Source organism: Sus scrofa, chromosome 15 (assembly GCF_000003025.6).
Source record: "Sus scrofa isolate TJ Tabasco breed Duroc chromosome 15, Sscrofa11.1, whole genome shotgun sequence".
NCBI classification, from domain to species: Eukaryota; Metazoa; Chordata; class Mammalia; order Artiodactyla; family Suidae; genus Sus; species Sus scrofa.
The window spans coordinates 130,391,074-130,967,789 of NC_010457.5; the positions used below are offsets into that span (position 1 = coordinate 130,391,074).

General features: G+C 43.1%; 3 protein-coding genes and 1 pseudogene across 44 annotated transcripts in view; 2 read left to right on the plus strand and 2 right to left on the minus strand.

Moving 5' to 3' along the window:
• Nucleotides 23,086-362,970, minus strand: DNER (delta/notch like EGF repeat containing). The gene is made up of 13 exons (XM_021076495.1): nt 361,975-362,970; nt 232,822-233,133; nt 229,737-229,831; nt 226,816-226,982; nt 194,390-194,535; nt 157,238-157,391; nt 133,118-133,231; nt 105,364-105,588; nt 73,082-73,204; nt 58,249-58,362; nt 42,280-42,411; nt 29,890-30,136; nt 23,086-24,099 (listed from the first exon to the last, which is right to left on the minus strand). Exons 1-13 carry the CDS (start codon nt 362,248-362,250, stop codon nt 23,988-23,990), a joined length of 2,217 nt encoding a protein of 738 aa, XP_020932154.1. The 5' UTR covers nt 362,251-362,970; the 3' UTR covers nt 23,086-23,987.
• On the minus strand, nt 393,494-549,424 carry TRIP12 (thyroid hormone receptor interactor 12). 42 transcript variants are annotated; one of them, XM_021075073.1, is made up of 43 exons: nt 548,387-548,697; nt 503,650-503,796; nt 485,779-485,904; nt 484,291-484,949; nt 484,144-484,203; nt 465,667-465,772; nt 462,794-462,930; nt 458,238-458,321; nt 456,961-457,056; nt 445,613-445,761; nt 441,895-441,930; nt 441,717-441,812; nt 440,769-440,861; nt 440,411-440,572; nt 438,593-438,661; nt 438,336-438,501; nt 434,630-434,756; nt 434,352-434,511; nt 432,444-432,597; nt 430,166-430,394; nt 429,720-429,838; nt 426,992-427,199; nt 424,468-424,568; nt 424,071-424,245; nt 422,338-422,479; nt 421,156-421,347; nt 419,725-419,876; nt 417,889-418,061; nt 417,392-417,465; nt 417,110-417,309; nt 416,378-416,505; nt 414,863-415,014; nt 414,041-414,183; nt 412,535-412,691; nt 411,240-411,338; nt 404,986-405,100; nt 404,552-404,706; nt 403,150-403,314; nt 402,259-402,423; nt 400,257-400,370; nt 398,684-398,778; nt 398,079-398,182; nt 393,494-397,338 (listed from the first exon to the last, which is right to left on the minus strand). In XM_021075073.1, the coding sequence occupies exons 2-43, from the start codon at nt 503,745-503,747 to the stop codon at nt 397,142-397,144; spliced, it is 6,132 nt and encodes a 2,043-aa protein (XP_020930732.1). In that variant the 5' UTR covers nt 503,748-503,796; nt 548,387-548,697; the 3' UTR covers nt 393,494-397,141. The 42 variants fall into 42 exon arrangements, with proteins under 42 accessions (XP_020930732.1, XP_020930735.1, XP_020930736.1 ...); XM_021075076.1 differs by having other exon boundaries at nt 434,630-434,747; nt 548,387-548,694; XM_021075077.1 differs by having other exon boundaries at nt 434,355-434,511; nt 434,630-434,747; nt 548,387-548,600.
• Nucleotides 446,512-448,339, plus strand: LOC102166112 (annotated as a pseudogene).
• FBXO36 (F-box protein 36) overlaps nt 548,792-576,716 on the plus strand; it is an 89,224-nt gene continuing 61,299 nt past the window's right edge. The window contains exon 1 of the mRNA XM_021075100.1: nt 548,792-549,125. Coding sequence (XP_020930759.1) covers nt 549,030-549,125 — 96 coding nt within the window. The 5' untranslated portion in view covers nt 548,792-549,029. The remainder of the gene's footprint in view (nt 549,126-576,716) is intronic.

Here is a 576,716-nt window from a genome sequence, read left to right on the forward strand (position 1 = left end):
TATGGGTTGGGGGGAACGGGGGTGCTCAGAGGATACAGTCCTGGGCTCCACTATGACTGTCCATTATCCTCTTCGGAGATCCTTCTACTTTCAAAAAATGAGGCTCCTGCCAGAGACTCAAGCTTGCTGATTTCCTGGTCCCACGTTGCACCACTATCTCTACCATTCTCTGCCTCTCCCAAAGGGTGGCTTCTAGGATACTGAAATATCCAGGGTAAGAGTCCAGGGGGGCTGCCAGTCTGCAAGTCAGAGGAACTGTTTATCCTATGAGCAAAACCAACAGAGCTTTGCTTCGTCCTCCACTGAAAACTTCCCCCCAAGGCCGTGACAGACTGTTTTGGAAACTGCTAGAAGAAAGGATCTGTTCAACATTATTTACAGTTCAATAAACCATAGCATTCCCCTGGTCTAGCCAGTTTCCTAACTGACCAGACAAAACTCTGTAAAGCTTTTCTACCACTCAGCAAATACGGGCAGCTCACGGAAGGGTTGACCGTCCTCCAGCCCAGCCTCTGAGCCGCAGCACACAGGCACCGTCACCCTGAGTGACATGGGTACATCTGCAGCCACACTCAGTTCGGACTTTGTTGGGACAGGCTGGGAGGGACGTGCAGACCTGGGATGATGTGGAACTGAGACCCACATGGGTCAAAGAAACCAATGGACCCAAAGTGTGTCCAGATGACTTTCTACCCTACAGAGAAAGGATGCGAGTAATAGAAGCCTTCTTGGATTAAAACTGCACAGCACAGGGAGATATGTCCAATCTCTTGGGATAGAACATGATGGAAGATAGTTTGAGAAAAAGAATTTGTATGTATGTATGTATGACTGGGTCACTATGCTGTACAGCAGAAATTGACACAACGCTATAAAAACTTTAATAAAAAATTTAAATTAGAAAAAATAAGGGTTATAACAAACCTTATATAGATCAGTAATCTTACAGACAACTTTTCAAAAAAGGAATTTCATTCATGTGCTATGAGAGCAATACATAGCAGTTGTAACACTTGGATCAACTCAACGTGGTTGGTTCAAAGCCAAGCTTCTCAAAATTGAATGTGTATTCTAATCATCTGAGGATCTTGTTAAACAGTGCATTCCAACTGCAAGGTCTGGGGTGAGGCCTGAGATTCTGCATTTCAACGAGCTCCCAGGTGATGCAGATGGAGTTACAATGGGTCTAGTATGTAGGAGTCTCCCTCTATCCCCAACCCACGCAAGCCCATCTCCACAATATTTTTTTCAGGATATATTGTTCTATAACCTGCTTTCTTCACTAACTGTAGAAAATGAGTATCCCTCCAGGTTAACACCAAGAAAAAAAAAATTAACTCTTTCTTTTTACTACTTATGCAGAATTCCGTAGATGAAATACCGTAATGTATTCCCCTCACCTCTTACAGATGCAAAGTCAGGATGTTTCTAAGTTTGGAGCAATTTTAAGTCTCTCCCTATTCATCATCTCTGTTACTGAGCCAGAAGGAGACTTGGGTGATTAGCAAGCTCGCCTGGGCCCAACAACAAGTTCTGCTGTATTTCCCCAAGTAAGGAGATGTAGTGAACTCTGTCTCAGAATGAAATCATTGAGCTAAACTCCACAGCACACGGGAGCATAGATCCAGGGTGTGCTTCCTGAAAGTGATCTTGCTGTGAACCAGGTGGCCCATGACGCTATGGGATAAACATGAGTTCCCCTTCCTTTATTGTCAATTTGATGTGAACATTGTTAGAGGAAAAATAAGTTCTTGTTTTTATATTAATATATACACATGTGCAATAAAAAAGGAAGAAGAGCACAAAAGTCACAGGAATTTTTAAGATTAAATCATGACAGCTAAAAATACTGTTTTCTTGCTTGTGGCCAGCTGCTTTAGATCCTTTGAGATACAGTTCATGCTTCTCTGCACTTAGGAGCAGTTTGATGGATAATGTTGATGATGAGGCATTAACCTGGTTTCATGCCCCCGCCTTAGCTGAGAAAACTGAGGCTCAAGGTGATTGACCAGCCCACAATACTGGATTAAAGTAAACAGATTATTAAAGGAGACTTGATGGCTATGATGAAAACTACATGAAGCTTTGCAAAACTAAAAGCAGTTTAGAAGTCACTGTTTTAGCCCAGTGGCTGTCAGCCCTTTCTGCATATTAAAATCTCCAATGTTTGGGCCCAATCAAAACAAATTAAATTAAAATTTCTTAAGGTGGGACCCAGGCATTAGTATTTGCAGAAATCCTCAGGTGATTCCAGTGTGGAACCTCCCAGATCTAGCAAATAAAAGTACAGGAAGCGACTCACAGATTTCAAAACCAATCTTATGATTACCATAGATGAAACCATTAAGGGGAGGGAAGAATTGGGAGGGTGGAAATAGGATATACACACTACTGTGTAGATAGATGGTTAATGAGAACTTACTGTATAGCGCAGGAAAACCTGCTCAATAGTTTGAAACAACCTATATGGGAAAAAAGAATGGATATAGGCATATGTAGAACTGATTCACTTTGCTGTACACCAGAAACTAATACAACATTGTAATTCATCTATGTAGAGTTAAAAATTTTTTTTAAAAAAGTATAGCTTCCTGCTGAATGGCATTGAGAACTATGTCTAGATACTCATGTTGCAACAGAAGAAAGGGTGGGGGAAAGACTGTAATTGTAATGTATACATGTAAGGATAACCTGACCCCCTTGCTGTACAGTGGGAAAAAAAAAAAGTATAGCCTAGTTAAATTTGAATTTCGGATAACTAATAAATTTGTTTAGCCTAAGCATGTTCCAAATATTGCCTGAGATATACTTTTACTAAAGAGTTATTTGTCATTTATTTAAATTCAGACTTGACTGGGCATCCTGAATTTCATCCAGCCACCCTAGTGCAGCCAAGTTTGAGAGCTAAGCTTTAGGGAAAGTCTCTAACTCTCTTCAAGGTCAAGGTGCCAAGCTCTGTGCCCTGATAGGAACCTCTCAATCCCAAATTTGTCCAGGTTCAGGTAGGTTCAGGAGATAGGCAGGTGGCATTTTTTGGATCATGAGTCCTCTGGGCCTGACACTTATGACTTCTGGTGGCAATTTGAAGAAAGAAGCAAGATGCTATTTATTAAGAGAAAGTGAAGCAAGAGAAGCAGGTGGTAGGTATGACTGGTTTCTAAAGCTCTGCTGTGTGTAACCCACAGTTTGCCAGAACACCCTTTGGCTCCCCACACATATTCACAAGGTAAATAGTTGAGCCCATGACCAGACCCCAGTCAAAGGCTTAAATGCTCCCAACAGTAGCAAGTCCCTTCCCATAAACATAATTTCCTTCACTCGGGGTCATGAGCAGCTTGGCATCTTCCAAAAGTGATAGATAGGTTCCTGCCGCAACTCCCACCTCAACCCACTAGTTTCTTATCTCCCAGAACAGGTGAGCAGGAACTTGAGAAATCCTATCCACTTTTGCAAAAGTCCCTCAAAATTTAAGATTCACACAAATCAGCAAGAAACAAAATTCTTGTGTCCCGTCCCAGTCAGAACAGCAAACACCAAAATGGTGAGAAAAGAAAGACCAGCCTTGGGGCCAGTTGCCTTCACCCTGGAACGAGGGCCCATATGCCAGTTAAAATGCTGACAAGAGGCCCTGGGAAGCTCCTTGGCCAGTAGCCCCCAGTTGGTGGCTTGATTTCAGCTCTGGATGTGCAGGAATGGTCTAAGACAGTCAGCCACTAAGTTGGACTTCTCAGAACTCAAGAACTTCTAGACCCATCTGCAATTTGTTAACTGGGAACTTATTACAGGAAAGATTCCTGCAAGCTGCCCAGTTTGCAAAAGTACCAATGTCCTGTCACCCAAACTCATGGTCCCACAAGCAGACAGTCCTTCCCAGCCCACATTTTCCTGTTTCGCGACCCATTCCCTTTGGTTTTTAACCTGTAAATGGTACCCATGGAAAATAAGGAACTTGGTTCTACATGTTCAAACCAAGACCAAGTCCCATTCAAACAAACCCCAAATCCAAGACAAGCAATGTGTGGGCGAGGGGAGGAAAAATGATGACAGGGATTTTCGGAAGAGCACATGTGAAGGAAGTGGGAAGGAATGCTGGCTTTCCTTCACCCAGGGAGCGAGCGGATGCCTCACCAGCCAGGATTTCCAGCCGGTGCTCAGAGATTTCAGCCTCCCACCCGAGACACACACAACCAATTAGCCCTTGTCTTGACTCCCTCCTGGCGCTCCAGATGGCCTCTGCCAGGACCTCTCCGTGGTCTTGCCCCAAACATGATTGATTACAGCCCAGAAAACTCTTAAAGAAGCTTGTCACTTCTGCAGTTAAGACTGTGAAACCTCATTTCTTCACTCAGATCCCTTCTGATCCTCGGAATCCGCAAAATACTTCCTGGGGCAAATCCCATCCCATTAGGATGCCTGAGTTCCCTGGCGGTTCTCAGTGGTCACAATGACTCATGTGGCAGCCGTCCACCCACAGGCCTCCATGGGTGAGGAGACCATCTGGCCACCAGGCACAGCGCATACAGCACCAGGACGCCCTGGCCCGGATGCTCCTGGAGGGTCTATGAGATAGGTACCAAGTCCCAGGGGCACAGGCTCCTCTGGCTCCATTGCCTGCTTAGCTGGTTCACTCCTCAAATGTGTCTTGAGCTCCTCATGTATTCTGATGAATTTTGGACCCTACACCCAGCAGTGGGGCCACCAAATGATAGATTTTCCGCCTCAAGAGATAAGGCCATTGTAAGAAATTTCATCTTCTTACCCAAGGCCACATCCAGTGATCTGACAAGAGGGAATCCTCAGAGAAACCAATGAAGATTTATGTACAGAGAAGATCACCAGAGTTTTACTGACAAGAGTGACAAGCTGGAAGTAACTGGAAGGTCCAATAATAAAATATGATTATGATTGCAGAGAATACGAAGAGATGTCTTTACTCCCATGTCCACGGCAGAATTATTCATGATGACCAGGATATGGAAATGATCTCATGTCCTTCAGTGGACAGCTGGATAAAGAAGATGAGGTATATATACACAAAGGAATATTACTCACCCATAAAAAGAAGGAACTCCTGTCACCTGGGTCAGTATGGACGGAACTTGATGGCCCTGTGCTAAGTGAAATAACCAGAGAGAGAGACAGAGGCTGCAGAGTATCACTGATGTGTGGAACTGGAACTGGGGGAGTAGATCCAGGCAGATGGGGATCAAAGAGTCCGAACTTTTTGTTATAAGATGAAGAAGATCTGAGGATCTTGTGTACAGCATGGTGATTATAGGTAATTAATGCAGTATTGTATACTTGAAATTTGCTGAGAGCAGATCTTAACTGTTTGCACTGCACACAAAAAAGAGTTACCTGTGTAAGGCGAGGGATGTGTTAATTATCTTGATACTGTAATCACTTTATATATGTGTGTGTGTATAGATACATGCATATACACACATATAGCATGTCGCATACTTTATGTATGATTATATTTGTCAATTATTCCTCAATAAACTTGGAAAAAGGGGTTTTTTTAGTTTTTAGAGAGTAACCATTTGATAGGCTATTATGTAGCATTCACTCATTCACTCATTCATTTATTCATTCAACAAACATTCATTGGGTACCCACCCTGCACCTTTCTGAACTGAAGGCCCTGAGGAGACAGGTCTGAGGGAAAGAGAGGAGGCCCCTGCTTTCCCACAACTTCTCCTTCAGGGTGATGTATGTGTGTATTTGTATATTTCATAGTAATTAGAGCTTGGAGAATAGCAAGTGGAAAAGTTATGGAGAGAGCGACAGGGGCGTCTCTTTAATACAAGTCATGGCTGGTCTTCCTGGGATAGAAATATTTGAAAGAACTTTTAAAATTTATGTTTAATGAAGGAAAAATGCTCCTGAAAAGTGTTAAATTATAAATAAACAGGTTTGGGAATTCCTAGTGTGGCTCTGCCGTTTAAGAACCCAACGTCGTATCCATGAGGATGTGGGTTCAACCCCTGGCCTCGCTCAGTGGGTTAAGGATCCAGTGTTGCTGTGTGCTGTGGTGTAGGCTGGGAGCTGCAGCTCTGATTCCACTCCTAGCCCCAGGAAATTCCATAAGCTAAAATTACGGCCCTAAAAAGAACCATTAAAAAATTTTTTTGAAAAGAGCTTTGGAGTTCTGCTGTGGTGCAAATGGGATCTGAGTCATCTCAGCAGCGCCAGGATGCAGGTGTGATTCCCGGCCAGGCACATCACATTAAAGAATCCGGTGTTGCCACAGCTGAGATGTAGGTAGCAATTGCAGCTCTGACCTGTTCCTTGGCCCGTGAACTCCATATGCTGTGGGACAGCCAAAAAAGAAAAGAAAAAATAAATAAAAACTGGGCATCTGTAAGATTCTAGTATCGTTCTTAAAATATCTATGCACTAGACACACATACACATGCATGCACCAAACCAAAGCCTAGGAAAGCAGTGAAATAACCCCAGCACGCCCGCCCTTCTGGTCCCCCTGACCCCGGAGGTCTCCCCTGCACCAAATACCTGCTCTCCGTGCCCTAGTCTCTGCAGGCAGCACACCCAGCTAGAGTGTGTCCTAGGAGGGCTTGCTTCTTTGGGGGGCCCAGCAGGAACCTAATGCCTCCCTCTCATCATGGTTCTTTAATTTGACTCACCGATGTTTCATCCTTAATCTTGGGCACAAGCCAACTAAACCAAACTCCACAGAAAGTTTCCTGAAGCTGGAGTTCCCACTGTGGTGCAGCGGAAATGAATCCAACTACTGTCCATGCGGATGTGGGTTTGAGCCCTGACCTTGCTCAGTGGGTTAAGGATCCTGGGGTTGTGACTGTGGTGTAGGCTGGCTGCTGTAGCTCCTATTCCACCCCTAGCTCCTGTTCGACCCCTAGTGTGGGAATGTGTGGCCGCAAGTGTGGCCCTAAAAGATAGTTTCTGGAAGCTGCATCCTGCCCCTCCCGGCCCATCTGTTGTACCATGAACCTTCCAAGTTAATCTCAGGGCTCTGCTGCCCCTCAAGCAGAAGAGAGGGTGGACCTCACAGGTCCTGTGATGTCACCATCGCACTTGATATGTTGCTGCTTTTACAAAAGAAAAATGGCCTTCGTTGTTTTTTTTCTTTCCTTCTTGTTCTTTTTTATTCTCTGTCTCATTGCCCTTAACCCATTTGGCCACAGCAGGAACGCCTAGCCTCCCTTGTTATTTTGCATTGACTTAGCTCTTCCCTGAGGAGTGAACTGGAATTTCTCTGTCTTTGACATTTGGATTTCTTCTGTAAATCATCCATGTCCTTTCCCCTACTGCTCTATTGAATTTTAGGACTTTTCCTATTGACTCTCCTAAGCTGTTTATATAAAAAGAACATTATTGGTGCTCCGAAGACCTTCTGCAGGGTAGGCCATAGAAGAAGACACAAAGGGAAAGATGAAGTTTTGGGGTAACATGTAAAGCATTCTGCATCTTACTGGAAACGCCCCAACAATGGAAATGCAAATAGGTTTGGAAAATACATTCATCGAAGGCAATTCTTTTAAAGGACTTGTGTCTCTCCTAGCGACACACGGGGAATTTCTGTACATTTGGGACAATAAACAGAAACCAGATCTTAGAACTCAAAGATCTGGAAGGACACGGAGAAGCAGGGAGGTGACGTGCCAGGCGCTGGCCCTCACGGCAGGGGAGCTACAGCACAACCACCACGAGGTCTCCTTGATGAACAAAACAACATTCCCGAAAGAAGGGGAAGTGGCCCAATAGTAGTGTCTGCATTCTTCGCTCTCTAGAAACCTCAAAACAGGATGCTCTGGCCACAGTGGCTTAACACGTCTGCGTTGCTGCCAGAGTAGAAATCACGTGGGGAAAGCCTCGCAACTTCAATAATGGACTTGTATTGACCAAGAGCTATTAGGCTCCCTACTGAAAACAGAAGGTCTGCCTGGGAGGATGTTGTATGGTCACAGAGGATTAGCCCAGGACAGAAGCCCTCATCAAGGACCCTCAGACAAGTTTCAAGCTCTCCCCTTGGTGAAGGGTCTGTAAATCTTGACTTAGGAATAGGAGGCCTTCTAAAAAGCACTATTTTTTATGGCTGCACTCACAGCATATGGAAGTCCCCAGACCAGGGATTGAATGTGAGCCATGGCTGCAACCTACACAGTTGCAGCAATGCCAGATCCTTTAATTTGCTGAGCCAGGCCAGGGATCAAACCCATGCCTCTGCAGTGACCTGAGCATCTGCAGTCTGATTCTTAAACCACTGGGCCACAGTGGGAACTCCTAAGAGGTCTTTTTAATTAGCAGAGCTTAAGAATAGGAATCTGAAGACAAAAGGTCAGTTCCCTGAATAACCTGGATTTTTGGACCAATTGGAGCTGGCTGGCTAACAAGGAAAATGACTCCCGGGAAGTCATCCCCATTTTGAGGCGTTCTCTGGAGGCACCACTGAATGCTGGGATCCTTCTGAGTATGCACACTACTCGAGTTTCCCATCGCTGTTCTGGGAAGTAAGAGCCAAGCACGGAGCAAAAGCAAGATGGTGGTCGATGTTCACAGCAGCTTTATCCATTCACGATAGCCAAACATGGAAGCAACCTAAGTGTTCACCAACAGATGTATGGAGGAGTTACTAATGTGGCTCAGCGGATTAAGAACCCAACATAGTCTCCATAAGGATTCGGGTTCAATCCCTGGCCTCACTAGTGGGTTAAGATCTGGCATTGCCACAATCTTTGGTGTAGGTCAGAGATGCAGCTCCAATCCAGCATGGCTATAGCTGTGGCATAGACGGAAGCTGCAGCTCTAATTTAGCCTGAGAATTTCCATATGCCACAGGTACAGCCCTAAAAAAGGAAAAAAAAAAAAAAAAAACACACAACTGATGCCTGGGTAAAGAAGATGTGGTCCATGTGTGCCGAGACCAGCTCAGCAGGATGGGGCTGAAGAACGGGTGCTGTGGAACTTAAGGAAAAAAAGTTAACGTAAAACAAGACACAGAGACATTTATCTTAAGTAAAGGTGGGAACCGGGGGACTCCAGGTCTGAGGGACCAAGAGCCCTGCCTCAAGAAACCACACTGCTTTTATTGCGCTCAAGGGAAAAGGGGGTTATAGGTGCAGGATATAGGTTTTTTAAATTATTTTATAAGTTCTTTTATTATTTTAAAAGTCACTTAGCTGGTAGATGGTTAAACTTTTACTCTAAACTTTAGGCATTTAAGAATCATTTTCATTTGAGTGAGCTGTCTCTGCACAGCATTTCAGAGAATCCTCACTGTGCTTCTGCAAAGGCATGCCTTTAGGTCTTTGTTCTTAAGTCATTTACAATCACCGTGACTGTTTCTCAAACAGGAAGACTGGACAAAGTAAGGAAGGGCAAGATGGAGTTTTCAGCAAAGAGGCTAAGAAATATTATAAAAACATGTCTCGCAACACATATGCACAAGGGATTACTCCTCAGCCATACAAATGATGACATTATGCCACTTGCAGCAACAAGGATGGACCTGGAGGGCATGATGCTAAGTGAGATAAATTAGACAGAGAAAGACAAAGACTCTATGATATCACTAGCATGTAGAATCAAAAAAAAATACCCCAGGCGAGTGACTATAAAACAAAAAAGAAGCAGACTCACAGACACAGAGAACAAATTACAGGTTACTAGTGGGGAGAGGGAAGCAGAGAAGGGCAGTGTAAGTGGAAGAAGAAAAAAGGGTTCTTATGGGATCATGCAAAATCGTGTTTGTGAAACTCTGAAAATTGAAAGGACGATAGAATTTGAAGAATCTTTTCTTCAATTTTTTAAAAAAGGGGGTAAGATGGGAGAGCAATGGCCCCCAGCAACTCATATTTAATGAGTAGCTTAAAAATGACCCAGTTCCAGGGCAAGGCTCAGAGAAGCCTGGTGGAGCAGAGTTCGCATGCACATCTGATTGCCAGATACCCCCTCTCCATCCTCCGGTCCATGGTTTGGTCAGCCCATTACCATCACTAAGAGGTGCCAAACCCAAGGCAAGCAGCCTTGCTTCTGCCAACTTCCCTAGGTCCATTTCAGGACCTGAGATTAGTTATTTCAGTTTGAGAGCATTTTGAACAGGAAGTTAGGTTTTTTTGGTTTTTGTTTGTTTGCTTGCTTTTTCTTTTTAGGTCTGCACCTGCGGCATAAGGAAGTTTCCAGGCTAGAGGCTGAATCGGAGCTGCAGCTGCAGCTGCAGGCCACAGCCACAGCCACAGTGATGCCAGATCTGAGCTGCTTCTGTCACCTACACCACAGCTCACAGCAACTCCAGATCCCTGACCCACTGAGTGAGGCCAGGGATCCATCCCACATCCTCATGGACATGAGCCGGATTGTTTCTCACTTCACCACAATGGGAACAGCCAAGATCTATTTTTTTAATGCAAACAAATGAGGTACAATGCAGAGAATAAAATTCTGAGGTCCTTGGAAACTGGAAGATCAGCATTTTTTTCTGCCACAACTAGATTTAAATGTGCAACTGTGCATGAAAAAAAAATTTCTCTCTTCTGTTGAAGCTAGCTCTGGCCACTTGCAAGTCCATGCAAGTATGAGATGACCTTTAAAACTGCAGAGGGAAGTGCCCTGGTGGCCTAATGGGTTAAGGATCAGGAATGTCACTTCCGTAGCTTGAGTCACTGCTGTGGCACTAGTTTGATCCCTGGTCCAGGAACTTCTGTATGCTGTGGGCTTGGCCAAAAACAAAACAAACAAACAAAAAATAAAGCAATCATATTTTTATTTTTATTTTTTTTAAAGAGGAGTTCCGTCATGGCTCAGTGGTTAACAAATCCGACTAGGAAACATGAGGTTTCGGGTCTGATCCCTGGCCTTTCTCAGTTGGTTAAGGATCCAGCGTTGCTGTGAGCTGTGGGGTAGGTCACAGATGCAGCTCCGATCCCGAGCTGCTGTGGCTCTGACGTAGGCCGGTGGCTACAGCTCCGATTAGACCCCTAGCCTGGGAACCTCCATATGCCGCGGGAGCAGCCTTAGAAAGGGCAAAAAGACAAAAAATACATAATAATAATAATAATGTTAAAAAAAGAAAAGAAATAGGGAGTTCCCACTGTGGCTCAGTGGTAAGGAAACCAGCTAGTACCCATGAGGACGAGGGTTCAATCCCTGGCCTCGCTCAGTGTAGGTCTCAGACACGGCTTGGATCCTGCGTGGCTGTGGCTGTGGTGTGGGCCGGTGGCTACAGCTCCCATTGGACCCCTAGACCAGGAACTTCCACATGCCACACAAGCGGCCTGAAACAAAGACAAGAAGACAAAAGAAAAAAATACATCAAAAAGAAGAGAAGAGCAACCAACTCACTTGTACAATAACCTTCAATTTAGCCTTACTTAGGAATACCGACTACCTCCAAATTAGATGATTCCACATCTGAAACTGTTTGGATCACAGTTCTTATTCTGTGACATGCATTTCTCACCACTAATGTCTAAGACTGTTCAAGAGTTAAGGTTCATCCATTTGCAGCACACCTAAAAATCCGCATCTGGCATAAAACATGGGAGTCAGGTCCCTGGTGGCCTGATTTGAGGATAGGAAGCCTTTCCGCATGAATATCCTCCTGTGCTGAAAGCTTTCTGCCCTTAATCCCCTGCGTTCACAGCTGAGACACCGGCGTGTTGCCTTAAGCTGAGCTGTACTAACGTGTCCATGTGGTGAACAAGCAAAGTTATGTAAAGCAACCCCTTCTGGAGCCAGTTCCTGCTCTCCTCACACACCCGCCCTGGTCTTCTGTGCACACGGCTGACCTTGGCATTGTCAGTGGAGACAAGTGCCTGTTGGGAAGAATAATGAGATCCTCTGCATGAAGTGTGTACGAAGTGCCAGGAAAAGCGATGCTCGTGCTTCCAGTTACATGAACTCACCTTCTGCTCCCTTTCTAAGAAACGATTTAAAGTTTTATTCAATTACGGTTTTTGTTTGTTGTCTTTTTAGGGCCACACCCACGGCATATGGAAGTTCCCAGGCTAGAGGTCAAATTGGAGCCACAGCTGCCGGCCTACACCACAGGATCAAAACCGCATCTGCAACCTACACCACAGTTTATGGCAACACCGGATCCTTAACCCACGGAGCAAGGCCAGGAATCGAACCCACATACTCATGAGTACTAATCAGGTTTGTTACCGCTAAGCCGCAATGGGAAGACCCTATTCGATGAGAGTTGATTTACAATGTCATGATAATTTCTGCTGTACAACAAAGTGATTCGGTTACACATGTACACACATCTATTCCACTTTCTGCTCCTTAATAGCCCTTGTTCCCCAAGATGATTTGGGAAAATCATCTTCCAGTCTTCTAGGGTCTCACTTGGCTCATCTGGACAGTGAAGGTTGAATGGAGTAATTTTTAAAATTTTTTTATTTTTAGGGCCGCACCTGTGGCATATGGAGGTTCCCAGCCTATGGGTCTAATTGGAGCTGCAGCCACCAGCCTATGCCACTGCCACAGCAATGCCAGATCCTTAACCTACTGAGCGAGGCCAGGGATCAAACCTGCAACCTCATGTTTCCTAGTCGGATTCGTTAACCACTGAGCCATGACGGGAACTCCATGGAATAATTTTTTTTTTTTTTCCGCTGTATAGCATGGGGACAAAGTTACACATACATGTATATATATTTTTCCTCCCATTGTTGTGTTGCGATGTATCTAGACTTAGTTTTCAATGCTACACAGCAGGATCTCATTGTAAATCCATTCCAAGAGCAATAATTTGCATCCGTTAACCCCAAGCTCCAGATCCCTCCCACTCCCTCCCTCTCCCCCCAGGCAGCCACAAGTCTATTCTCCAAGTCCATGATTTTCTTTTCTGTGGAAAGGTTCATTTGTGTTGTATATTAGATTCCAGTCATAAGTGATATCATATGTTATTTGCCTTTCTCTTTCTGATTTATTTCACTCAGTATGAGAGTCTCTAGTTCCATCCATGTGGTTGCCAATGGCATTATGTTGTTCTTTTTTATGGCTTAGTAGTATTCCATTGTGTATATATACCACATCTTCCGAATCCAATCGTCTGTTGATGGACATTTGGGTTGTTTCCATGTCTTGGCTATTGCGAATAGAGCTGCAATGAACATGCAGGTGCATGTGTATTTTTTAAGGAAAGTTTTGTCTGGATAGATGCCCAAGAGTGGGATTGTTGGGCCATATGGTAGTTCTATGTATAGATTTCTAAGGTACTTCCATACTGTTCTCCATAGTGGCTGTACCAGCTTACATTCCCACCAACAGTGCGGGAGGGTTCCCTTTTCTCCACAGAGTAATTTTCAAACACACTTCACCTCTCAACTACAGAGAGCCTGAGTCAGTATGTGAAGTTTGGCTGTGTCTCTGAAAGTGCCTCCTTATCTACTGCTGGCCTCACATGGCCCAGAGTCATTGGCCAGCAGCAGCTCAGGAGGGCGGTTGAGAAGACAACAGGCAGGGTGTTAAATCCATTAAATCCACCTGCCCCAGAGGAAGCCTCACTTCTAAGCACAAAGCTCAGAGCCAACTCCTTTCCTTCATCTTCTGAACTGAGACTCCAAGGGGAGCTTTTCTGCACCCATTACTGTTAAAAGATATGGACGGATCATCCCCGGAGAATCTCATGATATGCAGGATTTTGAGCAGTTCCTGGTTCTCCTCCCCTCGCAAACTTGAAAAGCTATTAGGGAAGGGCATACTGGCACATAGTAGGCATTTAATAAGTACTTGCTGAATTAACAGAGGTCTAATGAGTTAATGATGGGTAGGTGGGTGTGTGGGTGAATGGATGGAGGGAAGGAGGGAAAGAAGGATGGATAGATGGATGAGTGGATAGAGATTATGAACAAGAGCTCTGGTTCCATGTCTTGAAAACTGTGGGACTTGTGGAAAGCTATTTGAACTCTCTAGGACTTAGTTCCTATATCTTCAATGGTAGGAATAAAAGTTCCTACCACAATGGATGATTGTGACGATTAAAGGAGATAGTTTTGATAGACTAATCAGCACTTTAGCCAGCTACTTTTATTAGAATATTGAATGCAAGTCATCATATTGCAAAGCAAACGTTGAAACACTCTAAATCATGAAAAAAAAAAAAGACATTCAATACTTTATAATTAGTAGCTCTTTACTGGCTCCACACCCTAGACCAATCAGGAGATGCCGGCGGGTCAGGAGAGGTGTGTGAGAACACCACCTGTGCAGCCCAGGCTGGGTAGACTTGTAACACGAATGGATGGAATGAATTGAATGCGCAGGAGAATGAATGGACAGATGAGACAATGAAAAGGAATGACAGATTGTCTCATTCAGTGGTTCTCAACCAGGAACGATTTTGTCTCCCAGAGGATATTTGACAATATTAAGAAATATTTTTTGGTTGCCACACCTGGCAGGTGCTACTGGCATTTGGTAGGTGGAGGTGAGGGATGCTGCTAAACATCCTATAACACACAGGACAGCCCCACATCCAAGAAAATCCAGACCAAAATATGAATGGTGCTGAGTTTGAGAAGCCCTGACTACGTAATCGGTTTGAAAACTCTACTTCTCCATAGAATGTCAGTGTTTATGTCTTTGTGTGTGTGTGTGTGTGTGTGTGTGTGTGTGTGTGTGTGTGTGTGTGTGTGTTTGTGTGTTGGGTCCTCTGCCTAAAATCAGCCTGATCTAAGGACCACTTTGATGTTTATTAGATCCTTTATGTCCTTAAGGGAGGTACATCCACTTCACTAAAGAAAGATTGTGCCATGCTGGGTTAAATTGAAATTCCCCATGGACGTCGCATTTCCAAAAGATGGAAGGAGTCACTTGGCTGCAATGTAAGAAAACCACAATATCAGAATTTCAAGTAGTTAAGGGAACTTTTGACTTGGGAAAGGGGGAAATGGCCTTATTAAAAAATGATTTGACCTTGGAGTGTTTTCCACATGGATTAGTTTAATAATAAGAGGATTTCAATTCTGCAGACATCCTATGTGGCAATTTGGAGATTTTTCAAATAAGCCAAAAGAAAGACAACAATTGGTTGTCTATTGGTCTCTATCGCCACAGAGGAGCCTTGGAATTTGTCTGTGGGTTGAATTTTAAGCTGTGGATTAGAAAATTGTAATAACTAGCATGGAAATTTATCCAAGAAAACCTGATCCAATCCAGAAATGGGATTTATGACGTACTCAGTGAATTTCATTTCTGCCAGAACCCCAGCAGCACCATCAGCCTTCCTCACCAACATGTGGCCTTCACTTTCTTCATGTTCTGGCCCAAACAACCCTACCCCTCACCCCAGATCTCCCCACGCCTGGTCTCTACCCACCTCTCCATCTTCAATTCACCCGCTCTCCCTCTTGCACTTTTTTTATAGTGATGTTATTGTTTTAAAAACTTTTTTGACTTTTAAAACTTTATATATAATAAAATGCACAGATCTTAAGTGTGTAATCTGATGACTTTCGACAAAAGTCGAGTCTCTTGTTACTCTTACTCAAATCAAGACGCAGACTACTTCCGTATCCCCAAAGTGTCCTTCTGGCCCCTTTCCGGTCATGCCTGTTAGCCATCTGTATGTCTTCTCTGGAAAGGAGACCATAGCACCATAATTCTTCCCCCACAGACAGTCTTCCATCTCTTCCTTCTTTAATCCATCCTGCATTTGGCTATTCAATCAATGAAAACCCTAAATAAAGGTTTACTGAAGGTCGGGCATCCTTCCAGGCAGTGGGTTGATAAAGCTAAATAAGACAGAGTCATTGCCCTGCAAGAGTTCAGCGTCTCCAGTGAGAATGGAGATGCACACACATTTGCCACAGGTGCTCACACTTACCACGTGCCCACAATGTGCCGTCACTGTGCTGGTTCTTAAGTACGTCACTTCACTTACACTACAGAAAGCTGCCCTAAAGCTGAGGTCAGCAAACTTAATCTTCCAAAGGCAGATAGTAAGACTTTCAGGCTTTGTTGCTCAAGATGTAAAATCAAGCATAACATGTAGATACTTATATAACAGAGAGGAAGCAAAGCTCCACACATTTTTTTACTGATCAAAGTCAAAATGTAATAAAAATGGAATACTTTTTTTTTGTAATACAATCTTGTGAAAGAGAAGAATGAAATCTTTTTGGAGTAGGAAACCATTTGCTTAATTGGGGTTCAAAGTTAGTGTTTACGATTGTCAAATCAACTTCAAACGGTTGTCCATGAACACCACGCTCCAAGGAACAGACTCCTTGGAGAAGTAGCTGATTCCTGGGCTGAGGCAGGACATATATGAGATGAGCCTGAAGCACCGAGTCCCATCAGAAAAAAAGGAAAAACGAAAACACACACACACAAACACATGCACACACACTGATGAGGTGTGTCCAAGTGACACAGGAGCCAACTGGAAGAGCTTTCAATGGTCAAAGACAAAACAATTTGAGTAATAACATGAAGTAGTATTAGATCATACCCCAAAGTATATAATAAATATCCATGAGGCCATATTGGTGTGAATAACTTAAATAAATAAACGAAAAAGAATAGACACATCTACGCAGAAAAATTTCAAATGATTTCTGCAGCTACTCCACCCTTGAAGGATTGGACTATAAATCTACTCCTTAAGCGTGGCCGCACATGGTGACTTCTCAAAGAGGGAAGTGGGGAGAGAGGGAGAAAAGAATCACTTGGAAGAGTTCCCGTCGTGGCTCAGTGGAAATGAATCCAATTAGGAACCATGAGGTTGCGGATTCGATCCCTGGCCTTGGTCAGTGGGTTAAGGATCTGGCATTGCCATGAGCTGTGGTGTAAGTCGCAGACGTGGCTTGGATCTGGAGCTGCTGTGGCTGTGGCCAGCAACTGTAGCTCCCATTCAACTAACCTGGGAACCTCCATATGCCGAGGGTGCAGCCCTAAAAAGAAAAATAAAAAAGAAAAAAAAAAGAAAAAAAAAAAAGAAGAAGGTAACTTGGAGGAGTGGAGAAGTCTGACAAACACTACCTTAGCCAGGTGTCAAGGTCACATCAGCAGTGATGAGCCATGTTGATAGCTTGCAGGCTTGATGTAAGGAGCCTTGGGATCCATGGAGACTAAATGCAATGCAAGGATCCTGGGACAGGAAAATCAGCCTCAGTAAAAAATAAGGAAATCTGAATTAAGTGTGGACTTGAATAAAAATATATCAACAATGGTTTTTGAATTGTTACAAACATGATGTTGTTACAAACAAGATGTTGGTAATAAGGAAAACTGGGTTAGGGTACATGGAAACTCCCTGTAATATCTTCACAATTTTCCTATAAATCAAAACCTCTTCTAAAATTAAAATCTTGGGAGTTCCCATTGGGTTTAGCAGGTTAAGGACCCAACATTAACCCCGGCTTTGCTCAGTGGTTAAGGATCCAGTGTTGCTGCAAGCTGTGGCACAGCCCGCAGCTGCAACTCCAATTCCCTCCCTGGCCCTGGAACTTCCATATACCACAGGTGTGGCTGTTAAAAAAAAAAAGGAAAATAAAATAGAAATCTTATTAAAACACACTAACACAACCACTCTGAGCTGGAGCATGAGCTGTACAAAAACAAACTTGGGACATATTTGACCTGTGGGCATATTTGACATACCAACCCCTGCTCTAAATTAGCTGTTTTCATTCCTGTTTTGTAGCTAAAGACACTGAGGTTGAGAAGTAATACAAATCTTATCAGAGTGTGTTGAAGCCTGCTAGGAACTATTTCAAAGTCTGTGCCATTTCTATTGGAGCAAAATAAAGCTCGTCTTATCCCTGTTCAAAACCATTCATGACCCTCCAGGGACTGTAGGAAAAGTCTCAACTCCATGGTCATCCAGGCTGTCTACACCAGGACCCTCAATGGGCTTCCAAATCCCTCTCCTTTTCCTTCCCCCCAGCCAGCTGACTCTGATCTTGCAGAAGCATTACTTGTAATACTCATTGAGTTATCAACACACATATAACAATTTTAAAAGCGGTTATATTGCCTTTGGCTGCATGTACTAAAACACCTAATTGAAAATTGGCTTAAACAATAAACACATTTATGTAGAGCAACACTGTCCATCAGAACTTTCTTTGATGATGGAACGTTCACGGATTGGGCGGTCCTACATGGCAGCCACTCAGGACACATGACAACTGAACACCTGCAATGTGGCTGGTGCCACTGAGGAGCTGGATTTATTTTACTTAACTCTAATCCAAGTGTAAATGTAATTAACCAGCACTAACTTAAGTTTCAGGGAAAGGCAATGCACATCAAAACTACAGTGAGAAAGTTCCTTTGCGGCTTGACGGGTTAAGGATCCAGCATTGCCGTAGCTGTGGTACAGGCTGCAACTGTGGCACAGCTGTGATCCCTGGCCCAGGACCTGCCACATGCCACAGGTGCAGCAAAAACAAAACAAAACTACAGTAAGATAGCAGCTCACAAGTCTCAGGGTGTCTATTATCACAAAAGACAAGGATAGCAAATGCTGGCGAGGAAACCCTTGTGCACTGTTGGTGGGAATGGAAGCTGATGTAACCACTGTGGAGAACAGAATGGAGGTGCCTCAAGAAATTGAAAGTAGAACTGCCGTATGATTCAACGTCTGGGTACATATCCAAAGGACACCAAATCACTGTCTCGAAAAGACTATCTGTGTTCCCATGCTCATGGCAGCATAATTCACAATAGCCAAGTTATGGAAACAACCTGAGTGTCCACCAATGGATGAATGAATAAAGTGGATGTGGAATATTATTGTCTTAAAAAACTAGGAAATTCTGTCATTTTCAACAACAGGGATGAACCTGGAAGGCATGCCCTAAGTGAAAGAAGCCAGAGAAAGACAAATGTCTCATAGTGTCACTTACATGGACTCAAAAACACTCAAACTCAGAGAAAGAGAGTAGAAAATGGATTGCCGGAGGCCAGGGCTGTGGGGAAGGGAGACGGAGGGAGGCTGGTCAACGGGTACAAATGTTCAGCCATAAGACGAATGAGGTCGAAGGATCTCACCTATAACACGGTGACTATGATGGATAACACTGTCTTGGATAACTGAAATTTATTCTCACACACATACCCAAAAGGTCAATAAGATGTGTTAATTAAGTTGATGAGGTGAATCCTTTCACCATATACATGTATGTCAGAGTTCCCCGGTGGCCTAGTAGGTTAAGGACCTGGTATCACTCCTGTGGCATGGGTTCAGTCCTAGGCCCAGGGTGCTCCACATGCTGTGAGTGCAGCCAAAAACAAAAACAATAATGTATATGTATATCAAATTATCACATTGTACATGAAATATCTTGTAATTGCATTTGTTAATTACACCTCACTAAAGCTAGGGAAGAGATAAAATACTATGTTGAAAGCATTCCCCCCCCCAAAAAAAAAGCTCAATTTCATCTCTAAGCATCTGTTCTCTTTCTTTCTCCTCTGGCAGCCTCAGAATGGCACAGCGCCCCCTCATGGATGAGGAAAGTTTGCAGTCACTACAAGCTTCAGGTCCTTAGACAAAAGCACAAAAACAGAGAGTAATAGGCAACAAGAAGCCTGTGCTCCATCTTCTTTCTCTTATTAGGGAGGAAAGTCATTTTAGGAAGTCCGAGTTTCTCATTCACCAACACTGAGCTACACACGCCCCGTGAAAGCAAAGGAAGCTGGGGAAGTAGGCACTTGGTATGTCCACGCTACGGTGGGTTGCAGGAGGGCTAGAGATGGCTTTGTGGAGGCATCAACAGTGCCTGCCAAGATTGTTCCGTGTGGCTACTTACACCTTTATCGTTATTTAACGTGTATCTTTTTTGGGGGGCCACACCTGCGGCATATGGAGGTTCCCAGGCTAGGGGTTGAATGGGAGCTACCACTGCCGACCACAGCCACAGCAACGCCAGATCCAAGCCACATCTGGGACCTACACCACAGCTCACGGCAACGCTGGATCCTTAACCCACTGAGCAAGGCCAGGGATCGAACCGCATCCTCATGGATACTAGACGTATTCATTTCCGCTCCGCCACAACAGGAACTCTTAATGTATATCTTCCTTAACGGCATTCCTATTTGTCCCAAGAAGTAAACTGTAAAATCCTTTCACAGTAAAACTATGACTTAAACATCTCTGTACCTGAAAAGTTTTCCAAGCTTTTTTTTTTTTTTTTTTTTGTCTTTTTGCTATTTCTTGGGCCACTCCCGCGGCATATGGAGGTTCCCAGGCTAGGGGTCCAATTGGAGCTGTAGCCGCCGGCCTACGCCAGAGCCACAGCAACGCGGGATCCGAGCCGCGTCTGCAACTTACACCACAGCTCACGGCAATGCCGGATCCTTAACCCACTGAGCAAGGGCAGGGGCTGAACCCCCAACCTCATGGTTCCTAGTTGGGTTCGTTAACCACTGCGCCACGACAGGAACTCCCAAGCTTTTTTTTTTTTTAACTCAACCTACAACATTGTTTGGGAAAACAGTCGGTTCAGACTCTCAGTCACACTTGAGTTCTTAGAGAAAAATCACAGCCAGACCAAACTGTTTAAAAATGTATAGTCCCATGAAATGAAGAAGCAGAGACCATTAGGGTAGAGGCAGGATTGGTGATCTAAGGCCAGCGGCTACAAGCCTGACAGTACTAAGTGGAGACCTTGGTACATATGTCAGAGAAACCAGCTCTCGGGAATTAAATTTAAAACACTTGGCAATGATTTATCTGTGTGTGCCATTTCCTTGGAAGAACAAAGGGCTCTGGAAAAAACTTCAGAATGAGCTGGAGACACTGCTGGACCATTTCTAGGGCACTAGAAGCCCTGTTGCCACCTACAGTTGTCCTATGAGAACCCACGCATCGGGGCACATGCTGACTCACTCCACTAAGTTGTGACTATCGCCAGTTCAACAAGTCCTGGGCAGTAGTTTGCTCTTGCTTGTTAAGTGTTTTTTGGTTTTTGGGTTTTTTCCTCACAAATATGGCAAAGTAGCAACTTAAACAAGATGGCAGAGTGACACACTCAGAGGAATTGCTCCACGGTTTCTCATCCACCACCCAGGCAGGAACTGCAGACCCCAGACTTTAACCATCTAAGCAGGCTTATTAGCCTACTCATGATACCGTTGTATCTAAAATACGAACAAAAGCAGCCACAGTAATAGCTGATGTGCTGAATGGTTAATGTGTGCTGGGGGTGGACTAAGTGATTTACATCCATGCTGGTATTTAACTCTCACAATGACCAGGGGAGGTCCTATCATTATCCTGTTTTCCAAATTATGGAAAGTGATGGGTCCGAAGTTGTTCACGAGGAAATGGTTGAAGGTTCCAAGCCACTCTGCTACAAAGCAGCTGCCAAATTGCAGTGTTCACCTTTCCCACACCAGGCTCTTCAATGTGGGATTCTGTACTTGTTTAGATTGTCGTTAGATGATGATCTGATTCAAAACAGGCTATGAACTTGGAAGCGAGAAGTCTTTTACACAGGTTTTGCTGCTTATCATCTGCCCGACACAGAACAAGGGCTCAGTGAGAGGTATTATTATTGAACATCCAAATGAATAAGCCAAAGTCGTTAAATGTTGTCTCTCAGACTGTCAGATGGCAGAAAAGTCCGCCCACTCCCTAGATGAGTAGGTGCCATTAATTTGCTTTACAAAGATAAGTTATCACCCATAAAAGACCATTTAGTTTTGCAACCAAGGGGTATCATGTATAATGAACTTAAAATTGGGAAAACTGAAAATTATTGGAGAGGGTGTAATGGAGGCAGCTTCTAAATGAAGGCTGTAAGAGCACTGACACTGGCCTTGGGTGTTCAGGGGATGTGGGACTTCAAGGTCCCTTCAAGGAGCTAGAATTCAAAGCAGCCAGCCTAGAATTACCTGACCCTTCTCATCATTTCACCTGTCTCATTGTAATGCCCCCTCCTCCACCTTGAGCAACCTGGCCTACTCCTTCTTCCCCTCTAGGGAAGGTATTTGGCCCACTCCTCACCCCACACCTATAGGGTTAACTTAACAGTAAGTGTATCGTAAGACCCCTCTTTCCCCACCCAATCATCAGGCCAGCAGGTGTATCCTAAGACCTCTGCCCTCCTCCTGGACTATAAAAGCAGACACAACCAGGCATTCTCCCTGATTATCAGGAAGCTGTCCCACTGTGTTAGCAGCATCTCTTACCTCAATAAACTCTTCTTTCTCTTCACCTGGCTATGCTGGAAAATTCTCTTTCCAGCCTGTGTGCACGGACCACAACAGGGAGTCAACAAGAAGACACAGTTTCCAGGCTGCCTCCTGCAGATGGAAGTGTCTGTGAACCACACAATCCTTCCCCCCCAGAAGATGGAAGTAAGGAAGGCCTGCATGTGTCCCCATGGCTGCTCAACCAGCCCGGTTCATATGCTTATGAGCTGAAACAAACTAAAACGTATTAATCTACTGCACTGTATCATTTAATAACCAGAGTGTGGGTGTATTGCTATGTTGCTTGCAGGATTGGAGACAGCTGTTTTAAGGGAAGAGGAAGAAGGAAAACATCTTAAATACTTCTTTTTGCCTAAAACCCTCCCTGGCACCTGGTTTCAGGGCTTCTCTTTGTCTTACCAAATGTTCCCATGTGAAGATAAAGTCGGCTTTTTAAAAAAATACTCTGGGACTTCCATGCAGCATTTGGGTGCAAAATGGAATCTAACACAGGGTGGCTCTAAGCTGCTTTCCAGCTTCTAAGGACCCAGGTTCTGTCTGCTAAGGCATTTTCATTTGGCCCCCACGGGAGAGCAGCATACATTAGATTCCCTGCACATCCAGTCTCGGAAGCTTTCTTGATTTCAATGCACCTCAACAGTCCCATGTGCTGCATTTCACTGGCAAATTCTGATGCAAGAGTTAAGATGAGAATTGTTGTTACTTTTTTCCACCTTTCATCTTTACAAGAAGGGAAGGACGGTTCAGTGATGATTAGGAGGCCAAGAGGGCTCCCAGAAGGCACTGGGAATGGCTCCAGCCACCCAAAAGTGTACTCCTTGGAATATTTAAAACATAAAAACCCAGCAGGATTGTTTGTTCGACAATCTGTATCAAATCCAAACATTTTATATACTTAAAAACAAAAAACCTGAGAGACAAGTATATCCTTGACTTGGTAACATTTATTCAATATTCTTTGAAATTAGCAAGAATCAGAAAGAGCACATATCAATCAAACACAGCCACAAAAATGTCCTGGATATAAATAAAGATGCACTATGAGAAATACTTACTACTGAAGGAACTGGTACCTCTTACAGTTACTACCTCTTAGCAACGAACCACCCCGAAGTAAAATCTAATTTACTCACAATATAAAAACCTTGACTTGTAAAAGAAAACACAGGTTCAAGTCAATCCTAATTTGCCTCACTAGGCCCTGGTATCATGTATGTTTTCAAGGCCTAGCTTGATGACCGTTGACGAAAATGACAAACAACAAACTCAAAAGAATGTTTCCGGTTTCCACAAGGTTCAACAAAACAGTGAAGAAATAAGTTACTTACTCATGCACAGAATAAGGCAAAGGCTAATTTCATTCAGGTTAGGAATAATACATTTAACTAGTTTCTTTTTTTCACAGAACAAACATTTCAGACTTCTTTTTAAGTAACGGGTATACTGTATTATGGTTCATACTCTACATGTGTTTCCTAACTCTACTCAGAAAGCCAGCACTCACACGTCAGATACAAACTGGACCTTGATTAGACAATAAATCTGGGTTTTGTGATAATACCTACTGTGGAAAGCGTACCCACTGGTCAAAGCATACAGTTTAGAGAGCTGAAAGTACATTAAAACATAGGCTATGGGTGGATTTCACAAATCCCCTTTTTAAAATAGTTTTTCCAAACTAAAAGCTGCAGAAAATTAGTTCTTAAATATCCTACCGAAAACTCTTGAGCAGCTAACATTTTAAACTTCTTAAGCTTTTTAATTTCTTAAAAATATTTAAATGAATGTAGTAGCCCATCTTTTTGAAAAATAATCCCCAAAAAAGATTACAAATCTTTTGTTTTAATCAGGGTGACCAAGGGCTTGTCGTCGGGGCTGTAATCCTCGTAGGCGATGGGGGTCACGTCATACATGGCAGGTCGGGATTTCTTTCCAAACCTGAAATCACAGGGAGGGAGGACTCTGGTTAGAGAAAAATCGGCTCTCGGGTCCCATTAAAGTTGAGTGGAGAGAATAACTTATCTTTAAGAATCTAATGGAACTATAAAAATGCTCTGAAATAAACTCTCTAGCAAGTAGAATTTAAGACTTCCTGATATTAACATTGAATGAGCAGAAATATTAGTCTTTGGTGTGGGAGGCAAAAAAAAAAAAATGGATTTCACAAAATGGACAGTCCAAATATTAATATTGAAGCTTGCAGGTTAAATCTTGGAAAAGCAGTCAGGCGTGACAGCTCTCTAATAGGATTTAAGAAAACGTGTATTGATTTGTCTTTTTCATCCCAAAGACCCTGAACGATTTGGAGAGGCGAATTTATTTTACATCCAGTCTAGTGCCTGAAATGCACAATGGCGGGGTGGGTTCCTCTGGACTGTGCAGGTTCCTCTGCAAACTTGCAGGAGGGCTGTGGGGGCTCAGAGGCCACCTGAGGGCCCAAGACAAGGAGAAGGGCCAAGGGAGGAAATGACTTCCAATAAGGAGCTGCTAGTCCACGACACGCACGGTTATACCCTCGTCCCATCCCACCCCAATCACTCCCCAACCCCCATCTGCACACAGGCCCTTGTTTCTTCTCTGAGCACAAAGCCATTGTCCCAACAGACGTGTATATATCAAAAGCCCCTTGACAGCTGGACTTAAGCACAGAAGCCAGGAGTGTCAAAATCCAATCTCAGGACTTCCTGCCAAACCGGTGTTAAAATGGCAGTTATTAAAATAAAGCCAAATGAACTCCTGGGTGGTCTCTTCCCATTCAAGGCCTCACCTCCAAAGGCCCCCTTGAGGGCAACATGATGGAAGCGATATTTCCCTCTGGCCCCCACTCCGCCTCCCTTTTATAGACTATGTTTTACCTGTTTCCGAGTCCAACAGGGCCCTTGCAAAAAAGAAATTTTAAAAGCACCTCGTATTTTAAAAGGATTGCCAGGAAGGGCCCCCAAGGATTTTGAGGGGCTTATTTCCCATGGCTTTAATCCCATCTCCCCACCTTTCTGATCTCGTGCCTTTGAGTTCTTGGAAAGTCTGTCTTCTCGCAAACAGAGATGAGAAGCAAAAATTGAGTGGGAAGTCAGAAAAAGTTGCATTCTTCATATCATCTTTTATTTTTAAACATTCATTGACCTGTATTCCAATTCACTCAAAATTTACCAGCCTTTGGGAGTGCAAGAAACCACAGCTCTTGGGGCAATATTAAAAAGTCTTCGATAAAATCATGCCCGAACTGTAGCCTCACCGAAGGTCTGGAGTGTGTGGGCACAAATGCGGGCTGGACTCCAGCCTGCGGTCTGTTTATCTAAATTGACTGAGGTCTGCCTAATCTGAGAAGAGGAAAAGGACAACAATGCAAAAGCCAACTGGATCAAAACACTTTCTCCCAAGTCTGAAAATTTCAGAGGCTACTTTAAGGAGCAAGTATTTTGACAATCTGTTTCTCATAACATAGCTAGATATGCTGGTAACAGTATACCACTAATAATATTATTTTAATTAATTTTAAAAATCAGAAATCCCAGCATTAAGCTCTCTGTATCCAAATATGGTAGCCATGGGACAATGTCTTGCAGGAACTCAGATGAGAGAGTCAGCAAATCAAATGTAACCTATTATCAATTGGTTGGTGAAGAGGAATAATCCAAGCAATTTAATAGGTTGCACATATGTTTAAAATACCCATTTTATTTTTTTCTATGACTCCAGTTTGAAGAAGAATTTGTTTCCTCCAAATCTAGAAAGTTAAATGCCTCCCTGTTAGCTATGCATCAACAAGCTATAGTTCAAAGAGCTTTAATCTTAAATTGTTGTCATGGAGCTGAATACTGACCAGGCAAGTCTGAGGATGAGTGTCCCAGACCCTATGATCCTCAACAATTCAACGAGAGCTGAAACCACTCAAAAGCCGCCACGTGTCCACTGTACACAGGCAAAGTCAACTGAAGGACAAGGACCACTGAAGCCTTGCCTCATGTCTAGATGGGAAATTCAGCCATGTGCACAGTGTTAACGGACGCCAAACAGTATGGGTCACAAAGTATAATTCTGGTTACAAAGGGAACCTGGCCAAGGTAGGCTTAACGCCCTTAACGCCCCTAGCACCATCATGGAGCAGGATTCCTTGCACTATGGCACAGCCATATGACTTCTCTTATGCTAAGGAGCCTGTCCAAATTCCTTAGGTGAGATACAGAGGTCTCCAAACTGCAACAGCTACCACAGGGAAGCTAAGGCGGTTTTCAAAACACAATAAAATGAAATGAGACTCTCCTTGAGTCTCCCACACCAACCACAGCAGCGCGCTCACATTCAGTGCAAATTGAATGTGCATTCCCATCTAAATCTACAGCGCTAACAGCCTTTTCTATTTCCTTTGTGTCTCAGAATGGGGTGGATGTTAGGAAATAAGCTAACACCTATAGAATTCCATTTATTCTCAGGTACTAAGCCAATGTAAGAGCTTGCCTATGTTATGGCAAGAGTCTTCATGTAACTGTGCTTTTTTTAAAATAATGCAGTGTTTTTCCTCATCATAAAGGGATATTTGAATAGTTAAAAATGGAAGCTAGATAAGTCTATAATTTTATAAATTATAATTATATGCATTAATTTATTATACTGTAGACCAGGGATTAGCAAACTACAGCCTACATTCCAATGGCAGCCTGTTTCCCATGTTTTTAACAGAGTTTTATTGGAACACAGTTGCACTTCATTCATAATGTCTCTGGTGCTTTCACACAGCAAAGGCAGAGTTGAGTGGTCACAGAAATCCAGAGACTGTATGGCCCACAAAGTCTAAAATATTTTGCATTGATGAAGACTGTAAAGAATCACACATAGTTCCTCTCTCCAAAGGGTTTAGCATCATGTCCGGCTGCATTAACCATCACAGAAGCACTTGTAGAAGTTGTGGAAGCTGTGGTATCAATGTTACTAACAGCTCAGACATCATATTCGGTGACTAGTCTTGTGCACTTCATTTTACTAAAGAAGCAAAAGATACCAAAACCAGTTGTGAAGGAGGTCAAAGTGTGTACATTCTGTTATTTCACATCCCCCTGGAGGTCCACAGCTAAACACTACGATGGAGGAGATCAGGTGGACGTGACCTTTAAAAAGGCTCACACTGGGAGATGCTTTTTGAGAAAAAGTGACTTTGCCCTTTCACGGCTCTTTTTGTTTGTTTTCTCTGGTTGGGCACTTATAGCTAGTAGAGCAGTGAGCCATCAGCAACAAGATGTGACCTCAGATGCAGAACCTGGAAGGTCATGGTTTTACTGCTTCCTGTCAATGACAAAGTCTCTCCAGCCTGAGTGTAGACTAAGAGGCTGTAGAACAGATGACTCTTAGGACAAGAGAGACATGGGGCTCCTTCTCAATCCAGCATCAGTACCAACATCAGAATCACTAGATGCTTCCTGGGTCACTGGTGAACTTCACAGATGACCCACTACACAGCTTCTGAGCTGCAGTCATTCAGATCCAATGGCACCTCCGAGCTAATTTAATGTCACCTCCAAGCTAGTGGCCATGGGCCATGAAATGGGTGTTAGTCCTAGGCTGCTGCAGGAAACTAGGAAGAGGGGAATGACAAAAAGACTCACTTGTCAATACCTTTACAGAGTTTCCAGGAAAAGGGAACAAAGGGACCAACCAGCCAGAGATCCAACCAGGACCTCTGGAGAGCCATGCCATAGAAATCACAGGTCATCGGTGAATAAATTTTTAAACAGGAATGTTCCAAGATATTTGGGAAGATATTGCATTAACGTCAATTTTATCTGCAGTCACTGGTGCATGCAGGAGTTTGCTGGCTAGGAATTCTGCAGTAAATATTTTTGATAAAAATCAGTGCCAAATAAGAACCAGGTTTGTAAATGCTTTCAAGTTTATCTTTCCTTCCAAGAGTATTCAGTTAAATACCTTCTCAGTAGGCTACATAAGCAGGAAGCCCAGAAGAATCTATCTTAACCTAATCCAGGGCTGAGATAAAATACTCTTCCTCTTCAGTGCAAAAAGACCTTAGCCAGAGATCCCTTGGGGTAGGGGAGGAAGAAGGAAATCTGATTCACCGGGTCTCCCAATACGTCCCTGTATAGAGTCATAGATTCTGCTCTTCTCCGGTGAACGAAGCCCCTCTGGGAAAACTTTTGAGCAACAAAGGAACTTGTCTATTTTCCTCATCATTTTATCTTCTCTATGTCTCATCCAATGACTTCAGGATATTCCAAATACTCCTACAGGCTGGTACCAATTACTAAGCGGGTGCCCTGGGATGAGTCTACTTCTCAGGCTGGTCAGGACATTCTATGCCAACCCCTAACTGAGATTGTTCACTCACGTCAGACCTCGTATTTTAGGGAGGTCTACCAAGAGCCAGGACCCACTGAAGATACAGCGGTAAAACCCTCTGCCTTTTAAGAGGAAAGAGTCAAATGAACAATTAAGATGAGATTTGCAGGGATTGGTGTAGGGCTTCTTGGGAGCTGTGCTGCTGAGTTGACTCTTAAAAGAAGGTACCCATGACGCGGCTGATCTGCAGGGCTTGATCTGGAAGGGGGTTGAACTCTCTCTTCTCCCTCAAAGTTGTAGAAGTGAGGCTAGTGCAGCTTTCACAAAGAAGTTGCCCTTGGCTTTGGGGCAGATGCTCTTTGTTCTCCAACTTCTCTCTTCCACTGGCTCCTCTCCCTGGAAGCCATATTCTGGTTTTTGCTTCCATGGGACTCACCCTAAGATCTGAGTCTTGGGTTTGGCGGTTTCCTTTTGAAAAAAGCCAACTTTCTGAGCCTCTGAGCTTCTCTGCCCTTCAGCCAGAATTTGGATTTGCTTGTGTCTTGATCAGTGTCAATCAGGATGTCCCAATAAAGATTATACAGCTAATAGGCCCAATCCTGATACCAAGCTCAGCCCACTTTTTGCTGCATCACACTTTCTGAATTGTGTGCTTTAGATGGTTCTATCTACTAATGATGGGTTAACACACAATACCACTATTATTTTTATAGAGAATATTCATCACCAAAAAAATCGAACTTAGATTAGCTGATTTTTTCCGTGTTGTAATAGATTTGGAGAAGTAAATATGCTGTTATCTGTTTATACAGTCCTTTAATATCTGTAATTTAATTTGATCATCATAACTCTTTAAGGAGGTTGGTAGCCCTTCCTGCAGTTGAGGGAACTGTATTTGTAGAAGGTTAAATCATCTGCCTAAGACACAGTCAGGTCATGGAGCAGAGGGCTTAACGAGGTACCTCAGACATCTGAACTCATGCTCTTTCCCTATCACACTAACCGCTGTCTGCCCAGGAGTCTTTTCTCCAAGAGAGGACACTATTTCATACACTGAAGAACTCTAACAGCAAAATTATAGTCATTTGACTCTCTTTAAGTAATGCCTTAAATGAAATGGTATAATTTATAGCCACACTGTTTGAAGAACATAGCTGAAGACATTCCAAAAAGGAATAATCAAAAAATATTTTACCCAGTGAATGAGTCAGATAAACACAGATTACATGAATGAATGTATTCAGTGAAAAGCAGAAAACTAGCAGCAAATTAAAGAGGTGTCCTTATGTCAAGATCCATCCCCCGACACTACCCAGAGCCTACGTTTAATGATTTGACATCCTCCATGCAGATGTCAAGTCCTGCTTATGCCGCAACCCTGGTACCGACGATGCGCATTTGAAAGCAGCATCTCCCTCCCTCCCGACTCGGCCCACCCACCTGGCATGCCTGATGGAGGCGATGGCATTGCTGAACTCGCTGTCGATGCTGCGGCAGTTGTAGAACTCCTCGTAGGCCGGCCGGGAAGAGCCCTGGTACTCGATGCGGCTGATGCGGCAAATCCCCACGATCAGGATGATCAGCATCAGGATGAAGGCCACACAGAGGGCGCCGATGATGATGTAGAGCGAGTGCCGAGGCATGTTGGTGAGACTCTCCGCCATGTGCCCGGACTTCCACTGGAGGTCTGAAGGCGGAAATAAGCCAATGGCTGGGGGTGAGTTGTGGCCTTTTGAACAGGGAGGACTCTCCTGATCTTCCACTGGGAACTTAAAATATGAGGGCCATTCAAAGTGGGAAGAATGACTTTCCATGGATAAATGCAGACCAAGGGCTAATAATCTTTTTTTCTTCTTTTTCAGCCATACCCGTGGCATATGGAAGTTCTAGGGCTGTGGATCAAAACCAGGCCTCAGCTTCAACCTATGCCACAGCTAAGGCAATGCCAGATCCTTAACCAACTGGGCCAGAGTGGGAACTGTGGAGGGCTAATATTCTTAATCTATAAGGACTTTTATAAATCACTAGGAAAAATCAGGAACATACCATAGAAAAATTGACAAAGACTGTAAAAAGGAATTGGGGAGTTCCCGTCGTGGCTCAGTGGTTAATGAATCCGACTAGGAACCATAAGGTTGCAGGTTCGATCCCTGGCCTTGCTCAGTGGGTTAAGGATTCGGCATTGCTGTGAGCTGTGGTGTAGGTCACAGACGCAGCTCGGATCCTACGTTGCTGTGGCTGTGGTGTAGGCCAGCAGCTGCAGCTCCAATTAGACCCCTAGCCTGAGAACCTCCATATGCTGTGGGAGTGGCTCAAGAAATGGCAAAATGACAAAAAAAAAAAAAAAAAAAAAAAAAAAGGAATCAGCCAAGGAAATATAAGCAGAAAATTGTTTAGCTTCATAATTATATTTTAAATGCTTCTGTATCAATTCCCAAATATTATTTCTAGATTTTTATAACCACAGCTGACAAGGGTACAGAAATAGGGATTGTGTGAATTGATATATAACCCCTGTGTGAATTAAACTGGAGTATCCCTTGACCCCCAAATTCCAATTTTCAGAATTTATGCTTGGGGAACTGGTCCTTGAAATGCATAAAGCCCTGTGTACAAGGATGTTCATCCTAGCAGCACAAGTTTTAAATGTTAGATCATCAGCTATTAGGCATTTATTTTAAAAATTCAGAAAATAGGCACGGACACACAAATACCCCTCAAAAGTTAATAAATGTTTACATTTGACTTTCTTTGCTTTCTAAAGGTTTTTTGAAAAGAAATAAAATGATACAGATATAGCTAGAGTCCTTCAACCTCATATTCTCTATCCACACAATGCATAAAAATAGAAAAATGGGAAACAATCTAAATATTCAACTCTTTGAGAGATGGACAGCTATTCATCAAAAAGAATAAAACAACGTTACTAGCACCCAGCTGTATAGTACAATCACATGTGAGCTTAAAATGTCTATCTACACACTTGTCGTTTTCTTACTACCCTAAGCTTTTTGAAAACATCTCATTTAGTCGCCATAACCACCAGAAGAGCTATTATTCTTTCTCCCCACTTAATAGATGAAGCCTAAGAAATTGATGTCCCTTCCTGGGTGAGTATGTTGACTGCAAATCTAGGTCCAAGTTCTCTGTTTCTGCCTCACAGAGCAGTATGCTAGCAACAGGGATCTCTGAAAGGCAGAATTACAAGTGATTTTTATTTCTTTCTGTATACTTCTCAGCCTTTTCCAACTTAAAAAAAAATAGTCTCTTTATAATAATAAAAAACAAGCAGTAAGTCATCTGAAAACACCCATGGGATTATCTTCCAGCATAACTAGTAGAAGGAGTACGAGCCTTGGGATCACACCAACCTTGCTTTCCCAGCTGCAACATCTCATTTCCTTGACCTCCCTGAGCCTCCATTTCCTCATTATAAGGTGAAAATTGAAACATATACCCTATGGGCTTGTTGTGAGCGTAAGTTTAAAAATATACAAAGAGGAGTTCCCGCCATGGCTCAGTGGTTAATGAATCTGACTAGGAACCATAGGGTTGTGGATTCGATCCCTGGCCTTGCTCAGTGGGTTAGGGATCTGCCATTGCCGTGAACTATGGTGTAGGTCGCAGATGCAGCTTGGATCCTGCGTTGCTGTGGCTCTGGCATAAGCTGGCGTCTAGAGCTCCGATTCGACCCCTAGCCTAGGAACCTCCATATGCCGCGGAGCTGCCCAAGAAATGGCAAAAAGACAAAATAATAATAATTATACACACACACACACAAAGAAAAGTAAGCAAGTCCACTGCTGGGCACATGGTGAGTGGCCCCTAAGGAGGGGCAGCTGTGATGGTGGGAGAGGGAGATACAGAGGAGGAGGATGTTGTCTCCAAGGTATACACTCTGAGCTGAAGATTATCCAGCACTGCCCTGTCCTTGTTCAAAAAACACCAGCCTGCAGAGACAGGAAAAAAATGAAAGGATGGTACATAATCCCTGTGTCTGGCACAGGTCAAGAGTGTTAAATTATGTCCCATTTACAGACCTGCATATAAATGCAATGGTCCAGAAAACATGACCAGGATTTGAAAGGAAGCTGTGAAAATTAAAAAGGCTAGGCTAGGTAGGAGTTCCTGCTGTGGTGCAGTGGGTTAAGGATCCGAAGTTGTCTTTGTAGCAGCTTGGGTCATTGCTGAGGTATAAGTTCCATCCTTGACCCAGGAACTTCCACACGCCACAGGTGCAGCCATTACCAATAATAATAATAATAATAATAATAATAATAAGCGAGGTAAGACCAAAGCAAAGCTAAACTCATGTGGAATAGAGGATGCCTTCTCTACTAACACCCTCACCTCCTCCCCCACCCCCAGGCCAGCATTTCTACTTCAGGACTCCGGCTGCCTGGAAATGGGATTCAGGAGTGAGTGGGAAAATGGTCCTGAATTCCAGTGAAATCCTCGGGGCTCTTTACACTGTTCCATTTTAGGTGAGAGTATTTGAGACCTCTGGGTCCTCATACTCTCATCTCAGTGACATTTTCAGAGGCCCTGCAAACTAAGAATAAGCTCTTCCTTCCCTTGAAACGTCACCAGCTGCAGAAGCGCACAACTAAACACCCAAACAAGGATCCAAGTATACAGACACTTTCTTAGAAGCTTGATGGAAAACGGACCCATGCCCCAAACCTGGCCAGTTCCTGAGAGTTTCAGAAGACCAGGCGGGACAAATGAGGTGACTTCGGAGTTTGTGTCTAGACCTTCTGACTCCTGAGTTTTTCACCAAGGCCTTCAGAGTCTGGTTTTGCCATTGAAGCTTTCCTGCCTGAGCCCCCAAAGCTGGTGGAGCAGGGAGACTGACCATCAGTGTGTGCACTGTGCCGCGTGAGCCAAGTCATACACAAGCAGATGGAAGACCATAAATCATGGCAAATAAATGGCTGCCATGGAAGAGAGAAGGCGCTGTGTGAAATGAAAACCAAGGCTCCATCCCCATGTTGGCAGCCATTTCACTTGGCAATACCTGGTGCACACTGAGAGAGAGACAACTCATTTTTCTGGCTGGAAGAGAAGCATGACTCACTCGATTTCCAAGTATTTTGACATTCTCTGAAAAATTCAGTTGTAGGCTGGAGGCCAACGCTCACAGAGTTTGCTGTAACACCCACTGAGCAACAACGCAAGGGCAGCCAGTGCTGCTTTGACGCCAGCATGGTAGAGGGCTCGGATCTGATTGCCGTGGCAGGGAAGTTCTTGATGAGTTCCTAGGGAGGCACATCCTTGTGTAAATAGCCTACGCATTGCACGGTTGTGTATCCACAGCCAGTGCACAACCACATGGCCGCTACAGTGGAAAAACGACCGCTCTGGTTTACGTGCTTGGCACCCCGTCCCAGCCTGCTGAGCTGCCTGAACTGCTTGCATTTCTGACCATCTGCTCTATTTCCCCAAACTCTGAATTCCGAGCTGTTTGGATTTGGGGGGAAACTTTCTCCAAATGTCTCCTAAAACTTCAGTTTCTCCTCTCCCTCCTGGCCCCTGCCCTTTGCTTTTTCTACCTTACTGTCATCTAAAATGTGTCTGATAAGTGAACGTGGCTGCTTTACATGCTAATGGGGTTAGTGGCCAGGCTGGATCTGAATAAATTCAACACTGGGTCCGCAAAGCTGCAAAGGTATCTGCACGGGATGGACGCAGGTGCCCTCTCATCCGGAAGTTATTGCTCTGCCACATCCTGGGAGCCCCAGGGCGTGAATCATTTACTATGCTGGCTGCAGCACAGCTTGGGGAAGAATCAAGCACCAGAACACACTGGATGTGATGACTTCATCGGTCTCGGCAGGTGCATGACCAGGAAGACACACACACAAACTGTTCAGAGAAAATGTTGCACTTCTGGGTCCAAGGGAGCATTTTAAAATCACTTTTCAATTGAAGTACAGTTTGTGTTAGTTTCAGGCATACAGGAAAGTGATTCAATTTTATATCTCTATATATAAATATATAGATAGCCTTTTTTTACATTCTCTTTCATTATGAGTTATTACAAGATACTGAGTATAGTTCCCCGTGCTGTAGAGTATATCCTTGTTGTTTATCTATCTTACATATAGTAGTGTGTATATTTTAATCCTAAACTCCTAATTTATCCTTCTCCCCTCCTGTTTGGCAACCACAAATTTGTTTTCTATGCCTGTGAATCTATTTCTGTTTTGTAAATAAATCCGTTTATATCATTTTTTTAGATTCCACAAATAAAGGATATCTATGATATTTGCCTGACTTACTTCACTAAGTATGGTAATATCTAGGTCCATGTTACTGCAAAAGGTATTGTTTCATTCTTTTTTATGGCTGAGTAGTATTCCATTGTATATATGTACTACATCATCTTTATCCATTCCTCTGTCGATGGGTACTTGGGTTGTTTACCTTGTCTTGGTTATTGCAAATAGGGGTTGTTTACCTGGTCTTGGTTATTGTAAATATATGAACACAGATTTCAAATTATGGTTTTCTCTGGATATACGCCCAGGAGTGGGATTGCTGGATCACATGGTAGATCTATTTTTAGTTTTTGCATTTTTGCATCTTGATTTAAGCACATAGTTTGTTTGAGGTTTTGTATTTTCTTCTCTTTTTTTATTTAACAGCTTCATGCATGGCATATGGAAGTTCCCCAGCCAGGGGCTGAATTGGAGCCACAGCTGGAGCCAGTGCCACAGCCACGGCAACACCCAATCCTTAAAGCACCAAGCTACAAGGCAAACTTCAGGTTTTGTATTTTCTAAAGTGCTTTCACAGTTAACATTGAATAAGTGTCAATAAGCACACTGTCAGACATTGTGTTGGGTGCTTGGGATAAGGAGCAAAGGAAAACTGAGAGAGAAGTGGATCCTCTAGTCTAAGTGGGCTAAGCTGGCAGGGACCAGCTCGGCAGTGCCACAGAAGAGGACAAGAGACGCTCTGTCCAAATGGGGAATCAGGAAGGCTTTCGTGATGGGCTCCACAGAAAGTGGGGCTCTACGGTGAGTGGCACTAACCAGGGATGGAGAAGAGCCAAGGGAAGGCTGCCCCAGGCAAAGACCCAGGAGGAGGTGGAGAGCAGCGGGAGCGACTGGAAGGAAGACAGGTTGGCTGCTGGAGGGAGTGAGGCAGAGAGAGGCTGATTGAGGCGCCTCTGCATAGTGTAGGGGCCACCCTCCAGGTCCCAATGGCAGTAGTGTGGCCTCTGGACTTTCTTTAGTCATTAATGTATTTTAATAGCAGCTTGGCTTGGGCAGGGATAGGAGCAGCGGTGGGTGGGAGGGCCTGAGTGTTCAACATTGAAAAGATGCCCCAGACATTCATGGTCAGTGGAGAATGCACGTTGCTGCTCAAAGTATTTAATAATGTCATTATGGATTAAGTAAGATCTGTGAGTCAACCTCGGGCCCCAAACCATTGCTTCTGAGAGGATAAGTTTTATCGGCAAAAAGCCAATATGTAAATAAATGCTCATGAAAGATTCAAGGACCGCTTAATTTGGCCATTCCATTTTCAAGACTTTATCCTACTCAACCAATAAGGTTCTACTTATAGCACTGGGAACTATACTCAATTTTTTGCAATAACCTATAAGGGAAAAGAATCTGAAAAAAAATATGTATATATAATAACTGAATCACTTTGCTGTATAACTGAAACAGAATATTGCTAAACAACTATACATCAATTTAAAAAAAAGAATTTTTCCTACTAATATTCTCACACAAGTATATGCATATAGAAGAATATTCACTCTTCTGTTTTTAATACCAGAAATCTGAAAATGGGTTATCTCGCCTATCACTAGGGGTCTGGTTGAATAAATTATAGAGCATCTTAAAAAATGGGAAAACTGTGTAGTGTTAAAAAATGGAGGAATATCTGGAGTTCCCGTTGTGGCACAGTGGAAACAAATCCGACTAGGAACCATGAGGTTGTGGGTTTGATCCCTGGCCTTGTTCAGTGAGTTAAGGATCTGGCGTTGCTGTGAGCTGGTGTACGTCACAGATGTGGCTTGGTTCTGGCATTGCTGTGGCTCTGGTGTAGGCTGGCAGCTACAGCTCTGATTAGACCCCGAGCCTGGGCACCTCCATATGCCATGGGTGTGGCCCTCAAGACAAAAGACAAAAAAAAAAAATTGAGGAAGATCTGCTTCAGCCAACATGGATAAACATTCCAGATACATTATTAAGCATAAAGGCAAGATGCCGAATAGTACTTATAGATGAGTCCCATTTGGATGGGAGAAACCGGGACCTCTATGGAGATTGAAAGCATCTGGAAGAATCTGCAATAATTGGCTAAGAGTTGTCACATTTAGGGAGTGAAGTGGGAGTCTCGATGGGGAAGAAGATTAATTAATCCTATTTTTAAAAATCCTTAGTTTATACAAAAATGAAAACCAAAGGACCAAATCTATTTGTATGATAGACTTCTCATGTAACATAACGGATGGGCTTCTCCCACCAGTATTAACTTCCATGCATTTAGGGGAGAAGAAGCCCAAGACAAGACACCCATCTTTACTCCTTCTTTGGGTTCCTGGAGCTGCCTGCACAAAGTCTTACAGCTGCCCCACCACATGCGATGACCACACTTGGATTACAAGACGCTGAAGGCAAGAGCAGCTTCATTAATCTTTATATCCTGGGCACTGTGCTTAATGTGTGACAATAAGAACATTCGTCATGGAACGCATAAATCCAAGATAGCCTGTTCCCTCCCTCTCAGCTGCAGAAAGTCATTAATTCAACAGTGTAACCACAGATTCAACTGCTTGAGAAAAAGAACTGGCCAATGCTCGGTCAGCAGGACTCACACTAACTATACAGGCCCTACATCTCCAACCCAGATGATATAAAACACACCACTATGTAGAGCTTTATAAGAATTTTAAATTCGAGAACTTGATTTTAGGAAGTCAAAAAAATTTTATTAAAGTCCAAACATTTTTTTTTTTCTTTTTAGGGCTGCGCCTGCAGCAAATGGAAGTTCTCAGGCTAGGGGTCAAATTGGAGCCATAGCCACAGCCACAGCCACACTGAATCGGAGCCACATCTGCAACCTACTCCAAGCTAGTGGCAACACCAGATCTTTAACCCACTGAGTGAGGCCAGGGATTGAACCTGCATCTTCATGGATACTCTTCCAGTTCTTAACCTGCTGAGCCACAATCGGAACTCTCCTCAAGGGTTTTTTGGTTTTTGTGTTTTGTTTGATCAGTGGTAAGAACAAGTGTCAGAATTAAAACTTCACCAGGCTTGTTTTAATTAGTTTCTAGAACTTAAGGTTTTCATTTGCTTCAGAATATGTACAAAATATCACAGCTACTTGAATGATCCTTTTAGGATAGTTCTGGACCCACCTTTTTGGATGGTGTGGATAAATAGGTGTGGCCTGGTAGGTTTCTGTTTCCTAATACTGATGGGGAGCCAGATAATAGCTCTACAGGAGCAAATTTCTAGTAACTGTCCATTTTTAAGGTTAACCTTAGGCATGGGAGCCATGGAACCACTAAAAGGGTATTAGTTTGTTGTTTAAATCCCATTGAGGTTTCGGAATCGAGTGTTGGCTGATGAGAAAGTAGACTCTTTTCCACATGCAGAGCCCTTCACGGAGATCTGCGTGGACTCTAGGCGTGTGTTTGTGAGTCCTGCAGATGTATTTCATGCTGGATTTCTCTTTTCCATGGGCGATAGGAAACATTCTATGGTGCCTTGCAGGGAAAAAGCACTGGGAAATGCCCGCCTTGTATAATTTATGCTTCCTGATAGAGTATGACACTATTTTGGGGGTGAATCCTACAATGCTGAGGATGGAAAACAACTAACCATTTTGTTGTTTAATCCTTCATCTTTTGGAGGAAGCAACTGAGCTCCAGAGAGATCACAGGACCTTCCTACTGTCCTGTGGTTGGTTGGGGGGCAGGACCAAGCCAGGCCCCTGTCCTGAGAGCAGCCCTCGTTCTGTTCACCATACCCTGCACCTCTAATCAGTTTAAGTTAACAGTCATCACCATGCTCAGGATGATGCTGTGATGGGAAACAGTTAATTCTAAATCATCCCCCAATGCTATAATTTTTAATAAATGGGAGGAGAGTTCCCACTGCGTTTCAGTGGAAACGAATCTGACTAGTATCCATGAGGAGGCGGGTTCGATCCCTGGCCTTGCTCAGGGATCCAATGTTGCCATGAGCTGTGGGGTAGGTCACGATGTGGCTCAGATCTGGCATTGCTGCTGCTGTGGTGCAGCACCAGCTGCAGCTTTGATTGACCCTTAGCCTGGCAACTTCTACATGCTTTGGGTGTAGCTCTAAAAAGCAAAAAAAAAAAAAAAAAAAAGCAATAATAAAATAAACAAACAAAAAGGAATAAATGGGAGAAATGAGACTCTATTGATATGGTGCTATGGTAGGCCAAATAATAGTTTCCAAAGGTCCTATTCCCCAAAATCTGTGACTATGTTACCTTACACGGCAAAAGGAACTTTGCAGATGTGATTAGGCCGAGGGTCTCGAGAAAGAGAAGCGATCCTGAATCATCCACATGGGCCCAACATAATCACAAGAGTCTTTAAAAATGAAAGGGGGATGTAGGAGAGCTGGAGAAGGAAATGTGAGCGTAGGTGCAGGGATCTGAGACATGACTGCTAGTTCTGAAGACAGAGGAAGGGGCCGTGAGCCAAGGACGGGGGGCAGCCTCTAGACGCTGGAGAAAGCAAGGAAGAAGATTCTCTAGAAACTCCAGAAGGAAGAAAGTCCTGTTGCTCTTTTAAGCCATTAAATGTGTGGTAATTTGCTGCAGCCACATCAGGAAACCAATACAGATGGTCAGGGAAGGCATCTGAGCAGGTGCCATTCGACCTGAGACCTGAATGCTGAGAAAGCTGTGCTAAAATCTGAAGGAAGGGAGCTCCAGCCATAGGGAATAGCTCAGGCAAAGGCTCTGATGCCAGGAATGAACTTGACCTGCTCAAGGAAGGGAAGGCAGGACAAATGTAGCTAAAGTGTAGTGAACCAGAAAGGGGGCAGGCTGATGGGAGGCTTCTTTACTGCCTTTGACAGCTCGCAGGCCCTTCATGCTCTGCAGCCACAGGTGCCATGGTTCTCCCTCTTCTCTGCTACATCTGAGCTCTCCTGTTGAGATCTGCTGACCTGACCTTGTACCCTCCAGGCACCCTCCCCTTGTCTTCTAGCCAATTCAGAAGATCCTAGATGTTCAGGGTTAGAAAGAAACCTCAGAGGCCATGGCTCACATGGGACTGGAAGCCTCTCACATCTTCTCTGCCCACTGACAGTCCAAACTCTGCTTCCATTTCTGGTTCTTAGACCTATTCCATTGATTCAGATTCATCTCTCTTTCCCTGGCCAACAGTTTCACTTCTGTGTCATCGCAAACCTCATACGCTTATTCTCATTCTTACCCTCAGGTCAAGGGTGGAAGCATCCAACACTGGGACCCAGCAGAAACTAATCTGTGATAACATTTATTTCAATACCTTTGGATGAATGAAGGGGTACACATGAGATCCTCAAATGGAAAGTGCTATTGTGGGCAATCGGAGAACCCAGGTGTGTACTGAGATGTGTGATGGGTCCCGTCGCACCCAGTCATTCACAACGGTCTGTGCCCTGGACATAGATCATCTAAAGTGACAATTGCCAAAGGCTGGTCCTCTCCAGGAGTAGCTCATGGTATAAGAGCTATAGTTGTGTCAACCGAAAGAGAAAGGACAAATGGCATTTATTTAGTGCCTACTGCATAGCAGAGATCTGCACAAATTTGCCTCCTTAGTCCTCACAGTAACCTTCCTTATCACTATTTTACAAGTGAAAAAGATAAGGTTCCAAGAGATAAATTTCTTTGTCCAGGCCACACAGCTAGAACATGATGGAACTAGAATATGAAGCTGCCAGCCTACACCACAGCCACAGCCACAACCACTTGGGATCCAAGCCGTGTCTGTGACCTACACCACAGCTCACGGCAATGCTGGATCCTAACCCACTGAGCGAGGCCAGGGATGGAACCCGCATCCTCACTGATCCTGGTCGGGTTCATTAACTGCTGACCCATGATGGGAACTCCCTATGAGGGCAATTTTTATCTTTATTATTCCAAACTTATATATCTTTTGCCTATATTATCATCACCAGAGGGAGGTAAAATTTAGATTCTTTATAATTATCTAAAGCTTTATAATTACCTTTTTAAAATTATAACGTTTTTTATAATTATCTATAAACTTTTAGTTCAAAACTACTTAAGGGCATCCTTTCTGTTCCTGACTTTTTATCCACACTCCACCATATATTTATCTTCACAAATAGGATTTTAAAATTACAAATAGATACTTCTCTGCCCCCAAGGCATGGAACTTGTCATTTCTCAACTAAATTCAGCCACATGGTAAGCGCCATGCCCAGGGCAAGGACAGAGGTCCTGTTTGCCTACATCTGGGATCCTTTTCACCAACAGATCTCACCAGACTGGACTTAACACCCTATACCTACTTAAGTCTTAATATTCTATGTCAAATCACAGCCCTTCGCATTTGCACCGCTGGAATCCCTCTCCTTCCTTTTTTTTTCAACAAGAAGAGTATTTTTCGCCCCACTGTGAGCAAGGACAGTTGATCCTAAGACCATTCTGCAGGGAAGTATTTGGAAAGGTTGAGGGGAAGACCTAAAAGGAATTATCCTCTTCCCCGCTCAAGCTCTGGGCCAAGATGAAAGACAAAGTGTGAGCAGAGAAGAGCCCAAATAACACCTCCAGTACTGGTCAAGCTGCTGTTGAAGACTGTGGTCCATATTTGCAGATAAGAAGAGTTCCTGATACTGGCCACTCCCTGACCTCAGACACACACACACACACACACACACACACTAGGCATTAGACCAGCTCACTTTGCCATAGGCTGTGCTGGGCCACCAGTGAGGGGCCTGCTCTTGAAACACATAGAGCATGGAAGAGAAGAAGCAGCCGCAGGCCAGCCCAGGAAGGAGACAGACAGTGCTATGTAGACCTAGCTGCCTCCTTCCAAACTCACACAGCAGATGAGCTGGCTTTGCCCGTGAGGAGTAGGAGGCAAGAGGGCCCAGGAGGGAGCTGTTATGAAAGATTCAAACCCACCTGCTCTAATTAAAATGAGAGGAAAACACCTTTTACAGTTAAATTTTCAGCAGTTGACAAAACAACGAAAACTCAATTCCAGGGCAGTTCTCCTTTTCAACTCCCTCCCAATAGAGACATTATTTTAGTATAAAAAATCCCCATCCTGACACTGTCAAACCTCGTGGCTCCGTCTTTAGAGAACACTTCACTCCAAGCCCCTTAAAATGCTTTTTAGGTTTTCTTTTACACTCATCCTCACTGGACTTTTCTCCAGGCAACTGATGGAAATGAATACGTCTGAAGACACTTGAAGACATAACCGCAAAGTGAATTTACATTCTGCGTGTGTTTTGTTTTGTTTCGTTTTACTCTTTCAACACAAAGACGCTCTTTCTTGATACGATGCTAATGTTTCTCAGCTACGCACATTTTTGGCTCTCTTAGCAGCTGTGACCTCTGGATGACATCTGCATCTTCTCATCCCGGTGGAAAGACTGGATTCATAGAGCGAGTGGGAGCTGAATAAGGCAGTGAGCAAAAGTCTTCTGCTGGGACTCGGAGGTGCGGGTGACACGAGGTCCCCCCAGGGCCTCACCGCCTCGTCTACGAGGACTGGCTGGGTGCCACTGGCATCCTCTGCTTGTTGAATGAAAATGTAATGGCAAATAACAGTGACGGAGCTGCAGAAATACTTACGGATTTCACAGTTTGCTCCCACCCAGCCATGTGGGCAGTGGCAGGTATACCCATTGGGCTGGTCCAGGCAGGTCCCGGCGTGATGGCAGGGGTTACTGTCACATTCATTTATGTCGATGTCACAGTCTTCGCCTGAGGAGATTAAGAAAGGAGGCGGTGAGCCAGCTAGCTGCCCCAACGGCTCTGGCCCCCCCATCACTTCTCCGGCTAAGCCAAGCTCTGAGGCTGGGGTCCTGATCTCCAGCAATGCAGCCCAATTTGCTGTTTGCAATAAAGTGTCAAACCTCTCCCCAAATTCCAGACAAAGGATCCCCTATTGAAGTAAAACTAAAAAAGAAAAAACACGGCACCCGTCAAAAGACTCTCCTTTAATCCATTGAATTAGTTATCTGAAGCTGAGTCCTATGTCTGAATAAACCTTTCAAGGTTTACCGGAAAAACAAACTCGGGTTCCTGATTTTATTAAAGAAATCCATTTTGTTTTGGATTTAGTCAGTTGAATTGTCTGATTTTATTTTTCTGAGACTCCGGAAAGCCAAAAACTCACAGTTTATGATTTTTTGTTTGTTTGTTTTGGTAGCCAAGTGTCTGATTGTGTGAGTCTGGACATTTGGCTGTTTTCTGGATAGTTCTAGGGCCCAGCTGTGTGCCTAGCCTGAGTCAATGAGGAAAATATTCTCCTCTTGCCAAATTCCTGGATCTGCTTCTGGGAGGGACTGACATCCTCAGGGGGGACATTAAATCCACCTAAAGAAGGACAGTTGTGACTTCTGGGGTGAGCCCAGCTGCAGGGAGCTTGAGTCTGCTCCAGCCTGTCCGTCTCCCATAATGCAATCTGTGACTTGGGGCTCCTGATCATACGACACCCAGCATGCGGGGGGCACCCTTGTCCCCTCCCCACCAAGAAAGCCTGATTTAAACTAACAGATCAGAACACAGGCAGAAGTCACCATGGTCCAAAGACCAACAGCTTGTTATTAGAAATGAGACAAACAAAACCATCTTCATGTGATTTTTAAAGCCATGTGATGAGTCAATACAAAATGTGCACTCCTCTTAAAGACATCACAGCAAAGCTAAACAGAGGGTACGTCAAGCTGCGGCACTCTTTCTTAAAAGTTTGAAAACAAGAAAAACAAAATTGCAAATACACCTCCATTTGCTTAAATGTAAAAAGTGATTTTTAAAAAATCTCCTTGCTCTGCTATAGTCATAGTTAAAGCAAAAGAGCAAAATCAAATATCTTGTCCATTTTCAAAGGCAATGTTTTGGTGTCTCCTTCGGAAATTTCTTCTAGGTTCACTTACTTAGTTTTAAAGGGCTCTTAATCTGCCGTTGGTTTACCTTGTGTTTACAAAACCACCATACGTCACTCACAGACCATTTCAGAGGTGGCATCTCAAACTAAAATGTTTCGTGTCTATTTCATTTCACACTTTTTTTCATACCTGGCATCTGACTATTTTATTTTTAAAGTAAAATCTGTCAAATGAAACATTTACTACGTCCAGGGCCTACCCGGTTGGAAATAATTCAGTAGTGTCTAAGTGAATTTGTTTCCTGCAATAAATATAGTCATTTATGTCAATAGGGAAAAAAAAAACGTGAAATTGATTGCCTCTTGCTAACCAATTTCAAAGGTTGTCTTTCTATTAATGGGGCAATCACTCTGACTGGAAAAGGGCACAGACTAAACTATTACAAATGGCATTACATGGTAGACTAGTTTAAGAGACGTATAAAAAAGAACGTGCTGAGAAACGTCAAAAGGATGAAATCAAAGGCCTTGACAAATATACACATCAGTACCGCCTTCCATCCATTCAAAAAGACAGGCTTAATTGAGGTATTTACTAAACAGGGGCTTTCTTTCACTGCCAATCTGAATACTGCAAATTCTGAAATAAGATGCTCTGTTATCTTTGCAGCGACAGCTCCAGAAGTGGCCTGACTTCTTCCTACTTCTGTAGCCTAGTAAAACTCAAAAGCCCACCCTGTTCCAGAAATCTAATGTCAGTGTCAAACCCTTCTAACTCCCTAAGTTCTAGGCAGTCCAGTCCTGGAGCTGTCAGTCCAGGCCGCCCAGTCCTGCTCTGGCCCAGAGCTTCCCTAGGGAGGTAAATGCCAAATTCAGGGTCCAGAGTGGCTCTAATGCAGGTTTTGCTCTTAAACGTCTAAGTGGCTCTAAGAAAGGTGAGAGAGGTCCAAGATTCTTAGATTTATCTGTTCTTAAGAGAAACCACTTTGGAAGAGCTTGGTAGCAATAGAGAATGGAAGAAGAAATAGGATGAACTTTTTCTGCAGACATTTATCAAATACCTAAGACCAAGGAACCAGAGGCACTTGGGCCCAGAGAGAGTCCCAAACCTACCAGTCTGGCTTTCATCACCCCAGTGTTCTTAGAGCTCTACTTGGGGTTCAATGATATTAGTTTGTGAGAAAACTTCATGCCAGTCAGAAGTCCAAAGAGCTGGCAGCTATTTCCACAGCATATGTGCTCTGGCAGAGCCTGGGAGCAAAGCACAGTTGGCAAGTATCTTTAGATTCACTCCATTGGCCTATTTTACAGATTAACATGCCTACACTTCTAACTGAATCAGTTATCCCCCAACTGGCCTGCAGTTGAGGCCTTCACTGTGTCACATGCTGGTAGGAGGCATATGGGGTGATTCTAATGATGGGGCCACTCAAGGAAATTTTCAGCCAGAAGACTTTCAAAGACGACTGCTCTTCTCTGCTTCATCGTGATCGTGCACTTTGCAATCCGTCTTATGCAAGGTATTTGAAGATTTATTATGAATTATAGAGAGTAATTCTGGTACCATTTATTTTTCTCTGTATTAGGAGTATTCTGGTTTCATATGCATTTCAACACCTCACCATTCCATCTCCAAGCAATATGCAGTTTAGCTTATTTCTGTAAAAGAGTTCTTAGTACATTCTATCATCTTTCTTCACTCATAGTTTACTTAATAAATCTTTATGCTTTTGCTGGCTTGGGCCAGATGACTTTTTCGTTGACTTGCTTACTTTTTTTATTTGAGTGGGGAAAATCAATTACTTTTAAATCACTGTTAGACTTGAATAACATTTGTAAAAAGAATACAAAATAAATTTCTATTTGACTAAGGCTGGAAATCAGAGTCTGAACTTTAAATCTTTTTCAATTGCTTTTCAATTGACTACCTTCTAAGAGGCAATCTGTTTAGTAGGTATCACCTTTGGTAGTATTTATACAAAGTTGCAAGTGTACTGTATAATTCTGTATGCCTTCCTCGGATAAATTAAAATGATAAAGATAAGAAATCAAAAGTCATTGCCATTAGTAAATCCCTGGGTTTATAGAGCCCACACTGAATGATATCAATGAAAGTCATTATAATCATAACACCTAGGATTAAATCTAAGCCAATTATATGCCAGGCACTGGAATGGGTGGTTTAACTATAATTCCTTCATACTTTGCAAGTATTTTATTCCAGATGAAATGAGTCTAAAGAATTACTTGGAAATTCTACCATGATGGAAACGGTCTTGGCTTCTCACTGTAAAAAATTAAACAAGTGGACAAAATGTATATTTGAAAAAACATTTTAAGGCATTAGACAACAGGTGGTGCATGACTATAACTGCCGAGAGGAGAGAAACAAAACAGCTGAGTATCATGATCATCCTGGCTTTCTGCCTGAAACCAATTTAGAGCACAATGGTTTCACCAAACCGAGGGGAATAACTGGAATTTGTGGAGGCCAACATAGCTGTACTTTGTAAGACAGACCACCACAGAAGAGAGAGGCATTCAGAAAAGGAGTTTTAGCAATATGCTGCATCCCTTGAGCTTGCTGCTGAGTACTTGTGCATGAGTAAGTTGGAACTCCATAGTCCTGGCAAATAGGATGAAAGATGGACAGTTCCCAAAGCTCACAGAGGACTGGGAAGTATGCAAATGCTTGCAAATCGGAATGCAGACATTTCACTGGCCACCCAGTGCAATCAGGAATGAAAAGTCACACCTAGTAATAAATAGGACATAACTCTCTCTAGAGTAAAGGCTACTAGAGACCTCCAAAATATAAAAACTAACCTTGAAAGGATCAGTCAGGTCAGCAAGTAATCTATCTACATGCCATAAAAAAAGGCCAGTACTTTTCAAAGAAACCCAGTCACTCAACAACTTAACTCACAATGTCCAGCATTCAAACAAAAAATATCAGATGTGCAAAAAAAGCAGGAACATGGGACCCATAACCAGAAGGAAAAGACAGAGACCCAGAAATAGCAGATGATGGTGAGTAAACAAGAAATGTACTCAAAATGTGAAGGAAAAACATGGGGGAAATGAAGTTAGAAATAGAAGGTTAAAAAAAAAAAAACTGAATAGAACATCTAAATATGAAAAACTCATTTTACGAAATTAAAAACAAATAAAACAACACTGAGTGGTTGTAACAGTAGATTAGATGTTTCTGAATAAAAGATTAGTAAACTTGAAAACAGAGTAATAGAGGCTAGACAGCTCAAGGGGAAAATAATATTATTAACTGAACAGAGATTCAGTGACCTGTTGAACAATTCTGAGTCTAACATATGTGTAACTAGAGCCCTAGAAAGGGGGGCAATGCATAAAATATTTGGCTAAAAATTTTCCAAATTTGATGAAAATTATAAAACCACAGATTCAAGAAGTAAAACAAATCACAGCCAAAATAAAAAGCAACAAAAATCACCCTATAGCACATCACAATCAATTTGCTAAAAGGCAGGAATAAAGGAAAAATTCCAAAATCAACCAGAGAGTGACTTCTGTTTCCAAAAATATGGAACATATGTATTTTTCCTACTCCTTGCACTAAGAACAAGTATAAACTCTGGATATTATATATATATATGGAGAGACTGAAAGGAGACAGTCTGGCAAAGAACTTCAGGACCCAAGAGACAACATGATGGTGTTTTCTTTCAGCCTCACATGTTTCAGACTATGTGCTGGAGAAGCCAGCAACCCAGAAATGCCAGAAGGTGCATTAAAAAAGTACCTCACTATATAACACACCTATAAGTGGACCAAAAAGATAATCTAAACGAACCTAAAAAAACAAAACAAAACAAAAAAAAAAAACAAAAAAAAAAAACCAAAAAAAACCCTTCACATTGAATGAAAATACAACATAAAATTTATGGGACACTGCCGTAGGAGCGCTATGGAGAGGAGAATTTATAGTACTAAATGCATATATTAGAAATGAGGAAAAGCCTCAAATCAATCATATAAGGTCACAGCTAAAGAACCTAGAAGGAGGAGAGCAACGTAAACCCAAAACTAGTAGATGAAAATCAATAATAGAGGTAAAAGCAGAAGTCGATGAAATTGAAGAAAGAAAAACAATACAGAAAGTCAATGAAACAAAGAACTATTTCTCTGAAAAGTCACAGGATACAAAGTAAACATACAAAAAATCAATTGTATATCTACAAACTAGCAGTGAACATGTGCACGGCAAACTACAATTCTATTTATAATCACTCAGAAAAGAGAGATTTAGTTGTACATGGATAGGAGTTGCATGCTGAAAACTACAAAATGCTGATGAAAGAAATCAAAGAAAATCTAAATAAATGGAATGGCATACTATGTTCATGGATTGGAGGACTCCAAATAGCAAAGATAACAATTCTTTCCAAATTAAGACACAGGTTTAACACAAGTCCTATCAACACTGTATCAAAATCTTTTCCAGAGATAGATAAGATCATCCTAATATTTGTATTAAAAAGCAAATAGGGATTCCCATAGCGGCACAGCGGTTAATGAATCCAACTAGGAACCATGAGGTTGCGGGTTCGGTCCCTGCCCTTGCTCAGTGGGTTAACGATCTGGCGTTGCCGTGAACTGTGGTGTAGGTTGCAGACGTGGCTCAGATCCCGTGTTGCTGTGGCTCTGGCGTAGGCCCGTGGCTACAGCTCCGATTCAACCCCTAGCCTGGGAACCTCCATATGCCAAGGGAGCAGTTCAAGAAATAGCAAAAAAGACAAAAAAAAAAAAAAAAAAAAAGGCAAATAAATTAGTACAGGTCAAATGGTTTAGAACAAAAGAGAGTAATTGAGGGAAATCACTCTGCCTGATTTCAATAGTTTATTACATATCTATAGTAATCAAGACTGAGTTGTACTGGCAGAGGAACAGACACATAGAACAAAGAAAAAGAATGGAAAATCCAAACCAAACCTATACAAATACGATCAACTGAGTACTGATAAACATTCAAAAGCAATTCAGGTGGGAGGGGATTAAGATGGCAGAATAGAAGGACTTAAGCTCACTTTCTCTCACAAAAGCAATTCGATGAGGAAAACACAGGCTTTTTAATAATGAGTGGTGCTTGAGAAATTGTACTTCTATAGGAAATACAAAAACAAATTGTCTAGTTGAAAGAGCCCAGGAAAGAAGGCAAACTATGGAAAAAAAAATCTACTGTAATTATAAATCTATGAAACACCCTTACTGAGGGGTAAGGGGCAGTGCCAACCTAAGTATCTTTGGAAATGAGTAGAGCTGGTAGGACTAAATGCAGAAGGAGCTATACATAAGCACTGCGCTCTAGTTTACAAAGTTGTTTCCCACAAAGATACAAGTTAAGAATTCTGATACTGCTTTACATCACACAGGAATTAAACAAGTAAATGGAGCTTGGATGGTAGGATCCAGGAATCTTGCTGTTGGTGTGGGAATCTACAGATAAACAAAGGGAGAAGGTCAGAATGATGCAGGGAGTACTGGATTAGAATGGGAGAAATCGGTATAAATTCATGTTTAGTTTAATTTAGATAGAGATAATTACATATGGGCAATATTTATAGATATGGGTACATGCACAGGTTAGTTTACACACACATCCCATTGTGATGTCAGCTAAGGGGACCTAGAAGCAAAGACATCCCAGGAACAATGCGTATAGTGGGTACACAGGTCTTAGTTTCGAGTACCATTCTCCAAAAAAGGAATCTGGGCTCCTCAGAGAAATGTTTGATTCTAAGATTGTAGTAGGAAATATACAAGATCAGACTGCAGCATCTGAGAGTGCCAGAAAGCATACAAGTGTTCACACACCCACATATACACCCCACCAACAACAGCATGACACTGGGGTATGTCAAAGGGACATCGGAGCCAAATGAAAGAACACTCAATGTCCAAATTGGGACATTTTGAGCAACAAAATCAATTCAATGGTTTGGATGATATAACTCAAAATAAGTATCTGTGAGTCCACATGATTGAAATAAATGATCCAATAAAAAACTGTGGGGAAACAGACAAATCTTTCCTATAGCAAAATTTCACATAGTTTCTGTAGCTACTCTACCCTCAAATAACTCCCCATTCCTTAAGTGTGGTCCACACACAGTAACCTCCTTTCAAAAAGCAAAGTGTGCCAAGAGGGGGAAAGATCAGCATCACAGAGAAAAACCTGACAGACACGACCTCAGTTAGGTGACCAAGGTCACCGTCTAAGGTCCGAAATCACACTGATGGTACGGAGGCTTGATACGATGTGACCTGACCAGAAAATGGACAAAAGACATGAAGAAACATTTCGCCAAAGAGGATGTACAGATGTCAAATAATCACATGAAAAGAGGTGTAACATCATTTTTCATTAGGGAAACTCAAATTAAAACCACAAATTATCATGAAACACATATCAAAATGGCTAAAATTAAAAATGAAGATAATACTAAATGCTGCCAAGGATGGAGAGAAACTAGATCACTCTACATGTTGATGGGAAGGAAAAATGGTTAAGCCATTCTTAACCTTTTGGCATTTTTTTTGAAAATGAAACATGCAACTTCCATATGACCCAGCACTTGAACTTCTGGGCAACCATTCCAGAAGAAAATGAAAACTTATATTCACACAAAAACCTGTAAATGAGAGTTTACAGCAGCTTTATTCATAATAGCTCAAAATTGGAAACCACCCAGATTTCATTCAACAGCTGAATAGTTAAACAAACTGTGGTATATTCATACCATGGAATGCTGCTCAACAATAAAAAGGGAGAAACTTGATACAAGCAGTGATCTGGATGAATCTCCTGAGATTTATGCTGTGTGAAAAAGAAAAAAAAAATCCAAAAGGCTACATGCTACATGATTCCTTTTATAAAACATTCTTGAAATACCAAAACTATATAAATGCAGAACAGTGGTTTCCAGGGACTAAGGAAAGCGTTCTGTGGCAGAAGAGAAATGGGTGTGGTTATAAAAGGGCAGCATGAGAAATCCTCAGGAGGAAAATGTTCCATATCTTGACTGTATCGATGTCAATATCTTGGATGTGGCTGTACGCTAGAGTTGTACAATGTGTTATCATTGGAGGCAAATGGCTAAAGCGTTCACTAGATCCCTCTGTATCATTTCTTAAATGGCTTATGAAGTTTGAAGTTCCAATTTTCTCAAGATAAAAACTGTGCTTTAAAAAAAAAAAAACAACCAAAGGGAAAAAAGAGACATTATAGTCAATTATTCCTTTAAAAAGCTGTGTTAATGAATTCCATTAGCTAAGATGCTCGAATAACTGGATATTCACATGCAGAAAACATAAACTTCCATCCTTAGATCATACCATGCACAGAAAAATTAACCGAAAACCTAAACTTAAAAGCAAAACCTATTTTTGAAAATTCTAGAAGAAAACATTGGATAAAATGTCATCGGTGTAAGGTAGGCAAAGAGAGAACAAACCAAAAAAGAAAAAAAAACTGATAATTTAGAGATCGCCAACAATAAAAATGCTTGCTCCGCACAAAAATACCACTAAGAATGCATGGATATCCTTCTGGGGGAAATAAGAATGAATGATGAGCAAAATGTTTATGTGGCAAAGGAGGTATATCTAGAATGTGTAGATAACTCTTGCAACTCACTAATATGGCAAAATTCCAATTTGTTTAAAATGGGTAAAAGATTTCAAAAGACACTTCACAAGGTAAGACATATGAATGGTCAACAATTACATGACAGATGCTCAACATCAAAGAAATGCAAATTAAAATCTCAATGAGAATAAAACACTGATGGCATTTGCCCATGAAAATGACCTGGAAATCGTAGAATACTCTTGTGAACTGAAGGACAGATACTGAAAAGCAGTGGAGTTAGAAAACAGAGGGAAATATAATAACATTATTTGACTTGTAATAATGCACACAGATTTTCTGCTAGGGTGAGAAAGCAATGGGTCACCGGCGTCCCATTTGGATTACTGCCTTAGTGGCAATGGCAATGGACCTGAAAGAGCTTTGGGCTTCCCTACTGGAGGACAGTTATCTCCAGTCTAAGGTTTCAGATAGAAACAGCAGGTCCTAGAGAAATCGTGCTGCATGAGGGTGTTCCTTTCTTTCCATCTACTGGTCCTGAGCCAAATACTTCCAGCAGGGGAATTAGAAAACCTTAGAGACAAGACTGGACAGCAGATGAGTTAAAAACTGAAAAATGACAAACACCATATCATGTCACTTACATATGGGATCTAAAATATAACCAAAACGAACATATCTACAAAACAGAAACAGACTCAGACATAGAGAACAGTCTTGTGGTTGCCAGCAGGGAGGGCTGCTGGTGGAAGCAAGGATTGGGACATCGGGACTGGCGGATGCCGACTATTATACAGAGGATCGATAAACGACGAGGTCCTACTCTATAGCACAGGGAACTATAGTCAGTATCCTGAGATAAGCCATAACGGAAAAGAACATTAAAAAGAATACGTGTATGTATAACTGAATCATTTTGCTGTTCAATAGAAATTAACATGACATTTGTAAGTCAAATATATTTCAATAATTTTCTTCTAAAGCTCCCAGGTCCTAGGGAGAGAGCTGTGAAGGAGGCATGCAGAGGTGAGAGGACAGAAGCATACTTTAAGAAAAAGCTTAAGTTCATTAAGATAGGGCAGAATGCCCCACATACCATCTCCCAGAGTTAACTTTCTGGTCTGAGAGTTGAAGTGTTTGACCCAGCTACAAAGGCCATTATCATAAGGTAGGTGTGACATTAGACTGAGTGTCTAATTAGAAAACAATGAGTTGCCTAATTCACTCCACTCAGTCAGTTAGGGAGTTTTGAGCATTTAATAGCTGGCCAAGAATAAGTTTTGCTAAACCTCAGATTTAATTTAAAAAAGTGTTTAATTCCACAGTAGCAACTCAAAGGGTAGAGGCACCAGTATTCCCTGCATGGTGATAGCCCACATTTTAACAGCCCCTCCCACAGAAAGCTAGTTCTCAGAATAGGGTCTTTTTTAAGGAGGGAAAAAAAAGTTCTATGATTAATTAAATTTGGGAAATAAAGGCAAATAAGATTCTTTACTGTCAGAGCCTCTCATATGTGGGCATCCTTGATGAATCCCTCCGTGGTATGTACCGTGTCCCCAGTTTCTCTTGGCCACAAAGGATTTCTTCCACAGAGCATCTCATGGGACCCATGTTTTGTAAAACACATTAATAGAACAACTCTCCATAACAACTTTAGGGAATATTCCATGGTCCCAAGGTTGAAAAATTACCAGGGTTGAATAGACACAGGCATTGGTTGTTTTCAAAGGTCAGTTAGAGTGAGGTTGGAACCTACTTCATTGGAAGAGTCCCACTGCTTTCTGTGATTGTGGTGAGTACCATGAAGAAACACCCAGGGATGGACTTTCCAGCTAGAGTGTGGATCTGGAGGGCGCGGGAAGCAGAGAGGGTTGGGGAAGGAGGTGGGGGGAAGAACATTGCCAAGAAGAGCCTGACATGGGTGTTCAGGAATCAAGGAGGCGGGGGTGGGGGTGGGGGATGCTCAGGACAAGTCTGGAGAGACTGAACGGGGCCAGACCTCCCAGGTCTTGATCAAGCTAAGGGCTTGGATCTTCTTCTTCAAGTTATAATGGAACGCCAGTAGGTGATTTTAAGTAGGGAGAGACAAGATTTGATTTTCATTCGAAAGGTCTCCTCAGTGTGGAGAATGTTTGGGGTGAAGGGGGATGGGGTGGGGAGAGCCCAGCACTAGTGCAGGTGGAGGAGCAGGCAGCCTGGTGTCGGCTCTAGGAAGAAGGGAAGGGATCTAGCGGTTCTTGGACTTCATGGTGCTTGGATGCAGATAAGGGAGGAGGGAAGGAGGGCATCAAAATGATGCCTCAGTTTCCATTCAGAACAACTTCATGTCTTTGAGGGACATGCAAGGATGAACGCTGAGTATGCAGTGAAGATTTTATAAATATTCTAGAGAAAAGACTGCATTTCACCATATGATCTCACTTATATGCGGAATCTAAAATATGGCCCAACTGAACCTACCTACAAAACAGAAACAAGACTCACAGACATAGAGAACAGACCTGTGGTTGCCAAGGGGGAGGGGAGAGGGAGTGGGTTGGGCGGGGAATTTGGAGTTGGTAGATGCAAACTATGACATTCAGAATGGATAAGCAACGAGGTCCTACTGTAGAGCACAGGGAACTCTATCCAGTCTCTTGGGGTAGACTGTTAAGGAAGATAATATGAGAAAGGGAATGTATACACATGTATGACTCAGTCACTTTGCTATACAGCACAAATTGGCACAACTAAACTTTAAACTATAAATCAACGAAATCTTAATAAAAAATATTGATTAAGCAAAAAAAGATTGTATTTTATCTCCCAAAAGATACCAAGATAAATTTCAAAGGCATTAAAGAGTTTGTTTACACAACAACTCATATATAATTAGAATATGAGGATATTTATAAAATCTTCATACATACAGGCTCTTTCAAGCACACAACAAGAAATCAAAAGAAGATATTAAGATGGGAGTTCCTGTCGTGGCTCAGTGGTTAATGAACTCGACTAGTATCCATGAGGATGTGGGTTTGATCCCTGGCCCTGCTCAGTGGGTTAAGGATCTGGTGTTGCCATGAGATGTGGTGTAGGGCGAAGACACAGCTTGGATCCAGTGTGGCTGTGGCTGTGGTTGTGCCGTAAGCCAGCAGCTATGGCTCTGATTCGAGCCCTAGCCTGGGAACCTCCATATGCCATGGGTGCAGCCCTAAAAAAGACTAAAAGAAAAAAAAAAGAAAATATTAAGATGTAATGATAGGAGTTCTCATTGTGGCTCAGTGGAAATGAATCTGACAAGCATCCATGAGGATGCAGGTTTGATCCCTGGCCTTGCTCAGTGAGTTAAGGATCTGGCATTGCCATGAGCTGTTGTGTAGGTTGCAGACATGGCTCAGATCTGGTGTTGCTGTGGCTGTGGCATAGGCCAGCAGCTGCAGCTCCTATTCAACCCCTAGCCTGGGAACCTCCATATGCCAAGGGTGTGGACCTAAAAAATAGACCAAAAAAAAAAAAAGATGTAACCATATAAAATTAAAATGATATATAAGAAAAAATACTTTATATACATTTAAAAGGCTACCTATAATAGATCAAATGTAATATACTTAATACAAAGGACTATTTAAAATCAAGAATAAAGATTAATACATGAATGATCTAATAGAAAAGCAAGCCAAGGATAGGAATAGAGAGTTCAAGAAAAATATGCAAATGACTATAAATATATTTTAAAAGTATTCAATCTCACTGGTAATAAAAGATTTACAGATTAAAACAACATTTAAATAGCCTTTGGAGCAACCAGAATGACAATTCTCAGTATTTGTGTGAAGACAAGGAAATAAAAGCTCCTGTACACTCTGGCTGGAGTGAATACTGGTACAAGAATTCTTCCTGGAAAGCAGTATGGAAATAAATACGTATTCTCCTGGACCCTGGGATTCCATTCCTAGGAAATTAGCTCAAACAAATAATCATACAAGTTCATAAAGATCCACATGCAAAAATATTCAGTGCAAATGTTTATAATAGGAAAAGGTTCCCAACTTTCCAAAAGCTGACTTGAGGATGGGTTAAAAAGAAATCTTGGAGTTCCTGTCGTGGCACAGCAGAAACGAATCCGACTAGGAGCCATGAGGTTGCAGGTTGATCCCTGGCCTCGCTCAGTGGGTGAAGGATCCGGTGTTGAGGTGAGCTGTGGTGTAGGTTGCAGATGCAGCTCGGATCTGGCATTGCTGTGGCTCTGGCGTAGGCCAGCAGCTATACCTCCAATTAGACCCCTAGCCTGGGAACCTGCATATGCCACAGGTGCGGCCCTAAAAGGACAAAAAAAAAAAAAAATCACAATGTACCATACAAATGGATGAAAGGGCAGCCAATAAAAATGATAAAACAGAAGCACATTTCTTAATGTGAAAACACATTTATGAAATACATACATTTTTATTTTTTTGTCTTTTGTCTTTTGATGAAATACATACATTTTTATTTTTTTTGTCTTTTGATGAAATACATACATTTTTATTTTTTTGTCTTTTGATGTAATACATTTTTATTTTTTTTGTCTTTTGTGTCTATTGATGAGAATAAACGTCTGTGTGTTTATAAACCAGTCAGAGAAACAAAACCATCTGCAAATCAATTTCTGGAGTGAGCCCACTCCCCAGCCCCAGGAAAAGCCAAAAGGAAAACCCAGGATGTGACACAGATAAATAGAAAGAAGATCAGAAGCTGCTTCTCCCACATCTTCCCCAGAAGCACAAATGGGGCTCCTCAGGGATGGACCTGGGGCCCAGGCTCTGTGAAATTCTCTGGAGTGAAGGGATGGCCGCATTGGCTTAGCGGGGAGAGGTGAGCACGCCAGGTCTTCTCCAGCCAAGAGCACATGTCTTCCTGCAGTGCCCACCTTCTACTGCACCTTATATGCCAACCTTCCCCAATCTGTAAATCAGAGTGACTCGGATGCTTCTGTTAGTTGAGCAAGTGCTGAAAACAGAGATCTGACCTAAGCTCTACGTCTCCAGACTCCTGCATTTGGCTGGCAAAGCAAAGGATGGAACCTCTTATACCCAAATGGTTCATAACTTCTTTTGAGAATCTGATGAAGATTTGAGAGCCTTCTCTCAGCCTAAATACATACATACAACACTTCACCTCTGTTCTGGGAGATTCACAAACTCCTGAAACCTTGGGGTGACTTAGACGGAGCCCTTGTTAATCTGGACCCCCTAGTCTAGAAGGGACTCTTCCCACTCAGAGTCCAGGGGCCACTGAGGCTCCTCTTGTACCCAGCCCTGTCCTCCCCACCTGCTTTGCCATCAGGTAGCTCTCTCCCTTTCCCCTCTCCCCCTCCCCATCCTTACCTTCACTAATAATCCAGCCTTGAACCTAGAGTATCTCTCCTTGATTTCCCACCACCACCACCTTGCCATCATTCAAAATTCAGTCACGGAGTTCCCGTCGTGGCGCAGAGGTCAACGAATCCGACTAGGAACCATGAGGTTGCGGGTTCAGTCCCTGCCCTTGCTCAGTGGGTTAAGGATCTGGCATTGCCGTGAGCTGTGGTGTAGGTCACAGACGCAGCTCAGATCCTGCGTTGCTCTGGCTCTGGCGTAGGCTGGCAGCTACAGCTCCGATTCGACCCCTAGCCTGGGAACCTCCATATGCCGCGGGAGTGGTCCAAGAAATGGCAAAAGGACAAAAAAAAAAAAAAAAATCAGTCACTATTCCATCTTTCAGGAAAAATAAAGGTGGTCAGAAGGCCTAAATAGGCATTTCTCCAAAGAAGACACACAGATGGCCAGAAGGCACATGAAAAAAAATGCTTACCATCACTAAGTATTAGAGAAATGCAAATCAAAACTACAATAAGGTAACACCTCATACTGGTCAGAATGGCCATCATTAATAAGTCTACAAATAACAAATGCTGGAGAGGGTGTGGAGAAAAGGAAACCCTCCTCCACCGTTGGTGGGAATGTAAATCGGTGCAACCACTATGGAGAACAGTACGGAGGTTCCTCAGAAAACTAAATATAGAACTACCATATGACCCAGCAAGCCCACTCCTTGGAATAACTGGATAAAACTCTCATTGAAAAAGATACATGCACCCCTATGTTCAGTGTAGCACTATTCACAATAGCCAAGGCATGGAAACAACCCACATGTCCATCAACAGATGACTGGATTAAGAAGATGTGGTACATATACACAATGGAATACTACTCAGCCATAAAAAAGAATGAAATAATGCCATTTGCAGCAACATGGATGCAACTAGATATTCTCATACTAAGTGAAGTAAGTCAGAAAGAAAAAAGACCAGTACTGTAAGATATCATTTATTACGTAGAATCTAAAATATGGCCCAAATGAACCTACCTACAAAACAAAAATAGACTCACGGACATAGAGAACAGACTAGTGGTTGCCAAAGGGGAGGGGAGAGGAAGTAGGATGGATGGGGAATTTGGGGTTAGTAGATGCAAACTATGACATTTAGAATGGATAACCAAGGAGGTCCTGCTGTATAGCACAGGGAACTCTATCCAGTCTCCTGGGATAGAGCATGGTGGAAAATAATATGAGAAAAAAGGATGTGTGTATGTTCATACATGTACGTATGTATGTATGACTGGGTCACTATGCTGTACAGCAGAAATTGCCACTACATCGTAAATCAACTATACTCTAATAAAAAATACACTTAAAAAAATAAAGGTGGTCGCTGATTGCAATTTCTACAGCTGACACCTTTGATCCTTCCTTTCTCTTTCTTGCCTCCACTAGCCCTGAAACCTTCTCAGGTGTCAGTGTAATGGCTCATTTCTCATGTGTCAAAGCCAGAGGTCTGCCCACATACGGCAAACGGCAGTCCCGGACAGTCTCCACACCGAAGGCTGAACTCAGAAAAGCCTCATTTAATGACAACACAGTAGACTGTCCTCAAACAGATCGTCATCCAAGCGACGCCTACTACGTTTTGCGATGGCGTTCCAATTTTGCAATAATGTATGCATAGAGGTTTCTGGAGTTTTTAACAACTGCAATCTCAGGAATTTTGTGATAAACCAGACAACTCCGTTCCCAGGTCACTTGCCTGTAAACCCTGGGGCGCAGACACACGTGCCATTGAGGCCTTCACTGTCACAGGTACCTCCGTTCAGACAGCTGATGTTCGCACAGGGGTCCTTGTAGGATTCACAGTGGATTCCTGCACAGAAACAGATACAAAAGGGGTGACTCATTAAGGAATCTCCACCTCCCATGGCCTTTGAGAGGGAAGTGTCTGAACAGCCTTGAACAGGTGTGGAGACTGATGCCCAGAGAGGGGGTGTGGGTGTGGGTGTGTGTACACGTGCATGTGCACACATGTGTGTGGGTGTGTGTACACGTACTTGTGTACACATGTGTGTGTATTCGCATACCCACCCTTGACTTTAGATTGTTGTAAAAACATACCGTATGAGAAAATAACAAATTCAGTTCCCACTCATAGGTCCTACCATAAAGTCTTTTATGCACTTTTTCTGTCCACATGCCCCAAAGCGTGGGGAACAGAAAGTTAAAACTTTGAACGATAAAATTCACCCATGACAAATGCTTTCTAAGTCTCCAAAAGAAACAGAACATCGCCGGAGAGCCTACGTAAAATACCAATATCATTAATAAACAGTATCCCGAAGGGGAAGATTTGGAGTTGGATATTTAAACGAGCCCCAGATGTACTTTGGAAAACTGCAGGGGAGAGAAGGCACCTTTTGACCTTAGACTTCATTCCCAAAGAGCCAGCCAGCTCACCGTAGGTTCAAGGGAACGTGTTGGGCACCTACCATGTTCCAGACCTTTGTGTGTCTTGTGCTTTAACACGATCCTCACACGGACACTTTAAGACAAAGAACCAAACGCAAGGTCACCAGGCTGGCGGGGAAGGAGCTGGGATCTGACAACTTGCAGCTGATGCATGTGATGCTGGCAACTTGCATGGGAATCTGTGCCCTGGGTGTGGTTCACTGAGACAGAGCTCAGCCTGGCCACAGAAATAGACAACACTCTATGGAGCTCAGCACCCATTCAGCAAAAAAGAGGCACCAAGAAAAGTCTTTGTAACAAAAACAGTTCCCATTGGTAGAAAAAAAAAAAAAAAAAGTCTACATGTGCATGCATGTACGCAAATGCCTGAAGTGGGATGAGAGAAGAATGAATTACTTGGAATGTCACATTATGAATTTTTATATTGTTGGACATTTTTCACAATAAGTAGATATTATTTTATGATTTTATTAAAAAAAAAAACTTGAAAAATCCAATACTGTTTGAAAGGTAGGATCTCTGGTGTTGTTTCACTGCAGTGCCAAGATGGATGGATTGACTAATCTCTCTTTTTCATGCCTCCGCCCTTCGGACAGGAAGATAAATTCCATTCTGCATAAGAAGGAATATAATGATATGCTCACCCTTTTCTGGCAGGCTCCAGAAAAAATAAGCATAAAGCAAAGAAGAGCAGGGTGGTATTTACTTAATTTCCACTTCCTTACTTCACTCCTATTGTACCAAGGACCACCACATGCAGTGACTCATCATTTTGTTGCTGAAATTATCTTTGCTGGGTCTTTTTTTTTTCTCTCATCTCTTTTTCAATTTTCAATGCCTTAAGAAGCAAGGCTGACGAAGGAGCAGGGGGGTAGAATGCAAGAAAAAACAGAAGCAGAACTACCTATCTGTAGTCACACTGACGATTTTTTTGAGCCTGGTGGAACATTTTAGAAAGAACGGTTTTTCACTTCTTTTCATCCCTTGCCCCTCATATCCAACCCATGAACAATATTCTACCAGATATTTTTCTAAAGCGCCTTTCAGATCTTGGCCTGAGTTTTCTCCCTGCAACCACCATCCCAACCCCACCGCCTCACACCCGGTAGGAAATGCTCCCTGCCCCAAGCCAGGTCCTAGGCTCCCTTTCTGTCTCCAGGCACTTGATGGAACCTCCCTGAATCTCCCCATCCTTGGCAAGCCCAGGACTCAAGATCAAGCTAATTTAAATATTAAAGTGTGCATTAGCATAAAGCTGGTCATTGTTATGTAAAGCTGGTCCTATGGTCGAACCGGTCATCTCTCGTGGCCTCTGCATCCAGAAGTTGCTATTTCCATTTTCCCATGGATTCACAAGAGCACAGGCTGACTTGAAAGAATCAAATGAGGCGGGTGGGGGGATGTGCTCGGGCTGTGGGATGGAAATCCTGTGAAACTGGATTGTTATGATCATTATACAACTACAGACTGATAAATTCATTTGAGTAATAATAATAAAAAAAGGAATTACTAATTGTTCAGTAGCTGCTGCCTACATAAGCCTGCAGAATTTAAAATAGAAGACTTTGTTCATGATAAAGAAGCAATAGTTTTGTTTAGGCTCACAGATGAGAACTTTGAAAAAAGAGACTTTAGAAAAATCAATCTACCGGTGATAAATAATCCCCACAAGACTCTTCATTACTAAAAACAGGGTTCATCTACAAACTGTGTTACTTTACTAAATACCAACTCAGGTAAAACCGTTTCTGGTTTTTTTTTTTTTTTTCCTTTTTAAATAATCCGTTTGAACTTAAAATAATGCAAAAGATGTACTTCTATTAAAATTTGATGTGAATTTCCTTTCATAATAAATGGATATCCTTCACAATACAGTGAGTATCAATTGTTAAGAGAATAAAGTAGTTCTAATTAAATGGAAGTATTTTACATCTATAAGTATGTAAATGAATGATGCATTTTGCATTGGGTATGACTTAAGTGCACATTTACTAGGTTGAGTGTAAAATTATCATTTTTAAAACATTAATTTATTTTAATAAATTCTTAAAATTTTCACATTTGGATGTTAAAAAAAAAAGGAGAGAAAGAATCAAATGAAAAAGACTCCCCCCCCTCTTTTTTTTTGCATTTTAGGGCTACATCTGTGGCATATGAAAGTTCCCAGGCTAGGGGTCAAATCGGAGCTACAGCTGCCAGCCTATGCCACACCCACAGCAACATGGCATCTGAGCCTCATCTGTGACCCACATCACAGCTCAAGGTAATGCTGGATCCTTAACCCACTGAGCGAGACCAGGGATTAAACCCAAGTTCTCATGGATACTGGTCGGGTTTGTTACCACTGAGCCACAAAGGGAACTCCAAAAAAGATCTTTTTTTGCTTCACAGTCTTTTTCCAAAAACAAGGATTTACATATTTACAAATTCCCAGGAGGCTGACCATTTGGAACCAGGTGATAAAAAAGGGTCTCAGTTGTAGTGGGAAATACAGCCACAATCAAGGTTCAGAGATGTCTGTGAAATCCAAAAAATATCCCATTAGACCTAAAGTAAAAGCCATCAAGGATGATCTTTCCTGGGAAGTCTAGCAATGCATTTGCCAGTCTAACCTTATAATGTTAGTATAACTAATACATTCACACACAAATTACCACATCCCTCAAATATGGCCGAAAAGTACCTTCTAGGCTAAATATTGAAGCATCTTAACCTTAGAAACCTTCAATAAGATAGATTTGATGAAAACACCCAAGATAATAAGCAATTTCCATCTTTTGGAGGGCTTTTGGCAATAATGCTATCCTTTGCTATTTCTTTTTTTCAGAAGATAAGATATTCAGTCACTTGAGATTCCTTGAGAGTTTTCTGGCAGCAAGATCGGACAGAAACTAATCTTCACAGCCGCATGATGACTTTGGAGCAAGATGGTCTTAAAAGTCCCCTGTGAGCGGTTTGCTTACTCATGTTTCTCTAGGCTAAGCCTCGCTAATCCCTATGTCAGAAATATACGTCACGTGGTTAGCTTGTGGACGAGAATGGAACAACTCTAAGCTAGAACTCTTAGATGCAGAGAAGAGACGGTAATGAACGTGACTGAGGGGCCCAGGCTGCACCCCCCCACAGCCCTCCTCCTCAGGGCCCTCGGGCTCCACCTGCCTGCATCCCCAGGGGCTCCAGGCCCTGGCACAACACTGAGTGTGGGGCGTCCCATGTCCTTCGCCCTCTCCCCCAAGCTGGTCTTCCCTGGCACATCCTCAATGCCAAAGTCAACCCAACTGCTCTTTCTCTGGAAGGCTGGACCTGACTCTCCCAAGACAGAACTCCATTTCTCTACCTCTGGGTACTGAGGGCAGGATGAGATTCCCATCCTCACAGTGCTTGTGGTGGTAAAGCAACCCGTCTGTTCTTCCCTCTGACCTCTCACAAGTCTCTGAGGCCCTTCTGAGCAGAGGCCATACCTTCCCACACGGGAGAAATGATGGCTGTACCCCCAGAACCCTGTCCTTCCAGGAGGGGCAACCAACTGGGTGCTCTGACACAGACACACAGGTAGGACTGCCAGAGGGGTGAGAAGCCATTCCAAATCTGCCTCACAAACACCCTATTTTGTCAGGGAAAACCAGGTCCATGCCTCAAACTAAGTCTGGGGAATAACACAGACATCGCCCACTGGCAAAGGGCGCAGCACGCACTATTACGCAACTTATGTTTAGTCTCAAGCAAAAATAAACTGTCATGCAGTCAAAACTAATAAAAATTCATACTTTTCATATTAAGGGATCGAGAGTCAATGTTTCTGAAAAGAGCTTTAGTCCACCAAGGCTCTTGATTGCAGTGAATGTTAGAATTCCAGTGAGCAAAAATGCAGAGTCGGGCCCCAAATATAAATCTCTGTTGTCATCACAATTTGGCCCTGATTAATATTTTGAAAGCTGGAAAGTCATGATTTTTTCTTTCTTTCTCCAGGAAAACTAAGCCAGGTAAAGAAAATGCACTTGAGGTGTTCTTTGAACTTCATATTCACTTGAAGACACCATCTTATTTTAGTCAAACTGATTTCCTCCACGCAAACTTTTCCAGTATCTCAATCTCACAGAGCTCAACTTTTCCTATTTTAGAAATTACAAATGACACCACAACCTTCTCCTCACTATTCCTTGCGTGTGCCAGGGTCACTCTGCTCTTCTGGTTAAATAACAGCCTGAAGAGGGAAGAAATTCTGACATCCATTTTTCTATCAATTGCAGTACTTGAGAAGGGCCAGGTACACAGAATACCCAGAAATTCTTGTTTGCTGGTTACACAGACGAAAAAAATCTGGCCAACAAAGAAGAAGTCCTCATCTTTTCAATTATAAATTTCTGTAGACTTTAAAAATAAACAATTAGGTACAAGACGATCAAACGCATAACCCACTGATATTATTTCTGTGACTCTATCCCCCCAAAAAATCCAGAAAATATGAAAATTGCATGAATAAAGATGTTCATTCCAGAATGACCTCCGATACAACAAGGGAATGGATAAATATTACCCATGGGAACACTGCATAACCATTTAAAATAGATTGAGTAACCACAGCAATATCCTCTCAGATCTACCTCCTAGAGTAATGAAAATAAAAACAAAAATAAACAAATGGAGCTGAGTTAAACTTAAAAGTTTCTGTACAGCAAAGGAAACCCTAAACAAAACAAAAACACAACTCACAGAATGGGAGAAAATATTTGAAATGGAGCCACTGAGAAGGGATTAAATCTCCAAAATTTATAAACACCTCCTGCAGCTCAATACCAAAAAACCAAACAACTCCATCCAAAAATGGGCAGAAGATCTAAACAGTTTTCCAAAGAAGACATACAGATGGCCAAAAAACACATGAAAAGATGTTCAATATCACTCATTATTAGAGAAATGCAAATCAGAACTACTATAAGGAACCACATTATACCAGCCAGAATGGCCATCATCAAAAAGTCTACAAACAAAAAGTGCTGGAGAGGGTGTGGAGAAAAAGGAACCCTATTAGACTGGACTGTTGGTAGGAATGTAAATTGGTACAGCCACTAGGGAAAACAGTATGGAGGTTCCTCCAAAACTAAAAATATAACTACCATTTGACCCAGCATCCAACCAGAAAAAACAATGACTAGAAAAGATACATGCACTCCAATGTTCATTGCAATACTAGCCAAGACACAGAAGCAACCCTAAACGTCCAAGACAGAGGAGTGGATAAAGATGTGGTGCATATCACAATGGAATATTATTCAGCCATAAAAAGGAAAGAAATAATGGCATTTGCAGCAACATGGATGGACCTAGAAATGATCATGCTAAGTGAAGTTAGTCAAACAGTGAGATACCAGTGTTACAGGCCTATCACTGATATGTGGAATCTAAAAAAAGGACACAAATGAAATTCTTTGCAGAAGAGATACTGACTCATAGACTTTGAAAAACTAATGGTTTCCGAAGGAGACATATTGGGGATGGAAATGCTGTAAAATTGGGTTGTGATGATCCTTGTACAGCTATAAATATAATAAAATTGAGTTGGAAAAAATAGAATAAGTAAAACTTGCTAACAATTTCTAAATAAGATATAAATAATGTTAACTATGAGAAAGACAATACAAACTTGTATATATAATCAATAGTAACAGTAAAACAAATATTGAAAAAGGATGGAAATAATACAGATGATTATTGCTCTTATATTCTGCTGTAAAGCTATGAGCTATGGAATTTTCCCTTTTTCCTAAATTTTTATTATTGTTGCTACATCATTTTCATAATTAAAAACTGAAGTATTTGGGAGTTCCCACTGTAACTCAGCAGACTAAGAACACAACACAGTGTGCATGAGGATGCAAGTTCGATCCCTGGCCTCACTCAGTGGGTTAAGGATCTGGCATTGCTGTATCAGTGGTGTAGGCTGGCAGCTACAGCTCCTATTCGACCCCTAGCCTAGGGACTTCCATATGTCGCAGATGCAGCCATAAAAAAAAAAAAAAATTCTTTCTAACTTTTGTCACTAAAGATTCCAAATGGGTATAGTGTTGAACACTAAATTTGTTCTGTTAGAAATACAATTTAAGGAGTTCCCTTCGTGGCTCAGTGGTTAATGAATCCGACCAGGAACCACGAGGTTGCGGGTTCGATCCCTGGCCTTGCTCAGTGGGTTAAGGATCTGGCATTGCCGTGAGCTGTGGTATAGGTTGCAGACGCAGCTCTGATCCCATGTTGCTGTGGCTCTGGCTAGGCTGGCGGCTACAGCTCTGATTCGACCCCTAGTCTGGGAACCTCCATATGCCGCAGGTGTGGCCCTAGAAAAGGCAAAAAGACAAAAAAAAAAAAAAAGAAGAAATACAATTTAACACAACGTGGGGTGCAACTTGTATTTTTGGCAACATGAGGTGATGAACACTAACCGAAGTCTTAGGTCTCATTGTGAATTAACTCTGAACTAGTTTTAATGAAGTATCAGCACCTCAACATGTCTGAAGGGAGGTCACTCTGAGTTCCTCTCTGCATTTTGCTTCCAGTAATCTCATGATCCACAATGGCACTTTACTGGGAAAATATCCAAGTTGGTTTGCTTCATTTAATTAGTGTGTTAAAGCAGCCGTTTCAATATCATAAGTATAGAGAGCTACTGAGCATTTGCTCTGTGCAAACCACCACATCAAGAGCTGCTGAGAAATAAGAAATAAATAAAGAACCTACGTCATCATTGTCATTCAGATTTTTTTAAGTTCCCTTTTATTTTTTAATTAATTAATTTATTTTTAATTATTTCCCCAATATACTTTTTTTTCTACTGAACAGCGTGGTGACCCAGTTACACATACATGTACACATTCTATTTTCTCACATTATCAGGCTCCATCATAAGTAACTAGACATAGTTCCCAGTGCTACACAGCAAGATTGAATTGCTAATCCATTCCAGAGGCCATAGTTTGTATCTATTAACCCCAAGCTCCCAATCTACCCCACTCCCTCCCCCTCCCCCTTGGCAACTACAAGTATATTCTCCAAGTCCACAATTTCCTTTTCTATGGAAAGGTTCATTTGTGCTGTATATTAGATTCCAAATATAAGTGATATCATATGGTATTTGTCTTTCTCTTTCTGACTTCCTTCACTCCGTATGAGAGTCTCTAGTTCCATCCATGTGGCTGCAAATGGCCTTATTTTGTTCTTTTTTATGGCTGAGTAGTATTCCATTGCGTATATCTACCACATCTTCCGAATCCAATCATCTGCTAATGGACATTTGGGTTGTTTCCATGTCTTGGCTATTGCGAATAGAGCTGCAATGAACATGCGAGTGCATGTGTCTTTTTTAAGGAAAGTTTTGTCTGGATATATGCCCAAGAGTGGGATTGCTGGGCCATATGGTAGTTCTATGTATAGTTTTCTAAGGTACCTCCATACTGTTCTCCAGAGTGGTTGTACGAGCTTTAGTGGCAGGGAAAGGAAAATCTGGAGCCAGAAAGAGCTGACTACAAAGCGGTTCTGACTACAAGCCAGAAATAACTGACTACATAATTGTTATAGGAAATTTAAAGAAAATGCTTAAAGAGTTCGGGAAGGAGAAATCATATTTGTTTGGACATCAACATTTCTTTTTTTATTGAAGAATAGTTGATTTACAATGTTGTGTCAATTTCTTCTGTACAGCAAAGTGACCTGGGCATACACAAATATACATTCTTTTTCTCATATTATCTTTCATCGTGTTCTATCCCAAGGGACTGGATATAGTTCCTGGTGCTATGTAGTAGGGTCTCATTGCTTATCCATTTTAAATGCAACAGTTTGCTCATCCCAAACTCCTTTCTGACCATGGATGCAGCCATGGGATTGGATGAGGGCAAAGAGGAGGAGAGAGAAAGGGGCCAAGAAGAAAAGTCTGAGAACCATCTGAATTCACGGTGTCCAGAGGACAAGGATTCATTCCAGAAAGGCTAGGAGGGCTGAGGGTGGCGGGGGCTGTGGAAGCTAAAGCAGGATGAGTTTCGAGAGGGACCCAGTGGGGACTGTGGAGTTGGAAGCTAGCAGGAAGGCTTTGAAGGCTTTGGGGTTTCAGTCTTCAATTAGGTCCCTACTGGATCCATTCAGCAGAATGGTACTGATGAGATTCAAATGGAAGAGGGTTAAGAAAAGAGAGGTGTTGTCTATACCAACGCTAAGGAAACTTGACTGTAAAAGAAAGAGGAAGAAAGGGGCAAGGGAGAAGAGGAGGATGGAAAGTCAAATAAGAGCCAGTTGCTTTTTTTTTTTTTCCAAATCATATGGAATTTATTCAGAAGTGTAAAAATATTTCTTTATTCCTCTGTTTAGCAACTCAATTTTTCTAGCACCAATGATTAAAAAAGAATTCCCTTCCCATTCATAGCAATTCCTCATTAAGAGTCAGACATTACTATAGACAATGGTTTCTGGGCCATTATTCCGTTTTGGTTAACTGTCCATTCTTGCACCCTTAACAGGAGAATGTAGTAACAATTGTAGCCTTATCATGGGTTTCAACATGTGGCAGAAGTTCCCCCTTTTTCAAAAGGTCCTTTGCTATATTTGCCCGACTTCCTATTTTACTCATTCTTTTTAGGAAGCTATATTCATTTATTTAAATTTTTTTAAAAAATAGTAGAAATCACCACTTTAAAAGCACATATGGGAGTTCCCTGGTGGCTGGGCGGTTAAGGATCCAGCATTTCCACTGCAAGACTCTGGCTGGGTCAGTGCTGTGGGGTGTGGGTTCAATGCCTTGTCCAGGAATTTCTACATGCCATGGATGCAGCCCAAAAAAAGTGACATATGTAAAGTAAGAAGTTAAAGTCCCAACTCCCCCTCCCCCAAACACACCACCTCTCCAATTTTTAACTCCAGAGTTAAGTGCTAGTTAAGAACTGATGTCCGCCCATCTGATAGTTTCCTAAGCTTTGCCGACATCTTACATATAAATATATGTTGGGAAAAAATGCTTCCCCGAGGGAAAGCAGGTCCATCCCCCGAGGAGAGAAAGGCCCAGGATCTTGTGCCCTCTCTCCACCCCTCACTCACTCTTCCTCTGGATTGGTGGACACAAATTAACCCCTTCTGCTTCTCTATCCATCCCTTCTACCCCGCCCCCCTTCCACCTGCCCATCACTCTGAGTTTAGAAGTTCTATCATGTAGTTCTATTTTGCTAGTGTTTACATTTATGTCTTCAGTGGTCTTATTTAAACCCAAACTTAAATGTCTCTATAAATATATCAAAATGAAATAATCACTTTACCTGCCCATTGGGATGTGATCTTTAGCATGCTTGTATACCTTCCAATCCTAACCACATCCCATCAACTTGTTGATTTGGTTACAATAAGATAAAGCTTTAGTTTAGTCAATGAAGTTTTTCCTTAAGAACAGATGTGGCAACACACTCCAGGGGGAGCTCCCCCCCCCCCAAAAAAATGAGTCACATGCTTGTATTATTTCCTCTCCTTAAGAATGAGTATCTAACCCATAGCATTTGGCCAAAGTCAAGAAACTTTGAAGATGCCATTAAAGTCTTTAAAACAGTTAGCTCTGAGTTAAACTCAGGTGGGCCTGACCTAACCAGGTAAGACATTTCAGAGGGTTCAAGTCTCTCCTGAAGTAAGAGACTTGACACAGCAGAGGGTCTCTCTTATGATGGCTGGCTTTCAAAAAGCAGCTTGTCAAGAATTTTACAGCCACAAGGATACAAATTCTGCCAGCAACTTGCAAGGATCTGGAAGCTGATCCTTCCCCATTTAAGCCTCAGATGAGAGCTCAGCCCAGCCAACACGTTGATTCCAGCCTTGGCTTCCAGACCATGAATCCATGCCTGGACCTAGGAAACTACTAAAAAGGGTGTTGACTCAAGCTACTACATTTTAATAATTCATTATGCATCAATAAAATGAATACAGTAGGTAAGTCAGAGACTTTTCTCCACCATTAAATTAGTATTCACGATCACATTACTATCATCTGTTTAGGTTCACCCCTGCATTTACAGAAGACAGCTCAACCTTCTTCATCGTCTTTCCCATCCTCCCCTGTACGGCTTTCATTGTGATTTAGTTCCAATTTGATGAGAATACTTTGTAATATAATTTCCTTAGAGAAGGTACGTGGTGCTATGTTTTCTGTATCCTTAAACGTACAAAATGTCTTTCTTTACCTCTCAAATATAAATGAACCTTTAACTACCAGACTTTTTCAAGTCTAAAATACTCTTCACTGTTGTTTAGCTTCATGATAGAGAAGAGCAGTTCAATGCTGATTTGATTCTTTTGTGTGTAACCTGTAATCCCAGTGAAGAATCTTGTAAAAAATATTCTCTGTATTCTTTTTTTTTTTCATGGCTGCACCCGTGGCATATGGAAGTTCCAGGCTAGGCATCAAATTGGAGTTACAGCTGCCAGCCTATGCCACAGCCACAGCAATGACATATCTGAGCCATATCTGTGACCTACAGCACAGCTCATGGCAACATCGGATCCACAACCCACTGAGTGAGGCCAGGGATTGAACCCACCCTCATGGATACTAGTCAGGTTCATTACCACTGAGCCACGAGGAGAACTCCTCTCTGTATGCTTGCATTTGGAAATTCTACCAAGAAATGGCAAATTTTATATCATCTCCTTCATTATTCCTCTGGCATTCTGTAAGCCCGTTCTATTTGAAATTTTTTTTAACTTTTTTATTATCGTTGATTTACAATGTTCTGTCAATAATTTTTTTCTTCCTCTCGTAGCCATTTTCTTCTAGTAACTGATTGATTCTGGTCTTATTTCCATGTGTTCCTTCTTTTTCCCCAGCATCCATCATTCAGATGAAACAAATTTCTTGGACTTTTTTTCTCCACACTGCATGTATTTTCACTCATGGTTTCCACTTCCTTATTTCTTACTTCTATCATGGCATAGTTCCTTCTTTTGCTTTTCTAGATCTACATTCAACTTCGAGTAGCATCCATCACTTTTTTTCACTTCCCTTCTTAAGTGTTCATAGTTGCTGGGTTTTGTTGCAACTTTGCTTTGACTTCCTAGATTTTTTTTTTCCCTTGAGGCTTGACATTGGCAATGTCAGTGACAGATGATGCTGGAGATGCCAGTCAAATTAGTCTTGTTTCCAGGGAGGGTAGAGGCCTCCGAGTGTGGAGGTCTCAAGGTTTCCTGGTATGAGCAAGAGCCCATTTTCTCCCAGCCACACACACCTACATGCACCCCACCCCCACCTCTGCTGCCTCCCCCCTTCACACACACACTCTGGAACCGCTCAGCCCAACTGCAGGCCTCTGAGGGGGCAGCCAGTAGCCAGGAGATGAGGAGAGCCCTCTGCATACACATTCATAGCAGGTGTTTCTTATCCATAAGCTGAGGGGTTTTGAAGCTCAGCTGGTCATTGAATCCTTGGTTCTCCCTGGAACCCCACCCCCTAACCCTATGGTACACAAAGGGTCCCAGCATTGCACCCTTTTCTTAAAAACCCAAATCCAGAGTTCCCGTCATGGTGCAGCGGAAGTGAATCCGACTAGGAACCATGAGGTTGCGGGTTTGATCCCTGGCCTCGCTCAGTGGATTAAGGATCTGGCATTGCCGTGAGCTGTGGTGTAGGTCACAGATGTAGTTCAGATCTGGCATTGCTGTGGCTGTGGTGTAGGCTGGCAGCTGTAGCTCTGATTCGACCCCTGGCCTGGGAACCTCCATATGCCACAGGTGCGGCCCTAGAGAGACAAAAAAAACTAAAAAACAAAAAACGAAAAAAAAACACCCAAATCCTCAGATGTGTTTGAGATCCCCCTCCAGGTTTTTGAGTCATCTCAAGTTGACTCTACCTTCTTGCGCCACCCACAGCCTGGAGTCCCTGACTGATGGAGGACAGTCACGGCACTGGCACGGTTAGCACATACAGAAGGATGAGCCTTGAGCAGTGTGGGGAACACCCGATTGCCTAAGAGGGAAGACACTAAGATTTGAGTGGTTGTGATGGCACATCATCTAGAACTTACCAGAAATTCAAATTCTTTTTTTTCTTTTTTTTTGGGGGGGTGGTTTAGGGCCACATCTGCAGCATATGAAAGTTCCCAGGCTAGGGGGTCAAATCGGAGCTACAGCTGCTGGCCTACCCCACAGCCACAGTAACGCCGATTCCCCAACACACAGAGCGAGGCCAGGGATGGAACCCGCATCCTCATGGATAATAGTTGGATTGGTGTCCACTGCTCCACAACAGGAACTCCCAGAAATTCAAATTCTTGAGCTCTACCCCAGACATCTTGAATCAGAAATGCTATGAGTGGGAGTCCAGCAAACTATTTTCTAAGAAGCCCACCAGCAGATTCTGACACAAACTCAAGTTTGAGTACCACTGCTGTAGGATGCGGAAAACTAGATAAATTTGAAAATGTTTACGAATGGTCACCTCTCTTTCATTCCATGAAGATGGAGGTGAAGTCAGCTGTCTTCTATGAGTAACTGATTTAATAAGGGGTTTGAGGAAGCAGCGAAATTTGGGGATACCCACAGGAAAAAAAATGGAAGAAGGAGGTAAAAAAGGCTAAGATCTCAGTCCATGAATTTGTGGAGTAACTCATGGATCAACATATACAATTTCATTTTTTATTTCTTGGTCACAATGGCATGAGCAATGCTTCAAAGATGGGAACCTAAGAGGCATGTTCAGAGTACAGCCCATTATTTCCAATCTCGAGTGGACTCCCTACTTCCCAACACTCTGATCAATCTAGAACTGAAATCTATGTGGGTGAGGCTAGCCCATCTGTGCTCACAGGATTTGGTGAACTGTGGCTCGAAGTGGGCAGCAAATTCCATGAGAAGCTTCAGATCTGCCTAACATAAAGCAAAAACTTGAGCCAGCGTCATTCCTTCCATCTGGGGGCTAGATCAAGTTCATCCCTGCGCCCCACAGACCCTCAAGGCTCACCAGAAAGACCTCTAAATAAAAGTGGCTCCATCCAAAAAGAAGCAATGTCGGCTACAACTCAAGGTCCCCAGCAGATGGACGGTATTAAGTAAGTGGTGGAGGGAGTAAGAGATTAGGTGAAATGGCTCGAATACAGCCCAAAAGAACATTACAAATACAACCCTGAAGTCATGACTTAGAGAAACGTGTGCAGAACTGCTGGTGAACAGCCCCCTGACCCAATGCCAGCTGAGGGCGTCAGGGCTCCAATGAAGCTACACCACTGAGCCTGCTGGGGAGGCCGATGGAAGGGCTTTGGGGGCCATGCTGGCCTGGCTCCCGAGGGCCAACATTCCCACCTCCTGGGTTACTGTGAGGCTTTTTTTATGAGCTCATGCACGTAAGCCCTCAGAACAGGGTCTGAACGTCAACGTCGGCTGTTTATCCAGAGTGACTTTGACACACGTCCACGCAAATGAACTAACATTTCCCTCCCAAGTAATGACTCACTTAATGAGAATGAACTTTTTAGCTAATATGTGCATGCCTCCTCCACCAAAAATCTCAGCATCCCCTCCAGGCCCAGCGAGCACCGCAGAGCAGACCCTCCCCCCCCGCCCACCGTGGATTCCACAGCTGCATCCTCTGACCTGCGTCTGACAGCCCACTTCATATCATTTGCTATCGTCAGCTTTTTACACACTCAACGGCGAGGAGAGTGAGGATCCAGGAAGAAGGAAGGCACAGGAGAGAGATGTTTCAGCTTATCGAGAGGGTTGGTAGATGCAAACTGTTGCACTGAGAATGGCGCAGCAATGAGGTCCTCCTGTACAGCACAGGGAACTCGACCCAATCTCTTGGGATAGAATATGATAGAAGATAGTGCGAGAAAAAGAATGTGTATTTATGTATGACTGGGTCCCAATGCTGTATAGCACACATGGACACCGCACTGTAAATCAGCTATACTCTAATAAAAAAAAGAAGAAGAAGAAGAAACCTGAGACTTCCAACTGTTCTTCTTGGCCCCATGAATCATCCGACTGCCAGCATTCCATTCTTATTCTAAATGATTTCATGCTCTGGGTGGAGGATTATGCACATGCATTGAGAAATCCCTGATGATGTTTAGAGCCACGCTGGCACAAGGCAGCCACAAGGCGCTCACCTTTGTACTCCGCCAGGCACACACACTCGTAGCCGTTGACGAGGTCCCTGCAGGTGGCGGCGTTCAGGCATGGGCTAGAGAGGCACTCGTTGTACTCCTCCTCACAGTAGAGGCCGTGGTACCCTGTGGGACAGAGAGAAAGGTCTGCGGTCACGCTGGTGGGTACCATGTAAACCCACACTGGACCAGCCTGCAGGGAAGGCAGGTGGGGATTTATTGGAAAGTAGGGCACAGAGAGATGGCATTTAAGGAGCTGGGTCTCTTGGGGTGTGTACAGCTAAATGTGAGTTTCTGGGAAGGTCATGAAGAATCTGTGTCCATCACCCTTCGTCATGATCCCAAGTATAAAAGAAGGGATCCCATTGATCTACCAGTTGGTCCCATTATGATGTCACCTGCAGTGGTACTGGGGACCAGGAGATACGGGTTACTGAGCGCATCTGCTGTGGTCATAGGAGTCAGCAGTAGGGACAGAACTGACAGGATAGGAATACGAACTCCTTTCAAGGCTGTGGACCCCAGATGTCCTCCAACCAATTAGAAAAATATATCCCACTGGAGAGAATTTTACTAAAGCAGAAAAGGATCAATGGATTTCCTCTGCTTTTCAAGTCAGGAAAGAAACTCAGCTACAAGGGCTTAACTGAACTTCCTAACGAAATGTAGGGTGTTGTTTTGTTTATTAAAATGACAAGAATCTGAATGACAATACTTTAAATTGTGTTTAAATTTTATAACTTTTAAGAATAGAATAATAGCCATGGGAAAAAGAAACCCACAATCTCTCAAGAAAGATGGCTTTTCCTCTTCTTTGTCGCCCAGGTGATTATTCTAAAGGACAAGAAGACAGCATTCTTTGAGATTCACTCATGAAGGTTATGCTGTTTTTAACTTTTAAAAACATGTGTTACTGCCAATTTGCAGTAAAACCAGGCCATTTTTGTCTGGCCCTGTCCAAACAATGAGAAACATGTGAGCACTTTCAGCAATCACCCTGGCTGTGTTGGTTCTGAATTCAGATAAGTAGAAAAAATAAACGCTTGCTCTAGTGGGAACTAGAACCACGCACTCTTTTCCAATATTCTAGCTCAGAGCCAACCCTCAAGCTCAGAAAGTCTTGTTAGGACATGCTAATGTGTTGAACTGTTTTGTTTCTGGTGCCTACCATAGAAATAGGGTAAGCTCATAATTCACATTATTTACAGAGCCCTCTACAAGTATGCTGCCATTTCAGTTTTTGAACTGCTTTCCAAACGTAGGCAGTGAGAATGGGTCCTCTGAGGGGACCTTGACCTTCCCAAGACATACAAACTGGAGATACCAATTGTTCTATCTTCTCTTACTTTTTATACTTTTGTGGAAATATTTCCTATCATTTTTCATCAGATTATTTCAATCATCTAGATCAGAGTTTCTCAACTAACAGCAATTTCATCCCCCAGAAGCTATTTGGCAATGTCTGGAGACACTTTGGGTTGTTATAACCAGGGTGGAGGGGAGGGGTTGCGACAGGCATCTAGTCTAAGGATGCTGCAAAACATCCTACGCAGCTTAGAGTAGCCCCCCCCCCCAACAAAATCTACCTGGCTAAAATGTTAATAGAATCAGATAAAGAAGCCCTGTTTTGGATCCGGGCTCAGCAAACTGCGGTCCACGAGCCAAATCCATCCCGGTCTGTCTTTATGAATAAAGCTTTATTGGGACACAGCCACACCCATCCACGTATTGTCTATGGCTGCTTCTGTACTGCAGTGGTGGGCTGAGTAGCTGCAACAAAGACTATATGGCTTTAAAAGTCAAAGTCATTACGATCTGACCTCTTATAGAACCAGTTTGCTAATTCCTGGTCTAGATGCAACAGAAAATCTTTCTTTTAGCAAGAGGTTTGGAATATTTAACCCCCTACCAAACAAACATTTCCTCCTATTCTGAAGGCTGCCTTTTATTCTGCTGACTTCTTCCTTTGCTGTGCAGAAACTTTTTAGTTTGATATAGTCCCAATTTACTCTTGTTTTTTCTTGCCTGCGCTTTAGGTGTCACAGCCAAGAAATCATTGCCAAGACCCATTTTATGAAGGTTTTCCCCTATGTTTTCTTTCAGGAGTTTTACACTTTTAGGTCTTATGTTTAAGTTTTTATTTCACTTTGTGGGTTTTTTTGGTGTGTGTGTGAGAGTTGTGTAAGATCGTATAAATGGCCAGCAGGTATACAAAAGGTGCTCAACATTACAAAACAATCAGGAAAATGCTAATCAAAACCATGAGATTTCACCTCACACCTGTTAAGATGGCCATTTTTTTTTTTTTTTTTTTTTTTTTTAGGACTGCACCTGTGGCATATGGAGCTTCCCAGGCTAGGGGTCTCATTGGAGCTGTAGCTGCTGGCCTATGCCAGAGCCACAGCAATGTGGGATCTGAGCTGCATCTTCAACCTACACCACAGCACAGGGCAACACTGGATGCTTAACCCACTGAGCAAGGCCAGGGATCGAACCTGAAACCTCATGGTTCCCAGTTGGATTCGCTTCCGCTGCGCCACGATGGGAACTCTAAGACAGCCATTATTAAAAACAAAAACAAACAGAAAATAATACATGTTGTCCGAAAGTTGAAAAGTGGGAACCCTCGTACACTGTTAGTGGGAGTGTAAAAGGCTCCAGCTGCTACATAAAACATTTTTTTAAAGTATAGCAGAAGTTTGTCAGTTTAATTAGGTCCCATTGGTTTATTTTTGCTTTTCTTTCTGTTGCTTTGGGAGACTGACCTGAGAAAACATTTGTAAGGTTGATGTCAGAGAATGTTTTGTCTATGTTCTCTTCCAGGAGTTTGATGGTGTCATGTCTTATATTTAAGCCTTTAAGCCATTTTGAGTTTATTTTTGTGCATGATGTGAGGGTGTGTTCTAGTTTCATTGATTTGCATGCAGTTTTTACACAGCAAAGGAAACCAAAAAGAGAACAAAAGGACAACTTCCAGAATGGGAGAAAATAGTTTAAAATGATGCAATTGATAAGGGCTCAATCTCAAAAATATATAAACAACTTATACAACTCAACAGCAAAAAAGCCAACAACCCAATGGAAAAATGGGGAAAAGACCTGAATAGACATTTCTCCAAGGAAGATGTACAGATGGCCAACAAGCACATGAAAAAATGCTCAACATCCCTGATTGTTAGAGAAATGCAAATCAAAACTACCATGAGGTACCACCTCACACCAGTCAGAATGGCCATCATTAATAAGTCTACAAGTAACAAATGCTGGAGGGGCTGTGGAGAAAAGGGAACCCTCCTGCACTGGTGGTGGGAATGTAAGCTGGTACAACCACTATGGAGAACAGTTTGGAGGTACCTTAGAAATCTATACATAGAACTACCATGTGACCCAGCAATCCCACTCTTGGGCATATATCCAGACAAAACTTTCCTTAAAAAAGACACATGCACTCGCATGTTCATTGCAGCTCTATTCACAATAGCCAAGACATGGAAACAACCCAAATGTCCATTAGCAGACGATTGGATTAGGAAGATGTGGTGTATATACACAACTGAATACTACTCAGCCATAAAAAAGAACAAAATAAGGCCATTTGCAGCCACATGGATGGAACTAGAGACTCTCATACTGAGTGAAGGAAGTCAGAAAGAGAAAGACAAATACCATATGATATCACTTATATTTGGAATCTAATATACAGCACAAATGAACCTTTCCACAGAAAAGAAAATCATGGACTTGGAGAATAGACCTGTGGTTGCCTGGAGGGAGGGGGAGGGAGTGGGATGGATGGGGTCCTTGGGGTTGATAGATACAAACTATTGCCTTTGGAATGGATTAGCAATGCGATCCTGCTGTGTAGCACTGGGAACTATGTCTAGTCACTTACGATGGAGCCTGATAATGTGAGAAAAAAGACTGTATACATGTATGTGTAACTGGGTCACCGTTAACAGAACACTGTAAACCAGCCATAATGGAAAAAAATAAAAATCATTAGATATAAAAAAAAGCATAGCAATTCCTCAAAAATTAAAAATAGAATTACCACATGATCTATAATGCCAGTTCTGGGTATTTATCCAAAAGCCCTGAAAACAAGATCTCATAGAGACAGGTGCATTCTCGAGTTCACTGTGACATCACTCACAGTAGCCAAGAGATAGAAACCTCCCAAATGTTCATCCAGAGCTGAGCAGATAGAGAAGATGTGATATGATACATATGCACATAATGAAACATTACTCAGTCTTTAAAAAAGGGGGAATCCTGTCATGTCCTATAACCTGGGCAAACCTTGAAGCCACGTGCTAAATGAAATAAGCCCATCACAGAAGGGCAAATACTTCATGACTCCACTTACACGAAGCATGGAAAGCAGTGGAACTCACAGGAGCAGGACAGAATGCTGGTGACTGGAGCGGAGGAGAAGGGGGAGTGGGGAATTGCTGTTTCAATGGACACGGAGTTTCAGTCACACAAAATGAAAGTCATCCAGAAATCTGCTATATGACGATGTGCATAAAGTTGGCAATACTTTACTGTACACTTAAAAATTTGTTAACAGGATACGGTTCACGTCATTTGATTTTTATCCAATTTTTAGCGTACACACACACACACACACACACACACACAAGAAGAGTGGAGTCTTGGCTTTCTCTCAGTGTGGAGTAACAATCCCAGCAGCATCTTTTCTTTCCTTTTTTTTTTCCACTTTTTAGGGCCGTACCCACAGCATATGGAGGTTCCCAGGCTAGGGGCCTAATCAGAGGGTACTCCACAGCCACAGCAATGCCAGATCCGAGGCCTGTGCACGACTTACACCACAGCTCATGGCAATGCTGGATTCTTAGCCCACTGAGCGAGGCCAGGGATCAAACCTGCATCCTCATGGATACCAGTCAAGCTTGTAACCTGCTGAGCCACAGTGGAAATTCCACCAGCAGCATCTTTTCGATTTGATTTGCCCTCCCAGCCTATCTTTCAAAAATCGACTTGGAAGGAGAACACACAACCCCACCAGCGTCTTTGACCTCTGCATCATGGCATTATTTACACAGACAAAAATCAAAAGTAAATTTCCTGAAATCTTCCAGAATTGTTTTTGTCTTTTGAAAACTGTATCACTTTTCCCACTAGCAACAGGAAAAGACAATGAGGAAGTTCTTTTACAAAGATAATTAAGCTGGTGATGTTTTTCTTCCTTGGAGAAGAAAAAAAAAAAAATAAAGGTTTTCATGTTCTAAAACTGTTTCTTCAGAGAAGGTAGCATTTAAATGTCTTTATGGAAATGTTAAGACACCCCTTACACTGCCAGGAACCTAAATGGAACTGTCTGAAGAAAAAGGCATCTCCTCCAAAACAGAAGGCTTCTGTGAAAATGAGGCTGCCACCCCCTGCTGGTAATTAATTCGGGCCAGCAAATTAGCTAGGGCAGTATGCCCAGGGTCTAGAAAAATCAGGCTAGTCCAAAGAATTTTTTTAATAAAATGGAAAATCAGAAGGGTGGGAGCAGAGTGGCCCCTACCACGGCACGGATCTTCGCATGACCTCATCGTAAATATTCAGCACCCATCAACTCCTTAGATCTGAGAGAACAGAGAAACTCCTGGGATGTGGGGAGTGGGAAAGAAAGGTTAAGACGGCTGCCGTGTCCAGACTGTGGGAGTGGATGATGTGCCCTTCACACAACAGGTACAACCAAAGGAATAAATGCGTTTAGAGGAAGTTGACCTGTTGGATTTCGGACCTGTTTAACTTGGAGTCCACATAGCCAGGTCCAGGTGGCAGCTGGAAAAAAATGGGTTTGCAGAGCCCAGAAGGAGGACTTTGGGAGTTAGATGCCTGGAAGTGGTATTGAAGTTTTCATCAATGGCGAACATGGCGAGGAAAAAAGAAGCGATCGAGGTGAGATCGACATGGATGGGCAGGGGGAGAGTAAGAAGCCAGGTCAGGACACCGGGCAGGGATGGGAAGAAGGAGAGAGGAAAGCTCCAAGGAACACAGTCATGGAAGCCAAGAGAGGCCAGAAACTGAAGTGGGCTGGTTAACAGGGTCAAAGGCTCTAAGAGCAAGAATGGCAACTGGATAGGCGATCGGGTCACTGGAGACCCTCAAAACCACAGTTCTCGGTGGGGGCTGTACTGCCCTTTAGAGGGTGTTTTGAAAGTTGAGGAGCCAGAAGGATTGCTTATCACAATGATTGGGGGGTTCTCCTGGAATGTGCTGCATGAGGGCCAGGATATTAAACACCTTGCAGCGTCTGGGATGCCCCACACAACAAACGATGGCCTGACATCCTTCACAACTTTGGACTGTGCCACTGGACACTCGTGTCGGCAAAATCCCTATTTACAACTCTCTAGGCCTAGAACCTAACTGCTTTACATGTACAACAGTTATTAAGACTGACTGCGTTTTCCTGGAATGTATGTATTCTCCTATATAGATACTAAATATACTGGGTGAATCAAGAGAAGTTCATCATTTTGGAATATCACCTTTGTAAGAGCAATGGCTTTTGATCACGTCACTAATAAAGCACACCTGAATCAAAAAAAAAAACAAAACAAGGAGTTCCCACTGCGGTTCAGTGGGTTAAGGATCTAACTGCAGCGGCTCGGGTGGCTGCAGAGGCGTGGGTTCGATCTCTGGTCCAGGAACTTCCAGGTGCCTTGGGTACGGCCAAAAGCAAACCAAACCAAAATCACTTCTTTGGATAATTTTCCAAAAGCATTATCCAAAGTACCTTCCCCCACCTGTTACTTATGACAGCACTCAGCTGATTTCCATCACAACACTTACCATGGTCTGAAATCATATTAACTTTGTTCTTTGTTGATTATGTTTCTCTTCCTCCACTAGACTAAAAGTTGGAAGGCATCTTCTCAGATCCACCTCTTAGAGTAATGACAGTAAAAACAAAAATAAACAAATGGGACTTAATTAAACTTAAACGTTTCTGCAAGAAAAGGAAACCCTAAACAAAACAAAAAGACAGCCCATAAAATGGGAGAAAATCTTTGCAAATGAATCAACTGACAAGGGATTAATCTCTAAAATTTATAAACACCTCCTACCACTCAATGCCAAAAAAACAAACAACCCCATCAAAAAATGGGCAGAAGATCTAAACAGACAGTTCTCCAAAGAAGACATACGGATGGCCAAAAAACACATGAAAAGATGTTCAACATCACTCATTATGAGAGAAATGCAAATCAAAACTATGATGAGGTACCACCTTACACCAGTCAGAATGGTCACCATCCAAAAGTCTACTAACAGTAAGTTCTGGAGAGGGTGTGGAGAAAAAGGAACCCTCGTACACTGTTGGTGGGATTGTAAATTGGTGCAACCACTGTGGAAAACAGTATGGAGATTCCTCAGAAAACTAAAAATAGAACTACCATTTGATCCAGCAGTCCCGCTCCTGGGCATCTATTCAGAGAAAACCATGACTCGCAAAGACACATGTACTCCAGTGTTCATTGCAGCACTCTTTTCAATAGCCAAGACATGGAAACAACCTAAATGTCCATTGACAGAGGAGTGGATCAAGAAGATGTGGTACATATACACAATGGAATATTACTCAGCCATTAAAAGGAATGAAATACCAGCATTTTTAGCAACATGGATGGACCTAGAAATTATCAGGCTGAGTGAAGTCAGTCAGTCAATGAGGCACCAACATCAAATGCTTTCACTGACATGTGGAATCTGAAGAAAGGACAGAATGAACTTCTTTGCAGAATGGATACTGACTCCCAGACTTTGAAAAACTTATGGTCTCCAAAGGAGACAGTTTGAGGGGTGGGGGGATGTGCTGGGGTTGTGGGATGGAAATCCTATAAAATTGGATTGTGATGATCATTGTACAACTACAAATGTAATAAATTCATTGAGTAATAAAAAAAATAATAATCGTTTTTGAATCAGCACCCAAAATACCACTGACTAAATCAACTCAGAGTTAAGATGTGCCTATGATGTGCCAGGAGCTTCTGGGGACCGTGACTTAAACCTAAACGGCAAGGTCTCCACCCCCAAGGAGCTCATTGTCCATTAGCACCTGAGTGGTATCTGCTTCGTATCAAGCCCTTTACCTGTGTTAGCCTGTTTAACCCTCATGACAACCCCAAATGCTGAGTATAACTAGTCTCGACATAAAGATGAGGAATCAAGAGTCATAGAGGTAAAGAAACTCACTCCAAAGCCACCCAGTCAAGCCTATGGGTTCTTCCTACTTTCCCATATTTTCTCCCAAACACATTCCTTAGTGTGAGTCTGCTGGGTCTGTCATAACAGGGCGACTGAGTAGAAACGTGCTCCCTCATGGCTCTGGAGGCTGGGAGTCTAGATGAAGGTGTCAGCAAGGCAGGCGTCTCCTGAGGCCTCTCTCTCCTAGGCTTGCAGATGCCACCTTCCCGCTACGTCCTCACATGGCCTTTCTTCCAGGACCACACGTCTCCGATGTCTCCTTGTCATCTTATAGGTCACATGACACCAGTCATGTCGGATTAGAGCACCATCCTTATGACCTCATGGAACCTTAATTACTCCTTTCAGGGCTCATCTCCAAATACACTTATATGAGGGGTTAGGGCTTCAACATATGAATGGGAGGAGGGTGGGGACACAATTATTCCATAGCACCCAGATTTCGGATTTCTCAACCCAGACACTATCAGCATTTTGGACCAGGTCATTCTTTCTGGTTGGGAGCTGTCCTGTGCATTATGGGATGGTGGGCAGCATCCTTGGCTACTATACCCACTAGATTCCTGTAGCACCCCCCCTCCCTACTTGCGACACATGAAAACATCTCCAGAAATGGCCATATGTCCTCTGGAGGACAAAAACCCCTTTTTGAGAACCACTGCCCTAGATCCTTTTTGTAACATGATTGCAACTTGAGGAGATCTCAAGATGTGCAGGTTTGAAATGTTGTTATGAAGAGTGAGAACAAATTCATCAGAAGAAAGGATCTGGGGCAGAACCGAGGGTCAGTCTGCCATCGTGGGTTTGAGGTAAGACCAGCCAGTGGGTGACGCTCTCCAGCCGCACCATCTTGCAGAAGCCAGCAGGGGCTGGGAAGATACTAAGCACAATGGGATAAAGAGAGGAGAGAGGAGGGAGAACCCACCTGGTGATTTTCAAGCTACGGAGAACCTTGTGAAATGTTCTGCCATCGGGGTGGGACGCCTCTGTGTCCCCCCTAGAAGACCACGTCTACCACGGCTGATGGACTCAGCACACGCACAGAGCTCTGTCCCACGGGGTCGACTGTCCAGGACAGGGCTGCTGCTACAGGGTTTCAGAGGCGCCTGATTCCCACTCTCCCCAGTGAGAGGCCCCTGCTGCCGCTGCTTCTGTTTTTCTCTTAGCACAGGCTCAAGACAGCATCCTAAGGGCAGCATCATGGGAAGCTCTCGGTCCCACACTGTGCATCTCTAGAGCCCTCTGCCCCCCTTGGCCATCACATCCCACTGGGAACACCTCAACCTATTTGGGTCCAATCGTAACCAAATGGTTTCCACACTTTGTGTGACAGACTGCAGCCCCTCATCCGTTAGCATCACCTCTACCTGAGCCTCCTGCCATCTCGGGAAAAGAAGGTCAGCCAAACCGTCAAAGCACAGGGACAGGCAGTGTGCCCGGGACAGCCAGGGGTGGCACACGGCGACTCCCTCGTGCTGGCGGAACTCAAGGCAAGAGTGAATCTCGAGTGTTTGGGGGCGGGGGCGCTGTTAACTTTTCTGTTTTACTTACTGTTCAGAATGAAGTGAGGAGGGAGGTTGGGAGGGGTTCCCTGTTCCTTTAAGGGCGAGTTGTAATTCAAAGGATTGCCCCCCCACCCCACCCCCAGCATTTCAGGCTGATTGGATAAAATGCAAAAACCCAAGACACCCTGATTCACGTCTATGCCAGTTCCTAGGAGATCAAATCTTCCACACACACTCCACCCACAGCAGTTAAAGATGTGGGCAAAGACAGAGTAATTCTATTATATGAATACGACTGTCTGTGAGCTTTCAAACGCTGGCTAAACTTACTGACTGCCATAGAGCCAGCCCTTCTGTACTGCGGAGGGTCAGGCAATGCATTCATTTCACTGTGCAGAGAGCACTGTTTCCAGGAAGGCTGTGTGTGTGTGTGTGTGTGTGTGCACTCTCTTTGCCGGTACATTCACGGTAGGGATCTTTTCAAAACAGAAAAAAATATAGGCAAGAATCCCTGCTCTCATTAATCCTATCAAGAGCAGAAATGCTCTATTCTAAAGAGTCATGGTGATATTGATATTTTATAGATTCCCAGGGAATAGTTATGCTCCTGTTACACACACACACACACACACACACACACACACACACACTCAAAGAAAATATCATGCACATGAAGTTGAAAAAGTAAATACAACAGAGCACCAGTTGATGTGCAAAAGACTGTGGTTCTGATGTTGCTTCTTTATGTTACTAATTTCTTAACCCTTTCCTGGTTAGGGGCCCCCTGGGCAAGAGAGAAAATAGATGGGAAAAGACTCAGCTCAACGTTTCCTTTTTTTTTTTTACCTTTTAGGGCTTAACTTGTGGCATATAGAAGTTCCCAGGCCAGGGGTCCTACACCACAGCCACAGCAATGCCGCATCTGTGACCTACACCACAGCTCATGGAAACGCTGGATCCTTGAGCCATTGAGGGAGGCCAGGGAATGAACCCACATCCTCATGGATCCTAGTTGGGTTCGTTAACCACTGAGCCACAAAGAGAATTCCCAATGTTTCCATTTTTGTGGTTCTTATAAACATTCAGCTGTAAAGGACTATAGGTAGGGGATAAATTAAAGCGTTTGATTCTCCAGCCTCCTCAGTATTTACGTTATTGAGCCATCTACAGATTTCCATCTCCCTCCCTGGGCTTCTGAAAAAATGGATAATGGAGAGCCAGCTGTAAATCACATCCTGATTGCTTGTGCAATGAGCTTGTATTCTCCATCCCTGCAAAGACCTGCTGTCTTTAATAGGCAGCAGTGAAGGCTGCTGGTCCTCTGGGACTCCTGTTTGCCTCCTGAATCAATTCATGCTTCAATTCTGCAATAGTTCTTACATGCCTCCTGTGTGTCAGGCACTGTATTAATCCCCCAAGCACTCTGACTGTGAAAACAGACAATGCCTCTCCGCTAGGGGCGTTTAAAGGAGTAAGACACCAGACAATCACAATTGGGTGGGTGTGAGTAATGAGGGGCTTGGGGTGCCAGGAGGAAGGAGAAACAAGAGCTGACCTTGGCTGAGCTCCAGGGAGGCTGCCCCAAGGAAGGGACAGGGAGCTGAGAGGTGAGGGGTGTGTGTAGGTATCAGCAGGATGGGAAGAGCGATGCAAAATTCCAGGCAGGGAACCAGTGTGTGCAGAAGTCCCATGGCAGGGGGAGCATGGCTTGGGCTCATTCTGAAGATGAGCTGAGCCTTCTGGAGAGCAAAGGGTGGGGAAGAAACAGGAGGCAGGCAGATACGAGAGCAGGCAGAACCTTTGGTGTTGGTGTTGGGATGTGTGTGTGTGTGTGTGTGTGTGTGTGTGTGTGTGTGTTGGGGGAAGTGCTAAATGACAAAATCAGATTTGCATTTCAAATGACGATAATTCCAGTCACCTCGTGGAGAACAAGGGAAAGACCTGCCAGAATCTAAGTGGAGAAACCATTTCAGAGGCTACTGCCATAGACCCTGGAAAATCATGGCTGGCATGAGGGTAGTGGCGGTGCCAGCTAGAGAAGGAATACCAAGCGCCACTTAGGAAACCAGCAGTACTTGGTAATGAATAGGATCTGAAGGGTGAGAAAGATCGAGAGACGTTCCCGTCGTGGTGCAGTGGAAATGAATCAACTAGGAACCATGAGGTTGCAGGTTCAATCCCTGGCCTCGCTCAGTGGGTTAAGGATCCGGTGTTGCCATAGATGTAGGTCGCAGACATGACTCGGATCTGTCGTGGCTGTGGCTGTGGCTGTGCCATAGGCTGGCAGCTGCAGCTCCGATTTGACCCCTAAACTGGGAACCTCCATATGCGTGGGTGTGGCCCTAAAAAAGAAAGAAAGAAAGAAAGAAAAGAAGGAAGGCAGGAAGGCAGGAAGGCAGGAAGGAAGGAAGGCAGGCAGGCAGGCAGGCAGGAAGGAAGGAAGGAAGGAAGGAAGAGGTGACAGTGAGTCTAGGTTCCTGGCTTGTTTTACCCAGAGATGCTACAATTTCTCCCAGAAGGAACGGAGCAATTGACATATACTGCGACTCCTTCTATGGGCCAATTTCTGCCCTTGGTGCTTTCAAATGCAACCGAATGTCATCAACAAGAGGGGGTCAGCATGAAGGATGGGATGGGAAGGAGTGTGGAACCACTTTCTAGGACTAGGTTTTAATTGAAAAAAAAAAAAAAAAGAATTGACAGGTTTTCCCTAAGGAAAACAAGGAAGTAGAAAGAAAAATCAGTTTCTTTCCATGAAGTTTGCTGAATTCTGACCATGCTGCCAGACACTGAACAGAGTGCCGAGATCTCTCATGTTGTTAAGAAAGAGAGACTGGAGTTCCCGTTATGACTCAGTGGGTTAAGAACCCTTCTAGTATCCATGAGGATGCGAGGTGGACCCCTGGCCTTGCTCAGTGGGTTAAGGATGCAGCTGTGGTGAAGGTTGCAGACCCAGCTGGGATCCTGCATTGCTGTGGCTGTGGTGCAGGCCGGCAGCTGCAGCTCCCATTCGACCCCTAGTCTGGGAACTTCCATATGCTGTGCGTGCAGCTGTAAAAAGAAAAAAAAAAAGAAAGAAAGAGAGGTTAAGAAAGAAGATGAACGTAGAAGGGGGTGGGGGAGAGGAGGAGAGAGGGAGGCAGAGAGAAGAAAACAGGACGAGAGAGACAGAGCCCCTCAAGTATAGAGACTGAGACAGGAAAAACAGCAGAGAAAGAAATACCTAGAGAGGTAATCTAGAGAGAAATTGGTCCAGAATGGGGCAGAGAGAGGGTCCCTGCCGCAAGCACTGTGGTCTCCTGTGGAGTCATATGGCCACCTGATGTAATGACCTTGGGCACTGCTCTTGAAAGGTCACCAAAACGGTGGGGCAGGGGGAAGGGGCTGATGCGAGCATTTGAGAGGCAGTGATGGGACACTGCGGGATGCTTGCTTCTCAAGTTGTCCTTCATTCGAATAGAATGTATGTGACACCATTTCTTTCCCCTAAATTCTCTTGTAACCTCCAGTGTTGAGAGTGTTTACAGGTGGGGAGCTCTGGGCCATTCAAGTATCACTAGCTCAGTGTCCTCAGGGTAACTCAAGGGCACGTGTGGCCACAAAAGTTACTCATGAAAGGAGGGCTCTTGTTTCCCCCCAGTCCCATCCCAGGACAACATGCACTTGGCATTGCACAAGGAAAGCCAGCAACACAGGGCGGGGCCCATAGTAAGTGCTTAATAAATGTGGTGTCTGGTCACCTGGTCTGCTGAGCGCAAAGCAGACCTGACTTGAAAAGACCAGGCGAGTATTTTAATTTTGAAATGGGTGCCCTGCCTTGCGTATGCAGCAAGGGCTGAGCAACAACACCCCAAAGGGCAAGCTTATCCTGAGGCATGGCCTCATGTGGGCAGTGGTTCCTTCCTGGAAAAACCTAAGTAGCACCAGCCCCACCCTTCCATGAATTAGCCCAGGTTTCCCCAGTCAGAAGCTAACATATGTGAATTTTCCTATATCTGAAACAGAGGCTGTGGCTATTTGGCTTTTGCAAAACCTACGCTTCTCCCTTTCCTTGGGCTCATCCCCTCAGCCTGACCTCTGCGCTGGATCTGGTTTTCTGCTTGGCAGTAAAACTTTGGCTCATTGCTCAGTCTTTCATCCCAGACTGTGTCTTCTCTTTACCAACTCTCTGTTCTCCTCCTGTTTCCTTAGCGCACAGACTGGTGGATACAGAAGATGCCCCTTCACAGTGGGTGAGCTGTACTTGCTAGGAAAGTGGAATTACTGGGTGGCATAACCATTGCGTAAATACGGAAAGTTGTTCTTTACACATGTCTGAGTTGTCCAACTATAAATAAAAATGCCTGAGAAGATATATACCAAAACTGAGAGTGGTTTTTGTTGGGCGGTACAATTAAGGGATTTTTTTGTTTTGTTTTTTTCCTTTTCTAGGGCCGCTCCTGCGGCATATGGAGGTTCCCAGGCCAGGGGTCTAATCAGAGCTGTAGCCACCGGCCTACACCAGAGCCACAGCAATGCTGGATCTGAGCCACATCTGTGACCCACACCACAGCTCACGGCAACGCTGGATCCTTGACCCACCGAGCAAGGGCAGGGATGGAACCCGCAACCTCATGGTTCCTCGTCAGATTCGTTAACCACTGAGCCACCACGGGAACTCCTTGTTTTGTATTTTAAATACACGTATTCAAGTTTTCTGATTTTCCACGATGGAAATACATTCCTTGTACAACACAAAGGGATGATATTGCAGTTACTTTATAGGTATTTTATGTGTAGTGTCACAATTCTCAACCGCGTCGCTGATGACCAGCAAAAATGAGACTTGTGCTCCGAGTCTAACACTTGACCGGACAGCAGGAGACCTGGTCATGTTAGGTAAAGTCTGACTTTATTAAGGGTATATTTCTAGGTGGAGGGGAAGGAGAGGGGAGTGATTATCACATTGCGTAGAGGGAACTTATCCGGTCTTATTAGACGAGGAGACTTTTTGGGAGTTCCCATCGTGGTTCAGTGGTTACCGAATCCAGCTAGGAACCATGAGGTTTCGGGTTCAATCCCTGGCCTTGCTCAGTGGGTTAAGGATCCAGCGTTGCCGTGAGCTGTGGTGTAGGTTGCAGATGCGGCTCGGATCCCGAGTTGCTGTGGCTCTGGTGTAGGCCGGCGGCTACGGCTCCAATTGGACCCCTAGCCTGAGAACCTCCATATGCCTCAGGTACAGCCCAAGAAATGGCAAAAAGACAAAAAAAAAAAAAAAAAAAAAAAAAAAGGAGGAGACTTTTTAAGACACAAGGAATCATCATCATAATAAGAAATGCTTAAATGGTAAATATACAAACACATTAAATAGATGGTAGAAAGGCAAACAACCACTACTCTGACTTACAGCCTTACAAACAGCATTCTCCTTCAAAAACTATTTAAGAGCAAAGGAGAGAATATATTGCAGATGACACAGCTGAATTGGACCCTGCTTATGAAGGGCCTCAGGAGCCTAGAGAACTCAGAACTCAAGTGAACAGAAGCACTTACCTATCCAAAGGCATTTTAACCTTAAACTTGCCCATTAGCTTGGAAATTATTTTAACAATGTGGATCTAAACATTTTTAGACGTTTCCTCATGGATCTGCCTCCAGAACTAGGTCACAAACTAGTCACGTGAAAAAAATCAATCTCTTCATAATTTTTTAGCTTTGTCTTATAAATGTCTTTTTTTCATGATGCTTTTGGCCACTAGAGGGTGGATTTTACCTATGATCTGTATCAGCTAAAAGAAAACAAAAATGTTACTCAAGAACCTAACAAAAAGGAAGTGACCTGAAGTTGTGTTTTACAAAAGGGAAATATATATAGCACAAAAGGATGCAAATATTTAAAGAACAAATATTGTTTCCTTTAATAAGGAAGCTTAGCGTTCATATATTTCTTCATAGTTTACAAATTCCCTGATATGTCCTCTAGACATATAGGAGTTACAGTTAAAATTACCCATGATACAGTAGCCTATTCTCCTTCCTGACTCTATAAAAATTACTTTAAAAAGTACGAATGCTTGTAACACCATGAATAAAGGCCCAAGTTTCAAGATTAAGTATAATGAGAAGTTCCCGTTTTGGCTCAGCAGTAACGAACCCAGCTTGTAACCATGAGGATGCAGATTCAATCCCTGGCCTTGCTCAGTGGGTTAAGGATCCTGGTGTGGCTGTGGCTGTGGCTGCGGTGCAGGCCGGCAACTGTAGCTCCAATTCGACCCCTAGCCTGGAAACTGCCATATGCCTCAGGTCCGGCCCTTAAAAGAGAAAAAAAAAAGATTAGGTATAATGACAAAGTAGTAGTTTAACTTGATATTTAAAGACTCTTATGCGTTTCGTTACAAACAATAAGTAAGGTATTTTAGTGAAATAATCCTATAACTTCAGTGGATTGTCTAGGATAAGGCTTGTTTTGTAGTTGAGGTGAGGAGGAGGTCGAGGAGATTTGGAAAAGGGAGGCACGACACGCTCACATTCTAGAAGGTTTTCGGTAAGGAACAAACACACCACGATGGACAAGGGGCCCAGCACAGGCAACAGATGGGTGACAGGGCAAAAATCAAAGAGTAAGGTTCTTTTTTATTTATTTATTTTTTTAATCTTTTGTCCTTTTAGGGCCACTCCCGCGGCATATGGAGGATCCCAGGCTAGGGGTTGAATTGGAGCTGTAGCCACCGGCCTACACCACAGCCACGCAACACGGGACCCGAGTCGTGTCTGCAACCTACACCACAGCTCACGGCAACGCCGGATCCTTAACCCACTGAGCGAGGTCAGGGATCAAACCCAAAACCTCGTGGTTCCTAGTCAGATTTGTTTCCGCTGCACCACGACGGGAACTCTTCAAAGAGTAAGGTTCTCATAGGCACGTTCAAGAGAAAATAAAACCTAGATGTGACTATTCTCGTGCAAGTGTGCGTGTTAACAAAGAGGAATTTTTAAAGGTGAAAGCACAGGAAAGTTTTTTAAGTGTTTCATTCCTTTTAATTTATTTCAAGAACCATTAGTTACATTTGATGTTAATGTCCCACTCAGCCGGGGGGTCACAACATCTTCTTTGGCGCTGTTTGCCCTCTCAGGGGCTTGTGTCTGGGTTCATCACACTAGACGGGGTTCCCCTGTTATCGTCCCCACACCAGCAGCATCAGCAACATCTGGGAACTAATTGGAAATGCCAGTTCTCAGGTCCCACCCAAGACCTACTGAATCAGAAACTGTGGGTGAGGCCCAGAACTCTGAGATTGAATAAGCCCTCTACCTGATTAGATGCACCCTTTAGTCTGAGAATCAGCGAGTTATAGAAGAGCCATGTACACATCTCCCACCAACGTCCGATTCTCAAAAATTCTCAGCAGTAACAAACCTAAATAGTATCCATGAGGATGTGGGTTTGATCTCCGGCCTCGTTCAGTGGGTTAAGGATCCTGCATTGCCATGAGCTGTAGTGTAGGTGGTAGACGCAGCTCAGATCTGGGCACTGCTGTGGCTGTGGTGTAGGCTGGCGGCCATAGCTCCTATTTGACCCCCAGCCTGGGAACCTCCATATGCCAAGTGTGTGGCCCTAAAAAGACAAAAAAAAAAAAAATGCTGGGAACTGGGGAACTGGTAAGATTTATCTATGGCAAGGGTGAGATATGGCACAGTAATATTTTCTAATAGCCACCACGGCATCCCCTCAGCATATCAACAGACTAAGTATAAAACACATAGAACATGTGGGAGTTCCTGCCGTGGCACAGCGGAAACGAATACAACTAGGAATCATGAGGTTGTGGGTTCGATCTCTGGCCTCGCTCAGTGGGTTAAGGATCCGGTGTTGTTGTGAGCTGTGGTGCAGATAACAGACGCGGCTTAGATCTGGCATTGCTGTGGCTGTGGTGTAGGCCAGAGACTACAGCTCTGATTGGACCCCTAGCCCGGGAACCTCCATATGCCATGGGTGTGGCTCTAAAAAGACAAAAGACAGAAAAAAAAAAAAAAAGAACATGCACCAGTTGAAGGCATAGAAATAAGCCAACAGTGCAGCATGCATTTGATAACATGTCAACCACAGACACATAAACTAAATGAAATTACATTCCTCTTGGGATTGGCTTAAGGGAAGAAAACGATGCAAAGAAATCCCAAACCGACTGCAGATTTGAAATTTGAAAAGGACGGCCAACACGAGGGAAGGTAATAAGGGTACAGACGTGGCGACCATTCACAACGTCTCACTGTGTGACTGCGAGTCATATATGCCGATTCAGAATGAGGAGAAATAAATCTGAGCCCAGATCAGAGAGCACCCTTGCCCCCACATCGCCGAGGCAGCTTCCTGGATCAGGGCACCAAGCATGTAGCTGAAAGGAACAGTGTCAGAGAAAGGCAGACAGAACTCACAGAAACAGAGAGTAGATGGTGGCTGCCAGGCCTGAGTGTGGGGACATGGGCAGATTCTGGTCCCAGGGAGAAAGTTCCAGTCATAAGAGGAACATGTTCTGAGGACCGAATGTACAGTGTGGTGATTAGCGTTAATTACACCGTATCACAGAACTCAACGTAGATCCTGAAGGTTCTCACCGCAAAAAAAGAAACGGTAATGACAAAGCTATTAACGGACACTCGGTCATTGGTGACTCGGTCATTAGTGACGCAAGTCAATGTGCTGCACACTTTAAAGCTAATCAAGGGGCTTCCCGTCGTGGCTCTGCGGAAGCGAATCTGACAAGCATCCTTGAGGACGCAGGTTGGATCCCTGGCCTTGCTCAGTGGGTTAAGGATATGGCGTTGCTGTGAGCTGTGGTGTAGGTCGCAGATGTGGCTCAGATCTGGCGTGGCTGTGGCTGGGGTGTAGGGCAGCTGTTACAGCTCTGATTTGACCCCTAGCCTGGGAACGTCCACATGCCACGGGTGCAACCCTAAAAAGACCAAAAAAAAAAAAAAAAAAAAAAAAAAAGTTAATCAATACTATATAGTCAATTAGATCTCAATAAAGCAGAAAACAATGTTTGTTTTTTTCTTTTTAGGCCCACACCCCCAGCATGGGGAGGTTCCCAGGCTAGGGATCCAATCGGAGTTGTAGTTGCCAGCCTACACCACAGCCACAGCAATGTGGGATCCGAGCCACATCTGCCACATAGACCACAGCTGACGGCAATGCTGGATCCTTAACCCGCTGAACAAGGCCAGGGATCAAACCCTCATCCTCATGGATCATAGTCGGGTTCTTTAACCACTGAGCCATGAAGGGAACTCACCAAAAACAATTTTTTAATTAAAAAAAAAGTTTTAAGAAAATGGAAATCTACAATGATTTTTATGAGCCCAAAATTGGGAAATAGGGTCTAACAAAGTTGTGATATTTCTAGTGATAAAATGCAGCCTCATGGAGATATGTTTGGTACCAAGGTATTTGCATGATAGAAAACAAAATATTGTAATTGGGATTTTTCCAGAAAAATTCTGATGCCTAGACTCCGCAATTCAACACATAGATTCCACCCCCTCACTGGGTGTGTTGACTTTCATTCTCATGTCACAGTGGACATTAAAAAACACAGTGCAAAGGTGCATCCTCTAGCTTCTGTCCGTCATCGCTGTGCTCAAGCAAATATGCTGGATCCTAAAGATTGTTAAACGCTGTGGAAATGTGTCCTAGTCATTCAAGAATATTTTTAGAAGCGCACACTTCCCACCTGGCCAGCATCCACTAAGGGCTATTAAAAAAGGGGGTGGGGGCCGAAGCTGACTCTTGGAGTTAGGACTTCAGCTAAAGCACTTCATAAAGAAGATTAGCCACCAAAACATACCTCGAGGCGACTGGACTACAAAGGAAATTTCAAAATGCGAATGAATGGGAGACAGAACTCAATTATTTTTAGCAAATCCTAAATTCTATTCCGATTGCCTCTGCTGACTGCATATTAAGGATGCCTAAAAAAATGAGGCATTTCTTCAATGTAAGAGGTCACAAAAGCAGTGGAAAATCAAAAGAGTGGGTTTTATCTGGTGACTTCAGATACCAGTGGAATATGTACATTAATAATCTAAACTGGAAAATGCAACTTCCCGGACATAGAGCAGGGATAACGCTTAATCTACACAGAATCGTGAGAAAAAGTTGTCTCCGAGACATTCCTCATTACTTGAGTAGGCAAATTCAATGACTAAGCAATCAATGACTGCATACTGGCTTTGTTTTTCAACTTTCCTTCTCAAATCAGCAGAGACATATACGTGACTCAATCACGTTGTGCACACGTTTAGGTTAAGACTGTGGTAGATTGCAAAAAAATTTTAAAAAGCCACAAATTCTTTGTCATTCCTCCCGTCATGAAACAGAGTTTATGGGTTTGGTCCTATGACTTGCTTGTGCCCATGAGACATCAGCCAGCATAACAGAAGGAGAATCTTTAAAATGTGTTTGTGCACCAAGCTTTGTCCTCTCTTGCTGCTTTTGGAACCCAGCTGCCACGTGAGAAAGTCCAGACGGGTCTGCTGGGCAATGAGGGATGCGACCCAGTTGTCCCCAGCCACTCCAGCCAACTGCCAGACCCATGAGTGAGGTTATCTGGGACCAGCCAATCCCCAGCGGACTTGCTGGAGGACTAAAAAAGCACAGCGAGCATACCCAACACCACACAGAGCAGAGAAGAGCCAGCCCAGCTCAGCCTGCCCAAATGACCAACCACAGAATCGTAAGCAATAAATGGGTACATTAAACCACCCAGTTTTTGGAGTGGTTTGTTACTCGGTGACACTAAGGATTACTTGCCAGAAACAATGCCTAACTTAAAAGAAATAAAACCACAGACATCAACTTTTAGGTCTCAGAAAACACAGGAAAAGTGTTTGGGGCGGGGGGGACAAGTAGATAAAGGGGGAAGCAGACGCGAATCTCTACGTACTCCTTAGGTCGGGCTTCTCCAACCAAAAAGAAACTCTCGTACTAATGGATTAGACCTGGGAGATTCACTTTGATCTGTACCATCCGAAGCATGTGGGAGAGAAGGAAATGAAATGTGATCCTGGTATTCATCAGCTTCTCGTTAAAACTTAAGTCCAAACCGCTAAGGATCTCTCTAGACAAGCCCTGGGAAGCCAAATGGGATTTTAAATGGAGCAGCGTGGCACTGCAAAAGGAAGCACTCGGGTGGCAGGGGAGGGGATAGGATACGGTATTCTGAAAAATCAATAAGTGCTTTGAGCTGACAGGACGCTAGCATGAAAAAAGAAAAAGAAAAAGAGGTCATGTATCGCTCTGCTCCAGGCAAACTTAAGAGCTCCAAGTCGTCATTAAAACAGAAGCAATTGTGCAAAAGCATTCAGTACACGCAGCAACTTTCGCTGTCTTCTTTCAAACAGACAAATCCGTGCCTATGATAGAAAAACAATGGAAGAAATGTAGGGCATTGTCCCCAGGTTTTTATCCAAATCCAAATCAAGGAAGAATTTAAAAGCACATTGAAGGCTGGAAGGCCCAGACAAAAGGAGACCATGCAGACAGATCTCCTTACTGGGTGTCTAACTGGGACTCAGAAGGTTGGCCACCGTCAGGCAGAGTGTATCGCAGACATCACCTATCACAGCACATGGTCAGAGAACTTCCAGGTTTCCAACCCTGGGCTCTGAGGCCCAGAAGATGCTCCATCATGGACAATGATGGCGAATTCCTGCCCCTGAGGCAGGCTTGTGGATGCAAAGGAGTGATGCTGAAAGTTCTGGACATCCAAGCTGTCTCAGGCAGAGAACTAAAAAAAAAACAGAAGTCAGCTATGAAGAGGACAGAAGACCTCAGGGATATTACCAGAGCCAGGTGAACAGAAAGAGCATCAAAGGCCTCTGTGCTCTTACAATTATCAGCAAGGAGGCTTTCAGAGATTCAGTGGGGAAGGAAAAAGGTCAAAGAGCTACATGGCCTTGGGGACCTTGGAAGGGAGAGGCGCCCATCAAGAGAGACTATCTAAGCTGAAGGGTGGCACATCTGTCATGCAGCTATGCCTGCATTTCCCATTTCAGTCACAGGAAGAGCAGTTTCTTTAATGAGGTGCCTCCAGCAGACGTCAGGTCAAATGAAACCCTAACCCTTGGTCACAGGCAACCCTCGGCACTGATCCTGACGCTGCTGAATCTGCATGGACACAAGCAGAAGAAGCCCGGCTGCCTGTAGGATGGTCAATCAAAGTTGTGCTTCTCTGTGTTTAGAAGAAAGAAACTATCGGTCAGGAGTCACTCATTGGACCACAATCAAAGCCAGGCTTGTTTTGTTTTGCTTTTTCCTTTTTTGGCCGCCCTGCAGCATATGGAGCTCCTGGGCCAGGGATCAGATCCAAGCCATAGTTGTGACCTAAGCCACAGCTGCAGCAACACTGAATCCTTAGCCCACTGTGCCAGGCTGGGGATTGAACCTGTGTCCCAGGGCTCCCAAGATGCTGCTGATCCCGCTGAACCACAGCAGGAGCTCCCAAGCGTGTTTTGAGGTGTCCTCTTAGAGCCCCGCCTCAGGAGCTCTGCTGAGATGAGCGAGGTCCAGAAGCTTGTTCTTGCTGTTGGCTTCAGCGTAAGCGAGGGCCTCCTGCACACATAAGGCGGGGTGAGGACGGGGCAGCGAGGCTTCTGCCAAGTCTAGCCTCCTGGTCCAGAGCTTAGTGTTAGGCAAATCTAGGTTACATATGGGGCTCTTGCACTTCTAGCTCCTGTTTAGTTTCTTGATACCTCGGTTTCCTCATCCTCAAATAAAAGAACAGGAATAACTACAACCTGCGGTTAAGAGAAAATATTTAAGTGTTCAGCACAGAGTCTTAAGTAAGTTCCCACAGATGGAAGCTCCCCTGGGCAAAGCCAGTGTGGAGGTGGTGCATGGCCTGTGTCAACCAAGCGGAATCAGTGTCCCGACAAATACCAATTTAATGTGTTCACGCATGGTCCCTATTGAGACCGCTGCTACTTCAAAACAAACAAACAACAACAACAACAAAAACCTGGTGAACTGTTTCATTTTTTCAGCCAGTTATTTACCATCAGTGAGTCAGGGTCATAGCTTGACCTCCTTTCCTGTTTGCTCTGAGGTCTGAGGTAGCAGAGGCTGCCGAGGCCAATCCTAGCTTCACCCTTCACTAAGGCAGAGAGATGGCAACCACCATGGGTCCCACTTCATATGGACCGTGGGAATTCGAGCAGCCATTCGGGTCAAAGAGCTCTGCCAGCCCCTGGCCCTGAAATCTTTATCACCACAGTCACAAAGAGCCAAGGAAGCAACTCCCTTCATCCCTGACCAAGCTGGACCTTGCCCATCATTCAAGAATGCCCATTATCACACAAAAATTGATTCTACCCCTCGGCCAACTACAACACTGAACCTCATATGAAAAGAATCAGAGCATGATGGAGGATAATGTGAGAAAAAGAGTGTGTGTGTGTGTGTGTGTGTGTGTGTGTGTGTGTGTGTGTGTGGTTGGGTCACCTTTTACAGCTGAAATTAACGGAAGAGTATAAATCAAAACTATAATAAAAATTAAAAATTAAAAGGAATTAGAGAGAGTTCCCATTGTGGTGCAGCAGAAACAAATGCAACTAGGATCCATGAGGATGCAGGTTCGATCCCGGGCCTCGCTCAGTGGGTTCAAGATCAGGCGTTGCCATGAGCTGTGCTGTAGGTCGAAGACACAGCTCAGATCTGGGGATTGGTGTTGCTGCGGCTGTGGCGTAGGCTGGAAGCTGCAGCTCTGCTTGGACCCCTAGCCTGGGAACTTCCATATGCCGAAGGTGCAGCCCTAAAAAAGAAGAAAAAAAAATTAGAGGACAGATTTAACACTTTCCTCCACAGTCTTTCCCAGAACAAGGGAGAGCGGAGGTGGGCACTACTTACTGTCCCTCGTCTGCATCATCTCATTTGAGCTTCGTTAATGTTTATCCCCATTTTAAAGAATAGGAAACTAAGGCTAATAGAGGCCAACCCCAGAGATGTTTGGTGACAAAGCTGGTACTGAAGTTTGGTTCTACTCCATTCTAAGCTCAGAACCCTTTCCATCCCACCTGGTAAGAGAGACAAGGCATGCCAAATTTCAATTCTAAATTCCAGATTCCCAGACATCCTTTGCCAGCCAAAAAAATGTTAGCATAGCAACTTCATAATAACGTCCAACCACAAAACAAGAGTCAATGGCTCAGGTACAAAACAGCTTTAAATAAGCCCCCATCTGACCTCCACACCCATGAGCTTGATGAGAATTTCCTGAAATTATGAGTTGGCCGTGCTTCAAACAGAACCATCCTCAGAAATGCACTGGTGAGGGATGTAAAGCTGTTATCAGCTGCCACTTCTGACTTTCATTCCAGATGAGAAGATATAAAACGATTTCTGCTGTCCTCGTAATGATGCTACCTCTTACCGCCTGTAGGTAAACCTCATACCTTTTCAACGATAGTTCAGCCAAGAATGAATTCTGAAGGATTTGAATTTTAAGGGGAGCTGTAGGAGTGGAAATCCCTCATAATTAAAGGCCAGTTCATTAGCACTTTCATACATATGCATTAGCCGTTTAAGGCGAGGTTAAATAGACTATGAATAGATTTTTAATGTCAAGAATCTCATCAAAATTCCACACGCTGCACCAGCAAGTGCCCTTCACTCATTACCGCTGTCCTTCCTCTCCTTGTATTAATCTCTCAGGTCGCTAACCTAAAGAAGGCAAATATCACAGATTCTCCCAGAACACGCCCCCAAATTAGACTCAAACTCCATGGAGATGGAGAGGGACCGTGCGGCAGTTATGAAGGCCTTTGGGACAGGTCCTCAGCATCTGACTGTCCAGGCAAGTCTGACCCAGTTCCTCGCCCCCAGGTAGCATCCTCCCCCCTCCTCCCCCACCTCGAACTGCCATGGCTCTGCCCCCTCCCTGCCATCCTCCCACCTCATGCCACCCCCTCCACCCTCTGCTGCTGCTGCAAGAATTCCTAATACTGCCACCAACTCTTCCCCTTTCTGTTTACACTCTCGCCCCATCTACCTTTTTTATGACAGTGTAGCCGATTTACAGTGAATGCATCTATGTGCATGACTGGGTCACTATGCTGTACAGCAGAAATTGACACAATGCTGCTGCCCCATCTCTCTTAATCGTCCCCTTGACTTTCTCTAGAACCCACGCCCCAGGAACTCTGTCCTTATGTCCCCAGTGTCAGCCTCATACCCCAGTTCCAGTCTCAAGTATCAGCTATTTACTGGCACATCCACTGGTTGGCCTGCCGTTCCCAAGAGCCTTTGGCACATTTCCCCGTTTCTCTGAGTTTCCCAAGTTACAGTCTCAGCAATAACCTTTAGACTCAACTCTCACCTCTGTTCTCCACATTCAACTGGCAACCAAACCCAGATGATTCCCCTCCTCAGACAGATTCCAGGTCCATCCTTCCATTCCCACCACAAGTTCAAGACCTCACGTCCACTGACCTGAGCTTCCTGATCCATCTCCTATCTCATCACCTTTTCTTTTCTTTTTCCTAGAGCCACACATGGAGGTTCCCAGGCTAGGGGTCGAATTAGAGCTGTAGCCACCAGCCTACACACAGCCACAGCAACACCAGATGCCCAACCCACTGAGCGAGGCCAGGGATTGAACCCACAACCTCGTGGTCCCTAGTCGGATTCGTTAACCACTGAGCCACAAGGGGAACTCCTCATCATCTTTTCTTGATTGTTCTACCTAACTTTATTATAATAATCTTTCTGAAGGTCACCCAATCTTTCCAGAAATTACCCAAGTCTATCAGAATAATATCAGTTCACATACACCACTAATGCAAAATGGTGCATTTCTAAGTCTCCTTTTTTCAAATTCCTTGGCACTGAGATTCTCCTAAATCTGTCCTTTTCAGCCCTAACTTCCATTATTGCATCTGGCGACTGCATCTTACCCTGCAGTCAACTGGATCTACTGTTCTCTGAATTCCCCCCATCCTACCTCCACTTAAGAGTTTTGATCCACAGCACCCTTCCCCCATGCATAAATCCAAACGATATTTCAGTATCCAATTCATCTAAAATCCCAACTGAACTATTACTAATATGAAAATTCAATTAATTAGAACCCTGTATTATGGACATTTGTGTATGTGTGTATCTTTTTTAGGGCAGCACCCACGGCACATGAAGTTCCCAGGCTAAGGGTCAAATCAGAGCTGCAGCTGCCACCCTATACCACAGCCACAGCAATGCAGGATCCAAACCACGTCTGTGATCTACACCACAGTTCACAGATCTTAACCCACTGAGCAAGGCCAGGGATCAGACCCATGTCTTCATGGATACCAGTTGGGTTTGTTACTGCTGAGCCACCGCGGGAGCTCCTGGGCATTTTAATTAGTTAAGTCCTTCCAGTGTTCTCAAACCAAAGGCCACCAGGGACCTCTATAGTTGAGCCAGTAGGGTTTCTTACTCATGGCAGCGTGGAAGCACATACACCTTGGGGTATCATGGAGTGTCTCAGTCCGAGGTGTTAAGGGGGTGATTATAGGGTCTGAACTCTGGTTGGGTAGCTTGGAGAGGAGTCACTCTAGAGAGGATGCTGTCAGGAAGCAGGAGCAATTCCACCCTTGAGTATTTCAGTCATTCTTGCCTACAGGTGGGGGCAGGCTAGAGCAAGGCTAAAGCTGTAACGGGGGAGGGAGCAGTTGGCCCCCACTTCATTTGCAATACAAGGGGATGTTTGGTATTCCGTGGGTGGCATGATGACCTTGTTTTTACCTGTGCTTGCACAAAATTATGAAATGGTCTTGTTTGTTCTCACCTTACCGTGGTCTGCGAATGACCGTGTGTGATGTTGGTATCCTGTGTGTTTATGTCCTTATGTCCAACAGGAGAGACCACGGCCCAGCTGTGAGCATCAGGCTGGCTCCTAACAACTCCAAGGCCTGCTTGTAAGTGTCCAGCAAGCTCCCAGATGTCAGGGGCTACTCTTTCCTTTCTTAATTCTTAGTGTCGTCATGATGTCAATGTAGAAATTTCAACATTTTCTTAGGTAGGAATACGAGCTATGAAGAGCTGCTACAGCTGCAAGATTCTATCTGGGATCCCAATGGTGAGGGCAGATATCATATTTTGGAAGAGAGCAAAGGTAGGGCATGATAAACGGATTAGGATGTGGGGAAAGGAGATAATATATTCTATAAAAGCAACAATTCTCAAGAATAATGAGCTATACAGATCTGGACCCTCTCAGAGCACGTGAAATGGGAAAAGTATCTTCATCCCAATAAACCTGGGAAGGTTTTCTGGGTGAATAAAAGACGCAAGTTGTCCACTGTGCTCATCCAAGAATCTTAACGCAATTGGGCATTCATGAGCAAGCTGAGTGTTTCCGTATCATGGAAGGTGGACGTTTTTCTTTACTGCTCTTAAATTGCTATTAAAATCCCGACCATTAAGTCTTATCTTTGACCCTGTTCCCAGCAGACACTATCAGAGTGGGTACTGCCAAGTCTGATTTTAACAGCAGAAAGCAATGCCAACTATGTCTTTTAGGCCATCCAGGCCAGAAAAGCAGCCCACGTGGAAGGCGTGTGTCCAAAATAGAAAAAAAAAAAAAAAAAAAAAAAAAAAAAAAACAGTATCTGAAATTCTTATTATTTCCTTTTAAAAAATCCATTTGGAAAAAAGCTTAAACATCCTTTCTTTTATAGCCCGGATTGAGTTGCTAGGCTTATGACCGAGAAGAATGAGCAGAGATCCATGGGTGGCAATTTATCCCAGGTCTAGTCTGTGACAAGTGATGAACATGAAGGTTATTCATGTGTTTTTCCATGTAAAAATCCTCTCATGCTTTATCCTATAAATCCCTTAAATAGCCCTGGCAAGGTTAACTCAATTCAACACACAAGGTTAGAGTGAAAATTCAAGTGTATCAGGCAGGGGCCAAGACCAGTGAACTGAGGCAAACCACCTCCCTCCTCACCAGGGATTCCTTCCCAACCTGGTCATCATCCAAACGGCATCTGCAGGTGCCACCATTGCTTTGAGAACACACGAAACACCATGGCTTCTACCCACAAGGGCAGTGACATGCCCCAGGTGACTCCAGGCGCTGTGGCCCCACTTCCCACAGTGTTTGTTGGGCTCCCAGCTCTCACTGTCTGCAATCCTTGGGAGAATTCAATTGGCGATTGTTTCAGAGGATGTGTGGCCTATCACTTAACACTGTCTCTGAAAGATAACACTTCCGCGATTACTCACTGCTCACATTGTATTGTTTAATACTAGAACCCCATCAGAAATCCCTAGCCTGATAAGTGAAAAATGAGGTATGAAAATAATGCTCCTGGCAAATCTGATTTGCAGTCATCCGAATGGCATTTTGTCAGATGGGAGCTAATTATCAACCTGACACGATTTCAATCTGCTGCCATTTTATGAAATGGGGTCCGTTCACTCTCAATAAAGACGATCGGGCTTGCCGCTCTTCAGCTAGACACCCAATTTCACCTACTCTCATGAGATTCTTCTATTATGCAAACTAGCGGTAAAGCAATTACATGCTCTGAAAGATTAAGACTAGAAATATCGCATTCAGAGAATTGTCATTTTCACCTCTTAAAATGTAAATTCCTGCCAGATGTTACGATGCCTTTTTATTGCATACAATGTCACCTAATGATCAGAAGAAGCAACCCCCTCTAAAAGCAATTTAATCTCCCAAGTTCAATGAGAGGCACATTGAACAGAACTCCAAGGCTCTACCTTGGGGGACCGCCTAATACGTCCAGTCATCCAAGAGTGGAACACACATTTCTTCAGGCTTCTCAGGGCTACTTAGAGGTTGAGCATTGGCTTTACCAAGCTAAATGCTCCAAATGGACATGAAAGAAGGTTGAGCAGAGAATATCAGGGAGGAAAAAAAGAAACTTCAACAGGAGCAACTTCACCTCTCTGTGACTTGGGAAGAAATACTTGAATCTCCATAAAAGGAAAACAAAGAGGAGCTCTTACTACTCTGTGCCAGGAAATATGCTGCTTGCCTCTTATCTGGTGCTCTCACGCACAGCGGATCATGGTCAGCAAAGGACCTGGTCAGTAACTCACCCCAGGTCTAGTCTGCAACCCCCAACTGCAGCTGGTGACAAGCATCTAAGACATTATTTGTGGAAATAAACCCTGAGGCCCAGAAATGTTCTGTAAATTCCTATGGTCAACAAGCTGGGGGGGGTCTCAGTTTCCTTCTTCCACCCGCAGCTACTCCTCCCTGTGTGCACAGAGAAACACAAGGTGATGTAGTTTCTATCCAGGACTTTGTAAGCCTCCTTACACCTGCTGACAGACTCTCCCTGATATTACTAAAAAGCAACATGTATCTTTAAATAATGACATCCCACTTCAAGTTTTTTTTTCAAAAAAACAATGAAATAGCAGAGAAGGTTTAATACGTTTAAGAACAAAAGTAAGAGGAGAGGGAGAGGAGAAACAAAGCTGCCTCCTAGTCCTGTGACATGTGGGGCTTCTCTGTGAGGCCCTGAGGGAACCGGGACTCTCAGGGGACAGGTGTGCAGGATGCTCTGAGGTTTTGCTTCAGATCACGGCCTAATGATTATCTACCCATGTGCGGTGACATCCAGAGCTGGGTGTGAGACAAGCGTGCTCAAGAGTGTCCGTGTTCATTTGCACAAGGGCAGCTGGCTTCATTTGCAAACGCAAGGTGGTCTTAGTGCCCCACGGTCCTGACAAGACAAGGGCACTGCACTACCTGGCCTCCCCCTCAGCTCCCTGCTGCCATGGCACGTGTCTTCAAGGCACATGGAAGAACACCGGCCAAGAGGGAAGTGGCTCCCAGCTCTACATGGCTCTGACAGGGCAGGACTGGGGTACATGTGGAAAAGTGTCCTCGTTCTGTGCTTAGATTGAAGAAACCCCGTCATAAGATTCATGAGAACTAACATATGATCCAGCAATCCCATTCCTGGGCACATCCAGACAAAACTTTCATTGAAAAAGATACGTGCACCTGTATGTTCACTGCAGCACTACTCACAACAGCCAAGACACGGAAATAAGCTAAATGTCCATTGACAGATGAATGGATTAAGATGCGGCACATGTGCACAATGGAATACTACTTAGCCATTAAAAAGGACAAAATATTGCCATTTGCAGCAACATGGATACAACTAGAGATTCTCATATTAAATGAAGTCAGAAAGAGAAAGACAAATACCATATGCTATCACTTACATGTGGAATCTGAAATATGGCACAAATAACCCTATCTACAAAACAGAAACAGATGATAAACATGGACAGAAAACTTGTGGTTGCCGGGGGGAGAGGGGAGAAAATGGATGGATGGGGAGTTTGAGGTTGACAGATGCAAACTATTACATTTAGAATGGATAAGCAATGAGATCTTACTGTATAGCACACGGAACTATATCTGGTCTCTTGGGGTAGAACATGATGAAAGACAGTATGAGAAAAAAATTTGTGTACATATATATGTGTATGTGTGTGTGTATAAAATGTAGATATATATATATAATATGTATATATTACTGAGTCGCAATGCTGTACAGCAGAAATTGACACATCATTGTAAATCAACTATACCGTAATAAAAAAAGAAGAGAAATCGAAATATTACCAGGGTAGTTAATTACACATGTCAATTTGGCTAAGCCACAAGACCTGAATATTTGTTCAGACACTAATCTAGATGTTGCTGTGAAGGTATTTTTTAGAAGAGATTAGCATTTACAACAGTAGGCTTTGAGTAAAACCCTCCAGAATGGGGGGCAGGGGTGTCTCAACCAATCAGTTGAGAGTCTTAAGCGCAAAAGCTGTGGTTCCCCGAAGAAGGAGAATCTTCGGCTCAAAACTGTAATATAGAACCCTGCCTGAGCTGCCAGCCTACCAGTTTGCACCATAATTTGAACCTGCCAGTCCTCACAACAACTGCACATCAATTGCTTAAAATCAAGCAATTTCTCTCTCTCCCTTTCCCTCCCTCTCTCTCTCTCCTGGTTCTGTTTCTCTGGAGAATCCTCTTCATGCAGTTATCAGGCAGATGAAACAGCGCTGTTCCCTCTGTACTTCAGAACAGAGAGGAAAGGGGCACTTGGCAAAATATCAATCCCATGATTGCTTAGAAAACCGGACAATTTAAAAGTCTATACGAAAGAGGCTTTTCAATATCTTACAGATGCTTAGCTGCATTTCCCACTCACTCCTTCAGGTGACTCATGAACATGAGACGTGACCCTTAAAAGCTCCGGACCAGGCACAGGTACAGGACAATGGAGACGGGGCACCTGGGCTGGAATCTGGACTCAGCCCCTGAGTGGGGGGTATGGCCGCAGATACACAACTGAACTGGGAATGAGGCATTTCAATACCTTGGTGGAAAGGTGGGTTCCCAAATCCACCTGTCAGGGAGGGCACCTAAAAGAACCAAAGATGGGAAGTACCCATCTCAAAACCTAGCAAGATGAAGCTCAATACCTTATCGTTAAACAAAAGTTATTAAGAATACCTTATCGTTAAACAAAAGTTATTGGTAAAACACACTTCCTACTACCTCCTCAAGGGGAGGAGAGACACAGGCAAGGATGGTTAATATAATATTTTAAAGACCAAGAAAGTGATATTTCGGGGGAGTGTGGGAACTAAGAGGAAGGAAAGCTGATTTGGCCCCAGAGGGGAGATCTGCAGGTGAGATGGGGCGACAGGGGAGCGGGCAGCCAGGCAAGGGCACTATGGGGACAGAGCCAGTAGTCATGCAAGCTAGGGGACTGGCCAGCTGCCTTGCCAGACCAGGGACATATGGGGGGAACTGTTGTGCTGGGAAGCATTCTAAAGAGGCAATTCATGCAAAGATAGAGACATGGGCAGAGCAGAAACAAGGGGAAAGAAAGAGCCACCCAGGTACATTCTTTTCAGACCAGGAGGCTGTGCAGACACAAATTCTGACTAGTACCCACTCTGACTTTGGAGTCACAAAACTTTCACAATAAACAACCAGCAAGGCAAATGCAGAAGACATCTGAAAACTAAATGCTGAAACTTCTGGACATTTACAAGAGAAGTCACGGGTCCCATAACACATACTGTGCCCCGAGTAAGATTTTTCAAAGATGATAAAATCCCGAATGGACTGCATTCTGCTTTGTATGCACATTAAAATGCAAACTGTTCCGTTAACCTAGTAACCCTGTCAATAAGTAATACAGTAAAGGCTCCAAAGTGACCTAGTCAGTTGTTCAAAATCATCAAATTGTTCTAAGATTAAGCCTGTTTCTCATTTTGTTCATTTTTGCTTACTTGTGCTTTCTTATTTTCGATAATGACTGAATTGCTCATGAAAAGGGGGAAAGGGTATTTTCCAAACCCTGCCTAGGGTAAGGCTAAAGAGAAAGGGTGTCATAAATGAGTGGGGTTCACTTAGACGGGCAAATAAACCCATTCAGAGGGCAACCTGTGCTCAGATGCAAAAGAAAAGTCAAAAGGCTTTGGGAATGGAAAAAGGAGAGACTCTCGGTCCATGGAATGATCGTACCAACCTGGGTCACACAGACATTTGTAGCTGGTGCCCACACTGCGGCACGTGCCGTGGGCACAGGGGCTGAGTGCACAGAAGTCCACGAGCTGCGCGCACGCCGGGCCGGTGAAGCCTGCACTACAGCTGCAGCCAAAGTGCAGCCCATCAGCGTAGCAGGTCCCGTTGTTCTGGCAGGGGCTGGAGGCGCACGGGTCCACTTTCTCCTCGCAGGTGGCACCCAGGTAGCCTGCAGGAAGTGGCAGAAGAGGGTAAAAAAAATTGAACTGTGTTACACTTAATAACCAAGAAATTGGCACCGCTGTTCTTAACACTTTCCATTGTGATTTGACTGATGAATTCTTGAATTGTTTCCAGATAAGCACAACCCAACGAAGCAGGTTTTCTTAGCTTGGGTAACCAGGGGTTCAATGATGAAGCCCCGTGCGTCCATTTTTGTTGAAATATAAAATATGACTGCTCAGATGGACAGATGGAGAGGGACATAAAGACATTTATATGTAAACACGTGTCTCTATGTAGGTATAGACTAGAAAGATGCCAAAACTAAATGAATGGTGGGGTTTCGTTGTGGCTCAGTGGATTAAGAACCCAACACAGTGTCTATGAGGATGCAGGTTCCATCCCTGGCCTGACTCAGTGGGTTAAGGATCTGGCGTTGCCGCAAGCTGTGGCATAGCTCGTGGACGCGGCTCAGATCTAGCATTGCTGTGGCTGTAGCATAGGCTCTAGCTGCAGCTCTGATTCGACCCCCAGCCTGGGAACTTCCATATGCTGCAGGTGTGGGCCTAAAAAGAAAAAAATTTAAATTAAATTTAAAAATTAAAATAAATTAATTAATGGTGATTACTTTTAGGAAGGTAGGGCTAGGGTCAGTGGAGGAATTTCACCTCTTTAAAACTCATTGCCGGGGAAGATATTTCTTGCTTTGCTTTGCAATACTTTGCTCTATAATAAAGATATAATCCTGAATTTAAAACCTTAAACCCATGTAAAATAGTAAACGAAGAAAACATTTTTCTCCCACCCGATCCCTTTGTTCCTCAGTCCCTTCTCTAGAAGCACCCACTGTTAGGATTTTCTTGAATATATGATGTTTTAGAATTTGGCTGTTATAATGGAAAAACAAACTGTGATATATCCACACAATGGAATACTATTCAGCAACAGAAAGGAATTAAGTTCTGACACGTTGCCCTTCAACATGGATAAACCTAAAAAACACGAGCTAAGAGAAAGAAGCTAAATACAGAAGACCATGTATTGTATAATTCCATTTATAAGGAATATCCAGAAAAAAGCAAATCTATAGATAGAGAAAGGAGATGAGCAGTTTCTGGGGCCAGTTGCGGGCAGGGAACGTAACTGACCAAAAATGGGCACGAGCCATCTATTGAGGTTGATGGAAATGCTCTAAGATTGGATTGCAGATTGTGGAGATGGTTGTGCAGCTCAGTATAGTTTACTAAAAAGCACTGATTCGTACTCCTAAAATGAATGAAATTTATTTTTTTATTTTTATTTTTTTTATTTTTTGCTTTATAGGGCCACACCTGCAGTGGCTAGGGGTCTAATCGGAGCTACGGCTGCCAGTCTACACCACAGTCACAGCAATGCCAGATCCAAGCTGCATCTGTGACCTATACCACAGCTCACGGCAACACTGGATCCTTAACCCACTGAGCGAAGCCAGGGATTGAACCTGCAACCTGTGGTTCCTAGTCGGATTCATTTCCACTGTGCCATGATGGAAACCCCAAAATGAATGATTTATGATATGGAAATGATACCAAAATAAAGCTTTAATTTAAAAAAAATTTTAATGTATTTCTTGTGTAGGTGATTTTTATTTTATGTGTGCCTGTTTCAGTATTTCTCAACTTAAAAAATTATACATACATATTTATGTGAAACTGTAGGTCTGTGGGTCCTCGTAGGTATTTAACATGCTTTGGTAAAATCTATTCTTTTAATATTTTAAGAGCAGTTTAAAAATTAAATGAAATTTGTTCACATTTTAGAAACAAATTTCAATAATTTTATTCATATACAGTTGTCATTCCAAATTCGATTTCACTTTTCTTATCTAGATTAAAATTTATATTTGCCTATCTTCACACAGAACTCCTAGCAATATTCACAATTTTTATTAAGGATACAGTGAATGTAAAAAAAAAAAAAAAAAAAAAAAACCAAAAGAAAATAGCTCCCAGATTTTATCTAAAGTGTCACTCATAAATTGGCATAATCAACTTGCTAATTTTCTGTACAGAGACAAAAAATTAAAAAAAAATCCAATGCTATTCAACGTTTTATAAATTTCCTTGTAGTTTTTAAAATTTAAATATCATACTAAAAATGTACCACACAATCAGTTTTAATAACACTTGAATACTCCAAAGAGTTCCTTCACAGCCTAGAGTAGACTATAATTCCATTCTTGATGAGCTATTCCATTTTACTCTGGATGAAAAGAACATATTTAAGGGCGTTCCCACCCTGGTGCAGTGGGTTGAGAATCCCACTGCAGTGGCTCAAGTCACTGCGGAGGTGCAGGTTTGATCCCTGGCCTGGTTCAGTGGGTTAAAGGATCTGGTGTTCCCACAGCTACAGCACAGGTTGTAGCTGTGGCTAGATTTAATCCCTAGCCTGAGAACTTCCACATGCCCCAAGTGTGGCCATTAAAAAAAAAAAAAAAGGAACATACTTAAAAAACATATTACCATATAACAAACTGAAAAGCCAAGGCAAGTCCTGACCTCTCTAATCCTTAACTGCCTCACCCAGAAAACAGGGCTGAAATTATTTTCTCCATAAAGTTGATGCGGGTTGTAAAGTGATACATATCAAAATTCCTAGAATAGCTCCCAGTCCAATATTGAATGAAGGAATGAAAAATGGTAATAATAATAGCAACAGCTGATATCCACAGGAGGCTGAGATGCACCACACAGTTCTAAGCCTTCACACACATTATTCCATTGAACTCTGGGGTAACTGCATGCTATAGGAACTATGAGTAGCCCTATTTTACAGATAAGGAAATGGTGACACAGAGCTGGTGGGTGGCAGTGCCACAATACAAAACCCAAGCTCTTACTATTCTATCCTGCATGGAAGAGAAGTCAATGACAGCCCAACTGAGAAAAAGTTATGATGTGTAAACATAACCAGGATATATGTTTCTATTCTGCTTCTACCTTGGTAGAAAGAAGAAATAAGAGGTGTTCCCTAATAGACTAGCAGTTAAGGATCTGGCATTATCAATGCTGTGGCTCAGGTTTGATCTCTGGCCCAGGAACTTCCACATGCCACAGGCACAGCCAAAAAAGAAAAGAAAAAAATAAATTTACCAATCAAGTCAAAATAAAGGGGAAAAAAAGATTTTTAGAAAAGCAATCACTCTAGATTCATATTCATATACTCATGGAATGGAGACAGTAATGGCTACAACATAGGGTTTTTATGAAGCTGAAATGCAAAAATCTATGGCAAACATTTAGTACAGTGACTGGCAAATAGTTTATGTCCAACAAATAAGAAATAACAACAGTTACAGGTGATGCCCAGGTTTTTCAGATTAGGGAACAATATAGATGGTGGTGTTACCAACTGCAGTGGAAAATACAGGAGGAGAGCCTAGGGGAGGCCTATGATTCTCAGGGGAAGAGCAGACAAATGGACAGGTAGATGGATGGACAGATGGATGGATAAGCTTTAAGAAAGACAGGTGGGAAACCAAGAGAGGAAGATGTCACTGAAAACAATGGAAAAGAAAATGTCAGAAAAGAAAGTTGTCAAAAATGCCACTGAACTTTCCTAGAAGAGCTGGCTGAGGTGGCGCAGGCCAGTCTGCGGGAGGAGAAGATACCCCTTGAAGCAAAGCAAGCCAGCCCACTGATGCCATCCTAGACCAGTTAGCCACCAATCAATCTGGCTTGCAGCCCGCTGAAATCCAGCCCAAACTGTCAACCCACAAGAACCATAAGCTAAGTAAATAACTTCCTGTTACAACTCAGTTTTGAGGTGGTTTGTTATGCAGCCAAATCTAACGGATACAATGTAATAGGAAACACTGCATTGAATCTAAATAGCAATGTAGGCCAGAAGGAAACTTTTGTTTCACTTTGCTTTATGTAAAAGACTTAAAAGAGGAATTGATTATGTACCAGCAGAAAATTTAGCTAAAGAGAGGATCAATCAATGCTCGTTGAATTGAACATCTAAACAGTTCACTTCTGTTGAATCAAAAATCTTGCATTTTGTTATTAAAATTCACCTTGTCTTATCCATTCAAGAAAATATAAAAGCAAGATGAGAATACAAACCGTATTTTATATTTTCAGAGAATGCTAATATGCCTCAGTATGTTCTAAGACACAAGACATCTTTGGCCAATTATCTAGTCCAAAAAATATAATATAAAGTGCCATTCTGTTATAAAGGATGATAACAAAGCAAAAATGAGTTCAAGGGGTATCTCAACACACATTATGGAGACACATGTGATGTAAGGCAATTATGGGATAATTTTCCTGGCTCACAAGATTATTAATGAACATAAGAAAAGGGGTCCACAGATTAAATGCTGAGCCAATTGTCAAAGTGCTCTTTGTTATGAACCCAATGTTTGTGTCTTTTCCATACTGATATGTGGAAGCCCTAGCCCACGGTGTGATGGGATTAGGGCATGGGGCCTTGGGGAGGTCATTAGGATTGGATGAGGATGAAGCCCCATGATGAGATTAGTGTCTCAGAAGAAGACAACACACCAGAGTTTCTCCTCTCTGCCATATGAGGACAGGCAAGAAGGCAGCCATCTGCACGCCAGGAAGAGAGATCTCACTGACCATGCTGGCATCCTCACCTCAGACTTCCCAGCCTCCATAACCGAGGTAAATAAATGTTTGTTGTTCAAGCCACCCAGTCAGTAGTATTTCATTACAGAAGTCCAAGCTGACCAAGACACTGTTGCTTTGACCAGTAAATTCTCTATTTCTTTCTATCACCCAAGCAATTGTCATCCTCTCCTTCATATAACATTATTTTCTAAGTGACTCACATCTTCTTCAGACACCTCTTAAATCACCTTCCTAAGAGAAAAAGGAGCACACTTTTAGAAACCAAAGAACTCAAAGCCAGGAAACACAAGTTTAAATCTTCCTACTAGTGGGTGATCTCGAGAAAGGGTCTTAATCATTTTGTGCTTTCATTTCCCTAAAAGATGCGGATGATCCTGCTATATAGGATTAAATAAGATTATATGGGGAGCTCAATAAATGTTGGATTCTCCTGCCTTTGAGCAGTGGTTCTAGGGAAATTACAAGATGCCTGTATCCAGGGTTGGTGATTAGGGAAACTGGAAGGAAGCTGGCCTGTCAGTCAATCTGTGGAAGTTAGTAAAATTTCACATTTGCATAAATTCTCCATGATGGAGTTCGGATACATCTAAGAGTGAGTGTTCGGGAATCAGGAAGTTCTCACATACTGTTCTCTAAACACATGCACAGCCATCCAGTGTGGCTGATGAGTGGAGGTGGGGTCCTGGAGCCGACAGCTGAGGAAGAAAGGGATGGAAAATAATATCTATGACCGCCTATCTGCAGAGGCTTACAAAACTGTGTCCTCTAATGGTAACATCTGTACATACAAGGCGCCACGCCAAATATTTTAATTATGTTGACTCATTTAATCCTAGTATCAGCTCTATGAGCTACACAGTATTACTTCCTTTTCAGATGAGGAAATAGATGAATAGAAAGATCAAGTAACTTGCCCAAGATTACACTTCTAGTAAATGGCAGAGATGGAATTTAAACCCAAGCTGTCTAATTCCCAAATCTAAGCTCCTAGCCAGTACTCTTTGTTGTTAAACTCGATGCCTAGGCTGAAGCATAAGGACCAAGAATGTGAAGCCAGGTGATACAGAATCTGTCAGAACTGTGTCACTTCCTGGCTATGTGTGCAGAAATTGCTTGTTTTCTTTAAAGCCTGTCTCCTCTGCACTCACAGGGATAGAGTGATAGAACTTTTGGGCACACAACTGCACAGAATGATGACTACATTTGTCAGGCTCTTCTGCATCCAGATGTAGACCTGTGACTACACTCTGGCAAAGGGATATAAGTGGAAATTTCCTGAGGTTGCTTCGGAGAAACTTCCTTGAAAGAGAGGTGGATGCACCCTTTGCCTTTCTTCTATTTTATTCCTTCACCCATCCTACTGTCAGGGCCATAGATACGATGGCTGACATTTTTCCTAAATATGGTGGGACATAACATGGTAAAGCTCATTGAACCACAGGAAGGATAAATTCAAAGAAAACGAATAAGTACATCATAGTCAAAATACTGAAAACCAAAAATTAAGAGAAAATATTAAAAGCACCCAGAGAAGGACACAATATATATATATAGAGAGAGCAGTAAGAATGACAGATGACTTTTCATCAGGATCTAAGGACAGAAAAGACTGCCCTCTTTAAGGCACTGGAAAAACAAAAACAAAAATCTGCTAGAACTCTATTTCTGGGGGCGGGGGGGAATCTTCAAATAATGAGAGTAAATTAAGACATTTTCTGATAAAGAAAAGCAGAGATAATGTGTTCCCAGAAGACCTAACCATACTACAAAACTGTTAAGGAAAGTTATTACAGCTAAGAGGAAATGATAATACATGGAAACTCAAGTTTATAGAATAAAATGAAGAGTATTGGACATAGTACATTTGGGGATAAATATTAATTGTTTTCTTTATTTTAAAACAACTAGCTGTTTAAGGCAAATTATAATGTTATAACATGCATAGCAGGAAAATACATGGCAAAATTAGAACAAAAAATGAGAGGGGTGGTGACAGAATTGCACCATCTTTGGGTTCTATATTCTGATGAGGTGATTGACTGTTAATTCTAAGTAAACTGTGATAACCTAAGGGTGCATACTATAACCCCCAAATCAGCCATAAAATAAAAACAACAAAAAATAAGGACAAAAAAAGTCAAATAAATAAAGTAAAAAACAATGAAAAAAAACCTGCTCAAAAGCTAATTAAAGATTTTAAACATTCTACTTACTCAAAAGAAGGAAAGAATAAAACAAAGAACACATAAAATAGAAAACAAATAATAATAAATAAAAGAGACAATTTTACTAACAATTACATTAAAGTTAAAAGGCATAACAATGCATTTAAAGGCAGAGAGTGTCAGACTGAATAAAAAAGCAAGACCTAACCCTATGCTCTCTAAAAGAAACCCACTTTAAATAAGAAGAGGTACAGATTGAAGGTAAAAGGCTGGGGAAAGAGGTAACTTTATGAAGAGTAAGCATAGGAAAGTTGGTGTGGCTCTGTCACATGAGAAAAGGCAGACTTTAAGTCTAGGAGTACTGGAAATGAAGACCATTTAGCATGAAAAAGTAGGCAACTGATCAGCAAGATGCAACAATCTTAAATGTGTAGGAAGCAATAAGAGAACTTCAAAATACATTAAAGAAAAGCTGTCAGAGAAATAAACACCATCAGAGAAGGACCTCTTTCTTGGTTCCTAATAGGATAAAAGGACAAAATAAGCTGGTGTATACAATATTTTAAGAACACTGTGAATCATCTTGATCTGTTTAGTGTTTCTATAAAGTACACCTAAAGACCCAGCAGCTCAGAACATGCATTATTTTCACACGTACACGAAAGAAGTCAATCATTTCAACAGATGTGAAAAAATCATTCGAAAAAAATCAACATCCAGGAGTTCCTGTCACAGCACAGTGGTTAATGAACCTGACTAGCATCCATGAGGACGTGGATTTGATCCCTGGTGCGCTCAGTAGGTTAAGGATCTGGTGTTGCCGTGAGCTGTGGTATAGGTTGCAAATGCGGCTCGGATCCTGCATTGCTATGGCTGTGGTGTAGGCCGGCAGCTACAGCTCTGATTCAACTCCTTGCCTGAGAACCCCCATATGCTGCAGGTGTGGCCCCAAAAAGACAAAAAAGAAAAAAAAATCAATACCTGTTTATTATTTTTACAAAGGAAAAAACTATTAGCAAACTAACATAGAAGGTAACTTCTTCCATCTGATAGGTTATACAAAATAACTTGCAGGTAATATCACATTTAATGGCAAAATAATAAATAATTTCTCCTAAGATAGACAGCAAAACAAGGATGGCCACTCTTAGCACTTAGGTTCAATATTTTAGTGGAGGTTCTATAAATGCAATAAGGCAATTAAGAGAAATAAAAAGTATAAATTGTGGAAAGGAAAACATACGACTTGTTTTCTTTAATCCAAGATTTTGTACAAAGAAAATCCAAAGGAATCTACAATAGAAGCCATGGGGGAGCTCCTGCTGTGGCACAGTGGGTTTAGGATCTGGCATTGCTATATCTATAGCATAAGTCACAGCTCCAGCTCAGATTTGATCCCTGGCCCCAGAACTTCCCTGTGCCACAGGTGTGAAAAAAAGAAAAAGAAAAAAGAAAAACTGTGGAAAGCAATAATTTAGCAAAATATCAAGATACAAAGTCAAAATACAAAAATAAGAAAATAAGTTATATTTCTATACCTAATAATAAACAACCAGAAATTTTTAAATTGTAAATAGTATTTACCATACAATTAAAAAGCATAAAATGCTAAGATATAAATTTAACAATAGCTATATAAAACCTCTACACTGAAAACTACAAAACACTGTTTAGAGAAAGTAAAAACTCCCAATAAATGAAGAGCTATACCATGTTCATGAATTGGCAGGCTCAATATAATTAAGACGTAAATTGAATTACTGCAATAACTATCAAAATCTCAGCCGGCTTTTTTATACAAATTAACCAGATAATTCTATAATTTATATCAACATGCATGGGACCTAGAACACCAAAAAAAATATTGAAAAAAAGGACAAATTTTGAGAATTTACACTAGCTGACTTCAAAACTTCATACAAGGCTATGGTAATGAAATCATGATTATTGGGGTGTCTATTGTTTGAAACTAAATCAAATTATTATTGACAAACTATATCAACACAAACAATTAGCTCTTGTGTGTCTCAGCTTCTTCATTTCTTAAGAATGGAGATCAGAGAATAGTGTACATACCAAGTAGTTATAACTATACTAGCAGAAAGAAGAGAAAGAGAGGAATTACAGTGTTAATATATTAGCACATATTGAGTTCTTATTATACACCAGATACTTTGCTAAGCAATTGATATCTATTTTTAATAATCACAACACTGACTCAATTAGGCTCTATTACTATCCACTTTTCCAGAAAAAGGTTTAGACACTTGATATTAGAGAACCAATTAGTAAGCGGGAAAAGCAAGGTTCAAACTGAAGTCTAAGGAGTTCCTGCTGTGGTTCAGTGGTAAAGAACCTGACTAGTATCCATGGGGATTCGGGTTAGATCCCTGGCCTCTCTCAGTGGGTTAAGGATCAGCATTGCCAGGAGCTGTGGTGTAGGTTGCACGTGGCTCACATCCCGAATTGCTGTGGCTATGGTGTAGGCCAACAGCTGCAGCTCTGATTCAACTCCCAGCCTGGGATCTTCCATATGCCACAGGCGCAGCCCTAAAAAGTAAAAAAAAAAAAAATCTGAGGTTTATCTGACACCACATCTATGCTCCTGAGCCCTGTGCCAGGCTTCCTCGCATGAGTTTCCTTTTATGCACTTGAAAAGTTGAAGGTGCTATGCTATGATAGCATAAGAAATTAGGACCAGATTAGACTCCTCGGTATCCAGAATTCTTAAATTTAAGAGCGCTTTAAAAAACAGAAATTACTTAGCAATGATGAATTCTGAGCTCTGTGCATTTGAAATGTCCTAAGCCTTACTAGGGCTCAGTATTTCCGATATCACATGGAGGATAATTTGTAAATACAGGGATGAAACTTGAATCCTAAAGAGTAAACACATCACATACTCTCTTACTTACCAATGCCTTATGAAATCAGAGGTCATCTTTAAAACCATCCAAATATCAAATTTAGAGCCACGATGCTAACAAATGCAAGCATAGCCTTCCAGTGTGTAGATTAAGGCCAGAGGATGGCCAGTTTATGATTCTTGCTACAAGTATTAATGTGTAATTTTCTGAAATTTCATAGCAAAACTGGCTTGTACACATGATATGATCGCAGAAAGCTTGAGCACTGCCTAAACACAGTTTCAAAAGCTAAACTGCAGCTCAGATAAGAAGCAGTGTATATTTAATATCTAGATATAGAAATATAAGTATCTATGGAAGTGATCCCAAACTCAGATGCAGTGTTATATGAATCTGATTTCTCTGTATCAAACTATGGAAGTCAATGACGCAAAGCCATGGCAAAGACCGCACTGAATTTTTAGGACGCAGGGCAGTTCTAAGAGTGCTCGTGGAAAGATGTTTTACACCACACAGTAGAAGAGGCTTTGGATCATCTGCAGTGGAGACTCAGCCAGAACATATTTCATCTTTCCAAGAAACATTCTAAAAATGAACCAAGATTCTCATTCATTCTATTTTCTCCTCCGCCTCTCCCTCTATTCTATCTCTTAACACATACACACATTACATATAAAGAGTTTTAAGCTCCATCTCTAATTCTGGAACGGCTCTGCATTTTCTTGCTCCTGAATAGTGTTACAAGTCTAAAAGCAAATATTTTAGACAGGCTTTGATAAAGTTTCTCTTCCTATGAGCATAACACTTTAAGAACTTTGGTCAATTTATTCAATAATCTCTTAAGGTAAATGTTTCTGCAGTCAAATGCTCTATCACTGAGCTATACCTCCTAGGTAAATATTTTTGAAAATCCCTCTTGCAGAATATGCAAACCAAATTACAGAGGCAAAGGCAAAAGGAAAACAAAATTTAACACTCTTGTGTTCAACTATATTCCTGGACCCATTCAAACTCCAAAACATGAAGAACTCTACATAGGAGAACAAATGAAATACTGCTTTGTGGAAAATTATAATTACAAATAATAAAAATACTAATAGTAGGAGTTCCCATCATGGCTCAGCAGGTGATGAACCAGACTGGTATCCATGAGGATGCCAGTTCTTCACCAGCCTTGCTCAGTGGATGAAGGATATAGCTACAGTAATGAAATGTGGTGTGAGCTGTGGTGTAGGTTGCAGATAGGGCTCAGATCTGGTCTTGCTGTGGATGTGGTGTAGGTGGTAGCTGCAGCTCCGATCCAACCCCTAGTCTGGGAACTTCCGTGTGGCACAGATGCGACCCTAAAAAGAAAAAAAAAAAAAACCTAATAGTAATGTCTCTGAAATGACTAGAGGGTAATAAATTACTATAATAGAGGAATAATATGTAGTCCTAACTAGAAATTAATAGGCAAAATATATCTGGATTTACAATCCTATTTGAAAGGTAGAAAATTAAAAAAAAAATTTTTTTGATGATGTTAACATCAAAGATGGTGATATTTCTGGTTTGAAATAGTTTATATGAACCTCACATGATGGATGTTAGGAAATGCTGGAAAGAAAACACAAAGCTCCAGAGAAAACTTCTATTTCAAACACGTGGAAGCAACATCAGCAGCCAAGGGACTTAAAACAACTCATTGCAATATGAAGAAAGTTTTGGAAAGGATGAAAGATTTAAGCATTTAAATGGAAAAATAAAACATAACCACAAAAAAAAAAAAAGCTAAAGAATGAGGGGCTAATGCAAAAACCTCTGATTTGGCTAGTTGGCTGTTATTTCAGCTTTCGTATTTATATGCATATGCCTGCTGAACATTTATTATGTAAATGAAAAATCAACACCCTTGAGATATACACATTGTGGAAATCAGATGTTTAAGATCAAATGAAAACATTTCTGGAAGACTGCAAACTGCAAGACAATCAAGTCATGCCATCTCAAAAGCCATCGAGATGTCAGAAGCTTCTGCAATACTGATAAGAAAAATAGGGAATAAAGGGATGCTGGCATTTTTGCTGACAGTGTAAAGACAACTTACATAGAAGAAATGATGTGTGTAGCCATTTAAAGCGTAACCCATGATGTCACTGTCTTCACAAATGGTTCAAGTCAGAAACCTGGGAGTCATACCTGATTGCTTCCTCTACCTTCACCCCCATACTGATTCACTCCGTGGATATTAATTCCATCTCCAAAACACTTGGTGAACCTGAATGTTTTGTTTCATCTCCACTACCACCATGCTAGCCAAAGTCACAAATATTTTTTGCAATAGTTTCCTCTAAGATTCCCCATTCTATCTTACACCAAAGACCAATACTCCAAACAGCAATGAGCAAAGTTTTCTTAAAATGTAAATCTATCATATTTACCTAATAGCATGTAAATATTATCTTAGATTTTGGTTCTTGACCTCAATGTGAGACAGGCCTCTCTCAGTCATCCCATTTGAGGGACCTCTTCTTTATTCTGTATCACAGACCTGTATCACTACCTTCAGAGCACTATCTTGAATTTGCAATGACATGGTTGTGCATTACCTGTCTACCGTCTGTCTCCCAGCCCAACTTGACCACAGACTTCCTGGAGAAGGCACCATGCTGGTTCCTCCCATCCTTAAGCCTCAACACCCAGCATGGTGGCCACTCTGCGAATATTTGTGCTATAAATAGAGGAATGAATGGATGAGTGACAGAGGACATATGCTAACAGATTATTACACAGTAGTGTGTTTAGGTTTGGGGAGTTGCAATGAGGAAATATGAAAAAGATGATCAGTCACTAGCTATTTTAATGACCAAGGTATCAATGACTAAGCAGACTCAAGATGAAGTCAAGAAAAAGTACAGATGAGCAGCGAAGGGAAGCAAGAACTAAGAAGAGCTTTGAGTCTCAAAACACTTATTCTCTAACTGAAGAGACCAGAAGGCCGCAGCTAGGATGATAAGAGAACAACTTGAGGCCATTTCTTCCTTTCTGCAAACATTTCATGGAATGATTCCAGCGTGATGTGAGGTTTTGGGGGACCAGCCCATGCTGTCAACATGGACTCAGTGTGTGCGACACAGGCTGCAGAGAAGCACTGATGCCAAAGAAAGAAGGACTATTACATGGGTGGGGCAGGCCAGGGCAACCTAAAGGAAGAGTTGGATTTTGTGCTGGGCTTTAGCCAGGCAGAGAAGGAAGAGGAATGTCACTAGAATCATAGAAAAGGTTTGGGCCGATCTTTACGGCAAACTTAATTGGTACCACATTTGTTCTAGTTCTAAGAAAGCTGACAGTTCTGTAAGATAAAGAGAAGGGGAAATATCTAGGAAAAGCAATTACAAAACCATCAGATGTAAAAGGCCCAAGACAATTACACATAAAATGTGACTTTTAATTTTTTAGAACTTCCATTTGAGATAGTGAAAACCACCTTAAGGACTTTCTCTTTAGGAGAACAGAAAGACAAATTTGTATTTAAGACAGGAAAATGAAAAATAGCTAAGAAATAGAAGAATGTTAAATCAACTTTTTCCCCAGTTTAAGTCTACATCAAGAGAAGGCAGAAGAGATGAAACATATTTAAAGTAGATGAGTTATATGAGCAAAAATATTGGCTGTTAACAGTGGAAATTTAGAGGTTTCGTCGGAAAGTCCTGTGAGTTCCTCTGGGCATTCACTTATCTACTTTGTATTCATGCAAACCAATCATGTACCAGGCACTGCTCAGGACCTGATATTTCAGGGAGGAAAACAAATAGAAAGACAAGTAAACAGATTTCATCAGCTACTGCTGCTGAAGCAGGAAAGGGGTGGAGAATAACGGGGGCCGTCTCAAATAGTGCAGCCTTTCAAGCCTGGAGGAAGGGTTCCTAGCAGGTGCAAATGCCCAGAGAGCTTTGTCCTGAGGTGAGTGGTGCCCCCTGGAGGTCAAGTCTCAAGAAGCTATGTTTTAAGAACATGCTGCCAGCAAATAGGAAGAAAATAGGCTGAGGGGTAGCCAGGGAGGTGTTGGCCCTGAACAACACTGGTTTTTGGTTTTTTTTTGTTTTGTTTTGTTTTGTTTTTGTCTTTTTAGGGCCGTACCCATGGCACATGGAAGTGCCCAGGGTAGGGGTCGAATCAGAGCTACTGCTAGCGGCCTACACCGAAGTGCAGCTGCCCGCCTACACAACAGCCACCTCGATGATGGATCCAAGCCATGTCTGCAACCTACACCACAGCTCATGGCAACACCAGATCCTTAACGCACTGAGCGAGGGATGGGAACTCCTACCCTCAGTTTTTTCATTTGCTTTTTTAAAAAATGACATTCATTTTCATGAATTTTAAATAGGCTGATGTGTGGAAATACCTGGTATCAGAGCTCTTGTTGTGGGGCAGCAGAAACGAATCCAACTAGGAACCACGAGGATGCAGGTTCAATCCCTGGCCTCGCTCAGTGGGTTAAGGATCTAGCATTGCCATGTACTGTGGTGTAGGTTGCAAACTCGGCTCGGATCCTGGGTTTCTGTGGCTGTGGTGTAGGCCAGCAGCTGTAGCTCCAATTCGACCTGTAGCCTGAGAACCTCCATATGCCGCAGGTACAGCCCTAAAAAAAAAAAAAAGAAGAAAGACCTGGTGCCATGTGGCTTCTTCTTCCACACAAAGAACATCAGCGGGGTGCTAGGCCCTATTGCTGGGCTGGACAATATCAAGACCACCCCAGGCATAGAGCCATTATCCTCTTTCTTGTGGAGGTCAAGGCTTCTGTTGGCAAAGAAGGCCTTACAGAAACTTCCTTAGGCTGCTCTGTGTAATTAATCCCCGAGGGAAAGCTGTAACTTTGCTCGTCAAGCAAGTGACTCTCAACCCTGGCTACACAGGAACCACGGAGAGCTCTACGAAATTCCGTGCCCGGTGCCCCCACCTGGAGATACTAACTTAATTGGACTGAGCTGTGGCATGCCGTCAGGATTCTTTTTTAGAAGAATGCACCTTCCTTTACACAGCGTTTTTTTTTTTTTTTTTCTGCAGGTAACCACAGCATTTCTTTCTCTTTGGTACAGAGAAGGAAAACGCATAAACTACTACTTACTTTTATTATTGCCTTTTTCTCACAACCAAGACAGACTTCATCTTTGCCCACAGTATAAAAGCACACTCTACTGTTACAGTATTTATTTACTATTTTTAATGCCCCCCCACGCCATTGTTCTTTATTTTGACAACTGTGCACCAATTTTGCTCCTTTCATCAACTCACATGCCTCTTTCCTCAGACCTTATACTTTAGACAGAACTGACTCCAAACGCCAGTTCCAAGGGGGACTTGTGCCTAAGGCCTTGCCAGCCAAAGCATTCTGTACTAGGGCCACAATGAGTGGTTCAGGGATGGGCTAAGGTCTCCATTCAAAACTATCCAGGCCAGCCTCATGGCTTTTGATTTATTGGGAGAAGACAAACTCTGCCCCAGCCATTCCGAGAATGGACCCAACACAGGAAAGGAGAGATAAGACTGTTGGAGAGAAAAAAAGATTCAGGCTGGATGATATTATTTGAGCCCCTGGATCAAGCCATGCCTGAGTTCATCCTGAATATTTGTTACATGAGCCAATATACTCTCTCTTTTTTCTTCTCCCTAGACTCTTTGAGTTGAGTTGTTTGTTACTTAAAAATCAAGATTTTTAATAGATACAGAGATTCCCCTAAAATTACCTTATATGGAAGACAAAAGGCTACCACCTAGCCTAGCCAATCCTCCTGATAAAAAATACAGTAATACTTGAAAATCACAAATGGACAATAAGAGCAAGGGGAATGAAAGGCAAACATGGAAAAACAGCTGTGGTCTGAGGAAATGGCAAACGACCAAGAAGAGCCTTCACGAGTGTGTCTATGAGTCAGATATAATTTAGACCCTGCTAGAATTCTGAAAGACTTCAAACACAAGATAAGGACTGTTTTTTGTTTTTTTCTATTTGATTGGGATTTCTTTAGCTGGGTCTCACCTCTGCAACTGGACCACAAGTTCTCCTGGTTTGTAAGTGTCAATTACAACCCTGTCAGGGCTTCAAACAAGTAGATCCAGTTCCAGGAGTTTGTCCCAAGGAAACGGATAAACAAATGCATAAAAAAATATGTATGAAATGTTCTCTGTGGGATGATAAAAAAAATAGTAAAAAAAATTAAAATAAAAAGGGAATGGATGCCTCTCTTGCAGACTCTATTTCCTCAGTGATTCTTAAAAACTGGCATTCCTCATGCTGTCCTGGTGCCTCTTCTCTTCCCGCCGTGTTCTTCCCTGGATCTCACAGGTGCCTGTGGCTAAAATTAGGACCTCTGAGTAGAAACTTCCCAAACTGACCTTTCCAGCCCAGTTCTCCCTCCCATGCCCAGATTCACTTTTGTTTATTCCACGTTTCTTTCTAACTATTCCATGAGCTCCTTGGATTCATGTCCCATCTTCTGCTCTCAAAGCTGCTCACCACCCAAGAGGACCTCCATACAAGAGATGCCTAAACCCTGAAAGCTGGTGTGCTCTGCCAGCCCCCTCCCCCTCCTTGTACAGTCAGTCTGTGCACATATCTCTGTCTCCAAGGTACCACCCTCCTTCATCCACCACGATGGCTCACTTAACTTACAGCAACAGATTCCTAAGAGGTTTCTCCGATGCTCATCCCATTTCAGCCATGGGAATCCCTCCCACATGCTGCAATTCTGCCCTTCCCCTGCTAAAACTGTCCATGGTGTTACTCTTGAGTGATGTCCAATCATTTTATCATGGTGTTTAAAGGGCTGCCTGAGCTGGCTCCTACCATGTCTCTTGCCTTCATCTTCTCTCCATCACATTTGGCATCATAGCTCTGCAGAACTTCTTCTTTTGTTCCCTAAATATGCCACGCTCCCTCTCTCCTGCCTCCCTCTCCACTGCCTTGCACATGCTATTGCTTCTCTCTTCCCAGGAGGCTCTCTCCTCCACCCACAGCCCTCACTGAGTCTTCTTGCTGCGGCTTCTCCCGGGGTCTCAGTGGAAACATCAGCTCCCTTGGAACACGTCCTGACTTTCCTCGTAGCCCCTAATCCGGGTGAGGAGCCACCCTTCCCCACCACCCATTCACCGAAACCCAACCCCGCCACATCCTCACACCCATTATTCCACAAGCCCCATGAGCCAGAGCCCCATCTGTCCTGTTCACTCCTGGATCCCTTAGGGTTAGCAGCCACAGACAGGAAATCAATAAATGGCACGCAAATGATGAAGTCCTCTAAGGAGCACCTTGTGCCTCATGCATATGATGGAATAACATGCAGCCATTAATAACAACCCTTTAGAAAAATAATTAATGGCCCAGAAGAATGTTTGGACCACAACGTTCATGTAAAGAAACTCATCACAAAAGAGGATGCACAGCAAGATCCAGTTTCAGTTTTCTAAAATGTGGACTAAAAAGAAGCCTTTAGGAGTTCCCATCGTGGTGCAGCGGGAACGTGTCTGACTAGGAACCATGAGATTGCAGGTTTGATTCCTGGCACCGTGGGTTAAGGATCTGGCATTGCCGTGAGCTGTGGTGTAGGTCGCAGATGCAGTTCGGATCCCGCATTGATGTGGCTGTGGTGTAGGCCGGCAGCTATAGCTCTGATTGGACCCCTAGCCTGGGAACTTCCGTATGCCGCAAGTGTGGCCCTAAAAAGCAAAAAAAAAAAAAAAAGAAAGAAAGAAAGCAAAAAAAAAGAAAGAAAGAAAAGAAAGACTTCTAAGATGTTCACCTAAAATTTAAAGTGACCTCTCTTGAGGATGGAATTAGGGTTTGTTTTTTTTTTTCCTTTGAGCTTATCAGAGCATAGATTTCTTGGATAATCAGGAAAAAATGATAAAAATTACATAAAGTATTATATAAAGTCCTGGACTGTAACAGAAAAGAGGGTCAGAGTCGAACGTGGTGACAGTGGTCAGTGGTGAGCAGATCATCGCATGGGAAGGCCTGGCTCAGGTAACCGGAAGTACTGCCAAGTGCAGACTTATCAGGGGTTGAAAGTGAGGAAGGGACTCTAAAAATGACAAATTCTTCATCAAAATTATAATCAGATATACTTGGGGCAATTCAAAAGAAAAGCAGCGGGAAAAAAACCTCCAGGAAGGGGCTCTATTAAGTAAGGAGAAGTCTAAATATCTACTTCCAGTTGCCTTTTCTTTCATTTCATTTATTTATTTATTTATTTATTTATTTATTTATTTATGGCCACACCCTGGGCATATGGAAGTTCCCAGCCCAGAGCTTGAATCCAAGCTTCGGCTGCAACCTACACCACAGCTGCAGCAACACTAGATCCAGTGCTGGGCTGGGGATTGAACTCATAACTCTGCAGTGACCCAAGCTGATGCAATAGGATTCTTAACCCCCTGCACCACTGTGGAAACTCCACCTTTTCTTAATATATTAGGTCACATAAGATGAGAACTAGATTGGAAAAAATGAGTAGAAGAAAAGTTTATTGAACCAAAAACAGAATGTGATGAAGTAATGAATGAGCCTTCTTTTACTTTCCCAGTTTTCCCTGAGGCCTGGGTCTTTCTGAGAGTCCTACTTGAAGATGCTTGTAGGAGTCAGAGCCTAGATCGGAATTGTTTAGAATCAGACCCAGGACTGTTCCACAAGGTATTTTGGTCCAAGTTAGACAAAAATTTCACCCTAGCTGCCTCCAATTGTTGTGGCCTAGGGAGGGATATGTATAAGAAGATAAAATCTGCTGCAGGAAAAAATTAAAACTCTATTTATTTCTAGGATATTTGAATTTCTACTGGAAAGGATTTTTGTTGCTATTAAGAACAATTACATGGGCATTCTGCTTCTGAAGTGGAAAAGTAAGCTCTGAACAAACAGACTGTCCCACAGATAACTCTAAACTCCACACCAAAATACCCTACAACTACTTCATGGCTCTGAAAGTGAATATAAGCAGGCAGGTTTTAAAGAGGAGTCAGAATGTGGAAGCAGCAGCCAGCACGGGCTGAGTTTCATGTCTGGGGAGCCCCTGCAGCATCCTCAGCCATGACCATGGCACAGGGAGACCAAGACACTGGCATTAACCTTGCTCTTTCTGTCCAAGGGAACCCTGGGAAGGAGCCCAGGACAAGCATGAGGAAGGTCCTAGGAAAGAAGAGAGTCAGAGAAGGGGACCCAAAATTCTGAATCCTGCCCATATCTCTGGGTGACCCCTAAATCATAGATGAATGGGGCCCCAAAAAGTAAAAGGATGAGATCCAAGCCCCCCTCACTCTGCCCTTACTGAGCTGGCAATGCATCTAACCGATAAAAGTCAGCTGGTTACATTAGTGAACACTGGTTAATCCATCCTGGCTACAGTTTTCACCCTTATGAAATGATACTGCTGCTACTGCTTCCAGATACTCACTCAGTCACCCATTCAACATGGCTCAGAGGTACTTAAGGGCTAGGTGGTCTAGGGCTACAAAAATCGAGCATCACTGCCCTGAGCAAGTCTCGAGTCCCATGAGAAAGAGCAGACATGCACCCAAACAGCATGGCCGAACATGACCAGGGACAGAGCCGGGCGCAGCAGAGAGACCACAGACAAAGCTGGGCTTGTATCCTGGGTCCACCAGAACCAACAGCCTCGGAATCTGCTTTGTACAGCTGGTGTGGGTATTATATAATGACACTCACATTCATCACTTATTCTATGCTAGGCACTGTCTACACACTGCCTACTCATTTAATTCCTCTAACAACCTCATTGGGTAGATATTAACACCACCCTCACTCTACAGATGCAAGAAATAAAGCACAGGGGATTTCAGTTTACCTGCCTGAGGTCACCAAGTGGCAAGAGATCAAACTCAAGCAGCAAGTCTGCTTGGGCCCCAACTGTTAACTACTAAGTTTTGTTGAATCACAACTTCAAGTGTCAAACAGTGCTTAACGCATAGGAGGCACCCAATCAATAAGGGGCCAATATTATCACTGCTGTTATTGTTACTGCTGGTGCTCTTGTGATTACAATGAGCCCCAAGAGAGAACCAGTTGATAGTCAAGGCGTTTGCCTAAATTAATGCTAATTATTTTTCCTGTGCCTATCTAGACACACACCTTAAGAAATAAGAATTTGTGGTGACCTGTTTAGGTGTATCCAACCTCTTTTTAAAAAGAAAAGCACCAAGATATCATTATTTATTTCTTCACTCACTCATCACACTACAGCTTCCGTGTGCCAATTGCCAGCACTAAACTGAGCATCAGAACAGTCCAAAGGGAAAGCAGAGATAAAGATGAGGAGTAGGATCCCTCACTCACTATAGGAACTGCAGCTGGTCCCCACTGCTAAAGGGAGAGGTGGGCCAACAAAATGCCTCACAGTGTTTTTTAAACAGTATTAGGGAAACTGTGCTGTATGGGAAAAAAGAAAGTGAAAAGGACAAAAAAGAAACATGAGCCTACCTATAAATCAAAAATTAATCAGCATGCACCAAAGAAATAACATTTTACTCACACTTAATAAGTCTTAATACCCTGCTTTGTTTCCAAAAGGGGAAACTATATACCACTTGGGACTCCAAAGATCTCAGCTGCTACGATTTCTAAATGAAGTGGTGATTTAGGGATAATGCCAGATCTTAACAAGAATAGTATTTTATGAGGACATGTTGCACGTTTCCTAAATAAATACACGCAGTTTCATATGATCCTAAGAGAGTACCTTTACCAAATCATACATTTCAGGATATTGGGGAAAATGATCAGATCCCATAACTACATAAATCCTAAGTCCTTATTGGGTAACATGCCCACTTTCTGAACAATACACATTATCTCAGAGATAATTTTTATGACATGTGTGGCTATTGCCTATAAATCCCTTTAAGATGAAAGGCATCACCACTGACATTTGAGTTGGACAAAAGGATTTATACGGCTAGATTACTCAAGGCTATAAAATGTAGAAAAACAAAAATAGCTTGGATAAACCCTTGGAGCATGCTGCAATGGGATTCAACCTCCAGGGCCTTTGGGCCGACATTTAGTTTTAGACTCAGGCTTTCCTTAGAGTTGCTTAGAGATTCTGAAACTTTTCTCTATAAACATTACTTGAAACAACAAGATGGATTTATTGCCTCAACAGGGGGCTCTTAATCTGATATATTTGAATCAAAGACTTAGGATCAGGGACACTTAAAGGTAATAGTGAACTATTTTACAAGAAGGTAACAAGGCTGGAAGAGATAAAATTGACATGTTATCTCACCCAAGATAATATAGCTAAATTCATCATCACCATCATCACCACCATCATCACCATCACCATTACCATCATCACCATTACCACCACTACCATCACCACCACCACCACCATCACCATCACCATCACCACCACCACCACCACCACCACCATCACCACCACCACCATTACCATCATCACCATCACCATTACCATCATCACCATTACCACCACTACCATCACCACCACCACCACCACCACCATCACCATCACCATCACCACCACCACCACCACCACCACCACCACCATCACCATTACCACCATCACCATCACCATTACCACCATCACCACCACCACCACCACCACCATCACCACCACCACCATCACCACCACCACCATCACCATCACCATCATCACCATTACCACCACCACCACCACCACCACCATCACCATTACCACCATCACCATTACCACCATCACCATCACCACCATTACCACCACCACCACCACCACCACCACCACCACCATCACCACCACCACCACCACCACCACCATCACCATTACCATCATCACCATTACCACCACCACCACCACCACCACCATCACCATCACCACCATCACCATCACCACCACCACCATCACCACCATCACCACCACCACCACCACCACCATCACCACCATCACCATTACCACCATCACCATCACCACCATCACCATCACCACCACCACCATCACCACCACCACCACCATCATCACCATTACTACCATCACCACCACCACCATCACCACCACCACCACCATCACCACCACCACCATCACCACCACCACCACCACCATCACCATCACCACCACCACCACCACCACCACCATCACCACCACCACCATCACCATTACCATCATCACCATTACCACCACCACCACCACCACCACCACCATCACCATTACCACCATCACCATTACCACCATCATCACCACCATCATCACCACCATCATCACCATCACCATTACCATCACCACCATCACCACCATCACCACCACCATCATCATCATCACCACCATCGCCACCATCACCATCACCATCATCACCATAACTAATACTTGTGCAGCATTTACTATTTGCCAAGCACAGTGGTAAGGGCTTTCAGGGCTCTTTCTGTTCTTCTAATCATCTGCTGAAGGGTATACTAGTATCATTCCCCTTTTCTAAATGAGGAAAGTGAGCTTTAGAGAAGCAAAGAGCTATCAAAGAAGTGGGTCCTGACCTCAAACCCAAGCAGTATGACCCCCAAAACCCACATTCATAACCACTCCACCCTCCCACTCAACATCAGGCCTAGACTCAGGTATGATCTTCAGGCCACAGAAGCTCTCCACACTTTGCAATGTAGTTTTCAAGTTTCAAGAGCTATATGTCTCACAGTGGATCCAATGTTGCATTCTGAGAATTAGAGGACTGAAAAATGTGAGTTCCTCTGCCTGGTTGCAAAACTTGCGATCATAATTACAGTGAAAGAGCCATTACTATAAATTCTATTTATCTGTAATTCTACCCAAGGATGTCACATCAGAAAAAGTTGTCTTTACATTTATGTTTTTAAAATACATTGGCTAAAATAATATTTCCTTAAAACAGTCATGAAGCCCCATATTCTCACTTCATTTCTAATTACTACACACCTTCTCATAGGTAGATGCCAGGAAGGGGATGAGATTCTGAGTCATGCCATCAGATATAAATGGTCACACAAGCAGAACCAACAAATGTGCTTTACTGCTGAATGTTTTCATCATTACTGATTTCTTTCTATTCTTTATTCTACTTCAAATTCCCAAAGAAAAAAGATTAAACATGAGATAATGAAGCAAAGATAATGACTAGACAGTAATACTCATATGCATTTAAATATACTCATATAGTTAAATATACATATTTAAATATCAATAGGCAGTGATAGGAAGTATCTATGATTAGACCTCCTCAGATTTAAAATGCATTGAGTTTACATATTAAGGACCTCAAAGCTCTAAACCAAATATAAAGAAAATATCAATGAAAAGAGAGTATACAGAGGCATTAGAACCAGCTCCTAATGACTTCTCTCGGTTGTTATCATTCAATAAGTTCAACATAAGAAAACACCCATGGCAATTTCATCTGTGTTTCTTATCACCCCCACTCTAACCAGGATCTGAAACTGCACTTTTTAAATATGGACCCAGTGAAAATTAAGTGGAGTCAAAGAAAAGACAAGGCTTTTTGATGAAGGATAAAAATCGAAGTGTAGGAGAAGATCGGACATCTTCAGGAAGGAGAACTCATGTGAAAATTATTACACAGTCTGTCTCTCGCACCTGCATGACCTTGAACTTTTGGAGAGAGGCTAAAAGAAGGCACGAGTCAAAAAGACCAGTACCCAGGAAGGGATTCAACCTCCAAGGTGTCAGCTTGGATCAGGTAGAAAAGGATCCTTCAAGGAAATCAGAAGAAGATGAAAAGGACAGCAAAGAGCCAGGATGTGAACGAGCAGTGTTGAAAGCACTATCCAGAGGGAAAATCCAGTTTGAATAGTTTTCTGGACTGGGGGGATTGTCGTAAAAGGATTTCACTGTGCTTACAAAAATATATATATACATGAAAAAAACTTTTTTATAGCTTTTTTCAGACATGGACTGTCATGAAGTGTCATGAGGTCTGTTTTAGAACCCGGCAAACTTTGCACTTATTTTACTCATCACCATGGTTACAGAGATTGTTTAAAATAAACAAAATAAAATTTATTTTAAAGAATACATTAGAGATGCTATAGGCCAAGGGTTGAGAATGCTAGTTTCAAGTTGCCTGGGTTTACATTTCTAGCTCTGGGATCTCAGGCACGTAATTTACCCTCTCATACCCCAATTTCCCAATCTGTTCAATGGAAATGTTCATAGCATTTTCTTCATAAGATTGCTGTGGGGATCAAATGACATATTAAACATAGTGAGTGCTACCAAAGTGTTCACTTTTATAATAAATTTATTTAACAAGTATTTATTAACCTCCTATGAACACAAACAATGGAACTAAAAGCTCTGTGAGAAAGTATTGGAAGTTGGTGAGAGACAGATGAATAAAATGAATTTCTCACCCTCCAAGAATATCAAGGAGGCAGGGGCAGACAGAATCAACACAAACATGCAAAGGAACAAATGAAAATGAGGCTGATAGCACATAATATTAGAAAATAACTACTAATTTCCCTAGGTATGAAAATGGTATTGTACATATCAAGAATGTCCTTAATTCTCAGAAAACACAAATTGATTTATTTGGGGATAAAACGTCATGACGCCTGTAATTTACTTAATTTACTTTTAAATGGCTTTGCGCAAAAAAAAAAAACTATGTAAATACATACATACAAAGCAAACATTCAAAAACGTTACTCAGTGGGTTGGGGAGGGTTGGGGGTAGAAAGAAAGGGAGGCATACAAGGGTCAAGGGTCAAGGGTCAAGTGCTGGCTCAGAACGCCACAACATCGTGTGAACTTGAAACACTTTCACACTTATTTTCACAGCTGATTCAGAAGGCTCCTTGGAGACGCAGGCTTTTTTTCTTAAAAGCAAGGTGCTCTATAAATGTTAGTTTCTACAGCAACCTAAGTAAGAACAGGTCGGTGGGAGGGGCTGCTTTAAAAATGCCCCTGTGAAGAGCTTTCAAAACATCGCCACGCATTCTTCCTGAATTGTAACTGCAGCCCCTTTCCCCGGTCACCGTTCCATGAAGGTTCCCTTCTGGACGCAAGACTCGCTGGGAAATTCACCTCCATCATTTCAGTTCTAGATTGTCACATCTCTAGGCTTTACCAAGACAGCTTGGAGGAACTGAGAGGCGACTGGCTGGGGAGAAGGTCCCTAGACAACAGCGTAGGAACCCAGGTTTAATTACAATCCACGGACCAAGGTCTCTGTGCATAGACTTGGCTCAGACGTCCCCGCTCACTTCCAGACTCACAGCACCTGCCCGGCTGCCACCTCCACCAGAATGTCACACTCAACATGTCCAAAATGGAACACTTCTCCTCCCCGTTTCTTTTTCTCCACGAATGGCACAACCAGTTGTGAAGTACCAGGAGTCACAAACTTGCCACCTCACTCTCCCTCACCCTCTGATCCCATTCATCCCCAGGCCCCTCTGTTCTCCCTCCCAGTTTGGGGATTCTTCCAAATCCATCAGCCCCCTCTCCCTTCCACATTCTACCTTCTCTTTCCAGCAGTCAACATCCATTTCCCAGACCTCACCTGTCCCCCAAACTTTTCCTCATTCCCACTCTTGTCTTTCTCCAGTCTACATCCCACACTGCTCCAGAAGGTAAATTACATGTTCCTGTTTAAATTTTTCAGTGGTTTAATAGTCATCATTATTAGGAAAACAACCACGAAAAGGTGGCTAATGCTTACTGAGCACTTAGCCGGGCCGTGTGTAAAGCACTTTATCTAAGCATCTTCTCATTTAATCCTTGCGGACCCTAGGAAGTGGGCGTTATCATTGCCCCCTTTTTACAGATTAAAAAACGGAGATATAGAGAAGTGTGACCTCACTTGCCCGTGGGATGGAGTTGGCAAGCAAGAGGCAGAACGGGCTCCAACTCAAGCCTTAGATGTCCCCTCTCTGGGATGAAGATGGCCTGGCCCACCCCCACCCACAAAGCCCTGGGAAGCCCTGAGGGCTCAGCCCTCATCACCTACTTTCTTCCCCTTTCCCTGCGCTCCTTGCTGACACCCTCATCTCCAGCATCCTCCTCTTGCTCCTTACTCAGCGTCTCGCATGTGGGCTACTCTCCTGGGTCCCCCGGGCTATGCAGATCCTTGTGGTTGTGCATCTTCAAGGCACCCATTCCTGCTGGTAACTATGGACTTATCTATGTCTGCATCCAGGAGGGGCCATCTCAGCTCTGCCGACCCTGCAGCCGAGGGCCCAGCCCTGTGACTGGTACGTAGGATGTGCTTGGCACATCCTTATTAACTAGAAAAACGGAGCCTGCATGAACATAAAATTCCTGGGTTCTGTTCCCAGGGCCTTATCCTTTATGCCCAGAGTGACTCTGTGGGAGTCCTACCTCTCAGAACCTCCAGTGTAACATTTTAACTTTCTGGTTGCAATCAAAGCTATGGTAATAAAGCACTTCAGAGTTTTCCAAGCACTTTCCCGCAAATCCCATTCGATCCCAGAATGGCCCTGTGTGGGAAGCAGCATCCTCGTCACCCACATTCACTAGAAATGGAAAAGGAGGATCAGGCAGGGAAGGGGAATTAGTGATTTGCCAGCAGTCAATCAGCTGGCGACCCTGAAGTCTGCCCTTGACTCTAAGCACAGCCTACAACCAGAGTTAGGTGGCAATCGAGTAACCCAGCGTATGGCAAAGCTGCAAAAAATTGCCCAGTGCTCTGGATGAGGAGCTGATGGGTGTTGCTGGCTCAGTCATCCACCTGCCAATGTTTCCGGTTTCCCCATTTGTTTAAGACACTCAAGTGAAGATTGGAGATGGGCCAGTACATGTAACTCCATCGTCATGGTAACCACATCCATCACCAGCACACACAGCTGGAGGATAACCAGGCAGCCCGCAGTCACAGCCACCTGTTCCTGCCCCTGCCCAGAAGAGCGGAAGCCAGGGCACAAAAGTCACTTCCTTAGCTGACATTTAGGCTTCAAGATACAAAAGAGTGTGAGGCCCCTCCGATTGCAGGGTTGCTGCTTCTGGCAACACCCAGCCCCGGGCATACCTGGGAGGTCACTGGCCTTTTACCACTGCCCCCTCCAGCCTCTCAGCCAGGGGCAGGTTAGGTAATTTTGAGTACAGAGATATTTGCCTACACTTACAGACCCTACATTTAATCTCTGCAGAGGCTGTCAGCCTCCTCTATGCTTGTCAATGTCACTTCTGTGGATCAGGGGCTTATCTGCTGCTTTTAGCAGGGGAATAAACACCTCTAATATGATATTATTCGTACAATCTTAACAGTTTAAAGTAATCCTTTCCATAACATCCTTACAAGCAGAAATGGGAACAAAACTTCCCGGAAGCACAAAAATCATTCCTTGAACACCAGCTCCGTAGCTGGGATTATCTGCCTGTTTCTTTAAGTAAAACTAACTTTCAGATGAAACTGAAAACAGTAAATAAAAGTAGCTCTAAAGATGTGGCTTTCCAGGTGACTAGATGTCTCTAAGATGTTATGAAGTTGATTTAAAACAAAAGCAGATGAACTTTATGTTCAAAATTTTTATGTAAACTGGTATCAAAAACCACATGCATAATTTAAAAAATAGGAATCTTCAGTGAAATTGGCCATTCGAAACAATGGCCACTTTACTATAGTTATTCACTTTTAATGTATAAATGAAAATCGCAGGAATTTTGAGATTATGTCTAATATTCAGACATAATTCCCTAGCTATTCTAACACAGAGCTTTTTAAAAAAGACCATCTTAGACCTTCTTTGATAAATGGAACAAAACAGGAGGTACTCTTGAGTACAGCCTTTCAGAAAGTTGAAGTACGAAGGTCATTAAGTTAGTGTATGATCTAAAGTAGAAAATGAAAGTTATTCCTGGGATAATAACATTTACCTTCTGGACACTGGCAGGTGAATCCACTGAGATGAGAAATGCATGTTGCTCCATTTCTGCAAGGGTCTAGGACACAATAGTCAATCTTGGACTGGCAAAGCTCTCCAGTATAACCTGAACAAAACAAAAGAGAGATTCATAAAATATTTTATTCCAAAACGATGATGAGCCGTCTCATGAATCGATGAAGTCAACGGTTACCCATCCAACCAAGGCAGCAGCCTTAAGCTGGTCTCCCAGGCCTCCCCAGTCTAATTTGATTTTGCAATCAAAGACAATCAGAGCAGTTTGGAATAAAAGTTCAAAAGTCACTTGCTTTGCAAAAAAATTTTTTTTGCATATGGAGGTTCCCAGGCTAGGGGTCCAATCGGAACTGTAGCTGCCAGCCTACGCCAGAGCCACAGCAACGTGGGATCCGAGCCGCGTCTGCAACCCACACCACAGCTCACGGCAACGCCAGATCACCAACCCACTGAGCAAGGGCAGGGATTGAACCCGCAACCTCATGGTTCCTAGTCGGATTCACTAACCACTGCGCCACGACGGGAACTCCTGCAAAAATCTTTATTGCAAAGAGATACTTCTTTTTTCTAGCATTAGCTCTGCATTTTTATTTTGAAATACTAGTCAGAAGCTTTGGAAGCTGAAACTGAACACCACTGACCCTCTTATAGCTTCTTCCTGACATAGGGAAGAGAGGCTCTACAATTTCCTGAGTGACCCCTGAGATAATGGCCCAAGGTCATCCCAGTACGTATTAAAAAACCCACAAGGAGGGACTTCCCAATACAGCTCAGAGGGTTAGGGATATATGAGGATGTGGGTTCCCTCTCTGGCCTCACTCAGGGGATTAAGGATCCAGCATTGCCACAAGCTTTGGCACTGGTGGCAGATGCAGCTCAGATCTGGTGTTGCTGTGGCTGTGGTGTAGGCCTCAGCTGAAGCTCTGATTTGACCCCTAGCCTGGGAACCTCCATATGGACAGGTGCAGCCATTTAAAAAAAAAAAGGGAAAATTTCTAGGTAGGTATTAAATTTTTTAATGTATAATATAATAATATCAATATATGCCCTATTCATTTTAAAGATAAAGAGGTAGAGACACATATAATATTAAGCACATTAATATATTCATTGTAACTTTAATTTGAAGTACAAACCCATCCAGTACATTTTCTCTGTGAAGCAAGTCTCTAATGGTGATTTTGTTGGATAAGAACCACATACATGTGATGAGAAGATAAGAACCTGAATCCACTGGAATACCCTGGCAGCCAAGAAGTCTTAAATAAATTCCAAATATTTTAACTTTGAAAAAAAAGCCCTCCAGGATGGCAAGTTTAAAAAATAACATGCAATTATGTTTTTCAGTGTTAAGTGGAGAAGGATTAAGAAAGAAAATTTGGAAAATACAAGACTTAAAATAGAAAGAGAAAGAAAGTTGCCCTTGGTTATGTTATTTGAATGACAGAATTATTAATACTCTGGAGATAATGCCTAATAGAAATGTTTATGCACAGTTATTTCCTGCAAAACTACAATCATACTGTAACATTTTATATCTTTCCAGGATGTACTTGTAAAGTACATAAAAGCTTGTCTTTCTGAATTATTAGTTTTGAAAGCCTGTAATTAGCACTTGTATTTTAGATTTGCAAAAATAAGTCAATGATGTTAGGAGAAAGATGATTTGCCTGAGGTTCAATTACCCACCAAACTAGTCTACATGATAGACTGCCCGTGTGCAGGCACTTGTTTGCGATCCTACTCTTCCTTCTGTGCTTTAAAACATTCTAGGGGACGCTAGCAATTTGTGAGCATGAAAAGCACACAATCATCGTGTAAACTAGAAATCCAAACACCAGAACAAAAAGCTATTTCAAAATTCAGAACGGACTATCTTAATATGATAACTTTATGTTAATATATTTTCAAATAAAATTTCTAAATTCAGAATTATTAACATTTTGTCCATTTAATTTCATCCAGCCTCCTATTTTCATAGCATCCCTATGAAAGGTATCTTAAAGAAAATTTCATTTCACTGATAAAATCTTCATTACGCATCCTTCACTAAAGGCGATTTTGAAAAGATTACTTCTAATGGTCTCCTTGACTACGGCTTGGTCCCATTTATAAGTTTAATTAAACGCTCTAAACCCTATTTATTAGTATAACAATTTCTTTTAAGAACCAATACACAATTTCTTTTGCGTATTGTCTGAAAATACCCAAATCTTCCCATGCCTTTAATTGGTCTTATGGAATAGATCTATTACTGAATTAAACCTAGATGCAAGGTGAATCTTCGGTGCTGTTCAATGCTCTGGCATTGTACACAAGTTGAGTAAGATTTCAATCTAAGAGGATAATCCATGTTTAATGGGGGTGTTTGGGATTGTCATAATGATCTGGGGGTCACACTGGCATTCAGTGATGGAGATGCTGAAGCCCAGCATTGCCTGAGATGGTCCAGCATAACACAGTTTTCTCACTCAAACGCCAATACTCCTCCCCAGTGAGGAATGCAGGTCAAGGATGAGCCACTGTATCATTGCTTTTTCCTTCTGAGCTTTAAAAGTATTATCTTGAAGCTTTTTAAAATATGGGGAACATGAAACTATAAAGAAAAAGACCCTGTGTAATTAGCTAGACTGCAAAGTATACCTATATTGGCATGTCCATGAGTTCAGTGTAACTAGAGCTGAAAACCAACAGTGGAGGAGGGTGGGAGGGGCGAGAGAGAGGCAGGGCTGGGATTATAGGATCAAGGGATTACCCAGCATCCTTAGCTGCAGGCGGCCAGTTGGTCAGTTGTGGGCAATAACCAGCCTGTGGATCTACTGAGCTGAAGTTCAGGACCTGAAACTTGCCCAAGCAGGGCCAGGTATCAGTACTGGCCTCAAGTGAGTGGCGAGTTGGAAGTTCCAGGAGTACCACCCCTGCCTGCATGGCTCTCACTGGCCAACTGATGCCAGCTCTGGGAGAGAAGAGGCAGAGGGCAAGGGACCAGGAGCATCCTGGAGCTGACGTGAGGGGCTCTTAAACATCAGTGAGTCATCTCATAGACCCCAGAGAGCACAGACTTGACAGCAGTCGTCAGACAAATCATTGACACTGAGCTATACATAATACCCTGAGCCGGATACTTAAGGCTTATAAACTCCCTTCCTGCATCATCGTTTTTTAATTTGATGTCATAACTACAGTGTCATGACTAAATGAGTGATTGGTAGGAATTTAAATGAGAAAAGACCATTAAAGCTTTACCTGGGTTCTTCCTTCCATCTTGCTAAAATCTAGTCTCTTTCTGGGGACCGAAGTGCCTATACTAACCATGAATGACACTTCTTTATCCTACCAAAGCAGTGACAGCGTCACGTGGAGAGTCCAGACCAGCGTTTACTGTAGTTGGAGACAGTAAGGAAGCGGATGGCCCCTGTGTGTACTCATCTTTGGCACGAAGAGAATTGCCCTGTATGCCCAGGTCTTCTAAGCCGAAAATCTCTCTCCCAGAAACAACCCTGGTCCTCTGAGCACCAAATCTTTTTTTTTTTTTTTTTCCTCTAACTAGCTTTCTTTTTCTTCCGTTCCTTTTTTTGGGGGGAGGGGGGTGTCATATCCTGCTTTTATTTATTTATTTAAATTTTAAAAACATTTTAGCCAATTTTAAAAGATTACTTTCCATTTACAGTTATTACAAAATATTGGCTATATTTCCAGTATCGTACAAGACATCCTTAAACCTATCTTACATGCAATAGTTTGTACCTCCCAACTTCCCATCCCTATTTGGGTGCATGTATCTTTGTGGGGTTTTTCCTTTGTTCTTTGTTTTATTAAAATATAGTTGATTTACAGTGTCATGCCAACTTCTGCTGCACAGCAGAGTGACCCAGTCATACACATATATACACATTCTTTCACGCCCACTATGTCCCATCATGTTCTATCCCAAGAGATTGGATATGGTTCCCTATGTTGTAAAGCAGGACTTCATTGCTTATCCATTCTAAAGTGTTTGCATCTACCAACCCCAAACTCCTTCCTCCTTCCCCTTGGCAACCTCTAGTCTGTTCTCTGTGTCTTTGAGCCTGTTTCTGTTCTGTAGATGGCTTCATTTGTGCTATACTTTAGATTCCACATGTAAGTGATATATGTGGTATTTGTCTTTCTCTTTTTGACTTACATCATCACTTAGTATGAGAATCTCTAGTTGCATCCATGTTGCTGCAAATGGCATTATTGCATTCTTTTTTATGGCTGAGCAGTATTCCATCGTGTATATGTACCACATCTTCTTAATCCAGTCATCTGTCCATGGACACTTAGATTGTTTCCACGTCTTGACTACTGTGAATGTGTTACAACTAACATAGGGGTGCATGAATTACAGTTTTGTCTGGCTACATGCCCAAGTTAATAAAGCTCTTCCCTTAGTAGGATGAGTCTTTTAACCTAGAAATAACTCCATCTCAGACATCTGAGCCCTGTAACTGCCAGTTGGCATCTGGCTTAGGCTGATCTGAGCATGTTGGTGTGCAAAGAAGGGGGCACAGTGGGGGAAATGTGGTGCATGAGAGCATCTGCCAGACTTAGGATTCCAATTAAAACGTTTAGTGGAGTGATTGATTATTTTTGATGGACGTTAAGAGACAGGGATACAGCAGCACACTCTGAGATGTTTAACGGGTCTTGAGAATCACTATGATTTATAAGTTTAATTTGTGTAAGGAAAAAAAAACACAAAGATAATTCCAGATAGTCTTCCCTATGGCTAATAGCCACTCTAGGACATCAAAACCTCAGCCCTACTGTCCCATTGTCACTTTGCACCGGCTGTTCCCATTGACCCTGTGCCCTTCCGTGGCTGGTGCCTCCCATTAGTCAGGTTCCACTCAGAAATCACCTGCTCAGACCTTGTGCCCCTTGCCCTCCCCACGTCTTCATCATAGCCACTTATCTCTGCTCGACAACACACACTGATACAGGTTACTGCCCCCACCTGGAAGGTGACCCCATGGGAAAAAGGCTTTGTCCCTGGAGCCTCCAGTGGTCCCGCCAGGGTTCCTGCATGGTCGATTACAACATATTTATCGCTATCTGACTTTTTTTCCCCTTCCTTCTTCTTCTTCCTCTTCTTCTTCTTGGCTGCACCTGATGGACAGTTAGATTATTTCCATGTCTTCACTACTGCGAATAGCGCTGCGATGAACATAAGGGTTTGGAATGGATTAGCAATGAGATCCTACTGTGTAACACTGGGAACTATGTCTGGTCACTTATGATGGAGCATGATAATGTGAGAAGATAGAATGTGTACATGTGTGTGTAACTGGGTCACCATGCTGTACAGTAGGAAAAAAAATTGTATTGGGGAAGTAACAATTTAAAAATAAATAAATAAATAAGAAAGAGACAAAAAAAAATGAACATGGGGTGCATGTATCTTTTTGAATGAAAGTTTTGTCTGGACATATGCCGGGTGCATGTATCTTTTTGAATGAAAGTTTTGTCTGGACATATGCCCAAGTTATCTAGGGATAATAAAGCATATGGAAGTTCCTGGGCCAGGGATGGAATCTGAGCCACAGCTGCAGCAGTGCCAGATCGCCAACACACTGCCCTGGGCCAGGGATCAAACCCGTACCTCTGCACAGACCTGAACCCCTGCAGTCAGATCCTTAACCCGCTTCACCACAAGCAAGAAATCCTGGTTCCCTTTTGAGAACATAAACTCCTTGAGAATCAGGACTTTGTCTTGTTAATCACTGAATCCTTAGCACTTGAACATTTCCTGGCACCAATGAACCAACCCGCTTAAAGCTTTTGCCTTTACTTCGACTATATCTTTCAATTTAGATTTGGCTTCTCCCTAAGCAATAATGCCTAGAACAGCATGAGTGAAATGTGCTAGTTATTCTTTTTCCTAATGCACATTAAAATAAATGCATGACTATCAAAAAAAATGTATCTCAAAAATGTGTTATCTCACATCACTTTATGCTCTGCCACGGTCTGCACTTCCAGTCTGGGAAACTGCAATGGAGCAGCTGCCCCCCGAAAGGGCCCCTCTCCCCTGCAGCTAGACTGGGATGGGAACTTCGCTGACCCTCTTCTGAACTTCAGTCTTGCTTCTCCAACTAGCATTCAGCACCTTCCACAGGTCCCTGCAATAGGGCATCAACAGATCTGCAAATAGAACTCCTTTCTCCTGCCAAAGCCCTTATCCTAGTTTAATTCCTTTTTCTTTTTTTTTTCTTTCTTTTTTTTTTTTTGTCTTTTTCTTTTGGGCCACTGGGACATATGGAGGTTCCCAGTCTAGGGGTCGAATTGCAGCTTCAGCTGCCAGTCTACACCACAGCCACAGCAGCACAGGATCCGAGGTACATCTGCAACCTACACCACAGCTCATGGCAACACCAGATCCTTAATCCGCTGAGCAAGGCCAGGAATCGAACCTGCATCCTCAGGGATAGTAGCTGGGTTCATTAACTACTGAGCCACGACAGGAACTCCCAATTTAATTCCTTAGGGCAGTGACTGTCCACCAGGGGACTCTCCCCCAGGGGACATCTGACAACTCCAGAGACATTTACAGTCACGCCCCTGGGGATGCTTCTGGCCTCTAGTTGGACAGACGCCAGAGATGCTACTAAACATCCTACAATACACAAGACAGTCCTCTACAACAAGGAATGATTCAGCCCCAATGTTGCTAACGCCAGATCTGAAAAACCCCAGTGTAGGCCAATAAGACCTCGGTCCTTTGGACTAAAAACCCTTACTTTTATCCCACAGCCTCTAATCTGCCCTTAGACACTGATCCTTCACAAATCAGGGAAATAGCACCATCAGAACACTTTAAAAAATCAGAATCCTGTGGAAGGGTTCCTTTATGCCATATATTAGATTTCAGATATAAGTGATATCATATGGTATTTGTCTTTCTCTTTTTGACTTCCTTCACTCAGGATGAGCATCTCTATTTCCATCCATGTTGCTGCAAATGTTATTATTTTGCCCTTTTTAATGGCTGAGTAGTATTCCATTGTGTATATATACCACATCTTCCTAATCCAATCATCTATCATTGGACATTTGGGTTGATTCCAAAGAAAATCATGGACTTGGAGAATAGACTTGTGGTTGCCAAGGGGGAAGGGGAGGGAGTGGGAGGGACTGGGAGCCTGGGGTAAAGAGATGCTGAATGTTGCCTTCGGGATGGATGAGCAATGGGATCCTACTGCGTAGCACTGGGGACTCTGTCTAGTCACTTATGATGGAACACTTAATGTGAGAAAAAAGAGTGTATACATGTCTGTGTAACTGGGTCACCATGCTGTACAGCAGAAAAATATATATATAAACAAATGATAAAAAAAAATCAGAATCCTTAGGAATATTTTAGAACTGCTAGCAAGTTCAGGACCATTTTTAAATCAACTGTGTTAAAATAAACAGTCTTTATTTGACTCTAAAAACTTTAAGGTCCTCAGGAACTTATAATTCAATTCATAAGTAGAGTAATTGCTTCAAAGATAGATGCTATTGGAAATACTAAGCTCTTATAAGGAATCCCAGAGGTTTCACTGTCTCTTTGGAGACCATTCTTGTATAACAAAAAGGATGTAAGTAAAGTCGTGTCTTGGGATATATGTTTGTATGTATTTTAATGTATTTACATATCTATACAATAAGGATGCCTTTCAAGGACATATGGGATGATGGAGAAAGATCTAAACTGAGGCATAGTGGTAGTGCCGCGAAGGCAGTGTGACCGTGAGAAATGATGAAACAAAGAACAGGTGCTGAGGGAAGTTGGTCGGATGATGAAAGTGACCAGGCAGCTTTAAGGAAATGCACTGAACTGACTCATCCATGCAATGGGTGCATTACCAGATTACACTGGGTCTAACTTAGACTGGAAGTATTTAATTTTATACTATTCAACATTTAGTTATATTTAATTACAAAATACAATTAAAATGTACCAGTATATAAAGAGAGAAATAGCTGTTTCCCTGTGACTATGGGAATGGTTTGTTGAAAACTACATCCTAATGATATCTTTTGATTGTCAGCAATGTTACAAAATAACTGTGCCCCTCCGCACCCCAGTCACTAGGTACTGGATGTGCTGCTCAAATAAAAGGAAACCTTTGAGCTCAAGGGCAAATTATGCCAGGCGTTAAACAAAGTGGCAAAATGAGTCCGACAATTAAAAAACAAGGCAATGGATCAGTTGTTTTTCTAAACATTCTCCTTCTCTGCAACAATAGTTTTTGTGTATGATGTTTACTTTCTGATGTCTCTACTAAAATAAAAAGGCTCTTCTGCAGTCCCTTTGTGAGGTAGAATCTAATTGTTTCTTTGGAGAGCTGTCTTGAAAGCTTCCAAGGTGGGAACTGTGGTGAGAGCTATTTTTAATGTTCCTGGTCTTTTAATAGCCTGGCCTGTGCGGTGAGGCGAAGCTGCTGGATTTGTACTGAAAGCTAGATGCCGCTGACAAAGCCCACCAGCCTCAGCTCGGGCCCTCGGGGATCAAAACAGCCAGGCAGGGGCCTCAGCTGCCCGCTGCAGAGATGAAGTGCCTAATATTAGTATGCTGAAGCAAGCAGTAAATAGCAGGAATCTGTGCGCTATCAAGACAGTCAATCTCAGAGGCATCCTATTTCAAAGTCGGAAGGCAGAAATTATTTAATAGAAAAAACTAGAAAGATCTGCTGGCAGGGGAAAAACAAACACATCTGAACAAATGCAAGCATTACTTAAACACCAAAGGCAAAGAAAGGAAGATAGAGAAGGCCCATCTGTGAAAGGCAATTAATGAAATATAATTAAAATGGGAATATGCGATAGAAAGGAAAGCATGAAAAAAAAAAGCGGACATGCAGCAGAGTTAGAACCCTGAGGTTGTTGGGGGGGGGGGGGGAGGTAAGTAACCACGTCTCATAATAAGCACAGAGGCAAGAGACGCAGTAGAAAGGACAGTGGTTTGGAGAGTCAGGGCCGTCCGGGATGGTGACGGGATGATCAGCTGAGCAAGAGCATCAAAGGATTGACTTTGACCTTCATCCACTCATGGGTGAAATGGGGATAATGATCCCGCCTGACTCCCAAGACAGCTGAAATAAATGGGATCAACTCCAACCAGCAGAAGCCATTTCTATCAAGTGCACCCTGGAACCCACAATAGCCTGCATATCCACCATGCCTGGCGCATTGTAGCTGGCTTAAAATTTCTGAATAAATGAATAACTTAGAAATTTTCACACTGCCAGGCATTATGCCAATACTGTTTCATCTCTCAGTTTGCAATAGGCAGTTGAGAACAGTGGTTCTCCAAGGGTGGGCCCCAGACCAGCAGCTGCAGCATCACCTGGGAAGTTATTACCCCAAGTGCAAATCCACCAGCATCACCCCAGACAAAGAGATTCAGAGACTCTGGGGTGGGGCCCAGCAATCCGAGTTTTAAGAAGCCTTCCAGGGAGTTCACTTGTGGCGCAGCAGCATAAGGATCCAGCAGTGCCACTGCAGCGGTCTGGGTCACTGCTGCAGCATGAGTTCAACAATCCTGTCCCTAGGGACTTCCACATGACGTGGTGCAGCCAAAAAAAAAAAGAACAAGAAGCCTCCAGGTGATTCTGATACAAGGTCCGTGCTAAGTTTGAGAAGCACTGATCTGGAAAACTAGGAGCAAAACAGTTTTTTAAAAAAATATATCAAATATTAATATTATTCATTTAAGAGTTACACATTTGATGCAGATTACAAGGGAAAAAGATCAGAGTGAAAGTCAAATATGATATAAAATCAAAAAGCCTTCACTGACTGCACGGTGACACATGTTTTTTCATGAGTGGGAGGTCCCCTTGGCTCAATTATTGTACCTGCCACTGCACTGTTTCCAGATCCACTTACCTATTCTCTAACAGCATGCGTTACGATTTGTGTCCCCAGACACTTGCATAGAGCCAGGGATGCCATAGCTACTCATTATAAAGTGAGGAATGACTGCATAAGCACCATGCATTGCTATTTTTCAAATAATCCTTTTCATTTCATTTCCTTAGAACCCAGAGAAGAAATATTAATTGAGATGTTAATACAGACCAGACTACATATGACTCCTATGTCTTCTAGCCCAGTGATTACAAAGGGGGAGAGATTTCAAGAAAGATCCTTTTATTAGGTACGCCTTGATGCTTTCCCCTGAGGGATTGAAATCAAAAGGGAGAAACCATTAAATAAATGAAAAGCTTATACCACATGCAGACAAGGTAAGGGACTGACCTAAAAAATATTCATCGGTTGAAGTCTAAGTTTGTGCAATAACTCAGACTATAGAGGAGGTATTCATTCATTCTTTCAGAAGGAACTGGGGCGGGGGGCAGTGGAAATTCACAAATGGGAAATCTAAAGATGTTTAAGAACAGTTCCTGCCTGCAGGGCGCTTACACTCCAGAAGAGGAGAGAAGACACGTTCGGAGGAAACACACACACGGTGGGAGGAAGGCAGGGGAATGGTACTGAGTCAGAGACATTCGGGTGACAGTGGCGAGGCTGGACTGCTTGGCCACAACAGGCTCAGATCCACGTGCCCGGGATGGGGGTCACCAGCAGGGCGCAGATGTGCTGACCGACGGAGTGCTGTAGCTTGGTCCCTTCTTGTTCTCCCTGGCTTTAATGTGGGGGAAGAGCTTAAGACCTGTCTCCCTTCTCCCTAGGGTCAGGGGCTCTGACCCAGCAACGTGAAGGAACTGCTGAGGGACAAGCCAAACTGGGTGTGGAGGGATGGGCAGGGCCTCAAGGAAAGAAAGAGAAGGAAAGCTGGGATCCTTCTCCTCCGCCTTCCTCTTATACTGAGTAGAAGCAACAAACCAGTGCTCCTTATGGATCCCCTGTTCTGTGCCAGGTGTATGCATGTGTGTACGAAGATGTGCGCTTATGTGTGTGCATGTGTATGTGTACGTGTGTGTGTGTGTGTGTCTGTGTGTGTGTTCTCTTTAACCCTTACAAGGTCAATACCGTTACTCCCTTTCACAGACAAGAAATCCTGGGCGCAGAGGAGGAAGGCAGAGTTGGTGAAGACTCAGTCTGGAGTCAAACCCAGGACCACAGACCCCAAACCCCACCCTCATTTATACTCCATGTATCTTTTCTCACCTCTTTATGAGGCTTGCTGGGAAAGACCATGACAGCCAGGCCAGCCATGCGGTGGGGAACATGGCAGGGTGTGGCCTGCCCACATCTGCTCTCCTGGGTCTCAGCAGAGGAAGGAAGGAGACCCTGAGCATCCCAGGTGGTCCAAGCTGGCTCCCCAGAGAGGGGGACCACAGGAGCTGAGGCCAAATCTGCAGCCAGAGGAAGCAGGGGAAGGCCAGGTGCTGGGCATCTGACCACAGGCCCAACCGTAACAACAAGAGTGAGAGCGGCTGCCACTCACTGAGCACCTACGGAGCTCCAGGCAGCTTTCCAGGTGCACCGACCGCAAGCATCATTTCACTGAATCTTCACAACAACCGCTGGATTGGGGCGCCGTGGATTCGGTTACGCATCCTGATTTAAGGGGGAGGAGGCTGACACCCAGTGAGATTCACCTCCCCAAAGTCACAGAGAAGGAGCAGTGGAAGCAGGCTTTGCTCTCAGCACCGCTGGGCTCCAGTCCTAGGCATCTGAAACACTGTGTTGCAGTCGTGACCAAGGCCGCATGGATGGTGGGAAGGGTGACAAGCTTATCGCCATCATCCAGGCAGTAGATGACAATGCTTGGCCCTGGCGATGGAAGAGGAAGCACCATGCAGGGGCCGAAGGGGAATCACCATAAACAGAGCAAACCTGGGGACCTCCAAAAATAAATAAGATGGGGGGGTCAAAAGGATGGAGCTTCCAACCCAAGAGAAGAGGGCAGTGATGGCACCGCTGGTAGAAACTGGAGCCATGAAAAGAGCTATAGGCTTGAAAGGACTCGTGGGAGGCATTGAAAGAGCTGAAGCCAAAGTGACCAGCCAGGCTCTGGAAGCCATCCACTTAGAGGGGACAGCACAGAGTGAGTGGCTGCCGCCCCAGCAGGGGAAGACAGCCAAAGCGGGGTAAGGACGGAGCTCTGGAGATGGGAGTGGGAGGGGAGGTGAAGGGAGGCAGGAGTGGGAGGGGAGACGGGGAGGACGGCTGGCGAGGTCCCAGGAGAATGGACACAGCGCAGTGTTCCGTAGGCCATGCATAAAAGGCTTCTCGAGACGGGAAGACTAGGAAAGAGCCCTGGAAATCAGTAAGAAAGACACCACTGATGTCTTTCAGTGAGAAGATACCTAGAGAAGCAGCTTCATGCCATAAAGAGAAGGAGAGTGAGTGACTAGCAAGTTACAAACTGGACACAGAGTCCCATGGACAGTGACGAGCAGGAGGGAGGAAGAGAAGGAAGAAGTGAAGGCAGGGGCAGCACTGAGCCCTCACTAAACCCTTGCTCCACTGAGGGACTGGTTTTAAGCTGAGACCTCTAATCCTTGCAGATGAGAAGCCGGGAAGGACAGGAAGGAGGCAGGGAGGGGAGAGGGGAGAAGAGAAAGGAAGACAGAAAAGTTTGGAAGCATAAGATCCCAGAAGAGAAGGGAAGGGTGAGCATGATGACGGTGGGTTGATGACAGCACTACACACAACAGCCCAAAAGGGGAAACAACCCACATTCCATCTGTGGATGAAGAGATGAGCAAAATGTGCTGTCTCCATGTGGTGGACTATTATTCAGGCGTGAAAAAGAGTGAAGTACTGATGCGGATGCTGCAACGTGGATGAACCTTGAAGACATGACGCTGAGGGAAAGAAGACAGTCACAAAAGGCCACATATCATATTTTCCAACTTACATGAAATGTCCAGAATGGACAAATCTATGAAGACAGAAGGTGGTTACCTAGGCTGGGGTGTGTGTGTGCCAGGATCAGAGGGCAACAGCTAAATGGGAAGGGGCTGCTTTTAGGGTGATGAGCGTGTTCTAAAATGGACTGAGGTGATGGTTAACAGCTCTGTGAACATATTTTTAAAAACATGAACTTGTCCATTTCAGTGCTATGTGGATCCTATCTCAATAAAACTGACATTAAAAAAAAGCTTTGGGAGTTCCTGTTGTGGTGCAGTGGTTAACGAATCCAACTAGGAACCATGAGGTTGTGGGTTTGATCCCTGGCCTCGCTCAGTGGGTTAAGGATCTGGCATTGCTGTGAGCTGTGCTGTAGGTCACAGATGCAGCTCAGATCCCACATTGCTGTGGCTCTGGCGTGGGCCAGCAGCTACAGCTCCGATTAGACCCTTAGCCTGGGAACCTCCATATGCCTCTGGTGTGGCCCTAAAAAGACAATAAATAAATAAATAACTAGCTAGCTATATCAGGCATCATCCACAACTCCCCGCTTCCACTCCCACCCCACCTTCGATCCACCAGCAGCGTCATCAGCAATCCCTTCAAATACACCGCTAGTCCAAAACCCTGCACCACTGCCAGGACCATGGTGCTCAATCTGGCACTGTCTCTGGCCTGGATAATAAATGGCCTGCTGACTGCTTTCCCAATTTTCCTTCCCTATGTGTATTCTTTCTTTTTTAAATTTAAAAAAAAATTTTTAAATCTTTTTTGCTTTTTAGGGCCATGCCTGCAGCATATGTTAGTTCCCACGCTAGGGGTCGACTAGGAGCTACAGCTGCCACCTACACCACAGCCACAGCAACTCAGGATCTGAGCCACATCTGCAACCTACACCACAGCTCACAGCAATGCCAGATCCTTAACCCACTGAGTGAGGTCAGGGATTGAACCCACATCCTCATAGATACTAGTCGGATTTGCTTCCGCTGCACCACAACAGGAACTCCCTTCCTTCCCTATGTGTATTCTCCACCAGGCTCCAGCGTGAGCCCTTCAGGAGGGAAATCAGATGGCCCACCCCAGTTCACACCCTCCATTGGCTTCCAGTCACGTTCAGGATAAAATCCTCTCCTCACCCAGGGCCTGGTCTAACTCCTTACCCAGCACCAAGTCTCACCACAGCTTCTCTTCAACACTGCTCTTCAAACACTCCAGGCATATTCATGCCTCAGGACCTTTGCACGTGCTGTTCCCTCTGCCAGGCACATGTTCACAAGCTCATTTCATTCAGGTCTCTACACAAGTCTTTCGCCTTAGTACAGGGCTTACCTAGTCACCCTGTCTTTATTCGTACTCTATCTCTTCTCTATGTTTTATCTGTTTTCATAGCATCTATCACTATGACCCCTTCCCTTGACCACACACACACACGCACACACACACACACACACACACACCAGAGAACACACATGTGCGTATCGTTGACTCATCTCCACACCAACACTCAACTTCCATAAACACAGGGTCTTTGCTATTTTGCAGTCATGTTCTCAGCACCTAAAAAATGCCTGGCACATAGAAGACACTCAACAAATAAGTGTCGAATGAATGAGTGACCTTCACAAGCCCTTATTTAATTTTATTTTTCAATTTTTTGCTTTTTAGGGCCACCTTCGCAGCATATGGAAGTTCCCAAGCTAGGGGTCAAATTGAAGCTACAGCTGCCACCTACACCACAGCCACAGCAACTCAGGATCTGAGCCACGTCTGCAACCTACACCACAGCTCACAGCAATGCCAGCTCCTTAACCTATGAGCAGAGCCAGGGATTGAACCCACATCCTCATGGATCCTAGTCAGGTTTGTTACTGCTGCGCCATGATGGAAACTCCTATAAGCCCTTATTTTAAAGCTGAGGAAGTCCAAGAGCAGAGAGGTGAGGAGGCCTCCTGGGGTCCCAGAGCCAGATGGCGGAAGAGGCTGGATGGAAAGACAGTTTTGTTTTGTCCCTTGGCCCCAACGTGTGCTCTCCCTGGTCCTGAAAGTGGGTGAACAGCATTACGGGCAATGCATTCAGAGCCCGTCAGAGCTCTGCTCATAACTGGTGGAAAATTCACAGACCATGAAAACATTGCCTTAAACATACTCTGACCTGGAGGTGGACACAGAGCAAAGAAGCCCGACTTTCTGGAGTTCCCATCATGGCTCAGTGGTTAATGAATCTGACTAGGAACCATGAGGTTGTGGGTTCGATCCCTGGCCTTGCTCAGTGGGTTAAGGATCCGGCGTTGCAGTGAGCTGTGGTGTGGGTCGCAGACGCGGCTCAGATCCCGAGTTGCTGTGGCTCTGGTGTAGGCTGGCAGCTACGGCTTGGATTAGACCCCTAGCCTGGGAACCTCCATATGCCGAGGGAGCAGCCCAAGAAATGGCAAAAAGACAAAAAGAAAAAAAAAAGAAAAGAAAAAAAGAAAAAGAAGCCCGACTTTCTGCTTCTCCCTCGAGCTCACAGACCTTGGTCACCTCCCCCATGCTCATGGAGTCACCACTGTTCCCCAGGCTTCACATCCAGACGTGAGTTCCGAGGTTCCTTTCACTCGGAAACTGAACCGACCTGCTTCTTCAAAACTGCACTCTTCTACTAATGGACACACCCCTCGAGCTGAGTGCCACTGGCTGTGAGGACTCAGCAAACTCAACTCAAGATTTGCCTCCAGGAGCAGCTGACCCATTTCTAACTCACACTCGAAGGCACCTTGATGCTGATTGGAGCCGCACTTAGTGTTTCAAAGAGCTGGGATGGGAACACACGCCACATTCCCCTTGCCTCGGAAATGATGAGTTTTAAAAATAAGCTGAAATCACCAATTAGCTGGAACAATGAAGTACTCTGAAGTTGAGAGGGACTTTTGTACAATGCTTCTAATATTTTGGCAGTGGTGGCTCTGAACATGCATTACAGCTATTCTTTTCAGAAGAAGTAATCGCTCCTTTGAGGAAAAATTACACTCTCGAAATTAGAAGGCTTTTCATCAAATAGATCCTGATTAAAGAAGTTACATTCCGTGCCTACTATGAGTGTGGTACAGGGCGTGGCACTGACAGGAGATGGAGGAACAGAGTCATGTACTATATATAGCAGTCCTGCCCTCAGGCCAGTCCCAATCTGATGTGGGTGGGAAAAAACAAAACAAAACAAAACAAAAAAACAAAACACAGCATGTGCTACAGAGAGAGAGGACAAAGAGAGGAAGGGGAAGGAAATCAAGCCCTTGATATATATCTGGATGCCTCAGATAGAATTCCATCTCATTCTATTCATTCATTCATTCGACAAATCTTTATTGAGCACCTACTATGTGCCAGAGATGGAGATATGTGTGGCTAGAACAAGGGTTTGTGTTCTCAATTTAATACGCATAAGCAGCCATGACTAGGGCCGTTGTAATCTCCCTGCATAGTCAGCAGTTCTCCTTGTTGCTCATTGGTAACAAACCTGACTAGGATTCATGAGGATGTGGGTTCAATCCCAGGCTCTGCTCAGTGGGTTAAGGATCTGGCATTGCCGTGAGAGGTAGTATATAGGTTGCAGGTATGGCTCGGATCTGGCGCTGCTGTTCCTGTGGCATAGGCTGGCAGCTGCAGCTCAGATTCAACCCCTAGCCTGGGAACTTCCAAATGCCTCAGGTGTGGCCTTAAAAAAGAAAAAAATAAAATCTCCCTGCAGAGTCAAAGAAGCCAGCCCAGATCTGAAGCTAACCTCACAGAGGTTGAATAACTTGCCCAAGGAGCTCAGCAAGAAAATGGCAAGGATGCAACAGGATTGAGACTGTTGGCTCCAGAGGCTGTGGTCAAGTGGGATGGGTCATGGTCTAGATGGTACCACGTCTCTTGGCTTCCTGACTCTGGCCCTTAGGGCTCATGTAACGTCAGGTGACAGGCATAGTCTCCAGGAAGGTTCTCAGTCTGATAGGGCCCAAATTTAAGTTCTAATGGTGTGAGATTTATCATTGTAACAGGGCATTCTGACTCCAAAACCCTGTGCTCTTAATCTTTATGTTATAATTTTAAAAAAATAAGAAATCTTTCTAGTTCTATGTCAATTGGGAAAGCTTCTAGGCCACATGAAAACCCAGTGTCTACAGCTACCTCCACACATGGCATTGCCCTTCTGACTGTCTGGTACCTTCTAGCCACCCTTCCAGCCACCCTTCCTCACTCCTGTCCCCACATATAGTCTTTTAGAGAGACCTCAAAGCTTCGGGGGCGCCCTCATTACATCAGTGTAAACAGGAGGCCACCAATGCCTTGGGCAAAGCTATTGCCAAAGTCAATAACCTCCTCTTAGGTTCTCCTGCGGCATTTGGTGCTAGTGACAATTCCCTGCTTTTTGAAAGTATTGCCCAAAAGTTTCAAGAAAAGAATCCATCACCCTTGATAAAAATTTTCCCCAAAAAAGAAACTCAATTGACCCTAATCTATAATTCATTTTACATTGTACATACACTTATATGACACCTATCAATGTTTTACTATTTAAAAATCACCTCCTGCCTTCAAGAAATTGTAATAAGGAGTTCCCGTCATGGCTCAGTGGTGAATGAATCTGACTAGGAACCATGAGGTTGTGGGTTCGATCCCTGGCCTCACTCAGTGGGTTAGGGATCCAGCGTTGCTGTGAGCTATGGTGTAGGTCACAGACGCAGCTCGGATCCCACATTGCTGTGGCTCTGGCATAGGCTGGCGGCTACAGCTCCGATTAGACCTCTAGCCTGGGAACCTCCATATGCCATGGGTGTGGCCCTAGAAAAAGACCAAAAAAAATTATAATAAAAATTAAAATAAAAACTACAGCATAGAATTTATTACTTAATTGACTCAATATCTAACCCATCATATTCAAACATCTTGGGATTACTGATGAGTCAAAAATCCTCTTTGTCCTGACAGCTGATATAGAAACTAAAGGAAAAGATCAAAACATTAGCAAATTTGGAATGGAAGCTTCTTGGCTGAAAATAATATTTTTACTTACCATGAAACGTTCTCTTCTCAAGAGAAATGAGCATTGCTCAAGACCCCATCTCTTGGAAGAGACTTAGTGGGAAGTTTTTGTTCTCTGCTGACAAGAACCTGGCTCGAATTAATTCATTCATCAAACAAGATCATTTCTCATGAACAGACTTGCAAAAATGAAAAGCACAGCGGGATAAATTTTCAAAAGGAAACACACTTCCCACTGCTGGAGAGTTCTCACGCCTATACCTGGAGCTTCAGAGGTCAATCAACTGATGTTAATTAACCTGTAAATAATTTTTTCAAGAGGACACATAGTTTTCCTAGGGAAACACAAAGTTTTCCAAGAATATTCAAAATTAAGTAGAAAACCCCTCATTTCAAGGAACCAGTCCCTCTTTTTAGACAAATGGCTGAATAATTCTTCTCTTAAGAAGACTCCTATTCGACAGAAGAAAACTGAAAGCATGACAAGGTCCTGAGTCACATGTTTTTAGCAGGAAAGTCCCCAGCTCACAGTGTGGCTGCTCACACAAGAAAAAGGTATAAGATGATGGAGAACATGGGCTTGGGAGGCAGGCAGAGGACCTGGGTTCGAATCCCAGCCCCAAGTTCCTGTTGCGGCTCAGTGGGTTAAGAACCTGACTGGTATCTGTGAGGATGTGGGTTCAATCCCTGGCTTTGCTCAGTGGGTTAAGGATCTGGCTCTGCTGTGAGCTGTGGTGTAGGCCAAAGATGCAGCTTAGATCCTGCATCGCTGTGGCTGTAGTGGAGGCTGTCAAGTGCAGCTCCTATTCACCCCCTCGCCTGGGAACTTCCATATGCCACAGGTACAGCCCTAAAAAAGAAAGAAAGAAAAAAAATTCAGTGGAGATTATCTAAAGTTGTTTAAACTGTGTTATCTATCTCTAAAATAAGACTTCATGTTATTTCATGAAAATTGGGAAGTGTTAAATCTATGATATTTAGAAAATGGAAGAATAGAGAGTATTTATTAAAACAATAACATCTTACAAATCTGGTGTTATAAAAAATAGTTTTGTTGTTCTAATAGAAGAAATAGAAGATAATCATTTTGTAAGTTGAGGCCTATTTGCCATCCCTTGGCACCTAGCACAATTCTAATGAATTTACTGAAAATCACCAAAATGTCCCTGAGTTGAGTAATTGTCAAAATCTATATTCCTATAAGGCAATTCTCTGGCCCTGAAGCCAACTGAGAATCAAGGTACTATTTTTATTGTTGTTGATATTAGAAGAGCCACAGGGAATCCTGTGTGTCTATATATGTGTGTACATATAAACGTGATACCTAGAAACACCCAGCAAAAGCCATGGTGAGCTATCCTCATGGAAGACGTTAAATCATCTGAGATGACAGAAGTAAAAGTCTTCTCCCTACTAATAAGCAAAAAAATAATTAGCAGTGCTTCTGGAAATTTCAAATCAATAGTTAAACCCTGACAGTGCAGAAATGCCTAAAATCTGAATAAGCCAAATTTAAAATGTATTAAGTAGCCACATCATTACAAATTATATCAGCGGCTTTCTAGAGAAGGGGGCACAGTACAAAGTTTCACATACTATGTATTTATAGAAATGGAGTATTTTTGAAGAAAAAAAAAATAAAGTTATAGTCAAAGATAAAATAAGGTCTCTGTTTCAAAACACATATATGCATCAGATTCACATTAACTAAATACTTAGGTGAAAACCAAATTTTTAAATGCCTAATAGAAAATATAGGTGAATATCTTTTAGATCATTAGGCAGGAAAATATTTTCTTAAAGGAGACATAAAACGTAGTAACTAGAAAAGTAATGTTTGCAAAATATAATAAGAACGTCCATTCATCAAAAGATCCCACGAAGTGAAAAGAAAAATTGCAAACTTGGAGCAAATATTTGCAATTCATACAACTGATACATTTTTAGAACAAAAAAGAAAAAAGAACTCTTGCAAACCAACAAGAAGAGCACTCACGCATACAGACACACACATATGCATTTGGGCAGGAGAGAGGAAAATCAATAATAAGCATTATTGGCGACACACAAAATACAGATATCACAATGAGGTACTTTTTACACCCATTGAGTCAGCAGAGCTTAAAACTTCTGACACTAACAAAATATTGAAGAAGATCTGAATCCATAAGCTTGCTTGCACATTTCATGCGGCAAGTGTATATTAGTGCAATCACTTCAGAAAACAGTCTGGCATGACCTCCTATAACTGATCAATCATGTTATGTTATATTCCAGCAGTGTGACTCTTTGGTACAACCTACAACAGAGGATACACAAGAATGTGCTTATTGGTCCCTGCCCATTGAAGAACAGAGCAACGAAATCTCACACAGCAGTCCTAGAGAATGAACTCCAACCACGTGGATGCATCTTCACAATAAGGCATTAAGTAAAAAAGCTAAGCACCAGAGAATTACATGCACGATACCGTTAACATGATTCATGCATGAGACTGTTTTTATAAATTTGAGAACAGTTAAAACAAAAATAAAATCTTCTATTAAAACATGTAAATATTAAAATCATAAGAAAAGGAAAAAAAGGATGGATCAAGTTATCCTCAAGATTCAGGGTAACTGTTAACTCTGGATTGTAAGGTGAGATCGAGGGACCGGTTGATGAAGTGACTATATAGGGTTGGTTCTCAGGTCTAACTTTCAGTTTTGGTGGTGATTCCATCCGTGATTACTGCATATTAAAACAGCTACTAAGTAAATATATAAAAGCATGCTATGGAGTTCCCGTTGTGGCTCAGCTGAAACGAATCTGACTAATATCCATGAGGACACAAGTTCGATCCTTGGCTTTGCTCAGTGGGTTAAGGATCTAGCATTGCCGTGAGCTGTGGTGTCTGTGCACATGAGTTCCATTAAAAAATAGGGAGTTCAGTGGTTAATGAACCTGACTAGTAACCATGAGGTTGTGGGTTCGATCCCTGGCTTCGCTCAGTGGGTTAAGGATCTGGCATTGCCGTGAACTGTGGTATAGGTCAAAGACACGGCTCGGATAACGTGTTGCTGTGGCTGTGGCGTAGGCTGGCAGCTGCAGCTCTGATTGGACCCCTAGCCTGGGAACCTCCATACGCCGTGGGTGTGGCCCTAAAAAGACTAAAAAAAAAAATTGAGAAATCTCTGAGAACAGACTCAGACAAACTATCAAACTGAAATCATTTAAGTCCAAACAGTGCCAAGCTTCATCTACCAGCCCTGAGACTGTTTATAAAAGGATGTTTACACATCTTAGCATTATTTACAAAAGAGAAACTGAGACTATCTCAAAGACGCATCTGTGGGGGAATAGTTTAAAACATCAGGCCATATCCATACCCTTTCATTCGCTCGTCTTATCAACACATTGTCTGAGCATCCAGGACTCAGACCCTGGGGGACCCAAAGTTGAACAGAAGGGATTCAGGCCCCGCTCTCACGGGGTTGGCTCTGGTGGAGAAGACAGGCAGGAATCAGAGTCACATATGCAGACGTCTACTGAGAACCGATGCAGAATAATGCCATTTGCAGCAACATGGAGGCAACTAGATTCTTGTACTAAGTGAAGTAAGTCAGAAAGAGAAAGACAAATACCAATATGATGTCCCTTACATGTGGAATCTAAAGGATGGCACAAATGAACCCATCTGCAGAATGGAAACAGACTCACAGACCTAGAGAACAGACTTGTGGTTGCTAAGGGGGAGGGGGGAGGGAGTGGGATGGATGGGGAGTTTGGGGTTGGTAGATGCAAACTATGACATTGAGAATGGATAGGAAACGAGGTCCTGCAGAGGGACCAGTCTCTTTTGATAGACCATGATGGCAGATAATATAAGAAAGGGCATGTGTATATATATATATACGACTGGGTCCTTTGCTGTACAGCAGAAATCGATAAAACATTATAAATCAAGAACATGATGGAGGATAATGTGAGAAAAAGAATGTGTATATATATATGTATAATTGGGTCACTATGCTTTACCTCAGAAATTGACAGAACACTGTAAATCACCTATAATAAAAATGTTTTAAAAAGAAAACAGATGCAGGCTGTAAAAGAGGAGAAGGGAAGGAGACGTGGCTTGAACAAGGAAAGGGGGCATTTAACAAGTCTGAAATAGAAACCTGGGGGCAGTTAATCGGACAAAGGGAGGCAGCAGGGAGAGAGCTGCCGGGCACAGGGAAGAGAAGGCAGCCCCTGCAGCAGCGGGGAGTTCGAACAGGTAGGGAGATGAAAGGCCAGGGCAGCTGGTCCCAGAGCAAAGTGGGCAGTGGAGCGGGAGGGGGCTGGAAAAGTGAGTGAGTGATGGTCACAGAGGAGAACGAGGCTGAGGATTCAGGTCCTCACCCGAAGAGAAGAGCGCTGTGCAGAAGATGAAGTGGGAAAGCAACTGTGTTGCTCTGCACTGGAGAACCACCACCCACGCCGGGTGAGGCTGGAGAGTCTGGGGAGACTGATGTAACGAGAGCCAGGGCTCACTCTGCATGACCATCTGGCTGCAGGGTACAGCACGGTCGAGAGCGGATGGAGAGACAGTGGGAGGTTATCTCAGCAGCCCAGACAAGGGGCAGAGGCACCTAGCCCGGGTGGTAGGGGTGGGGGGGCTGCAGAGAAGGTGGTGGGTTGAGAGGTCTTCAGGTGCAAAGTGGAGAGCACCTGCAGGCAGAAAGGATGTAGATGGGGCAGGGAGGGAGCCTAGGGTGACTTGCAGATGTCTGGCTTGTAGAAATAGATGGAATACCGGAGGCTGGGCTGCATGGAGCCAGGGACATGATGAGCTCAGTCTGGGAATGACTGAGCCTAAGGTGGCCTGGAACACATCAACAGAGATGCCACGGAGGCAGTGGCCTGACCAGGAGACACGCATTTAGGATACACTTTATAAAACTGTTTAAAGGAATAAGGTAGCTCCATATGTATTGATATAGAAGGATACGTGTGATCTGTTCGTAAATAAACGCTGCAAAAAGTAAGTTGTAGCTCAGTATGCATACAATCATCACTTTTAAAAAATATCAAAAAATACTTAATCATCTGATCTGCAAGGGCATTATACTCACACACAGACACACACATACATAGAGACACACACACTCACAAACACTGATCTGGGAAAAAATACACCAAACTATCAACTTGCTCTTATGATTTTATCAAGTTTGGGTTTCAATAGAGGCGTGAAGGACTGTCACTTTTTTGTTTATGGATTTCTACATGGATGGGCCTTGTTTCTTACAATGAGCACTTCATCTAACTCCCACTTCACTCCATCCCTCTCTCCATCCCCAGGATGAGATGCAAAAGGAAAGATGATGTCACTTTTGCACATTATTGATAACAAAAAAAATGAGTAATGTCAGAAGTTTCCATGTGGTGCAGAGAGTTAAGGATTCCCCCATTGCCAGGGCTGTGGTTGCAAACGCAGGATGGATTATTCCTGGCCCCTGGCCTGGGAACTTCTACATGCCTAGAGTGCAGCAAAAAAAAAAAAAAAAAAAAGGAGTAATTTGGGGTTGCTTTTAAGCTGCATTGAAATAGCCAAATCAAATGTTCACCTACAAAATGCCGTCCCTGCTTCTTGAGGGTTTATAACCGAGTTGGCCGAGCAGTGAGTCAATAAGATGATAGCTGGGAAACAGAAATCTGTGGACACACTGTCCACTGCCCTCTAAGAGTCACCTCTGTGCTCTGAGGATCTGAAGGTCTCATGCACAATCTGAGAATCCCCCTACCAACCAAGGAAAACTGAAGACTTGCCCCCCCATGCAGGACAGTGTTCCAAAAATTTAGGCTAATGAACACAAGGAAATTAACACAAATGAGAGGACTGGATAGCTTTTCCTGATAACCTGCAAGGTTTACCTAACTTTTTCTTAAAGTTACTTAGCTTCAACACCCAGCACAGCACCAGCCCACCCTCGGTAAATATTTGCACAATTGTTTTTTGAAACACCATTTTTTTTTTTGAAATATCATTATCCCAGAACAAAAATGGTGGAATGCTAGAACAGAAGCATCCTGATGTCAGGAAACAGCCAGAGAGGATTTTATCCCCACGGGAATGTCCTTCCTCCACTGCCATGATCATGCGCTGATGGACCCAAACAAGACAAAGTCACATAGTCCAACAGCTGGACAAAATATTGCTAAACCATCCTTAATTAGTAAGTGACTATTCTACAGAGAGACACAGAGTAACTACTAACAACAGAAACCTTACCTGCAAGGCAGACACAGGTGAAGTTGCCCCCGTCTTGCTTTTCGTTGGCGTCAACACAGCTCGCATTGTTCAGGCAGGGTTTCCTCTGGCAGGCATCAAATTCTTCACAGAAAGTACCCGTGTATTGATCATCACAGTCACAGGAAAAAGTTGCCTAAGACACAAACATTCGGTGCATGTCACTTGAGTCCTCTGAAATGTGTGCATTGACTATGAAACTCGAAGTTCAAACATGTCACTTCTTTTTATAATTATACCGACACTGAGTAGTTTAACCATATCACATACCATGATCTGATTAAAATCACAGCTTTAAGAGAAATAGCCTATTTCTTTATAGGTTAATTTCTTTTTTTCTTAGTTTTCTTTTTATTGCCGCACCTGTGGCATATGGAGATTCCCAGGCTAGGAGTCGAATAGGAGCTGCAGCTGCCAGCAGACACCACAGCTACAGCAACACAGGATTCTGAGCCACGTCTATGACCTATGCTGCAGCTTGCAGCAGTGCTGGTTCTTTAACCCACTGATCGGAGGCCAGGGATTGAACCCGCATCCTTGTGGATACTAGTCCCGTTCTTAACCTGCTGAGCTACAACAGGAACGCCACAGGTTCATTTCAAACATACATTTATTTATTTACTTACTTATTTATTTTTTAGGGCTGCGCTCAAGGCATATGGAAGTTCCCAGGCTAAGGGGTCAAATTGGAGCTACAGCCACGGGTCTACACCATAGCCACTGCAACGCAGGATCCAGGCCACGTCTGGGACCTACACCACAGCTCATGGCAACACCAGATCCCTGACCCACTGAGTGAGGCCAGGGATCAAACCGCATCCTCATGGATACTAGTCAGATTTGTTTCCACTATGCCACAATGGGAACTCCACAAACTTTTTTTTTCTTTTTCAGCCACACCTTGGCATATGGAAGTTCCCAGGCCCGGGATCAAATCCAAGCTGCAGCTGTGACATTGGCAATGCCAGATCCCTAACCCCCTGCACCACGATGGGAACTACATCAAACATTTATTTTTATTGATATGTATCCACATGGTTTTCAATATTCCTAAACCAGAAATGGAAAGAATAATTATTTTAAGCAAAAAATAAAGCTTCGCTAACTTGACATGGAAATGACAGTTTTGCTAGAGCAGATATATCATGCTATGGCCACTAAATTAGATGTCCCTCCAGCTGAAACCCTTCAGCACAGATAGTGCTCACAACAAAAACATCATCAAATGTGTTACAGCCTCCCTCCCCCTCATCCCTTCCAGAGCACTGAGAGAATTCAATGAATCACCCTAAAAAAGAGCCCCAATGAAGCAGCCATGCAGATGACCTGAGTGTGAGGGAAAAATAAAAGGAACTGTTTTGCTTGGCTAGTTACTTTAGTAAAAGACCACAACTCAACCCAGAGAACTGATTTTGGTTGGAAGCTTCATTTCTGAGACAGTGACATAATCCAAATAAAACTGGGCCTTCCTGCTCTATTCCTAATGCTGGCCAGAGTGTGGTCAAAAAGAAACACATCTGGCTCTGAAGCCTGTGCAGATGTTACTGCAGATTCTCATGAAGAATGGAGAGGAGAAGACAAAGGAGAATGGCAGAAACAACACTTACTGCTTAAGAAATCAAAACAAAGAGTTCCCGTTGTGGCTCAGCGGAAACGAATCTGACTAGGACTCAGGTTCGATGCCTGGCCTTGCTCAGTGGGTTAAGGATCCAGTGTTGCCTGTGAACTGTGGTGTAGGTTAAAGAGGCGGCTTGGATGTGGTGTTGCTCTGGTGGTGGTGTAGGCCAGCAGCTATGGCTCCAACTGGACCGCTAGCCTGGGAAATTCCATATGCCATGGGTGTGACCCTAAAAAGACCAAAAAAATAATAATAATAATAATCAAAATAAAACAGACAAAGTCACCTTTCCCAGTTCTCTCCCAGGCCCAAACATCAGGCTGGTGTTCCAAAGCCCCGCCCACAGCCTCTCCCAGCCCCACCTCCCTCACCCTGGAGGGAGTAGGGGACCCAGCTCTTGCCCTTGATCTTACTGAGAGACTCAGGCTCCTCCAGGTGTTGCTAACCCAGGATCCCCCCCAGTACCCACCCCTCCACCAAGGACAAAGCACGACCTTCTTGTCTCCTAAAAAACAAAAGGGTTGTCTTGTCTTCTCTTCAACATTTTTTTGTCTCTTCATCGAGTTTCACATTTCTTGTCCCTTTCTTGACAAATTTACTGCCAAATATTTCGATTTCTTTGTAGCTCTCGCTAATAAGATGTGTTCCTCATCCCTTCTTTGTAATACCCATTATACTTGCTAGCAATTATCACTGGCATGTAAAATGCTAGGGTTCTGTTATCCATCATCACGCTGAGCTCTCCTTACCGTCAAAGGTTTAAGTTGATTCTCTGGAGTTTTCTAGACAAAACGACCCATCCCCCAAAACGAGCATTAATTGCAAAGCATGACAATGTTGCCTTCCCTTCTCCAGTCCTCACATTTATACTGGTGGTGCTTCCAGAATAATTTTGATTCCAAAGGGAGGTTTGTAGAATTTCCACTAAAGAATGCTTGGAATGGTGACCAAATTTTATTAAATGTCATTTAAGATTCTATCTTAAAAAAAAAAAAAAAAAAGGCTTTTTCATCTCTAACCTATCAATATGTGAACTGAATGTTTAAATTCCCTACGACCAACTCCTTGCATTCCTGGAAGGAAAACCCACAGGTTTTTCTAGGTAAAACTGTTCCGTGGCTGCATTCTATTTGTGGTTATATTTCTATGCCTTCCATCTAACTTGCCCTTCCCTCCACAGACTCCTTTTCCAAGAAAAGCTGTCCCTTGCATGAAGAGATCATAGCTTACACCTTAAGAGGATATCCCTTGCCACAAACCAGGAGAAGATAGACCTCTGACCTCAGCAGTCAACCAAGAAGCTAGCCAGTCAAACATGACATTTAGTTCAACCAAATCACCTAGATTTTACATAGGTGGCTTTCTTTTGTTAGTCAAATGTTTTGTTGTTGTTGTGGAGAATATATGACAACTCCTTATAAACTACATAATCAAGTCTTCTTTAGTTTAAGCACACATTCTTCAATTCTATCTTAGAAACCAGAACAATTGGAAAAACAGAACGGCTTTTTCTACTTAGGATAGAGCCAAATTTTCTGCCTTCTATTTCTATCATCTCACACCTTCTTGTGGAAAATGGCAATTCCCTCTGCCTTCTAGCAATTGTTGACTTCCTATCTGTTTTTCCATGATGTTTTGAAGGTTATTTTTTTCCTTTTGTGTGTGTGTTTTATAGACTCTGTAGTTGAAAGCTGGGAAAAGCTCATCAAGGACTTTTAGAAAGGCAGCCATGTAATTAGGAAACTCCTTTTCTAGATCTGCCTTCTACCTAAATGACATTTCTCCAGGAAGACATAGAGATGGCCGACAGGCACATGAAAAGATGCTCAACATCTCCTGCTAAAATCTAGAGCAAGACAAGGATGCCCATTCTCACCACTTTATTCAACATAGTATTGGAAGTCCTAGCCACAGTAGTTAGACAAACAAAAGAAATAAGTGTGTCCAAATTGGAAGAGAAGAGATAAAAGTGTCACTCTATGCAGATGACATGATACTATATACAGAAAACCCTAAGGACACTACACAAAAACTACTCGAACTAATCAATGAATTCAGCAAAGTAGCAGGATATAAGATTAATATTCTGAAATTGGTATGTATTTCTATACATTAACAATGAAATACTAGAAAAGGAATATAAAAATACAATACCTTTTAAAACCCCCCAAAAATTAAATACCTAGGAATAAACCTGACGAAGGAGTAAAAGCCTTATTTGTTGAGAACTATAAAACATTAATCAAGGAAATCAAAGAGGATTCAAAGAAATGGAAAGATATCCCATGCTCCTGGATTGGAAGAATTAATATCATTAAAATGGCCATACTACCCAAAGCAAGTTATAATCCTTATCAAATTACCCAGAATATTTTTCACGGAACTAGAACAAATAATCTGAAAATTTATACGGAACCACAAAAGACTCAAAATTGTTAAAGCAATCCTGAGGAAAAAAAAAAAAAAAACAAAAAGCAAGCAGGAGGCATTCCTCTCCCAGACTTCAGAAAATACTACAAAGCTACATTAATCAAGACAGTGTGGTACTGGTACAAAAATAGACATGGAACAGATCTTGTCCACTCCAGACCAATGGAGCAGAATAGAAAGCCCAGAAATAAACCCAAACTCTTATGGTCAACTAATCTTTGACAAAGGAAGCAAGAATATAAAATGGGAAAAATACAGTGTCTTCAGCAAGCAGTGCAGGGAAAACTGGACAGCTGCATGTAAATCAGTGAAACTAGAACACACCCTCACACCATGCACAAAAATAAACTTGAAATGGCTTAAAGACTAAAACGTAAGACCAGACACCATCAAACTTCTAGAAGAGAACATAGGCAAAACATTCTCTGACATCAACCAGAAAAATATTTTCTTAGGTCAGTCTCCCAAGGCAACAGAAATAAAAACAAAAATAAAACAATGGGGCCTAATCAAACTTACAAGCTTTTGCACAGCAAGGGAAACCATTAAAAAAAAAAAAAAAAAAGATGACCTACAGAATGGGAGAAAATAGTTTCAAATAATGCAACTGACAAGGCTTAATATCTAAAATATGCAAACAAATTATACAACTCAACGGCAAAAAAAAAAAAACCCCACAAACAACAACCCAGTTGAAAAATAGGCGGAAGAAGACCTGAATAGACATTTCTCCAAATAAGATACACAGATAGCCAACAAGCACATGAAAAAATGCTCAACATCACTAATTATTAAATAAATGCAAATCAAAACTAAAATAGGATACTACCTTACACCAGTCAAAATGGCCAACATTAATAAGACTACAAATAGCAAATGCTGGGAAGTGTGTGGAGAAAAGGGAACCCTCCTACACTGTTGATTGGTACAACTACTATGGAAAACAGTAAGGAGGGGCCTCAGAAAACTAAATACAGAACTATCATATGACCCAGCAATCCCACTTCTGGGCATATATCCAGACAAAACTTTCATTCAAAAAGATACATGCACCCTTATATTCACAATAGCCAAGACAAGGAAGCAGCCTAAATGTCCATCAACAAAGGAATGGGTTAAGAAGATGAAGTACATATATAAAATGGAATACCACTCAGCCATAAAAAAGAACAAGATAATGCCATTCACAGCAACAAGGATGAAACTAGAGAGTCTCATACTAAGTGAAGTAAGTCAGAAAGAGAAAGACAGATACCATATGATACTACTTATATGTGGAATCTAAAATACGGCACAGATGACCTAAGCACAGAAGTAGAAACAGACTCACAGACATGGACAGAAAACTTGTGGTTGCCAAGGGGGAGGGGGAGGGAGTGGGATGGACTGGGAGTTGGGGGTTAATAGATGCAAACTGTTACATTAGAATGTATAGACAATGAGGTCCTACTGCATAGCACAGGAAACTATGTCCAGTCACTTGTGATGGAAGATGATGAAAGATAATACGAGAAAAAGAGTGTATAGATGTATGACTGGGTCACTTTGCTGTACAGCAGAAATTGATAGAATGTAAATCAACTATAATACAAAAAATGCTCAGTATTTTTAACAGAGAAATGCAAATCAAAACTAAAATGAGGTATCACCTCACACCTGCCAAATGGCCATCATTAAAAAGTCTACAAACAACAAATACTGCAGAGGGTCTGGAGAAAAGGGAACCACCCCACACACACACACTGTTGGTGACAATGTAAATTGGGGCAGTCACTATGGAAAAGAGTAACAAGGTTCTTCAGAAAACTAAAGATAGGGTTGCCATATGATCCAGCAATCCCACTCCTGGGCGTATACCTGAAGAAAACTTTAATTCAAAAAGATACATGTACCCCCAATGTTCACTGCAGCTCTATTCACAAAAGCCAAGACACGGAAACAACCTAAATGTTCAGACAGATGAATGGATAAAGAAGATGTGGTATTCATACATACATGAAATGATGCCATTTGCAGCAACACCGATGGACCTAGGAGATTATCATGCTGAGAGAAGTAAGTCAGAAAGAAAAAGACAAATACTATATGCTATCACGTATATGTGGAATCTGAAATATGACACAAATGAACTTATTAACAAAAGAGAAACTGACTCACAGACAGAGGAAACAAATTTAGGGTGACCAAAGGGGAAAGGGGGTGGGAGAGGTACAAATTAGGAGTTTGGGATGAGCAGATACAAACTACAATATATAAAATGGATAAACAACAAGGTCGTACTGTACAGCACAAGGAACTAGAGTCAATATCCCGTGATAAGCCATAATGGTAAAGAATATGAAATATGCATGTGTGTATAAAATTGAATCACTTTGCCGTACACCAGAAATTAACACATTATAAATCAACTATCCTTCAATAAAAACATAAATAAATAAAATTTTAAAAATTAAAAAATCCTGTCCTTGCTCAAATGGGCAAGAACGCACAACTCTGATATTTGCAGGGGGCTGTCTTGAGCCCCTGGTGCATCTGCAGATTTGTAACCGCCTCTGAATGTAAGAGCTGAGCATGCCCAGAGCGTGCCTTTCCAGATTGGGCCTCAGCATCATCATACATTACTCCATGTCATTGCTTTTGGCAGCTACCCTCTAAAACTGACTTGGTTTGTATCCACTCATTCCATTTTGCAGATAAATTTCTTTGGTTATTTAGGGGACACATTTTGCATATAATTCATCTGGCGGGGACACATTTTGCATATAATTCATCTGGCAAATTCCATGGAAAATACGTTGCTTGTGAAAATAAATTACTAAAAGCCCCAAATCAAATACCTTGGAGTTAGCATTGACTGAATTTAAAGCAAAAGCAAAAATGGCACTTTCTGTTTTGCTTTGTTTTAAGCAGCAGGAAGCTTGAAAGAAACCTCAACAATTGTTTTTGACTGAGCAAAGCACTGAAGTGATTCTTAAATGTTGATTCATGGGTGAGGAAGAAGATTAACAAAGTTAATCAAATTTTAATTAAATCTTTGGGTATTCTATGTCAGGCTGTCCATAAAGTTAGATGTCTTCCAAAGTCTATTTTCTAAGAACAAAGAGCTTTCCTATAGTATTAAAAAGTTCCTGTTGACGTGTAAGGGGCCATAAATATTTATTAGGAAACAATGTTTTTAAAGAATTTGTTATTTTAAAAACTCTGTGATCACTTACATTTCTATGCTATTCTATTCACCTGGAGACGTTTAACCCACATGTATGATGATATCACTAATCTATGTCCAACTGATTTAACTGGCATAAGAGGCAAAACGGACGTAGTTAAAATTAGCAGCATAGCTAAATTACAGAAAGGGAATTCCTTGCAAAATTACTGTTATTTATATGTGAAATTATTTTTTCAAGTAAAATGAAAAATGACCCTCAGGGATTAATTTTTTTAAACCAATGCAGAATCTCAATTTTTCTCAACAGTGTTCAGTCAAATATTCCATTTGTACAGTAATCATACTTTCTCGGACAGTGGTAGGAAGCTAACTTTGAGACGTCCTGGCTTAAAAAAATTTCAGTCATACCTGCAGTCACTGACTCACCCACACCTACTGCGCACTTTTGAAGAGCCAGGCACTGTTCTGGGGACAGAGAAGTGAACAAGACTCTCATGGAGACTATAATCTAGTGGGAGTGGCCGACAAAGTGCGTGATAATTCATTAATTTGGTGATAAAGGCTCCTAGGAACATTAAGAAGGGAAGGGAAAGAGAAGGGCCCTGTAAGAAACATCCCTGTTAAACCTACTGTTGCATTTGCCATGAGGACTTTGGCAAGAACGCTACTGGGTGTTCATCATTTTTTGCCTCATTTATAAAGTCCCACCTAAGAAAATCCACTTTGTTAGTCCTGGGAACAGATGTTTTGTCCTCATGAACGATGGAGATCACGTGACTGCCCATTTTTCCCCTTTTTGACTTGGCCGCCGTAGCTCAGCGTCTACTAGAAAATCAGCTTCAACATAGGACTCTGGGACTCATAGAAGTACCTCCCCTTTCCCACTTGGCTATTGCTTTCTGATTTGTATTTTCTCTGACTCCTATTTTTTTGCACTTTTATACATCAATACTTTAAAAAACATGGAGCCAAATGTATGAATAAAGAAGTCTAAATTCCTCAGTGTGACGCACAAGTCATTGGCACTCTGGCCCCAGATTAATTTTTCTGTCTCAGTCTCTACAACTTCACCTCTCAGTAAAGCTCGCTTGTCATGAACAAATCATGCTGGGGAAAGTTTTCTGAGGAGCTTTATTTCTCTCTTTCAGAGTCAGAATGTGTCAATTCTTGTTCACTTTCTTCCTTAAACAAAGTATACAGATGGAGTTCCCATTGCGGCTCAGAGGCTTAAGAACCCAACGTTATCTCTGTGAGGATGAGAGTTCGATCCCTGGCCTCGCTCAGTGGGTTAAGGATCTGGCATTGTCACACGCTGTGGCATAGGTCACAGATCTGTCTCGGATCTTGTGTTGCCGTAGTTATGGCATAGGCTGGCAGCTGCAGCTCCAATTCTACCCCAGCCTGGGAACTTCCATATGCCGCAGGTGCAGCCATAAAAAGAAAAAAGAAAAAAAAGTGTTCAGAAAACACACACCTCTTTTTGGTGTTCCAGTGACATCAGTATAAACATAAAAAACCCAGCTGGCTAGACACTGAGTCTCATTTTTTATAGAGCCTGCTCCCACCGAATTATCTCTTTAATCTTCCCCACATCCATTAGGTAAGTATTCCTGGATCCATATTAGGAGTTGAGAACAGACTTGACAGAGAGGTCAGATAAATTGCTTAAGGTGTCCCAGCCAGCAAGTGTAAAGTCAAGACTCAAACCCAGATCATCAGATTCCAAATCCTTTTCCACTCACAGTTGCATATCATCCTGTCATCACCAGGATGGCCTGTGGGCACCATAGACCCACATGGGGGTGCCCTTCACACCCAATGGCAGTGGTACTTTACTTCCTCCTCCAGATTTCTGCAGTTTTTCTACTTCCTCTCTTGCTGCCTGGCTGTCCTCCTATCAGCATCATTAACTGTCCTTTTGGTTCACTGATTCCAGTTTTCTTTAGCCTTAAGAATAATACTAAATTTATTCAAATAAGGGATCAAAACGGGAATAACTACCTTCCCGAGGGCTGAAAGCACCTCGTGTACATAAAGCGCCTGATCACTCGTGGACAGACTGGGAAACTATGACTGGATGATTCGTCACCAGAATTGAGGCTCCATGACTTCTGGGGCTCTGGTTGTGCACACCCAATAGACATTTGAGTGTTCACCGAATCAAGTTGACTTCATAACAGGCTTCTAGACTCATAGGAAAGTTCTGTGTGGGATAAAGGTCCTCTTCTCCTACTTCCTTGTCTACCTCCAATGATCTCGCGTTTCACTAAAATAGAAGCAGAGCCACTTATACATTCTTCATCCACACCAAATCTTGGAGTGAGGATTGGGAGGGCAATCTCAAACCCAAAAAGGTTAAACCACTGCAAATGAAAAGGGGATGATTTAGCCACTCCTGGCTAATGGGCCCTCAAAGCCAATTTCACCTTCAGTCACGGACCAGCCTGATTCCAAACAACATCTGGGCGATTCACAGTTAAATATCTGAACATCTGCTAGGTCAAAACCCCAGCTAATGAGTTTGATAACTGCAGAAACTAAGTGATGCAGACACAGCAGTCTGCCAAGTTACTCTCTCTACTTTTATATATGTTGAAATTTTCCATAAAAACAAAATGTGTTGTTTTAATTTTGAGTCTGGCTAAATCCCAAGAAAGGAAAGAAAAAATCTCTGAAACAGTAGAAGGACTGCAGCGTCCTGCGTCCAGCTCCTCGCTGTGGGATGTGCTATAGCATGTAGCCTGGGGATGTAGTGGAAGCATTGTGTGCTCATCACCGGGTCCTCATGTATGAAGTCTGGCTCCAGAAATTCATCTCACATCCAAGTGCCAGGAAAAGCTCTGCTTGCCCTAAGGGACTGACATGTCTTCTCCTGTGGACAATAGGAATCACGGGACTGAACTTATTTCCCTCCGAACAACCCGGTCTTCTTGAAGAGAAACCGCAGCCATTCCTATGCCGAAGGAAGGCCTGGCCACTTCTCAGCTCCCCCAGCACGACAGAGTCCTAAGCAGGGCACACCCATCCTGGGCCACAGCTGGGAAAAAGCAATTCCTGCTTACAGAGCCTTTGGGGAAAAATTCAGAAGACCTCTCTAAACTGGTACTCCGTGCACAGCAGCATCAAGGAATACAGCCTGTTTCCTAACGCTGGAAAGCTCTGGAATCTGTTTCCTCCCAGTTGATGGAGGAGCTCTAGGTGCAACTGTCCACGAAGACAATTTCCCCAGTAAGGGCTTTCTGCAACCCCTTGACGCAGTGCTTATATTGCTCTAAGTGGACTGAGGGAAGGAAGGCAATGAATCCTGTTTAACCTGTGCAACCATCGGCCATTAGTCAGAGTCTAGCATTAGCACTCCCATCATCCCAAACGCACTGTCCCTGCATCTGAAGAGATGGAGGGCACAGACGCCTTGTCCTTGTCACTCTAAGCCAAGGGCCCATGATTCCCACTCTAGGAACCAGAGGAGGTGATCATTCAGGTCTCAAATCACACAGTCGACAAACACTAAAACTTTGATTAAAAGCAGTAACCATGGCACACATTTTCACTTCAGTAAACATAGATGAGCTATAACGAATGGGTCAGAAGATCCATCTAGCATGTTCTTTCAGACTTGTAGAATTTAGCCTTTTACGCAACCCAGATTTAGCATTTCAAGAGACAGAAAGGATTGTTTTGACATAACATTTAAGAGACTCTTTGGGAATTCTACTTAGGATGTAAAAGTCCCTAGAAATGCCTTTTCCTGAGCCCAGGCCACACACGAACACCTGGAACCCAGCCATAGAGACACACTGTTGCCTCTGTGGGGAACACAGTGAACCGTTTCAAAGGAAAACTCGCTCTGAATTACATTTTTTAATGTAATTCTTGTCTATCGGCTGGGTCTTTCTGTTCTATTATTTACATTTAATTCAAACAACTTTCTCCCATTGCTTAGAGTTCATAATCTTACTTTCCCTTAGATTTACTATTGCTCTTCTCTTTGGGTTCATTTGTTGCAAATGCAGTGTTGTTTTGTTTTTTTTTTTTTTTTAAGTAAGCTTAGAAACATGCAGATCATCTAAACATTGAATTCTTGAGACAACATTCATGAATTCCTAGAATTCGTTTCTTTGGTTTAAATTAAATTCTAAATAAAAGAAACAATAATGAATGATAAGTAAAAGAAACAATAATGAAAAGAAACCCTGCTCTTTCTTTCCAAAGACTTTTACGTTGATTTTACTCAAAGGAGGAGAAAAGTAAATGTGTTTCAGGAAATTGTGAGAAATACTTTCTTCCTAAAATTGGACTATGGGTCAGCAGACTGGAGATGTTCAAAGCAGTTTCCAACCATATCTGTGCAACTTGTGTTCTCAGCACACTTCCACGAAATCAGCCTTGATCTCCAGTTCACCACCATCTGGGTCTGTCTTTGCTGCAACATTCTAATCCATTAATGAAAGTAATGTTTGACTTTTTAAAATAATGCCATTAAAAACTCATCTTTTATTTGAATTTCCCTGGGGGGGGGGAATAAAAGAGCCTGATCCCACAAGTACATAGGCTATTATTCTACTTTCTTATTTTAAAATTCCATTTATCCTTCTAGTTATGTCCTTTGATGCAGCAAAGAACGTAAAGGGAAGGCTTTAGTAAAAGGGACATTTTGATGTACAAATTATTGATGAGAAGGACTCACTGAAGAACAGCGAGTCTTCCCAATATCTTCTTCCCAATTCCCTCGGAAGGAAAACTCACTACAAATTACAATTTGAAATGTAAAATCAAGATGACAAACCAGTGATAACTCTTTCCAAAGATGGAAAGCCAAGGTTAAGGGTAGGGTGCAAAGCCATCGTTTACTGAGGAAAGCCCCGATGCTAAGTACCATGGAAGGATTCACTTAATCCTCCAAACAGTCTCGCAAGATCTTTCTTTTTTTTTTTTTTTTTGCTTTTTAGGGCCACATCCATGGCATATGGAAGTTCCTAGGCTAATGGTCAATTGGAGCTACAGTTTCCAGCCTACACAACAGCCACAGCAACGCCAGATCCAAGCCACATCTTCGACCTACACCACAACTCATGACAACGCTGGACCCTTAATCCACTGAGCAAGGCCAGGGATCGAACTTGCAACCTCATGGTTCCTAATCATATTCGTTTTCACTATGCCATGACAGGAACTCCCATTATTATTTTTCTATTTCACCAATGAGGAAACAAATTGGAAAATTTAAGTCGTTTGTTCAAAGTCACACAGCTAATCAGAGGCAGAGGGAGGCAGATCCGGCCTCATTGTAAAGGCATGTTTACAACTTAATCTACTGAGAAATGCAAGAAATGAAGTTGCAAAGAAGGAGGGGCAGGGTTCCAACATTCTGAGAAAAGGGATGAGGGCAGCATTTATGCACTGAGTGGGAATTTAAAGGGATGACCTCCAATGGCCTCATCAGCTCTTAGATCTGCTGGACCCAGGCTTCAGTCCCAAATAAATCATAAATTCCCACTGTTACTACCCTCCTCCAGGTCTTTCATGCCACATTGGGACACCAACAACCACCTGGTGGGTTTCTTTCCCGGTTCTCACTATTAGTTTGCCAGGGATGCCATGACAAACTACCACAGGCTGGATAGCTTCAACAACAGGAATTTATTTTCTCACAATTCTGGAGGTTGGGAAATCCAAGATTAAGGTGTCGACAGGGTTGGTTTCTTTGCAGGCCTCTATCCTTGACTTATAGACGGCCGTCTGCTTCCCGCATCTCACATGATCTTCCCTCTGTTTATGTCTGTGTCCTGTAAGGACATCAGTCACTGTCCTAAGGGCTTTGCAAAATGCAGTTATCTTCATTGCTACTGTTATTCCAAGTTTATGTTTGAGGAAACAGGCACAGTGAGGGTGAGGACATTGACCAAGTTCTTCCAGCTAATAATTGAAGAGTTAAAATGCGAACCCCTCCTACTAAACAGCACAGGGAACTATATCCAGTCTCTTGAGATAGACCATGATGGAAGACAGTATGAGAAAAAAGAATGTATATATATGTACGACTGGGTCACAGCTGTACAGCAGAAATTGGCACAACACTGTAAGTCAACTATACTTTAATTTTTAAAAAAATGTGAACCCAGGAAATCTGATTCCAGGATGTCTCCTCTATATAAAAGAAACTAGAGAAAAAGTGAACCATAGACGACCATGTAGTGTAGTAAAACAGACAAACAAACAAACAAACAAACAAACAAAAACCCACCACACTACATTGCCTGCTGAGATCCCATTCCTTGGGCAAGAAATTTACATTATTTGTTACTTGGTTTCCTGTGGGACCTCAGGTCAACAACAGGAGAAAATGAAAGAAGATGTATTATAAGACAAAGATTCTATTATTTTGTGATGCAGCTTTAAAATTTTAACTGTTGTAAGATCTAAAATGTTACAGCATGTTTGAGAACACCCATCCAATAACAAAAGGGTTCAACACAGTCACTTACAAGTAAAATGACTGTATTGGTAACATAGAAGGAGGAAGTGGTTGACTGGTCCCTCTTCCCAGTTCCTGTTTGGAGTCAGGAACTGGGAACAAATCAAATCACAAGCTAGATTCAGGGACCAGAATGTATAGGCAGAAGACAGAAATTAGGCTTGCGCAAGATCATCAAAACCCTCAACCACTTTTTTTCCCATTAAGAGTTACACTGGCCCTTTTCAAATCTTGGAGACAGGGAAGGTCAAGTGTCCAAATGGATGTGGAGACCAGGCAGGAAGTGCACCTGCATCTGGTCCAGGTAAAAGGTACAGCACCTGATCCCTTTGGAGAATCCCCAGCCCCCTGCCCTGACCATTCAAATGCTCTGATTACTCTGGGTTTGTCCTTAGGTCACTCCTGAATGGTGGCTTTTGTCCTTTTGGGAATGAACCATTGAATTCTCAAGGCTTTTGTTGCCATCTGATACCCAAGACCCCGAGGTGGGGAGGTAGACCTGAAGAACTCCACCCGTGGGACACCTGCTTCAGTAATGTGGCTCCCCACTCAAGGAACATCACTCTCGAGTGTGGCCCTCTTTCTTCTCTCTTCTCTCCACCCTCCCTGTTTCCTGTTTATCCTCATTCCCTTTGGACTCCTTCACACATGTGGCCTATTTCGATCAAGGGCCACCGAGAACCCAACACACATCCCCAGTTCCCACCTTTGGCCAGTATGTGAACCTTCCTCTGTATGTCTATAACTTTAATCTATGTTTACTTTCCTACTGGACCTCGAATTCTCTTTTGCCTCAGCCTTTACATCTATTTTCCTCTTAATAGGTTATTTCATAGTTGATGTGCTTTGTGGATAGCCACAAATCCAACCCAAAGAGAGAGACTGTAAATAAACAAAAAAGGAAAACACAAGCTAGAGTTGATATAAAAGACCAATTCAGCCTTCCCTACGGAGGGTGAATGCAGGTCTTCAGCCCTTTGATCCCCTCCTGAAATAAGAACACATAAAGGAACCTAGATTATTGGTATCACAGACTAAATTCCAAGAGGTTTGTTTTGATTATATAATCCCTGACACCAAGGCATTTAACTAAAAACATTTCTTCAGTGTTGAAGGGGGGAGAAACTATCTTTTCATCTTATTATGAATGATTTTTATTTATATACAGTCCCTGATATAAACCATATTTTTCTTCCTTTATTGAATTTACATTCACACAAATTGAAATAACACCAGCAGAGGTGGGAAGTTCCTATTATTCACTTTAATTAAATCTTATCTCATTAAATGTTTGTTGCTTTCATCATTTTGTAGTGAACAAAACACTGATAGATGTGTTTCTCCAGGATAATTAGAAAAGAATCATTCTAATAATTTCCAAAAGAAACTCATCAAATCATCTAACTCAGGGGTGGCAAAATAATTAGGTAAGTTCACAGGCAAGGTGAATCTTGCTTGCTTTCAAACTTTTTATTAATCTACCATATTCACATGAGGAGATTTCTTTCAGGTAATAATTTAATCCGCCAACTCTGAATCGGAAAGAAAGTCTGCATACAAATTTTTTTGGGGGGGATCTTTTTTTTTAGGGTCACACCTGCACCATATGGAAGTTCCCAGGCTAAGAGTCAAATTGGAGCTGCGGCTGCTGGCCTACACCACAGCCACAGCAACACAGGATCTGAGCTGCATCTGCAAGCTACATCACAGCTCACGGTAATGCCAGATCTTTATTTAACCCATTGAGAGAGGCCAGGGATTGAACCTGCATCCTCATGGATACTAGTCAGATTCGTTTCACTGAGCCACGACGGGAACCCTTGCATACAAATTTTGAATGTAAGAATATTAACACTGCTGGGAGTTCCCACTGTGGCTCATCCAGTTAAGAACCTGACATAGTGTCCATAAGGATGTGGGTTCGATCCCTGGCCTAGCTCAGTGGGAAATGGATACAGCGTTGCCATGAGCTGTGGTGTAGGTTGCAGATGTGCCTGGAATCCAGTGTTGCCATGACTGTGGTGCAGGCCTGCAGATGCAGCTCCAATTCGACCCCTAGCCCAGAAACTTCCATGTGCCACAGGTGCAGCCCTAAAACAAACAAACAAACAAACAAAAAACAAAAACCCTAACACTGTGCATATGAAAAATTTCTTGTTTAATATATCATATTTTAACCATTTTGATGCTTGAAGTTTCTTTTCAGGTAGGACTCTAAGAATAGGATATTGGATTTAGATTCTTTGTTTGGAAAAAAAAAAAAAAGAAGAAGAACCACATGCTTAATTCCCTAGACCTTCAAGATCCCATCACCAGAGTGTAGTAATGAAACGCCCATGTCACAGGAACTCCTTTGGCAACACAGGTCCATATATGTGCTGGAAAAAACCTTAAGGTCACTTCCTGGTTCATGTGTACAGGCTCTGATTCAGGCTGACACACCCAGTAGAGTTGTCATCATACGTGACAGTCCCCAGTGAAAAGGCTGATCTCAAATAGATTTCTCCAATTATAATTTTTAGATGCTTGTGTTGGAAAGAAAAAATAATTGCACGAGCTAGCCCACAGTCCTGTCTTCTCTGCATGCTGCATAACTGGGCTTTTGTTATAGAAGCGGCTCAAGGTCATTTAGGTCAACAGATGAGCTTGCATCCTAGAGCATCTCAGGCTCCTCTAAAAGAAAACTAGTTTTGTTTATTTGGCATAACATCTGTCTCAGAAGAATGGCTTAAATGCCACGAGCCTCTCTTGTTTCTAAAAGTAAGAAGAAATAGAAACCAAACACAAGGCTGAGTGGCTGACCAATCTCACAAATCACCTCCCCAAACCCAGGTCCCTGTTCTCAGATGCATCATCTCCAGGCAGTAACCATATTCAAGACATGTTCAAGAATTAGCTACTATTCTCTCTTCTGCTAAAATAGGCCCCTGACTAAACTAAGTTATTCCAGCTTTAATGATAGAGTATAACTTAATGTGATACCATTTTAGGAACATTTGCATTTAAATAGAAAATCATGCCTTTATTACAGGGAATTAAACTCCAATACCAGGATTCCAGGCATTCAGCCAGGCTGGTATGTCAAGGAAATCTGGGATGAAGGGACCCCCTTAGATATCCTTGAACCTTATACTGAGTCTGTACACCCAGCCCACTGCCTTCTGTCCAACAGCATGGGCAACTAGACTGTATCAATGTCTAGCTACTTTTTTTAAGCATTTAAAAAATTTTCAGGTCAAAAGTAAAGAAAATTATCTCCTCCTACTACTGCTGGTTGGTGACTAGAAGACCCTTTTGTCATGGTTCTTCTTAAGGAATAATTATAAACTCATAAGAAATCTGTTGATATTGTCAACAATCTCATTTTTAACTGCAAAATTAAAAATATATTTTGCTATTCATAGCACTATTTCCAACAGCCAAGACATTAAAACAACCAAAATGTCCATCAACAGAGGAATGGATAAAGAAGATGCGGTACATATACACAGTAGAATTCTACTCAGCCATAAAAAAGAATGTAATAATGCCATTTGCAGCAACATGGACGGACCTAGAGATTATCATACTAAGTGAAATAAGTCTGAAAGAGAAAGACAAATACAATATGATATCACTTATCTGTGAAATCTAAACCATGACGCAAGTAAACTTATCTACAAAACAGAAACAGACTCACAGACATAGAGAACAGACTTGTGGTTGTCAAAGGGGCTGGGGGAGAGGGAGGGAAGGACTGGGAATTTGGGACTGGCAGATGCAAACTAATATATATAGGATGGCTAAATAACATTGTCCTACTATATGTCACAGGGAACTGCATTCAATATCTTGTAATGACCTATAATGGGGAGAATATGAAAAAGAATAGATATATGTATAATTGAATCTCTTTGATGTACAGCAGAAATTAACATTGTAAATCAACTATACTTCAATTCTCAAAATTTTAAAAATACATTTAGCTAAGCCATGCTTCAAAACAATGGGTAACAAGTAAAGCAAACAGCCGTTTGCCCATTTCTGTGGCCAACTGCACCAGCTCTTGTCACAGCACATATCTGAAACACAAGACGAAACAGAAAACACTCATACACAGAGCATATGCTAGTGTCTTGGATTTAGAAACTCAAGTACCAACTTCCTCCCAACAATTATCCTTTAAAACAAGGACTCTGAGAAGGAAATTAAACAGGAGTCTAGCCCCAAATCATTTCCACTCAAGTCAATTAAAATCTGTTGTGCAGGCCGGAAGCAGTCCCGGAGAGTTCAAAAGGGGATGGGAGGCAGCAGAGACTTCCAAAACTAAAAGGTTGGAATGTCAAGTGCAACAGGGGCCAGAGGAAGGTGGCTCTGGACGGAGGCAACAGATGCCACTTGCACGGCTTGCATATCGTATGTGTCATCTTTTGTGTCACTTGACACAATGCTTCCACATATATGACCTCATTTTAAATTCCATCAAGATTTTCTCCAGCACCTCCACAGACCTGTGCTTGCCCAAGGCCAAGGTCTCACATGTGTCAAGGCCCTGCAACAGGAACATGTTCATCTTTCCCAGTATCGGATGGGGATACTGCGGCACTCGGGAATGAGGTGATGCAATTTCCGTCAAGTGCCTGAGTCAGGTCCAGACCCTTGATTTCTTTTTTTTTTTTTTTCCCCACACTCAGAGCATGTAGAAGTTCCCAGGCCAGGGATCAAACTGGCGCCATAGCAGCAACCATAGCCACAACAGTGACAATGCCAGATCCTTAACCCATTGAGCCACCAGGGAACTTAATGGGATTTTTTTTTTTTATTAAATCGCAAAATGAATTGTCCTTATGTTAGAAATGGAAGTATACTATCATACTAATCTAAATATGGAAGTCTATATGTCTCACATTTTTATTTATTTTAGCTGCTTGAAACAACCACAGGGCAAAAGAGAAATTTGGGTGTTGCTTCTGATTTTAGATATCACAATGTGATATCTTTTTTTTTTTAACCCCCAAAATCTTCCACATGTGGAGAAATCCTTAAAATAAAAGAACAAACTTTGGTTTAAAAAATGAAAATGGGAGTTCCCATCATGGCTCAGCGGAAACAAATCTAATATCCGTGAGGATTCAGGTTCGATCCCTGGCCTCACTCAGGGGGTTAAGGATCTGGCATTCCTGTAAACTGTGGTGTAGGTCACAGACATGGCTCGGATTCTGCGTTGCTGTAGCCATGGTATAGACCCCTGGCTTGGGAACTTCCATATGCCCTGGGTGCGGCCCTAAAAAAAAAGACCAAAAAAAAAAAAATATATCAGTGAAAGTGGAGTTCCCCTTGTGGCTCAGGGGGTTACAAACCCCAGCAGGATCCATGAGGATGTAGGTTCAATCCCTGGCCTCACTCAGCTCAGCAGGTTAAGGATCCAGCATTGCTGCAAGCTGAGGTGTAGGTCACCGATGTGGCTCGGATCCCAAGTTGCAGTGGCTGAGGTGTAGGCTGGCAGCTACAGCTCCAATTCAACCCCTAGCTTGGGAATTTCCAGTTGCCATAGGTGTGGCCATAAAAATAAAAAAAAAATCAATGAAAATAATTAGCCTTAAGGAAGGGTGGCCAGATTCCAGTACATGTTTGCTGTCTGTGGCCTCATCCTATGGGGCAGCCCCTTCCTTACTCTAATCCAAGTTCAGACGAACCCCACCCATCTTCCATTCCAGACCCTACAAAACTTCTCAGCAGACTGTGCTTTCGTCACTTCAGCCAGGGCTTTCATGACCTATAACCCATTCCTTTAATATTTTAGTTTCCACTAACCGCTAATGCCTCTGGCACTGATGTTCAATTGGCTTGATTTATAGGACTTTGTTCAACTCTGCTGCTGATACTTTTCATGACGATTACCTATTGCATGATGTTTACTCACAGGTAGACACATACTATATCAAATGGAGGCCAGATGATAAAGAAAAGGATAAAGGTAAAATGTAATGAAGGAAGCATACAAAGAAATGAGAAAGGTTAACAAGAAAGAAAAACCAAAACACACCAGTGAGCTAGGAAAGCACTTACTGAATTGTCATGTGGAGATAAATGGAAGGGAGAAGAGTGAACTGCTTTTGTTAGGGCACCAGTGACCAAAATGGCCCACCTTGGCAGGCACAGTGACAGCCCTGTGCATGAGTTGTCTCCCAGCAGGAGGTCCTGATAAGGACCGTGGTGCTGCCCTGAAAACGAACCAGGAGGAGGTCAACCTCCCGGGATCCTTGGTGCTGGGATCTATCTTCGCCAAGAGGTGCATGTGCCAGCAAGAAGGACCCGGAGCCAGACCAAATATGGGCCAAGCAAGACGACTGATCAGAGACAACCGGGAAGCTAACCCATAAAACCAACCAGAGACTGCGACCACCTGCAGAGCTGTTCTCCTGGGCTCCCTCACCCTGCTGCTTCCCTCCCAGGCACCCTTTCCCAATAAAGTCTCCTGCTTTGTCAGCACGTGTGACTCCTCGGACCATTCATTTCCAAGCATTAGACAAGAGCCCATTCTCAGTCTCTGGAAAGGATTCCCCTTCCTGCAACATGTTGAGTTTTTTACAGATGTAGACCTAAACTCACATGCATGATTACTCTTGGAAAGTAGAAGTGATCTCTATAAGCTGCTAGGGGTATTTCTTCTGTTCATGTTCTCCTTTTCCTCCAGTTTCCTGCCAGAATGTTGTGACTGAGTAAGAACAACATGTGCGGTTCTGATGTCCTACATAAGAATGACCTTTGAACTCTGGACAGCTCTAAACTTTCCACGTTTGCCAGGGCCCCTGCTAACTTCTGGAAGATGGTCACACCATCATCCTCTGCCCCCTCCCGTCCACAGTAGAGCCCTAAGTGTCCCTGCACATAACACAGTCACCTCTGTCTGAGGCTAAGACACAGCTCGAATCTTCTGCTCAGAACTGTGTGGAAACCAACCACAGGTGGATAGAAGAGGGTCAAATACATTTGTGGCAATGGCCTCAAGAGGCCTGCTGTGACCTTGCTCTGCTGCTCTGTTATAGAGCAGCTGCTGTCTTCCAGGGAGAGCATCCTCATTCCCTCTCAGAGCCAATTGCTCCATCCTTTATAGACTTGGAAATATCCTGTTTACTGCAGAATTAACATTAAACTAGAAATTCTCCTCCAGTGTGAACTGGGAAGGGACACGTGCCTGTGGCTCAATTAAATGCTGATCTTAGCTTTCCAAAGCCCATTATGTGAAGGAAGTTGAGCACAGAAGGAGCTCCCTGTTGCTGATGAGTAACAAACATGCAGCTTTGGGTCAGGTTTCTTGGGACTCTTCTCGGAGTATGAGGAAAAGACATCTGAGGGAAGAAAGCCATTCAATGGCTCGTGACAGTAGGACAGGTGTTAGACGATGCTTGCTCTGCCCCTTCCCCACGGAGATGGTGGGTTCCTGGACAGTTTCCAGTTGAGGCAAGATTAAGGCACCATCTTCTCTGAACTTGCCTTATCTCACATGCCCTAGAAATGAACCAAGCTTCTAGATGGTTTTTATGCCAATGATAACCTAGAGTGAGTAGATATCCTAGGGCTGGCCTGGCCTAGACCAGTATTCAAGGTGGCCCAGGCAAAAGGAATCACCTGCCTCTATCCAGAGGCAAAGCAATCCGGCATCTCCAAGAGCTGCTACTCCTGAACTCAACTATGTGATGCCGGAAATTGTTTCTTTCCTTGTAATCAAGACTATGCCTCCTATAATCTCCTGCACAAAGGAACAGAACTTAAATTCACTTTTGTTTTTGTTTGTTTGTTTGGGGGGGGGGTTCTTATGGACATGCCCATGACATACAGAAGTTCTCGGCCAGAGATTGAACCTGCACCACAGTTGTAAGCAGAGCCACAGCAGTGTCAATGCCAGATCTTTAATCTGCTGAGCCACAAGAGAACTCCTGGAGTTCCATCTTAAAAGGAAAATTCAAAAATTTTTTTTCAAAGATGAAAGCATAGAATATGGTTAAAAAAAAAATCTCTGATGATCACCAGCATTAGTTATTAAGAAAATGTAAGTCAAAACCACAGTGAGATACCACCTTATACACACTAGGATTGCAAGAATTTAAAAAAAGGGGGGGTTGGTGAGTATATGGGAAAATTTGAACTCTTGCACATTGCTTGTAGGAATATAAAATGATTTGACCACTGTGGAAAATAGTTTGGTGGTTCCTCCAAAAGCTAAATATAGAATTACCATATGACCCAACAATGCCACTCCTTAGGTAAGAATTGAAAATAAGTACTCAAACAAATCCCTATACATGCATATTCACAGCAGTGCTAATCACAACAACCCAAAGCTGGAAACATTCCAAATGTCTATCAATGGTAAATGGATAAATAAATTGTGGTATATCTATACAGTGGAATACTATGCAGGCATAGTGAAGGAATGAAATACTGACACATGCTACAGCATGGATGAATGGAAAACATGATGCTAAGTGAAAGAAGCCACACACAAAAGGTCACATATTATATGATTCCGTGTATGTGAAATACCAAGAATAGGTAAATCCAAAGAGAGGAAACACAAATTGGTGGTTGCCAGGGGTGGGGGAAGGAATGGGGAGTGACTGTTCAATAGGAACAACATGACTTTTGACGTGATGAAAATGTTCTGGAACTAGCTAAAAGTGCTGGTTGCACAACACTGTGAATGTACTAAATGCCACTGAATTATTCATCTTAAAATGGTTAATTTTATATTATACAAATTCCACCTCCATTTGAAAAAAATTAAAAAAAAAAAACCTTGTTTAATAAACTTGGTCAAGTCTGTGCCTGACATCACTTGCCTCAAAGAAGGAATCTTTCCTCCCCTTTTCTGAAGCCCTCCACACCTCTCCTGATTCCATCTCCTCCAGGACCTTCCTCCATTCATTATATCCCACCCACCCACTCCCACATCTGTTTCTCACCTTCTGCCTATTTCAGTGCAATGCATTCACTACTCTAAAAGCAAAAACTCTTCTTCTGACCCAATTTCCCACTTGAGACACCGTCCCACTCTCCCCCCCTCCATTCAACACCAGGATTATCAGAAAGACCAGGCACACCTGTTCCCCAAGCTCCTCCTTGCTCCCTGCAACCCAGCCTCCCCCCACCCCACCATCACTCGCCTTCCTCCCCACAGCGAGATCAGGGGATGAATGCTGCTGCCTCTCCTCTCCAGGAAAGCAGGCCACTTCTCAGAAAGGCAACCACTCCATTTCCCTGAGCCGCTTTACCATTGAAAAAGCTTGCCGCAATGTTTCACAGAATGGTTGGTTTTAACCACTTTAGGAGATTTCTGTAATTTGAATCAGCCAGCTTTCATTTTATCTTTTAAACAGGATTTGAGGGACTGTTCAGCTTGTTTTCGATGTGGCTCTTTGCCAGCTGCTGGCAGGGAAGGAAGAAGAGAGAAGGAAGGAACAGAAGGGCTTCTGCCTTGAGGACCTGGGAGGACAGTGGGCAGCTGATCCCAGGGTGGGCATGGGGGAGGGGTGGGTCAAGGAGCAGACAGAGAAGAACTTAACTGGCCCTGAACAAACTGAACCAATGTTGCTGCAAAGAAGCCATTCCGAGAATTTCCACTGAAGGGTGACAAAAGTTGCAAAGTGTTTTTCAAGGTCAAAGAGAAGAAATGGAATTCTCCCAAGCTAAGCTGGAGCATTCCGGAAAATACATTAAAGGTGCAGAAAGCAAACAAAAAGTTAGAGGCAAGGCGTGGGCCAGGGGAAGTTTCTCAAAATGTGGCTTCCAGACCTCAGGAGGAGGAGCCTGAGACCCTGTCAGGGAGGCGCCAACTAAAAATTGTCACTTGGAGTTCCCGTCGTGGCGCAGCGGTTAACGAATCTGACTAGGAACCATGAGGTTGCGGGTTCGATCCCTGCCCCTGCTCAGTGGGTTAACGATCTGGCGTCGCCGTGAGCTGTGGTGTAGGTCGCAGACACGGCTCGGATCCCGCGTTGCTGTGGCTCTGGTGTAGGCCAGTGGCTACAGCTCCGATTAGACCCCTAGCCTGGGAACCTCCATATGCCACGGGAGTGGCCCCAAAAAATAGCAAAAAGACAAAAAAATAAAAATAAAATAAAAATAAAAAAATAAAAATTGTCACTCACCACCTGGCACTACAAGAATGATGTCACTAGACACTGCAGTCGCTGACCTTCAACACCCCCTGAAAGGAGCCCTGGGTGGAGACCAGGAGTGAGGCCCTCTGTGCTCTGGGAAGAACTGGCAGAACGGGCCTTCAGATGGTTAGGTGGTTTCAGGAGAGGACTTTATGAGCCCAAATCCTTGCATCTTCTCCTATCTAGAGAAGCACTAAAACCATTAATGGTGACTTCTGCTCCTCATAACCAACAGTAAGCCCCTGCCGAAATGTGTGCTTGACTGCACACACCTGCCTTGCCAAAATCACACATGTATTGACTGCCCCCCCCTCTTCGGAGCAGCGCCACAGAGCTCTCTGAGAGGCTCTGTCTCCCAAGCTATAGTCCTCATTTTTCCCCCAACAAAACTTAACTCGCAGCTCTCATGCTGTGCATTTCTGTTGCAGTCAGCAGGGCTCACAAGGTCAAGACCGTCTTACAATAATAGGAAAACACAGTGTGTCTTTTTCACTCTTGAGGTTGGCCTGAGAGATGCAAACACAATGGTGAGAAACCCCTGAGGTCCTCCCACACATCAAAGGCCTGTCTTTGTAGCAATGATCTATGAATCTTCACCTTCTCTGGGCATTGGCAGGGGGTTTGGGGGGCAGCCAGTTTCACTTAGAATGTCCTGGATGAAGCAGTCAGAACTAAACTTTTAAGAAACCTCAAACCTGCACATCTTTTTTTAACATTTCCTGTGACAAAATGGAAGGTGTGCATACAGCACGCCTGCCACCCAAGAACGCCCAGCAACTGCCTCGGGAAACACAGCCATGGGCATCCTGGTGTCAGGACCTGACCACCCCATTGTTCAGGGAGCATCTTTTATCCTTGAAAAAATGACTAACAGGCAAACCACTGTGCTTATTCAGACTTGGCTCTCTGGCAGATATTTACTCTCCAATGAACGAAGCAGGCCTGTCACTTTGAGGAAAATAACCAATAGTTTTTGTACTCAGAGGTAAAATTTGAACTTTTAAGGAACAATTCGAATTTTGGAAAACTTTCACCTTCCACTATGAGCTTACCAGATTCCCAATACTCGAAGACTTTCCTGGTGAGACTGGTGGTGATATCAGTCATGGATGGGACTTCGTGTTATTGTATTACGAAATGTGTCAATATTTGGAAGCTCTGTATAATTCCAATATTTTCCAAATGATCAATGTGTGATGTTGCAAAAAACCATTCATGGGTAGCAGAGCCAAAATGCAAGACATCCCAATGGATTTTAAGGCGACAGAGTGCCAGAGATCATTGATAAGCTTCCAGATCTCACCTTCAATTAACCTTTAGGAATTTGTCACTTGGCGAGTTTTGGAGTATTTTTAAGAAAAATATCCACAATTAAATGATAAAGCTATTAAAACACTTCTCCTTTTTCCAACTAAAATTCCGTATGCAGCTGAATTTTCTAGCTATACTTCAACCAAAACAACACATTGCAATGGGTTGGATGTAAAAGCAAATGGGAAAATCTGGCTGTCTTCTTTTAAGCCAGATACTGAAGAGATCTGTAAAAATAAAACCAGTGGCTTTCTTCTCACTACATTTTTCTGGCTTTGGGAAATACATTTTCCATTAAACAGATGTTATTTCTGTTAACACGTGATGAATTTATCAATTAAATGAAATAATACACATTTTAGAGTTCCCGTCGTGGTGCAATGGGTTAAGAATCTTGGGTCACTGCAGAGGTGTAGGTTCGATCCCTGGCCCAAGAACTTCCATATGCTGGGGGCGTGGCCATTAAATAAGTAAATAAATAAATATTTTAATTCCTCAGGTTTAATTTAATGCAATAAATATCAACAGATCCAACCGGATAAACAAAAGCTCTTTGGGTTCCTCAACAATTTCTGAGAATATAATTTCTCGAGACCAAAAAGTCAGAAAACCACTGGGTTAGTTTGGTAAATAAAACAACAAGCCTTGCATGCAGTGGACAGATGCTCAAATGGGTCGGTAACTCAGGAGGCAGAAAATAGGTCCAAGATCTAAAGAAAAAGAACCGGAGAGGACAGCAGGGAGGTCTTTTTGGAGAGGAGGGCCAGAAGACCCCAACTAATACCATGAAGAAACCCTTAGTTCTGCCTGCCATTAAGCCTGCTAGTGTCTCCGTCCAGGCTGGGAAAAGTTAAGCTGCACTAACCCCTAACACATGACTTTCCTTCTGAATCTACCCAACACTCCACACTGGGAAGGATAAGATATAGAGCCAGAACCGATTCTTGAAACCTAAGAGGATGTCACAAAAGGAACGAGGCAAACACCAAGGTCAAACCAAAGCTCTAATTACCTTGACTCCAGAGACACAGAGGGAGTCCACTGACACTTTAAAGCCGTATGAAGGCCATCAAGAGGAACATTCAAAGGGAGGTTTTATTTCCTCCTCCAAATCTGAAAGAAGTACCAAACTGCCCCAATGGGTCCCTGGCCAGATCTTTAGAGGCTGAAGAGAGCTGAGGAGGTTGGTAATGTTTCAGAGGAGATCGGGGCATTTGGTGAACGTTAGGGTCAAGGTCAGAGCCAGTTTTCTGACTTTCAATGTCAAGAGAGCAGAGACTCTGGCAGTTTTCCTCACCCTATTTTGTTGGGGTGAAGCTCTGTGCCTGAAATTTAGAAGGGTTCACAGAACGATGGGCGAGGGAGTGGCGAAGTGGAGAGAAGTAAGCGACCATCCAAGGTGATGTGGAATGCACTCCTCTTTTTGTGAGCAAGCACAGCTGACAGTTTTCAGATCTCTACAGACAAGCGATGCACAGCCCCACCAAATGCCACGGGCAAAGCCATTTAGCAGTGTTATTCCCAGGGGCTCACGCTCAGCTCGCTGACTTACGGACCGAAAAACAGGACAAAAGGATAAGCATCTTAGGGAGAGGCAAGACACGGAAAGCAAGCCCGCCCCGTTCCAAAGAGATGGTTTTCTTCTCTCTGGCATAAACGTCTAGTAAAGCCTTATTTCTGTATTCCAAGAGGTAGTAATTAAAATCTAAGAATAACAGTTATCCGTCTCCAATAGAGTTACAGAGTGAAAAATCAGGGGCTGAAAAACACCGCCTTGGAAGGTTTTAATCTTCTGAACGGAACTTCGCAAATCCTGGGGACATAACGTACAGCATGGGGACTCTAGTTAACAGTAGTGTGCTGCATGATCCGAAAGTTGCTAAGGAAGTCGACCTTGAAAGTTCTCAAGAAAAAAAATTCTAACTATGGGAGGTGATGGAGGGTAACTCAACTTCCTGTGATGATCGTTTCACGATATATACATTTTATCAAATACCCGAGATCAACTCCATGCTAAAGTCAATTACACCTCAATAAAATAGGGAGCAGCAATCTAAAAGAACAGCTACTTGGAAAAGGCTGCCTGCCACACCTGGAAGGGTTTCTTTTCTCTTTCTTGTTACTCATTTCACCTATACTGTGATTTTCTCAAACTTTGCTCTAGAATAAGAGAGCCCCTGAGCACTGAGTCCCCTGTTGTACCTTTTCTTTCTCAATTTCCTTTTTTTCGAAGTGGTAGCTGATTTACAGTGTCATATTAGGTTCAGGTGCCCAGCACAGCAATTCAGTTATGTGTGTATATCTATGGTTTTTCAGATCTCTTTCCCTCACAGGTTATTACAAAGAATTGAGTAGATTTCCTGTGCTAAACGGTATGTCCTTGCTGGTTATCTATTTTATATATAGCAGTGTGTGCACGGTAAACACTAACTTCATTTATCACCCACACTACTGTTGGTAATTTATGCCAAAGAAAACCATGGGACTGAGGTTGCTGAATCCCCTAAGTCTCTTTGAAAGGTCTTGGGAACAGGGCCTCTACTATCTGGTCTGATTTCTGTGGCATTTCACAAGGTTATCGCATCTCAGGCCCCATGCCAGACCCCGTGAGTCCTGGGATCTGCATTTTAACAAAATTCCCACATGTGCACATGAAAGTCAGACATGTCATAGGTCAAATCATCAGAAACAACAACAGGTCGTAAGGTCAAATCATCAGAAAAGTTTCCGAACTGCTGATGCCTGGTTTTCGCTGTAGTGACTGCAGGCAAAACCCTGCACGGCAGAAGGTCCCGCAGGAGGCTTGCTGCCCAGCAGGGGGAGCCCTGGAGCAAAAGTCCAGAAATCCCCCTTCATTCTTGTTCTGCTTTTACCCTGAATTAGTTCTTCGGCTCTGGGCACATAGCTTAAATCTCTCGCTTTCCTGGTGTTTAAAACTAACCTAGTGGAGAGGCCTCTAAAATCATCCTCCACTCGAAATTTTATGACCCTGGAGACGTCACCCTAAGATATTTGGAATGCCTCCCCCTAATATATTTGGAATGCCCCCAGCCAATGCCCCTACAACTGTTGGCATTTAAACCTTCTGGAAAATGCTGATGCCAAATAGAAATCTGACAAAACATCTATCCTTCGGGACATAATTTTACCATTATTTTTAAAATCATTTATAATAAAGGACTCAAATATGTTGTCATATTTTTGCTACAGGCAAAGATGTGGTCACCCTTCTGTCTCTAACATAAAAGGCAGCCATAGCTTTTTAATTACATTAGCACCATGAATTATAATTTAGACGCCAGTGCATGCAATTCTAGGCGGGCTTATCCTGGACCACTGAAACTGTGACAGCTGGGCTGCACTTACTTTTATGATCTCTGTGTTTAGCATGTTTTCAATATCTATCAGTCTGTTTTTATTACCCATAAAAGCACTTGCTCTCTCAAAGGTCCACAAAGTGGTTTCTGCAAGGAAAATCTGTGGGAAAGATCACCCATCTTTTATTAGCCAATAAATGCATCTCTGATACCTTCATCCTGGCATTAGTCCAAAGCATCTATTCTCTGGCTCAAAAGTTTTTCATGCGCATTGTCAATAAGCTATTTGTTCTGTCAAAAGAAGGGTTCTCCATCCCCTTAGGAGAACAGTTTCTTAGAATAAATTAGTGGTTTTTTTCCTCTGTCATGCCACTAACCACTGGCTCATCAAGTATTTTCCCATCCACTAGTATCCCACTCTGATCCTTTCTTGCTGTGTTTCGTCCCCTGCTGAAAGGAGAAATTCTTCTCCTGGCAGTGCTGGCAGAGCCATGGGGGACCTAACCCCACCCCCCCCATACACATACGGAACAGAACTATTTGAAAGCATCTCCACATCCCGATTGCCAGCTGCTATTTTGATGCTGAGAAGGATACAGTGAATGCCTTTCCTTTGATGCTTTGATGGGCTTCCTCGACTATACGCTCACCCCATTTCTTTCTCACAACCCTACCAGGTCACAGTCCTTTTTCAGGGTCTCACGAGGGCTTTTATGGTCACACTAATGATAGTGGAAAAATTAGCTCTTGAAGGAGTGACAGATGAAAGGATAGGACATCTATTTCTATGTTGCAACCTCCTAACCCAAAGAAGAGTTTGCCAACGGTTTCAAACCAACAAGAGGATGGTATCAAAGACTCCAGTGATTCAAATTATTCTGACCTATTTCTTTTTAAATGATAGGGAAAGGACTGGCAGCATTGCTAAATGTGCTCCTAAGGGGTTCTGATAACATTCTGGGTCACGCTGTCTGTGAGAAGGCCTTAGATCTGAGAGTATATTCTGACTTGCGCGTTATAAGCCAAATACATCATGTCCTTTCCATGTTTCCATATTTCCCAAACATGTAACTCAAATTACATATCTACCCAAAAACTCAGAGGACTGGTTTCCCATCACATGCTTGTCCTTTTGTTCATTTTCTTCATTTGGTCCATAGACAGCGTTTGAGCATCTCCCTGCAGAAAGCACTTTGCTAGTTGTTACAGTGGATGTGGAAGGAATCAGATGCAAATTTGAATGTCACCACCAAGACCTCCGGGGAAGCTTCCAATGATCTCACATCTGAGTTGGACATTTCTCTGGGCTCCCAGAATACACCTGCAAGCCTCTCCCCAAGCACATGTCCCACTGCTCTAGCCCATGATTTACTGTCCGGCTCCCAGCCCCCGAACCTTCCAGCTCCTTCTCAAAGGTGATGTCTTCTCTAAGCAAAGGTGCATCCCCAGAGCCTAGGGAAATACCAAGCACATGACAGGTTGTCACTCCACCTGTGAAGTGGCATCTGAAGGAAAGTGAACCCAAATGATAATGGACGTAAAGAAACAGCATAGGACACTGTGGTATATGGACTGATTGGCAATGGGGACCTGCTGTCGAGCACAGAGAATGCTACCCCATATTCTATGATCCTCTGTGTGGGAAAAGAATCTGAAAAAAAATGGGCATGTGTCCATGTATAACTGAATCCCTTTATTGTACAGCATAAATGATCACACCTTGTAAATCAACTGTATTTCAATAAAACTTTAATTTTAATTTAATGCATTTAAGCAAAAGAAAAGAAAAGAAAAAAGCATAAGGCATTCTCTTGCAGTGCCGCAGGTTAAGGATCCAGCATTGTCACCAGCAGCTCGGTTTGCTGCTGTGGCATGGGTTCAATCCATGGCCAGGGAACTTCCACACGCTGTGGTTGTGACCAAAAACAAAACAGAAACTATTAAAAATAAGCATAAATTAAATGTCATGAGCCACATACGAAAAATAAAATGTACAGTGCTTAAAAGGAGAAAGTTTGCACGAGGGCTTAGGGACAGTTTCTAGAAGCAAGAAGATTTTGAGCTGAGCCTGAAATACAGTTGGGAAGATGGGAGAGCCAAAGGCAGAGCGCTGGGGTAGGGTGGCAGCTGAACATTCCAGACAGAGGGAGCAGCATGAGCAAAGCCATAGAGATGCAAGTGAGGAATGGGGGGAGGGATGCAGGAGCTGTGAGAGGGGCTGAGGCTGGAAGCTGGAGGGCAGCTCTGGCACCCAGCTGACAGCTCGCTCATCACTCCACCCTGCAACTCAGAGCTGAGATAAACCTCACAAACAGGAATTTACTGGAGGCCCTAACAAGGAGGCGTATGCATTTGAAAAAGCGGGAAAGATAGAGAGGGGTCCTGCCATTAGGCAGACAGGCTCCTGGAAGGATAGTGTCCCCTACCTAGGTAGCCACGTGGGCTGGAGAACAAGGACAGGGGGTGTTGTTGAGCAATAGACTAGACAACTAGTTCAGGTCAGTGATTTATTTCTATGATTTATTCCTACCAGAAGAATTCAGCTATAGAAAGACTAGGACTTCCAAGAGCATGAGCCTTGAACTTCCAAGAGTAGGGAGGGAGGTAACGGAAGGTCAGGAATCTTCCCAAGCCAACATGCTGGTGCTTTTCTCATGCCAGGCCCACATCTCAAGATAGAATGAAGACACAGGCTCTAGAAGGGAGCGAGAGTGAATCCAGGCCAGGACCCCCAGCTCAATTCTCTCTCAGAACAAAGTCTGAGGAGTCAGCTCTAGTCTCCAATCCAAACAGCCTAAAGGTAATGGGTTCAGAAGGCAAGTACAGAGAGATTTCTAAGGAACCCTCTAAGAATGGGGGCCTGACCCCATTTACCTATCAATGTAGACCAGGGCCGAGGAACAGGAAAGCTTTGGGGTATGCACTAAGCCATTATATCACTTATCAGCATTTATTCTTTCAATTAACTACGTGACCCTGAAATTAACAACAATAAAATCTTTGAGTAAATATATGGTGCATATTTGCTTTAAGGAACTATCAAGGATAGGAAGGTGATAAGCACTGCTCTTGAGACCTCTATTTCCAGAACTATGGTCCATAATCAACTTTTGCATCAGAATTGCCTGCCACTCAACAAAAGGCATCATGATCTGAAATAAGACCCTTTGTCAAGGGCGTCAGAAAATCTTTTTTCTTTTTCTTTTTATGGTGAAGTTTCCGGGCCAGGGGTCAAATTGGAGCTGCAGCTATGGACTACACCACAGCCTATGGCAACACGGGATCTGAGCAGCATGATGACCTAGGCCATAGCTTGTGGCAACGCTGGATCCTTAACCCACTGAGCGAGGCCAGGGATGGAATCCTCATCCTCACAGAGACAACGTCAGGTCCATAACCTGCTGAGCCACAACAGGAACTCCCAGGCAAACTAAAATTTAAAACCAATCCTTTAACTTTGTGGGTAAAGGATGCCATTGTGTAGAAAAGGAGCAACAATGAATCAGAGGAAAAAAACAGAAAGTACCTTGTGATGTCAACTCGGCCAAAGAACTGAGCAAACAGTCTTCTGGATGTTGCTGTGAGGATGTTTCTGGATGAGGTTTATATTTAAATCAGTAGATTTAGAGCAAAACAGACTGTCTTCCGTAATGAGGGTGAGCCTTATCCAATCATTTGAGGCTTGAACAAAAGGCTGGCCTCCCCCAGCAAGAGGAATTCTGCCAGTGGACTGACGGCCTTCAGACTTCACCTGTGACATCAGCTCCTCCTGGTTCACCAGCTGACTGCCTCTGTCCTAGAATCGCACCTTTGCCCTGAGCCCATCCGTCTTCCCACAGGACTTGCCAAGACTCCACAGTGAATGAGGTCACAATGAACCAATCATCTTAAATACATCTCCTTAATTGATTGGTTTATATATGTGTATGTATGTGTTATAGAACAAATATTAACATTACACACATATAATTTATATCTATATACACATATATATACTATATATACTATATAACGACATATGCACAACTTAGACAAGGATATAGGTATATCCTACTGGTTCTGCTTCTCTGGAGAACGCCGACTGGTACACATCTCTTGCTCTTGAACTGAACAGAATCTAAAGACGCCTCAAGGCTCATAATCAGCAAAGAGCGCTGACCATTTCTTTTAAGGTAGTTAAGGAAACACAGAATAGACAGCAAACAACCTTGGTGATAAAGTTCAAAAAAGAAGTAGTGGCCAACAGTTAGATTTTTTTTCATAAAGAGAAGAAAAGATCAGAATCGGCCCTTGTAACAAAAGCAGCTTTTCAAAATAGAGAGCTCCCCACAGTGTTACAGTAAACATTTCACAAGGCCTTCCCAGGGTGGTGAGATAGCAATGGACAGCAGCAAAAGCTTTATCACAAACCACCCATCACTGGGAACTGGGAGCTATCCTCCAGCAAAGCCCATCTGACAAAAGAGAAATGAGTTCCATTACCAAATGAGAGTTGTGTGGAAGCAACAGAACTGCTTTTATTTTGATGGATGATCTAACAAAAAGATAGAAACACGATTAGAAAATTAGAAACAATAGCATTAAACCACCAAAAAGCACTCGTTCTGTTTTGAACGCTGGAGTTGCTTCTTGCATTAGGTGGAAGGCTGGACTTCATAACTTCTAATTTTAAGAAACTCTATAATGAAGGAAACTGGAGAACAACGGTCTTTCATTGCTGGAAAAGCTCTTCCTAAGTTGCTGCAACAGCCATGACAACAATCAAGAAAGCCACGGGGCTCAGAGAGACACAGAAAAGATCACTCACCCTTCCCTTCCCACTCCCGCCACGGCTGGTTCAACTCCCACAATCTATCTCTGGAGGAAATAGCAAGACTGGCTTCCAGACGGTTCTCTCAAGATAACGATGTGGTAGTTTCTGTAAGTGGACATGGTCACTCCAGCCTAACCACTTGCTTAAAGTCTCCAGGCGTAACTAACCATAATGTCTCAGACAAGTTGGCTGGCCACAATTTCCTGAAAGTCACCAAAGGGAAATGCAGGCTTCGACAGACATCAGCAGCAGCAGAGGCAGTGCGCTTTACAAGCTCCTGGTGAGCAACTGGGAACAGGGGCAGAGGGTGGAGGTGTTATCTCAGAGCCCAGCACTCAGAGTTCTTCAAAGGAGCTGGAGCCTGAAGGAAGCTGGGCTCACATTGATATGGATTCCGAGGTTTTTGCATCATTTTTAAACAAAGAACTTTAAAGCGCTCTGGCAGTGTTTGCCAAGTTACCTGCCAGGAGGTAAATACTTCGACTACCTTTTCTTTCTTTTTTTTTTTTAAATTCAACCATAATTAATTTACAAATTCTACTACCTTTTTTTTTCCCCCAGCCATGCCCTAGGCATGTGGAAGTTCCTGGGCCAGGGATCAAACCCCCACCACAATAGCAACCCAAGCCACAGCAGTGACAATGCTGGATTCTTAACCCATTGCACTGCATGGGAACCCCCTCTTTTTTAAAAAAAATTTCTTATTATAGCTGATTTGCAATGTCTGTCAATTTCCAATGTACAGCAAAGTGATCCAGTCATACATATATACTCTTTTTCTCATATTATCTTCCATCATGTTCTATCAAAAGTTAGATATAGTTCCCTGTGCTGTACAGTAGGACCTCATTGCTTATACAATGTAAATGCAATAGTTTGCATCTACTAACTCCAAACTCCCCGTCCATCCCACTCCTTCCCCCTCCCCCTTGGCAATCACAAGTCTGCTCTCCAGGTCTATGAGTCTGTTTTTATTCTGTGAATTGGTTCATTTGTGCCATATTTTTAGATTCCACATATAGGTGATATACGGTATTTGTCTTTCTCTTTCTGACTAACTTCACTTAGTATGAGAATCTCTAGTTGCATCCATGTTGGGGCAAATGGCATTATTTTGTTCTTTTTCATGGCTGAGTGGTATTCCACACACACAAACACACACACACACACACACACACACACACACACATCTTAATCCATTCATCTATCAATGGACATTTAGGGTTTTTTTAAATTATAGCTGATTTACAAATTCTACTACCTTTTCAAGGAGACCATTCTAAGCCACCAAGCAGAGCCTCTTAACTACAGCTTTCATGCAAATGACACTTGCAGGCAGGCTGCACGCTTTAAGACAACAGGGTGACAGCTTTTCAGATGCAAAGCTCCCCAGAAGGGTCTTCTATTATAAGGGAAAGCTCACAAGGAATCTTAACCATTCGTCAGTGTGAGATTCCTCTGTTTCTCATTGAAGGCACTTCTCTTTCACCAACGTGATATTTCTGAGGGCTCAGCGGGCTGCAGAATCACTGGAATACGCAGAACGAGTGCGGGGAAGACCCGTGTGCCTCCACTGTGCCGCCCCACTTGGAAGGTCTGACACTTTTCCACCTCCGGCAGTTGGCTGTCCTCAGCCTCTCACGTTCATCCCTTCTAGAACCTCCTTATGAAACATGCTCCCCACTGCTTCCACCATTCCTCACGTTTCTGCACCCTTCTCCAGCCTTGACTGTCATAGAAGAACGATCAATACCCTTTGCTTCATTTATTTTCCCACAGAATAGGTTGGTAAATAAAGCTCCCCCTCGGGACAGAAAAGAGGCGGGTCCAGGTTGGCTGAGACCAAAGAAAACAGGATCCAACAGGGCAGGCTTGGCTTGTGAAAGAAATCTCACACCTCACCGCCTGGCTTCAGGCCAGGCACCTTTCCCTCCCCCAGGGACTTGGTTTTGGCTTTGGTTTACATTCGTGCTCTTTTTCAAGGATTTAGCAGAAAGTATTATCCCTGCTACTTTCTCAGGCTCCTGACCACATTCAGAGGATAATTTGTGAGGGCGAGGGTTAGGGGTTAGGGTTAGGTATATGAAAGCACTGCCATATTACACCTAAGATCAAAATCACAGGTTTTCCCAAGATAACATGAGTCCTTGAAAGTGTTTTCCAACCAGCCTCTGTCCATCCGCTCCAGCCCTTTTGCTTGTCCAAGTTCACACCGCTGCTACTGAATGAGCTGACATTACCACAAGGAGAAGCTGCCAAAGAAAGCTGACCTGTGCTATTTATTGGTCTAAAATAAACCATGCTTTGGGGAGGGGGGGGTTGGGGAATCCACTTTCTCGTAATATGAACCCCAATGGAAATATGTACAGGGACTGGGGAGAGGGGGATGGAGAAAAGGATGCAGGAGTCAGGAAAGGATGCTGAAGGTGGTGCGAGTGATGGACATGCCCTAATGGAAGCGGCCCCCTTGTAAGGCGCAGTCTCCCTCTTTGCCGTGGACTTAAAAAGTATGCACAAGCACAAAGCTGAGACTTGAGTTTTACTGGGGGCACAACAAGAGGGACTCTGGCTCCGAGGCAGCATTTCAGATAGCTCTGAAAAACCTCTCCAGAGAGGTGGGGGCGGAGATGTCAACATATATGTGATTTTGGCAAAGGGGGAGGTACAGGCAACCAAACACACGTTTTTACAGACGGTTGCTGCTAGTCAAGAGGAGCAGGTGTCCCCATGAAGGATTTTACTGCTTTTCTAGATACAGGGAGTTGCAAGAATTGAGCTCATGAAATCTTCTCCTGAAAAGGTCTAGCTGAAGACCTGTTCTGCCAGCGCACAGAGGGCCTCGCTCCTGGTCTCCACCCTGAGCTCCTGGGGTGTTGCGAGTTGGCATCCACAGTGGCTCAAGATTCAACCCATGTAGAGGCTGATGGCAAGTGTCCATCTCCACTGCTCAGGTGTATTTTGGACCCCAGCTGCCAAAATCCTCCCAAGCAGCTCAACACTGATAGCAAAGCCTGGTCCTTTGCTAGCCTGACTCCTGGGCCCCAACCCCACAGCCATGTGACCTCAGCTGCTCAAGAGAAGGGGGCCAGGGCTCAGGTCCTCCAGCTTTTGCATACGGCTCTGGTCCACAAAGCTGACATAGTGAGTCAGCCTTCTCGCCTTCTGGTGTCTGGCTGCTCTCTGTTCCTTCTCTTATGCCTCTCTTCCTTGTCTAGCTCTGCATCAGCCTTGCAGAAACACAAAGTCTAAGGAGGGAACGAGGCCACACCTGGAAATAGATGACTCTGTCTTACCTTTTCTCTCTTCTGTTTCTCTTGATTCTGCTACCAGATACAATGATTGATTACTTCTCACAAACTCTCTACTGCACCAAAGCAAGGAGGTCTAGCACCACACAAATTGTTTAAGATTTACTTTTAAAATGATGGCAAAAGATATATATCTATATGCTGCATACGAACAAAAAAATTCTTTTTCTTTTTTTTAGGGCCACACCCGTGGCATATGGAGGTTCCCAGGCCAAGGGTTGAATCGGAGCTACAGCTGCCAGCCTACACCACAGCCACAGCAACGCAGAATCCCAGCCACAACTGCGGCCTACACCACAGCCCACGGCAACACCGGATCCTTAACCCACTAAGCGAGGCCAGGGATCGAACCTTCATCCTCATGGTTCCTAGTCGGTTCATTACCACTGTGCCACCACAGGAACTCCCCAAACAAAAAATTGAAAACGGAAATTTAGAGGGATTTTCAGCAAATGCACTTGCTTTCTTGACTCTTTCATCCTTGAGATGTATCTTTTTTTTTTTTTTAAGAAATTTGTTCTTTTTTTTAAAGCTCACAGGTGTCCCCTTACCTCTGATGGCTTCGTGGTGCACCTTCCTTTTCCTGAGCACTCCAGGTCATTTGCACGACTCTCCCCCGGCACACACGTGCTGGCCTTCACCACCAGAGTTAAGCGCAAAGCCACAATCGATTTAGTAACAGAGTCATTCACAAAACCTAAAAGAAAAGGGGACAGTCAGAAATGTAAAGATTGACCGGCGTTCTTTTTACAAGGCTGTGTATACACTTTACACAACATTCAAGTTTGGCAGACAAAACAAAATGTAGTGAGTCAGGCTGAGGAATAAAGCACGTGGTGAGTGGCCACTGGGACCTTGGGCCGTTACGGTCAGCCACTCGTGATGGTCAAGCATCCTGAGGGACCCTGAACACCAAGTAAAGGAGACTCAGGCACCTTGAAGCATTTGCTTTGTTCCTGCTCATGGCCCCTGGGGACGACTCAATCTCTGAATTCCATCCCGACAATAGCATCTTAGAATTCCCTCTGCTTTCAAACCTTGTCTTTTCCCAGAGTCACTTGCTGGCATTGCCCAACTCCTCCTCCTCCTCCTGGCTGCTCTGGATGGTCACAAGCACTAAATCTCCCCAAGGCCACACCCTGCTATTGGGCTACCCAAGCCGCTCCCTGCTCTCACAGTGGGCATGCAATGTGGGCACATATTCTATGAGGGATTTGTTAATAAATAGCTTCCTCTATCACCAATCTGAGCGCATGTGCAGTATCCTCCTCTGTTGTACGGTTTTAACCATCTAACCAAACAGGACAGATCACGTTGAATGCTGATCGCAAGCCCATCAATGCATCATATTATCACTGAGTGATCTTTATGTCCAGTGCAATTATTTGTCCACAGTAGTAGCAATAAATAACAGCCTCCAACTGGAATAAGGAAATAATGCTGTAAGTATTCAATGGTATAGGAGTCCCCTGGCGCTGCAGTGGGTTAAGGATCCAGGGTTGGCTCAGATTGCTGCTGTGGCTCGGATTCGAGCCCTGGCCCAGGAATTTGCACATACCACAAGCATAGACAAAATAAAAAATTCTTTAAATAAAGCTGAATGGGGCTCTTCAGACCAATCAAAACATATGCTTATCAACTTTGATAGAGAAATAGAGCCTGGTACAATGCAGGGGTGTTACCAGAATTCATATTCTGAATGACATTTTTACACATAAAACAATGGAGGTAAAATCAAATAGTAATTATAAAGGTATTTTTCATATCTTTGCTTTGTTCTCGTTTTGCATTAAATTATCTGAAAAAAAATCTATATTTAGTCTTTACTAAGAATTTAGATCACAGAATGCTTTAAAATTCTCTACAAAAGGCCTCTTTCCAAAGACGATTTTTAAAATTCTATTCAACTATGAAATTTACTGAGCCAGGAATTGCCGTTGTGGCTCAGCAGGCAACAAACCCATCTAGTATTCATGAAGATGCAGGTTCAATGCCTGCCCTTGCTCAGTGGGTTAATGATCCGGCGTTGCCGTGAGCTGTGGTGTAGGTTGTGGACGTGGCTTAGATCCCGAGTTGCTGTGGCTGTGGCGTAGGCCAGCAGCTGCAGCTCCAATTCAACCCCTAGCCTGGGAACTTCCATATGCCACAAGCGTGGTCCTAAAAAGCAAAAATAAATAAATAAATTAATTAATTAATTTAATGAGCCATTCAAATGAATGAGTAGTTTAGAATCTGAAAAGGAGTGAGTGTGTGTATCTGCATAACTGAGTCACTTTGCTGTACAGCAGAAATTATTATAACATCAGAAACCAACTATAACAATAAAAAATGCACAGAGTTTTCTAAATAGTTTGCTTCCATTTCTTCAATGAACATTTCTTTTTTTTTTTTCTTTCCTGCTTTTTACGGCCACACCTAAGGCATATGGAGGTTCCCAGGCTAGGGATCAAATTAGAGCTGTAGCCACTGGCTTACACCAGAGCCACAGCAACGCCAGATCCGAGCCGCCTCTGTGACCTACAACGCAGCTCACAGCAATGCTGGATCCTTAACCACTGAGTGAGGCCAGGGATCGAACCTGCAACCTCATGGCTCCTAGTCGGGTCCATTTCCATGGCGCCACAAGTGGAGCTCCTCAATGAACATTTCTCGTGCTCACTTTTACCACCCAGGCACCATACAAGAGTCTAAGGTTTCAGAGGGGAGTCACCCTTGGTTTGAGCCACTTCAAACTTTCAGTCAAGAGCAAGGGTCCTGCTGGGTAGCACAGGGAACTCTACCCAATAGTCTGTGGTCATCTATGTGGGAAAAGCATCTGAAATAGAATGGGTGTGTGTCCGTGTATAAACTAGCCACCCTGTTGTACAGCAGAAATGATCACAGCCCTAGACATCAACTACGCCTCAATAACACTGTAAAAAAGGAAAAAGGAAAAAAAGAGCAGCGGTCCTTAACTAGTTTTGAAACCAGAAGCTTTATACCTTCGTGGGGGCCTTTTCCAAGTACATTATTTCCAGGCTCCAACCTAAGTGATTCCATATCAGCAGTCTGGGCTGGGCCCCGGGTAGGCAGGGTTTTGTTGTGTTTGTCTTTGAAAGACTCCCGAAGTACTTTAGACATGTGCTTCCACTTAAGAACCACTGGCCTGATGGAAAAACTAAGCCAAATGAGTGATGTTCATGCTACGGCAGCAATCACCTGGACTTAGAGACATGCCCCCAAGCCTCTGAGAGCACATGCTATGCATCTACTTTTGAGAGTCTAGGCAGTTTTGTGTTATTTAGTCAATGTTCATATTCCCTCAATCTTCATAAACCTCTAAAGCTCTTGGAGACTTTTCTTGGTCACATGCAGAAGTTCCTGGGCCAGGGATTGAACTCACGCCACATCTGTACCCAGAGCCACAGCAGTGACAACGCAAGGTTCCTAACCTCTTGAGCCTCCTCTTAGAGACAACCTTGAAAAAGTTTTCTCCATTATCTTTATATCCTTAAGAAGACTGAGGAGTTCTCGTCGTGGCTCAGCAGAAACAAATCTAACATCCATGAGGACGCAGGTTCGATCCCTGGCCTCACTCAGTGGGTTAAGGATCAGGCATTGCCATGGGCTATGGTGTAGGCTGGCAGCTGCAGCTCCAATTAGACCCTGAGCCTGGGAACCTCCATATGCCTCAGGTGTGGCCCTAAAAAGACCAAAAAGAAGACGACGACGACTATTTTGGCCCTAAAATCCCTTAGTAAACTATTAAAGAAATCAATCTTGGCAGCAGCGTGTCACACAGTCTTGCAGAATTTCTGATTATGTCACCTAATCTCCCAAAGTGAATCGACTGCATAAGCACATTATTTTCAGCAATATATCGTTCACACGAAGAGAACCGTGCCTGGTGGCTCTTTCACCTACAAGCGTAATTTCAATATGTTGTTTGCACCTCCCTTTGATCATGTCTCAGGGGAAAAATGTTTGGAGTGCTTCATAATGGAAAGTAATCCCGTCCAATTTAACCTTCCCCAAACTGCAGCTGCATTAGAGCAAAGTAGCCCTCAGGAAATTGCCCGTGAAAGAGCAGGAGCTGTGTGCTTTACAAAGCGGCAGCAGAAAGAATATGAAATAAAATAGAATTCATCTTTTTTTTAAAAAAAAAAAGAAGGCCTTTGGGGCTTTATAGGTGATTTTTTTTGGGGGGGGGGCCTTTTGTCTTTTTCGGGCTGCACCTGTGGCATATGGAGGTTCCCAGGCTAGGTGTCAAATCAGAGCTGTGGCCGCCAGCCTACACCACAGCCACAACAACGCAGGATCCGAGCATGTCTGCGACCTACACCACAGCTCACGGCAACACCAGATCCTGAACCCATGAGCGAGGCCAGGGACTAAACCCGCATCCTCATGGATGCTAGTCCGGTTTGTTAACCACTGAACCACGACAGGAACTCCCCTATAGGTGATCATTTGAAAGTTGTTGAAAAGCCAGTGTGACTCCTTTGACACAGTCCCACACTGACGGCCACTTCTAACACACTTATAAGAAATGCTGAGCACATGGCCATTGTTTTTCCTCTTCCTTAATGGTATGAAATCAGTAATTCCTCATGCCGAACTGGATAGAAAGGCTTGTCCTCCTATTCAGATTCCAAGATCTGATGCCAACTGATCAGCTAAAGACAAAAACGGGCCAATTCTGAGGAAGAATAACACTCTAGTCCTGTCTGCAGAGCTGTGTGAGAATGGCCTTTTGTCCACACCTGCATTTTCTATGGGTCTTTTCAAAAACTAAAAAACTGATACCACATAGGAGGCCATGGAGCTGCTCCGACAAAAGCCTGGTTTAAATCAAGACAGGGAAGTAGAAAGAGGAGAAATATAAAAGGGAAAGAAAAATAGAAAAGGAAGAAGGGAAAGAAGGGAGGAGGGAGGGAGGAAAGGAGATGGAAAAAGAAAACCAAAGCATGAGATAGAAACTGCAGGAGACGGAAGAAAAGGAGACACTAGTACAGAAAGACAAGCAAAGCAGAAATAGAGAAAAGAGAATGAAAGCTTTCTGTCAAAAGCCTCAGGGCCTCTCCCACCTTTTGTTATGGAAGGACTTTCTAATTGGCTGCTCATCTTCATGGCCTTAGATTCCTCATTCCAACCACAGGAAATGTAAAATTAGAGTTCTCCAAAAATGTTCACGGAGAAACATGTATTGGAATCATAGTTGTGTATAGCCCAAGTCTATGATTCTGGTTTTGAGGCTGAAATATCAAGTCCCTCTCAGTGGACAGATCCTGCGTTCCATGTGCATAAACCAGCTGGAGGCGGGGGTGCCTAGGACAGAGGGAGAGCTGAGCTCATCCAGCACACGACTGCTGAGCTCCGGGTTGGAGACAGCAGCTAGGTTGAGCCCTAAGGCTAAGAAAGGGCCTCAGATGCCAGAGGAGGTCGGTGAGCTGGGGCCCTGAAGAGGACAGAGAGGCAGGAGGGGCTGGATCAGAGGGGGTCTTGTGAGCCTTAATGCAATGGGAATCCACTGAAGCCTGTTAAGTGGGGGGAAAATAATCAGATTTACGATTTTCAAAGGCTGCATTTTGGAGGAAGTACCAGTGTGGCTTTCGTATGGACTGGATGAGGGAAAAGAAGAAATCACACACACTGTAGCCACCTTGTGGTGCGGTAGTGCTGCTAAGTGATCCAGATTGCCACCACATACAGATGAACTTGGAGATTCAGAAGTGATGCCCTCCCACCTCCCAGCACACACACACACACACACACACACTCTCTCTCTCACACAGAGCAACTCAGTTGGTGGTTCAACCTAGGACACGAGTAGTTAGAAACATCAGGGCTTAAATTTGGGCTTTTCTGAACACGGGTGGTTCTAACCCCTGGGCCAGGGAAAATGCACTTCTGGAGAGAAGAGAGAGAAAGAGAAACCGGGGCCCAGCATCAAGCTTTACAGATTCACAATTTGTTCACAATATTCACCATAAAAACCTAGTTGCAGATGAATATAGAGATATTGGGCCATACCAGAATCATACGTAGAAAATTTAACTAAAACAAAGAGCTGTGTGATTTTTTTCCCATAGTGGGACTGAAAAGAAAAGACTTCTGCACCAGGAAGATTACAAAAAAATCGCAAAGAGGAGGTTACGGTCCGTGACAGGGAAAAACATCTCAAGGACTCATCACCGTTCAGTTCAACATCCAGATGCTGGGAAAGGAAGGGAAAAGGGAGAGGGGTGGGGGGAGATAACGCGACACCTGAAAGGGCCACTTCTACTCACTGCACAACTGAGTGATTTCCCTGATGAGTTTTAAAACGGTAATGAAGGAAAACTTTCTGCAAAGATTATCCTGGGATCTGTTAACACCCTCACGTAACTGGTTATGACAACAAATAAAACAAATAAAAGCAGTGCTTCCTTTCCCTCCCCCCACCCCATCCTCATCCCACCCCCACTTCTCATACAGACACACACACCCGGTCCTGCCCACAGCCCCACACTGTGCTCCTTAACAGGGTCATAAAGTGTTTTGCCATCATTACAGTCCTTTTAAAACAGTGACTTTGCCGAACGCGCTCCCCTGGTACCCATGAGAAGTCGAGAGCAACCAAAAGGGGGTGCTGCCATCATGCTTGGGAGCGAGACATCCAGCACCAGCGAGAGGGCTGGCTCCAGGCCATTAGCTGTTTGTCTGACCTCTCTCTGACCTTCTTTGACATTATCACGAAAGGACCTCAATGGACTTTGTAGCTAGTATCTCATTGGGATTAACAGCCAACGAGATGTGCATTTCTCACTTCAGTGGATTGGCTAAAGATCACTTTCTTTCCTGTTAAAGGAATGCATACGTGCAAAATAAAAACGCTGGCTGTAAATTCGTGAGCGGTAGGTGTTGGAAACAGACTTCTGAGTTTCCCTATTAAGGCCTGGCGAGTCATTTGGCACAAAACTATAACCTATAAAAACTGTTCACAGTCCACTAAGTCCCAAGGCTGGTACCAGACAGGCATGAAAGCTTTCAAATACACAGCTCCAGCTCCAGCTGGAGACCCAGGGTTTTTGCACTAACTCGGGCTTTGGGAAGGCAAACACCTCCAATCTCCACATTTCCATCTGCAGAAGCAGGGATCCATGCCGATCCTGCAGGAGGTAGGATGGAAGTTAGTGCACAGCTTAAGAAGCCGGTCAAGATCCCCACGGATTTGTGACTCAAGACTTGGGGGCTGGGATGCAAAACCTGAGAAAGAAGTCATCTTTTGAGAGTACCTGGCCAGAAGCAAAAAGAAGAGCTTGATGCTAGGTGCAAACTTGAACCCAAACCAAACCCAGGGCAGCAGGATGATAAAACAAGGCTTACTAATACACCCCCTGCCCAGGGACACAGGTGCCCTTCCACTGCAGGCGGCAGAACGCAATCAGACCGCCAATTAATCGGGGAAAGTGAATGCAAGCTAAAGAGCTGTCACCACACCCAAGGATAACACAATGACGCCTTATTTGCTGAAGAGCCTTCCTGGCCAAACCAACCATCCCAGATCTCATCCAGTCTTTTTACCTTTCTTTTTTTATTTGTTTGTTTTTGGCCGCCCCATAGCAGATAGAGTTCCCGGGCCAGGTATCAGATCTGAGTTGCAGTTGTGACCTAAACTGTGGCAAACACCCGATCCTTAGCCCACTGTGCCAGGCTGGGAATCAAACCTGCGTCCTGGTGCTAGTGAAACTCTTCCAAGAGTGTTGTCCCATAGCAGAAACTCCTAATCATTTGACCCTTTCTAAATAAAGCTTCTTTGAATTTCCCCGTGAAAGTCTGTATTCTGCTATTGCTTGTTTGCTTGTTTGTTTTTGTTTTTGTTTTGTTTTTTTAAGGTTACACACTCAGCATATGGAGGTTCCCAGGCTAGGGGTTGGATTGGAGCTGCAGCTGCCAGCCACAGCCACAGCCACAGCAATGCCAGATCCGAGCCACGTCTGTGACCTATATACCATAGCTCACAGCAACGCTGGATCCTTAACCTACTGAGCAAGGCCAGGGATCAAACCTGAGTACTCATGGATGCTACTCAGCTTCGTTTTCCACTGAGCCACGATGGGAACTCCTGTTTGCTTGTGTACTTGCTTTGAAGCTTTGTTGCTTGCAGCGGTAAATTGCTTTTTGGAAAACCCACCTGTACAAAATACCTCATTTTCTGTGGGTTCCTGAGTGAGGTATAGCTAAAAATGCTTTCTGAATTCGAGACACAATGGCACATAACAGCAATGACCCAAATACTTCTACCACTGCCACCCACCTAAACCATCAGGCAGACTGTACCTCGCCAGGTGACCAGGAAAATATATATATATATATATATATATATATATATATATATATATATATTAAGGAATATCATTTGCTCTTAAAGGAAAAATAAATTGCAAACATAATGGGAACATATTATAGAAAAAAATACAATCAACTTGCTATCCCCTGAAGAGAGATGCTTTATTTTCAACAAATCTTACTGTCAGAAAGAATAGCCCTTAACAACTACCTCTCAACTTGGCCAATATCTCAGCAGCCCCTCCCATCTATCCATTCCTCAGAGAAAATGAAAAATCCAATATCAAAACACAGGCGAAAAAATTAACAAAAATGTTTAGATTAAGAGTTCTTGGAGTCCCACTGTGGTTCAGTGGGTTAAGGACCTGATGTTGTCTCTGTGAGGATGCAGGTTTGATCCCTGCCCTGGCTCAGTGGGTTAAGGATCCAGCATTGCTGCAAGCTATGGCACAGATTGCAGACGTGGCTTGGATCTGGTGTTGCCGTAGCTGTGGCACAAGTTGCAGCTGCAGCTCCAATTCCACTGCTGGCCTGGGAACTTGCATGTGCCATAGGCATGGCTGTAAAAAAAAAAAAAAAAAAGAACGAAAGAAAGAAAAGAAAAAGGGTTCTCAGGTTAATGCACTTTTTTCAAAAAGAAGTATCTATTCCCACAGTGAAGGGTTACTAGCCCAAAGCGCTATATTTTTTAAAAAATTTTCCAAGGTATTCACCCTACCCTCCTTTCTCCACTCATATTAGATGAAATTATTTGTCCTGAGCATGACCTGAGTATCTGAACCTTAGATAGTTACCCGCTGGTATCCATTCGCCCCGACATTGCTCTCATAATAGAATTGGGAGGTTTTGCTGGGAACAACTAGGCCACACAGCCTCCCCTTCGTGACTCAGGGACAGGATGTGTGGCGCGTCTGTGCTGGACACTTAGGAAGACTGAGGAAGGGCTCTCTGTGCCCTTTTCCTTCTGGGGGGCTTATGAGCCAAAGTGATGGTGGCAGCTGGGGCAGCTGATCCAAATGCCAGAAATGGGATCTGTGAGCTGAGGGTACGGAGCTGCCCTCTCCCTCCATGGACCTGCTCTAGACTCTAACACAAGAGAGGAATTAACCTGTAACTTTTTCAAGCCACGGTATTTGGAGGTCTCACTATTACAACAACTTAGATGGCACCCTGACCAGTACAGTCTGCAAAGGAACCACGTCATACGCCTTCTCCCGTGCTATGCCTCCCCACCTTTCCCACTCGACTCTGAAGGAATCACCGTTTAGCTACCACTCAGTGACCCAAACTCACAAAATACTGGCTCCATCTCGTCCCCCGTCTCCTTTCTCTTCCTGGGTATCTACAAAGCATGGCTGGCCATCAAAGTGACTTACCTTATATCAGACGCAGGGGGAGTGGGAAAGCATTGAGCACCAGCTTACGAAAATTACCTAATGTTATTCCTCTTATTATAAGGGGATATACTAAATATATCTGTTAATATCCTATTAACAGATAGGATATTCTAGAATTGGATTTTAACACTTTATGTATTCTGCCTACAGCTATCATTCACACTACATGAGGGGGTAATTGTCCACGATATCCATTCATTCGTTCCAAATAAATGCCTCCTGATTAGCAGTTTTACAGTAAATACTAAATTAAGTAACCATGAGCTGACATGAAGGTAATGAGAGATTATACCAGGCTCTACCAGCAGATCGTCTGAATTCTTACTGTCTGTGCTTTTGGGAGAGTTACTGACATCCTTCACACCTTGGATTCCTTCTCTCCAAAACAGAGACAATAACAGTACCTATTTCTCACTGTGGTTGTTACAATTATAGATCTTAACCTGGGAAAAGCTTTTATTACTGTGAAGCTTATGATAAGGACTCTATAAACCATCAACTTCGTCACCACTGTCTCACTGAGCGTGGGTCACTGTAACAGACCACCATAAGCCAGATGCTTAAACAATAAATATTTATTTCTTACAGCTCTGGAGGCTGCAAGTCTGAGATCAGGGTGGCAACATGGTCAGGTCTCAGTGGGGACCCTCCTCCTGGTTTTACACATGGTTGAATTTTCTCTGTACTCTTACATGGTGGAGAGAAAGTGCTGGTCCCTTCTCTCCTTATCAGGGCATTAATCTTATAAGGAGGGCTCCATCCTCATGCCTTAATATAATCCTAATCATCTCCCAAAGGCTCCACTTCCAAGTATCATTTATGCGGGGTGAGGTTTTCAACATATAAATTTGGAAGGGGACACAAACCTTCCGTCCACAGCAATCAACGTCATCATCATCACCACCATTGGAATCATTTCCTCCCTCATCACCATCACCACCACCAGCATCACCAGCATCACCAGCATCACCAGCATCACCACCACCACCACCATCACCAGCATCACCATCACCACCACCAGCATCACCACCACCACCAGCATCACCAGCATCACCACCACCACCAGCATCACCACCACCACCAGCATCACCAGCATCACCACCACCACCAGCATCACCAGCATCACCAGCATCACCACCACCACCAGCATCACCAGCATCACCAGCATCACCAGCAATATAACAACCAACATCCATTTAAAGTTAGGTTCTGAATGAAACTTAATCTTGAGTAGATCTGAAGAAAAGGCTCTGGGAAAGTATGTCCCCTGAGGAAAAAAGCAGAGCCAAGATGCAAGCAAAAAGGTCATTTAGAGAGTCCCCTGGCTCAGCCCCTCTCATGTCAAAACTTTGAAATATATTTGTATTTAATTATCACTACCTTTAAAAACTACTGTTAGGGGAGTTTCTGTTCTAGCTCAGTGGGTTACACATCTGACTAATATCTATGAGGATGTGGGTTCAAACTGTGGCCTTGCTCTTTGGTTAAGGATCTAGCATTGCCATGAGCTGTGGTATAGAACAGCTCTGATTCAGTGCAGCTCTGATTCAACCCTTAGCCTGGGAACTTCCATATGACTCAGATGTGGCTCTAAAAAGCAAAAAATAAAAACAAAATAAGATGGGATTAAGAATAGAATAGAAGGACTGAAGCTCAACTTCTCTCCTAAAAACAACAAAACTTACAACCAAATGCTGAGCAATCTTCAACCAAATGGACCAGAAACTTTCAAAAAGATATCCTACTCCAGAAGACAAAGAGGAGGCCACATAGAGGTAGGAGGGTCGATTATATGATATAAGCAACCCCATAACTCCCAGGTGGGAAGCTCCACAGACTGGAATCTAACTGGTTCACAGAGACTCACCTACAGGAGTGAGAGTTCTGAGCCCCACATCAAACTCCCACGTGAGGGGATCTGGCACTGGGAGAAAGAGCTCCTAGAGCATCTGGCATTGAAGGCCAGTGGGGCTTGTGTGCAGGAGATCCACGGGACTGGGGGAAACAGAGACCCCATTCTTAAAAGGCACACACAGACTTTCATGTGCACTGGGTCCCAGGGCAAAGCAAAGTCTCCATAGGAATCTGGGTCAAGCCTGATTGCAGTTCTTGGAGGACCTCCTGGGAAAACAGGGGTGAATGCGGCTTGTCGTGCGGAAAGGACATTGGAAGCAAAGCTCTCGGGAATATCCATCAGTGTGCCTGTCTCTGGAGGTGGCCATTTTGGGGAAATCCAGCCACACCCATCAGCACTGAGAAGCCCCAACAATCCAGGTGGAATCACAACCCCACCCATCAATAAACAGACTGCCTAAAGACCCCTCAAGCACACAGCCACCTCTAACCTCACCCAGAGACAAAGCCCTACCCACCAGAGGGATAGGAATCAGCTCCACATCTCAGTGAGCAGGCATCAGTCCCTCCCATCAGGAAGCCTACAGCAAGCCCCTGCACAAACTTCAGCCACAAGGGGCGCAGACACCAGAAGTAAGAGAGGCTACAACGCTATTATCTGTCAAAAGGTCACCACACCAAAAACCTATAAAAATGAAAAGACAGAGAACCATAACTCAGATGAGGGAGAAAGAGAAAAACCCAGAAAATCATCTAAGCAATGAGGAGATTCTCAGCCTTCAGGAAAAAGACTTTAGACTGTTGATGCTGAAGATGATGCAAGACATTGGAAATAAACTGGAGGCAAAGATGGATAATTTACAGGAAACACTGAGCAAAGAGATACAAGATATAAAACTTAAGCAAGCAGAGATACAAAATACAATAACTGAAATAAAAAATTCATTAGAAGCAGCCAACAGCAGAATACAGGAGGCAGAATAATGAATAAGTGAGGTGGAGGACAGATTAGTGGAAATTACGGATGCAGAACAGAAAACAGAAAAAAGATTGAAAACAAATGAAGAGAGTCTCAGAGAACACTAGGACAACATTAAATGCACCAATATCCATATTATAGGGGTGCCAGAAGGAGAAGAGAGAGAGAAGGGGACAGAAAAAATATTCCAAGAGGTAATAGCCAAAAACTTCCCCAACATGGGAAAGGAACCACACACTCAAATCCAGTAAGTGCAACAAGTACCATGTGAAATAAACCCAAGGAGGAACACCACAAGACACATATTAATCAAACTGACCAACATTAAAGACAAAGAGAAAATCTTGAAAGCAGCTAGGGAAAAGAAACAACATACAAGGGAACCCCGATAAGGCTATCGGCAGATTTTTTAGCAGATACACTGAAGGCCAGAAGGGAGTGGCATGATATACTTAACGTGGTGAAAGGAAAAACCTTTCCTTTACCCAGCAAGGCTCTCATTCAGATATGAAGGAGAAAACAAAAGATTCACAGATAAGCAAAAGCTAAGAGAATTCAGCAACACTAAACCAGCTTTATAACAAATACTAAAGGAACTTCTCTAGGCAGAAAAGAAAAGGCCGCAACCAGAAACAAAAATCCCACAAATGACAAAGCTCACCAGTAAAGGTACATATAGAGTAAAGATACAAAATCATCCACACACAATTATGCCATCAAAATCAGAAATCGTTAGAAGAGGAGGGTACAAATGCAGGACACTGGAGATGCACTTGCAATTAAGAGACCAACAACTTAAAACAATCTCATATATATAGTCTTATATCAAAACTTCAGAATAACAGCAAACCCCAAATCTACAATTGATACACAAATAAGAAAAATCAACTAAAATACAACACTAAGGATAGTCATCAAACCACAAGAGGAGAGAAGAAGAGAAGAAAAAAGAGCATCAAAAACAAATCCAAAGCAATTAATAAAATGGCAATAAGAACATACAAAACGATAATTACGTTAATTTTTTTTTTTTTTTTTTTGTCTTTAGGCTGTACCCATGGCATAAGGAAATTCCCAGGCTAGAGGTCAAATTGGAGCTGCAGCCGTTGGCCTATTCCACAGCCACCACAACATCAGATCTGAGTTGCATCTGCAACCGATAACATAGATCACAGCAACACCAGATCCTTAACCTACTGAGCAAGGCCAGGGACCCTCATGCATCCTGGTGGATGCTAGTCAGATTGGGTTCTACTGAGCCACAAAGGGAACCCCTAGAAATTTTGTGGGGTTTTTTTTTTTTTTTTTTTTGGTTTTTTTGTTGTTGTTGTGTTTTGTTTTGTTTTTTTTTTTGTCTTTTTGCCTTTTTGCCTTTTCTAGGGCTGCTCCCACACATATGGAGGTTCCCAGGCTAGGGGTATAATCAGAGCTGTAGCTACCAGCCTACACCACAGCCACAGCAATGCAGGATCAAAGCTGTGTCTGCAACCTACACCACAGCTCACAGCAACACCAGAACCTTAACCCACTGAGTGAGGCCCAGGATTGAACCTCAACCTCATGGTTCCTAGTCAGATTTGTTAACCACTGAGCCATGACAGGAACTCCACCTTAAATGTTAATGGACTAAACCCCCCAACCAAATGACACAGACTGGCTGAATGGATACAAAAACAAGATCCATATATATGATGTCTTCAAGAGACCCACTTCACTTCTAGGGACACATACAAATTGAAAGTGAGAGGATGGAAGAAAATACTCCATGCAAATGGGAATCAAAAGAAAGCTGGAGTAGCAATACTCATATCAGACAAAAGAGACTTTAAAATAAAGAATATCTTAAGGGACAAAGAAGGTCACTACCTAATGATCAAAGGGTCAATCCAAGAAGAAGATATAACAATTTTAAATATCTACACACCCAACATAGGTTTACCACAATATATAAGGCAACTGCTAACAACCTTAAAAGGAGAAATCGACAATAACACAATCATAGTGGGGGACTTTAACACCCCACTTACAACAGTGGACAGAGCATCCAGACAGAAAATCAATAAGGAAACACAGGCCCTGAATGAAGCATTAAACCAGATGGACTTAATAGATATTTATAGGATATCCTATCCAAAAGCAACAGAATACACTTTCTTCTCAAGTGCACATGGAACATTCTCTAAGATGGATCACATCCTGGGCTACAAATCCAACTTCAGTAACTTTAAGAAAATTGAAATTATAGCAAGCATCTTTTCCGACAACAACACTATACAACTGGAAATCAACAACAAGAAAAAAACTGCAAAAAACACAAACACGTGGAGACTCAATAACATGCTACTAAACAACCAAAGGATCACTGAAGAAATCAAAGAAGAAATTAAAAAATATCTAGAAGCAAATGACAACAAAGATACTACACTCCAAAACCTATGGGATGCAGCAAAAGCTGTTCTAAGAGGAAAGTTTATAGCAATACAAGCCCACCTCAGGAAACAAGAAAAAGCTCAAATAAACAAGCTAACTTTACATCTAAAGCAGATAGAGAGAGAATAGACAAGACTTAAAGTTAGTAGAAGAAAGAAAATCATAAAGATCAGAGCAGAAGTCAATGAAATAGAAGAAAACCATAGAAAAAAATCAATGAAACGAAAAGCTGGTTCTTTGAAAAGATCAACAAAATTGATAAACCCTTAGCCAGACTTATCACGAAAAAAAGAGAGAGGACTCAAATCAATAAAATTAGAAATGAAAAATGAGAAGTAACGATGGACATCACAGAAATACAAAGGATCATATGAGACTACTATACGCAACTATACGCTAATAAAACAGAAAACCTAGAAGAAATGGACAAATTCTTTGAAAAGTACAATCTTCTAAAAACAAAATAAAAATTATTGTTAGAATTTTAAGATAATGTCCAAATAAAAGTACATTCATAATAATATGACATCTGCCATTTCAAACAATTTATGCCTAGGTTCTACTTTAAAAAGCTAGGCTCTAACTTTTAATTAAAGTTGTAAAATAAATATGTAATGAGTAAATAAAAGAGATACAGCTACAATTAATAGGATTAAAAAAATTTTTTTAAAAAGTATAACCAGCAGGAATTCTTGCTGTGGCACAAGGGGTCTCTGCAGCACCAGGACATAGGTTTGATACCCAGCCTAGCAGTGTGGGTTAAAGGATCTGGCATTGCCAAAGCTTCGACATGGGTCAAAACCGCAGTTCACATCTGATCCATGGCCTGGGAACTCTGTATGCCACAAGGTGGTCCTCCCACAAAAAGAAGAAAGAAAAGAAAAAAAAAAAGAATAACCAACAATTAATACAAGATACACTGGCCAATATATTGGCATAGGGGTATAAAATATTCAAATTATAAAATCCTTTTTCAAAGCAAAACTTACAACTAAGTCAAATCTCTCCTATTTTTGGCATTGAGTAATCTCTATTTAGCAAAAAACCAAAAAACCTCAGCACATATGAAAACCAGTTCTTAATTAGACACATTTTTAAACTCCAGTCCCTGAATACCCCCATTGGTAGAACATGAAAGTTAAGTTGTGCTTTCCTTTAAGATTTTGTTGGCTCACACAGAATATACAAATATTTATATGAAGAATATAAATAATTCTCATTTATTTAATCTTTTTCAATATCTATTTGATGACCTCTTCATAATCAGAATTGTATCACTTAGTCTCCCATTAGTAGTTTCAACTTATCAAACACTAGTAAATCAATTGCTAAACTGCTGTAGAACTCATATAAAATTGCCCACCATGTCCAGTCATTTATACCCAGTGAATGCATCCTGATTAATGGCATTACCTCGAATACCAAAGTAAGCAATCACTTCTCTGTGTCCACGTGAGGATAATGGGAGATTCTAAATGCACAGCTAATTGGGTTGCAGATGACTTTATACCATTAGGGAGTCAGGGACTTGGGCCTTCAAAGATGCTAACATGAAAAGCTGTTGATTGACATGTTTACCTTCCTGGCTGTGGTGAAAACAATCTTTCAACTGTCTTTGTTCTATTACCTCTCTTTGCTCTTCTGATTCAAAAATCCCACATTTAAGGGGCCCCCCGATAAAACTATCTCGTGGCTTCAAGGTCACGTGGAAGATGTCACCTGAATTTACAAGTATCTGGTGAGACTTCTAATTTGAGATGCACTTGCTTCTTGAATTACGCATAGCAACTTTATGTTTCAGTGCAGGTATTTATTGCACTAAAAACAGAACCAGCCAGTGTAGTTCAGTGAAGCCCCAGTGATGCTCCATGATTTGGAAGAAAAAAAAATGGGAAGTATGGAGAGGTTGACTCAGATTCAGCCTGTTTGGTTGGGCTATTTCTGGCTCATCTGGCATTCTCATCACAAGAGTCACACCCGCAGTCCTCAAGACGCTCAGAGGCAGCCTTACTAGCTGCTCTACTTTCTGGAGCTCCAGGAAGGTCTCCGCCACTAGGCTCCTCTCCTATCTGGCTCACAAATGCCTGGAATCAGAATTACCTACAGTTTATTTATTTAATAAACTGTTATCTGGCTCTATTCTGACCAAATGAATCAGAATCTCTGAGGATGTGGTCAAAGACACCTGCGGGTTTACCCCCCCCCCCCAGATGTCTGACTGCCAGGTGTGGAAGATGCTGCCTTAAGAATGACTTTTCTTCTGCCAAGTTAAAATGTGTGTATTTCAGTAAGGACCTTACACAGGATGAACATATTGAGCAGCTTCTTCCCATCAATGACTCCTCACCGCCACTAGGATCTTTTGTTGTTGTTGCTGTTGTTGTTTTTATTTTTTAATAGTTATTTCCCCAATACAATTTTTTTTCTACTGTACAGCATGGTGACCCAGTTACACATACATGTACACATTCTATTTTCTCACATTATCAGGTTCCATCATAAGTGACTAGACATAGTTCCCAGTGCTACACAGCATGATCGCATTGCTAATCCATTCCAAAGGCAATAGTTTGTATCTATCAACCCCAAGCTCCCCAACTACTGCACTCCCTCCTCCTCCCCCTTGGCAACCACAGGTCTATTCTCCAAGTCCACGATTTTCTTTTCTGTGGAAAGGTTCATTTGTGCTGTATATTAGATTCCAGATATAATTGATAGCATACGGTATTTGTCTTTCTCTTTCTGACTTCCTTCACTCAGTATGAGAGTCTCTAGGTCCATCCATGTTGCTGCAAATGGTGTTATTTCGTTCTTTTTTATGGCTGAGTAGTATTCCATTGTGTATATATACCACATCTTCCTAATCCAATCATCTGTTAATGGACATTTGGGTTGTTTCCATGTCTTGGCTATTGTGAATAGAGCTGCAATGAACATGCAGGTGCATGTCTTTTTTAAGGACAGTTTCATCAGGATATATGCCCAAGAGTGGGATTGTTGGGTCATATGGTAGTTCTATGTATAGATTTCTAATGTACCTCCATTCTGTTCTCCATAGTGGTTGTACCAGCTTACATTCCCACCAACAGTGCAGGAGGGGTCCCTTTTCTCCACACCCCCTCCAGCATTTGTTACTTGTGGACTATTAATGATGGCCATTCTGACTGGTGTAAGGTGGTATCTCGTGGTAGTTTTTATTTGCATTTCTCTAATAATCAGTGATGTCGAGCATTCTTCCATGTGCTTGTTGGCCATCAGTACGTCTTCCTTGGAAAAATGTCTATTCGGGTCTTTTTCCCATTTTTCAATTGGGCTGTTGGCTTCTTTGCTGTTGAGTTGTATATGTTGCTTGTATATTCTAGAGATTAAGCCCTTGTCAGTTGCATCATTTGAAACTATTTTCTCCCATTCTGTAAGTTGTCTTTTTTGTTTTCTTTTTGGTTTCCTTTGCTGTGCCACTAGGATCTTAATGTGGCCTCCACGGCCCAGCCTGAGAGCCCATCTGACCCAGCCTCCCTCTCCACCCCATCTCTGCTTCTCTCGCCCTTGCTCTCTGAGCTCCAGTTTCACAGCCTTGCTGCAGTTCCTCTGATGTTATGCACTCTTCTAGCCACAGGGCCTTTGCACATGATGTTCCTGCTTTCTGCCTGGAAGGGTTTCCCCACTGCCTAGTTAATATCTCAGCCCAATCATCCTTCCTCAAAGTAGTGCTCCCACTGCCTCATGGTTAGGTCATATTTTTATCATCAACAACAGTTGTAACACAGTGTGCTAATCACAGTTGTGATTTTCTATTTCTTTGTCAAATCATTTCTTTTTAAAAAAAGAAGCACCCTATTTACACATAAAATGCAAAAGGGCAGAGATTTTGGGTTTGTTCATTGCCAGTGCCAAGAAGGTACCTAATTCAGCAGGTGCTTAATAAGTATTTGGGGGAGAAAAGAAGGAGGAAAAGAGGACAAGTGAACTGAGCACAGTTCCAGTAAATACTGGATACAAGAAGGATTAAGCGGGAAAGAGAAACAAAGAACCTGAAAAGAAAATTGGTAGGGTCAGGGGCCAATTTCCCTGATCTCCTGCTCCAGCTCACAGCCTCAGAGGATGTAGGGATCAATAACAGTGCTGACCACAGAGCTACGTGGCTTTATCCTCAGCCAGGAGCTGCATGAACACACAGCCCCAAACTAATTTAAGGCCTCATTATAAACCATACCCTGCTCCAGACTACAAACAATAGCACCAATCCTGCTTCAGGGCTAAGCAAGAAAGAATAAGTTACAGATTGTCCCTGTTCCAAATCGGCCCTTTCCTGAAATTAAATTCTTTAGCTCAACGTGACCATCAGCTCAGTGGGCTGAAAAAGGTTTCCTTTATCTGTCCCAGAACAGATTTTATTTATGCTTCAGTCATTACAAAAGTCCTGGGAATACTATCTGAGAGTCGATTCTTTCTGCAGCAGTCAATACAGCAAATTAAACATTCGCTCCATCTCTCATATAACCTTTACTGTTCAAAAATCCCAATCCGACGATGTTTGTACAGCCTGACTTGACGAGGAAAATCTAACAGGAGTCACAGTGTGTAAGGCAGAGGTTCAAAACAAAGCAGAATAAAGGGAACCTGTTCACTTCTGAAACAAAGAAAGGACGATTGAACAGATCACATGGGCCTCCACTTCTCCAGCGCCACTGCTAATGGTAATGGTAGCCCTGCCTGGGTTGAGGGGCTGCCTGCATCCCAGGGGGAGACGGGGCTCCTCAGTGTGAAATTCCAGCTTTGGAATCAGGCTTGTTTGTAGAAGCCCAGGAAATCCTTCTTAAAATACCACTATCACCCTAATACAAAATGAATTCATCCATTTGCTGATGGTTTTGATTCATGAATATTGTGTACTATATTCCCCATATAAATACCAGCATTGTTTCCAACCCTGAAAACTCTGTTTCTTTCCAAACTAATTGCTCAGTGTTATGTATCCCTACATGCTCCCTCTCACACACTCCAAGCTGTACCTCTGCTGGTTATCCATCTATCAGGTCCTTTAATAGTCATATGTGTGCCTCTCTGAATGTGAAAACCTATGTACAGATGTGCATCTGTGTATGTGTATATATACAAATGAGCATCCATGTATGGGCACACACAACAGTGTGTGTCTTATATGAACCTATGTGCACCTCTGTGCATATCTAGGTAGTATGATGGATGGACGTAGGGGTGTGTGCATCTATACATCTCAACAATGTGTTCTGTGAAACAAGGTCAGATGCATAAAATACAAAACAAGGCCAAACCAAATGTTTCCAAGGGCCATCATTCTCTTGCAGATCTGTATGATTAAATTTCCAGGATGGCTGATGTTGACCCTTCATTTTCACCATCAAAAGCTACTCCGCTGTTCTCAGCATATTATCCCACCAGCATGGTCACAACCTGTACTTCTGCTGAAAAACAGTGGCCACCACCACCTACCAGCTAAATATAAACCCCTTAGCACAAGAGGCAACCCCCCTTCACAGCCTAGCTTCTGCATCCTCTCTGTTCCCTCATTACCATGGTTTAGTTATTGAAATCTGCTGCTCCAGCCTAACTGATCTATTATTTGGAAAGACATGCATCCTCCCTCCCCCAGCATCGCTGACACCACTCCTCTCATCCTGAAGGTCCTTCCCTCTCATTTGGACTCTGGCCCCGTGGTGATGACTTCCATTCTGCATTCATGTAGCCCTAATGTTGACTGTGTAATTTATCTGATATTTAAGATACACTCCTTTATCTTCCTATTTACCACGTTATGTGCAACAGCATCTCAAAATCATTAATATCTAACAGGAGAAACAATTACTTATTATATGGATATTTATAACCGTCCTCTTACTTCCACTTCTCATGAGGAAGGACTCTTACTCCTTGGGTCAGTTCCCAGGCAAATTCTTTGAATCAAGAATCTAGGTAATGGGCAGAACAGTCAGAAGAACTAAAAACAAGCAACAGGGAGGCCAAATAAAGAGCTGCAATGACAGGAAAAGAAAGGAAGGAAAAGCCTCGATGGCTGGATGTTGGGCTAAGATTTGAGGGAGCAAATGTTGAGAGTGGGAGAAAGAATTTCACAAAGTGCCAAACACATGGAGACTACTAAGAGCGCAGTGAGGAGGAGATCAGATGGGTAAGATTTTGCTGCGCAAGAAAAATATATTTTACCTACTCCTGTTCATATTCCCTCCCAAAAATTAAATGAGGATTTTAAGTGTTTTTAATTCATTTTTTGGCTAATGGACTGTGTTTATATGAATGTGACTTTTGGAACAAGACTGAACCACAGGACAACAAAATTTATTTGGGTTACATGATGAGTATAGAGTATGTCCTTCCTTCCAGGAAGCTAAAACCTCTCAAAGTCAGGAGCTGGGATCTTCTGTTTCTTTGCATCCACTGTCCTGAACACAGTGTCCTACACATAGTAACTAACCACAAATGGTTATTAACGATAAACAGGGCTGTGAATGGATGAGCAGATGATATCCATCCAGTTTTGAACATAATCATGGTCCAGAGGCTGTTACTAGTGATGTAGCCAAACAGTATCTGTCAGTGTATTTATTTAAGGAGACTTTCCATTTGTCTACAAAGCAAATATAACTTTTGTAGGTCAAACACAATCACAGCATTAAAACAGGACAGCCAAGAGAGCACTGTGCTTAAGGATGCATGTGAATACCAAAAATACCATGGCATTCAACACCCAAATGTCAGAGAGGACACTAGAGAGGAGATAGCAAGAGCGTCTTTTTGTTTTTATTTTGTTTTGTTTGTTTTTAGCTGCTGCACCTGTGGCATTTGGACGTTTCCAGGCCAGGGGTCAAATGGGAGCTGCAGCTGAGACCTATGCCTCAGCTATGGCAACACTGGATCCCAGCCACATCTGTTACCTACACCATGGCTCACAGCAACACTGGACCCTTAACCCACTGAGCAAGGCCAGGGATGGAACCCACATTCTCACAGAGACAACGTTGTATCCTTAACCTGCTGAGCCACAACAGAAACTGCAAGAGTGTCTTTTTGAAATGCAGATCCTTCTTATATTTCTCACCAAAAGCCACACAACTTTCCCCGGCTGACATGTCCTACTTCTTCCCATTTACTTGCTGCATGCAGTTTTATACACAAGATCCTTGTGGAAAACAATTACGACTACGATGCTTTTGTGTCAAAATTAAATGATCATCTCTAAAACATCCCTGATAGGTTTTCAAAATATTTGTCTTTTCTGGAAAACCCTCTGTCCCATTCTCCTGGAATAATTCTGACCTCATAAAAAGTCCACGATAAAAGAAACCTAACTGTCTACTTTCGGGATACTGAACTGGGAAGGCAAAATAATTTAAGAGGAAATGGAAATGGACTTGGGGTCATAATCTTCTGGAATGTGCTTGTTCTTTGCTTAACATCAAGTGGGAGAAAGGTCACTAAACCCTAATGACGTGATAGGGACCATGAAAGCAGCAAGCACCTGTTCATTTCCCACCCTTCTGTGGTCACCTTACTTTTACTCTCATGTGCAAGCTCAGTGATAAATGAAACCACTACATTTACCATACTTTGAAGTATAAACACAATATCGTAACGAAGCCACTTTAAACATCTTCTGCTTAAAGAGATTGGTGCTGTCCTTTTTCTGGAAACTGTTAATGACCCTACTCTTCTCCTCAAGGAGATCCCTAAATGTTTCAGATTGTTAAAGATGTTGCTAAGAAGTATATGTCAATTTCAAGTCGCATCTAGTTAAAAGCATCTGGCCAAAACCTGATGGAAGGGGGGACAAGGCACAGTTCCAAAGATAAACTGGCTATCTTGGATGAAAATTGGAAGGCAGTTAAGGACAAAATGATGATATATTTTAATTTGTCATGAAAACCTTCAAAATCATTGATCCAGTAAATTCCATACCTGGAAATTCAACCCCAACAGATCACCAGAAGAGATACAAAGATGAAGTTATCATGATGTTTGAAATTATGTCTAAAGAGACGCAAGAAGGGAAAAAGAAAGGAGATAATTGCTGAACAATAGCATACTGATTAAATAAATTACAGTTCATTGGTTCAGTGGAACACTATATAGTCATTAAAACAATACTGTGTTTATATTTATCAACACAAAAGAATTTCAGTGATACATTAAGTGGAAAAAAAAAGCAAATAAGCAGACAGCAAATGAATGTGTTCTTCTTTCCAAAAAACAGTGTGTGTGTACATGCACGCACTGTCACGCAAAGAAAATTATCTGTAAGAAAATATCACAAAATGTAAACACTGGTTGTCAGTGTAGGAATGAGGAATGACGCAAAGTCCATTTCAGTTTTCTTATTTCTTGTAAATGTTTCTTTTATAATAAGAAATAGACAATAGAGCCTTCTTTTATCTTCCAAAGGAGGGCAAATTGGAAAAGTACATTTTAGTGAGAAAAAAAGATACTCCATTGGGTTTATATATTTAGCCTTATAATCAATCACGTGCTCTCTTGACCTCTCTCGACCTCTCTCGACCTCTCCCCCACTTCTTCTCCCTCCATCTCTCCCTTCCCTCCCCTTAGAAAGAAGAAACAGAAGAGATGCTATGGGTGGAGCAGAGAGTTGGCTGTAAAAAAGGCAGTTAATAATGTACTTTCTCAGTTGAAGTCTGCACTGACAGAAACTAAGAAAAGTTTGCAACAGGAAGCTGGCAAAGTCCTGGGAAGGTCTGATTTCATGGTAAAAGAGGCAGGGCAAACTTCTTTAAAAAATATTTTAATCAAATTGTATGGATAAGGAATTCCCATTGTGGTGCAGCGGAAATGAACCCAACCAGTATCCATGAGGATTTGGGTTCCACCCCTGGCCTCCATCAGTGGCTTAAGGATCCAGGGTTGCCGTGAGCTGTGGTGTAGGTCGCAGACCCAGCTTGGATCTGGTGTTGCTGTGGCTGTGGGGTAGGCCAGTGGCTAAGCTTGATTCGATCCCTAGCCTGGGAACTTCCATATGCCTTAGGTGCAGCCCTAAAAATAAATAAATAAATATATATATATAAATAAATAAATAAGACTTTCCTTATTATTTAATGTTTCCAAATTAATATATATATATATCTTTATTTTTTTAAATAAAGGCCCGAGAGAGGGAGAGAAAATAAGACAGAATGAGGAGAGGGAGAATTTATGGGTATAAAGACATAACCTTGAGTTTGCTTCTGAAAACCAAGCAAACCTCTCCACTCAATGCATTCGGCTCACATCATGGAGAGCTGAGTTACCTGCAGCCTCTTTGCTCTCCTATTTATTTGTTTTTTATTGAAGTATAATTGACGTGTAACATATCCGTTTCAGAAGTACAGCAAAACGATTCGATATCTGTATATACTGCAGAATGATGCCCACAGTAAGTCTAATTAACATCCATCATACAAAGTTGCAAAGAATTTTTGCTTGTGATGAGAAATGTTAAGATTGACCCCCTAAGCAACTTTCAAATACGCAATACGTATTATGAACTAGGGTCACCACGCTGCATGTTACATCCCTAGGACTCATTTATCTTATACCTGGAAGTCTGTACGGCTTGACCCTTCACACCCACTTCACACACCCTCCACACCCGACCTGCCACCTCTGGCAACCACTGATCTATTCTGTGTAGACCAGCAATCCATCTTTCGACGAAGCTTGATCCAACAACTGTCTTGAAGGGCAAGAGAAATGTCTCATTCATCTTTGCTCACCTGCTCCAATTCCACCACAGCCTGGACAACCAACACTCAATGGGGCCCCATGAAAATGAGGGTGTAAACTCTAGGAACTATGGGTGTTATAATGGATTTTTTGCTTTTTAGTCAATGGCTGGTTAATCACCACAATTCACAGGTACCGATAAATACATGATGCTGACCATGACAATATTTAGAAAGCTCAGCACTGAAGATCAAATGTAACCAACAACACAAATTTTTTTTTTTTTTTTTTTTTTTTGCTTTTTAGGGCCACTACCGCGGCATATGGAGGTTCCCAGGCTAGGGTCAAATCGGAGCTACAGCTGCCAGCTTATACTACTGGCTCATGGCAATGCCAGATCCCTAATCCACTGATCGAGGCCAGGGATCGAACCCACATCCTCATAGATACTAGTCACATTTGTAAACCGTTGAGCCACAATGGGAACTTCCAACATAAAAATTCTAATACTCATCATCAATACTAAAAAGATCAAAAAGAATAACCTTGATTGCTAATAATATCAAAATGTGGTTTGAATTTAGGTAAAACTTAAATTTAACAGAAATGTCCCAACTAGGCAAATGTGAGCCAGAATAATTTTATCTAAATTATGCTGCTTCAGACAGCTTTACACTCATGCTTCTGTTCTCTTCCAGCCATTGCCTCTTATTTGAACATTCTCAAGGTTTTTTTCCCTCTGTTACAAGGAGTTCATGAGACTATATTCAACTCTAGTTTTAAGATGACTGTGAAAAGGTGAAAAATATTTGCATTTTCTTTGTTAAATCTTAAGCTTTTAGCAAAAGAAGATGTTAATGATTCTATAGCCAAACTTTCTTTGACTATTTCACCCTTGGCCCCCAGAGCAAGATATCTTAAAGGACAAAGTGCAAAATGCAGTATTCCCAAAAGAATGAGGAGAAGTTTCTTTCTTTCTATTTTTTCTTCATTTGATCCTCTAAAATACTTTTAATGTAATAAAGGGAGGGGAAAGGTTAAATGTCACAGAGGTGGGGTGTGAAAATTTACAAAGAATCCGTAAGGCTGACACTTGCAGCTAGAAACTGGCTTCACACAGCATTTACTGAGCAGACAGAACACCTGTGACAGATGAACAAAATTCAATCATTCGAGTGACCATGCGACCATCATGGCGCAGGGAGCTACAACGTGGCCCCTCTCTCTAGAAGTTGATAGTCTAATTAAAGATATAAAATCAACATACAAAAAAGTCAAAGAGGATAGGGAGCATTCAGATGCTGAGTTGTGTGATGCTGGCTGCAAACGTGATTATCAAAGGGGCTGGTGAGACGTAAGTGGCTGGTAAAGCAAGGATTTTATAAAAGCGCCGACAGCAGGGAAAGGGGACAGGGCTGGGGTAAAAACGATGCCAGCTATATACAGAGAGAGGAACAAGAGGGAAACTGGCAGGGCTGGGGCTGGGTGGACATCTGGAAAGGGAGACCAGCAAATCCAAACCACAAGATTTAGAAGCAGGAAAAGACAGCCCGCTCTGGGCTGGCATCTACGTGCAAGAGCTGGGGGTGGTCCAGGCAGAACTGCTGTGGGCATTAGGAACATAGGGTCCAGGCGACAGAGACGGGGCCTGCCATGAGCACAGTGGCCAGACAGGGTGTCAGTCCTGAAGGGGGACCAGGGATGGAGGTCCTGACACCTCCAGGAAATTAGATTTCACTCTAGGAAGCTGGAGGAGGTTCAATGCTTATGGGCTTAGAAAGGACGTTTCCAGCTCAATGTTCAACCAAGGGGCCAGGGGCCTCAGAGCCCCAGGTTTGGACAGTAAGATCCATCAATAAGAGCTCTTAGAATAGTGCAGGCTTTGGGGAATGACCTGGAGACTGAAGGCTTCACATAAGTAAGCAGGTCTGCAGAAGGCAGGTTCTGACACAACAAGAATGAAAGGCTGGTTCCGGAAAATCGTCAGGCAGCAACCCTGTTTTACTGGTTCAGAGCTAGGATGCAAATACTCATCCCTACGCTAATGGACCTAAAAATATCATAATCAATGAAGATATTATCAAGGTCTAGCAAAGAACATTCTGAAATTTTAAGTGCCCTAATCAATATATTCTTTCTTTGCTTTGCTTTTTACAGCTGCACCCGCAGCATATGGAAATTCCTGGGCCAGGGGTTGAATCCAAGCCAAAGCTGCAGGCAATGCCAGATCCTTTAACCCACCGCACTGGGCCAGGGATCAAACCTGCACCTCCATGGTGACCCAGCTGCTGCAGTCAGATTCTTAACCCATTGCACCACTGTGGGAACTCCAATATCTTATTTCCTTATAGCCTAACTTATTCTATAAGGTCTGAAGGGCTTACTGAAAATGCATCCTGTTAAATAGTGAAATACAAATAAATGGCCATCAGACCAGGAAAGATACAACTTAAAGAGTGCATAAAAGAGAGATGGGTAGACCGTCAGGTCTCCACGGTTCCAAGAGGCGAATTACCAATTTGGTTCTGCAGTTCCCAGTGGCCTTTTCAAAGAAGCAAGAGGAAAATGTACGCTAAGTGTCTTTTACGCATCATGGGACTCTTTTCTTCTGACCCGTCCTGGTCCGTACCTGGCCCGTCTTCCACCCCTTTCCTGAGTCTTGAGGGAGCCAGATCCTGGCTGCTCCACAAGGTTCTCGTGGCCAAGGAGTGGTCACAAGGCGCTTGGAGGATGGGGAGGCGGCAGGTGGGTGGGGGGGAGCATCTGGCCTATTTATCTCCTGATTCTGAATAACGCCTGAGCGAGAAACAAAAATTCAGCAAGAAATGGCTGAGATAAATAATACCCCTTTAGAGCTCTGATGCCTAAATTGCTAAAAACAGGCACAGGCAAAGAAAAATTAATATTGGCCACTATGCATAGCTTCAGGGAGCTCTCCAACCAAACTATGATGTTTAAAAAAAATCCGGAATTCCCGTCGTGGCACAGTGGTTAACGAATCCGACTAGGAACCATGAGGTTGCGGGTTCGATCCCTGCCCTTGCTCAGTGGGTTAACGATCCGGCGTTGCCGTGAGCTGTGGTGTAGGTTGCAGACTCAGCTCAGGTCCGGAGTTGCTGTGGCTCTGGCGTAGGCCGGTGGCTACAGCTCCAATTCGACCCCTAGCCTGGGAAGCTCCATATGCCGCGGGAGCGGCCCAAGAAATAGCAAAAAGACAAAAAAAAAAAATTAAAATTTAAAAAAAAATTTTTTTTTTAATTTTAAAAATCCGGAATTCCTGTTGTGGCTCAGCCAGTTACAAACCCGAATGTATCCATGAGGATTGGGTTCGATCCCTGGCCTCGTGCAGTGAGTTAAGAATCTGGTGTTGCTGTGAACTGTGGTGTGGGTCACAGGCGAGGCTCGGATCCTGAGTTGCTGGGGCTGTGGTGTAGGCCAGCAGCTGCAGCTCCAATTCAACTCCTAGCCTGTGAACTTCAATATGCCTCGGGTTCGGCCCTTAAAAAAAAAAACTCCCGTCCCTCCTTCCAGTAGAAATATTGGAACTCTTCCCCCTTTGAATGCTGCCACCACCCTTCCTCCAACTACCGAGTCCCCACGGAGCCCCTTAGCTCTGGGGAATGTTTTTGCACCAATCCCCTTTGTCATCAAATTTACAGGATGAGACACCCAACTCCTGTGAAGCTACTTTGGAAACTTACATTTTAAAGGACAAGGCTCATAGGACTAGTTTACCCAGAAGGGAAGCGAGAGAGAGAGAGTTCAAGAGTAAGAAAATAGAACTTGATTAAAAGATTCTAAAAGACTACCTGAAAATTCACGGCCCAGACAAGTAGGTCGTTCCTTTGCCTCTTTAAGATAAGCAGGGAATCCGGGAAATAAAATTCACACCTTGAGGACCTTACGTTTACACAAATTTGTTCAGATCCAAGATGAGAGGCAGTTGGACGAGTGGATGGGATTTTCCATGGTTCTGTTTATGTGCTTGTCGGAATTAAAGTTTATTGCCAGTTGTAGAACTGCGGGGAAATATTCCTCAAGGCAGGTAACGAGGGGAAATAAAAGCCTGGAGAAGGAGTCCGACGAGGCTTCCACCTCCAGCAGCTTCCCAACCCAGAGGGCTGGTTCGGCCCCCACCCCGAGACCGTCCATCTGGGCAATGTCTCCAAGCAAGTGCAAGTAAAACAAGACCCCAAAAATGATGGGCGTACAACAGGCAAGCCGCCACTGCATTTCACGGAAATGCCACCAGAACAATGACGCGTCCCCCCCTTGGGACTCCACGCTATTGGGTGAATGGAGTCCAGAGAGTTAAGGTCACCTCAGAGGCCTCCCATGGAGCAGACGCTGCTGAACCAAGGCCGATTTCATTCTCTGCCCCCAGACGTTGCATAAAGCAAATAACGTATTTGGAAGAGACATATTTAGGGAAAAGGGAAGGGATGATTACAAAGAGGGCAGAAGAGCTGAAACTGGGTGACAGCACAGGAGGAAAGGCTGGTGCCCTGAGGCGCAGGGGGGAGAGCAACACGTTGTGTATCATGTGACGTCATCTCTTTCTTTCTACGAAACGGCGTAAATATGCATAAGGCCACGGTAATGAAGCAAACTGCAAAAAATTAAACAGCAAGTGCTGAAATAGGTCGAAGATAAATACATGAGCATCATCTGGAATGTGTAGAATATTAACATTAGGCTCTTGGCAATGAACTTTCAATATATGTATCTGCATAAAGCCCAAGATGGCAAGCAAGTCTGTCTCTCAAAGACACAGAGGAACCCCTCTGCTCCGTTGCCGGGAAATAGTAAAATACCTTGGGTCCTCAGTTTTGTACGTGGAACCTATGGACAGTGAAGAAAAGAAAGATTCTCAAGAGGACCTCAGGCTTCCTCCTGAGAAGCAGCAGCAGCAACTAAACACAGAAGCAAAATTCTGGAACTTTCCTCTCCCTTCAGCATGAAGTGTTCTCCCAACTGCACTGGCATCGCTTTGTTCATCCGTGGAATGAATGCCACTGTATTCTTCAAAATCACCTTTTGGTTCTTAGCTAAAATGTGTTCGTGTCTACAGAGCCCAGGATTATAAAAAGAAATTATTTGGAGTCCCCACTGTGGCTCAGCGGTAATGAACCCAGCTAGTATCCATGAGGACACAGGTTCGATCCCTGACCTCGCTCGGTGAGTTAAGGATCCAGTGTTGCTGTGGCTGTGGCGTAGGCTGGCAGCTACATCTCTGATTCAACCCCTAGCCTGGAAACTTCCATATGCTGTGGGTGCGGCCCTAAAAAGACCAAAAAAAAATTATTTTATGAAGGTGTTTTAAAAAATAATAACAAACTCTCAAAAAGAGAGCTAAACACATGTCAATGTAGTAAGCACAGAGCTTCCACAATGATTACAAAAGATAAATCCTATTTCTTTAAGATAAACAATATTTTGGAAAGGAAGTAGCAGGCAGTGTGTGGGTGTCACCAATTTATCATCGTGAGAAAGCTGGCCATTCTCCTTCACAAGGAGCTTGTGAAATAAGACTGTGTGCTACCTTTCAAAAGAATAACACTAAAAGATGGTGAGCTCCATTACAAAGCCACACAAAACAGAAAGCTCTAGTTCGGAAATGTTAAGAGATATCAGATCCCAAATTTTCAAAGTGGAAAATAATGGTTTAGAAAAATAAAGGATCAAAATCATTATCTCATTATAACCTAATGTTTAATCTTTGAGAAAGAATTCTTTTAGCCATGAATATAACAAATTATTTTTTTAATTGTTCCTCAAAGGAACAATCCATTCCAACCAATGCATGCTTTTCCACGAAATTTTTGGTTAGCCAAATGAACCCAAATTCTGCTGGAGTTCATAAAAGTTCTTGCATCTCAAAAGAATAATTTTTTTTTTCTTTTTACGTTTGTACCTGCGGCACATGGAAGATCCCAGGCCAGGGATCAAATCGGAGCTGTAGCTGCTGGCCTACACCACAGTCACAGCAATGCCAGATCCAAGCCACATCTGTGACCTACACCACAGCTCACAGCAATGCCAGATCCTTAACCCACTGAGGAGGCCAGGGATGCAACCCGAGTCCTCATGGATCCTAGTTGGATTTGTTTCCACTGCACCACAATGGGAACTCCCTATTAACACTGCAAAGTCTTTCTCTATTAATCTTCACCCCTACCCCTGATATCAGTTCAAAGTTACAGTTATGCTACAACCAAAAGTAGTATAAAATATAAGATGACATTTCAAAGGTTTATCTTTTGGTAACATCAATGACATTTTAAAAAACAGTGACAGCACATACAGTTTCTTGCAATGTCATAGAGCAGGCTAATCTACTAAAAAGAAAAACTTTAAAGATTACTATAAAATAAAATTGAAACTATTTATCAAAATACACAAATTATTTCCATTTAAATAAATTGTTACAACAGATATGGAAGAAAATAACAGTTACTTGTACTGGGGAATAAAATCTCGATTTGACTGTTGGCAAGACTTCATCACACAATTTCTAACTAATAATCTAGTATCCATTTTAATAGCCAAAAAACGGTCCCAAGTTCAATGCCGTCCTCTCTTGTCCCAGCACGTCCATTCCCTCAAGCTGATTCCTGCTTACTTTCTCTCCACGCAATAAAATCCCTGCCCCCTCCCCAAGCTGGATTTCCAAAGATTGGGAAATGACTTTATCATCAGAGAAGGAGCCAATATAAAATACAACATAAATTCTACAGAGCTGAGCATTCCATTTTACCAGTTTGTCTTCATTATGATATCTGCATCAAACACATGCCCTGGAGAATACATCTTAAGTTTTCTGTTTAATTTAGCAAAATATGTAGGGTACCTCAAAAAAAGATAGTGAAAGTAACCAAAATTTGTCATTTATACTTTCACATCTGTTTGCGCTAAACCTTTCCAACACTCCTGAAACAGGTGCTGCCTCTACCCTCCCAGCCCCTCATCCTCCAGGTGAGGACTGCTGGAATAAATGATTGGGCAGGACCAGGGATTAAGAGCAGGATGCAGCATGCCACTTGAGGGCATTGAACTGGGATGGGGAGAGTTTAACCTCAAGCTTGTCTTACAGTTGAGGCAGAATGAAGCCCAACTGTAAAAAAAGTAAATAAAAAAAAAGCCCAAATAAAGTAGGTGATGCTATCAGCACACTAGAGGGCTAGAGTTACAAGTCCCACCCCCAGGATGAAGACAACTGGCAGGATACAGAATGTTAAACCAGTGCCAAGGGGGAGGGGGGAGGAAGTGGGATGGACGGTGCTGTTTGCGGTTGGGAGATGCAAACTATTACATTTAGAGTAGATAAGCAATGAGGTCCTGCTGTACAGCACAGGGAACTCTATCTAGTCTCTTGGGATAGACCATGATGGACAATAGCATAGGAAAAATCATATATTCATGTATGTGATTATCATATATATTTATGAGATATATATATGATTGGGTCGCTATGCTGTACAGCAGAATTTACAATCAACTATATTCCAATAGAAATTAAAAAAAATTTTTTTAAATAAGGAGAAAAAAAAGAATCTTAAATGCTGGGAAAGTCCTCTGGAAACTGCCCAAGGGTTGCGCCTGAGGGCAACGGAAGGGGGAGGAGTGGGGGGGCCATGTTTTCTGAAGGTCATTTCTCCTCCAGGGCAGAGAGAGATATCTGCAAACAGCTAACTGGATACGTGGCAGTTAAGAGAAGGTTAAATTAGAGACTTAGCCATGCTCAGGAAAAAGAACAAATTCAGAAATGACCCACGGAGGAGGAGTGGTGTGAGCAAGAGGGACCCCGGAGAGAGCTGTGATTCCCCCAAGTTATTCTGAGTCAGAGGCTCAGAAGCGGTACGTGGCTTGCTAACGTGCTGAGCCCAGAGTCCCGGGTCAGGCCAAAATCAAGTGGAAACCAAGCTTCTTCTGAGACAGCAATATGCTATGCCTCAAGTTGCCCATAATTCCTGGAGAAAGAAGATGGAAGAGTCCAAAATGACACGGAGATTTGGAGCATTAAATGCCAAAGATCACATACCCGTGACGCTTTGGCCAGGACTGGGATACAGTCTCGATTCCAGAGCTCACAATTTTCCCATTTTGAGCCACTGAATGGAAATATTACCTTACAGGCCAATTTTGATTAGAAAGCAAAACCCTACCTAAGGTGGAGGAATGATACAGATGGCTAGAATTCAGGTGCTCTGGGCAAAAATTCCCTCTGTACCATCTCTGAACACCAGACTTGTGGTGGGGTTGGGCCAGATGTGGTTTCAGACGCCAGATTTCCACAACTCACCAATGAAGTGATTTTGCCCCAAGGCGAGCATCTCCTCCAAGAGGACCAGGCCCCCGGGAGCCTGGAGGAGGGTCACGCTCCGTCCATCTATGAGTGAGCACTGCCGGAATCCCGTGGCCGTGACCTTCCACAGCAAAATCAGCGAGGCGGTGGCGTCTTGCCGAATTCTGCAAACAGGAACGATGGAAACGGAGAGTCCCTTTCAGACAAACTCATCTTCGAATCAGACCAACAAATTAAAAATAAAAATAAAGACAACACAAACATGCCCAGAGGTACTGGGAAAGAAATGAAATGATCTTCTCAGCAGGTGCCCACTTGACGTGGACTCATGGTCGTTGTTTCCCACAGTTAGACATGTCTGTCTCCCACTTGATCAAAAACATACCACCAAATAACCACATCACTTTGCTGCAGAGCAGAAATGAACACCCACTGTAAAATCAACAATACTTCAAAAAAAAAAAAGAATGCCATCCAAAAAAAAAAAATATATATATATATATATATACATATATATATCCCCACAAAATTACTAATAGATAACATGCATTTGAGACAGCAATTTTTTATCAATATCAATGTTGGGCTTAGAGATGATTCTTTTCCATATCCAACAATACAGGGTCCTGCTTGAATTTATCATAAATGTGCCATAATCCCCAAACCTCCGGAACTGTGCTGAAAAGTAAGGGAAAGTATGTCCCTTGCCAGGTTTCAGACCCCCCTCTGTTTTTTTTCTTGTTTGCAGGATAAAATCCAAAGAAGCAGGTGCCACAGAAGACTAATCCACCCTGGCCTCAGTTCCCTCTCAGCCTCGAACGCTGCAGCTCCATCCTTGCCATTTGGGGCATCAGCAAAAAGGAGCTACTTACTGTCTCTTCCCAGGTCGAGTGCTGCCCCAGGGCCCAGCTTTTTTGCCTCCTCCTCCACCTGGGAGACTTAGCCCATCATCACCTGAGCCCATCATCTCCTCTGAGACCTGCCCTGACCATCTTCCTGGCACCCAGCTGCCCATCCTTCCTCTGTGCTGCCCAGGGAATAGGTCTCAGTGCACAGAGCTTCACCCACCTGAGCAGAGTTTTTGGTTTACAATGGGGGGGGGGGGAGTTCTCCATAAAGGGTTGAAAAACAATCCAATTCCCTGAATAAGGGAAAGTGTTAGGGGCGGACAACTGCCCCCTCCCCAAGTGAACTGGGCACCCAGAGATCACCGAGCACTCATGCCTTACTCAGCCTGGCTCAGACTCTGCTGCCTCTGACCAGCGCTGCAGCCTAGGACAGCCTTGGGGAACTTCAGAGGTGTTGAGAGAAAAAAAAAAAAGAGAGAAGAATGTAAAAGAATAGATAGCCTCTGTTTGGGAAAAGCATTTTAGGAACTTGTCTGGAAACCAGCAGTTTCAGAATTCATGAATCGTTCTATCTCCAGATCCTGGACTTGAGCTGCAGCAGCCTCCAGCTAACCTTGCTCGTTTCAGACTGGCCCCCACACTCCTGAATTGGCCCTTTCCAATCCTGCGTCTGTTTGTCCTGAAGTCAGCGGTTTTTGTAAACTGACAGACTCGTTGGTTTGTCTTATGCCTGACGTCAAGGGGAGAGTCTGTCAGGAACCAAGGACCTCTGTTCAGTCCTCCGCCTTTCTCCTCGCAGGGCTTGTCCCTATACTTGTGTACAGAGGTATAGTTGCACCACCTCTTAAATTCTGTTAGTATATTGTGCTGCTTCACACCGCACCCTTAAAGCTCTGACCACACGTCTTTTTTCAAGAATCTGAGCATAAGGCATAGCCAGCATTATCAATGAAATGTTAAGTGCTAATAAAATAGTATTATACCCCTTAAAAAAAAAAAAAACAGGTCATGGCTATTCAGAGAGTAAAAGAATATGACCTAGACAAGAAAGAACTGGGAATGGTTTCATACTCTTAAAGAAACTGAGTGATCCTAACAGCCTTAGTTCTCAGCTCTGGATGGCTGGGTTTTATGAGCAACAAAACCCTTAGGACAGGGCTCCCCCTGCTGGCAGAACGCAAAGTTGCCTCAGATGCCACAGCTTTCTCGCTAGGAGGACTTCTTCCCTGTGCCTGTTTACCGACCATCCAGGCTTTTCCCAGAAGATGAGTTCAAGGCAGAGGGATGGGGATGCAGAGGAAATGGAACAAGCATTTTCAGGGACGCCACTGTTTGTTTAGAAGGCCAAGTGGGAAAAAATGACTCTGTGTCAGTGAAGAGCGTGTCTCTCGTGCCCGCTGCCCTGGTAAAATGGAGCGGATGCAGCACACCGGCGAACCAGAGCCAGCGCTACGGGTCCCTTAGTCTTCTAAAGTCCCTATTTGGGTGCATGAAGGGCAGGGTGGGGAGTGGCAATTAGTATCAATGGAGAAGGACGGGCAGTGGGGGTTATCAACAGGTGGGGGGTGCTCCCATGCAGCCTCCACCCTCCTCCCCAGCAATGAAGGCACCTGGCACCCCAGGGTGCTAGGTCAACGATGCTTCCTTGTGCCTCCTCCCCCATCTCCACCAGTGACCATAGGCAAGGTGTGATTTCAGGGAGCTTTAAATGTAAACCAAAACACATTCTTCTCACCTGCTTGTTTTCAAAGAGACAATTGTAATGTTTGGATTTTAAAACTGCAGGTAAATTATGCCTACAAATTTAACCAATGGTCCATTAAACGCTTAAGAAGCTAAAGAATTTTGGAAGCAAAAGTCATCTGAGAAAGAGAAGGGTCTGAGACCGCAGGTCTTAGCTGAGGCACCTGGGTTTCTCATCTCCCAGCCACTCATCCAATCCAGCCCACATCTCCAGCCTCACTGTTCTCACTGGACTGACCAGTTACAGACCAGTTCCATGAACAGACACCACCCAGCATACAGCCACGGTTATCGAGCGTAACCACTTTTAACGGAGAGTTTTCTTACTTGACAGAGGTGTTCTGAGGCACTTCGAAGGACACGAGACGGCCACCCGCCGAGCTGTTAGAACTGGCATTCCCACAGGCAATATCTGGAGCCACCTGGTTGGTGGGAGGGGAAGAGAGAAAGATAACCAAAAAGACTAGTTATTGGGGTTAATCATGGTCGAAAGCGAAACTCCATCAGCTGCATCCACTCCATCCCTTTAGATGGTGTTGGGGAATGGCGACCAGAGGACAAATGAAATCTTGCAAACTCACATGAAAATGAAAGCTTTGCCATTTGAGTTTCCAAGATGCGAACGCTTTGTTGAGCACAGTGTGCCAGTTCCCGGGGCGACTGAAAGTGCCAAAAGGATGTTGCAAGGAGGGCGAAAGATGTGTTCCCCTCTCTCCTTCACCCAGCAAGCAGTCACTGGCCTCTGCTCTCTGCTCAGCAGGGGGGAATGAGGGACTAAATGCTTTGAGAACAAGGAGGTGGCCTTTAAGAACTGGCTTCCTCGCAGGGGGTAGGAATCATCATGACCAGGGGAGCGAGCCTTCCATCAAGCAACAGGCAGGATGTGCCTGGTCTGGAAGAACTCGCCCTGTGCGGCAGGGGTCCCAGAGCATGTGCAAAGGCCAGGCAGCTGGGAGCTGGGGACCAGAACTTGATTGTTTTTTTTTATTAGGGGGTCCAATCAGAGCTGTAGCTACCGTCCCATACCACAGCCACAGCCACACCAGATCCTTAACCCACTGAGCAGGGCTAGGGATAGAACCTGCATCCTCATGCATATTAGTCAGGTTCATTAGTGCTGAGCCGCAATGGGAACTCCCCAAACCTTCATTTGTTTTTAATATTTGACTATTTTTATTATCATTTCCACTTTCTTTTGATTCTTCAACCTCTTTTTTTCAGATTTATTTCTTTATTTATAGTGATTTTGATCTTTTCCATTATAGCTGGTTTACAGCCTTGTGTCCATTTTCTACTGTACCGCCAGGTGACCCAGTTACACATACATGTATACATTCTTTTTTCTCGCATCATCATGCTCCATCATAAGTGACTGGACATAGTTCCCAGCAGACCTTCATTTTTAAATGGCGTGTTCTGGAAAGTATCAAACTGATGTGTCCCCAAAAAAGAGCTCAAGGGGGAACACTGTGCTCACCAGGAAGCATATTGCTAATGCTTGCGCTGTGTCCAGTGGGGTGCTTCTGACCCGTTTACTGGCTTATCCCGCGCTCACCTCCAGAGCATCGAAATGAAAGTATGCATCGCCACTGAGTTAACTGCACAATACAGATGTTCTCAGCACCTTCACCCCACTCCCAACACACAGACTGTCTGGAAATACATTCGCATCTTCCTCTGGCGCTTTTCACCTGCTTCTTGAACAGCCCAAGAAACAGCAGTGTGACAAGAAGACGAGGCCTTTCTTTTGTGCATTACCAACCGTAAGAGAGCATGTCTTTAAATAAATGGATTGAAATGGCTGCTTGGAGAGACGTTTTCTTTAAAGGACACCTTGATAAACCTGGGACCAAATCTAGTCCACATTCAAGAAATGAGTCCTTCGGCAAAAAGGTATTCAAGTGGTAACTTCAAAGCATCTATTACAAGTCTGAAATCAGAACAAGTTCACAGGTTTTTAGGTAGAATTGAAAAAAAAAAACACTGCCCTACCATCAAAACGGGGCCTTCACACATTGTGCGGCAATTCGGAGGGGAAAAAAAGTGGGTCAGAATCACCTAGGAAAATAAAACAAGAAATGCTGCCACATCTCTTTTAGAACAATAAGCGAAACGTCTAGACATCTTTGATCTGAAAATGCTGCTCATGGAGTTCTCTGATGGCTCAGCAGGTTAAGGATCTGGCATCATCACTGCTGTGGCTCGGGTCACTGCTGTGCTGCAGGTTTGATCCCTGGCCCGGGAACTTCCATGTGCCACAGGTGCAGGAAAAGAAAAAAAAAAACAAAAGAAAAGAAAAGCTACACAAAGATCTATGTGGGTTTTTTTTTTAATTTAAACCACAAAACCTGTAATAATATACAACCATAGGTCAACCATAGGTCTATATGGATGTCACGTAAAAGATATGATACGGAATTACACTCAATCAACGTCACCTCAAACTCAAGATGTGGATTGGTTCTTCAATTCTTTCAGCTAGAAAATTCGTGTTTTACGGTCAACTTTTTTTTAGGGCCGCACCCACAGCATATGGAGGTTCCCAGGCTAGGGCTCAAATGGGAGCTGCAGCTGCCAGCCTATGCTACAGCCACAGCCATGCCAGATCCGAGCCGCGTCTGTGACCTACACCACAGCTCACAGCAATGCCAGATCCTCAACCCACTTAGCAAGGCCAGGGATCAAACCCGCAACCTCGTGCCTCGTGGCTTCTAATCGGATTCGTTTTCATTGCACTACAACGGGAACGCCTACTTTATGTCAACTTTTAAAGGTCTGCTGGAAAATCCTCAGAATGAGATGTTTGATGAGCTTGAAAATACAGTAAGCCAAACCCAGACTGGGCAAGATTCAATAAAAAGAATTAGCTGCTGCCAAAATGAATAAAATTTGGAAACTTCATTCTCAAACGCATTGCCAACATATTTTAAAAATCAATAATAACTTTTTTCTAAATCCAATTGAAGTGCTGCAAGTTACAAAAAAAATAAAACCTAAACAATAACAAACAAACAAAATGGAGCATAAAATTCCACGGAGGAAAAGTAGGTCTGTAACAGAGGGTCTGTGATATGTTCCTTTATAATACTCTTCACTGAGCTGCCTGCCCCTAAATCTAAGATTATCTCGAAGAAATGTGTGTGGATAGCATTCCAGAAACGAACCTCATTCATTTTCTTTCCTTGCTTGCCCTTTTTAATGCTCACAAAAACAATCACAACCAAAAAGTCTCATTGATGTACCCAAGATGTATTTCCCACACTCATGGGGCAGACAAGAAAAAAGTTAGGTGCATCTTTTGTCCAATGTGGAATTCAAGGTCTTCCATTTTATTGCAGGTATTAGAACCACCGGAATTATTTAAACCGTACCAGTTTCTTACATAAAAGCACAAGCACTAAAACCTTCTCACCTCCGCTTGATCCCATTTCATTTCTACAACTTTCTGCCCTGTTTTTGGCTGCCACGTCGGCAGGGTGACGGTCGCCTGAGAGCGGGGCAGGATTATGTCTGGCTCCTGGGTAGCAGGGACAGGCTGAAGCTGTCTGGGTGCCATGGACTCAGTCCAGCCATTGGTGGGGACACTGGGAAGTGCCTCTTCACAGTTTGGACCTTCATAGCCTTCACTGCAAATGCACAAGTAGCCATTGCTGCTGCTGCTGCTGCTGCTGCTGCTGCAGTTGCCATGGCGACACGGGTTGCTGGCGCAAGGATCTGCAACAAGCTGAAAAGAGACCATAAATGGGTCAATTATTCCCTCATTAAAAAAAATTTTTTTAAGTGGTGCTGTTGCTGGGAAATGAGCTCCATGGCTCCAAGCAACTGCTCTAACGGAGACTCTTTTCGAATACACATGTTTAACTACTTGTGCTGTTGGCACCTCCCTGTGTCATCCCCACATTAACCCTTACACAGACAATAGGTGTCCACGAGGAAGTACCCCCCACACCCGGCAGACGGGCCTGCAGAAGTTCTCTGGCCAAGATCGAACCTGTGCCACAGCAGTGACAACACAGGATCCTTAACCGCTAGGCCACCAGGGAACTCCAGGAACACTTATTTAGAGTCACTTTCCAAGGCAAAAATAGTTAAAACTGAGGCTCATTAGGTATATACCAACCTTGATATTTTTAGCTGCCGGTCATGACACAGGATACTAGGAATCTAAATTGAAATCTCCTCTTATGCATCCTGGACCATTGCAAAATTTCCTCGTGAGAAATGACTGCCCAGTGTATCTCCCCTATGGAGGCACCGACCTGTGCCTTCAAATGTCTTACCTGACGAACAATCCATGTTAAGGTAATGTTATTTACCTGAAGGCTTCCAAAATGATCAACCTGCATGACAACTGCAAGCTAGAAGGAGTATGGTGGTGACTTACATTAAGCAGAGTTTTATAAAAGTTTCGACCTCATTGTTTCAGAGGATGATTACAGAGACCTAGGACCCTGCTGGATATGGAAGATAAAAATTCAATTGCATATCTTTAAATGATATTCCTGTTCTAAGTGTTTATCCCTGAGTCCTTTGACAACCTCTGATCTGCCATTTCTTGTCACTGGGAGATGCTACAAAAACGATGTGAATAAAACAACGTAGGGATGCTTCCTTGCAGACAGCCCAGGGGTTGAGGCGTGTTCACAGAGCTTATTCAATTATCATTTGCTTCTGTGATAACAGAAAAATTAGACCTCTATCTGATGTCCCCCTGGCTTCCCAGGGCTGGTAATAAAATAGAATTGAGTGGATAACAGACTACAGAGACATAGGACCCTCAATTTCTCTCGCTGAAATGACTTCCTCCTTAAACACACACGGATAGAATTCTGCGTGGAAAAACAGCTCCGTTCCACTAATTATCCTTGTCAAACAATTTCCAGTAAACTCCTTTAGGAAGATGAAGGGATTGGGGAGTGAATAAAACGAAGCACCAAAAATACCACATTGTTAATTCTATGCTATCACTTGGCAAATCCTTCACAGAATCTCAGATACAATAGACGGAATGGTATCAGCAGAAAATATTGAAAGCGGAAATAATTTTAGATATTCACAGTCTTTATCAAATCAAAGTAAAACCCAAAGTCCTTCCACGACAGACAACGCCCTGCCTGGGCTGGCCCCTTCCTACCCTTAATGTCCTCGCTTCCTACACGTGTTCCTGCTCCCTTGCGCTCTCCCCTCCTTGCCGGCTTTCTGTCCTCGGACTGTGCCAAGGCCACTCCCACCCCAGGACCTTTGCACCTGCTGGGCTCTCTGCCTGGAACGTTCTTCTCTCAGATTTTGCATGGCTCCCCACTTCACAAAGTTCTCTACTCAAGTGTCGGCTCCCCAGGGGAGCCTTCCCTCACTATGAAATCTAAACTCATTCCCTTTTTTTCTCTTCTACAGACAGATGAGCCCCATCGGTGCACGGACCTATCTGCCACGTTCACTGCTCTATTCCCAGCGTGCTGAGGAGCACAGAAAACAGGGTGGGGCTTCTTTGAAAAAGCAGTGAAGAAGTAAAGACAGACCGAGCAATCCTATCTGAACAGAAAGGTGTGAGGAGGGACAGATTGAATTGCTCCTTTAGGCCTGATACGGTTTCCTTGCTTCTGATTTATTTTTTGGAAGGCTCATGGAATGGGTATCACCTCAAGAGAAACAAGGAATTTAATAAGCTAGGGTAAAAAGGGACATGTAAACCACATTCCTGACATCGACTCTTCAACGTCTGTGGCCAGCCTAGTCACAACCTAAGACTTCGAACACCTGTCTCCAAACACAGAACTACATTCAAGTCATTTAAAAAACTGAAGTCCTTACAAAAATCAATTCTGGGAGCGCAAACCTAAAGGACGCCCCTAAGGCCAAGACCACCTGTAGGACGGCCACGGAGGCCCCAGGGCTTCTGCGGCCTCAGCCCACTGCTGGCAATAGCCAGTCCTCAGAGAGGCACCAGAGCCCTGCACAAATCCCCACCTGCTGCAGAGAAATAATTCAAAGCACAGCTGTCTACCGTCACACAGCAAAGGCTACCAAGAGTGACATCTACCAGGATGATGGGGTCATTGAGCGTTTTCGAAGAACACTGCCCTATAGCATCTCAGGCGTGCTCACGGGAACTCTGAAACAGCAGGATTTTTCTCAGCCCACATCACTGTCAGGGAACAGAAGGGCAGAGGAACTGAGTGACCATCACAGCCACTGCAGAAGAAAATCAGAACCGCGACATCCTCTGACCTCCTTCCAAAACTCGTGCTGCAACTTTGACAGCAGTTATTCTCTCTCCCTCTCCCCCCTCCTCCCTTTCTCTCTCCCTCCCTCCCTCCCTCCCTCTCTCCCTCTCACACACACACAAATCTCCATGGAGAAGGCAAAAGATAAGGGTTATGTTTCTATGAGCAAGAGAAAATAAAGATGAAATGTAGGCCAATTAAAACCACTTGAAATGCTTTTTTATTGTTATCATATTTGGGGGGGGTGCGCCCACAGCATATGGAGGTTCCCAGGCTAGGGGTCGAATCAGAGCTGTAGCTGCTGGCCTACACCGCAGGCACAGCAACGCCAGATCCGAGCCGCATGTGCGACCAACACCACAGCTCAGGGCAATGCCAGATCCCCAACCCACTGGGCAAGGCCAGGGATGGAACCTGCAACCTCATGGTCCCTGGTTGGATTTGTTTCCGCTGCGCCATGATGGGACCTCCTTGTTATGGTATTAACAACAACTCAGTGAATCTTGATTAAAGCCTTACTGTACAAAATGAACTGTACCAGGTCCAGGAACAAATGCTAAAAGAAAAACAAACAAACAAAAAAAAGAGGCAGTGCCTGCCCCTATAGAGTTTCCATCCAGTGACCTAGTACGAGCACTAAGAATAACAGCAGCAAAACTAAAGCTACTTGGAGTTCCCGCTGTGGCTCAGCGGTAACAAACCTGACTGGTATCCATGAGGATGCAGTTTCGATCCCTGGCCTCACTCAATGGGTGAAAGATCTGGCATTGCTGCGAGCTGTGGTGTAGGTCACAGATGCGGCTTGGATCCCTCGTTGATGTGGCTGTGGTGTAGGCTTGCAGATGTAGCTCTGATTCGACGCTAGCCTGTGAATTTCCATATGCCTCGGGTGTGGCCCCAAAAAGGAAAAAAAAAAAAAAAATGACTAGAGCTACTTGCCATGCGTGTGCCTGCCACTATGTCTAGCATCTTGCCTTCCTGACTTGGCTCCTCCTTACAACCCTCTAAGATAAGTGTGTTCATTGCACTGCTTTTACAGTTGGGGCTTAGAGACGTTAAGCGAATGACTGATTTTTACTCAGAATAAAGGCCAAAGTCTTTACAAAGTCTTTCTAGGCCCTACATGATCTTCCCCCAGTCTTCTTACCCTCCTTCATTTGGCTCCAGACACACTGGCCTCACTGTTCCTCCAACCCTCTGGGTCCTCCCTGGCCTCAGGGCCTTTGCACTGGCTGTTCCCGCTCTCACTTCCCATGGCTGCTCTCAAGCCTCCCCTGAGTCTTTGCTCATAAGTCACCTTCTCAGGAGGTCTGGTCTGAACACAGGATTTCACAAGGTGAAGTCTCCACCCCCTGACTCCTCCTTTCCTACTTTATTTTCCTCCAAAACATCTACCACCTTCTCATACATCGTGAGGGAAAAGCTATTTACTTACAATATTTATTTTTTATCTTCCCTCACTAGAAGGTAAGCCCTGGGAGGTGAAACTTCTTTGTTCTGTGTTATTTACTTGAGTGTCCTTGGCCCTAGAACAGTGCCTGGCCCATGGCAGCTGCTGAATAAACAGTCACTGGCTGAATGAATGAGTGAATAAATGAGGTTGTATACAAACACACAAGATTAAAAAAAAACTCAACCCCACAGCGTTCCCATTGTGGCTCAGCAGGTTAAGAACCCAACACAGTGTCCTTGAGGATGTGGGTTCGATCCCTGGACTTGGATCTGGCATTGCTGTGGCCCAGGCATAGGCCCGTGTCATAGGCCTCAGCTGCAACTCCAATTTGACCCCTAGCCTGGGACCTTCCATAGGCCACAGGTGTGGCCTTAAAAAGAAGGAAAAAAAACAACAACAACAGAAACAAAAACTCAAAACACACAAGTAGCTGCTGGAGCCTTGGAGGGTTCGTGTTATGTGAAATAGGACGAAGATTCGCCACGGCCCAGGCTCAGGTCTTGAGGGCACAGGTCAAGGAGTACCATTCAGGTCCCCACTCTAGTGTTTTTAGGGCGAGTAGATCACATCAAATCAGTCTCACAGGGGACAAATCTCTGTTGACTTGGAAGGTTGGGTAGAACCAGCACAATCTGTGTCCTTGGCCTTGATGGGGATAGGAAGAGTATGGGCTTACTGGGGGTCATGGACAGCTCTCAACCCCAGTGCACGTGCCATTGTACTCTGGTCCTTGGAGACGATCTAGGTGAGGCACAGACCTCTTGGGTGCTGATGGAGAGAGCTGGAGGGGAAGGACAGGTTCCCATGGCAACACCCAATTCACCAGGCCCCAGGTCAGTTCCACCGGATGAGGGAGTAAAGAGCAGAAAGAAGAAGATGCTGAGGATAAATGATACTGGGCCTGGGCCTGACAGATGAGAGGAGAACAGGAATAGTATATGGGATTCAGGAAGGACTGAGTGTCCTAGAAGAAGAAAACTCTTAGGAAAACAGACAAAAGCTCAAAATTGAACTATCAATTGATAGATTTCTATCTGACTAGCATCCATGAGGACGCGGGTTCAATTCCTGGCCTCGCTCGTTGGGTTAAGAATTCGGCCCTGCCATGAGCTGTGGTGTAGGTCGCAGACGAGGCTCAGACCTGGTGTTGCTGTGGCTGTGGTGTAGGCTGGTCGCTACAGCTCCAGTTCAACCCCTAGCCTGGGAACCTCCATATGCTGCAAAAACAAACAAACAATTTATAGATTTCTAAAGGGATTCAAAGCAGGGAATGATGTAATGGCACACCCATGTACACATATAAACACACACACGCTGAATACAAAGCAGGCCGTAAAAGTGCTTGAGGTCATTTGACCCCATCTTTTTTTTTTTTTTAAGGGCTGAACCCCGAAGGCATATGGAAGTTCCCAGGCTAGGGGTTGAAGCAGAGCTACAATTGCTGGCCTACAGCACAGCCGCAGCAACGCAGGATCTGAGCTGTGTCAGCAACGCACACCACAGCTCACGGCAATGCCAGATCCTTAAGCTACTGAGCGAGGCCAGGAATCAAACCCACGTCGTCATGGATGCCAGTTGGGTTCATTAACCGCTGAGCCACAAAGGGAACTCCTGACCCCTTCTTTAAAATAATCATGTCATATTCACGGTACCTTCTTGGGTTTTCTGCTAGTTGCCTCACTTACAATGACAGCTAACTGCCTTTTTAGTCTCTAACACTTCAGACTAGTTTCATTTAAAAAAAAAAACAAAAAAAACAATATTTTCAATTGCATAACAGCAAATATAAGAAAACGAAATCACTAACTTTAAGCAAAATCTTGGGCATCATAAATATTTATTAGAAGTCCTGTTTTTCTGTACATAGCTTATTGAGTTTTTTTAAGTTTGTGTTTTATTTTATTTTTATTTTTTATATTACTCAATGAATGTATTACATTTATAGTTGTACAATGATCATCACAATCCAGTTTTACAGCATTTCCATCCCAAACCCCCGGCACATCCTCCCAACCCCCAACCTGTCTCCTTTGGAAACCATGAGTTTTTCAAAGTCTGTGAGTCAGTATCCGTTCTGCAAAGAAGTTCATTGTGTCCTTTTTTCAGATTCCACATGTAAGTGATAGCATTTGATGTTGGTGTCTCATTGACTGACTGACTTCACTTAGCCTGATAATTTCTAGGTCCATCCAGGTTGCTAAAAATACCATTATTTCATTCCTTTTAATGGCTGAGTAATATTCCATTGAGTATATGTACCACCTCTTCTTGACCCACTCCTCTGTTGATGGACATTTAGGTTGTTTCCATGATTTAGCTATTGTAAATAGTGCTGCAATGAACACTGGACTACATGCGTCTATTCAAGTCAAGGTTTTCTCTAGATAGATGCCCAGGAGTGGGATTGCTAGATCAAATGGTAGTTCTATTTTTAGTCTTCTGAGGAATCTCCACACAGTTTTCCACAGGGGTTGCACCAATTTACAATCCCACCAACAGTGTAAGAGGGTTCCTTTTTCTCCACACCCTCTCCAGCACTTATTGTTTGTAGACTTTTTGATGATGGCCATTCTGGCCGGTGTAAGGTAGTACCTCATAGTGGTTTTGATTTGCATTTCTCTCATAATGAGTGATGTTGAATATCTTTTCATGTGTTTTTTGGCCATCCATATGTCTTCTTTGGAGAACTGTCTGTTTAGATCTTCTGCCAATTTTTTGATGGGGTTGTTTGTTTTTTTGGTATTGAGTGGTAGGAGGTGTTTATAAATTTTGGAGATTAATCCCTTGTCAGTCGATTCATTTGCAAAGATTTTTTCCCATTTTGTGGCTGTCTTTTCATTTTGTTTAGGGTTTCCTTTTCTGTGCAGAAACTTTTAAGTTTAATTAAGTCCCATTTGTTTATTTTTGTTTTTACTGTCATTACTCTAAGAGGTGAATCTGAGAAGATGTTGCTTTTGTTTATGTCAGAAAGTGTTGTATGTGTATTTTATATCTCAGGGAAAAAGTCCTATGGTAGAGGTCACCACTAACCTTTAATCCCATTACATATGAACTATAAGCAGAAAATAACCACACTGCCAAAATGCATAATGAGGCAAAATATGATAATTAATAGACCTGACTTTGGGGATATTCAAAATTCAACAAGATCTACCTTCTTGGCTGTAATTTTCAGTTTCTAATGATGGGGGCAGGGTAAAGGCTTTGTAATACCAGCAGAAAGAAGGAGGAAGGAGAAAGCTAGTGGGTTAACAGTTTTCAGCTTTTGGTAAACAAGCAGCTCATTTATTAAATGCTGTATGTTTGTTGCATCAGATTAATTCATCTATTTAAGTCAAATTTTTTCACATCATAGAATTAATCTAAAACTATTCTTCTGGAGTTCTTTGGTGCCCTAGGGGTTAAGGATTTGGTGTTGTCACTGCTGTGGCCTGGGTTCGATTCCTAGTCCGGGAACTTCCGCATGCTGTGGGTATGTCCAAAAAAAAAAAAAATCAATGATAATAATAATTTAAAAAAACTATTCTTTTCACACTTTATTTTCAACTTTTCACCCATGTCAGATAATTTATACCACAATCAAGAGCACTTAGGATGCACACAGGGTGAGATGGGAGGTGAGGCCAGAGCAAAAGCACCCACCAGCCCTAGGACTCTGGATTTGAAGGCAGTCTCCTGTGACACTTTAGCCGTGACCTATTTTCCTTCCTTAAACTGTCTGCTGCCCATGTTCTTGGCAATCCCAGTGCCCTCTGCATTGTACAAACAGAAGGATGAAAGGTCAAACTTAAAACAGGTAGAAAGGAGGCCCACGAAGAGGGTCATTAGATACAGCACATCAAAGCTACCAGGCTTGCTACAAAGTGTGGTCTGCCAACAGCTTTGTCCACATTACCTGGCGATGCTGGGATCTGGGGAGACACACAACTACCTTCCTGGGGACCTTCGATGCTACACTCGCTGGGCTTCATTCCTACCTCTCCTGTACGCCTACAGAAAACGCAATATGGCTGATCAGTAGCCAAAGTGACATTTAGAGGGTGCCTGTGATGCATCAGGTAGGATGCCTCGAAGAGAGGTCAGGAGGATGAAGGAAGCCCAGTCCGGGCCCTCAGAGAGCTCCAAGTCCAACAGAAAGGTCAAACGCATTAACTTGGACATGCCCCGAGTCGTCTAATTGTTGATTAATCCCCTGCATGTATGCATATCAAGCATTATGATCATGTGTTGATTGAGTTAAAGGTCCTAATACTGAAAAAGAGAATGGGCTTGATCATTGCAGGTGTAAAAGGAGCAGCCTACGGGCAGGTCTCAGAACCCGTCTCTCAGATGGCAGTGGCATCTCTCAGAAAAGCAGCAGCAGAAAGGAATCTTGCAGTGGAAAGTGGAGACGGCTGAGCCACCAGCATCCTGGCGACAGCACTGGTATGCAGGTGGCTGAGGGGCTCATGCAAGTGGCTTGCCTGCTCTGGACCCACATGCCTCGTGCATCCAGGGGCTGGGGCAGGACATCTCAAGGCTTCCTCCAGCTCTGTAACTTAGGAGCCTGTTGCCACAACTGTTTTCAGAGGGTCAGGAGAGGCACAGAACAAACCCGAGGTTACCTCCTCCCTCACTTATACTCATGCTCAGGGGATAGAGTTGTCCAGGCAATGGGAAGAACGTTCGAGGAAAGGAACCCGACAAAGCCCAGGAAGAGAACCTATAAATGCTGATGGAACATGCCACAAAGCCCAGGCCACACAGATCTCTGAGGGGACACAGTGGCCTCGGGGCACTTAGAGAGGAGCATAGGCACAGAAGGGGATTAAATGAGGGGGAATTGCTGGGTGACATTCAGGAATAAGAATGGGCCATAGTTCTACTAATTTGTCTGAGCAGCAGAATCAGCGAAGGAACTTGTAATATAGATTTTGATGCAGATGTTGGTATGATAGAAGAGGCGCCTTTTTAATTAAGGAACAAAATCAAAAGCCTTAAAGCAGCATTTGTGCACTAAAGACCCTCTGGGCTGGGTAATACTTTCGTTGCGGGGGCTGCCCTGGACCCTGTAGGATATTCATCTCTACTTACTAGATGCCAATAGAACCCTCCCACCAATGACGACAATTGCGACAACCAAAAATGTGCCCTGGGGAAAAACCACCCCCAGCTGAAAACCACTTTTTTTTTAGGGCTGAACCCCCAGTATATGGAGGTTCCCAGGCTAGGGCTCGAATAGGAGCTGCAGCTGCCAGCCTATACCACAGCCAGGGCAAAACCAGATCCAAGCCACATCTGCAAACTACTCTGTAGCTTGTGGCAATGCCAGATCCTTAACCCACTGAGCGAGGCCAGGGATCAAACCTGCATCTTCATGGGTACTAGTTGGGTTCTTAACCTGCTCAGCCACGATGGGACTTCCTAAAAACCACTGTCTTAAAGGAACAGATTGAAGCATTTTATTCTATCAAAATATTTTGAAAATCCAGAAGGCTCTATAAATAAAGTCAAAAGGCATCACTATGGTGAAGGAAAAACTGTATGACCAAGTCCTTTATAATATAAATAAGTCCTTTATAATATAGAGGACTGTATTATAAGTCCTTTATAATATAGATTCCTAGGTTTGGGTGAAGGAGAAACACCTCAATAAAAAGGACAGAGAAATAAGCTCTCTGCAGAATGATTTGTACAGAACCATGTCATTTTTATAGGACTTTTAATCACAAAACACCATGTGATGTATGTATTTGTATAAGTACAAAAATGAATTTTTAAAAGTAGAACGGACCCTGGTTTTAGTAAGTTGTTTGAGTAACAGAAGCAACTATGATTTTTAAATACAGTTTTAGGAGTTCCCATCGTGGTGCAGTGGTAAACAAATCCGACTAGGAACCATGAGGTTGTGGGTTCGATCCCTGCCCTTGCTCAGTGGGTTAACGATACGGCGTTGCTGTGAGCTGTGGTGTAGGTTGCAGATACAGCTCGGATCCTGCGTTGCTGTGGCTCTGGCATAGGCTGGCAGCTACAGCTCCGATTCGACCCCTAGCCTGGGAACCTCCATATGCTGCGGGAGCGGCCCAAGAAATGGCAAAAAGACAAAAAAAAAAAAAAAAAAAAAAAAAAAAAAAAAAAGAGGAATAAAAAGATAAATACAGTTTTAAACAGACTCCCCAGCCCTGAGCTGTTCATCAAAAACTCTGATGGTAAGGCTTAGAAACCTCTATCTTTCAGCACTCTCCAGATGATCCTGAAACACCTAGTCCCAGAACCAGACTTTAGACATGGTCAGTATAAAGCAGAGGTTGGCAAGCTACAACCGCAGGCTAAATCCAGTCTGTTTCTGTGAATCAAGTCGGTTTTTTGTTGTTTTCTTTTTTTTCCTGTTTTGGCCAAGCGGTCTCGGCATATGGCGTTCTCGGGCCAGGGATCAGATCCAAGCCACAGTTGCAACCTAAGCTGTGGAAACGCCAGATCCTTAACCCACTGTGCCAGGTCGGGGATCAAACCTGCATCCCAGCGCTCCCAAGAGGCTGCTGATCCCGTTGCACTCCAGCAGGAACTCCATCTGCAAATAAAGTTTTATTGGCACATGGCCACGGCCATCTGTTTGTCTTTTACTGCTTTTCTGTAACATCAGCGGTGGAGTAATCGCAACAGAGTATCAGGCCCATAAAGCCTATATGGTATTGATTTATCATCTGGCCCTTAGTCTGCCCATCCCTGACCCAGACAACACGAATGTGAGGACCCACAAAAGGCAGGAAACGGGGCTCATCTGGGAAGACTTCAAAGAAGACAAGCTTGAAAGAGGCCATGATAAAGTCAACAGCAATTCCATCTGATTTTTTTTCTCCCCACATGATTCCCTCCCTGGGCTGGCACACACTGCATGATTAAATAACAGAAGGACCTTTCACAATAGAACTGAAAGCAGAGAAGGGGCCAGACGTCCTCTCAATCACTGTTGCGGGCAGGAATACGGCCGGATGTCTTGGCGCTTTCGAAGGAATCACTTATCTGGATGATCTGCGATGAAGCACGACCACAGCAAAGGGTCATACCCGCACCTCCCCTTCACTGGAAGAAATGTGGAAATTCCTCCCCCTCCGCCCCCCTACCTATCAGTGGAACTAAATGGAGCAGAATGATGGACAGCCCACTGCGGGGACTAAACTTAGAGATCGGTGGAATCCTGGAGGAGGGTGGGAGGGAAGAAGCCCCCCGCCCAAGGGTCCTTGAACTGGCAGGAGAGTGTCTGCATTTGCCAGCTGAGGGAGAGGGACCAGCCCAAAGATAACCCCAGAAGGCGCGGTTTGGGGTATCTGGAAAAATGATGATGCGCAATTGCTCAGGAAGCACTGGGGTTCAGCAGTTCTATCTCCATTTGTGTGTGACCTTGGACCAGTCAAGGAAGTTTCCTGGGGCTCAGTCTCCTCAACTATAAAAGGAAGGGATGGGACTAGAGAGCCCTAAGCCCTTTTCGTTCTTAATATCATGTTTCTTTGTCCAAAATAGGAATGGCACTGGTTTCCAGTTTCACCTTCATGCTGAAAGACAAACAAACACTTGGGGTCCAACTGTCCCTGTATTTTTGCCTTAAAAGGGAATTTTTCCCACTTTCTTCAATAAAGATCTCAATAATATTCCAACGCCAACTGCTTACCCACCAGGAGTAAAAATGTGAGAAAAAAAAAAAAATCACTACAGTGCTTATGCCAGTAGTGGTCTCGGCCAAGAAATGCATCCCAGGAATTTTTTCCTCCAAATGCAGATAATAAAAATGCTCATTCACTTTACTGAAGCAAAAACTATGTCTTAGTGAAATACACTAAACCGGCATAATTCCCATGTTTTGCTATTTCTTTACTCCTGGGGTAGAATCTCTAAATCTACTTGAAAAATGGCTCCAGGACTAATCTGGGCAGTCCCATTTCTCCCCTTCCATTCTGAGTCACTTTCGTGAAACCAGCCTGTCCTGATTTTTACATGTGGGTTGAGTCACATCTGTAAGTAGGAAAATTACTAGCAGAATTCAAACTTCTGACATGAAATGAATCCATTAAAAATAAACCACTGCTTGTCTAATTATTCTTGGACTTTTCCATGGTATCTCGTTCAAACCTAATACATTCAGGTATTATCTTGAAACTGCACTCCCTTTGCTGTAGTCCAGCTAATACACCCAGTCAATAGCCATACTGATGAATCTTTAAGCCCTGCTCGTTGAAGATATATCAAAAGTAAAGAACTATTCTTTAAAAACCCTTTGTCTCTCGGTTTCATTTTCAACTAAATTCTAGGGGATAACACTCAACTGCGTTTACTGGCATAGACACACAAGCCCCAAATGAAATGCTTTTTTTCTTTCTTTTTTAATCATTCAAAGACCAGTGTCTTGAATCAAAAACTAACAGAACAATTCCAGTGTATACCTTCTTATCTCGTCTCTCATCAGACATCCTAGCAAACTCATTTTACAAAATGACAATGTCATGAATACAGGAAATATGTTGACTTTTACCTCCCGACCTATTCACGAAAAGAAGCCTGCAGCAAGATGGGAATTAAACTTTCTATGAAGATTATGTGATCATCTCACCCAAGGCTGGAAAAGCATCTTATTAATAAATTCAACATCCATTTAGCATGAAGACTTACAGAAAACTAGGAATCGAAGAGGCTTGCTTTATTCTGATAAAGAATGTCTACCCAAAAAACCCCTTCAGAATGTTATACTTATTGGTGAAATGTTGAAAAGTTTCTCTCTGAAATAGAGAACAAAGGATTTTGCTATGGCCACTTTCATTGAGTACTTCTTGCCGCGGCCAGAGCAAGAAGGCAAGAGTAAAAAGAAGGTATAAGGACTGAACAGGAACAAAATTGTCATGATTCACAGACTCTGTGATTACGCATGCAGATAGATTAGTAGAATATGGAACTTCAGCAAGTTTTAGATACAAGGTCAAAATTAAAAAAAAAAAAAAGGACAGTTGCATTTCCACGTATCAGAAACAAAAAAAAAAAAAATGAAATCTTTTGAAACATGTTCTTTACAATATTTTTGAAATCCGTAGGAATAAATCAAATGAAAGAAGTTCATGGCCTCGACGAAGGCCAAATAGTAAAATAGTATTGAGAGAAATTAGAGAAGCTAATATCTATAAACGGAAGGAGAGCAGTTATGTAAAATGCCCCCAAATAGCCTAGACACTGCTAAATAAGAAAACAATGTGGGAGGGATTGCTGTATAAGAAATCAGGAATTTTAAAGCTACAGTAATTAGGACAGTGGCATAGAGAGTCAAGAAGCAGAATAACCATCTCGGGACACTTCATGTCTGGAACAGAGGGATGTGATAAATACAGTCTTTTCAATAAATCGATAACCATACGGGAAAAAAATTAAGCTTGACTCCCCTCTCACTCTCTATACAAAGATAAACTGCAAGTGATCTAAAGCGATATCAATTATACTTCAATTTTAAAGTTTTTAATTTAAAAATAAAAATCTCTAAAATATTTCTAAATAATTAATTAAATGAACACAATGGAATAAATACACAGGAAATGTTTAGATTTAGATGGGAAATATAAACATGAAGGCATGAGATAAGCGCCCAGGGTGGGGCAGGGAACTCACGAAGGGGCTCCAGGAAGTCGCCCTGGGTGAATTAAGGGTCAAGGCTCGAGGAGCAGCTACCCAAGGAAAGAAGAGCAGGAAAGGGGGCTCCTGCCAGAAAGAACAAGTGCAAAGGCCCTGGGGGGTAAACATGGCGGCACACCCAGGGGGAACGACATCTAGTTCTAGTTAACTGGAGAACAAGCCACGTGTCTGCCACGTGTTACAGGGAGATTCGCTGGGAACGATGAAGACTGGTTGCTCTGGACTTCACAGGAACACGACAGATGAAGCGTTTCAGGCAAAGCCCTCCAGCAACAACAGGAGGATGCATGAGAGGGGGTCAGCCTGCAGACCCAGAGCTGTATCAGGAGACACTGCCCTCAGCCAGGTGAGAAGGGAGGCAGGCCTTAGCTAACGCTGGGTCAACGTAGACGGAAATGCGAAGTGGGCTGGAGAGCAGCAGGGCTAGGAGACTAACTGATGAGGTGTGAGAGGTAAGAGAGGAACGGGGCCATGCATGGGAGTTCCTGGGAGGTGGGCATGCACGGACTGGGAAAGGAGGGTCACTCATTGAAATATGGGATTCAGGAAGAAGAGCAAGTGCAAGGAGCCAGGAAGCCAAGGTTTGGGGTTTGGGGAAGGATGGTATTTGGGTACCTAAGGGAGACCGGGTAGGGGATGCCCTCAAGAGATGCTCGAGGAGTTCCCGTCGTGGCGCAGTGGTTAACGAATCCGGACTAGGAACCATGAGGTTGTGGGTTCGGTCCCTGCGCTTGCTCAGTGGGTTAAGGATCCGGCATTGCCGTGAGCTGTGGTGTAGGTTGCAGACAAGGCTCGGATCCCATGTTGCTGTGGCTCTGGCGTAGGCCGGAGACTACAGCTCCGATTGGACCCCTAGCCTGGGAACCTCCATATGCCGTGGGAGCGGCCCTAGAAATAGCAAAAAGAAAAAAAAAAAAAAAAAAGAGATGCTCGACACAGATCCAGTGCTCAGGGGGAGGGCACAGGCTGGTGCTCCTGGTTACCAGTACAGTTGGGGTGGGGGGATGGGGTGACACTGCATGTGGACAAGATCACTGAGGGTGAAGCATCAGAGGGGCTGGGAAGGGTCACCTGGAGGAGGCAGGAAACTCTCAGCACAGTGGAAGAAAAGGAAGTTACAGGGAAGAGTTAAAATGTTCCTTTTTGGCGCAGTGGGCTGAGAATCCAGCATTGTCACTGCCATGGCACGGGCTCGATCCCTGGCCCGGGAACATTCACATGATGCAGGCATGGCCAAAAAAAAATTAGAAATACAATAAAATAATAAAATATGTTGAGGGCCTATAGTATCAGGTCTCTTATATGTCCCAAATCATTTGTTCTTAACAATCCAATGAAATAGCTCTCACCCTCATTTTATCCAGGGAACTAATAAGATTCAGAAAGGTGAGTGGTCCAGAGGCACACACAGCAGGTGTCAGAGCTGAGACAGGAACTCAAGACTGAGTGATTCCACACTGCAACCCTCTCCCATATTCCACACAGCCTCTTCTTTTATCTCGTTAGGTCGAGGACTGGATTTGGGAGGCGGGGTGTGGCCACTAGAGGAAGGTAAGGGTCTGGAAAGCGGACCCTAGATTTGGCCCTGGTTCCCCTGACAAGGGCAGTTCAGGCAGCTTGGGTGGTCCAAGGCCACCTTCCAGTGGGTCAGGAAGAGGAGGGGGGGACACTTAGGACATAGGGAGATAGAGGTGACCTGGCCCCAGTCGGCTGTGCAGGGCTTCATGTTAAACAGACCCCAAACCCATCTCATCCGACTTTGAAAGAATGTGAACTGAGCCCACTCAGCAAACGAAGACACCTGCTCAGAAGCCCTGGTTCGTGGTGCTGTGCAAAGGTGCATCTCTGCATACAGAGGATTCAAGATGCCCAAAGGTCTGCCCAGGAGAGTGGAGCCCCCAGGAATGTGGAACCCAAGAGGGGGTCTCCTGGGCAGGGTGAAGAGCTGGGAAGCATCAGATGTTCTTCTGCACTCATTCAGACAATCACCTCCAGAAGCAAATGTCTGCCTTATGAACCACATGCTGACCAAGTTCCAGGAATGTGTCGAAGAGACATCTGAGCCCCAAGAAAACAGACACATGGGCCCGCCTCACCTGGACGAATCCTCAGAGGGCAGAGTGTAGGTGTGACACACCCACAGCAGAGACAGCCAAGGTGAGGGGCCTCAGGGATGCGACCCAGATGGGCCATATCACAGGGGGAAAGTGACTTCACTCCTGAGCGAAGCTGTTTCCCGCAAGTCTACGGTGGGATTGTCACTGTGTGTGGGCGACACCTTTCTGGGCAACACTTTCCAGCCGTCAAATGAAAGAAGCATATTTTATGTTTTTACAAAAAGTTTTTTTCTGGAAATATTTTGACCATCTGCCAACTCTGTAACCAGTGTCATAACCCGAGACACACAACCTCAGGGTCACTTGAGATGGACAGGTAACTTATCAAGAGCCATGTCACCTGTACTGCTCTCTTTTTTTGCCTCTTCCATCTTTTTAAACTGGTTAGTTCATTTATATTAGTTTCAGAAACGCATCCCTGTTTTGAGAGTTTCCTGCACCCAGAGTTCCCCTTCCTGAAAGATCCCCAAAGTTGTCAGCAATTTAGCCCAAAAGCAACCTCAGGATTCCTTCCTGACCTTCTTCCCAGATGGTGGAGCAGCACAAGACTTTCTGGCAGCAGAGCAGCCACACAAGGCCACGGGAGCTGGGGAAGCCAGCAGGAGCCAAAATACAGCCGCCTCTGTGCTATTCTAAGGGGTGTGGTCACCATCCCAGGAGCTTTGGGATGCCAATGAAATGTTGTACCAGAGTGGGAACTCGAGTCAGTCTCTCACTTTTTTTTTTCTTTTTTCTGGCCGCATCTGCAGCATATGGAAGTACCCTGGCTAGGGGTGGAATAGGAGCTGCAGCTGCCAGTCTGCACCACAGCCATGGCAACTCAGGATCGGAGCCACATCTGCAACCTATGTCACCCGAATGTCAGATCCTTACCCCAATTAGCCACTGAGCAAGGCCAGGGATTGAACCCCGCATCCTCATGGAGACAATGCTGGGTTCTTAACCTGCTGAGCCGCCATGGGAACTCCCAGTCTCCCACTTTCAAAAGAGCCTTTCATGCTTGCTGGGGGCCCTGAAGGTGGCCCCCAAATATTAAAATATGTTGACTTCTTTATTACTTACGACAGATGTACATGACAAATGATACCTCTGTGGGGTAGCAGGGAGCTGCAAAAACAGGCACATAGTAGGTCCTCACTAAGTATTTATTGTCTGAAAAACAGAGGGCATTGCTTTCTTTTGGACCATTCTTTACCTGAAGTGGCTCCCACCCAGTAGGATGTGCCACACCTGCTAGGCTTGATAGCCCAGGATCCTTCAGGAACGCTGGGGGAGAACTCTACAGATGCTGCGAGCTGAGGATTACCTTCCTAGGGAAAAGCTTTTGCTTTAAGCTGTGAGGTGCGCTGCATGGTAGTGCACCTGCCCGGCCTCTCGACTACTTTGATGTGTGCTTTTCTCTGCAGACACAAAAGCTCCCTCTGCTCTCTTTTCAGTTTTTCTAAACTTAAGTGGAAACAGCTGCTCTAATTTTAATACCCATCTGCTCAGAGATGAGGCCGAGAATCAACGGCCCTGCAAATAAACTGCCAGTCTTCCTGTTGTCCAATCTCATGGACCTGGAGATAAGCCTTCTAGAACTGGCAGGCTTCAAATAAGGACCTTCACTAAGAAAAAAAAAAAAAGCTAGAAAGGAAAAAAAAAAAAAAAAAAAAGAAATTCAAGCCACCAAAAGAGCGTAATGGATATCCCTTAGCAACTGTTTTGAAACTCACAAAAGCCAAACCCCCCCACCCCATGAGCATGCGCACTGAGATTAGTCATCTCAGGGGCGCGGTTGGAAAGCAGCTCCCTGATTGGCTAACAACATCTACTCAAAAGCCAGTTGTGTTTCCACGAGGAAGCTTTAACACTATAAAAGACAAAAGAAACAGAAGAAAAACTAGTAAAGGAATAGATGAGGGCTTAGGGTGGAAGAGGTCGTCTGTGAAAGTCCTGCCAACTAGAAGCAGCCATGGGTTGTGAAGTGCAGAAAAGAAGAAGGTCACAAACAGAGACTGTCTCGCAGCCTGGGGCACAGGCCAGGGAGGGGAGGCCGGAGGGACAGAAAACCACCGCACCTTAACTATGCAAGCCTATGGGCACAGGACAGCGTACCGGGAAGCAGAAAAAAGAACACTCCAAGAGCCTTAGATGCCTTTAAGACAGAGCAGTTTCCTCCACCATGACAAGCTAAGCCTTAAATCAGCAGAGAGCTGGCGTCTGAAATTATGTCTACAGAAGCGGGAGGAGAGAGGTGCTATAGCTTAGAAGGCACTCCATACAAATGGTCCCTTTAAAAACACAACTATCTAACGTCCCTAATTAAGGCATGAAATTAGAAGGGTAGAAAACCTCATTGGAAAAACTGTCAGTAAAGCATAACCACGTAGAATGAAGGGTTTTTCAGCAAATGAATTTTTGAGCACAGAGTAGCCATTGAACTGTTTTAGAAAGTTGACGAAACCCATCCCGTTTAATCATGCTTGCCATCTGGGACTTTGGGAATGAAGTTACTGCATAAAGAGTACAGGCACTGTGATCTTTCCTGCATACGTAAGTATTGTAGATGCACAGAAAATAAAAGCTTTACTGATGGACAATGTCATCATGCAGATTGAACCCACGGGCAGGCCCTTCTCCAGCTAAAACCATCTAGCAATATTTGATAACAGGAGGTCTGTTGTGGCTCAGCAGCAACGAATCCGACTAGTATTCATGAGGATGTGGGTATGATCCCTGGCCCTGCTCAGCGGGGTGAGGATCCAGCATTGCCATGAGCTGTGGTGTAAGTTCGAGATACAGCTCAGATCTGGCATTGCTGTGGCTGTGCTGTAAGCCAGCATTTGCAGCTCTGATTCAACTCCTAGCCTCGGAACTTCCATGTGCCGTAGATGCAGCCCTAAAAAAAAAAAAAAAAAAAAGTGATAATATAGGAAATGTTTAATTCAATGGTGAGCTTTTAAAAGGGTTAGAAGGGAAGGGGAATCCTCTAGTTTCAGAAACGATAAAAGAAGAGGACTCAAAAATAGAGGCATTAGCTCTGCACTTGACCACAGGGGTTATGGACTTGGAATAAGACCTAAAGGCTGACTGAATTCTAGAAATCATCCGGGGATGGGAAATGTGGCCTTAAGCCCAGGAGAAGTGAGGGAGCTATACCCGAGTCCATACATAAGGCCTCTTAGAGCCACCCTGTCTTTAAAAAAAAAAAAAAAGGCCAGTGGTCTGGAGATACACCTACCAGCAGGCTTGGAGACACAGCTGAAAAATGCACAGCTCCAGGACCTTTGGATGAAAAAAAAAAAAAAAAAGTTGCCTGTGAAGAGTCAAAACCTTCCATAAAAACATCCTGTGTGTTTAACAGCATCCCATTGATATGGAAATCCTAAGCCAAGAAATGCACATAAAAAACGTGTCCGGAGCCAGCAGAGTGATGGAGTGACACATTCACAACACAGAGCACGTGAGACACACACACGTACACGCATGGACATTTACCATGATGAGCTCGCAATAAAAAATTACAAACCGCACACGGAAACAAACCACCATCGGCATGTAGAACTGCAGGTAGAGAGCCAACAAAACCCTTCCCCGTGCTGGATGAGTATACATAAGTGTATGTATCTTGGCGTTCCCGTCGGGGCTCAGCGGAAACGAATCCAACTAGGAACCATGAGGTTGCAGGTTCGGTCCCTGGCTGGACTCAGTGGGTTAAGGATCTGGTGTTTCTGTGAGCTGCGGTATAGGTCACAGACGTGGCTCGGATCCCACGTTGCTGTGGCTGTGGTATAGGCCAGTGGCTATAGCTCTGATTTGATCCCTCAGCCTGGGAACCTCCATATGCCTCGGGTGTGGCCCTAAAAAGCCAAAAAAAAAAAAAATCATCTATAAAAAAAAAGTGTATGTATATTCAGATAAAATAGGGTGCTTACAGTGTATGTGAAACAGTTTTATGATTCCCCACCTAACTTCATTGATTAACTAGCCTGATTAACCAGCCTGATACATTTGCTAAGAGGGTTTCCACCAAAGAATATTAAGAGCAAATAACAGCTAGGGTTTCTGTGGGTTTACTCTATGCATGGCACAGGTCCCAGTGTTTTCTCTGTTTTAACTCATCTCATTTTCACTATAACCCTACACAGTAAGTAGAGTTATCTGCATATATTCTCTGAGGCTCACAGAGAACTGGAGTAACTGTCCATGGTCCACACCAGCTAGGATGTAATAAGAATATTAACCCAGGCAGAAAGATACAATTCCCACAAAATCCCACATTCTTTTTTTCTACTAATTTGGAAATTGATCTAAAAGCTGAAGTGGGAGATGGAAGGACCACGCACTTCCAAGATAACTTAAGAAAAATGAGGATATATTTTCCCTACCAGATATCAAAATTTATTAGAAATCTATTACCTTTATAACAGGATAATGTTGGTACCGGGATAGACACATTAAACAATGGTTCACAAGGAGTTCCGGTCCATGAGGAGGCAGGTTCGATCTGCAGCCTTGCTCAGTGGGTTAAAGATCTGGTGTTGCTGTGAGCTGCTGTGTAGGTCGCGGACGCAGCTCAGATCTGGTGTTGCTGTGCCTGTGGCATAGGCTGGCATCTGCAGCTCCAATTAGACCCCTCGCCTGGGAACCTCCATATGCCACATATGCAAGACATAAATAAATAAACAAACAAACAAACAGTGGATCACAAGAATATTCAATGGAGAAAAGATGGTCCCTTCAGTAAGGGGTGCTGGGAAAACTGGACAGCTACATGTAAAAGAATGAAATTAGAACACTTCCCAACACTATATGCAAAAATAAACTCAAACTGGATTAAAGACCTAAATATAAGACTGGGTTACAGCTACATGTAAAAGAATGAAATTAGAAAGCTTCCTAACACTGTACACAAAAATAAACTCAAACTAATATAAGACCGGATACCCTTAGAGGAAAACATAGACCAAACACTCTCTGACATAAACCACAGCAATGTCTTCTCAGATCCAAGGTCCACCTCCTAGAATAATGACAACAAAAACAAAAATAAACAAATGGCACCTAGTTAAACTTAAAAGTTTCTGCACAGCAAAGGAAACCCTAAACAAAACAAAAAGACAACCCACAGAATGGGAGAAAATATTTGCAAATGAAGCAACTGACAAGGGATTAATCTCCAAAATTGATTAACATCTCCTGCAGTTTAAGACCAAAAAAAAAAAATGACCATCAAAAAATGGGCAGAAGATCTAAACAGACAATTCTCCTAAGAAGACAGATGGCAAAAAAAAACATATGAAAAGATATTCAACATCACTATTATTAGGGAAAGGCAAATCAAAACTACTGTGAATACCACCTTACACCAGCCAAAATGGCTATCATCAAAAAGTCTACAAACAATAAATGCTGGAGAGGGTGTGGAGAAAAGGGAACTCTATTACACTGTTGGTGGGAATGTAAATCGGTGCAACCACCATGGAAAACAGTATGGAGATTCCTCAGAAAACTAAAAATAGAAATTACCATTTGATCCAGCAATCCCACTCCTGGGCATCTATCCATAGAAAACCATGACTTGAAAAGATACATGTACATGCAATGTTTATTGCAGCACTATATACAATAGCCAAGATATGGAAGCAACCTAAATATCCATGACAGAGAAGTAGATAAAGAAGATGTGGTACATATACACAATGGAATATTGCTCAGCCATAAAAAGGGAAGAAATTATGGCATTTGCAGCAACATGGATGGACTTAGAAATGATCATGCTAAAAGAAGTTAGTCAGACAGTGAGACACCAATGTCATATGCTACCACTATTATGTGGAATCTAAAAAAAAGGATACAATGAACTTCTTAGCAGAGCAGATACTGACTCACAGACTTTGAAAAATCTATGGTTTCCAAAGGAGAGAGGTTGGGATTGGGGCGGGGGGGGCGGCTGGGGGTTTGAGATGGAAATGTTATGAAACTGGGTCGTAATGATCGTTGTACAACTACAAATGTAATAAAATGCATTCAGTTTAAAAAAATGGATCAGAAAAGAGAACAGAGATATTTTTTTTTCTTTTTAGGGCCACACCTGTGACACACGTAAGTTCCCAGAATAGGGGTCAAATCTGAGCTGCACCTGCTGGTCTATGCCACAGCTACAGACAGCAAAGCAGATCCAAGACTTGTCTGTGACCTACACCACAGCTCACGGCAATGCCAGATCCTTCAACCCACTGAGTGAAGCCAGGGATCAAACCTGGATCCTCATGGATGCTAATCAGGTCTGCAACCTGATGAGCCACAACAGGAATTCCCAAAAGCAGAGATTTAGCATGTAAAGGAATATGTGATATAACAGAGAAGGTATTAAAAATTAGTGCAGAAATGATAAACTATTTAGTAAGTGGTACTTGAATAATTTCTGATCTCTGTAGATAAAATAAGTATGTACTTGTGACTGGTCTGTTCATATTTTCTATTTCTTCCTAGTAAGAATCTGTCCATCAAAAGAGGAATGGATAAAGAAGATTTGGTACAAATGGATTAAGAAGATATAGTATAGATACACAACAGAATACTACACAGCCATGAAAAAGAACAAAAGAATGCCATTTGCAGCCATATGGATGGAACTAGAGACTCTCATACTAAATGAAGTTAGTCAGAAAGAGAAAGACAAATACCATATGATATCACATATCTGGAATCTAATATACAGCACAAATGAGCCTTTCCACAGAAAAGAAACTCATGGACTTGGAGAACAGACTTGCGGTTGCCGGGGGTGGGGGGTGCAATAGACTGGGAGTCTGGGGTTAACAGATGCAAACTATTGCATTTGGAATGGATAAGCAATGAGATCCTGCTTGGAACTATATCTAGTCACATGTGATGGAGCATGATGAAGGATAATGTAAGAAAAAGAATATATGTATGCATATATATATATATATGTATGACTTGGTCACTGTGCGGTATAGTGGAGATTGACAGAATATTGTAACTTGACTATAATGGAAAAAATAAAAATCTTAAAAAAAAGAAGATGTGGTACATATATATACAATGGAATATTATTCAGCCATAAAAGAGTAAAATAATGCCATTTGTGGCAAGGATGGATGAACCTAGAGATTATCATATATCACTTATATGCCGAATCTAGTAAAAAATGATTTAAAAAAAGAATTAAAAAAACAGAAACAAATTCATAGATTTCAAAATCAAAATCAATCTTATGGTTACCATAAGTGAAATCATTAGGGTAAGGAAAGAATTGGGAGAGTGGGAATAACACATACACACTATTATATAAAATAGATGATTAATGAGAACCTACTGCATAGCACAGGAAAATCTACTCAATAGTTTGTAATAACCTATATGGAAAAAAAGAATGGATATATTTATATGCATGATTGATTCACTTTGCTGTACACCTGAAACTAATACAACCTTGAAAATCAACTACACTCCAATAAAATTAAAAATAAATAAGTATGCAACTCAGGCCATATACACTCACACAAAAATGAATTCCAGATGGATTTTGTATTAAAATGTCAAAAATATAACCTCAAAACTTTTATATCGGGGGTCTGTAAACTAAATCACAACTCACAGACCCTATCTGGCCCATCACTTGATTTTGCAAATTAAGTTTTATTGGGGCACAGTCACACCCATTCGTTTACATATTGTCTGTGGCTGCCTTCACAGAACTGAGTCATTACAACAGAGAAGATGTGGCCAGCAAAGCCTAAAATACTCCCTCCCTGGTTCTCTGCAGGAAATGTTTGCTGATTCCTGCTCTAGATGAAAACATAGGAGACTATCTTTATGATATCAAAGTTGGAAAGAATCTCCTGGGTAAGACTCATAAAAGATGAATATATTCAACTGCATGAAAATGTAATTGAGTGAACTAGACTTACATCTGACAACCACAGAAAAAGCACAATAGTGAGTGGGAAAAAAAAATCAAGTTATAGAAGTACACGTATGCATGATGCTCATATGGACATTTTTATATCTACGTTTTAAAAACACAAAAACACAGACAGAAAGCTTATATATCAACTCAGAATAACAACTGTTTCTGGAGAGAGAAGAAGGAAAATGAGGTCAGAGAGGGAAGCGCCCTGGGGGTGGGGGATGGGCTTTAACTATATCTGGCTATTTTTTTTTATTATTTTCATTTTTTGCCTCTTTTTTTAGGGCCCCACCCATGGCATATGGAAGTTCCCAGGCTGGGGGTCAAATTAGAGCTGCCCTGCTGGCCTACACCACAGCCACAGCCCCACAGCCATGCCAGATCCAAACTGCATCTGCGACCTACACCACAGCTCACAGCAACACTGGATCCTTAAGCCACTGAGCGAGGCCAGGGATCAAACCCGCATCCTCATGGATACTACCTAGGTTCGTTATCCCTGAGCCACAATGGAACTCCCTATATCTGGCTATTTTAAAGAGAAAAATCTGAAGCCAATATGACAGAATGCTCTTTGTTGAATCTCAGTGGCAGACGCTAATTATCTTATTCTCTGTGCTTTTCTATGTATTTGAAATATTTCACAATCAAAATTAATTTTAATCTGTGATTTCATCATTAACAAATACTTATTGAGCCCCTACTGTGTTCCAGGCACTGCTCTAGCCCAGAGCTCAGAACACCATGTGCCACAGGCCAAGTCCCGCCCATCACCTATGTCTGTCCAGCCTGTGAAATAAGCAAGATTTTTATACTTTAAAAAGGTTGAAAAAAACCCGCAGAAAGTAACTATTTCATATCATGTGAAAATTATATGATTCAAATTTCAGCATCCATCAATAAAGTTTTATTGCAACACAAAACTTACTATTGGCTGCTTTCGCCCTACATCAGCAGAGTTGAGTAGTTGCCATAGAGACCGTGGTACACAAAGTAAAAAAATCTACTGCCTGGCCCTTTGCAGAAAACATCTGCAGATCCCCACACTAGGCCCTGGAAACAGGCCGAGCCACCATTCCCATGGTGCCGGTGGAGTGACACAGATGATAAACACTGGGGACAAATCAACACTGTCACACGTCACTGCTTATATCTATCACCTAATGCACGAAAAGACAAAGACCATTTTCTTGCATGGCTTATCCAATCCACTTTTTATAGCTTTAATTTTAAAAAGTCCCCAAATTAAATTGAAGTAATGTCTGAAAATATTTTTACTATCTTCTTCCCCAGAATTATATCACTGATTCAACTTATCAGCTGGAAATATTTAGAACATGAAATTTTATCACATCAGAAATCTCATCAGAGGAGTTCCCATTGTGGCTCAGTGGAAACAAATCCAACTAGCATCCATGAGGACACAGGTTCGATCCCTGGCCTTGCTCAGTGGGTTTAGGATCCAGCATTGCCCTGAGCTGTGGTGCAGGTCACAGACGTGGCTCAGATCTGGCGTTCCTGTGGCTGTGGTTGTGGCTGTGACTGGCAGCTATAGCTCCAATTAGACCCCTAGACTGGGAACCTCCATATGGTGCAGGTGTGGCCCTTAAAAAAAAAAGGAAAAGAAAAATCTCATAAGAAAAATCAATTCGTTCTGCAAAAACTGTAATAGCAAACAAGGTCAACCGTACTGTCGTAGAGATGATTCTTTTTCTCTTTTTTCTTTCTTTGCTTTTTAGGGCCGCATTTGCGGTATGCAGAAGCTCCCAGGTTAGGGGTCAAATCAGAGCTACAGCTGCCACTTTACACCACAGCCACAGCAATGCAGGGTCCAAGCCACATCTGCAACCTACACCACAGCTCATGGCAACACCGAATCCTTAACCCACTGAGTGAGGCCAGGGATTGAACCTACAACCTCAATGTTCCTAGTCGGGTTCGTTTCTGCTGCGCCACAAAGGGAACTCCAAAAAATTAATTTAAAAAAAATTTCCTAAAGGAACATGTGTCTGGTAGGGTCGGCCACCGCCTGCAAGAGCGCCTTAGGTCAGGGAGAGGAGGGTTTTGGGTGCAAAGTGTCAGCAAATTCTGGACTGAGGATGAGCCAGCTGCCCACAAGGGGAATCCACTGAGACAGCTGCAGCTCCAGCAGCCTAGCTGTGGGCCCTGCACCAACTGGGATCTTCTGGGCTCACTCTCCTTTGCACTGTGCACGAATGGCCTAGAGATGTGGGTTGCCCCACTCAGCTCAGCTTCTGTTTTGACCAGTATTAGACATGTTGAGTTCCAAACCAGTTATGTTTGGTCCTCTTGCTGACCTCGAGACCCCATGAATAATTCCATGAATTTATTTTATTATCACATCTATTCACATATGGAAGGAGAACTGGGTAAATCTTAAAGTGGCAGCCCCAGCTATATTACAATGTGTTACAAAGCAAGAACCCAGTCCAATATAAGAAATTATTCTGACCAGGAGTTCCCATTGTGGCTCAGGGGGTTAAGAACCCAACTAGTCTCCGTGAGGAGGCAGGTTCAATCCCTGGCCTCATTCAGTGGGATAAGGATCTGGCGTTGCCCCAAGCTACAGCGTAGGTCGCAGATACAGTTCAGATCCGGCATTGCTGTGGCTGTGGCGTAGGCTGGCAGCTGCAGCTCCAGTTCGACCCCTGGACCTGGAACTTCCATATGCTGCAGGTGCAACCATTAAAAACAAACAAAAAAGAAACCCATAAATTATTCTGAGGAAATACCTGTTTGCATATTTAAGACAAACTACAAGAGACTTGCCATAAGATAAAACAGAAGTTTAGCTCTATTTAAAATTCAATCACATTTGTGTCCTCATTGCAACATTTGCATTGCAAAACATCTGACATTGAGGCCCAGTATCTTCATTGTCTCCAACTCTGTGAGGAAGATTTTTGGCAAACAAAGCCATTAAAAAATCTAATTTTGCTGACTATAATATAGATTAATAGCCAGTTCATTCTATAAATACTGCTTTCCAAAACAGAAGTTTTGCTGGTAAAGGAAAGACATAAAATCCCATCAGCAGTAGCATTTTTAGCAGTGTGGCAAGTGGTGCATACTATCGTAAAAAGCAAAATCAAGCCTTCAAATATATGACTGCAAAAGAGGCAGATCACCTGAACTGTGGTCACATCACCCTCAGTTTATGAGATGCGACGTGTTACTATACTGTACAGAAAATTAAATTGATGATAGAAATTCTCATATACTGAACAAGTGTTTTGTAGCTGCACTATAAGTGTTACAAACAGTATCTCCAAACCTCAAAGAAATCCTGTTAGGCCAGTGTTATCAAGTCCATATTACAGGTGAGAAATCTGAGACTCAAGATCACACACCACAAACATGGCACATCAAAGACTCCAACCCAGGTTGGTTTTACTCTTTTTGCCTTTCAATAAATAAATAAATAGCTACTAAGTTTTCTGGATTTGGTTTTTCCTTTTAATCATTCATCTTTCAGGAAGGACAGCGGGAGCCAGGTGAATCTAAGCACACCTTCAGAAACAAAGGACTATACCTATTAAATCCGAAAAATACCTATTAAATATATACCTATTTAAAGGACTATACCTATTAAATCCGAAAATCATTCATCTTTGTTTCAACCACTCTTCAGAACTGCTGAGCCTTAAATTCCTAAACGTACACACTGATGAGGGGTTTTACAGCATAGACAAAGCCTGTTAGGAGTAAAGCAAAAATAATTTTAGGTCTGGCATGAAAAGGAGTCTGGGATTTATACTTGAGGGTGAGTATCTGGGAATTTGAGATATGTCGGAAAAAAATTTATAAAACTCAACCAGATGGAATGTTTGAGTTTTCCCTAAGCAGTCCAGCCTCACCAGAGTTCTCTAACCCTGAGAGCAAGGGTCACCCCTGCAGCAAGATCCTGGGGGCCAAAAATAAGTTCCCTCTAAAGTCGATACAATGCAAGCAGCTACAGGAAGAGCAGGTAGGTCTGGATTTGGGAGCGTATGAGTCAGTGTGGAGAAGAGAACTTTAATAAACTTGAAAAATAAAGCGACCTTGAAAAAATGCATACACCCTAATGTTCACTGCAGCACTATTTACAGTAGTCAAGACATGGAAGCAACCTAAATGCCCATCAACAGAGAAATGGATAAAGAAGATGGGGTATATATATACAATGAAATATGACTCATCCTAAAAGCCAATGAAATGATGACATTTGCAACCACATGGATGGACCTAGAGATGATCATACTTGGCAAATCAGACCAAGAAAGACAAATATCACATGATATCTCTTGTATGTGGAATCTTAAAAAAGGATACAAGTGAACTCACTTACAGAAAAAGAAACAGACTCACAGATTTTGAAAATGAACTTATGGTTCCCAAAGGGGGCATGTGGTAGGGCATGTGGGTGGGCTGGGGTTTGGGACTGGCATAGGCACAACTGTGGTGTGTGGAATGACTGGCCAGTGGGGACCTGCTGTATATTACAGAGAACGCTACCCAATATTCTGTGATAACCTATATGGAAAAAGAATCTGGAAAAGAATGAATGTGCGTGTATGTATAAGTGAATCCCTTTGCTGTACAGCAGAAATTACCATACCATTGTAAATCAACTATACCTCAATAAAACTTTAAAAAATAAAGATCAAATATTTTCTGCAGAATGACAAAACCAATCACATGCAAATGAATTGAATGTAGCAGAGAATACTGTTTTGCTGTGGCCGGTTGGCTATCTCAGGTGACCACACTCCAGGAAGGTTCTCTTGAGTTTGCCCACCCATGTCACCACCGGGGACCCCTGTGGGTTCCTAGGGCCATGCAGGCCATGTGACACTGAATCCTCCCACATCCTCTCCACAGTCAACCCATCTTAAAACCTTTGTGATAGAGTTCCATGGTGACTTCCGAGCTGTACTTGAAGCAAATACATCATTTCCTTATTACTGCTTTATTTCTCATGAGCCAGTGCCATGGTAAAGCCAGACAAGCCCTGATCCTTAGACTGAGACTCAATTGTAAAGTGGTCCTCTCTGATTCAGGCTGCTGCTGGTATCCAAATGACAGCACACATTATATATCATTTCAGCCAATTCACAGACCTCCCCTCAGATACACTCATGGAGAGTGCGTGCCCCTCTTTCCCTTCTCTGTGCCCAGAAACACTTCCATAGAAGAGACAACACCTCCCTGGTGAGCGCCATCCGTGTGGGGAGCCACCTCCCTCTCCAGGTGTCATGGGTTAAAAAAGAAAGTTGTCTAGATTCCAGATAAAGTCTGGTCCTTGGAAGATCCAACATCTCTAATCTACTGATCTCTAATATCCTGAGGTGATGCCATTCCCGATGTTCCTTAATTTGTAGTGTTCACCTGGACGTGGGGCCCATCCTGGTCCCCGAGGGGAGGACTCTGGCCTGCTTATGTTGATGGGAGGATCTGATGCAGGCTGCTCCAGCCCTGGTGTGACAACCGGCCACACAGAGGTCCTGAGAATGACTCGTGTTTGTCAATGCCTGAGCACATCCACTATAGAGATACAAAAAAAGGAGAAGCAGGCATTTCCACCTCACATTGATTTCAAAGTACACAAATCAAATCAGTAAATAGGAAATCCTTGGAGTTCCCACTGTAGTGCAGCAGAAGCGAAGCCGACTAGGATCCATGAGGTTGTGGGTTCGATCCCTGGCCTCATTCAGTGGGTTAAGGATCTGGCGTTGCCGTGAGCTGTGGTGTAGGTCGCAGATGCAGCTCAGATCTGGTGTTGCTGTGGCTCTGGCATAGGCCAGCGGCTACAGCTTCAATTCGACCCCGAGCCTAGGAACCCTTCATATGCCGCGGGTGAGGCCCAAGAAATGGCAAAAGACAAAAAAAAGAAATCCTTTATTCCACTTGATCTTATTTATTAACGCTCAACATTAGCTTTATGACAAAAATCGGGGTAGAGAGAATAGTAAATTAAAAAGAAAAGAAGAAAGAGGTCCCTTTCTTGATTCTGCAACAATAAATTTACATTCTAGAATAGAGATGATTTCAGTTAGTTTCCAAGATTTAGATCCAGTTTATTCAAATAATTGCAACTTAATTATACAGAACTATTTAAAATACTGATTTGCTTCTCATTTGAATTAAAACTGTCACCTGTGATTATTATTCCAAATACTTCTCATAATTTGGATAATGAAACATTAATTATTTTTAAAATTAGTTTTGCTCAGATACCTCTGCTGTCAACAACTTACAACCCTCTGAAAAGGGATGTTAAAAAAGACTCAGTAAACACATGAGTTGTATCCAAAAAAAAAAAGAAAAAAATTGTGAATTTGTTTTTCTAATATTTTAAGTAATTTTATTTTGTACTTAATAAAGAAGACAAAGAAAAAGAGTGTGTTGTAAGCATAAAAAGGGTCCCAGATCAGAAAGCCAGTCCCCAGTCCTCTGACCTTGGGCAAATCACCTGACCCCAAGCTTTGGTTTAAGCATCTGTCAAATGAAGTTAACACCCTTTTTCCTGCATAAAGGCAGATCTGCACCGCATGGCCCTCAGAGCCCACCAACCCCATATTCTAACCCTGTATTGTAAGAGGCAAATGATGCACACGAAGAGCTCATGATGGCCATTTTCACTGCAGATGCTACCAGCCACAGTGTCTGAAGGTAGGTGAAAATATTGAGTGTCATTATACAAAAAGCTACACGGCGTGAAGGCTCCAAAGAAGACACCATTTCCAGTCTAGAAAGAAGATAATGCAAACATTCCCTTGGGCATGAGTTCTCACTCATTCTTCCCGGAGAAAAATACAGTCATGAGAAAGGGAACCACAGCAAAAATAAATTTTAACATGTGTTTGTCACGTGATTCCAGCATATCAGCAGCTCAGTAATTCTCAGCGCAACCTCTGTTGGCTTCGTGAAGGCCCATTTCCAAAGACCCTCACAGAGTGTGAACATGTCGCTTCCTGCCCATTGGCATCACCAAGCTGGTACCCGCGTGACCAACACAGGACACACAGTCCATCCACCTCCTTAAATTCTGACTCCCCAGGGTTCCACCTGGCACCCTGCTCTAGGGGCCTTTCCAATTCTAAGGTCGCAGATTTCATTTACTATTTGTGACTCTATTTGTAGACTAAGGTCAACAAATTTAGTAAATCTGCCTAATTTCATAATTTTGAGGTACGCCAATTCAGGAACTGTCATCCACCCTTTCTGTTTTTCTTTTAACACATCAATGTGGCCTCACAGTCCCATCAAAATTCTGTATATTCATTCACCTACATAGCACAGGCCACTAAACACAAGTGAAAATCCCAACAAGTCTGAAACTCCATGAACAGCCATACAGCATCCTCACAGACAAGGCTTTTAATAAGAATGTTTTATTCTAATTTTGAAGACAAACCTGACAAAACTGATTATCTGGTTACACAGCCCAAAATAAATTAGAGGCAATATATTAGAAAGAGAAGTTGCTGCCACAGACGGGGTCACTGACAGAAGCACACAGACTGACCCCTGATATGGGAAGAAGCAGGAAAATTTATAAAAGGGGAGAAAAAATGTGGAACCAACATGTCAGCCATGTGGGGCCACTAGGCGAAAGAGGGACCACACGCTACGCCTTCCAATCACTTGGCGGTTGTTGTAGTTATGGAATAACCCATCACTGATGCTCTTAGGACCACAAGAAGGCCAAATGATGTTCTTTATGTTCTGCTGACACTATATATAGTGCACTGAGGGGCCATTCCTTTAAAATGACTGCAAAAAAACATCAGGATTTAAAGACAAAAGTTTAGGTACCTGGAAAACTCATTTCCAGTAACATCACATACTAGGAAAATGGTGGGAACCATATTTTTTAAAAATTAAATAACAGTGGATACAAAATCACTATAGGGATTTCCAGTCTGATTATTTTTACATGTATTAATCTATTAAACTATTTCATGGAACACCTGAAACAAATGGATGTGTGCTAATAGCCTATTTGCCTGTAAGTAAAACATGTATTTGCTTCCACTTCTAAACAGAAGCAAATGAAAACGTCATATATATACATATATATACATTTATGAACTTCATTCTGTAGGAAAATCATAAGATTATCTTCAGGATCATTTTGAGGCCACTATGCATAAATAATAATTAAGAGTGATAAGGCAACTATTATCACCCTGTGCCAATTGCCATATCAAGAAACTTACACACTTTTCCTTTGAGAATGTCACAACCAGCCCAATTTACATACATACACTGAGACCCAGAGAGGTGAAATAACTCGCCTAAGGTCTCAGAGCTGGGGAGTGATAGAGCCAGATGTAGAACAGAGATCTCATTCTCAAAACCCTTCCTCTTAACCACCATGGAATGAATCAAAGACAGAAGGAGCAACAGAAGAGCAGGTGACAAATGGGGGAGAAAAAGCATCAAAAGCAATCAGAAGAAAGAAGGAAACTCAGGATCCTGTGAGCAGAGATCCCTGCTACATCCAAGCATTGTACAGCATCTAAGTTCTGTCCGTAATGTAAATCAAAAAACTTACATAACAACAGCTAACTAACATCTACTGTGTGCTGAGTGCGTACCAGGCACTTGAAATATATTAACTCATTTAATCCTCCCAACATACCTACAAGGGAGACACTATCATTATTGCCATTTTATGGACCAGGAAACTGAGGTCCTGATGGTTTCAGTGCCTTGGTTTTTAGTGTGAAGTCACTCACAAAGGACAAGCCTAGTTCATGCTCATTCAAAGGACGGCCCCATTAGGACACCATCAAAGCCTCAAGGGGGCCAGGGAAAGAAAACCGCCCAGGACTTCGAAGGCTTGAAGGTCACAGCTGGCGGATGTGTGAACGTGGACAGTCGGCTAAGAGCTGTGATTGAAGGGACAGATCATTTACAGAGCATCTGCATATGTTTTATTGAATGAATGGAAAGATGGATGAACAGGGGGCTCAACACTGCTGATGGTTTCAAACGTGTGACACTGTAAAACCTTATCCCCTCCTCCAGTATCTTTGAAGATACTGTCATATGAAAATAAGAATGACTGATAATAGTTTTACATTGGTTACTAGTACTTAACAAAGCTACTTCTCAGCAGTCTAATCGCCAGGTGGTCTTTCATGCGGGTCTCTTAGAAATGGAAGCCAACTGTGTTGGCTTGTTCTGCCTTTGACAGGTTAATCTGGTCTGGAAGAGGAGAACCAGGTTTTAAACAAGAAAAGTGGCCTAGGTTTTGAAATCTGTCCATCTTGGCTTCATGTTCTGCCCCTGTGCCTTTCCAGTTGCTTAGTACAAGGCCAGTTTCCTCTGTCTCTAAGCCTGAAAATGTGGCTAATCCTAGAACTTAACTCATAAGGTTATTTAGGATTGCATAAGAGATTGCATAAAAGGCATTTAGCAGAGTTCCAGGTGTAGAGTAAACAGCTTACATGGGTCAGCCAACATTAACGTTATTCTGAACCCTAAGAATTCATGATTCTATGGCAATGAGTTGATGGATAAGTCAATTAACCTTCTTTTCTAGTTTCTCCTTCCGTGGGTCATTCTCAACCAGCTCCGCTATTCTCTCCTCACCATTGTTTTGAACAAGGAAAAACTTTGTGAGATCAGGTAATTGCAGATACTTTTATCATTAGAAAATGAGAGGAAGAGAAAAATCACCAGGGTGAAGGTTCTTCACATGTGAGCAAGCAGATTCATGGAGCAAATACGGAACTCGTGGGAACTTTACCCTGAACTAACATGACTTGGTGGGGCATACCCCCAACTGTGGTTGTCGCTGGAGCACAGGCTCAGCAAACCCCTCCTGGGCCTGAATGTGGGTAAGAGAAGGACATCGTTCTCAAGAGATGCAACGAATAGAAAATAACGGAATAAATCCAAAAGCAGTGAAGGAACTGTCATCAGGAAGGGTTGAGCAAAACCAGACAATAACTCTTATCATTTCATGTCTTTCAGGCATCTTTTTGGCTCCAGTGACTTTCATATCAGACTTAAAATTATGGATAACACGTGTTACCATCCACACACTGGCCTCACCATCGACAGTCTCCTCACCCCAACCCATTAAATATCCTCCCTCTAGTTTCAGCCCAGCATCCCTTTTAAAATGGGCTGATGTTGGAGTTCCTGTCGTGGCGCAGTGGTTAACGAATCCGACTAGGAACCATGAGGTCTCGGGTTCGGTCCCTGCCCTTGCTCAGTGGGTTAACGATCCAGCGTTGCCGTGAGCTGTGGTGTAGGTTGCAGACGCAGCTCGGATCCCGAGTTGCTGTGGCTCTGGCGTAGGCTGGTGGCTACAGCTCCGATTCAACCCCTAGCCTGGGAACCTCCATATGCCGTGGAAGCGGCCCAAGAGATAGCAACAACAACAACAACAACAAAAGACAAAAAATAAATAAATAAAAAAAAATAAAAAAATAAAATGGGCTGATGTCAATCACCTTACTCTGTGCAATGAAATGAGGCACAGGACAGAGGCAGAACATCGCTCTGTGGTGCTGAGTGCTTGGCTGGGTGCTCTTAGCTTTCCTGGCAGAGATCCCTGCATAATCCTGGGAGAAACACCAGCCTTGCGCAATGATGGGATGCTGGTCCCTTGAGAAGTGTTATGGGCTGAACTAGGTTCCCCCAGAATTCATTTGCTGAAACCTCAAACCCCCATACCTCAGAATGTAATGTATTTGGAGATATGGTCTTTAAAGACGTGGTGAGATTAAAATGAGATGGTTAGAGTGGGGCCCTACTCCGGTAGGACTGGTGTCCTTATGGAAAACAAAGAGATGCCAGGGATGTGTGAGCACAGAGGCAAGACCATTAAGGACACAGCCAGAGGGTGGCCCTCTACGAGCCACAGAGAGAGGCCTCAGCAGAAACTGAACCTGCCAACACTTTACTTTCGGATGTCTAGCCTCCAGGACAGTAAGAAACAAATGTCTGATATCTGAGCTATTCAGTCTGGTATTTTGTTATGACAGCTCTAGCAGATCAATGCAGAAGTTTATATGAGTTTCCAACAATAAGCGAATTTCTCAACAACCACAAGACGATGTGTTTTAGTATTACAGCTATTCAAAGCAATATGATAAATAACAACTATGTAAATACATGTGGCATGGAATTTATTGCAATAACATTAATGTCTTTTTTTTTTTCTAGGGCTGCACCTGCAGCATATGGAACTTCCTAGGCTAGGGGTCGAATCAGAGCTGCAGCCATAGGCCTACACCACAGCCACAGCAACACAGGCTCCTCAATCTGCTGAAGGAGGCCAGGGATCAAACCTGAATCCTCACGGAGGCAACATCAGTCCTTTACTCACTGAGCCACAACAGGAATTCCTGCAATAACTTCCTAATGTATCTCCCCGCAGTCCATCTTTTCCCCATTTCAGTATACCACTGTTAAAATAAAGTCTTCCCAAAGCACTCTTCCTGCTCAGCAACTTCCACCGGCTTCTTGTTCCCAACCGAATGAAACTCCCCAGAAAGGCCCTGGAGATTCTGGCCCCGGACACTGCCTCTCCAGCCAAGCCTCCTGCAATACTCCCTACACTTACCATAGCCTCCAAGAGGACTGCCTGCTGCCACCTGGACACCGCTGGATTTGTCCTTACTCCTTGCCTTTCTTTTTTGCTTAACCTGGAGCCTATGGACCTCTAGAACTCAGAAGGCTCCAAAGCTCTAAGACTCCACTGAAATTCTATGCAAATATTCATATATCTCTACATATGAGCATTTTTTTTCCAGAAAGAGTGTTCATAATTCTCATCAGATTTTCAAAGAACTTGACAAAATTGAATTTTACTTGAGCCCTGTGGTCCTGGGAAACAGTGATGGCTGAGAAACTCCAACCTGTGCTGTTCTAGGAAACCACTTACTGCAAAGAACCACCTTCTACATATGACTTACATCTAACACTTGCCAATGACAAGGCCAGTCACAGCCCCTCCAAATGCCCATTCTTTGGCTGATAAATGATTAGCTGACCTGAATTGTCTCCACGGACCAATGTGGACAAAATCTGCTAACTTGACTTGACCAAACTCTAGTCAGGCGTTCCCCCCTGCAGACCTCTGAATGTTGGTGCAGCCTCAGCCTGAGCCGGCATCGGAATACAGAACCATCTCTTTAAGGGCTCCTGACTACAAGGTTAGCAGCTCAATTGAGCAACCCTATTTGCTGCGGTCCAAATCCCCAGGACTTCAGAATGTGATCTTATTTGGAAATAAGGTCTTTGTGGATGTAATTAGATAAAATGAGGTCATGCTAATTAGTGTGGGGCCTGATCCAACATGACTGGCAAGCCTGCAGGAAGAAGAGACATGCAGACACACAGGGAGAACAGCGTCTGAAGGCGCGGGCAGAGACGGCTTCTATAGGATCACTGGCCATCACAAGAGCTAGGAGAGGGGCCTGAAACAGATTCTCCCTCGCAGCCTCCAGAAGGAACTAACCCAACACTTTGATTTTGAACCTCTAGCCTCCTGAACTGTGAGCGAACACATTTCTACTATTTGGAAGCATCCAGTTTGTGGCACTTTGACAGCAGCCCTAGTAAACTAGCACAGAAAAAAAAAAAATCTGCTTTGGAGTTCCCTGTTGTGGCTCAGCAGGTTAAAAACTCAACTAGTCTCCGTGAGGAGGTGTGTTCGATCCCTGGCTTCGCTCAGTGGGTTAAGGATCTGGCCTTGCCACAAGTTAACGCAACATCTTAAATCAACTATACTTCAATTTAAACAAATGGCTTTAAGAGATTCTCAAAACATTTCTCCATAAGCAAAAATACAAAATCTTCCTAGACCCCAGCAACTTAACAGAGCATAAAATAGTCCCCGTCTTAAATACAGCAGGGTGTTCTAATTTCAAAGAGAGCAGGTGTGTTTGCAGCACGCCATCCGCAGTTTCCACTAGTACTAAAATAACTTGAAATCGTCTCTCTCTGCATTTTTTGGGCTGTGACATGAAGCCCTCACTCCCAGGCAGTCTTGACAGAGTCAGACTGGAGTTACATCACACACTTTTGTATTTGTGTACATTTCTGGAGGCTACACACAATTAACATTTCAGATAATGCCCCTTAATTCTCTCCCTGCTGAGGTTAGCTCAGTGTGCTCTAGGACACCAATTTCTATTACTTCTTTTTTAGTCAGTTTCCTCAGATTGCTAATATGCAAGCAAATCTCTTGAAGTCTTTCTATGGGAGAGTAAGACATCTACTCTTATTTCATTTTATTATCTCGAAGATAAACAAGACTATATGAGAATTTTCCGGGATGGTGGCATTTCTTTAAAATAGACCCCTGAGCCCCAGGCGAAAATAAGAAATTGCAACCAAACCAAAGAAAATCGTATAAAGCCAATTCAGAAAAATCTGCTTCCCCAAGGTAGTTCTCTTTTATTTTATTCTCATGGAAACTCAGTGAGGGCTGGGTGGGGGTGGAAGGAGAGAGGAGGAGAGACAGGGTATGAATAATTGAATGCAGCTGAGAGCAGCTCTTATTCTTCCCAAGGGTCCCTCTTTCCACTCTTTGAATTCCCTACTTCTCTCACCACCACTGCTCTCCCGCCTTCGCTGACGTCTTCATCAACCCAGCCTCTGCCACAGCTCAGATAGAACAGAACCATCGCAGCCAGAATGGAGGGTGAAGGTCACAGTCATTGTCAAAGGCTGCAAGACTAAGGAGATGGAGGCAGAGGAAGGGCTCAAGAGCCAGAGGAAAAGCCCAGTTTTTGCATAGGTAGGATTTACACTGGAAACCAACATGGAGCCGCTTCTCAGAAAGCTTACAAGGTTGTAAGTCAGGTTATCAGGAAGAGATATAAATTATTGAGAAGATAAATCCAAGTTTGAATCAAGACGACAGGCTGCAGGATATGCCAGGAACACTGTCCCCAGAACAATGTAAGGTTTGGAAGCACGAGCGAATGCATAAAGGGGAGTTCCCATTGTGGCTCAGCAGGTTAAGGGCCCAAGGTTGTTTCTGTGAGGTTGCAGGTTCAATCCCCAGCCTTGCTCAGTCAGCTGAGGATCCACAAGCCATAGTGTAGGTCACAGATGCGGCTCGGATCTAGTGTTGACATGGCTGTGGTGTAGGGCAGCAGTTGCAGCTCCAATTCAACCCCTGGCCCAGGAACTTCCATATACTGCAGATGGAGCCTTTAAAAGAAAAAAAAAAGAAGAATGCATAAAGTAGCACTGAAGACCAGCTAAAGAATTCCAACTGAGTTAGACTGGAATGAGAGAGCTGAAACCTTGTTGGAGATTTTAAACAGCCCACAGGCTTGGGGGGAGTCTAGAAGAGCCATCCACTGTGTAAGTCTGATGACAACGGCTGGACCAGAAGTTTCTGTTTATTCCAAGGGCTGAATGGAAAATACTGAATAATACGGAAACACATCAGCTATTCAAACCATTATATTCAACTCCATAAAATTGATCAGAAGCTAATATATATTTTACAAGCTAAGCAAAACAGGTATAAACTGTTTTTTTTTATTTTTTTTATTTTTTATTTTTTTTTTTTTTGTCTTTTTTTTTTGCTATTTCTTTGGGCCGCTCCCGCGGCATATGGAGGTTCCCAGGCTAGGGGTTGAATCGGAGCTGTAGCCACCGGCCTACGCCAGAGCCACAGCAACGCGGGATCCGAGCCGCGTCTGCAACCTACACCACAGCTCACGGCAACGCCAGATCGTTAACCCACTGAGCAAGGGCAGGGACCGAACCCGCAACCTCATGGTTCCTAGTCGGATTCGTTAACCACTGCGCCACGACGGGAACTCCTGTTTTTTTTTAAATTATAGGCACAGGAGAGCTAGACAAATCACAATTTTTTTAATGTTTTCTCCTATTTGCCTGTACTACCATTATTTAAGGCCTTTTCTTTAGACCTTTTAAAAAATTCAAACACATTACCAAAAGCAGTTACAGAGAATCAAGCAATTACAGAGAATCAGTGCAACTTTTATTGTAAAAGCCTAATGATAGGGAAAAGATCATATTGGAGCTATAAAAAGGCAGCATTTTCCTTTCCCACATTTGCCTGTTTGGGAAATAATACCAGCTTTCCATGTATGAAGGCGAATCAATAAATCCATACATTCAACAAAAAGCCACTTGTTGTTATTAGATATTTTCATTGATTCACCATAAAGGCTGGACATCCTCCCAAGTTGTCTTTTCACTCCAACTAAATAGGGAGGAGTTCAAATATTGAAACTGTCTTTGAATGTAGTCCATATATTTTTGCCACATTAATGAAAACGAGATCATGCAGAAATGTCCATTTGAGAATAAGAGAAAGCCTCCCAACTCAACTCACCTTTTAAAAATATGAAAGTGTTTTAGAGCTGATGCGAACCACAGAAATCATTGAACTGACCCCATTATCAATCAGGTTAAAAAACAGGTCATGAGGGTTTAAATAACTCACCCAAAATTCCAGAGCAGGCAATGCAATTTTTTCTTCTTTTCACTAAAGCACACTGTCTCAATGAATTTACCAGGATACTTCTTTGTATGCACAGTAAATCTTTCAAGTACCTCAACTTGGACTTAATTACCCCTCAAATCTGCTCCCAGGAACAATGCTCGGTCCCAAACCTAAACATGAAACTGGTGATGCTTCTACTCTTTCAATTCTTCTCTGCACAAGTGCCTAGAGAGTGCCTACTGCAAGTGTATGTGTGTCTCACAGCAGGTCACCTACAATCAAATGGCCCCACTTATTTCACAGCTTTAGAGATAATGGGCTTTGGCTAATGAAGCCTTTTCCTAATGTTAATAAAAACTCAATCATTTGGTACCCAAACTTCTAGCCTTCTGTTATAACCTGCTTAGTTCTGGAGGAAAACAATTCTTAAATATTTAAAGCCAATAAACGGGTATTTACTAGCCATTAACAATGACTAAAACCACGGAAGGAAAGAAAGACACAAAGAGTGCGTGAAAAGAGCCATGACTGATTAGAATGCCCTGTGGGAGAAAGGGAGGTCTGATGAATAGGTGATGCTTTATAAATGGTGCTTGTTTACTGAAGAGTCGAGACATGGAGAGAGCAAGTTCTGAACAGAAAGACAAGCGATGAGAAGGAGGAGACCCATTCCCGGAGCCATTAGTGTACTGACATGAGCAGCAAACTAAGAGCAGTATGACTGGGGAAGAGGAAATGAGAGAAGGAGGAAGGAAGACAGGAAAAGCAGATGGCAGGGAGGAACACCAGAGTCTGGGAGGGGTCAGACGTTGGAACTGCAATGGTAGTGATGAGCTATGACAGATCCTACTTTCCAAGATGGCACAACAATGGCTCCCATCCAGCATCCTCTTCTGCAATATGACTCTCCTCTTTCCCATCAGGAGCTAAAGTCTTTTCTCTACATTCTTGAATATGAGTGAGCTGATGGCTGCTGGGACCAATAAAGCAAGGAGCAAGTAAAAGAATACCAGTTCCAGGAAGGCTTTTACCTGGCCAGGTAGCTACTGATTTCTGCCTCTCGGAATCCACCACAAGGTGAGAAGCCTAAACCACATAGGGGCGCCATGAAGCACGAGACCTCAAGGTTGGAGATGGCGGGGGCAGGGGGGGCAGGGGGAACAAGCTGAGAGCACCGAGGCTCCAGATTTATGAGGATAGAAGCCATCTTAGCAGTGGATCTTCAGCCCCAAGACTCCAGGTGACACTTCATGGATCCGAGATAAATGTCTCAACAGAGCCCTTCCGGAACTCCCACAAAATCCTAAGCAAAATAAAATGGCAGTGTTAAGCAAATAAATTTTGGAGTAATGTGCTACACAGAAATAGATACCGAAAACAGTGAGAGCACCAGAGTGACAGTTAAGCCTTACAAAGCAGCAATGGTTGACAGGTTTTGAAATGATGGATCTTTTTTCCAAAAGACAACTTCTTCAGAACCGAAAAAGATGAAACAGGATAAAACCAGAGGTGCGCTGATTTGGGGGACAAGGTGGCAGGAGCCCCAGGAGCTCTGGACTGTAGTGCTGTTCGATCCCAGAGCTAATTCGTCCTGAACATGTCAGCTCCACAGAGAGGACCCACAACACTCACCCAAGAAGCCCTGTCTCCTAAGACAATATAAATAAAAACAAAATCAACCGAGGGAACCTAATCAAACTTATAAGCTTTTGCACAGCAAAGGAAATCACTAAAAAAACAAAAAGACAAACTACAGAATGGGAAAAAGTAGTTGCAAATGATGCAGCCAACAAGGGCTTAATCTCCACAATATACAAATAACTCATCCAACTCAACAACAAAAAAATAACCCAATCAAAAAATGGGCAGAAGACCTAAACAGACATTTCCCCAAAGAAGACATATAGATGGCCAGTAGCACATGAAAAAATGGTCGAAATCACTAATTATCAGAGAAAGGCAAATTAAAACTACAATTAGTTACCAACTCACACCAGTCAGAATGGCCATCATTAATAAGTCTACAAATAACAAATGCTGGAGAGGGTGTGGAAAAAAAGGAATCCTACTCCACCACTGGTGGAAATATAAATCGGTACAACCAAGACGGAGAACAGTACAGAGGTTCCTCAGAAAACTGAATATAGAACTACCATACTGATCCAGCAATCCCACTCCTGGGCATCAAAAACTTTCATTCAAAAAGATACATGCAGTACTATTTGCAATAGCCAAGACATGGAAGCTACCTAAATGTCCATCAACAGATGAATGTATTAAGAAGATGTGGTATATACACACAATGGATTACTACTCAACCATAAAAAAGAATGAAATAAAGCCATTCGCAGTGACATGGATGCAACTAGAGAGTCTCATACTAAATGAAGTAAGTGAGAAAGAGAAAGATAAATACCATATATCACTTATATGCAGAATCTAAAATATGGCACAAACCAACCAACCTATCTACAAAACAGATGAACAGACATAGAGAACAGAAGTGGGGGTTGTTAAGGGAAGTGGGGAGAGAGGGGGATAGACTGGGAATTTGGGGTTAGCAGATGAAAACTATTACATTTAAAATGGATAAGCAATGAGATCCTACCATATACAGCACAGGGTAAGATATCCAGTCTCGTGATAGAACATGATGGAAAATAACATAAGGAATGTTTGTGTGTGTGTATATATATATATGACTGGGTCGCTCTGCTGTACAGCAGAAATTGGCACAACATTGTAAATCAACTATACTTTAATTAAAAGAAAAAGGAGGATTTCTCTTTGTGGCGCAGCAGAAACGAATCCGACTAGGAACCATGAGGTTATGGGTTCGATCCCTGGCCTCACTCAGTGGGTTAACAATCTGGTGTTGCCATGAGCTGTGGTGTAGGTCACAGACGTGGCTTGGATCCCCCATTGCTAGCTCCAATTCGATCCCTAGCCTGGGAACTTCCGTATGCTGCGGGTGCGGCCCTAAAAAGCAAAAAATTTTTTTAATTTTTAAAAAGTTAAAAAATAAAAGAAGTAAAAGCAGAAGCAGAAGAAACAGAAGAAGCATAAAAGGAAGAAGAAGAGGAAGAAGAAGGAGGAGGAAAAGGAGAAGAAGGAGAAGAAGAAGCCCAGACTGTGACCCAGCTCACCAAGACAGCATCTGGATGCAGGTGGAAAGCTCCAAATCTTGGCCTCTGCAGACAGAGGGTACCAGGTCCTAATATTAGGTAGGAGAAGCCAGGACATAAAAGATACTGCCCTTAGACTAGCTGCTTCCTTGTGTTGGAGCTGATCACTGACTCTTCCAGCTGTCATTCTGCATACTTCCTTTAATTTATTTTCAGATAATCTTCAGAGTCCTTAAAAGACACCAGCAATTCCTCACTCTGCTCCTTCCCCTTTCCTCCAACTTCCCTTTACTCTCCTTTGCTCTGAGTGAGAAAAGGGAGAAAAAGAAATGGGAAATGCTTTTGCATGACAATTGAATGATTGCCCTCTGAATCCAAACTCTCCAGATTTCTGCCCTAAATTTGCCAATCACTAGCTGGGCCACTGTGCCTCCACTGTCTAAGCTGTAAAATGCATGTGATAATAATAGAATCCTGCTCGTAGCATTGATGCAATACTTAAATGATTAATGTGTGATTGTCAGGGCTCCAGAAATGTTAGGTCATGATTATCATCCTAACTAAAGCTTACAGCTTTCCAATGCTCTAGTAGGGAGAGCTCTGTAGGTAACATCTGAGATGTACTATAGATAAGTATGCTTCAGCCCATAAAGTACAAGACACTCTACACATTTTTATTAGCTTCACAAAGACTCTCTTGACATCTGACTAAGGAGGACTCACTAAGCAACTCAACAGCTCTGCAATCACTATACTGAGGCCTCACTGGGCGGAAGTGCTAAGGAGAGATTTCGGAATGGTTGCCCCCATTGGGGTCGGTCAAGTTAGGGACGCCAGGGCACGGGTTTGAATGAGCCAGCCCTTAAAGGACCCTCAAGCAAGGAGTTTGGTGTATCAGAGAGACAGAGAGCCATGGGCTTCCAGTCTCCCAAACTGAACCTCTTCCTAGATAAGACCTGGAGAATGGCAAAGTGAAATGTCGGTGGAATGACTGCATTGATTCATTTTCCCTGCATCACAGCAAAACTGACAAAAACAAGTTTATGTCTGAAAACCACATCCATCTCCACATCTTAGTGAAAGGTCAAAGGAGAAAAACAAAAGTAAGTTGCTTCGTCTCTCAGTGACTCAGCTGCCTCATCTGCAAAATGGGGATAATAACAGCATCTACCTCACAGGATTGTTTTAAGAATTAAATTAGCTAAGAAAAAGGACTGCCAAAGGTAAGACATCAAATGTCAGCTAGGATTATTTTTATTATTGTCATTATCATTGATTCTGTATCAAACAATAAAATAATTCTGCCAACCCTACTAATTAAAGCACTATAGAACATTTTGAGCTAATATAAATTATTCTGTCAATATACAGAGCTATGATTAAGTATTCCTCTTTGAATAAAATGTTAGCAGCAAAGGCAAGGATGGTGGGTGCAAGATAGTGATTTTAGCTGATAAGGATGAAAAGTCAAACACTGCATCATTTCAATACCGATGTAACGTTAGAGAAAGGACGCCAACCTCCAAGGGTTCCTAGAAAGAGTGCTCTTTGGAGGGAAGGGATAAATTAGGAGATTTGGGGTTAATACATACACACTCCTCTCTATAAAACAGATAACTAACAAGGACCTGCTGTAGAGCACTGGGAACTCTACTCAGTATCCTCTGATAACCTATATGTGAAAAGAATCTGGAAAAGAATGGGTACACCCCTATGTGTAACTGACTCATTTTTCTGTACACCTGAAACTAACACAACTTTGTAAGTCAACTACACTCCAATAAAATTAAAAAGGAAAAAAAAAATAAAGAATGCTCCTACAGAAGTTTGCGCAAATTCAAAGTTACTCATGATTTCTATCAACATCTCACAAAACATTGAGTAGGAGATTCTGACACATGCATTCTAAAGCTAAATAAACACTAACTATAATATATCACTTGCATACTAAACATCTAGCAGCTCACAAAGAAAACCTGGAATGGAGATTGAACGAGGAAAGCATTTGAAGCCGTCAATTCCACAAACATGTACCAGGTTCATCTCCTTGATAAAGGACTAATAGATGTCTGTTTTTCCAAAATTAATATGCAGATTTCAACCCAAAAGAAAACAAAAAGACAACTTACAGAATGGGAGAAAATAGTTTCAAATGATGCAACCGACAAGGGCTTAATCTCTAGAATATATAAACAACTTATACAACTCAACAGCAAAAAAACCAATCAATCAATGGAAAAATGGGCAAAAGACCTGAATAGACATTTCTCCAAAGAAGATATACAGATGGCCAACAAACACATGAAAAAATGCTCAACATCGCTGATTATAAGAGAAATGCAAATCAAAACTACCATGAGATACCACCTCACACCAGTCAGAATGGCCATCATTAATAAATCCACAAATAACAAGTGCTGGAGGGGCTGTGGAGAAAAGGGAACCCTCCTGCACTGTTGGTGGGAATGTAAACTGGTACAGCCACTATGGAGAACAGTTTGGAGATACCTTAGAAATCTATACATAGAACTTCCATATGACCCTGCAATCCCACTCTTGGGCATCTATCCGGACAAAGCTCTACTTAAAAGAGACACATGCACCCGCATGTTCATTGCAGCACTATTCACAATAGCCAGGACATGGAAACAATCCAAATGTCCATCGACAGAGGATTGGATTCGGAAGATGTGGTATATATACACGATGGAATACTACTCAGCCATAAAAAAGGATGACATCATGCCATTTGCAGCAACATGGATGGAACTAGAGAATCTCATACTGAGTGAAATGAGCCAGAAAGACAAAGACAAATACCATATGACATCACTTATAACTGGAATCTAATATCCAGCACAAATGAACATCTCCTCAGAAAAGAAAATCAATCATGGACTTGGAGAAGAGACTTGTGGTTGCCTGATGGGAGGGGGAGGGAGTGGGAGGGATCGGGAGCTTGGGCTTATCAGTCACAACGTAGAATAGATTTACAAGGAGATCCCGCTGAATAGCATTGAGAACTATGTCTAGATACTCATGTTGCAACAGAAGAAATGGTGGGGGAAAAACTGTAATTGTAATGTATACATGTAAGGATAACCTGACCCCCTTGCTGTACAGTGGGAAAATAAAATTAAAAAAATAAATAAATAAATTAAAAAAAAAAAAAAAAAAAAAAAACAAATTGAGATGATGTAAGAAAAGGAATGTATGTGTGCGTATATATGAATGACTGGGTCAATGTGCTGTACAGCAGAAGTTGACACAACTTTGTAAATCAACTATACTTTAATAAAAAATAAAAAAATGAAAAAAAAAATATGCAGATTTCACTCATGTACAATCAAAACTCAAGTAGGATTTTTGGGGAGATGGGGTAGGTGCAACTCACTGGACACTTTTCACACATGAACACTTTTCTTATAAAAAATGGGGAGCACAAGGACATAAAATTCTAACAGGACCACAGAACTGCATCCAATTGTGGTATTAATATGACAAGTCCAGATCACTGAAACAGAAATACCAGTCCAGAAAGTATGCTAAGTAAGAAACAAACCAGTATTCACAGCAAAGTGCTAGCCTAGCACCTTTCTTACCTAAAGCAATAAGAAAAACATGAGGCCCAAACACTCAAGGGATCTAAAAAGATAATTCACAAAATAAAATCTCTAAAAAAAAAAAAAAATATGAATCAGGGAAGACGTTCAAGCTTACCAGTAATTAAAAATGCAAATTAAAACAAGATATCTTCTTTCCCTACTTAATCATCGAAAGTAAATAAATTAATAATGAGGACGATTAGATCAAATGTCAGCAAGTGTTCAATGAAACAGCTGCTCTCAACATGTCTATCTATGCCATTGTAAACGGGTAGACCCTTTGGGGAAACCTACTAGGCCATAAGTAAACAAGTGGCATAAAATAGCTTTAATTTAATATGGGAAAAGTTATAAGTTCAACATCAAACCCAAAAAAAATTTAATAGAACATTTGGAGAAAACTCAACGTGTGACATGAGAGAAATGGTTAGGCCAATTATGATACAATCACCACACAGAATACTGTAACCACTAAAAGTCACGAACTCTCTAAAACAACATGGAAAAATATGAACAATGGCAGGTTAAGTGAAGAAGCAGGATATAAAATCATTCATGGACTGTGTTTATAACTTTGTTAAATATGTTGAATATTAACAGGGGATAAACAAAAATCTCAAGTTGTGTTTAGGTTATGAGTCCTTTTCTCTTTTGCTAAAGTTCTTGTAATGGTACAATCCCACTTTAGTAATGCAAAAATAAAAGATTTTTTAAAGCCCTACGTAATTAAAAGAATAAAACTTCTTTATAGAAAAGCCAAAGTGAATCTAAAGTAATAAAACCAATGGTTTAAAGTTTTAGGACATTGAAACTAAACCCCAAATATTAAAGGTAAAACAAGGACACACGAGAAATCTGAAGCTGTTCAGGGTGGTGCAGAAACAGCAAGGCTCCTTCCCAGCCTGGGTAAGCAGGCCTACCCAGCAGCCCCAGTCAATGGCTATCCCAGTGGGAGAGGGGACGGCAGTGCCCAAGCCACCCTACTTTCTGGCCCTGCTGGGTCAAGGAACCCACATCCAAGAGAGGCACGTTCCATCCGCCCTGTCTCTGGGCAAGGCTGGACCTCCCCTTGGACTCCTACTTTCAGGGAGCTTAATTCAGGTCACAGGAGGGGCCAGGGACAACAGCTCCTTCATGTACCCAGCAGAGAGCCTGAAGCAAAGAGGCCCTGGAGCTACTAAGCACATTACCAATGGCCTGAAAACACAAGACACCGAATATCTAACCCAAGGAAAAGAAAATGTGCCGAAGATTCTGATTGTAAGGAGTAAATTATAAACTCCAACACACAGCATGCTATGACTCTGACCTCGACCAGAGACAGTGCCACACAGAAACAGCCTAGGAAAAATATAAACAACAGCGGTTAAGGGAGAAGGCAGGATATAAAATTAAAAGTAGACTATGATCATAACTTCATTTAAAATTTTTGAACAAATATGAAGAGAGAATAAGCAAAAAAAAATTGTAATAGTGCTTGAGTTATTGATTCTTTGTTTCTCTTTTTTTTTTTTTTTTAATTTAGCCAAACTGTCTCTGAAATGATGATGCCAATTCACTTTGTAAGGAAGAAATCAACAGGCAGGAAGTAAAATCTCCCGGGTTATATACTAGAAGGAGGCAGAACCAAGACTCGCCCTCCAGTCTTCTCATTCCCCATAGAAAATTCATTCTACTCTCAATACACCTGTGCAGTATGTCTCCCTTAACTAGAAACTGGAATTACTAAACTACTACCCAAAGAAGAGAAAAACAGAAAAGCAGTCCTTTTTGTAATGATATATTTACATTTGTTTGTGGTGAATTATGTTCTCTTTGGGACTGATGACATAATAAGACTCAGAGAAATCACTTTTTCTGGAAGAAAACAGATTGGCGTTCACAGTCTGGGCAAAAATGGGGACCAGGGAATTGCCCATCTTTTCTGCTCCGGTGGCTTCACCAGGCTGCTGGCCCAAAAGAGTCTGTCGTCACCATGGCAACCTGGCACAGCATCTTCCAGGAGGCCGGGAAGAGGGGCCTGCCTCCCTTGTCGCTCCCACTGGCCGTCTGCTCAGGCTGTTCCCTCACCTGAAATGCCCTTTTCCCTTCTACCAATGGAAACTCTTAGGGTCCAGCCCAAATCCTTCTTCTTCCATAAAATCTTCTTCAAAGTCCCACTGTCTTTACTTCTCCTTGAGGGAAAGGGATTGAAGGAGGGCAGGAGGGAGAGACTAAAGGGCAGTTAGAAAGAGAAAAAGAAATTGGGACAGTTTTGCGGTTTTGGTGAACAGGATGCACTGCACGACCTATTGAACCAACCGCCAATTTTAAAATCACCAGATCTTGAAAGTTCCCATTGTGGCTCAGTGCTAACAAGCCTGACTAGGAACCATGAGAATGCAGGTTCGATCCCTGGCCTCCCTCAGTGGGTTAAGGATCTGGCATTGCTGTGAGCTGTGGTGTAGGTTACAGATGCGACTTGGATCTGCTGTGGCTGTGGCTGTGGTGTAGGCCGGCAGCTGCAGGTCCGATTTGATGCCTAGCCTGGGAACTTCCATATGTCATGGGTGTGGCCCTAAAAATAAATAAATAAATAAAATAAAACCACCAGATCTTGACACTTTTTATTGCCTGTTCACAAGGCCCATAAAAGCACCATATTCTTAAATCCTCTGTGCGATAATAATTGTATCAATAATACCACCACCAAGAATAATACTTTTTTTGTATCTTTTTAGGGCTGCACCCTTGGCATATGGAAGTTCCCAGGCTAGGGGTCGAATGGGAGCTGCAGCTGCCAGCTTACACCACAGCCACGGCAATGCAGTATCTGAGCCACATCTGTGACCTACATCACAGCTCCCAGCAACGAGGGATCCTTAACCCACTAAGTGAGGCCAGGGATTGAACCCAAGTCCTCATGGATACTAGTCAGGTTTGTTACCTCTGAGCCACGACAGGAACTCCCAAGAACAGTATTTTTACAGCATTTACCACGCAGCGGGCACTGTTCTGTGCACTTTACATGTATGAGCTTACTTAATCCTCAGAAAACTCTCTGAGGGTTATTTTATACAAAAATAGTTTTAATTTCATTTATATATTTATCTTTTTGTTTAATTTTATCTTAAACAACATTTATAGAGGAGGAAACCAAGGCACAGAAAGGTTAAGTAATTCAGCCTCAGTCACACAGCTCAGAAAGGCAAAGCAGTAATTTGAACCCGTGCAGTCTGACTCCAGAGGCTGCATTTCCATGGCACACTATAATGCCTCCAAAACGTTGTCTGCTGGAGCATAATGCTTGCACCTGCCTATTCAACTTGGCATTTTCCTGAGTAAAGCAAAATGGGAATAGCTTCCTGACAAACCTCTGACCTGCACCACACACGATTCTCCCCAGACAGAACAGCTGCACACAAAACCCCTGAGTCAGGAGTGCCCTGGTCCCAAGCCAGGCAGGTGGACAGAGCTGCCAAGTCGTAGGAAAGACCGGTTTCCACTGGCAGAAAGGGGTTCACATCAGGCCCAATGGATGAACAAAAGCCACCCTCAGGAGACAAGAAAGAAATGAACAGGGAATGCTGAGGAAGGAAGACAGAGTAAATTAGCAGTCACAGAAAGGAAGGACCTAATTCAAGCCCTGAATTTTACAGAGGAAGAAAGCAAGGCTCAGAGAAAGACTTGCCCACAATCAGTGACAATGACAGGAACTACAAACTGTTTCCCCAAATCTGCTTTGCTCCTCCCCCCACCCCACCCCCACCCCGTACACCAATGGACTACATTTCCCAGCCTCCCTTGCAGCTGAGTAGTCACATGACAGTAGTGTCACCAATGGAATGGAAGAGGAAGATGCTGGAGTCACTTCCAGGCCTGACATTCAAACCACACCCCCTACTGCACCTTCAGGCTCCATCTCCTTCCAAAGACCAGAATCAAACCTCTGTGTGATCCTGGATAAAACTGCAGAGCTGTCTTTAACCTGGTCCCTGAATAACTGAGGAGAGCAGACACCTTCCAAAAAAAGGAATGAAATCAACCATCACCACCTGGAACTGGCCTGAACTGTCATTACCTTCTGGAGAAGCCTTTACATGTTTGGGTCAATTTGTTACCTCACTCATCACACCCTAAGTAAGGAAAAGTTCCAGCCAATCTTCCCTGACCCACTGCTACCCCCTCAAAACACACAGTTGCACCCCATGACTTATTAATTTATAAAATAATAATATAACGTCTACTCAACCCCATCAGTTTGGGATCATTGGATCAAGAACTTAAAGTTACAAAACACAAGTCTCCTTGTATGTTGTTTTAGTTGACATTAACTCATTAGCAATTAGTTCAATTTGATATGAAAAATGCTTTACTCTTGTCCCACAGTGGCTTATAGCAACTTGCCGATTGTGAAATTTTCAGGAACTTTGTGAGCCAGTTGTTAAATACAGCCATTACTAAAAATTAAACGAACTTATAATTAAATAAATTATATTAAAAGCAAAGGCAATAAACACTCAAGTTATTTACCTCTCAAGTGATTCACCTCTATCGTATCTTTATGATGGAGATTCTATAGAATGATGTGCTAGTGCACATCTCTGTGTAGAGAGACCACCTCGATAGCTTGAAATCAGCTGTGGTGGGAGTATTCACAACACAGAACTTGGCAAATGCTACAAATCGGTGCCTGGGGGGGGGGGGAGGTAGTCTCTTTGTTTTCCTGGAGAGTCCATGGCTAATATTTACCACTGCTCTTAAGAGGAAAAACCAAGCTTGAACACCACCCTCTTAATTATTTTAAGTGGACATGGAGGCATTTGACCTTTTGGCTAACAGGAAAATACCATCATTTTTAATTTGCACATTTTACTTTAGTTTCTTTCAGAAATTACTAAGTTGCTTTAAGAAAATTATTTAATATTCTTATTAATGTGTTTTAGTAATTGGGATAGATGCCACATGAAGCCCATTAGTGAAAATCTGAATTTTCTAATCAGCGTATACATTTGATAATCATAATTTCTCTTCCTTAAATTATGAGCAATCCCTTAAAACCAAAAGCTAACAGGATGGGGGGGGGGAATTGGTGGTTTATATATCAATTCTTTTCAATTGATCTATAGATTCCAAGCAATACCAGTTGTAATCCTAGCAGGCTTTTCACAGCTATTAAAAAGAAACTGGAGTTCCCATCGTGGCTCAGTGGTTAACGAATCCAACAAAGAACCATGAGGTTGCGGGTTCGATCCCTGGCCTCGCTCAGTGGGTTAAGGATCCAGCGTTGCCGTGAGCTGTGGTGTAGGTCGCAGACACAGCTTGGATCCCATGTTGCTGTGGCTCTGGCATAGGCCAGCGGCTACCGCTCCGATTAGACCCCTAGCCCAGGAACCTCTATATGCCGCAGGAACAGCTCTAGAAAAGGCAAAAAGACAAAAAATAAAAATAAAATAAAATAATAAGTTAAATAAAATAAAATAAACCGACTCTAAAATTTATATGGAGGATTTCCCACTGTGGCTCAGTGGGTTAAGAAGCTGACATAGTGTTCGTGAGGATGCAGGTTTTATCCCTGGCCTCGCTCAGTGGGTTAAGGATCTGGCATTGCTGCAAGCTGCAGCACAGGCCTGCAGGTGCAGCTCCAGTTCGACCCCTGGCCTGGGAACTTCCATAAGCCACAGGTGAGACCATAAAAATAAAATAAAATTTATATGGAACTATATAAAGGACTAAAAGGACCAACTGATTTTTGTAAAAGAGTGAAGTTAGAGAATTCACACTATCTGGTCTCAAAACTACAATAGAGCACAGATTACCTCCAGGCAGCAAGGCAGTGTAGTATTGGCCTAAAGACAGACAAAGAGATCAATGGAACAGAGTCCAGAAAAAGGCATAAACAAAGGTCAACTAATTTTTGGCAAAGGCTTCAAAGTAACTCAATGGAAAAAGAACACTCTTTTCAACAAAACAGTGTGGCACAATTGCATATCCAAATGGAAAACATTTCCTGAGTGTTCAACTCTTTTTCAATCTCACCTTGTGATGTGCAACTGGCATGAGTGGAAGGGCAGAAAGAGAGGCTTAAAAATGTGCATCTTCCTTGGAGTTACTGTCGTGGTTCAGTGGTTAACAAATCTGACTAGTATCCACAAAGATCCGGGTTCAATTTCTGGCCTCGCTCAGTGGGTAGGGATCCAGAGTTGCCATGAGCTGTGGTGTAGGTCGCAGACGAAGCTTGGATCCCTCCTTGCTGTGGCTGTGGCTGGCAGGTACAGCTCCGATTCAACCCCTAGCCTGGGAACCTCCATATGCCATGGGTGCGGCCCTAAAAAGACAAAAAAAAAAAAAAAAAAACAAAGAAAGAAGAAGAACACTGAAGCGTCCCTGCTGTGGCCCAATGAGACTGGCAGCTTCTCTGCAGCGCCAGGAGGTAGGTTCAATCCCTAGTCTTTCACAGTGGGTTGAAGGATCTGGTGTTGCTGCAGCTACGGTGTAGGCCACAGGCACGGCTCAGATCTGCCCCCTGGCCTGGGAACTCCATATGCCACGGGGCAGCCAAAACAGAGAAAAAGAATTCCGAAGGTAATTTCTAAATATATAAAACTAAAAATCAGCTTTTAAGGCTTTATATTTACATCTGGAAAGTGACCAAAAGCAAAGTTCTAAAAAGGCCGGGACTTCGGGCTCAATACACACAGAACTCAAGCTATGGGCCACTGAAGGATGGAGCCAGGAAGCGAGGACGGGGGCTGAAACTCCCCAGGATTCAGGAGCAGACCCTCTGATGGTGGCCCCATGTTGGCCTGAGAGGTGTTCACAGAACTTGAGCCTTTTTACCAACGAAGCAACAGGGACCACAAGCGGGGGCTTCCTGCTCCGAGGGACAGCCTCCGTTTTCACTTGGATCTTAACGACCAACATCCGTCTATGGAAGAGGCCTCGAAGAAGAATTTCATTGACGAAGGAGATATTGGCAGAAGCCCGTCCCCCAACGCCAGCACGGATTTCTTTTCACAGCTTCCCCGGGCCCTCTTCCACTACAGTATCATGAGCACTGTGCAGAGGCTATTTTATTATTATTTTTACTGAAATATAGGTGATTTATAATGTGTTCGTTTCAGGTGGCCAGCAAAGTGATTCAGTTCTACGATATATACTTTTTTAAGATTCTTTTCCATTATAGCTTATTACAAGCTATTGAGTATAGTTTCCTGTGCTGTAAGGGAGACCCTTGCTGGTTATCTATTTTATATATAGTAGTGTGTATATTTTAATCCCAAGCTCCTAGTTTAGCCCACTTCTCCCCCGCCCAACCCCCAACAACCCACAGAGGCTATTTTAAAAGGTTACAAGACTCCCCCCCCAAAAAAACCTCTAAAAGGCTAATATCAACCTAGACGCACTTTCACAAAGTAAGGACACCTCAGCTTGGATTCTATTGTGGCAGCTCTCTGCCTCCTCAGCTCGAAGCTCTGATCTGCATGTTTCACGACTATGCTATAAAGTGAAACTTCCCACTCACGAAATCATGGCTTTGTTGAAAGGATTAATATAGAATTGTGTCAAATTATTTAAAGGCAGGTGAACAGGGAGCAAAACATTATCATCAGCTGATACAGGAAGGGAAAGTAGCTCAGCCCGTCCCACAAAAAAAGCCTTGAGTAGAAACACCTTTTTCTCTGCTCATGCTATATGAGTGGGAAGGTTCAAGGCAATTTCAAATATCTGAGATAGTTTCTGGAATCAAGAAAAATGTCATATTCAGTTGACTTTTACTGTACTTCTTCTCCATCATGGTCAACAGGATGAGAAAGAGAAAGATACCACAACATGCTGGAAGCATCTGAGGCAGTAATTGTCTCGGAGCAATGTGTACCCAACGGAATTGAAGCCATGCCAGGGACTAGATGGCACAGACAGGTCGCAGGGGCCACAGAAGGCTCGCTGGGCAGTGCTGAGGACCCCAGGAGTGGTCGGAGGCCAGGAATCTGCAGTGGCACCCATCTCCAGAATGGGTAGCTTCACCTGACAGAGCTGGACAGCCTGGGTTTGCAGCAAAGAAGATGCTTGACAGATGTGGGTCACAGTTTTAAGGAGCTGGAGCAACAGAATGTCCCCAGGGATAAGGGAGCTGAGAACACTGGCAAGAGGTTGGGTCACGCGAAGGCCCATGGGATTCTAGCTGGCAGGTGAGAAGAGAAGACAGCAAAGAGTTACAGGCTGTGTGGTCTTGAGCGAGTTACATCCTCAGGTTCCCAGTGAAGAATGTAATGGGTTTGAGGTTGTCTCAATTGGAGGAGGGACTGTGTGCCCAGGGATCCTTGTAGTCTGGACAGTATCATGCACTGAAAATTACAGCATGGACCACATTGGGCAGTGGTCTGATCTCTGATGAACCCTAAACCAGGGAAGAAGGTTGCACAGCACATAGAAACTCGGGTCTTGGAACCAGTTCTGCAGCTTCCTACCTGTCTATCCTTGTGTGGGTTACTTAAGCTCCCTCACTGGTAAAACAAGGATCTTGATACTGACGGTAAAAATGCCTACTTTAGGGGATTAAATGAAATCCGTGTAAAATGCCTAAGAGCCCAGAAAACAGTTGGGAGTCAGTAAACATGGGCTGTAAGTTATCATGGTATAGGCAGCATCACTTTTGCAATACTTAGTCATTCTACATTTCTTTTTTATATCACTGTTTTCTTTCCTTGTGTACACTCCAAACCGATCTCCTCATTTTGTGTTTTTTCTAATCTCTCAAAGTCAATTATCTTATCTTCCCAGAGAACAGCTGTTCAACCTCATCTTCAAAGAACCTCCAAGGGCGAGAATCATGTGAGAAGGACTCTCACCTCCAGCTCTCTGCTTTGCAGAACCAGTGCACACAGTGTCAGTGCCATTCCTCATGTGGACTCAGGAAAACCCAAACACCAATCCAAGGACCAACCTGGAACTTGCCTGCAAGCTTCCCCCAGACCTCTGATCACTGCACTTTACCTAAACCCTCTGCCTTTCAAGTACAAGGATCATCTTGATTTCTGAAGAAAGCTTGTTTTCCAATAGTGAGATGTCCCCCAAACCGAGTCATCACTGAGAGCTGCAGCTGCAGGTTCCTGGGGCTGCTTGGTCCTGGGAGCTGAGAAGAATGGACTATACCTTGGGTGATCAGAATGATTAAATATGCAAACTATGGCGTGCCCATCGTGGCTCAGTGGAAACGAATCCGACTAGGAACAATGAGGTTGCAGGTTCGATTGCTGGCCTCGCTCCGTGGGTTAAGGATTTGGGGTTGCCGTGAGCTGTGGTGTAGGTAGAAGACGCTGCTTGGATCTGACATTGCTGTGGCTGTGGTGTCGGCCGGCGGCTACAGCTCTGATTCGACCCCGAGTCTGGGAACCTCCTTATGCCACAGGTGCAGTCCTAAAAAGGAAAAAAAAAAAAAAAGGTGCAAACTATTCCATTTAGAAGATAAGCAATGAGGTCCTCCTGTACAGCATAGGGAACTCTATCCAGTCTCTTGGGATAGAACATGATGTAAGATAATATGAGAAAAAGAATATATATATGTATGACTGGGTCACTATGCTATACCTCAGAAATTAATGCAACATTGTAAATCAGCTACGATCTAGTAAAAATAAAATAAAAATTTTAAAAATGACTAAACAGATGCTCGTGCTAAATTTACCACTCTAATATTTAAAATGTAATGAGGGAGTTCCCGTCGTGGCACAATGGTTAACGAATCCGACTAAGAACAATGCGGTTGCGGGTTCGATCCCTGCCCTTGCTCAGTGGGTTAAGGATTTGGCGTTGCCATGAGCTGTGGTGTAGGTCACAGACGCAGCTCGGATCCTGCGTTGCTGTGGCTCTGGTGCAGGCCGGCAGCTACAGCTCCAGTTCGACCCCTAGCCTGGGAACCTCCATATGCCGCGGGAGCGGCCCAAGAAATGGCAAAAAGACAAAAAAAAATAAAATGTAATGAGTTTTTTTTTTTTCTTTTTAGGCTGCACCCATGGCATATGGAAGTTCCCTAGCCAGGGATCAAATCCAAACTGCGGCTACAACCTATGCCACAATGGCAGCAATGCTGGATCCTTAACCGCATGGCTAGGGATCAAACTGGCACCTCCACAGAGATGAGCTGGATCATTAATCCACTGTGCCACATCGGGAACTCCAAATATAGTCAGATTTTAATAATAATACTATGCCAGGTCCTCTCAGGGATGCACTAAAGGCTGTAAACTTTGTCCTACAAAATGAAGATAAGAGACCAGTGATGCTGAGTGAGCTAGAAGCCCAGAGTTCCTGCCACTAAAGAAAGCTGTGGTTAACAGAACAGGGTGCAACGCTGTAGGGCCCTGTCAGCCCATCCATCTGGGGTCACTGAAGCACTTACAGGCCCTAGAAATAGGCCAGTCCATTTGTACAAATTGAGTTGCTCTTTATTTTTTAGCTACTTCATCTATGTTTACCAATCTCTCAATATTTAAATGTATCTGATGTAGATTACTATAAAATTTATCATCCAAATCCAGATACCTTGAGAGTAATAATAATAATAATAATAATGAGGCGAGTTAAAAATAATAATTACTAGGCGACAAATTGGAAGCCTAGTCACTTCTCAGAAATGTTGGTGGAGAGTTACCCTGACCCGGCCCCTTGGGACACTTTTATTTTGAGCGCCTTCCATTTTCACTCAGTCAAATTTTTTGTAGGCATTGACCTTCAGCCAAGCCCAGGCAAGGACCAGAACAGGGATGTAGAAGCCCTTGTTCCCAACGCTGCAGTGTTCCTCTTAGCATCTGTGACACAGTGTGCCAAGCACAACAGGGCACAAACCACAGGGACACAGGCTGAATAGCAGGGTTGGGAAAAGAGGGCTAGTGCCCCCAGATAATCAGCCAGAAGCAAATTATCTTGAGGCAATCGAGTCCTTTTGCCACTTTACAGACGACCAAGGGTGAACGCAAACTGTGGCCATGGGACTTTCGATCCTTCTTCTGTTGTCACCTGAATGTGAATCTCAACTTCCTCTTTCCCTGACATGAATCCTGCAAAAGCTGCAGGGAGTGAATACCAACCAGGGCTCGGGCACCTAGTACTCCCGCCCTGGGTGAAGACTTGTTCTCACCTGCTCATTTTAAGGCATTGTTACAAGACATCGTGGTGACTAAACAACTCCCAAGTGCAGACTAGTACACAGCTTGGACTGCCAAGAAAAATCTGTCATAAATAATGAAATAGCCCAAAAAATCTGATTTGGAAAAACACAGTAAACACAGATGGCTTGCTATGTAAAATAAAGGATGCTGTTCAGGTTTAATTCAGAATCCCAAACACCCAAACTGGAAAGTCAAATCACCATACATTTTTATCTGTATTTTGCTGATGCTTAGCAAGTATATTTTGCTTTTCTCTGCAGTTGTGCAGTTGGCATAGTTTGGGGGGAAAGCTTGGGCTGGCCATCTCTGAGTTACTAGTAGGATGGACTGCACATCTGACTTGCTTGTTATGTACATTACACTTGGGTTCTCTGAAGCTATAAAACAAATAAACATCAGGAGTTCCCGTCGTGGCTCAGCGGAAACGAATCTGACTAGCATCCATGAGGAGGCAGGTTCGATCCCTGGCTTTGCTCAGTAGGTTAAGGATCCAGTGTTGCCATGAGCTGTGGTGTAGGTCGCAGACAGGGCTCAGGTCTGGCATTGCTCTGGCTGTGGCATAGACCAGTAGCTACAACTCTGACTGGACCCCTAGCCTGGGAACCTTCATATGCCACAGGTGCAGCCTTAAAAAATAATAATAAAAAAAAAATAAATGAACATCATAAGAGCAACGAAATTCAAGTATTTTAGTAGCAGCCATTCAACATCTGTTGACTGAACACGCAACGTGCTAAGGAACCAGACAGGCTCCCTGCCCCCATGAAGCTTACATGCTGTAGCCCAGAGACAAGAGATATGTAAGCAATAAATATTTCATGCCAAGTAATGCTACTAAGAAGGAAATAAAACAGGGTGAGAAGAGATCGGGGGTTCCAGAATGGGCTCCCATAGAAGTGGGCATGTAAAGAGAGCCGCATGTAACGTAATGCAGTGATCTGGGGGGAGAGCAAATCAGCCAGTGGGACAACAAGGATGATATTTATCTCACTTCTGCACAAACCAGTCATTACAAAATCTTCTTTTCAGAATTCAACCTTCCCCCTTGGATCCATTACATTAATACGAAAGTGTACATTTTAAGGATATTCATGTCATTGCAGGTAGGAATATAAACTAGGAAATGTTTGGAGAAGGCAGTCTGGAAATACATCATCAAGAGAAATTACACCTGTAATTATTTGATTCAGTAATTCTATTCCCAAGAAGACATGGTATGAATGCATTCAGAAATGTACACAAAGATTTTTACACAGAGTATCTGTGGATATCTACATCAAAGCTATCTATAACATAATAACAAAAATTGGAAGCAACTTCAAAGTTCCAAAAATTGGAAGCAACGGCAACAACAGAAGAGATGCTAAATGATTACAATGTCTGTATGATGAAATAGCCAATAATTGAAAAGAAAGTTTTTCTATAAAATGTAATGACATATAGAAACGCTCATGAGATTTTAAGGAGAAAGGTAGAATATAAAATTGTGTATATCAATGATTCCATCTTGAAATCTGTGATATATTTACGCATACATATAAAAAAGATTCTGGGGAAATGCACTATAGGTGATTATCTCGGATTTGGGAGATTACAAGTAATTTATCTTCTTAGACTCCTCTAAAAGTTATTTATTTATTTATTTTTCTCTTTTGTCTTTTGAGGGCCGCACCTGCGGCATATGGAGGTTCCCAGGCTAGGGGCTGAATCGGAGCTGTAGCCACCGGTCTACACCACAGCCACAGAAATGCCAGATCCGAGCCGTGTCTGTGACCCACACCACAGCTCACGGCAATGCCGGATCCTTAACCCACTGAGCAAGGCCAGGGATTGAACCCTCAACCTCATGGTTCCTAGTCAGATTCATTTCTGCTGTGCCACGACAGGAACTCCTCCTCTAAAAGTTCTTATCATTCCACAAAGAGCACGATTCTCATGCATAAGGGAAAAAATTAAAGAAATAAAAGTACATTATTCTATGGCATTTGCCTTTTTATATAAAAAAGAGGGACCTGCCATTAGAAATGCAATATTACTCAGGAAAACTTAAGGTATCATTTTAGCATAGAGGGGAAACACTGAATTCATCACCTCCATTCTTGGGGTCTTTGTTTGTTTTTGTATTTTTAGGGTCACACCCACGGCATTTGGAAATTCCCAGGCTAGGGGTCAAACTGGAGCTGTAGCCACCGGCCTACGCCACAGTCTGAGCCACGTCTTCGACCGACTCCACAGCTTATGGCAACGCTGGATCCTTAACCCACTGAGCGAGGCCAGGGCTTGAACCTGCATCCTCTTGGCTACTAGTCAGATTCATTTCCACTGAGCCACGAGGGTAACTCCCATCACTTCCATTCTTGAGTTTGGATTTTTCACTCCCATGTATTTGGTACGGCTGCTTTCCCATCACAATCATGTGTGCATCCTGAGGGCCTCCCACTGTAGGTGGTACCTAGTAAATGCTCAATAAAGGCCAACTGAATCATGTAAAGTTACAAGCTCAAGGTAATGAATCCTACCATTTAGAAGCTTTTATCCACTGTCTTAAATGGAGCCCACTGTTTTGTGGTAAGTCAAAGCATATACAGTTCCTAGAGTGACACATATTGTTTTGCATCAGATTCAGTATTTAGGGCTCTCTCTTTGCAAAGCCTTTAAATGCTTGAAATATCTGTCAGCTTTCTGGTGTTACTTGTAAGTTCTGTACTGAACCTGTCCAAAGGCACTGACTATAGTTATTCCATTTCTCCAATCTTTTTTCACTGCTTCACCTCAGAGATATCAAATGACTTGGATGTTATAGAGTACCTAGTTTTCTTTCTTTCTTTCTTTCTTTCTTTTTTTTTTTTTGTCTTTTGTCTTTTGAGGGCTGCACCTGTCGCACATGGAGGTTCCCAGGCTAGGGGTCGAATCGAAGCTGTTGTTACCAGGCTACGCCTAAGCCACAGCCATGCAAGATCTGAGCCGTGTCTGCAACCTATACCACAGCTCATGGCAACGCTAGATCCTTAACCCACTGAGCGAGGCCAGGGATCGAACCTGCAGCCTCATGGTTCCTAGTCGGATTCATTTCCACTGCACCATGACGGGAGCTCCTAGAATACCTAGTTTTCTAAAGAATTCTCTTTTGGCAGTCTTGAGTCTTGCGTTGGGAATTCTAAGCATTTGCATAATAGTCCTTACAATAAAAGCAAGTTATAATAGCTACTAAATGGTAAACATCTCTGCATAGGTGCTCTGATTACCTACAACATTGTTTCTCTTTGACTCTAATACAAAAGCTAATAGACCTTTCTTTAAAGTGTGCACTTTGCCGCAGAACAACTCATCTCTTATATACTCATTAGCCCACTTTTTTTTTTTTCAAAGTGCAAAACCTTCCTCTGTTGAAAATGTGCTTGCAATTACAGCAGGCTTCTTCCCATCCAGAGATAATGTGTCTCCACTAACCTGTGTCAGGAGGCCAAAATCCATGAGCGAAGCATATGCTGTCCTGAATTCATGAGACTGAACAAGTGGCTGACACTTGTAATTCTTTCCAGTAACAGAGACAGGGAGAGAGGAGGAGGTGAGAAAAGGCTAGAACACAGCAGCACGTTAATAAAAGGGCCTTGGCTCACACTCTCAACTCCTCTAATCCACAGTCCTTTCAGGATGTATCCCTATTGCCATCAGAAAAGAGCATTTTCTTTTTTAAAAGGCGAAAAATAGCAAAGGTTGAGTACAAAGATGCCTTGGCAAGCTTAACTCTACAGTGATACGCTTATCAGCATTACTTATTAAAATGTTTTCCTCCATAGGAGGGAGAGCATAAAGTAGGTAAAAGCATGACTTCAGAATGAATTATATCCAATTATCTGCAGATAAATGTTTACCAGCCAACTCTCTGAAAAAAAAAAAAAAATCCTGCTTTAAAAGCATTTCCAATTTCCACGGTGTAAACACTCCCACCTCGTCATCTGCAGCTACCAATGCGACGTCCCTGAACTCCAGGTAGGAAGGAGATACACAGAGTCACCCTGGAAGCCAGCAGGAGGCAGCTCCAACCCACCATTGATTTCAGCTAAGAGCACCGTGGAATTATACCAGGACAGAGCCACTGAGGTCATCCAAAGGAGGGTTGTATTTATATCCCACAAAGTGACGGCAGAAAATGTTTAACACCTGGAGGTCATGACCCTTTATATTTAGTGAAGAACCCTACCCTTTCTGCTCCTCCTTCTCACATCTTCTCCTAAGGAAGAGCATCAAAATCAACAGCATAACTGCCTGGTGAACCCTACACCCCACAAGACAAATTCACCTGTTACCTACTCTCCCACCAGCTAGAGAGTCGACTCTTGGGCATGCCCACTCCTGGTGAAAAAATGCAAATATCTCCACTAAGCTCTTCTCATTTGCCCAAACCCTAGCGTGATGAAGTACCTGAGTCTGGGATTGAAGGCGGCTTAGAGGAGACGTAACAGCAAGAGTATCTTCTGCTCTATACTTTTATGGAGACAGGCATCACCAAAGAAAGGGAAAAGGTTTCACACTTACAAATTACACGTCTCTATTTGGCCATCGTGCCTGAAGCTAGTCCTGAAAAGCAGGCTTCACCCAGATGCTATCAGGACAGAATTTCTTGGGGAGAAGACCAGGCTTGCAATGCCAGATCCTCTCCTGAAAAGAGGAGCATCATGATGCTAAATTCCAGCCCTTCCCTCCTGCTACCAACTCTCCAGCACCTCCCCGCTGGGCCCCCCACGTGCCTGCTTGCGCACTGCCTTCGGTGGTATCTGCATGACCCAGAAGCCCTCTTCTGCCAGAATGTAAGCTACCTGCCTGCCCAGAGTTACCCAACACTGTCCGTGGTTACTTGCAAGCTGGAGCCTGCCTCACCTGATGGTGTCAGGGCTCGGAGTCCCTGCCTCGCTTTGCCACTGGTTCTGAAGGGCCCTAAGACCCAGCACTGTGGACAGCTGTGAAATGCTTTCTGTAGACTCTCCGGAGCCTGGGATAAACAGAGTGTAGGGGACATATATTGGTTTCGCTTCTCTCTCCTCCACTCGCCCTTCATATGGAGTGAGCATCAAGACTTCCCTGGGGTGGAGGTCAATCTGTCCCAAAGGCTGGCCCATGACATGGCCAGCGCATCAGCCTCTCTTTAATTCCAGTCGTGGGTCAAATGACTGGAGGACTGAGGCTGAATTGTCCCGAAGGTGACCCCAGGAAAGGACGGTTCCTGCTTCCTGACTCAGCCAGGCTCCCCCTGTTGCCAAGGTCAACCACACAGCTTCTCTCCAATTCTGTGAGCGGCCCTGCAGTCCAGGTGATTCCTTTCATCCTTAAGTTAACAGGAGCGCATTTCAGTTACCAGCAACCGAAGGACTGTTATTAGCACATTTAAAAGTGACAGCAGACAGATGGGGTAGATGGAGGGAGATCTTAATCTTCCGTGTTTTCCTTCAGCTCTCAGAGGACACCTGAGTGCCTTCATCCAAGTTCTGGCCGTGAGCAAGCCCGAGGACCACTCTCTTTTTTTCCAATCTGCAGGGTCTCCCAACATTACCTGAGTCTCAGAGAAAGGAGAACTGCAGGAGAACACCCGCTTTGGGAATCAGGGATGGACAAGGGATGCAAGCTGATCCCTCCGTGGGTGCACTCTGGGATCTGTCTCAGGTAGCTCAGCACAGGATAAAAGTGCATATTAACAGGATAGAGATGGAGGAGTCTTTTATTCCCAAACAATGAATAAGCACAATATTAGCCAAGGGCACCTCAAAGACTTTCTGCAGGTGACATCTCAGGGTAAGTCCCTGAGTTTCAAAAGGGATCATGAAGATGCAACGGGAAGTCAAAAGGAGACAAGACACAAAGCAACATACAGGTTGGCAGAACCTAAATATTCAAGTGCCAACAACCAGGATGCTTTTAAGAGTCATCATTACAGCCCTAACGCAGCAGTAGGGACAATTAAATCAGGCACCCTGGCGGTAGAGGGAGGGTTGGCGGGGAACACAATGGATTGGTCTCAATTAGAAAAGGAACATGACAGGCATCTGACATCCTAGCTATTACTGGTTGTTACCGTAGCACTTCAAAAAAAGAAAAAACTGTACTCGAAAGAGATTTACTTAATGATAGAATCAAAGAATTCAGAGCATCATCAAAAGAAAAATGGAGCCCCGCCCCCTACGGTTAAGAACGACTGGAAATGAAGGCAGTGAGAGAGGCAGCGGGGAACGTCAGCAGAACACGAGAGGTCTTGGATCAGAAAAATCTGGGTTCAGACTCAAGTTCTGCCGTGACGGGGTAGATGGACTGAGTTGGCTTCTCGACCTCTCCAAGCCCTTGCTCTCACGATCTTCATCTGTGCAATGGATGAGACCACAACCTTACAGATTTATTCTGCAGAAGACCTGAGATGACAGGGAACAGCAAGGAACACACAAGCTCTCCATTCAATGTGGAGAGACCCCTAGGTGCATGGACCAGGACATCTCAGGGGGAACCGTGGACCACGTGCACATCAATGTGCAGTGAAAAGAAAACAATCTCTCCAATATGAGGTTAAAGGACCAGGAGGTGAGAGAAGAGAAGAGCAGCCACTGTTACAAAGTGCCCATCCGGTGGTGATGGGAGAGGTGCTATGAAAAGGAGGTGACCTGACTGCTCCATGTCCCACCAACGTCTCCCGTGACAGAAGGCAGGGTCAGGCAGGACGCAGCATGTGAAAGACAGCAGAGAGGATGAGCTCAGCCCCAGGCAAAAAAAAAAACAAACATTTTTTTTTCCCCCAGCCTCACAACTTGTGTGTTTTAGGTGTGAAAATGCAGCAATCAACGTTGAGCTTTCAGCAGGTCTAAAAATAGTTCTTCACCTGCTGCTGCTTTTTCCATTGGTTACAAAGGCTATTGTTTATTTCAGCAGATGGAAAGGAAGCTGTGAAAAGCTGCTAGCCTGGTGCAGAAGGGAGCACAGAGAGGCGGGGCCGGGGAGTATGTTAATGAGGGGGTCGGGGATGATTAGCTCTGTCACTGACACAGGGTCTTTCTTCTCCCCAGCATTTGTTAGAGCTCGGGCATCAGCATGCTAATTCAGACCCGCATCTCAGTGGGCACGCGGGGAGCATTTCCATTAGCTTCTGCAGTCTTCTGCTTGGCGCTCTGAAAACCCAAGGTTTCTTTCTGCATGTTACATGGTCCCTTAGAAGCTTAAGAGTCGGAGGTTTGGGGAGAAAATCCTCTTGTCATTTCGGGCTCTGGGAGGCAGTCCCCTGCTGCTGACAGCTGCCACCCAACCCTGGTGGTGCTGGGTAGCCAAGGCTGAAGCATCCTCCAGGAGAGTAGTGGGAAAAGGCGTTAGCTCTCCAGGACCCCCGAGTCAGCCCTGAAAGCAAATTCAGGTGTGTTTCAGTGGGACTGAAAATCACTGGCCCCAAACCCACCCAAGGCTCACTGCTTCTCCTGAGCCACTTACCACGAAAGTAAAAAATAAACAAATTCTCCATCTGCAGTTCTCTCTCTCTGTGGATGGCCGCTATCTCCCACAATGGGTGTTCTTTTCGTAAATCTATCAACAAAGCCACACTCAATCATGGATCATTGCGCCTACGGCCCCACGTTCAACAGCTCCCTGCCCAGCCCGCATGGTGTCATTCCTTTCTCACTATTCCTGAGCAGTTCAAATTGATGAGAAAAATACCAACTGAGGTTCATTTCACACTAAATTAGCTAGCCACCTACCCCCATTCCTAAGCAGGAAACAACAGAGTAAGACCCCTCCTCTCAGGCTTCCATAAATCCTCCTCCTGAGGCTGTGACTTCTTTCCCTTTCATGCCACGTCTTACCATTCACAGCCGCACCCATGCTTCATAAGCCTCACACCACCTGGTTATTCTAAGAGGAGGGAAAACAACAGAGGAAGATACACGAGGGTTTAGGACCGGCTAAGGGTAGACAATCCCTACTGCACAATGAGCCATGCTGCAGAATGCCACAGAAAAACACAAAAGCCACGACGAAGTGAGGTTGCCTTTACATCAATATTTAGAGGGAGGTTTAGGCAAAGGGTATGGGAGGGGTTTGGTCTCATTTCAATATGTGTTTATTACAAAGATAACAATAACGCCTAAGGAGAAAAGGAGTAACTTTGGAAATCCCATCCTGAGAGTCTGTTTTGTCTGGCTTGTTACCAGTGGCCCTTTCTGAAGCCTTTCCCAAGATGGCCCTGAATTCCAACCATCTGGCCCCAGAGTTCTGTCAAGTTTATGGGTCAGACAAGTTACAGATTTTGGACTGGAATAGCAGGCTCCAATCCCTCAACAAAACCATGTATTCTTAGCTTCAGAAACGACCATTGGATTAAGACATTTCCCATCTTCAAGGTCAAATCAAAATGTCCCAAGGACCTGAAACTCAGCCAGAACACATGACTGAGGTCACATTAACCAAAACACCAATGTGTCACTTTCCACAAGTGGAAGTTATTTCAACCCAACTAGAAGTGTTGACTTTATAGTCTCAAATTCTATAAGGAAAATAATCTACATAAAGGAATACCAAAAGCATCAGTAAACTAGCATCTGGCAACTTCGAGATCTTTCAGATATGGGTACTGAGATAAATCTAAGAGAATGAACAATTTCTTGACTGAGTTCTAAAACATTGCTAAATCCCAGGAAATTTCCCCAGAATTCCACGGCGCTCACTGAAACATACAGTGGGCCCATTATCACCGTGAGCAACAATCCTCAAACCCACCCAATATATTTAGTATATCAAGGCCACGCAGAATCAAGAATAATCAAACAGAATGGACACAAATATATAAAAATAGCAAAAATGACTTTTAAGTTAAAAACTCATACATAAAAGAGAAGAGAAAAGAAATGAAATCAAAGGAAGGACTAGCAAAAATAAGAAATAAACTGTTAATAACTAAGACCAGAAAAAGCAACTTAAAAGAACTTTGTTGTGGGGGGAGGGGGGGTGAGGGAACAGCCATTTAAACACCATCAGATCCAGGAAAAGAAAAGAAATTTCACAAGGTCTTCACAATCCTAAGCCCAGGAGTGCAGAGGCACAGAGCAGGCAGTTCAGAAGGTCTAAATGAATAAGGCGAAGAATATGTTAGTCACAGCACACAAGGCATTCTGTGAGTCCCACCGTTCTTTCAAAAAAAGTAACCTGGTTTCATTTGGGGGGTGCATAAAAGGACCAAAAAGTGTACCAAAGTGAGTGGCACGATATGCCCCCCAAAATGACATATCCACCTCCTAACTCCCAGAAACTGTAAATTGTGTCCTTACTGGGGGGAAAGGGTGTTTGAAAATGCAATTAAATTAAAGATCTGGAATGGAGGTGTGTCCTAAATCCATGACAAGTCAAGATGAGAAGAGACAAGGCCAGAAGAAGGGAGGGGGTTGGATGAGGGGTGGGGGGGAGGGGAGGTAGGGGAAACAGGCACAGAAGTACAGGAAGGGCCGAGTGATGACCCATGTGACGATGAAGGCACAGGTTACGCTGTGCGACCACAAGCCAAGAAACACTAAGAACCACCAGCCCCTGGAGAAGGCAAAGTAGGACCCTCCGCTAGAGCGTCTCGAGGGCGTGTGACCCTGCCCACCCCTTGACCTCCCACTTCCCACATAAGAGAATCAATTTCCATTCATTGGAGCTACCAAGTTTATGGCAGTTCGTTATTGCAGCCCTAGGAAATGAACACAAGCACCCTGGCCATTCATAAAAAACTGAAAAGCCATCCTGTGTCCATGTTTACTGTGTATCACCTGGGATCTAGTGGGAAGCAGGTAACCTAGAAGCTGGAAGCAGAAGCTTTCAGATTAAAGAGACCAAGATGAATCCAGATTCTGTGCATCACTTGTTACGTGATCTTGGACATGTTTCTTAAACTCCCTGTGCCTGGGTGTCATCTCCAAAAAGGTGAGCAGTAAAAACAGCTCCTACCTCATAGCGTTATTGGGACTAAACAAGATCATTCCTATAACAGTGAGTGGTCCCGGGACAGACCAACAGTGACCAACAGTCCCCACGACCAAGCAAGGGCTGAGCTCCAACTCGGTGCCACCCTCCAGGGATGCAAAAATAAGAGGAAAGCTACTGCTAGTGGCATCCAGCGCTCGGAACCTGTTCTTCTCAGTGAGCTTCTTGTCAATAAGTAAAACAATTCCCAAGTCTTGATAGCCACACTTCTATTTATAATACTTAAAATTATCAGCTTAATTCTCACTATCACACCTAACCACTTATTCATTCATTCTCGCAGGAGGGGTTTAATTTCAGAAAATGTGTTTTTGAGATGTTTTGATGTCCTGGAGTTATGAAACTATAATGCAATTCATTTACTTTCCAAAAAAAAAATGAAGGCAAGGATTTTTCAGTTTCCACACTACATTACATAACATAACTAATAGAATAAAAGTTATTATGGCCCTAAAGATAGTCACCCCATGATGTTTTATCACGGTTAGCTAAGTAAGAGTCACCATTCATTCAAATGTTTGCTTAGTACCTACCAGGCGACAGACGATGGTACATAGACCATGATTTTTGGAATGGAATGACTCATTATTTTTGGAAACATACCTCCTTCAACCCAGCTCTTGTGTCTAGACCCTCAAAGCAGCTTCTCCATCCCAGAGCTAAAATGCCTGCTGGATGCAGAAAAGCAGTTAGACACAGGCTGGCCAGCCCCTCTCCTAGATTCACAGTAAGGGAAACATTCATTCGAGTGCAATATTGGGGTCAGGCTTGCTACTCCCTAATTTTTAAGTCCTGCCTGCTATATTCGTTCAGAGATCTCCAGAGAAACAGAACCAATAACAGAGAAAGAGAGAGGGCAAGAGAGAGAGGTCAAGAGAAAGAGATTTATTTTAGGAATTGGCATAAGTTGCGGAAGCTAAGAAGTCTCACTCCCTGCCATGTGTAAGGTGGAGACCCAGGCAGGCAGTGGTATAATTCAGTCTGACGCACAAGGCCTGAGAACCAGAGGGATCGACTGTATAAATCTGAGTCCAGGGGCCCTCAAATGAGGTGGGGGAACAGGGATGGAAGTCTAGGTCTGAGTCCAAAAGCCCAAGAACCAGAGGCACAGATGCCCCAGGGTGGTACAAGCTGGAAGCCCCAGCTCAGGCAGAGAGCGAACTTGCCCTTCTCTGCCTTTTGGTTCTATCTGGGCCTTCCAGGGATGGGACAATGCCCACCCACACTGCCCCCTCACCCCCCTCCACCCCACCTCCCACCACCCCCCGCATGCTAAGTCTTTACTCTACCAATTCAAATGCGAATCTCTTCTGGAAATGCCCTCACAGACACACCGAGAAATAAATTTTTTTCCAACTATCTGAGCAATCCCTTAGCCCAGCTAATTTGACACATAAAATTAACCATCACACTTGCATTTCAAGGGAACATCATGGGCATTAATAAAAACCAGTTCATCCGTATAGGCCTTAGAGATATTTTAACATTTCCCAAGCCAATAATGTGGGGACAAGAAGTGAAAAAAAGAGTTCCTGTCATGGTTCAGTGGTAAAGAACCCAACTAGTATCCATGAGGATTCAGGCTCCATCCTGGCCCTGCTCAGTGGGTTAAGGATCTGGCACTTCTGTGAGCTGGGGCGTAGGTCGTGGACAGGGCTTGGATCCCAAGTTGCTGTGGCTGTGGTGTAGGCTGGCAACCGCAGCGCTGATTCAACTCCTAGCCTGGGAACTTCCATATGCCACAGGTGTGGCCCTAAAAAGACAAAGAAAAGAAAAGTGAAAAAAAAAAAGAAAAAAGAACGGTAAGTTAAGCAGAATTAAACAGAACGCTGCTGAAGTCAAACACAACCAGCTGAAGTTCTAGGAAGACGTCTCTTTTTATGGTTGGGATGGAATGTTCAAGTGACCTAAAGACCTGGTTCATCTTGTCTTCACAAGCACACCTGCTGCAGAGGCAGAAGGGTCTGACCTGACTCACTTTCCCCCAAGCTCATTCTCTCACCTGATGACATCACCTTAACATATGCAAATTTTATCCACCTATCTTCTAAAGCAGGTTTTTGTTTTTTGTTTTGGGGGCTTTTTTTTTTTTTTTTTTTTTGTCTTTTTGTCTTTTCTAGGGCCACACCCGTGGCATATGGAGGTTCCCAGGCTAGGGGTCTAATCAGAGCTGCAGCTGCTGGCGTACGGAAGAGCCACAGCAATGCCAGATCTGAGCCTACATCATAGCTCACTACAACACGGGATCCTTAACCCACTGAGCAAGGCCAGGGATCGAACCCGCAACCTCATGGTTTCTAGTTGAATTCGTTAACCACTGCGCCACGACAGGAACTCTGCAGTTTTTTATTTTCTCTGCCGATGTCAGAGAGGCCAGGACATCCAACCAACACTATTGGTCCCATTTACTCTGGTTGAGGATGCAAGTTGCCCACGTACCTTGGATCTGGGTGTTAGTGAGCATGCCCGTTCTTCTGAAGAGCCCTCAAGTACATAGTGACAAAAATAGCATCCTTCTACAGCTCTGCAAGACCCAGGCAGGTAATAGCCTGCTTGATGCTTGGAACAGTGCTTCCAACGATTCCCACAGATTAAAAAATGAAGACTTGTATGTGGAATCTAAAATATGGCACAAATGAACCTATCTACAGAAAAGAAGCAGACTCACAGACATAGAGAACAGACTTGTGATTGCCAGGGGGGAAGGGGGAGGGAGTGGGATGGACATGGAGTTTGGGGTTAGTAGATGCAAACTATTCCATTGAGAATGGATAAGCAATGAGGTCCTGCTGTACAGCACAGAGAATCTATCCGATCTCTTGGGACAGAACATGATGGAAGCCAGCATGAGAAAAAAAAGTGTCACTATGCTGTAAGCAGAAATTGACACAACACTGTAAATCAGCTATACTTTAATAAAAATAAAATTTAAAAAAACGAAGACGTCATTTATCCAACATGAATTCATTCAGTCAGACTTTCCTAAGCACTAACAATGTGCCTGTTATTTAAGGGTGTTTTGGAAAGGAGGGGTGTTTTTATTTTCCAACTGCCCATCAGAAAGATCTTTGATAGATGTATTTTACCCCCTAACCTGAATGATCAAAGAGTCAGTACCCAGACACCAAAATCTAATCAAACATCTTGCCTTGATCGCCTATTTTTCTTGTTTTAGGAACCATCAGAACTATTTGGGCTGATTTCTGAGGTCGTCAAGGTTGGGAAAAATGGACATAACTTTTGCAGTTCAAATTGTACAAACACGTCATTGAAAATGAAATTATAACGGAAGGTTTAAAAAATAGACCTTAAAAAAAATAGAGGTTACAAAATTAGCCAGCTTTCTATTGAAAGAAATGTGATACTCTTTTTTTATAACTTATCACTTTTCTACATCTGAATTTTGTCCTGAAGGATGCAGTGACCTATATAGAACTGACACTTTATCAGGACTCTGCAGCACCCAGAAACTGGCAGTCATTAATGAAGAAAAGCTACAGCTACAGCAAGAGGGGCACCCTGGAGTTTCAAAGCTAAACAAAAGTGTGTTTTTTTGTCCCAAGACAAGGATAGGATGTCCTTTCAAGGTCTCTGAAACTAGACTTTAGGAAACACTGGAAATGGGGGCCCCACAGATGAACTAGATTTTTAAGCCATTAACCTTTAAAAAAAACAAAAACAAAAACAAACAGTAAATGAGTTCCTTTTAACACTCACTATAAACATACATACCCATAAATTAATAAAAATTTCAAAAAGATTCTGAAAAGCTCTGTCAACAGAGTACATTTACAAAAAGGACAGCTTCCTGCCCCATTCATTAGCAAGCCCCCAACTCCTGACATTCACAAGCATTTGAATTAGGACACAAAATTTGACCTAATTTAACCTCACTGTGACATAAATATTTCTAATTTGTATTTTGGTCGCAAGATCTGAACTGTAAGTCCTGGACTTGGGCTGCCAAAAACCATGTGACCTTGAGCAGGTCAGTACTTGTACCACTCAGTTCTTATCTCAAGGAGCTCTTGGTTCCCAGGCTAGGGGTCGACTTGGAGCTACAGCTGCCAGCCTACATCACAGGGACAGCAATGCCAGATCCAAGCTGCGTCTGCAAGCTACTCGGCAGCTCTCCGCAACACCAGATCCTTAACCCACGGTGCAGGGCCAGGGATCAAACCAGCATCCTCACGGATACTAGGTTCGTTTCTGCTGAGCCACAACGGGACCTCCTCAACAAGCACTCCTTAAATAGTCACGGTGAAGGGTCTGATATAAGCTGTGGATCAGCTCCATACAAACAGTGAAGTTTATGATCAATTCAAAAGGGGTCACGGATCTCAGGTTAAGAACAATGGATCTAAAGAATCTCTACAATCTCTCCAGAGCTGAAGTTTTACTGTTTTCAGAAGGGCAACCTGTCTTATATGTTACTGTATATGTCATATATTATATATAACATACATTACTACATTACATTATGTATACATCACATATTATATATTAATGTAATTATTATATTAGGCCTGCACCTTACTGCATTTATTATGCCTGTGCTCATGCCTTAGGTATAGACACAGAGAGACAGAACTCAAAGTCACTGGGCTATGCTGTGACCCATCTTATAGAACAGCTGACTTTTTTCTTCTTGGCTGCACCTGCAGCGTATGAAACATCCCAGGCCAGTGAGGTTCTTAACCTACTTTGCCACAGTGGGAACTCCAGAATAACTGATATTTTTTAATGACTTATTTTAATGGAATACACATGTGCTCCACAGTAACTGAGAATTTGGCATCTATCAACTATATGACTTTTTCTAAGATTCTGTTCCCCAAGCCTGGTGGAAAAGTGGCCCCATCACATACACAGGTGGGCAGAACACAGTATCATCTTGTTACCGTAACCTGTGATGCAACTGCTACCTGTGCTACTAACAAATTCACAAACATATGTTGGTTCACAAACTGGCCCCCATACACGGAGGGCAAAGAGAGATGCGAGAAAGAGGCAGGCTGCTTCAGCTTCGTAGGCGGTAGGTTTAATAAGCAAGGGAACTCACACAGGAGGCTCATCTTGGGTGGATGCACCCACTGCCAGAATCCTAAGAGTTTATGCGGAGGTCTTAAAAGGACCGGGTCACATATTCAGTCCAGAGGGTCTCAACAACACCTTACCCTCTCAAGGCTGTGTCCTGAGAACAGCTCCTGCCATGGGAAATGGAAAACTGCCTCCCCAAATCTCCTGTATGCCAGCCTGGAAATAAACGGGTCACCCTGCACAGTGGGCAGAATGTGTATTCCAAGGGCAGCGGGCGGGCGGCGGGGAGGGGTCCTGAATGCCCAGATCCAGCTTGCTGGTCACCCAGCAGTCACCTCCTCTCAATGACCTCCTCCAACAACATATCTGCATGAGCATGGTGATGGGTTCCCCCTCTAACTAGTTGGGGATGGGTGCAGAGTGTGGCGAATCCACCAGCCTTAACCTAGGAAAACTCTACACCTACACTCAGCAATTTCCAGAAACTTAGTCCCAAAGAGGAAGCTATGTCTTAAAGCTGCTTGTGTGGAATTTGTAGATGACTGCAGCCCATCAGAAGAAAGATCACTATGTGAAATAAAAACAAATTAAGAGAAAATACGTAACAAGCTAGCATGGGGACGCTGCTGGAAACCCTAACAATTCTGTTCCTGCTTTTCTCCAACCCACAACCTCTTCACTACCCGAACCCCCGCCCCCTGCTCAAATGCCAGTTTCATTGTGGAAGGGACTCTTATCTGCTGTGTTTTATTGATGAAGCCTAAGCAAATACTTCTTGAAAGAAGGAAACAAAGTCCTTTACTCAGGCTGAAGATATCATGATTATGATGGCAGCTATGAATAGCAGTTATAATCGTACCTATCCATAGTTACCTAGATTCTACAACCAGGTACAAAATGGAAAACTGCCTCCCCACATCCCCTGAATATCAGTCTGGAAATAAATGGGTCACTCTGCACAGGGTTCACTGCGGCAGGAGAGTTTTGCTGAAGATTTCCACAGAACCCAAGAGCCATCACAACATTGACCCTAAAGTTTCAAGATCAGGAACCATCAAGAGCAGAAAATAAGACCTGATTTTCACTGGTTATTCAGCATTAACTTCTTGATGGCTTTCCCGAAGGAAGATAACCTAGGCCACGGTCCTCAGTCAAATATAAAATATCCAAGAGACAAAAGGGAAGATGTCACAAAGATATTCCTGAAAAGAAACCAAATGTTAAGAAAACAAGCAAATTAAAAAAAAAAGTCAACTGTAACCTAAAAGATTTAAAAAGAAAACAAGCAAATGTGTGATTTGTAATACAGCATAAAGTCAAATCTACCAAAATTCACCTTAAAAGCAAAGCAACTAACATCAGACAGCAAGAGTGCAAACCTGTTTTTTAATGTGGAACATGCAGATGCCACCACTCCATAATGACGTCATCACCCCCTTGACGGAAACGGAAGAAATGCCTTCCAACCACGTGATCTACTGGTGTTAGGATTCGTTAGAACTCAATCAAGAGAAAAATGAAACTCCACAGCTGCATCCTCAGGGTGCACCACCAAGATCTAGAAACCAAAAAACCCTGGCTTTTCTTGTTCGTGACATCCAATAATTTGTTTGACTGATTTTTTTAGTTCAATTAACATTTGGTTTAGCATCATACGGTTACAGCCAAAGACCTGGAATAATCCACAGCACCAAATTTAGTCATATTTGTGTCAATTTTGCAAGAGGGTACTATTCCCTGAAGTGCTAGGTTGACAAAGAAAATCAATAATCTCATTGGGTCAAGAAGAGCACAATGTCATCAGAGAAACTAGGGCAGAACTTTCAGAGTCAGCACAATAATGACTTTCAAGGCTGCTTCACCCAGTGGAGATGCAAGCTGTACTTAGTTCACTGACTCTGAGGCCTGGAGCAACCTCATCCAAGAGAGCACACTTCTTGACAAAGACAGGCCCAAGGAGAACAGTAAGTAGTTCTAATGGAGTATGATTACCTGTCAGCCACTGTTCTAAGCGTTTTATATGTAACAAGTTACTAACACTGTTGCTCCCATTTTATAGACAAGGAAACTGAAGCATAAAGGGGCAAAATAACTGGCTCAAGGTCACCCAACTAGGAAGTGGCAGAGCCAAGACATGGAACCAGGAGGTCTGGCTCCAAAGGCCATGTGCTCACACTACATGACACATGCATGGACTCTTAGGAAGGAAGCAAACACTCATTTCCTCTCCTCTCCCAACTCATGGGCTCCAACCTCAGATTTCCTCATAGTCCAGAACCAGCCCTGCCTCCTGAGAAACCAAGAGCAATATTGCTCCCTCTGGCCTCTGCTGACCAGAACAGACACATCAGATTCATCAGGTCAACAGAGCTGAACCAAACCAGTCTTCGAGTAACGAAGCTTCAAGACCTGTTAAGTGGCATGCAAAAGCAAATTAACCTGAGATATCAGATAGACCCATCAGAGTGGAAAAATCAAGCAGCAGACCAGTGAACTGGCAATGGGCTGAACTAAAGTAAGAAAGCCAGGCTGTGGAGTGCCTGCGGTGGTACAGAGGGTTAAAGATCTGGCTTGTCAATGTGGTGTTGGTGGTTAGATTCCCCAGCCTGGCGCAGTGGCCTCAGGAGCTGACACTGCTGTGGCTGTAGTGCAGGTTGCAGCTGCAGCTCAGATTCAATCCCTGGCCCCAGGAACTTCCATATGCCACGGTTGTGGCTGGAGAAGCAAAAAGAAAAGAAAGCTGGACTGACTCTGCAGCTGACTCCTGCTATGATCTTGATATCTTTCTGCCTATTCTGGACCTTGGTTTATTAGCCTGCAGCATGAGAGGGTTGGACCAGACAATTACTGAAATTCCCTCCAATTCTAAGACTCTGTGCTGCTGGCACTCTTTTGAGAAACACTCCACTGGCCCTCCTCAGCGCATTGCTCCAAGCGGAGGATGGATCGATTGAACTGGATTGAAAGCAACCTTCAATTGCTCTTTTCCTCATCAGAATATTTAGCTTTGATCATGGAAAAATCCATGATAGTTTCATTCTTAGCTCTTTCTTTGACCCACTGAAAAAGGAAGTGCAGTAGAGAATGTAATTGATTTGGGATTTTTATAAGCACAAGCTTCCTCCCAATTAAAGCATCATTTTATGTTGCAAGTCAATCAAAAAAGGTTTCACATAATGCTAAAAGCAAACACACTCATTATCATTCCAAAGTCAATTGTTTTCTATTACCTGATTCAATCCCAGGACCTGTCATGGCATTCACTTCCTGAGTACACGACCAAACCAGTCATCATTTATCTAAATGAAATGGTTTGCACGTTGCATTCTTGGAAGAACTATAATTTGACATACTGGGACCCTGCACAGACAACCTAACTGGGTACAAACTCAAGCATCCATTTCTCAAAGACATTTCAATTTTCAGGTGCATTTTTATATTAAAAAATGTTGAAGTAATTCCAATAAGATGAAATCACACTTGTACTGTGCAAAGCAGACGCGCCATCTGTTTGCATCTCCATTGTTATCTAGCATCTTCCACATCCAGGAGATTAAGCGAAAATGTATCATGAGTCATTCACTGCAGAGAAGAGTGAAGATTTAAGGAGAGTGGTGGTACACCAGGGGATACAGTTGGGTTTTAATTTTTCCCTGGGGGTTACAGGAAGTAGAAAAACAGGTGGGCAACATTTCTTTGGCGTGACATGCTGGTCAGCTTCCATTCACAGCTACCTGAGCTCCACAGTGGATCCATCTTGAGGTTCACGTGTGGCACAGGTGGGAATGGGAGGTTGGTAACTGCTGTCTCTTTGAAACACAGCTTCAGCTATAAAGTAATCTCGAAGAATAAATTACCAAGAGATTTCACAGGATTCCTGGGACTGATAAAGATACCTCCATGTCTGACCTCTATTTTCAAGATGATTCTGACACTGAAAAAAGTCCTTGATGTTGACTGGCCTGGTACCAGTAATTGCTTCATTACCCCTGCTCACATTTCTGGTCTTGCCTTGCACCGATTTTGAGGGGATTGGTAGAATCATATGCATTTGTCTTTTTTCAATGGCAAAGATTTCTATTCCATACTGATGTATTCCAGACTGAATAGGAATTTCCTCCCAAAGTGTACTTTGAGTAAGCAATTTACCCAACTTCAGAGTCAAAGAGAAATCATGAAAATAAACAGAGGTTTTACTGAGAGCCATTCTGCACACACTGGTAGGATGCAGCACCATCCAGGGCATTAGAAATGGTAAGGCTGGAGTTCCCACTGTGGCTCACTGGGCTAAGAACCCGACTAGTATCCATGAGGATGCGGGTTCTATCCCTGGCCTCACTCAGTGGGTTAAGGATCTGGCGTTGCCTTAGGCTGTGGCGTTGGTCACAATTGTGGCTCAGATCCTGCATTGTGTGGTCGTGGTATAGGCTGGCAGCTGCAACTCTGATTTGACCCCTAGGACAGGAACTTCCACATGCCGCAGGTGCAGCCCTTAAAAAAAAAAAAAAAAAGGTAAGGCCAAGAAGTGATCCAGCAGATGAGTCCTCTGGGTAGGGCCCCACTCTAGAAGCAACATAAAAAACTGACCCTAAAGACCAGTTCGTCATGCTCATCCCCAGTCCCCAGGCAGGCAAAGAGAAGAACAAAGAAACTCAATAATTCAACTTTAAACTGATAAATCAAGAATCTGGGAATTGAGTTCCCTGGTGGCCTAGCAGTTAAGGATCCAGCATTGTCACTGCTGTGGCTCAGGTTTGATCCCCGGCCTAAGAACTTCTCCATGCTGTGGGCACAACCAAAAAAAAAAAAAAAAAAAATGCACACTGAGGTTTATGGAACGATTGGCCACTGGAGACCTGATATATAGCACAAAGAACTCTAGCCAGTATTCTGTGATCTACAGGGGAAAAGAATCTGAGAGAGAATGGATATGTGTCTGTGTGTGACTGGGTCACTTTGTTGTACAGCAGAAATTATCCCAGCCTTATCAATTAACTATACTTCAATGAAACTTAAAAAAAAAGATTTTCTATTTTTTTATTTTTTTAATCTAGGAATTGATCTCCATGTCTGTGCTAGGTCTATTTCACACTGCCTTCCCTCAAAAAAGTTGGCATCCAAAGTGAAAACAAGACGTTCTACAAAGATAACTGAATCCCTTTACCAAGCAGAAGAAAAGGCACTTTCAGAGCACTCTGGCCTCAGGCCACAGAGCAATGCAATGAAAAGGCACTGGGCCTGAGTCAGGACACCTGGTGTCTGACTCTATCACACCAGCTTCTAAACTTCTGAAGAAATGAAAAAGAAAATAAAATTGAACTCTGTGCAAAAAAAAAAAAAAAAAAAAAGATAAAAGAAAAAAAAAAGTTATTTTGAACTCTTTATTCCACTGCATAAACTTCAGAATCCTTTATCAGGACAAGAAGTAAAACAACCCCCACCAATCACTCAAGCAGCTTCAGGTCAGGCCCTTTGATTTGTGAAACAGCTCCTGAGAACCAGGCTGGCAGGCCACATGTCCTTGGGTGATGTGAACCTCATTAAAGCTCATTTCCTCTTGCACAACAGCTCAGGCCACTGCCCAGCTAGATCTGACTCTGAAAGCTTGGGGAAACCAAGAAAGGAGCTCTCACAAGACGACCCAAGTGAAGATCCTCTGAAAAGTCATCAAGGTAAGAAAATGAATTCAAAACAGCAACTCTTGCCAGATTTAAGACACTCACTAAAGAAGGATTCAAAAGAAAGAAAACTGCAGTGCCAGGAGATTCCAGAAAAGCCAGTCCTTGTTCCAAAGGGTTGATCACCAACACCACTAATGGTCCAGGCAGACAGGGGATGGAGCTGGCCAGCCCCATGGCTCCACAAAGAGCCAGGGCAATGGGCAAGCCACCAAAACCAAAGATTTGAAATGGCCAGTAACACCAACATTTTTAAAGTGTTTCTCTAAAGCATGTGTTAGAATACGGGGAGGATATATAAACAGCAGCATAATTTTTAAAATTAAATATACAATTAAATGCCGACCTTAAAATACCTACAAGGTCATCCTGAAGAATGCCAAAATGTCAGTGCTTCATATTTTCACCCCATTCCTTGTTAGAGAGAGTCTAGCAGAGCAAGGCCGAGCTGAATTTGAAGTCAAACTAGAAGAGGGCCTAACAGAAATGTCTGACATTGTTGGCTGTGGGATTGTCTTTGACACAGGGTTGACGAGCCAAAATGCTTTGAGTCTTAAAAAAAAAAAAAAAAAAAACAACAACAACAACAACAAAAAAAACCACAGCACAGGGAGTTCCCATCATGGCTCAAGAGAAACAAATCTGACTAGCATCCATGAGGATGCAGGTTTGATCCCTGGCCTCGCTCAGTGGGTTAAGGATTCAGGGTTGCTGTGATTTTGTGGTGTAGGTCGCAGACGTGGCTTGGATCTGGTGTGGCTATGGCTGTGATGTAGGCCAGCAGCTACAGCTCTGATTCGACCCCTAGCCTGGGAACCTCCATATGCCTCGGGAGTGGCCCTAAAGAGACCAAAAAAAAAAAAAAAAAAAAAGCCAGCATAGCTCAGAGTTCTTTCCTTCTCCGTCTCTGCAAATCTAGGCCTTCATTGGGCATCTCAGCAACCTCCTTCCTGCTAGCTGATCTCCCCATGCTAATCTCAATTCCACTCCAATCATTATGAACTTAGACAAATATTCCACATCACTCTTTTACCTTATCCCACCTCTATTCCTAAATTTCTCAGAGCCTATCTAACCTATTCCTCAATGGACTTGGCCTCCAAACCCTGACTCTGAGACCCTGCTCTAGCGTCTTAGAGGGGTCTCCTACCCTATTTTTCCCATGATGGCCCAACTGCTCACCTCACCACCTCCTGCCCAAGTTCCACCTTGACCTTTGTTCATATGTCCTTAATTATGTGATATCCTCTCCCTTCCCCACTCAAAACTCCACCTCCTCTACCTCCCCCCTCATCACAAATTACAACCAACTAGGGAAACTCTAGAACAAATCATCAGTATGTCTCCGACTCTATTTCCAAAAACAATTTCAAACGGCTCATCATGAAAAGCACAGTTACAACAGAACAAATCAAATATTTTATCGATGACCCAAAGACAAGACACAAAAATGAAGAGGAAGAAGGGTGGGAATCATATTTTTAAAAACTAAACTTAGGCGGTCCCGTTGTGGCTCAGCAGGTTATAAACCCACCGACTATCCATGAGGATGCAGGTTCAATTCCTGGCCTCACTCAGTGGGTTAAGGATCCTGCATTCCTGTGAGCTGTGGTGTAGGTCTCAAACACGACTCAGATCTGGCATTACTGTGGCTGTGGTGTAGGCCGGCAGCTGCAGCTCCGATTCAACCCCTAGCCTGGGAACTTTGTTATGCCGCAAGTGCAGCCTTAAAAAGCCAAAAGAAGAAGAAGAAGAAGCACTAAACTTAGAAAAGGTTCTAGAATTGAGCATGAAAAGTTATCTCTGAGCTTCATGGTAACCAAGGCAAAGATGAAACCTGATTTACCTGACTTTAATCATACACATTCATCAGTAGAGATATAATTTCCCCGAACTCAAAAGAAATCTCCATATCTATCATTATATTGAATATGTTTAACATGATAGACAATATCCTCAGCAGCCGTTTTACAGAAAGTACAAAGTCAGGTCGCCATTTCTGACCATGACCCTCAATAAAAACTGAGGGAAAAATGTTCACCTTATGCTATTAATACAATCTCCCAGTGGGAGCCAGAAAAATGCCAGGTGCACAGCTTTATGGCTCTGTGATTTGGTGCAGGAATAGCTCCCTCTAATATCAGTACTTCTGACTGAGGTGAGAGCGCAGGTGATTCAAAGTGGAGGCCACCAGCCAGCGGCTGAAAGGCACTGACCAAATGCCGTTCGTCTGAGGATGAAGCCAACAAACATTTTGTCCAAGCAGGACCATGGAAGAGTCACTTTTATGGAGCTCCACCTGACAGTGTCAGGTAGCTGCATCGGAAAAGCCCCACGATGAATCTAGAACTATCTCCAAAATATCTATCAAGTCCGATGCTCAAACAAGTGCTCAGCTGCCTATGACTTGTCCTCTAACCCAAGATGTGGAAAAGATTCAGTGGGCAGGACGACCCAAACATCCGCTCTGTCACCAATGGCCCAGATAATGGCTCCTGTCCAATACTTCATTTCACCAGGACTGTAGCATCTGGAGGGGCCCACAGGATTCACCAGCAACAGTGTCCATCCGAGTAACTAACTGAAAGGACTGTCCAGCACTATCTATCCAGATGCAGAAATGCATCTCCCCAAGATATCATTTCAGTCTGACTACTCTGTAAAGCGACACATAGAAAAGTGGGAAAGGCTCATGGCTCAGTCATGGCTCAGTGGTTAACGAGCCCATGAGGATGCAGGTTCGATCCCCGGCCTCACTCAGTGGGTTAAGGATCTGGCATTGCTGTGGTTGTGGTGTAGACCAGCAGCTACAGCTCCAATTCGACCCCTAGCCTGGGAACCTCCATATGCCACAGGTGCAGCCCGAAAAAGACAAAAAAAAAATAAAAGAAAAGAGGAGTGGGAAAGGGGAGCCATGTATGAAGCTGCAGAGGGTTCCTGACAAACCAATGGTCTTGGGAGTGCTGAGCACAGGGTTTGAATTAAAAAGTTCCTGCCATAAAAAGAATGACATAATGCCATTTGCAGCAACATAGATGGAACTAGACACTCTCATACTGAGTGAAATGAGTCAGAAAGACAAAGACAAATACCATGTGATATCACTTATAACTGGAATCTAATATCCAGCACAAATGAACATCTCCACAGAAAAGAAAATCATGGACTTGGAGAATAGACTTGTGACTGCCCGACGGGAGAGGGAGGGAGTGGGAGGGATCGGGAGCTTGGGGTTATCAGATACAACTTAGAATAGATTTACAAGGAGATCCTGCTGAGCAGCATTGAGAACTATGTCTAGATACTCATATTGCAACAGAACAAAGGGTGGGGGGAAAAATGTACACATGAAAGAGTAACCTGATCCCCATGCTGTACAGCGGGAAAAAATAAAATAATAAATAAATAAATAAATAAATAAAGTTCCTGGGAGCAAACAGACAGCTTTCGTGACTGTTACATAACCGGCCCAGGAGCGTGCTGATGTTCACCGCTATTATTTTGCTGATTGTTTCTGTTTTCATGCTTCCACAGTTTGGGACACAGTTCTACCATCACACGTGCCCCGGTGCCTGACAGTCGTTTCAGGGCTGCGTTCCCCAGGCTTGTCACTCTACCTCCGCCCCCAGGACACTGTCTGGCAAGGGCGTTGTCTACCAAAGGGAAAGCCGAGATACTTCCATAGGGCTTACATTTTTCCAGCAACGTGATTATATTAAGTTTATAATGAAAAAGAACAGAAAAGGCTAATGTCACAAGGAAGAAGGAGGAGGGAGGAAAGGAAGAAAGGACAAGAGAGAATCAGGAAGGAGGAGCCAGGCGGACGGCAGGGAGTGGTCGTTTGCTCTCGGCCACAGGAACAACGAACTCCAGCCTCCACTCCGGAAATGTGAACAGACCCAGGTGTAAAAGTGGCCCCAGAGGGGCCCAGAGGTGATGCCATGTCCGCAACCACACTTTCTGGGGTTCCTGAACTCAGAGACTTGATGCCCTACCGTAACTAACAAAAGACATGTGTCGTAGCATTGAGAAATTTTGAAGCCCGAATGGTGCCAAACACTGTCCCTCACTTTATCCAGGCAGCTCACATCGTACAGAATTGAGAGAATTTTTTAAATGTTTTATTAAAGTAGAGTTGATTTACAATGTTCTATCTATTTCTGCTGGACGGCAAAGTGACCCAGTCATACATATGTATACATTCTTCTCGTACGATCTCCCATCATGTTCCATCGCAAGTGATTGGATAGAGTTCCCTGTGCTGAACAGCAGGACCTCATTGCTTATCCATTCGAAATGGAATCGTTTGCATCTACTAACCCCAAATTCCCAGTCCATTCCGCTCCCTCCCCGTCCTCCTTGGCAACCACAAGTCAGGATTGAGAGAATTTTGAGGCCACGCTCTTGTGACCTTGTGCACGAAGCTCTCCCAAGCAGAAAGAGCCAGCCAGCAGTGGAGGGGTCTGCTGCCGCTGCTTCATGGGCTCGGCCTCCGCATCAGAGGCCCCTCTGAAAAGCTTCCTTGTGGGGTGAGGAAGACCCAGGATGCATTCCTGTGACCTTAGCCTCATTTGCTTCTGACTTGCCTGAGGGAAGATTATGCTGGGAGACTGTGCATCATTTGTGGCAGAGGAGGCAAAAGGGCAGCATGGAACATCTTGATCCAGGCAGGGTACACGGTTTCCGTACAAAACAAGAACATGCAGAAACATAAAAGGAAGAAATGGGGAAGGCTCATAAACTTTTTCTAAAATAAACGTTGTCCATCAAACCCAGGCAGAGTGAATAGTGGGACACAGGCCATGCTTGTTCCAGAACAGTGGTGATCACGCAAGCACCCCCAGCCCTCTTTCAGGCTGCAGAGAGCTGCCTCAACAGTCTGCCTTCAGATCAAAGCTTCTGGGCCGGATTCTGGTAGAGACAGGGCCCCTGGAGAGCCTAGGTCGTGCGGAAACCTTTAAAGTTCTAGAATGGGTGTTGCTGCCATCCTCACCAGGCGTCAGTCAGTTGTGGTTAATTGTGGTCATTCCAAGATGAGGCCAGGTTTGTGGGCACAGCGCAGGGCTGACAGGTGCTCAGGCAGAGGAAGCTGACTCCAGTTTGGTTCTGTCGTGGAGGCCCCTCCCCAAGACTCCGACAGGGCCAAGGCCCTGCAATCATGGGTCTTCTCATGATTTCATCTGCGCCCTCAGGATTCGTGTTATTAGAGGCTGTGGCAATACTGGGAATAACCCAGCTAAGCCTGTTCATCGTCTCATGGAGCGAAGGACAAAGACTCTGGGGAAGAAGCTGGTTTGCACCCCTGGGAAACTATACCTGGGGCAGTCAATACATCAGATGAGTTTGTAGGAATGAAGCAGATTTTTCCACGCGGTTTCCCAAGGAATCGGAGCCTCCCAAAGGGAAGCTGAGGTTATTGCCTGAGCCATGGAGATGCAGATAAACAGCAGGCAACATCAATTCTGCAGCTGATAAGACCCACAAATGCACTAAGAAGAAAACTCTTACGTTTAAAAACATGGAAGTGGGCTTGTGTTCCAGCACAACAGAAAAGTCCAATAGGACTTTCTGTGATGACAGAAAGATTCTATTCTGCTCTATCCGTATAGTAAGCACCAGCCAAGGTGGCTACTGAACACTTGAAGTGTGGCTACTGTGACTGAGGGGCTGAATTTTTTCATCTTTTTTACAACTAGTTTAATACCAAACAACCATACATATGTGGCTACTGTCTACTATACTGGACAGCCTGCATGTAATCACAACTGTGAAAAAAGGCACGGTAAAAAGACTGGCAAAACGTGTGAAAAGTTAATAGTGGTTGCCTGGGGGTGCATTTTTCTTTTTTATGCTTTTTCTATATTTCTGATTTTTTAATAATAAGCATGTGTTACTTTCATAATTAGAAAAATCAAAATAAATGTACATTGAAAATATTAAAAGGACACAATGTAACAACATCCACAATTCCTGTATCCATTCACCCTGCCATTTTAGCTGAAGCTACTGTGAAATTATTGATCAACAACCCATTTTTATTAATGTATAATTGACTTACGATGTTATATTAGTTTCAAGGGTACACATTTACACATATAATATACACATACACTTTTTCAGAGTCTTTTCCATCATAGGTTATCATAAGATATTAAATACAGTTCCCTGTACTATACAGTAGGTCCTGTTGCTTACCTAGTTTATATACAGTAGTATGCATATGTTAATCCCAAATTCCTAATTTATCTTCCCACCCCAAATCCTCTTTGGTAACCATAAGTCTGTGTTCTATGTCTGTGAGTCTATTTCTGTTTTGTAAATAAGTGAATTTGTATCCTTTTTTTCAGATTTTCTTAGAACATTCTCTAACATCATATACAAAAATAAACTCAAAGTAGATTGAAGACCTAAACATACAACTGGATACTATAAAACTCATAGAGGAAAATATAGGCAGAACACTCTTATACATAAATCCCAGTAATATTTGTTTGGATCCATCTCCTAGAGTAATGGAAATAAAAACAAAAATGAACTGCATGTGTATGGTTATTTAAAGGGGACCTAATTAAACTTAAAAGCTTTTGCATAGCAAAGGAAACCATAAACCAAAAAAAGCAGAAATAAAATTTTTTAAATAACCGATAATTGAAACTACCACTGGTGTCTATGTAACCATCACTCATCAAGAGGCTCGAGGTTCAAACAACCTAAATGTCCATCAACAGATGAACAGATAAGGAAGATGTGGCATATCTATACAATGAAATACTACTGCATTTCAGAATGCAGAAACATGGGTGCAACTAGAGATTATCATATTAAGTGAAGTGAAGTGAGTCAGAAAGACAAACACCATATGATATCACTTATATAAGGAATCTAAAAGATGGCACGAATGAACCAATCTACAAAACGGAAACTCACAGACTTAGAGAATAGACTTGTGGCTGCCAAGGGGGAGGGGGATGGAGCAGGGATGGACTGGGAGGTTGGGGCTAGTAGACGTAAGCTGTTATACATCGGGAGGGGGGATAAACAAGGTCCTCCTTATAGCACAGGACTATAGTCAATGTCCTAAGAGAAACCATAATGGAAAAGAATACCAAAAAGGAGTATAGGGAGTTCCCGTCGTGGCGCAGTGGTTAACGAATCCGACTAGGAACCATGAGGTTGCGGGTTCGGTCCCTGCGCTTGCTCAGTGGGTTAACGATCTGGCGTTGCCGTGAGCTGTGGTGTAGGTCGCAGACGCGGCTCAGATCCCGAGTTGCTGTGGCTCTGGCGTAGGCCGGTGGCTGCAGCTCCGATTGGACCCCTAGCCTGGGAACCTCCATATGCCAAGGGAGCGGCCCAAGAAATAGCAACAACAACAACAAAAAAAAACAAAACAAAAAAAAAAAGGAGTATATATATATATACTGAATCACCTCGTGTAACTGAATCACCTCGCTGCATAGCAGAAATTAACATAACCTAGTAAATCAACTACAATTTAAAAAAAAAAAAAAGCTCCAGGTTCAAATCCACCTGTAGTCACGTTGCTCCAGCCACACTGGATTTCCTCTGAGAACTTGAACGTGCCACAGAAGCTATTTCCCCTGCTGTAAGCAATCTTTCCAAATCTCCTCTCTCTGGATCCTTAAAATCCACTTTTTGGGTTAAATGCTGTCTCCTATCCAATGGAGTCAGCCAGTCACCTTCAAAGCTGTCACTTCATCTCACTGTCCACACGGCACTTCTCACCATCTGCTATTTGCTCACTTATTTACTTGTTTATTATCTGTCTGCCCTGAACGAGAGTATAAGCTCTGAGACAGCAGGAATCTTGTCTGTTTTGTTCATTGCCCTCCTCCCAGCACCCAGCATAGTGTCTGAATTTATTGGTGCTCCATAAATACCCACTGAATGAATGGCTACAGTCTCCAGACTGCACTGAGAACTCTGCTTTTTAAGATTTCACATGTAAGAGATGGATAGATAACAACCACCCTCTTTTCTATATCTGCTTCTTTGTTTGCTTTTATTCAAGGTGGGGGGCATAATAGGCGACCTCATGGAGCTGTAAGAATTCATATAAAGTTACAGAGGGAAAGCACTGAATCCAGGGGCTGACACACAGACCTGCTCAACATCAGCTGTTATTATACTTCAAAGCTCTCTGGTTTGGGGGAGGAAAGTGGACACATTTACAGAAATGTATCACTAAGACAAGGAAAAGAAAATCAAAACATCAGCCCTCAGCCATACAAAGGAATGAAATAATGCCATTTGTAGCAACATGAATGGACCCCAAGATTATCATACTAAGTGAAATAAGCCAGACCAAAAAAAAAAAGACAAATAACCTATCACTTAAATGTGGAATCTTTTTAAAAAGATACAAATAAACTTGTATACAAAACAGAATACAGAAAAAAAATGTATGGTTACCAAAGGGGAAAAGAAGAGATACAAATGAATTTACATACAAAACAGAAATAGACCCACAGACAGAAAACAAATTCATGGTTACCAAAGGGGTAAGGGGAGAGGGGAAAAAATAGTTTGGATTAGCAGACACACTACTGCATAATAAAACAGATAATCAACAAATACCTGCTGTATAGCACAGGGATATTTTGAAAAAATCTGAAAAAAAAGAGATACATGTGTATGTACAACTGAATCACTTTGCTGTGTACCTGAAATTAACATAACGCTGTAAATGAACTATACTGCAATATAAAATTTAAAATTTTTAAATTGTTTAAAACCTTCAACTGTGCAGCTTATCTTAGGCTACTCTTTCTGACTGCCATCTATTGGTATCCATGCCAAAACTTAGAGGCTTAAAAAAGTGGCCACATTGATTTTGCCTGCAGATCAATTATTGGGCGTAGGGCTCAGCAGAAGCAGCCCATCTCTGCTCCACTTGGCATCAGAGGTCAAAGTTGGGCTTGTCTCTCATGCAGGATCACTCAGTCTCATGTCTGGGGCCTGGGGAGGGGGCGGGGGGAGGTTGGCTGGGACATCTCTCTCTGTTTCTGTGTGGTCTCTCCAGCCTGGCAGCCTCGAAGGAGCCAGACTTCCTAGCTGGTAGCAGAGGGCTCTAAAGGTGCAGAGAGAGGATTAGAGAGAGAGAGAGATGGAAGCTGTGTGGCCTCTTCTAACCTAGAGGAAGTCACGCCATGACACTGCTACCACAGTCTCTTCCCAGAAGCTGTCACAAGGCTTCCACCTGTTGAAGGGGAAGAAGTGTAGACTTAACCCCTCAGTGGAAGAGGAGCAAGTTTCTAGAAGTGCCTGTGGGACTGGAAATATCGTCGCAGCCCCTTTGGGAAAGGACCACCTCACAGGACTACCAACAATCTGCAAAATATTCCTTCACCCAGTGGTGCCATGTTTGGGGAGCTGCACCGAGCTGTCCTCAGGAGCAAAAGGATCTTTCGGGAACACCCATCACTGATCATTGCTTAGCTGAGAGAGCCAGGCAGAGCTCAGGCACACAACGCCAGGCACCAAATGCCAGCTGCTCAAATCCATCACCAACAACAGAGCTGTGTTGTGCAGGAACCGACAGACTGTGTGGGAACATGCTTCCTCCTGCTCTGAGCCCTGGGGGCTGGTGCGTGGGCTCATCTGCAGGCTCCCCTGCCTCTAGCTGCCGGGGGGGGGCGGGGTGTCTGTCACCCCGGCTCCTCCATGCAGCTTATTTGGGGCTGGATGCAGCCCTCCCTGAAGGCCCCTCACATAACCTCCTTGGTCTCCAGGTTCAAGAATGGCTCCTCTGTCCCACACCCCTCAGACCAATGGCAATAGAGTAGCCGTTGTCACAGCTACTGGGAGGCCCTGGGACACAGCAGCATCTCCTGGGGGCGTTGCTATCTCCTGCCCTCTCCCGAGGGAACAGTTCCTTTACGAAATTCTTCTCAAAGTACACAAACTCGGCAAGTCATCTGTTTGCCAAATCACCCTAGATTGGTCCACAACCCCTGCTCTGTTCCGGTGAGTGGCACAAACCCCTCCACCCTGAACTCTCCTCTCTGGGAGGCTGTTCACTAGGGTTATGCCCCAATCAGGTCAATGTCACCATTCATTCATTTACCCACGAATAACTGTGAGCACTAAGAGTGACAGAACTAGATGGATTCAGGGGTGGGGGGGTCTTGGGGACCCCTACTTTCATGGCACTTACTGCCCATCTGTTGTAGTGGGGTTTTGTTGTTTGTTTGTGGCCACACGGGCAGCATATGGAAGTTCCTGGGCCAGGGATGGAATCAGAGCCGAAGTTATGACCTATGCCGCAGCTGCTGCAATGTCAGATCCTCAACCCCCTGCACACCAGGCTGCAGCTTTGTCCTGGAGGGCCTTTATTATGTCAAGGTAGGTTCCCTGTATGCACACTTTCTGGAGGATTTGTAATTGTAAATGGGTGTTGACTTTTGTCAAAAGCTTTTTCAGCATCTACTGAGATGACCATATGGTTTTTATTTTTCAGTTTGTTGATACGGTGTATAACCTTGATTGATTTGCAGGTATTGAAAAATCCTGGGATAAATCCCACTTGACCAAGGCGTCTTATCCTTTTAATGTATTGTTGTATTTGGTCTTTCAAGCCTGCATTTTAAGAATGAACTGTGTCCAGTCTCTTGGGATAGATCATGATAGAAAATAATATAAGAAAGGGAATGTCAGGAGTTCCCATTGTGACTCAGTGGTTAACGAATCTGACTAGGAACCATGAGGTTGCAGGTTCGATCCCTGGCCTTGCTCAGTGGGTTAAGATCTGGCATTGCCATGAGCTGCAGTGTAGGTCGCAGACACGGCTCGGATCCCACGTTGCTGTGGCTCTGGTGTAGGCCGGCAGCTACAGCTCCGATTCGACCCCTAGCCTGGGAGCCTCCATATGCCGCGGGAGCAGCCCAAGAAATGGCAAAAAGACAAAAAAAAGGGGGGGGGAGTGTGTGTGTGTGTGTGTGTGTGTGTGTGTGTGTGTGTATGAATATATGACTGGGTCACTTTGCTGTACAGCAGAAATTGGCACAACATTGTAAATCAACTATAATATTTTAAAAAAGAAAGATCATAGACCTGTACAAAATGGAAAGGACACATCACCCACTCCCCTCGCCCCCAGTGCAGTGCTGGGTGCCTGGTTCACCGTCACCGTCTGCAGACACACGTGCTCTTTGATGCAGGTGGACCCACAGCAATGAGTCTGTCTCACATGCCCTTTCCTTGAGCATGATTTGCTGTGAGACCTCGGTACCGGCCCCCTTCCTGTCTGGTGTTACCTGCAGGTTCTTGTTCTTCCCTCCACCACTTCCTCCGAGCCTCTCGGCTTTGGGATTTCTTCTTCCTCGCCTCCCTCTGGAAGGCCATCATGTTCATCTTCTCTCCAGCTTCACCATCCTATCCATCTCATCGTGACTCTGAAATACCAGCCTCTGCTCTTGCTGGACTTCTGCCCTCTGGGATGACGCTGGCATCATCCACCCTTCCTGGGTCTCCTTCACATCTGAAATGGTTCCTTCTGCCTCCGCAGGCTGGAGAGAACTTCTCCGCTAGCAGACAGGGACTTGCACTTCCACCCAGCATCACACTCTCCACTCATGTCTTCCTGCCCTAATATGAACTGTATCGTGCCGGCACAAGAAAAACTGAGATGAGGGATGTCAGTTCGAGTTCACTCTTCATCACTGATTCCAAGGGCGTTTTCGTTAAGGTTCCAAATCCCTCCCCGACTCTCTTTTTTTTTTTTTATTTCTTTAACTGGTTATTATTTTAATTATAGCTGATTTACAATGTTTTGTCAATTTCTGCTGTACAGCAAAGTGACCCAGTTACACACACACAGACATGCTTTTTCTCACATTATCCTCCATCATGTTCCATCCATCACAAGTGACTGGATATAGTTCCCTGGGCAGCGCAGCAGGATCCCATTGCCAATCCACTCCAAATGCAATAATTTGCATCTCCCAACCCCAAACTCCCAGTCCATCCTACTCCCTCCCCCTCCCCCGTGGCAGCTGACTCTCATTTTATACAGGACACAGAAAATCAGAACTGAAAGAGGGAGGGAACTGAAATCAGGTAGGGTCCCCGACAGCCCTGGACACATGGGAACAGCAGAGACTCTCTTCTTTTCATAAATATGGGAGAGGAATGCTTGCAATGATTTTTTACTTACATTGGCTATATATTCCTCCAAAAAGGTTCTATGGGGTCTGATGTTTCAAAGTGGTATGGCCTTCAATACAAAGATGAAAGACAAAGTTGAACTTTTTTTTTTTTGGATTTAGAAGCAAATACCATCATCGATTCATGCTATCAATATTTTGTAAATTTTGGAGGGATTAAAGTGATAGCTAGGGGAGTTCTCTTGTGGTGCAGCAGGTTAAGGATCCAGCATTGTCACTGCAGCAGCTCTGGTCACTGCTGTAGCACAGGTTCAATTCTTGGCCCAGGAACTTCAACATACCACCAAAAAATGTGGCCCAAAAAGAGTGATAACTAGGTGTTAGTGATCTCATCATGACTGTCCCCTGACAGAGGGAAAATAACTGTGTATTTAATATTATAGGTGCTTGTGGGAGACAGCCTCATTTGATTTTGTTTTATATTTTTTAGCCATGCCCATGGTATATGAAAGTTCCTGGGCCAGGGATCAAATCCAAGCCACAGCTATAACCTACCCCATAGCTGTGGCGATGCTGGATCCTTAACCCACCATGCCAGGCCATGGCTACTCTTGGCTCCGGGAAAAGGATCCTGCACTGAGGAGATCCTGACAAGGCATCAGCTGCACTTGTCTTTACTCTTGTTCTCAGGTCCGTTTGGGAGCTGTGTTTCAAACAGCCTCCAAATAAGCTTTGCACACTAAATGGCATATGTGCAAACTCACACATGCAGGAAGTCCTCGTCCAAAACCACACCTGGCGACGACCAAGCTGGAGGCACACATCATCCAACCTCAGGGAAAGCCATTCACTCCTTTCCAATGGTTTCTGAAAAACCGTGGTCCCTTCATCTTTCCCAGTAGCTTTCCCATCGCTCCTAGATTCCTTCTACCACATGATGGAAATATTCCAAATAGTTCCTTTAACGTTCATGTTACTATGATCCGGAAAGGCTTATGAGTCGCACTGACTCTCAGATAATAATTGTGTCTCAAATAACATGTCAAAGTCCTAGGCCCCAGAACCTAAGAATGTGACCTTATTGGAAAGAGGATCATGACAGGGTTAATCCAGTTAAACGGAGCTCTCTGGGCGGGTCCTCACCCAGTATGACTGACGTCATAGAAAGGGGAAACTGGCCGCAGAACCAGCTGCGCAGAGGGAAGGTGGTGTGAAAAGACTCAGGGAGAAAGCCGTGTGAAGGCAGAGCATTGCTGCAATGCATCTACGAGCCAAGGCAGGCCCGAGACTGGCAGCACCCCACCAGGAAGAAGCAGGAGGAAAGACCTGGAAGGGATTCTGACGGCACCCCACCAGGAAGAAGTTGGGGGAAAGGCCTGGAACGGATTCTCGCCAACCACCCTGGTAAGGAACCAACACTGCCAACACCCTGACTTCAGACTTCTGCCCTCCAGAGCTATGAGACAATCAGTGCGTTATTTGAAGCCGCCCAGTTTGTGGTACCCATACAGAAGTGTCCTCATTTGGGTTTTGATCTTGGTTCCAATACCGAAGAAGCAAAATTGTGTTTACAACCTGGTGGGTAGTCCGTCCTTGAGCATCAGGGCAGGCTCATGGTCTTGATCTCTGGCCACACAGCAGGATGCCCAGAACGTACTCAAAGATTCAGATTTCACTGGCCTGGGATTTTAGAGGCTCCATGGGATTCTGGTGTGATTCTAACAGGCCAAGTTGCTGGGAGAAAACCCATACATCACTAATGCTTTGGGAAAGCAATATTGCATCTGGAGACACCACCCCCCAACATGTATTTTCTGACTCTTCCTTATAAAAAAAAATTTTGACATAGAAATTAGCTGTATATAAAGTGAATGAATTGGAGTTCCCACTGTGGTTCAGTGGGTTAAGAATCTGGCCACAGCCTCTCAGGTCACTGTGAAGGTATGGGTTCAATCCCTGGCCCAGGGACTTCTGACCCACGAATTTCTGGCCCAGGAACTTGTGCATTCCACTGGCGTGGCCAAAAAAAAAAAAATCATCCTGTGCTTGAAAAGACTTGGAAAAGTCAGGCAGAGGCAACAGAAAAGACTGGGCAGGTGATGCTGAGGAAATCAGGTCACTCAAGGTGCACGAATGAGCAGCGTGTGTGTTGCAAAAGAGAGGCCAGCATTCTTCAACCACAAGGTGTCAAATTCTATCAGCCTTCCACACCGTCTCACGCTGAGCTGACACCTCGGTATCAAGAACCCCCCTCTCTCTGGAATGTCTTAGAAGAAAAGCACGTCAACACAGTTCAGCACCCACGGGCCACACATCATCACATAGGTGCTCTGCATTTACACTGGGAGGGGAAGTCATGCCCAAAGCGGGAGTGATTGACAGAGAGATACCAACAGTTAGAAGGACATACGCTGTGTTTCATGGGAAACAATACGGAAACACACCTCCATCTCTTCCCAAGTGGACCTATGGAGCAGGAGGTCACACGGCACACGGTCTCAAGTCAGTGAGGGTTTCCAGGCTCCCCAAGGCTCCTACGCAGCCTTCAGGATCTCAGCCTGATGCCACACACATGCATGAAGGAGATTCACCCCATCGCCCCTCCTATTACTCCCCCCAGCGGGCCTGTGGACACTGGTTATGTCGCTTCTTTGCCCACCAGGTGCAAAGAGCCTGCCTGAGTTTATTCCTGAACAGAAATGTTAGAGGAGAAAGAAGAGGCAAATTTACTATAATCCTTAGGGTCCAAATCATTTTAACCATTATTTCTCCTTTAGACAGTCCAAGAACTCCTCTTCACATTTTGCCTAAATGGTAAGGTTTACATAAGGGGAGAAGGAGTGAGTGGTTATAAACTGGACTGAATGCTACTCTTAAACATGTATTTAATATGAAAATATGGTTATAAAAGAACTTCATTGAGCTTTAACTTCACTAGGGCTAACTTCCTCTTTGGAACATTTCTCTCTACTAATCCTAGCCTACTCCATCTTTTTCTGAAGATTGAAAATCAAATTGCAATCTCTTGCTATATAGCCCCTCCTGGCACAGAGTCTGATAGTTAAAAACAGTCGTCTCAGGCGCAAGGGGCACTTCATTCACAGCACCTTATCTTCCAGATGGTCATCTCAGCAGGAAGGTCGTGGCCCACAAAACCCACTAATGCCTCATTATATTTGTCTACTGGTCCATCTAGTTTGGGTCACGTTCTGAAAACACGTCCTCACCTTTACTTTGGACTCTTCTGTATTTGCTGGCCCACCTGGCAGTAACTCGAAACTGAGCTCCATTACATGGCAAATGAGGGCAGTGGCTGCCTGTCCCACCATCTTTGACGTCAAACTTGAGGCCCATATTTCCATCATTCTTCAGGAGCAAGGTTGGCCCAAGCCCTCTCACAGAAAGTACAGGCTGATTCATTTTCACTCCAGAGGGTCTTGGTGTGCAATCGCATATAATTATATGCAGTGAAAGCAATCTGACTCATCTGGGAGAAAAAAAAAAGACTTGTGAAAGTTAGGTCTCCTCCAACTGCAAAGAATCAGAAGGCATCTGATTCAAACCTCTGCAGTTATGAAGTACACCATCATGAATGATTCTGGATTCCTCCACCATATCCTAAAACACAGAACATGGGGGCAAGCGCACTCTACACCTTAAAGTAAAAGACAAATAAAAGGAAGCCCAATGTTCACGGAGAATAATAACAGTATGAAGTTCACGTGTGTCGAGATATAGTCCCGGGTATGTAAGAGAAAGAGGGGTAGGCACATTAATAGGCCACTATTAATGTGTTAATATTAATTAATATGATGGCTCCTCAGAAAGATCTCATCTCTGAAGCAGGGAAGAAAGCATCCCTCTTGTGGTGCATCCTTGGGGGCCCCATTGGCCAACTCTTGTGTTAAATGGTCCATGGATCCCACTCTTGCTGGCTGAGGCCCCTGTTTCTGCCCAGCAAACTGGATGCAACTGGTAATTAGCAATAACCAGAGAAGAACCGATGCCACCCAGATGCCCACGTAGTTGCTCTTTTGGCCCTTCATATCATTACTAGGGGAGGATCTGATGGGATGGTAACTTGGTCCCAGCACTGGAGTGCCAACCAGGCTAAACCCTGTAGCCCCCACCAAAGGCAGACTGGCAAGCCCTCCATGCCTCTCTATCAAGGCATCGTAGAAGGAGCTGTGGCTGCAAAATTCATTAAAGGACCCATTTACTTTTTAAACTGTTTGACAAAATGAATGATTAACTTTTCATATAGCTTTTCTTTCTCAGCAAGATCATTTCTCTTGAAGGCAATGGCCAAATAAATTCCTTTTCCAACAAGTGTCCAAGTTGGAGACTGTGCAGAGAACAGAGAACAGTTCCAAAATGTACGTGTATACTCAGCCAATGACTATCCATTAAACCTACTGTGTGCCAGGGCACCGTGGAGCAGCTAAGGAAACTTTGGTGAAGACTGCCTTCATGAAGAAGCCAGCTCTGGCAGGGGTGAGAGTGGGGAGGACAGGTAGTTATCAGGGGTCTGAAGAAAATACTACGCTTCTATACCACAGGGGGTCCAAAGGAGAGGTATAATTAGTGATGCAATGATAGCAATTTAACAAGCAGCTCTCTGGAAGGAAGGAACTCTGATTCGAAGCCTCTGCTAATTTCTGTGGTGCAAACAGTCCCACCACGGCTGATTTCAAACTGCCAGCATGACATCAAGTGACTTGAAAACGTAGCAATCAGCTCTCACAGACTGGTAGAAGCTGGCTCCGGAAAACCACTGATAAAACTATAAGAGGCAACGGACCTACACAAGGATACAAATGCTTGAGAATCGAGACAACACCCAGGTTCTAACATAAGTCACAGATGCTAGATATCCCATCCCTGGCACCATAATAATGTAATAATACTCTGGATGCAGCTGGTAATAGTAACGCCCAGAGAAGAACCACTGTGAGGGATAAAATGACAGGTCAAGGCCACACTTTATCCACCCTGGTGTTGCTCCTTTAAATCAGTTATGGTCCGGAAAAAGGAGTTTGGTCCCTCGTAGAGAAGAGCATCCAAACTCTCAAAACGAGGTATCCTAGCAAATACATGATTTACAGTCGATTCCTTCCTAGTCACCTAGAACACCAAAAAACACATCATCGATGTTTTTCAGTCATTTTTTAAGCAAGTCCTACATCCCTCCTAGGGTAGCCCTCCTCAGTTCCTGGGTCCTGGGGAAGCCGTGCATCACCAAGAGGAACAGGAATATTCAGAAAGTCTCCCCCGGAAGCATTATTCTTTCAAAATCTGTGAGTCCTGACCCCATTCCTCATTCAAATTCAGTAGAGTTCATTAAGCGGTTTTGGAATATTATACCCTCCATTAAATATCTTGCATCATGTAATACATTTATAATTATAAAAACGTAACTATATTTTTTTCGTGTGGTAAATGTCATTTCAAGAAATTGGAAACAGGCACGACAGACTGCCAGATGCTATGCACATATTCCACAGAGAATCATGTTAAAGGGGAACAAAAATTAAAATTCAAATTGTAAGTAAGAGGAGGGACAGGGAGAGGACGCACGAGAAGGGAGGAGAGAGTTCCAAGAATTGCACATCTAAAGGCCACGGCTGAAGGCTACCCTGCATTTAGAATCAAAATGACATTTGAACAGGTGAGAATATATTTTAAGATTAGTTCATGAATTTATCCCACACTTCCCCCCCCCGCCCACCAACCCAGTACAAAATTCAGCAGACTGTAGACTGAAATTTCCTAAGGAAATTTATCCATAGAATTTTTAAATTTAATTTTGGTTAGTATTCACTCAGCTCTCAAGAACCCCGGCATGAGACTCCATATTTTCTAATTACTGTAACTAAAGGCAACTTTCATTTGCCTAAGTTAGTTTACCTAGCGGTAGTCAAATATTTCACTGAGGTCATTAAAATATTCACAAAGAACCCTCCTACACTGTTGGTGGGAATGTAAATTGGTACAACCACTATGGAGAAAAGTATGGCAGTTCCTTAAAAAATTAAATGTAGAACTACCATACAATCCAACAATTCCCCTCATGAGCATGTATTTGGAGAAAACCATAATTCAAAAAGACACATGCACCCTAATATTCATAGCAGCACAATTTACAATACCCAAGACACGGAAGTAATCTAAATGACCATCAACAGATGAATGGATAAAGATGGTGTGATATATATACAGACATATATAGACAATGGAATATTACTCAGTCATAAAAAAGAATGGAATCATGCCATTCATGGCAACATGGATGGACCTAAAGATTATCATACTAAGTGAAGTACATCAGACAAAGACATTTATCATATGACATCACTTATAGGTGGAATCAAACTTTAAATGATATAAATGAACTTATTTACAAAACAGAAAAAGACTTACAGATCCTGAAATCGAACTTGTGGTTACCAAAAGGGAAATGTGGGGAAAAGGAATAAATTAGGAGTTTGGGATTAACATATACACACTACTGTATATGAAATAGATAACGAACACAGACCTACTGTATTGCACAGGGAACTCTACCCAATATTCTGCAATAGCCTGTATGGGAAAAGAATCTGAAAAAGAATGGATATAGAGATATCCTATTCACTTTGCCATATACCTGAAACTAACACAACACTGTAAATCAACTATACCCCAATAAAATCTAATTTAAAAGAAAAAAAAATTCATGAAGGTGTCACTGATCTTATTTTTTTAATACGCCTTACTAATATAATCAGCTAAGCAAGTGGCATCTGAAAAAGTTACACCAGTCACTTCATCTCAAAGTCGTGAGGTAGGACAGAGAAGAGGGAAGGAGTGAGTGACGATAAGAAACACCATCAGTCAAGAATGGACCAACAAGGATGGAAGAGTAGTTGTAAATGTAATCGCTTTCCATAAGCCTGAACTACAAAAATGAAAAGATGGGCAACAGTTTCCAAGCAGACAATGGAAATAACTCTATTTTGTGAGGCAGCCAGTTATTTAACATCTTAATGGTAAGATGCAATAGCATAAAGTTTGACTCTTACCATAGGTAAACAGATAACAACAACAAAAACATCCAGACTGATGACAAAGCTTCATCGACTGAACACCTGCCATGTGCTAGGTGGTCCAATTGGTGGTTGCTACATATAGTTTATTTAATCCTTACACCATCCTCCCATTTTATGGATGCAGGAACTGAGGCTCAAAAGGGTTAGTAATTTGTCGAAGATCACTCCACCTTAAGCAGTTCTGAAGTCTGAATTCCAAAGTGGGTGTTCTTAACCCTGACACTGTGCTGCCTCCCCTCTGCCCAGAGCTCTTTCCTTTAAGAGTTCTCCAGCATTCACCCAGAAATTACAGCAGCCATACATTATAAATGCCAAGCAGAGCGCAAGGTGAAGAAGCCTACACTTTCCTCGATTTGCAAACTGGTTGTGCTTAGAATTTTGTTGAGTGGGTTGTTTAGAAATCAAAGCACCTTCTCCTGAAGACGGGGAGGGAAGGGGGAGGGAAGGGGAGAGGAGGGGAATAATTGGGTTATAGGGTCAGTCCAGAGAAGCTACATTTGCGACGATGGCAATGATGATGACAACGGTGGTGGTGATGGGGGTGACCGGGATGATACAAGCATGTGTGGGCACTCACCTTGTGCCAGACACCCTGCTAAGTATGCATTACAACCACCCTGCCTGTCCTCGGCCCCGCCAACATACACACGACCAGAGGCATTTTGTGACTTGTAGGTCTGATTTTCTAATTGTCAAGACCTACACCTGCCGGGAGGGAAAAGGAGGCATTTAATGCCCAGAGACCTGGAGGCTGAACTCTGGAAATGTGCCGAATGGGTTCAGGGGCCTGTCGCTTTGGCGGCAGTCAGTGGAACACCCCTCCCAGGTTCCAGGACCCCACCTCTTAAAGCTGGACGGGAGCTCTGATCTGCCTTGACCTGCGGCCTGCAGTGGAAAAGACACTGTGCCAGTCCTGGGCTTAGGCTTTAAGAAGCCCTGAGGCTTCTGCTCTTTCTCCCCCAGAGGGATACCAGCTGCAAGGCAAAAAGTCCCACTAGCCTGAGATGGCCACGCTGTGGGAAGCCCAATCTAGTGCCATGGAGAAATCGCATGGATGGAAACAGAGGTCTTAGCTACAGCCCCATGGAGTGTCCAGCCAAAAGCCCAGAACAGGAGTACCTGTCACGACTCAGCAGAAACGAATCTGACTAGCATCCGTGAGGGTACAGGTTCGTTCCCTGGCCTTGCTCAGTGGGCTAAGGATCTGGCTTTGCCACAAGCTGTGGTGTGGGTCACAGACATGGCTCGGATTTGGCATTGCTGTGGCTATGGTGTAGGACAGTGGCTACAGCTCTGATCCGACCCCTAGCCTGGGAACCCCCATATGCTGCAGATGCGGCCCTAAAAAGACAAAAAAAAAGAAGCCAGAACCAACTTGACTTTCACACCAGCCACATGGCCCTGCAGGTGGTTCTTCCAGCCCAGTCAGGCCCAATTGACACCCTGTTGCATGACATATTCACGAACAAATAAATAACGCAGTTGTTGGTTTAAGCTACTACATTTGGGGGCCGTTTGTTTTGCCACAATAGATGACCACAGTAATGGTCCCTGAGTCCCCCAGACCCAGCTGAGCTGCCGTTCATCAGTGGGGGGTGGGGTTGGATGGAGGGAAGAAAAGGGGTCTCTATTAACTGTCCAAAAGCTCCCCAGTGTCCTCAGGATGAAATAAAAAATTTGGCCACAATATACAAAGCTTCCATCACCTGCCGACATGGTGCTTCTCAGATCCCATCCCTCACAGGCGCTTCGCCTTCAAGGGAGATGTATCTAGAAGTTCCCAGGCTAGGGGTTGAATTGTAGCTACAGCTGCTGGCCTACGCCACAGCCACAGCAACTCAGGATCTGAGCCACATCTGCGACCTAGACCACAGCTCACAGAAATGCCAGGTCCTTAACCCATGGAGTGAGGCCAGGGATCAAACCTGCATCCTCATGGATACTAGTCGGGTTCATTACCCCTGAGTCATGATGCGAGCTCCTCAAGGGAGATGCTATTATTGCTCCATTCTGCAGATGAAAAAACTGAGGCTGATCGGGTTTGAGAAAACCACCCAAAGTTTTCCCAAAGAATGACAAAGCTGCACTGGGATATGACTCTCCAGCGTACTGCACCCTGACCCAATTTTCCTGGGCCACGATCTGCAAAAAAAGGGAAAAAATATATATATACGCTCCTATCAAATCTGGTTTTCATGATTATGACCTACTTAAAGCCCACAGTTCATCACAAATTAAAGGAGCGTGGGCTATTTTCCAACTGAAACTAATTTAAAATAATTTACTTTTTGAAGAATTATAATGAGAATGCAAGTTAAAGATAATTTAGATAAAAGCTGTTCCCGTGACCTAGTAAAAAATAAAGAGACTGAGCATATGGTTTGGAATAAATTGTGATTCTCTAGAATGCAAATGGGATAATCACTGAATTATTATAATCATTCTGGGGCATGTTTTTAGCCTTGTTGATTTTTTTCCTATCCACCGGGGCCATGCTTGGACAATAATAATACAACAAGTTTAGAGGACTCTGGTTCTCAGTTGCCTAGCAACCCACAGCTCTGAAGAGAGCAAAGGATAAAGGGTCCATTGGCAAAATAATGCTATTTGCAATTCGACAGTTATTTAAAAGTTTTAGAATGAGGAGAACTATTCTCTCTGAAGTATGCAAATGAATACTCCACAAGTTCAGTCATCATTTTTATTTCTGTCCAAAGCTGAATTTGAAGTTGGAGCTCCTCACTGAATAGATGATACAATTTTACTAATTTGGACAAAAAGATGATGAGAACAGTGTTTGACACGGCTATTTCAAAGGCAGTGTCATTGTTCCTTTCACAGCAGAACTCGTCACATTGCGGGGAAAATGAAAAGATGCATCTAAAGGGCCCATCCTGCCACGCCCGCCCCGTCCGTGTTGAGCTGTCACCAACTCCAGATGCCAGGCACAGGACAAACAACTGGGAACCCAGCAGCCACGTCGACCTCCTGGGCTCCCTAGGGTGCAGAGAGATGGGAAAGAGGTAAATCAACTGTGATCCTAGGTCAAGGCAAGAACTGGGGAGGGAGTGAGCAGGAGGCTAGGAGCAGTAGGAGGTGGTCAGAGGCAGACTCTTCCAGGAGGTGCTCCTGAACGGCTATCTGGAGGATGCAGGGGAACCAGCCATGGGCAGCGCAGAGGGAAGAGGAGCTTTCTGGGGAAATTTCACGTGCAAAGGGCCTGAGGCAGAAAAGAGCCCATGTGTTCCATGTGTTTGTGTTGTGAGCCTCTCCCAGAACGGGCTGCATATGGTAGGTGGGGGTAAAAGGGACATTGACGAGGGAGATGGGCCTGTGTCCTCACGAAATTACTAACTATTGCCAAAGTGCTGGGGCCCCCAAAGTCAAATTTTATCAGGAAAATACACCCACATTTTCACTCCCTACGAGATGGAGGGCCTATTGGTGGGGATGTTGCGGTTCACCTGGCATTACTGTTGCCTTGACCTCCATGCCCACCCCACCCCACCACCATCCCTGGGGTCCTGCACCCAGCTTCCGAGCCCACTTTCACCAGCATCAGGTGCAGAGAGGTGGAGTCCCAGAATGGTCCATGGCAGACGTGGGCCTGGCCAGCTTGACCTGGCTTGGAGCAGGGAACAGGCAGGAATTCCAGAAATTCAAATAACACAAGAGAGGCAAACCCCCAAGGTACCATTCTGAGCCTCCTCCTGAGCCTCACTCAACCCACCCTCAGTGTTTGTTCAGGGACTAGCAGACGCCCCTCCAACCACCTACCAAGAACGCTGGCCGAGGCCTGCCCTCTCCTGCTACCTCTGCATGAGCTGCAGGTTCCCACTCAGCTAGAGAACAAATCCCTGTTGGTGGAGCAATGGTTGTTGATGGTTTAATGTCACCCACCTGGTCCCCCAAGAGTCTGGACCTTCCAGAAGTCCTTACTACCTCATCTGAACAAGTGGCTTGAATCTTGGGAACCCCAGTCACACCAACATGTTGGGGAAGAATGTCTTTCGTGGCCTCTATCATCAACTCCCTTTGAGTCACAACAAAACATGGACAGAAACGTCCCCCAAAAGGCAAACTTTTAAAACAATTTAAAAGCAGAGATGGAATTCCCATCATGGCTCAGTGGTAACAAACCTGACTCGCATCCATGGACATGCAGGTTCAATCCCAGGCCTCGCTCAGTGGGGTTGGGATCTGGCACTGCCATGAGCTATGGTGTAGGTCACAGATCTGGCTCAGATCTGGTGTTGCTGTGGCTGTGGTGTAGGCTGGCAGCTGCAGCTCCCATTCAACCCCTGGCCTGGGAACTTCCATATGCTGCAGGTATGGCCCTAAAATAAATTAATAATTAATTATTTAATTAATTAAAATAATTTAAGAGCACAGCGTTTGATTGCTTTTAGAGCCACTCTGTCAAAGGACAGAGTGTGTTTCCTTCCAATTTAATTGTATGCACCTTAAACTAATCATGAGTCCAGCCCTGGTTCAATTTACCCTTTTTTTTCCCCTGTTCACTTAGCAACAGAAGCACAAGCTGTCTTTAAAGATATCTTTTATAATGTCTATAGAAAACTCCATCATAGGACCACACCATTATTTAAATATTCTATGAACTTGACACTTAGGGGTATTCCAGTCTCGTACTACTGTAAATTAATGCTCTGATGACTGCCTCTGTTTATAAAATTTTGTTCAAATTTCCAACAACTCCCTAAAAGAGGTGTCACAGAATCAAAAGAGCTTGAGGTTCTTGGAGTTCTCTTGCAGCAAAGCAGGTTCAGGTTGCTGCTGTGGCCCAGGTTCTATCCCTGACCTGAGAACGTCCACATGCCGAAGGTGCAGTAAGGTTCCTGATCCAAATGGTTCACTTGCTTTCCGGGAAAATGAACCAATTTTTACAACCCAGGATTAACCTAAGTGCGCATTTCACTTCTAGGGGTATATTTTTAATGCAATTTGAAATTACTTTAATCTGTCACAATATTTTAATGTCAATAGCTGCCAAAGATAGTCATGAGGCTAATAGAGTAATTTCCCATAATATTTGTCTGTCTGGCGCTGCTTTGGGCCAAAATGATCTCCAGATGGATTCTCCGTCAACTTTATCTTAACTGTCACCACTTCTTTCCTCTCTTTCTGTCCTCTTAGTCTGGCTGGTAATTAAAATTGGCCAGCAAGAGTTTGGCAAGTTTCAGTCATGAGGAAGAATCTATGCCAATCTTCTGCCACAGGAGACCCACATCAGCAAACACACTGCCTGGAAACTTCTCATCTCTCATCAAACTCAATTAAATAATAACTTCCCCTAAGATATTTCACCAGCATAGCGCAACCTGAGTGTTGTGAGCACCTCCTGTGACAAGACAGACCAAAGGGAACTTCCTGGAAGAGTCTGGTCCTGTCCACACACGGGTGGTCCTGTCAAGGTCACCTTGAAGCCCAGATTTCTCTCAAGTCGCTACGCTTGTCGACATGGGCACTGCATTCCTCCCACCTTGGACTCTCTGATGGATCCATGGCATTTGTGCAACTTGGAGTTTCTGCAGCTTCAGCAACATTGAAAAGCCACTTTCTTCCCATGGAATTATGGAGATGTTTCCAGAAGAAGAGAAGTTGATCTGAAGACTAAGATGCAGAAAAGAGTGGGAGGTTGCTGTGGCCACACACACACATCCCATGGGAACCATCTTTTGGGTCCTGGGATCCTATGTCTGTAGTTTGTGGCAGATGCCACTAGATGGTGGACTCGCCTCTCTTTAGGCCCTTGACCCTCTAGGCAGCAGGATGGATTCTGAATGAAACATTATGTTTCTAAGACTATGACCTTAAGCACACATGAAGATTTAATCTGCACGACTGGTTCCTGGGATAGATCAGAAAGCAGGTGTCACCTGAGCATATATTTTAAAGAGATTCAAGAATCTCACTTTAGGAGTGCCCCAGTGGCTCAGTGGGTTAGGGATCCAGCGTTGTCACTGCTGTGGCTCAGGTTGCTGCTGTGGTGTGAGTTTGAGGGAACTTCTGCATGCCATGGACACAGACAAAAAGCGAAAACCAAAAAAGAATCCCAGTTTAGAGTTAGGGGTAGTAGATACAAACCACTGCACTTAGAATGGATAGACAACAAGGCTTCACTGTACAGCACAGGGAACTATTTGCAATCTCCTGGGATAAACCATACAGGAAGGGAACAGTGAGAAAAGAATATGCGTGTGTACAACCAAGTCATTTGGCTATACAGCAGAAATCAGCAAATACTGTAAATCAACTATACCTTAATTTGAAAATTAAAAATAAAACAATAAAAAGTAGTGACAATACCAATTTTAAAAAAAGAATCCCAGTTTACCATATACACTTCAAGCCCAAGGTACCTGTGGTCCTACCCCTCCTGCCTGGTTCACCCTCTCCTCCTTGGCCCTGGGTTAAGCCATCTTCTTCCACCGTGTAGGGACTTGGCTGAGTCCTCCCTTGCTTCTAGTACAGCTACCAGGCAGGTGGCTTTGGCAGAGCCATGACTTTCTAACGATGCAAAAGTCGAGCCATGTTTCTCCTGCGAAAACCCATTTAAACATATGCAAAGTTTAAAACCATTTTAAAATGTGTTTCTTCACACAATTTATCTTAGCCTTAAAATATCCTGGAAGAAAAGAAGCAAGATGACAGTGTTCACATCAGCCTACCAAGCAAGCGCTGAAGATGTAACCTGGCAGAAAAGCAAGCCAGGAAAAAAAATATATATATGTTGGTCCCATTTAACTCAAATTTGGATGAAGAGGAAATGCCACCACCTACGTGTGTGAAACTCCCTTGGCGCTCTCTGCTTTCTGAAAGCACATCCACAGACAGCCCTACTCTTGCTGATCGGAGGTGGCGGGGCAGTGGAGGCGGCAGACCCACCAAGGAAGGGCCCTCTCTGGCTCCATGAGACACATGTAAGAGCTCCTATCATTGCAATGAGCACAGACTTCAAAGAAACCTCAGAGTACCTAAAAGCCAATCTTCCATCCCTGAGATGCTGTGACTCAGTCCCAGAAAGGTCAGGTGTTTGCCATAGGTTCTCAGCAAGCTATGGGTTGGGGGGAGGGATGGGCTGGGAGTTTGGGACTGGCCTCTGCACATTGAGGTATACAGCCCCCAATGGGGACCTGCTGTGTAGCACAGGGAAGTCTACCCAATATTCTGTGATAATCTATATGGGAAAAGAATCTGAAAAAGAAAGGATATATAACTGAATCACTCTGCTGTACAGCAGAAATTATTACAACATTGGAAATCAACTATATTTCAATAAAAGTTTTTTAAAATGAAGGAAAAAAAAAAGAATCTAGCCTCCTAACTCCCACCTAGAACTCCTCCTAGCCAAGATGCACAAGTTTGTTCTTCCATTCAAATGCAGGATTCCTAATTGTGACGACCTTTGGCAAGTGTAATTTGAATAATTATACTTGAAGCCTGCAATTATTTCCCTTCAGTGGGTCATTGTAGTCTCAGAATGTTTAAGAGTAAATCTTGCAAATGATCGGCCCATGTAAAATAAAAGTTTCTTTTCCAACGCTTGGATATCAACTAAGTAGTCAGTCATGCAGCCAACGAACTCCAGTAATTTCCCAAAAGAAACACATTCAAGACAAGAATGGGTCATGTTTATTAATCACCTGTCAAGTTCTATAGGAAATAATGCAAAGAGGGAATTCCTAGGCAAAACCCAACTTATCTGATTCAGACAACAGCATAATAGATACCGTACTTTCTTTCCAGTAACAAAAGCTGACATTTGGAACACAAAAAAGGCAATGGATCCAATCCTGAGTCTTGAGGGAGATTATTACAAGCCATGTAGGCCTTAGCAAAATGCTTCATTTGTGCTATAATATTGGCCCTTATGACATATCTTCATTCACCAGCGAGAGGCCATAACTATTCTCATCAGTGGGAACAGTGAAACCACAAAGCATATACTCAGGATTTAGTTTGAAGACAACTGACCCTCTGCCACGAGGGCTGTCATTTAAATTCAACACAAGGGTGACAGAGACAGAGGAAAGTCATCTTCCCTAATCTATTCCAATCACCTCTGCAGAGCCAAACAAAGAACAAATACATCTATCTTTTCTAATTGCTGTTAAAGGAGTCCAGACTAAAAGAAGCAGGCAAAGCATATCCTTAGATGCTTTATAGAAAGTATATGGCGTGATTATGCAAATATTTGAGTCCACTTCCTACAGGCATTAAAGCAAAATGTGCAAGGAAATTTATTTTTTAAACGGAAGGAAAGAAAAGCTTTGGGAAATTCTTCCTTATGGAGAAGAAATCCCTCCATGTGTTCAGATAGAAGCTGCACTGCGGTCCCCTTCACAGTGACCAGAAGAGATACACTTGACTGGATCTAATTTAGAGCTGAGGGAAATGAGGCTCAGAGACATGAATCAACTTGTTCAAGGCCACAGAACTAAGATTCAAACCTCTGGGTCCAAAGAGTGAAGGGCTGGATACATAACATAGAATTCCATGGGCTGAATAAGTACAAGGACAGGACAACACACAGATTGCTCATTGAATTTGATCACTGCTGGAGTCCCCTTGTGGCTCGGCGGGTTAAGGGTCCAGCATTGTCACTGCAGTGGCTTGGGTCACTGCTGTGACAAAGGTTGGATCCCTGGGCTGGGAACTTCTGAATGCCATGGGTGCAACCAAAAAAGAAAAAAAAAATAAAGTTGTAATAAATGGGAGGATTTTTTTTTAAAGGAGTTCCCTTGTGGCTCAGTGGGTTAAGGATCCTCCAGCATTATCACTGCTGTGGCTCTGGTCACTGCTATGGCTAGGGTTCAATCCCTAGCCTGGGAACTTTTATATGCCTTCTTGGGTATGGCCAAAAAGTAAAACTAAGAAGTTTGATCCCTCCTAACCCTAACCCTGCCACACTTTTCAGAGAGGGCTTACTCTGTCTCAGAGCAGACGAATATTAGTGGAAGAGAACAAACCAAGCTCTCAACCAAAAAAAGCAGAAGAAAGGAGATAGCCCAGAAGGGAAAGGAGGAACACAAAAAATGTGCTATATGACCTATACAAGTAACCTGGCCAGCAGTCCTGGACCACAGCCGCCCGTCAGAATCACCTAGGGAGCTTCTTTGTTCATACACCACTCAGATGCCACCCCCAGTGATTCTGATGTACCAAGTCTGGGGTAGGGACCAGGCAATTTTAAAACTCACCTATAGCTCACCCAATATGCAGCAAGAGGAAAGAACCACTGATGAATCCCTTTTGTCTATAAAGCAAAATATGCCGACAAATGTCTATTTCTGAGTCTCAAGGAATGACAGACCTTTGCTCTTCTACGATCTGAATAGCTTTAAACAAATCATTTAACCTCCCTGAGCTTGCTTTCCCAACCACCTAAGAACCAGATGCAGAGAACAAATCTAATTCATCCTGGTTTGCCTAATGCCAGGCCCTGGACGGAACCAGCTTCTGATATAATATTTATTTTGGAGTGAAGCTCATATCCTTTTAGCAAACTTCTTAAATTTTATTTATTTTATTTTTTTATATAATGATTTTTATTTTTTTCCATTATAGCTGGTTTATGGTGTTCTGTCCATTTTCTCCTGCACAGCATGGTGACCCAGTTACACATACAGGTATACGTTAACTTTTTAAATTTTAGAATAGTTTCAGATTCTTTAAGCTGGGAAGAGAGTACAGAGAGTTACCATGCACCCCATAACTTGTTTCTCTTATGACTAACACCCCACATTCGCATGGTACATTTGTCAATGAACCAATACTGACACACTATTAGCACCTAAAGTCCATTCTCTAGTCAGGTTTCCTTAGCTTCTTCCTAACGTCCTTTTCCCATCACAGGATCCCATATTACAGGTAGCCATTATGGCTTCCCAGGCTTTCCTTGTTTTTAATGACCTTGACCCTTTTGGGGAGTAACAGTCAGGCATTTTACAGAAGGTCCCTCAAGGAGGACTTCTCTGCCATTTTTCTTCTGATTAGACTGGGATGAGGTACTTGGGGCGAGGAAAACCACAGCAGGAAAGCACCATCTTTGTTGCGTCGTGTCAAGGGTACATGCCATTAACATGCCTTATCATTGTTGACATGGTCCTTGATCAGCTGGCTGTGCATTTGTCTGGTTGTTCTTAAGATCGCTCTCCCCCCTCCCCTCCACCTCTGCACACTGTCCCCTTCTTTGGGAGGAAGTCACTTTGCATGGTCCACCGTTAAGGAAGGGAAGCTGGCTCCCTCTGTAAGGGAAGAGTGTACCCATAAACTACCTGAGATTCCAGAGAGTTGTCTATTCTTCTCCATCAACTGGCCGATTGATTGACTGGAAGTCCTCTTTTCTGATCAGTTGTCTGAACGTCTCTCCTACAAAACAATAATCTCTCTATCCTAATAAGTGGCCAGAACCTGGGTCCTGTGACTCAGGGCCTCAGGCCTCCTACTGCACCAAGCCCTGAAATATTCTAGTCCCTGGAACGACCACTTTTGCTTCAGAGCCCATTAACTGAGGAGGGAACTTCAGCTCATTATCACCTGTAGTCATTTTATCACTTTAATACCTAGGTCATCAAGGTGAAATGCATATCAGATAAACAATTCTGAACAGTTCTGGAATGCCAGATATTGAAACATATCCACATTTTCTAAAACTGTGCCTGTGTCTGTGCCTATGTGTACGAGCAAGAGGAGCTATAAAAACAGATATGTAGAGTCCTCCTAAAATATATATGATAATAATATTTTGAAACTACCTGATGCAGATATGCTCTCCAGTATAAGATATTAAAATCACTTAAGGAGTTCCTGTTTTGGTTAAGCAGGTTAAGAACCAAACATAGTGTCCGCGGGTTCAATCTCTGGCCTCGCTCAGTGGGTTAAGGATCCAATACAGCTGTGGCTGTGGTGTAGGCCAGCAGCCACAGCTCCAATTTGACCACTGGCCTGGGAACTTCCATATGCTACAGGTATAGCCCTAAAAAGAAAAAATAAAATGAAATCAAATAAAATCACTTAAAAGGGGAGTTCCCCTGGTGGTGCAGTGGCTTAAGGATCCTGTGTTGTCATGCAGTGGCTTCCACATGCTGTGGACATGGCCAGAAAAAGTCACTTAAAAGAAGAACAACACAGATGAATAGAACAACAAAACTTACACGCAGCCACCATAAAAAGTGCCCTTCCAGGAAGTCTCAAGGAGACAGACCAATGGATGCAAAGAAGCAGACAGAGGAGTTCATTTTTGGTAAAACACCATTCAAATATGAACAAAAGCTGCAAAGAGAAAGGCAGAGGGCATATTGGAAATCTGTTGACTTCATTCTCAACAGCTACTGCCCCTGGATCTGAGAAGAGTATAACAATTTCCTTAAGAAAAGCCCTCCTTCCAATCTCGGTCCCTGTGGTTTGACTGGGGTTAGCTTTGTGATGAACACGTGACCCAGGCCTGGCGGCCAATCGGCAGAATCCAACCCTGGAGCCACAATGATTGGTTCCGAGGCACCCATGTGACCCACACCAACAAACCAGAGTGAATCTCAGCACTTTCCAGAGCAACTGGAAAAAGAAGCTCTCCGTTCCTTTAGAGTTACTGGCAGTAAGGATGGTGTGAGCCTGGAGCTGCCAGAGGCCACCATCTGGAATCTGAGAATAAAGCCAAGAAAGGAAAGGGGGGGCTGAGACATGAAGAGACTCTTGGCTCCGGTGACATTATCTGAGCTCCTGACACCACAGTGCCTATACTTTTTAGTCAGGTGAACCTACAGACGTCCCTCCCTGCTTAGGCTATTTGAATTGATCTTCTGTTGCTTGCTACCCAAAACGTTCTGATTAATACAGAACCCTCATCTGGCCTGGTTTTCAAACCTCTCTCATCTTCGTGTTTCTCATCCATAAAATAAGAAAATGAGGCAAAATTTAATCACTCCTATAAATTCCTTATAGGAGTGCTTAGGGCATCCCTATTTAAGACACTCTATGTCTACTGACTAAAAACTCAAATACTTCATTGTATTTGTGGTCTGTTCATACTCATGCAGACACAAAATTCACAATCATCTTAATATTACCACCTCTATCAGTTTTTAGACATGGTCAACCAAATTATTGATTTTTGTATTACAAGGTATTATGTAAGTTAATCACTGTTTTAAGAAAACTCATTTTGTCTTTAGTGGTTTTCTGTAAGTTAAAATGCAAAATTACACTTTTAATAGTTATTTCTGAAGGTGCTGGCAAAAGCATTAAGCCGTGTAGGAACACTGCTTCTGATCCAGACAAAAACATAATGTTTTTACATTATGAGTCCATCTTAAAACAATGGCCTGTCTATCTGAGATGTCTCTTAATTGCCAAAAAATAAAATGATGCCATGATTACAGTTAATATTTCACCATTCTAAGTATGAAATGGACTATATTTCAGAACTGTGCTCAGCATCTTAATAAAGAATTTTTCTTATCTATTACAGGATAAGCAGATGGCTACGATAATGTGAAGAGAGCACATTTGTAGACAAGGGACTTCAATCTCAACCCACCTGCTGTATCACCTTGGGTAAGTCACCAAGAACCTCTGTCCACTCTAGTGTCCTCACCTATCAAGCAGAGAAAATGCTTCCTCTAAAGGAACGAGAAAGCTAAAAATACGTAATATAAAGGAAGGAACCTCAAACACAGCCAAGCATGAAATAACTGAATATTGAATTTGAATCTGAATGCCCGTAAGAATATTTATATATTACATCCCCACCCATACCCACCTCCCATAGGACCGTCCTTGGTGTTCAGAAGGTCTGAGCTTAAATGCTTTGGTGAAGAGAGCCCTGGACGGGGAGTCAGCAGTACTCAACCCCTGCCTCTGACCTTCATCTCTTTGGCCTTCACTTTATTCTGCCACGTTATTCTCTAATTTATTCAAAATTAGAAAAATGGCCAAGATTAATTCTAGGACGGCTCCAAGCCCTAAAAGTCCTCAGGGTGTATTGCTATCTATCGGTTTGCAAACTCAGGAACTTTCAGGGTAAAACTGGCAACAGGCTCCTGTACTGTGAAGACAAGGCAGACCCCTCTGGATTGGTAGGTGACAGGTTTAATAAGCAAAGGAACTTACATACGAGGCATGTTTGGGGCACCCCAGACAAGCAGATCTCTGTACCAGCGTCTAGAATCATAAAATGTATACACAGAAGTTCAGGCCTGTATTCAGTCCAGATGGTCTCAACATCACACCGCTCTCTCAAGGCTGCATCCTTGAAAATGACTCCCCTGCGGGGATGGTGGGCAGAGTACACCTTCCAAGGACAGGGGAGGGGATGAGGAGCCCAGGTGGAGCTGGTGGGTCAACTGGAAGTCCAGTCCTCTCAATCATTCTCTCGGTGGCCTTCTCCAATGCCATTTTAACCAGTGCTCAGAAACTGCTGGGAAAAGGGTGAGTCCCTTAGATTATTCACCTTGCTCCTCCCGCTCCCAGGATTCTGTAAAAACGTGCTTCAGTGTCAGACTGTGAGTAGGTCAAGTCTGGAAGATTCCAGTCATGGAAATGGAGGGATGGGTGGGAAGCAGAGATGCATGCTGAGCCCTTGACCTGAGGATTCAGCTGTCTTATGAGCTTCTCAGAGCCACACACTATCTAGAGTTGCCAGCTCCCTAAAAATGGTTTGTTTGTTTGTTTGTTTGTTTGTTTGTTTGTTTGTAGAGAGCTATGCATTAGGAGCCATACAGAGCTTACAAAACACCCAATTCCCACTCCTTTCTGAACCACACTGCCCAAATCCCAATCCCTGAGGACACTACCCAGGTTCTGGTTGTAGGAACCAAGGAGGCTGGCAATGGTTGCTAAGCAACAAGTGATCTCCAGGCTTGCAACCCTTTAGGCCCATCATCAAGTGCAGGAGGTCCCACCCCCAGCCCACTTGAATTTCTCATTTAGACTGAGCTCATTAAAAACTAGCAATGTAAGTGCTCCAGATAAACTCACAGGAGCTAGTTCCCTAACAAACAAGTGTGCTCAGACAGTACCACGACCCACAGTGATTTCTGGGGAGGCCCCACATTTCCTTGGGATGTACAGAATAGGCCCAGTGGCTGCCAGCGCCTAGGGGCACACAGCACATCTGAAGGCCCAATGAGATGCCAAGACCTTTCTCAAGCTGTGTGTGGCTACTTGGGATCTGGAAGGCCTTGCATTGTTTTTCCAACTTTCTGGCCTCGGTTTTCTGAAATGAAGCAACGGGACCAATGACATCTAGGGCCACCTATTCACAGTGGCTCAAGTGCCCCTGGCTAGCTCTCTATTTCACCTAAAGCTCAGCAGGTGACAGGCACTAGAATGAGGTATGACTCACTGGGATGGGGGGCAAGTAGCACAGGGCCCAGGCTGAGCCAGAGGACAGGGCAAGGCCTCCCTGGGAGGGTGCCATGGGGGGCTGGGCGCTTTCATGAGGAGACGATGAGGCAGGGCAAGCAGAGCATCATGAGAACTGGGGCCACAGACCAGATCAGAAATGGAGTATTTGGGATGCTACGAGCCTGGACAAGGAGAGCAGCAATAAGACATGAGTTTGTAAGTAACCATCCCAGGCAGGATCCTGGGGCTTCACTTGTATAAGAAGAAAACACAGAGGGAAAGGCACTTGGCAGTGCCTCAAAAAGTTAAATATAGAATTGCTATCTGACCCAGCAATTCTATTTCTATACATATGCCCCAAATAACTGAAAACAGGTACTCAAACAATTACATGGACAAGCTCGTTCACAGGAGCACAAGGCACAATAGCCAAACGCTGAACAACCCGAATGTCCATCAGTAGGAATGAAGCCACAAAGAGGAATGAAGTGCTGATACATGCAATAATGTGGAAGACTCGCAAAAGCATTCTGCTAAGTGACAAGCCACACACCACAGGTCACATATTGTATGATTCCATGTATATGAAATATCAAGAATGGTTAAATCCATTGAGATAGAACGCAGATTGGTGGCTGCTAAGGATTGGGGGAATGGGCAGCAACTGATTAATGGGTACAACCTTTTGGGGTAACAAAAATGTTTTGGAACCAGAGATGTTGATTGCACAACACTGTGAATGTACTAAATGCCACTGAATTATTCACCTTAAAATGGTTACTTTTCTATCATGTGAATTTGCCTCAATGAAAAAAAAAAGATTTAAGATAACACAGAGCCCCAGCAATCCCACTCCTGGGCATCTATCCAGAGAAAACCAGAATTTTAAAAGATACATGCACCCCCATGTTCCCTGCAGCACTATTTATTTTTTATTTATTTTTATTTTTTGGTCTTTTTGCGATTTATTGGGCCGATCCCGCAGCATATGGAGGTTCCCAGGATAGGGGTTGAATCGGAGCTGTGACCGCCGGCCTACACCAGAGCCACAGCAACGCGGGATCCGAGCCACGTCTGCAACCTACACCACAGCTCACAGCAACGCCAGATCCTTAACCCACTGAGCAAGGCCAGGGATCGAACCCGCAACCTCATGGTTCCTAGTCAGATTCATTAACCACTGAGCCACAAGGGGAACTCCCTGCAGCACTATTTACAAGAGACAAAACATGGAAGCAACTTAAATGTCCATTGACAGAGAAATGGATCAGGAAGATGTGGTACATATATACAGTGGAACATTATTCAGCCATAAAAAGGAATGAAATAATACCATTCGCAGCAACATGAATGGACCTAGAGATTACCATATTAAGTGAAGTAAGTCAGAAAGACAGATATCATATGATATCACTTATATGTGGACTCTAATACAAAATGATACACAAGAACTGATTTATAAAACAGAAACAAACTCACAGATTTTGAAATCAAACTTAGGGTTACCAAAGGGGAAACTGTGAGGGAAAGGGATAAATTGGGAGGATGGGATTAAAAAAAAAAAAGCACCACTCTACACAAGACAGTTAACTGACAAGGACTACTGTACGGCACAGGGCAGTCTGCTCAATGTTCTGTAATAACCTATGTGGGAAAAAAGAACAGATCCATGTGTATGTATTACTGACCCACTTTGCTATAAACTTGAATCGAATGCAATGTTGTAAATCAACTATGCCCCAATTAAATTTTTTAAAAAAGATAACACAGATCCTATGGAAATACGTGGGATGGTATATGATACAGGCCACACGGGATTACAAGAAGCCACAGGAAACAGCAGGCCTTTTACTCTCTCTCTGTGGCAATGCACGCAAGGCCATTAATGAGCCTTTCGATGCATTAAAGCTCCTTCCAGCGCCCTGTGGTCAGAGGCCTAAGAATGGAAGGCTGGAACTCTCTGTATGTAGGCTTCTTTCCAGGTTTCTATTTAGGGGGTTGCAGCTAGAGGCAAGCACCCCTTCATTTGCAGGATCTATCAAGGAAGCAAGCGGGCGGGAGCCCAGAAGAAAAAAGCCCCCCCCCCCCACCGCCGCCCTTTCTGGAAGAAAGAAAACCCATCTTCACCAAGGAGGCCTTTTTTAAGGGATACACATGGAAAAGGAAGGAGAGGAGAGGCAGGGAACCCAACATCACCGTCCCTGTCAAGGGCCTCGGCATCTACTGTTCTCCATCCCCCAGACAACACTGCACGTGGACCATTTTTCCAAACGTGAGGGAGAAAGAACAAAGGAAGCACACGTACTCATATGCCACGAGGAAAAGCCCAGGTCAGGAAAAAGGGCTCTCGACTTCTAAACTCGCACAGGCTCTGCTCGAAAAAAGCCTCCTCCAACCACACAAAACATCTGGAGGGGCCGCCAAAGGCGAAGGAAGCGAGGAAATCTCACAGCAAAGATTTTTTCAAAGGTGTCAGCATCGCTGTGAGCTTCCTTTTTTGACACTCTCAAGGCTGATCATAATAACAGGTTTTTTGTTCCTTAAGAAACAAAAAGAAGAGTGATTTCCCTTTCAGTCGCTATAGCCCCAAATCCTCAACCCACCCCGTCCTACCTTCTCCTAGCAAAAGAAAAACATAATATTAAATTTACTTTTCTCTAGCTGAGAGTTGATTTAGGCCTTAGAGAAATGCTAATATTAGTTCTCATTTCTCTGTCTCTCTGATTATTTCTCTTATTATGAGGTTTTTTGACAGAAATAAAAGAATTCCCTTTTGCACAACCAGAAGAAAGAAAAAAAAAAAAAAAAGCCAATGGCCAATGTAAAAGTGTAAAAATAAAGATAGAGGACCACAAAAAATTCCTGGTTGGGAGAAACGTGGTTGTTCTCAAGGGGAAAAGTGCTAAAAATATAACATGGAGATTAAAGCGGAAAGGAAATTTGCATTTTGCTGAATATTAAGATGAGCCTTTTTCTGCCCAAGCCTGGATCAAGAACGCTTTTTGAAATCAGACCTTTACACTATTAAGAACTTCTAAGAAATACTCTATAATCCAATAATGCCATTAAAATTAACTTGGTGATTTTAACAAAATGCTAAGACAACCATGCCAATTATTAAAGGGGAAATGTGCTGAGCAGCTCTTTTTAAAAAAATTAATGAAGCATCTTAATAAAACAGTTGCAGTGTTTCAGCTTCAAAAAAAGTCAAGACAGATTACAAGTATTTAAATATAATTTAGAAAATCTATGCCAACTCTTCTCAAAATAGGCATAAACTGGGGCCGTGTTTAATTACACATTCTTAAAAGAAAATAAGTTAGTCCTATCAATATAAATCTTGGCCAAAATGGAATTCTTTGAAACCAAACTCCTGGCTCACATTGGGTAATCTCAAAGTACTGTACAATGTAGCACTGGGTATCAAACATAGGAATTCTAGGGCGTTACCACTGTGGCTCAAAGGGTTAAGAACCCATCATATTATCTGTGAGACAAGGGTTCGATCCCTGGCCTTGATCGGTGAGTTAAGGATCCAGTGTTGCTGCAAGCTGCAGGGTTGATCTCAGATGCAGTTCAGATCTGGCATTGCTGTAGCTGTGGCATAGGCCAGTGCCTGCGGCACTGATTCAACCCTTAGCCCGGAAACTTCCATATGCAGCAGGTGTGGCTGTTAAAAAGAAAAAATAGGAGTTCCCATCGTGGCTCAGTGGTTAACAAATCTGACAGGAACCATGAGGTTCCCAGTTTGATCCCTGGCCTCCCTCAATGGGGTAAGAATCGGCGTTGCAGAGTTCCCATCGTGGCGCAGTGGTTAACGAATCCGACTAGGAACCATGAGGTTGCGGGTTCGGTCCCTGCCCTTGATCAGTGGGTTAAGGATCCGGCGTTGCCGTGAGCTGTGGTGTAGATCGAAGATGAGGCTCAGATCTGGAGTTGCTGTGGCTCTGGCGGAGGCTGGCAGCAACAGCTCTGATTAGACCCCTAGGCTGGGAACCCTATATGCCACATGCGGCCCTAAAAAGACAAAAAGACTATCCTCTCTGACATCAACATCATGAATATTTTCTCAGGTCAGTCTCCCAAAGCAATAGAAATAAGAGCAAAAATAAACCAATGGGACCTAATCAAACTGAAAAGCTTTTGCACAGCAAAGGAAACCCAAAAGAAAACAAAAAGACAACTTACAGAATAGGAGAAAATAGTTTCAAATGATGCAACCGACAAGGGCTTAATCTCTAGACTATACAAGCAATTTATACAACCCAACAGCAAAAAAGCCAATCAACCAATGGAAAAATGGGCAAAAGACCTGAATAGACTGTTCTCCAAGGAAGATATACAGATGGCCAGCAAACACATGAAAAAATGCTCAACATCACTGATTATAAGAGAAATGCAAATCAAAACAACCATGAGATACCACCTCACACCAGTCAGAATGGCCCTCATTAATAAGTCCACAAATAACAAGTGCTGGAGGGGCTGTGGAGAAAAGGGAACCCTCCTGCACTGCTGGTGGGAATGTAAACTAGTACAGCCACTATGGAGAACAGTTTGGAGATACCTTAGAAATCTTTACATAGAACTTCCATATGACCCCACAATCCCACTCTTGGACATATATCCGGACAAAACTCTACTTAAAAGAGACACATGCACCAGCATGTTCATTGCAGCACTATTCACAATAGCCAAGACATGGAAACAACCCAAATGTCCATCAACAGATGATTGGATTCGGAAGAGGTGGTATACATACACAATGGAATACTACTCAGCCATAAAGAAGAATGGCATAATGCCATTTGCAGCAACATGGATGGAACTAGAGACTCTTATACTGAGTGAAATGAGTCAGAAAGACAAAGACAAATACCATATGATATCACTTATAACTGGAATCTAATTTCCAGCACAAATGAACATCTCCACAGAAAAGAAAATCATGGACTTGGAAAATAGACTTGTGGCTGCCTGATGGGAGAGGGAGGGAGTGGGAGGGATCGGGAGCTTGGGCTTATCAGACACAACTTAGAATAGATTTACAAGGAGATCCTGCTGAGCAGCATTGAGAACTATGTCTAGATACTCATATTGCAACAGAACAAAGGGTGGGGGGAAAAATGTATACATGTAAGGATAACTTGATCCCCTTGCTGTACAGTGGGAAAAAAAAAATTATAAAAAAAGAATAAATTAAATAATATACTAAAAAAAAATTATCAACCACCCCATTGATGGGTTTGGCTAAATAAGAGCCAAAAATTATAAGCTATAAAACAATGAGCATAAGCAGAGTCAAAAGAAAAAAAGATAGAGGGAAAATATTAACACCACAAAGGACAAAGGACTAATTTCCTCATTAATAATGAGCTACTGCAAATCAATTTTTAAAATGAGCAACTCAAAAGAGAATTTGGCAAAAATAAGAATGGCAATTCGTAAAAATGCTCTCCCTCATTCATAATTTTTAAAATGCAAAGAGACCCAATGAGATACCATGTTTTACCTATCAGTTAACATACAAAACTAAAACTCAGATGACAGTATTGACAAAAATGTGAGGAAACAGGCATTCTCATATGCTATTAGCAAATAAGCAAAATTGTTTAATCGTTTTGGGTGAAATTTAGCAATACGTATTAAAATGTTTAATGTATCTAACTTTTGATACATACCTACACACACATATATGCCACTGCATGCATATTATCTCTACAGTCATTGCAACATTATTTATAATGGAAAAATGGAAATAGTGTGCTTTAATAAGGACTGAATACAGAACTATTCACACAATGGAAGACTAGTCAGCCATCAAAAAGAACGAGTTTGCTTTTTTTTATGAAGTCGTAAGGTGTTCAAAATAGATTAAGAAGAAGAAAGTTGCATGGGAGTTCCCGTCATGGCGCAGTGGTTAACAAATCCGACTAGGAACCATGAGGTTGCAGGTTCGATCCCTGACCTCGCTCAGTGGGTTAAGGATCCGGCATTGCCATGAGCTGTGGTGTAGGTCATAGCCGAGGCTCAAATCCCGTGTAGCTATGGCTCTGGCGTAGGATTAGACCCCTGGCCTGGGAACCTCCTGATGCCTCGGGTGCAGCTCTAAAAGGAAAAAAAAAAAAAAGAAAGTTGCAGAACAGTATGCATAAGATGAATTCATTTTTATATAGAATGGATATATGACTATTTACATATGCTTCATATATGTTTATACGTAGAGAGGAAAATGTAGAGCTACACACCAAAACGGGAACAGAGACTACTGCAGAGGCACAAGATTAGCAGAAGAGGTGCAGTAAGATAGATAACTTTCACCAATGGGCCTTTTTCACTATCTTTTTACAGGTTTTGAATGCCCTAACACAGTTTGATGCCTCTCTTAAGAGGGCCCATGAAGCTATAAAAGTATGAGCTACATTAATGTTTTAAATGCAAGTTAATAAAATTTGCCTCATGTAATTATTTGGCAAGAATTTAAATAGCCATTGACGAAGCCTTCAGAACAAAGCTGGGAATCAACGCAGGGATTAGTTAGGCTTTTCGAGTAAGGTTGCCAGATTGAGCAAATTAAAAATACAGTACTCCAAGTTAAATCTGAATTTCAGAGAAACAATGTGCAATATTTGAGACATATAGAAAAAAAATTCATTTCTAATCAGAATTTCAAATTTAACTGAGCATTTTATATTTTGTCTGGCACCCCTCTTTTGGGCCTACTTCATGGTCTCAGGCTGGTTCTTGGGACATGCTTTAGTCCATGGCCAGAGGTGTCCCATGTGTTTAACTAGCTGCTTCTTCCTCTGTTCCAGGGGTTCTTTTGTTGGTGGAAGACTTCTTCAAGAATCTCATGAGACCACATGAGAATCTCAAGAATCTCATTAAAGGCTCTCCTGTGAGCCTTCCCCCAGGAGAATATATACATATAAAAGTTGGCATATCAAGACACCTACATACTCTTGAAGCCGTCTGTAGATTCTACTGAGGTGTGATCTGGTGTCCTGATTCTTGGAATTCTATGTCATCTCAATGAATTTAAAGGACTCACACAACCTGATTTCCAGACTTACTCTAAGATAACTACAGTAATCAAGATGGTATGAAATTGGCAAAAGGATAGATACAGAAAGTCATTGGAATGAAATAAAACAGACCCACATGTGTATAGCAGAAGATTTTCCACAAAGGTGCCAGAGTAATTCAGTGGAGGCAGACAGTCTTGTCAACAAATGTTTCTGGAACAATTAGATATCCATATGCCAAGAATTAAAACTGCTCATCCACTGCACTACAAACAAATACAAATATCACCTCTAAACAGGTCAAAGACCTAAATGTACTCCCAAAACAGTACAATTCTAGAAGAAAGCATAGGGTGAAATTTTTGTGACCTTGGGTTAAGCAAAGATTTCTTATGACATGAAAAAGCACAAATCATAAAATAAAAAAATATATATAAATTAGACTTCATGGCTAGTAAAAGTATGCCCTTAAAAAGACACTGTCAAGGGAGTTCCCGTTCTGGCGCAGTGGTTAACGAATCCGACTAGGAACCATGAGGTTGCGGGTTCGGTCCCTGCCCTTGCTCAGTGGGTTAACGATCCGGCGTTGCTGTGGCTCTGGTGTAGGCCGGTGGCTACAGCTCCGATTCGACCCCTAGCCTGGGAACCTCCATATGCCGTGGGAGCGGCCCAAGAAATAGCAACAACTACAACAACAACAAAAAGACAAAAAAGACAAAAAAAAAAAAAAAGACACTGTCAAGAAAATAAAAGAGACAAGTCACAGATTGGGAGAAAATATCTACAAGTCACAAACAGAATAAAGGATTTGGATCTAAAACATAAAACTTTCACAACTCATTCGAACAAATATTTCTTCAAAGAAATGGTATGAATGAGCAATAACACATAAAAAATGTTCAACATCATAAACTGTCATGAAAATGCAAATTAACCCCATAACATAATCCCACTACACACCTAACAGAATAACTAAAATCTAAATCACCAACAATACCAAGAACCAACAAGGATGCAAACAGCTGGAACTCTCATTTAATGCTGTTGGGAATGCAGGATGACATAGCCATCCTGGGAAACAGCTTGGCAGCTTCTTAGGAAGTTTTACATGAACTTACCACACTATCCAGCAATCCCACCATTAGGTACTTACTAAAAAGAAATGAAGACACATCCCCTTAAAGACCTGTACGTGAACATTGAAGGAATCTTTATTTATAATCACCAAAAGCTGCAAACAACCCAAATGTCATCAATCAGTGATAGGATAAACAAAATTGTGGTATATCCACACAATGGAATACTACTCAGCAATAAAAAGAAACTATTGATGCGAGCAGCCACAGGGATCAAGCTCAAAAGGATTACACTAAGTGGAAGAAGCACACGTGTTGTGTGATTTACTTTATATAATGTTCTGGAAATGGCAAAACTAGAAGGAGAGAAATCAGATCAGCAGAGACCAGAGGATGGGGCTGGGGAGAGGGTTCTGCCAAGGGCCATGAGGAAATTTATAAAAGGGATGAGCCATCCTACTGCCTGAATGTGGTGACAGTTACACAACTATGTTTCAAAAATCACAGAACTCAATACTTTTAAGCATTTACTGTATGTAAACTATATCTTAATTTTTATTTTTATCTTGGCCACACCCATGGTATATGGAAGTTGCCAGGCTGTGGATTGAACCCAAGCCACAGCAGTGACCCAAACCACGGTAGTAACAACACCAGAACCTTAACCCACTAAGCCACCAGGGAACTCCATAGCTTAATGTTTATAAAAGAGTCTGAAAATCCTTTGTGTAAGGAATCATTGGGGAGGATGGTTTGAAGTTAGAGAATTTGCTTTACTTTTCATGTTTCCTATATAAAGTCTTCCCTTTCTTGGGCAATAGACTGAAGATGTATTTAACATTTTTTTCCTATTTAAATGCGTTCCATTTTGCTTGAAAATTAAGGGTGGGATTTTGCTCCAAAGAAAAACCGTGGGAAGTGCGACCTGTGCACTGTGAGAAACTGGCCATCATCTTTAAGGGGCTGTCCTTCCTCTAGGCAGACAGCAGCCCGGTTACTGGACTCTGGGGTTCTGGTCTACCTCGGAAACGGGGACGAGCTCCTTCTCATCTCATGGGATTACTTCCACCACAAGATGCCTTCCATAAAGGAGTTTCAATCTGCCTCTGAAACCCAAAAGCAAGTACAAACGCTCCTTTAAAAACTACAAGCAGCAGATAAGCGCCGGCACGGAGATTCTAAAGGACGTGCTGGCTTTCAGGAACTGTTAGCAAAAGATAGCAGACGTTTCTCTTTTCAAGCACCTTTCTTTTAAGGACACATTTCACTGCCCAAACCCCCACTCTTTTGCTAAAGCCCTATGCCCTTTCTCTCTCTTAAGGAAGAAAAACCTGAACATTACATAGATCCAAAGCATCTCTACAGGAACTAGAATCACCAGAAATGGAGCCATGGCCAATTTTTTTTTTTTTTTTTTTTTTGTCTTTTTGCCATTTCTAAGGCCGTACCCGCAGCATATGGAGGCTCCCAGGCTAGGGGTGGAATCGGAGCTGTGACCGCCAGCCTACACCAGAGCCACAGCAACACGGGATCTGAGTCACATCTGGGACCTACACCACAGCTCACAGCAACACTGGATCCTTAACCCACTGAGCAAGGCCAGGGATCGAACCCGAAACCTCATGGTTCCTAGTCGGATTCGTTAACCACTGAGCCACGACGAGAATTCCCATGGCCAATTTTTCTTCTGCTGTTCCCCTCCAGCACGCACTTTGAAAGTCACAAACTCAGAGCAGTTTGAGGCAAGTATAGTGTAATAATAGTAAAAACACTACATTAGAAGCCACAGCACTGGGGGCCAGACCCCCAAGTGGTGGTCACCCAGCTGTACGACCCCAGGTAAGTCTCCTTAACCATGAAATGGAGAGTGGGATCTGCTTTTACAAAAAAAAGCAGGGGGTTTTACAAGCTACTCTCTCTACTCTTCCAACCAGCCTATGAATGAATGGGGAATCAGGGTTAGGAAAGCTCATAAGCTTGTCGTGACTGGGTGGGGATTCTAAACCTCAGAATTCATACCCAAATCCTACAGCTAGCATTTCCTTTCCCAATAGCACATGCCTCCCTGGAAGTAAACTAACCACAGTGTGCAAACATTAAACAAGGCCTGATGTACAATGAAAAGTTAAAGTCTGGGAGTTCCCTGGTGGTCTAGTGGTTAGGATTTAGTGCTTTCACTGCTGCAACCCAGGTTCCATCCCTGGCCTGGACACTGAGACCCCACATCAAGTCACTGCATGCCACAGCCAGAAAAAGACAATTAAAAAAAAAAAAAGAGTTAAAGCCTGTGTAGCATGACTATCGAGATTTTAAGCAATTTGAAGACAAAGGCTCTGTTATCCCTCCATCACTGTCCAGCCTTAGCATCAGGCCCTAGAGCCTGGCTATCAACACCCTAGAGAAGAAGGGCCGGAGGGAGGAGGAGGAAAGGAGAAGGGGGACCAGCCTTTAGCGAAGTCAAACAAAGACACAGACACATTCTTTCCACCAGCGATTACAGAAACATTCACCCAACCTTTTCCTTTGTCCTGGGCCAAAGAAGTATTTTCAGCTTCGTAATCCAGGCCATCTTATGCAACTACTCCCCTCTGTGGATGGAGCAGACGAGCAGACAAGACTGAAATGAATGGGCGTGGCCATGTTCCATAAAGTCTTACTGATGGACACTGAAATTTGAATTTCAGAACATTTTCATGCATCCCGAAATATGCTTATTTGGATTTGTTTCCAAACATTTAAAAACGTTAAAACCATTCTTGGCTGGGGGCCCATCTGCTGTCCGGGTGCCTGGTGCTCCTACAGTCCTGAAGCTACAGCCCTGTCTGGGTCCTGCTCTGCCCTCACTCACCCTGGGGAGCAGGGAGGGGGGAGAGGCCCCTCATAAAGACAAGTGCACTCAGACTCACACTGTGATTGGTGATCGAAGACAGGTCAGAGTTCAAATGATGCAATGAACAATTCCATGAAAGGTTAGGTGGCCAGCTCATGCTCAGCCCACACTGTTCTATTACTGCTTTAGGCCCCCATGTGGTTAAGGGGGGGGGGGGTACAAAGGAAGAACTAACAGAAGTGAATGCTGTGGGGAGTCAGCACCCTAGCATCTGATACAGCGCAGCCAAAGAAATGAATCTCTCCTGGTGGGATTTTAGTCTCTTTGGAAATCAGGCAGGGAAGAAACGAAAAAAAAATTTTTTCAGTCCAAGGGAAAAGCATGAAATAAATAAGATTCCTATTGTAGATACGCACAATGGCTCCCTTTTATTAGGTATCTCCTCTTGGCCAGTCGCAGGGCTAGATATTTTTTGAAACCTCAACAACCTTCAAGGTTGGCATCAAGGTCTCGTTTTCATAGATGAGGAAACCAAGCTGCAGAAAAACTACTGATCTGAGGACACTCAGAGCTGGATGCCTAGGTCTGACCCCCACACCTGGACTTAACACCCCGACACCCACCATCCACTGCTCTCTTTCTGAGAGACCTCAAGTCCACTGTGAGATACAGCACCTTTGCCATCGGAGGAGAACGTGGGCAGAAGTTCAAGGCCCTTCGAAACTGGATGCTTTGGGGGTGAGAAGGAACAAGAGCAGGCAGACAGTATCCTTTTTCTCTGCCGAGTGCTACATGCTGTGAGGGGCAGGAGAGATGACAAGAGTCTACTGGGGGCTTCTCCAGCCTGGTCCTCCTATAGAAGTACCTGGAGGACATTTGAAAAAGTCACAAGTTCCCAGGCCCCACCCAGACCAATTAAGTCAGAACTAGGGGTGTTTGGGGGGGACAGTTGGACCCAGGCACTCGTTTCTGTCCAAGTTCCCAGGAGACTCTAACATGCTGCCAGGGCTGGGCGCCAGCGTAGATGAAGCGGTAAGGGGGAAACATAAAAAAAATTCTACCCGCAGTGCTTTCCTGTGCTCTTGGGCTTCCTGTTTGGGGGGCAAGATTCTGCAGTCCTTGCTTCAGGGTTCAGGAGCGCTGACCACAGCTGCCTCCCGAATCGGTAAGGAGATCTAAAAATACAACTCAGCCAAGGCTGTTTTCGGACTCAAATACCCTTCAGCTCCAGATAGGTTTTCTGCCCTGTTTGATGCCTGTGAAATGAGGGCATGAACAAAACCACTTCGGATGGTACCGGGTCACATGAGAAGCTTAAGCAAAAAGACACTGAAGACAAAAATGCCTTCCTGTCAGGTGGCCAAGCTAAGAAAAATGATGTTGCTAAGAATGCACCAGATAAACAAAATGAGAAAATCACTCCATTTAAGTAATATCGGGAAAAACAACAGTTTCTTTCCTTTATTAAAATTGTTCAAAGGATTTGCTCATTTATTTCAAAACAAAATGATGTCACGGAGCATTTTCTGAGAAATTACTTGTCCATTTGAGAGTAAAAAGAACTCTACTTTTCTTGAAATTTCAGAACAATGAAATTTTCATTTTCAGAGCTGATATTGTAGCGTAACTCATCCTAATAGGGAGATAAAGCTGAGTCTGCTCATTGAAGGAAGACCGCCTTAGACCCTGAATAGACTGGTGTAATTATATTTTCTATGAGAAACATATAATCCTTGTCCTAGTAGTAGGCCTTGTATCTGTGCAACACTTCATTTTTTAAAAACATGTTAAAATGCACTTTCCCAAACTCTTCATCGAAAAAAACCTCACTGTGCTGCCATTTATTAATTTCATCTTTTCAAAAAAGAGAATAAGAAAAGCAGCATTAGCCCATTTTGGAGAGATGAACACTGAAGTTCAGGGATGTTCAATTACTCTCCTCAGGTCACAGAAAGTGAATAGAAAAGCCAGAGAAAGAAGCAACATCTCATGACAGCTAATAAAGGACATTTTGCGCATATTACAATGCAGGTTTGTGTGCATGCAGGTATGTGGGTGCGTGTGTGCAAAAAGTCCATCAGAGAACGCTGATGCTGTGCAAAGAACTAGAATTCTTTGTCATTATTTATTAGCAAACTTCAATCAAAAGGTGATTCATCCGAAGCAGAACCACTGTTTCAAGTTAGCATGTTTAATCAGAGAGAGGATTATGGAATCAGCTTAGTGGGTAAAATTGCATAAAAAGCAGCTACACAAGCCCCTTTTTCCTACAAGTGCAGAAACTGACACATTTTTATTCTAATCCCAAAGAATAAGATTCCTAGGGAACACGACAAGAAAAAAAAAAAAGCAGGTGACTGACTGCTTGAATGTTTGGCAAAGAATTATTTCATTAAAATAAAAAGGCTTTACAAACAAAATAATACAAATTTAAATAATCCCTACCTTTGATGGAAGGCCCAATGGAAGGGAGGAGTTCCTGTACCGCTCGCCCAAAAAGAAAAAGTGGTCCAGCAGCTGCCACCTCTGATACCTGCCTGCTTCCCCAAATGAACCAGAAAGGCAAGAATAGCAGCCCCTCAATTTCTTTTTTAATTTGAAGTTTGAAGTTTTTTCAAATCCGTCAGAAATATTTTCGTGTCTTTGATGTAGTGTTCCTATGCTTGTCATCATGGTAAAAATAACTTCAGCCAGGACCCAGAATCCTAACTCTGAGTGAAGTGACACTGCTTGAGAGGTGGCATAAGGTGATCTGTGGTATCTTTGTCATTCCTGAAGCTTTCTACTCCCGCTGGGCACACACATACAAGCTGCCTTCAGAGCAAAACCGGTGTTTTCGAGCAAAACCAGACTCCAAAATCATTCCATCCCCTTTTGCTGATAAGACTCAAAAAGGTTATAAGGTTTATTTAAGGTCCCACAGCTTAAAATAAAAGGGCCAGGGCTGGACTTTTGTCTCAGCATCCTTCAGACTCCATAGCTCTCCTTCAAGCCAGCTACCAGGTTCAAATCTTGCACTAGTGACCAGCAGGGTGACCTTGGGCCAGTCATTTAACATTTCTGCACTTCAGAGTTCCCATCGTGGCTCGGTGGTTTACAAACCCAACTAGTATCCATGAGGACACAGGTTCGATTCCTGGCCTTGTTCAATGGGTTAAGGATCTGGCGTTGCCGTGAGCTGTGGTGTAGGTTGCAGACAAGGTTCGGATCCAGAGTTACTGTGGCTGAGGCGTAGGCCAGCAGCTGTAGCTCCGATTGGACCCCTAGCCTGGGAACCTCCACGTGCCTCTGGTAGGCCCTAGAAAGACAAAAGACCAAAAAAAAAAAAAAAATTTCTGCACCTCATCTAAATAATGAGGATGGTGACAGCGCTCAGCTCTTAGGACACCACAAGGTTTGGGGAGCTGTGTCTGTAAAGCCCCCGAAACAGGACTGGCACAGGGCAAGTGCTTGCGAAAAGGCTTAGCAACCGTCATCATTATCACTACTGTCATCAATATCACCACATCTCTGTCAGCTGGATTTCCACACACATCTTAGAATCCACTGAATCCTCATGATGTAATATGTTTAAGTGTTAGAGGACTTAGAAAAGATGTCTCCTAAGCATGGCAGGGGCTTGCATGAAAGCTCTCACCAGCACCAAAGGAAAGAACACCTAGCCTTATCAGCTTGCCGAGATCCGGGCAGCAGAGGAAGAGAGACAGGTAGACTTTAAAGCTGTCAGCAGTTCAACATCAAAAACTCAAATCAGACCCTTTATCACCAGCCCCGTGAGGGAGATCCCATCCTGGAAGATGAGGAAGCCGAGACTTGGTTTAGATCACCCGTCACAACAGGCTTAAGGGCAGCAGCTCAACTTCAAACCCACACATTTCTCCCTTCCCATCACACCGTTCCCAGATTCTGTGAGTTCCTGGTATCAGGTGACACGGAAGCACTGCCCGGACCCATGGCCTTGGCCAAAACGCAGTCAGCTGACCATGCAAAAGCAGAAGACAGCCTGAATCCATTTTCATCCTAATTCGTGGTTCACGGCTTTCTTAATTTTCAACACACACCAAGAAGTAAAATAAGAAGGGGGGAGGCGAGAGGGAGGAGGAAGAGGAAGAGATGAGGAAGAAAGAGAGAGGAAGAGAAAAGGAAGGAGGGAAGGAAGGAAAGAGGAAGGGAGGGAGGGAGGGAGGGAGGAAGAAGGGGAAAGTCAGAATTAGGTTTGAATGGCGGTTGGGGGAGGGGCGGCACTTGCTGTTTAAAGAATTCTCTTCACGTACAGGTAAAATTCCATCTTCAGTTTATCCAGTGAGCGCGTGGTTCTGTTTCAGCAACCTCACGGTCTGCCATGGCTAACATCCATTTCCTTTATCTGTAATTGAGTATGGGTAAGGGGGTTTTTTCCCCTCTGTTTAACTTCTCTATTGAGAGCATCTCTTTTTCCCCCATATAGAAAAAGAGTCTCAACTGTTTACTGCAAGATCATGAGAGATTAAATTAAAATGATCAGGAATCAATTTTTTATGGGCTTAGAAGGCTCTGAATCATCTCGGTTAAGTTCTTCTGGGTAACCAAGCCGCATCAGGTTCCAAATTTGCTAAGCTTTCCCGTTAGAATTACAGTTACTCCAGCTCTCTTCAACTTGGAACTCGAGACAGCCAGTGTTGCCTCTTTTCGGATGGGCAGCATTCACACAGCTACGACTGCCTCAGCTGGGAGCTAGAAACCTGCATCCGTTTTGAACCGGTTAGTTCTGCAATATCTGTGTATTAGTTCATGACTCGTTTTGGAATCAATACATTATATGGCAAACCACTACTTAGGACAAAAAATATTTACGCTTCTTCCTGAGTCATCTTTAGGGAGCCCTAAGGAGGCTGTTCCCTTTGTTGAAGCTTGTATTTTTAGAGTCACGCGCACACACACAAAAGTCTCAGACTTGGGTACAATTCTCAATGTCCAGTCTTTCTTCCCATGTACTTAAACTGAAGTGCATTCCAGCCTACCTTGGCCGGTCCATCTCTACTACACTCTGAGTCCAAATCAACTAATTTTTTTTCAAGGATGGATTTCTGACATATAAATATAAGAATGGTTTGACAGAAGCATTCGGGCAATCCATTTCTTCAGTAAAAGTCATATAAATCATCAAGCAACAGGGGAACTTGGTAAGCAGGATTTTGTCCTAATGGTTCCTATGGCTCCAACAGGCATTTCTCCAAAGTCTCCACGCCCTGAACCTGCTGGCAGGGTCAGATGACACACACTCCTCCTCCTCCTCATACCCTTTGAGGGAATTAAAGCTTATTGGAGCCAGTTAACAAAGAAGAGCAGAGCATTGAAAAGATAGATTGCGTTTGATAACTTGCTACTCACGAATGAGAGGGAACAAAGATTCTGGAAAATAGCAAAAACTGTCAAGGTCATGCTTCTCAATCCCATTTACCTCTATTAAAAAACTGGAACCTACCATATCAAATCACAACATATCATATGCAGCCACTTTCCCGCACAAATAAAAGTGGTGCATTTAAGCATTTGCAAAGTAACTCTTGGGGCATTTTATCAAATTTATATGAAGCAAACTCCTCCACTCCAAATGTATAAAATAAAGTATTTGCTCCCAAATATGTTACACATTCACTTTGGTTTAATTTAATCACTTCAGGCAAATCCATTATTTGCCTCTGCCCTGGAACAGAGACTTGGGGTTTTTTGTCTGCACACACAGCGCTACCAAATCCCCTACGGAAAATGTTGATGTGAATAAGGTAGTAGGTTTCATCTTTAACAAACTTGTAAACCTGCCTCGTCTATTATCATCTGCCAAGTCCTCTGGAAATCCCAAATCCACCCCTCGCACTGCCCCCACGCTTCCTCGAAGCTTCCCAGTGCCCAGCTCACGCCCTGGCTGCCCGCCCCAAACGTGCGCCTCCAGGAGCGTTCGGCCGGGCAGGCGACAGACCGAGCCCCAAGCGTAGCGTCCCCTTGCATGCTTCCTACCGATCCAACACTTCCTCTTAAGCTCAGAAACGGCCGGTCGCAGGCCGCGGGGAAGCAGCTGACCTCTCGGCCTTCGGCTGCCGTGTTAGAACCCTCAAGGGTGTTGGAAAGGAAGGAAAATGCCCGACCACCGGGCAAGGAGCCCGCCATTCCCTGCCTCCCACACGGTTCACCCTCGACACACGCAGGGTCCAGCAGAACAGGGAGCGGGGGCCACCTGGACACTGAACATCCCGCAGGGGTCGCTCAGAGCTGGCCCCTCTGCGCGGCCAGGGCTGGCACCGAGATCTGGCTCTAGCCGAGCGTGGCTCGGCCCGGGCCGAGAGGGGCGCGCCACTTGGTGGCTAATGGTCGTGCCGGGAGTACCAGGGCTAAGGTGGCTGCCAGGCCCGGGTGGAGGGAGGAGGGGCGCCCCGAGAGCACGGGGCTGGCACAACCAGAGAACCAAGGTGGGCAGAAAAGCGACTCTTGCAAGGTCGCCCAGGGGTTCGCGTCCACGCGGGCCGAGAAGCCAGATCCATCCGCTTCCCCAAGGGGAAGAAGCTCAAGTCAGGCCCCCTGGAGCCCCGAGCCGGGCAGCGCTCAGTGGCCGGAGGGGAGAAGCCGTGGGTCCCCGATCCGCACTCCGCGCTGCGCCCGCCGCGCCACTCACCTGGCAGTTGGCGCCCGAGACCCCGGCGGGGCAGGTGCAGCTGTAGGCAGGCTCGCCGGCGGTGGCCGGGGACTGCGGGCCGGGCTCGGGGCGCGGGGTGCACACACCCCCGTTCCGGCAGGGCTGCGCGGCGCACGGCCCCGGCACCGGCAGGGGCGCGGCAGGCACCGGGTTGGCCAGGCAGCCGCTGCGGGGCCCCGCGCCGAGCAGCAGTAGCAGCAGGGCAGGAGCGGGCAGCAGCTGCGCACCAGGCACCGAGACGCGGCGGGGCTGCATGGCCGACGGAGTGGGCGCAGGAGCGGGAGCCGGAGCTGAGGTGCTGTGGCGGCTGTGACCGCGCGAGCAGCGGCTGTGGCGGCGAGAGCTGCTGGGCTGGGCCGGGCGCCTCCTGCAGCTGCCGGATCCGCGGTTCCCGGGGCAACGGCAGGCGGGGCCTGTGGGCGGGGCAAATGGGGCGGGGCAAACGGGGGCGGGGCTCAGGGCGGGCAGGGGTGGAAAGGGGCGTGGGGACCCTTCCCCTACAGGGAGTTGGGGCCAGTGAAACAGAAAGGCCCTCGGAGGCCCCCCGCCCTGAGGGGTGCCGTCAGAGTCGTGGGTGTGTCCAAAAGAACCCCTGGGGGGCAGTGGTGGAGGCGCGGGCCTGGCGGGGAGCTAGGCGGGGCTCAGAAGAAAAGAGGGTGGAGGAGGTCAGCGCAGGCGCCGGGAGGACTTCACCCGGCCTCCAGCTGCGGAGCAGCGTTGCGTCCCCCACAGGCGGGACAGGGGTAGGATCGGGGGCAGGGCTGGCGACTGCCAGCAGCCTTCCCCGGCCCTTGGCGCAGAATCTGAGACCGCAACAAGGACCAGCCTTACTTCATTCCCCGGGGGTGCTTCTCCCCCTCCCACAACACGTCCCCCAGCAGCACACACAGCCCACCCGCGCCACCTCCGAACCCCCAGCGCCCGGACAGCTGCAGATTGGCGGGGCTTGCTAGGAAGTGACCTTGCGTCCGCTCAGCGCGCCCCGAGGCCCTTGTCCTTGGTGCTGACCGAGTCTCTCTTCTCGTGGGCCCTGCCCGGAGGGCGGAGTCGGCCACACCACTCAGAAATGTCTGGTTGTGGCGTGGGAGAGCTGAAAGAGGCCGCGGGATCAGGGTGTCCAACCCTGTCGCTGAATCGAGGAGGAAACTGAGGCCCAGACTGGCTGGACTGGACCCCAGTGGGTCACTTGACTCCCAGCCCAGAACGCTGTCAGTCTTCTGCAAGAGCAGTTCGGGAGTGCAGATTCGCCAAGGTCCTGCCAGTGTTTATTACAGAGCTTTGGAGCGTTCACCGCGACCTACTTGGGAAGAGGGTCAGGCGGCCCAGGGGCCTCCTCTAAACGTCCGGCTTCAGCTGGCTCCAGCTTTGACAGCCAAGGAAGTCAGGCTGTGCAGAGACAGCCCACCTTGCCTCCCCACCCGGCCTTTCCCAACCTCTACTGTGAATAGGCTCCTAGGTACTGGTCACCTTGTCTTCAAGAGGCCCTGGGAGAAAAGAAAATGTGACCCTATTGTATTAACAGAATGGGCAAATTTTCTAGGGCACATAAATATAATTGTGTAAAAGCTGGGCAAAAAGAAAGTAGAGGAGTTCCCATGGTGGCGCAGCAAAATGAATCCGGCTAGGAACCTTGAGGTTGCGGGTTTGATCCCTGGCCTGGCTCAGTGGGTTAAGGATCCAGCATTGCCCTGAGCTGTGGTGTAGGTCTCAGACGAAGCTCAGATCTAGCATTGCTGTGGCAAGAAAGTAGAGACTGAACATGAACCCAGCATGGAGGTGCTGCAGATGAGCAGCCAGAGGCTGAAAAAATTCTCCAGTGAAAACAGCAGCCAAACTGCCCAGCCTCTCTCAGTCTCTCACGCAGACACAGATGCAAGTGTCAGGAGACTGGGTGTTAAGAGATGCCTAAAATGCATGTGGCCATTGCAAGAAATAACTGAAACCCAGGCAGATCTGTATGCAGTAGGGGAATTCATACCTCCAAGTGGACCCAAACAGTTATGACATTTCCCTCACATCTGCTGTCTTTCAGCTGAGACCTCCTTTAAAAAAAAAAAAAAAAAAAACTTAATTTTGTGCCACACCAGCACCCTCTGCTGGTACTAGTCTCATTATTCAGGTGTTTCTTATACTTTCTGAGCCCCTGGAGTATGCATTCTCTCCCAAAACTAACTTTTCTTACCTTAAACCCTACCATAATACACTAGTGCTGCTCAATACCCTTCCACCAACACACACACATGCACACGCGCGTGCACGCGCACACACACACACAGAGACATGAATCAAAATGAAGTGTAAGAAACATTGAGAACTACTTAAAATCATACCTCAAGTAGTTCCAGTTGTGGCTCAGCAGGTTACAAACCCAGCTAGTATCCATGAGGAGGCAGGTTCAATCACTAGCCTCACTCAGTGAGTTAAGAATCCAGTGTTGCCCTGAGCTGTGGTGTAGGTCACAGAGGCAGCTTGGCTCTGGCGCTGCTATGGCTGTGGCATAGGTCTGCAGCTGCAGCTCCGATTTAGCCCCTAGCCTGGGAACTTCCCTATGCTGCAGGTGTGGCCCTAAAAAGAAAGACAAAATAGGAGCTCCTGTCATGGCTCAGTGGTTACCGAATCCAACTAGGAACCATGAGGTTGCAGGTTCGATCCCTGGCCTTGCTCAGTGGGTTAAGGATGTGGTGTTTGCCGTGAGCTGTGGTGTAGGTTGCAGACGCGGCTCAGATTCCGAATTGCTGCGGCTGTGGTATAGGCCAGGGGCTACAGCTCTGATTAGACCCCTAGCCTGGGAATCTCCATGTGCCGCAGGAGCGGCCCTAGAAATGGCAAAAAGATGAAAAAAAAAAAGGCAAAACAAAATAAAAAATAAAAATTTCATTAAATAATTTTTAAAAATCGTACCTCAGTTTACTATATTTTTGCCTAGCCAACCCCCTTATGTGTGAATTTCATGGCTCTTTCAGATATGGGAGAATTAGCAGTGGTTTTATTTTCTGAATGCTGATTTCTAAGTTTTCCAAATGCTGTCCAGGTTTTTTTTAATATTCTCTCTGTCTTTAATCTTTAAAAGACATATCATGAAAGAGACAGTACAAGACCATTTTTCTGCCAGCTAAAAAGGAAGCCTAAATCTCCCAGCCCCCTTACTTATAAGTGGAGCTATATGAGTAGCTCTGGACAACAGAACATGGTATTGTATGCCCTGGCTCCAAAACATCCAGGCACTAAATACCATGCAATTGTTCACTATTTATATTGCTCTTATCACTCTCACAGAAACAAGTCTTTACTTTGGCTCCAAAGATTGATTTGGTACTTGGCTGACAGTTTCCAACAATTTGAAAGACCTCTAAATACCTAACTAAAGAGTCCAGCTAACATATTACCACGTCTTATTAACAGAGGTTATTAAAATAATGTTGGCTCTATGTTCAAATGAACAGTAAAAAATCCAAATTTCCAGGCGTTTGGTTCATATTATTCCAAACTTAGGGAATATCAGATCTTCACTTTAATCCACCTTATTTTACTTTAATCCACTCTTTCTGTGATAGAGATGCTATTTTAATAAATCAAGGGCAAAATACCCAAATAATTTGCCTTGATTTCAGCAGAGTGTAATAGAATTTCTCATGATCACCTGATGAAGAAAGTGGACTTGAAACCACTGAACAACTGTAGTCTGATTCTAGTCAGTGAATCCCTATTAGGCTAGAGAAAGTTTTTAGGAAATGCCACGGTCTCTCCACATTTGGCAGCTAATACAGGTCATACTAGAATCCAGATATAAAATTATTTCAGCCAGCAAAAAATTCAAGATCTAAAATAAAGAAAATGGGGAGTTCCTGTCATGGCATAGAGGAAACGAATCTGACTAGGAGCCGTGAAGTTGTGGGTCTGATCCGTGGGCTCGCTCACTGGGTTAAGGATCCAGCGTTGCCATGAGCTGTGGTGTGGGTCACAGACGTGGCTTGGATCTGGCATTGCTGTGGCACAGGCCGGCAGCTGTAGCTCTGATTAGACCCCTAGCCTGGGAACCTCCATATGCCTCAGATGCAGCCCTAAAAAAAAAAAAAAAAAAAAAAAAATTTTAAAATTTAAAAAAATAAAGAAAATGGAATATGAAGTAAGTGACTGTACATTTGGCCTTACCAGCTATTTGCCAATATTTCTACCTCCCCTCCTTCCAAGAATGGCTCTGTAGGACTGTGCTTTCCTTCCCTCTTGGAGTTAGATATAGTCGCATGACTTTTGTCTTGGCCAATGAAATGTGAAGGGAAGGAGCGCAGACCACTTCCAGATGGAAGCTGTTAAAATCCAGGGCACAACCCCACGTGACCAGTAAGAGTCCAAAAGGTGGAGTCTCCTCCAGTCTGTGTCCCTGAGGGGGGGCAATGTGGTGAAGCAATGGGAACCTTCAATGGCCGTGTGGTGTAAGACATAAACCATTTTAAGACATAAGGCCATTTTAAGCCACTGAGCCCCAGCCATGTGAAATAGCTCCAGGTCACACACAGGTAAATGGCAAGGCAAGGCTGGCAGTTCCAAATGAACAGTGCAGCATGACTGGCTACGTCGGGTGTGGTATTTCTGCCAGGTGGAAGGCTGGATCCAATTAGGGATTCCAAAGCCTCTGAATGTGATGGAATAGAAACATTTCTTTTTCTTTTTACAGCTGCACCTGCATCATATAGAAGTTCCCCAGGCCAGGGGTCAAATCAGACCTGCAGCTGCATCATACGCCATGGCCACAGCAATATCAGATCTGAGTGGCATCTATGACCTGCACCACAGCTTAACCCAGGGATCATATCCACATCCTCACAGAGATAATGTCAGGTCCTTAACCCACTGAGCCACAATGGGAACTCCCATACATATCATAAGAAACAATTTGGCTCATTGCTTTTCATGGATCTACTCCAGAGTTATAACTCAACTGCAGTATACTATAGCTGTTAGAAAAATGTTACAAAGCAATAAAAATATAATTGTCTTTCTTTTGGGCCTTTTGTCACAACGAGCGAAAAACATCTTCCCAGGTCAGCCCAGGTTCGTAGACAATCATTTGGGAACCACTAGCCTCAGTAAGAGCAACACTCCTAATAATGAACTTCCCACATCTATGACTTCGAGAGCATCCTTTGGGAATGCTGGCCTGATGTTACCTGGTAGGATCTCCCAGAGTTTGGGAGGTTGTGTTGTGTTTTGTTTTGTTTTGTCTTTTTAGGGACAGATCTGCGGCATGTGGAAGTTCCCAGGCTAGAGATCCAATCGGAGCTGCAGCTGCCAGCCTACACCACAGCCGCAGCAACTCAGGATTCAAGCCACATCTGCGACCTACACCACAGCTCACGGCAACGCTGGATCCTTAACCCACTGAGCGAAGCCAGGGATCAAACCTGCGTCCTCATGGATACTAGTCAGATTTGTTTCGACTGAGCCACGAGGGGAACTCCCTCATCTCCCAGAGTTTGAACCAAGATCCAACCAGGAATACTTACATGGGGTGACTGATCCCCTTCGGCTCACCTGGAGTTCCGCAGGTGTTGCGGAAACCGCAAAAACTGTGGTAACGGAAGGAGACAAACAGCACTCGGAGATATGGAAAAGCAAGGTTTATTCAGCAGCGGTGCGGGCTCAGAGGAGTCACCCCCAGAGTCTGAGCACCAGGTCTTTGTTCTCAGTAACTTTTATACACTACAAGTCTTGATTTTCCCATGTAAGCATCCCGGACCTCTCCCATCCCCAAGCAGTGTTCCTCCCTAAGAAACTGAGCAAGCAAGGTTACAGAAGCAGAACTGATAAGCAATGCTGGGTACCTAATCAGCAGGGCTGCTGGCTTGGACAGAGAGCACACAGTTGTTACATTATTACAAGAAGGGTGGCATAGTGATGAGCATAGCTGGAAAGGCCTCCATCTGCCTTCTTAGCCAAGGGGGGGGGGTTGTTCTTTAGTTAAAACTCCATTTCACAGGTACTAATACACAGGCATAGCTGGTTTCATTGCACTCCGCTTTATCGTGCTTCGCATATGTTTTGTTTCGCACAAACTGAAATTTTATGACAACCGTGCTTCCAGCAGGTCTATTGGCGCCATTATTTCCAACAGCATTTTCTCACCTCCTACCTGGGTCACATTTTGGTAATTCTCGCAATATTTCAAACTATTTCATTAGCAATAACGAATAATATATTCGCTTGGAGATCAGTGATCTTTGATGTTACTACTCACCGACTCACCAGAAGTGCAAATGACAGCATTTTTTAGTAATAAAAAAGATTTTTTTTGGCCTCACCTGCAGCATGTGGAAGTTCCTGCACCAGGGACAGAACACGAACCACAGCAGGGACCCAAGTCGCTATAGTGACAATGCCAGATCCTTAACACGCTGAGCCATAGGAGAACTCCTGCAATAATGTGTTTTTTAAAATATGGACGTTGGGGTTCTTTTGTCATAATGCTATTGTACACAACAGATTCCAGTATAATGTAAGCATAACATTTATATGCACTGGGAAACCAAAAAATTCCCGTGACTGGCTTCCTTATGATACCTACTCTATTGCAGTAGCTCTGAAGTGTACCTCTATGCATCTCTTGATGATTTAGCATTTACTTTCTCCCGCAGAGCACCTAACTTTTCTGCAGCCCTTGGCCAGTTGGTCTCAGCACCTCTCTTGGCCCCCAGAGCGGCCTGTAGATGGTAATGTCACGACTGTTGCCTCTTCCTGCAGCTGGTTACCCTTTATGGATGAAAGGGAACATTCTCGCCCCCTGCAGAAGGTGGACATGGGTTATGGATTGAAGCTGGAATCGGCTTGAAACAAAAAGTCAGCCACGTGACCCAGAGACAAGGGAGCACCTTGCCTGGTGACAATTTTCTGCCATGGAGAACAGCATCAAACTGCCTACTCTGACCGTAACAGTTGTATCAGATCCCAGGATGATGTTGGGCAAATGGCTCAGTCTCGTTGACCTTCAGATGCCACGTGATATAGAGGTAAAAATATCTACACTGCTGACGTCTGTGAGAGGACCTGACCGCCGACTGACCTGTGAGCCCAACTCAGGCGATCAGAAGCTCCTCCCCAGCTCCCATCCTTGGAAGGTGCATTCCACCTTCTCCCTCAGTGAGCTGTTTCAAGGATGAAGACTGGCCAGAGGTGTGGTTGAGACCATCAGACTGAATCTGTGACTGAAACCCGTTAAGGCCCCTGTGTAAAAACCTATGGCCCTGGATACAGATCTACTTCCATCGTGCGGTGCCCAAGACACGCCCCGTATGTAAATTCCCTGGCTTGTTAGAGCTGCATCCACCAATCAGGAGCCGCCTGCCTCCTTCCTCGGTCTCGCCTCGCCCTCCCTATTTTAAGGCCAGTTTCAGATTTCACCCTCCAAGTCCTTGAGATTTTGAACCAACACTGTACATTATAAAGATCTTGGGAGCATTAAATGGCCTGACAGTGAGCAGAGTATGTACACTGGGCAGAAATATGGGTATGTCTTTACGTATTAACTCATTCGGGCCTCATGCCAGCACCATGAGGTAGAAACTGGGATTTGTCCCCAGTTTTAAAAGGACAAAATTGAGGTGCACCGAGGTTAAGTAAAAGGTCTAAAGGGCTCTGCCGAGGGCCTGGGGATGTGGTACATGGTTTGTCCTGATCGGTGCCAGTTCTTGGACATGGACATGGTCCAGGCAGACAAGCTCAGCTTCTTCCCGGATCCCCGAAAGCCTTTCAGAAAACTTGATGAGAAAGGCTCAACTTGGAGTTCCTGCTGTGGCACATTGGGGCTGGAAGCATCTCTGGGGCGCTGGGATGCAGGGCAAAGTGGGTTAAGGATCCGATGGCATAGATGGCAACCGTGGCTTGACGTGAGGATGTGAGTTCAATCCCTGGCTTCTCTCAGTGAATTAAGGATCTGGAGTTCACCACAAGCTGCAGGACATAGATCAAAGATGCAGCTCGGATCTGCCGTGGCTGTGGCTGTGGCTATGGAATAGGCCTGCAGCTGCAGCTCCAGTTCGACCCCTAGCCCAGAAACTTCCATATGCCTCACCTGCAGCCATAAAATGAGAAAGGAAAAAAAAAAAAAATAGGGCTCATTTCATTGGGATGGGATCTGGGGAAAAAATAAAACTCTCATCTAAAGTTACCTAGCAAGTAGAGTGGCCAGGACTCATAGAAAGAAGTCTGGCTGAAGAGCCTGTACTTTGAAACTTGACTCAGCACCTGCTATATGGATTTCCTGTAATGCAGAGCCTGATACTTGGTAGATACTGCAATGCGCGCTCGCGCGCACGTGTGTGTGTGTGTGTGTGTGTGTGTGTGTGTGTGTGTGTGTACACATATATCATGTACATATCATGTATATATCTTATTTATATGTCTATATGATGTATGTTTCATATGGATACTTGATGTGTGATGTGTATGTGTATGACGTGTTGTGTGTGATGTGTGTAGCATATATGCATATGAGTGAATATAAGGTACGAGGCACAGTGACTGCTGGACTTTGGTTTACTGTTGGCAGAGGCTCTGGAAGGCTTAGTTTTGTTGCTCACATGCTTTCCTTGTAAGTTGTGCTGCTGCGCCTGACTTGCAAAATCACAGGATGTGAAAATGGGACAGGATTGTGACAGTCTTTTCTGAGAAGGGAGTTGAGGCACCAAGGAAACTCACCACTGCTCCAGGCTGGACGGCAGCAGACCCTGAAGAGTCGAGTCCCCGTCGGAATTCCAGTTTCTGTTCTTTCCATGTCCCCACACTGCCTTTCCCTCCACTCCCAGCATTGCCTACGTAAGAGGCATTCAAATCAAAAGGCAGGGTCAGAATATAAATACCAAGTACATGGGAGTTTTAAGTGCCTTCGAAGCATCTTCACAGAGAATAAATATGATATGCATATACGTTCCAGTCACAACCACCAGTGGTAATCTCTTATCCCTTTAATTAGTGGTGTCCTTTTTGAATGAGTCATTTAAGTGTTTTAACATATAGTTCCAGGTTATCTTACTCTGAATTATGATTGAACAATTCCTAAAAGCTGTGCGAGATACATTTCCACTTACTTTCTTCCCCCTAGACTTGCCCTGATTTGAATTCAACCACTGTTCTAGCCGCTGTTTAAAGGTTTTAATTTCTTTTATATGATCACTTGAGTATTGATTTGATCTAGGGCAAGTCTAAATGAGGCAGCAAGGAAGCCTGTCTTCTCTCTATAAATATTTCATTAAGCACTTCAGCTCCCACCAAATGGAAATCGGGTCTTTTCATGAAGACCCCTGAAAACATGAGAATTACATTAAACTCAACGATTGCTTTTTGTTCCAACGTTTTGTTATTATGGAACATATATGTTATACTGAAATACAGGACTGTTTTCAAGAAGGAAACTGCATCAGCTGGGTTGAAAAGAAGGAGGTTGAATTCAAGACCTCTTCATTTCTCCCGAAGTCACTCCAGGACCTTGCGATAGAATACCATGAAAGAGCTCTCGTGCTTTCCCCTGGGCGATGAAAATGCCCACGTTGGCTCTGCCAACATGAAAAATATGTCATGTTTTTCTTTCCATATGGAAGATGTTTTTCTTAATGACTTAAACAAATTAGGAGCTTATTCTCATGAAAGGAGTCTGGGAGTTGTCAGTCCAGAGCTAGCAGGAGTTCTCCTGATGACCCACACAATTTATCAGCAGAGAAACTTCCTGCCTCCCCTGCAAATGCAGCTGGAAGTATCGAAGGTGGGTTATCACTCACTCTGCCTAGGGTGGGTCTGTTGTTTTCTCCACCCAGTATCTCTCCTTTTTTTGGTAAGTGGACCCCTATTTTGCTTTGGAGGAACCAAGCCTATCCAGTCTTGAGCTCGTCTACTTCAAATGAAACTGACCCTAACAAAACATAGAGGAAAATCTAAGAGCAGCGATTTCTTGGTTTTGACTCTATGAGCACAAGCAGCAAAAGAAAAAAGAGACAAGTAGGACTACATCAAAAGAAAGGCACAGCAAAAGAAACAACCAAGAAAAGGAAAAGGGAACCTACAGAACAGACACAGTTCTCTAATTAGACGTACAAATGGCCAACAGACATATGAAAATGTGTTCCACTCACTAATCATCATTTCCATCATTTTAAGGGAAATTCACCTGAAAACCACAATGAGATATATCACACCTGCTAGGATGTTTATTATTTTAAAAACTGTTAATTGTTAAGTTGTCATGGCTCAGCAGTTAACAAACCTGACTAGAATCCATGAGGACAAAAGTTCGATCCGTGGCCTTGTTCACTGGGTTAAGGATCTGGCATTGCTGTGAGCTGTGGTGTAGGTTGCAGACGTGGCTCAGATCCTGAGTTGCTGTAGCTGTGGCGCAGGCCTGCAGCTAAAGCTCTAATTCAACCCCTGGTGTGGGAACTTCCATATGCGGCAGGTGCGGCCCTAAAAAGCAAAAAAACAAAACCAAACAAAAACCAAAAAAAAACCCTGTTAATAAGTGTCGGGAGATTGTAGAGAAAAGTGAGCCAGGTACACTGTTGGTAAGAATGTAAACTGGGATTGTCACTATGGAAAACAGTATGGATGTTCCCCAAAAACTTTAAAATAGAACTACTGTATAATCTAGCAATTCCTCTCTTCTGAGCAGATATCCGAAAAGAATTGAAATCAGAATCTCAAAGAGGTATCTCAACTCCCATGTCCATGGTAGCATTATTCACAATAGCCAAGACATGGGAGCAACCTAAATGTCCATCAACAGATGAATGGATAAAGGAAATGTATATATACACACATACATATACAGATACACATCACATATACACATGGTGGAATATTATACAGCCTTTAAAAAGAGGGAAATCCTATCATTTGTTAAAATTAGATGAACCTGGAGGGCATTATGCAAAGTGAAATAAGGCAGACACAGAAAGACAAATACTGCATGATACCACTTGTATGAGGAATCTAAAATAGTCAAACATAGAAGAGTAACAAACCTGACTAGTATCCATGAGGACTTGGTATGATCCCTGGCCTCACTCAGTGGGTTAGGGATCTGATGTTGCCATGAGCTATGGTGTAGGTTACAGATGCGACTTGGATCCCGCATTGCTGTGGCTGTGGTGTACGTTGGCAGCTACAGCTCTGCTTTGACCCCTAGCCTGGGAACTTCCCTATGCTGCGGTTACATCCCTAAAAAGCAAAAAATAAATAAATAAAAACAAAAAAGACTGTGTGTGTGTGTATACATATAACTGAGTCACTTTCCTGTATAGCAGAAATTGGCCCAGCATTGTGAATCAACTATATAAGAAAGAAAGAAAGAAAGAAAGAAAGGAAAAGGAAGGAAGGAAGGAAGGAAGGAAGGAAGGAAGGAAGGAAGAAAGAGGAAAGGAAAGGAAAGAAAAGAAAAAAGAAAAGAAAGAAAGAGGGAAAGAAAGAGAGGGAAAGGAGGAAAAAATCTAGAAAACAGCAGATTTATCTAAAGGCTCTCTGGGTAAAATCAGCAACTCAGAAGACAGTTTGTGTACATTCTATTTTTGCTGATGGCACACAAGAGAAAGCAGATTTATTTTATAGAATCTAATTAAGTTACAAGGAAAAGCTCAGGAGTTTTCGCGTGCTCCCGCTTTCCTGGGCTGGCGTGTCAGTCTTGCCTGGTCATTAGATCCACGTCACCATCAGTGTCATCACAGCATCATGTGACCTTTTGTGCGTCAGGGGATAATGTGTAGTCTCAGGATCCTTCAAAGAACCGGCTGTGACTCTTAAAGGACACTCATGTAACTGAGCCACCACCAACTGCAAACATTGTTCTCAGGATTAAGCCAATTTATTTAGATGCATATGTCACTGACTGATTAAAAACTATTCAGTAGCAAAGAGGCCATTTGCTGCTGAGATGAGACTTAATAGGCACAAGCCAGACAACCTTGATATACGCGTGACAGCTCACCAGGGAACACAGCCCAGGCTCAGGCATTTTTCTGAAAGTACAAATTAGCCCAAGGTGAGCCCGCCCCCTCAGATGGTTTAGACAATTGCTCATGATTGCAGCTTTTACTGCACTGCATTATCAAGCTATCAGGGTTTTGCGTCACTCTCCTGGTTATCAACAATGATGAATTTGAGAAATCAAATATTTAGGAATTCTCATCACATAATCCAGGATCCACAAGATATTTCTTTTAATTCCAGAAAAAATAATAGACTTTTTTTTTTTTTTTTTTTTAGGGCTATACCCATGGCATGTGGTGGTTCCTAGGCTAGGGGGTCTAATAGGAGCTGTAGCCGCCAGCCTACGCCACAGCCATAGCAACACAGGTCTGAGCAGGTCTCCACGACAGTGGCAGGGGGTACATTACAGGCTGCAAGGTGAAACCACAGGCAGCATCCAGGGACAAACGAGCCAACCAAGGGTTCAGCTCAAGGGACCGGGCAGGAGGCAGAGTCCCTGGGCAGGGGATGGGTTGTAACTAGGGCTGCTGGATGAGGCAAACACAGAGCCTCTGGGCAGGCTCTTCATCACCTGACTCTCTGGCACTTCTGAGTGTTTTAAAACGTGCCCAGCATTTTGAGTCTCTCTAGAAAATAGATGCGTAAAAAGGCATATGGTAGCACTGGTCCAGTCTTGAGCTTTTGCTGGGTGGGAGGATGTTTTACTTTTTTCTTTTTCTTTTTTTCATTATTTAATTATTTGGCCATGCCCACAGCATGCAAAAGTTCCCAGGCCAGAGACTGAACCTGCGCCAGAGCAGTCACTCAAGCCTCAGTGGCGACAATGCCAGATCTTTTTGGGGGGGCGTCGGGGGGGCACACTGGTGGCATATGAAAGTTCCTGGGCCAGGGGTCAAGCCAGAGCTACAGCTGCAGGCCTATACCACCACAGAGCAACACCTGATCTGAGCCACATCTGAGAGCTACACCACAGCTTGCAGCAACACCGAGGAGGCCAGGGATCCGTGCTTCGTCCTCTTGGACACTCTATCGGATGTGTCGCTGAGCTACAACAAGAACTCTGCCAATGACAATGCCAGTTCCTTAACTGTTAGCCCACCAGGGAACTCCCTACTTTTTATTTTAGCTGCTTTTAAAAATCTACAATAGAAAGTATGTGATGGCCATTCCAAAATTCTGACATCTCCTTGGAAATGAGAATGCATAGAAAATACATATCAAATTGCTGACTTTTCTCCTTAAAGAAATTAGCAACAAGTTTCCCATAGGAGCCCTGAATTTATGAAAACCAGAATTTGCTAATTTCTAGCAAGTATAATCAAAAACATATATTCATTAAAAATTAAAATTCTGGAGTTCCCGTCGTGGCGCAGTGGTTAACGAATCCGACTAGGAACCATGAGGTTGCAGGTTTGATCCCTGCCCTTGCTCAGTGGGTTAACGATCCGGCGTTGCCTGAGCTGTGGTGTAGGTTGCAGACGCGGCTCGGATCCTGCGTTGCTGTGGCTCTGGCGTAGGCGGGTGGCTACAGCTCCGATGAGACCCCTAGCCTGGGAACCTCCATATGCCGCGGAAGCGGCCCAAAGAAATAGCAAAAAGACCAAAAAAAAAAAAAAAATTGAAATTCTGACTATAAAGCACAGTCTTAAAAAATAAGAGGTGGTGGTACTTGCTAATGTCAAACATGCACCTGCCCTATGACTTGGCAATTTCACTCCAGGGTTTTACTCACATCCCACAAAAGTGCAGATCAAAAGCACCGTAATACCAGCTCTTTGCAATTTGATTTGTAACAGCCAAAAACAGGAAACCATCAAAATGTCCATCAGATAAATAGATTAAAAAATCACGGTATATTCATTTACTGGAATGAAAATGAACACATTGCAACTCCATGCAGCCCTATGGTTGAATCTAACAAAATACAGAACAAAATAATACCTAAGGTAGAAGTCAGGATAAGTGTATCTTTGGGAGGGAGTAGCCGAAAATGAGAGGAGGCAATAGCAGCATTTGGGGGCACTGGTGTTGCTCCCATTTCTATGGGCATCGTGGTTATATGGTGTGTGTGAATTCACAGAGCTGTGTCCCTTTATGATTTGTGCACTTCTCTGTATGTTTGTTCACTTTAATAACATTTTTTTAAGTTTAAAGAACCAGGAGGATGTATGGAAAAAGAACCTGAAAAAGGATGGATGCGTGTACACGTATAACTGAATCGCTTTGTGCACAGCAGAAAGAATCACAACATTGTAAATCAACTATACTTCAATACCACCTATTTTTTTTTTGTTTTTTTGTTTTTTTGCTTTTTATGGCTGCACCAGTGGCATATGGAAACTCCCAGGCTAGGGGTCAAATCGGTGCTACAGCTGCCAGCCTACACCACAGCCACAGCAACATTGGATCCAAGCCACCTCTGTGACCTACACCACAGCTCATGGCAACGCCTGATCCTTGACCCAGTGAGCAAAGGCCAGTGATTGAACCCACATCCTCGTGGTTCCTAATTGGATTTGGTTCCTCTCTGTACCACAACAGGAACTCCCTAATAAAGCTTTCAAAAAATAAAAATGGAATAATTCAACAGGAAAAAATAGAAGGAAAGCCTATAAAGAGTAACTTTAGGAGCTCGTAGTTAAGTTCTAGTGACCACAAAAAATTATCCCTATTTGTTGAGCTGCGTCTTCAGAACCAGCCACTAGATTCATTCCTTTAAGCTGTTTTTATATGCAACATGCATTAACTCAACAAATATTTATGGAGTGCCTATTATGGGCTGGGCCTTATGCCAAAACACCAAGCTGAGTAAAATAGGTTTAGGAATTCACAGCCTAAAGAAGCAGAACTGCTTTCTAAGCTTATATCCTCCTAAACACTTTACACACATCTTCTCATCCAATTCGCACCTCTCTAATTCTCTCAGTATCTCAGTCTCTAAGTCAGTGGCATGGCTCATAATCATATCCAATTCAGATAAACTGCAGAATAGATATCTTAACTTGTACACCAGGCTTAGCATTGTGTCATCTTTACCCTGGTAACTCCTGCTGGCCCACAGCAGACATTACTAATCAATCAGGATACTCTTCACTCCCTGGCTTTGGTGTGGCATCCCCATCGTCCCCATCACAGCTGCCTCGACAATCATGATAGAACAATAAGGATCAGGGAGTCACTTATCTGCTAGTCTTCCTTTTTTTTTTTTTTCTTTTTGGGCCACACCCGAGGCATATGGAAGATCCAATCAGAGCCGAAACTGCAACAGTGCCCAGATCCTTAAACCAATGTGTCACAGTGGGAACTCCACTTATCTGCTATTCTTGATAATTTGCTACTTTGTTCCTCTTCATCTGCAAATATTCTGGGGAAGAGCTGCAAACTGTCACTGATCATTTGCCTCTGGCTATGAATGAGCATTGGAGAGTAAATTTGGAGCAGAAGTGAAAATCTGCAATCAACACAGGTCTAGGAGATGTGTTGTGGCTCAGCAATAGCAAACCCGACTAGAATCCATGAGGACACAGGTTCGATCCCTGGCCTTGCTCAGTGGGTTAAGGATCCCGAGAGGCCATGAGCTGTGGTGTGGGTTGAGGACTCAGCTCAGATCCCAAGTTGCTGTGGTATAAGCTGGCAGCTGTAGCTCCAATTCAACCCCTAACCTGGGAACTTCCATATGCTGTGGGAGCAGCCCTAACAAGAAAAAAATAAAATAAAATTGCTGATATTTGAAAAAACAAAACAAAACTGGGTCTGGAGTTTTCAGAGGGCACTGCAAGCTGGCTAAGGCCCTGCAGGAAACTTATTTATCCCACTATTTTGCCTCAAGTAGAATAAGCCTTGGTGATTAAAGGTAACTTGATAAATTAATCCTCCTGGACATAAAAGGCAACTGAACGAGATCCTGAGATCATCAGTGTGAATTGCAGCTCACATTATGCAATTATTCTGTATTGTTAAAAACTGGGAGTTCCCATCGTGGCTCAGTGGTTAACGAATCCAATTAGGAACCATGAAGTTGCGGGTTCCATCCCTGGCCTCGCTCAGTGGGTTGAGGATCTGGTGTTGCCATGAGCTGTGGTGTAGGTTGCAGACACGGCTTAGATCCTGCGTTGTTGTGGCTCTGGTGTAGGCCGGCAGCTACAGCTCTAGTTGGATCCCTAGCCTGGGAACCTCCATAGGCCACAGGTGCAGTCCTAGAAAAAGACAAAAAGACAAAAAAAAAAAAAAAAAAAAAAAACAACTGAGCTACTGATCTCAACAGAAACCCCATCCGTTCTCAGTAAGAGGATTTATCAAGGTGCTTCATTTGTGCCCTACTTGGCCAGCCATCTTCCATTATTAATGTTGGTGACAATGACCCATCCTACCCCCTGAAATCTTATCTCAGCAGAGTAAGAGGCTGTTTCCTTCCTCTGATGAGACACACCCTACTCTGTCCCCAGAAATAAAGGCCACAATGGGGGCGGTTCCTGGGCCGGGGTATTTGTTCCATGGATTAAAAAATATGTACAGGGAGTTCCCGGCTCAGGGGGTTAAGGACCTGGAGTTGCCAAGAGCCGTGGCATAGGTCACCGATGCGGCTCCAGATCCCACATAGCTGAGGCTGTGGTATAGGCTGGCGGCTAGAGCTCCAAAATTCAACCCCTAGCCTGGGAACCTCCATATGTTGTGAGTACGGCCCTAAAAAGACAAAAGACAAAAAGTAAAAAAATATGCACAATCTAAAAGTTGAGAGAGATGTTTCAGTGGACAAAACTGAGGACTTAAGCCCAGGAGGCAGCATCTCAAGTAACCTTGAGAAAACTCTGAAGAGGCAGGGGGAGCTAGGATACATAGGAGTTTTGCAACGAATGGCAGGCATGACATGATAGCCATTTGCAGGAGTTGTCTCGAAGCAAGAGGTCCTGATAAGGATGGTGGTGCTGCCCAGAAGACTAAATGGGGGGAGGCGGGAGGGGCCCATAGGAGGGAGGAGCCGACCAACCTCCCAGGATCCTTGGCGCTGGGATCCATCTTGGCTGAGCGGTGCACATGCCAGCAAGAAGGACCCTGAGCCAGACCAAATATGGGCCAAACCAGACGAGTTTTATGGGAAACGAACCCATACAACTGGAGACTGCAAACCACCTGCAGATCTGTTCTCCTGGGTTCCCTCACCCTGCTGCTCTCTGCCCGGTCTCCCCTTCCCAATAAAGTCTCTTGCTTTGTCAGCACGTGTGTCTCCTCGAACAATTCACTTCCCAGTGTTAGGCAAGAGCCCACTCTTGGACCCTGGAAAGGGGTCCCCTTTCCTGCAACACTTTGATATGCACCTCGACTCTCTGGGGCTCGTCTCCTGGGTTTTCACATACTGAGGGCTCAGCTTTGGGAGGGGCTGCAGTCTGGTGGCGGCTAGATGGCAGGTATTCTTCATTTCCTTTGGGAGTTCCCTGGGCTCAGCCCTGGACGTGGCTGCGACAGATGACTGACATCGCTGTTTACGGATACGGCAGGCAATATCTTACTTCTCAGTTCTAACACTAAAAGTAAAAAGGAAAGTTGTCACAGCTCAGTCTGGGACTCAGTAGTTCTTTTGTTTCATTGTGTATGTAAAAGGGAAAAATGCTTTCAGAAAATAAATTCAAAAAGTTTCAAACTCTTACTATTTTACTTTAAATGTGCTGTGCTATATTTTGCAGGCTTCTACCTCCTAGAACTAAAGAATTTCTAGCCAGAAATACTTTAGACTAGCTCATCAGCATTGTTTTCATGGATATTAAAACAGAAGCAGGGGGGTTCCTCTTGTGGCTCAGTGGAAGCAAGGCTGACTAGTATCCTTAAGGATGCAGGTTCAATCCCTGGCTTCGATCAGTGGGTCAGGGATCCAGCGTTGCCTTGAGCTGTGGTATAGGTCACAGACGTGGCTCGGATCCTGAGTTGCTGTGGCTCTGCTGTAGGCTGGCAGCTGTTGCTCTGACTCAACCCCTAGCCTGGAAACTTCCATATGTCGTGGCGTGCAGCCCTAAAAAAGCAAAAAACAAAACAAAATGAAAAACACTGAAGCAGAAACAACCAGGCTCTACTGTATAGCACAGCGAACTACATGCAGAATCTTGTAATAACCTACGTCAACTGAAATGAAATGTACAACCTAAAAGCTGAGAGCTGTGTTTTATTCAATGTACAGAAGTGAGGACTTCAATCCCAGGAGATAGGACTCTGAGATCGCTCTGAGGGACTGCTCCAAAGAGGCAGAGTGACAGCCAGGGCAGACGGGAGGTTTTGCAACAAAGACCAGATAGTCGGAACCTCAAAAGATTACTGTTAATTGGGAGTTCCTGTCATGGCGCAGTGGAAACGAATCTGACTAGGAACCGTGAGGTCGTGGGTTCCATCCCTGGCCTCGCTCAGTGGGTTAAGGATCCAGTGTTGCTGTGAGCTGTGGTGTAGGTCGCAGACGGGGCTTGGATCTGGCGTTGCTGTGACTGTGGCATAGGCTGGCAGCTGCAGTTCCAATTAGACCCCTATCCTGGGAACCTCCTTATGTCACAGGTGTGGCCCTAAAAAGCAAAAAAAAAAAAAAAAAAGTTACTGTTAATTAAAGAAAACCATACATCTCAGGTTAATGAAATCAGCTCTTTCCTATTAATAGGAAGATGCAAAGTCTGGCCTCACTGAAATCACTCTTTGATATGTACCTCAGCTCTCTGGGGCCAGTATCCTGTGTTTTCTCATCCTGGGTTCCCTCAGGGCTCACTATGGGGCAGGGAGCAGCCGTAATGTGGTGGCTTGATGGCTGCAGCATCCTTTGTTTGCTGATATGGCAGGTGGCATTCTTAATCCACACCTATAATGGAAAAGAATCTGAAAAAGAATGGATGTATATGTGTGTGTGACTGAATCACATTGCTGTGTACCCGAAACTAACACAACGTTGTAAATCAACTACCCATCAGCTGATGCAGCCACCCCTGACTGTGCACCCTGAGTCAGTTCAGAATGGGGGGAAAAAACCCAAAAAACAAAAACAGGCTACTGGCCCTAGATAGGTAAGGTACATATCAAAGGAATGATTTCAATGAGCCCAGACTCTTTCATCTTCCTATACAAAGAAAAGCACTAAATTCATTAACTTGAGATACATGGTTTTCTTTCTTTCTGTCTGTCTTTCTTTTTCTTTCTTTCTTTCTTTTTTTTCTTTTTTTCTTTTTTTTTTGTCGTTTTAGGGCCATACCCACAGCATATGGAGGTTCCCAGGCTAGGGATCCAACTGGAGCTGTAGCTGCCGGCCTACACCTGCAGTCACAGCAACGGGAGATCTGAGTCGTGTCTGTGACCTACACCACAGCTCACGGCAATGCCGGATCCTTAACCCACTGAGCAAGGCCAGGGATCGAGCCCACAGCCCCATGGCTAATATTCGGAATCATAACCCACTGAGCCATAGGAACTCCTGGTTTTCTTTAATTAAGAGCATTCTTTTGATGCTGACTACCTGGTTTTTGTTTCAAAAACTCCCATGTACCCTGGCTTCTCCCTTACCTCTTTGGAAACATCCTCCACAGTGACCCATCTGAGAGACTCTCTCCCAGGCTTGAGTCCTCCATATGTCTGCTGAATAAAATACAATTCTCAAAAGAACGACATAAGGCCATTTGCAGCAACATGGGTGGAACTAGACACTCTCATACTGAGTGAAATGAGTCAGAAAGACAAAGACAAAGACCACATGATATCACTTATAACTGGAATCTAATATACAGCACAAATGAAAAGAAAATCATGGACTTGGAGAAGAGACTTGTGGCTGCCTGGGGGGAGAGGGAGGGAGTGGGAGGGATCCGGAGCTTGGGGTTATTGGATACAACTTGGAATGGATTTACAAGGAGATCCTGCTGAGTAGCATTGAGAACTCTGTCTTGATACTTATATTGCAACAGAACAAAGGGTGGGGAAAAATGTACACATGTAAGAGGAACTTGGTCCCCATGCTGTACAGCGGAAAAAAATTAAATAATAAAACAAGAAAAAAAATACAATTCTCAGCTTTTAGGTCATGCATTTTTTTTTCAGTCAATGCAGTCCGGAAGCCTGCTATGTGTCCTCATCCAAGATTTTCCAACCATGAGCAAACACACATGGGCATGCATATGGGCTCACACTCGCGTGGGCACACACACACACATACACACCCCACCCCCAATCTACACAGAGGGATTTCTCAGCAGGTTCGGCAAATAGAAGGTCTCTGTCTTTAAAGCCTCTGTCTTCCTTGCCGCTCCACCCGCTAATCCTGACTTCCCACCAACTCCCACCTCCCCTCCGGCCAAGTTCTCCTTCAGGGAACCTCCTGCTGGCTAAGAAAAGAAACTCTGGGGAGCTCCTCCTATCTTTCCCACGGTCATATGCACTTAAACAAAGAAGTCAGATAGAGTTATTCACACACACACACACCAGCCCCACCAGAAGACTAGCTCCCTACGGGTGAAATGTCAGGTAACAGGAGGGAAGTTATTATAGGCAGACCTCTATCCTCACAGGTTCCTCGTGGAAAGCCGATGGCACTAAGCCGTATTCTATCAGAAACTCGAGCAGCTGCAGATTTGCATGCGCACAGTGGGTCCTAGAACCAGTTCCCTTCATGTGCCAAGGGACAACTGCACTTTTATATGAGGTCCGAAGTACTTTCTACAAAAGGCTCCTACCACGAGGGCCTTGGTCTACAAGCTACATTGTATTCATATCTGATGATATAGGGATTCTCCCCTTCCCCCCAGCCTTTCTCACACACATGCACACACACACACACACACACACACACACACACCTATTACCTAATAACGATGGAAACATTTCTGAAACGGTAGAGTAAGGACCTCCAAAAATTCACTCCTCTGTAAAAGTGACTCCCTTAAAAACAACTTTTTCAAAACTCTGGAAATTAACCAAAGGTGTGCAATCATCCGAGGAACACTTATTCAAGAAAACCTGCTGAATCTCAGTAAGAACAATGAGTCTTGTGGCATTTTTCCTTGTCCTAGTCCCATCCCCGTTTCCCAAGCTCCATGGTGGCCTTGAAAACTAACAGCCCCACAACTGTTTCAGCTGGGGAAACCCTCAGCCTGACATCCACTGGGGAGAGGAAAAAGCTCTCGCTCTCCCCCCAGGCCTATGCCCGGAGAACTGTCATCCTTTGACCTGCCTGGCAACATCCCGAAAAGTTCTCTCCTCAAGGTTATCATTATATGACCTTACTCAAAACTCACTCCGTTCAAACAACCTATTCCTAGGGCATTTACATACAAACAAGCAAAAAACCCAACATATTCCAATACTTAATATCGTAGCCGCCCGAGACAGCAATCGCACTTGGGATTGACCCAAAAAGTTCAAAGAAAAGCAGTGGAATGAGATGTCCACAGGGAGCTTGGGAAAGCTCTGACATGTTCCTGGGAATCTAGAAACCTAGAATTAGCAGAGCTGTGCACGAGCCCAGGAAAGACATGAAAAGGCCCTAATCTCTGAGACTCTGCACAAGCCAGAAGTGAGGACTAAGGCAGAGTTGTAAAGTGCCTGCCTAGCAATTGAAGCCATGTCCCAATATCATATATACACATATAGACCCCAGCAAAGACTGAGAAATTTATGGTTTCATGCATTTAAAGTGACCTATGTCCCATCAGCAGCTGCCCATCAGACTAGCCAAGCAGAGACTTCAGTGGCCATATATGACCAAAAATACAGATTATACAGAATTAGCCCAGAAAAGCCACTTGACAAACAGCAACAACAACTAACATCAACAACTAACATCAGCAACAACAAACCTTAGGGAGGGGGGAAATAGAATTTCCAGAATTGCCACATCATATTATTAAAAATGTCCAATTTCAACAAAAAATTATAAGACATGCAAAGAAACAGGAAGGTATGATTTATACACAGTGGGGGGAAAGTAGTCAACAGAAACCCAGACATTGGACTTGTTAAACAAAGATTTTTTAAAAGTTATAACAAATATATTCAAAGAATTTTTTAAACTGTGTATCAAAAATTAAAGGAAGGACAGAGAAAAATGTTTCAATAAATAGAGATTATCAATTAAATGATATAAATTGTGAAAAAAATTCTGGAGTTGAAAAGTACAATAATGGAAATGAAAAATTCATGGAGTTCCTTTTGTGGCTTAGCACGTTATGAAGCCAGCTAGTACCTATGAAGATACGTGTTCAATCCCTGACCTCGCTCAGTGGGTTAGGGATCCAGTATTGCCATGAACTGTGGTGTAGGCTGAAGACAAGGCTTGGATCCCACATTACTGTGCCTGTGCCTATGACCAGAAGCTGCAGCTCTGATTTGACTCCTAGCCTGGGAGCTTCCATATTGATCCCTAAAAAAAAAAAAAGAAGAAGAAGACTATAAATCCATCAGTAAGACATAACAGACTGAAAACATATCATGCACCTAACAGAGCCCTAAAATACATAATTAAAGTAAACTGACAGGATTAAAGGGAGAATGTAACAATAAGTTAGAGACTTTAGTACTTCAAAAATAAATAGACAACTGAGCAGAAGATCCACAGTGCAAGAGAAGACTTCAGCAACCCTATAAACCAATTAGAACTAACAGCTGTCTATAGAACACTCCACGCAACGGTAGCAGAATATTCATTCTTCTCAAGTGTGCAGCAATCATCCTCCAGGATAGACCACCTGACAGTCCTAAAACAAGCCCGAATAAATTTGGAAAGGCTGAGATCCAAGTAGGCTCTCTGATCACAACAAAATTAAATTAGAAATGGATAACAAAAGGAACTTTGGAAATTATCACAAAAATATGATAATTAAAAAGCACACTGCTAAATAATCCACAAGCCAAAGATAAAATCATCAGGCAAACTCAAAAATGCTTTGATATTAATGAGACGAAAACATATTAGAGCAAAAGGTATGAGATGGAGGGAAAGCAGGGCTTGGAGGGAAATGTGTAGTTATAATGCCATGCTAAAGAAAGAAGAAAGGACTCACGTAAATAACCTAATCTTCCACTTTAGAAAACTAGACAAAGAGCAGTCTAGATGCAACGCAGGAAGGAAGGACAGAGTAAAGCTTAGTATGGGAATAGTAGTCCCTGTATTTTATCTCCAAGAAAGTGGGCATGTGAGAGGAGACACCCATCCTCACAGGCAGTGCGTCAGGGCACTGGCAGCTTATTCCTGAACCAAGAGTTTGGGGTGTTATATTTCCAGAGTATCAGTGTTGCAAAGGCACTTGAGCAAGTGATGAGACAAAGAGATAACACGATAAACTCCTACATGGTGCATTTCCAAGGGCCAGACTCCACGCCTTGACAGCTCTAAGAGGGGCAGATCTCATTTTGTCTTGCCTGTGTTCTCCCCAGCTCCCCTCCCTAGCCACTTTCACTTTGGGCCATTGTAAGAGATGCTTTCCCCTCCTCTCCAAAGCCATCCAACCAATGGCTAGATCAGCAAAGACAGGAGACATTGTCATCCTCCTCAACCGTCATGTGGGGACAATCTACTCTTTTCAGAGATGATTGTCGGGGTCATGCAGTTCCAAGCAGCCATCAGGTCCCACCTGCAGTTGGAACGTTATCTGAGCCATAAGTCTTCGGTCAGCAAGTCCTGGAGAATACAGAACACGGGTGGAGCCTATGGAACAAGGAATCTTCAGTCTTGATATGCATCAACGTCTTTCTCCATCAGCAGCAAGGTGAGCCAATGGTGAACCTAGCTTAGGGTATGCCTGAGGTCACAATCGTATCATCACTAGAAACAGAGCTGGAATAACGCCGAAAAGTCCCCGGTTACAGACTCACTGCCTCGGTTGCAGAGGCAGATTCAACCCTTCTCAGGACGAGCTTTTCTACCCAGACTTGTCCTCCTCCTTTTGTTAGAATTCGGTCTTAACATTAATGCAAAGCCGTTTAGATAAGAAACCAATGTTTGCTGCTCCCTTGGATAGCAGTAGCATAGGAAAGATTTCTGTGAATATTACTGATAATAAATTCAGAGAAAAAATGGAAGGAGAATAGAGAGAAAAACTCCCTCGAAAGAGTTGTTTTCTAGAAACCATCCATTTTTTCTGATGATAAAGGTGTAAAAATAAAAGAGCAAAGACTTCTACCAAATGTTTTTGTCACTGGATTAAAAAAATCAGATATGGAATGGAGGTCCTGTCGTGGCTCAGGGGTTACGAATCCGACTAGGAATGATGAGGTTGCAGGTTCGATCCCTGGCCTTGCTCAGTGGGTTAAGGATCTGGTGTTGCCCTGAGCTGTGGTGTAGGTTGCAGATGCGGCTCAATCCCACGTTTCTGTGGCTTTGGCGTAGGCTGGCGGCTATAGCTCCGATTAGACCCCTAGCCTGGGAACCTCCATATGCCTCAGGTGCGGCCCTAGGGGAAAAAAAAAATCAGATATGAAAAATAAGTATCAAATTCTTTCCCAGCAGAAGTTATTACAAACATTGGAAGAAACTCTCATTAGGATAATGAGAGCTTTTGAAGAATGGATGGAAGCGCTCCTGTGGCGTAACGGGATGGATTGCAGAGACAGGCAGGGTCTCTGCAGCGCCAGGGCTCAGGTTTGATCCCTGGCCAGGCACAGTGGGTTAAAAAGATCTGGCGGTGCCTCCACTGTGGCATATGGATTGCACCTGTGGCTGAGATCTGATCGCTGGCCCGGGAACTCCATATGCCATGAGGTGGCCAACAAAGCAAAAAAGAATGGATGGATGGGTCAGTGGGTGAAGAGCAGGATCCTGGTTGAGGACACTGGGAAACAGACTACATCGAATGGGAGGAGGGGTAATTCTGCTGCCCCATCCTGAGCTTCCCAGGTGTCCAGGTCTTGCAAAGAGAGCCCAGGGCTCAGAGTCTTAGCATCTCCCGATGGCTCTGCCACTTACTAGCTACATGATCCAGTCCCTAGACCTAACCTGACCTCTTCCCTCATCTGAAACATGAGAAAGCTGGACCAGATGATACTGAGCATTGTACTAGCTCTAATGATAGGATGCAGGGACTTATCAGGTAGAGGCCCACCCTACCCCTTCCACAACCATTTAGCAATTAAACTGGACCAACGCTGACACAATTGCCGTGCTAGCATCACAGAAAAGTTTTCAGGGAGCAGATAACCAAGATAAAACAAAATCCTCAATGAAAATGCTTATGCAGCTGTTCAAAACTGACATCATCGGAAAAGGGAATATGACCCAGTCAACCAGCTAGTGACACCAACCTGAAACTAGGAAGGTAAGCAAGCCCTTTGATGAACTCCTGTTTCTTGAGCTGCAAGTGGCTCACAGCATGTTTTGTCACCTGCACATGAAGAAAAGAAATGCCTCTGAATATCTGAATACGCTTTTAAAATATTAAGCATCTCCCGCAGGCAGTGGAAATGAGATGTGGGTGTGTTTATCTGGTGGCATTCTCTCTCTGGGCATCAGTTCACAACCTGTGAACACACATCAAGTGCCTTTTTCAGAGAAGGAGGATCCCACAGCATGTAGGCCTCTCACCTGAGCAGGCAGCTGCCAGGGTCCAGGTGGCAGACACAGTGGCTGGTCAGCTGCTGACTTGACCAGGCCTGAGACCTGTTGCCTCGGTGCTATGGGGGCCTGAACCAAGGGGTCGAGGAAGGGGCCCTAGCCTCTATTTTTTCCACTTAAGCTTGAAACTTTCTCTTCCTTCCTTTTAGGGCCACACCTGCAGCATATGGAGATTCCCAGGCTAGGGGTCAAATTGGAGCTGTAGCTTCAGGTCTACACCATAGACACAGCAATGCCAGATCCAAGCTGTGTCTGCGACCTACACCACAGCTCACGGCAAAGCCAGATCCTTAACCCACTGGGGGAGGCCAGGGATTGAACCCACATCTTTATGGATCCTAGTCGGGTCCGTTAACTGATGAGTCACGAAGGGAGCTCCCAAGATGGGTGCTGTTATGATCTCATTTCACAGAGGAAGTAGTGGAGGCTCTGGAATTTTAGCTCGTGTCCCTTAAGTCCATATTTAGAATGAGGTAGGATAGACTATCCACCAGAATCCATGTGGCTCTCAAGTCGGCCCTCTCTTTCCTGTTCTTTTGCCTCTGGCTATGAACATGTAGTGTGCAGGTCAGAACCACAGGCTCAGAGTTCCTGTTGTGGCTCACGCGGCTACCTGTTAAGAACCCTACTTGTACCCATGAGGATGTGGGTTCGATCCCTGGCCTCGCTCAGTGGATTAAGGATCCGGTGTTGCTGTGAGCTGTGGTGTAGGTCGCAGATGTGGCTCGGATCCATGTTGCTGTGGCTATGGTGGAGGCTGGCAGTTACTGCTCCACTTTGACCCCTAGCTTGGGAACCCCCATCTGCCCCGGGTGTGGCCCTAAAAATACAACGTGAAACAAAACCCCTGGGCTCATCACCTTCAGTCTGTAATTATCTCTAAGTTTGGGGAATCTTGGATTTCATCTTCCCAGACAATCAATAGGGGGAACTTGGCTTCATTTAGTTATTTAACGTCTCTCTTAGTTTGCCTGCTGTTTTCCTATACAGCAAATTCCAAATTCCGAGACTTTTTAAAATAGAAATCACTTTGCTCCCTAATACCAATAGGAGACAATCATTAAATTAAGTAGATGCTAGTTTTTTTAGTTTTGTTCCTAGAATTTAAGCCAGGAATTTGCAAAGGAGGAGTTCCTGCTGCAGTGCAGCAGGTTAAGGATCTGGCATTGCCTGCAGTTGTGGTGTAGGGCACTGCCCTGGCTCAGATTCGATCCCTGGCCCGGGAACTTCCATATGCCACGGTGCAACCAGAGAAAAGAAAAGAAAAAGAATTACAATGGAAACATCGTGTGACCATGTCTTGGAAAAGACAGAGAATTTCATTTAGAACCCATATCTTTCCTGATGAATCACAAGCGGGAGAAATGGGAGAAAATTTACCAGTGGCTCTCGCGAGAGGAAAAATATAAATGGTCTATACTCATTTGAAAATACACTCTGTAAGGATAACCAAAGACACACAAAGGAAGTTTTTTGTTTTGGTTGTTCTTTATTTTTTTTTAATAGTAGCCAGTCTTGGAGAGAGTGCTGGAAAAAGTCTCACATGTGCCCTGTTAGAAAGAATACCTATTGGTACAATGTATTTGGAAGGCAGTGTGGCGAACTGTATCAAAAACACTACTGTCTCACCCTTTTATCAATGAGATAAAGGTTGCAGGTAACAGAAACCCAATGCAAACGGGTTTAGTAAAGGAAGAAACAGAAATTATAGGCGATCCTGTAGACTTCAGGCAGAGCCGGATACAGGCAAATGATTTCATCAGGATCTGTTCTCTTTGCCTGGCTCAGTCCTTCCTTTCCTTCCTTCCTTGCTTTTTGAGAAACTGCGGAAAAGTCGACTGGAAGCCCACGGAGCAGGAAAGAACAAACGTTCTGGGGCAAACTTAACCTACAAGCAGCGGTGTTGGAAGCAGGCTATGTGCCGTCTAAAAGCAAAAGCTCCTTCTGCAGCCACCGTGCTAGTCCTCCCACAGTTGCCGAGTGTAAGCGAGAAAAGCAGACTCATCTCCCAAGGGGAATCCTAAATTAAACTGAATGTGTTAAACTGCTTCTTTATTCTAGCAAAGCGAAACGATGGCTATTGGGAGGGTTTCTCTGTGGTTTCCATGGAAAGCTGAGCACCAGGTACTAGAGGAAGGGGATTCTGAAGCAAATCCAGCAAAACTGACCAGCCCTTGTGTCCTGTCCTGTCAGGGACTTAGCCTGGGTTGGGGCTGCTCTGTGACTTCTTGGGGACCCGTTCTAATTGAACCCTCATCATTTCCTGCTTTTTCTTCCTAGGCTGCCGGCTGCTCAGATGTTTATCTCCTGTTGTTGTGGTAGTAAAGCTGTTCTTACCAATCATAGAAACTGTGTGCTCTGAATCACTGAAGCTTTGGAGGCTAATATGCAAAAGCCAAGCGAGGGGTATTTGACAAATAAAATAAAATGCAGACACAAGCCCACGTGCGCACGCACACACAGGCACACACACCTTCCCTGCCAAAAATCCTAGTGTTCTTTGGTGGTGGTGGCACGGGGGGATGTTTGAAATGAGAAGCTGTAATTTATAAGACTGCTTTCCATAATTGATGGTCTATTTAGAAATCCAGAAGCCAGAAATTTTCTTTTTATATATTATTATGATTTATTTTTAGAGCTGCAACTGCACCATATGGAAGTTTCTGGCCTAGGGGTCAAACTGGAGCTGCAGCTGCCGGCCCACGCCAAGCCACAGCAACAGCACCTCGGGATCCGAGGGGCATCTGTGATCTAGTCTTGGGTAGGAAGTCCACAGAGAAAATAAGGAAAATTTCTTGGGAGTTCCCGCTGTGGCTCAGTGGGTTAAGAACCGACATAGGGTCCATTAAGATGCAGGTTTGATCCCTGTGTTCTACAACGTAGCTTGTGGCAATGCCAGATTCTCAGCAATGCCAGATTCTCAACCAAGGATTGCGAAGTGTCACAAGCTCAGAGGTTCAGAGCAGAATATTAATCTCGTCTGCTCCCATCATTTCACAGATCAGGAAACACTCAGTGAAAGTTACATGACTTATCCAAGGTCAAAGTTGAAAAAGAATGCTGGTTCTCAAAATGTTGAGCCCAGATATCTTTCTAAAATACCATGGTATGGAGTTCCTGTCGTGGCGCAGTGGTTACCGAATCCAACTAGGAACCATGAGGTTGCAGGTTCGATCCCTGCCCTTGCTCAGTGGGTCAAGGTTCCGGCGTTGCTGTGAGCTGTGGTGTAGGTCGCAGACGCGGCTCGGATCCTGCGTTGCTGTGGCTCTGGCATAGGCTGGCAGCTACAGCTCCGATTCGACCCCTAGCCTGGGAACCTCCATATGCCGCGGGAGCGGCCCAAGAAATGGCAAAAAGACAAAAATAAATAAATAAATAAATAAATAAAAATAAAATACCATGATAGTTAAATAGAAATCTTCATAACAAGTTCTATAAATTTCAGGAAAGGGTTTAATATTGCAATTTTACAGCATTTTATCAATATTTGTAGAACTCTGAAGGGAAACAAATAGCAGCTTTGAGTTTAAAAAATTTCATTGGAGTTCCTGCTGTGGCCCATTGGGATGGGCAGTGTCTCTGGCCTTGCAGTGGCATAGGTGGCAACTGTGGCTCAGATCTGATTCCTGGCCCCGGAGAACTCCATATTTCTCAAGGCAGCCAAAAAAAAAAAAAAAAAAAAAGAAAGAAAGAAAGAAAGAAAAAAAAAAAAGAAAATTATCATCAAAAAAGCAACATTTTCAGCAAAGAAAAAGGCGTATCTATGGATGCAGAACTGGCAGTCATTGCTCTTGGTGGTGGTGAGGTAGTTTTTCTTCTCTTTTTTTGGGGGGGGGGTGATTTTTAGGGCCATACCCAAGGCAGATGGAAGTTCCCAGGCTAGGGGTTTAATCTGAGCTGCAGCTGCTGGCACCACAACCACAGCCAACGTGGGATCTGGGCCTCGTATGCAACCTACACCACAGCTCACAACAACGCCCAATTCTTAACCCACCGAGCAAGGCCAGGGATCAAACTTTTGTCCTCATGGATACTAGTCAGAATTTTCACTGCTGAGCCACGATGGGAACTCAGGCAAACTCCTTTCGATCAGCTAATTCTAGAGAACTGCAAACACTGGGTTGAATATTTACTTGGTACCCTCTAATGTCGGTTAGGACTTTGCTCAATTTAGGACTTTTGTCAATGAATTCAGTTAGGGCTGTTTTAAATTGGAAAAGGGACAGTGGTAATGACATTTTCTGAATTTAAATTTCTCTCAAGATTAGTTGTATTTGAAACAGAAAGGGTAAATTGTCCTGCCAGCACCCCAGAGGTTCTCACTTAAGTTGGACGTCAGCAGAGTTAAGGAAGATAAATTCCTCCTGGTGGAATCAACATATAGTTGAAAGGTGGTCTCTTAAGGCTGCCTCAAGTCTCGGGGCTCCTGGGACCCGCTCCCTTGCAGCCCCTCGGGAAGGCAGGATGGCATCGATTCAGGCACCTGCACTACCTCCAGTGCTTCTCACACAAGGTGGGAGGGGTGGGAACGGAGACAGACAACCTTGTGGTCACTACTCTGGCTGAGACCGAGCAGGAGTGGACGGCACAGGCCTCGCTGAGCGTGTGAGTGATGAGACTTGCAGTGAAATGACTCCCAGCCCCACATGCTGGTCTCAGGAGGCTCTGTGTTTGCTGCTGGAAACACCTGCCATTGAGATCTAAGGCTTCTCTGTCACTCAACGTGCCAACTAACATCAGCCAGAAACGTGATGCTCCCCAGCCCCACCCCAACTCCAGAGCCAGGGAGATAGACGGCTCTGCCTGGTTACAGGCGTAAAGGCCAGTCTGGTGCAGGCTTGGATTTCGTGGTGCCCTTCATCTGTGATTTAAAGCCATTTTACAGACCAATAGATTCAGAAAAATGTGGTTTATACTTTTTTTTTTTTTTTTGGTTGCTTTTTAGGGCAGCACCCATGGCACATGGAGGTTCTCAGGCGAGGGGTCCAACCGGAGCTGCTGCTGCCGGCCTACACCACATTTTCTGAATTTAAATTTCTCTCAAGATTAGTTGTATTTGAAACAGAAAGGGTAAATTGTCCTGCCAGCACCCCCGAGGTTCTCACTTAAGTTGGACGTCAGCGGAGTTAAGGAAGATAAATTCCTCCTGGTGGAATCAACATATAGTTGAAAGGTGGTCTCTCAAGGCTGCCTCAAGTCTTGGGGCTCCTGGGACCCGCAACTCGGGATCCAAGCTGCATCCGAGACCCACACCACAGCTCCCGGCAACGCCGGATCCTTAACCCACAGAGCGAGGCCAGGGATGGAACCCGCATCCTCATGGATCATAGTCAGATTCGTTTCCGCTGCGCCACATCGGGAACTCCCGGTTTCTAGGAGTTTCTTTAGGCAGTTATACGAAGACAATAGAGAATATGCGTGTACATGTGTGTATAAGCACATACATGTGTATACATTTCATTCACGTGTTCTCTTAGATAGAGCAACAACTCCCCCGCCCAGGCCAGACATCACTCTCACACACATAAGGAACAAAACGAACAAAAGCCCCATCTCCTTGCTTTCCTAAATCGATTCTACTTTTCCTTTTCTGTGCAATAGGCTGACGATCCAGATCTTGGCCAAGGGCAGAGCAGCGGGCACGAAAGCCAAGAACAGGGACTTGAACGAAGGGGTTCCGACCAGGAGGCTCTCCCGTCTGTGCACACTGTCAAGTTTCTCCCGCCCCCAGAGGCACCACGTCCCTGCAGCGCAGCCCAGGCCACAGGGCCGACCTCTCTCCAACAAGCGAGCATCCGGGTCATCTCTCTGAGCACATCTCTCATCTCCTGTAACGTCCTCCACTGCCTCCAAAAGAGGCGAAGGGGCCTGTGTTACTTACCACGACAGGGAGCTTTCCAGAAGCCACCCGTGCGAGCACGCCACTTCTCCGAAGAACCCTCTAGTCGTGCATAATTTAATAAAACTGACCATGTAGGATAATGCTGTTTATTAAAAATATATTCAGGGAGAAAGAAGTCAGTGCATTTATGCAATTTTACATACACATCTGTAGTTTGAGGTTCCATTATTCCAACAGTTCATATAAATCACTGTTTCAGATAAGAGAAAAAGATGCTTTACACAGGAGATCAGCAATTGGTTATAGGTTTGGTAATAAGAGTAGGCTTGTTGTAAAAATAAAACCACCTCTTCCGTCATTAATGAATGTCTCCTTTATGCAGAACAAGTCTTTTAGAGTTAAGAACTTTTTCTTGCGTAGAATGAACTTGAAGTTCTTGGAAAACAGCCAATCCTCCGTTTCCTATAAATACAAATGCTCTATGTTGTCTGGATTTTGTGGGGTTTTTTTCCCTTTGAGGTAACAAAGGACGCATTTGCGGCGATCTGTCACTGGGGTATCCTTTACTGGCTATGCCAGCTCCTGCAGCGTCAAACCTAAGACCCATACAAAAGCATTTCTCAGAGTTAGAAATACAGAGCATGACGTTTCCAAACAATGCGCTCGTTACAGTAGGGAAAATAAAGTGGGTCCAAAAAAACAAAGCCGAAGATCAATGAATGAAAGGCTTCATCACTGCTACGACTCAACAAGAGCACCCAGAATCCCCCCGAGGATGTGGGTTCCCAATGCACGACTCTGCCTTTGCCCAGCAAGTCTCCCTTTTCATCACATTTGCGGTGGAATCTCAGCCCCATTCCCATTTCCTGAGTTGGCTCACTGACGGGAAGCGGGAGCACAACCTCAACGCCCGTTGAACTAAAGGGGAAGACAGACTTACAATTCGCGGGTGATAATCCTTCCTGTGGAAAACCGAGAGTTGAATCTAATCTCCTGGACGCAGAAGTGGCTTTGTCCCTCAGCCTTACCCACGGGAGGCCCTAAAGAAGTCGCTCCAGAACACGAAGTGACGGGGCGAGCAGCCAGCCGTCCCTCTCCTTCGCATCTCATGTGCCAAATGCACCAGGAGGGCTGCATGCAGGAAAGAGAGCCTGTAGGATCCTGTCTTTTGTACAGAATGTGAAGGTGAACCAAAGTCCCACCAGCACAAACACAGGGAACCAGAGCTGAAGCCCAGGAAGAGAAAAGTCTACCTCCGATGAGCAGCCATGCGATATGGTCCCTACTGGGTTTGGCGAAGGCATCTAGAATTCTCTCCATGTCTGTTCCATACGAGACTACCTAGAACCGACAGTTTGGGGGGGGGGATGGGGAGGAGGGGTGTGCATGTAACTAACTCTTCCTTCCCAGTTTAAAATGTTTTCGTATACAAGGCAGATCCCATCAGTACATGTCTAAAGGACAATGCCACACGGTCCGCGTTAGCTGGGACTCCCATCTGACTGACTCCACCTCAGCAAAATCTACAGGACAACAGAAGCTCAGTTACTGCCCTACTGTCTGTGTGTGCAACATACTTGGAAAGCAGTGCTTGTTGACAGGATAACTAAGCAAATGAATTTAAGGCATAACTGGAGTGAGAGCAGATGGAGTATATTTCTTCCTACAATGCGATAGTAAGGCTTCTGCCGAGAGAGACTGCTTTAAAATGGGAAGTCTCCCTGTCCCTAATTAACCAAGGATCCCAAGAATTAAGAGTAAGCTAAAGACCAAGTGTTCAAACAAGATAACTACTGACTCTGAGACAATCAAGCGCCAGAGTTTGATTCAAAATCATCAAATGTTACTTGTTAGATGCTGAAATCAATGAGGCCAAATCTGCCAGGGCCGTGATATGGATAAAATGTTAAATACAGGTATTTGGATAGGAAACATTTACACATGCCTGAATTGTAACAATAGAACCCTTTAGAAAATGAGGACAAAATGTTGTGTTCGCGCAAAAATCTTTTGTGCTTACTTGGTAAAAAAAAAGGTATCAGAACAGTTTATCCTTCAACACCAGTTTCGCTGAACTAAACCGCAACGTCAGAACTGCAGAAACACAACCCCTTCTCCGATTTCGAGGTGGAGGCTGGCTTGCCAGAGCCTCTGCCCAGACGGGGGAGACACGCTCCTCTACCAGCTCCGTCCCACTGCCCAGGGTCATGGGGGTGAGAGGGAAGCTCCCTAGAAGGCATTTCAGTGGAAAACGACAAAGTAATAACCTAAATAAGACAAGCCACTGAGTTTCTTTTACGTAGTGGGAAGGGAACAAACGGTATGCACATCAATTCAGCCAGACTTTGGAACAGGCGAAAGGAAATTGATTTCTCAAAGTCCAATTAAAAAAAAAATGACCTCATCTCTCGTTTTCAGGAAGATGAGTTATGGAAATTCGAATTTATGCAAGAAGCTTAGTTTTGAACCGGAGGAAGGAAGGGATCGCCTCCCGTTTTCTTTCTGCATGTTTACGTTCTTCAGTTGCTATTCTAAAGTCTCTGAAGAGCGGACTTGGCCGTGACGCACGCACATCACAGAGACGTGACGACCCGCTCGCGCTGACAACTGAAGGTAGGCATACAGCCCGCAACTGTCAACAAAAACGTGAGGCAAACGCTACTTATTTTCAGGTTAAAAACATGAATCTGATGAATTATTGCAGATTTGAGAAATCAGCACATAGAACAACTGGACAGAGCACTGCTCGCAGGTGCTTGTGTCTGTGCGGAGACGAAGGCTGAGCTGTCTGTCTGTCCCGAGTGAGTCCTGGGAGCGAGCGGGGTGACGCAAGGACACGGGGGACAAAAAACGAGGGGGACGTCCTTTTTTACGCCAACAGGGAAGGAAGACGGCTCAGGTGGTTGAAAACCCTACAGCGATTCAAGGCGCTCTGGCCGTCGAGGCACACATCCTGGCCGGCCCGAGCGGCAGACGCAACAGCAACGAACGCGAGCTCCCCGCCTCTGCTCCAGGGGCGGCGGCTGCGGGCCTCGCTGGTGCGGGGCCGGCAATACCCAACCGCCTTCAGACGAAGCTCTAGGAGAAGGCTGCTTAGGTACAAAGGCTCAATGTAGATCGACAACGTGTGTCGAGGCTCCATGAGTTCTCACTTTCGTCTGAATTTGAGAGAGAGCGCGGAACAGCGAAAGCCCGCGGCTCGGGCAGATGTCCCGGCGTGGGCGCCGTCTGCAGAGGACCCTGTCGGCTGCACAGACAGACACGGACGGAGGGGGCGGGGAACTCCGGGGGGTGACAGGCACACGGAGCTAAGCCACCAGACTGTGTGTGTCAAATACACGTCAGCCTGAATTTCTGTACTTACGTACATGACTTGTCTTTGGAGGAAACAAAACTGCAGACTTAGCTAGATGGATACACACAGCCCAGGATTAAACTGCACAGCGACATTTATTGTATCAGCCTGGAAAAACATCCTTTTTTTTTTTTTTAAATTTTCACACAGCAAAGCAAGTTAAAAACTTCACTCATCAAATAAATGATAATTTAAACAAGAACTTGCTAAAGAAACCTCATCACAACAACGTTTTAGGGCCTGATCACTTTAAGTCCATGGGGCCATGAATGAATATGAACCAAGTGTCTCTTGTATAATCTGCGAGCTGTTTTTCCTACAACAAGAAGGCGTAACATGTTTCCTTGACTCAGGTGATACATTTAGAAAAGAAATCATGATTTTTCTCTTTTGCTGTAACAGGCAGACACCGCGTTCCTCGTTGTGGTCAGGACAGATGGAACGACTGCTGCCCTTCCCTTGCCGCCATCAACAGCTTCTCCCGCATGATCTCGATGCTCGAATAGTCCGGCAACTTGAGATAGTTCACACAGGTCATTACAGAGGGCAGGAAGTCGTCTGGATTCTCCGTGGATTCGAATGTCTTCCGGACAATTGTCAGAGGTGGATTCAAACTCCGGAAGCCTGATTGAGAGGGAGGGAAGAAGGACCAGGGAGCGCGGTGAGCTCACGGGGGCCCCGCCGGCCGGCCCAGGGAAAAGCAGTCTCATCCGCCACGAGCATCGGCCTGGGAGCTCGGCGAGGGGGCCCCTCTCGCATCTATGACCTTCTGCGACATCGCCCCGCTCTGCCGCTCAGCACGACCTCACACAGGAGGGAGGCTCTCGCTTGACCATGAAATCCACACGCTCAAGATACACTGACAGCTTGCACCGGGTATCTGTTTCGGTTACCATCAAAAGCCACCGGGCCACACGGAGGCAACTGTCTTTATGCTGTGCTCATGCTTTTAAAACAGAGTGCCAACTCAACTCACACTGGGACTCATTTCAGCCAAAACCAGGCTTCAGAGTGCCTTCGCATCTGACTCATCTGAGAGCTTATAATATACAAAGGCCTGAGGAGTCCAATTTTACGTAGAGAAAAGGCATCGCGGGTACACGAGTCACCCCATTTCAGTGTGTTTAAGATAATCCCTATGAACGGCTCAGCCAGTGAATCTCTTACTACAGGGCAAACAAATGGAAAACCTAGGAACCTCCTGATACTGAATAACTAAGAGGCACACAGGTCATACAAAGACTATTCTGCTACTGGCACTGAAGTCCCCCACCCCCGACACACACACACAGACACACACACACACACACACACACACACACACACACGCACACACGACTATAATAAATTAATAGAGTACCCACCTCCAACAGGCAATCTCGGGCTACCTGTCACAAACTGGAGAAATAACCTCTGCTGCTCATTATCAAAACTACTGAGAATCTCAAACAAGAACTTCACAGCCCGACTACAACAGAAATAAATATACCAAAATTATTTCATCATATTAAAAGATAGCTTTGACTCTCACAATTAGCTAGAGACTATCGAATGTAACTATGACCACGTATGAATCCCCAAATTTGTTTGTTGTTATAGTTGAAATTCAAACGGAATGAGTACTGTTGTAGGACTTATCTAGAATTGTAGAGATGTTTTCCCTTTACATAAAAATGGGTAATGGGGTCACCCTGGATTCCCGACCTTTCCCCCCACTGCCGATTTTCACAGAAATATTTGGGGCAAAAAGACAAACAAGAACAAAAGTCCTTTGCAGTCTTGAGAGAAATAAAGCCAAAATATCAGAAAGCCTCCTTTAATAGGTAGACGAAGTTCTCAATGGTCTCTGTGTGTGTAAGAGTGTGTGTGTGTGTGTGTGTGTGTGTGCGAGGGAGAGAGAGAGAGTGCACACCCGTATCAGCAAATTCCTGAGCAGCGGGCGGAAGCAGCAGCAGAGCCCAGGGCTCACCTGTCGTGCGTGTAGCCGTGGTCCGGCCTGCAGCACTCCATCAGAGTCTTGGCATCCCAGGTGTCCGCTTTACTGCCACACAGGAGCTGGTCCAGCTGTGTGGAAACAAGGGCGACAAATGACTACGGACATGGTTACACAACCCAGAGAAAATGCAGGCCACGTGTCGTGTTGTGTGGCATGCGCAGGCCGACATAAAGGTCTCCAGCAGCCTGGAAACTTCCGCTTCGTACTCTTTCTACAACGTGCTCTTCTAATATCGTCAGCGGTTCAGTCTCCTCTTCAGCTGCACAGTAAGAGGTGCCCTGCCCCTCTGCAGGGACTAGGTTCTAGAGGCGCCTTTAATCTGACACAAAACATACCTGGGACCAACCCTGGTTTAAGTTTTCCTAATTCTCCTCATTTCTTTGGAGGCTTTAACGTGATCATCTACCTCTAACCAGGAAGATTTTTTTTTATAAATCCTGGCTTTAGAAACACAAGGGCACACAACACCAGAAGCTGAGAGAGAATACCGAGTTGGAGAGAGACCCGGAGAATTAAGACCCAGCAGGTGGGAAGGTGGTCACACTTTCTGGGTGGTTGTCTGGGTTGTGTGGGGCCAAGCTGGCCATTGTATCAGAAAGCAAGAAATGCCTGCGTGTCCTTGGAAAAACTAACGTCAGGCCCCAATTCGGCCATCCTCTCCCTGGCTGACTGCCCGTCTGTGGCACGACTCGCACACTCTGAGGAGATCCACTTGGTACGTGAAGCCTGCCCTCCACTCTGTGTCACTCAGTGCCAGGTTCTTTATGTGTCTTGTTGGAGAAGACAGAGGTTATCCCAAATTTACGAACGAGCCAGTCAGATCAGATACAAAACCTTGGTTAAGGTCACACAAGCAGTGGGGACCAGGATCCAATTCCAAAAGCAAGACTTTTCAATTCCAGGTGGCCCTCAGTGCCCACAGGTGCCAGGTACACCATAAGCAGCAAATCAAAGAGACGAAAAAGCCAAGTCATTTACAACTTCCCAGATTCAGCCAGGAATAAAGGCAGAGTCTAAAGCTGGTACTCAAAAATGACACAGAGCCTTCCCGCCTGGGGAGAGCTAACACCTTCCAGACCTCTCCATGAGGGGGCTTTGAGATTCTTGTTGCATCTTGAGTAAAGATGACTGGGGAAAAAACCTACGCATATATAACCTCATTTATTCCCGTCTCATGAGTTCTTTCGATTGTCAATTAGAAAATCCGCAACATTGACTTAAAACTTCAATCCATGTTGCAGGTGACCTCCCCAGCATCACTGTCCTTACGACGGGCCATGAGCTTTCCTTGCCCGGCCTCCGCCGTATGGAAACCCAACTCCTGCTTGTCGCCGAGGACAAGGAGGCTACGCTGGCTCAGTGGCACACGGATCCCACTCTGTTTACATTACGACTACATCACATGGATCCTAACTATTTCTACGACATTTAATACTCATCCACCACATTGCTGTCAGCTGGACACCGGGTGTGACTCTAGGGCGCTGAGACGGTCACAGGGGCAGCACGGGAGAGGAACCACCTCCTTTACACGCGCGCCGCTCACCTCTTCGGGATAGAAGTACTGCAGGTGACTGAGCGGGAAGACTGACTCGAAGCCATCTCTGAATGAATCGAACTGCCTGGAAACGCCTTCATTCAGTGCCCAGAATATAACCAGCTGCAAAAGGAAAAGTCTTTTAAAAGCGGTGACAAAATTTCACGTCTCTTTCTTACTTCATATTTGGCAAAGTACGGTGAAGCACCTTCCTGATCACTCAAAAACCAATCAAGTCTTTAAAACATCTCCCAGGAAACTGCATGAGTGAAAGATTAGACAGCTCAACTTCTAATTCAGGGTCTGGCCAATAAGAAAATGTAAAAAACGCCATGTGCATTTCTACGGAGTGGGTTTAAAAAATTTGCTTACATAAAATACCTATGGTATAGAGGTATACGCGGCCTTACCAGATGAGAAGCAGATGAGATTTCCCAAGAGGATAAAATGTTATTGAGAATTAAAGACGTTTCAAGAGTCCCAATTACCAACTGTTAAGTATTTTTAGTTTTAATGTACAACGTTTAGTTCTAAATCCTGTTAAAAGCTCTTAGAACCCTCTCTCTCTGCGGTATGTGCCTCTGCCTAGAAAAAGGCCAACTCGGGAATGCAGTCACAGGAAACTGAAGGGTAACAGAAAGCATCTGTGACTGGGCCAACAGTTCCCAGTCACCAGTGACTCCGGCGAACCCCCTGGATTCAGAAAGAGAGAACCCATTCAGATAAAAATGAAAACAACAGTGTTTGGCTGCTAGAAAAACAGATACTATTACAAATTATTTTCAGACAACCTTAACCTGGGGTTAATGCAGCATTTACTAGGAAGATGAAAGGCCAGCTTTCTCAGAGCAGGAAGTATGAGAACATAGTCCTACCGGCGATTAGGGGGTGACTTGCGAATCAGAGAACTGTGAGCGAGACCGAATGCAGAGGTCCTGTGCAATCATCTCCCTCAAACTGATGAACCCACTGGAGCTGACATTCTTCAGGGGCTCTATCTAAAACCCCACAGTAAGGAGTTCCCGTTGTGGTGCAGTGGAAATGAATCCGGCTAGTATCCATGAGGCTGCGGGTTTGATCCCTGGCCTCGCTCAGTGGGTTAAGGATCTGGCACTGCCACAAGCTGTGGCGTAGGCTGCAGACGCAGCCTCGAATCTGATGTTGCTGTGGCTGTGTTGCAGGCCGGCAGCTCCAGCTCTGATTCGACCCCTAGCCTGGGAACTTTCCTATGCTGCGGGTACAGCCCTAAAAAGACAAAAGACATAAAAACAAACAAAACCCAAAAAATCCCACGAAACCCCAAAGTTACTGAAAAACTCAGGCCTAGGTCTAGGTGGCGTTTTGTCTTGAACTCAGTGGTCTTTCCTTTCAACGTCAGGAATAAGCTAAAAGAAAGTTCCATAAGTATGATAATCAATAGACTTATCTAGCTTGTAATTCAAAATAAATTAGCAGAGTTCCGTTGTGGCACAGTGGATTAAGGATCCAGAGTTTCACTGCTGGGGCACAGGTTCGATCCCCGGCCTTGGAACGTCCACATGCCACAGGTGCAGCCTATATTTATACATATATAATTTATATTCAATATTTATAATTGAATATATTCAATACAAACTTGTTTTTCCTTGATTTAACAAACATGGTCAAGAATCATGGCAGGCGTGCACGCATGTGTACACAGGAGCATTAAAGGCAATTAGGTCATGAGGTGGCTTGATAGAAAGGTGGGGATGCAGTTTAGTGAGAACCCAAGTGATGGCTCCTTTCCGCTGATTTCTTCTTAAATGAAGAGCACGTGATGTTATTAGACAGCATTCAAGGTTCGAGGTTCTATCAGACACGGGGAAATAAGAGCAGACAGAACCTAAGGCCTGGAAGAGGGACTCCGTGCAGTGAGGCCGGGCCTCCAAGGTCGCCAGGGGGCGTGCTGCTGTCTGAAGCCGGCCCAGGCACTTCCCGCCCCGCCCCAGGCCAAGCCGCCTTCCTCCCCTGGACACGCGGCGCTACGTACTCTGAGATACTCCTCTAAGTTGTGGATGGTAACGGGTATGTCCTTGCCGCCCTTCTTCAGTTCGATGTTGGGGAATCCTGGCAGTGTGAAGTCCAGCCCTAGATCCTCCACTGAGCAACCGTTCATGGTCAGGGTTTCCAATGCATACTGTAGACTCTCTTTGGTCTTTAAAAAAAGAGGTGGGAGGAGGTGTTTGTCAAACAATGTAATTCTCCCAAGTTTTATGTTTGTGTTGCAATAAACTCCCATTTTACAACTGCCCTGGTATAAAATGTCTGACTCTACGCCCCCTTTTAAAATTCAACTTTGTCTTCTTCCAATGTCAGATACAGAACCACTCCTACTGTCACACTGAATCAAATGATTTAGTTTTGTTGATATATAAAAATATGCATTAATGATATAAAGCTCAAGGTTACCCCTGAGATCTAGCAAAGACGTTACCAAGAAACCGTGGCACCTACCATGCGTGACCTTTAAAATATCTGAGACCTCTCTAGAAACAAACGGATGGTTCCTAAATTAAGCCATCTTTCTGGAAAAATCAATCTGTCCCAAAAAGGCCTTATTGATTTAATTGCTTATTAAAAGAACTCGTATGAGACAGTATCTGCCCAGATACATGATGTCCATCTAAAGAGTAATAAACAAGAGCCCTATGGTTTCAATTAGGGGTATATTTTATTCTAATCCAGCTGTTTTTTCATCACCTGCGGTTACTATAGGTCATCTCACTCACTGTAAAATCACGTTTCAGTTACTATAATAAAAAATTAAATTTTTCCAGTATAAAATAATAACTGGGCCAAATACAAATCACTTAACAAAGACCTCATCTTTCTACAGTAAGAAACTGATCTGCTTAACTGTCTCCTCATCTTCTAAGCCCACCTGGGATTTATCTTGTTCAAGTCTTTTCTTCTGTCTGACAATGTCTTCTAGGTGATACACGGATCTGGCTACAACCGGGTCAACGTCAAACAAATCGTGTGACGTCAGCGAAGTTTCTTGCCGGAGCATCCACTTATAAAAAGGTAAGCCCAGGGGAAGGTCCACCTGCGAGGGGAGGCCAAGCATTTCAACAGTCACATTAAGCTTCCAGAACTGCCTCAATTCTTCAAGTGACACCTCAAGAGGTCGTCTTAAAGGGTCAAGGTATCCCAAGGAAAAGAAAAAAAAAAAAACATTTGGGGACTGAGTCACTCGTAAGAAGAAACTGTCCCCATTTAAACTTAACTTGGGGCCTTGACACTGGAAAATGTAGAACACTGAAGATTCCTATTTAAGAACTGACCCTAAAAAGGAAGTTTTCAATGACGGATATTCATTCACCGAAAGGACCTCAGAGTTCCCGTCGTGGCGCAGTGGAAAGGAATCTGACTAGGAATCATGAGGTTGCGGGTTCGATCCCTGGCCTCACTCAGTGGGTTAAGGATCTGGCACTGCTGTGAGCTGTGGTGTAGGCCTCAGATGAGGCTCGGATCTGGTGTTGCTGTGGCTGTGGCAAGCAGCAACAGCTCTGATGAGACCCCTAACCTGGGAACTACTGGCGTAGCCCTAAAAGGACAAAAAGACCGAAAAAAAAAAAAAAAAAAGGACATCAACACCAAGAGATATTTAGAGGAAATCTCACTCTATTTGGACCAAGTGAACTTAATTCTACTTTAGTCTATATTATTACATATTCAGAAGCAAGAATTTAAAAGAACCAATTAATTAAAGTTGAAAAATGGAACCTCTAAAGTAACTGATTAACAGCCCATTTTTCAGCTATAGCAAAATTGTAAGCTTGTGAATTTGACATGTAAGATGAAAATGTCTTACACACACTGACAAAGTATCTCAGAAAATAAAAGAAAAAAAAGTCCAGAAATATTCAAATCTCTGTGACTACTACTAACTTCTCGGGTTACTTTCACTCCTGCTTCTAATGGAAATCTACTACAGTTTAGCTACCTGCTCATGCTTTCCTGATGAACCAAAAACCTATACCTAACACCACCTCGAATGTTGCCTGATTCTCTGAAGCCTTGCTCCTGAAGGAATGGTCCACAGACTGGCACTTGGGCATCACCTGGCTGCTGCTGCTAAGAAAATGTGGAAACGGGGGCCTGATCCATGAACTGCTGAATCAAAACTGACCTGTTAAACAATTTTCCAAGCAATTCAAAACCTTCACATTAAGGCTTAGGAAGCACTGTTTTAAAACAGTGTCAAGTGCGGGGGATTTTGGTGATGTCAGAGAACACAGGGACAAAACAACTGTGGAAAACGCAAGTAATTCTAAACTTACCAATCTGAAATCCATGATAGCCTTGGCCATTAATTTTCCTAAGAAGCGAAACTTCATCTTAACCTTTGCGATATGAGCTGGCTTAGCTGTTCGACCAAAGGGAAGTGCAAACAGGCCTTGGAGGTTTTGAATATACTTGGTCCCTTCTTGGCTTCCTGGAAAATGAGTAAATCGCCAAACTTTAGGTGCTGTTTCTTCCAAAAGAAGACAACACCCAGTAACTAAGAACATTTCAGAAATTCAATAATCACAAAACCAGAAAGCAGACCACAGAATGAAGCCCTCTGGAACCGGAGGGGCCTCGCTCATGTGATACAGGAGAAAACAAAGGGGAAAAGAATTAAGCCAGAGCGCCCGGCCCTCTACTCCAAGTTAAACATAGTTAATGGCTTCTCCGGCCCCTCGCTCTGGTCTGAATTCACAGGTTACCTTACCTTTTGGATTGCTAAGAGTTACTTCTTCACCTCTCCAGAGACCCAGGTCAGCTCTCTGTAGTTCCTGAGATACAAGTGCATAAAACTCCAGTGTAGGCCCAAGCCCTGTGCCAACCTGCAGGGGAACGAAAGAGAACAACTGAAATTTCAGAATTTGGGCTTTTGTTTGTTTGTTTGTTTGCTTTTAAACCTGCCAGCCTTTTGGCAATGCAGACCCTAAGGCAACTGTTTATGGGGCTGTATCAGAGGGGACGTCCCAAACTGTCCCGACTGTCCTCCCTCAGTCCTGGTCCCCGGGAACCCTCCTCCACTTCCTACTCCCTAGCGCCGCCCTTCAGTCATCTGGCTGAAGCTTGCATACTGCTAAGAGCCCTTGCCTTCAGGCCACAGACAGCACCGCGTGGAAATGGATCCCTTTCTCGTTCTCTGTTGGGCGAACTGCTGCCCTAAAACCCACTCGAGTGTCCTCTCCTCAGGAGCAGCCACTTCCTCTGCCCAAACAGTGACTCTGCTCCTTCTCTAGGACTTACATTTTACAGCACCTGGGCACACAGCGGCCACTCAACAGAGGCTGGTTGACTACAACACAAAAAAAGGAAGGTCTGAACACACACCGGCAAGCACAGGGCTGACTCAGCCCCAGAGAGAGTGCCAGGGCTTCTTCAGACCCATGGTGCCCTGGAATCGCCAGAGGCTTTTACCACAGGGCATGTGAGCGGGTGGGCACGTCTGGAAAATTCTCATTTGCTAGGTCTGGTTTACAGCCTGGGCACTGGTGGTTTTAAACAAGCTCCAAAGACGACGGACAGCACAGCCCTGCAGCAAACCCCTCCTCCGCGAGGCACGTGACCCTGGGCAGTGCTCACAACCTGGTCATGCCTTCAAGTTCTGCCAATCACACCGTAAATTAGACCCGCAGCTCACGACCTGTTAATACCATAGCGTATCAGCTTCATCGAACCTCTGCCCCGTCAGGAAGGCTGTGTTTCATGCCACTTGGTGGTTACGTGCAAGTAACAGGCATTACTTCGCCATTATCAGTTACCCTTAAAAAAAAAAAAAAAAAAAAAGGCACCCCCTCGAGCTTAAAAGATTAGGCGTCATCTAGCAAATGGTTAACTGTCACTTTCCCGACAGTGACCTGTTTGGACCTGGTGACGCTTTCCTGACCCAGCTCGGCGTCTGCTGGAATCCCACAGCTGGCACTGGCACTGGCGCTGGCACAGCCTGCGGAGCCATCCGCGGCCCTTCTCTTCCTTCTGCCCCACCTGACAACCCGCTGTTAAACACCGTGAGCCCGCCCCCTCCAAGTACCTTCTGAAGTGCTCACGGCAGCATCTCTGTCGGCCCAGGGCGGGGGGCCTCTCTGCAGGCGCGTTCTCCCCGCCTCACGGCCTCCCCGTCCTCACACCACTCCTCCACCCCCTCCTGGGCTCCCCGACAGGAGCGAGGGCCCAAGTTCTCGGCTCGGCCCGCATGTCCAGGAGACCCACGGGATCCTGACTCCCGCTTCTAGCCCTGTCACCCTTCAACAGGCCGGGAATTCTGCCCCAGGGCTTTTGCTTCTCTTTTCTTTGGCTAAGAGAGAGTCTTTGCCCCAGATAATAAGGACTGTTGCTTACACCACCCTATCCCCTTCCCCAGCAGGCTCTTTTTATTTGGCTTTAGTTTTCTTCAGCACACATCGTAACACATACACGTACCTGAGTGCGTGCGTGCGTGCGTGTGTGTGTGTGTGTGTGTGTGTGTATCAGCCTCCCCAAAGCTCCATGACAGGGAAGACTTTTTTGTTCTCCACTGAGCACTGGAGGAAGCAAAGAAAAAACTGCAGTAACACCTGGTGTCCACCAGATGGTGCTCTAAAGCCAGTTAAGCCTGTCTCCTTTCGGCATACCTACCCCAGGCTAAGGAGAAGTCATAGATCAGATCAACCTGTTCCCCCCACCCCCTTTCATCCAAATACTTATTTCTGAAGGTAAAACAGACTTAACATAAAATATTAACTGGCACTGGATACACTTTTATCACAGCAAGTCTTTGAGGGCAGAGGGACCAGCACACACCTGCTCTGGGAAGTCACCCCTGCCCCGGGCTGGCCAGCAACCCTGTAGGTCAACTTGATTTTTTCAGGGATCTTTATTCTACCCAGCTCACTCCACTGAAAAGATAGGTTCACTTGTTTTTAAAGGAATGCAGGGGTACAAAATGCACCACCTCCAAGTGTTTTTTTGTTTTTGTTTTTTTGGCATGCAGATTATTCCCAGCTGAAAAAAAGCCAAGGCCTGTAAGACTCAGAAAAAACTTACTCCTGGAGTTCCCGTTGTGGCGCAGTGGTTAACGAATCCGACTAGGAACCATGAGGTTGCAGGTTCGATCCCTGCCCTTGCTCAGTGGGTTAAGGATCCGGCGTTGCCGTGAGCTGTGGTGTAGGTTGCAGACGTGGCTTGGATCCCATGTTGCTATGGCTCTGGCGTAGGCCGGCAGCTACAGCTCCGATTCAACCCCTAGCCTGGGAACCTCCATATGCCGCGGGAGCGGCCCAAAAAATGGCAAAAAGACAAAAAAAAAAAAAAAAAAAGAAAAAAAGAAAAAACTTACTCCTAACTGCCTAAAAGCACTGAGAGAAAGCGGCTGTTCCTGGAACAGAGCTATCTGGGGGAAAACAGGGCCTAGAGATCAGAGTCCACCCTGTGTCCCACTCTCTCTGCCTGGCCCCGCAAATACCTATTTACCGATCATCTGCTCTTCCGTCCCCATGAGAACTGCCTTTCTCCCCTGGAAGTCCCAAACCGCTACCCCAACATCGTCTTTTGTCTTGGGCTGAGGATGGTATTTAAGAGGAGGGCTCTGGCTATTTTGGAGACTTGCTAGGTCTCTGATTTTTTCCTGTTAAGCTGTCTCATGTCAATTTCATTCTTAGACCAGCCAGAAGAACCTAGAAGGGAGAGGAAAACGTCTCCCTCCCTGACAGGAAGAAAAAGCATTAAAGCTCTAGAAACAAAAACACCGAAAAATGAAAAAGTTTGATAACTTGTCTTATTTGAAACTTTTTCTTATTTGAAAGTTTTTTCTTTCAAAAGCTAGTAACACTTACATAATAGAAAATACTGTGTGACAGATAATGTTGTGCTTTGGCCCAATTAGGCATTCTAACAACAGAAATGAGGGAGTGTACACTTATTGCGCCCTTTGCTGGCACAGCACTGAGTTTACATAAGATGCCCAACTTCACACAGCGAGCAGGTGGCAGCACCAGGCTCCAGAGTCCATGCTCCTAACCGTTCAGCATCCTGGAGGCTGGATCATTTGCAGCCCGAACCCTGGGGCTTGCCTGGGTGGTTCTCTGAGCCCAGAGGCTGCTTAGCCTTCCCTGGGAATCACGTATGGAGGCCATTCAGTCCTGACGTCTCTGGACTAGGATTCTTCTCGAGCTAGTTACAAAGTCTTCCTAACAGCAGCACTATATGGTTGAATATATATGGTTGAATACAGCTCACTATATGGTTGATTCTGGTTTACAACCTGAGGCCCTAAGCATATATGAGGCCAGCACTCCTTCCAACCCTGCTTCCCCAATCACGTCGGCTCGTGGTATCTTTTCCAAAGTCATCGGCTAAGACTCATCAATGAAGATGATAAAACTGTGACTTCTGTATCAACACTTCAATCCTGATCTGTGGACCAAGCAGTGTGATACTCTTCTGAACTTGTCTGGGTTTCGTGTAAGATACAATTTGAACAGAGGCATGAAGGATAAGAGAGAAAAGAGAAAAATATGTTGGACTGAAAAAAGTAGAAAAAGCATGTTTAAATAACCAAGGAGACTAAGTCAGCCAGAGCAAAGGTCTCATAGCTTTATGAGTTCCCACTGTGGCTCAATGGATTAAAAACCCGACTAGTATCCATGAGGATGTGGGTTTGATCCCTGGCCTTGCTCAGTGGGTTAAGGATGCAGTGTTGCAGTGGGCTGTGGTGTAGGTCACAGATGCGGCTGGGATCTGGCATTGCTGTGGCTTGTGATGTAGGCCAGCGGCTGCAGCTCTGATTTAACTCCTAGCCCAGAAACCTCCATATGCTTTGGGTGTGGCTGTTAAAAAGAAAGGAAAAAAAAAAAAAAAAAAAAAGAAAGAAAAGAAACCGGGCATGTAAACTGTATCCTCTGAGCATCAGACATGATTGAGGTGGATTCAGAAGACCCAAATGTCTTATCCCAGCAGTGAGGCGCTCCCTCCCAACACCTCCGGTTCCTTCCCTCCAGGATCCGGTTCGCCACTGATCCTGTGTCCAGGCCACATGGTTACCTCTCCCCCTCTCGCAGGAAGGTCTCACTCCAGGGCTGGCCTCTCCTCACGGCCGCCTGTGCTCCGTCTGAAAGGCTCATTCCCTTGGTACCTAAACCACTCGCCTGCCACACCCATTCATGCTGTGTCCTGGGTCTCCCCGACTATGCCGGAGCCCTCTGAGGACAGGAACCCTGGCGCAGCCTGGATCCTAGCACACCGTCTACCTCCCAGCACATGGCCACCGAAAATGCGAAAGCTGATGACTGAATACGGGAACTTTTCCAAGTTCTTTCTTCTTTTTTGTTAATGGCCCAAACACGCTGCGCATGAAAGTTCCCGCCAGGGACTGAATGTGAGCCACGGCTGAGGTCAGGCCGGATCCTTTAACCCAGTGTGCTGGGCTGGGGGTGAAACCTGCACCTCCACAGCCACCCAAACTGCAGTCAGATTTTTACCCACTCGAGCCACAGAGGGAACTCCTCAAAGTTCTCAGTGTGGAGACAAGGCTTGAGAAAATGAGGGAAACCTCCAGTCATGATGAGAAGTACCTGGTTAACTGTAGGTAGCACTGCAGACTAAACTGCTGCATCTACACAGTCCTTACCCTGAGCCAGCACCAGCCCAAATCTCACAGCATGAACTCAGTCACAACCCTGAGGTTGAACCACTCCCATATTTCACAGATGAGAAAACTCAGAGGCAGAGTTATTGGCTACTTTAAATAAATAATCAGCATACTGGGATATTTGGAAGCATTAAGTCCACAAGAGTCTCAGAAGTCTTGGGGGCAGCTACTTTGAAAAACAGTTTGGTGTTTCGTTGTCAAGTCAAAATAGACCTTACCCACTGACTCAGCAATTCAACCCTGAAGTATTTTACCCGAGAGGAGTAAAAATAAATGTCTACACAAACGTGTACACAGAGGTTCAGAGCAGCATCATTCCTACTGGAAAACAAGTGTCAACACCTCAAACACGCATCGACTGATGACCAGATAAATACCTGATGGTATGTGTGTCCTTATAACAGACGAGTACAATTTTACTGAGTAACGAAAGGAAACTGATACAGGCAACACCATGGACGAACCTCAAAAGCATTAAACTAGGTCAAAGCAGAGTAACACAGACGGCTACATCCTGCATGATTCCATTTGCTACGATGCTAAAAAAGACAAAACTGCAAGCACAGAAAACAGATCAGTGGCTGCTGGAGGCTGGTGAGGAAGGCTGGGGACTGACTGCAATGTGGTCTAAAAGGACTTTCCATAGTGATGGGATTTTTTTTATATTGATGTGGTAGTGGTTTCAGACTGCACACATCTCTCAAAAGTATATGTGCACTGATTACACAGAAGTCGTATCTCAGTAAACTGATTTTTTTAAAAAAGCAGTTCAAACATTTTGAAAATTATGTTTAAAAACTTTTCACTTCGTCAACCTAAAGATTACACAAATACCTGCTCTTATGCCAGGGAAAAAACCACCTTTTATTATACAATTTAACCTCGAAAAATGGAGAATTTAGAACAAATCATTAAAGAGACATCAAGAGCAAATCTCAAGTTCTGAGACAAATTTCCCAATTATCTCAGGATTTCATAGAACCAACAAACTCTAGTGTCTTTTTTTCCTTTTTTTTTTTTTTTTTTTTTTTTTTTGTCTTTTTGCCATTTCTTGGGCTGCTCCCGCGGCATATGGAGGTTCCCGAGCTAGGGGTTGAATCGGAGCTGCAGCTGCCAGCCTACACCAGAGCAACCACAGCAACTCGGGATCCGAGCCGAGTCTGCGACCCACTCCACAGCTCAAGGCAACGCCGGATCCTTAACCCACTGAGCAAGGGCAGGGATCGAACCCGCAACCTCATGGTTCCTAGTTGGATTCGTTAACCACTGCGCCACGACGGGAACTCCTCTAGCGTCATCTTATCAAGAGTACAAAGCAAGTTAAAAGCTGTCACGGATAAGCTCACCTCATTTTCATACTGGATTTCCAACATGGCCCGGGAGCTGCCAAGATCCTGCATCACAGACTCTGCTTGTTTCAACAGCTCCTCTCGGTTCACAGTACGCTGCAAAGGTACAAATGTGAGGAAACCTTACTAATCCGGTAGCATTTCCCTCAGTGCAAAACCAAACCAAACCAAACCAATTCAATTGTTTACAAACATTGACAGCATCCTAGTGTACATGAAAAAGAGCTAGACACGGTGCAGTCATTACCTTGAGCCTACGGCAAATTCAGAACATGCAAAAGCTGGAAAAGAAAGGCTCTCCGTCACCTTGCCCAACAATGCCATTCAGGGCTGTGGCTTCATGAAATCTCACCGGGTACATTCACAGTTAGATGACGGAGAAATAGGTGCAGAGGTGACAGGTGGGCTGGAAACCTACTGGCTCTGACCTGAGCTCCTACAAGCACTACCGCCAACATCTCCCAATGAGATTCATGGCCTGAGACAGGTCTTGGTGGATCTCCAAATTCTACTCACACTTTGTTTTTAAAGATAGGATTTCAGTACAATGGGTTTTGTTTTGCTTCTCATTCCTCCCAATTTCCCTTTCTATGTCATTACTAGTGACTTTCATGAGACCTTTGGAGATACACTTTTTTTTAGGAAGACAGAATTGAATAAGAATCCTGGGTAGGAAAAAGGCAGATGAACACAGCAGTCCTACGGAAAAGGCAGTGCAGTATCAGAAGTGCAAGACTGGTGGCAGAGGGAAAGGGCCTAGGGCTGGGTGGTTCAGAGCTAAAAAACGAGGGACCAAGATTAGAAGCACAAGAAGGTAAGTCAGCAACAAGGGCTGACTGGTCCAGAAGCAGGAACCACATCAAGGATTTAGGTTCACTCTTCTAACTGGAGTGGTTGGCTAAAGGAATGAAGTGGATTTGATCAATTCTACCTACTGCAAAAGGGACCAATTACAAAAGGGAGATATAGTTTGAGTCCCTAATTTAGCAAGAAAAGGAGGGAAGCCTCAGTAAAAGAAGACAAGACTCTTTCTTGCCCCAAGAATTATGGAGACTAAAAGAAAAAAACAGTTGTAAAAACCGTTACAGAAACTGGGGAGAAAGGACACTTACTGGAGGATAAAGAAGAATTTCAACAGATTCTACGAAACTGATAGGAAGATAGTACGAATGATAAAAAGAGATGACTGACAAAGATAAGCCTCTAAACCAAATGGGGATAATGAGATGCTCCACACTTTCAGTTTTCCCGTTCATTTGAAAAGCTAAATAATACTTTGGGGAGAAACTTACTTTTTTTCTATCCAATCTAGGTGCAACTCTGCTATCTTGAGAATCAGACTGGTTGATTTCTGGGTTGGTATCAAGTAATCTCTGCATTGCTCGATCCCGATCAAATGCAGTTACGTAAAAAAGCATTTGCCGGGTATCGAAAGGGAAGAAAAATGGGCTGTAAAAAGATGCAATATAAATTCATTATCTGAATTATAATCAGAAACCATCAAACCCCCCCAACCTAGAAATGACTTTTGATACGTTATAGAATAATAATTATAAAGTATAACCAATGAAAATGGTCTACGCAAAGTAACTTTGAAGTTTTCCTAATTCTTGCCTGAAATTTCTAAGTGGTCAAGTAATAGTGCATTAAATTCACCATGAAAGCTGAAATTCAACCGCTAAAATCAAGTCTAGCCAAGATCATTTTAATCTACTCAAAGACCGTTACTAAGTATGACACGACTAATGAAGGCTCAATTTTAAGATACAATCACCAGTTCACCAGACAGCCAACCCACCCCGTTCCACATACACACATGCAATGGTATTACCAATTTCATGACTTTCCTCTTAGTTTTGGTGTCTATTAAGTCATTCAAAACTGCCAAAGGGCAGCTGCTTACTTTTTAAGAATAAACTCTGCAGTAACACAGGCCCTGCTGCCTCGCGATGTTGGCATTCTTGGTTCGGCAGTTCTTGACACAGAGCCGCCGAGGGCACTTCCTCTTTGATCCAAACATTAAATACCTATTCTGTCTGATCAGGTAGCCCGTGAGGATGTGGGTAGTGTGACTAAAAACCCAATTTCTAATCGTCTTTCATTTTAATTCATCTAAAAGTAGAATACAGCCACGCGTGCCCTGTGGCTACTGTATTCATGAGTACAGTTCTACAGTCTCTGAGAATGTAGGTCTGGCCCCAAAAAGGCTCAGAGAATCAACCAACTCCACCACTGGAGTCCTTTTTTTGGTTTGGGTTTTTTTTTTTTTTTTTGGCTTTTTGGGGCCGCACCCATAGCATATGGAAGTTCCCAGGCTAGGGGTCAAGTCGGAGCTACAGCCGCCGGCCTACACCACAGCAATGCGGGATCCGAGCCACGTCTGTGACCTACACCACAGCCCACAGCAATGCCAGATCCTTAACCCACTGAGCGAGGCCCGGGATTGAACACGCATCCTCCAGGATACTAGTCAGATTCGTTTCCGGTGCGCCACGATGGAAATGCCTGGAGTCCAACTTTCTGATGGAAGAGGACTCAATCTCCCCAGACAAACGTCCTCGTGCACCTTCCTATCTCATGTTTACAGACACGCGTCATCAGGCACACCTAGTACCGGCCCTGCTCACCTCAGTCGACCTGGATGCCTAAGTTACACTATTAAGCAAGCTGTGATCAAAAATGACCATGGTAACTAAACACATGGGTTCAGTAAACACTACGTTTCTGTAACAAAATATATAAAAACCAACACAGTGACAACTCTCCCGAGGCCACCGTTACGGAAGCAGATGTCTTACCAGGTTTTTCCCAGTTCAGTGAGCCACGTTGGGATGTTTCCTGTCATGATTACTAAAGGATCTTGAAGTTGCCTATTTGCTTTTGCTGTCAACTTACTGTTAATAAATTCACTAGTTGGGATAATCTCCTTGCACATGGCATTCTGTAAAATGTTTAAAAAAAAAAAAAAAGAAAAAGAAAAAGGTCTATTATGTGGTAAAACAGCAGGATTATATTCACTGTCTCTTCCTTCGTTCCCAAATAAGTACGCAGGGCACCCAGACCTCCCCGCTGGTTTCCGACCTGCAGGTTCTCATACAGCCGCCCCAAAGGCCACGTCACAAGGCAAGGCTCAAACACCCGACCCCCCCCCACGCCAGGGTACGAACTCGACGGAGCAACTCGTGTGGCCCCCAAGGCCACGCCTTCATCCTTCCCGACAGCACGAAGCACCAAAGGCAGCATTCAACTTTCCCCTGAGCTAGTTAACATACACCGGGAATAAATTAACTTCTAGTTAAATACACCTCAAGATTTTTTAACTATAATAAACTCATGTTCAATTTGCATGCTATAGCTTCCTTTTCTAAATTACAGCTAGAGCACATTAGTATCTTACAAGTCTGCCTAGAGAACTAATCGAGGAAAAAAGGCCAGAAAAACAAGTGGGGGAGCAGTTCCCGGCGATGAGTACACGCCTCGGGATGTCACTGGGGCGGGATCCCCACTGCTCAGCTGAGTCACTGCTTCTGTTTCTAGGCCAACAGGAAACGGATCACGCGCTGGACAGAAAACGATGAGACAACGTATAGCGAACACCACACCAGGTCAGCGTTACTCACATCATACAAGTAGTACCAGTATCGACTGATGGCATGTAACACTCTTAGAAGAAGAATCACGTCTAATGACGGGTCTTCAAAAGTGATATTTTCAGGTGGCGCGGGGATGAGGTAAACTTCTAGAGGATTTGATACTGATGGGCACACTCCGTCTAGAGGGCAAACGGTCAAGGTTAAGTGTTGATCAACATGAGAAAGGCAAAGCCAGTGGAGCCGGTGGCACCCAGCACGCCTCAAATAGCAACCACAAGGGGTTAAGATTTAATGCTTGGTGTCCTACTAGAGTACTGAAAGCTTCAACACGCCCCAACTCACATACGGATAAAGCATCCAGGCTTGTGAAAACGTCACTTCCTCCCCATGCCTATACACTGTAAAGGAGAAAAACGGACTCCTGCGCATTTCTCCTTTATACCAGAAAAGAGCTAATAATAAAAGGGCCAGAGAAGAATAAAGACAAAATGTTTAAATTTAAGTTCACTGTTATACAGAAATTTCCTGGGTTTTTGACATCTAGCTTAAAATGGGCATATAAGACAGAAAAAGAACCTAAAGTTGTAAGTCTGCTTAAAAACAAAACAAAACAAAAAAAAAGATCTGGTTATTTAATCCAAGGCTTAGGATATGATAGACTGTGACAGTCTGCAAGTAGGATCTCCGATTCCTTTGTTCTTATATTTCACAAAGTAAGAGCTTTAAAAAAAAGGGGGTGGGGGGTTGCTACTGTCATCATTTACTTTTACCAAGCAAAGAAGTTAAAAATCATACGACTATCACCAAGTAAAAGGGTAATTTTCCATAACAGAAACAAATATCTCAAAATAAAGACTCTTTTATATAGAACTTAGCTTTGTGAAAAGCAAAATTGCTACACTGCCCTCATTTCTGTGGACTAGGGGAGATTTCATCACCACCACCAGTGTTTGAAAATCTCTGATAGGGACTGGTCCCCAAGGAGGGCAGCTTAATGTTAAGGCACTGTTACCATCACATAAAAAAGAGGGGGCAGGAAATGAGCAAGATTATACTGCAAGGAAATACTACAAAGGAAGGTAAGTCAACTGGGAGGTGCTACTACTTTCCGTAATCATGATATTACTGGCAAAACTTTTTATTTCATCTAGAATTGTCAGCTCATTCTACTGTAATTGGTAATAGTAAAACTTCAAGGCCAACCTGCTAATGTCCGGTCTCTTCTTTAGTGAATATGTTCTAGGTTTTAGCTTTTATGAAAATACAGGTTCTTCATGGAAAGAACATACGTTTTCCCCAATTTCCTTTCTAAGTTTAATTTTGCAGATAATTAATGTTTCAATTTCTGGACATTAAAGTCAAGGGTTCAATTAAAAACAACCAGAGGTTTGTAGTAACTTATTATTTTTATAAATTATATTAAAAGATTTCACTACTAGGTACAAACCCCTGCCTTTAAAAGTTTGAACACAGCAAGAACACTGCCCCAGGGCAGCCTGCTCTCCCCGCTGGAGATCAGCTTACAGCTGGAGCTCAGCTTACCATTCCATAGCTCATCATGCTTTTTTGCATTTCTAGGGGACGTTTTTGTTGGAGCTGTTTGGGCTCTTCCTCTTTTACCACCAACACAGTCTTTATTACTTTCTTCATCCTCTCTCACAGGTTTGTACCTAAAGTCATAGAGATATGTCAGTCAAAAGCAGACATCAAAGCTGCAAACTATTCTCCAGGGCACAGCCACAGCCACCACAGAGTTGCCAGAACAGTTCTCTAAGGCCCATCCTCGCTCACTCTAGCTGTGGATTTGGAGAATTACCGATGGTACAGTTTGCTAGAAGAGACCACCTAGAGACCATGACCCTAAGAGAGGCCATCTGAGAAAAGCCAGGGGGTGGCCCGGAGAAGGATCGCTCTCTCTAAATTAAACCAATGCAAGAAGCTGCACCCAAATGCCTCTAAGGGCTTTAGAGATGCCAGACTTCCTATGATCAAAAGGAACACCACCTTATTAGGGAGACAGTTTGTCTTATTTAAGGACTTGAAATGAAGCTACTGAAAAGGCAGACGCAAATCACGGTCATTCATTGCACAAACATTACGTAGACTTAACGAAGAAGCAAGATACACTCACACGACGCAACATTTCAACTGGCTTTTAATAATAAAAGATAAAATTCAGGGTCCTTATACAAGCCAGCCAGTAATAGGAATTCCAGAACACATACACAGTATCCCCACTGGTCAAAAACCAAACCAAATCATTTTCAGACTTGCCAGATTGTGTGAGTTTTCGTCCAGATACCAGCTCTTCCTAGAGGATTGCTCTCATCGTCCGTGGATTCCCTCTCATCTTCAGCCTGTATACTGAATTGCCGGACTGCCTGGTACACAGTCATGTTATATGGCAGCAAATGTTCTCCGATGTAAAACTGTAGCCTGTGTCTTACATTTCCTGAATTTAAGAACTGAGCAGCCTACATAAAGGAAAAGAAAATCCCATTTAAGCTCTAGGGCCTGCACGCTATGCATTAAAACATGGTGGGAACAGCACCTTACCAAAGACTCATCAATTTCCTCGTCGGAGCCGTCATCGTCACTGTCTTCATCATCTTCTCTTACTCGTCCATACCCTGAGGGCCCAAGAAGTCTGTTACACTCCTGGCAATCTCATGTGACAAAAGAGAACGCCTGTATACACTGGCGAAACTAACGCATTCCTAGAAAAATGTATGTATCACATTTTCATCCAACATATTTCTAGAAAAACATGTGTGTTACACTTTGGTCTACAAAGTAGAAAGATCCAAGAAAATGATCATTTCTATTAGATTCCAACAGGATATATTAACTCATCACCGAAGCCAGCAGTCAATCGCTACGAAGTTTAAGACACTGCTACATACCACATGTAGAATAAGTGACAAGAACGCAAGTTCTGCTGCTAGGTTTGACAGAAGCAGCAATTAACAGGGAAATAATTTATATACCCCTCAACATTAATAGCATCCCCAAAGTACAAAAAAAACCACATCACAGACACTTATAGAAAGTACCTCTAACGACAAGGTATCTCTCGATAGCTTGTACCAAAGCCAGGGGGTCAATCTTGACAGGTCCGCCCTTCCACTGCTTCACATTGGCACAGTCTGGGTGTCTTTGTAACTGGCATTTTAACTGATGAGTGTTGAAAAATTTTAAAGCCTGTGATCCTCTGTTGAGAGAAAAGCTCCAGATAATTTGTGAAAAAAAAGTTATTCTATTATTTTCAAAATCAATATACATTAATTACAATAAAAGCAAGATAATATAAAGTCTGCATTTTCTTGAGGCACAAAGTAGCACTTAACCAGTTATGTAAATAGAAAAGCCAGCAATTTCAAGTTACTTAGTAAAAGTCATGATAAAATAAGACACAAAAGGATGTGTATGCATGCATATGAAAACACTGCGTCAACATTTGATCTCTCTCATCATAAATCCTTATGAACAGAAATACCTCATCAAGATTTAATTATTACCCCAGAATAAAAATTCCAGAAACATCTGAGCATGCTCACTTCTTCAATATTTCACCACTGCCTTCTAAATTCTACTTATTTAAAAGGAAACAATAAACCTTCTCTTTTGCTTTCAAAAATTATAGCTACAAAAGTACTTGAAATTTATCATTGCTAGAGTCTTTTGAATGAAGCAGCTTAATAGCTATACCAGTCTAGACCTGGTAATGATATTTAATCGCTCATTTCTGAAAAGAGCTGGCAACAGTAAGATACAGACAAGTTTAAGATGCAGTTATCTACAAAGTTCCATAAAACATACAAACGGGGGGATGAGAAAGCATATTATACTGATAGATACATATGTAAAACTGCCTATTTTACACAAATTTAGATTAAAATGAAAAATCTCATGGTTTTCTCAAACATAGTTGGAAGTATCCCCTTATTTTATAAAATCATCTAGGACAGTATAATCATCAAAACTAAATACCGCTCTCTAAATTAAACTTTGAAGCAGAAAAACACCTAGTCCACACTGATTGATCACTTCATTCATTATTCAATAAATGCAGTTTTAATTCAATCAAAATATTAAAGGTCTTTAAAACACGCCAAATTGTGTTTTTGTTTTTAAAGGGTCATAGGTGTGGCATGTGGAAGTTCCCAGGCTAGGGGTTGAATCGGAGCTGCAGCTGCTGGCCTACACTATAGGCACAGCAACACCAGATCTGAGCCGTGTCTGGGACCTAAACCACAGCTCACAGCAATGCGGGATCCTTAACCCACTGAGTGGGGCCAGGGATCAAACTCGCATCCTCATGGATCTTAGATGGGTTCGTTTCCACTGAGCCACAATGTGAACTCCCCCAAATTGTGTTTTTTAAAACCAAACTAATTTTTTATTGTCTAGGCTGCTAGTCATAATATTCCAAGAAGCTTATAACATCCTGTAAGAACACAACAATGAACTTAACGAACTCTTCACAGAGTCCTGTAAAATGACTATATTACGGGGAAAAAAATAAACATTTGCTAAAAATTCAACAAAATGCAAAGTTATAACTGCTTAGATCGCATATGAAATTACATGACTGCACAGAATGTATATAATTTATTACCCATAGAGACCAAATTCTTAGAGAAAAGCTTTATCAAAGAATATCAATTTAAGGAAACGAGCCTATTACAACTTGGCAACACAGTCACTGGATTTTATATTTTCAAAACCCGTCATGTTTAAGACACGAGGTAGGATTTTTGAGGTATAAATAAATGGATTCATGTTTGAGAATATGTAATTTCTTCAGTGCAAAACGGTCCCAGACCTCTTGCCACATTACGGCAGCAGATGAGTGAACGCCAAGGGCGCGCCCAGGCGATGATCCTTACCTGCCACCCGTCCCGTTCCCACTGGGGAAGTCATGCACTTTGACTGGAAATTGTTCCATCTGACTGAGGCAGTTGTTCATCTTGTGAACTAACGCCAACAGAGGGGCACTGCCCACTGGTTCTACTCTTCCAATGGGCTCTTCTCCAGGAAGCTAAAGTCACAAATAAACCACTCAGTTAAGCGAGGCCTCTTGAAAACGAAATGCTCAACAGGAACATTTAATAGGCAGTTTTACAAAAGATCTAATCTACTGGATCTTTTTAGATGCATTTGGTCGGAACGATGTTTTCATATAAATTATTGCAACAAAGACAGTCTTTCTGTATAGGCCTCCAATGCCGTATTCATAATTCCTAGATCCAAAAGGCCTGAAAACACAACACACTCAGTGGTGAAACCTGACTCAGACAGATACAAGGCTATTAGCAGTCTTTATTTACCTTCATTTAGTAGGAATAGTCAAGTTTTGCTGTAAAGATATTTAATGTGTGTGGAGTACTATTCAGAATTCGCTGAGGACATCAGGTAACATATGGCGAATATAGTGTATGGGAGAAGTCGAGAAACCCATCCAGCTCTAAGGAGTTTCAGGTAAGAGACCACAGAACTGTACACAATTTTAAGCATGATAAAGAAAAAAAACCACATCCACAATTTCTGCACATCTAATGATTCTCAAACAAATGTCAATTCTGCTTTAGGTAGCCTCACAAATTAAAATAAGAGAGCAGTGCTCAGACACCTGCCAACACGGAAGAGGCAAGGTGACACAGTGTCACCAACACAGCCGAGCGTTGTCCTTAGCCTATTACACAGGTGGATCCAGAGAAAGTTCCACAGGGATGCCTTCTCGTAAGCCATTGTAAACAAGCAGGACGATGCTAACGGTGTCCAGGTGACTCTCGCTCTCACTCACTGAGGGTGGAGGAAGTGGAACTGCTCTGTGACTTCTGGTCTCATACCCACGTTATAAATGGTGACCAAGTACCCTTCCGCAAAACTGTCAGTTCTGTGTTTTACACACAAGAGAGAAATGCACTGTCTACTTATCTTACGTTTCCAGCTACATTATATCTATTGCACTTCCCTTAAAAAAATACACCGCAAACTGCAATATGTTTACAAGCAATACTGAGAATAAAATTCACTCAAGTGAGAGACTACTATTGATGGCTTGTCTTACAGAAGAACAAAGACTCAAGATACACTGACCACAGAAGAGGGCACTTGTGTCATTACACCACTGCTTTGTTGTTTTACTGTTTCCCTGATATATACAAGACCAGGGACTCCAACTGTGTGTCCTAAGCGAGCTAAAAACTTTACTTCGTGTCTTGACCAACAACCACTGGAAACGGGGATGAAAGTACACACATGAGTGAACAATGATGTTTAAAAAGACACGCAGGCAATATTATTAGATAACTTACTGGAGAAGAAAAAAACACATGAAGGAATCTCTTTAATCTGATCTCTCTGCTCACAGCATCCTTTTCACTTTTAGAGGTCAAATAAAGCAACAGCTGCTTCACAAATCCACTATGCTGGATTTCAAACGATGAAACATCTGACTCTGAGACTATGCTACGGATTTCTACAAGGCACTCAGCTCCACCATCCACCTGAAAAAGAGTGGGAAACAGTATTTCTACACCGATTTAAAGAGCCCTTATTAAATGCACAATTCACATTTCCCCAAAAGCAAGTGGACATGTTCTCAACACTTTAAAAGAGAAGGCGGGGGAAGGGGTGCACCCTTAGCAGATCCCTGAAAAACATCCTCACGGGCGCACACATGCACCAAATGTTTCTGTTTCACCACAGAAATCCAGGGTCCCTTCTGAAAAGTCTTCACATTTAATCAATGTAGTTGTATAAAAAAAAAAAAAAAAAAAAAAAAAAAAAGATGAGACTACAAGTTGAGGAATAAAAAGCTCTAACACTAAAATGAAAAGGCGTAAGTGTTCAAGGTGTGGCTTCATAGTAATACATTTGTAGTACAAGTCTGAATGAAATAGACAATTTCTGGAGTTTCCCGGTGGCTCAGTGAGTTAAGGATCTGGCATTGTCACTGCTGTAGCCAAAAAAAAAAAAAAAAAGCAAGCAAGTATGAAACAGACAATTTCTTAGAAAAACATGTACTACTGAAACTGCTCAGAATATATCAAAAACATAAAAAAAAAAAAATCAGATGAAACACAAAAGGCTTTTTTAAATCTCTACCCTCTCTGACTACTCTCAGGCCCCAAGCAAAGAGAGGTTAAGAGGGTCCTATCACCACTAATACCTGCAGCTGAAGAGGAAGGACTTCAGGAAGAGATGTGCTTGGGGACATTTCTTAAGTCTCTTCATTTGTCAAGAAATACGGAAGGTGAAGGAAAAAGAGTCATCAAAGACCGGAATTCCAGCACATTTCAGGATAAAATAATGAAGTATGAAAGTCAAGGGACAAGTGAAAGAAAGGTAAGCGCAAAATCTACGCGTCTGGCTGAAAAGTCAATCCAGGCTAGCCAGACCCGTGCAAAGCCAGAGCCACCAAGGCATGCAAGAGCAGGACGGAAGAGGTGCCAGGAGAGAGAGATAGGGACGAGCCCAATGCAGCAGCCAGGTACCTGGAGGTTGAGTTGTTCAGTCGCAGCACAAAGTCTCTGGAGGACATTCAGCGCAGGGTTGCTTCCATCCATGTTCTCGGAACTGAAATAACGCTCCACAAATTTATGCGCCTGCTCTTTAATCCAACCTTTAATTTTTTCCCTGCAAGAAGAAAAAAGATATTAAGTCACGGGGTGCAGAAAGGATTTCAATGATAACTTCTGATCAAAGGCAAAGAGTTGCTACGTTTAAAATCCTTTCAGCCTTATGCTGATAGACTAATAAATTCAGAGTCACATCAACCCAATGAGGTTTCGGTTTGAAACTGGGCTAAGATACACCTAGAAAAACGCACAGGTACCTAAAACACACTTCAGGTCATCCCGTTACTGAAGACTAACGAAACAGTTCTAACTTCTTGGGACTTTACAACCTAACGGTTCCCCAACTGTTCGCTTGACAGCCATTTCACACGGCTGTTTCCTCAGGTACAGACACATCTGCATTGCCCCTGGGGCTTCCTGGAGAGCTGGAGTGAGAACTACAGGCAGACCACAAACACGCCCCTATCAGGTGCACAATTAGGCAAGGGAGAACTCGACGTTGAAGTGACAAAGTCTGATGGCTTCAGAAATATATTTGCTTAACTGTTTTTATTAACTGAAGTTCAAAACCACGAACCAAAGCAATCAACCAAACAGAAAGAGCCTGTTTGTTCTCCCAATGGAATGTGATCTTTAAACAATGTCTTATCTGCAAAGGAACTAATCCTTGTTGGTATGTTACACCCGGAGCCAAAAAGATTTTAAAGAAACAATTTTTTTAAAGCCATTAATTGGTGTGAAATAGTTTAGCTGACAGAGTTCTAAGCTTCCACTGCAGAAGGTAGAGGAGGGCATGAAACACGAGCGCGTGTGTGACAAGAAACATGTCAGCTTTCCCTTGTCCAGAAGAAAACCAAGGAACAGGTTTAGAGGGAAGGGAATTTATTTGGATTTGAACATGCACAACTCCCAATGAGACATACTGACTTATTTATTTTTTTATTTTTTTGCCTTTTTCTAGGGCCACGCTCACAGCATATGGAGGTTCCCAGGGTAGGGGTCTAATCGGAGCTGCAGCCACTGGCCTACACCCACAGCAACACGGGATCCGAGCCACGTCCTGGACCCACACCACAGCTCACGGCAACGCCAGATCCTCAACCCACTGAGCGAGGCCAGGCATCGAACCCAGCAGTCCCATGGTTCCCAGTCAGATTCATTAACCACTGAGCCACGACGGGAACTCCCCAAGTAGACATATTGAAAGGAATTTTATTTTTATTTATTTTTGTCTTTTTGTCTTTTTTAGGGCTGCATCTGCAGCATATGGAGATTCCCAGGCTAGGGGCCTAATCGGAAGGGTAGCTGCTGGCCTACGCCACAGCCACAGCAACTCGGGATCCGAGCCGTGTCTGCAACCTACACCACAGCTCACGGCAACGCTGCTGGATCCCTAACCCACTGAGCGAGGCCAGGGATCAAACCCTAAAACCTCATGGTTCTTAGTCGGGTTCATTAACCACTGAGCCATGACGGCAACTCCTTGAAAGGAATTTTATAATCTAATTCTGGAACACAGGACAAAGCCAGCCACAGGGTTTAAGAATTCAGACTCTGCTCCATCGCTGAGCATGTTTCATAACTAACTGAAATACTGTGCGGTTTCTCGAGGTTAAGAACAGAAGAGCACAGAACCTCCCCCACCTCACCTATTATTGGATATGGTGTCCTTTGAGGCGGCCCTGGCAAGACCACTAACCCCTGCAGTTCGAGCCGGCTCAATGTTGTTGCTGTTGGACTGCGCGCTTAGCCGACCCCACGTTTTTGGATTCAAGCTTGCCAGGAAAGAAGATTTCGGTGACTGAGTCGTGGTGGGGCTTTTAGCTATGAAAAGAGAGAGGTGATTGAATCATCTTGGGTAACTGATGAAAACCGACGGAATTTTAAGATTCCTACTCTTAACAGGTTAATTAGCTGGAAGAACGAAGACCGCTGGGAATGCAGTGGACGCAAGCATGCCTCAGAGCTATCGGGATTTTCAACGCTGTGCGCGTCCGCAGCTGCCGCCACCTCTCCCTTACCTCCCAGTTTCATTGCCAAGGTTACCTTGATTGTCTACTTTATCATCATCTCTTGGAGGTGAATACTTTGGCCTTCTCGATCCTCGTTTTGGCAGTCGTTTTCTTTTTAGAACATCACTTAATCGACTATCAATGGGAAAACATGGGATAAATTTAGCAATTATCCTGATTTAGTTACCGTCACTGATCTAAGAGCAAGCTAAAACGGAAGACATCATGTGTTATAAAATACTGCCATAATACAGTGTTGTTTCATTTAGTGAGTATTTAATGCCAGCTCTGTACCAGTCATGTTTTAGAAACGGACAGACACAGAAATGATCAGTTGAGAAAATAGGTAACTATAGGATGACACTGTGTTAAACTCCATTATACAATACAGTGCTCCATTATAAAATACAGTACACATGTAAAGTGTATAAAACAAAAATACAATGCAAAAAACCAATATTAACTACACAATCATAAACAAGAAAAACAATTTTGTGTTAAATTTCCCTAACGTAAGTGACAGTAAGTTAAACACACATAGCACTGAATGTTACTACTATTAAACTAATTTCCACTGCTACCCAGCCCAAAGTAATTACATGGTGTGTAATGGCAATAACATTCTAAATGAATGAAGTTATAAACATCTTTTTTAAAAAATTCAAAAGTATCTGTCAACAAATGTAGCAAAACAGAACACACGTGGCCTTTGTGTACTCTTTTCACTATTCTTAACACTAGAAACAGTTTAAATAGAATTAACAAAGATACAGAAGATGGAAAAGATGAAAAAAAGCTCAGGGTTAATTGGTCGATGAGCCAAGGAAGAAAATTTTGCCAAAAACGTTTAAAAGTTTTCTAACGTGATATGTCTACTAAAAACACTTATACTATGTTCAATATACCTGGACAATCAGGATGAGTAAAAATGAAACAATTCCACTTTTATAAATTTATATTAACTAAGAGAAAGGAACCACTTAAAACTCTGAAAGCATCAGAATGTTATTACAATCATCAACTGTCAGAACCCAAATCAAGTCTCATTCCTTAATTTAAAGTGGCTTTAGACAAATACTGCCTTTGTCTGAGCTGCATCACATTTTACTGAGAAGCACCAATGATACATCCAACGCACCGGGCCTGTGCGATACAGTAAAACCCTGCAATCACTTAAGGTTACCGCTGCAGCCAGAGCAGGGTGTCGGGCTGGGGAGGACACAGAGAGGCAGGCAAGGCTGAGAGGGAAACTGGCAAGACAAATCCAACTTGAACAGGGAAGGAGTCGTCGTCCCCAGAATTCTCTAGGTCCAAACTCCCTGGACTGGGCCCATGACAGGGTGCCACCTACCTAAACCCAGCAGCTTCCTAAAACAACAGTCACTCTGCCAGAGGCCCCAGAATTGCTGAAATTCATATTTAAACCAGAGGAGGCAAGCGCACCAAAAGCAGCTGGGATCTTGAACAGCCTAGCCTCACAGGACAGGGATACCGTGACAGTTTAGATTACATCTTTGGACTCCCTTCATTAAGTATTACTACACGTTTTACCAAAATCTACTTTGTAGCTTAGAGGGAGGTAAAGAGGAGGATTAGGACGAGTCCACTCCCAACTTTACAACTGCATTTGCTTCACCCTGCACCATTCGCACAGCAATATTAGGTTTCTAGCATCAAAGAAACAAAAAGACTTCAAGAGTGTGATTTGGGAGTTCCCGTCCTGGCTCAGTAGAAACGAATCCGACTAGAAACCATGAGGTTGCGGGTTCCATCCCTGGCCTCACTCAGTGGGTTAAGGATCTGGCGTTGTTGTGAGCTGTGTTGTAGGTGGCTATAGCTCGAACCCCTAGCCTGGGAACCTCCGTATGCCTCGGGTGTGGCCCTAAAAGGCAAAAACAAAAACAAACAAACAAACACACGAAAAAAGAGTGTGATTTGTTTCAAAGCAACAAAATGAAAACCAACAGGAGGGTCTGATGATGTTCTCAGCAGCACAATACAACAGAGGGATTAAAAAAACAAAAATGAGGTGGAGGCAGAGAATTTTCTTTAAGAACCCCCATTTTCCTTTATTAAGAGCAAAGTTTCTCATTTGCCAACTAAAGCTAAACAGGAAATCAGGGTCTCTTTTCCTTTACATTCTAAAAATTCCGATTTTTACTATTTTTCATCAGAACACTATCTAGATGGCTCAAAGTGATACAGCACATGTTCGCAAGGTTATGGAATCAGAGATGTGGGCTTAGATCCTGCCTCTGTAAAATAAGCACATGACACTATGCCAGTCGTTTAGCTCCCGGAAGCCTCGGTTCCCTTGGACGTCAATGGCGAAACCGTCTGTCTCTCTCTGTGGTTCCTGAGCTTGGCTCAATACAGGCTTCCAATAAACGTTCAGTTTTCTTCCCATTCTCATCACATATCTAACCAACTATAGATGGAAAAATGGAAAATGCACACTGTCCATAACATTTTGCCATTGAGCTCCCTGTGTGAGTCTCAGGTACCAGGGCAGAGTTCAAGGCAAAGGGCACAGGAATCACTGCAGAATTCGGACTTACCCTTGAGGGCTCAGATCTAAAGAATCGTCTCTGCTGTGCTGCAAGCTGGGGGACCCCAGGTCAGCTGTGGCGTTAGTGGCAGCCGTGGCTGTTCCACTGCTGACCGACGTCGTGGACCCCAAGGATCCCGACCCATTCGTACACGCCTTTGGTGGACTTGTCAACAATGATTCCGATTCTGCTAAGTGTTTCACTTGATGCATTACACCTGCAAGCAGAGAGATTAAAAAGAGGATGGGTTCATCAGGACCGCCTCCCCATCACGACAAGGTCCCTAAATGCTGATACTGCTTTAGAAGGAATGAATAAAAAGTTCTCGGCAGACAGGAAAATAACTTTAGGTGACCTGACTCCATTCAGAAAACTAACAGGCAAATTCAAAATTAAAGGCCATTTATACTAAATATCTTCAAAACCCCCATTACAGGATATTTAATGGGTCACAAGTAAAGTCCTACTGGAAATTTAAAACACCCATCATAAAAACAATAAGCAATTAAGGAAAGGCAGTGTAGCCGCGGCTTGATAGCCAGAAGGGGAGAAAAGGATCTACATCCATTAATTAACTTCAAATGCTACAAAAAGACAAGATCCCAATAACACCGCTGCCAAAAAAAGAGACCACCAGCTATTAAGGGATGGTGATTTTCACATCCTCGGAGAACTGAACAGTAACTTGGAAGGCAGGGGTTTATATTGGCACCGTGGCAGGCTGTGCATTGAGGAGGTGAGCAGGGAGGAATACAAAGGGGTGCACCTGAGTATCAGCATGTAAACTTATATGCAAATCTGTGTGTCTGAACAAATGTGAGCGCATGTTCACACATTCACAAGTCCAGAGCTTTCCATCAGATTCCTCTTATTATTAAAAAAAAAAAAATCAAACTGCTAAAAAAAAAAAAAAAAAAAGATATCTGAATGAATTCACACATCAGGTATTTGCCCCGCAAGTATTATTTGTAGCAATCATATCCCAGATTGTGTGCTAGGCACTAAGGATCTGGCCATGGCTAAGAAAAATGGATTCAGGGCACTTATCAACCAATGAGCAAGAAATTACAAACGAAGAATGACCTTCTTATGAGAAGGAAGATACACTGCTGTTGGAGAATACAGTAGGGGACCTAAAAACTCTAGAAGGCAAGGAATATCTTCAACAATTAAGTGACATGTAAGTGGAGCCTGAAAGAAAAGTGAAACAACCCAGACTCAAAGGAGTACAACTAGTCTAGATTCCTCCATACACTTCATTATAGATATGCTATATAAATACTGGTGGGAAATTAAATCTGAAGGCATAGCTGATTCCATCTAAGTTTAGGGAAAAAAAAAACACTTTGGAAAAAAAGACTGAGTCAGGCATGCTTCCAAATCAGGAAGCAACTAAAAGCAAACAACGACAAAAACAGAAAACCAAAAACAAAATACAGAGTGGAAAATACAAGATTATCTAAGGCTGGAAACCAGAACACATACCGTGTGTCTGTGTGAGCCCAGAAAATGTACATACACCTGATTTGCTGACCATAGTTACCATCCATGGGGAGGGGAGAGTTTCGCCTTCTAATTCACGCAAATGTACAGAGTTGGATTTTTTGACAACTATTGTTAGAACAGAGCTAATAACAGACATGAAATGTCTTTCCACAGGATTCAATCCTATTACACTAGCATGTCTATTACAGTCTCAAGATGTAGAAAAGAAATCCAATGCAAGAAAAGGTGATCAAAAGAACGGAAAACAGATCATATGCTTAAAGAACTAGGGCTGTTTCTAAGATTGAAGATAAACCTAAGTATTACATGAGGGGAAAATACCATTATTTTCTGTATCCTCGTAAGACCAAGCCATCCTAAAAAAACAAAAGAGCCATACAGAAATTTCTGTTGATCTTTTCAGTTTTGAAAAGGAGAAAACAGGAGTTCCCGTCGTGGCTCAGTGGTTAACGAATCCGACTAGGAACCATGAGGTTGCGGGTTCGATCCCTGGCCTCGCTCAGTGGGTTAAGGATCCGGTGTTGCTGTGAGCTGCGGTGTAGGTTGCAGACACGGCTTGGATCTGGCATTGCTGTGGCTCTGGCATAGGCCAAAGGCTACAGCTCTGATTAGACCCCTAGCCTGGGAAGCTCCATATGCCGCAGGAGCGGCCCAAGAAATGGCAAAAAAAAAAAAAAAAAAAGAAAAGAAAAAGAAAAGGAGCAAATACCTGAATGAGTATGATAAGTTTCATCTCTGAGGTCTCCAAGAAGACGGTGGCAAAGTGCCATGTACCCTAGGCTAATTTCAACAGTGAAATTCCTCCAATTAGAGGACTACACCAAGTGTGTTCTACAGATTACAAGCCTCAAAATGCTCCATTATCCCCACAATGAAGTAAAAAATAATCCCTTTTACAACAGTTCGGATCTACTAATAGGATTCATGAGGAAAGAAAGTGACCTCTGACTTTTTCAAAGATAATCTGCAGAGGCAACTGTATGTTATTAGCACCGCAAGAAAAGCCAATGATTGCTTTTGGGCCATAAACACTCAAATCACCGACACTAAGTGTTCATCGACTGACAGTGGATCTCACATAAGCGGTAATGCAAGATTTACAAAAGACACACGTCTTGTATTTGAGTTACAAGAGTGCAAATATCTTCTATAGATTGTAACTGTACTTCTAACTGAAATGCTACGTGGGCTAGGAGATTAACCATGAATTAATTCTGGCAAATGGCATTACCTTCCCTTCTGAAGTAAACACTAAAAATATCAGGTAACTTCTGCATTAATATCTCTGCCATCTGAAGAGCTCCAACGACAATCTTCAGGTCTTGGCTCGATAGCATGGAAGCAATGTGACTAAAAAAAGAAAGCATTGGCATATAAAACATTTGTCTGAATTTGATCATTATCGCTGGCCATACTACTTTAAATTTGAGAGCAAAACATTTAAATTGTGAAACCAGTCCACTAAAACAAGAATTTCTCTTAAACGCTCAACTTCTACACCTCATTCACTCTTTATCACAGGAGTTTGTGAATACGGAAAGACAACGAAGGGCTCAAGAGTCTCCAAATACACGGAGTTCTGAGTATTTTTTTCCATATTATTTCTTTAAAGATCTCTGAAGTTATTTGCAGAGACTTCAGATTTCTAAAATGTTTTCGCCACTTTCATGAACACACCTTGAAACAGCATGATTTTTCAGGACATCCTTTAGAAGTTCGGCATCCGCGAAATAAATTATCCTAAGAATTGCTCTAAGGCACTTATGTCTGACCGCAGGTCCTGCTGAGGAACTATACACTTCATAAAGAACACCAAATAATGTCTTAATAAAAGACTTAGCCAGTTCCGGATCCTCTTTCATGAGCTGTGCTCGAGCATCATCCTTCTTTAACTCTGAATATCCACCTGAAATTAAAAAAAAAAAAAAAAAGGTATAATCTTATTAGAGGTACCGATTTTAGAAACACAATAAACAACATGAAGCATTCAAGCTGACGTAATTATCTGAAATGTTATAAAAATATTAATTATAAAGCAATTAACTTATCAGTTGGGGGTCTATAAAGATGCCAAAAAACAGCATTAAGACAAATTCTAGCTATCTTAAAAAAACAAACAAACAAACAAACACTGACCATTGTGGTTGGCTGAGAAGAACGAGGAACCACAATATTGTGCCTTTTTTATTGCTGCTAACACATTTTCCACAAAATATTGGAGACATATCAGTATTAACCAGCTAAACCACTGGTAAAATAAAGAGAGTTCAAGAAATGGACAGTGAGTACGTAGCAGGAAACTATGGAAAAACAAAAGGACCTGTCCCTTTTGCTTAGAAGGGTTACGGTGTAGGGAAAGGTCACGGAGGAAAAGTGCAGAACAGGGCTTGGCCCAGTCTGGTCGGCCACCACCTGTGTCTGTAAACACATTTTATCAGTACACTGCAACACACCTTTGTCTACCTCTTGTGGATGGCTGTTTAGGGGCTATGATAGATAGCAGTGCTGAATACAAAGACTGTAGGGCCTGCAAAGCTATTTACTGTCAGCCCATTTCAGAAAAAGTTAGCTGACCCTCACCCAAAACCAGACATGCAAAAGCAATGAACTAAATCCCTCAGGGAGGGAATAAAAGACAAAGCCGTGAAGGGCAGGGAACAGGAGTTCCCTTTGAGGCGCCCCAGAAACGAATCTGACTAGGATCCATGAGGTTGCGGGTTCGATCCCTGGCCTTGCTCAGTGGGTTAAGGATCCAGCATTGCCTTGAGCTGTGGTGGAGGTAGCAGACGTGGCTCGAATCCCGAGTTGCTATGGCTCTGGCGTAGGCTGGCAGCTACAGCTCTGATTCGAGCCCTAGCCCAGGAACCTCCATATGCCAAGTGCATGGGCCTTAAAAAAAAAAAAGCAAAAAGCAAAAACAAACAAACTAAAACCACCCCACAATCACTTATTCTAAGAAAAGTTAAGAAAACTTTGGTAGGAAAGTATAAAATAAAACATTGGAAGAACTAATCTGATAGGGTGTGTGTGGACCCAGAGGTAGGATGGGAATAAAAGGATCAGATTTAAACACAAAACAAAACAAACTGCATGGGCTGCAAAGAACAAACAGGTTGCCAGAGGGGAGGGGGTGAGGAGAGTAAAGAAATAGATGAGAGAAGTTAAGGGGTACAGACTTCCAGGTGCAGACTAAATGAGTCACAGGAATGAAATGCATCAGTGTGGGAGATACAGTCTCGAGAATTCCTTTGCAGAGGGATCCGAAGTCGACTTATCATGGTGATCATTTTGAAATGTACAGGAACACAGACCCCCGGGCTGTGGAACAGGGGCTAACACAGTGCTGCAAGTCCACTACCCTTCAGAGACCAACTCAGAGACACAGAGATCAGCTCTGTGCTTACTGGGGGCAGGGGTGGTGGGCCGGAGGAAGGCGGTCACAAGGCACAAGCTTCTGGTCATAAGGTAAGTAAGTGCTGGGCTGTAGGGTACGCCACTACCGCTGATGCTACCCTATGAAAGTTACACAGTTCCTAACACAAAATGTTTTTTCCATTTCTTTAATCTGTGCCTAAATGAGATAATGGAGGTTCACTAAGTTGATGTGCTACTCCTCTCATGACGTATGCTAAGTCATACGATTATGCTGCACACCTTCGTCTTTCGCAGTGCTGTGTGTCAATTCTAACTCTATAAAACTGGAAGGGGAAAAATGCACAGGACAACTGAGAATGGAGTCCAGGTCACTGTAAATCACAAGCAGAAAAATCATGGGGAAGACATCAGTTAAGCAACACCGGCCGGCTCATTTGTCAATTAAAGTACATGAAACAACAACAAATTAATCACTACTGCGCAAAGGCCTTAAGCTTAATAAAACACACTCAAAAACAATTTGCTGTTGCAAATATTAACAAGAAAATACAGTACTACTTTTAACTCAAAAGGTACTTACTAGTGTTAGTATTGGCTAAGGGGTTAGGTTTTCTCTGAATGGCACGTGCTGTTCCCGTGTCCTCATTGATTTGCTGCATAGAATTAAAATCAATAGTATAAACTCGTCCCAGAGTGGACAAGCTTATCTCATCCTCACCGACCTGATGGGCTGCCTGAGAGCAAAGAAAGAGAAACCTTGAATATAAACATGGAGGAACTTATCACCTTACGACACAGGGGGGAGCCTCCATAAATGCTAACTTGCATATTTATTTCACCAGGCTTTAGATGGTGAAGTAACGGAACATGGACATTTTAGTAGTGTGGAGGTGAAAAACTCATTCATTCAACAAACCTTTTTCAATTACACACAAACATACACCACAGGACCTAGCGGGTCCCCTGAGACAAATACGGGTAAAATCCTGAGGAAAGATCTAGTCATGCAGAATGGCCAACATGAAGAAGACACTATCTGTGTTAAGAAGATCTTTAAGACACTGCTGAGAGAAAAAACCTGGTTATCCGTGAACCTCAGGTTAAACTGAAATTTACATCATGGATTCCTTAGGTAAACCAAAAGGTCTTCACCTTGCAAGGACACTCTAAGATCAAGAAAGGGACAACAGTGTGGAACTAAAGAAAGCAGCCCCGGGCGTGGCAGGCATCACCTAAGCACAATCTCCCAGGGGACGTGCGACTAACACCGCCTGCCTGATTTTAGACAGTCTAAACCAGTGCAAGATAGTCATTCTTAGAAGAGTCCAATCTAAGGGATTCCTTGGTTGAATGGAAGACAGGACTCTGAGGAAATACCAGACAGTGAACTAACACTGAAAGTGCAATTGTCGGGAAAATGCTAAAAAGAACAATGCTCAGCATTAGAGGCTGTGACCCTGCGTATACACAGGCACAGAAGACCAGCTGCAACGAACAGGCTCACAGAAGCTGGCTCTGAATTTACACAGTTTCATAAACTTCTGATCTTATAACATAGATCAGTGGTTTCAAAAGATTTTCAAAGACTCATTTTTAAGAAGCTACCTTAAAGAAAAATGTCCATTTAAGTGTAATGTTCTAAAAAATTCTAAAAACACAGGCTGAAATCAGAAAATATATTAACACTTAAAGTATCTTATGAAAACATTTGTGAACAGACGCATGGCATCTCAAATAATCCAGTGAACAACAGTTCTTAAACTAGGGCAAATATCTTCCTGACTTGAGAAAAATCTCTGAAATACTTCAGTGTAAAATTAATATGGAAGTATGGAAATAAGCATAAAATCACATATAAAACCTTGAAGAAAAATCACTGTCAATATTTTGGTGTGTTTATTTCCTTTGTTATTATTCCTCTTTTCCTCTGCTGAGATCCCAAAAGAGTCACAAAATTTTGAATATTGGGTTTTCATTTACAACATATTTTAAGTCATTACAATTTACTCCAGTAAGGTCTGGATTACATATAAACCTACGTGTATGCATGACAACTTAATCACTCAACCAAAGGCAGGTATTTAAATTGTTTCCATATTTTGGCTCTTAAAACGTATTGAGAAACAGCTACTAGTGAGTAATCTTTGCTTTTGAGAGAATTCTTCTGGATAGAAGATCGGAGGGACTTTTAGAAACATATCCCCTAACTTCTCCCATGTTTCCTTTCAGAAAGGAGGAAACAATGGAACAAAGAACTGAAATTACTTGCTCCAAGGCAATCGGGCAGTGAGCAGCAGAAGCAGGACTAGAACACCAAGTTTTCTGACCTCAACAGAAATGAGGACCTTGTTCTCAGGAGACAAAACAAGAGAGTCTGGAGTTAATTCAAAATTGAGCACATTTAAGTACACACGTCCGCCTCCCCACTCCAGCCCTATGCCCACGCTCCACCGAAATAAGACATATTTAAACGGTACGATGAAACTACTACCTCAATGATCCGGCTGTCAATCCGGTTATAGGGATGCCAAAGGCCCCGGTCATCACGCCACTGCCATATCGCACCGTCTGTGTTCTGTGCGTTTCCCTTCTTCAGCATGGTATCAACTGCAAAAATGCCTTCTTTTGGTAAACATGGCATAAGTTCACTGAAAACAAAAAGTGCAATCATTTTAATAAACAGCCCCCTGAGCTGTCCGTAAGTAGCAGGTCTCGAAAGTAGACCACCCTCACATAAGCCACCGTAAGGAGCAGCCCCGTCTTTACCAAATCAGAGATGTCAGTTCATATAGCTCTTGAGGACTTCGTGGAACGAGATCAATCTGCTCCTGACAACTTCCATTGGAGGCACCACACAGGAGAAAGTGAAGGGTTTCCGCAATGTCTGTAAAACCAACAACAAAAAACCAAAAGCCTGTGAAACTAGTTATACTGTCACATTTAAAAGGCAATCATTTCCTAGAGGGAAAACTATGGGAAACGCTTCCTTCTTCTTTTCTGTTTTTGCTTTTTAGGGCCACAATCGCGGCCCATGGAGATTCCCAGCCTAGGGGTCGAATCGGAGCTGTAGCTGCCGGCCTACACCACAGCCACAGCAATGCGGGATCCAAGCCGCGTCTGCCACCCACACCACAGCTCAAGGCAACACTGGATCCTGAGCAAGGCCGGGGATCGAACCCACAACCTCATGATTCCTCGTCAGATTCGTTTCCACTGAGCCACAATGGGAATTCTCTGGGAAATTTTTTTTTTTGGTCTTTTTTTTTTTTTTTTTTTTTTTTGCCATTTCTTGGGCCGCTCCCTCAGCATATGGAGGTTCCCAGGCTAGGGGTTGAATTGAAGCTGTAGCCACTGGCCTCCACCAGAGCCACAGCAACGCGGGATCCGAGCCGCGTCTACAACCTATACCACAGCTCACGGCAACGCCGGATCCATTAACCCACTGAGAAAGGCCAGGGATTGAACCTGCAACCTCATGGTTCCTAGTCGGATTCACTAACCACTGAGCCACAATGGGAACTCCCCCCCACTTTTTTGTTGGAAATAGTTTCTTATACAGCAATGTATCCCAGAAATTGGAGCAAAAAACCCAAATGAGCTGTAATAAAAACTTAAGCAAATTATGACTTTTTTTTTTTTTTTTTTTTGGTCTTAGGACCGCACCCTAAAAATTCCCAGGCCAGGGGTTGAATGAGAGCTACAGCTGCCAGCCTATACCACAGCCACAGCAATGACAGATCCAAGCTGTGTCTGTGACCTACACCTCAGCTCATAGCAACACTGGATCCTTAACCCACTGAGCGAGGCCAGGGATCCAACCTGAGTCCTCATGGATCCTAGTTGGGTTCATTACCAGCGACCCACATTGAGAACTCTCATAAATTATGAAGATTTTAACAATTTCGTTCTGAGGACTTCAGTTTGAGTCCTAACCTTATAGCAGGAAACCTAATCACAAGCCACCACAGAGACTTCAGGAATCTTTTTTTTTTTTTCAGTCTTTTCTATGGCTGCACCCGTGGCACATGGAGGTTCCCAGGCTAGGGGTCAAATCGGAGCTGCAGCTGCTGGCTTACACCACAACCACAGCAACGTGGGATCCGAGCCCCATCTGCAACCCACACCACAGCTCATGGTAACACCGGATCCCCAACCCACTGAGCAAGGCCAGGGATCGAACCCGCAACCTCATGGTTCCTATTTGGATTCGCCAACCACTGAGCCATAAGATTCCTTCAGCATCTTATGTTACTTTCCTTGAGAAACACAGTGCTTTGCAAAAAAAGTGCCCTAAACATGTATTTGATCCTCAATTCAAGTAAATTTGTGTATCTGCCTTCAATTCAAATACACTGAAAACACGTGACCAAAAGAATAAAACGTGGCAAGAGTTCTCGTCATGGCACAGCAAAACGAATCCGACTAGGAACCATGAGGTAGCGGGTTTGATCCCTGGTCTTGCTCAGTGGGCTAAGGATCTGGCATTGTGGTGTAGAATGCAGATGCGGCTTGGATCTGGCGTTGCTGTGGCTGTGGTGTAGGCCGGCAGCTGTAGCACCGATCTGACCCCTATCCTGGGAACCTCCATGTGCCACGGGTGTGGTCCTCAAAAGACAAAAAAAAAAAAAAAAAAAAAAAAAGAATACAACGTGGCAATTAAAAGCATCTGAACCTTATCATATTGTGGCCAGGAAAGTCTTTACCTTATAATGACATTAAGCATGCCAACTAAATAAAAAAATCATTAAAATATCCTCTACCACAGGCTTCCATTCCAAGAAGACATCCATTTATGGAAGACTCTGCATGAAAAATAGTCTAATGGACCGAACCAGCAAGTGGAGGAAGCGCCTAGTTTCCACACGTTTTGGTCACTCTAACAGCTACAATGTAAAGACAGGGCTGTCTCTCTGTTGGCTGTGGCACCTGTTTCTATAAAATGCTATGTATATGAAAAACATACATAAGCACTTCATTGAAATACTCTGCCAGTAATCAACAAGTTCTGTTGTTAAGGAAAGTATTCACCATCATTTGGGGCAGAGGGGTGTGGACAGCTACATCTCTGCCTCACTGAAATTTTACAAATGATGATTAAAGCGTTATTTTGCCAAATTTATTAAGGCATACGAATACGCGGCACAAGTTCTGAAAAGGGATCAAGGGATGACAACAACAATGGAAGTGAGTCGGGAGATCCACGTTTCCTACAGGAAAATCTCGTGGCTTCTATCTGGCAAACTTCCTAAAATATTCAAGAGGTGAAAATGTTCATCATATTAAAGAAAAAAATTCCAAAACATTGAAACCAACAAGTTAGAGAGCAATTTCCCAGGCCAGGATTTAGAGCCTCGCCGTACCAAGAAGTGATCTGTGCTCAAGCTAAAGAAAATGGCAGGCCTGGCAAAATGCAAGAGGTTCCCAGAGATTTTAATCGGCAAAGTACACTGTTTGACTACCGACGTTATGTAAACCTTCTCCAAACTTATCGAGGCACAGAGGTCTTTGTTCACGGCATGAGCAAAACAGCATCATTCAGTGGAATACCATCAGGAATGACTCTTCAATAAATCACTTCAGCAACCCTTTTTTTTAAACAAAATTCTGTGCCATGCGCTAAAATGCACAATATAACTAAATACAAAACTGAGTTTTCCCCACCAAAAACATACTCTTGTGCTACGTAATATTCCATCCGAAGCAGTGGGGCAAAGACTGTTTCGTCAGCGGATATCATCACTGACTCCCAAGGTAACAGCCTCAGAGATTAGAATCATGGATTTGAAGTTACCCACAAGTATAGGTGTTTATACAGAAGTGATCAAAACTCTACTAGCAAGAACCACAACATACAGAGGTTTTCTGAAGCCCACAATCTTCTGACATTAACTTGTGAAGTTTCAGGTTAAATAATAAAGTCATGGGCAATTGCAACAGGAATGTAATAAAACTGTATACTCTGCCCATGGTAAGGCTGGGAAAGGCTTAGAAATATCAAAGGAGCACAGATCAGAGGCATTCATCTGTGTGAGTAAGTTCCAACATTTTGAGGGAAGAAAGCATTCTGCCATTAGATCAACGGCCGGAAAATCTCTCGTGGGCAGAAAGGACTACCTATAAGCAGAAGGGAAGCAGTTACTGGTAACAAAACTCAGAATTCTCCTAATGAGGCATCACTACTTAATTGATACTGTATAGAAAGCAATGGCCTTGGGTCTTTAGCCTTATAAGCAAGGATAAAATTTTAATACTCTATATACTTTAAAAATTGTTATGTAGGAAGCATTACTATGTTGTCCCAACACAAATTTATTGCACATTAACATTTTCCTTCCTTTACCGTCCAGTGGTTATGCCATTAGCAATTCTGCTTGCTTGACATACAGTGCCTTTCACTTTTCAAGGGAGAGTAAACGCACACACACGCAAGCTGCTCTTCCTGTTTAAAAGCGGACAGCAGCCTAGCACTTACTTTGCTTCATAAGCTGAACAGCCAAAGTTGGGCAGTTGGAGCACATCAGGGAGAACATGCGGACCACCATTATAAACATCCCAGAGCTTAGAACTGGTGGGGTCACTACCAACAGCTGTTGAACATTTGTTAGCAGATCTTTGGAGGCAACCTGCTGGAGCAAATTCTGCACAAACACAAGAACGACAAAAAATATTATATCGTGAGTTAGCAATTGGACGACTTCATGAAAAGACCAGCAAAAACCGAATGTTTACCTCCTCGTGTTGGAAGTTGTCCACGAGACGTGCAAAACAAAGGCAAGTGCTTTCTACTGACTTTTTGTCCTGTTTTTGAGTAAAAGCAAATAGAGTCGGTTAATATAGAATATTTTCACTCTCATACATATAACTCCCTTATCTTCTTCCTAACCCCAAATTCTCCATCATCAGCTTAATTAGATATGAGCTCTGAAAAAGCAGTGACCCTAAGCAAGTAATCAGTAATTTCATGATTTCAAAGCAAAGAGAAAAATACTGATAAACTCTCTTCCATTAAGGCCTTAATATACAGAAAAGAAGAAACAAGTTTTGTGCTTCTGTAAGTTCCATACCTAAACAAAAACTTATAAGAGAGAAAAGATAAACATCCTACCATTCTAAAAAGTACTACACGTATTGTAATTGCTTACAACATGCAAATACACTGAACAGTTATAAATAGTTGTGTGTGCGTGCCAGAGGTAAAAGTAAGGGAAGATTTGCTATATTTACTAGGAAAACAAACTAAAAATACTACAAAAGTGGTCTCACAGCAGCTCACAGCAACGCTGGATCCTTAACCCACTGAACCAGGCCAGGGATGGAACCTGCATCCTCATGGATGGATACCAGTTGGGTTCGTTACTGATGAGCCACAGGGAACTCATTTTATCTATCTTATAGGCATACCTCGTTTCATTGTGCTTTGCTTTAGTCAACACTGCAGGTACTTCATTCTTTCACAAGTTAAAGGTTCATGGCAACCGCAATGCAAGGAGCAAATCTACCAGCGCCATTTTTCCAATAGCATTTGCTCTCTTCATATCTCTGTCACATTTTGGTAATGCTTGCAATATGTCAAACCCTCCCCTCTCCACGAGCAAAAAGATTATGATTTGCTGAAGGATCAGATGATGGCTAGCATTTTTTAGCGAGTATTAAGTGTTTCTTAATGAAGTTATATAGTTTTTGTTTTTTTAAGACAAAACACTATTGTGCCCTTAAACAGACCACAGTGTAGTGTGAAGAGAGCTTTCATATGCACTGGAAAAGCAAAAAATCCTTGTGACGCATTTTATTGTGCTATTTCACTTTATCGCAGTGGTTGGAAGCTAACCTGCAGTATCTTGGAGGTATGCCTGTGTATTTTATGTACCTAATTTTCCCCAAGAAGATTTTAAGCACACTTTTAAAAGTAATTTAAAAGCCAGATTTCCAAAGATCTCTTTAGCAATAACAACACTTTGAAACATTACAAGAAAATTTAGTTTCTTTACAACCTTGAAGCTCAATTCATGATCTATCCTCCACCAGAGGCTCCGCAAGCCCTGCTTCTCACATTGCATCACCAGGCCCACGGATTCCACCTCAACAGCTGCTCCAGCTCTCCTCCAGCCCCAGATGACTGTGGTCTACATTTTTCATTTCAGTTCTATTTGGCACAGAGTCTCATCTCTCTCCTGATCTTATCCCATATTCTCCCAGTATTGTCCGTCTAACCCAGTACCTTCCAGGAAAGGGTGATGCTTCCGAAAGGAAATTCTGATCATATCACATAGTAAACACGCAGTGTTTGCTGAAACAATACATTCTACCCCTTAAAATCAGAATAGCTGAAGATCTCAAATATACGAAATACCATTCATCTGGGTAACCCCACTAAAAGGTCCATAATGTAATGTGGCCCATGACTAACTAGAAACAGGGAAAAACAAAGATCGGAACACTTCCAGTTTACATATCCATTTGGAGGATGTGAAGACCTTAGTTGAAACTGGCATTTAAAAAAAACGTATAGATACGATTTCTGACACATAAAATAGATTTATATCTTACCTGGTGGGTTAGCCTTTGGGTAAGCAATGGGAGGGAATCTGCCACAAAATGAAATTCATCTGGCGTGATACTCTGGCAGCAATTGGCTGCAATTGCTAACGCGTTTCTTTGGGCATTTATGCTGAAGAACTCTAGATACAGCAAGCAGTCTGCCAAACCACCCTAAAATACAGGAAACTGTTAAAGTGAAGAAATTCCCTTTCATCAGCAATTAAAAAACAAAGACCCACTAAAAGTCTATCACATCGCCCTGGTTACAGCATGTGTAACTTCGGAGATTACAATCTAGGAGCCAATACAAATGTGGATCTAAAATCCAACATGAAACGGAACACAGTCCTTGCGTAACAACACTTACCGCCTGTAGAATGGCTTTACTGTGTCTACGTGACAGCATTTCCAAGGCCGTCAAGGCCTGCTCCGCCACATCAATACACTGAATAACTTGCAGCTGGGAACATACAAATGGGGAACTTACGATTATCATTCAAGTTCTTGTTGCTCACCTTCTACCTGAATAGACACAGTACCTTCTCTAATTTGCATCAATCTATACCGCCTCTAACCTGAAACCCACCACAAGAAACCAGTGATTTATGGCTTAAGCTATAACATGTTGCCAATATAGTTTCCTTCCAATCACTCTGTTTTTTAAGATACTGAAAAATGTTTTACAAAGAGAATAAACTAAATTTGATTATATAACTTAACTCCTCATCCTGAACATAATGAACAGGTTGGTTTATGCAACACATTTCAAAAATCAACCTTTAAACTTTATACCATATTCCAAGGTTATCAGATAATGCAAATTTTACTGTGCCTCAAAAGGAGAAGGTCCGTAAGACAGACCAAAAACATAACCTAGCACAGACCATATGAAAAAATCTCCTTTCTCCACAGACTCACTTTGTGACCTTGAGCAAGGCACTTTGTGTCTCAGCCTTCTCGGCTGTAAAATGAGGGTATAAAGAGCTATTGACCTCACTGGGACGTATTCTAGAAATAATGAGATTATTTTTTAATTAAGTGCTTTACTTCTTCTCTGAAAGATTTTCTACTCATGCAGTAATTGCTATTATCAAAAATTACAAAACTGGGTTGATTTTAGTTTATTAGTATCAACTTTAAAGTTTTGCTCCTTTAAACATGAAATATTTTTCTGGATTCTTGGCTAAAAAATATACTTTAGTTAGATAACAGATGCTAAAAAATGCCTTACAATTTGATATACGACTTTAGAATTCCAAGAGTTCTCAACTTGATTCCCTACGCTTGCCTTCAAGTCGGGCAAAAGTAGGATTACCTTTTCTAAAAAGACAGGAATTGCATCTACTACAACAGCAGATGATCGAGGAAGTGCTTCCATCATGTATGTTAAGGCTCGACAAGCATGGTTCATCTAAAAAAGAAGCCATTTTTACTCAATAAAAACACAAAATTTAAATATGGAATGCTTTTGTAAAAATACACCACATACTTACAATGTCAAAATTATGCTCCATTTGCAGTAATGTTATCTGTTAAAAAAGATTATGAAAAAGTATTAGAAGCTATCTATATTCTTAGTGGTCCTAGAAATATTCTTCTTCTTCTTTTTTTTTTTTTTTTTTTTTTTTTTTTGGTCTTTTTGCCTTTACTAGGGCTGCTCCCACAGCAATATGGAGGTTCCCAGGCTTGGGGTCCAATTGGAGCTGTAGCCAACGGCCTATACCACAGCAGCCACAGCAATGTGGGATCCGAGCTGAGTCTTCGACCTACACCACAACTCACGGCAACGCCAGATCCTTAACCCACTGAGCAAGGGCAGGGATCAAACCCCCAACCTCATGGTTCCTAGTCAGATTCGTTAACCACTGCGCCATGACGGGGAACTCCGAAATATTTCTTCTTCTATCTCAACTGAACTAGAACAGTATAAGCCAGAACATTTTACTATACAAAAATAATATCCAGTTAGAAGCTAGCACGCGTATACAAGAAATGATTATGCTTAAGGACAGCATGACCCACACACTGCAGCACTGACTTGGGATAATCATCACCTCATGATTCAGGGGAAAAACAAAGCCTTCTTGCTGCTTGCAACCAACCCTTCTGGTGCCTCTATTCCCCCATTCGGAAGCCCATTAACATGTCACCGAGGACTTAACAGGTGTCAATAAATACTTAATACGTAAATAAATAAAAGGCCAGCAATGCACTGACATTAGTTAAATAAACTATCAGCACAGATTTAAAACCATAGCTTAAACTCCTGTAAATTAGCTTCTCTAAAAGTTGAGCTAAGCATCTTTTAACTCAGATGTAAATATAGAGAGTAGCATAGGATTTCAACACAATACAATCACATCAAAAGCTAATTATGTACCAATTAAAACTGAAATTATTATTATTCTACATATGCATAAGTTGGTCTAAATATCTGATTTTATTTTGTTTTTCTTGTGGAAAGACCTTAAGCATATTTCAACCACAGTTTTCAGAGGAGGTGATGCAAAACTACATCTTCCTGAAGCAGCCAAAACTACCAAAGAAAACTCCCTCCTTGGGGAAGCAGACATCCAGTCTTCTAGTTCAATTGAAAAATTTAAATGCATTGAATTTAAGCTATAAAGTACCCTTCAATTAAATGTTTGTCGGTAATAACAAGACATCAGGTGTTCTGATACAGTACTTATTTAATGTGAATGTTTTCTCAGCTCTGAATTATCCTGGGCAAAATATATCTATATACCAGAGGTACTGATAACTGCTTTTGTTTAAAAACACCATCCCCCCAACCACACACGAGTGTGCACAGTCTGTCTCAAATCACCTACAGTTAGTGACTTAAAACACTCTAAATTGAGATGGGTTGTTACGGTAACAGAAAAAGGAATAAATTTTCCAATTCTTAAGGTGGTGGAATGAACTGGGTAAGAGCACATTTGGGAAGGACTGCTATAAACAGATTCTACACCAAAAATGGCTATTATGGTCAGACGAGTGTACAGTGGTTGACGGGTATATATTCATCATCACCAACTGTGATGAGAAGAGATCTAGACAACTCACTATTTATTAAGAGCAAGAGCTGCCTTGTGCAGGTCTGTCAGGAATTTAAATCTCATCAACAATAAGCAAATTAAGTAAATTGGATTATGTGTTATTTCCACCTAGATTTAACAGCTTCTTTATTTAACTAATAAAAACTGCATTTCCCAGGGAAAGTATATCGTAAAGCTAGTTCTTTGTTATTTATTTTTAAAAGAACAATAACAAACAAACAAGGAAGTTTAATTCAGGTCACAAAAGCCAGCTCCTGAAGCAATCAATTAATTTGAGTGTGAATATTAACATAGGCAAAATGTCAAAGTACAAAGGCTAATACTGCTTTCATGAAACATTAAAAAATTAACATGCATGCCTGCAGGATGGAACCGCTAGGACCTGAGAGCTAGCCTTCATTACTGTGAGGTCTGCAGGGCACTCACTTGTCACTCCCTGCCAGAGCAGAGCCATCCCACAAGTAGTAATAGGCAGAATAAGGACTATGTCATCCTTTGTGTGTGTGTGTGTGTGTGGCAGGGGGTAGGGGTGGCAGAGACTGTAGCAGGAGGAAGATCTCCAGGCAGGGACTGAACCTGGACCACAGCTATAACCACAGCCACAGCAGTGATGCTGCAGGATCCTTAACCCTTTAAGCCACCAGGGAACTCAGATGCCAGTCATCTTGTATGGGACTGGCCTTCACTCAGCTCCCTCTGTAATTTAGATAATGTGATCAAATAAGACAATTTGATGGATCACCATTTCATTTTTGTCATCTTTACCAGATGTGTAAACAAAGACCTAAATAATAATTATTTTAACCTCCAAGGTAAAATATGTTATGAATGTATTCATGGTGTTTACATTAGTCTTGTTAGTATTTCATTCAGACTTAATTTAAGTTACAGCCCATCTCTTTAAATCCTGCACTGAGAAAACGACGAAGCCACTACTTACAAGATGTGTTATACTTAAGGGCCTACATTTGGTAAAGGCATTTCTCTTCCTGCTGTTTTCACAATAAAAAGCTTGAGCTTTTAGAACTTTTAGAGGAGGAGTTCCTGTCATGGCTCAGTGGTTAACGAATCTGATTAGGAACCATGATGTTGCAGGTTCAATCCCTGGCCTTGCTCCATGGGTTAAGGATCTGGCGTTGCCGTGAGCTGTGGTGTTCATAGCAGACGCGGCTTGGATCCCGCATTGCTGTGACTCTGGTGTAGGCTGGCGGCTACAGCTCCGATTGGACCCCTAGCCTGGGAACCTCCATATGCTGCAGGAGCGGCCTTAGAAAAAGGCAAAAAAACAAAATAAATAAGTAAATAAATAAAATAAAAAGCTTGAGCTGTAAAGATGTTAAATTCTAAATATCAACCTACAACTGTGTTGAAAAATCAGGAAAACATTTTTAACATTGTTTTCCTGTTGTTCAGTACTGTTTCTTTTGTTTTTGCTTAACATAAAACCTTTTTTTTCCTTTGCTGGAGGATCCATGTGATGTTATGGCTTGACTGCTCAGCCATGCACACACCTATCCAACATGAAACCTTTAGGCCCACAGAGACAACCCACAAGTGAGCTGCCTGTTATTGCCCTGTGAATTGCCAGTTTAAAAGAAAACAGGATGTAAATTTCGGCATAGTAAGTCAAAGTATTGAGGGAGCTAACAACTTAAAATTTAAAACCATACAGTCATTTAAGTATCAAAGACAGCACAAATATTCATCAAGAAATGGTTTAGAGAAGTTCCCGCCATGGCTCAGTAGAAACAAATCTGATGCAGGTTTCTTGGCCTCGCTCAGTGAGTTAAGGATCCAGCATTGCCAGGAGCTGTGGTGGAGGCTGCAGACGCAGCTCCGATTCTGCACTGCTGTGGCTATGGTGTAGGCCGGCAGCTACAGCTGCAGCTGGACCCCTAGCCTGGGAACCTCTGTATGCCATGGATGCTGCCCTAAAAAGCAACCAAAAAAAAAGAGAAAAGAAATGCTTTAGAAATTTTTACCAATTCATCATTAAAAGTCATGCATGAAACAAAAGCACTGACACATTCTACTATTTCTTAGTTCTACCATATTTTAAAATTCATAATGAAGATAATCGTGCTTTTGGAAAAAACACAGGCAGCATTAAGAGGACGACTGAGATAAAACGGAGGGAAAAATGCTATCTTACCAAAGCCGGAACGACACTCTTGACAGGAAACCCTCCCAGTGTCTCCTCGTTTCCCATGACCAATAACTGACACATTTCAATAACTGCCTGAAGTTGCTGACTTTCATCACTTGCTTGAAGTCCCTGCAGAAGTTGCTGGGCCTTAGAACCTTCACAAGGAGAAAAACAACCATTTTTAAACATTTGAGAAAATCATTAGCAGGTTTAAGGGAGACTTTACGTGGTAGTGGCTGCTTATCTTCTTTGGATCCCAATTAAAGGCTGGGTCTATACCAGGGTTAAGACAGGCTGCTGATAATTCGAGACTGAATTAAATTAGTTGGATTTACTCTGCCTTAAAGCGATGTAACAGTTATTTATATATTTTGGTCTTTTAATTTTTTCTTTTTAAATGACATGAGTTGATTGACTTTTAACAGCTGAAACAAAACATAATACCTGTAGGATCGCTATGAACTGCTACCTTTAAAAATACGGATATCTGGTAAGAAAAAAGCCTTCTGCAATAATAAAAATTTGGTAAACAACGATGCCCAGGCGTCAAAGGAAATGTCACATATGTCTAAATACTTTTGGCAGAATAAATGGAATCCACGTGACAGTGAAAGGGCATGGAAATAAAGACAAACAGAACAACACATCTAACAAAAGAGACTGGAAAGAATATAAAAACAGCCAAACAAAAAGACTGGCCTTTTCACTTCCTCTAATTTCACACGCAGATGCTGCCACCACAGCACTTCAGAGTTCTCCTACTTCTAAGGCTCCATTCCATCACCCCAAAATTTGAAAAATGCCAAGACCCAAGTACTACAGTTGTTTATTACTAAGTTGTCAATAAAATGAACAACTCCACAATTATGTTTCAAATTTTTGTGGAGACATTCCTTCTTGTAACCATGATTAACTCCAGTAATGCTTATAAATTTACACCTGATGTTACTTGCAAGCCCTTTCTTGTCTTCTATCTCTTCAGGTTATGCTTTGTATACCGGGTTTTTTTCGATTAAGTACTGAAATCCTTAGAAATGATAACTTATTTGAAAACTGTTCAGTGAATGTGGAATTCATATGAACACAAAAGGTTCCCCACCCGCCACCAATTAAGCTTCAATGATCTTCTTGGAGGATTTTTTTTTCAAAGTGACACTGTAATCCTCACAAGGTCTGTGTTCTCTATTATTTAAGGATGTGACTAATGAACTGCATAACTATCACAGCCTAACTCCCTTTACTTATGTACAGACGGCCTTAAAGGGTCCACCTAAAAATATACTGCAAGAAGAAGGTCAAGTTCAAAGGGCATGATACCATCTTTTTAAAAATTTTTTCAAGTCCTTTATTTTTGTAATTGAAGTATTGTTGATTTACAGTGTTGTGTTAACTTCTGCTTTGTCCAGAAAAGTGATTCAGTTATACGTATATATGCTACCTTTTTTTAAATATATCCTTTCCCACCACAGTTGTCATAGGACACTGAATAGAGTTCTCGGTGCTGCAGAGTAGGCTCTTGTTGATTAAGAGATACATCTTAAAATTTCTGAAACTAAATAGTATCAGTTCCAGTTAGGGCAGGCTTATCATTTTCGTGTTGAAATAGTGTGGAAAGAAAAACAAAATGAGGTGAAAGTAACTCTGAAAAAACAATCCTCAGCTGCTTCCAGGCTTGATTTTAAGTAATGAAACAGTCCATATAAAGTGCACCCTAATAATACAACCATCAAAAAAGGAAAAACTGCTTCTTCTGCGGCTCCTGGTGCTGCCTGTGTGCTCGTTTGGGGCGGACCTGGTACCTCTTTTGTAAAGTGGCCGCCAAGGAGACTCCAATGGAGGAGACTCCTGTGCTGCCACGGCCGAAAAGCCCAAGGAAGGAGTCAGGAAGGAGAACAACAATCATAATTTGAAGGAGGTGGGGCAGGACGGTTCTGTGGTGCAGTTTCAGACAAAGAGGCATCCACCACTTAGTGAACGGAGGAAAGCCTATTGTGAATGACAGGGTTTGTCAATGAGGCACCTCAGATTCTGATTCGACGGGCAGCCAGTCAGTCAATGAAACAGACACGCCTGTACAGCGGGAACTGGAGGATGAAGATGAAATTGATGTGTTCCAGCAGCAGACAGGAGGTGTCTACTAAAAAGGGAACCTTCTGCTTTACTCCAGAAATCTGTTCCTCCAGACCAAGAAGACATTCTCACTTAGAAAACCGCCATCCGGTTCTACCCCATCCTGACGCCTATAGTATACAGTTTTCTCTATTCTTTCGTTTTCCCCTTCCCCATTCCTTTACTGCACATAAAGTAACTGGTGTGTGTGCGCGGGCTTACTGCATTTGTTTAAATGGCCAACTGTTTTGACTGACAGCAAATGGAGATGGGATACGGAAAAATACTGGTTCTGTGAAAATACCCCCTTTCTCCATTAGTGGCATGCTCATTCATTTTGTTACATTCCAGTAGGTTATTTTGCTCTCGCTGCTTTAAAAAAAAAAAAAAAAAAAGAAAGAAACAATATAAAAATCCTTGCATATCTTGTTCAAGTGGAGGATTTTAATGTTTTTCATTTATCATTGTAAAACCAAAGAAATTTTATAACTTTTTTGTACGTAGCTATTACATGTAGGGCAAACTGTCTTTAAGTAGGGATAAATTACTCTAAAAGAAATGAATCCTAGATAGTTTTCCCTTCAAGTCCTGTTGTTTAAATAAACTTCTTGTTTAAAATGAAAAGAAAAAAAAAAAGGAAAAACTGACGAATGCCACTGGATGTCTTATAAACCCTGAGGCTGGCACATGGATCACTTTAGCACGATCAAAATCATCATTAATATCACTGAACTTTTGAGATGTTCCTAAAAGACTTTATGCCAAACTGAAAATGACAACAAACAGCCAAAGCCATAATTTTCCTCTGATACATGAGGAGAAACTACCTCAGAGATGAGTCAATTTGGTTTGAAGGATAATTTTATAGTCTTAAAAATTACTAAGAACCTCCCCCCACACCGAAAAGCACTTTTGTCTATGTGGTTTATATCTATTGTTATTTATAAAATGTGTCTAGAACTAACATATTTTCAAATATTTCATTGATTCATTCCATATTAATATAAACATTTGGTGAAAAAGATCGTATTTTTCCATAACAAAATAGTAGCGAGTAGCTTCATTTTATTTTTGTTGCAAATTATTTTAATATCAAGTTGAATTAAAAAAACAGCTGTACACTCACCTCTGCTTTAACTCTCAGTCTGTGATACGATGTTATCTGAGATGTGTGTGAAAAAAAATGGGTCCTACTTTGTCACAAAGATTACCTTTAAAATATGTACTTATTAATAAAGACAACAACATCCGTAACTGCGTCTACCCAGGGCATTCTTACATATAAAAAGGGACTTTTTAACTTGGGAGCATGTGACACTGAAGAACACAATGCCGGCCAGTACAGCTCGATGCCACTGCCTTTATGCTTATGAAGGTATCGGTAGTTTTTACATCCACCACAGCTTTTGAAATATTAGACCAAAAAGAAAAATCTTAGCAATTATTTTGACCTTATGAATTCAGCGCAAGGGTCTCCGGAACAACGGAGGAGTCCAGAGATCACACTTTGAAAACTGCTATCACAGATCACGAGTTGGTAGGCAAACACTTCCTATAAAGAACCAGACAGTAAATATTTTGGGCTTTCAGGCCACAGGGTCACTGTTGCAACTACGCGACTCCAGAACTGTGGCATGAAGGCAGGCCCAGGCAATGCAAAGACTAAGCATGATGGGAGTTCTCGTTCTGGCTCAGGTTAAAGATCTGGCACTGCTGCAACCTGTGGCATATATCACAGATGCGGCTCAGATATGCTATTGCTGTGGCTGTGGCGCAGGCCGCAATGGCAGCCCCGATTTAACCTCAAGCCTGGGAACTTGCATATGCCACAGGTGCGGCCTTAAAAAAAATATTTAAAAATTAAAAAAATAGACTGGCCATGGATGTGTGCCAATCAAACTTTATTTACAGACACTAAATTTGAATGTCATCTAATTTCTGTGTCACAAAACATTTTAAAAATTTTCAGCCATTTAAAAATATAAAAATCATTTTTATTTCATAGATTATGTCAAAACAAGCAGGAGATGGACTGGGCTGTCGGGCAGTAATTTGCCAGCTACTGATCCAGAGGGAATGAGATTCTACAGCACTTCAGGAGGTCACTCAAGGCTAAGGTATTCAAGTGAATTGGCCGGACAGGACATTTGCTGAATTCTGGAGATGTGAAGAGGGCTAGGGGTTGAGTCAGAAGTTTTGGTTAGACAGAAAAAACCACCTGAAGTCTCGTGGTGCCCTGAAGGCAAAGTGCCCACAAAGGGAGGAGGCCAGCATCAAACATACACAACCATACAGACATCGGCCACGTTTCGAAACTGCATAATGAATGGAAAGTCTAAGAGGACAGAGACCTGCAAGGTTCTTAATCAAAAGCCCCTGGGAGGGTCACAACAGCCAAACTGGGATGAGCCAGAGATAAGAGGAATCATAACAGCTATAACTCGGTCAACACAAGTTAAGGCTCTGACTAGAGCAAAGTGATCAGTTTCTGACCTTTTGCATTGAACACAGAACAAGAGGAAACCCTCCCTGGTGAAAAACATTTACCTGGGGTCTCCTCAGTTCATATAATCAATTATCAGACCTGAGGAAGCAGAGGACTATGTGACTAATGACAAAAAGACAACAGACGCAGACCTACGCCACTTGAGAATTCTAAGTCTGACTCTGTGACTAAGAAATTGAAAAAGTAAGCAAAGGTGGACAGAATGGATCAGACTATAAAGTATTTATTTTTAACAGAGTACTAGAATTTATTTGGAAAAATCAAAGAGCTGTCTAGAATTGGAAAACATACTATCTGAAATTTAAAATTCATGGGTGGGTTTAACCAAAGACTGAGGAAGACAGCAGGAAAAATGGTCAACAGCAAGTTCTCAAAAGGCATTAAGAAAAAATTCTGGGAAAAACAAAAACCAGAACAGAACTAGAGGGACATGGTTCCAAGTCTCAACACGTATGCTCTCGATACTCCCAGAAGGAACGGAAGGAGAACATCTCAACAGATAATGAGATGAGAGAAATGATATATATATGAAGAGATAATGGCCAACAATTTTCCAAAACGATGAAAGACAGCAACTCATAGCTTCAATGGGTCTGTAAAACTTGAGCAATTAAAAGTGAAAAATAAAGTCATATAGACCTAATATATTCAAACTATTAAAAATAAACAATTTGAAAAAGCAAATCTTAAGAGGTGCCAGGGGAAAAAACAGAAACTTAACAGTAACTATGGGAGTTCCCGTTGTGGCTCAGTGGTTAGTGAATCCGACTAGGATCCATGAGGTTGCGGGTGTGGTCCCTGGCCTTGCTCAGTGGGTTAAGGATCCAATGTTGCTATGAGCTGTGGTGTAGGCTGCAGACGTGGCTCAGATCCTGCGTTGCTGTTGCTGTGGTGTTGCTGTTGCTGTGGTGTAGGCCGGCAGCTGTAGCTCCGATTAGACCCTTAGCCTAGGAACCTCCATATGCTGTGGGTGTGGCCCCAGAAAAGACAAAAAGATAAAAAGACAAAAACAAACAAACAAAAAAAACAGGAACTATGGAAACCAGAAGAGGCATTACGAAGTGCTAATACAGGATTTTATACCCGGGGAAAATATATTTAAAAAATTAAGACAGGAGTTCCCGCTCTGCAACAGTGGGTTAAGCCCCTGACTGCAGCAGCTTAAGTCACTGCAGAGGTGCAGGTTGGAACCCTGGCCCAAGATCTTCCATAACATGAAGGCAAATAAATGAAGGATTTCTCAAACAAAAGCAGAAAGAAATCATTACTAGAAGTCATGCACTATATGGAAAGAAAGTCTTCAGGCTGCAGGGAAACCATTCTGAGAGAAGAAAGGACTTGCAGGAAGGAATTCAGAGCACTGAAAGGGTACCCATGTGGGAAAACCTAACGCTCGGATGTTCGACAACAGCTGCCGCGTCACTTTCTAACACATATGTAAGTAAGACAAAACAGCAGAAGGAATGGCAAGAGTTCAACTGCTCCAAGGTGCTTGCATTGCTTGGAATGTGCTCAGGTATTACAGTACGGTAGGCTATAAATAAGTCAAGGATATGCATTATAATCTCTAGAGTAAATACACACAAAAAGTATACAAGGATCTATAACTAAAAGTTAGCAGAAGGAAAACAAATGACACCATACTGTTGTGGCTGGTGGAAATTCGGGATGGTACAGCTCTAAAAGAGGCTGATTTACAACACCTGCCAAAATGTTGTATGAATTTACCCTTCACACAGCAATCACCCTGCTAGACATCTATCCTAAAAATATCATGGGAAAAATAGGAAAACGTATTTCACTGCAACACAAATAAGACTGGAAATAACCTGAATGTCCAGCAGGGAACTGGCTAAATAAACTCCACATCACACAACACAGCACTAGGGCAGCTCTACAGAAGGAATGCGGAGTCTCCTCGCCCTTTCTCCCTAGGTGTGCGCATGCGCGCACTGTGTGTGTGTGTGTGTGTGTGTGTGTGTGTGTGTGTGTGTGTGTGCTCGCAGCAGCAGCTATGAATGTGTGTGTGTGTGCGTACGTGTGCAGCAGCTATGAATGATGAACACCAAAAAGCAGACTGTTAGAGGCAAGCAAAGTATGTAAGGTTGACTGCTTTTAAGTAAGAGAGCCGGTGTGTGTCAAGTAGATAACATGGATTTGTTTTTGTTTTCTTAAGTAAATAACAAAAGGACAGACCATAAAATTAACAAAGGTTATTTGTGTGGGAGGAGGAAACAAGCTAAAGAGCTACCAAGAGAAAGGAAGACTTTATATACACATTATAGATTTGATTTCAGGAATTATATAAATATCACGTCATAAAAGAGAAATTACATTTTAAAATCGATCCCTAAAAATTAAAAGCAAAATGGGCCAGACCAACTTGGCAGCATGAACACAAAGAATTATTTCAAATGACTCTAAAATATAAAAATCTGACCACAGGAGTTCCTAGTATCCATGAGGATGTGGGTTTGATCCCTGGCCTCGCTCAGTGGGTTAAGGATCCGGCATTGCCATGAGCTGTGGCGTAGGTCACAGATGCAGCTCAGACCTGGCATTGCTGTGGCTGTGGTGTAGGCTGACAGCTGCAGCTCTGATTTAACCCCTAGCCTGGGGAGCTTCCGCATGCTGCTGGTGTGGCCGAGAAAAGGAAAAAAAAAAAATTGACCACCAAGTGAGTTATATCCCAGGAACAACAACGGCAAAAAAGAGCTGTTACAAAACAAAAACTTCTTCAATATTCGAGCTCCTGCTGTGGCACAGTGGGTTAAGAATCTGGCTGCAGAGGTGCGGGTCCAACCCCTGGTCCGGCACAGCGGGTTAAAGGATCTGCACTGCTGCGGTGTAGGTCAGAGCTGTGGCTCAGATTCATCCCTTGGCCCAGGATGCTGCAAATGCATCCATAAAATTAAGAACAAAACAAAACAAAAAGTTCCCAATATTACTACTTTTGGTGTTAAGTGAGAATTTTGTGCTGTAGGATAAAGCAAATAGATGACTATGCTCTTACCAATGGGAACTGAAACTTTTGGCATAGGAGAAAGATACAAGATATAATCCCTGTAGCCCTGAATTTGACTTGGCAGTATGAACTCATGATTTCTATCTTAAGAGATTAAATACAATTATCTCCTAGATTTGCCTTTAATAGAACCTAATAACAATGATAAAGCAAATAGCAAATATGTCTACCGCTCCGACGATGGGCTCTAAATACCATTTCATATAAAGGAAACCAGGACTGAGGCAATGCCTGATTTCAGGTTAGGGGTGGGGAGTGTTGGGTTTGACACATCAGAAAACAAAGATGGTACCAAAAGCTGAGATCACTTCAGAAGCCAGTCCTAAAAGATCAGATGATGACTGGACAATTTAATCATCAATGAAATGTCTAAAACACATCTTTACCCAACTGACGAGGATTTATTTAAAATAAAAGCTACAGCACTTGGAAGGGATGAAAAAAACAACTATTTTAAAAATTGGTAAATAAAGGGTAGGAAATATTTTTCCTTTATCAATTATTCTCCCTGGGCAACCAAAGAGACGTTCTTTACATATTTCAAATAAATTACTTCTTTTACTTCTAATAAATAAAGACTGATCACTAGACACAGAATGCTTTCATTTGCAGTCCCTGTGATCTTGCTTCAACTTTATGTGCTCCCTAATGTTAGAAACACAACCGCTTCTGCAGAATCCTTCCTCACCAGAGGAAGAAAATAAGCAAACTAGAATCTGAAAAAGCCTCTAGATGCAACTACCAGTTGTAAGAAATTTACTCATGACATTTGAGACAATGGGAATTTGACATTGATTGAACTACTGGGAGTTCCCGTTGTGGTGCAATGGAAACGAATTCGATAGCACCCATGAGGATACAGTGTTCAATCCCTGGCCTCACTCAATGAGTCAGGGATCCCTTGTTGCCGTGAGCTGTTGGTATAGGTCGCAGACGTGGCTCTGATCTGGCGTTGCTGTGGCTGTGGTGTAGGCTGAAGCTACAGCTCAAATTAGACCCCTAGCCTAGGACCCTCCATATGCTGCAGGTTCGGCCCTAAAAAGACTAATAAGTAAATAGAAAAAAATAAAAAAAAATTTTAAAAATAGTAAGTAACTACTGGTTTTTCAGATATAATAACAGTAATCTGGGAGTTCCCCTTGTGACTCGGTGGGTTAGGGACCTGATGTCTCTGTGAGGATGTGGGTTCAATCCCTAGCCTCACTCAGTGGATTCAGGATCTGGTGGTACCTGAGCTGCACTGTAATGTGCAGACACGGATCTGATCCTGCACTGCTGCTGTGGCTGTGGTGTTGGCCGGCAGCTGCAGCTCCAATTTGACCCCCAGCCTGGGAACCTCCATATGCTGCATGTGAGGCCCTAAAGAGCAAAAAAAAAAGAATCTGGATTCATGTGTGTATGCGTGTTTTAGGGGGCATTACCTTAGACTACATGATGAAATGTTTACAGCCAAAATTATTTAATGTCTGGGATTCATCTGAAACTAATACAAGAGGGATGCTGTTGAGTATGAAGATTACGAGTGGCCAAGAAGCAGGCACTGCTGAAAGTGGGTTGTGGGCAGGATGGTGTATGACCTTCTTCTCCTCTGCTTCTAGTACGCAGTTTCTATTAAGTTCATGTGCAATCATCAAGCCTTACTATGGATTTCCGATGTTTAAAGCACATACTCTTAGGCAGTAGCCCTGCAACAATTTTTCCTTCCAGACTTCTTCCCAAAAACAAATGAAGTGACAAAATAAATGAAATAAAATTTCTCTTACACACACACACACTCTGACTGATGGCAACGTACAGATCATATTTTGATCCTGATTCAAAGAAAGTTTTTAAACGGATTTATGAAAGGACAGGAACGGGTGAACTCTGAACAGATACTCAGGAAAGATTTTCTTAATATAATTGCAATACTGTCTAAAAATGTTTATGTCCTTATTTTCATAGTTACAAATCCAAACATATGCAGAAGGAGTCAGTTAAAAACAATCTTGGGAGAAGAACTGAGGTTACAAAAAGTCACTGTGGACTGACCACTGCTGACGGCTTCATGGAGGTTATCATACTACGAATACTCCCAGCTTCCACGTAGGTTTGATCATTTTCATAATAAAGATCTTGTCATTTCCCCATTTCTAAAATCTTGTTTTCTGAGCTCTGATTAACCTTAGGTTAAACCCCACACTTGCTGCTGGCCCACCGAGGTCTGACATGACCTGCCAAGTGCCTACACTGCTCAGATTTCACCTTCTACTACTTTCCCTCCACTTGCCTCAGGCCCCTCCTGCTGTTTAATGAGAGGACAAATTCATTTCCACCTTTGGCCTGGCACTTCCTCTTTCCCTCTGATCTGTGCATGGCTGGCTTCCCAACTCCATTTTGTTCTGCGCAAAACCACCAGGCCTCAGAGAAGGTTTCTCTAACCAGCCTCTGACCACACCAACAACCTCCTTCCTTACTCTGCTTTGTTTGCCTTCACTGCACTGACACTGCGTGGGGTCTCCTTTACAGTAACTGTCTGGTCCATCGACAGGGTGGACAACAGGGGAGCTCCACATGGGAGGCAACTCTGCTCATCCCCCGATTCATGACTCTGATCAATCTCAGGTAATAAATGACACTGAATAAAAATCCATATTCAAGGGGTCTCAAGAACTTAGCAGGAGGGTATGTTATTTAAGAGCTGACTATCACATCAGGGGAGCAAAGCAAAAGAAAACAAAAACAAAAATAAGTTCTTAAAATCTTGAAGTACAAGCACACACATATGAGCACATGTACACACACTTCATTATTTTAAAGAGTTGTAACATTCGCAAAGCTAATCAAGACTGAAGTCTGCAAATAGCCTACTGATGCAGTGGAAACACTGTGGATTAAGTTATTAAAAATGCTTAAATGTAAATTTTGTTTAAGGAAGCTAAAGAAAATATTCTACATCAGACAAAATTTAACTGAGTTTGTGATTCTGCAAAAGTTATTCTCAGTTACAAACTGAGACTTAGAGTCACTCTTGTGTCTACCATATATGATAAGACTTGGTTAAATGAGTCTAGTTACTGGTAATTCTACTGAAGAATCTTTCCCCTCAGGTTCATTTTATAGTTGGCTGCCTAATGGGTCATATCTTATCATTATACCATAAAAAAACTCAAGACACAAATCTATGCAAATCATGCAATCAGATGCTATGACAATCAGTGTAATCCTCTGAGATTCTTTATTCTATAGTTCACAAAAACCCAAGTGAAAAGTCAATTTTGCTGTGAACTGCAGACGGTAGTCTAATGATTCCAATTAAGTAATCAAAAATTAACAGACAGAAGAAAATATTGAAGAGTTGCTGTATTTAAAGCAAGAATGTGGGAGTTCTTGTCGTGGCTCAGCGGAAACAAATCTGACTAGTATCTATGAGGATCTATGAGGATATGGGTTCGATCCCTGGCCTCGCTCAGTGGGTTAAGGACCTGGCGTTGCTATGAGCTGTGGTGTAGGTCTGGCTTCAATCTGGCATTGCTGTGGCTGTGCTGTAGGACGGCGGCTACACCTCCAATTTGACCCCCAGACTGGGAATTTCCATATGCCATGGGTGTGGCCCTAAAAAGAGCACCCCCTCCAAAAAAAGAAAACTTTCTTATATGAAGAGGTCGACCATAAAAACGGTTCTCAACTATTAAGTGTTTTGAGGGGAGGACAAATTTAAAAGTATTCACTTACTAGCTCCGCTTCCAATTGTTCTGTGGAAAAGCTGTGACATCCGAGGACCAAGAGGACCAAACAGGTGAGGAGGGAGACCCCTGGCCTCTAAGAGAGCTAAGGAAAAAAGAAGGGCGGGGGGGAGCAGTTGCGTTACCAATACAATTGATCTTGCCTGAACTTTTCAAACAACTGATTCATCTCACCGTAATTGATTTAAACAATGTTCCTTTCCCTTTTGAACTTTAAGAGAAGCTACATGAAACTTTTCAAGACCACTTGTATATACTACTACTGTAATTAGTAGAGGTCAACCAAGGCATCTTAAGGTTTCATGGAGATAATAAATATCAGTGCCAGTAGGGACCACGCAAAACCTGAGAAAAATCCATAGTAAATATTAATTTTGAAGAAATTATATGTTAAAGCCCTCCTGCACTATAATCATTCTGACATTATTTCCCAAACAGATATTCATCATGAGAGCATCTAAAAACATACAAAAATTATTTTTACCATCCCGAATGTGAGAAAACTATTCATGAAGGTTCTAGTAAAAAAAAAAATGATTGCCCTAAGTTTCTCCAGGAGCTTAAAAGCAATCTGAAACTGATTTATACATGTTTCTTCTAAGCCTCCCACTGGGGATCTATGATGCAAATCAACTGTCTGAAGACACCGCCATATACTTGTAAAGAATGTATACCTAACACAAAGCTGGTTTTTAAAAAGCACTTACAACATGATAATACCTGGAATTTATGCATATAGTCTACATTCAATTTGGAATAGCTGATCAAACACAAAAGAACACAGCAAAAACTCATCCTATTAGATGCACTGTTACTAGGTACCAGAGAACAATATATTAAGCTACCCCTTTTTCAGTATCTTCCTAAATTTATTACTAGCTATACGTGCAACCACTGAGACAACTTTTAAAATACAAAATATACAGTATAAGGTTTTTATCTACTTAAACAGTAAAAATGAAGAACCAGAGATATCATCTTCCAATTCAAATCATGCAATCACCACCCAAAAAAAAGCTTTTTTATGGAGTTACCTTGTGGCTCAGAGGGTTAAGGATCTGGCGTCACTGCTGTGGCTCTGGTTACTGCAGCAGTGCAGGTTCAATCCCTGGCCCAGGAACTTCCACAAAAACAGAAAGCTTTTTTTGGAAGTGTGGGCCCTGCTAGATTGTGTTCAAAGGAGCTTATCTAAATTAATTTCAACAAAGAACAGTAGTAACGCATTCCATGAAAATGGTTTCTTATCAATTTGAGAACTATCTTTACCTTGCAATCGTCCCATCTCGGAATCATCTGATTCACTCTCCCCAGAGGTGGTCATGCCCACAGCCCCTGCAACAGAACTAGAAGCTTCAAAGAGGAGAGGGAAAGGTAAGGGTTAGGAGAGGAACATTTAAACTCATTACGTCCAGTTAATCTTAAAAAAGAAAAAGCACAACTTTACAGATAACAGTGAATAAAGACAAATGCGTCTGCCCACAACCCACCCAGCTGTCTTTCTAGACTTCATCGCAGAGCTTTTATTTAAAAAAAAAAAAAAAAAAAAAAAAAGATAGCTCAACTAAACAAGCACAAAATACACGTGATGCATTTCGCTTGTGCACGCTTTTCACAATTTCCTCCTATCTTTGAAACTGTTCCTGAATTAAGTTTTATTTGAACTCCTCTACCAAAAGTCCATAAAGACAACACCACTAAAACCATTGTGATATTTAATAGTTGGGCAATTAGTCACAAACATAACAGAAAGCAAAACTGACATTTGGGGGAAATACTCCATGTGGATGTGAGCTGCTTTATTTCATGTGGGCCTACTTTATTTCTGGGCCACAGTCTTGACACAACCATTAACTGTGTCTTCTTATATTTCAAAAGTGTGCAAAGATTATGCTCTCTTATTTCCAGGACAAAACACTGAAGGTAACACATTACAACTCACCAAAGAGCGCAAGACACTGAAATACAAGAGACAGGGCAACTAACATGCCGAAACGAGTGTAGAATAAAGAGTTCAGGCTCAGAACGATTCTACGACCCAAAATGCTAACCTGACCAATAATTCGGTCCAAGTAAACAGAGGTTGATTCTATCACGAATCTGACCAGGAGATGAAAATATATTCCTGTAAAACCAGCACTTGTACTGTCCCCTCCTCTCTGTGTCTGCTGAGTCCCAAAGCATCTCTGTATGACCATACCACCCACTAGACGTCCAGTCCTGAGCCCTGACGGATAATAACAGAATGCAAGCTAGGAAGAATGTTTTTGTCATTATGGAAAGAGGCACATGGATCATATCTGTGAATTCAAAGAGCTTTTCTGAACAAAGAGTTGCACTAGCCACCAGCACTGTATTCTATAATGCTGCTTGTAAGTGGCATCTATTAAATGCTGCCCATATGGAGCATGCGTGCATGTGTTTCCTCCCAACCACACAAAGAGATATGATAAGCTTTACCAGGTACACGATGAAACCGAGGTTTGGAGGTTTTGAGTGTGCTGGCCCAAAGTCAGGCAACTATCAGTGGCTGTGAGATTTGAACCCAGGCAGTCCGACCTCACAAGCTGTCCTCTTGGGAACTGCACACTATCAGGATCGTAAACATATTCTTCAGTATTAATTTTTAACTCGAGTATAGCTGCTGCTTCACATTTTAGTCACCATGTTGATCAATTCTGCCACTGGGTTCCAACTATGACAACTTAGTGAAGCGGCTCTTAAACGTGCTCTGAAACTCTTCCAATAATGTGTAAAGAAAATAGAAAGTTTTGACAAATTACATACATGTGTTTGTTTTAAAGCACACTCTGGAAACCACACATTTAAAAAACAACCCCCCCCCTCCGCCCCCCGCCCGGCCAAGTTCACTTAAGGTAAAGGCTGGATTTCTTTAACGTGACCATGTTCACTCCTGACCACGTGTATCTGAGGGGCTACGGGATTTCCTTTAAACCATTCTACAGGGGCGTTCCCATCATGGCTCAGCGGCAACGAAGGCAACTAGAATCCAAGAGGACTCAGGTTTGATCCCCGGCCTCACTCAGTGGGTTAAGGATCCGGCATTGCTGTGAGCTGTATAGTGCAGTTCGCAGGTTCGGCTTGGATCCTGCATTGCTGTGACTGGGGTGTAGGCCGGCAGCTACAGCTCCCATTTGACCCCCAGTCTGGGAACTTCCATATGCCACAGCTGTGGCCCTTAAAAGGAAACAAACAAAAAGCCTGCTTTCTGTTTACAATCTGACCATGTTCACTTCTTGTGAAATTAAGATTCTCAATGCAAAATATCGGTGTTGGAACATTTGTCCTTACTTTGATTTTCATGTGTGAGGAAGAATACTTGAGTCCCCCATCCTAGTATCTCTAGTATCTGCAAAGACTCCGTCAGCAGTATAAAGGGATGCACCGTTCTGTAATCCAAAACTAACCCCCTCAGCTCTTGGCCCTGTGGGGAACACATAACCTTCAACTTCAAGAGCTAACCTTTCTTCCATGGAGAGCTAGAGGAGTTGCACTCCACGTCACAGTACACTTCAGAGAGACCCAGCAGGGACACCGTTATCATCAAACTTTCCTACGTGTCAGCAACACTGGCAAAGTCAGGGTGTGTAAGTATTCCAAAGACGGAGTACTGCTCTAATAACTACGGCTTTTATAGCTTGCTTTAATAACTTGCAGCTTTTTATCCTCTACACATGAAAAAAGAAATACGCGATGTCACTTATGTCAACGATTTCACTGAAACAGCACGGCAAGAATTGATCTTTAAAAAAAAATAATGCAGAAAATGAATATAAAAATAACACTGAAGAGATTAATCTCTTTAAGTTAGTACAAAAACTATTTCAAAATACATGCTTCAAGTGAAGTGAGTCTCATAACAACTGCTTAAGAGCTGTCTGCGAATGGATACTTGTCAAAAGATGCCCTCCGTTACCCACTGATATACACTCTACATTATCTTGGAGGGTTTTATTTTTCTCTACATTCCAATTTTACATACTGAGAAACTAACGCACGTTACACTGAACATAAGGCGAATAGAAACTGAATATAAAGCTAATAAGTAATTTGCCCTTTTCCCCAGAACTGCTTTAGTGAGCTGGCAGAGGAACCCCTGTCGTGTCCACGAGGGATCCAGCCTCGACAATGTAATACCTTCAGTGCTGCTCTAATAACAGCAGCGAACATGCCACATGCATCTTTTACATCCTCTTGGAGAAGACGCAGATCACACTGTGATTTCAATACGGGAGAACCTTTAGGAGGGCAGCGAGCCTCACGAAGCTAATTCCTTGCAGCTTTTATACCCTTAGGTAAATACACCAGGGAGCAAAATCTTAACAGCACTCCTTCATTCTGGCCTCCAGTTAGACCCATTTGTATTAAACCAACTCGAGTTGCCGAAGGGAGGCAGAACAACTCAGCTGTTGCAAACGTGTACTTCTTTTCTAAGACCTGTATTTGAGAGTCAGGCGTTCTAGTTTGGAACCCTGGCAAGCTTCACCCTCACGCATCTCAGTTTTTTCTCATTTATATAATGAGGATAACAGCGCTCACACCGCAGCCGGCTGTTCTGAATATTAAATGAGAATATATGTAAAATGCTTAATAGAGGGTCTGCCATGGAGTGCACACCCTATAAATGTTCGCTATTAGAATTACCATAATGAGGCTACTTTAACAACAAACTCAGCAGCTCCCTTACAAAGTGCCATCCATGTGGGAATTGCTCCACCTGGAATGAACATTAACACACTGGCAAGTACAGGCTGCGTGAGAACTCAATGAGTTACACATGCAGGGCAAGGCACTTTATTCTTCCAAAATCTACCACTGCACCCTTCGAGAAAACTATTCTAGGAAAAAGGCACCACCAGAAGAGACGCTCTACGTTAATCATGAAATTTATCATATAAAACCAGGAGCGATCAGTAGTAAAAACGTTAAGCTGGACAGAAAGCTGAGACAAAAGGTGGAACACATGGGCAGCAGTGGGCAAACCAGATCTTTCCTGGAAGACTAGGACATATGATCAACCACAGGCATTAAAGAAAAAACTGGCACATATTCTAATATTAAACAACCGTACTTGGAAGAACTTTGTTCAAAAGTAAGAATACATATACCTACGCCTAAACCTAGGAGTATTATCCTTATTTAAGGGGCTCATGCCCATATGTTCCCAATGACGAATTATATACTTTTTTGCATCTATTCTTAATATTAGTGAGAAATGTTTATGACAAGCTACATCCCATTGGCCACAATCAACCACTGAAGTATTAGCCTTCAGTGTTGCAGTGGATACGTACTTGAGGGGTGGGGGCTGGGTAGGGGTTGGGGGGTTAATATTCACTGTGCTAAGATGCCAAGAATAAACAGTATTCCTAAAATTGCTTAGAATCAAACTGAATAGTATTTTTTTTAAAGATTACATTTTAAATTAAAAGTTACACATATATGAAGCAATTAAAGTCACATCCTTACATTTTTATCATGGATTTAAATTTTTTCAAGCAATCAGTAGGCAACTTTTGTATCTCCTCAAGGTGTAAGAACTTAAACAGAGACACTTGATACTTCTGAAAATCCCCTCGAATGTGATTAGCACAAATTTGGATTTGGAAAAAACTTAAATGACAGCAACAAACGAACATAACTAGTCAAAAAAACAGATCTAGAAAGCCAAATGAAAGAGACAAAAGTCTTATGGTGACACCTTAGGATCTGTTTCATTATCTGGTCTACCTACAGAGCAACTGATCTCCAAATAAATCGTGAGATACATAAACGTGTATTAGGCCTAAGAAGTGCCAGTCTACCTGCCGCTCCTTGGGGCGTCTCGTCTGTCCGTGCAGCTGAAGAATTCACCGTCTCCTGGTTGCCTTCAGGGTCTGCCATCTTCTCCTGTCGACGAGCTTCAGCTGCTCCTCTTTTGCCCAGGCCAGAGCCTCGCCGACTACAACAGAAAATGCCATCACAGGCGGGCAGCACTGCCAGTGACCAGGAGCAATGTCCACCCAGCACAAAGCTCCAATGCATGGAGCACAAAGCTAGTTTCTTCTTTTTACATGAAAATTGCTGCAGAAAATCACTATGGGTAACAACCAAGACTTTGTACACTTAAAATTCTTCCAAGCTATATCACATTCACAATTCAAGCTTTTGTGTGGCTATGAGCTGTTGTCATCCTTCTATAGCAGTGATTTTTAACTTTGCTATACAGCAGAAATTGACACAACATTGCAAATCAACTATACTTCAATAAAAAAAAATTTTTTTTACAAAGAAGTGACTTTTAGACACTAAATAGTAATGTGCCTCCCTATGCAGAGACAATTCATTTTAAAAAGATCTCCAATTCCTGCGTGAACAGTGGCTGAGCAGATGGACTTTCAGATTGATACTTGAAAATGGGGGGAAGGCACGGGAAGGGAAGAAAATGGGGAAAAATCCCCGTCGCCTAAATTCCTGATTTCCTAAATCATCAAAGACTTACTAACCTACTAACCTAATAGACAACAGCTCCTCTTTTAAAATAAAGCATTAAATATTCAATATTTATAAATAAATACAGAGAGCTAGAAAGACACTTCAGATTGAGGCAAAGAGTAAGATGTGCGAAAAAGAACTATTAGCCATTTCTCATGAAGCAAGTTATATTTTATCAGTGAATTTTTTTCTATTTTAATAGTAAAATCAGGAAGTAAATGAGGTAGAGACAAGACTTCCCCAAATTATTACAACTTGATATTGTTTAAACAGCAGCTCCTCAAATTACCTTAGGAAGTACGGACAGCCACTACTGAAGAAATGTTTTAAAGTCAAACTACAGTAAAAATCAGATAGTGCCAAGTACAGAAGCAGCAACAGACATAAGTGACATGTAAATGAAGACTATGAGTTAACAGCAAGTTCTAGAAGAGTTTATTACTCCAATTAGTTAAAAAAATCCTCCCTAAACAGGGGTTTACTTAGCCAATCTTTCCTTCACAGGAAAAAAAAAAACTCATTCCAAATCCAAACTACCAAACTAGTGGGATTCAAACTAAGTCATTTAACATTTAACTTGCAGCAACCATGTGACTCAGCACAAGGCTAAGCACGTGCCGCCCTCCAGGTGAGTTAGCGTCTAAAGAGAGACAAAGATACAGGTGTGACAGGCTAGGCTAGCACTGCATTTGGGAGGAACCTCAATGGATTCAGAAAAGCTTGAGATGAAGAGAGCTGCAGGCAGGCGCCAGACATAGACAGGTCGTGTACAGCCTGGAACTAACTGCACATGCAGTAAGACTGGTGCTGAGGGCAAGGAAGAAGGCTGCAGAGAGAGGACGCTGGGTCACGGGACTGCTCATACAGCCTAAGATGAAGTCTCAACCCCAGGGAATTCAGTTTATACCTCAGATTATAAACCTTAGGTAAACTGGATTCAAAATTTGGTCCCAAATAGGACAAAAGCCCTGAAGAACTAAGAAATTTTCTCAAAAGTCCTCATAAAAATATTGCCAACAAACTTCAAAGACAAATGTACTAATGCCAGGTATGGGGGGGGGGGCAGGATCAAACCCACACCACAGCAGTGGCCCAAACCATGGCAATAACAACGCCTCATCCTTAACCCACTGAGCCATCCTGACAGAACTAGAAAACAAGTGGAAAAGTAGAGATTAAAGGGGCAAGAGTCCTTTTCTTATGACTTAGAGGCATCACATCTCCTCACGTGGCTCTTGTACCCACACCTGATTACCTTCGAGAAGAACCAAAATCTTTCTACTGACCAAGTTAGAGCGGGAAAAGGCCAACTAAAATCATTCACCCCATCCCTAGCTGCCGGCACATTTAGTAGAGAGAACAAACTACATATAGAAGGAGCAAACTATAAAGGAGGGAGAAGTCCCACATGGCTCTATGTAATTAGCAGCACAAGACCAACTGACCAAGCCTGAAAACCTGAGATGAAATTCCAATAAAAAGATTTTCAATTTTAACTTAAGATTCTGAATCAGTTAATAGAAGCGTGTAAAATAATACACTGTATTATATATATATATAAAATACATATATAAGATATATATATGTAGATGAGTTTCTGAAAATGGGCTCCAAAATAGCAACCAGGAGAAATGGGTTAGAGGCGTGAAGAAACACAAACAAAACCTACATTTTTCCTTGAGGATGAGTGTTGTAGCACAAAATGAAAATTAAGTACATCTCTCCCTTTCACCTATTAAACTCAGTAACTGGTGCCAACATTTTTAGAAACTAATTAGGCAATATTACAGCCATTACAACAGGCATCCCTTTTGATCCATTAATCACACTACTGGGAAATTTAGCTACCTTTAAAAATAACCCAAATCTGCATAAGGATGCTCATTAGAGATTTCTTTGGCAGACCAGAACTCTAAAAACGACCAAATGTCCAACTGTTGGCAAAAACTCTGCACAGATAATGTAGCAACAGAGGAAAAGATAGAAGAGAAGAAGTGTTGTCCAAAAAAAGGCATGATTAAAATGTACCAAAAATAAGGTAAATAAATACTGGGGAAGAAGTCACAAAAACAGTAATACTAGAACACATTTCTTTACTCAATATTCAAGTGAACAATTTTTAAAACTCTTCAAATTAAGGGTTCTGATGAACGTGAACACAGATAATGAACTAAACATAAATTGGCAAAGCCCCCATTATTACCTGGCACTAGCACAGGAGCCCGTGGTCTTTTGGCGTGTGCTCCGCCTCAAACTGGGGAGCTCAGCAGGTGGAGATTCACTGCGCTTCTTGGTAGATTTTCTTAAACCTACACGTGTGAAATGCAAAAGTAAAATTTTAATTTTTATTTTATTTATTTTATTTTTATTTGTCTTTTTGCCTTTTCCAGGGTCGCACACGCGGCACATGGAGGTTCCCAGGCTAGGGGTGGAATCGGAGCCGTAGCCACCGACCTATGCCGGAGCCACAGCAACGCGGGATCTGAGCCGCATCTGTGACCTACACCACAGCTCACAGCAACGCTGGATCCTTAACTCACTGAGCAAGGTCAGGGATCGAACCCGCAACCTCATGGTTCCTACTCGGATTTGTTAACCACTGCGCCACGACGGGAACTCCCAAAAGTAAAATTTTTCAAAGGGCAGTTATCTTAAATTAAAAACGACAAAACTCTTCAGGTCATCATCCTGGTCCAAAGTCCAGAGACTCCTCCCGTGGCCCCTCTAGCAATGTCTGGGTTTCCTGCCCCGGTTTGCTTTCACTGAGCCTGCTCACACGAGCAAATTTCCCGTGGTCCCTGGCATGCCTATTCTGGAGAAATCTCACTCTGGCCCAACCTTGACTCAAGCTATCCTACAACATGAATGACAGCCCCTCTTCTCTCAAAGCACTCCCTTTAAACTTCCTATCACATCTCCACTCCTCCTCTACTCTTCTCCATTAACTAAAGGCCAAGAGGGTTCCTTTTTTTTTGGGGGGGGGGATATTGCACATTTCAGGACTTTACTGTATTCCATTTAACACTGTGTCTCTGCACTGTCCCAGTTCGCTTAGTTTATATGGGGCTGATCAATAAGGCCATGAGAGAAGGAAGTGTTGCTTTCACCACCCCACCTGAGAAACATACGTTTGAACCCAAGGTTATCAGAATGTCCACTTTACAGAATGCTGTATGGGTAGGGAAAGCCAATCATGCACACGTTACATGTTACTGTGGAAGCTAACTTATACCTTCACAGGAATAGCAGATTCTAAAAACGTAGAGCAACTAAGTCAAGTTTATTGCTATTTTATGAACAACGGGGAAGCCCTCAGAACATCGTCTTCTCAAACATCCTTGCCACCCTATACACTGCACGACTTGACAACATACTGCTGGTGTCTCTACCTAAACAAAGACCTGTTCCAACAGTGAATGTCGCCAAGGTCAACAGAGCATACACATCCTCTCATCAGAACTTGGCCATCACATTAAACAGATGCTGACTTTCCCAGAGACCAATTGTACAAAAGCAATTCTCCAGATCACTTGATTCCTCTCAAATTTTTTTTCCATTTTATGGCTCTAAAATTGGCAAAGATAAGAAATTCCTTACTGTTGATTTTGTTAAAAACACCACTAAAGGGTCCGGAAAAGAGGAGATAAAAGGGATTCTGGACATCTTCTAGACCTTCTGAACTCCTCATTCGAAAGTTCAGTTTTCAGTTTTGTGGGTGTCAAAGTGGATGAGGGGGGAGGATTGAGTCTGGGTAGGAGTCTGGGATGAGCAGGGGCAAACTATTATGCATAGGATGGAAAACACGGTAATACTGCGTAGCACAGGGTCTATACTGTATTCACTATCCTGTGATAAAGCATAATGGGAAATAATATGAAAAATATATATAACTGAGTTACTCTGCTGTACAGCAGAAATGAACACAACAGGGTAAATCAACTTCAATAAAATTTCAAAAACAACAAAAATTTAACACAACAGTGTACATCAACTTTACTTCAATAAAAAAAATAAATTTGAGTTCACTCAACTTGGGATTGCACTTAAACCAAACATAATGAAAGCTGCTAAGTGAAAAGCAAGCTACTGAAAATTTTACACACAAAACAGAAACTGTAAGGACAAAAATCTGTGTTCAGACAGGTGGTACCATTTAGAAATCTAAACCAGAGCTTTGGGGCCTTTTTCCCCACAAAAAAAATAACTTTTGTGAGAGATTATCTACTCTTCAGACTGACATAAAAAGATCAAAGAGTGAAACAAAGTGAGGAAAGAAGACTGGCCTAAGGGTTTCTTATATTTCTGTGTTAAGGGTGATTTTCTACACAGCCTATCATCACAATTATTTGATGTGACCACAAAGCTCTGACATCCTACATTCTGTTTCATCTCTGCGTGTAGATACACCTCCCAGTCACCTGCAAGATAGACACGGCATGTAAACAGATCATGGAGCTAACTTCATATAATCAGCTAATAGTACCATTATTTTTTAATTTTTAAAAAGTTAATTTTTTTTAATATTTCAGAAAATACTAAGTTACACTGATCTTTCCATTTGAATTTATGACTAAGTTGGAATCGACCAAAAAATATACAATGCAGGTGTTCCCCTTCTGGCTCAGTGGGTTAAGACATGGTCCTCACGAGGATGCAGGTTCAATCCCTGGCCTTGCGCAGGGGTTAAGGATTCAGCAGTGTTGCCAGCTGCGATGTAGGTGGCAGATTCGGCGTGGATCTGGTATGGCTGTGGCTGTGGTATAGGCCTGTAGTGGCAACTCCAATTTGACCCCAGGCCAGGAACTTCCATATGCCGCAGGTGGGGCCAAAAAGAAAAAGAAAAACAAAGTACATGGAAGAAGGAAAAAAAAAAAAAAAAATCAGTGCACATGACACTAAAACTGTAAAAGGAGCTCCTGCTATGGAACAGCATGTTAAGAACCCAAGTGCAGCAGCATGGGTCACTGCATAAGTGTGGGGTCAATCCCCAGCCCAGTGCAGTGGGCTAAAAGGATCTGGCATTGCCAAAGCGATGGGGTAGGTCACAACTGTGATTCAAATTCAATCCCTGGCTCAAACTTCCATATGTCCCAAGTGTGACCATTTAAATTAAAAAAAAAAAAATGCAAAAAACAAATGGTACTTTCACTTATAAAGTACTTTTTAGGAGTTCCCGTCATGGCTCGGTGGTTAACGAACCCGTCTAGTCTCCATGGGGATGTGGGTTCGATCCCTGGCCTTGCCCAATGGGTTAAGGATCCGGTGTTGCCATGAGCTGTGGTGTAGGTCGCAGATGCTGCTCAGATCTGGCTGTGGCGTAGGCCGGCAGGCTGCAGCTCTGATTCGACCCCTAGACTGGGAACCTCCATATGCCACCATGGTGCAGTCCCAAAAAAGACTCCAAAAAAAAAAAAAAGATAAAGTACTTTTTAAAACTCTTGTATTGTCACTAATATTACATAATTCATAAAATACGAAAGTGTCTTTACACATACCATGTTGCAGTAATAGACACTGGCACAAATTTTCACATCTGTTCAGTGACATTCAAAATATTCAACTTAACATATTGTGGGCTACTGATTTATTGCTCATTTGTGGTGACAGTATGTTTCGACACTTTCACTACTCATGCCCTCTTTTGGATTTTGGTGTTTGACTCTCTTTTAAATAACTTCATTTAAATGTAATTTCCCTATGATAAAATGTACTCATTTGAAGTGCAGGGGGTTCAATGAGTATGACAAATGTATTCACCCATATAACAAACACCACAATCAAGACAGCATATTTCCGTCACTCCAAAAAGTTCCCTCTTGGCTCTTGAAGTTAACCCCCTCCCCCACACTTCAGGCCCCTGGCAATCACTGCTCTTCTCTTCTGTCGCTAGTGCCCACTTTGGAATTTCAACAAATGGAATCATATACTGTTGTGGAGATGAACTCATGTGATTCCACAAACTGACCCATCCTTTTTTATTGCGAAGTGGTGTTCCTCTATGTGCATGTGCCCCAATCTTTCGATCCATTAATGGTGTTACACGTTAAAACTACTGCCCTAGGTTACAGAGAAGCAGGGCAGAGAAAAGTGAAAACAAGAGGAAACAGAAAAGAAAATATTTATAACTGATGTCGTAATACCATAACGTAAAATGGCTGTTAGGCTAATTAACATAGCTCCAACTAGCCTGATAGAGAGAGAGAGAGATCCCAAACATTTTGCTGTGCCTGGCTTTACTAACATATATACCTCTATTTATCTAATATACGTGATAGTTTCTAGTGGAGAACAGGTATCACTATTTGCAACGTCATCTGATTCCAGGATGGGAGAGAAAACTACATATATCTTTACACATACACACACATTTACACACATATATATACAGACACACACGCACACACACATACATTTATCTCTGCTCCCAAAACTGAAATAGGAGGATAATTCACATGTGGTGAAGATTGGTAATTACTAACTTCGCATTTCTAAACAAATCAGACCAAACCTTGGAAGAACTATATAAATAACTTCAAAATGTTAAGTTCCTTCGAACTTCCTTACAGAAGAACTACATAAATTCTTCCAAAAGTCTCAAACATGTTTAGAAGACAGAAAAGTCCTAGATTCTAGGAAAAAGGAAAATTACAGATACAACAAGTTTGCTACACAAAGCACTTCCTAGAAAATGGGGACAGCTTAACCTTCTTCTGACCATTCAACAAACTGAAGATTTAATATCTTCACAATTTTTAGACTGGCTATGGAGATTTTCAAAGGCACTTTCAAATATAAAGTTGTCATAATTCTTATTTTTCAGACACAAAAATATTAACTGACCTGCTTAAAAGTGCATAACCCCACCAACAGCACAACTGTAAGCTATTCTGAAGCAGAACAGAGCTCTACATCTTCAGTACACCTCTGGCAAGGAGTTAAATTTTGCTCTACTGGTTCACTTATAAAAGTTTAAAACTCTCCATAGGACAGAGTACTTCTATAGACCTGAAATGTTTCCTATCATTCGACTGGTCAAATGAGCATTTCAATAAAAAAGGAAACTTGCTAAGTGTACACCTACAACTACGGACAACCAGTGAAAACACGTGCAAGGGAAACACATCCATCTCTCCCCCAGGCTCAGTAACGCAGCAAAACTGTACCATTTATGTTTATGATGTCACTTGGAGAAACACCAAGAAGACCGCTTATCAGATTAATACATTCTTATCCATAAAGACTCTGCATAATGAAGTCAGGTATGAATCTTGCATCAAAGCTCTTCACCTCATTATACCTGACCCTTGAACAATGGAGGATCCACTTATATTTGGATATTTTTCAATAAATACTAAAAACTACAATACTATGCAGTCTGTGGTTGGTTGAGGCCCAAGGGTGCAGAGGAACACTGGATAAGAACAGCCAGCTTTAGGGCACATATGGACTAACCCCCTCACCGTTCCAGGATCAAATGTATACTGGTATAAGAATACATGCACTTCTTCCTACTACCATATTCCTATAATCTTTAGTCCACTGGATAAAAGTGAAACTAGCAGTCAGCATTCTCTTAGAACTCCTAACTGATCTGTCTTCTACAATACAAATACATCTTAACTCTTCTTTTAGGAAAAGCATTCCTAACCAAAAGTTGTTTTACAAGTCTAGGACTTCACCTTTTTTTTTTTTGGTTAAAGAGTCCTTTTGGGAGTTCCCATTGTGGTTCAGTGGTTAATGAATCCGACTAGGAACCATGAGGTTGCGGGTTCGATCCCTGCCCTTGCTCACTGGGTTAAGGATCTGGCGTTGCTGTGAGCTGTGGTGTTAAGTCACAGACGCGGCTCGGATCCCACGTTGCTGTGGCTCTAGCATAGGCCAGTGGCTACAGCTCCAATTAGACCCCTAGCCTGAGAACCTCCATATGCCGAGGGAGCAGCCCTAGAAAAGACAAAAAGACAAAAAAAAAAAAAAGAGTCTTTTTGCAAAGTGTGACATCTGAAATGTGAAATAATTAAACCTCTTATATATCCAATTGTAAAGTTGGATCTTTTTAAATATAACATTTTAAAAGAATCAACAAATTAAGAGCCTTAGACATTTTACTTTTGGATCCTTACTAATGTAAAAATAGTTAAGATGTTCGTGGTACCTTCTGCTTATGACTGATTTCATCATCTTTTTTTTTTCTTTTTTTTTGCTATGAAAAAAAATTTATTTTTATTTTGTAGTTAAAAATTTCCCATAAAAACAAAAACAAAGCTCCAGGCCACGCACAGATGGTTTCACTGGTAGGTTCCTCTAGATAGTTAAGGGAGAAATAACGGCCAGTTCTACACAAACTTCAAGATAACTTCTGCTGCACTCATTCTATGCCAATGACATGATAAAGTCATTAATTCTTCTTTTCTTCTTGAAATATTAAAAGTATTTCTCATTGTAAGTAGTATAAAATGATTACAGTATTATAAAAAGATTCCACCGTCATTTTCAAGGAGAAATGGGCACTAAATACACGATCTGCCTACTTCACTACAAGTCACCAAAGGTGGAACAATTCCAATCCTGGAAAAGGTATGGTTTTCAACCTCAACTATGTTAAAAGCAAAAATAGATACTGGGTAATACATATTCGCTGCCACGCTTTCACTCTATTTTTAATTCTAACATGATCTGTTATGGGCATGCTAATCTTTGACATGGTATATACACAAACCAATCCTACTGCAACACTCCTACAATGAAAACACAGCATTCCCCCAATGATAAAGTATTCCAGCAATGCAATAATTAAGTAAGCTTTCCAATTTCCTGAAGATTCCTTCTATGTATAAGGAATGGGAATAAACACGATGTCAATGTACTCCATGAAGTTGTTTGAAAATCAAGCAGAGGAGGGGAGACTGACCTAACAGCTTTATTCAGAGAATACTGACTCAACTCAAATATATGAACACTTTTATTTGACAACTTAAGGACAGGCATATGACCCAAGGAAATCAGAGACTTTTTTTACTGGTTGATATATAAATGACTAAACAGTGTTTGGGGGAAGAGGAATGAGGGTGTCATAAGTCACAGGCTTGGGTCTGACAGAGCCATCTTCATTTGAGCTCCTGGATCCAGCCAAGCCTGAAGCTAGCCAATCTCTTGGGATTTACCAGTCATGTGAACTGATTTCCATTTAATCTTAATTGAATATCCATCACAGAACAGTAAATCTTTTTTATTCTGAGTCATTACTGTATTAAAATTTTTAGTCTAGAGTAGCTGTCAACAAACCGCAGCCTATGACCAAATCCTGCCAATAGCTTGTTTTTGCATAGTCCACTAGCTAAGAATAGTTCTTACTTTTTTTTTTTTTCTTTTTACAGCTGTGGCACATGGAAGTTCCCGGGCTAGGGGCTGAATCAGAGCTGCAGCCTTTACCATACCCATGGGCAACAATGGATCCGAGCTGCATGTGCACAGCTTGCACTGCAGCTTGCAGCAGCACCAGATCCTTAACCCACTGAGCGAGGCCAGGGATCAAACCTGAATCCTCACAGACACTACATTTGGATTCGTAACCTGCAGAGCCACAACAGGAACTGCGGTATTTACATTTTTAGAGAGTTATCATAAAAGAAGAATATGTGACAAAGACTACATGTGGTCAGCAGAGCCTAAAATATTTTCTATCTGGCTCTTTTCAGAAAACGTTTACTGGCCTGGACTTAGAGAATAAAAAGAATATTAAGGACTTGCCTAAAGTTTAGGGTTAAAAAAAAAAAAAGCATGCTCCTTGCCCCCCAAAAACCTCTCCAAAATAAAAACAAAATTACTTTGTTAAAAAAAAAAGTTTCTCTGACAGAGTTCTCGTCATGGCTCAGTGGTTACCAAATCCAACTAGGAACCACGAGGTTGTGGGTTCGATCCCTGGCCTTGCTCACTGGGTTAAGGATCCGGTGTTGCCATGAGCTGCAGTGTAGGTTGCAGACACGGCTCGGATCCCGTGTTGCTGTGGCTCTGGCGTAGGCCGGCGGCTATAGCTCCAATTCGACCCCTAGCCTGGGAACTTCCATATGCCAAGGGAGCGGCCCAAAAAATGGCAAAAAAGACCAAAAAAAAAAGTTTTTCCGAGAGGATGTGGTTCAATCCCTGGCCTCACTCAGTGGATTACAGATCTGGTATTGCTGTGGTGTCAGCTAGAGCTGCAGACCCAATTAGACCCCTGGCCTAGGAACTTCCATATGCCACAGGTGTAGCCCTAAAAGGAAAAAAAAAGTCTTCAAGTAACTACATTAAGGATCCATTTACATATTAAATCTGTTTCAAGGAGTTTTTAGAACCACTCCTTTTTCCTTCATAAAAGAAAAAAGCACCAAACAGCAGGACTACTATCATAAATAAGAAGTTCAAGTTAGAATCATGTAATAGGGCTATTTGCTACAGAAAAATTGGACTCAATAAAGAAAATTAATTAATGATGGGTATATTGTCAGTGACTAACTCAATTCCTTCAGCCAGCGCAGACTCATGAGAACCTGGTACATCCTGATATTGTTAAGTGTCCACTTTCAAGTTCATACATCTTTATCAATGGCTACTCTGGTAAAATATATTCCCAAAAGGAAAAGTAGCCTGTCAAAAAGGGATCATCGATGTTTATTTTTAAATCACATAGAAACAATAAAAGATAAGTTGTGCAGATGACAATGAACTAAATTCCAAATGGAATTTTCTAAGCCAAATTTTTATTTCCTAGTCAATACACAGCAATTTTGTGCATTGATTTGGCAATGAATTAAAAATTTAGAAATGCAGAGCTGCCATCGTGGCGCAGAGGAAATAAATCTGACTAGGAACCATGAAGTTGTGAGTTCGATCCCTGGCCTTGCTCAGTGTTGCCGTGAACTGTGGTGTAGGTCCCAGGTGTGGCTCAGACCTGGCATTGCTGTGGCTGTGGTGTGGGCCGGCAGCTGTAGCTCTGATTTGACCCCTAGCCTGGGAACCTCCATATGCCGAGGGAGCAGCCCTAGAAAAGGCAAAAAGACAAAAAAAAAAAAAAAAAAGAATCCAACTGCAGCAGCTTGGGTCACTGCAGAGGCACAGGTTCAATCTCTGGAAGGCATAGTGGGTTAAAGGATCTGGCACTGCCACAGCTGCAGCTCGGACTCAATCCCTGGCCTGGGAACCTCCATATTCCACGGGTAAGGCCATTAAAAATAAATAAAACATGGACAGTACCTCACTCTGTCATCATGAGAATGAACTTAACGTATGTCAAATGTCTAGTGTGGAGCCTGGCTTATTAATAGGCATTGAAAAAGCAATGCCTACTGCCATGGAGAGTTAGCCTCTACTTTTGAAAAATACAATGCGCATATCGATATAGATAAAGTGTCTGCTTTCTACACTAATGGCAAAAGATGGAACACACATGCATTCACTTCTGTTCTCTACTGAAACTCCACTAAAAATAGCAGTAAAAGAATCTGAGGTATAAATTCACAAGGATGGGGAGAATGGAAGATACATACTATCATCATAACACAACACAATTTTAGAAGATGAAAAAGCAGAAATTCCAGCACTAAATGCACTGGAAAGCCCAGAAGACTTAAAAGTAGAAAACTGAGATAAACTACCAATTGGACTGACACTCAGAATCCCACAAAGGTTTGGGAATTGAAGGTACCAGGTACCCCTAGGAGAACCTCTGAGTTAAAATGAGGATTGGGTCACAGGCTGTTCATGAAGCAGTCAGATGCCCAGAGCCCCGCCCCTACTTGCAGAGCTGGGTCAATGTCCCTCTCCTGAGGCAGCCAAACACCAGACCTTTATTCCTTACAAAGTAGAAAATAAAGAAATTCTCACGGATGCTCGTCAGATTCGTTTCTGCTGAGCTACGACAGGAACTCCAAGATAAAGAAAATCTCATTAGAGTAACAGTTGCAAATAAATGCACCACAGCAAAAATGAGAAGAGGGAGGTGATCAAGTTTATGCAGACAACTGGATGATATATGGCTTCTATCCTAGGCCTCTCTTTCCACTGAGTCCCCAGAACTCTGGCAGTTAGACTTTCATCTCCAAAGCCAGAGTCTGAAAGAATCTTTCCTCTAGAATTTTACCAGCCAATGAAAAAAAAAAGATCTGAAAATAATGACAGAGAGAGTTTCATAATGAATAGCCCAACTAGTTCATTAGATAGCAAATCTCCATCACATCTCATCTATGTGGTCAGAGCTTACAAGTTAGATCTTTGGATCCCCTACTCTCGAGTATGAGCAGACAACCAGGAATTAGCTGAATCTGAGGAAAGTTTCAAGTATGAAAGTCAAAACCAAACCAACCCCCTGCCCCCCCCCAAAAAACCTTCATAAGAGGACACTTCAGGAAAAGAAAACTCACTCTTAATGTCTGCAGGGAGGGGGGGGAGGGGGAGAGAAAGAGAAAGGAAGGAAGGAAGGAAGGGAGAGAGAGGGAGAGAAAGACAAAGACAGTATGATATCACATATATGGAATATAAAAACACAAATGAATATATATACAAAAATGGAAACAGACTCACAGACACAGAAAACAAACTGGTCACCAATTGGAAGGGGACAAACTAGGGGTATGAGATTAACAGATATAAATTACTACATATAAAACAGATAAGCAACAAGGATTTACTGTACAGCACAGGGAATTATATCCAATATCTTATAACCTATAATGCCATCTAATCTGCAAAAAAACTAAATCACTATGCTGTACATCTAAAACTAACACAAAATTGTAAATCAACTAAATTTCAATTAAAGCAAGAAAGATAAAGAAAGAAGGGGGAATTAAGGAGGATGGAAGGGAGGGAAGGAGAGTGGGAGGGACTAGGAAACCTTAAAAAAGAAAAGGAAATGAGAACAACCTCTGAAAATAAAAACAAGATAGCAAGCATGAAAAAAAAAATCAATACAAAGGTTAGAAGTTGCAGAAATCTACAACTACAAGAAATCTACAAATCTACAAGCAAGAACAAAAAGACCAGAACCTTCCAAAAGGACAATTACCCAAAATAACAGACGCAAAGATGGGGGCTGACCTGGTTTGCATGGCATATTACAGTTTTAAGGCTCAAAGTCCTGGGTCTCGGAAATGCCCCAGATCCAAGGGAAACAAAGACTACTGGTCGCTCTAACAAGGAAACAAACGCACTCACTCTGGCTGTATTATGACATTTCTAAACAAGAGAGGCAAAGATCTGCAAGCTTCCAGCAAAACAGGTTATATATTCAATGGATCAGGAATCAGAATGCTTGTAGTATAGAAAGCTAAATAGGGAGTTCCCGTCGTGGCTCAGTGGTTAATGAATCTAACTAGCATCCATGAGGACAAAGCTTTGGTCCCCAGCCTTGCTCAGTGGGTTGGGATTCTGACGCTGCCATGAGTTGTGGTGTAGGTGGCAGACACAGCTCGGATCCTGCATTACTGTGGCTGTGTGTGTGTGTGGCCGGCAGCTACAGCTCCAATTCACCCCCTAACCTGGGAACCTCCATTTGCCGAAGGCGCAGCCCTAAAAAGCAAAAAAGGAAGAAAGAAAGCTAAACAGGAGTTCCTGCTGTGGTGCAGCATGTTAAGGACCCAGCATTGTCTCTGCAGCAGCTGGGGTCACTGCTGAGGCACAGGTTCAATCCGCAGCCTGGCAGTAGGTTAAGATCTGGTATGGCACAGCTGCAGCTCGGATTCAATTCCTGGCCTGGGAACTTCCATAAGCCATGTGTGTGGCCAAAAAAAAAAAAAAGCTAAATAATATAATTATTCAAAATTCTGGTGGATAATAATTTCCAATCCAGAACTCTACCTTCAATCAATCTGTCAAACAAGTAACAAGCTGGTCTCTTTTCAACGCTCAAAATCTGAAAAAAAAAAAAAAAACCTTAAAAAAAATCTCTTAAGTACGTCTCCGAAAGCAAGTGGAAGACATATTCCACCAAAACCAAACAGTACACCAAGCAAGAAGATGCGGGACCTGGAAGCAGGAAACTGAACACAGGAAAAACAGAAGAAATGCCCCAGGCTAAAAGCCAGGCCCTTTTCTCAACAAAATGTAACGAATCCACATAGACACCTTGAGAAAAGATTTAGACAATTAATAATGAGTTTGGAGGTGAGTGGGAGGGATCAAAGGAAAACAACGAAATTATTCAATTCAGGAAAAGTACAAACGTGTAAGAAAAAGAAGTTCCACCAGGCTTGATGTGAACAGCACATCCACATAAACAAGGAGCGCTGGTCCTGCCTGGGGAAACGGGAAAGTCCGTACAGGAGGCATTTCTTTTTTGGCAGGTAGGAAGGAGAGCCAATCTCCCACAGAGGGCCTGCAACAGGGCTCACACTGGAAAACAGCAACAAGCAGACGTCCGGGCACACAATTTAGAGACACTGATGTGAATACTAAAATGACCAGCTGTGGGGAAGGGCGAGGTGGCAGAAGAGCGCTATAGTTCAACAGTAAATCTTACATAACTTGACTTTAAACCGCACAGAAATGCTGGCTAATACGAAGAAAAAACTTCAACAGGACACAGAAAGAAGCAGGCCCTTCGGGATGGGATTAAGTAACATGTTTTCTTTGAGCATTTTGGTATTTTCTGGATTTTTCATTTTTAATAGCAAACGCTTTATATTCAGAAGTGTCAAAATACTACAGAATACAGGGGCATGAATATGAGAGAGCAGTTTTCACTAAACTTACACGCAAGTTTTGTAAAATGGCTGAACTAATTCCTATCCTGACTTGGTATACAAAAATATACACTATGGTTGTTTAAAATTCAGTGTAAAACAAAACTAAGTCTGAAAGAGGCCAATAATGTTTATTTCCATTTAATATTCCTTTTTTAAAAAATTTTGCAACTCATTTTTTAAAAATCTAATGTATTTAAAACATTGAAATAAAATTTAATGTATTTTTAAAGCCTCAGAAATGTTAAGAGTTATTATTGGCAAATTGCTATTGATAATAGGTGCTTATATACAGAACTATTAAAGTTTTCAGTGCTAACTTATTTTAACAGCTGCCTTCTCATTTAGAAAACTCTTTTTAACACTCAATTTCTTTTTCCTTGAAGCTCCTCACCCAATACTTTATCAGGTTAAGATGATTCAGTTTTTTAAAACTCAGCAGCTTCGGCCCTGTCAGGTCCAATCAGGGGCAACCAAAAGTTTACTTTCAAATTGTTCTGTCCTGCTCAACTCATTCTTCTTTCCTCCTTCCACGTTAGAGGCGCAAAGCGCCACGTCTCAGACTTTAAGATTAGGAAGAAGTCCTAATCTTAGCAGAATTATCTTCGCAGAATTCGGTATCTGCCCAGTTCTTGTCTAGTTCTAACACTGGCTACAAGGCTGCACGCAAAGTACAGAAGAGTCTGAAACTCAAGCTGGAGATAAACTGGTAACTACTGCTGACTGATGTTATTAATAATGCACACATGATGTCCACCTTAAATAATGGAGAGGAAACGAGATTCACAAATAGGCATATCAAACTGAACTATAAAACTTTTAAATTTTTCTATAAATAAGTTCCATAATGAATCCTAGATTTTGACCCCAAACTCTACCTTATGTCTATGCCATCCATCACCTTCTACCATTAAGACAGTACATGCTTTGAAATAAAATAGTCAAATTACTTCAAAATTAGCCTAAAGAGAAGATAGATTAGCAAAATATATTCTGAAGCCAAACTAATTATCACAATATTTTAAAATATTACATCAAAACACCATTAAAACATTTTTTGAAACTCCTTTGTATCATTACATCACCCCACTGGTTTTACACTTATGCTACAGAAATTTTTAAGAATGTCTATTTGATAAGGTCAAATGACACGTAGCAAGAGTAATTTCCTAATGCAGATTTAAAACTGCCATATAACACGACCCTTTCTGTGGTCTTCTCGAGACTTCCACCAAATGACACAAAGTGACCTTTGTCTCAGAGCTATTTTGAGCAGTCGCAGCTGGCAAGCCACACAACTTTAGGAAGCCCACCACAAAGCAGGATAAGTAGCTGTTTCTCTACCTCTCCTGCCAGTCCCCGTTCCTCACCAGAAACTTGTTCAACGGTTGCTGAAGCGGGACACCAGGAAAGGGCTCCCAGCACAAGCCACCCAACTCAACATGTCATTTCCCAAAGTGTGTTTCACAGATCACTGCTGGCTCCCAAGGTAATAGGTGGTCAAACAGATTTATCAAATAGCGGGTTTAAGCAGAGGTTACCATGAGACTTCGCACAGCTTTCAATATATTAGAGCACATCGTGAATCTCCCTCCCTGAGGAATATCTGGCCACAGGGAAATGGGTTTTCACAAAAGCATCATGGGAATACTGTTAGTTCTACAATTCGGAAAAAGTACTCTTTACCAGGAAGCTTTACTGACTACATCTTAGAATAAAAGCCTATACCTAAGGAAACGTATCACCTTCTATTTAACAGGTTCACTCCGAAAAGTTGGAGACAACAAATAACCTACCCAGTTTGGAATGCTTTCTATCTCAAGGTGGTCTACCCCATTTTTTAAGTCAGATTTTTTTTGCCCTCAGATATGCTCACCAGAAATCCACCCCCTAGCTTTTATCCATTGAATCCAATTCTACCCCCAGATTAACGTTAAAAAAAAAAAAAAAAAAAAAAAAAAAAAATCGGAGTTCCCGTCCCAGCCGGGCGTTGCTGTGAGCTGTGGTGTAGGTCACAGACACGGCTCGGATCCTGTGTTGCTGTGGCTCTGGCATAGGCTGGTGGCTACAGCTCTGATTTGACCCCTAGCCTGGGAACTGCCATATGCCCTGGCTGCGGCCCTAAAAAGAAAACAAACAAATAAATAAATAAATAATATATATATATAATTTTCAAGCTGTTTTCACATACATTCATTATGCTTCACAGGAATCTTGGAAAGATTAGAGAATTACTATCTAAAAAAATGGGGTAGACCATTTTGCAAAGATTAGGGAATTACTATCACAATTGTATTATCAATTACTATGAACTACCATCGTTAACTGTAGTTTAATGATTTTGTCCACAAAACTATCAAGAGATACAGAAGGTAAAATCGGGGTCTTCCAAACCTAAGGACAGCTACACCTTAAACTGACCAACGGCCAGGATTTACATCAACCCTTCCTTCTGAAAAGGCTGCTCCTGACTGGTTTCTGTCTTGATACTCAACTTCAGTTGTGCACCCTAAATTTAGTGATGCATCCTGTGTACTATAAGCACTATGCTAAGTCATTCTTCAAAGAGCTTTAGTGCCCAGTTTACAATGAAAACGTTATGAACTTTCTCATAGTCACCAGCTAATAAAACAGCACAACGAAGATTCAGGTCTAGAATTTTTAGCTCTATATTTAAAGAGCTCTCTCTCCCCCAAATAGCAGTACTTGAAATGTGGAGATTCCTCTGAGATACCTCATTTTGCCTCTATCTTACTAAGTAAAATTCCCACATACTGCCAGTTCTCTTGGAGTCCCCCTTCTTATCACAACTCTTTCCTAAAGTGACACACTGAATCATACCTAAAACCTGTGTGACCTCAGAGGTCTTCCTGGATTTAGTTCACCCAGCCTACGCAACTTTGCCCTTTATTCTCACAACTAATTTCTGGAAATCACATGGCCTGGGTTTGATTGTTGGCTCCATCATTTCTTAGTTCTGTGACCTCAGACAGGTAACTTGACCTCACTGACCCCGAGGTCAGTTTCCTTACCTGTAAGATGAGAACAAAGTACCTGTCGCCCAAGGCTGATATCGAACAAATGAGATGATCCATGTCAACTATTTACAAGTCATCAGGCATTTGTAAGCACTTTAAACATTTGCTATTATGCTGTCTTGAAATACTTTTCACTTCTTTGTAAAGAAGTAAATACACAATGAATGGTAAAATATGAACCCTGGGTTCACAGAGTATTCATCCCTGAAGATGAATCAATACCAAGTGAAGAAGGATCAAATAAAATTTCAACTTCTCTGGGGTCTTAACATCTCTTAAGGACCCAAAAAGGTTGCAACAGTGAAACACAAAGCACATCGGTGAAAAACAAGTGACACAGCAGAGAATACAACGGCTTCCAAGTCACACCTACCCTCATCTTCAAATCCTAACTCTGTGACGACCATGAGATAAGTTACTCAGGCCAGTTATTTCACCTCCATGGAATAAATTTTCTTGAAAACTATTATCAAGCACCAATTTTTTTTTTTGAAAATTAAATATGACTTCACATACCTGGCACTTTTAAATGCTAAACAAATGCTGGTTCCCTTCTCTTGTTTCAACAGCTTAAGCTATAATTAGAGCTTAGAACTAGGGTAGTGGCAATGCAAATGGATTAAGTGACATTAGGGACCACAGAACACATGCAGATTTTGTGTGAGCAAAATAACTATGAAGTGAGTTTTAACCCACTAAGCCAGTTTGTGACCACATGCAGAAGTGTAACGGGATATCTGGACCAGTTCTCTTACGGCACAGGGGCAGCATCAAAACTCGTGGTGCCCCCTGTTTGCGAACAACCCTCACAAACAAGGAAATCCTGCCACTAACTAGTACAAGTCAGGTTTTCCCTTAAAGACTGTGCTAACCAACTGCCTTCAAAAAGAAAGCTGGTCTCTGAGAAGAGCTGGGGATACAGCACTTGAGGACAACCGTTCTCACCTGTTCCCGAACCTTCCTAGAAATAAGAGTTGAAAAAAAGAGACAATCTCTTCAAATGACACAGGCTAGAAAGGGAAGGGTGAACCCCACAAAACATGCTGTAAACTCAACCTGGGCCCCTGGCTGTGGAGACCACATAGCTACACCAACGGAGACACACACGCCTGTAGAGAGACGCACACCTGCTTCTATGTCACCTAAAAGCAGAGGAAGAGGTCTCGAGGCTGAGATAAATAAAAATGTCAAGAAAATCCTCCGGACCCGTATGGACAAACGGCTGTCCTGTGATCCAGTCTTTCGTTTCCTTCTGACTCCAAGACACCAATCTTAATCTTCACCCAATATCTTTACGATCAAATTCAGAAGATGTTTATACATGTGTACTGCATGTTTTAAGTATCAAATATAACAAATTCTACAATCTAAAAGATGCCACCTTCACAATGACCCTGTGATTCAGTTTAAGCGTAAGATTTTACAATAGTGTCTACCGGTATTCTTGTCAAAGGTTAGCTAATACTGAATCGACTGAAAGTAGTTTATCGATCACAGAGTTCAACAAAATCGGGCTAACAGCCCTGATTCAACCTTAGGTCAGGCTAATTCAATGTTAGTGAACCTCTGGACAAGAGTACCACTAGACACTACATAAAATCTAACAGTCAAAAAAAGTTCTAGTCCTATCAAAATGTGGATGTGAAATTTTCTATGAGGGCTCAAAATGAGAAAAGACAGTCAAAAACAAAATTCCTGGTTAAATATTACAAAATTAAATGCTTTAAAAGTCATAGAAAGGAAGTTCTCCTGTGGCGTGGCAGGTTAAGGATCCGGCATTCTCATTCGTTTGCTGCTGTGGCGATGGTTTGATCCCTGGCCCAGGAACTTCCACATGCCACGGGCACCACCAAAATAAAAAAGTCATAGATAAGCGCTGTATTATTCTCTGTCTTTGCGCTTTTTCGCTTTCTCAAAAAGAAGAGGAAAAGCACAAACTTCAGCATCACAGCAATCACATAACTAATCAGTTCTAATGAAATGAACATGTGGCTTCCTGAAGAATTTTTTTGCAGAAAGAAAAAGAAGAAAGGGACCTCAAGATGCCTTCCTCTCAGCCCATTTGTTTCTTTGCTTGAAGGTGTTATTCTCAAACATTAGTTCTTTCTGCTCCACTACCTGCTTCAAGAAGGCAATGTTCCGTCCCATTCACCTTGAACCCAGAGCCCAGTGCACTGCACCACGAGGCATTCATCTTTAGACTATGTTCTCTAAGACCATGAAACAGTCCATGTGGGTAACGTTCAAGTTATACGAGGCTATTATTTATTCTATTAGCTTAGCTCAGTATTTCTCCACATCAGGAATGCACAATACCAAAAAAGAGTATTTGCTGTCCCTCTCTGATATGATTAAGTCACGTAGCAAATGCAGCAAAGACACAGACACCAAAACGTGACAGTTTAGCGATGAGGTGGAAGCATTCCCCGTCCATCTCCGTAAGACTAACTCAGTACCGTGGGGACAAAGAGGGAGCGCTTTGTCCTGGGACACCAGGTGCAGTCGGAGGGGCGGCCGCCCCCTTGCCTGTCACACACGGCACCTTTGTAGGGAACCTGATGTGAAATCATTCGTACACAAGCTGCGTCTGGGTCGGGGTGTGGAACACAGCAGAGTAGCTCCCTTGCTGCAATCCACTGAAAGTCAGCCCTTGACACAAGGGTTTGTTAAAAAAAAAAAAAAAAAAAAAAAAAAGTCATAAATAGAAAAAAAAGGAAAAAAAATAGAAATTTTTAAAATTTAAAAACCCCAACCAGAGGACATCAATTCAGACACACTGTTATATACAGATGTAGGTACAATAATAAATCTCAAACTCCCTCAGACTGAAAAAAACAGAACGGGAACGACACTGAAAACCTGATCCCTCTTTTGACAAACCAAGAGAAATTTTCTTCAATTAAAAAAAAGCTCTGTCGGTAAACTTACTTGCTAATTTGGCCTGTAATCCAGAAGGTCCAGGTTTTGATGTCTCTGACTTAGAAGACCCTGGAAGAGACAGTTTTGTTTTAGGAAGGCTAACTTTAGGGCTGAAGCGAGCAGCCCAATCAAATTTTGAAGAGCCACCAGTTTTACTCTGTTCCTTTTCCCTGCTACTCCTCCTGGGGCTCGGACTGGACGCCGAACGGGAACGCCTGGCCTTGTTCTGGTCTTTTCCTTGTTTCACCCTGGCACCTGGTGGAACAGTAGAGGAGGCCGAGGCTACAGCAGAAGACGAGGAGGAAGTCGAGGCAGCAGAAGAAGAATCGGTGATGGTGCTACACCCAGCTTTGGCTGAGGCGGCCGATTTTGAAGCCAGCTTGGTAGGTTTTGCAGATCTCTCTTCAGCACCAGTTGACTCTGACACAGAACCACTCTTTATACAAGAACTCTCTGTCCTCTTTCTTTTCTGACTCCGTGAAGCAGCAGCGGCCCCACTCTTTCTGGTGTGAGCCTTGCTTGTGGATGGAGATTGTGCAGATTTCAGCTGTTGTTGCTCCTGGTCTAAATGCCTCTTCTTTGACTTACTATGTGGCTTATTCGTTTCTGAGGGAGATTCAGTATGCTGAAGTGCTTTTGGTTTTTTTGCAGAGCTAGGAGAATTGGTCCTGTTGTAGTCTGGACTAGCACTGCGTTTCACTCCTCGAGAATTGTCTTTCTTAGGCACCTGCCCCGTTTTCTGCCTTTCTGAAGTATTGGCTCTGTCTGGATCCTCTGGTTGTGGGACTATGACAGCAGATGATGAACTGCAACTTCTAAGAGGTTAGATAAGAAGAGAGTTAGTATCAGCCTGTCATCCCTGAACCTGTCGTACAACACTTATTAACCTCTCAAATCTGAGGAAATTAAACTTTTTTTCAAGTGCAAAAGTTTTCCTAGTAAGACCAGTATTAAATAAGCATAGGCTTTCAAATGGTTCAAAAGTGCACCAAAAAAAAAAAAGGGGGGGGGCAGGGAGGTGGTGGACTCATTGGTGTGATACTTTGGGTGGTAAAATGTTAGGTTACTTCTTCATCCCAAGGACTACTGACACTAACACTCCTAGTCACAAAACAAGAATGGGGGTTGCAAGAAAAAGAATCCTTCTTAGTAGTTCCGAACCAGTTGAAACTAGAATGTCGATGCTCTATTACAATTTCCTTGTCACAGCTTAAAAATAAACAGCATTAACATATACACTTTCAAAATGAAAGCTGGAAAGGTTTGTACCGTACTATCAAACATTTACAGTTACGTTTCTTTCCCAAGACTGCTATGAATTAGATCTTTAGAGATCACTAATCTGTGACTGATAATTAAAAAAAAAAAAAAAAAACCCTAAGAAAAATGGATTTAAAATGGCACTTCAGATGCCTATAATGGTTTGTTAGGCAAAAGGAGAAACAGCTCTGCAAGCAAGGAGAATAATGCACTGTCATCACTGTAGAGGTGATACACAATTATTCATCCTAATGTTACACCCAGAGACTAATGAAAACAAGTATCATAACATTTTAGGAGAACCTGGTAATTTTCAATACTATGCAATGATTCAAATGCAAGTGATTCTGCCCTGAAAAATGTATAAGCAATGTGAAGATTTACCTTTTAGAAAGGTGTCCCCTTGACAGTTCAGAAGTAGTATTAGACTGCACTTTGGGTGCCTTAGAATTAGATTTTCTACTCTCAGGAGGGCTATATCCCTTATGTTTTGCCTGCCCTAAATGTGACCTGTCAGCAGAAAATCAAAACAGATATCTATCAGGAAAATGAGATGCAAATACAGTACTGAAAGTGATATATTTTTTCATTAAAAAAAAAAAACCCTCCCAATCCTTCATAATTGATCCTACCCCTTTCCCAAATATTTCACAATTAAATTATTACTCTTATCAGATAATCTGGGCAAAGAAATTACCTCTAAGAACCCCTTAAAAACCAAGAGCTTAGATTTATAACCAGTTGCCATAAATGTATAGCAATATTACAATTGCTCAAGCAACAATGAATTTTTCAGCCATTTTACTGCAGACATTCAATTATGCTCCATTTTTGCAAAAAGTAAATATGGACTTTAGATCAAAACTACGTTTAATAGACAATGTAACTATAACAGCTTAAAAGGTTTACAGAAAACCTCCAATCCCTACAATGCTACTCATTCCTAATTTGTACCTCATAATTCAGGTATCCAGAGTAAATTCAGAAGCAGATAAAATCAATTCTCAAACTAATTTTACACCAAAAATCATTAAAAGCACAAAATAGTACATAAACTTACATGACATCAACAGAGTAATATTTGCTAAGAATTTAAAGCACTAATCAACAGAAAGTACACCAGGAGTTCCCGCTGTGACTAAGGGAGTTAAGAATCCAACTGTAGGAAGTTCCCGCTGTGGCTCAGTAGTAACAAGCCCAACTAGTAGCCATGAGGATGCGGGTTCAATCCCTGGCCTCGCTCAGTGGGTTAAGGATCTGGCACTGCTGTGAACTGTGGTATAGGTCACAGATGTGGCTTGGATCCCAAGTTGCTGTGGCTGTGGCCAGCAGCTGCAGCTCCAACTGGACCCCTAGCCTGGAAACTTCCATACGGTGCAGGTGAGGCCCTAAAAAGGGGGAAAAAAAAAAATTTCAACTGCAGCAGTTTGGGTAACTGTAGAGGCTTGGGTTGAATCCCGGCCTGACACCGTAGGTTAAAGGATGAGGCGTTGCCACAGCAGCAGCACAGGTCACAGCTGTGGCTCAGTTTCAGTCCCTGGCCCGGGAACTTCCACATGCCATGCATGCGAGGAAGGAAGGAAGGAAGGGAGGAAGGGATGGATGGAAGGAAAGGAAAGGAGAGGGAAAGGAAAGGAAAAAGAAACGAAGAGAGAAGGAGGGAGGGAGGAAGGAAGGAGGGCGGGAAGAAAAATACACCAAAAACCAAGTCCTAAAGAAAAAGATACAGAATTTACCAGAAAATATTCCAAACAATTACACAACTGATACATGGTTGAGCTATACTTATAATAAATAAAATCCATTGTTTTAAGAGCAGTTTGAGGGACAGAGCTTAGATTTTTAACTTCTGGCCAAGGTTACATGAGATCCACACGAGCAAAGGAAGCACGAATGAATGAATATATCCCAGAAAAGCTGGTGTCACAGAGGTGCGAACATGCATCCTTCATGAAAATAACAAAAGAGCACATTCTCATGAGAATAACAAAGTTTCATTAATACCAAAGATGTTTAGTTTAAAAAAAAAAAAAAAAAAAAACTTTTAAAGGCTTTCATTCTGAACACGATCTTAAATGACCTTAGAAATAAGTCTTTGAAAACCTCACATGATAATGATAATTGAAGCTGTAAGGATGCCATACAGTTCTTAACGTAGCATACTAGTTTCACCAGCTCTTCAAAAAGGTGATCTAGGGTTTCTAGTCTCAGTATCTTTAAAGTTTTCTTCCATTTTTGTAGAAGAATACTGGATTCTTAAAAGAAGACACAAAAATTAGCTTCTCGATGAAAGAAAACATTTCTTGGATCCAAAATACCATTTTCATTGTTAAGGTTCTAATCCATAACAGAACAGTATTATCTAAAGACTTAACTGGAATAGATCAACTACATAAACTACAGTCTCTCATGTGTCGTCTTCTTCACTTTAGCAACGATTTCTTTGGGGGGGTATTATATTTTCTCGGGGTGTTGCCAAGGTGAACCTTGTAGGAACGTGTACATGTTACAATTTAGTTTTTATTTTTCCTAGATATTCTTACACTGCAGGTCAAAATTTTACTTTACCCCATGAGTTTTTTTCTTTTTATAGCCACACCTGTGGCACATGGAAGTTCTTGGCCTGGGGTAGAATCAGTGCTGCAGCTGCAAGCCTTCGCCAAAGCCACACCGGATCCAAGCCATGCCCGCGACCTAGACCACCGATTTCAGCAACACCAGATCCTTAATGCACTGAGTGAGGCCAGGGATCAAACCTGCATTCTCACAGACACTATGCCAGGTTCTTGACCTGCTGAGCCTCAACGGGAACTCCTATTCCATGAGCTTCTTATTTGGGAAATTTAATTTCTAGTTTTTTTTGTTTCTTTTCTAGTAACAGATAGGAGTTTTGTTTTTTAAAGAAAGAGGAGAGGGAAGAACATCAAATCATCTGAGAAAGTGAGACTCACAAAACCAGCTTAAATTCAAAGCCTACACTGATGTGATTCTACCTTTCCTAAAATTATTATTATTATCTTTCTTTTTTTTTTGTCTTTTTGACTTTTCCAGGGCTGCTTCCCATGGCATATGGAGGTTCCCAGGCTAGGGATCGAATCGGAGCTGTAGCCACGAGCCTACGCCAGAGCCACAGCAACACGGGATCCAAGCCGCGTCTGCGACCTACACCACAGCTCACGGCAACGCCGGATCCTTAACCCACTGAGCAAGGGCAGGGACCGAACCTGCAACCTCATGGTTCCTAGTCGGATTCGCTAACCACCGCGCCACGATGGGAACGCCTTCTAAAATTATTTAAGTATGATATTCTCACTGAAGCCTGGCTAAATAAATACTCTTAAATGTTATAAAATACTGATCATTATGTCCTTCTGCCTGTTGTTCAGCACAGTCCTAACACATCTTTCTGTGAAGGGCAGTAAATACTTTTTAGCTTTGTGGGCAGTACTCTGTCAGGAAAACAGGTATAAACAACACATAAACAAATGGGCGTGGCAATGTTCCAGCCAAATTTTCATTTACAAAAAACCAGGCAGTAGGCTGGATCAGGGCCATGGGCTGTGGTTTTCCAACCCCTGCCTCACAACAAGTGGAGCAGACAACCAGATGGTTCCCATAAGTAACAATATGGGCCCTTCTAAAGTGGGAGTCTATTTTATTATGCCTATTTATAAATTATTAATGTTCAAAATACTGTAACGTAAATCTCTATAAAATAATAATGCTGATTAATTAGCCAATTAGAATATAACAGCATTCAACACTAAATGAGCCTTGATGCCTCTTTTTAGTTCATTTTACCAACTCCCTCATTTACCAAAACGTACTACTCCATGTTAATTTTTATTAAAAAGCATAATCTCTCTAAGACTCAAAAAATGTATATCCACTATAAATCAAATTCGCAAGAACAGCACAGTAAAGATTCATGACAAGCTCGAGCAGCACATTTAGCGATTTACACCCCGGGGACAGGTGAGGGGGTGGGGCAGGAACGTATGTTCAGGAGCGTCTACATCACCCCGTGGGTGCTCCTGGGAAAAAGAAAATCTCAAGCTCTGCAAAATTACCCACTAAAAATAACCAAAAATGTCACCAATTTTAATAAAAGATTAACCCTGCTCTATCATTTGCACCAATAATCCCAGTTGGTCTTCTCATTTGTTTTACTTTTGGACTTTTCCCTTTAAGTAGAAATTTTAAAAGACTTTCTTCTAAGACCAGCTTCATCAAAAGTAAAGATACAGGGGTTCCCACTGTGGCTTAGCAGGTAACGGACCCAGTGTTGTCTCTGTGAAGATGCAGGTTTGATCCCTGGCCTCACCAAGTAGGTTAAGGATCTGGCATTGCCACAAGCTGCGTCTTGGGTCCAATGTTGCTGTGGTGTACGCCACAGCTGTAGCTCCAATTTAATCCCTAGCCCAGGAACTTCCATATGCTACAGGTGCAGCCATAAAAAGAAAAAAGAAATTAAAAATAGAATTCTGGAGGAGACGTCCCTTTTCGTCATTTTCTTTCTTTACATATACAGGAGTAAATAGTTTTGAGCTTCCTGTTCAAAATGTGGTGGTTCTGGGAGCCACTGAACTAGCTATTTCTTCCACTAAATGATTTAACTCATGTCGGCATGATTTCCAGGCTTTTCCTAAGACCTTCATAGATAAACCAAATCTTACTCTTTAATTGAAAGGTCTGTCCCAATTTCAATTCATATATTAATACTGTAGGAAAAACCACCTACGGACACTCACCATTTGCTTGTAATACTGACATCATTTCCCTACTTACCAAGGGCATGTGGGCCAACCCACCCACATTAAGAAACCCGAGTTGCAACAGAACACACCATAATCAACTCTGGGTTACCTGCTTTCCAGATTAACTTGAAAGCAAGTCTCAAATGTCTCCTGCTGACTTTTAGGCAAACTGTGGTGACTGTCCATTCTAGATATTTTAATTTAACTTCTACTGCTCTTTAGTAAAATACCTGGTAGTCTAAAAATTTAGAAAGCATCTCTAGTCTAGAGGACATCTACAAGAGGCCAAAACACTGTAGCAAAGAGCACATTCTTATTCTCATCTTAGGCAAGATGAGGAAAGTGGCTGGTTATAGGCAGCTGATTAATTTCTTATTATTGCAGTTCTTCACAATTTTATTTGAAATTAGTACCTATGTCACATATTCACAACTCACCTATATGTACACATTACCAAATATAAATGATTTGGTAGTTAATTACATCTCCAAATTTGTTTATGTATACACATACATTTTTATGCTTTTACAGTTTATATACACAATATAACATTGTTTTATCTTCCAAAAATTAAATGCTTTGTTTATAATCCTATAAAAAAATGTTTTAAATATGCCCCTGATTTTCAATCAAGATGAAAAGTTCACCTAAACCACTGTAAACAAAAAATTCACCAATGTTCTCTATAAAATGTACTAGTTTCTATTTCAGTCACAAAACAGAAGCTGACTAGTCTGACGAATATTCCTATGCTGAGTTATGATAAAATGCTAACCCAGATAATTCTGTCAATTAGAACTTCTTTTTTATCTTAAAAGCAGAATTAAAAAAAATAGTGGATCTTTCTCTAGGCTGCATTCTGAAAACACATATTGGGGAACAACGGTGCTACCAGCATTTTAACAGGTAAGCACTAGAGGTAGCACATGCCATGCAATATGCAGAGCCAGCAGACATAGTGAAAAACTGTCCAATGAACAATATATTTCTAGTAGCCTTAATAACACATGAAGACCTTATGAAAAACTTAAAATCTGGCCATGACATTGGCGGGGGGGGAATAGACTTACAATTTTCAGGCTTAATTTTGCATGGTTTTCTACATGCTTAAAATTTTCCAGTAATACATGGAAATCAAGAAAAGACTGTATTTGTTTTTTGCAGCTTTACCAAGAGCCATGCATCATTTTGGGAAAGTTTATAATGAAAATGCTGCGGACGACATTTAAGTCTGTTGTTGCAGCTGTCACAGTCAATAAATTTAAATACAGGTGCAAGCATCTGAACATAGTGTCAGTATAGTACCAAAGCATTACCTATTGAGATATTATTTTGTTGTTTTCCTTTTACTTGTTTATTTTTACCTTTGTAAAATGCTTGGAACATGACATTGTGTTTCTAAGCTGTATAAGCAGGCATTGACTGCACTTCTTAATAATTCAAGATACTAAAGAGGCATCATAATAAAGATGTTTACATTCTGCGATCCACATTACAGCATGGGAGCACTGGATCTGACAGAGCTGAGAGCCACTGTACCCAACTCCCCATTTCAAGAGACGTTAGGTTTCCCAACTCAAGTACATGCAAGTCATAACAGGGCACATAAAAACTGATAGCACACTAGACTGGCCCTGTCCTAATAGGGGTCAGAATCTCATAAAACAAAGAGACCTAAGGGGCTATGAAGTTCACAACAAAGGGAGAAATTACGCTTAGCAGGAAAATACATGTTTTACAGACCAGACAGCATTTAAACCACACCCTAAAGAATGAAAAGCTGAAGGCAAAGAGCACTGGTCAAAAGCAGCCCAGACCAAGGCAGAGAAGCAGCAAATTATGAAGCCCACAGGGCACCTGGTAAACCATATGAATTTCCCTGAGCACAGAGATACATCAGGAAACAAGGCTGAAAGGACAGGGCAGGGCTTAAATGCCTTTGTGGAAGAATTACTAGACTGTGTTCTTAATTGCTTGCAGCAAGAGACAGGGTTAGAAGCAGGGAAGCAAAAGCCACAATTTTATATGTTCAACAATCTGGGTATGCTGAGGATGGGTGAGTAAACCACAACACTTATGTTATTGTGTAAAGAAGAAAGCAGAGGGATTGCACGTAATCGAAACCATGGGAAAAGATCCACCGAAGGGAACCTTACAGCTCAATTTACTTTTGCCCTCACTTTTCACAAATAAAGCAGTGGGGTGAGGAACATAAATACCAAGATCATAAAGGTGAATTAGTGATGGAACATGATGGAGGATAATGAGAGAGAAAGAATGTATACACGCGTATGACCAGGTCACTCCGCTACACAGCAGAAACTGACAGAACATAATAAATCAATCATAATAAAATTTTTTAAAAAATAAGTAAATTAGCCATTAGTGATGCAATATTATTTCATTAATAGCAATGGTGGGTTTTCTTTTTGCTTTTTAGGGCCACACCCATGACATACAGAAGTTCCCAGGCTAGGGGTCAAATCACAGCTACAGCTGCCAGCCTACACCACAGCAATTCAGGATCCAAGCGGCATCTGCAACCTACATACACCACAGCTCAAGGCAACACCAGACCCCCCACTAACTCACTGAGCAAAGCCAGTGATCGAACCTGCATCCTCATGGATACTAGTCGGATTGTTTCCTCTGCCCCACAACGGGAACTCCTGCAGTCGTTCTTATAAATGATCACAGAATAATTTTAAAGGTGCAATTACGTGATAAACATTATGCTAATTCTTTAAATACATTATACTGCTTAATCCTCAAATGACACCCAAGGCAAGTTTATTTTCATTTTAAAGATGTGAGAAATGTGCCTTGCCCGGAATCACACAGCCCTTAGGCAGAAAAGGTGAAGCTGAGCCCAGGTATTCCAGCTCCCTAAACCTCAACTGGCACAGGTGCACCTGGGGCTCAGCGGCCAAAGTAAAAGGCCTGCAGCTCTGCAGTTATTTTTTTCCTACCCAGATGTTGGTATTTCTGTCCCTATTTGATTGTTCACAGGTCAAAATTAAGGGCTTATGGCTTTGGAAAAGGTTTATGAGAGAAATAAAACTCCACTTTTCTTTTCTTTTCCTTGTCTTTTTAGGGCCGCACTGGCAGCATATGGAGGTTCCCAGGCTAGGGGTTGAACAGGAGCTGTAGCCTCTGGCCTACGCCAGAGCCATAATAACACAGGATCCGAGCCGTGTCTGTGTCCTACGCCACAGCTGACAGCAGTGCTAGGACCTTAACCCACTAGGGTTAAGGCATCAAACCTACAACCTCATGATTCCTAGTCGGATTTGCTTCTGCTGCACCATGATGGGAACTCCCAAAACTCCAGTTTTCCTTCCAGTTTTCTTCATTTTAGAGAAAAAAAAAAAAAAGCAAAAACAGCAGCCTTCCATATATGATGTTGAAACATGTGGTTCAATTATTGAAAAAGCTTTTATATATATTCAAATTTTTAGCCCCAGTGATATTCTCCCAGGAAGGCATTCTGAGACTGAGAAAACATTCATAAAAAGTAATGCAAACATTGTATTCCTCTAATATTGTAGGAGAATCAAAGCAAATCCTCAGTTAAGGATATGAAATAATCTATGGTATCTGACACCTTATAGGTTTCCAATATGTTTATAAAGTGACTTTTGGACAAAACCTTATAACTGATGATTAAAGCCAAAAAAATATATAATGCAGAGAAAACTATACAATGGATAAAATATTACTTTCTCGGTCCAAGGAAGAATCTTAACACAGATACTCTTAAGAATCCAATATGCGAAACTTCCACCTAGAAAAAGCAGCCTCTGTTCCTCTTTACACAAAGGCAACCAGGCCACAGTTGACCATAACACTGTCAGTCTTGCCTCCCAGCCCCAAGGTCTGATGGGACAGACCAATCCTCAGCATTACGAAGGCAGCCAGGAGCAGGTGCACACGTGGTCCTGTGGCTGAAATACAAAGTGCACGGTGATGCACTAAGAGTCATCATTACTGAAAGGAGCAAGTGACGAGTTACCTGGCCAACTTGAGTACATACTGGTTTTTAAAGCAGTTTCAATTGAGTATAAGCCGTTTGTTAAAGTAGTTTCAATTTGGTCATAACAGTGAAGTCATTTTCACATCATACCATGTCTCCTCTTAACATTCTCCTCCTCCTCAGTTCCCATCTGACTGAGCAAAGGTCAGGATGAAAAAGGGACAGGAGTTCCCGCTGTGGCGCAGTGGGTTAATGATCTGGCTTGTCTCTGTGGCACCATGAGTTCAACCTTTGGCCCAGCTCAGGAGGCTAAGGATCCAGCAATGCTGCAGCTGTGGTATAGGCCGCAGCTACAGCTGGATTTGATTCCCTGGCCTGGGAACTTCCATAAATTACAGGTACAGACGAAAGAGAGAAACAAAAGGAACACACAAAAAGAACAACAACAACAAAAAAAATGTACCCATACTGGGTAATTAATTAAAGGAATGAAGAGAACACACAATTACACGGCCATGGTGCACGAAAACTTTGGAGAAATAAATGATCTGTTGCAGACACTGGAGTGAAACTGAGAAAACAATGTTAAACAGCCTGTGATGGCTACAGGTGCTGTTTACAAATATTCTATTTCTCTTTCTTCCAGACACACGGTGAGATGCTACTTGCCAAACCCACTTGGAAGTTACGTGCAGCCCTGGACTCGCTCTGGTCAAGAGACTGTGAGTGGAAGTGAATCACGTCTGAAGGAAACCTTGGGCAGCCCCGTCTCCTGCTGCCACAGCAGTGAGCCCCGAACACCTGAGTGTGCAGACACAGGACAGAGCCTGCAAGAGAATCAGGATGGACACGTTTCCTAGTGCCGGGATGGTTACAAATACCGGTATTTAGGAGCCGATGGTTACTGTGGCATGATCCAGACAGACTACTTCAGCACATGGCTCATTTAGACCAGACCCTGTTTCAACTTTCTGCCTTCACTCCAGTCAATTGCCTTTTCATGGCCGTTTCAGGAAAAAAAAAAAAAGGCACACTTCTGTGCCTAGAAATACCAAGAAAGAAAATCTCCTCATCTCCACCCGACACTAGTATTTGCGGAAAACCTACTACTTGTAACTAAAGTAACATGAGAAACAAAAAACTGAGAACTAAAATCCACTCTGGAGATAACTAATGACTCCACAGGTCAAGCAGAGACAAATACGACCGACAAGTACCACGTGCTTTACAACTGCGTCAGCTTTCAGAGCTCACTCAATTTGGTCTTCACCAGAAATGTTTCGCTCTTTTTTTTCCGGCCACATCTGCATCATGCAGAAATTCTTGGGTCAGGGATCAAACTCGAGCCACAGCAGTGACAACGCCAGATCCGTAAGCTGCTGGGCCGCCGGAGACCTGCACCACCTGACTTTAATCATCATCCACAGGCCCCTGTCCTCTGCGGAACCGGAACTGCCTGTGACCGAGGCTGTGCTGCTCCCTTTCCCACACCTGCCACCTGGAATGGTGTTCCACAAAGGGCTGAATACGATCTTAAACTGCGTTTGTACTGCCAAGTACATTAAGGCAGGACTCAACTCTAAAGCCAAAAAAAGCAGCTTTATTCAAAATAAGGCACACATACCTCTCAAATCAGAACAGCTAAATAATCAAATCTAAAGAAGGCAGGGGATGATACAGCTCTGAAGAACTGAGGAGTAGAATTTGTCAGAATTTTAATACACACTCAATCTCTGGTATATTTGCTTTTCTCTGACTGCCCATCTTCTTCCATGAGGCAGGAGATGTGCAGCTGGCAACTTGAGATTCGCATCTTTCCTCTGCTACCAGAGAGGAAGAGGCTTCCAGTTCTTCCCAGCTTGGACCGTGTGACCCGGCCAGTCCCATCACTGAGCTCAGCAAGAAGGAAGACTAGAGACTGTCCCAGCTTTGGCCCAAGGCAACGGGGAGCCAGCAAGCTGAGTAAGATCACGGTGGAAAAGAGTATCTACCCACCGCTCAACATGCAGACAACTGAGGAAAATCATTACCTCAGGGTTACCGTTACCAGGGCTTAACATCCTAAACAGACGAACCACCCACACAACTACACAACTCAACAAAACCAACAGGCAGAAGTCCTAACTAAATAGGTATTTCTCCAAAGAAGACATACGGATGGCCAGCAGTAGGCACATGAAAAGATGCTCAACATCACAAATTACTAGAGAAAGGCAAATCAAAACCACAGTGAGGTACCTAACACCTCACGTCAGTCAGAAAGGCCATGATTAAAACATCTACCAATAACAACTGTTGGAGTCAGTGCGGAGAAAAGGGAACCCAGAGTTCCCGTCATGGCGCAGTAGAAAGGAATCTGACTAGGAGCCATGAGGTTGTTTGATCCCTGGCCTCGCTCAGTGGGTTAAGGTCCTAGCACTGCTGTCAGCTGTGGCGTAGGTCGCAGGTGCTGCTCAGATCCCTCATCGCTATGGCTGTGGCATAGGCCAGCAGCTGTAGCTCTGATGAGACCCCTAGCCTGGGAACCTCTATATGCCGTGGGTGTGGCCCTAAAAAAAAAAAAAAAAAGAAAAGAAAAAGAAAAAAAAGGGAACCCTCCTACACCACTGGTGGGAATGTAAATTGGTGCAACCACTATAGGAAATAGCATGGAAGTTCCTCAGAAAACTAAATGGAGAACTTCCACATGACCCAGCAATCCCACTCCTGGGCATGCATCTGGATAAAACTGCAATTCAAAAAGATACATGCACCCCTATGTTCATAGCAGCACTAGTCACAACAGCCAAGACAGGGAATCAACCTAAATGTCCATCAACAAATGAATGGAGTAAGAAGATGATGTACATATATACAATGGAATATGACTCAGCCATTTAAAAAAATGAAATAATGCCATCTGCAGCAACATGGATGCAACTAGAGATTCTCATACAAAGTCAGTCAGAAAGAGCAGGACAAATACCATACATATGTAATCTACAATGTAGCACAAATGAACCTATCTACAGAAGAGAAACAGAACCACAGACATGGAGAAGAAACCTGATTGCTAGGGGTGGGGGGGAAGTGTGGAGGGAGTGGGATGGACTGGGAGTTTGGGGTTAGTAGCTGCAACTATTACATTTAGAATGGATAAGCAATGAAGTCCCACTGTAGGGCAAAGGGAACTATAACCAGTCTCTTGGGACAGCTCACGATGGAAGATAATACAACACAGGAAATGTATATGTATGGGTGACTGAGTCACTTTGCTATACGGCATAAATTAGCACAATGCTACCAATCAACTATACTTGAAGAAATGTTTTTAAAAACCTATTTTTCTAATGTTTTCTAACTGCATTACTAAGAGACACCAATAAAATGAAATTAATGCAATGTTTCTGTATCTAATTAGCAGAAAAATGCAATACAAAAGATAACAGAAATAGAATGATGAAAGAAAGCACTCTTCTTTCTGATGGTGATAAGTAAATTACAGAAAAAAGTTATGTGAAATAAGTTAACCATAAAAAACTCTTCTGGGAATATAGCCTTAAGAGATACTGGAAATGCAAACATTTAAGCCTAAGCAAAAACATTTCCCACTGCAACCACTCAATTATCCAAAAAACAAAAATGAATTGTGGAAAATACCACACGATTCAGCAAATCATGTGACCATTTGTAAACAATTACCAAAAAATCATAAGAGGAAATGCTAAGCGAAAAAAGCAGGATTCAAAGTATTTACAGTGTAACCAGCTTGCACACTCAATTGTGTTTTTTTTTTTTTTTTTTGTCTTTTGTCTTTTTGTTGTTGTTGTTGTTGCTATTTCTTGGGCCGCTCCCGCGGCATATGGAGGTTCCCAGGCTAGGGGTTGAATCGGAGCTGTAGCCACCGGCCTACGCCAGAGCCACAGCAACGCGGGATCCGAGCAGCGGGATCCGAGCCGCGTCTGCAACCTACACCACAGCTCACAGCAACGCCGGATCCTTAACCTACTGAGCAAGAGCAGGGACTGAACCCGCAACCTCATGGTTCCTAGTCGGATTCGTTAACCACTGCGCCACGACGGGAACTCCTCAATTGTGTTTTAAAGACAGATACAAATCAAAATATTAACATACACCAATCCTGTGGATAAACCTCTGGATACTTATTTTCTTTTTTCTGTATCCCAGCCCTTTGAAATACTTCTTAAAACACAATCTATTTCTTTCTGTATAATTAATGCTAGCTGAAAAAAAATAAAATCTCTGCTTCAAAAATGTTAACAGAAAGTTATAACCTCTAGATCTCGTAATTGAGGTTTCCATCATTAATAAATTATTAAAAGTTGGCAGACAAATTTTTTTAATGAGGGTGAGGAGGTGGGGTAGAAATTGGATTCAAGCATTTCCTCACACCATTAAAAAAACAACAAGCTCTGGGGAGTTCCCATTGTGTCACAACGAATCCAACCGGGAACCATGAGGCTGTGGGTTCAATCCCTGGCCTCGATCAGTGGGTTAAGGATCCAGCACAGCTGTGAGCAGTGGTATAGATCACAGAGACAGCTCGGATCTGGCTGTGGCATAGGCTGGCAGCTGAAGCTCCGACTGGACCCCTAGCATGGCGATCTCCGTGTGCCTCGAATGTGGCCCTTAAAAACCAAAAAAAAAAAAAAAAAAAAAAAAAATACAGTAAAACGTTGAAAAATAACAGAACTGAGAAGAAAATTTTATCCTGGGGATGGAGAAGGCAACAAAAGAAGAAAAGAAGCAAAGAACTAAGAGAGTTGCCTATCTAAATTTAAATTCCTCTGGAGTTCCCGTTGTGGCTCAGTGGTTAACGAATCTGACTAGGAACCATGAGGTTGTGGGTTCAATCCCTGGCCTTGCTCAGTGGATTAAGGATCCGGCGTTGCTGTGAGCTGCGGTGTAGGTTGAAGACACAGCTCGGATCCTGCGTTCCTGTGGCTCTGGCATAGGCCAGCGGCTATAGCTCCGATTCGACCCCTAGCCTGGGAACCTCTATATGCCGCAGGAGTGGCCCTAGAAAAGGCGAAAAGACAAAAAATAAATAAATAAAATAAAATCTTCTATAAATTAAAACAAACCATAACGAGTAATAAAACTCGAAAAATATTTGCCCATGTCAGCTTCCATGAAGGGGTCTAGTAAAAAAACAATCATCTCCAAAATTAAAATAGACAACGGATACTAACATTCACAAAATGCATAAAAATGGCCACCAACATGTGGCAAAGATCTTCAACTCTATAGAAACCAAAGAAATGGCAACTTTAATCAAATGATTCCTTTCTTCCCACCAGTTTTTATTAAAAATAGTATACTATATATTAAGCAGGATTTGGAAAAAAGGGCATTTTCAGCAAGTATTAGCAGGAGAATAAATTGTTTTAATCAAAAGCAAAAAAAAAGGCAAAATCTTTCTGAAAGACAATTTAGCAATTTTTAAAAAATCTTCAAAATATTCATATCCTGGGTGCTATGAACCCACTTCAGGAATCTGACTTGATAAAATCAGAATCACTTTCAAATGTGGTAGGCACAGCAACACGCTTTACAGAAGAAAACTGGGGGAAGAAACTAGAAACCCAAACTTAAATCACAGGCTTACATATAAAGTCATGGAATAGAAACCTAAAGCAGAAATACTAACCATCATTACCTCTAGGCGGCTGAGTTAAATTTACCTTAATTCTTTTTGTGTGTGTGTGCTTTTTAGGGACGCATCTGGAGGCGGCATATGGAGGTTTTCCCAGGCTGGGGTCTAATCAGAACCACAGCCGCTGGCCACAGCCACAGCCATGCCAGATCCAAGGCCGCATCTGCCTATATACCACAGTTCAAGGCAACGCCGGATCTGTAACCCACTGATGGAGGCCAGGGATCCAACCTGCAACCTCATGGATCCTAGTCAGATTTGTTTCCTCTGAGCCACAATGGGAAATCCAAATTTGCCTTAATTCTTAATTTTCCTGAAGCATCCCAATTTTCTATTCTCAACATGCTGTGGTTTTATAACAATAATGAAGAAACTTTCACTAGAGCAATCTTAATAAAAGCTGCTATAAAACTGAATTCAACCCCACTACTGACATTTGAGAAAAACATGAAAAAAGCACATGACATATGAAGATGCTACTGCATGGCAGAGGGAGGGGGGCCTGCAAGTACCTGTGCTAGAAGTGGGAAAGGTTAGGTGGTATCCCTGAGAGCAAGCCCACAGACAAGCAGTGGAGGTGAGAGTGATTTCCTAAAGAGGAAAAAGAGAACAGAAAAGAGAGCAACAGGCCAATGACAGCACAAAAAATTACGGAAGAAAAAAAAAAAGAAAAACAAAAGAAGAGAAGGAAAATGTCTAGTTCCATTATGGACAGAGATGAAGAATGGGTGAAAAAGAGGAGAGGGAATGAACAGGAGAAATTAAATACTTCTCAAAGATCCAGCTTTTTTAAAATCTTGATTTGGGAAAAGGACCTGCACAAACAAGGCCCAAGTTTGGAAGGAAACAGTGAATCAAATATGAATGGATTAAAAAATCCAAGGAGGGGAAAAACTGCTTCTTCAATTCTAAACTGAATAATACTCTTCAATTTTAAGTACTTCATACCCTCTCAGGTCCTTCATCATTTGGATCAAGTGGTTTGTGCAGGAGAAACAGTCTGGCGTAATAAAAAGAATTACTGACTGTAGCGTGAAGAGGTCAAGGAGCAAGTCCTGACTCCACTTACCAGCTGTGTGAAGCGGAGCAAGCTGCCACACTTAGAAAACCGGAACTACAAACTCCAGACAACAGTGTCCGAGAGTCTCACTTGAAAGAATACATATATACAATTGCTTCACCAGTGCTGGTGTAGCAGACGCTCTAATTTATGGCCACTATTTGAATCACTCTATCACCAGGAATACATTTACAGAACCAAATCGACTGGGTTTTTGTTTTTTTTTTTTAACAAAAGCTTACAATAACAGCATTTTACTTAGGAAAACTAAGCAAAAGGTGTCAGATTAAAAAAATGAAAATACAGCTGTAATTGCTCTCTCCCAGTGAGCCCCAATCCTCTCACCCCCACATCACTACAGGTTTTTTGGAGGTAACATAATTGTTAGTACAGCACACACTCTACTGGGGCTTCCAGAGGCAACCGGGGGATTGATGAAAAAGTCCCTTCCAGTTTGGAGATTGCATCATGAACAAAAGAATCACGCTGTCTAAAATGGTAAAATGAAATTCAAATGCATAAATATCTTCTAATTTGCATTCTCAGCCAAACTGATATGGCTTTTTGGACTCAAGTTCTAAACTTCTATGTTCTGATCATAATTATACTTATCCACATGAAAACAGGAAAAATCTGTACCTTCAAAGTTATTACTAAAATCATGCTATATCCACACAATTGAACATGAAGTCTTTAAAAGCCATGTTTTAAGCAATTTTTAAGGAACAGGATTATTACGATTCCAGATTTTTTAAAAAGCAAATTGGCCCTCATGTGTATACTACTTTTACAGACATGTAAAAGTTTGGCATCCTGAGAGCTGAAACAGGGCTATGTGACTGAAAAGGAGGGGGATTAAAGCTATAAATCCCTAAGTACACCATGCTTTCTATTATCTGACATGTTTCTGCCATTCCAAACACATTTTTACATTTTATTTTCCCTCACAATTGAGCACATCATTGATTGGCTTAAAGCATATAAACCTCAGGGAAAGATTTGCCATTCTACAAATGTGAGTTCCAGCTTGATTACAACTTTGTTATTTAAGCCAATGCGTTTTTTCTTCTTCTTCTTTCTTTTTTGGCTACTCCTTGGCTTATGGAGTTCCTGGCCAAGGATCAGATCTGAGCCGCAGCTGTGACCTAAGCTGCAGCTGTAGCTGCAGCAAAGCTGGATGAAGCTCCCCTGTGCCAGGCTGAGGATCAAACCTGAGTCCCAAAGCTCCCAAGACCCCACCAATCCCCTTGTGCCACAGCGGGAACTCCCTAAGCCAATAAATCTTAATCATTAGTATTAACCATGTCCATTAACCATTTGTTTTCTGCTCATTTTTTTAAATATATAATAAAACATTGAAATAATTCTACATTATTTCTGATGTGGAGAAAAGGTAACAGTGCTGAAATATCACTGTGGATTTAGAAGCACAAACTGTCATTCATGTACAAGAGTCTACATATAACCTGGGGATTAATAGGTTAATTAACACATATGCAATTAATTTATATGCAATTAATTGACATGCAATTGTTCAAAAGGCACAAGTAACTTATGTGCACTACACACATACAAGCAGTAAAAAGAGACTGAAGGAAAAGGCCCATGTTAACAGTGGTTGTAGTTGATTGTGAAACTGATTTTTGTTTTTTTAGACAAACATATTTTCTAAATTCTCTAAATATGTAACATTATTACAATGGAGGAGTGATTTTTTTAATTAACAAGATAAAGTGTGGCTGCTTTAACAAATAATTTAAACATAAAAAAGCAAAAAAAAAATTTCAGAACAGAATTCTGTACTAAGCATTGTACAGAGCTTAACATAATATATGTAATACTGAAGTTAACTAATAACTCTATGAAATAAGTATCCCTACTGTGTGAACTAAAAAAGTGAGGTTTCCTGAAAGATAGAACAAAGGACGCACAGCTATTTAATGGCAGAGGCAGAAATTGCACACAAAGTTGTCCTAGTCCAGAACCCAAATGTTCAACCACTGAAACAGCCGGATGTGAACAAGATGTTTCAATTTCTTTACATCTGATATATACAAATTTTTAAATAATGTATTAGACAATACATGGCAATGTCTCAAAATGTTACACCAGGTAATCTTATTAGAATTTAGCCATAATGTATTGTAAGCTAAATATGATTAGTCCATGGACTGGAAAAATTAGGCCTTCAAGTAATTTTGAGTACTTTATGCATAAAAATAAGTCTTTAGCTAAATCAGACATGGACTTCTATATTCAAGAGAATGTATCTGGTTCTTCATGCTAACACCTACACAATTACTCCAGCTAAAAAGATGGGGTCAGCACCAGACCAAGAAGCAACTAGTGAGAATCGATGTGCTCACCAGCCTGTCGGGGTCCCCCTGTTGTCAAGGAGGAAGATGGGGGAAAAAACTCAAAAGTTAGGTATCGAAACTCAAGGTCTAAAAACAAGCCAGCTTCCTTTCAATCAGGTGAACAAATTAAGGACTCACGAACCTTCATGTCACAGCATGTGTTTAAGGAAGTGAGGAGAAGGAAAGGCAAAAACACGTTGTGCGGGGTGCCAGCAACCCTGGGATTCGAGTTTTCATAATGTCAATGACCCCAACTATTTTTTGAGCCTTGTACATTCAGGGAATGATTAAATAACCACTTTGAATTCCAGTTTTGGGCTACTTGGCTCAAAACTTAGGGGAAAAAATCAACCATTTACAGCAAATCCATCAAGTTCTGGTCCTCATAGTGCAGGTTTTCAAAATATTTTCTTGAATCCTAATTTCTTTTCAAGTTGCCATTAAGTACATACCTTCCTCCTATCGAGTCGTCTTGCGGTTGGGCCCCGGCAGTGTTCCTCTGTGAACGTCGCAGTGACCCCCCTGGATTGTTATTAGGCCGGTTGGACATTGGCACCTCTCTCTTGAAGGGACATACCCTTTCTAGACACTACCATTCACTAAAAGGGGAAAAAAAAAAAAAGGGAAAAAATTAAAATGTCAACTACACATGGTACAACACAGAAAACAAATGAGGGGCACCAAATATGAAGGGAAAATCTTACGTAAACAACTTGATCATATAGCTTTCACCAATGCTGCACTGTCTATTCTTAAAGTCTGGTTGATTAATGTTATACAAAATGTCGGAAAAACATCAAATTCAAGGCATGAAGTCCAGAACCCAGAACATAAAATTAACTTGGATTTCTCGTGGAATGCCCAGGAACTTCCACATTTCTAACTGTACGTGGAAAGGGGCCTTGTATCTAAGGTCAGAACACCTTGGCTCAAGTCCTGTGATGGAACAGGGATTAAATTAAAGGTCTGCCTTTGCACAAACCACTTCTAGCCTCAGATTTCTCAGCCACAGAATAAAAACAGCATACGTCATGCCTACTTCACAGTATTACTGTTAACAAATGAAAGCATGACTACAAAGAAAACAGTAAAACTACGGTATCTTAATGGAGAAAGAAGGGGAAAGCAGCTCAATGCAGTAACTTGAGAGATGGCCCCAGATATCTTGGATTTCAGCATCAGCTGTGTTGGCTATGACTTTGGATAAGAAACTTAATCTCTACATTTCGTTTACTTCTTCTGTCAAATCAGTATATTAGGCATCTCCAGGAGGTGTTGGCAATAAGAAATTGTGAACATAGTTGATAAATGAAATAATTTAGTTCAAAAAACTTATCAATTAACTTGAACTCTATCTTTCTATAAGAAACTGTTCAGAAAAATGCTGATACTCAAAAGAAAACGAGTTTAACTGATAAAACAGGCCAATATTACTATCATAGAAAGAAAGAATTACAATTTTTTTTTAGGGCCACAGCCATGGCATATGAAACAGTAACAGGCTAGGGGTCAAATCAGAGCTGTAGCTGCTGGCCTACACCACAGCTCACAGCAACGCCGGATCCGAGCTGCGAATGCAACCCATACCACAGCTCAAAGCAATGCCGGATCCTTAACCCACTGAGCAAGGTCAGAGATTGAACCAGCATCCTCAGGGATGCTAGTCAGATCCATTTCTGCCAGGTCACAACGGGAACTCAAAAAATTACCATTTTTATAAATCAAATCTGACACAATATTCTCTTAAGCCTACAGTCAAACTCCAAGTAGAGTTCTTTAATTCTGCTTATTGGGAGGGAACAGAAGGAACAGTCAGTCCTAAGACGTTACAGAAAGTTGTGCCAAAAAGAACCTAAGTTAATCAACTAAATCTATTACTGGATATGAAGAGATTCCATGCACTGTTAATGGGAAAATGGTTTGGCGTTTTTTTTGAGTTATATGTTGACTTAATTCAGTAGAAAAGAACTGTTTCTGTCACATACGCCCACATCATCAATTAATACTCTAAATAAACTTCAGTCAGAAAGTTCTAATTTCTAATGCAATTACTCTCAATCTTAGAAAGAAAAAAGATGAGGAGTTCCCACTGTGGTACAGTGGGTTAAGGATCCAATGCGGTCTCTGTGCCAGGACGGGTTTGATCCCCAGCCTGGAGCAGTGGCTTAAAGATTGGGCATTGCCACAGCTGTGGCAAAGATTGCAGATGCAACCTGGATTTGATCCTTAGCCCAAGAACTTCTATATGCCACGGGTGCAGCCAAAAAAGAAAAACGAAGAAATACAATGCAAGCAGTAAAAGAGAAAGAGGAAGGTTCAATTTACAGGTATCGATGGAAAGCTCTCCCCAGGATATGTTAGGGGAGTAAAGGTATAACCAACTCCCATCTGTGTGTGTGTGCGTGTGTGTGTAAATGTGTGTACGTGTATATATACACATATATTTAAAGGCTCACATGTGTATTTTATCTATTGTTTACACATTTAAAACTGGCAGAAAAACTCATAAAACAGACTGTTATCACCCCCCCCATCACCAGTTCTGCATTCCATGGTTTCAGTTATGTATCATGGTACAAAAATATTAAATGGAAAATTCCAAGTTTTAAATTGTACGACATTCCAAGTAGCGATGGAAAAATCTCACGCCATCCCTCTCTGTCCTGCTCAGGATGAGGAATCATGATTTTGTCCAGTGTATCCACTGTACGTGCCTCCCCCCAACCCCATTAGCATATGAAAACACACATAATATACAGGGTTTGGTACAAGCCACGGTTTTTAGGCGTCCACTGGGGATCTTGAAACATATCCCCTGCAAATAGTACTGACTGACTGACTAGGGGTCTGAAGTTGAGATGAAAGGAGCCATTTTTGCTATTTATCCTTTGAAAGCAATATGGTAGGTCACTCTACTACAAATGCTGGGCTCTGGAGTCAAACTGCCTCTGACTGAGTTCAAATCCTAACTCCAACACTAACAAAACGTATGCCCTTGTATACAAACGTCTCTGGGCCTCAGCCTATCAAATGGGGATTAAGAACTTACTGCATAGAGTAGTTGTGAAGATTAAATGGACAAAGCCATGCAAACCACTTAACACAGTGCCTACCACATGGCAAGGGCTCAGTATATACTAACTATTGTTGTGATTACTATAAACATTTACTCAGAAGAATAAAAAGAATACTTGTGGTAAAATAAATATACTGGGGAAAACATTACCATAAAACCACTGTTAACATGAGTCTTAAATTTCAGCTACATAGTTTCCAAGGTGAATTGTGCTATGAAGAGATTGTGCTATGAAGAAAGAAGTTATTTTAATTCAGGGTGAGTATCCCAATCACCTAAGAAGCTCTGGCAAAAAATGAGGGCCTTCTTCTACTTCTCCCCTCAGAATATGGGTGCAGAAAAGGGACAAAGATTTTGAAAGCGCTTTCCTGGCTGTACTGAACTAGAGAACAACTGCACCCTACTCAAAAACGAAATAACACACCAATCTATTTCAGAATTCAAGAAGTTTAACTTCAAACCATCTTGATGCCACCTTGCTCAGAGCCCTAAACTATGTGAAAACAAGATACTGCGCCTTTCGCTTTGAAAAGAAAATAATACTATTATTAAACAGGGTTAGGAGATCTCACCTGCCCATTTCCTGCTATTAAATAAATGCCTACTGTTTTTCAGGGGCATTAAGTCATTCAAGTGAATATGTAAGTCACGCAGGTGAATCTGACCCATAGTTAGCAAAGTAGCTTTAATAAAGCTCCCAACATCTTAAGAACTCATCAACCAACACCCGGCCACTCGTGGACAATCCTTTAGATTTAAGAGGAAAAATGACAAGAAAGACACTTAGTTCTCAAACGCTACCTGCTTTTAAAGCATAAACTGATCTTGAGGAAGGGCAACCAGACTCTGTGAAACTTGGTGGAATTGCCCAAAAGTAAACGTAAAACATACGATACACAAAAGACCCCACCCACCCACCCCCCGCCAGGTATCAACAAACCCAGAGACTGAAGAAACCCTTGGGGGTGTTCACCCCTTTACAAGTACATACCACTTCAAAGTCCCCTGAGTGAAGTCCAAGTCACCCGATGAGGAACCAGTCCTCCGAACCCTGGTGTAAAGGAGACCTAGCCCCTCCAGAGAGCACCACGACCACAAACTCAACTCCTGTCTCTAAAGAAGAGCCCCAAATCACCGTGCAACGATGTCCTCCTTGTTAGGTGAATATTGTGTACTCTCTTCACCAATCAGTATACCTGCCACATTTTAGTAATTAAATTTTAAAACACACAGAAGTGAGTTATACTAAGAAACCACATTTCCTTTTTTTCTTTTCTTTTGGTCTTTGCAGGGCCTCACTGGTAGCATACGGAAGTTCCCAGGCTAGGGATCAAATCGGAATTGTAGCTGCCGGCTTACATCACAGCCCCTTGGCCAGCTCCAAGCCGCGTCTGTGACCTACACCACAGCTCATGGCAAAGCCGGATCCTTAACCCAGTGAACAAGGCCAGGGGCAGAACCCCTCGTCCTCATGGATACTAGTCGGGTTCGTTACCACTGAGCCACAATGGGAACTCCTGCAAGAACTGATTTTGATAACCTAAAATGAATGAAAACTCCAAGATTCCATTTTTTAAGGAAACTTCAATTGCAAACATTCTGGAAACTGATTTTCCTTTAATTTCACAAATCAATATCACAGAAGAGAGGCTAAGGCTAGAGAAAAAAAAACTAACTTTAGGATACGATAGTTCTTCCTAGTCAAATGGCCAAACGTATAAAAGAAAAACAAAATTAAGCATTTATGCAGAATTTTTCTCACATGAAGGAAATTTTATAGAGAACAAATCTCCAATGTAGCTAATTCAGAAGAATCATGAACAGTCCGAAATCAAGCTAGCATATTTACTGTGTAATCACTACCTATTACCTACTTGATAGGCAACTTAAAGCTGAAGGAGAGTGGCCTTATTTTCACATTTTTCGAAAAATATCCCATGCAGTATCTGTACAAAGTTTTCAGCTTTAGGAGAATTGACATTTAAAATGAACCATATTTAGGAGTTCCCGTTGAGGCTCAGTGGTTAATGAATCCAACTAGGGACCATGAAGTTGGAGGTTTGATTCCTGGCCTCGCTCAGTGGGTTAAGGATCCAGCGCTGCCATGAGCTGTGGTGTAGGTCACAGACGCGGCTCGGATCCCACGTTGCTGTGGCTGTGGTGTAGGCTGATGGCTCCTAGCCTGGGAACCTCCATACACCGTGGGTATGGCCCTAGAAAAGGCAAAAAAAAAAAAAAAAGAAAAAAAGAAAAAAGAAGTGAAAAAATTAAAATAAATAAATAAAATGGATCATATTTATCTAGGGTGCCCCCTGACCCCCCCACCATTTATGCCTTTTATGTAGATGTTCCTCCAAGGATACTTGGTTTGGCTTCAGATTATGAAACTGGAGAGTAACAGCAACAGTAGTAAACTTAATTTCCATAGCTCTTTATTCATTTTATTCTAATAAGCAAAATTTAAATGCATCAATGAGCCTTATAAACCCATTTATTATTCCTACTTTACAAATAAGGAAAGTGAAGTGTTAAAAAATTAAGCCGCCCGCATGCAACAAGTAATGGCATCCAGACTTGCAGGTTGCAAGTAAGTGTCCGGAAGTGCAGATGTCAACAGTTGCATAGACCCCAACGAAAAGGCTGTGACTGAGTGTATCGTAGGAGAAAGCACAGTACGTTAAGTGTACCAGAGGCAGCATGAAACAATCTGCAACAAAATGGAATGTCACACTTGCTTATGAGAAGTCATTCTTGCCACAGTTTCTCTAAAGGGAAGTTATTTCCAGGAAGTAAGTATGTAAGTATTTCCAGTAAGAAAGAATGGCAAAGACTTCAAACATGACTATCTTTAATGGGAATGAATATCCCTTAAGCTTCCCTGGGAACAAGGGATTGAGAGGGGCTGAGATACGGCGGCATGTAAAACGCCCCTGCTCACAAAGAGCTTATTGCTCTTTACCCCCCAACTAGATTTTAACACAGAAACACTGAGGATCAAATCCTGGCTCTGCCACTTAACAAGAAATACAATACTGTACCTTCATTTCTGTTTCTTTCTCTATTAAACTAGAGATAACACTATTAACTTAGGGTTTGGGTATTAGAGACAATGCACGTGAGGCGCTTAGCACAGTGCCTGACTTGTGCGATTGTACAGCAGCCACTTAATGAGTGCCTGGAAGTACAATTAAATGACTGGAGAATCTGGGAGAAAATGAGGGGAACCATCAGGCCCAACACCCGGAGTAAGAAAGGAATTAGAGAGGAAAATGACCAAACAATTCATATGAAACCACATAATCATATTTCGCTTAGATTTAGGAAGGAGGCAATACAAAACCACCAGTTAGAACATAAGAGTATAGTTAGTATGAGTATGTATAGCACAGTTACAACGTCAAATGTCAAACTCTTAGAAGGTTGCATCTTTGCAGAACGGTGTGATGTGGTTCAGGAACCTTTAATGAACTCAACATTAGTTTAGAAAAGTAAGTATTAGTTTGCATTAGGGAAGTTGGGAGAAATGTATCGCCTTTGTTCCAGTTCATCAGAAAAGTTATATAAAGGAATTATAAGAATAAGAGCTACTGAGTATAGGGAAAGGGGCTATGTTATCTGAGAATGGGGTCTGTTAAGTGTTCAATTCAATTTAGGGGCATCAAAACCATTCCAATGTCATGTTGGAATACTGTGCAACATGTAAAAACAGTATTTCCAAATCATATTTTTGTAAAAGTAGAAAACAACAGTTAGTGGAGAAAATACAGGTTTTAAAGTGTATATTAAAATAAAAATGGTTATGGGTAACACGTATTTTGTGCTTACAATATACTGGGCAAAGCGCCTTTTAATTTTCATAACCTTACAAAATTAGTACTGGAAATAACTTCCCTTTAGAGAAACGGTGGCACACTGGCACACACCAAGTTATCATAACACTAAGGCTACAAAGCCAATAGGTTACATGGCCATCACTCAAAAACAGGTTTGATCTAAAGTCTATACTATTTATGACTATGCTACATGCCTGAACAAATGAAGAAAAATAATCATACATTTACCTTTTTTAAAAAGAGCCAAACATTAAGAGAACTATCACATTCCAAGGTAGAGGGGATAACCAGAGGGTCCTAATCCTTTTACATTTATTTGAAATGAAGTTCTGTTTTTTTCTATTTTAGGGTGGCACCTGTAGTATATGGAAGTTCCCAGGCTAGGGGATGAATCAGAGCTGCAGCTTGGGGCCTACACAACAGCCACAGCAACAGTGGATCCAAGCTACCTCTGCAACCTACACCACGGCTTGTGGCAACACGAGATCCCTAACCCACTGAGCGAGGCCAAGGATCAAAAACCCACATCCTCAGATAGCACTGGGTCCTTAACCCACTGAGCTGCAACAAGAACTCCTTTTGTTTTTGTTTTTGTTTTTTTGAAATAATCAGTTTAACTGAACAATACTTAAGTGAATAATTATCATAAAACACACTAAATGATATGAGAAGCAATATCAAAAGGAGTATTATAATGAAAAACAAAAGGGTGATTTAATTTTGTCCTTAGTAGGTTGAAAAGGTTCAGTTTAAAAGGCTTAACAACAAAACATCAGAAATAGAAATTAAGCAAAGAATCTCATTCACCACTACATCAAAATGATAAAATATTGAAGAACAGGGAGTTCCCTGGTGGTCTAGTGGCTAGAATCCTGCATATCACCACTGCAGCCTAGGGTTCAATCCCTGGTCTGGGAACTGAGATGCCACATCAAGCCACTGCATGCTGCGGCCAAAAAAAAAAGAAGAAAAAAAAATAATATATATATATAGAAATAAACCTACCTAAGGAAGCAAAAGACCTGTATTCTGAAAACTATAAACCGACCTAGAGAGGCAAAAAACCTGTACTCTGAAAACTATAAAATGCTGCCGACAGAAATTGAAGGCGACATACACAGATGGAAAGATATACCAAGCTCTTGAAATGCAAGGATCAATATCGTTAAAATGACCATACTGCTCAAGGCAATCTACAGATTCATGCAATACCTATCAAATTACCAATGGCATTTCCCATAGAACTTAAGCAAAAAAAAATTTTAATTTGTATGGAAACACAGAAGACCATGAAGAACCAAAACAATCTTGAGAAAGAACACAGCTAGAAGAATCACACTCCCTGCCCTCAGACTACATTACAATGCCACGATAATCAGAACAGCATGGTACTGGCACAAAAAGACATACAGAAATTAAGCCACATGCTATTGGTCAATTGATCTTTGACAAAGGAAGCGTTCTTGCACAATGAAAAAAAGACAGTCTCTTCAACAAGTGGTGCTAGGAAAACTGGACAGTGACCTGTATAAGAACGAAATTAGAACATTCCCTAACACCATATACAAAAATCAACTCAAAATGGATTAAAGACTGGATCCTATAAAAGTCCTTGAGGAAAACATAGGCAGAACACTCTTTGACATAAATCACAGCAATATTTTCTTGGACCCATCTCCTAAAGGAAATAAAACGAAAAATAAACACAGGGGACCTAAGTAAACTTAAAAGCTTTTGCACAGCAAAATGAAAAGACAACCTATGAACTGGGAAAAATATTTGCAAACAATTCTACAGACAAGGGATTGATTTCCAAATATACAAGCAGCTCATACATACAGCTTAGTATCAAAAGAACAAACAATCCAATCAAAAAATAGGCAGAAGGTCTATGTGGATATTTCTCCAAAGACATAGAGATGGCCAAGAGGTACATGGAAATATGCTTAATACCATTAATTATTAGAGAAATGCAAATCAAAACTACAATAAGTTATCGCCTCACATCAGTTAGAATGGTCATCATTAAAAAGTCTACAAGTAGGAAGTTCCCTGGTCCAGCAGGTTAAGGATCCAGCAAAGTCATTGGTGTGGCTCAGGTCCCTGGTCCAGGAACTTCCACATGCCTTGCATATGGCTTAAAAAAAACAAAAACAAAAACAAACAAAACAACCAAGCAAACAAAAAGTCTACAAATAACAAATGCTAGAGAGGGTGTGGAGAAATAGGAATGTAATTTGTTGCAGCCACTATGGCTAACAAAATGGAGGTTCCTTAAAAAACTAAAAGTAAACCTACAGATAAGTCATCAAACAGATTTAGGGATAGATGAGAGTCTGGTAACAATGGAAGGTGAAATAAAGAGATGGGAATCAGCAAACATTTAGACAATTAAAATCTATACAATGAGAAAAAGAACTCTAGGATTGTGTTTCTAAAACCGTAGCATGCACATGTATAGGAACATTAAGTTCTCAAGTTTCTTAACTCTGGTGACAAAGATTAAGAAAAGTTATCTCAAACACTTGAAGAAAAAAGACTGACTGCAATATCCTCTCAATGCCATATGAAACAATATTTAACAGGCTCACCTAGGAATTATTTAATTTCCTGGAAGACAAAACATTAACTCTGCCATTTCTTATTAATAGGGTTTCCGACAACAAATTTCCATGTTACCCTGCAGATTTGTGTGCAGTGGTAATACAAACATTAACAGTAGACAATAAATATAATCCCAAAGACTGCAGTTTGCTGCCTGATAGGTGGCATCTAAAGTTCCCTAATTAAATTGCCTATAAGACACCAGTTCCTCAAATACTACTTGAATCAGCTTTATCCTAACAGGTTCTCTTAATTAATTAGAATAATAAATCTTTATGTTTACTCCATACTTTAAAGTTATGCTTTTAACTTTAGAAAATTACACAAAACAGATGGTAGTCACATTACCCAATGGTACACCAGGGGCAGGAAAATAAATTTAGTGTTAAGCATGTCAAATTTGAGTTTGGAAGCTTTGCAGCTGAAGAGTTCCAGTATGCAGCTGGAAATCAAGATCTAAAATTAAGGAGGTAACTAAATATGTAGATGGAAGAAATTAACAGCAGGCAGGAGACAGGTGAGACCAAGACAATCCATGAGATTTCTTCCTCTAGGAAAAGCACACAGCACAGAGAGAAGAACAAGCCCAGAGCGGAACCTGGCAAACACTAAAATCTAAGCAAAACAGAAAAGAAAGAAACCAGTTGAGGACAATCAGGGACTCACCAACAGTATGAGGAATAAACACTGAAGGTATTACAACAAAACAAAACAAAGTGTGAGAAAAAGATCAGGATGGCGGGAATGCAGACACAAGGGGAAGACGGGTAGGTTCCGGTGTCCCGGGAAGGGCAGAAACACGAAACGGAAAAGTGTCCATCAGATTTAGAAGTAGGTAAGAGTTGTTTCTAGAAATGGCAGTAGACAGTAAACACCAACTCTCATGAGCAAAGGCTAACCAGGCTAAAAAGAGAACAGAGAAAAGAGCCAAGGTGAGGGGAGGCAGGACTGACAAAAGCTGTATGTGCAGGAGTGTACATGATTTTCCTGTTTCTCCTCTTTAAAAAAATAAATCTGGAGGAGTTCCCATTGTGGCGCAGCAGAAGCAAATCCGACTAGGAACCATGAGGTTGCAGGTTTGATCCCTGGCCTCGCCCAGTGGGTTAAGGATCTGGCGTTGCCATGAGCTTAGGTGTAGGTCACAGACGCGGCTTGGATCTGGCATTGCTGTGGCTGTGGTGTAGGCCAGCAGCTGTAACTCCAATTAGACCCCTAGCCTGGGAACCTCCATGTGCCTTGGGTGTGGCCCTAAAAAGACAAAAAGACAAAATCAATAAATAAATCCTGCACATATTTACTTAGGTAAAGAAAATCACTGACAGCAAAGGGCTGGGAATAAGGTATAGTTTATTAACAAGATCCTATAGGAGGAAAAGAAAGAATTAAGAGTAAAAGCTTTAGGAGTTCCTGTTCTGGCGCAGCACAAACCAATACGACTAGGAACCATGACATTGTGGGTTCAATCCCTGGCCTCACTCAGTGGGTTAAGGATCTGGCATTGCCGTGAGCTGTGGGGTAGGTCGCAGACGTGGCTCAGATCCCATGTTGCTGTGGTGTAGGCCGGCGGCTACAGCTCCGATTGGACCCCTAACCTGGGAACCTCCATATGCTGTGGGTGCGGCCCTCAAAAAATAAAAAAAATTAAAAAGAGTATAAGCTTTACGTGAGAAGAAAAGCACATCAAGATGACAAAAGGCAGCAAGGATGTGCATGCATAGCCTAACAAACAGTACCTGTGATTTTAAGGTATAAGAAGAGTTAAGAGAATGGAGATTTCAAAGTTACCTAAGATAGAACAGGGAAGGAGCTGAGAGTAGAAACCATAAAAAATGGAGTTCCCGTTGTGGCGCAGCAGAACTGAACCTGACTAGCATCCATGAGGATGTGTGTTCGATCCCTGGCTTTGCTCAGTGCGCTGGGGATCCAGCTGCAGTACAAGTTGCAGATGCAGCCCGAATCCTGCATTGCTATTGCTGTGCTGCAGGCAGGCAGCTGTCGCTCTGATTTGACCCCTAGCCTGGGAACTTCCATGTGCTGCAGGTGCAGCCCTAAAAGCAAAAAAAAAAAAAAAAAAAAAGACAGCGAGAAAGAAACCATAAACCATTAAGTACCAGTCCACACCTAATGTAATTTTCTTCTTTATGTAAGAGGAAACCCTCATCCAGCACATACATCTCTTTAGGGACCTACCGAACAGCTCTCCAGTTCCCCAGATTGCTACTGCAAGGAAACTCTGCATTATATCATTCTACTCCAAAACATGAATTTATCCACTTTCTCTTTACTCATCTGTTGACAGCTAATCCATTTACAGAGATGGAAAGAGAATACCACTGACCCATCAGAGTCTGAATTTTGAATAATTTCTATACTGTGCTTTCATTTATAAAGTGTAAATTAAAAACTAAGGGGCTTGCAGCAAATACTTGATCTTTTCAAGTATCACCCAACACTGAACAACTAGATTCGACACCGGGCACACAAACTGATGCCAGCATCCACATTTTACAACCGTAATAGGCCTTGAGAATCTACCTTACATGCCATTTGGCAAGAGCCAATGAGATTAATTTTGGCCTTTTTACAAAGAATACTTATTTTGGGGGTATTAAGCCATACAATTCATGCTATAGCGCTCTTAGAAACAATCTTTTTCTTGTTCAACAGATATTAAGATTCACAGTTGTCTCTATTAATACATTAATTATATCAATTAGTATCCTTGAGTCTGAGCACATTTGGTTGAAAATATTTTAACTCAGATATTATTCCAAGAATAGAAACAGGAGACAGACAGCAGGGTAATGGCTCTTTTACTTTACCTCCTCCCTGAAATCAAGCAAAATGAATAAATGCTTAAAAATTCAGAAGTCTCAGATTTCCCGCTGTGGCTCAGCAGACTTCCCACTGTGACTCAGTAGTAACGAACCCAACTAGGATCCAAGAGGATGTGGACTGGATTCCTGACCTCGATCAGTGGCTTAAGGATCCAGTGTTGCTGTGAGCTGTGGTGTAGGTAGGTCCCAGACGAGGTTCAGATCTGGCACTGCTGTGGCGCAGGCGGGCAGCTGCAGCTCCGATTCAACCCCTAGCCTGGGAACCTCCATATGCCACACCTGTGGCCCTGGAAAGAAGACAATTCAGAAGTCTCCACTTACAACGAAACTAGAGAAAAGCTGGCCACACCCTAAATCACAGAAGAACATTTGCCAGATACAATAAAATCTATACCAAAATCAGTGAAAAGGGAGTTTAAAAAAAAAAAAAAAGTAAGACGTTCTTAAAGGTTCCAATCCATGACCCTTTCCTTGAAAACACCAAACTGTGGAGCAAGGGCAACAGAAGAGCCAAGTACCTCTACCTAGAGCCCAGGTTCCCACACCAGACGGGCAAGAGAGGTGAGGCATCTAGAGAAGGAGGCAGGCAGGCATTTGTGTTTAACAGCGCCCTTATTAAGCAAGACAAAAAGCAGGCTTACAGGAGAGAAGCCAGTGAAAGCAACAGCAACTCCCAAATTCAGAGCAGCTGGGCAGGCACTAGACCACCAAGCAAAAGGCACCACCGCAGCTTTTCTCCAAGACGATGAGCTCTGCTCCAAGAAAGAAAATAAGCAAAAGCAAAGTTGGGAATTAATTACCAAAGGAACTGGTGAAAAGATGTTCTGAAACAACTTGAAGGATACAAAAAGGGAGGACGTGGTTAATGAAAGAAACAGAAGAAAAAGTAATACTATTGCACAATTTTATAAGTAAGTTATAAAACAGGAAGAAGACGACTTCAAGAGTTTTGTTTAACTCTGCCACAATGAGAAGGAAAATGCTTTATACACTGAAAATGGAACTATTGGCAAGATTTTCTTAGGCAAAAACAGGTACAGAAAACTGGGTACGGAATATATATATATATTACTAAACATGCAATAATCACTGGCTTAAAAGTTATTAATAGAGAATCCATTAACAAAAAAACTAAGTCAGCTACCTTGCTAGAGAGCAGGACCCTCAAGGCCCTCCACATTTTGAATCGTGTGCTATTTCCCTAGATAAAAAATTCTTTAAACAGTTATGTATAATTTTAACTCTAGAGAAGATGATACTCAGTGGGTAAAATCTCTCAAAATATTAGCCCGTTTTTAGCACATTCTTCCCCATTTTCATTTTTTTTTTAATTTTGTGATCTCATTACTAAAAACTGGAGAAACACTCAAAACCTGTTTTTTCCCCCACAGGTTTCTACATCCCAGGCACATGTTCATTTTAAAAAAAGAAAGTAATTTTGTAACACAAATCCTGTTCCCAAGAAAATGGAGTTCCTAACTGCCTAAAACACAGACTACAGAGATGACAGTGAATCAGCCAGAGAGCCTTTATCTATCACTGGCACCAAAAGTCTCTTTTGTAGAACACTATAATACAATCATCAACCAGTTTATCACAGATGCAGGTCAGGCCAGCCCAACTACTTCTAAAATATAAAGCAACTCATTCCCTAATAAAACTCCTGTCTAAACTCATATAGGTGGTATAATTCTTCAAAATATTAACTGCACTTAGTAGACTATTTTCTTCTACTTCTTAAAGTCTCAAGTCAGCAATTTTTACATGGTTTGCTAAAGCTGGCTGGCCCATATGCCCAGTTTTAACAGGCCCCGTATCTGTGGGCTCCCATAATCAGCCCGTCAGGGGAAGCAGAAGGTCAGCTTACACTAGCATTTTTAGTACATCCTCTTAAAGATGTTCTTTTGTGCCTAGCCAGGAATGAACAGACAAAAGGAAAAGGTTATTGGACTAGGGTGTCTCTAAAATCTGATTCAGCTCTAATTTTCTAAGACCCTAATCTAATATTTTCACTTTTCCTAAATAGAGCAGTTTTAAAAATGTTCCTTATGAAGACCTAGGAACACCACTATTAGAAACAAGAATTATCAAAAGAGAAGGAAAAAGAGAATGATTTGTACATGCCTCTCTTCACCAAGGGACAGAGAGACCTGCTGGGTAGAATCCTTGTTATTACTGAAAGAAAAGTACAAGGATTCCTGCAGATTACACAAAAGTGCTCCTACGGACAAAAACAAGTTTATGTTTGCTAACTGACATTCAGAGCGTAAAGATATTTTCAGAATATTTTCTTCAGTCCACGTTCTTGTCACTGCTGTGAACTTCACCATAATAATGAGATCACAGAGGTTAATTTCTTCAGCATGGCTTGTATTGGAAAGTCTACGCCTGCCTTGCAACAAACACGATTTCAACATTGTGATAATCATGGACTGGTACAAACTTCTTAAAACAACAAATACGTAGCCTGTCCTCAACGGTGTTAGAATCTGGAGAATTTTCAAGAACACATATTACTAAGTTTGTGGTAAAGCTCAGGAGAAAGCAAGCAATGAAATAAATATAACTCAAAGTTGGGGATAAAGATACTGAGTGTTACTTTACTGCAAGGTAAACATATAGTGCCAATTTTTTGAAGATCATGTATGTCATAGGGATTGCGCCTGAATTCAGAAAGTTCCAGAAAATATTTTTCAAAGGTTAAAAAAACACATACACAGTGAGCAAGTTATACTCTAATGACTAGCGCCCCGCATTTCCAGAAAGAGTGGCATTTTTACTAAAAAGAGAAAGTACTGACTGCCTCTATACTGAGCCAGAACATGTACCTATGGCCAGGGAAAATATAAAAGTTGTTAGTTCCAAAACTAAGTTTTTAATATAGATTCCAGGGCCCTATCAGAATAGGGATAAAGGAAAAATCAAAGCTGACACTATTACACTTTCAGTGCCATCATTACAGATCGCCTAATCCTTTGCAACCTTCACATGGCTCTCTCATATCCCATAATTAAAAACTGCCCCCATGTCCTTAGACTCCACAATGCTCCTTCTAGGACTCTTCCAGGAAGCTAACCTCAAGAAACACCTGCAGGAGTTCCCGTCGTGGCGCAGTGGTTAACGAATCCGACTAGGAACCATGAGGTTGCGGGTTCGGTCCCTGCCCTTGCTCAGTGGGTTAACGATCTGGCGTTGCCGTGAGCTGTGGTGTAGGTTGCAGACGTGACTCGGATCCCGCGTTGCTGTGGCTCCGGCGTAGGCCGGTGGCTACAGCTCCGATTCAACCCCTAGCCTGGGAACCTCCATATGCCGCGGAAGCGGCCCAAGAAATAGCAACAACAACAACAACAACAACAAAACAACAACAACAACAAAAAAAAGACAAGAAACACCTGCACAAGTCTACAAGAATGATGTATATATAATCAAGACGTTTGAAGCAGCCTGTCAGAGAGGAAAAAAAACGAAGAAGATCCAAATGTTCTTAGCAGGGAAATGGTTAAATAAACAAGTTGTCGCAATTTTACGGCATGTTAAGAGGCCCTTAAAAACAGAGATAGGTTTGTAAACACTGCCCTGATATCAAGGGCAGAGCACTGCTTGCTAATTCCTTGACAAACATTTAGGAGCCTATCTGACAGGTCTCAACAAGCTTCATCCTTGCCTCTATGAAGCTCAGACTCAACTGAGAAGACATAACAATCAAGCTTTCTGCACACTGTAAAAGAGCTACGAAAGATGGAACAGGAAAAAAGCAGCAAGTATAGAGAATAAGGAAGGCGAAGGAAAAAGCTACTTGAGGTTGACTCATCAGGTAATACCTCTCGGAAGAGAAATTTTAAGCCGAGACCTAAAAAATAATAACGTAGGAAAAAACTGCATGTATTTTCTATATATGCATCAGAAAAAAATACGGCAAGATATACCTAAGTGTTTATAGTAGAGCAGAGGAAGTGGTAGAGCGTGTCCAGTTCCTGAGTCAGTTCGAATCCTGGCTCCACCAGAAACCACATTACCTTGGAGAAATTTCTTACCTCTCAAAGTTTTTACTTTCCTCATCTATAAAAGGAAGATAACTGTATTTCACTAAGTTATAAAAATTAACTGAAACATTTAGAAAATACAATAAGCCAATTACGGGGGGGGGGAGAGAACCTACATACTAAGTTTTAAGAAACATATCAACAAAACACAAGCATGGAAAATACGAACATTAGACATTTATAGATATTAAGGAACTGACAATTTACTGTAAAATCGAGGTATTTATTAGCTTATGTCTTTTTAAATAATTCTCAATTTTTAGAGAAGCAGATAAAAATACTTACAGATCAAAATGTGCTTTAAAATAACTGTGGTGGGGGAGTTTCCATTGTGGCTCAGTGGTAACAAACCAAACTAGTATCCATGAGGACTCAGGTTCAATCCCTGGCCTCACTCAGTGGGTTAAAGGTTCTGGTGTTGCGGTGAGCTGTGGTGTAGGTTGCAGATGTGGCGTAGGTTGCAGATGTGGCTAGGATCCCACGTGGCTGTGACAAAGGCCAGCAGCTAAAGCTCTGATTTGACCCGTAGCCTGGGAACTTCCATAAGCCATGGATGCAGCCCTAAAAAAACAAAAAGACAAAAAAAAAAAAAAAAAAAACCACAAAACTGGGGAGGGGTTAAGAGTATAGATGGAAAAAGAGTGGCCACAAGTTGATGATACCACAACTGGGTCTTGGGTACACTGAAGTTCATTATACAATTCTATTTTTGTGTATGTCTGAATCTCCCATAATAAGTGTCTTTTATAAAAAGAATAAGCACTCAATTGTATGCTGTAATTACTTTGGAAAGAGGAGACTGTTGCTTTTGTTTGTTTTCAAAGAGCCATCACCACTAGCTTTTTAAAAAAATATGCCCATGGGGATTTCACTTTTATCAGAAATGAGAAAAATCAAGCTTCTCGATATAGAGCAAATCATCCTTGACCTAAATGTGTCAACCTACATTTTATTTCATTAATTCATCCTTTAAATTCCTTGTCTCCCAACTTCTTTAGCACAGTGAGCTTATCACAGAAAACATTATGCCTTTCAGAGGTGAAGATACAGAAGAAAAACCCTATCTCCCACCCACCAGAGAAGTGGCCACAATGACCCCATACATGGTTGTTTCCAGAGCTCCCAGGGTGTAGAAGAATTTCTCCTTCATACATTCCAAGCAGTCGGGCACAGTCTTCCACTAACACAGGATGCAACCACTCAACAGTGAACTCTGGGGGATGCAGAATCAATTCAACACTTCCCCTAACTCTTTGCAGTTGACCTAAACAGCTAATTACACTGCTCCGGGTTGAATCTGAGCTGTAGCCACTGGCCTATACCACAGCCACAGCAATGCCAGATCTGAGGTGTCTCTGTGACCTACATCATAGCTCATGGCAACGCTGGATCCATAACCCACTGAGAGATGCCAGGGACTGAACCTGTATCTCACGGTTACTAGTCAGATTCATTTCCCCTGAGCCACGACAGGAACTCCCTAGGATTAAGTTTTAAACAACTTATCAGACCTTTTTCCAAAGGAGCTACACTACTTCACAATCATTAAGTATTAGCATTTCAGTTGCTCCTTAACTTTGCCAAAACATGGTGTTGTCAAGTCCTGCACACATTTTAGCCCTTCCGATGAGTATGCAGTGGTACTTCATGCTGCTCCAACTTACAGTTCCCTAATGACAACTGCTGTTGATCACTTTTGCTTAAAGCTCTTCCTGTTTTACTCTCCACACCAAAATACTCAAGAACTTAATTTTATTTCAAACTTTTTTCAGCTTTATCTATTCAAGAAGTTAAAACCTAAAAATCTGTATAGGCCTGGCCAAGATCTGTGATATTTTAAATAATCTCAATAATCCAAAAACCGAAGCCAAGGTATTGCAAATCGTATGAATCTCAGCACAGTGCTGCTCAGTAGTTAGTATGCCTAAAAATCTAAAAAGATAAAAAAAAAAAAAAAAAAAAAAAAAGACGAAAAAATATTCAAACACAAGACAAAAGAAAGCTCGTGTAGGAAGTTCCCTGGTGATCTAGCGGTTAGGATCCTGCACGTTCACCACTGCAGCCTGGGTTCAATCCCTGGTCTGGTAACTGAGACAAGCCCCTGCATGCCACAGCTGCACCAGCCCCCTCCAAAAAAAAGGAAAGAAAAGAAAGCTGGTATAGCTATGTTAGCATCAAAAAACTGACTTTACAACTTTTTAAAAAGACATTACTAAAGATAAATAGGGTACCTTCATAATGATAAAAGGTTTAATTCAGGATGATAGCAACTCTTAATCAGTTTTTAAAACCTTCAGAATTTAAAAATATACTAACCCAGAGTGAATTTTAAAACACCTTTCTCTGTAACTGGTAACAACATAACCAAAAAATCAGTAAGGATAGCGCTAACTCGAACACCGTCATCAGCAGTTAACGGACAACTGCAAACATGTGTTTTTGTCAAGGAGATGCAGAATACTGACAAAATCTATTCACACTCTGGCCTTCATAAAGTAAATCAACAAACTCAAAGAATCGAAATCACACAGAGCATATTCTTTGACCACAGTGAATAGAAATCAATAGCCAAGAATATACCTAAAAAATTCCATTGTTGGAAAGGAAGCACACTTCTAGAGTAACTACCTAAATACTTTTAACAGCCAACTGGCAATTAACTCAGAGTTCACCGTCCATCAGCAAGACTGTGACTGATTTTCCCCTAAATCATTACCTTGCACTTGCCTCCACCAAGTTCACCTGAAATCTTGTCTACTCGAGTTTTACAACATCTTCTTGCCTTAAAATTTCTCAAAGTTTCTGCTCCAACTCTGAAGAGTTCCATGGCATTTGGCAAAATTAAGACACTTCACTGAATTCTACTACAAAAGTACAATTAGGTGTTTACAGTCTTGTTTTTTCTAAGAAATTCCCTATGGATGTCATGACTATTATAGTGAACCAATATTTATACTGATGCAGTTGCGTAACACTGAAATGAAAATTCCGCCTGGAAAGAAAACAAACTCCATGTATTAGACAACCATTTATAATACACTATATCCACCATCTGCTTCCTCCTCTCCACTGCTCCCCACAGCACCTTTGGAAGCTGTCACTACACAACCAGTGCCCATTCCCCACAGTTCAGACCACAGGTTAAGGAGTTCAGTACTCCACAAAGACCTATGCTGGATCAATCCAAGTCCTTCCCCAGGACTCTTTAGGTACCTAGACTGTAAAGCGTGAAGTCTGGCTATGTTTAACACAGCCCCATTAAGAATCTTGAGAGAGGGAGTAAATAAAGCAAACACACATAGTAAAGACAACAGGTATCTGATTTGTTGGTTTCAGTTCACTGTTCCTAAGGCCCAACTGCCTGACTTCACCCTTAAAGATTTCATTAAATTCACAGGGGTGTAGAGGACCTCAAATGTGTCCAATCAAGGTCTGCATTTTTCTCACTTCCTACTTTACCTTTTATGCTCCAAATCTGTGGCCCTGCTGCTCTTTTCAACCTGACTTATTCCTGGAGACCCAATACTTTCTCCAATAACAAAAACAAAACTATTATGTCTTTGTATACTATTGTCTGATACAACTACTTTGTATTCTTCTGACAGAGATCTCTAATTCTAAAAGCCCCAGGATTATAGAAAGAAACAATTTACCTATATTTAACAGAAGAAGAGCTGCTCAAAGGAAATTCATCCAGGCAAGTATCTAAACTTAGGAGTTCCCATAGTGGCCTAGCGTTAACGAACCTGACTAGCATCCATAAGGTTGAGGGTTTGATCCTCAGTGGGTTAAGAATCCGGCATTGCCACGGATCAGTGGGTTAAGGATCCAGTGTCACCAAGAGCTGTCGTGTAGGTTGCAGACACAGCTCGGATCTAGCGTTGCTATGGCTATGGTGTGTAGGCCAGTGGCTACAGCTCAGTTTGGACCCCTAGCCTGGGAACCTCCATATGCCGTGGGTGCAACCCTAAAAAGACAAAAAAAAAAAAAAAAAAAAAAAAAAGTATCTAAGCTTAAACCCAGATTAGCAGTCTTTTGACTCTCATACCAACTTTCTATTACGCTGCCCTTTAAAAGGATAAATTCATATCCATCAAACCCAGTTTATAACTTTTCATCTGTAGTATGTTATATAAATTTTTTTAATTAACCTTTTTAAGTGATAACACACAGTATCATTAAAATGAGTTACTCAAACTTGGTACTATAAAAATAGTAACAAATAGCATTACTGAATATATTAAAATCAGTATCAATAAATCATAAAATTTAGTAACTTCTTTTCCTATCCTTTATTAACATTCAAAGAAGAACTCCAATAAACAAAAGCTAAAAGAGTACAGCAACTCTAAACCCATTCTAAAAGAAATACTGAAAGGGCTTCTCTAAAGAAAAAAAGAAGAAATAGAATGGAGGAAACCACAATTGAAAAGCAATCACTTAAATAACCCAGCATACAGCTCTCAAAGAGGAAAAAAAAATTTTAAAGAAGAAAAACATGAACATGACAAGAGAAAGAACTGAACCACAGCCACCAAATATCTATGCGAAATCATTTCTCACTCACAAATAGAAAAACAACCAAAACAGGGAGTTCCTGTTGTGGTTCAGGGGGAACAAACCCAACTGGCATCCATGAAGATGTGGGTTTAAGGATGGGCATTGCCGTAAGCTGTGGTATAGGTCGCAGACGTGGCTGGGATCCCCTGGTCCTGTGGCTGTGGTATACACAGGCCGGCAGCTGCAGCATCGATTCAGCCCCTAGCCTGGGAAATTCCATGTGTTGCAGGTGCGGCCCTTAAAAAAAAAAAAAAAAGAAAGAAAGAAAGATGACCAAAATAAACTAGAGGGAGAGGAAGAAAGTACTGCCACATCTGCAAAATGTAAAACCAGACAGTTAAGTTTCTTCTGAGAAAAAAAAAAGGGGGGGGGGATCACAAACGCCAACAAGAATAAACTAGAAACGCCAAACGGGTTACAGAAGATTCCACCCTATGCTGTGCTGAGACATCAGCTAGCCTTAGGCTTCTTTTAAAGACAACTCAGAAGTGAGCAGACAATGGTCACTGGAGATTTTGGTGGGATGCAGGCAAGATTTAAAGGAACGCTGAGAGGCTCAGAGCAATGTAAGAGCAAACCACTAGAGTAAAAAGCGAGAGATGACTACTTTAAGTACTATTACACAAAGCTACACAAGAGCTACACAGCCCTGAGGGAGGCCAATACACCTCCCAGGAGTGGAAATAGGAAAACTCTTACAGATAAAAAGGTATCTGCCCAGGAGAGAAGGGAGTCATCGGAACGGGATGCAAAAAGGGTGTTCCACACAGAGACAGCTTCAGAGAGGCATGAATGAAGGAATGAAAAGAAAACCCTTACATGAAGGAACAAATGAATGAATGAGCAAAAGGAAGAAACAGGAAGTAGCTGGAGAAAAGCTTGACGACAAGCTAGCAATTAAAATGACAAAAGAGACCCAAACACACAATTCACACCTGAACTCTTCCAACCAATCTGCATACCATATACAACAATGCAGAAATTACCAAAGGGGCTTTTAAAACAAAACATTCCATATAAACTTCTAAACAATAATTCAGAAAAAAAAGTTTGTAAAAGCCAATCACAAATTTTCTTTCCAGCAGTTAGTTAGAATTCTACAACCGCGGAATATCAAAAAGAACTAACTGGTAGCTTGCTCCATTCTGAACTTGGTTCTGGAGTGAACTCGGCATCTTCCTAGAACAATTTCCTATCCAGCCTTCAAGTGGCACTGTCACAGTCAACAAATAAGCATTATTTTCTAGTTAACAGGATGTTTAAACTCAAATACCAGTAATTTCAAGTAGAAACAGTAAGTCAAAATTGCTACAAGGCACGAGCCCTCCTTGTGAAAAGAAATCCAAATAAGTGGTAGTTTCGCATGGGTACTTCCACACCCCACCAAGGGCAGGACTGCCTGGCGAGGGGACTGGTAAGATTTTTTAACCAATAGGAAGGCAGAACATAACAAAAGAACTGTCAATTCTAAAACTTAACCTTAAAGTTTGCAGAATCCACGTAGAGGGTTCCTTTCTTGTGTGACATTCACAATTCTTGAGAATATTAAACACAATATACATCTTTTTTTTTTTTAAGTATAGTCGATTTAACATGCACTGTGAGTGAACTGCCTGGCATATGAAATATATTTCAATAACGCTATATATATATAAAAACCCTACTTCACTCTGAAAATATTTCCTGCCTTCCAAAGCATTGTATTAAAAGAAAACCTTGGATCTGTTGCTTTTAAACCTTCAAATATGCCAACAAAGTTTGATATGCCAGACTCTTTCCCCCAACAGGTACTGGGAGGTACTATAAACCAACTCACATTTTAAAGATGATATCATCTGGGAGTTCCCGTGGGAGGTGCAGTGGTTGGCGAATCCGACTAGGAACCAGGAGGTTGCGAGTTCGATCCCTGGCCTTGCTCAGTGGGTTGGGGATCCGGCACTGCCTTGAGCTGTGGTGTAGATTGCAGACACGGCTCGGATCCCGCGTTGCTATGGCTCTGGCGTAGGCCGGCGGCTACGGCTCCAACTGGACCCCTGGCCTGGGAACCTCCATAAGCCACGGGAGCCGCCCTCAAAAGGTAAAAAGACCAAAATAAATAATTATCATCTGTTAAGAATGAAAAGACTCCGGAGTTCCCATCATGGCTCAGCGGAAGCAAACCCAACTAGTATGTATGAGGACTCAGGTTCCATCCCTGACCTCTCTCAGTGGGTTAAGGACCCAGTGTTGCCCTGAGCAGTGGTGTTATGTCACAAGATGAGGCTCAGATCCCAAGCTGCTGCGGCTGTGATGTAGGGCGGCAGCGGCAGCTCCAATTAGACCCCTCGCCTGGGAACCTCCCTACGTATGCCATGCGTGTGCCCGCCCCCGCAAAAGTCTCCTAAATACAACAGAATGCATTTTCCAAAGGCAGTTACTAAATCTCACTGGTTATCTGATTTCCTTACCACTTACACCTCTTCCTATTCCCTCTTCTAAACTAAAAACAGCTTCTCCATTTCGCAGCCCATGAAATATAAAAATAAAACGAAAACCAGAAGTATTTACACAGGAACTCACATTTTACTGTAACACTCCACAATACCTACTGTCCGGTGAATTCAGGCATTATGACCTTTTCTAAAGCAAACAAGTCCAACATGGATGATATCCCTCATCACCAGATGAAGTTCTTCTACGACTCACAAAGCCCTGGGATCCAAAAGAAAGTGCTGGTTTACCTTCTAATAAAACTTTTTTTTTTTTTTTGTCTTTTTGCTATTTCTTGGGCCGCTCCCGCGGCATATGGAGGTTCCCAGGCTAGGGGTCCAATCGGACCTGTAGCCGCCGGCCTACACCAGAGCCACAGCAACGCGGGATCCGAGCCGCGTCTGCAACCTACACCACAGCTCACGGCAACGCCAGATCGTTAACCCACTGAGCAAGGGCAGGGACCGAACCCGCAACCTCATGGTTCCTAGTCGGATTCGTTAACCACTGCGCCATGACGGGAACTCCTCCCTTCTAATAAAACTTTTAAACTAAACCTGAAGACTGAGGAGTAGATATTCAAGACAGCTATGTGGACCCGAAAAAATGTATTCCATCAACAGAGTTATACTTCAACTGCGCAAAAGGCAGTGTGCTGTGACTACAAGTCAGGAATACTGCCAAATTAAAACTAAAAACGAAATTAATGATAGCAACCAATTCTTTTGGCATTTTCATTAATCAGGTTTGCTGCATTTTAAGTCAACCCTTTTTTTGTGTGTGTGCTTTTTAGGACCGCATCCGAGGCATAGGGAGGTTCCCAGGCTAGGGGTCCAATCTGAGCTGTAGCTGCCAGCCACAACCACAGCCATGCAGGATCCAAGCCAGGTCTATGACCTACACCACAGCTCATGGCCATGCCAGATCCTTAACCCACTGAGCAAGGCCAGGGATCAAACCTGTGTACTCATGGATCCTAGTCAGATTCGTTAACCGCTAACCCATGACGGGAACTCCAACTCATTTAAAAAAAAAAAAAAAAAAAAAAAAAACAAGACGTTCTTGGGTTAAATATCCCAAAGTGGTTTTTTTTTGGGGGGGGAGGGAGCATGTCCTCAGCATAGAAAGGTTCCCAGGTCAGGAAGCAAACCCACATCACAGCAGTGACCCCAACCTTAAGCTGTGACCCCAGCCATAGTAGTGACAATGCCAGATCCTTAACCACCAGGCTACCAGGGAACTCCAAAGGCAACCCACTTTAAAAAGGAAAAGAATGCCCACTGAAGAGAAGGAAAGCAGATTGCTTTAAGGTTTAAAGCGGGGGGGGGGGGGGGGGGGGTGATGCAGGAGGGGGAAATGGAACTAGGGGGCAAAAATGTTAACTACAGAAGAATTTAATGTCCTCAGACCACAGTTCTTCACTGAAAGTAATTTTCTTTTTATTCCTCCTATACAAATTGTAACAGATATTTCTGTTCCTGATTTACAAACTGAGACAAAGCCACATTTCTAAAAATGAAAGGTGGGGAACCCCAGGAACACAAGTCATTTTACAACCTTCCATTAAGGAAAACCATCTCATTTGTAAAGCACTTCATAGCAGTGACTTTACATAAATGTTCTCATTTTTAAGCACTTACATCAGGTACACCTGTTTGGTTTTTTGTTTTTTTGTTTTAGTTTTTGCTTTTTAGGGCCGCACCGTGGCATATGGAGGTTCCCAGGCTAAGGGTCTGATGGGAGCTAGAGCTGCTGGCCTACACCACAGCCACAGCAATGCAGGATCCGAGCTGAGTCTGTGACCTACTCCACATCTCACAGCCACGCCGGATGCTCAACCCACTGAGCAAGGCCAGAGATCAAACCCTCATGGTTCCTGGTCAGATTCATTTCCGCTGCACCCCAACGGGAACTGCAGGTACACCTGTTTGGAGGGAGGGCGGGGGAAAATGAGAGGACATCCAGGCCCCGGTCTTGTTAGCTGATACATGGAAGTTCCAGGTCTTATTCCTCTGCTCATTGACTTAACAAACATTTATTGATTACCCTACTTCACAGGTTTTAGGCACTGTCTCTCCCCTACCAGAATTTATATTCTACTAGAGAAGGCAAAGAGTAAACAAGACAGTACTGTGAGGAAAATTAAGCAATCAGAAGAATTAAGGAAGAGGAGACTACAGACAGAAGAAGGGCATAGGCAGTGTTCCTGATCCAAACCCCACCTACCTCACCTCTTTCCTGCTCAAAGAGTCCTGCCTTACAAGGGGTACAAACCCCTTCACCTCCAAGGAAGTAAGCTACTCCCCTGGCCCCAGGGGTATGAGTCAGGACTGGGCCAAAGCCAGTATTTTCCTCAAACGGCAAGATTAGAGCCTCGAAAGCAATTTAGACCAGGGGTTCATAATCCAGACGTTCACAAAATTGGATGGAAAAAAAATTTCACCAACCTCTGACACTTAGCATTTCCTTTTATCATGAACAGGAACAAGCTGCATGACCGGCAGTACCTTTTGACTTTGCATGGAGAGAAATCACAGATATTATCATATCACATTGCAATTGTTGCAGATACCTCAAAATATCATTTACACTCTGCACTACTTTTAACAGCTGCTAGATCACAATGTTGAAAGCGCTAGTAAACAGTTTACTACACCACAGCAATGTGAAACAGTTTGAGAGCTAGATTTTAACATTCTGATATACTTGGCTTTTGGTCTTATGCGTTGACTTTCCAAGTTTAAAAATATTACTTTGGGAGTTCTCTTGCAGGGCCGTGTGTTAAAGATCCAGCATTGTCACGTCCGAGGCCTGGGCCACTGCTGTGGCACAGGTTCAATCCCTACCCCAGGAACTTCCACATGTCACAGGTGCAGCCAGAAAATAATTTTTTTATATATTACTTTGAGGAGTCCACAGCGTCAGATTGCTAAAGGGTCCTTATCACAAAAAAGGTTAGGAATCCTCCATCTTAAAAGGTTATAATCAAGCAAAGCAGAGACTAGAAAACAGGAGTATGTATAATGATTATCATTTGTGAAATTTATTTCAGTTACATACATGTATCTAGACACACTGGTGGTGCCAAGCAGGGCATTTCCATCATGGATTGCAGATCAAAAAATGTAAAAGCCAGTGAGTGGTCTAAACCTTCCTTTGTACCAAAATACCATTCCTATTTTCTTTCTGCCAGAGGTATGACCTAGTTCTCCCCCGTAAGAGGTATGGTAAGCTATGCTGGTCAACCTCCAGGAATACTTCTGCTTTCCTCATCGTCTCCTTTCTGCCTCGGATGTGATGAACATAACAACTTCAAGCCATGGCAGTTATCTGGTGTCCAAGAAAAGCACCTGCTAAGAATGGCTGAGCAGAAAAACACAGAGCTGGAAGCCCTGTGCAGCTGAACCATGTCATATGAGGAAAAATAAACCCTGATCTGTTTTAAGACCCTGTTAATCAAGTTTTCTATTACTTGCAGGTGAAATGATCCTCTCGGATAAATGAATTACTATGGATAGGGTGACCAAGTAAGCCTCTGAGGGGTAACATCTGTGCCAAGACCTCATGCATGAGCCAACAGCCAGGTAAGATCTAGAAGGGCATTCAGGCAACAAGAAGAGCTGGTGAAAGAAGTAGGAGATGACATCAGAGAGGTGGCAAGTGGCAGGACCCTGTAAGTCAGGAGGAGCCTTCCAACTCTTGCCATGGAAGCACACACACACCTCACAGACGTAAAACATTTCCCAACAGAACTAAAAACATAAGGCACACAAAAAACCAAAAACCACACAAGGCACAGAGACCCCTCACTTAGGAACTTGGCTTCAAGCATAAAACTGTTCCCTGAAGCATTAACAATAGCTTTTTTAAAAAGCTAACAAAGGACTAGAGGAATGGATAAATGATGGTTAAGTCAAGTGAATACAGAACTAATAGAAATTCCCTCGTGACACAGCAGGTTAAGGATCCAGTGCTGCCACTGCAGCGGCTACAGTTGCTGCTGCAGCGAGTTAATCCCTGCCCTGGAAACTTCCACATGTTGCAGACATGCCAAAAAAAAAAAAAAAAAAAAAAGAAAGAAAAACAGACTAATTATGAAAGAAGAAATGTTCATCATAACAGCATGGGGAAAACACAACATGAACCTATTTTTATTAAAACAAAAGCTAAAAGAAAATACCAAACCATTTATATCAGTAAGATGATGTTCTTAATTTTCTTATATTTTTCTTGATTCGGATTTTAACTATCACTTTGTACTTTATAATCAGAAATGCATGACTCAAAAATTACGGAGTTTTTAGAAGTTGTTCCCTAAATGTGATGTGGCATCCTGGATGGGATCCTGGAACAGAAAGCCATGAGGTAAAAACTAAGGAAATCCAAACAAAATATAGGTGTAATGCTGTATCAGTACTGATTCATGAGTTGAGTCAAAGACATCGTACTTAAACGTCTTTAAAACTGGGTGAGGAGGATAGGGTAACTATCTTTGCAACTTTCCTGTAAATTTGAAACTACTGTAAAATTAGAAGTTGTCTTTTTTTTTTTAAATGTTTAAGTTCCCTTGCCTAAGACTCTAGGCAGGCAAGTACAGATAGTAGGAGTCATTACTAAGGAATGGCAAGCAAAGGGGAAGATATTTAGGAAATTTTAAAATAATATTAGGAATTTGAGGCATCTGAGAAGATATGTTGAAAGATATGTTGAAAGGCAAAAGATTTTGCATATGTTTGCCTGGTATACAACAGGCCCTCACTAACTGCAGATAAGGTACTCTTTTTACTATTTTTAAAAGCCAGAAGTCTAAAGTATCTATTTTTAAAGGCTTTATTAGGAGTTCCCGTCGTGGCGCAGCGGAAATGAATCTGACTAGGATCTCTGGCCTTGCTAGTGGGTTAAGGATCCGGCACTGCTGTGAGCTGTGGTGTAGGTCGCAGACGCGGCTCGGGTCCTGTATTACTGTGGCTGTGGTGGAGGCTGCCAGCTGAAGCCTGGGAGTCTCCATGTGCCACAGGTGAGGCCCTAAAAAGCAAAAAAGTAAAAATAAAAATAAAATGAAAAAATAAAAGGCCTTATTGATCCCCTCAACTAAAAGGAAATGTGCTGAGAACTAATACACTTTTTAAAATACCCTCGAGTTACAAGAATTATCACTTTTGTTTTATTTTACTTTTTTGCTCCACTGCACCTGTGGCATATGGAGGTTCCCAGGCTAGAGGTCAAATCAGAGCTGCAGGTGCCAGCCTACTCCACAGCCACAGCAACATCAGATCTGAGCCACGTCTGAGACCTACACCACAGCTCACGGCAACGCCAGATCCTTAACCCACTAGGGAGGCCAGGGATCAAACTTCATGGATATTTTAGTCCAGTTCTTAACCTGCTAACCACAAAACCATGCGACACAAGCCAGTACTCTCAATGTGCCTACTTAGTAATGCACAATTTGAGCATGTAGCTTTGCAGCTCAATGCATATTAAAAGCTGGAGGGAGTAAGGTCTAAGCCCACCAACTGGGGGGAGGCACTCACCAAACAAAGCAAAACCTAAGTCCCTTAAAAAGCAAGGCATTTAGGAGTGTCCAACTGCCAACAAGGAGGCTCGGTATTGTGTTCACCAATGACAGCCAAGAAGTTGCGGTGCCTTCGCAGCACCATGAAGTCACTAAGTGCGTAACCACTCGTAAAGAGCTGCATGGGAGAAAAAAACATGCACTATATTGACCTTTTAGAAGTAGATCTCTCTCTCTTTTTTTTTTTTTTTTTGCTTTTTAGGGCCACACCTGTGGCATACAGAGGTCGCCAGGTTAGGGGTCGAACTGAGGCTACAGCTGCCGGTCTACACCACAGCTACAACAACATCAGATCTGAGCCTCGTCTGCAACGGCAACGCCGGATCCTCAACCCACTGAGGGAGGCCAGGGACTGAACCCACATCCTCATGCTTCCTAGTCTGATTCATTTCTGCTGTGCCACAACGGGAACTCCTAGATTTCTTTTTTTAAAAAAGTTTTCACTGATAAAAAAAGTTTTAAATGAGAAAACAAATTTATCTTTTTTTTTTTTTTTTTGTCTTTTTAGGGCCACATCCTTGGCATACAAAGTTCCTGCACTAGGGGTCGAATTGGAGCTATACCTGCCGGCCTACACCACAACCACAGCAATGAGGGATCCGTGCCTGTCTTCAGCCTACACCACAGATCATGGCAACGTCAGATCCTGAACCAACCGACGGAGGCCAGGGATCGAACCCTCTTCTCGGATACCATCTGGATTTGTAACCCTCTGAGACACAACAGGAACTCCCAAATTTATCTTCTAACAACAGATAAAGGGAATATGGGATACTTCTTACACTACTTTTCAACATTTTTATAAATCTTTGAACCTAGACCAAATGTACAAACTGCCCCCCCAAAAAAGCTTTTCAAAACACTAAATGTTATATCAGGTCAGGGACATCTTTCCTTTCATTTTAACTTTAAATTTACTCAACACCAAAACTGTAACATCTTAAAAATAATACATTCACACTGTCACCTGTAACTTTATACATTACTACAACTGTGAAAACACGTCATTTAAAAGAACTATTAGAATAAAGGTTACTATCAAATTTCTTCTAGGAGCCAATATCCTGATCAGAAAAATGTAATATAGCAACTGCTCTATGATCACTTAACTATGAACTAGGCACAGCGCTTATAATACTTCATTCTCATTAAAAACTCAAAGAAACCCTATAAACTGTGTATTTTCTATAATTTACATACTAAGCAACTTGCCCAAGGTCCAACAACTAACAAACCAGAGCACAAGGCCCTCTCGCTGCGGGGCCCACCAATGACGTCCTCCTTCAAAGCTTAAAACTCTACCACTCAAGTAATTCCAAGATGGTATAAGAGAAATCCATCTTCTCTTCTCAAACCCATTGTTTTTGATAGGCCATCAATGAAGGAAAGAAAAAGAAAAATGCTTCCTCTCAAAAAGAATGGTTCCTAACAATAATGGCTAAAACACTGAGCTAACGCAGTCCTGCACCAGGCGTTGCTCTAAAAGTTTTAGGTATTAATTAATTTAAATCTCACAACAAACCCAAGATACAGGGACTATTATTATTATTATTCCCATGTTACAGGTGGGAAAACTGAAAGCAAAATAAAGTAGCTTACCCACGGTTACATGGCCCAAAGTATCAGAGCCAAGATTTAAGCTGCATCCCACCTTTTGTGGCTCTTGGCCACTTTCCCCTAAACTCCTTTATCACTCAGACATTATCTTTGAAACACATAGGTGGTATTTCAAATTCCTGTGAACAAAGTAAAAAGCAGCAAGTAATACCCTGGAGCAAAGGTTGGCAAATTACCACCCACAGGCCAAACCTGGCCCGCCACTTCATTCCGTCAACTTTCACGAGAACATGGTCAGTGGCCGCTTTCACCCTGCTAAAGCTGACCTGTAAAGCCAAAAATACTGCTCATCTGGGGTCTTGCAAAAAAAAGGTTGCTGATCACTGTTCTGAAAGATGATACCGTGTAAACACTCCCCTAAATATTCAAATTAACATACATATTTTATCATTATAAATAAAAACAGCAACAGCTCCCATTTATGAAGTACACACTATTTCTACAAGATCCTAACAGCAACTCATTATAACCAAGTAAACTGGGCCTCAGAGTTTAAAATGACTTGCCCAAAAACGCATAGCTAAAATATGGGGACCTTGTTTAAACACAAAGTCTAGCCTCCAAGTCCATATTCTTTCTAAATGACACGTCTTTGAAAATACACAAATGTGCATAGCGATGGAAAAGCAAAATTCTCTCTGAAAACTGATTAAAATTACAAGATAAAAATGCAACTTGAAGGAGACAGAAAATGTTCACGGATGCACAGATATTAAGTGGGTCACAGGTCCATGTTACTTTCTATTCTATTTATATTTTTGCTGTTACTCTGAATGAGTTTATAACCCAGAGACAGCCAAAGCATAGGAAGAATATGGCACATCTTCCTCATGTAAAGATTTGGGGCAAAGACCTCATTAAGATAAACAAGAAGGCAGAGTACATTTACTCAGAACTGTTAACTCTCCTCTGCCGCCTCTGAAAACGTACATCCTCTTCGGATCGATTCACCTGCTCGCATTCCTCTCCTTGTCTAGGACGTCCAACCCTCTTCAGTTCACCCCCTCACCGCTCCAGCTCCCTCCCACCCAGCTCCCCACCCCACCCTCAGAGACTCTGCTAACCTATGCAGACTACCGTGCAACCAAGGGATGGATTCAACAGAGGTTGAGTTGCTGTTCTTATTTTTATTCATGAAGCCCTTCCTTATTGCTATGCCATTAACCTCCCATACCACTGGACTGATTTATTTAGGTCACTATGAGACTATATTAGGCACGCTTTCAATGAGAGCCATATCAGAAAGGTAACAAGGAACTGAGCTCAGAATTCAATGTGGGCAAGTAGACGCGGATGCAGATAATACAGCTATTCTGAGAAATAGCTGGGTTAATATTGTTTACCACATTTGGAGCTCGCTATTCCAAACAGCTAGTTACCATATTGGGAATCTGAGTAATGTCTCAGAATTCAGCTTAAGAATATTTATGGGAATTCTCTTATGGCACTGTGGGTTAAGAATCCGCACCGTCACAACAGCAGCTTGGGTCACTGCTGGGGTGAGGGTTCAATCCCTGGCCTGGGCACTTTGGCATACCGTGGACGCAGCCAAAAAAAAAAAAAAAAGTGTTTACAGTGAATTCTGTCCCTAAATTTACCACTCCTTCTAATGAGACTATAAGCTCAAGGCCAAGGACTACATCTGTGTATCTTCATGATCCCAAATCTTAACCTAGAACTTGAAATAAATGTATTCAAAACTATTTATAGTAATACACACCATCTGCTTATTATTCACCTACATTAGTTCTATCTACCCTGCTAACTTCAGATTAACTTCACTGAGAATAGAGATGTCTTAAATGGCTTTTCCTAGGTCTGAGAGCAAGCATTGCTAACGCAATTCAAGAAACACCTTTAGGAGTTCCCGTCGTGGTGCAGTGGTTAACGAATCCGACTAGGAACCATGAGGTTGCGGGTTCGGTCCCTGCCCTTGCTCAGTGGGTTAACGATCCGGCGTTGCTGTGAGCTGCGGTGTAGGTTGCAGACGCGCCTCGGATCCCGCGTTGCTGTGGCTCTGGCGTAGGCCGGTGGCTCCAGCTCCGATTCAACCCCTAGCCTGGGAACCTCCACATGCCACGGGAGCGGCCCAAGAAATAGCAACAACAACAACAACAACAACAAAAAAAAAAAAAAAAAAAAAAAAAGAAACACCTTTAATGGAGTTCCTGTTGTGGCTCGGAGGAAACAAAACTAACTAGCATCCATGACGATGCAGGTTCCATCCCTGGCCTTGCTCAGTGGGTTAAGGATCTGGCATTGCTGTGAGCTATGGTACAGGTTGCAGACGCAGCTCAGACTCCATGTTGCTGTGGCTGTGGTGTAGGTCGGCAGCTGCAGCTCCAATTTGACCCCTAGCCTGGGAACCTCCATATGCCTAAGGTGTGGCCCTAAATAGACCAAAGACAAAAAAAACGAAAACAAAAAGAAACACCTTTAAGGAACTCCCTGGTGGGACAGCGGGTCATGGATCTGGTGTTGTCACTGCTGTGGCACAGGTTCAATCCCTGACCCCTCAACTTCTGCATTCCATGAATGTAGCAAAAAAAGAAAAAAAGAAACACCTTTAAAAAATAGTTGCAGGGATTGCTGAAACCAAGATAACTTCCTCCCTTATCTCATGATTCTAATATTAGCCCCTAAAACAGAAGTGCAAAATTCTTTGGAACTATAGCTTTACTAAGTCCTCGACTTTACAGTCCTTAAAAGAACTATGGATTAAGCCATTCATAACTTTAAAACTCTGTTAAGTAATATGGAAAACTTCCCAAACTCTTATTAAACTATAGCATTAAAACAAATAAATAAACATAAAATAATAAAACATTTAAATAAACAGCAGGTGTCCTGGAAAAGTTCTAAGTTTCTCTAAATACAGTAAATTCTCAAGTTAACAGTTCAATTATGAATCATCTTAATTTTTTTGTTTTAGATTTTAGTAAAGTATAATTGATTTACAACGTTCTGCCAATTTCTGCTGCACATACACATATATAACTTTTTATATTATCTTCCACCATGTTGTCTCATATAAAAAGTTATATTATGTGTGTGGGACCTCACTGCTTATCCATTCTAAATGTAATAGTTTACATCTACTAACCCCAGACTCCCAGGCCATCCCACTCCCTCCCTGCTTGGCAATTTTTGTTTTTTTTCTTTAATGAAACATCAAAGTTCCTGGAACAGGGATGGAATCGGAGCCACAGCTGTGACCTATGCCACAGCTGCAGCAAAGCCAGATCCTTTAACCCACTTCACCAGCTGGGGATCCGATCCACACCCCTGCAGCGTTTCAAGCTGCTACAATCAGATTCTTAACCCACGGCGCCACAGGAGGAACTCCTTAATTTTCTTAGTAACAAGAAACAAAGCATTAATATGAGTGAAGTGGAAAGCCCATTCCACAGAAGAGAAAGAGAAGCTGCTATTGCAGCAACATTAAGTTTACCAAATCTTTAGCTGATGCAAGAAATACAAATCAGGAATTCCCGCTGTGGCTCAGTGGGTTAAAGAACCCAACATAGTACCCAGGGATGCGGGTTCCATCCCTGGCCTTGCTCAGTGGGTTAAGGATCTGGCATTGAGAGCTGCAGTGTAGGTCGCAGATTCGGCTCAGATTTGGCATTGCTGTGGCTGTGGCGCAGGCCGGCAGCTGCAGCTCCAATTCGACCCCTACCCTAGGAACCTCCATGTGCTGTGGGTACAGCCCTAAAAAGACAAAATATGTGTGTATATTTATGTAAATCGAATATAATCTAAAACACATGCTACAGAGATCCCAAATGATAGTCTACTACCTCTTCAATAATTCCTCATAGTAGTGCTTAGTTTGTGTAATAAGAAGATACCTGGAAAAAAAGTGGCACAGCCTAAACTCCAGGCAGCTGAAAAGTAATACTAGCTGGTTAGAAGAGGGAGAAGATTATCTTACAGTGCCATACCAAAGGCTGAAATTCCCCAAGTCTTACCTCAGAGCAGCAACTAGAAGGACAAAACTTCTCAACAGGCAAGGTAAGAGGTGGGTGAAAAAAGGAGGCGAACTCTGCAATTAACACTCTAGTTTTCTGACAAAAGTATTTTGAGGCCAAAATGTGAAAATCAACACTAAGATTCCTAATGACAGGTGAAACAGGTCTGACCAAAAAGTTAGGAACTACTGGAGTTCCCGTCATGGCTCAGTGGTTAACGAACCTGATGAGTATCCATGAGGACTCGGGTTCCATCCCTGGCCCCCTGAATGGGTTAAGGATCCGGCGTTGCCAAGTGAGCTGTGGTGTAGGTTGCAGACACGGCTCGGATCCCAAGTGGCTGTGGCTGTGGCTGTGGCTGTGGTGTAGGCCGGCAGCTGCAGCTCTGATTCAACCCCTGGCCTGGAACCTCCAGGTGCCACAGGGGTGGCCCTAAAAAGACAAAGGACAAAAATTTTTTAAGTAAGTAAATAAATCAAAAATAAGCCTAATTGTTGTCATCTCCTGGGAGGAGGACTAAATGCTTTTGGATCTGTGGTGGAGGGTAGCGATCAGGTCTAATTTCTCCATGAAGCTAACCTGCTTCCCTACGTAAGTGGACAGAAGAAATGGAAATCTATGAAAAAAACAGGAAGCTGCACGACTGTCTTGCAGAAAAACAGGCAGCACTGCCTGTTGCGGTAGTAAAATAAAGAGACTTCACAAATGTTTTTATCCTAATGTACACAAAACCCCACAAATTTTGGACTATACAGTCTTAACAGGTATTATATACATTATCAACTTGCAGTATAAGAGCTAGCATCTCTGCTACCTCCGCCTAGAAAAAATCAAATTAATTCAAACTACTGTTAGCGAAGTCTACAATAACACATTAGAAACAAAAGCTGCTAAAGCAAGCTACACATTATGGCTACCTATCAGACCCCCAAATAAAATAGTATTCTTTATTTTCCCTTCAGCCACCATCTAATTAACCTCATTTCTCATTTTTTGAAATCCTATTTTAAGTACTTTTATAAAAGTAAAAGGGATAACAAATAGTCTGCTATGACATCAACCAGAGCGTGAGGCAAATCATTTCATCAAAATGTTTAATTTGGGGAGAGTTCCCGTTGTGGCACAGCAGAAACGAGTCTGACTAGTATCCCAGCCTCACTCAGTGGGTTGGGGATCAGGCATTGCCTTGAGCTGTGGTGTAAGCTGCAGACAAAGCCTGGATCCCAGGTTGCCGTGGCATAGGCCTGCAGCTGCGGCTCCGTCTGATTCAACCCCTAGCCTGGGAACTTCCATATGCTGCGAGTGAAGCCCTAAAAAGCAATGACTAAATGAATAAAATGTTTAACTTGGGGAATTCCCACTGTGGCGCAACAGGATCAGTGGCGTCTCTGGAGCACTGGGACGCAGGTTTGATCCCGTGGCCTGGGAATTTCATATGCCAAGGGGTGGCCAAAAATGAAAAAAAAATAAATAAAAATTTAAAAAATAATATATTTCACTTGGAGTTCCGGCTATGGCCCAGTGGGTTAAGAATCCGACTGCAGTGGCCTGGGTGGCTACAGAGTTGTGGGTTTGATCCCTGGCCGGGAGCAGTGCATTAAAGGATCCAGCATTTGCCACTGTTAAGCTTAGATTCAATCCCTGGCCCTGGGAACTTCCACATGCTGTCGATGCGGCCATAAAACAAATATATAAATATACACACACACACATTTATATATATAGATACCTATGTATCTATATATGTACCTATATATATACACATTCAACTTGATTAAACTGGATAATATTAACTTACACTTTTAAAAATACATAAATATACAGCAGAAATTGGCACATTATAAATTAGCTATACCCTAATACATTTTAAAATATGTAAATACTTAAATCACAATTTGTTTTTGTTTTTAACTTTTTTGAGTGCATTAGATGCTAAACAAGTTTCCCCTATAAACAAGACTGACAAATCACTGAGTAACTCACAAAAACCATGTATTAATTCTCAAACAGTACTGATTTTTTTTAACCTCTGAATAAACAATAGTTGAATGTGTTAATGCGAAATGATTGCCAGCTTCCACTAAAGGAAGAATTCTGTGACTGAACAGAGGAACAGTGGGAGTCATTTAGACACTTAACCAGCTCCTGCCTATTGAACAAAACTTCTAAAGTATTAGTAGCTATTAGGTAGGGAAAACCAACGGGCAGTTTTACCCCAAAACTTACCATAAAAAAACCCTTACATGCAGTCCTAGAAAGGGAAGCAATTCCATATAAAAGGTGAGATCTAAAAGCGCTTTTAGTTTTCTTTTCAGTTCATGGTTTTCTTTTCAGCTCGTGCACAAATTAAATATTTTTGTATACTTTTTTCATGTTGTCCCTTCCTATTCAGGGGTCAACAATAACTTCAACAAGTGTTATTTGTCAAATCGAATCTCTTAATCTCCTACTTAAGAACCTCAACAAGCTCCACCCAAATTTCCCATTATTTCATAACTGTGGACCCTCTAATCCAGGGTCGCATTTCATCTTACCATTAGGACCTCACCACAACACCTTAACAAGCTCCCCATTCTTCAATGCCTACCCAAAATGATCATGGCCAGCTCAAGCCCCTTCTTGCTCCAAAAAATCTTCAAGAACTCTAATCTCTCTCTAAAATTCTGAGTACTCACTGCATAAAAATCAACTCTGTACTTAGTAACAAACAAGCACATTATATGTTGTTTTTTAAAGACACAGTTTAAACCGATCTGCAATATTAGTACATTTTGAGGTAACATCTCATTTTATAAATCTTATTTCACCTCAGCACTCTCTAAGAGAGTGGACCTTATATGGAACCAAAAATGCACACGCATTAGCTGCTGCTGAAATATTTGTATTATGAAGGCACTTCCAACAACCTATTCAGTAAAGCCAAAAATCATGCCCTAATTTATGTTTCTTAATTTAGATTCTCCTATCAGGTTTTCCAAATGCAGAACGCCTGCATTCGGAATATCTACAGAATACTTCTCTATGCTAAGTATTATAATATAGTTACCAAGTCAGTTTAAGATAAGTGATTATCAACTAAAGGAAACAATGAAACTCAAAGGCCAAGAACTATACCTAAAGTTCCTTTTGTATTCCTCCCAGCACAATCCTGGGGTGTACAGTAAGCACTCCAGGAAAACACGTGTGGATAAATAAACTTTCAGCTACTGATAACCATAATCCCAAAGGCTAAACCTGGGGTAACCAACCACATTACTAGAACAGTCTAGTGCCTTAACAATCCCTTAAGCAGTTGATTTCAATAAGCCTAATTCTGAAAAATGTATATTCTAGGATCCCACACTCAGCTATCAAGCCCCGAAAAACTTAAAGCTGACAGTAAACTATGTCACTATCTGACTATAATTTCACAATACAGCTTCTCAACAGGTCACCAAAAGGAGCTCTACTACTGCCACCTCCCATGTTCAATGCACTCTGCTAGGAGCCTTGTGCCGGCCTGGGTAAGGAGAGACCTCTACCCCAAGAAGCCAAAGATCTCATAAAGAAGACGTAAACAAATAACAGGACAGACGTGTGAAAGCCGTAACTGAAAATGTAGAAAGGAGCAGAAGGGGAGAGAGAGTAAGGAATGAAAAGCTCCCAGGAGCTATTGGAAGAAAGTTAAGTGTGTCTGCGTAGCTATAAGAGATACAAGGTGGGGGAGGGGTACCCACCCAGGTAGACAGACAACCAAAGCCAGGGCAAGAATGCTGAAGTTCCTGGGTGTGTTCAGAGAGGAACTAGCAGCTCAATCTGACTGCACTCAGCCAAGGGTACAAAACCGATTACAAAATACCAGGGTCATGGCAGAAGTTACAGCATTTTCACACTTTTGGGTTTACAAGGCAACTACGAGCACTTGGGTTTTTAAGAATTTCTCTACAAGGGCTGGGGGGAGGCCCTCCATAGGATGCCCATGAACCTACTCTCTAAGGATACAAAGCAGCTTAAATTACAACTCACAGTGAATTTCAGTTCAAACTCACTTGGGGTTTCCAGGGCATCACACATGTTTACCAGTATAAGGACTTCTGAGTTAATGTGACCTTAGGAAGACTGCACGAGGTACATCTATTTATTCAGAATGCTGCCCACGGGTAGAATGAGTAGGAGCTGTAAAGTCAGGGTGGAACTCATCGGCTATGACAGCCAACAAGTTGATTAAAATACACATTGAAATGCTGTACCTTCAAGTCTTGAAGGCTTGTTGATAGACATTTCCGCTTATAAACAGCCTTCAAAAATTCATGTCTGGGTAATAACATCATATTTATAGAAATAAGTATTTCATTTCTAAAAAGAAACAGAATAAACTAAAATGATATATAAAACTCAGTTGTGCACTTAACAAACATGCACATTGTCTCAAAACATATTGAGGTCCTGGATGGAGCCGGTAAATGGTCAACCATTAGTGTAAATAATGGACAGTTAAAGAATTTGAAACGGCCTGCACTAATTTTTGTTAATATGTATGATTCAAAGTAACCTGCAATCTCTAAGATACATACCAACAGATTAAAAAGAAAACTCTCAAAATCTTTTTAGCATTTAAAAGTGATCCAACCAGGAGTTCCCATTGTGGCTCAGTGGTTAACAAATCCGACTAGGAACCATGAGGTTGTGGGTTTGATCCCTGGCCTTGCTCAGCGGGTTAAGGATCCGGCGTTGCCATGAGCTGTGGTGTAGGTTGCAAGATGTGCCTCAGATTCCCCGTTGCTGTGGCTCTGGTGTAAGCCACTCTGGTGTAAGCTGGCGGCTACAGATCTGATTAGACCCCTAGCCTGGGAACCTCCACATGCTACGGGAGCAGCCCGAGAAACGGCAAAGAAGACAAAAAAAAGGTGATCCAACCAGAGTTCTTCTCGTGGCTCAATGGTTAAGAAACCCGTAGTATCCATGAGGACGCAGGTTTGATCCCTGGCCTCGATCAGTGGGTTAAGGATCTGGCATTGCCATAAGCTTTGGTGTAGGTGGAAGACTCGGCTCGGATCTGGCGTTGCTGTGTCTGTGGTGTAGACGGGCAGCTGCGGCTCCAATTCGACCCCTAGTCTGGGACCCTCCATATGCCGCAGGTGCGGCCCTAAAAACACCAAAAAAAAAAAAAGTTTTTTTTTTTTTTTTTTTGTGAGCTTCAGGTCGAATCAGAGCTGCCGGCCTACACCACAGACACAGCAATGTGGGATTGGAGCCGATGCTGCAGCTCACAGCAGCACCGGATTCTTAACCCACTGAGCAAGGCCAGGATCAAACCCATGTCCTCACAGATACTAGTCGTGTTTGTTACCACTGAACCACAACGGGAACTCCAACATTTTTAATCAAAACAAATCAAACAGGACATTACACTAAACCATTACGAAATATTTTCACCTTCGGAATCATTTTATTCTCACAAGATTTATTCCTTCAATAAACATTTAAAGAATTCTTATCATGGGCCAGGCGCTGTGCTAGATACTAGGGCTTAAAAAAAAAAGGAGGAAAGACTGACTTCAAGGAATTCATCATCAACTAAGGAATACTGCTTTATAGCCAAGTATTTTCCAGTCGGATACCTACATACGTAGTAATAAAAGTATGTACAGGGAGAATGGTGTTAACAAGTGAGGAGATGGGTCCATGTTCCAGATGAAGGAGGGAGGAAGGGCTGGTGTTCCAATCCATTGTTACAGCCTGATGTCCTGAATACAGTGTTTAGCATTTGTAGCTGACAATTAAAAATCTAGGTTAGGTAGCTATAACCACATTTTGAAGATTAGGTACTTGAAGCTCACAAAGGTTAAATTATTTGCCCAAGGTCACAAAGATAGAAAAGGCATTGCCAGAACTGGAAGCCGGGTCTTTTACTTTCAAATCACATACTCACTTCAACAGTGTTGTTCGCTAATGAAAGAACACAGTGATGGGCCGCCTTTTAACTGTAGGCCCCTGGAATGACTTTTTAAATCAAGCATAACTGCAAAACGGATTATTAACAACAGCTTCTACATACTTAAGACACAACGGGTTAAGTCTGAATTATGAACAAGTTGCTTTTTCTTCTAGCCAATCCAGTTAAATGAAACTACAAGAATCACAACCAAAATCCAAAAGTCCTCAGAGCAGACATTTCAGTCTAGGAAACAACTTCTTTGGCCAACACCCTGAAACTATCAGTAAATGAGGATATTAGATTTAAAGAACTGCATTTCTAAAAATCCAGGATGTTAGTTAAGTTAAATTTTACTTAAATGAAAGTCAAGAGCTTGGTTCAGGGAGTTCCCATCATGGCGCAGCGGGGAAACAAATCCGACTAGGAACCATGAGGTTGCGGGTTCGATCTCTGGCCCTGCTCGATGGGTTAAGGATCCAGCATTGCTGTGAGCTGCGGGGTAGGTGGCACATGTGGCTTTGGGTTTGGCATTGCTGTGGCTGTGGCATAGGCCAGCAGCTGTAGCTCTGATTGGACCCCTAGCCTGGGAACCTCCATATGCTGCAGGTACGGCCCTAAAAAGCAAAAAAAAAAGAGAGAGATTGGTTCAGCATCAGTACATTTATCTATTTAGCATAAATAACAGCAAGCACCCACTGTGTACAAAATAACCTAGTAGATTAGGTAGAAATTGTAAAGAACAAGTTATGCCTTTATGAAAAAAGGTGTAACATAACTGTTTGAACACCACCCAGGCACTAAAAGAAAACACACAAATGTAAAGCTAACATTACATGTTAAGAACTACAAGCACCAAGATTATATAACAATCTACAAATTACATGTCTTACATAATATCCAAATTCTTACTCTTCCACCCTATCCAGGCACCCTGATGGCAGAGGAAGTCAGGGAGAGTCAAAGAGGCTGTGATCACTAAACCCAACAGCATCCTGAGGCATCTGCTGGTGCCAAGAACCCTTCCAAGAGCAGGAAGACTGGCTGCAAGACCAGGCTAATATTGGTTTGGAGTGGGAAGGAAAATGGATTTTATTTCCAATCAGGTTTATGAGCGCACTTTCTTGCAAAACACAATGACATTTAGATAATCCCTGCCCTCAGGAAGCCTATAATCCAGTCAGGAAAACAAAAGCAACACATGTCAACAAATCTAGCACTATAATCCCAAAACTGAAGCATACACAGATAACCAAGAAATAAAAGGAAAAGATCACCGCGTAGAAATTTTTGAGGAAGTACTCTCAAGGGATGGGTTGAAGTCAACCGAAAATGATTTAAACGAGGGGAAAGGGCATGTCAGGCAAGCAGTACCAAGAACTTGAGCAGTGGCACGAGGGAAAGCTACAGCAGGTTGCTTTTCCAATTTGAGTCCATCAGATTACCTAGGCAAACAGGCAAAAATAAAGGCCAATTGCTATCACATTTGTTTAAAAAGGTCCCCACCCATCCACTTAAAAGAATTAAAAACAAAAACTCCCTAGATACTGTGAAGAACACAGATCAAGACCCAGGAACGGTTTTCCTTAGTTGAAGTCTCTGATATTAGAAAGAATTTCCTAAGAGCCGTAAACAAGAATAGGTATAAATTTTGTCCATAATAGAAACACTTAAGTTTCTCTAAGCAGAATTAAAAACATTTGGTGAAAAAGCATGCTAATGCAAACAAACAAACAAAAAATTGTAAGAGAAAAACTGGGACCAAGTTCCACTACCGATCTAGCAACAACTTGACATTATAAAGTACTGTAACTTCATTTCTCTAACCTACCTTACATCAACACCTCCCACCACCACTAATGAGAGCTGTACCTTTTTTAAGGACCTCAAAACAGATAATATAATTTTCTAAAGCTAAGGACAGTGTCTTACACTTACTTAGCAGTTTGTAGGTTTTCACAGCCATTACATCCACTGGATCTTACCACCACCCAGTAGCTAAGAAACAGACTACCCACCCCCATTTTACAGATAAAATAAATGGAGACTAGATAAGGTCTCAAGGCCACACAGCTACTAAGTGGCAATGTTATGAATTCCCAGACCAGCAGGTGTCTTCTTTGTTGGGGTGACGTCCTTAAGACAGGATCATAAAACCTTTTCCAGATAATAAACAGAGTAATCTTACAAGTTAAGCCTGGAAAGGTAAACATTACTTCAAACTGACTTTGTTAGGAGAAAGCATTGATTTTTACCCTGGCCTAGCAGCATCCCGTTCATCTTAAAAATATTTTTGCTTTTGCACCTTCAGGAACTCTTATGGCCAAAAGTGTTCTGAAACTTCGAAAAAGTAAATGAAAAACAAACAAGCCTGTTCATGGACACAAACAAAATAGTAAACGCCAGCTAAGCAGGCTGTTTTAAAAACCAAACTCCTGAAAAACTGAGAAATGAATGGAAACAGTGATAATCTTAATTACAGTTCAGTTCTTATGGATTTTGGCACATTCATAGAAAGGCAGATGTGGACAAGGCCCACAAACCCCAGCCATGTTTATGTGCACTCTTTAAAGCTTAAAATAAATGAAATAAAAACTCCTCAAACAATTTCACAAGGATGATATAAAAGCCACATTAGTTCAGTATTTCTGGGCCTGAAAAATGGACCAAGGAGTTTTTAAAACAATTTAGAAATCGTGTTTACTCTACAAGTCATACTAATATTGATTTCTTTGCATGCTGTAGATATAAAAATGAGCCACAAGAAAACCCTCTGCCATTTATTGTCTCTAAACCTCTGCTAATTCCACTCCTCAACCCCAACTGCTTCCCTCCCGCCCCCACCCCCACCCGGGTAAATGCGACACACACAGGCCTCATATATAGGCCTCTTGGCTTTTTCTCTAACAACTAGGACCTTTGTTCCAAGCGTCGGTTTTTTACCCCACTCAATAGCTCTTTCAACTTTGTACCCCGTATTTTTGTTTGGTTTTTGGAGAGGAGATTCTGAGCCTCCACTTTCCGGGTCTTTAAGAAATGAAACCCCAAAAATATCTAAAGAGACTGGAGAGCAACAGAAAGTTCAACACCAGCACTGAAGGGCCTACAAAACAGAGGAAAGCCCGGGGATCGGGTGAACTGGCAGCCCAGGCAAGATCGGGCAAGGCCGACTAGGAAAGGAGACAGCAGGGGAGCAGTTAGACGTCCACTCGGGAACAGACTCACTGCACTATTAAAGGTCCCCCCCACCACCACCCCACACACCCCAACGTTCCCACACTGACACCCTCCCTTCCCCAATTACCTAACGAAGCAATTAAACTATACCCACCGCCAGACACGGGGCTTAAGTTAAACCTCCCCCAGACAAAGTAAAACGGCATTCTCAAAAACAAACAAATCTGTCTTAAGGGTTTAGGACCAGCCCCTTCCGTTCTCTCCTCGCCACACGGGGTAACCAATTCCCTCCCGTCCCCCAGCAGGAGTTCAAAAGTCTAAGTTATCCCCAACACACCCAACCGCTCCCCCCGCCCCCCGCTCGATGTGCATGTGTTTTTAAATCTTTTCTTCCTCCAGCAAATTAAAGATTACTCTAATTCTGAAGAAGGCAGCGACACGAAGGAAGGGCAGGGCTGGGGATTCTATCACCATCGTTATCTGAACTCCCTTCTAACTTGCTTCAGTACTAGAAACCCACTCACGATGGAGAAGGATGGAGGAGAGAGGGTCCCTGAATGGACAGTCGTTATAATAGGTTTTATGTAATCCACATATAAATAAATTAATCGCCTGACTCGCTTTGAATGCTAATACGATTGGAGTGACAAGTGGCCCACCTCCCTCCCACGGGTCCGAACCCCCTCCCCCCAACTTCCACGCCGATCTACTTAGAAGGATGCTCTGCTCCTCTCGGCCAAGTTTCTCGGCCTCTTTCATGCCCCCTCTGCATGCCACTCCCGGCGTCATCGTCCCCCAGCCTCAACTTCTCACGGCTGAAACTGCCCAGGGCAGACCCCGTCTCCAGCCTCGCCCGCCCTCAACCGTCCCCCTTGGCAGGAAACCCCTTACTGCGGTCTAAAGTCACTCCGGCCTCTCCCTCCTCTGACCCTCGCTTCCCACAACTGTTGTCACTCGAGCTGCTCCCTAGTTTCCATTTCCGGGCCGTCCCTGGCCCTGGAGCCTCCCCTCTCCCGGTTTCCGGGCCCCCCATCCCATTTCCGGGGAACCCTTGCCGTCTTCACACCCCCCACCTGCACTTCCGGCCCCCCACTTTCTCTCTTCCTAGACGCCCTCCAAGCTCCAAAGCCCACTTCCGGCCCCCCCGACCCCCGCCGGGTTCCCCAAGACCCGCACGCCTTACCCGGGTTCCGTAAAGGGCCCTCCTCATTGCGGGGGTCCGGAGGGGGGGACCCAGCGACCCTCCGCTCCCGCCCGGCCCGGGTCCCTCCAGCCGCGGTCTCCCTCGAGCGCCTATCCCGCAACCCCCGGCCCGGTCCTTCCGCGGCCCCGCTGCCGCCGCCGCCGCCGCCGGGAACAGGCCGAGCGGGGGCCGAATTGCGGCGATGACACAAGCGGGCTTCCTGGGACTTTCTGTTCCAGATCCCACCCCCCCACCGCCGCCCCCCAACCCCTCAGCACAGCCCCCTCCCCCCAGGCCTGGCCCCGTTGCTCGGAACTGCGCCCCAATTACCTAGTTGGGCCCCAAAGTCTCCGGTCCGGACTCGGTGGCGCGGCTGTAACTTCCACTCGCTGCCCCCACCCCCCCCCAGCGGCGGCGGCGGCGGCGGCGGCGGCTCCTCGGGTCCCTTCAATTATCAGCTGAGCCGCAGCACCGCGCCCGGCGTGCGCCTCCGCCCGCGCCGCCTCCCTCCCCGCCCGTTCCAACACCCTCCGGGAACTACTTTATCCCTCGGCTCCAGCTGACGGGCTCCTCCGCGGGACAGGCCCCGGGGCCTACTCGCCGCTCATCACATCGCCCCTCCCTCCCCCACCGCCCGGCTCCACTTCCCCAGTGGCCTGCGATCTCCTCCCGATCCCTTCGAGGGACCAGGAAGGGGAATGTGAAGCTTCGCTTGGTATCCCTCCGCCGGGGTCACCCCTCCCCGCGGTGGTAGCAGGAACTAATTCCCCTTCGGGTCACCCGGGACCTAAAGGTGGAAATCTCACGACTTAGGGTTCCCTGTCACCCTTGGAATAGGGGTCAAGCACCCCAAGTTAGAAACACCTCGCCAGCTCAAAAGTAGGGTTCGATTTAAACCAGGGCTCTGGCCCCTTGACCTCAGCCAGGCCCCGCCCCTTCCTGGTTGTCTTAGCGACGGCGGTGGCGTCCCAAGATGGCGTCGTGGCTGCCGGAGACTCTGTTCGAAATTGTAGGACAAGGCCCGGCGCCAAGCAAAGACTATTACCAGTTGCTGATCACCCGGTCCCAGGCAAGTGCAAGCCGCGGTTTACCCTCTCTCCTAACTCTCTGCCCGCCCCAGAGGAGCCTGGAACGCGAGCCGCGCTAGGCCGAGAGCGACTGTGGCCAGCCGGAAGCGCCAGGTCCCAGCTCCGAGCCGGGAGATCACCCTCCTCACCGCGGCCTCCCCTGCAGGCCCGGCGGCCAGCGTGTCCCTTCCCAGCCCCAGCCCGCCTCGTACCCGGCGAGCCTTCTTCGCCTCCTCACAGCGCCGCCCGCTCCCTTCCTGCCACCTGGGGTTCCTACCTGCAGAGTTCCCTCCGCGCGAAACGGAAAGCAGGCGTCCCCGGCTTGCGTGCAGCCTCACCTCAGCGTGGGAAGAAGGGAAAGAAAGACTCATCCAAGTGTCCCAAGGAGGAGCCGGCAGGGGAGGGGAGAATGGGAAGATCTCTTTTCCAGGGTAGGATTTAATTCTGGGGAATCTCATTAAATCTTACTGTGGTGTTTACCTGTTACCAAGGCCGCATCAAAACTTGCTTATTTCTCGTAGGAATTAATCGAGCGCTTTACCCTTACCTTTTTTGGAGCCCCTTCTATCCCATTGAAAGTGTGCGGGGGGTGGTACAAAAATGTTTCAGCTGCTCTGCGCGTCAGCCCCACCCATAATGACATCTGCTCCACAACAATAAGACCGGGGATTATGTTATCGCTAAAGTAACCATCGACCTATTTTTATGACTACTTTAGGTATTTAAGGTGGGCTTTGTGGATGATTTATTGTGCCCATGAAATGATCACATTGAGCTGGGCCTCCACGGGGAACTCGTTTCTGATTCCTCCCTGAACTTACACCTGTCACCGAGATATTCGTGCACCTTGCACTCGAATAGATGGCATTCCTGTAAAATTAAATTTGGAACTTTGTAGATATGTTTTGGTGTATGTACTGAATATTTCACCAGTTTTTCCAAGAGCCCGTAAATAAAATAGACAATGAATTTTTATAGCCTCAGAAGCATCTTTTAAAATAGACAGATTTTATTTTTATATCTGATTTGTAAATATTACAAGCATGATAACATTATAAGCATAATAGCCTGTCAAACTTAAATATTTAATTAACCGCTTTTTAAGAAAATTTTGCCCATTGAATTGGAATATCTTAAATGCCAAAATTTACCTTTTTTGGACATTTTAGGATGGCTGTTTTCTTTTGCTTTAAGATGTATGATCTTAGCAGTTCTGCACTTCTAGCGTGACTGATTGAAAGCAAGAGTTTACATATTCCGACTTTATTTTCTATTTTATCTACCTGAAGTAAGTTAAAATGTTCTAATTTGTATTTTACAGCCTTTTCCCCAACTTGTCTTTAAAAATGGTTTTGTGTATTTCTTTTTCTTGAGGGTCTGGTGTTAGAAGTGTACTGTACTCTAGTGTTGTAAGCCTCAACAAGTTGAGTACTTCTTTACATTTTTATTTTGGAAAATTAACCATAGGAGTCCTCCTGGTATCAGTTTTCCTTCCCCAAGAATGTTTCTGTTGTTGATGTTCTTCAGACTTTGCTCCCTAGTCTAACTTGGGCTCATGCTTCCCTCTTACTACTCTATTTCATGAAATTTTTCCTGCCGCAACACCCCCCAAGTATTCTTAATTTTTTTTTTCTTTTTTGCTTAACACATCAAAAACTCTTTTATTTTAAGCCCTATTTTTTCTGTCAATTAATTATATCCTCTTCAAGTTCTGATCCATTTTTTCAAGCAAAGTATATCCCCTACAGTTCTACCAGTGAGAGTTAATCTCAAATCTAATTAATTCACTCTTAAAGTAAAATTTGTTGTAGAAAATAGTAAGCCAAAAAAATAGCCTTTTCAACCGACCATCTTGAGAATATGCTATTTTCTAACCATAAGATAATTTTTCTGAGGAAACCAAACATCCAGTGAGAGATGATCTGACATAAATAAGTCCTAAAAGACTAGAATTACAGTGTGTTTTATAAAATGGACTTTTTCTGGAGGGACTTTCTAAAATTGATTCTTGTGTATTTTTTACTCTCCTTTTCTGCCTTTATTCTTTAAAATGTATATTATCCAAAATATGCTCCAGATTTGTATGAATCCTTCTTTCACTGTGAGTCCCTTTTTTATTCTTTTTCATTGTTTTTATTTTCATTGGCTTTAAATTCAAATAACTGCACATTTGACATGGGTTTAAAGGAAGATATATTATTAGTGTCATACCACCACTGCCATAGTCCAAAATATACAAACATTATACATTAGTACTTCCTTTGCCTTCTTGCTTCTGCAGTGACATTCAAATCATACTTGAGGCATTCCCAGTTGACAACTTGATGCCATGATTTTTATTCTTTCAAAGAAGGGACTTTCAGAATATAGCTTGAGGTCAATATAGCTTTATTCTCAAGTCTTATCTTTATAATGATGATCCAAAGACTTAGAAAAATCAGTGCACCACTTTCTAAATCAAAGAACTCAATTATTCTCACTTTAGTTTTAGTAGTGTATATTATACTGAGTTATAATTCTTTGAAAATAGGAGTTCCTGTCGTGGCTCAGTGGTTAACGAATCTGACTAGGAACCATGAGGTTGAGGGTTCGACCCCAAGGCTTCGCTCAATTAGGGCCCAATTAGACCCCTAGCCCGGAAACTTGGCCCTAGAAAGGTCAAAAAAAAAAGACCAAAAAAGTAATAATAATTATTATAAAATAACAAATTCATATTAGTTAGGGCTGGAAGGAATCTTGAATATTATTTAAGCCAAGGGATTTTTTGCACACATAGCTTCTACGAAAGTCTTAAGTTGAATGAAGATCCTTCCTTTAATTTTTTTTTTTTGCTTTTTAGGGCCGCACCCATGGCATATGGAAGTTCCCAGGCCTGAGGTTGAATGGGAGCTGCAGCTGCCCTCCTACACTACAACCACAGCAACGCTAGATCCAAGCCATGTCTACGACCTACACCACAGCTCACAGCAACACTGGATCCTTAACCCAGTGATCAAGGCCAGGGATTGAACTGCATCCTCAATGGATCATAGTCAGGTTCCTTTTCGCTGCACCACAACGGGAACTCCCCCTTCCCTTATTTTATTTTATTTTATTTTATTTTATTTTATTTTTGTCTTTTTGCCATTTCTTGGGCTGCTCCCTCGGCATATGGAGGTTCCCAGGCTAGGGGTCTAATCAGAGCTGTAGCCACCGGCCTACACCAGAGCCACAGCAACGCAGGATCCGAGCTGAGTCTGCAACCTACACCACAGCTCATGGCAACGCTGGATCCTTAACCCCCTGAGCAAGGCCAAGGATCGAACCCACAACCTCATGGTTCTTGGTCGGGTTGGTTAACCACTGCGCCACAACGGGAACTCCCCTTCCCTTCCCTTATTTTAATCAGCAACCTGTCATTTGCTGTGGGGATGCTAAATATAAGAAGATTCCTGCCTTCAAGGAATCTATCCTTCCTTCAATAAATAGAGCACCTTTTATATGCCAGGTACTGTTCTAGATTCAGAGAATCATCAGTGAACCAAAGTCCCTCCTTTCATGAAGCTTATAATATGGTGGGGAGAATATAGTTAGTGACTTGGTATTTGTTGTGACCACACCCATGGCATGTAGAATTTTCCGGGCCAGGGATCGAACCCTTGCTAGAGCTATGATCCGAGCTGCTGCAGTGACAAGGCTGGATCCTTAACCCAGTGCACTGCAAGAGAACTGTATGACTTGATTTATATAAACACTCAAATGATTTAACTTTTTAAGTCCAAAGGAAATTCTTGAGCAATTGCCAAGTTAATGAATAGTGCAAACATTTTAAAATCTATGACTCCAAAGGAAGCAAATATCACTTTAGACTGTGAGGCCCAGGAGGGTACTGTTATAAGTATTTTATTCTGAAATTCTGTCTTGTTTATCCTCTTAAATAGAAGTATTGGAGTTCCCGTTGTAGATCAGCAGAAATGAACCTAGCTGGTATCCATGAGGACTCCAGTTCGAGCTCTGGCCTTGCTCAGTGGGTTAAGGATCCCTCGTTGCTGTGGCTGTGGTGTAGGCCGCCAACTGTAGCTCCAATTTGACGCCTAGCCTGGGAACTTCCATATGCCACACCTGTGGCCCTTAAAATAAGTAAATAAATAAAAGTCATGCTTACAGTGGTCAGAACTGACTTAGGTTTAATGTGACAAACATTGGCAAACTTCTGGAAAGAGTAAGCATATGCTAAGCAGATGAGAGTTGGTAGATAGGGCCCCTTGCACCTAATAACACAGGTGGTTGCCCCAAGCATACCAGTATGTTATAGTCACTCCAACGGATGAAAGAAGAATGAATCAGAAATAGATTAGTCTTATTTTACCTATGTCATTAAATCCTACTCAAGGAGTTCCCACAGTGGATTAAAAATCCAACTGCAGCAGTTCAGGTCACAGTGAAAGCACAGGTTCAGTCCCTAGCCCAGGAACTTCTGTATGCCATCAGTGCAGCCATAAAGAAAAAAAAAAAAAAAAAAATCCTACTCAAAACTCCAAAAAAGATACCTGAAGCTAATGACTTCTGGAAAAAAAAAAAAAAAAAAAAAAAAAAATCCAAAAATGGAGTTCCCGTCATGGCTTAGCAGAAATGAATCTGACTAGTATCTCTGAGGAAGCAGGTTCAATCCCTGGCCTTGCTCAGTGGGTCGAGGATCCAGTGTTGCCATGAGCTGTGGTGTATGTCGCAGATGCGGCTCGGATCTGTCGCTGCTGTGGCTGTGGTGTAGGCTGGCAGCTGCAGCTCCGATTCAACCTCTAATCTGGGAACCTCCATATGCCGCAAGTGCAGCCCTAAGAAAAAAACAAAAAAACCCCCCAGCTTTCCATGTAGTTCCCGTTGTGGCCCAGGGGAAACGAATCTGACTAGTATCCATGAGGATATGGGTTCAATCCCTGGCCTCGCTTAATGGGTTAGGGATCCCACACTGCTGTGAGCTGTGGTATAGGTCGCAGCCAGGGGCTCAGATCCCAAGTTGCTGTGGCTGTGGTGTAGGCCGTAGGCCAGCAGCTCTGATTTGACCCCTAGCCTGGGAACCTCCATATGACACAATGCAGCCCTAAAAAGCAAAAAAAAAAAAAATCTTTCCGTAGAATATTACCCAATCTTTTGAAAAGATAAGATGAATCTCTTATATGTTCAGTAGACCAAATGAAATCTTAAGCAAGTTTTGGAGTTTAACGTAGTATTATGATCCCATTTTAAAAAGAACAACAGTTTTAGTTTATTTTAAATAAACGTTAGAGGAGAAAGCTAGTGATTGGCTGTTACAGATGGAGCTGTGGAGTGTTTTCACTTTCCCCATTACATATTTCTGAAAGATCTGAATTTTTATATCATAATATTTTTATAACCAGAGAAATGCAATCAAGATTCAAAATTTGAAATGTAAATGGATAACTCTTACTTTGAGGAGCTCCCCTTCTCTGTGTGCCACCAGCACCTGTTTCACCAGTGCCACCTTTGAGCCACCTCCTATGCTAAATGATGGGCAGCATGGAGAACTGTGTCACCAGAGGTCCTGTTGTGTTTTTCTTTGAGGGGGGATGGGGGGATAATTTTAATTCTACAAGCTTAGAGCAGGTGCAAAGTGGGTTAATGGTTGCTTGTAAAATGTTAAGAAGGCTCTAGTGTTAAGAAACTCCTGACCTTACATTTCTGCTTTAGTTTTTGTTCTCATTGTTGGTAGTAATTACTTTTGGGAAACTAAAGGATTTCCCTCCCTTGCCTTGTTAGGTGTGAGATCAAACTAATGAACTTAATAAAAGAGCGATACAGAGAAAGAGAGAGGTGGAGAATAAATTACGGCAGAGGTGGTCTACTGAATAGATTTATTTGCCCTCTAGGAAAGCTTAAAGAACAGAATTTGTCAAGTAAATTGAAATCATATTAAATAGACACCAGTTTGCTCATTTGGGGAGCTGGATGGGGTGCAGTTAACTGGATATTATGATGGTATTTTTCTAGAGGACTCAGGAGCCCCTAAATTGTGCACTGCCCTAGCCCCCCCCCACCACCACATAAAGTCCTCGAGAGTCACATACATGCAGAAGATAAAGCAGAGGAGAGCAAACAGGTTTGCCTCTGCTTATTCTTTCCTCATCCTTAGTGGAGCTTTCCCACTGATGGAGCTTCACAGCCATGATGCCTATTTTGCCCAGTGACCACCCGCCACAACCAAAACATTTCTACACAGAAAGAATAGCTGCTCTTGGAGTTCCCATCATGGCGCAGCAGAAAGGAATCCCACTAGGAACCCTGAGGTTGCGGGTTCAATCCCTGGCCTCGCTCAGTGGGTTAAGGATCTGGCGTTTCCATGAGCTGTGGTGTAGGTCACAGACTCGGCTCGGATCCCAAGTTGTGGCTGTGGCGGGTAGACTGGCAGCTGTAGCTCCGATTCAGCCCCTAGCCTGGGAACCTCCATATGCCATGGGTGGGGCCCAAAAAAGCAAAAACAAACAAACAAACGAAAAAACACAAAAAAACAAACAACAGCTACTCTTTTTAAAGTCCAAAGATCCACTGAACGCTTGCGTTCTCCTGTTTTCCTCTTCCCCGATGCATAAGGCCAGACTCACCCTTCTTCGCTGCGTGTTAGAACGTTCTGCTCAACCCTGCACAAGCCCTCAGCCAGGACTGTTTTGCTTCTCCTTCCTGTGCTTTCTGACAGCAGCACCTGCAATGAACATACCCTTCCCTGCCCTACAGGTTTGGCCAGATGTGCATGCCTCCTGCATTCTGCCTCTAACATTCGTCACAGCTGAGACTTTAGAAAAATGATCCCCAGCCTGTGACACTCCAGGACGTGCCCCATAAGTGTTGTGAAATCGCTTTCAGTCAAAAATGTTTAATTTTCTTAAGTGACCTGTGGCACTTTTCAGGGGAGAGGGATAAAGTAATACATACAAGGTGATGAAACTTTAAAAAATGACAGTATTCAGTACTTTATTATTCTACCCCAGTCATCAAATGGCTCCTGAAGCCTTCTTTCTAAAGTTTACAGGACAACCTGGTAGAGCTCCAGGATCATCTTCTCCCAGGTAGATCGTTCATGCAGCATCTCTGAGTGCCTCCTCAATCCGGGCAGTTAATTTGGTCTCACCCTCCATTGACACAGATTTGCCTCCTAATTATATGGGGCAGTAGAGCACTTAATTGGGAGTCACTGAGTCATGGATCCTTTTCTTCTTCCTGCTAGTCTGCAATCTCTTGACCTGGGGCAAGACACTTAATTTGTCTGGGCCCCAATTGCCTCATCAACATAATAAGGTTACTAGTCTAAGAGATCACTAAGGTTTATTCCATCTCTGAAATGCTATTTCACGTGAAAGTAGAGTTTGACCCTGGAAAAAGCACTGAAATTTTTTTTTTAATGGAGTGTGCATTGCTAACGGTATTAGTAGCTGTATGACCGGGTAGAAGTCTCCACCTGCCTGAGGTTCCAACTCTTCATCTGTAAAATGAACAATTCAACCCTTGGCTACTTCACAGAAAACAGTGAAAACCAAAAAATATAAAAAGCACTCCAGGCCAGTGTTTCTCAAAGAGAGGTCGTGATCAAATAAGATGGGAAAATCCTGGGTTCAACACAATTCTATTTGCTTTTCTTCACCGAAATTTCTCAGAGGCTTTAAAAATCCTGCTGTGCAACCTGACTCTCCAAGAGGAAACTATAGCAGGAGCCGTTCCTACAGGTGTGTGGCTACCCGAACCCCTTTTCCTCTGAGCATCTCAGGATCTGAGGTTCGGGGGATGCCCTTTGGGAAGTACCCAGCAGTGTACCTGACATAGCAGCAAATGCTGAAGAAATGTTTTAAGTATTTATATTGCCCTGTTTTCTCCCAAAGCCAAATCAGTCAAACCTCACTCATCCATGAAAATGGTTGTTGTAATTCATTAGTCATCTCACTGACTGTGTTGCGTTTTTTTGTGGGTTTTTTTTTTTTTTTTTTTGCATTTTAGGGTCGCACCTGAGGCATATGGAGGTTCCCATGCTAGGGGTCCAATTGGAGCTACAGCTGCCAGCCTACATCACAGCCACAGCAATGCCAGATCCGAGCTGTGTCTGCAACCTACACCACAGCTCATGGCAGTGCTGGATCCTTAACTCACTGAGCAAGGCCAGGGATCAAACCCGAAACCTCATGGTTCCTAGTCGGATTCGTTTCTGCTGTGCCACGTGTATTCGAACTCCACAACTGTATTTTTTAATTCATTATTACTATCAGCTTATGTTTCCTCGGAAACACCTATTGGTGTTTTGATTGGGATTGTAATGAATGTATAGATCTATTTATGGAGAATTGACATCTTTATAATATCAGGTTTCCAATCCACAAATATAGTATATCCTTAGAGTTTTTTAGATATGCTGTAATTTTGCTCAAAGATTTCATAGAATGTAGTAATCTAATATGTATATCTTGTTAGAATTCTAGGTGGTTGGCTTTTGTATTCTGTTGTAAGTTAAACTCCTTTTTACAATTATGTTTCAATCGAATCCCACTCTTGGGCATATATCCAGACAAAACTTTCCTTAAAAAAGACACATGCACCCGCATGTTTTGCAGCTCTATTCGCAATAGCAGAGACGTGGCAACAACCCAAATGTCCATGACAGACGATTGGATTAGGAAGATGTGGTATATATACACAATGAAATACTACTTAGCCATAAAAAAGAACAACATAAGGCCATTTGCAGTCACATGGATGCAGCTAGAGACTCTCATACTGACTGAAAAAGTCAGAAAGACAAATACCATATGATATCACTTATAACTGGAATCTAATAGAAGGCACAAATGAACCTTTCCACAGAAAAGAAAATCATGGACTTGGAGAATAGACTTGTGGCTGCCTGGGGGGAGAGGGAGGGAGTGGGAGGGATTGGGAGCTTGGGGTTATTGAATGCAAACTATTGCTCTTGGAATGGATTTACAATGAGATCCTGCTGTGTAGCATTGAGAACTATGTCTAGATACTTACATGGCAACAGAACAATGGGAGGAAAAAAAATGTATTCATGTATGTGTAACTTGGTCCCCATGCTGTACAGTGGAAAAAAAATTTTTTTAAATATTCCAAAAAAAAAAGAATGAACCAACATAAAACCCAAAAAGTACAATTCAGAAAAGACAAAAAAATAAAAAATAAAAACACAATCGATTTTGCTTCTGGTAAATTTCCTTTCATCTAGTGATCTCACTAAGACCTAGTGATCTTACCAGTGGCCATAGATCCATTTCGTCCCTTAGCCAGGGAACCTCCACATGCTGTGGGCACGGTCCTAAAAAAGACAAAAAAAAAAAAATTTCCTAGTGATGAGAACTTTAGGACTCTTAACTTGAATGTGTAACACACACAGCAGTGTTGGTAGATTAATCAGGTTGTGCATTACATCCCTGATATTTATTTATCTCATAGCTGGAACTTTGTCCCTTTTTCCCACCTTCATCCATTTGCCCCTCCCTCCCAGTTCCCACCTACGGTCACCACAGATCTCATCTTTTTCTATAAGTTCATTTGGTTGTTTTGTTTTATGAGTCTTTTTAGGGCCGAACCCATGGCATGTGGAGGTTCCCAGGCTAGGGGTCGAACAAATTGGAGCTGTAGCCACTAGCCTATACCACAGCCACAGCCACACCAGATCTGAGCCACATCTGCAGCCTACACCACAGCTCACAGCAGCACCGGATCCTTAACCCACTGAGCAAGGCCAGGGATCAAACCTGCATCCTCATGGATGCCAGTCAGATCCGTTTCTGCTTGGCCACAACGGGAACTCCTAAGTTCATTTGTTTTAAAATGTTTATTTATTTGTTTGTTTTTGGCCAAGCCGAGGGGTGGCATGTGGAAGTTCCCACCCCAGGAATCATACACAGGAGTGACAATGCCAGATCCTTAACCTGCTAAGCCACCAGAGAACTCCTGTTTGTTTCCTTTTTGCAGTAAAACTGACCTACAACACTGTGATACGCCACCATGCAAAGATAGTGCATTTTTATTGACTAAATTACTGGGTACATGTTATCCCTGTGACTTTAGCTTTTTCTTTTTCTTTTCTTTTCTTTTCTTTTTTTTTTTTTTTTTTTTTTTGTCTTTTTGTCTTTTCTAGAGCATCTTCCGTGGCATATGGAGGTTCCCAGGCTAGGGGTCGAATCGGAGCTGTAGCCGCTGGCCACAGCCACAGCCACAGCAACGCAAGATCTGAGCCGAGTCTGCAACCTACCCCACAGCTTATGGCAACGCCAGATCCTTAACCCACTGAGCAAGGCCAGGGATCGAACCCACAACCTCATGGTTCCTAGTGGGATTCGTTAACCACTGAGCCATGACGAGAACTCCGACTTTAGTTATTTTTGTACCTGAAAACTTGTACTTCTCAATTTCTCTCACCTATTTCATTCATCTCCCCCACCCCCACCCCCCACCTCTGGCAACTACCTCTTTTGTTCTCTTATATCTATCACTCTGTTTTGATATAGTTGTTCATTTGTTTTTCTGACCCTCCGAATAAGTAAAATCGTTCGGTATTTGTCTTTCTCTGTCCGACTTATTTCACTTAGCATAATACTCTCTGGTCTGCCCATGTTGACACAAATGGCAAGATTTCATTCGCTTATGATTAATGTACCATTGAATATATAGACCACACCTTCTTTATCCATTCATCTGATGTTGGACACTTAAGTTGCTTCCATCTCTTGGCTATTGTGAATAATGCGGTGAACATACGGCGTGCGTGTATCTTTTCAAATTAGTGTTTTTCCTTTCTTTGGAAAAACACCCAGAAGCAGAATTGCTCGGTCATATGTTACTTCTATTTTTTTTTTTTTTAATACTATTTTTTTTTTTTTTTTTTTGTCTTTTGTCTTTTTTGTTGTTGTTGTTGTTGTTGCTATTTCTTGGGCCGCTCCCGCGGCATATGGAGGTTCCCAGGCTAGGGGTCTAATTGGAGCTGTAGCCACCGGCCTACGCCAGAGCCACAGCAACACGGGATCCGAGCCGCGTCTGCAACCTACACCACAGCTCACGGCAACGCCGGATCGTTAACCCACTGAGCAAGGGCAGGGACCGAACCCGCAACCTCATGGTTCCTAGTCGGATTCGTTAACCACTGCGCCACGACGGGAACTCCTACTTCTATTTTTAATTTTTTGAGGAACCCGCATCCGTTTTCCATAGTGACTGCAACAGTTTACACTCCCACCGACAGGGCGGGAGGGCCTCGCCAGCACTTGTTATGTGTTGTCCTTTCTATAATAGCCATTCTGACAGATGTGAGATGATAGCTCATTCTGGTTTTGATTTGCATTTTCCTGATGAGTGATGCTGAACATCTTTTCATATGTCTCTTGACCATCATCAGCTTGTCTTTGGGGAAATGTCTCTTCGGGTCCCCTGCCCATCGTTTTTTATTTGTTTTTGTTGTTGAGTTGTATCCTTTTTTTGTTTATTTTGTATATTAACCTGTTATCAGATATAGTTTTGTAAATATCGTCTCCCATTCAGTAGGCAGCCTCTTAGTTTTTGTTTTTGTTTTCTAATTTTTAGGGCTGCACCCTCAGCATATGGAAGTTCCCAGACTAGGGGTCAAATCAAAGCTGTAGCCACGGGCCTACACCACAGCCACAGCAACGCCAGATCCAAGCCACATCTGCGACCTACACCACAGCTCACGGCAACATCAGATCCTTAACCTGCTGAGTAAGTCCAAGGATCGAACCCACATCCTCATGGATACTAATCTGGTTACCACGGAGCCACAGTGGGAACCCCCAGCCTTTTAGTTTTGTTGACAGATTCCTATGCAAAATTGTTTTAGTTTCATGTAGTCCTGTTTGTTTATTTTTGGTTTTGTTTCCCTTGACTGAGGAGACAGATCCAAAAAAAAAAATTGCCAAAGAATGTACTGCCCAGAATTTATCATTCTTTTACCCTTTCTGACACATTCATGTCATCTGTGAATAATGACATATTTCTTCCTTTCTAATCTTCATGCCTCCTTTACCCCTGCCTTATTGCATTGGCTAAGACTGCCACTAAAATGTTGAGGACAAATGACACCAGGCATTCCTCTCTGGTTCCTGGACTTAGGAGAAAGACTTTCAATATTTCGCAGTAAAGTGATGTTTTCTATAAGCTTTTGAAATTCAGATTGACCGTATTTCCTTTTATTTCAAGTTTGCTCAAAATTTCTATTTTAATTAGATAGTGAATTTTATTTTATTTTTTATTCTTATTTTTTAATTTTTATGGCCACACCCACAGCATTTGGAAGTTCCCAGGTCGAGCCTCCACAGCAACCTGATTTTTAACCCACTGCACCACAGCAGGAATTCCAGATAGCGAATTTTATTTTTCAGAAAAACAGGCAAGGGAGTTCCCATTGTTACTCAGTGATAATGAACCCGACTCGTATCCATGAGGATGCTGTTTGATCCTTGGCCTCCCTCAGTGGGTTAAAGGATCTGACATTGCCATGCACTGTGGTGTAAGTGGCAGAGGCAGTTTGGATTCCAAGTTGCCGTGGCTGTGGTGTAGGCCGGCAGCTGCAGCTCTGATTCAACCCCTAGCCTGGAAGCTTCATGCCGCGAGTGTGGACCTAAAAAGACAAAAAAGAAAAAAAAAAGACTTGATTCAGCCAGTGAGTAGTTTTCAAATTGCTCTTTGGTTTTGCACTTTGGAGGTTCCACATGCATTTTTATCCAAATCTCCTCTTTGGGAATATTTTTCACTAATTTAAAACTTGGAATACAAAAGAAATGCCTACATTCTCGCCTGGTTTATATACCAAGTTTTAGCACCTTAACTTGTGCTTCCAAAATCTAGAGGAATGTGTTTAGGTTCAGGCCACAGCCAAAAGCATCTGTCATCGCTGTAAACACAGTAGACTGTCTTACAAACGTATCATTGTTCGGGAAGAAGGAGCTCAGACCAGCCCTCTGGATTCTTGCCCGTACAAGGCAGGTATAATCAGAGCAAAGGAAGCCTGCAAATCCGAAGCTCGATGCACAAGCCCTGCACAGAATCTTCACACACCGAGAGGTCACAAAAACACGTTAATCATCTTGGGGTAGTAACTCCAAGCTAAAGAAGATCTTAACACATAGTAATTTCCAATGCTTTTTGTCCAAATTTGGCATTTGTAATAAGGAGACAAGAATTTAGTACAGAATTGTTCATTGTTTGCCTCTGAAAACGAGTCTTTACTCACATTTTTTTGGATTTTCTGGATCCTTTGAATTGAAGAGCACATACTTTAAAATCAGCCACTGTAAATTAAAAAAAAAAAAATGATTTCGGGGGCATTCCCATCGTGGCACAGTGGTTAACGAATCTGACTAGGAACCATGAGGTTGTGGGTTCAATCCCTGGCCTTGGTCAGTGGGTTAAGGATCTGGTGTTGCCATGAGCTGTGGTGTAGGTTGCAGATGCAGCTCAGATCTCAAGTTGCTGTGGCTGTGGCATAGGCCTGCAGCAACAGCTCCGATTCAACCCCTAGCCTGGGAACATCCATATGCGGTGGGTGTGGCCCTAGAAAAGACAAAAAAAATCAAATCAAATGAAATAAAGAATGATTTCAGTAATTCCTGTTGTGGCTCAGCGGTAACAAACCTGACTAGTATTCGTGAAGATGCGGGTTCAATCCCTGGCCTTGCTCAGTAGGTTAAGGATCCGGTGTTGCTGTGAGCTGTGGTGCAGGTTGAAGACGTCGCTTGGATCCCCTGTGGCTGTGGCCGTGGCCGTGGTGTAGGCCAGCAGCTGCAGCTCCAATTCGACCCCTAGGCTAGGAACTTCCGTATGTTGCACAGGCAGCCTTTAAAAAAAAAAAAGGCAAAAAGGAAAAAAATTTCAGTTCATTCATTCAACAAATATTTGAGTGCCTTCTGTTTACCAGGTGTTACTGGGAGCTGTGCCAAGCCTGAAGGATACAATAGGATACAATAGGGTGCAAAAGTTCATGTACTCTGCCCTCATGGAGCTGGATACTGAACAAATAAACCTACAAGCCAGTTAAGACGTCAAGCAAACAAGATGTCAACCCTGGTAAGTATTGTCCAGGAGAGACACCGAAGTGCTCGAGCATGTGACCGGACCCGGGATCCCCGAAGAAGTTTGATCTCCGACCTTCGAGACTGGGTGAATGGCAAGATGGTTGGTGCAGACACTGCAGAGAGCAGGGCGCTGAGGTCCACACCAGCTTCAAGCTTTGTCCGATCCTGAGAAGCAGAAGCCATCAGTTCTTAAAGAGAAGGAAGCCGCTGGCTTACTCTATCCCAGTGATTGTGAGACAGGTTTTTTTTTGCGTCTTAATAGCGCCGAAATCAAAGGTTAATTAGCATTTTTTTCTTTCTGAGCTGTACGTAAAATACTGAAAGAACTTACAGTTGGTGGCGTATTAGAGTTGATGAAAGATGGTAATCAGGAAAAGATCACTCTGGATGTCACGTGGAGGACAGACATATGATTATCTGCATGGACTGGGATTTTCCTTACATTATAATAAAATGCAGACATTGACGACTGCTGCTGAGTAACAGTAATATTCATTTTCACCTATATCTCACCGCCTAATTTCAAAGATCTCTTTTCATCAGAATAGTTTCTTTGTTCTCAGTAACTTGATATAAATAAATATTATTAATCTGAACTGGAGTTTCCGTCGTGGCTGAGCAGTTAACGAACCTGACTGGCATCCATGAGGACATAGGTTCGATCCCTGGCCTCGTTCAGTGGGTTAAGGATCCGATGTTGCTGAGAGCTGTGGTGTAGGTCACAGACACGGCTCGGATCTGGTGTTGCTGTGGCTGTGACGTAATCCGGCAGCTGTAGCTCCGATTCGACCCCTATCTTGGGAACCTCCATATGCTGCGGGTGCAGCCCTAAAAAGAAAAAAAAAGAAAAAAAAATGGAGATGGGGAGAGAGATAAATCAGGAGTTTGGGATTAACAGTATACACTACTATATGTAAAATAGCTAAACAAAAATAGGTAAAAAAAAGGAGTTCCCGTTGTGGTGCAGGGGAAATGAATTCAGCTAGTATCCATGAGGGTGTGGATTTGATCTCTGGCCTTACTCAGTGGGTCGGGGATCCGGTGTCCCTGTGGCTGTGGCGTCGGCTGGCAGCTACACCTCCATTTCTCCCCCTAGTCTGGGAACCTCCATATGCCTCTTGTGCAGCCCTAAAAAGAAAAAAAAAAAGAAGAACCTATGGGGTAGTTGGGCACATTTTTAGTGCTTGTGCGTTTTTCTACTCTATTGAATTTATTTTTCCCCATTAATAGACCTTATTTAAGCAGTGACTAAAGAATCTTAAAAGAAATGAATTAAAAATTATTCCACAGGAGTTCCCGTCACGGCTCAGTGGTTAACGAATCCAACTAAGAACCATGAGGATGCAGGTTTGATCCCTGGCCTTGCTTGGTGGGTTAAGGATCTGGCGTTGCAGGGAGCTGTGGTGTAGGTCGAAGATGTGGCTCGGATCCTGCGTTGCTGTGGCTCTGGCGTAGGCCGGCAGCTACAGCTCCAATTAGACCCCTAGCCTGGGAACCTCCATATGCCGTGGGAGCGGCCCTAGAAAAGGCAAAAAGACAAAAAGGAAATAATTTTATATATATATATATATATATATATATATATATATATACATTCCATAATATTACCTCTGCATACTGATTTTTTTTTTACCTTTTTTCTATTTTGGAGGGAACGTAGTGACACCAAGACTGCTTTATTAATAGCATGACTAAGAACATTCAATGAGTACATGAAGACATAGCAGACATCCTCATCAGCTTATTCACAGCAGTGTCATATGCCTTTCCCATAAGGACCCTACATTTGGGAGTAATTCTGCTGAAATAGGTGTGCCTCTAATTTGTGGAGAAACTGGCTGCACAATCCATGGATCTGTTGTGGGTCAATTGTGTTCTTGCTAAAATAGATACACTGAAGTCTTAGTCCCATTACCTCAAGCAGTGATCTTATTTAGAAATAGGATTATTGCAGATGATCTAGTCCCCATTAATAGAACTTATTCAAGCGGTGACTAAAGAATCTTTAAAGAAACGAATTAAAAATTATTCTAGTTAAGAGGGTGGATGCCATCCAACATGACGTCTTTATGAGAAGACAGAGGAAGGAGTTCCCTGACGACTTAGCAGTTAAGGATCTGATGTCACTGCCGTGGTGCGGTTCCATCTCAACCCCTAGCCCAGGAACTTACGCATGCCACGGATGGGCAAAAAAAAAACAGGACAGCCATGCAAAACAGACACAGAAGACAAGGTCATGACCAGGGCAGAACGGGAGGCAACCAGGAATGCCAAAGATTGTCTGGAGTTCCCGTCGTGGCACAGTGGTTAACGAATCCAACTAGGAACCATGAGATTGCGGGTTCGATCCCTGGCCTTGCTCAGTGGGTTGAGGATCTGGCATTGCCGTGAGCTGTGGTGTAGGTTGCAGACGCGGCTCGGATCCCGCGTTGCTGTGCCTCTGGCACAGGCCGACGGCTACAGCTCTGATTCGTCCCCTAGCCTGGGAACCTCCATATGCCTGCTGCAGGGGCGGCCCAAGAAATGACAAAAAGACAAAAAAAAAAAAAAAAAAAGATATTCAGCAAACCACAGGAGCTAGGAAGAGGCAGGGAAGGATACCTCCACAGGCTGCAGAGGGAGCACGGCCTTAACAACGCTGTGATTTCAGACTTCTGACCTCCAGAACTGTGAGACAATACGTTTCTCTTGTCTTTTTATTTTTTATTTATTTATTTTTTTTGAGCCACAATGGGAACTCCCACACTTTTCTATTTCTCTTTAAGTTCCCTGCAGCTAACTGACCATATCCCTTTCAGTGTCTTAGTTCAAAATTTCAAGAGAAGGCTTATCTTTTCACTCTAGGCCACATGGGTCACATGATTGCAGGTTAGCCGGTAGAGCCACTGGCCTAGAGACACGTGTCCATCTTGGTCCAATTAACTACGGCAAGGGAGGGCCAGGGGACTGCATCCTGCAGATGGTGATTCAGGTGGGGCTGGAACCAGGTGTGCAATGACTGATGCATCCAGACAACTACACTTTCCCACTGACCCATTTGTATGACTCAAGTAAGGGGCCATGAATATCCTCATACACTGTATTGGTGTCCTAGGACTGTTATAACAAATTACCTCAAACTGGGTGGCTTAAGACAAGAGAAACGTGGAGTTCCCGCAATATCCACAAGGATGTGGCTTCAATCCCTGGCCTCACTCAGTGGACTAGGGATCCAGCATTGCCAGGAGATGCCGCATAGGTTGAAGACGCAACCTGGATCCCGAGTTGCTGTGGTTGTGGTGTAGACCAATAGCTGCAGCTCAGATTCAACCCCTAGCCTGGGAACTTCCGTATGTCCCACATGTGGCCCTAAAAAGAAAAAGAAAAAAAAGAAAAGAAGGAAAGGTGTGCTGATGGCTCAGCTTGTTAAGGATCTGGCATTGTCACTGCTGAAGCTCTGAGTACTACCGTGGCTTGGATTCGGTCCCCAGCCTGGGAACTTCCACGTGCTGTGGGCAAGATCAAAAAACAAAGAAAGGTGAAGAGGCCATTCTTAACTGTAGGCAACTCGCCAAAAGAACAGAATAAAAGACACCCAGAGAAGAAGAGAGACGACCATGGATGGATGTGGTGGCACAGGGGAGGGTGCAGGGAGCTTGGCTTTTGGGGCGTGGCTGAGTTGGCAAGTTGCCTCTCTGCGATCATTCTCACATTTTAGTAAAGAACTCAGCTTTTGGAGTTCCCGTCGTGGCGCAGTGGTTAACGAATCCGACTAGGAACCATGAGGTTGCGGGTTCGGTCCCTGCCCTTGCTCAGTGGGTTAATGATCCGGCGTTGCCCTGAGCTGTGGTGTAGGTTGCAGACGCGGCTCGGATCCTGTGTTGCTGTGGCTCTGGCGTAGGCCGGTGGCTACAGCTCCGATTCGACCCCTAGCCTGGGAACCTCCATATGCCGCAGAAGCAGCCCAAAGAAATAGCAAAAAAAATAAAAAAATAAAAAAATAAAAAAGAACTCAGCTTTTAGTTGGGCTTAAAGCTGCCCAGCCTGGAGTTCCCATCGTGGCTCAGAGGTTAACAAATCTGACTCGCATCCGTGAGGATGCAGGTTGATCCCTGGCCTTGCTCAGTGGGTTAAGGATCCAGCGTTGCCATGAGCTGTGGTGTAGGTTGCAGACTCAGCTCAGATCTGGTGTTGCTGTGGCTGTGGCGGAGGCCAGCAGCTACAGCTCTGATTAGACTCCTAGACTGGGAACCTCCATATGCCGTGAGCGTGGCCCTAAAAAGAATAAAAAACAAAACTGCCCAGCCTAAAAGGCTGCGGGACCCACAGTCCTGGAAAGGAGCTATGACCTTGACACAAAGTATTCAGGACTTAGAGGTGGGGTAGGGGCAGGGAGCAGAGAGGGTGTGGCCCCCGGACCAGCCAGGTGGGGAGGGGCTACGGCTCCAGGCTGGCTTCCCCGAAAGCAGGAGTGGGTCTCACCAGCCCTTCTGCTGCAGGACGTGACCGCTCCGTCTCCCTCCCTGCGCCTGAGTCTCTGTGTCCTTCTGCTTATGCTACCCCTGCCAGGCCCCCTGTTCTGTGCTTCCAGTCCCAGGCCTGCAATTCCTTTTCCTCCAGAGAGAGCAGCTCATGTTTGCATTCAGACCCCTGTTCCCTGTTGGGGAAGTTTTTCCCACCAGACGTCCTCAGTGGCCCATTGAACCTGCGTATTGCCTGTTCTTGGAGTTAAGAGCTAATTCTTTTTATTATTATTGTTGTTGTTTTTGAGGGGGACCACAGCGTGCAGTGGCTTGATGTGGGATCTCAGTTCCCAGACCAGGGATTGAACCTGGGCCAGAGTGGTGAAAATGCCGCGTCCTAACCTCTAGACCACAAGATAACTCCCTAAAAGCTGATATGTTGGCGTTTCCGTCATGGCTCTGTGGAAACGAATCTGACTAGCATCCATGAGAACGCAGGTTCGATCCCTGGCCTCCCTCAGTGGGTTAAGGATCAGGCGTTGAGCTGTGGGGTAAGTCGCAGACGCAGCTCGGATCTGGTGTTGCTGTGGTGTAGGCCGGCAGCTACAGTTCTGATTAGACCCCTAGCCTGAGACCCTCCATATGCCTCAAGTGTGGCCCTAAAAAGACAAAAAATAATAAATAAGTAAAAGCTGATAGGTTTGCCACTAGCATCTGTCTCCCTTCTTGTGGTAACAGTGCTCAGCTTGTCCTCAGAAAAATCATACTTCCCTCAGTCTCACTGCACATGGTTGAATAGCTGGACCCAGCATTGGCAATGGCCAGTATGATTTTGAGAACCCAATATAAGCCATTAGATGCTGAGACTGTGGAGAAAGAAGCACTCCTCCCACCTCCACGCAGAGCTCTAGTGACATGAGCCTGGAGCTGCCAGCAGTCATCTTTTTTTTTTTTTTTTTTTCCTGTGTGTGTTTTATTATTATTATTATTATTATTATTACTCAAATGAATTTATCACATCTATATTAGTATAATGATCATCACAGTCCAATTTCTCAGGATTTCCATCCCACAACCCAAGCACATCCCCCCACCCCCCAAAATGTCTCCTTTGGAGACCATAAGTTTTTCCAAGTCTGTGAGTCAGCAACTGTTCTGCAAAGAAGTTCAGTCTGTCCTTTTTTCAGATTCCACATGTCAGTGAAAGCTTTTGATGTTGGTGTCTCATTGTGTGGCTGACTTCACTCAGCATAATAATTTCTAGGTGCATCCATGTTGCTAAAAATGCCGGTATTTCATTCCTTTTAATGGCCACGTAATATTCCATTGTGTATATGTACCACATCTTCCTGATCCACTCCTCTGTCGATGGACATTTAGGTTGTTTCCATGTCTTGGCTATTGAAAAAAGTGCTGCAAGCAGCCATCTTGTTACCACCAGGGTCAACCTGCTGTGGGTGCAGCCAACACACAGGAAGGAGCAGCCAAGAGGTGAAAGAGAGACAGGTCTTTGCGGTGCCATTTGCAGCTTCTGGAGCCAGCTGGGCCTATGGCTACGTAAGCCAGTGAGGGTCTCTTTTTTGCTCAAACGAGGCTTAGAGGGGTTTACATCGTCGAAAACTGAAAACATCCTAACTGGTCCAGATAGATGGTCACCTTGGTCCAATTGGCAGTGGCTGGCGGGGGCAAGCCAGAGGTTACCTGCAGAACAAATTCCAAGAAGGTCAGCCGCAGAGATCAGAGCTGGGGGTGAGCCAGGCATTTGGCAGCTCAGCGTCTCCAACATGAATAAGAATGTGCGAGGCAAAGTCAGGTGGCTATTGTTTTAAGAAAAAAAAAAAAAAAGCAGTCTTGAAAAGCACATGCGTAGATGTGTGAAGCATTCGTGAACCTCGGCCGCTGGGAACTTTGCTGGGCCACTGTGGCTGTGTACTTGAGCCCGGGCAAGTTGCTGATGTGGACGGCCCCTAAGATCGCTTGGTGAAAACTGTGTGAGGTTCTATACCTTGGGTAAAGTTGCCTGATGCAGAGTAGCATGTGTTTGCTGAGTTAAATTCCTCCCACTCCCCTTTCTCAAAAACCGATCTCATATGCTCCCCACCAGGGACCAGCTATGTTTGAGGAGTGAAAGCACAATCAAAACTAAAGCTAGCAGGAGTTCCCGTTGTGGCTCAGCATGTTAAGAACTTGACTCGTCGAGTTCCTGTCGGGGCTCAGTGGTTGGACCCCTAGCCTGGGAATCTCCACATGCCTCGGGAGCGGCCCAAGAAATAGCAAAAAGACCAAAAAAAAAAAAAAAAAAAAAAACTTGTCTCATATCCATGAGGATGCAGGTTTGATCCCCGGCCTTGCTTGGTGGGTTAAGGATCTGGTGTTGCCATGAGCTGTGGCATAGATCGCAGACACCGCTTGGATCCTATGTTGCTGTGGCTGTGGTGTAGGCCAGCAGCTGTAGCTCCGATGCAACCCCTAGCCTGAGAACTTCCGTATGCCACGAGTGCTGCCCAAAAAAGTGGCTCGCGGGGGAGGATTTTACAGATTTAAGGATTTATAAACTATAGTTTGAAATAGATTTAGACGGTCAAGTTCATTGCTTTTTGAAGGAAAATCATTGAAGGCAGAAGTGAGGGTGAGCATGTTTTATTACTGTTCTATTTTAGATGAGGAGTAGTGAGCAATTTTAGCCAAGCCATAAACTGGGGGGAGGGAGAAGGGTGGGAGGAATTGTTGAGACGGGGCAGAGAGGGGACAGGAGGACAGCCGTGTGGTCCAGGAGAGTTTGTAAACGGTAACCCGTACTATTAATTTGGCGTAGTAGTTACACATATGGATTCTCTGGAGTTCCCTGGTGGCCTCTTGGTTAAGGATCTGGCAGTTGTCACTGCTATGGCAGTTCAGTCCCTGGCCCAGGAATTTCCACATGTTGTGGACATGGCCAATAAATAAATAAATAAACAAAAACAAACAAATAAATAACGAACACGAACACATGGATTCTATAAGCAGACTCCACCGTTTTGTAGTGGTTGAACTGTGGGCAAGTCACTACCTCCTGCCTCAGCTTGTTCAACTGAAAAATGGGTCTTAATGACACCCCAAAGACGGAGAAGCAAGCTAAGGATGGGCCACTCTCCCTTCTGAGAAGGACCACATTCTGTCTATGGAATGTGTATCTCTCTAAATAAACTGAGGTGAAACTTGCTTTCACCTTAAAAAGAAAAAAAAAAAAAAAAAGAAGGAAACAAGGACAACAAAAGCAGCTGTGTTAAGGGCTATATGTACTTATCGCTATTATTATTATTGATGAGGTTTTGATTGGAAGTGGAGAGATTTAGTAGTAGAACAGTACTCATTACTTTTTAAGTCAATGAAAAAGGAGTTCTGGGAGTTCCTCCCGTCATGGCTCAGTAGAAACTAATCTGACTAGCATCCCTGAGGACACAGGTTCAATCCCTGCCCCTGCTCAGTAAATTGGGGATCTGGTGTTGCCGTGAGCTGTGGTGTAGGTCACAGATGAGACTTGGGTCCCTCGTTGCTGTGGCTGTGGTGTAGGCCTCGGCTTCAGGTTCGATTCTACACCTACCCTGGGAATCTCCATATGCCACGGGAGTGGCCCAAAGAAATAGCAAACAGACAAAAAAAAAAAAAAAAAAAAAAAAGGATCCAGAGTTGCTATGGCTGTGGTGTAGTCTGGCAGCTGTAGCTTCAATTCGACCCCTGGCCTGGGAACTGCCATATGTCACAGGTGCAGCCCTTAAGAAAAAAAATCAATTAATCATCATCACCATTATTTTTTATTAAAAAATGCCTGTATGCCTTTTTTTGGTCCAATTGTAAATAAATATACCATTGTCCTATTAAAGAAAAAAAAAGAGAGAGAAAGAAAGAAAAAAAATCAAAACACCACAAAACAAGGTTCTATATGGATCAGTTGAAAATATGAGCAGAGGCTCGTAGGAACCTGCCCTGTGTTTCCTCCAGGGCAGTAATCAGTGATTTGGTATTTGCTAATTCATTGTTGCCAGGGACTTTGTAGAGCCTAACAACTGTGAACGACAGAATCAGCTGCACACACACACACACACACACACACACACTCACTCTCTCTCTTCAGAATATTTGGTGTTCCATTGCACTCACAGGATAGTGATCTACACAATCTGGTCCCATTTCTTACTTAAATTGTCTCCTAATACTCTTGGCCACAACGTCCCTCTTCCAACCAAATTGCCAATTTTTTTTTCTGCCCTCCTGCCTCCTTCCACCTCTGCTGGGGTCCAATCCCCAGGACAGGCGCTTGACCGAGGCCTGGCCAATCATTAACCCGCCTGCCTCCAGGACAGGTGTGGATAGTGACACAGACTGGACCAATACACTCATTCTCTTGGGATTGTTCACCCCCAATCACAGAAGGCTCGTTTCTCCTTCCTCTGAGAATCCACAGACTGGATGTCGTAGGCTTAGACTTTCTGGCCGCCAGGTCCCCCACATCTGCAGTGGAAGATAATGAGGCCAACAACAGCGAGAGATAGAAAGAAAGAAAAAGAGCTGCTAATCTGGTGCTGTCATTTTGCACCCCTGGATCGTGTCATGCCGGAGGCCAGCCACACCACTGTCTTTGCAAGTCATATAACCCAACGCAATTGCATTCTTACTTAAACGACTCAGGATTGAGTTTCTGTCTCTTGAGTGTCTTGAGACCAGCAGTCATGAATAATACACCCAGGCCTTTCTGATCTAGCTGGGCTGTGCTCTTAGATTCTGCTCTAAGTCACGCTTTTCTCTCCAACTTGAATTTCTTGGTGTGCAAGAGCGAGTGTACCTGGATTCCCTTCAATATATCCTCTCTAAACCTTAAGATATTTCCATTCAAGATTATTTTGTTTTGTTTTGTTTGCTTTGTTTTTTTTTAGGGCCACACCTGCAGCCTATGGAAGTTCCCAACCTAGGGGTCGAATCAGAGCTGCAGCTTCCAGCCTATACCCCAGCTCATGGTAACACTGGATCCCTAACCCAGTGAGCAGGGCCAGGGATCAAACCCGCATCCTCATGGATACTAGTCGGGTTCATTATGGCTGAGCCACAACAGGAACTCCTCAAGACTATTATTGTTTGGGGGAGAGAGTAAAAGAGGAAACAAGGAATTGAGAAGATGAAAAGGAAGTGAAAGAGGAGTAGAAATTTTGCAGTGCAGGGTGGGAGTAGGGAGGCAGAGGAAGGTAGCCGAGGGCTTAGAACTGCCACGATGCAGGTGGGTGTGGCCAGGCGTCAGTGCGCTAAGGTGTCTGTGAGCTAAGCCTTTGCAACCTTATTTATGGAGGTTATTTACCTATCCTCAGGACACAGCCTCTCTGCAATTCGTGCAGCACGGCCTCGGTCCTTCTGTCTTGGCTTACGCTACCCCTCCACCTGAAACACCGTTTTCCCCATTGTGCTTAGTTATCCATCCTATTCTCAGGTCTCCTGTCTTCTCTGCCAGGAATCCCTTAACCTGGCCTTTTTCAGGAATTAGTTTGAGAAAAGAGCTTGAGAGATAATGTCAAATGTAGGTTACCCTCCAGTTTTCCATTTTAAGCATCCACATGATTCTGGATAGTGGCAGCCAGCAGCATGGAGCCCTCAAAGCCAAAATAAATGAACATTTGAATAAGCAACCAGACGCGAAGAAAACCTCTCTTGACGTGACTGCCAACAAGGCAACATCAATTTCTCAGCATCTTATTGAGACTGATGGGAGAAAGAAAATTTCTTTTCTAGCAAGCAAGGGATGGTGAGTGGAAATTAGCCTTTATGAACATAAGCTATGTAGACTCAGGGCTGCAAGAGCCTAAGTCTGCTTTCAGATCACTCGTGGTTGTGAATCCAGCTCTTAGCACAATGCTGAGCACACAGTGGGGGATTTGGTAAATATTTATTGAATTAAAAAATACTGGAGTTCCCTCATGGCTCAGCAGGTTAAGGATCTGGTGTTGTCACTGCAGTAGCTCGGGGCACAGCTGTGGCTAGGGTTCAGTCCCTGGCCTCAGAACAAACAAAAACCCCAAGGAATAGATGTTTCCAGGCAAAGAATTCTAGGAAGAGGATGTATTTTAGCAAAGGCATAGATTTAGGATACTACGGTTGTGAAACTACAAGCGATATGTTAAACCTGGGGTGTAGCTCAGTGGAAGGGAACTTGACCAGTATCAATGAGGATGTGGGTTTGATCCCTGGCCCTGCTCGGTGGGGTAAGGGTCCGGTGTTGCCATGAGCCGCAGTGTAGTTCACAGATGTGGCTGTGATCTGGCGTCGCTGTGGCTGTGGTGTAGGCTGGCAGCTGCAGCTCCGAATCGACCCCTAACTTGGAAACTAGGCATATGGCCCTAAAAAAAAAAAAAAAAAAAGAGGGGTTTACATGAGATGATACTGAAGGTCACCATCTGGGGGGACCTTTATGCCACACCCAAGGATTTTGGCCATGCAGATCCTTTAAAGGGTTTTATACGCACATTTAAAAATCACATTCTCATTCGTATTTTAGTACGAAGGCTTTGGCTGCCATGCTGGGTATGGCCTGGTTCAAGGGTAAAAGTGGAGAACCCTCTTAAGAGACTCTTGTCTTGATCCTCAAGCGCACAGTGGAGATGAAGGGGATGCCAAGAGTTGTTAAGAAAGTAAAATTAGCAGGATTTGGTTTCAGAGTCTATGTTTCATGATGATAGAGACCTGAGAGTCTAGAATGACTCAACTAGTGCCACCAAAATAAAGCATATGCAGGAAGAGGAGTAGGTAGGTTTGTAAGAGATGATGAGGAGAATAATTTTTTTTTTGGTCTTTTTGCCTTTTCTAGGGCCACTCCCGTGGCATATGGAGGTTGCCAGGCTAGAGGGTCTAATCAGAGCTGTAGCTGCTGACCACAGCAACGTGGGATCTGAGCCGTGTCTGCGACCTACACCATAGCTCCCAGCAACGCCGGATCCTTAACTCACTGAGCAAGGCCAGGGATTGAACCCACAACCTCATGGTTCCTAGTCGAATTCGTTAACCGCTGCGCCATGACGGGAACTCCCCTGACTCAGCATCATTTAAAGCTGTGGCTGACGTTACCTAGAGGGAGGAGAGAAGTCAGCTAAGGACCCAGCTTTAATCCTGAAGCCCAAGTCAAGGCAAAGGAATACTTGTGACCCTACATTTGCATCTTCTTGCTTTTGGGAGAGAAAAGTATACATCACTGATACAAGTGGCATAAACTACACAGATTATTTGAGGATTGGGTTCAGTGTTTTATTTTTCGGTAATGAAATGCATTTGCCCTGGGAATGGTCTGACAGAATGAAGGTGGTAAAGGGATGGGAAATGGCTCCCCTTGTGTGATGCTGACAGGCGTGCAAATGAGTACGTCCTTCCTCTGGCAGAAACCATTGGTTGTCCCCAGTATCTGTTTTCCCTTGTCCTTACTAAAGAAAATTACCTGATTTTAGCAGAGCATGTGAACACACACTAACACATACACACAGAAGGCTACATTTCTCAGTCTCCTCTGAAGCTAGATGTAGCCCCATAACCAAACTTTGGCCATTAGGATGTGGGCAGAAATGGCATGTGAGACTTTACAAAAGAGCCCTTGGAAGGCAGACCCTCTTTTGTTCCTTCCTCCTTCCTCTTGCCTGGAATGCAGATGCAATGGCTAGGATGGTGCAGCCATCCTGCATCATGGAGAAAAGTCAAGTTCTAAAAATGATGGAGTACCAAAAATGGAAGATACCTGGTCCCCTAGGTCCTGGACTGGCGCCTCTCTCTTACATGAACTGTCTTGTGTAAGCCAGCTCTAGCATGTTCTATCGCATGCAGCTAAACCTAATCCTGACATGTAGGCCTCCGCCAAACAGCTCAGTAATTTTTAATCAGGTACTGTATGCGAGTCCTTTGCCCTCAGGGGAGCTATCCTCAGAGAGATAATTACTTGAATTTGAAATGACACATAAACTGGATACTCATCACAGTGTTGTTTATAATAAGGAAGAAGGGTGGGGGAGGGGTTGGAGAGCAAACTACGTGTCTTTCAATAGAACACTGGTTAAGTAAATTGTATCTCTGTCCAAGGGCACACTGTGAAGCTACTAAAAGTGATGATGTTTTATCTAAACATCACATGAGTAGATGTGTATAACTTTAGATAAAGAAAAGATTACACATGAACATGTTAATTATCTCATTCGTGTAAAACTAATACACCATCAATTTATAAATGCATATAGCGTTTGAGAAATGTTTGAAGACTATCTATAAAACTACCCTTTAATGCCCGGAAATGGGATTTTAGATTTTGGGTTTTATTTTGTTTTAAATTTTTACCATGCTTTTGAATATTATGTGAACCATTTACAATCAGCTTTATTATTGTTACAAAAACTGTAAAACCTTTGTAATGTTTTTACATGTTCTCTTTAACAAATTAATATCATTAGGAAAGTAGTGTGGGGAGTTCCTGTCGTGGCTCAGTGGTTAACGAACCCGACTAGTACCCATGAGGGCGAGGTTCGATCCCTGGCCTTGCTCACTGGGTTAAGGATCTGGCATTGCGGTGAGCTATGGTGTAGGTCACAGACGTGGCTCAGATCCTGAGTTGCTGTGGCTGTGGTGTAGGCTGGCAGCTGTATCTCCAATTCGAGCTAACCTAGCCTGGGAACCTCCATATGCTGTGGGTGTGGCCCTAGAAAGACAAAAGAAAAAAAAAAAAAGTAATTTTCGGACTTGGGCCAGCTAACTGTTCAGGAAGAGGTGTGGCCGTTGTTGCTGAAAGTCAAATAAATGAGAATACACTCCAGGAAAACTGACTCAGCTTTTTGTGGTAGTCCGTGGTAGGTGAGGACATCCCAACTGGCAGGTTTTAAACTTTCTGCTGAAAAAATACTTGAGACTTAGATAATCTCTTTCATGAAAACTAATATCCCAATTCTTCCATTTTGTTGTTTACAGATCTGGGGAGTCGGGGTTGGCAAAGGAAATATGTTTATGATGTCAGAGTAAACTTTAGTCACTTAGGACTAAAAGCCTTGCTTTTATTTTTTTCCTTAGAAATATATCCACA

Excerpts from the sequence above, each read along its gene's own strand:
- DNER (XM_021076495.1), bottom strand. The coding sequence starts at position 362,250 with ATGCAGCCCCGCCGCGTCTCGGTGCCTGGTGCGCAGCTGCTGCCCGCT. Across the intron at positions 226,983-229,736 it reads CCTCAGAACACCTCTGTCAA|AATTCGGCAAGACGCCACCG; the intron begins GTAAGAAAACTC and ends TCCTGTTTGCAG. Across the intron at positions 73,205-105,363 it reads CAAATGTCTGTGTGACCCAG|GGTACCACGGCCTCTACTGT; the intron begins GTTGGTACGATC and ends TCTGTCCCACAG.
- TRIP12 (XM_021075059.1), bottom strand. The coding sequence starts at position 503,747 with ATGTCCAACCGGCCTAATAACAATCCAGGGGGGTCACTGCGACGTTCA. Across the intron at positions 445,762-456,960 it reads AACAATTGGAAGCGGAGCTA|GTTCTAAGGCCCAGCAACTT; the intron begins GTAAGTGAATAC and ends CTCCTTGTGAAG. Across the intron at positions 400,371-402,258 it reads ACTTAGAGGAGTATCTCAGA|CTGGTTATATTCTGGGCACT; the intron begins GTACGTAGCGCC and ends TTCCTTTTGCAG.